Here is a 553828-nt window from a genome sequence, read left to right on the forward strand (position 1 = left end):
ACGAGACACGAATTTGTTCATGGTACTTTTATGTTGCATTTTGTACTCTACGATTTTAATTTTAACTATTTTCAATGTTATTAAAATATTGAAAGATTCTGAAACTTTAATATTTTGTTCTTTCATTATCTAGGTTCGAATTTGTAGAGCCCGTTGAGACATACATTTAAGTGGCAAATTGGTAAAGTAAAAAAAAAAAACAAATTTCGTATTAGTCTTTATTTACATTTTCCCCAAAAGTGAAAATAAACTAATCTTTAACTTTCTAAGGTGACAATGGTTTGTCCCTCTCTTCCATTTTCTTCTTCAAAGCGAATAACTTCTTGTACTCCTTCGCTAGTCTGTTTGGAGAGTATTCCACAGGATCTGACTTGAAGAACCCTGGACCAGCTTCCACGTGCGGTCGAAGGATTGTTCTTCTGAGGACATTCCAAGCTGGTATCTGAATAAATATATACATAATAGTTAAGATAAATGTTATGAAGATCGTAAGACGTTTTACATGGCAAGGTCATTTCATTTCATTCATAAATAAAAAGCTTGTGTGCCGAGCACACGCATCAGAAGTGAAACTTCTTTGGCAAGATTGAAAGATACCAAAATCGTCGCCTTACTCTATGACGTGACATTTATTGAAATTGTTTGAGTTTGATTTGTACACTGGATGGGTTTTTAGTAAAATCAATTATACTTAGTTGCTCTATTACTATAATAAAATATGATATAATCTACTTGATAAAGTCCCTTTGTAAAAGGTTTTTCACAATCGGTCGAGGTGTTTTGAGTTGTGTTGTCTAACAAGAAATCAAAGAATCAAATCGACTTTCATTATAAAATGTGAATGTGAAAAATATTTTATGCTTGTGGTGTGTGTGTTCTGAAGCTCTGTCTCAATTTTGTTTCCGAATCTTCAAACTTAAATCAGCGGTTCTTATCACAGATAAAAAATACGTATCGAATCACTACATAGTATAAAACAAAGTCGCTTTCTCTGTCCCTATGTCCCTTTGTATGCTTAAATCTTCAAAACTACGCAACGGATTTTGATGCAGTTTTTTTAATAGATAGAGTGATTCAAGAGGAAGGTTTTAGTATATCATTTATTAGGTTTTAGACAAAGCGGGCGAAACCGCGGGCGGTAAACTAGTATTAGATATTACCGTAACACTATCGAGCCACAATATGGACTTAATTTACCAACAAATGGGTACCTATAGCAAGCAGTCACACTGGGAAAGCGATAGATAAACAGTATTATCTACACAAAATTTTACCAGCTTATACAAATCCATCGGATCATTTCCCCGAGGCACCAACACAGTGCCTCCCACGGGAGCTTTAAGAGGAATGACTTCACTCTGTGTTATTGCTGTTATTGCTATGATTCCCAGTGTTGCCAGCATCGTGCGCATTTTATATTCCCGCGTTGCCAGCTGTTTGACAATGGCGTAAAATTTTATTGTCGCTTCATGGTCGTAATAATAACTGTTTTGTGAAGATTAGGTTGTTAGATGCTTGGAAATATCGGAATTCTGAAAATAACAACATCAATTTTTGTTCTTATTTATAGAATTATGATTTGTTAGGTTCCTAAGTTTATTTATAATATTTTAGTATTAAACGATTGGAATCGACCATATTACCTACCTAGACTTAAATATGCGAGATCTTATGGAAAAACTATCGCATTTATAATAATTTGAGTTACATTCCAAAATGAATTCAGAGTAAGTGAGTTACAAGGGTTTTGTCTTTGACTATGGGACTCTAAAAAGTGTAAGTCTAATATTCCCATAACCTACAGGAGACACTTCCCTTTGCCGCCGATTTCTAAAACTTGCCAACAATATTCACATTTTGTCTCCCAGTATTCTCTTGTGTGTTTTACGATAAAAGAAAGTTTTAAACACTTGGTTTTACGACAGTTTTAACAATAAATTATTCAAACATACATAATATTTGTGATGTGTCTGTGAGGGATACAAGTTACTCAATGAATAATTATATAAACATAAAAAATTACAAAAATTAGTCTTTATAATATAATGGTATTTATCTATGTAGAGTTTACTTGTTACTTACTACTTTAAATTGGAATTAATTATGAAAAGAAAATTATGCTGATATGACATATTTTATCAAAGGATATGGCGTAACTTTTACGGCTTCTTAAATTTAAATTTATCTGGAACCCTAGAGAAAAATGTATTCAGGTACCTTTTGAATAAAATGCGAACGTGGAAATCATAATTATGTCATCAGAGTATTTTGAGGTTGATTAAAATATTGCTTTGTGGGTAGTTACATATACCAAATATGAAACTACCATAGACCAATGTAATGTAGGTATTAGGTATAGGTGTGTACTTATACCTATATATAAATATAATGTGACTCCTATCAGATATCACTAAGGAATTTAGGTCACACGTGTCTTTAAAAACTATAAAGAATATTATATTTAATTATTTTAATTATTACTGGAATATCATATTATTTCTCCTTAATTAGTAACTAGAGATAGTAATCCGACGCCTGTAATCGGATAGATATTTAGTTTAAGTACCTATTTACATTTTATTATAAAAAGGGGTAATTTCTCTAATAAAAGTCAGTGTATAACCAACCATCATTCGTTTTATTTCTCTCCACGCACACCACACATCACATGGCGACCCTGCCAGTGCGAGCGCGTCGGATAACAGTGTTCTAGAATCACGTTCCTTATTTGGCGCTGAAATCGGAGTTTCATCTTCATACGGAGAGCCGAAGGCTTCATAATAAATTATTATGGAGAATTACACCGAATTGGAGAATTATTTTTATACAAAATAAGTTAGGAAAGAGATTCTACATACGCAGATTGGTAAAGACAAAATGGGCAAGCAGCAATCTAAAGAAGTCGAAAAAGAAGAAGTATTTATAACACAGAGCGGACAGAACAACTACGCACCAAACAACATCGCACCCTGGGAAAAATCAGAAACTATGTTCAATTTGACCGTGGTAATAGCAGTCATTTGTGGAATAATATTGGCGTATTCTGTTTACAAGAAGATGCACAAGCGACTTACAAAGAAGATACAGCGGCAAGCTACGGAAATAGTTTTGAAGTCACGTCGCGCCTCGGTTTAAAGGGATATAAAAAGTAAAACACAACTTGAAAACCCAGTTCAAAAGTGGCAATTAGTGTGTGCAGTGACTCGCAGTATACTTGTAAGTGGCAATTTTTCCTTTCCCTCTAATCTATTTTTATTTACTCACGTTTATCCTTTATGTAGAAATATAATTAAGATATTAGTTAAACTTATGTTTAAAAAAAATAATATATATAAATATATAATAATAAACATAAATGTCTAATATAATATTACAAAAATATTTAAATGATTTGCTAGAAATTAAGCAATATTTAGTTAAGTTTGGAATTAAACGTCTTAAAAGTGAAACAGCATTCGAAAAATACGAAGTAGCTAAACAAATATACAAGGAGTATAAAAACTATATACAAGTGGTAGAAATTAAAGTAGAAGAATTAAGTGTAACATTAGAAATAGATAGTCTTTTTGATAAAATCAAAAATCTTATGACAATCATGTCGACAAAACCAGAATTTGAATTAAAAACGGCAGTTTCTCTGTTGCCCGTAATGGACGACACAGAAAATGTCACTCTGCAGTTAATAGATGCTATTGAATTATATGTGACAATGATTTCAAAAGAAAGTATTACAAATCTTATTCAATTTGTTTGCAAGACACGGTTGTCACGAAACGCGAAATTAAGATTAAAAGATACCTATAGTAGCGTAGAAGAAATGGTTAGTGACATGAAAAAGCACCTCCTAACTACTAAGTCAGAAATCGCTTTGCAGAAAAAACTATTAAATTGTTATCAAGGAAATCGGTCGATAGATAAATTTGGAACAGAGCTCGAGCAACTGTTTGTTAACCTTACCATCTCACAATCAAAAGGAAATTCAGACACGTTCAGTATTCTGAAATCCATAAATGAAAAACAGGCAATACATAAATTCGCCGATGGTCTACGGAATGACAGATTGAAAACTGTTATAGCTGCACGAAATTACAATTCGTTAAAGGACGCTATTCAAGGCGCAAAGGATGAGGAAGTAACGATGACTTCTCCATCATCTGACCAAGTATTCTTTGCAAAAGGAAGACCCTATCATCGGGGACTCCAAGGATCTAGACACTGTGGAAAATCATATTCCTATACTAATTCAAGGTCACCAAAAACACAATTTAAGAATACATTCACCAACTATTCATGTGGTAGGAATCAAGGGAATTTTCAAAGAGGTCGAGGTAAAACAAACGGAAGGAATAAATCAAATACCCGTAGTACTCAACCATATACTCATAAAAACAGAAACCAGTATCAGCAGGTAAATTTGGCCCAAAGTTCGCAAAACGAAGAGGACGAAGATGAGCAAAGCTCGATACCGAAGTGGTTTTTTCGACAATAATGAATTCGTATTAAGTTATAACAACATGAATTCAGTAAAATTTTATATAAATCATAAAAAACTAAATTTTCTATTAGACACTGGAGCATCCTTATCTATAATTAAAGATATTGCTATACAACATACTAAACACAAAGTTACCCAAAAAACAACACAAATTAAGGGCATTGGTGGAAAAATAACCTCAGACAGATATACAAAATTAACATTGAAATGTAAAAATGAAAAATTTGAACATAAATTTCATATATTTAAAACGTTACCATTAAACATTGACGGTATACTCGGGCAAGACTTTTTGTCGAGATACAAATCATTACTAAATTTTGAAAACCAAACATTAACGCTTCAAACAGATTCAAAGTATACAACAATACCAATAGACATGTTTTCAACAGAAGATGTAAACACAACAAGCATAAAACTGCCACCCAGATGTGAAAAAATAATTAATATAAAAACGAACCATACTAGCAACTGTGTAATAACTTCAAAAGAGGTGTGTGATGGAGTATTCATAGCTAATACTTTGAATAAAGCCAGAAATGGAAAAATATCGATACATATTATGAATACTAGGGAAACAGAAGTAGTTTTACATTGTTTCACACCCGAAATAATACCTTTAGACGAGTTTGAATGCTTTACATTTGAAGAAGTAACAAACAATGGAGAAAGAGTTAGAAGGTTATTCGATTTACTGAAACTAGAAAACATGAACACAGAAGAACAGAAAAGTATTGCAAGTATATGTGCTAAGTTTGCAGATATATTCCACTTGTCGGGTGATCGACTGAACACTTGCAATTTATACGAACAGAAAATACACCTAAAAGAAAATACCAATCCAGTTTACTCTAAACCTTACAGACTACCTCATTCACAGAAAGCGGAAATTAGTAAACAAATACAGGAAATGATAGACAACGATATTATCGAGGAATCAACTTCAGAATGGTCCAGCCCATTACTGATAGTACCTAAGAAAATAGGAGCAAATGGTGAAAAGAAATGGAGAGTTGTACTAGATTACAGAAAACTAAATGATTGTATCAAAGACGATAAGTTCCCATTGCCAAATATTACCGAACTATTGGACTCTTTATCAGGAGCTATGTATTTTAGTCACTTAGATCTCAATCAGGGCTATTATCAAATGAAATTAGATGCAGAAAGCCGAAAATATACAGCATTTGTAGCTGATAAACATTATCAAATGAAACGTTTACCAATGGGTCTAAAAACAAGCCCTAGCGCATTCAGTAGAGCGATGACAATTGCATTATCAGGATTAAATTATGAAAAATGCATAGTCTACCTGGATGATATTATTGTGATGGGAAGAAATTTAAATCAGCATAATAAAAATCTTATTGATGTATTCTCACGTTTAAGAAAAGTAAATATGAAATTAAACCCATTAAAATGTAATTTTTTGAAAAAAGATCTTTTGTACCTAGGTCACATCGTTACACCAGAAGGTATAAGACCAGATCCAGAAAAGATTAAAGTCATGCAAAATTATCCAACTCCTAAAAACGCAGATGAAGTCAAAAGGTTTGTTGCGTTTGCCAATTATTATAGAAAGTTCATACCAAATTTTGCAAACATTACAGCAAGTTTAAATAATTTAACCAGAAAAAATGTTAACTTCAATTGGACTACAGATTGTCAAAATTCTTTTGAAACTTTAAAACATACACTATGTAACCCGCCTTTATTGCAATATCCAAATTTTGAAGAAAGTAATGAGTTCATTATTCATACAGACGCTTCAGGGTTAGCGATTGGAGCTGTTTTATCAAATCAAGACAAAAGACCAGTAGCATATGCCAGTCGTACTTTAAACAAAGCTGAAAGAAACTATCCTGTGATAGAAAAGGAACTTTTAGCAATTGTATGGGCTATCAAATATTTTCGACCTTACATTTATGGAAGAAAGTTCAAAATTTGTACAGATCATAGACCATTGATATACTTATTCAACATGAAAGACCCATCGAGTCGACTTACCAAATTCAGGCTATGTTTAGAAGAATACGATTTTGTAATAGAATACACGCGAGGAAAAGATAATGTCGCTGCAGACGCTTTATCTCGTATAGTATTAACAACGGACGACCTAAAGTCTATTAATAATAAAGTCAATTGCCTCATGGTTATGACTAGAAAACAAAGAAAAATGATGGATGAAATGGAAAATAAGAAGAAGGATAACGATGAAAAAGCTGACGATTGGACTGATCACCCAAGAGTCGTAGAAATACTTAAACGGACAAAAAATTCGATAGAATTCAATTTGGAGACTAACGAATATACGAAGAACGAGACATGTTCAGAAAATGTCCATAGTAAAGAAAAAACATTTATGTATACACCTTCAAGGAATATGGTTACAATGAATCCTAATTCTAGATCATGGTTGAAACGAGCTTTCGCAGTGAGAGAATTAGAACAATTCTGTAACAAAGAAAATATTCAAGAATTATGCATAATAAAAAATGAAAGAAATGAAAAATTAATAAAAGAGCTAGCTCAGGAAGTAAAAAATATAAATAAGTGGCAAGGACCACGGATATGCATATTAAAAGGTGTAGTAAAAATAGAAAATATGGATGACAAAAAGGTCATACTAAATGATTTTCATATATTACCAAGCAGTGGACATGCTGGTATAAGAAGAATGACGAATAACATAAAGAAACGTTACTACTGGACAAATATGGACAATGACATATATAACTTTGTGAATAAGTGTGAGCAATGTCAAAAGCAGAAATTTCATAAGCAAGTGAAGCAACCTATGTGCATTACTAGCACTGCATCTTCAGCTTTTGAAAAAATATTTCTTGATACAGTTGGTCCAATAACACGAGATGTTAATGGAAATGCCTATATACTAACACTACAATGTGAGTTGACGAAATACGTGGAAGCATACCCAATACCAAATAAGGAAACAGACACAGTAGCTCGTGCTTTCGTTGATAATTTTATTTTACGATACGGTATTCCACAGACGATTGCAACTGACAGAGGTACTGAGTTCATTTCAGCAACTATGAAAGATGTTTGTAGATTGTTAGAAGTAAAGCAAATACAATCAACAGCATATCACCACGAAAGTATTGGTTCTTTAGAAAACTCGCACAAAACATTGGGAGCGTTTCTAAGGATTCAAACTAACAACCAAACTCAAAATTGGAGCTCTTGGTTACAATATTGGTGTTTTGGATATAATACAACGGTTCATAGTGAAACACAATATACACCTTATGAACTTGTATTTGGTAAATTGTGTGGTATACCAAGTAATCTTGTAAATAAAATTGATCCAATTTACAATTTTGATAACTACCCTATTGAGTTAAAATACAGGCTACAAAAATCCCAGCAAGAAGCAAGAGAAAATTTAATACAGTCCAAATTACGTAGAAAAATCAATTATGATAAAACAACAAATTCAATTAACTATAAAGAGGGAGATCTATTACTTGTTAAAAAAGAAAATAGAGAAAAGTTGGATCAAGTTTATATGGGACCATACAAAGTAATAAGTGATATGAATTTCAATGTAAAAATATTACAAAATGGTAAAGAAAATATAGTTCATAAAAATAGAACAATACCGTATCATATATAAAAAAAAATGTATTAGATATTTTTTTTTTTAAAAAAAGGAGAGAGATGTAATGTAGGTATTAGGTATAGGTGTGTACTTATACCTATATATAAATATAATGTGACTCCTATCAGATATCACTAAGGAATTTAGGTCACACGTGTCTTTAAAAACTATAAAGAATATTATATTTAATTATTTTAATTATTACTGGAATATCATATTATTTCTCCTTAATTAGTAACTAGAGATAGTAATCCGACGCCTGTAATCGGATAGATATTTAGTTTAAGTACCTATTTACATTTTATTATAAAAAGGGGTAATTTCTCTAATAAAAGTCAGTGTATAACCAACCATCATTCGTTTTATTTCTCTCCACGCACACCACACATCACACCACACCACCACATATCTAATATTGGTCTATGGTAGTTAGAAGAAATTTCATATATATTTTGTATTTCTCTCATTGAAATAAATTTTTGAAGTGAAACTTCTAAGCGCGTTTATTTATTTTATTTATTTATTTCTTCGTAATCATACAGCATTACAGTAAATAACATTTCTTAATATATTGATACAGAACTATGAGCCAATTAAAATTACAAAACAAGGTACTTACAGCTAGATAAATGAGTTATTTTTTAACCCTAGATTACTACCCTTCGTCGATTCGACGACGCGTCACCAAAAAAATCGCTATAACTTTTACGCGTGCGACCGTATGGTTTTCTGACTTCAGCTAATCTCAGCCAACCCGTTGCGCTTGCGATGGACGGTAGTGCTTTGTGCGTGGAAGGTCCACACGCGGTGTTCCAGCAACCATGGCTCGTCACATCGACGAAGGTTAGTATTAACGTAACTTTTCGTACTATTTAGTTAAGTTAAAATTACGTTATTTTATGTTTTATAATATGGTGCCTATTATTTTATTTTTAGATACGATTCATATGTTAGTTTTAGAAGTTGAAAGCGATGAGGAAAATTCATCTGCGAGAGAGCCTGAAGACCACATTGAGGCTGAAGAGGCATAAAACGGAGGGTGATGATGAAGTTTCTACTGTAAATAAAGAGCAATTTCCAGATCAAGATTATGAGGCAAGTAGTAATACATCTCCCCACGTTCTATTGAAGATGAGATACCTAGCACTTCAGCTGACCCTAGCGATTACAAGACCATCGCATACCATTCTTCTTGGGAAAGACAAACACATATTATGGTCATCACAACAGTCAAGGCCACAAAGCAGAAGACCTTCAAAGAACATAGATACATAGCACGTGGACCTGTGTGTGACGCTTTTTTCAAGATATTTTAGATCCTCTTCAATGTTTTTCAGGTATAATTACTGGTGACATTACTGATACTCTTTGGGACTCAATAACATAAATTTTAAACATGCCAGAAATAAATAATGTGAAAGTTATAAATGAGACTGAGCAAAGTAATGCTGCTAATGTGCCTCCATAGCAAACTAAAATAAACATATAATATGCTATATTATGTCCCTCCGTAAAGCAAAGGTAGACCTAAAAATAGGTGCACTAGGTGCAAAAATCGTTGTGTGGGGAACACAAACTTGATGTGTGTCACAAATGTTTTAGATCCTAAGCTATTATCAAAATTATATTTTTAATTAATTTTCCAGATATTATTTTTGTAAGTAATACTTTATTTCGAGCAATTTAGAGGTATATTTTATTTGTACGGAATTTTTCAAAAAAATTAAGAATGTTCAAAAAGCGTGTAAACTGTGATCTCATTTTGATGACTGTTTGAATTAAAACTATGTTAAAATAAATATTTTTATATTTTTATATGTAGATTAATACCTTGTCCTTAAAATAAAGACATAACTACAAATATATTTTTTTAATTAAACCCCTAAATCCCCTCCAATAAACAGCGTAGTCGAAACGACGAAGGTTAGTATTAAACGTTGAAAAATAAGGTTAGTGTTCTAGGGTTAAATGACATATCAGGAAGGAGTGTTTTCCATGTTTTGGTGAATTATATAATACAGTAAGAAAGGTTAATAAATAATTAAACAGTTAAAATATCTGAAATCTCCCTTTGTGTGAGTGTGTGTATGTGTGTGTGAGTGTTAGTGTGATGTGAATGTGTGGTTGTCTGGACTTGCGTGTTAGTACTAAAGCCGAATTGTATGTGAATTTTGTTAATTTCTTTTATAAATCTTTGCTTTGATAAAAGGAAGATATCTAGTTCTTTATAGTCTTTATTGTATATATGAGAAATTCTACACATAATTCGATTCTTTGCATAATTACTACTAGAGTTAGGAGTATAAAATAATGATGTGTGACGAGTTCTAAACTGAGGGGTATTGAAATAAACCAGTTCTAGGAGTTCCGAGGAATCAATTCTTCCGTTGCATAAAGCATGAAGAAACAATAAGTCACTTTTAATACGTCTAAGTTGTAATCTTAGATTACAAAATAAAGTACAGATGGAGCATGACAACCGCCCGTCGCCCTTGTCAAAGAAAATACGAAATCAAAAACAAATACGTCGCTGCACCAGTGTTATAGCGCATGTAGTGTCATGCAATACGTCAAAAAGGGTTTGCAATTTTAGTAAAAAAATGCCGTCTTGTGATAATAAAACGCTGTAAAATTTGTTCCCGAAAACAAAAAAAAAGATAAAACATCGTTTCACAGGTTTTCTGTAGATTATTTGGCTGATTTATTTCTTTTAATATGAATAATAATTTTACAGATATGAAGGAATACAAAACTTCAACGTATGCTGCCAGTATTTTGAAAATGAATTTGCCATTTTTATTGGTAAAACGGTAAAATGGTTAAAAGATCTTCAGGGTAATGCTGTTGGATTTTTCGATCCTGAATGTGATTATTTGTATAGTGCACTAAAGGTTCATGATAATTATTAGATTATTTTAATAAGCATAATACATTATTTTGTTATTTTTATAAAGCTTAAAAACGTCATAGTCGTTTTCGCTAGCGATTTAATTTATGTGAACTCCATGATGGATATGATGAAAATAAAATGTCCCGTATTCTCGACTAAAAACTACCGCTATTCGTATTCATATATTATGAAAAATAAAAAAATAATATAATTATTATAGTTAATATTGAAACTTTTTTTATGTAATTTATTTAATAAAAAATTGAATACAATTATTTTGTCCATATATAACTTTAGTAAACAGATACTTTATGTATTAAAAGAATTTAAATAAAAATTAAAACTTGACTTCTCATTTATGTATATAGCCTACGTCACTACCGCCACTAACATAATAATTCAGATCAATGCAATGAAACCTCACAACTCAAAATCGGTCCACGGTTTATACTGCCTGCAGTGGCGTGTCGCCCTGGCGTGTCAAAGAAATATTATACATACATACATAAACTCGAAAAACATAAAAGTCGGGGAAAAATTTGGGAAATTTTTCAATATCTGGCAACATTACACGCACACAGAAGCACCGTGTACGTATAGTGCAGCGGCGAAATGACAGCACACATAGCTTTATTGAAAATGACGATAAATTATTCGGTTTAGTTCGGCAACGCTCCATCTGTCTTTTATTTTGTAATCTAAGGTTGTAATGGTTCTAATTTAAAGTATAAGCACACATCCGTATATGTGTTGAAGCAGTGTTTAGCTTTAAAACACAAAAACCTTAAAAACCTTTTTTGGATAGATTCTATTCTTTTTACGTGTTTTGCGTAATATGGAGACCAAATATTTGAGGCATAATCGACTATACTCCTGACATATGTAGAATACAAAACTTTGATACAACTAATATTTTTGAAAATTTTACAAGTGCGTCTAATAAACCCAAGTTGTTTAAGCGCCTTATTCACGACTACGTCCATATGCTGTGTCATACTTAATTTTTGATCAATAATTACACCAAGATCTTTTACCCAGTTGACTTCTTTTATTGGATCATCATTTAATGTATATGTGAATGAAATGGGTGCCTTTTTTCTAGTAATTGATATTTTTTGACATTTTTTAATATTGACAGTAATTCTATTTTTTCTATAATAGGCTTCTAAATTAGTAAGGTCGCTTTGAATATTTTTACAATCATTAATAGATTCAACAGCAAGATAGATTTTTTTATCATCCGCATACATTAGATATTTAGAGTGGATAAAACAGCTGAAAATGTCAAACAGATAGGCGTTGTATAAAAGAGGTCCAAGTATTGAGCCCTGCGGGACTCCAGATATGATATTTACGAAGTTACTTTTAGCCCCTCCAATCACTACAGCCTGCATTCTTTTACTGATATAAGAACAGATCCATCGATATAGATCACCTCGTATACCGATAGCATATAGTTTTTGTATGCAAGAAGTATGATGTGATCTACACGATCGAATGCTTTTTCGAAATCCGTGTAGATCACATCCACTTGTTTACCCCCATCCAGTTGTTGCAATGTATAGTTTGTAAGTATAGATAAGTTTGTTACGGTAGAGCGTCCCTTTATAAAGCCGTGCTGTTCTGGAGGAATGAATTTATATATTAAAGGACTTATTCGAAGATGTATAAGTTTTTCAAAAACTTTACTGAGTGAGTTTAATATAGAAATCGGCCTATAATTGATAATATGGTTTTTAGGACCTGATTTGTATATAGGGACAATAAGAGCTTCCTTCCATTTCGAAGGAAACTCACCAAAATGGTTTACTGACATCGAAAATATAATGGACAAGGGTAACGCTAAAGTTTCAGAGCACTGTTTTAGAAAAATTGGTGGTATTTCATCGCTACCTGCACCCTTTTTCCCTTTAAGTGATTTTAAAACACGTTTAATCTCAGAAATTTTGAATGAATTATTAGAGATAAGTTCATTATTCGGACACGAAATTGGAAGATTGAATTCTTCATATGACGTAGCGGGTTCAGCAAAAGTGCTATGAAAGTGTTTGTTAAATTCAGTGCATATGTCTGTTTCGGTACAAAAAATTTTATTTTTATAAATCATACTTTTAGGATATCCTTTTGAGCCCGTCTATAGATTTTATGTACGACCAAAAACAAGTCGGATCTTTCTGAATATACGATTGCATTCGATCAAGGTAGAGTGAAAAACATTTTTCCTGTAGGATCTTTTGTCTCGAACGAAGTAGACAAAATTCATCGTAGTCAAGGGGATTTTTGTATTTTTTCCATCTTTTGTGAAGTTTTAATTTTTCTTTTATTATATGTATGCTTTATTGTACCATCGGGGAAAGTTTTTCACAGTTTTATATGTTTTTGGAACGTGTGTGACAAAACACTCATTGAGTTTCCTGTAAAACACATCAACTACATCATCGATATGATCACCTATTAAAATGGATGGCCAGTTAATTTTTGAGAGAAAATCATTAACGTCTGAATAATTAGCACGGTAAAAATTGTAACGGACTATCCTTGATTTCTTTATGTATTTGATACTTAGTTCAGAAATATCTATTTCCAAAGCAGGGTGATATGTATCTTCAGGTACCAAAGGTACCGATGCTTTGCTGACATCTAATCTAAAGTTAGAAAAAATTAAATCGAGTATGTTATTCTTGTCGTTTGTTATAAAGTTGTACTGATCTAGACCGGAAATACTACACATGTCCAAGAAGTCAGAAGCAGCAGTCTGCATTTCAATAGAGCCTTTTTTTAACTGCATAACATTAACTGGGGACCATTTGACATTTGGTAAATTAAAGTCACCAAAGATTAGGAAATTATCGTTTGGAAAATCAATGAGTAATTTAGATACTGATGCAGTAAACGTTTGAAGGGTTCGGGCCTGATTTTTATCTGGAGGTATATAAGCTACACAGATATGGAGACCTCGATTATTGTGTGATAGGACAATTGTTGAAGGTATACTTACCCACAGACACTCGACGGCCTTGGGTCTCCAATCAGTCATAACTTGAGCTTGAAGGATCTTGTTACAGCAAATCATTACACCTCCGCCTCGTTTTTTTGTTGAGGTAGTACAGTCTCGGTCATTTCTAATTATATCGTAGCGATCATCACACAACTCCCTATCAAAAATACCTTCCGCTAACCATGTTTCCGTGATTAAAATGATATCAAAATTGTTCAAAAGAATATTATTATAAAATTCATGTGTTTTAGTTTTAAGTCCTCTTACGTTCTGATAGAAGAAATTAATTTTATTAGCCATTACTATACTTGAAATAGGAACTAAAATAATTAATGTCTGACACTAAAAACATGTTATTTAATTCGGCTATTAGTGGTTTTGTTAATTTATGTGTTTTGTATTGAAAAAAGTGTGTACTACTAGTGATTGTGGCGAATATGCTCGAAATAATATGTGACTGTGAATGTTGTGTTTGTATGAAAATGTATGGGAGATATTAACAAATTCTACGGGCACAATAATTATAAACTTAAAAGTGAACATTTTATCAGCAGCAAGACTAATAGTTGATAAATTAATTAATAATATTATATTAGGCTTAATTATACAATTTTTTGTAGATCCCGCTTTGAGTTTATACACAGAGCTGGAGATTCTTCTGATTTTCTTAAAAAAATGTTACAATTTCGGACCCATACAAATTTATAAGAGTTTTGAGCAGCCAGATCTTTAGTTTGTTTCAAGAGGGCCTTGTTCTCAGGAGTAAGGTGTTCAAAGACGAAAAAGACGAAAAACTTAGTAGTGGGACCTTCCACACCAATATTGTTAGTATTTATACCTTTCTTCTTACGTATACCAGAAAGAATTTTATCTGTAGCGTTAAGAGTAAAATTTCAAGGTCGCGTCATGGCAATACCGTCTATCATGGAGTAAGGCGACAATTTTGGTAACTTTGAATCTCGCCAAAGAAATTTCACTTCTGACACGTGTGCTCGGCACACACGCTCTTTTTTGATATATGATAAAAATGTGAATCTTAACTATAATAATATATATACAATTATTAATTATTTGCAAATAAACAATTAGTTAAGTACTACCTACCTAATATACCGAATTGATCCTTCAATAGAAATCACACAACCCAAAATAAAACTAGCGTTGGACTAGCAATCTGCATAAAGCTGTCATAAATAAAATGGCGATTTTATCTTTTAATTAAAAAGTCAATATCGTATCCATGATCTTAAAATTATTGATTCATCATTTCCATTTAGTCGGATATTTCACGGTTCGTGAAGCCGCTCGTTTTACTTTATTCAATTTCTATAGAAAATGTAATCTCAGAAAATCTAACTTTCATGCAATTGAGCTTCAGTTAACATAAAATACTTTTTATCTAACTAATAGAATATTCACATTTTGTTATTAGTTGTTAATAAATTAATAATAGAAAATTTACAAAAGAATTAACAAAAGCAAACATTATAATGCAACTTGCAAAGCTTTTTCTTCGTCGTTTATTTTTCGGTAAACGGACATAACTACCTACATAAAGTAAATCAAACAATTAATTCCTTAAATTCTGAAAATTCAGTTACAAAATAATGTATCCGATTTTCAGGACCATTATTATTAACTCTAGTTTGAGTAAAGAGTAAATTGAGTAGGTAACTCAAACCAATCCAAATAAATCATCCATCACCCATAAAACCCTTTCGAAATGTACTTATTCTAAAAAAAACACCTGAAAAGGCATCAGGAAATCAATTACTGTTGTCACTAGCGAAGTACAACGCGTTGCATAAATCACCGGGAGCCGCAGTAAATTCCCCCAAAGCACCTTATAATAGCAAGAATAGCCAGCTCAAGCCTTATCTACTTTCCTTTTAATGGCTTCTAAAGTGCATATTTTGGTCTAATGTATGATCATGGTTTTGGGTAAGATTATTTAAATGAACAAGACGTTCATGTAGGTAGGTAAGTATTTAGTTAGATTAGGTACGTATAAATAGAACCACAATATTTCAACGACATAACTGAAGAAATAAGTTAGTTAGATTGCAGACGATTTGAAATATCAAAATATAACATAAAAAAAATAAAAAAATTTTACTTCGATGGGCAAACAAATTACTATTGAAAACCATTGAACAAACCTGTGCCTTACCTGTGCTATTACAGTAATCAAGACTAATAATAGCTCAATGTTGAAAAGATAAGATTGCGCTTATATTCGAATTTTGCGCTGTTATATTTAAAACGTTACATAATATTTTGTTTTAATATCTAAGCTATTACATTGCATAAAAATTGTAGTTTTATTTTGAAAATTCAGTAGATATTATAAATAAGATACAATTTTAACATTGAAAAACTTTTGAAAAACGTTCAGATTTACGTAGATTTTCTATTCTGTATGTGTACACCACACCAATGACATTGACATTTGAATTTTGACAACTGACGTCCAATCGCAATCGGAGGAATAATCAAAATTTGAACTGTTGCCGGTTAATCAGTTAGAATTTTACAAACAACAAGGCTTAAAACATAAAAATGTCGATATTTCAAGGGTTTCCTGACTTACCAAGTCCGAATGAAACTGCTTACTGTAAAATAAATGAAGTATATTGCTGTGCAAACAACCGATATGGAAATGTATCAACATTCACTAATACGGTAAGGTTATGTTCTTATTTTTTTGTTACCGTATCTGGATAGAATGATAATGATCTTTTACTTATTACAGGTAAACAATCACCCTAAAATAAACGTCACAAGGGACCTGCACTATCACAGATTATCGGACGAAAATGTATCAATGTACATAAACGTTGAAGACACATTTCTCAAGAAAATATCAAGTGTTTGGTACAACCAGGGTTTTCTAGAAGCTCTGAGTATTGCCGCAGATCCGACCACAAACCGTGACAATAAAATCGTAGCTGTAACTGCGTCATATGCATTAAAAATCGCGAACATCTTTTCTACTTTTAGATACTTCTTACAACCTCATTTGAAGGATATAGGGCCTAAGATTGTGTCGAAATATTCGAGAACTCGCAATTGGGGTAGTTCTCCTGTGAAATGTATGGCATGGCACCCGCATACCACGAAAATTGCTATAGCAACCGCAGATGATGGTGTCAGAGTGTATAGTTCTGATGTGTCCTTTGTGTCGACTTTGAAGTGTAAATCACAGTGTCATGTATCATCATTGAGCTGGAGACCGTATTCAGTGTCAGAAATAGCAGTTGGTTGTGAGCAGGGAGTGATTGTATGGACAGTGGACCCTAATTCTATGTTTACTAAACCGTCTTCGAGCAATGCTGTTGTGTTGAAAAGGTAATTTTTTTTTTATCTCTGAAAAATGAAATTATTGTAATGCTTTAATAGAGGATTCAGAAATTATTAAATAAATAAGTCTATATGTTATATAATATTATTGTTAACTTTAAAGATGTACAGAATAACTTTTTTACTTTTTCCAATATTTTCATACAAAATGCAATAATGGCGGACAATTTTACATATATTTATTGAAATATTTCGAATATACCAAGAATACATTATACATGATCTTTACAACTATTTACATTAATAATGTTTGGTTATTGTTTCCTATGTATTTAAATTAGTTCTTTCAAATCTTTCCTGTCTCATTCCAATAAGAACCCACTCAAGCAGTATTTCTTCCAGATTTATTTTATTTATTTATTACTTCCAGATTTATTTTATTTATTTATTACTTCCAGATCAGGTCACAGTCCAGTCACCGATGTGAGCTGGTCTCCAAATGGCGACCTCCTCATCAGCTGCTGCGGCGCAGACACCTCCATGCTAATCTGGGACGTTGCCATGGAAACCGCAGTACCGTTACGAAGGGTGGCTGGTGGTGGAATTGTGTTTGCAAGATGGTCGCTCAATGCAAGCAAGATATTTGCCGCTACATCATCTATTATATTTAGGTAAAGTATGGTGATTTACCTTATATTTTATTGTTTTATTTCAGTTGCAAATATTTTATCATTTAATTAAAGAGAAGATAAACAATTCAAAATTTTAATGTTAGACTGATAGTATATCTAGTGGCCAATTTCTTCAGCGCTGCCAAAAAATATATGTATATGAGTAATATTAGTATGACGTGAGCGCCAGTATCCATATGCCAGAATCTCCTCAACATTGCATTCAGCACTATAATTACTTGCCGCCTATACCTAACTTAGGTACAAATTATTATATATTAAAATATAAATAGAGCTATATCGATAACTATTACCTTTTTTGGAACGAAGTTCCTTATCGCGCGTTGTGAAAGGGGGCTAGACGGAAATAATTCTTACGAAAAGTTGTCACGTAACTTTTTGCTAGAGTTGTAAGCCGTGCGGCGTGCGCATAGTTCTCTGTCTGTCTCTCTCTAACTTAACACTTAGTTCCATCCGGATGTCCCTTGACATCGCTCAAGTTTTTCTTGTCTATACAGGGTATGGGATACAAAGACATGGACGCCAGAGCGCTGGTGCGCGCGAGGTTGCCGCGTGGTCGCTGCGTGCTGGGGGCCGCAGGACGTCGTGCTGTTTGCCGCTAAGGGAGAGCCTATTGTATATGCTTTGAGGAACACTGGCTTGTTGAATGGTGTCTACGCCTGTTAATTTATAATAGCAATCGCGCACCCACCATCATAGATTATCATTTTTATTTTTATTTTATTATATCGGGTAGAATGTATTTTTTCCACTTATCTAAAATCTTTGTACAAAGGTGTGTCGGTCTCGAAAATAAATTGTTTTAAACGGAATATTGAGTTTCCCTAAAGAAATTCCAGTTCCCAAGCCTAAAGCGGGAACAATTTGGCGACCGTGACAGGACCAAATACGGATAAGTTATCTACACACCTACGCAATCTTTTTGGGACTGATTCCTGCCGAAAAGGATACCTAACCTGCTCGTCTGAACAACGCCACATCTAAAGTGTCGTGCCGGAGTGCAGTTCATAATTCATACCAAGTTAAGTGCAAATCCTTAATTCCTTCCGTTCCTAACCATAAAACAATTTAAATTATAGCAATTGATTAATTACCTAACCTATTCTCACATCCTCACGCCATATCCCCTTGCATAAATCCTAATTAATTTGTTCAAAATTGAATTCATTTTTTGTTTACAACAATCTCGTATATTATCGCCCCTTCTCGCTTATAAACTCGACTTCGCCGAATAATTTCAGGAGCCGTCTTATCAGGCGACTAAATATCGCTCGCACGATCTTCTGCGCAGCAGCTGCGTGTGAGCAGCAGCCCGGCTACCAGCGGCAGGTTCCACCAGGCGAGGAGCGTGAGATAAGCATTTTATTTCTTCCATAATTTTATCAAGCTTGTTGACGTGCATTTAAATAATTAATTAATCGAAAAATAATTACATAATTTGAAAGTAATTACATACTTCCTTTTCATAACAATATTCAATACAACTATTTTACAAAATGTCTACGGAATCTAATCCAAAGTTATTAAGAGATTCATATTCAAAAAGGTCTGCTATTAAAGGCCAAATTACAAAATTTAAAAATTATTTGGACAGAATTAGCGAGTCCACTTCAATGGATGAAGTATTAATGGCTGAATTTAAATTGAAACTTAGCAAATTTGAAGCATTGTCAACAAAGTTTGATGTGTTGCAGACTGAGATTGAGGTTCTAAATTCTGAAAATCTTGATTCCGAGATTGATGAAAGAGACGACATTGAGAACGATTTCGTCCAAAGTATTGCTTCTGCTAAAATAATGATTAAACAATATGATAATTTATTTAATGACAACGAAAATCGTAGGAAATCGATGGGCAATGAAGACTCTTTCCATCAAGACTCAAATATTAGATTACCACGAATCGAGATCTCAAAGTTTAATGGTTCATACTTCCGTTGGCTAGAGTTCCGCGACACATTTTCAAATTTGGTTCATAAAAACAAAAATATTACTGATATACATAAATTTCATTATTTACTTTCTTACCTTGAGGGTGATGCGGCACGGATTGTCTCTAATCTCGAAGTGTCAACAGCAAACTACCAGGCAGCCTGGACGCTACTTTGCGACAGGTATAATAACAAAAGACTTCTTGTTGATCATCACTTAGATTCTTTACTTAACATTCAATCTTTAACTCGTGAGTCCGACAAGTCATTACGTTTTTTAGTCGATCATGTTACAAAAAATCTTCGCGCCTTGTCTAGCCTGGGTCAGCCTACTGACTATTGGGATGTACATATAGTATTTACTTTGTCTTCTAAATTGGATAAATGTACTCTTGTTAAATGGGAAGAGTATCGAAATACTATTGATGACATTCCAACTTTGCAACAATTTCAAAGATTTTTAATCAACCGTGCAGATGTGTTAGAATCTTTAAATCGAAATAAGGTTGGCACTAATAATGAATCCCAAAATAATTCTAAATTACAATTATTCACACCACGTCCCTCACAACTAAATTCACAAAAAAATAATAAATCTGATAAAAATAAAAATACTAATTCATTTTCTACATCTAATCAAAATCAAGTAAATGTTTATCTTTGCATAATTTGTAACGGAAATCACAGAATTTATGACTGTCCTACATTTAAGTCTAAAAACATTCAAGATAGGCTGTCGTATGTAAATAAATATAAATTATGTCGAAATTGCCTCAGACAAGGGCATCCTGTCAGTGACTGCCGCATGGGTTCATGTCGACAATGCCAGCAAAAACACAACACTCTCCTCCATAATTCTAATGATGACGTCACTGCCAACTTCAGCACAGATGAGCAAGTTGAACCAAACGAATCTGTAGCAGCCTTTTCTAGACAAATGTCCAAGCATGTTCTCCTATCTACAGCATTGATAGAAGTTTTTAATCCTATTAATAAGCAGGTAGAAAAGGTTCGCGCTCTCTTGGATTGTGGCAGCCAGTCTTCATTTATCACTAAATCCCTGCAACGAAGAATGTCACTAAGAACTTGCCCAATGCAGGCATTAAATGTCATTGGGATTGGTAATAATTCTTCTAACACAGTGTACGAAAGCTGTCTCACTCAAATAAAATCTCTAAATAGCAACTACAGCGTTACTCTTTCGTGTCTTGTTCTCAACGAATTGACGGGCCGCTTACCTAAGACCCCAGTTGATATTCAAGCTCTCAAAATACCTAATTCTCTTACTTTGGCGGACCCTGAGTTCTACAAGCCAGCTCCGATTGAAGTTTTAATTGGAGCAGATATCTTCTGGGACATTCTAAACAGCGAACAGCTTTCTTTAGGTCCTAATAATCCTAAATTGCAAAATTCTAAATTCGGCTGGATAATAGCTGGCCCAATCAACAATTATTTTAGTAAAGAAACTATTCATTGCAATCATTCCAGAATTGCAAACCCTACATCTAACGAAATTCACAAAATGCTCACAAAATTCTGGGAGCTTGAAGAGCTACCCCAAAAAACTGTTCGAAGTCAAAATGACATTGCATGCGAAAAACACTTTCTAAATACCACCACTCGCTTAGAAAGCGGCAGGTTCTGTGTGAAGTTACCCCTAAAGGACTCACCTGACTGCCTCGGCGATTCATACTCTCAAGCTAAAAAACGATTCCTAAATCTTGAGAAAAGATTTAGACGAAATAAAGAACTAAAATCGAAATACGTTGAATTCATTCGTGAATACGCTGATATGGGCCATCTATCTGAATCACCTACTCCTATTCCAAATCCATCATATTTTTTGTGTCACCATGCTGTCATAAAGGAGAATAGTGAATCTACCAAACTCCGAGTAGTGTTCGATGGCTCAGCCCCCACAACCTCTGGCTTCTCTGTCAATGACATCCTCATGGTAGGCCCAAATATTCAAGACTCTCTTTTCTCCATTTTAGTGAGAGCTCGGCAACATAAATTCATTTTGACAGGTGACATTGCCAAAATGTACCGTCAGGTTCAAATTGAGAGTTCAGATCAAAATTTGCAGCTCATATTATGGAGAGAAGATGAGTCTCAGCCTATCAAAACTCTGCGATTGATTACTGTCACTTACGGTACCGCAAGTGCCAGTTACTTGAGCACGAGATGTCTTTGGCAGGTTGGACAGGAATGTGGGGACGAAATAATCAAAAATATCATTCAGCACGACTTTTATGTCGATGATCTAATCACCGGCTGTGATGATGAAGATCAACTTAAATACATTCAAAATTCAGTTTCAAACGCTCTAAATTCAGCTTGTTTTCCTCTACGAAAGTATAAAACTAATTCAAAAAACTTGTTCCAAAATTTACACGAAATTAATACAGAACATTTGACAATCAGTGAGTCGTCGAGCACTCTCGGATTTTGTTGGGATCCATCGAAGGACGCTTTTAGTTTTCCTATCGAAATTCCACTTCATAGTGACAAAATCACAAAGAGACTTATCCTCTCAAGTTCATTTCGAATCTTCCATCCTTTAGGTCTTTTGAGCCCGTGCATTATTCAACCAAAGATTTTGCATTAATCAATGTCCATACAGCCGTCGAATCTGAAATTAATTTTGATTTTAAAAAATATTCTAAATTTACAAAACTTCAAAGAACTTTTAGTTACATTTTACGATTTTTACACAATTCTAAAAACAAAATAAAAATAATAAACTTACCAACATTTTATCAATTGACGAATTAAATAATTCCTTTAATTTTATTTGCATGCTGTCCCAAAAACAAACTTTTAAGTACTTATGAATTTGATAAGTTGTCAAATAGTAAACCTTTAAGCCCAAATTCAAATATTTTATCGTTATCTCCATTTTTTTATCATCAGGCGAATCTTATAAGAGTCGGTGGCAGGCTCAGTTCATCTGAATATAAATTTGAAAAGAAGCATCCCATTCTTCTAAATTCAACGCATCATGTGACGAAGCTTCTATTTGAACGCGAACACGTTCGATCTCTGCATGCAGGACTGCAACTTCTGTTGTCGATTATCCGCGAGTCTGTTTGTAGAGCCTGTCAATGGCAGAAAACTAGCTAGGCGCGTAGTCAAAAACTGCGTTAGCTGCACACGTCTTCGTGGTCAGACCTATAATCCAAAAATGGCTGACTTACCTGCAAATCGCGTCAACGTTGACTTTCCCTTCAAGTCTGTTGGAGTAGACTATGCGGGCCCTTTCTTCATTCTAAATCGTAAAGGACGCGGTGCTAGAGTAGTTAAGTGCTACTTATGTCTGTTTGTGTGTTTGCGCTTCAAATGCATTCACTTAGAGGTCCTATCTGATTTGACAAAAGACGCTTATATTATGACACTTCGCAGATTTGTGGCACGCCGTGGAAAGCCAACCGAAATGTTTTCCGACAACGGTAAAAATTTTGTTGCTGCCGCGAAAGAATTAAATAGTTTTCTAAAGGCTAATCAAGAACCTCTGTCTGAGTTTGCTGCTCAGGAGGGAATAAAATTTTCTTTTATCCCCGCTTACGCTCCTCACTTTGGTGGAATATGGGAGGCCGGGGTTAAGTCCGCTAAACATCATATAAAGCGAGTCATGGGCAATACCCATCTTACATTTGAAGAACTTTCGACATTGTTTGCTCAAGTAGAGGCTATTCTCAATAGCCGTCCTCTATGTCCCATGTCATCTTCCCCGAATGACTTCCTATCCTTGTCCCCAGGGCACTTTTTAATTGGAAGACCATTGAATGCACTACCGGCTCCTTCATTGGATGACGCTAAAGAGAGCTCCCTAGATAGATATGGCAGACTTGAACAAATCCGCCAACACTTCTGGAAGAGATGGCAGAAGGAGTATATCTCAAAAATGCAACTACGAACCAAATGGAAGGTTGACAAATCAAAAATAAACATCGGAGACCTCGTACTGCTTCAAGAGGATAATTCTCCACCACTTTGTTGGCGCATGGGGCGTATCGTTCGATTATTCCATGGAACAGACGGCGTTTGTCGAGTTGCGGACGTCGAAACTACAAGAGGCTGCGTTCGAAGACCTTTGGTTCGACTATGTCCTCTGCCCACTTCTGAAGACCTTCAAGCTTGAAAATCTACGCTTTTCACCGGGGGGAGGATTATGTCTACGCCTGTTAATTTATAATAGCAATCGCGCACCCACCATCATAGATTATCATTTTTATTTTTATTTTATTATATCGGGTAGAATGTATTTTTTCCACTTATCTAAAATCTTTGTACAAAGGTGTGTCGGTCTCGAAAATAAATTGTTTTAAACGGAATATTGAGTTTCCCTAAAGAAATTCCAGTTCCCAAGCCTAAAGCGGGAACAAATGGTTAGTTTAATTTTATATTATGTATACTGAGTATGGGATACAAAGCCGTGGGCGCCGGAGCGCTGGTGTAAGCGAGGTTGCCGCGTGATCGCCGAAGTGCTATTGTTCGCGATGTTGCCGTTTGGTCGCTGGAGTTCTGGTTTTAGCGAGGTTGCATATACATATTGTATCAACCATGCACAATAGCTTGAATAATAAACTATCTGTTTGTAAACCATGCCACATCACATTGATATAATTGTACACCTACAATTAGATAATTAGACTATTGTAACTTAATTTGAACACATTTTACAGGAGCAAAAGACAGCAAAGCACAGCCAGTGCTTGATGTAACAAAAGTGGAATTGCCCTCCGGTGATTCTGTTGGGGGCCCCATACTAGATATGTGCTGGGATCCCACAGGAAAATATCTGGTCTTACAGTTTGAAGAGTCCCACATTATAGCTGTGTTCTGCACTACACAGATGATGATGCAGCTCAATGTTACTCCTTGGTAAGCCTTTTAAAAAATACCAAATATTTATTTATTTACTTATGCTTTATTGTACATACATACCAGGGCAAACAAACTTAGACTATAATTTTATACATTAATAACACACGGGCACATATGCACGATAAGGCAGCCTTATTGCTCAAGAGCAAATAGTTGCAAATAGTAGCAAATAGTTCTTCTATTTTAAATTAAAACCTTTTTAGGATGAGCTCTTTAAACCTATGCAACTTCATATTTACTTAAAAGTAATATTTGTACATTCTTGCAAAATATTTATTGCCGCAGCATATTAGCCTCTCTGCCAATAAAAAGCAGCAGATAAACGTTATCTACAGCTTACGTCAATCTCATACATTCGTAGTCTATTCTATTGAACACTACGCTAACAGAAAGCCACTTGGCTAGGGGGGCTGGATAAAAAAAGGTCTATCCAACATAAAAATAGCTTTTCACATTGAATCAGTAGTTCACGAGATTAGTGCATTCAACAAAACAAATCAGCTTTATAATGTTAGTATAGATTGTACAATTGATATATTGTAAAAGTGTAGTGAGTTCATATTATAGAAATTTTTGTGTAATATTTATTGTCTTTTATTATTTGTTAAACTAAAATGCAATTTTTCTTTACAGTTGCTTAATAAACGGCATAGACAACGAAGTGCCATCGACCATCGCGTTCCAACAGAATTTCAAAGATGGCGCCTGTCTCACTATAGCGTGGTCGAGCGGCAGAGTACAACACTTTCCTATAGTTTATACGGACTCTTATTGATTAAATTAAAGATGGAAAATGGACCTAATGAGTGGATTTTTATTTGTATCGGGTGTAAAATCCTCATGTTTGTGTTTTTTGTGAGAAAAAATGGTAAAAAGTTTAAAAAAAAATTGTCGCGCAAATTACTGGAATAGATAATTTTGTATTTATTTGTAATCTTATTTATTTATTAATTAAAAGTTCATTTGAGATAACTATTCATTTAAAACAAAATTTCTGAATGTTTCTGTTTATCTGTATTAATTTGATATTTTGTATCTGTGACTCTCGTTTTTTATTGAAGATTTTACTGTAATATTAAGTATAATTTTTTAATAAAAACGTATTTTTTGTATGTGACTTGAATTAATAAAAAAAAAACTGGTCACTGGGCCACCTACAAATGTTTGAAGGCAGGTTTGATATTAATATTTTTATTGTTGATTGTTTAACTAAATTTATTTTTGAACTTCTTAAGGCGCGTTGACAGTAAAATTTCAAGATCGCGTCATGGCATAACTGCCACGTCATGGAGTAAGGCGACGATTTTGGTATCTGAATCTTGCCAAAGAAGTTTCACTTCTGACACGTGTGCTGGGCACAAATGCTCTTTTATGGTATGTGGAGTGAAAACGAATATTTTCTTGTGAATCAAACAATTGTATAATGTGAAAGATTTTGTATATTTTTGTAAGATTCAATAATATTTAGTTATGTTGAAAGAAATAAATGGACTGATACAATACTCTAATCGTCTTTTATTATAATGCTATCAAAAAATGGCGTCGTCCTAGTAACGTTGAAAATTGTATAGTTTTTATCAAACTTCTTGCGTGTGCTTATAATTTCTCTTAAATTATTTTTATGGTTTATGCGTCTTGAATTTCTTAATTTCAAAGAGTTTTTGATTTCATCATCTAGTTTTAACTGCACTTTCACATAAATGTCGTTTTCTTTATTTATATCAATAAGGTATCCGCTTCGCCTTCCTCTATATTTTCCATTGCAGAATCTGAATATAAGGCAAATCCTTCCCAAAACATCTCTTTCCAAATTATCCAAATCAACCTTTAAGTTAACATTAATATCAGCTTCTATAGGAGTTGCTTTTCTTTCACTAACTGTCTTCAATTCATTATTTATAGTTGTTTTTACGTTATTTCTGACCTCTGCTATTGTAGATTTAACATATTTAGATAATGCCTTTATATTTGCTTCTTTCATTTTATTCTCATCTAACTGAACGGATTGTGTTTGCTTCACAAATATGTCTATTATATTCTTTCCTACGATACCACAGCTCCCATTTATAGCATTAACTATAGATTGCTTTTCTAAATCATTATCTGTATCTCTTAAATACATTTCTGCATAATTTCTAACAACACTAACAACTGTTTCATTTAGAAAATTATAAAATTCAAACATAAAACTTTTTAGTTCATTAGAACATATTGCGAATTGTTGACAGTTATGTCTGTTTAAATCTGTTTCTGAGTCGTAAACTAAATTCTGATGTTTTCTGTATGTTGGTTTGTCCACATACACGCATTTAATGTTATATTGATCTGCTAACGAATCTACATCTTTGGTTATTAATGAGAAAAAGGTTTGTAATTTATCTAGAAAAGATATTGTTTCTTCAAACTGTTGCGGATTAGTGGTAGGTTTAAATTTATTTACGTAATTTTCTCTTAGATTTTTCCACTGTCGGAACCACATTTGATTGATAACGTGTGATGTACGTAAGATCGTGCTTTTAGTATCATTTTCATATCCGCTCTTCCAACTGCACTGACTGCCAATTAATTTTGCTATGAGCTGATCTAATGTCTTCATCACAAGAAGCTGTGTTTTATCAGAAATAGCTTCTCTATCTAAAGCTCTCTGAATTTTGTCTCTGACTTTTTTATATTTGTTTACATTATCTTTAAGAGGTTTGCTTTTTTCTCTTAGTCCTTTTTTATTGATGTGTTCCTTTTTGGGTATAAATTCTATTATAGTGGTCTCATCTTTTCCTTCAAGTGTCAGATTATTTTCTGTCTCCATAGTTATAACATCATTATCTTGGAGAAAGGGTTTCAGCTCTTCTATTTTATTATTAATTACGATTTTAACAAGCGATTCAGCATCTGGATTAATAAATGGATCGGCCACATTGTCCCTAAACACATTATATTCTGAAGAATTGTTATTTGTTATTTCTTCTCGAAATGTACATTTTACTAATGTTTTTAATATAAGAAACAATGTAACTGTAATCAAAACAGATTGTTGATTTAATGCTTTATGAGAAGAGCACTAGAAAAATTACTTTTTAAGTTAAATACTAATTTCACTAGGTAGGTAGGTACTAAGTATATATCGTTTATGAAGGAATTAGAGAGGATATTAGAGATATAGATAGTTACTGCGAAATTAACGCGTACTATGTCGATATTATAAAGTGGGGGACGATATTATATGGGCTGATTACAAAGGAAACTAATTTCAAACCACGATTTACACAAGCTGTAAGTAGGACATGAATACATTACCTCTAAGAAAGCGTTTTGAAAAATGCATTACTCCGTATTCCTAAAGCAGTAATTTCATTTTTATTACCTTGTTTACTACACGAATGCTATTTCGAGCAACACATGCAATTTAAAAATTTTATTTTCCTGCATTTGGTAAGGTATCAGTTTCATTGGCAGTAAAACAAAAACACAATGTAAGCAACAGATTTTATTAACAACATATCTCATACAAATTCATATAAAAAGTACAGTTACCAAAAAAAGTTAATCCCAAAAAATATATCGAAAGAATTTTTTGGATAAATCTTTGAATGTACACGCAAAGCTTGTTAAGCTTACAAACTAGTATTGCAACAATGGTATCACTCGCTTGTTAGAAAACTTAATTTTATATTAAATATTCGTATTAAATACTAGCACTCTCTGGCTTCGTAAACATAAGGCAGTAAATATATCCATATATCGTTATATAATTACTTCGTAAGTACATTTTTACATTGTTTTGTTAACGCTACTTTATAGCTACTTACTTAATCGAAATAGAATACAAAAATAAAATGGACAATTGAAATTTTTACGCCTTAGATTGTCCAAGGTATAAAAATAAGACAGTAAATTTTTTATATTTTATTGGAGTTCTTCAACAAACAAAAATAGTGCCTATTCAGATCTTATGTTAAGAAAATTTGATAACATACTTTGTTAAGCACTCATAATATTGTGAGCAATCACATAAATATCTTTTATTATCTACACACTATGAGCACCAGTTTCGAACAATATATTAAATCTTCGCTATACCTAATTCATGAGTACATTATTAAATTCTTTTGTAGCTGAGCCTTTATTAAAACAAAACTTATCATAATTTTTTCCCCCTACATTCAGTAATAAACTTTTTTGAAAGTATTCGTAAGTATAATAATATATTTCAATACATTTCTAATTTCTCCGTGTCACGCTCTGCCTACTTCGTCTTAATTTGGAATATCTAAGCGTAGTCGACGACATACTTAGAACCTTCTAGAAACGAATACACGTCTAGTTTCCTTTAGGTAAATAATAAAACACTAACAATAGCATTAAACCTATTCGAGTAAGTTAAGTTTGCTGTTAGTTTTGCGCAGTTGAGCTCTCCACGGGATAATTTTGGCGCTTTCTTCCTCCTCGACACCGTGCTTGTCGTTAGTTGTTGCGTGTCCTGGGAAAAAATAATCTATTTAAATTTTCTGGATACAAAATTAGGAACAAATGCATTAAGTTAAGGGTGATACAACATTGTGCAAGATTTCATTGTTAAAATTTTAAATATGAAAAGGGGTCCTACATATTGCATTTTTAGGTAGTTACTAGCAGAATTTGCCAATATGTTCTGCTATTTAAATAGACAAGTGTAGTGTGAGATGATCTTTATCAGGTCCCATACTTGCGATAGAAAATGATAAAATGAAGTCCGTAAGACAAGCTTGTACTAAAGTACTAGTAACCCACATCAAATCACCACATCAACGTTCATTAGGTCGAAGTGCCTAGCTGCAATCCTATCAAATAACCAAAACAAGGGTCATTGAAGGCTTGAAGTGCCTGCAACCCCCACAACCCCATCAAATCATCAAAACAACGTTCAGTGGAAAGCATACACTTCAAGTGCCTACAACCGTTATTGCCTTATCAAATCATAACCTCATTCAAATCACCACAACAACGATCAGTGCAAAGAATAAGCTTTATGTGCGTGCACCCCTATAACCCTCACAACCCCCAACTCACCATTACAATGTTCAGTTGACAGTTTCATCTCCGACGGCGCACGAGCGGGCGGCGGCGGCGCGTCATAACACAGAGTTATGTTATCTATGGACACGGCTCGCCCGCCGCCCAGCGCGCGCCATCCCTCTCGCTCGCGCTCCCGCTCCCGTTCTCTCTCTCGCTCTGTGATGCCGTTGCTGTCTTCCACTTTCGGCGTGTATAGCGATTGCCTGGAAGATTGTTAGGTAAAATAAATAACAAAATTTTAATAACAAGGTTTAATAAGAGATCTATACGATTTTTTTTCCTAGGAATGTTAAGCTACAAATTACAATATAAATTTAATTTACATACTGTATATAAAGGATACATAATTTATAGGTAAATTTCTAAGTCAATAACCAAAAATATTTTCACTTATTACGTAATTATTATTATTGATTTATTTAAACTGCTAAATTCGAATCCAATCCAATTGCTTATTATGTGCAACGAGTTTGGGAAATTTATGTTTATTTATTATTTATGCACCCAAATTCAAATTCGATAACTAATCATCGATCTTTATTAATGTTTATATCCTACTTCCTACTATCGTAAACTGATATGCATCTGAATAAATCCTTTTAACTTACCGCAATCGATTCTCCGCCTCCTCCCTTCTTGCCAACAGCTGCCTCTTCCACGCAGGCACAGCCGCGGCTCTCCGTCTCTCCGCTTCGCCCGCGAGCTCTCTTTCCAGATCTCTCCGCGCTTTCTCCGCGGCTCTCCGCGCTAACATCTGCCGCTTCCACGCCGGTATCACATTGCCAGCCGCGTCGCGCTCTGGGACCTGTGGGCAACCCTTCCGTCGACCAGCCGTCGTATTGAGTGCACAAAGGACAGCGTTCACTAGTTATACCGGTCACTCACTTTCGCAGGACTACGCAAAACCACAAGTGTAGGACAATTGCGGTTTTTACATTGATGGGTGCAAACATTCGTACGTTCAAATTGCGCGAATGTTTGCACGCAAGTGAGTGACCGGGGTAAAAGAACGATTGAACGAACTGTCCGACAAACACAGTTCGAAAACAGGTGGCGCTGTTTTGGAATTGTGTTGTCAGTTTAAAATGTGATATTTCATAAATAAATAAATTACTATACTATATATTACATGCTACTTATATACTTATTGTGTAATATAACATCTTCCTATTTTAATAAATTCAGTTCAGTAGTCAAACTTATGACCAAAGACTATGCAATCATCAACTTCAGAGCCGGCTAATCTCCACAATGACAAACCAACTCTGCATGAGATATATGAGGCTGCGAAAGAGCTCTCCCTATTCAATTACTCTTATAGTTCGACTGCTAGCTAATATCTTAATAGTTATCAGTATATATTATAACCTTTAGGGTTATAACTTATTAAAACTGTAATAGTAATAATTATTTAAATTGTTGTCGTCCTCTAACTTTATTAAAGAATCGTATAAAATAAAGCGGATTGCTTTAAATCTGCTTATTCATTGAATTTCCAATCCTATATCATACCTAAAGGATTTCAATTAAATTGGCCATAATATTATAGTCTAGACTAGAATATAACGTCTAGACTGCGTGTATAACCTTAGGTACACATAATTAAGACATTTGCTTCGATAACCAGCGTAATTCAATACCTATGGAAGTAATTGTAGAGAAATGTCGATTAAAATAATGACTTTTAATTTTGAAACCGCACACAGTTTGCAGGAAAATTTTCTCCGTCATTTAAATAAGTTAGAAACTAGCTAATCGGTGAAAAGTCTCATGTAAAGTAACTCGTAAACGTAATTATTCAAATTATTTTATGTAAGCCATTTGTTATGGACGTTTTACAGCATGTTTTCATAAGATAAGTTATTTCACAAAACTTTTCTTCAAGAGAATTTACCTAACTGTTGATTTTAATTTAAATAAATGATTTACAATTATGTATTCTAACAATTAAAATAAATTCAAACCTTTCATGACTGGTAAATCTATTTAAGAATATTTAGGTACTTATCAAAATAAAATTATTTTATGAATTTCAATATATTAAATCTACAATTATAAAGAGGAAAAGTTTGTTTGTTTGATTGTAATGAATAGGCTCATAAACTACTGGACCGATTTTAAAAATTCTTTCACCATTCGAAAGCTACATTATCCACGAGTAATATAGGCTAGGTTTTATCCAGGAAATCCCACGGGAACGGGAACTATGCGGGTTTTTCTTTGAAAACGCGGGCGAAGCCGCAGGCGGAAAGCTAGTAATAAATATCAAGCTTGGCTAGCTTTGCGGATAAATTTTTTGTAACCACTAAATCATTCACCAGTCCACGATTTTTCACAATTTGATAAACCATGTGCAACAAAAACCAATAAATAGTGAGATATAAATTCCCGACATATTTGTAGCGGGTACAGTTAGCAAAACAGTTTCATTGTTACATAACACGCGATCCGCGCTGACCGTGACCGCAACGGTAAACGGGGTTAGAAATGAATTTACTGGTTTCTAGTCCTTAATCTTAGTTACTACGCGAATTTAATTGAACATTCACTTTAAGCTTAGATTTCTAGCCTCGTGTGGTTATGGGATATTAATTTTTATGAACGTTAAATAAATTATTTTTTTTTGCACACTCTATTTACTGTTCCCAAAAAGTTTTACCAAAACACAATTATCATGCTTTTGCAAATATTGCAAACCGTATTTACTATTCCCAAAAATGGAAAAAAATTGTACCATAACATAGTTATCATGTTGGATGCAAATAAAAGTTTATGAGCAGTATTTTATGATTCAATTAAATTTATAAAAAAATGATAGCAAGATCCTCTTATAACTTTGATTTTATTTGTACAACACTGACCACAAAACGGCTTAATTTAAGAAAACAAAACACTTCAAAAGCACAGTTCAAAAGGGATTCATACTTGACTGATTACTGACATTTACTGATGTCATCTAACACATAAGCCTAGCTATGCTCTATTCTAGATGTTTCTTCAAATATTTCATAGCTACCGCAACATCTTTCGTTTAAACAACCACTACAGTCTTAAAGTAAAATTTTAAAATTATGAGAATGCCTTATAACCTCGTAAATAATTTACTTTCCGTATTTTCACTAAAATTATATAATTCGAAAGTATTGTGCGAAATTAACATGTATTACTATTGACACAAAATTTAGCATATCCGCGTATCGATAGGTACGTTTTATTTGGAAACGATTATGTATATTTTGTACATAAATTATTTCACGCTATTAGGTAATATGCAAAGTATGAAAACAAAATTATAATGTATTTTCTTAAAATGCAAATAAACGACCACCGCGGGTCGCTAATTCGTAATAAACATTTAGTCTGAAAGTTTGAATAGATTCTTACTACTTTTTAGTAAAAAAATATTACAATGGACGACTTGGTTGTAGGACAGTACCTACCTAACGCGTGGAAGCTAGTATAGGTAGATACCTATAGTTACTATAATCTTAAATATGGAGTACTCAGACCTCTTAAATGCATTTTTAGATATTAAGCATCCTATCATCTCAATAGCTTATCGTAACGTAAAAGCCGCATATATTGTATTCACATTATCAACATTTGATAAGGTCAAAATGTAGTTAATCTGAATGTAACATAATTTGTGTGACAATAATTTATCACAGCGGAGGACGAATCGCATATAATTATCATGTCCGTTCTTAATAAAAAGTCAAAATTCACTGCTTTCATAAATTCTCAAATAATACATATAGCTACGGTTAACACTAGTACCACCTAGTACCTACCTAAATCCAATCAGTCTTTCCATAATTTTATTTACTTAAGTAGTACCTACAGTTTTTAATAAACTGAAAAACAGAACTATCTACATTTTTCCTTTAGAAGATTGAGATAAGATACTGTGTACTAGTTTATATAAGTTTAAGTACTTACCTTTAAAATTATCCTCCAAAAAACAATCCTTATAACATGAGTATCGGTATTTTAAAAACGTTTCTATTAAAAGTACTAAACTCTAAAGAGGTTTACATTACACTTATCCAGATATCTTTCCCATCTGGTATATTACAAATCCAAGCACAACAATGTTAGTTTCAGAATTGCAATCTCGGAATTTAGACGAAACTATCTAGATTCTAGAAGGATCCATTTTATTTTATTGGTCCTTCGAGACTCGGGAACTTAAGAAATGAAATGCTCCTTTCGAATGTGGGTAAACATAAAAATGAGGTCGTGTTTCTATATCTTTTAAATTATATCGCGGGTCTCAAACCATAGGGGCGTATCCACAAAACCCCTACTTTTCAGGAGAGACAAAAAACTTAATAACTTTTTTTGTGATTGAGCCACCTTGTTGTGTTTTTGCATGTAGCTATATATTTACACTGCAGCTATTATGGAATGCTTGGTTTTAAGATATTCCCTCTGTAACACTAGTTTTTAGCTGATACGTCTATTTGCCATGACGAAAAGACGGCAAAACTCCGTCAAATTTCCCCCATAAATGTATGGAATTTATGGACGTAAAACCCTTCTCCTTGAATTATTAATATTTATACTTATATTTATTTTTACCTAGTCGGTGACTCAAAATATTGTAATTTAGGAATGAGAACCCATCGAAATTAACGTTATTTACGCGGTTTTTTAAAATCTTACGCCTGTTTGGCTTGGCATTTATATTGAGAGGCGTTTGAATTCAAAGTAGAGGTATAAACCAGTTTTATTCTACAATCTAGACAAAAAAAAAACAAATGGAAGTAATTACACAATATTTTCTGTGTGAAAATAAAAATAAGCATATAAAAAATTAAATTTATTTATAAATCTGAACATAGTTACTTACCTACTTTAAATGACTAAAGTCACAAACATTGAAAACTACGTTAAAAACAAGCGACTTCAATATGTAACGGAAAAGTAAAAAATAAAAAAAAGATTTGATGTTATTAATTCGTTATTGAAGTCGGTTGTTTCTAACGTAGTTATTTTTAATACTTTATAGTGTATTTATCAACACGAATCAAACGAGCCCAAACTCGATAAAGTTGAGTCAATATATTACTGAGTTCCTATGACCACCTTCCGATTCCATCATCAAATCAGCTCTATGTCATGATAATGTTTCATCGTTATCCAATTATTTACATACGTATACAAAATTTCAGCTTAATCGGTTACCGGGAAGTGTATCAAAGTTACTTGCTGGATTTCAATTAAGTCATCGAGATCAGACAAAAATGCTCATAAAATAAAAACTGCTAAGCCTATCCGAAAAAAATTTTTATGAGACCAATTCGACACCATTGCGCATCAAACAAAAAAAGAATCACATAGATCGGTCCAGAAACCTCGGAGTAATCGGTGTGCATTAATAAAAAAAATATACCGGCCAAATTGATAACCTAATTTTTACATGATTTGCTGGAGACATCATTACATAATATCTTAGCATAGAAGCTACCACCGAAATTGTCCTGGGCAGCAATCAGAATAAAGAATCAGGTGTTCCACATTGGTAAGCTGGGTGATATAAGTACCTATACAAACATGTTGAGACTTCATTTACCCCTCTGTTTCTCTCGTACTCTGGCCAAAAGTAACAGTAGCCCTGTTTGCTCACTGCATTATGTATTGTGATATTTATAAAGCCCAATTTCCTTTTATAAAAGATAGGTTTACCCAAAACTAATGGACAGTATAATACTGCTTCGAAATCAAAGGTACAGACAAGAAGAGTAGAGTCAACCATTGCCTTTAATTTATCTTCTTCTTTTCTTCTTTGGCATATTCTTTCCTATTAACATGTTTTTCATATTCCTGCTGTTTTTCTTTCTGTTCTTCTTTGGGTAAATGCTTAAACTTATGACACCAACATTGGTCTATCCTCGGCTTGTGAAAATCTATATTATTTTCCAGAATTAATTCTTTATATGAAATCTTGCAGATAGGAACCTTATTATTCTCCATGAAATGTTCTTTATAAAATAACTAGCTTACCGCCCGCGGCTTCGCCCGCTTTCTCTATAACGATTTGAAATTTAAACTATCCTATCTCTCAAGTTGGATCGAACTGCACATGGTGTGCGAATTTTATTATCTATAATCGGTTATGTGGTTTAGGAGTCCATTGAAGGCAAACATTGTGACACGAGATTTATATATATATATTTTTATTATAGATTTATATATATTAAGATATATATAATATATATATAGTAAATTCACTAAAGTTATTCCACGCAGAATTACATATACTCGCTTTGGCATCTCACTGCAGAATGATCGTGTTTCCGTGTTGTTGACATGACGATACGTCCACCAACTTGCTCTGTGACGTTCTCTTAGTGACGAAATCTTGAGACAGCAATACTTAAATATGTAGACGTATGTGCATACGTCCGCAGTTATGACTTAATATCCCCAGGATCATGTTGACATTGATGGTCGTATGTGCATACGTCTATATAGCTCGACACAATGATTTCAGGTTAAAATAAAACAAACAGTCGTATGTGCATACGTCTATAAAGCATGTCAAAACTGCCTCAATAAGCAATAATATTGCTCTTACGTCTATTATACGGCTATATGGCATAACAATAATTGTAGACTGTCTAGCTTACGGCAAATAATATTTTGCATTTTATACAAAAAGTAATCAGTATTAAATTATAAGAAAAATTGAGGTTATGTATTGCTTAAAGTAGAATCCAATGGCATTAAAAACGAAAAATCGCATTTTTGCATATACGCCCCTATGGTTTGAGACCCGCGATATTCAGGTAATGATTTATTAAATACCTATTGTTATGTAAATTACTTATTCTAAGTTCCTTGTACCGACGAATATTGCAGCGAATAATACATATCTACTTTTAACTACAAATCATTTACAATACTCTTCATTTAATTAATTCGTTTCTTTATTCATCTCTATCGACGAAATAGAAATCAAATTATAGCATAATAATTCTTCAAATTCTCTATAAAAAAAAAATTAAAAAAAAATTCTACATTCAGTAATTCAAAATCACTCAATCTACAAAAACTGTCCACTAAGAAAACTTATTACCGTTCAAAATTGATTAAAAAGCCTTAATAAAAACTTGTAGTCATGTTTAGTCTGATTTCTGAGTGAAAGGTGTCTATAAAGTTTGTCATAACTGATTTCAAAATGTAGTACGTACTTAAGTTTTAATGTGTGTTTCTTTAGAAAATTGTATAGAATTTAATGCATTACGCTCAGATAAAAAAAAAACTTCATTTCATCTTTATTTTTATTATGTTTACTAACACTAATCTATACTAATATTATAAAGCTGAAGAGTTTGTTTGTTTGAATGTTTGTTTGTTTGAACGCGCTAATCTCGAGAACTACTGGTCCGATTTGAAAATTCTTTCGGTGTTAGATCATAGCCCATTTATCGAGGAAGGCTATATACCTATACCTACGCTAAGACCAACAGGAGCGGAGCAATGCGGGTGAAACCGCGGGGCACAGCTAGTAAGATATCAATCAGGATTTTAAATTGGTATGTTTACGAAAACGTGTGAGATAGGTAGATCAAGATATATATGTAATTGCAGTAACGTCTAAGTAAACGTTAGATTAATCCATTTCAACATTAAATAGGTATTAATCAAATCGATCATAATGTACGTTACAATATTATGTTAATAATAATTAAAAGGCGATTTTATCAAGCATTCGTGATTAATTATCGTGTTGATACTCGCAGGCAATGATGCAGAAATAGTTGGTAATTAGAAGAATTTTGTGATATATTACAATTATAATTTATATGTCATCCATCATCTTTGCCAATTAGCTCGTTCATGGAGAAAAAATAAATATCCTCATTCTCTCATACAATTTTAAATAAAATTTATAATAAAAATCTACATTTCTACACCAAAATAAATATGTATTTGAACTGTCATAGAATGCAAAAACTACTGCACCGATTAATTTTAGATATGTTATGATGACATCATCTTCTTCTTATATATAAAAATGAATCCCAAAATGTGTTGGTAAGCGCATAACTTGAGAACGGCTTAACCGATTTCGTTAATTCTTTTTTTATAATATTCCTTGAAGTTCGAGGATGGTTCTTATGTAGAGAAAACGTGAGTATGTACCACGGGCGAAGCCGGGGCGGACCGCTAGTTTATAATAATAACATTACACCAGGGATCTGTCATTTAAAAGTTGTCTATGTGAAATGTGGTGAAATACGACAAAACCAGATTAAAGAGAACCCGCGCTTAAAGTTAAACCTTGTCTAAATTTTTATGTAGAAGTGGCAATAATTAAGGATAGATTAGGATTATCGCCAAGTTTGGACGATGACAGTTTGCACGGACATGCAAAACATCTTCGTAAACACAAACAACTCATTTAAGTTATACGAAAGTGACAATTATTATGTACAATGTAAAGACAAAAGCAAGCGGTTTATCTCGTACAACACAGAAAACACTCAAGAGAGAAAACGACTGCAATGACATATCTTTTCTCCAACATTACTGCAGTAAAACGTTTTCAGATTCAAATAAAACAATTTCTAACAAGCCAGCTATCAATAATAAGGTTAATGACAAAATACTTTCACAACACAATGCATACAGCCTTGGAAATACAATTTTACAACGATTACAAAAATAATTTCACAGTTCAATAGGCTATGTTACATAGATTCGAGGAATGTATGTTAAAATATGGAATGGGTTTCGATTGGTTCTGTTTAACTTTTTAAAACGTGTTTGATGCTGGAATTGTTACTTAAAATTACTAATAAGTATCATCTTATATTCAAATAAGTAATTCCTGCCCTTTTTTGGAAAAGTAATCTTTATAGCTAGCTTTAAAAAATATATAATAAAACTGAAAATAATATGAAATTTTAATCTAAATTAGATTTTTATAAGAAAACGGAAAGAAAAGCTGAATGAAAAAGTATTATAACTTTTGGAAATATATACTTAAAGAGGCTTAAATGAACCTTGACGACTAATAACTTTGTCCAAGTACAACTCCCCTGATCTTTTTTAATACGACTAAAATTCACCTTATTTGAGAAAGCGTTCATTAACATTTTCAACGCATGTTCTAACGCCGGCAGAAATAAAATGTAACAATTCATGCTCCAAACATATAAATCGTAAAAACGCATACATGCTCGAGGAAAACAAAAGCGCAATAAATGTCTAAATATCTTCTGCGAGAGAGATCGTGTGCTATCAACGAAAATTTTCCATCGCCGCGTTAGTTATTTGGTCAAAAAGGCTAGTCATCTTCACGGCTATTACTCCGCAAGACGGGGTGAACTAGATCAGTGTGTCGGATGCGGATGCAACGCCATTTTATGTACGTGACGTATGTGCGATTCGCGCGTTTTTCAAGAGAACTTTCATAACCGCCAATTTGAGTTTTAATTAATTGATTAATAAAGCCGTTTATCGTATAATGAGTTAAAGTTGCAAACGCGAAATTTCTAACTGTTTCTTGATTAGATTGTACGGTAAAAGATATTGCAGTAATGAATTTAGTATATACCTAGTTATATGCTTAATTATAATAATTTAATTATAATTAAAAAATATTTCCTTGGTACAGTCAGACTGTGTTTATTTGTACTATACGTGTGGGAATATGATATTATTTATACTATGATCCTATTTTCCTAAACAAGGCAGACTTAGGTACAAAACTTCTTTGACGAAATAAAAAACGCTCTATAGAACCGAATTCACAAATATATTTAAGTCCATTACTCCAAGTCACTGTGAAAGCAGATTGTTTATAGAAATCAACTAAACAAAACCTCAGTTGTAATCAAACATATGACTGACAAGCGTTCATCAAATAGATGAATTGTTTATTTGATCTCAAGTTATAAGAAAAACAACTTTATCCGAATAATACTTAAATCCATTATTTAACTAAAGTGATGATTAATCGCATTACTCATACATAAAAGAAACATTAGTCTCAACAAGTTAATTAGTACGTGGATTAATATCGTTATTGTCTTATGCTTTAGATAAAATTTACTAAATAACTGCATCTTTACAGTTTAACTACTGAACTGATTTTATTTCTTATTTGTGCAATACACGCCTTTCACCAATCATTCTTGTGTATGTTTATCATAGTCAACTGTAATTACGTCCGCGGATTCGAAATCTAAGATACATTTTAAAATAATTTATTCGCAATCATCTTTGTCATTGCCAATTAAATTCATTTAGACTTAGAACACTACATAATATAATAATAATAATAATAATAAATTCTTTATTGCACACCAAGTAAAATAACAGAGTAAAAAACAGCACATAGAAACAATGTACAAAAGGCGGTCTTATCACTTACAAGTGATTTCTACCAGACAACCTGTGATATTGGAAAATGCTGGAAGAATACATTTATGGAGGTGTGAGCAAAAGAGCACTTAATATTTAAAATAAATAAATAAATAAAATAACATACATATATTATATATAGTACACCAATATAATATATACCTACATATTATGTAATAATAATACATACAATGTTAAATAGTATACAAAAAATTTAAAATATAATAGATAAATTTATAACTGTTTATAACGAAAGATAATATTTTTTTACCAAACTATCGAACGTAGATATGGTTTGTGCATGTTTGATTGAATCTGGCAACGAATTCCAAAGATTAATAGCGTTCATAGTAAAAGAGTGATGGTAAAAGTTAGAGTGGTGAGATGGAATTAGAAGAGAAAGGGAGTAAGGAGATCTCAATACCAAGCTGTTGGAGTGACGAAATATAAATCTTTCCTTAAGATAGTTCGGTGTTCTAGCGTCAAACAATATGCCGTAAAGAAGATGAAGCATGCGAGCATTCCGTCGAGAACGTATTGGCAACCATTTGAGTTTCGTACGGAAGTGGGATACGTGGTCATATTTTCGCAAACCGAATATGTACCTTATACCGAGGTTCTGAAGGCGTTCGAGAGCATCTAATTGGTTTTCATTAAGATCGGGATAGGCACAGTCACAATAATCGAGGATTGGATGAAGTAAAGCTTGTACTAACTCAATTTTAGTGGGGATGGGAAGAAGGTTACGTAAACGTCTGAGGGAACCGTAAGAACTAAACATTTTTTTTCGCACTTCTTGAAGCTGCTGTGTCCATGAAAGAGTCTGATCGAAGTATATTCCTAGATTTCTGACACTGGAGCTGTAAGGGATAATAACACCGTCAACAATAACCTTGGGAATGGTGACCCAGTCAATTTTATTTACGAAGTGTCGACTTCCGACTATGATTGATTGTGTCTTATCTGGATTTATATTCACTCCGTGCGCTTTGCTCCATTTTATTATTGATTCAAGGTCCTTATTGATTTGATGTACTGCATTAGGCAAATTCTCGTATGATGAATGAGTATATATTTGCAGATCATCTGCGTACATGTGATATAAAGAGGAAATGTTGTGAGTGATGGAATTAATAAATAGAGAAAACAAAAGAGGATAGAGAGAGATAAGATAATATAATATGTTAGATGAATTTATCAATTTATCAATATAATACACGAACTATTTAATCACGGAGATATACAAGAACTACGCTATCACACTAGCTGTAATTAGTTCTAGATCACTGCTCATAAATTGACTCATACTGTAATTAATATGGCTTAACATCTTGTTAATATGTATACAGAAAATGCACTCACCTGATCGACAAAGTTATCGGCCGTGAACCGCTTCGTAAATTCCGTGAACGTCTCCTTGTCCTGCAGGCTCTCGCGCCTCGCTCGTTCCACCTTCAGCTTCTTGATGCCTGTAATGTCCTTCGACATCTTCAGTTCTTCTATCAGGTCTGTCTTGGCATTTTTGTATATCTCAGCCGCGGTTGGAAGGCACTGCAGGCTGACGGAGCGCGTGGGCGGCGCCGAGAGGGTCTTGGTGACCGTCGTTTTAAGGCGCACGGCTGTGAGCTCCGCGCTGCTGATGGCCGCCAGGGGTTGATGAGCCAGGGGCGGCGCGGGCGGCGGCGGGGGCACGGGCTCGGGCGCGGGCGGGGGCGCCGGCGGCCGGGCCTCCGCCGCGCTGTCGTCCCGCTTGCAGGGCGCCGTGATTGTCTTCAGATACTCCGAGGGTTTGATGAGCCGGTCCGGCGCGTTGTGCGGGAACGCGGGTGGCACGAACGGCAGCGCCGGTTGCTTGTTCACGAGGTTCGGCCCGCGCGGTCGCTCGTCGTCTGCGGACGAGTCGCGCCTCCCCCCTGAAACGGTCCACTTTTAGTGGGGAGAGAAAGTATGCGGCGTGAGCGCCTGTCTTCGCCGTTCGGATATTTCCTGAAGGATCTTATACAATTGAAAATCGAAAAACCTTGCGTGTGCAATTTGGTGCACTTGGTTAAATAAACATTAGAAAATGCGTAAGAATGCATCATTGGACGCAGATGTGCGATCGATTTGCATACTGCATCGACACGGTTACGCGGTGTGGGGGAATGGAAATTGTGCATAATCAATCGGTTCGACCGTTTCATTTAATCTGAATGTAGGTAGTTGATGTATTACTAATATGACTTGTTGCATAAATTTGCATTGCATTACAAATAATTTTCATAAAATAACAGTCTGTAAATTAAAATACCAACCTCATATTATAGGTAGGTAAGTGTAATATAAACAAGTATTTTATATTATGACGTACCTACTTTTTGTTGTATTCAATATAATAATATGTAATTAGTACCTACTGCATTTACAGAAATCCTAAAAAATGTGAATCAAATACTTCCCAGTGTAAAGTGTACCTCGCTCACTACCCATTCTAAATCGTATAGGAGGTATCAACGTTGACAAGAGAGAATTTTAGTATAGTTGGTTCTTTGATATGCTGTTCCTCTTGCTATTTCGGTTATAGTCCGGGCTGTCTGGCTGGCCGCAGTGGTTGCGTTTATAAGTGCGCATCTTATCTGCACAGGAAAATAGGTATCCTTAATTTAAAGTCATTTTTTAACGCGTAATTTTTAATCTTTTGCCTTTAGATAGATCCATCAGACATACATTTTTTATTGCAAGACGTTTTTTTCGTTGTTAAATAGGTGCCAGATGCAATTTTTATTTCAAAATAATTAAAATATCATCGAAATAAGTGAAATTCCATCAACATGAGTCCCATTGAAGGATAAGTAATCACTGTGTTACTTATACTATACGTAATATTCATTTTACTACTTACAATTTTTTGGCAACAATCTACCATGGTGCCTCTTTTTCCTAACGAATCTCAAATACCTAGGACGTTAAATATAAACTTGATAAAAACCAAATACATATCATCAAATTCATATTAATACCCAAAAGTGTAATAAATATGAAAGCATCTATTAAAAATATTAGTTTACTATATAATTATTTAATATAGTTAAGTATCAAAAAAGGATAATATAATATAAGTAATAAAGTTATTACTTACTTATCTTTTAAGCGGACTCATGTTGATGTAATTTCACTTATTTTGATGACATTTTAATTATATTAAATAAAAAATTGCGTATGGCACCCATTTAACAGCGAATAAAACGTCTTGCAATAAAAAAATTGTCTGATGGATCTATCTAAAGGCAAAAGATTAAAAATTACGCGTTAAAAAATGACTAAAGTTAAGTATATCTTCCTGTGCAGATAAGATGCGCACTAATAAACGCAACCACTACCGCCAGCCAGAGTCAGACAGCCCGGACTCTAACCGAAATAGCAAGAGAAACAGCATATCAAAAACCCAACTATACTAAAATGACTTTTTTTTAAACGTTGGTAGCTCCCGTACCAAAAGAAGTTACCTAAATTTTTCTTACCTTACCTTACCTTAGATGTCAGTAAAAGTCGAACGTGAAAGAAAATTCAAATTATCAATGAGAATTTCTTCCTATTTCGATAAGATTTCATATCATATGTGATAAGCGATGATTTCTGTAGCTAACACATTCAAATTTTAAACTCTATCGTCTCACTCTCTCATTTGTTATGCTATAAATAGATATCTCAACTATGAATTATATTATTATTTATGAGTAAGTAGATGATGTTTCATCTGAAATGCAGTCGTAAGTGTCCTGGCGAAGTTTTAGAATATGTATAGGTATGTATTAAAAATACTTATCCCGGCATCGAACGGAACGGATAATAACGTGTTAAACATAAATATTTTATTCGATTATTTTACCTAATGTAAAAAAATATTATTTGAGTAGGTACTTATTAATTAAAAGATTAACTTTTATGTTATTATAATTACTATGTATTTATCTACATTTACATAAAACTGTATCACATTAGATCTAAGAACATAATTGAAATTGACACTTAAAAAACCGCACTTTTTTAAAGTTAACCAAAATGAAAGTAAACAGTAATTTAAATGATACAATTTTTACATATTATTGTTTTGTATGGCAAACAGAACGGCACTAACAACCCATTAAATGTAGAAAGCGAATTTAATTGCCCTGTACTTTATAAATATGTAGCTAAATTATATTGAGCCAACTCAAGCTTTCCTCTTAAACTCTGGGTTCCGCATCTTTTTGGCAAATTTTTGTATAACAGAAAGCGTTGCTTGTTGTTGTTCTGAAGAAATATAGGTAGGTATATAGGTATATTCATTCCATTTTGGATAACTTAAAGTATCTTCTAAGAAGAAAAATATTTTGTACATACCAACGCATAGATAAAAAAATATTAGAATAAATATTGAAATTTCCGAGTCATTAGAAAAATGAGATATTTTAGGAATTAAATTTAAATTAATAGACTAGCGTAAAAATTGGCATATCTTAATTTTTAATTAAATTTTTATGAAAGTGATTGCAATATGGTCACATTTTATGTTTAATTTTTGTATTTTATGAGGAACTCCAAAACAAGAACAAAATAAATACAAATTCGATGGCTTATACTTGCTGTTGCTAGGTAAAAAAAACAGTATTTACAGACGTTTGCAGCAATAAAACAAAACATAATGTTTTTCTTAATGAAATGGTATGTTATAGGAATGATAAAATTTACTTAAAATATAATTTCTATGAGAAACATAATATAACTATTACCAAGCAATCACAACTGAATGTTTAATATTTATAATTTTATTCTATGAGAGACTTGCACATAACTATTACCAATCAGAAATGCATGTGAAATATTTATAATTTTAATAACATAAAAATAACCTTCTACTTTACAATAATAATTTCCATGTGATCATAAATAAAAATCACATTTGAAACTAAAATACCATTTCAATTTGAATAAAAAATATGCATTGAAATTAAAATATCTTAACCATGTCAATTTGAATAAAAGTTAACATTAGGACATTACGAAATTGTTTATTTTTGTTATTTTTATAATGAAAATAAAGGGGGATTAGTAACAAAAAGTTTTCTTTTCATTTCATGTAATATGGATGTTAATTCCCAGGATAGAAATTCTAAATCCTATTTGATATAGCTCCTCTAATTAAACCTTCATGAAATATATAAGTTTAAGGGCTATAAAAGAATACATTTAAATTGGCTATAAATAAAAGGTTCATAGTATAAAACAAAGTCGCTTTCTCTGTCCCTATGTCCCTTTGTATGCTTAAATCTTTTAACTACGCAACGGATTTTGATGCGGTTTTTTTTAATAGATAGAGTGATTCAAGAGGAAGGTTTTAGTATGTAATTGATTAGGTTTTAGACAAAGCGGACGAAGCCGCGGGCGGTAAGATAATACTTAAATAAAATATAAACTCACCATGATAATCTATTGACTCAATGTAAACCACTGTGACATGCGTCATAACCACGAATAAACTAATCAAACACAAAAACAAATATATATTTGACTACCCTCAATTATTTTTTATTCTTAAGATAGTAATTTGTACTTGTTTTATAAGCTGAGGTATAAACATTTACCCACTGATACTGGTGTTGTAAAAAATTATTCTATTCTTCGTTCATTCAATTTTCTTTGACATTTACGTAAAGGCTTACCTATTCGGATAAATTGAGTTACTTGGGCCTTAGCCAAACGGCAAAACGCCAAGGAATAGAATACGCTATCGATAGAAATTGACATAAGCGTATGATGTTTTGCATAAGGATTCGGTCACCCTACCAACGACAACGACGACCACGAACAAAATTTTCATCCAGTCGCAATTAAATAAAATTGTGCAAAACACAATTAAAAATGAAATTTAAGAATTTCCTGTCGTATTGGTGTTTGGAAAAAAAAATTTGAGATCAATGGATAAACAAACAGGTTTTTCATAGAAACGGTGGCTCCTAGAAAAAAATGTATTTAACCTTTTTTATAGTTATTTAGATTATATACAATTTTGGTTCAGGTGATTGTATGATAAACTTACCGTCTCGGCGAAAATCGCAAAAAACTCTATTTCTTTTTATTAATTGACCTCGAATTTTTTTATTCCTGAGTACCAGAATGACGGGAGATTTTAATATTGATTTTGAACAAATTTCGGCAAGATTGTAACTTTGGTCGTGGTCGTCTGCGTCGTTGGTAGTGTGATCGAACCATTACCAAAATGTCATGAGCTTATGTCAATAATTAGCGTTAGCAGTTTCTATTCCATGGCGTTACGTACGTTTGTCTAAGGCCCAAGGTTTAAATACATATTATAAAATATCAATAAATTAATAAATATCAGTCATAAAATGATGTACAAACAATGTACAAATGATTACACAAGATCTATAATAATTTGAAATAATAACTAAACTTCGACAACAACAACAACAAGTGACGACAACGAGCGCGAGCGAATGACCGGGCTCAATGGCGTGCCATGACTGAGGCCTATGTCCAGCAGTGGACAAACATGGGCTGATAATGATGATGATGATGAAGAACTAAACTTCACAAATTAATTTAATATCTTTATAAAAATCAAATAATATACGTAAGTTTCTTTTCGTGCCATTTCTTAAAAGTGATTCCGTAATGAGTTAATTAATTTAATAATGAGTAATTACTTATTTGATAAAACTGTTTTATCGTGGAATTAAAAATAGTGAAGAAGCTTATAAATCGGTAATATTTTCTCGGTCCACTTACCTTTCATGCCTCAATTCCGATGATTTCTGAAACTTTATTTCTATAATTACTATTTTAAGTCTAGGATTTAAACTACGCTCTTCACCGATTTTCAAGTTAATTTTTATAAGCTATCCTATCCTATCTTATCCTACCAAAATTATTATAAATGCGATGTTTGTGTATGTATGTATGTTTTTTACTCTTTCACGCAAATACTGCTGAACCGATTACAATAAAATTTAGCACACATATAGAGGGTAACTAGGATTAAAACTGTGATTAATAAGAATAGGTTTTATCCGGAAATCCCACGGGAACGGGAACTATGCGGGTTTTTTCTTTGAAAACGCGGGCGAAGCCGCAGGCGGAAGTTAAATACCTCAAAAATAGTTAATGACTGTAAAAATACGCTACATATTATTAAACTTTTAAAAGATGTTTTTATAGGTAACTTTCTCCTAACCTACAAAATTAAAAATAAATTTTATGAAAGAGAGATAAAAATGGAATTAATTTCCTGGATGCTGAAAATGCCTTTGTATTTACAAAAGTCTAAAAATTGTCACAATTTCCTATATAAATAACTGAGTTTGTACGTTTGTAATTTGAATAGTGTAAAATAAGCCTTTTCGTGTAGAATAAGCTTAAGCTATAAGATTTGCAACGACCGAACCGATTTAATTAAGACTTTCAATAGATTATAGATGAGTTTGCAGATAACATCTACTCAATATTGCGGATCCTATTGTGAAATTTTAAAATCTTTATAACATAGTATATCAGTAAACATGCATTATTTGTAATAAACAAACACTAAAAGAATCAAAATGAAGAAAATCTTGATTTGAGATGCAACCAAATATTACTTATAGGTAACTTTACTACCTGAATTTACTACAAACCACATATTTCGTTTCGACACAAGTTTTCTTTTTAACTTACTACTCCATTTTTTGTAAACGATATATTAAGATAAACTATTTTTTGAAGTGAAACTTCTTTAGCCGCGTTGAGAGTAAAATTTCAAGAGAAAATCCCTAGAAAATTTAGCTGCAACCAATGATAATTCATAACTTACCAAGCCTACTCCTCAGTTCCGAGGGTTTCAGCGCGGGTTCCTCCAGCACAGCCGGTGGGGGTGGTGGAGGGGGTGGGGGTGGTGCTTCGTCCCCAGAACTACCTCCAGAGGAGACCCCTGATGATGCAGAGGCTTGAACCACTGTGGTATCGTCGGATACTGAGGCTCGACGGCTCCCAGCCGCTGATGATATGCGACTGGCCTGGATATAAATGTATTTTTTATAATTTCTGGGTAATATTGGGCAGTTAAACGTTAACGTAAGTAGGTATGTTATAGTCAAACCCCGAAGCTCGGCACTCTTAGGTTGGACTGGTCAAACCTCAGGTCTGGCATACAGGCATAATGACTTTGTTATTACGCCCTTTTATTAAACAATTTTCGTCAGTCTTTGTCTATCTGAGGCGTCTTGCGCGTGCGTTGCCTATGCTGCGTTTGCCTACGTCATAACTCATAACAGGTACCTACCTATATAATTATTTTTTTAACAAAAAACTAAACCGCTATCAAATGGTTAGACAAATTTTAAATGGGACCAACCGGTCACTAAATTCACTCTATGTAAATCTTAAAGAAAATGTAATAATCCTTAAAAAAGTCATAACTAATTTTTGAATAAAAATGTTACAAATACGTAACTGTCTTGTACATGGAAAGAAAAAGACCCAATAAATCATAATAATATACTAAAGTTCCATTTTGATTGTATGTGTGACTGTTTCAGAATATTAATGCAAATTCACATAAAATTTAGGGAGCCTCCCCTTAAGTCAAAGTCACTAAATTTCAAATAAAAAAATAATAATCTAAATTATAAGTCGAATTTTAAAGTTCGATTATATGGCATTATGATAATATATATACAAATAACAGAAATCGTAAACTTCCTTTCACATGTTCACAAAAATTTGGATCGTAGATCCGCGTAGCAACGGAAATAAAGAGCATTTTGATTTGATATTGCAAAAAAATAATAAAGAACTATGCACTGGTCCGAATTAAAAAATTCTTTCGGTGATAGATGGCACATTTATCGAGGAAAGCTAAAAGGCTATATACTCGTATCATCCCGCTAAGACCACCAGAAACGGAGCCATGCGGGTGAAACCGCGGGGCACAGCTAGTCTTAATATATATAAATCTCGTGTCACAATGTTTGTCCTCAATGGACTCCTAAACCACTAAACAGATTATAATAAAATTCGCACACCATGTGCAGTTCGATCCAACTTGAGAGATAGGATAGTTTAAACATGTAGGTACCACGGGCGAAGCCGGGGCGGACCACTAGTTTTTTATAAAATAGTAAAAACTTACGAAGTTCTGTGCTTTATGCGTGAGCGCAGCGAGTTTGGTCGCGATGGTAGATTTAGTTTGCGTCTCCGATGGCGGCGGTGATACCTCTTCGTAGTTTTTGCTCGAGCTAAATAAAGAATAATATAATAATTGTTATATAATTTAAATAGTATTTGAAATTTTAGATGATCATTTATTGGATTAAATACAAAAATAATTTTGAATAGCTGATTTTTTATTTGTGTGAATAAAAAATTCATACCTAATATAAAATGTTTATAATATTACGTTTGAACTGTGTTCTATAATTTTGACGAATGAACACACCAATGAAGAGGTTCTGAATTCAACCGAATGATCAAATATAAATCTCGTAACTTAGTAAAAAACACTTTAAATTCTAGCAATTTTACTACGGCTACGACTTTCATACTTTTATTTTGAACACGTCACTTTTAGCAAATAATAATATAATATGTTATTTTATCTATTTTAAATAAACTTTTGAAGTTGAAACTTCTTTAGGCGCGTTGAGAGTAAAATTTCAAGGTCGCGTCATGGCAATACCCTCATGTCATGGAGTAAGGCGACGATTTTGGTATATTTGAATCTTGCCAAAGAAGTTTCACTTCTGACACGTGGGCTCGGCTTATTTTTTATTATATATTTAATTAATTCTTGATACTCACGCGTCATTCATGTTATCTTTAGTATCATAATCAACCACGAGTCCTGCGCTTCCCGGCCGACTGTGGCTGCCGGAATCTCGGGAACTGCTCCTATTGGTAGAATATTAATATTTACTTAAAAGTAAAACAATTATTTTAACGAAGAAAATGATATTAGAGAGATATTATTATTTCAAAACGTTACTAGTAACCAGACAAATCTAACCCGCCATACTTATTTAACCCAACTATAGCGTAGCATAGCTTCTACGTAAAATAGACAGACATCATTTCTAAAGAAGTATGTTTAGACGAACCGAATCCGGTCCGGTTATTTACTTTTAAAATTCCGACATATATATTCTATGAAAACCAATATGAGCACAATCGTGCTCATAGTGATTTTCATAAAACCATTTCGACAGCGAAGCTTCCAAAATGCTTCATTTTTTGAAGCTGCCCTGATTTCACTATCAGCGTAAAAAAATTACTACCCAAAACTCCACATGGTATTTTTGGGTGGTCTTTTAGTTAAGCAGTGTTCGAAGGCTCAGAATGTCGTTTTGCATTAATTAAAACTACTACGTCACTACTTCATAAGAATAACTCTTAACCTACCTCCTCCTCTGATGTTCCTCTCGTGCAAGATAGATATCCTCATAGTGGTGATCTCGTCGCGTGGCCTCCGCCCCGCTGTCGCTGTCCGACTGCTCTTGGGTGGACGTCACTTCTTTTATACCGTGGATTTCAGCTTTTACTGTATAAAGGATTAATTATTTTAATAATGTTTAGCTTAGCTTTTAGAGTGTAGAAAGATTTTGTTTTTGAATTTTCAAATAATAATTTGGAATAAGACAGGTGATGTTGTCGCATAAAATAAATTGCATTGTTCTATAAAAAGGTACAATCTTCTTATCTCTGTAATCAGTTTTATATTAAATAAAAAGTAAACAATTTTAAACACGAATTTTTATTTTTTCCCTTCCCATAAAATGTTATATTTAAGCTATGCTGTTGCATGCAATTAGAACATTTTTCTCACAATCATTTACTATTTCGACTGATACTATAATATTCTTTGTTTTTATGTAGGTAAGTATAATACAAATATTCACTAACCTGTAACAGTAGGTGCCTCCTGTCCCTCCGCAGGGCCCCGGGGCCCCGGCGAGCGCGCATGGAACAGGTCCCGGACCCGCTGGTACAACGCGGCCGGGGCCCCGCCGCCGTTCGACCCGTGCAGGAACCAGCCCGACGCCGTGTCCGCGTCCGACGCGGAGCACGCTGTGGAATGCTTGCTTGTGTGATCTTGTGGGACAAGTGATTTTGAACTTTATCACAAGGTAATAACATAACTTTTTTAAATATGAGCTTGGCAAAGATGTGATACAATTCGTATTGATCTTTAGTCGTATTTATCTTAATTAAATAGCACAATTACCAAACTATTTAGTCCCTGAACATAATTTTTATAAGACGGATTCACACCTAGCAAGTGCCAAGCAGCATATCGTTCTATTCCTATTGTAATTCATATACGAATACTATTTTAATTAAAATGAAATAATTTTAAATAAATTATACAAAACATACATATAACTACTCACACATCGTCCTCCACGGCGGTCAATCAAAACACAACTAGGTACTAACAATGCAACATAAACTCAATAACAATATACGGATAGTTCATGTCCCATTTGCTACACAGTCCATTTATTTTATTCTAAATACTTTTTTCGCATAAAATTGACATGCTAGGTTTTCACGGTTGATATAAAAAGCCAGTCATTGCAGGTATTTGAACTTCAAAAATAATTATTGCTGTGTATGGATTCATCAAAGATCAAAACGACTTTGTTTCTTATCTAATAACAAACGCAAGCTAATAAGTACTTACCTAATGGAAATTTAATTTGGAATACTTTATTTTATATACTGGAATTACATGCAACTATTTTAATCCCAGTTCAAAATATTATCCTATTACTTAATCGTTATTATGGAAATTTTAATTTGTAAAACATTTTATTATATACTGGACTTATATGCAACTATTTTATCCTCAACTCCATGACTATCCTCACTACCTCCTAATAAAATTATTCTAATGAATTATTCTAATCATATTCTACAATCTTCATACGAATATTCACCAAATGGGGTTCACGAACAGCCCTTCAATCAACGCTGAGCTGATCGAGCTCACGGTAGCGATTGAACCACGCGGCTCACGCAGGGTAGCTTCTGTATGCCCATAGAGAAAGTACTAACTAACCTGAACTCTCTTCTCCCGAAGACGCATGGTTCACAGCTCTCTGCATGGGGTTCACATACAGGCCATCAGCTGGTCCAGATCGCGCAGAACTTATAGAGCCCACGGTTGAAACTGAGGCACGTCTCTCACGGGGAGAACTCCTGTCTGGTCCGTGCAGGAAGAACGGGGAACGGGTGGTCGCGTTCACGCAACCGGTTAGCGCGCACTGTAAGTTTGGGGTAAATAATTCAATACATGGCTAGTTTGCATAGCTTATTAGACAAAATAATGTATGAAAAAAGACGTGTGGCACTCGAGGACTGCCGCGGTAAAGCTATTGCATAGCATGCCTTCAAGCCACACCTCCGTGCCCGTCGGAAGTGGGGAGCGTGAGGTTTTTTCGTTACGGAATTTCTAGATTTGGTCCCCACGCTCAAGGCCCGCGATAGAAGCTATGCAATAGCTTAAAAAAAACGTCAAAAAATCCATCAAAGCCATCATAAACAAAAACAAGTAGTCTTTTTGGTTATTACTTAGGTACTTCTAACAGATTGTGAAAAGTGATCAACATTTCTAGGATTTGTAAAGGAACTCCATAAGATTACTTCATCATGGAACTTTTCGTTCGCAACCTAATAGTTAGGTAATCACTACCTATCTAAACTATACTACAGTACAGCTAATAGTACTATTTTTAATACTTTAACTATTTATTACTTTGAAATTTAGTAAACTTACACGTGCTTCTCCAGGAGTGCAAGCGCAGGCATGGACTGCTTTATACGAAGACAGTTGCTTGTTGTCTCCAGCCGCACCGGCAGCCACCAGCACATTCAAACACTGCAATCAAATAACAATCGACTTTTATTATGCTTAGAAAACTTTCATAGGATATAATCTATACATATAATAAATCTGTAGAAGGGTCAATTCTGTACATTGAAAATATTGAAAAAATAAATAGCAGGGGGTGTTACTGGATCGATACCAAGCCCAAACATGTGATTAAAATAATTTTTGTCTGTCTGTCTGTCTGTATGTTCAGGCATCACGTGAAAACTAACGGTTCGATTTCGATGAAACTTGGTATAATTATACCTTATTATCCTGGGCATAAAATAGGATACTTTTTATCCCGGAAAAATACGTAGAAAAAAAATAAATCGTAATTTTTCTTAATTTTTCCGCGCGGACGGAGTCGCGGGCGGAAGCTAGTAATGTCATAAAAGGCTGACCAGCCCCCCTAGCCAAGTGGTTTTCTGTTAGCGTAGCGTTCAATAGAATAGACTACGAATGTATGAGATTGACGTAAGCTGTAGATACGATCTACAGCTTACGTCAATCTCATACATTCGTAGTCTATTCTATTGAACGCTAAGTGGTTTTCTGTTAGCGTAGCGTTCAATAGGATAGACTACGAATGTATGAGATTGACGTAAGCTGTAGATCGTATCTACAGCTTACGTCAATCTCATACATTCGTAGTCTATATCTACAGCTTACGTCAATCTCATACATTCGTAGTCTATTCTATTGAACGCTACGCTAACAGAAAACCACTTGGCTAGGGGGGCAGTATTACTACTTGCTAGTATAACAACAGGGCAGTGGTTGCAACATAACTTGAGGTGGCCACTTCCTTTGCTTTCTTTCCAATAAAAATATGCACATTTCCTTCGCTCCAGAATGTAGTATAAAACCATAATTAAGACTTTATGGACAATGAAAAGGATCCATAAATATAGCTATAAGCTGACACGGAAAGAGACACTTTATCTTACAAAAGTAAAAGCTAAACTACAACATGAAAATTAATGACAATGAATTTAAAATTGTCTTAAAACTTTCGCCATCCCATCTTTTCAATTCTCTACAATTACAGATACAATTACGCAATTTTCTTACAATATTATTTGGTACAAACACACGGGAAGCTGTAATGAAGACGTTAGATAATATAAACAGAAAAACAAATGACAGATACGTACATAATATGTTGATCAAGTGCTGTGCGTATACGAAACATATCATTAGACCAGAAGGAAGATATCGTGTTCAGTCACGCGTTCGCAATTCTTACCTAATCTATTTTAAATTAAATAATTAGAAAGCTGGCAAGGTGGAAAATTGGCGATAATAACTGGTATGTTTATCGTTGAGCAAGTCTTCTTAGTACCATCACATGGATGCGTTACATCATTTTGGATATTTCATAAACCTGACTTGAAACATCGATATTATTAACTATCTATTACAACAGAAACTTAAATAAATGAATATATCTTGAGAAAGATAAATTTACCTCTCGTAGGGATTTTCACTATTAGGTTTTAATATTGTTAAAAATCTCTGTATCATCAGATACCTAATCATGGTCTATTAATGTTTAATTTAACAGCATTTTCAATATTACTTTTTGTATTTTAATTATTAACGTACAACAAACTCCACTTCCAATTATCAACACGAATTCTTGATAAGGGCATATAATTAGAGAGAAAGTATCAAAACTGCGCAATTACGCATCAAACATGACGCTGATTCGTGGCTGATACACTTTCATAGCCATTGTCTTGTTTGTATGGAAAGTGAATTAAACAAGCCCGTTTCAATAAACTCTTTGTGATTGTATGGGAATCTGATTATTCTTTGAAGCTATGAATCAATGCATATTTCTTGTAGTTTAATTTTATATTTTGTGCGAAATTAATCATATTTGATAAACACTAATAGTCAATAGACACAAAGTACCAGCGAATATACCAGCGAAAACAAACGAAAGGTCCCTACATGGTCCCTATGGTATTGGTAGTCACTAAAATCAATGACATTTTGTCATTTATGAAAAGGAAAATGAAATCAAGCACACATATAGAGGATTAGAGGATAGAACTTGGATTAATACATAGGATAGATTTTATCCCGGAAATCCCACGGGAACGGGAACTATGCGGGTTTAACTTTGAAAACGCGGGCGAAGCCGCTGGCGGAAAGCTAGTAATATAATAAAAACTCGTAATATATTACCTTACCACAGGCATGAAATTATTAGCTATAGTCCCACACATATTCGCATGAACCTAACCAGACCACATATCAAAACCTCACCTCTAAATGATGATTCTCAGCTGCATCATTGATGGGACTCTTGCCATGTCTGTCCAGATGCAGTCTGGCTCCATGACGCAGCAGCCAGCGGACTGTCGCCAGGTGGCCACGTGATGCTGCGAAGTGCAGGGGAGTAGCCCCGTCCCCGTCTCTAGCGTTCGGGTCCACGCCACGCTCGACGATCTAGAATGTTCGATGGGTTGTTTAGAATGTTTACTATATAAAAAATAGGGGTATATTTTTGGTAAAAATGAATGGAATGTTTAGTACGTTTACTAGGTAAAAAATAGGGGAATTGTTTTGGTGAAAAGATATTAGATTACCAAAAAACATCTAAGTAAGTAGTTATTTTGTTAATATGTTTAAATTACGCGAATTAAATTATTGAAAACTGAAATAGTAATTATAAATATTTATCAAATAACCCAAAAAATAGGGTTTTGATTTATTTATTGATTGATCACTACAAATACGAAGCTTTACAAAGTTTTAAGTCACTAAACTAAACTAATATTTACAAGTCTATAATATCTATGATTTTATAGACTTGAAAATATTAGTATATAATATTAGATATAATTATTCTTTATCTCGTATGTTTCTCTTTATATTACTTCCTGAAAGTCAAAACGAATCATATCTTTAGCTAATATAAAACGTCACGAAACTCATATCTAACGATTTATTCAACTTTCTCTTTACATTTATTGCTCACTATAATTGCCGAGCATTGATTGTAACTGGTAACATTATGCCCATATTGTCCACACAATGACAATGTAATAATGCTTTCTTCCACATAAAAAGTGCGGTTTTCTACTGCAGTTTCCGTTTAGGATGCATTTGAAAGTTGCCAGTTATTATATTTACCCATTATTTACCGTAATTATAGGGAAGATGGAATAGTCATGGCGAGTTAAATTGCCAACATCCCATTCTGATGTTATGTAATTTTTATATGTGCTTTGTAATGATACTTTCAATTACCATATTTGGATTTAAATATACGTTATTCAAATATTATTCTTATGTAAAACATAATTACATAATATGTATGGTTAAGCTGTCATTTGGCTTTATGTTGCTCTATTTTGATATGAAAACATCCGAACTAATAATATTAATGTTTTTTGTTATGTTGAAGCATTATTTTATAGTTCTATTGATTGTTAATTACAGTAATAATAATATTTTATATAATTTTACGTTTAATAAGCGGTGATTGAAAAACTTCTTCGTACTTACACAATTCTATTGTAAATAATTTGTAAAATCCTATAAATGTGAAACAACGATTAAACGATTAAGTACCTAACTATAATTGTTAATTATATTAAGTGTTATTTAATATATTAATGAAATATCGACTGTTTTTTTGTAATCCACGATTTATAATTGAATCTATTATCATATGGTTTGTGTTCTATTTACGACTGAAAAACGGGTACACGGAAATTTTCTTTGTGTAAAATGTCTAAGGGTTTTATAAAAATAATGGAGTCCCATTTATTCTTAGCCTAACCATCTTAAATAAGAGTGAGAGAAACATTGATTATCTCCAATAAACACAGGGAAGATGGCGAGTAATCAAGATTGGCATACGATCGGAAAATATCACTCTTCCTTATGATAAAGTAATTTTCAATCATATAACAGATAAATAGTGTTACCACGCTTATGTATTTCCTCCGGTAGTTATTGATGTATAATCTGTATCAAATATTATGCAATACTGTGAAAAAATGAATTACATATAATGACTTTCTTTGTGTTTATATAATAAAGGAACTCACGATATTTCGATTGCTATTGTAATTATGGGTACAATGTAATGTATGGTGTTTAAAATGACTTTATATTCGTGTCTAGGAAATCTTTAGTCTAATCGTCTGTCAGTTTCAAATGTGTATTATGGAAAATAGAAAGACTATTTATTTAAAAGGTGCATTAAAAACTATTAAACGGTTAACTAATTTCGTATGGATGTAATTTTCAATGCATAAATATCTCTATCATAGACTCTATCCCGCCAACTTTTTTCTGACATAATACAAGCTTTAGACTTCCAAAAAAATATTATTATAATAAATAATATTGTATTAAAACCCCTTGACACTGAGATGTACGAATTACGATCTTAATCCTGGAGGACTGTTTTCTTATCATTCCCATTCCATTCCTTTATTTACATTATCCTTTAAAAGCAGGGAATGCCTTTACAGGGGCCAGCCCAACTTCTGCAAATGCTCGTGGGCGTTCGCTTACCATAGATGAACCAGCTTGCCCACTCTAACATAAGAAAAAGCTCACCATCCATTTCACGCAATCCAAGCAGCCAGTCTGTGCAGCCGCATGTATAGGCAGCATTCCATCGCGTGCCCTCGCATCCAGCCGCCCTCCCGCCTCCAGGACTAAATACTTGAGCACCGCTAGATGGCCCTCCTGTGCAGCTAGGTACACGGGTGTGACGTCATTGTCCATTGCCGTGTTCGCGCTGTGAACAATAGATAATGTATGTTATTTTATTGAATGTTAAGAAATATATAATAAGAAATATTGAAAATTAGATGACCATATTCATGAATCATAGTAAAAAAATACCAAATTTTCGTGTCAATGTTCCCTTATACTATTCAGCAATTTGATTAAGTATCTTTTATTTATGTTATAATTGATAATATTATATTTTGTTTCAACAAACGTTTTCAAAACTTCGTTGAAATTGCAATATTTTAATGCTAATAACAACTTCATCTATTAAGATTATTCTTGCTTTACAAGCAAAATGTTAATACAAATCCCAATCCCTAAATAAATAAGCAATCTAGGTGCATTCCAAGTAAGCTAAGTAACCTCATAGAACCAAAACAGTTTTACTATTGTCTTAGTTTAAGATGAATCACACATATCATGTTTAAAAACAAACCTTATTAAAACCGGATTAAAAACGTGTTTAATGTAACAAAAAGAGCAGTCATCGCCAAGCCTATTACCAAAATGTCGTAACTGACCTCTCGGCAAAGTGAAAACAAGTCAAATAAAAGTGAAACGTGAGACTAACGGGACTCCGTGATAGACGAGTCTTACGTGTGTGTTGTAATCATTATTATTTAATAGATATGTATTTATTAGTGATGTTATGCAGAATCTTGTATCACGTCCCTGGCCACAAATTGTAACATGGGTCTTTTTTGTGTGCGTTTTCTAAATCAGTTGTTTGTGTATTAGGTGTTCCATTTTAATAAGTTATATCTATCCAAGTATTCATATTTTTAAATACATCACTAGTGTTAGCGACGCGCCATTCCAAAAAATAATAATAATTTTTAAAATAGATTATTACATTATACTTAGTCAATATTGTCTATGATTGTGATTGTTTTAATCTGTAGTAATTTAACATAATCTGTATAAGCTACGGCGAGCCACTGCTGCGTCAGTGACTCGTCCAGTTCTTCGGCCTCCTCTCACCTGAGCGCACGTATGTTACTAAATTTTCTATCTGTACTTTCTAATTGCCAAATCTACATTAAAGCCTAATTTTATTTTATCTACTCGACTGGCATTTTTTTATTTTCCACTTCGCACCAACATTAGTGGTCCTTCGAGCCGGATCATGTTCCGCACACCAAAGGGGACACGCAGTTCGAGAGCACGTGGTGCGGCAAGCCAAGAAGGGCACGTGGTTGCCGCAAAATCTTCTCATCTGCGGTTACACGTGGGGAGCATAAAATCGGAACCAGCGCTAAATTTGGATAAGAAAACCCCAGTCGAGTCACACGTGGCAATGGCGGCAAGTAGTCGAGGTTCTCAAGCGTCGAACACATCGAAGTCGGCTCGGCGCAAACAGTTATTATTGGAAGCCGCTAAAAAGAAAGCGGAAATTGAAATAGATTTAATAAATAAAACGTTAGAAGCAGATTTGGCCGCGCTTAGTGACGAAGAGGAGGAACAAAAGGTATACTGCAGTTCACTTATCAGGGAGCCTGTTCGCAGCCACGTAGAGGAATGGGTGGAAAGCCAGCACATCGAAGCACCAGACGGGCAGGGAGCCCCCAACCAAGGTATCACTACGGGCTCACTGCAACAAGCCGCGCCACCGCCATTGCCGGCCGCGGCACCAGACTCGATACACCAGTTGGCTTCTGCAATAAGGGACCTCACAACCGCAAGTTGCAGCAACATGGCGAACAGCAACCTACTCAGCCGGATGAGCACGCCTCGGGATCTGCCAGAATTCTCAGGTGACCCAATGGAATGGTTGTTGTTCAAGCAGGCTTATCAGGAATCAACAAATTTATGTAAATTCACCGATAAAGAGAACATATGGAGGCTGCGAAAATGCCTACGTGGTGCCGCCAAGGAGTCGGTGGCATCATTATTTATAAGTGCCACGTCACCCGAAAAGGTACTGGCTACTTTGGAATTACAGTTTGGAAATCCAGATATAATTATTATGAGGATTCAACGTGACATACAAAAGTTACAACCGTTGCCAAACGATTATTATAATTACATCGTCGCATTTTCAATCAAGATTCAAAATTATGTTGAAGCTGTACGAGCAGTGGGGCGACAGGAACATCTTCAGGGCTTCAGTATCGTCTCCAGCATCCTTTCAAAGCTCCCTTCCGTTCTCATTGGAAAATGGACGGACTACAGCTACAACCGCATCAAGGAAGGGCGTGAGGCAAGGTTAGTTGTATTGTCAGAATTTTTACACTGTGAAGCGTTAAAAACAACAACCACCTCAAGTAATTTATTCAATTATCGGAACGACAGTAATTATTGCAACAGAAACAAAAGCCAAGAAGTGCACGGTAGAACGCATACAGTTTTAATACAGTCCGACAAACGCGACAATAAAATATGTCGTTTTTGCAAGAAAAATACGCATATATTAACAGAGTGCAAATTATTTCAAAAGGCGCTGAAAAAAGTTAGATGGCAGCATGTAAAGAACAATGGGCTCTGTTACAAATGTTTAATATCCAAGCATGAGAGGAACACATGCCGAGCGCCGGTGTGCGACGAGGACGGGTGCGGCCGGGAGCATCACCGCTTACTTCATTACCCGATCAACAGCGTCGCGAGTGCAAGTGAAGTGATTAGTCTCGGGCAAGTGCCGCGTGAGCCCGAGATAAGGCCTGTTACCGAAACTATAACCCACATTAAAGCAAGTGATTCCCCAAAAGTGTTCCTAAAAGTGGTCCCCATAACTGTACGCGGTCCCAACGGTATAGTGCAAACCACGGCGTTATTAGACGACGGTTCGTCAGTGTCACTTATAGACTCTAATCTAGCGGCCCGCGTCGGGCTACGAGGCCGGCGGGAAACAATGCGCGTGCGAGGCGCGTTCAATAATGAAATTGTTTGCGAATACACACATGTAAACGTAGACCTTAAGGGTTTAGATAATAAGGTGCATAATGTAAAGATGAGATGCGTTAGTAATTTATGTTTACCGTTACAGTCATTATCTATATTAAATGATATTACGTGTTATTCACATTTATATGAAACTAGCGGTCCGCCCCGGCTTCGCCCGTGGTACATATTAACGTTTTCTCTACATAAGAACCATCCTCGTACTTCAAGGAATATAATAAAAAAAGAATTATCGAAATCGGTTCAGCCGTTCTCGAGTTATGGAATTACAACGAAAAGTGGCATTGATTTTTATATATTAGATAAAAGCACATTTATATACTGTAGATTCGAAACCTCAAATTTTAATTGGACAAGATAACCACTATTTATTAACGCCTTTAGCGATTAAAGTAGGAAGTTTGAATGAGCCGTCTGCTACACTTACCCCTCTAGGCTGGTGCGTCCATGGGAAATCTTCTATTCCTAGGGGGCCGTATGGGGCCCGGAACTACTTACCATCCAGCGCCGAAACCAACTTGCATATTTCTGTTGCTGCTGAGGGCTGCGCTGGTGAAGATACATACCTGCTGAGGGAGATTCATGAGGAGGTTCGACGGTCTTTTATTTTAGATTCCTTAGGTGTGATGACTAAGCCGCGTCAGCACGCGGACGAGGTTCGCGCGGTCGCCTTACTCGAGCAATCGGCTGAGCTGGTGGACGGCCGGTGGCACGTGAGTCTCCCATGGCGCAGCGACATCACCAACTTACCTGACTCCTACGCTGGAGCGCTAGCGAGATTTAAAGGTATTGAAAAGAAAATGAGTAAAGATTTGGGTTTCGCGGTAAGGTATAGGGAAAGGGTAAATCATTTATTAAATAATTGTTATGCAAAAGAATTAACAGGTGTCATTCAGCCGTCTTCAAGGTCGTGGTATTTGTCTCACTTCGGGGTTGAAAACCCTAATAAGAAAAAACTTCGTTTGGTATTCGATGCTGCATGTAAGGTAAATGGTAATTGTTTAAATGATTATTTATTAACAGGACCGGATCTATTGTCATCACTATTTGGTATTATGCTGCGCTTTAGGGAAAACAATATTGCAGTAACAGGTGACATTAGAGATATGTTTTTAAGAATTAAAATTAAGCAGGAAGATCAGCAGGCTTTGAAGTTTTTATGGAGAAACGACCCGACTGAAGAAATTAAAACGTATGTAATGACATCGCTTATTTTTGGAGCTAACTGCTCGCCGTTTATCGCTCAAATTATTAAAAATAAAAATGCTGAGCGGTATTCCTCCATGTATCCAGCAGCAGTAGACGCCATCCGAAACTCTCACTACATGGACGACTACATAGATAGTTTATCGGATGAAGCGACGGCCATCGAAATGGTAAGAAATATTACACAAATACATAAGTCAGGCGGTTTCGAGATAAGAAACTTCACAAGCAACAGCGTCGCGGTATTAAACAGCATACCAAAGGAAACCTTGGGTCCATCGGCAGTAAGGTTCAAAATCGGTGAAACATATGGAGCCGATTCCGAGCGGACTTTGGGTTTAATTTGGTATCCCGAAAAGGATGTATTAGGGTTTGATATATCATTAAAACGCATTCCTGAAAATATTATCTCAGGTATAGAAAGGCCTACGAAGCGTTTAATGTTAAAGGTAATTATGTCTATTTTTGATGTTTTAGGATTTTTAATGCCTTTTACAATACAAGGGCGAATTATATTGCAAGATACGTGGCGATTAAATATCGGATGGGATGATAATATTCCCGACGATATTTATCATCGATGGAAACAATGGCTTCATCTACTTAAGGTAATTAAAGACATACGTATACCTAGGTGTTACAAGCGAGTCGTACGAGCTACGTGCGACAAGGACAGGGCGCCTACGAGTGCAAGCGAAATGCAAGACACCTCGTCATCGGCCGGGGTGACGTCACAATCCCCTTCACTTCCAACATGTAGCGTATCGCGTGCGTCTACGCAATGTACTACGGATTGCTACGACGACGTAGCGCATACTGCATACGCTACGGGCTATAGCAACCTACAGTTGCATGTGTTTTGTGATGCTAGCTCGAAGGCGATGTGTACGGTAGGTTATTGGCGATGGGAATATAATAATTCGATTCATGTAGCATTTATTGCAAGTAAGTGTAAGGTTATGCCTGTAAAGCCCTTAACAATACCCAGGGCCGAACTGCAAGCGGCATTGCTAGGTGCACGGCTAGCAAACACTATTTTAAAAGAGCATAGAATGAAACCCGAGCGCAGGTATTTTTGGTGCGACTCGACCACGGTGCTTCACTGGATTCGCAATAACACACGTTCTTATAAAACGTTTGAAGCAAATCGCTTGGGCGAGATCGACGAGTTATATCACAGGTCAGTGAATGGAATTATATACCTACTAAGTTGAACATTGCGGACTTGGCGACTCGTGAGTCATTCGACGCGTCGTTACAATATGAATGGTATACGGGGCCATCATTTTTATATGATAACTACATAGTATAAAACAAAGTCGCTTTCTCTGTACCTAATTCCCTATGTCCCTTTGTATGCTTAAATCTTTAAAACTACGCAACGGATTTTGATGCGGTTTTTTTAATAGATAGAGTGATTCAAGAGGAAGGTTTTAGTATATTATAATTTATTAGGTTTTAGACAAAGCGGGCGAAGCCGCAGCCGGTAAGCTAGTTTTATTGATAAAGTTGATAAAGTCTGAAACTGGTGTGTTTTCTTGATTTATATTAAGATACCAACAATCTATATTATCTCATTTTATAGAGACATAGAGTTAGTAGTGTTTCACTTTCAGAGCTTTAAGCTTCAGAGTGTGTGTGTTAAGTATATTAATGAAAATAAACGAATTATTTAAAATCCTTGTCTATTCCACCATTATTTATGAACATTTTTTCTCCCATTTTATACCATTATTTTAACAAACGTGCTACGAAATAAGAACCTCAATGCTACTAATATGTATCTCTATCATACTATGTAACAACTATAAACGCGTGATTATCACGAATAATAGTCGATTTAAAAGGGTGCAATTAAAACTTGCGTGCAACGTTTAATTCTATTGCCAAAACCATTTACAGTTAAGATGGCACGTGAAGCAATAATATAACAATTGTATAATTGCCACCATACATTTTTATGGCAATTGGCAATGTGAACATATTTTGAGGAAAATGTTCAATTTTGGAAAGATTGTGTTGTACAAGATTTTACCTAATGACAATAGGCTTTCACTTATGAAATACTTAACTGTTACTTATTATCTACACTAATATTATAAAGAGGAAAACTTTGTTTGTTTGGACTGATTTTAAAAATTCTTTTACCATTCGAAAGCTACATTATCCACGAGTAATACAGCTAGTTTATTAATAATATTTTGAACTAATCTAGATCGCAATTCAGTAAGTTACATTGTTTTATTTAAAAAATTCTCAATTTTCCGCTATTAATGTATGAACTCAATTACATTTAAAATTAGATTCTCGCAAGAAAATTAAATCCTTTATATTCGAGTATCACCTTTTTATCCTGAAACTATATTTTTGAATAACTTCCCTGTCCAAAATTACTTTTAAAATACGAAATATCTTACTATAATTAATTTCAATTAATCAATTTAAACCAATCAAACATAAAACCTTATCTACAAGATCGTAAAAAGATGTTTTTAAAAAATAATAAAAATCCACAAAAATGTAAAAATCGACAATTAAAAATCAATTTATATATAAATGAGTGAAAGCCAATATAAATATTAATATGTCCTGCCAAGTGTGAATGGATACGTAACCAATGGATTCAGCATTTATTGAGTTTTTAACGATTTACTTTCATACTAGGTATTTTTAATTGATTACCAATTTTGCTGCTAGTTTTAGTTTTTTTTGGACTGTTTTTTTTTAATGAAGTTTTTATGTAACCCATAGACTACTTGTAGGTATCTAAAAAGAACTAATGCCGAGAGGGATTATTTTAATTAAAAAAAAAGTTCAGATTAAGAATAAAATTAAGACTTGTTAAGCAATGAAAACAATGATAAAGAAGTTATGTTTTTTAATGATTTTCGCAGTGACACGTAATTTAAGTCATATTAAGAATCTAAATAAGGAAGCAAAGTATCTTTATTTGGTGGTATTAATAAACTTGTTTAACTTTGCAAGTCAAATAACTATTCGACCTGATTTTCATGTTACATAAAATATCGTAAAAGTTTCGCTTTTCGCTAAGTTGTTACTTAGCGAAAAGCGAAACTTTTACAAAACAATTATTTGTTAATAATTGTTTCTGTTTTCTTAACATGACATTGAAGGTATAATTTTATCACACCGTCTCTATTGTTAAATAATTCTCACTGTATGATATGTCAATAACCATAAACATTATATTCAAACGTGAGCTTTTTAACATATTATAGTAACTAGCATTCCGCCCGCGGCTTCGCCCGCGTTTTCAAAGAAAAATCCGCATAGATCCCGTTCCCGTGGGATTTCCGGCATAAAACCTATCTCTATATGTTTGCTTAATTTCATTGTAATCGGTTCAGTAGTATTTGCGCGAAAGAGTTACAAACACACACATACACATCCGCACACCAACTACTTCGGGAAGCTGTGGTCTAAACCAGATAGAAAAAGAACATTTCTATTAGATACCCACACTATTGTAAGTTACCAAAAATAGATATAATTTCTAGAATTAAATTTAATGCTCAACTATGGCGAGAGAATATTTTATAGAAAAAGATAAGTTCAATTTCTCGTAAATAATCAATAATCGATACAAAGCTTCTGTCATTTGTAAGGCTGGTTGCAGAGCTTGACCGACCGTCAGTGCGTACCGTCGGTCCTGAAGATACGCATCAACAATTGTATGACTATGACACTAATGCACATGACAATACGCGTGCGTATGGTCGGTCTAGCTATGAATGGTTTTATGAATTTCCATACATATGACAAGCGCGACTGACGTACGCACTGATGGTCGGTCAAGCTCTGCAACCAGCCTAAGTTCTTTTTACATTGATTTATAATGTTCCATTGTATAATTATTCCCACATTCAAAATGCCAATAGTAAAATGTTAGAAGAATACTTAATTTCCTAAAGCCCCTAGCTGGGGCAAAGGGCGTCAACAGTACTCCGCCATGCGTGTCGATTTTGGGCAGCTCGTTTTATCTCGCTCCAGCACCTTCCGATTGACTTGGCCTCTGCGATAACAGTACGACGCCAAGTGAGCTTTGGACGGCCACGTTTCCGTTTTCCCTGGGGGTTCCAATCCAAAGCTTGCTTTGGTATGTGTTCCGGGTCTCTACGTAGCGTGTGGCCAATCCAGCCCCACTTACGGCGTTTAATCTGAAGGGCGATCGGTGTCTGATCGCAGCATTTCCAAAGGTCGTCGTTGGAGATAGTTTCTGGCCAGTAAATTCCGATGATTCGGCGGAGACAGCGGTTAACAAAAACCTGCAGCTGGCGCGTGATGTCCTTTGTGACCTTCCATGTTTCACACCCGTATAGCAATACAGTTTTTACGTTGGACTGGAAAATTTTGAGCTTAAGCCTCCGCGTTAATTTACTCGATTGCCACACGGGTCGCAGCCGAGCGAAAGTGGCCCTGGCTTTGGCTACTTACTTACTTAGAAGAATAGTCATTACAAATTGATAAAAAGTCAGTTTTTTACATAATATCTCCTGTTGCGCAAAATAGTAACATTATCACCAGTATGATTAAAACAGTACCTATGTAAAGTAGATTCAATACAATATTAAGTAAGTACTCTACAATTGTTAAATTATAAACAATAATAATTTCTATATCCATACGAGTTTTGGTTCAAACGACCCTAAATTTCTATACTTCCTACTAATATTATAAATGCGAAAGTTTGTATGGATGTATGGATGTTTGTTACTCTTTCACGTAAAAACTACTGAACCGATTACAATGAAATTTAGCACACATATAGAGGGTAACTTGGATTAACACATAGGATTCAATAATTGTTCTGAAAGCTCTATTTATAAGGCAGCTCTCATGCATGCATTCTAATTAGCCAATCAAAAATCGTTTTCAGCATCTAATACCTATATGAGATTATGGTTACCTACTTCATGCATTATTTTTTGTGGTGTTACTCAAATTTGTATGTTCTTAAAATTTGTCTTTTATTCAAACTCTCTAAGAATTTACTCAAAAATTTCGCTTCTATTTTGTCTGCGATGTTACATTTTTTTTAATACATGAAGTAGTTGATAGAAAGTATTTGGCAAATGCTTCGCTAATTGCTAATGGATTAATTTGAATTTATAAAATTCACGTTACTAACATATCTATGTAAATTACTTAATAAAATTGTGTAATATCCTAGATATAACATTTTGTACTCATAGATATTAATTACTAGCTTTCCGCCCGCGGCTTCGCCCGCGTTTTGAAAGAAAGACCCGCATAGTTCCTGCTCCCGTGGGATTTCCGGGATGAAACCGATCCAATGTGTTAATCCAAGTTACCCTCTACCTACATGTGTGCTAAATTTCGTTGTAATCGGTTCAGTAGTATTTGCCCGAAAGAGTAACAAACATACACACACACACACACACATCCTCACAAACTTTCGCATATATAATATAATATTAGTAGGATTATAATACACCTTATATAATCCATAAATAACTATTCGTTATCATTTTTTTATTACAGTTAAATACGCAATAGATTAGACATTAGTTATTTGTGTGATTTTTTCCATTTAATTTACATATATTTAATAATAGTAATAAAAATGAATCGCAAAATGTGTTGGTAAGCGCATAACTCGAGAACGGCTGAACCGATTTCGATAATTCTTTTTTTATTATATTCCTTGAAGTACGAGGATGGTTTTTATGTAGAAAACGTAAACAAGTACCACGGGCGAAGCCGGGGCGGACCGCTAGTTTAATAATAATTATATATTAATAAATAATCCAAAAGTTACCGTTCCCGCCCTCCATACGTCCCCGCTTTAGTCTTATGGTACTTCTTATTTTTCTTGCTTTTCTTTCCAAAAAGCTTACTTGTAACCCGACTGTACGGCGGGTTCGTGTTATTTTGCGTCATTTTTCTGTACCACCAAATTTTGTCAATCCAAAACAGATAACTATATTGAGCACATTTTTTGTATCACAAAGTTTTCACAGCACTGTGTAAATCTTTTTATCGCGTAAAAAGGTACAGCCACGGAATATCGGAAGCAAATGAGGCATGCGCAGGCGCCGGTAACTCAATATCGACTGAGCTTACGCTGCTCACTAAACAGGCTACAGCGAAAGTATCATATTTTCACAGAAGTTAATGACACAACATTGTCGTGTGTTTTCTTTTATTTACAATGTAATGGGAAAATTGTGATTTGTTATTGGTTAGACAACTATTAATATATTATATACTATGCGATGCCCTGGCTTTGCTTAAATGGGCATATTGTAATGAGTCAAAAAGCCATGCCATCTCCATTTTCCACTCTACATAATTTATACTTGATCAATAATTTTATTCAGCCGTTTAATTAGGAGCCTAGCCCTTTAATTTTTTTTTTCTTCTTGTTACCAGAGTAGAGTTGAAGAGCCTAGCACTTTTATTAGTTTAGGTAACTGTTATGTCACACGATACGCCTGGATATCATTCATGCCGATATAATTCATGCAGTATCGTTTAAAGAACAAAATCGAGTCGTAAGGAGTCGGATACATACAAACATACAGGTGATAGTAATAAAAACGTGTTAAAAAAAATAAAGAGGACTTTTAAAGTTTGATGCAACATTTAGAAAACAAAACATTATGAAATTAAAGACATTTTAACGGATTTTAAACGTGATTTATTCATTATATTATTTTCCCGACGTTTCGAACACTTTACAGAGAACGTGGTCACGGGGAGACTGACGTAAAAAAGTCCTTAATTTCTAAATAGTCGCGTAAAATCTACTTAACACTGGAAAATACAAAACATTATGTTTAAAAACAGAGTGATATAAAGGAGCTATCGACATCTAATTGTGTAATTATGTATGAGACGTTTCACTTTTATTTGCAATAAAAGACTTTTTATGTGAGACTCTATTTCAAGAAAGATTCTTGAAATCTGCGAAATAGAATCCTTCATTTCGTCTAGCGTTAATTGCATCGCGATTTGTGTTTGTGTGGTACAAGTGAAGAGCGATTTCAAATAATTATTATATCATTGACATACAGTTACGGACCAAAGTAACAGTCGCTTATAATATTTGGCAATACGAGCGATACATATATTTTGAAATCGCTTGATCGCATTTAATTTATAAAGTTTTGTAACATACACACAATAATTACTGACACTTATAAAGAACAGACATCAGTTTTACTAATATTTTATTATTTTCTGTTTATCAATATTATTTTGATGACCTGGAACAGTTGTCTCTGTAGCCATAAGACGGCCTATTGTGCAGTTTGTGTGTATTTATTTTATTGTTTTTTTTTTGGTGTAATTCATTCATTTATTCATTCATTAACTCAATGAAAATAATAACATTCTCCATTAATTCTAGATTATTTTAAAACGCAGAATCTTACAAATTAAGCTGTTATGTTTCTCCGCTATATCGCTTCATGACACGGCTGTTTCGACCACTTTCGCCGTCAAACGATCACTTAATATACGCGCTTACTTCACTTTTTATTGAACGAGATTTGTGGTATATTAATATGTTTTAATTGTTATGTTATAAAAATATACCTAAAAATATTCAATATTTCTATTTCTATTTCGATAAATGTCTATAGGTACCTCTAATAAATATCTAACATTTATTTTTTAACATAGAAAGTTTTATGATTTTAAGTTTAATAATTTTAGTTCCTATTCCCTCTGATTTGTTTTTACATTTTAGCAATAATACTAAAAAAATTGAACATAGTTAATCTCTAAATACGTATCTACTACTTAATCGTTTAGTAATTAATAAAACTCATTATCATTTAATCATTGGAATTAGTCAAGAGATTTTCGGATATCCTCTTATTAAAGATTGATATATAATTTTATTCACAGATATATATAAACAGTTTATTAACTGTTATATACTTGTAAAGAGGAATATTTTTTTAACTAATAAGCTCTGAAACTGATCGACTTTGAAAAATTATTTCACCAGCGAAAGGTTACATCTTTTTTTTAACAAGTCTATTTGAAAAGAATCTAGACGAGCTGCTCATATTTCTTCAAATAAACGTAGAGATTCTGAAACGCTTAAACTAGAGCAAAATTATAAATATTATTGGAAAATTATCCACCTTGTTCAGATACACATAAATCAAGACAAATCGATTATTGAATTACAATGTCTGCAATATAAATGATAAATTATGTAGGTATTTTAGGGTTTTTAAAAAAGTATATATGGCTTAATAGTGCTTTTAAAAGAACAGTCATAAAAACATGTTAATAATAAACAAACTAATTAATAACTTAATTTTGTAATTAAACATTCGAACGCAATAATTCAAACATGTATCTATCTATCTACAAGTGAAAATCTACACAAAACACTGTCTGGCCATAAATTTTTGCTATAATCGTTTTCCCACCATTTCTACTTGACAACAGATGGCGCTATAAAAATTGAGTCATTGTTCCATCGTGCGTAAAAAATGCTCTTGAACTATAATTTACGTTCGTTCAAAGAAAATTGTCATTTCCTGAATTAATATAATATTATTGAATCACAGTTTCATATTATTAAATTGCGATCATCCTATTTTTGAATTTATTGATATATTATACTAGATTTCCGCCCGCGGCTTCGCCCGCGTTTGCAAAGGAAAACCCGCATAGTTCCCGTTCTCGTGGGATTTCCGGGATAAAAACTATTCTACGTGTTAATCCAAGTTACCTTCTATATGTGTGCTAAATTTCATTGTAATCGATTCAGTAGTTTTTACGTGAAAGAGTACCTAACAAACATCCATACATCCATACAAACTTTCGCATTTATGATATTAGTAGGATATTAGATATATTAGATGATAGGCCTGATATTGATATACCTTTTTCATTCGACTTCGTGAGTTACTCTAGACCTAGAGTTACAAAGGGAATCCTACCCGAATGAGATAATTATTTCGTCAATTTTTATAGAATTTACAAAGCTTCTAAATATCTTTCAAGTTACAAATGTAAAAGAAATCAGTAAATAATTATGCCTACCAGTCAAAGGTAATAGCACTAATCAAATACATACTATAAAGTAAATAAAAGTAAAGTAAGTGTCATTTTAAAATATAACATTGGTACGAAATTCAAAACATAATTTCATGAGATTTCTTTCTATATTTACCGTTTTCCGTATTGCTCTACACTTAGTTTAAATGGCTCTTAAATAACATTTCCTTTAGATATAAAGTAATAAGTTATAAACTTTATGTGTAGAAACTTAATACACTTCAATCCAATGTTCAAGTAATGCTGTATGTACCAATAATTAGTAGCCAATTTAGAATATGATTTTATGTACGAATTTTATATTATATTATAAATTGAGCTACTGTTGGTGCGTCTTTAAATAAATAAATAAATAAAAATACACTTCGTTTTTATTAGTTTAAGTCCGTAGGTTCTGTTGCTTATGATTCTACTTACAACAAAATAGACAAACTATGGTATGAAAACAATATCAGTAATCTCCGTTATCTATACTTCTTTACTAATATTAAAAAGAAGAAAGGTTTGTATGTATGTATGTAGGTATGTATAGTTTTCACGCATAAACTACTGAACCGATTTCAAAAATTCTTTCACCATTAGAAATATGCATTTTCACTGAGCAACATAGGCTATATTGCATTTTCAAAAAAATTAGAGATCCTTACCAAAAATGCAATAATGTAACCCAAGGTGTAAAAAGTTCCTTAATCAAAATTCTGTCATCGCGTGCGCTGCTGAATCTATTCCTTGAAGTACGAGGATGGTTCTTATGAAAAAAAACGTAAACATGTAGGTACCACGGGCGAAACCGGGGCGGACCGCTAGTAAGTAATAAAATCAATTTAATAACTCAAAAAGTGGGATATATTTCAAAATGAACATAGCAATGTGTCGTGTTTTCAATAATACCAAAAAAGTAGGAAGAATTATTAAAGTAGGAAACATGTTATAAATTAATCATAAAACGGCTCCATGCCTTTCAGATCGGAACGCGTGAATCAAACACCGTTTCAACGTGGTTTTTACAAGAAATAGCGGTAGATGTATGAAAATGTTAAGCTATTGCATAGCTTCTATCGCGGGCCTTGAGAGCGGGGACCGAATCGAGAAATTCCGTAACGAAAAAACCTCACGCTCCCCACTCCGACGGGCGCAGCATGCAATAGCTTTACCGCAGCAGTCCCCGAGTGCCACGTCACACGTCGTTTTTATAGATATTATTATTCAAAATGTTTCTGTCAGGCCAGTTTGAGATACACTAGCTCCAGGATACTGAACATACATATTAGACGCAGATATAAGGCGCCTGAATTTTATCAAAATACACATTTTGAAGCAATATTGTTATGGAAATTCATTCTCGATTCAACTTCGATTTGTTTCCGCTTAATTTTCCTCTAATAATGCTCCATTTTTTAAAAATAAATTATTTTAAAAAAATGGAGTTAAATAATACCTATTTGAAATTAATTACGATATTGAAAGAATACTCCATTAAATACAAATCAAACAAAACACTATCACATAATCTTAAAACCGCGTTATTATGTCGAAAGTTAAGCATAAGGGCTTATCTCCACAGTCGGCAGCGCGTAACAAATGCTGTAAGCAATTTTTAATTACAAGTTTCCAGTAACAGATGGCGGTATCTAGGGAATGCGGTCACCTGTCATCGCGACGTGCTAATGTAGAAACGCATAATGTGAAAATGATTGGTAATGAGATAACGCTGGTTTATATTAAGGTAAGTGTGGCTTTTCCAAGACCGGTTCTGATATTATACAGAATGTAGATGGAATTATCGTAATCTTATTATGGCTAAGTGATAGTTTAAATGTGATTGATGAGGTGCTCTATATATTTTGGTAATGATATTATGTTTGTGTTGAATTATATAACATACTAGCTGTTCCCCGCGGTTTCACTCGCATTGCTCCGCTCCTATTGGTCGTAGCGTGATGATATATAGCCTATAGCCTTCCTCGATAAATGGGCTATCTAAGTTCTAACACCCTAAGAATTTTTCAAATCGGACCAGTAGTTTCTGAGATTAGCGCGTTCAAACAAACAAACAAACAAACAAATTCTTCAGCTTTATAATATTAGTATAGATAAAGAATAATATTTTTGACTTAAAACATATGATACAAACCTCACAGTACTAGCTGGAATCGTCTTAGAATATTTCAACCTCGCAGACGAGGCGCGTAGAGGGCGCTCTCGACGTGGACAAGTCGCCATTTTTATTTCTTCTCAAACCATATCACTATTTCGCACTGTTTTACAGTTCTTTAAATTATTGTCGTAAGTCATAAATTGAAACTTTCATAAAAAGCATAAGATTGACTTCAAATTTATCTGAGAAAAATAGATACTACGTAATACACCACTTAAAATTATTAAACTATTAAGCACTGTTTATTATTAATGATTAAACAAAAATTAAAAAAAAGCTAAATGACACCATAATATCATTGAATTCCTCATTCAAATTGTTATTAAAAAAAATAAGGAAAGGTAATTTTAAAAATATACGCAACAATATCTAAGTAGGTATATTAATTACAAATGTAAAACTGTTTCATTTTAGTGCATCATGAATTAACAGCTATTTCTTTAAATAAAAACGATAATTTTCTTTTCTCAACTGACAGCTAAGCCGCTAATTCCACTGAATTACTGCGAAGAAATGATGCGATACATTTCATCACGCGCTGGCGTTCATTGTCCAGCAAGCACGTATATTATTACGAATTTACGATTTTGCCTTACTTATAACATGAAAGTTCTATTCCCTATACCTATATAAAAACAAAACCTATGAAATGAACACCTTTGTAACCTTATTCCATACCTATATCCAAACATAAACATTTTGTAATGATGATTTATTGCAAATATTTTCCAAAACAAAAACAAGTTCAATTTTAAGTAACACAACGTAACATCGTTAATGTTTTTTCTCAAAAAATAACGAATCGCTACGGATAATTTGACAATTATAAAACCGAAAGACACTATTGTTCATTCAAGTGCAACTATCCGAACGCATTTTAACGCGCCAAATAACTGACATTCCGTTTATCGCAATATGGTCGAAATATTTTTTAATTGTTATCACTTAAAGTGTTAAGAAATCTAAGTCCGTCATGCGAAATAATTAGAAAGTAAATCTTAATTTAATTTATACGTACTTTCCTTCCTTTTGATGGCTTTGTTAAACAGTTTTTCTGTGCAAAGCAATATCAAAAATTTCTATAGCGTTTTTCTCTAAGGTATTTTTATTAAAATAAAAAATACGTAATATAAACTTTTATTTGTTTAAACTATTTAATAATAATAACACAGCCCCCGGAATCACAGACACAATAGAAAATCTAAGTATTTTGTCGTGGTCAGATCGGGCCGCTCGGGGCTCAATGGGTTAAGATGACTGATTATCACACAACTGTTTCGATATGAATCTTATGAGTACTCAATAAACTCATCTTATGGTACTAAATCACTTCCTGAAACAAGTTTCGTCTTTTAAAAAATCCGATGTTAGCAAACAATAATTTATAACAATTGGTATTGTCTTCATGATATCATTGTTTGTTGCACTTGACATTGTTTCTGAGCACAATTATATAGGTCATTGTTAAAGACCTAATATTTAATAATATTTAGCGAAAGACCTTTTCATTTAATTTTATTCAGTATTCTTTTTAACCCTTACGTACCAATATTTCAACGTCTTTATCAAAACTTTTAGGTTTAATTATTTATCTATACTTTATAATATTTACCCCTTTAAACATGATAAGTAATAATAATAATTTAAACGTCAAAGTGATAGAATTCTAATTGTAAGTATATTGTAATATCACATCCCTACTTAGTAGGTAAATAATGCGATAATAATTAATACAATACATATTTATTATTTTATTTTATTAATAAGTCTTATAAATGCCAATTGGCATTTATTAGACTTCAGTATTCATCATTCAAGTCTTTATGTATATTTACCGTTTGTGCTAAGATTTAATAAATTTAGTTTAAATTATTTATTATTTCAAACTATATTTTATTAATTAAATCCTCAATTACAATTATTTAGTGCTTATATTTTAAGCTATATAAGTAATAACAAACAGCTGAACAAAAGACTGTTTCCCGCGAAATTTTGATATTTCCGCACACGATTCGATACCAGATTAAAAACATAAAGCTGTCAAACGTCAAGCACAAAATACCACAGGTTAAAAATTAATTAAAAAAGTACAAAGCACCAACTCCACAGATTAAATATGGCAATTAGAAAATATGAAAACTTTCAGTTCGTACACGGTTCACTCACGCATGTGCACTCAACGCGAGCGCAAGCAGAGTAGCATCTCACTTGACTAGTGCATTTCTGGGTTCCAGTAAATAAGTTGATTACGGTATGTGGTGTTGTGATGAGCGGAGCGGGAAGCGATAGCGATAATTTTACAAAAAATCACTTAATGCAGCGATTACTCGCGGCAGCTACAAAAAATTACACTATATTTATTTTGGTTACTAATTACAGAATATAAAATGTAATTCATTCATTATGGATACAGAAATTCGACTGAGAGGTTATAAATTGCACTATCTTGTACCTATAATCTCAGCCACATAACATTCGCATAGCTACAAAGCACAATTATACCATTTTCTATCCGCTCCTCTCAACAATAAAATCACATCCTTAATTTAACCACATCACCTACTTTGTCCGATTTTTGCATAATAATGTTTTTGTTTTCTCCTTGAGTAATGTTCCGTGAACGCTGTAATCTTAATTACTTAAAATAAGTCCGCATTTGAAATAATTCATCGATTTGTTTACAAGAACGTAACGTTATGGAAATTAACAAGGAGTTACAAAACTGGCCGTTTGTGATTTTTTTATTGGTAACAAATATTCATAACAAATATTTTTTATGTTAAGAAATACTGGTAATATTATTCTGAATACATTTGCAAAAATGTACTAACTAGTGTAAATGTATTAAAAAATCCATAAGTAAGGAACATATTGGCAACGCTCATAATTTATATTAGACGTTTTTGAAGACATTCTGAAAGTCAGGTGCTCCTACTTAATAATTTCAGGAGTAAATTTTCAAAAAAAACATAGTGAACCTATTAATGGATTTCCCCTATAGAAGATAATTCACGGTTCTCATCTTTAGAAGATAATTATAATTGTCTATGCTCTTCCTAAATCCATAAACAACAAAATGGCGTCCCCAAGATGCAGATCACGATCCTGCCTACACAGTGTGAAGATTGTGAGATGAGCACAATTAATACGGCAACGCTTTCACCACACAATTATTTGAGATCTCAATAAACTTCGATGTGAATGAATTTGTTTTTGTTTTTTGGCCTGTTTGACTGTAAAACATGTCAAACAGAAAATGGAACATGGAACCTGAAATAACGATATAGGTAAAACAATTGTTATATTATTATTTTTTTTTGAGTTTTAGTACATATATAAAATTAAGTTTGAGTGGTAGAATAAAAAAATAAAATATGTAATATCGATGTAAAATTAATTAGTTACGAATATTTTTGGATACCTTTTTTAAGGATATTAGCTAAAAAGATAAGAATAAAATATTTTTTTAATGTTGGTTATTTACCTAAGAAATTATTAAATAAGAAATCAGAAGAAGAATGGCTTTTTACCTAAATTGTGTAATGTAAACCAGATGAAAGCAAATTTCAAAATTAACTTTAAATTAGAAATGGGCATTTATTTACATAAATTTCAAATGTGTGAATTTTCAACGACTCTATCAGTGGGCATGCATGTGAGTTAGGCACAAGAGAAAACTTAGAAAAAAAAGAAGTTTTTAGTCAGTTATTTAGAACTCAGTTCTGAATAACTGTGTGTAAATATAAACTTGAAATTTTGCACAAAAAATGTTCTCTCAAAAAATGGCTTGTAAAATGTAGATCCTATTATATAGTCTAGAGTCTCTAAGATATACGAATAGTTTTCTATTTTTTTTATTCCCATTTAGGTATAAAGCATTTGAATGCTATAAAACTAAACACCAAATACTACTTAATACGTGAATGAAACTACTACTGCAGTCTATCAAGTGTTTTGATGAAAAGCTCACGTTAATCAAACCACGAGCAGACACCTGTTTCAGGCATTTTGAAGTCCAACTTATATCACCATTACCCCTTTTGTTTTTTCCCTATAACTCTGTCACACTTGACTAGTAAATTCTCCACACCATACCTGTTACCTTATATTACATGCATCATACATCACCATACAGTTAGCCGTTAGTTATCGTGACTGGACTGTTATCGATGAACAAACAAAAACAACGATTTACAGCAATATTGCGATTAGCCATTGTGCCTAGATATTGCAATTTGTTATTGTAATGCTTCTTGTTTTATGCTGGTCGGATGATCTGATTGGTTTTGATTGAGTAAAATATCTTATGTGTTAAGGCGAATACTCTACCTTCTACAAAGTACTAAAAGTACCTAAGTATGTTATGTTGTAAATTGTAGTAAAGCGAAGCGAAGCAAGAGTAATGAACTTCCCAATGAGTAATGTATACCTAGTTAGTTCATATTTGCATTTACTTAGAAAAAAAATATACCTATCTAATCTATACTAATATTATAAAGCTGAAGAGTTTGTTTGTTTGTTTGAACGCGCTAATCTCGGGAACTACTGGTCCGATTTGAAAAATTCTTTCGGTGTTAGATAGCTCATTTATCGAGGAAGGCTATTATCATTACACTACAATCAACAGGAGTGGAGCCACGGGGGTGAAACCGCGTGGAGCAGCTAGTATTCAATAAAGTTAGTTCGATGCCCACTCTCGTGTGTAGGTTCTCACACACACTCACTTCCTTTAAAAATAGTCTCTTTTCAAACTTATAATATATATGTAAACCTAAGCAGGAATACAAACTAATAACTACAAAATTGGTGAATGTAATATCATGATTCTAAATCATCACGATCTTTTTTAAGATGTTTATTATATAGTGAAAAAAATGGTAATCGGCAAGTTATCTGGAGATAAATACTAATATTGTAACTGTTAAAACAAAATAATTGTAATTAATATTAAAAATAACTGAAATACTCACGACACATCAGGCGTAGTGTTAGCCAGAAGCCGCACACAGTCAAGGCAGCCCCTCGCGGCCGCGTAGTGGAGCGCCAGGGCTCCGTTGTTCGCCCGGCCTCCGCCCGGCATCGCGCGGCCGCACCACCAGCCTTCGACAGCTAGCCTTCCGCTCCTGGGAGATATATTTCATTAGAAATTATCTTTTAATTTAACTACATATAAGTAACATGAATTTTATTCAGATATATTTTTAATTTTTATATAATCACACATAAATTGCATGAAAATTTATTGCATGTTTTAAAACTCTAATCTATAGATACTTAAGACGATTATAAACATGTTTTTATAACTTATTATGTAAAAGATAAATACCGCGTTTAATTACTAAACCGTTAAAAGCTTACTGCTAGCGTTTTAAAATATAGCTTATTAATTGTAAAGGACGGTCGTAGTTTTGTCTATTATTAATATTAAAGGTGTAAAAAAACAATATTGTACAAAAAAAAAAAAAATTTTTTGTAAATTGTAGAGCAGTGAGAAGGAGAGCTTATATATATTGTAGTAAACTTTATTTTAGTATAATAAATATATTTATGCAACGTCGATAATAAATCAATAACACCTTCAATGGTTCTTATTGAAGGAAATAATTTCCATAGGTAAGAATGTTTATCAATGTGAAATTCAAATACATAATATTCAGTGCTCTAAGTCTTTATATGTTAGCGCCATCTATTGTAGAGTGGTGGCAACAAGTAATATTGCATGCTAGTTCATCTACTTAGCCATAGATGTCGCTACTACGTGTAACTTGAAAGTAAGTTTAATCATTTATTATTAACGACAGCAAGAACTAAAATAGTGAATTTGTGTATTTTTTTATTACATTATAATGTATTAATTTCTATCATACTTAATATTATATAATTTTTTTACTTTAAAATGTTTTTATCAGAGGTTTATCTATTTATGAACGTTTACAATATTAATTTTGACCACCCCATAAAATTAAAAAAAAAATATTCATCAGCACATTTTTTTTCGAATGACTTACAACAATTTTAAGCACACCATAAACTTCTAAAACAAAACACGCTCGCTGCATGTCAGACGCAGTACATTAATCTGCACATTATTATTATGATGGACATTTTCCAGTCCGTTACCCGATTACCCCATAAATCCTGAACCGGTCTGACATACGGGACTGTGCAGACTACTGACACGCATTTAACTGAACCAGAAAATATTCGCCTAGCTATTTCCAGCAGTTTTTTCCTGCTACGGAGTATCCTGCTATGAACATCTTAATGGTAAGAGTAGTCTTTCAGCTTCATGAAATAATTTTTTCTTAACGAACGATTTTTGATATCTTTAATAATTTTTATACCAACAGATTGCAATGAAACAGTAAGAATTTATCCACGTCTTCTTGATATGTTTAAACTTCCCAAGCAGAATTTCCATTTTATCAAAGAAACAAGGAAAAATACTAATACAGAGCAAATACTTAGATCTTTCAAACATTCCAACAGACTATAAAAAATAATTATCCATGTAACATCAGTCTATAACTGTAATTTTTCACTTTTGAGGCTTTAACATACTTTCACAAAATGCAAGCAAAGGATACCGACAATATATTATCTGTATTTCTTTCGCTATAAAAACCTGAATGCTAGAAATGCAGGCACCATGTCAATTTGACAGTTGTAAAATTATAGCCCAATCAATAAAAAATCAATGTATTTTAATTTCGCAATTTGCAGTCTGTATTATCATTTCGTCTTTTATTTCTAAACACTTATAAATCAAAGTTAAACCCAGGCTATTCTGCTGAAGAAATAAATAAATATGTAGTGAAACTGACCTTCGCATTTACAATATTAATATGAATACAACACCAAATATAGTCATTATATTAATATTAAGTTACAACATACCAGATGAAACTAGATTATAGATGAACAACAGTTTAGTAACATGATCTAGTATTAATCGAACATAATTACATGTCCATTATATTACAAAACATTACTTGACGTGTTATAATCATGTTAAAGAGGTCATCTCTTTAATAGAAATACGTAAAACTTCGAAGCTTTTAAATTTTGAAGGTTAATTCACTTTTTAGAATCTATTAAATGGATTCACTAGGTATAAATATAATGAATGTGAAAGTTTCTGAATATAGTTGGATGGATTGTTTCTCTTATATGTAAAAATGTGCAATCGGATCTGTGTAAAATTTTGCATAGAAATAGATTTTATGCAATCTGGAGTATTTACATAACTTTTCTTATGAGCCCGTGTGCTCTAGTCTAAAGTAATAATACTGCATCAATTAATAAATTGTAAAATTTTGTAGAGTAACTAAAAAATACAATATTTTCTAACTAGGTAGGTATTTCTAAATGCAAGAATACACATAAAATGAAAAAAAAAAGTATAATGAAGTATATTCTACGACCCAGTACTAGTGCATTAGTCATACGTGAACATTCAAGTATCAAAAACGTAAATCCCATACGATAAATCGCGACCCGCGTCACGGTGGCCAATCACGTAGCCGGAAGCGCACGCTGCTACATTTCCACGCTATTTACAATGCGTGACCTTAAAACTGATCATTGACAGTACAAACTACGTGTCAAGTATCAAATTCGTTCTACGTATAGTGTAGAAATTATGGAAATTCGTTAAAATTATAAAGCTTTTAAATGTAGAGCTTAAGAAACATAAAAAAAATTGATTATCTTCCGACAACTTCGGATAAAAATCTAAGTGAATATGTACACTATTTCAATTTTAAAAACTATGTCTGAGAATATTGTCTAAACTATGTAATTGAATAATCTCCATTTTAGGTCATTAGGCCCCCCTCGTCTTACTCCACAGAATAGTTATTACACACATATGTAACATATATGTATAATCCTCAAGTGGTTTTAATAAACTTTTAATTTCACCGTTACATTGTTTACGTTACCGTTAAACTTTAAAGCTTCATATAAAATTATAACGTAATGTACGGTAGATATTTAATAAAATTAACACTGTCCAATTACTCTGTACACACGTAAGAAGTGAAACTTCTTTATGACCTTATTTTTCAAAAAATAATTTACTATATGCAACTTTACAGAAATACGTCGAATCACGCGTGGTAGGGATAAGAAAAAGATGGCGCGTAACAAAAAAATGTTACACTAAATTTTTTTTCCAACCCCGATAAAGAAGTTTCACTTCAATAAAATTCTGAAATTCCTCATCTAAAAAGCCTGAATTCCTACATCCTGTCATTAAATAAATTATGTATGATAAAATCAGAAAGTTTCAATCGATTTACTATTCATGACTCTATTAATGGTTTAATTTAAATTTCCCTTTGAAATTATCATAATTTTTGTCAACTGCTTTTCAAGCTCTTTTGAATTAATTAAAATTTAAATAAAACAAATGAGACACCAAAGTAATTAAAAATTAATGCGTAAAAGAACACATGAGAAAAGTGGAAATTCTAATAATGCTCTTTTTTCTTTCTGTTAGTGTAAATAATCATAATTCTGTTATTATTCGAGCTCTCTCTTATCGATATATCCACGTTCGTTTTGACTTAAAAAATAATTTTTTAACTCTTTACCAATGACGGCAAATTACATTTAGTTTTACCAATACCCACCTAAAATTTCCGGCGCGTAATGCAATATCTAGCGTGTCGAGATCTTCCTCATAATTGTGGCACAGCTCCATAGTGGTGTTCCTAGCTTCATGTATATCGAACAGAACCGTTCCATCATTGGTTTTGTCCGTCATTACACTCCGATACGACCTTGTCCCAAAGCTAGAGGTCACTGATGCTCCACGTGGGAACTTTCTAGGCGTCACTGGAACATTCTGAGCCGCTATTGCCTTCCTGTACCTCCTCCTTAAATATCTACGCATTCTCAAAGACAGCATCACCCGTATCCGAATGTGACGCTTTATATTCCTATCGTAACGTAACTGTTCTTTTATTTTACGGTCCCTCTTCTTTCGCTTCGGTATTTCATCAATTCGCTCAAGTGTTGTACTCCTTTCGAGCAAACGACTCGTTTCTAGGCCCGGGGAGCGATTGAAGAAGTCGGCGTTATTGTTTTTCCACGATTTGCTAAGTGACCAATTCTCTCCATATGAAGAATTTTTTATTTGTATCGGCTTTTCATATAAATCATCGTCCAGTGCAATCATTCGCCGTGATATCAAAAAGTTATCAATGTTTCTCCGTAGCGTACTGTTTTGGGAACTAACTGTTGTATTAATTAGATTAGAGGTCAATGTTTCAGATTTTTGTTTCTCATTGTTAGGTTTTGGTTGTTCAGTGGTGTTTCTATTCTTGCGTTTCGCTAACGTCATTATCCTTCGACGCATTGCGGACATATTTGTTAATTCACTCTTTAAAAATGGCCCTTTTCTATCTGATGTCATATCAGGGGACCATGCTGCATTTTCAGAACAACTGCAAAAGTCCTTGAATATTCGCGCTAGTGCACTGCAGCTGCTTTCTTTTGAACGCTCTTTGGCCATATTTCCATAGCTCTATGGGAATTTAAAAAAGATAAACGTCACTGTCATTTAGAACATTGTCACTGCTTGAATCTATATCCACACTGTCACGAATTTTAATGAATTTTCTGCGTAAATGTAAAGGAGGTTAATGTAATTAGTGTACTTAATATTTCCGTGTACTCATTGTTACGTCAATATTACGTAAAGCGCCTATTGCAGGTGTGAATATATTTAAAATACGAGCTGAATTTTAACTGATAAGATTTTATGATTTCTCGCAGATAAAATCTAATATTTCACAAGTTTTATGAATATTTAGGCCATTCACCGAAAATAATGCATACAAGCTTAACATCCAGCTCCAGGTAGTATGAGAACATATCTATTCAAATGAATGGCAATACATGAATAGAATGTAGATGAATATTTACTTTGGATTGCTTGAAATCTTTCTGTATAAAACGAAAAGGTGTCTGACGGTCTGACTGACTGATATATCCCCGCACAACAGGAATTACTGGACCGATCGGGCTGAAATTTGGTATGCAGATAGCCCAGATGTAAATATGCCTTTATTCGATTCGATTCGACCCATAATTTTTTTTGATAAATTCCACCCCCAAGAGGATATAACTAATAGGAAAGTTTGTGTCACGAAAATTTGTTTTGACCACGCGAGCAAAGCTATGGGATACTAGCAGTTAATAAAGACAATTTTTAGGAATCGTTTGATATTCCGAAAATTATTCTAAAATTAGTAGATACTAAATTATCAAAACGCTTCATGTTGTATACATTTGATACATATTTATTTTCAACTTGCGTGATAGATGAGATAAGAACGTCATTAAAATTGTTAGCCATTTTCTTGTATGTAAGTACGTAAACAAGTAACAAGTAACAACATTCATCAGATGAAAGTGAATTGCATTGTTTGAATATTCTTTTGATAGATTACTTATTCCAATATTTATTGGTTGTTATATAATCTATAATATAAAAATGAATCCCAAAATGTGTTGTAAGAGCATAACTTGAGAACGGCTCAACCGATTTCGATAATTCTTTTTTTATTATATTCCTTGAAATACGAGAATGGTTCTTATGTAGAGAAAACGTAAATATGTACCACGGGCGAAGCCAGGGCGGACCGCTAGTTACAGAATAATACTTGGTTAGAAGGGAATGCGCCTGAAATAAAATACCTACTCCAATAAAACCGTAGAGTTTAGTTAATTACGTCGTACAAATAACGCTATGCCAATTTATTAGTAAGTTTATCGAGGTAACAAATACGAAAATAATTTAATAATAAATAATATACTTGAAGAAGACAACCATAATTTTGAACCGTAAAATAGAAAAATTGTACGACCCTTCACTCGATCATGAAGTTTAATTAATATTTATATTTGCACACATTTTAATATTCTACAATTTTATTTGACGGACATTTTTATTCGTCCGTTTAGATGACAAAATGGTGACGCAAAAAACACAAAAATCAATAATTGTCTATAATTTGTCCGTGCGCACACGCTGACTAGCATAATATTATGTGGTAATAGTAATACGGTAACACTACAGTAATAATTTAACACTTTGACAGCGGATCACGTCCGACGTACGTGGCGCTTATTTTATGCTAATTAGCCGCATACATAATGAGCGTACCATTCTGGGCGCGCCGGCACTTTTTGACCATTTTGTTAGTTTCATAGAAAAAAAACTATAATAGTTGCGGCCGTGATTTTTTTTTCATTGTATTGAAGATATTTTATATTATTATATAAAATAATAAAAACATGTGTAATTGTATTTTTTTTATTATAAAATCAACTTAGAATGAGGCACGTTTTCAAAAAAAAAAAAAACTCTAACATCAACATTTTTCGAATTTTATGACGTGTAGTCTTTCCTGGTGTGGTATTTTTTGAAGCACGGGTCATAACACAAGGGCACGTTGCAATCTGGGCAGTAAGACTAGACCTGTTCTTCTAATCCTTGACCGCCCCCTTGTCCTTATCGGTGCTTGGTATGTCTTCTGGTATGTTCCTGCTCGGGTATGTCCTCATCACTAACTTCTAATTGTTCTTGACCGGCTCTAAACTCGTCTATTGCCTCTGAAAAACAAAACATGTAGGTACTTATTCAAAACCAAAAGCAATTACGATCTTACAAAAATACAAGTAAATCAATAGCTTACCTTCAGTTTCTATTATCGTGGTGTTCTCCTCAATATCCGAATCCTCATCATTTTGCAAAATGTCAATAATATCTCTAGTTTCTCTTTCCGAATCCAGACGAAATCGTCGTCGCGAAGTCATTTCGCGCCAAAAATTGTCACACGTCTCGATCGCTTAGGCAACTGGCGCGCGAGAGTCGAGTGTCGACCCGGCTCGTGCGATCCTTTGTTTCCCGCACCCCACACACCGCAAGTATTTGAAGTGCGTTTGTGTGTGTAGCCAAAACATTCATCTAAGCTTTGACATGACGCGGATCACGCTTACAGGCCGTTGTTTTAAAGTAAACAGTATTGAAATTCACACACGTACGCAGTACGTGATCAGCGTCTCTAACAAAAAAAACTGTCACTGACAGGGGACGTGATCGGCTGTCAGAGATTGGAAATAAATAAAATACTTAGCTGTCAAAGTGTTAAAACACTTTTGACGGAAGTCGAGCTAATAACTATTTAATTGTTCACGCAATGTTCCTTTCTCTAATAAAATCCTTTATGGTTGGTTTATCTTTATATGTATATAGTTCTAGCTATAAATGATATTTTTTATGTCTAAATAATTTGTAAATAACGATCCCAAAACAAAAATAATCACATAAGAAAGAGAATTTTTTCCTTCTTTTTTTCTCAAGACAAATTTCAAAAACGTCTCAAGTTCCTCACCATAAGTGCGTTTCTAAATATAAAAAAAAACATTTCATAAAAAAAACATAAAAGTTATCATCTAAATAATGTTTATTACGCAAAAAATTGCTCTCTCTAGGGTTTGTTAACATCAACAATTGATGAATACATTACTTTCTAACTCATGTTACATGCAAATAGTAATTGCTTAATTATTAACAAGGAGGTTTTATAATTATAACCTTTTCTTTCATTAATTGTTAACTTGAATGTAAGCTTGTCACCGTAATTATTAAGCCGTTTGTAAAACTATAGATTAGGTACATTATAAATTATCATTTTAAATAGTAACTAAAAAATAAATAAAAAATGTAGAGTAACCACAGAGAGTAACGAACTAAAAGCTTCTCAAAGATGTCTAGTATTTGAAAGTACCTACCGAAAAGCACTAGATTGCCTTCCAGATTACCTATGTGCAATTTTTTTTTTATTTTTAATTAAAAATTAGAAATAAGTAATAAGAGTAAAAAAATACGAAAAATTTTTTTGTGTTTTCAACACCTAATCCTCTAAAATTTAAGTATATTTATTCATTATATTAACATTTTTTTATGACAATTTGTATACGCATACATGTCAACAAACCCAGCAAAGAGACAATAACTCCAAAACAGTCAATTCTATACGAAATGAAAGGTGGTTATTATTTATGTACATGCATGCGACATCGCAACGATTCACAACTTTTTATAGCCATTTTCTACTCTTATTTAGCCATAGACAATTTATTCTTTCTCCCATAGACTACATTTGTAAACAATGAGTACACGTTTCCTACAAGCATTTCGGCATAGATAATATAAAATTAGAGATACGGTTTTATCTCCGCAGGTGAAATTATATAATATTCAAATGATAAAGTTATGGAATATATAATGATGCGTCAAATTATTCAAGCACTATAAAAATCCATCAAGATCCAAAATTTTAATACGCTTATGCAACATAGTTTCACATTCACTCTCACGGTAAAATGTAAAATTCACTTTCGTACAAACTGGTTTTGACAACACCTTGGCCGGTGACATAAATTGAAAAAAAAAACAAAACTGTCAAAAAACGCGGCAAGCTTTATGGCGCGATCGCGCGCTTTGTTGGTCGCCGAGTGCAGTACTGCCCGTAATTATGTACAGTTGACCATGTCGAATTACGCGTGATGAGCGACTGCGCGGCCACCGGCCTCACTCTTTCTCCCATTCCTACATAATATGTGATGTGATGTTTCATACTTGTTACGAATTGGACATATTCAAAGCAATGCACTAATGACAGTGGTTAAAAGCGCCAATTACGATTACAACCACAAAAAATATTCACTCACATGATATTAACAACATTAAAAGAATTCTAAGAGTATGTAATTGTTTGTTAAAATTAATATTAAAGTTAATATGTTGCGTGGAAAAACGAATTCATCATCCTTCACAATTATCTTGCTATTTTATTGTCATGTTCAACTAAGCAAGTTTTTAATCATTTGTTATTCCTTAAAACTTCTCTACATATGTGTAACGCATATTAAAAAAAGCGTTTAGAACCCGTTAAAATTTAATTTTTACATATTATATAGGTAAATGTAATTTTTATATATTATGTATTCTATTATACTACATGTTATTCTACATCCAGTTTTCCTCAGTTATCTCAACGCAAACAGAAAAGTGAAATACGCTAGAGACGGTTATGTATGTTTATCTTAATTACGTAATAACCGAAACAATCTTACTTTCATACAAGATACATTTACTATGCTAACACGTTTTTAATCTTAAAGAAAACCGAAGCAATAGAATATACAGTTATTAACTTTTAATTATAGAATTACGTAACATAAAGTTTCTTCTTTAAGTTTTATTTATTAACAGATGAGTCAATATTATGATACTTAGACATAACTGGATAGTGGACCAGATACATAACTGGTTATGAATTTAATAAAACTAAGGAAAGTTTAGTAGAATATTAATTTAAAGTTCAAGACAACCATCATAATACGTTTACTTAGAAACTCTATTGTTTTCTTAAAAAAAACTCCCTGCATTATTTATTGATATTTCAACTCATTTAGTTGTAGGCTTTCATTTAATTCAACTGTCGATCACAAGTCAAATCATTCAAGTCAATGAATGCAATTTGAGCAAAAACATCAAGTTTTAAATAAGAATTGAGAGAATATATCAAAAAATACATTGAGAACTTGTTTATGTATAATATTTTATAGGACTCTAATGTAGTATCATGTAATCCTACTAATATTATAAATGCGAAAGTTTGTGAGGATGTGTGTGTTTGTTACTCTTTCACGCAAATACTACTGAACCGATTACAATGAAACGTATAGATGGTAACTTGAATTAACACATAGGATAGGTTTTATCCCGGAAATCCTACGGGAACGGGAACTATGCGGTTTTTCCTTTGAAAACGCGGGCAAAGCCGCGGGCGGAAATCTAGTATTGCATAAATAAGCGATTTATGAGAAGCTAGAACCTAGAAGGGAAGTAAAATAATCACGTAGTATGTATTTTTAATTCCTTAAGAACTTAGGAACGTCGGCTAAAAACAAGGGTCACAATAGCGGATTAGATAAGTATGATTCCTCTTCACATATTTAACATTTTTTCATTCAACTACATTTTAAGAACAGCTTCTGAAGTTCTGAATCGTCATATTATATAACAAAATCAGGTACCACCAGTTTGCCGCAACAGTAACAAAAGAAAAGCCGACAAGAAACTCCGTTGTCTTTCAAATTATATAACTTTCCGCCCGCTACTTCACCTGTTTTATAGAAAATTTAACAAAATATAAACTAAACCCTTCCTCAAGAACCAATCTATCTATTAAAAAAAACCCCATTAAAATCCGTTGCGTAGTTTTAAAATTGTAAGCCTACATAGGAACGGACAGACCGCGACAGCGACTGTATTCTATATAGTGGTTATAATATAAAATAATAATAATAAACACATGTTTACATAAGGCCTGAATTTCAATACACATATAGAAGAGCTCGTAGGTATAATTTGCACGGCCTGATGAAGATCACTCAAGGAACTGATGAAAATCTTTAAATAGGAAAGCATTCGCGTTTTCTTTCCTACATCTATAACCACCATCTCTATGATGACAGACTGGCTTTTCCCGCGGCTTCGCTCTTATGGTTCTTATTCTTGAATATGATTGTTACTTTTTCTGTTGGTGTGTTTGATCTAAAATAACTATATAATTAAAAAAATTCAATCAATATTATAAATACGATGTATAATTATCACAAAAATGTGACAATTTGGTTTTGCTAAGGCTTCGAACCCCCCGAAGCTTCTTAGAAAAGAGTCGTTTATCTAAACTAATATTATAAAGCTGAATAGTTTGTTTGTTTGAACGTGCTAATCTCGGGAACTACTGGTCCGATTTGAAAATTTATTTCGGTGTTAGAATGTTCATTTATCGAGGAAGGCTATAGGCTATATTATATCATCACGCTAAGACTAACAGGAGCTGAGCCACGCGGGTGAAACCGCGGGGCCCAGCTAGTTAAGGATAAATAATTATTTTGTCAATTCTACGTGATGTATATAAATATACTTAGGTAGCTTTTATATACCTACGTCTTTCCTTAGATACCTTGAAGACAAACAAAAACCTTTCAAAAGAGACTATAATTATTTGCGTTGTTATTTTAATTCTAATTCTAACTATAGAAAGGGGCAAAGCGTATTTTTTCCAAGCATAAATCATTGTCCACAATTAAAATTCACAACGGTATTATTACAAAGACTTTTCAGCTCCAAAACTCGAGATCATTTGAATTTAATTTGATTATTGAGTAAGGTTTCACCGAAAAATATAATTACAACATCTGCACAATCTCCGCTAATGGTATAAAGTTTTATTTCTATTTTATATAACACTAAGATTTGCGCATAATTGTTGGTGTTTATTACCAGAGCTTTCACGGAAGTATGGTTATTATTGTGGTTATTATCAATATTTAATTAAACAGTAAACTACTAAGTGCTTAAATTCAGTGAAAATATTTTTCGGGAATTTTTATGTACCTATCTGTAAAAAATATTCCTCTAAAATGTCTGCTTTCAGCTTTTTTTTAAGATATTTTATAAGTATACATATTATAACAAATTATTATATATGTATTTATATGTATGATATCTATTATATATCTATGTATTATTTATAGTATATTTATTAGTATTTTGTTTTATTGTTATTATATTACATAATTTCTTGCGTATACTTTTTACCCACCTCCTTTTTCTATTTTGTTATCACATCTTTAGTTGGTTGCCTGGAAGAAATCACTTATAAGTGATAAGGCCGCCATCTGTGCTGTGTCTTCTTTTAGTACTTATAAGTTTTCTTTTCTTTTTGTAATTTTTGTTGGCAGTACAATAAAGAATTTAAATAAATAATAAATAAATTACAATTTTTAAGGCTCTACAATGAGACGTATATTTACGTAATCATTTAAACACTTAGTAAATATGATAACGTATTTTGTTATCTGCCTTTAAAACCCCAAACTTACCTGTTAAAATTTTCCTAATTCCTTTATTACTCTCAATCATGAAATAATACATGTTAATTAAAATTGACTATATTATGTTAATATCCCATACCCACTCGAGCATAATAAGTCACGGTTGTATCGTCGTTGGAAAACGCACGACACGCGGACAGACGGACAAAAAATATTAATTGGCATGATTTAATGTCATGACAAAATTTAAGTGAAATTATGAGTGATGCAATCAATTATTATGAAATACCACATACACAGCCACATATTTGTGAAACAATAATTTGTACCTATGAAATTACTTATTTCATGACTTGCGCAACTAGAATTTATGAATTAGTTAGGCGAATTCTTCTCTTTTGTTATGGCATACGTTAAGAAAGATTTATCAAAATTTATTTATTCAGAGAGGTGTACGTGTACATAAATTATTGGTTGAATATTTTCCAAATGCATAAAAACCCTAAAAATTTTAAGTTTTAATTTTTCGCGCCAAATGAACCTGAACATTAATTTAAGCATATTATGCACATATTTAGAATGGATGAATGAGGTTAAACATATTGTAGTGAAAGCAAATTTGAAGATGGCGTAAGAGAGGGGGACTTTTATAATAGTATAGCCACTTTGACTCTATCTCCACTTATTGAAACCTAATAAATTCATTACCATACCCTATCCCGAACTATTTCCTCTTGCTCACCCTTCCTAGTCCTTTCCTTTATATCCTACATGAATCATTAAATTATTCCATACATTTTCGGCAAATCATTTGTAAAGGCGACCCTTACGCCTCTGCAATTAATGTTCATGGGCGGTGGTAGTGCTTAGGCCTGTTCTACACACACGGTTTTTCGTAGCGGCACAACTGCAACGCAGCGGTACGGCCGCGGCCGAGGCATGGCACCGCGCTGCGCCGCGCCGCGCCGGCCGGGTACGTCTACAAGGTTCCATAGTTATCCATACAACACAGACACTGACGACCGTGCCTACGCACGGCAAATTAACCGTAGATTTGCTGAAAAACCGTGTGTGTACTAGAGGCCTTACAATCTTTCGCTCTACCAGACACATTGCCGACCATACCATACAGAAAGCAGACGTGGTAAGATCGAGACGTACGAAAATCAATTAAAAGAAATGTGGATTGAAAATGCAATCCATTTCCATAGAGACATGACTGCAATGTATGTATGCATTTCGATTCTAGTTATCTTGTAGAGTAAGAAAAGGAATAAAGAATAAGGCTGTAATCCAACAACACAAGGTGAATTAATGTGCTATAATAAAAGGTAATCGAAAGTAGATTGTAAATAGAACCTACCTAATTTTCAAAGAAATGAAAATGAATGGACAATGATTGACACAACATACGCACACGCAGAATGCCATTCTCTGAATTTTGATAAACAATACTAAAGTATCTTATCAAACTGCTAATCTAATCCTGTATCTGCTAAGGTTTATTATACACTTAAGACGGTTCTCATCGAACCTTTTGTTTATAGTATTATTAATGCCAATGATATAAAACATGTATAGTATTTTCATCGAATGCAAAGTCAGGGGGTTATCATGATATCTTATAGTAGTATGGGAAAGTGATGTCGCTAGACGATCTATATATAGCGTCCTTTTTCCAAACTGGTAATAATACTGTTTTAAGGCATGATAGTACGTAAACAGTAACCCCCCCGATACATTTATCTACAGCTTATGTCAATCTCATACATTCATAATCTATTCTATCAAACGTTACGCTAAACGAAAGCCACTTGTCTAGGGGGGCAGGTTGAACTGCTAGTTGAATATCAGAACAAAGGTAAGTGCTTCACAAAGTCTAGTCATTATTATGCTATAACAATTGACAAAGTACATAATTACGGACCGGATCAATCACTGTCTCTGTTGTTAAGTGCATGCTTGCTTTTCACTTATTTATTTATTAATTACTGAAATAACTATAGCTCTATTTTGAAGAACTAGCTTACCGCCCGCGGCTTCGTCTGCTTTCTCTAAAACGATTTGAAATTTAAACTATCCTATCTCTCAAGTTGGATCGAACTACACATGGTGTGCGAATTTTATTATAATCGCTTATGTGGTTTAGGAGTCCATTGAAGACAAACATTGTGACACGAGATTTATATATTATATTAAGATATTCTCAATATGTGGGCAGATATATGGTTAAGTTAATTACCTTGAAGTGGAAAGTCGGTGGTATTTGTTCAAATTTCGACGAAACTAATAAATATAAATAATGCATTTTTGAAATTCTAGAATTCTAAACTAAGGAATGCTTTTAGTCTATGAAAGTCTAACCGGTCTATGAAAGTGAAAATAATAAATAAAACATAACACAATCGGTTTAAAAAAAGCGTCGCTTACTTTAAAGTAATTCAAATACATGACATAAACATAATAATATTCAAGCTATACAGTACACACAAAAAAATAACAAATTTATACAAACATGCTGACACACTGATGATCAAACAAACGCGACTCTTTCCGCCGGAAGTTCTCCGCCAGCCATATTAAAAACAATGTCACTATTATATACCACATCACCGCAGTGTCACGACCTTTACACGAAAACAGACTAGCACAATATAGACACTACATTAATTAAAAATAAAACTCGAATCGAATAAATTTGAATTTGGAAGCGCGCGTCAATTGATCGTTAAACAATAACATTTCATTGTCTGTACACGCGTAGAAAGCAAGATGTAAAGATGACGTGCGCTTCAGTGCTTTGTTCTTCGATTCTAAGTAATGTATTCGTTTTGTAGCGCTGGTGTCGCTTGGAAAACAGTGTAGTGGGTGAATTATACTTTTTACTAAGCTCTTCTGCTCAATGTGCTCTAAATTCAAACGATAACTGGAACGGATACGTTATATTTTTACATAATTTTCATGTAGAGTTCAGAGTAACATTAAATACGTTTTTGTATTTCTTTTAAAAATGTACCTAGAGCATAATATTATGACTAATAATTTCCCGATAAACTTATTACTTTAATATTGAAAAGAAGTGTTTTATAAAAATATATAATAATTAACCAACCAACAAAATTAAAATAAATCAGAATAGGTATAATAACATTTTGTTCATGGACTTTCTTTACTAAAAAGAATTAAATATATTTTTTTTAATAAAAAATATAAACTCCTATTTATTATTCATTTATTTTTACTTAACGTTTTATAATTTAGAAACTCTACTGTGTGATTTAGTTTTAGACTTGCTATTTAATCGTATTACATATTTTAAAGAATTTTACAAAGCTTAGGATAATTATACTAGAAAGTGAAATTTTCTTTCAACTACACGCAACTGTTGAACTATCTTTATTAATTAATAAATGTGTTATTATAGAAATTAAAAGAGAAATACAAATGAATGTACGATTTAAATTTTAAATACTTGTAAACTATACCCCTGTGAAATTATTCAGTAGATAATATGATTTTTTATAGATAGATGGCGTGCGACTGGTACCACCCGATAGGCACGCAAAATATCATGATAATCGATCCAGCCGTTTCGGTGGAGTATGGTTACAAACATTGTGACTCGAGAATTTAATGTCTTTATAGAAGAAGACAAATACAGAGTAGTATAGATGTGTCCATTTTTATAGTCTCTGTTCTCATAATATTATTTCAATAAATTAATACAGTGTAGTCTCTGAAAATGCTTTATCTGTGGATGCAGCGAGGCGTGGTGACGGGTGACGGTATCGAGTTTTGGATCCACCTGCCACTTTCATAATTTGCCACCTGGATATTGTTCGCAATCACAGATAACATATTATATTACTAAGATGGTTATACTTTCCTAGAGTTCTGAAAGTGAATGTTTTTAGAAGATAGAGTAGGCAAGGTAGAGTTTATTGTATTTTATTTCATTTAAATATTTAATGGTACTGATTGCTGGATACTGGAATAATTTACGGTAAATTTACCAGTTATAAGTATAAAAAAATACATTAAATATGAATTTTTAGATTAGGTATGTACATGCAAAAAAATAATCAAAATGGGCCAAACGGTTTAAATATATTACAACGATCTCCTATACACTTTTATTTAAAACAAAGCAATTACAACAAAGGCACAGAGCTATTATTTTTGGAGATTTTAATATCGACTTGTTAACAAAAGATAAAAATACCAAACTATACAAATATACTCTTAAGTGTAATGGACATATATTACTCAATAAACTAACTAAAAAATACAGCACAAGAGACTCTTCAAAAAAATCTATCATTGACCATGTAAGTACGAACCTTCAAAATGATAATTTTCATTTCGCAATAATAAACTCATGTATTTCCGACCATAAGCACATATACGTAGAATTAAAAAAATATTTACCCCCAAAAAGTGTTAAAACTCAATATAAAGCAATTAATTACGAAAGATTATCATCCCTGTCTGACTCCATAGTTGATACTGAAATAAACAAAGATTATACAATATTAGAAAATAAAATTAAATCTATTATAGATAAAAGTAAGATTACTAAAACTAAATTTCTAAATCTGCCCCGAAAAGACTGGATAAACAAAGCAATTTTAACAGAAATTAACGAAAGAAATTTATTATGGTCTCAACTAAAAAACAACCCTAAAAATAAAAACCTTCAAATAAAATTTAACACTCAAAAAATAAAGGTAAAAAAATTTATTCAAGACACAAAAGATTCTTACTATTACCAAGAATTTACAAGGAATATAAATAAACCCAAGAAATTATGGACTTTAGTAAATAAATTAGCTAATAACAAAACTGTAAAATGTACTTTACCTACTAAATTACTTATAAATTCTGAATATATTACCGAGCCAAATGAAATATGCCAGATATTTAATAAATATTTTTCTACAATAGGATCTCGTCTAGCAAATTTAATACCCCTACAATATCAAACCAACTCTTCCTCAACCTTACCTAAATCACCATCAAAAAAGTACGAATTATCCACTTTTGATCCGTGTACACCTAATGAAATTTTAAAAATTATAAATAACCTTAATTCAAACTGTAGTACAGGTCTTGATGGTATTACCACAAAAGCAATTAAATGCATTAAAGAAAAATTGAATCATACCTTAAGCGATTGTTTCAACCAAGCTATAAGTCAAGGACGTTTTCCGGATTCGTTAAAAATAGCGAAGGTAACTCCTATCTATAAGAGTGGTTCAAAATTTGAACCTGGTAACTATAGGCCAATTTCGGTGTTGCCAGTGTTGTCAAAAATATTAGAGAAAATTTTACACACGAGATTAGAAAAATATTTAGACTCATTTAATTTTATTTCAGTGCGTCAATACGGTTTTAAGCCAAAAAGTAACACTCTGTCAGCGACTATAGACCTGACTACTAAAATAAAACAGAACATTGACGCAAAAAATTTAGTTTTGGGAGTATTTATTGACCTACAAAAGGCCTTCGATACCGTTTCTCACGAACTTTTAATAAAGAAATTAGCATCCATTAACATTACTGGTAAAGCACTAGACATGCTGAAATCATATTTAAAAAATCGATCACAAATCGTTAAAATAGATAACTACAATAGCATTCCCTTACCAATTACGTGTGGCATACCACAAGGTTCGATTTTAGGCCCATTGCTTTTTTTAATTTATATTAATAATTTACAAGATTTAAAACTAAATGGTCATCTAACACTTTATGCGGATGACACCTGTCTGTTTTATTTTGGTCCCTCTATACATGACATGATAAAGCAAGCACAAAACGATTTAAATAAATTAAATAAATGGTTTCAATACAATCTACTAACAATAAATATATCTAAAACGTGTTATATTAAATTCAAAGCTCAGAACAAAATTATTCCACCACACGCTCCACTTAAAATTAACGGTGTTGTATTAGAACATAAAACCCACGAGAAATACCTAGGTTTGCGAATCGACAGCTCTCTAAAATGGAATTATCACATCGACCACCTAAAAAATAAATTATCAGCACTTCTTAGATCTCTGCGTAATATCACTTCTTGCATTCCTCATAAATTACGCCACACCATCTACAACACGTTAGTCAAACCTCACCTAATGTATTTAATAGAAGTATGGGGTAGCGCTTACAAAAATAAATTAGCGCCACTACAAATTTTACAAAATAAAATTATTAAAACCATTTTTAAATATCCTTTTTTAACTTCTACAAATAAAATCTACGACGATACTAAAATAATGAATTTAAAACAATTATACTTTTATAATACGTGTATGTTCATCCACAAAGCGCTACATAAAAACATAAATACAAATATAATATTCTCAACATCAAATCGCCACTATCCTAATAGACGAGCTAGCTATCTTGCCCTCCCGAAGATCCGAACGAATTATGGAAGGCGAACGGCAACATACGAGGGAGCACGTTTCTATAACGGATTGCCAAGCAAATTAAAAAGTGTAAACTCATTCATTGTATTCAAAAAACAATTAGCGAAACACATCCTGGAAGACCACACGCTCAAACTTTGAATGCAATGAATGAGTACCTAACCTAAACTTATGTTTATAGTATGTAACTTACTCTAAATTTTTAACTAACGAATGATATTTTTTATAAATACCTATGTTTAAAATTTAAGTTTCTCATGTAAGTGACTTAATGTCTTAATGGGAATAAATGTCTTTAAACCTTTAAACCTTATTTAAAAAGATTTCCAATAGTAAGACGATCAAAGGCTCAAAGCACGCCCTCTCTATATTCAAAGTAAATAAGAACTCTACATTATTCAAGCAGCGCCACCAAGCGGTGTACCGCGTAAACACATAAATTTCTCTTAATAATTGAATTCATTCGTACCTAGAGCGTAAAAATGAATTCTTATAACCACGATAGATGGTGCAACTGGTCCTCTTTTTAATGTAAAAATAAAATGTACAATAACGTTTGAATTAAATTAAAAAGTGGCAAATATTTTTATGATAATATCTGAAAGCAATGTTAAGTTAAAAAGATTTCACTAATTTCTATTAGTGAAATGTTGTTTGAATCTCTTAAGTCTTTAAACTATAAACAATGAGTTTTTTTTTAATTTAGTATACACGGAGCCTCATACACCTTTAAGTTCAACTTTTACATGTTAACGCTTAACGTATCTTATTCTTACAATCGTACCTTACTAAAAAGTCCAAATAATGTTCAAAATCCTTGGAAGACTCGTAAGGGATGTCTCTATCAAAAATTCAGAAAACTGGGGATTTCCATCATATCTTAAGGCAGTATTAATTGCAGTTTGGATAAATGACAGCAGTTATACAGGTCGTCTACCACTATCACTTCCCATAAAACGAAATAATACTGCTTGAAGGCATCATGGCAATCCTCCAGTTCTTTCAAATGTATCAATGTCCTACAAGCGAGTACAAAATACTAATATTAATTGTCTATGATTTTTATTACATAGCTCCAAAAGGGAATACACATACTAGTTCGTTTAATTCTTCTACGAGATAGCAAGTTGAATGTTAATATTTTCGAATATGCATAATATAAGTAAATATATTATTTAAGAATATAATTTGAAAAAAAAGGCCGTGTACGCGGTCCGTGCGCTGTTTGGCTCAAATATGTGATTTTTCAAACCAGATTGTCCATCAACCACTTATCTTACAAACATATGAATTACTAATAATTTTAGGAAATTTTATTGTCTATATAGTTAGTTAAGAGTTTTTTTCAATTAATACAGTATTTGTGAATACCATCAAGATAACTGAGCCGATGATTACTTGATTTCACTTTTAGTGTCAATTTCGAAGCTAAAAATATCTGAAATTGCTGACAGATCTAACACACATTTTTTTTTAACTAACTGCAAAAATCCTTATTAAAATAGTTAGTTAAAAGATTTTTTTATTTTGGACTCCTAACTTACGAAATTAAAATCCGAACAATGTGAATTTTTTTAGAAATTATAGTCGACAAAATGATTATTTTCACCAAGATATTTGACTTAGTTGAATATAATTTATACATATTGCAATAAAAGAACGTCTTACTTATAAGATTAAATTTAAAAAATCAACTAAGGTACCTCTATTATTTTTCTACAATTTTTTTTAAAGTACTATAAAACACTGCGCGCGACCCGATTAAAATCAGTCGGCAGCGAGCCTTCCCAGAGAGAGGACATGTTGCTCGGCGCTCTCCTGTGGACCTATGCTGTTCATAGTAAAAGGATAGCGCAAGCCGCGATCTATCGTAATAGATCGCGGAGATTTTGACTTGCGTTAAATTGAATAAGCCCTCTTAATTCAAAATACGAATTACGTACCTACTTAAACGCTTAGAAATGGAGGAAGATTTTTATTAGAGCCAAACAATATATCATCTCAGACAAATCACGCAATTACCAAGAAGTATGACAAATGCGACCTAAATATCGATCGAAATCACATAATCGTTATTGAGTTACGATGACAAAGCTACAATGAAACAATATAAAGAGAGAAGAGACAATATTCTCAGTACGAATGACCTACAAAATGTATTAAAGAAATCGTATTTGTAGTGACATTATTGCGTATAAAATTTGATCTATATATAGATATCTATTATTTTAAATGGAGTTATCACTGATAGGTTTAATTTACAGAAAAAGGAGGTGATCGTCATGACAGTAACGCATAAACACCTAAGAATAGATAAAGTTGGAAAATAAAATAGTTTTTTGAAATAAAACATGCTAAGAAAAAGGCGTTTGAATTTTTTTTTTTGGATGATAGACTATTTTATTTCTATAGTAGTCATAAATTACCAGCATGCTGAGTAGGGTGAAGCCTAGGGCGGTTCATTTTTGGGGTCGGCAGATTTTTTGTAATCTATACTTCATATTATAAAGCTGAAGAGTCTGTTTGTTTGAACGCGCTAATCTCAGAAACTACTAGTCCAATTTGAAAAATTCTTTCGATGTTAGTTAGCCCATTTATCGAGGAAGGCTATAGGCTATATATCATTACGCTAAGTCCAACAAGAGCGGAGCCATGTGGGTGAAACCGCGGAGCACAGCTTGTATCGTATACAATATCACAAACTATTGAAATTCGATTAGCTGCACTAAGTTTTCAAATCCGCTACTGCACTTAGGCCTAACCCATCCGATGTACAAATCAAACACCCAAATTAAATGCTTATGTTTCGTTTGTTGTATATTTTTAAGTGAAACTTCTTTAGGCGCGTTAAGATTAAAATTTCGAGGTCGCGTCATGGCAATAAAGCGACGATTGGTATCTTGAATCCAAATCCAAAATCTAATTTTGCCTAAGAAGTTTCACTTCTGACACGTGTGCTCATCACACACGTTCTTTTTTAAACGATATGTTACGAACTCCTTCTGTCAATCAATGATGTAGAACAAGGCAGAACTCGCAACTCGGTTACGGTATATGCGTGTAGACCATATAATTTCAGTAAAAAAAAGTTATATTAAGAATCCCCTCCGTGAGAATGTCGGTTTAAGTTAGAGCATGCTCTGTAAGATTTTTTCTTAATCTATGTCGAAGAGTCTATAATTACCTTATTGTAGTAGTCTGTAGTCTATGGGCAATTTTGTATGTATGTAATTTGAATTACGTTTATGGATAGCTAGCATAATATAATAAAAGCTAGCATATGTCTCTAATCTTGTGATCTAAGGATTGCTCTATCAAATTCTACTCTACGTAAATCGGAACATTCGTAGATAGCAAAAAATGTTTTTTTTAAATAAAGACGTATATTACGTATAGAAGAGTGTTTACTCTCTTACAATTCTAATACATAGCACAAAACATAAATTAAATAATTCATTTTGCGAAAGCCAATCGGAAATGCTATAGACATAGGTAAGAACAATTTTCTTTAACGTTCCGTGTCACGCCGCATCACTGTATACTTATTATATAGATTTCTGGTAAATAAAGCTGTCATTATAGAAATTGTGACAGTAAGTAGTTATCTCTATTAAATACGTTATACATTGCGCGTTTACTTTGAAACACGGATAATCCGTTTATTGTAAATGTTAACTTATAATACCACAAGAGCTTCAAAATTATCGGGTATTTTCCGATAGGTTCGTTGCAAACAAATGAAGGAGTCAAGTTTTTAGTCAAGGTTAAAAAATCACGAGCGCGAAGCGCGAGTGATTTTTCCTGAAAAACTTGACGACTTTATTTGTTTGCAGGGAACCTTGAGGGAAATGCCAGATAATTTTGAAGCTCGTGTGGTATTCGGGGGATTATACCTGTCAGTTTGACGTCAACGACCAGAGAAAATTTTCAAAAAATTATCAGTATAATACCATGTAGGTTGTACCACGTGACGTCGAATGGTGCAATTCTATTGGTCGATATTTGGGTCGGAAAAATAATCAATGTAATTAAATACAAGCATGCGTATTTTGGGATGGAATAATCATTTTTTATAATCTTTCGTTAGGAAATAAAGAAATGTTACTCGATCGTTCTGACCGTGAAGATTTCGTGAAATATTACAGGACCATAGGAAAAAAATGCACCTTGTGTGCATTAACATATTAAATTGTCTACTGTCTACAATACCAATGACGTCATTACAAATCAGTATAACATAGAAATACAAATCAGTATAATATAGAAAGAACACTATTAAAAATACTTTTTGGAAAAGTGCATATAAACACAGTTGAAGGTTCTTCTATCTTATATGCCTATTTAGATATATATGTATATGGATATATATTAATTATGACATTTATATAAATCGAATCAGCGCCTGCTTAGTTTCAAAAGAAGGTATTTGTTATAACACTATTTCGACATAAGTACATAAATTTTGATTGAGGAAATAGTAATGATAAATATTCTACGGTTCAGTAATTGTTACACATACATACGTAGAACTTATGGAATAACTGTATTATTTGTAATTATAACAGTTATTTGTAATTATATATTATAGTTTGCGATAAAATACATGTGAAAGATACCTACTACCCCTTGTACCACATAACTAGCTGTGCTCTGCGGTTTCACCCGCATTGCTCCGCTCCTGTTGATTATATTATGTTGATATTTTTGGTTTTATGACATTCGAATGCTTTATAAATATAAATTTAAGTATAAAAAATAGAAAAAGTAAATCCTTTAAATATATTTATTTTTGTACTGAGTGATAATTAATTTTAATGCAATTTAGCATGATTATTATAATTTCAAAAGCTTCTACCAAAACACTATTAGTTGCTACATGACCACTATAATATTTAATATAGGTACTTTAAATATACTCTCAGCGTAGGTTTAGTTAGAAGTCTATAAACAAGGGTATTTGCTTGTTTTGCTTTCCTTAAAGATTATATTGAAGCTCATACCTACTTTCACTATGAAGAAGTATCAATACTTTTACAATATTAAATTTATAATATCTAAACAGTTTACGAGCAAGCTCTACCTTGCTTTTCTAAAACAATTTGACATTAAGAAAAATCTGTTTTATTAGGTAACTACCATAATACAATAAAAATATTCATTTGCATTTATTTATTTATTAAATACAAAATTAATTTCCCTTCAAATAATTACGATATGACCGTGACGTCACATCCTACCAATCTTCATCTCCTACAAGTCTTAAAGCTTACTTCCAGTGTGATAAAGTGCTGTCGCTACATGACCTATATAGCGCTGTCATTATTCCACTTTCGAAATAATACTGCATTAAGGGTGCTTTTCCACCAATAATGTGCGACGATGTGTAGCGAGGAATGTGTTTGTAAATAACCAATCCTATCGCTTCATTTAGTTTGAAGTTGGAAGCGTTTAGCGTTTGAAGTGATACTATAGGTTAAAAAAAGAGTGTGTGTACTTATGTACACGCGTTAGAAGTTATACTTCTTTGGCGTATGGAAAAAATACTAGAATATACAACTTGAACATAGTTATCAATTTTCATACCACATAGAACTAACTTCATGCTGTTAAATTTAGGTGTCGGTGTGCACGCGCATCGTAAAAATTCACTCTCATCATTTTTCTCCATCGCGCCAAAAGAAGTATAACTTCAATAAAAATAAAACACATTCCACATTACACATCCTCGCACATTATTGGAAGAAAAGCACCCTAAAAGGGGCATTATCAAAAGTCACAAACACACTTGCACGTTATAAATAATTGGCTAAACACTTAGATGAGCTAAAACAGTCGCCAGCACGCTCCAGTTATCACATAGAGTACGCATTCACTTCGTTGTACTGTATATTATACTAATTTTAATTTAACTACACCTAGTCATACAAAGTTATTTAAAAGGCATTATAGTTTTTTTTTTTTTTTTTTAATAACTGTATCGGTGCATCTACATCTACATCTTGATGCTATTAAACAAAAAATGTTGTTCCTACATTTGTTTATTTGGGGTGACTCATCTCCAAAATGGCTCTACCAATTTTCACGTGATTATCACTGTAGCGTTATTCCAAAAAGAAACTCATATATTTAGAAACTATTACAATTTACGAAAGAGTAAACTAAATTTAGAGCATCTCTATTTCAATTAAAAAAAGTTAAATAGTCGTTTTACTATCCTAGTAATAACATACATACAATAATGCTATGAAAACTCGGTTCTTGGTCATGAAGGTTATCCATAATAATTGAAGTTAAGTATTACATTTTTGTTTCAAAACGTCTAATATTAAACACGTTTATTTCTTAAGTTTCTATATAAATAGCATCAATTATTTGTAGAGCTTATATCTCCAACAAGCCACTTAGTCCAATATTTTCCTTCCTATTGCAGTTTCATAATGCTGTATTAAAAACCTATCATTATGAACGTTACGTGCAAAATGTACGTAACTCTCGTAATCATATTACCCAAGTATCGGTTTTTAATAATTTGCAAGTCTATCCATTTATTTTTTTCATAATATAGATAGCAAAGGCTCGTTGCCGCGCAAGTTGCCGCGCAAAAATGTTGTTCTTTTTTTTCTACACTAAACTGTCAAATATTTATAACAAAAACATTAGGAGAAGTTTATACATTTTATCGTATTTAAATGTTTAATTTAGTTAATTAATGTATTTCCGTAATAGACAATGTACAAAAAAATAATACTTAAACAAAATGTTTACATTGAATGTAGGTACATACATAAAATTCCTGTTCGCATAAAATTCCTGAACGTATGTCAGACTCGGATTGTTGTGATCTTTTTATACTGCTCTACATTTCCCGCAACTTTAAAAGCAATGCTTTTTTTATAAAATTTGAAACACTAGCTTCAATAATACATCTTTTATATTACATTATCGTTTATTTTATTACCAGCTAAAATACTTACCTATTATACTTAAGTCTTTTTATTTTTAACGAGTCAGACGCAAAAAATAAATTATTAATTTATTTCATTTAAAATTTATTACCTACTTCCATCAGCTTACCTTCAGATGACCTTGACAATACATTATAGCTTATTTGAAGAAAGTGAAAATTTTATTACAATATTTATGTGGTCCGGTTTATTGACCTCAAATGACATTATAATCCTACTAATATTAATAAGCCGAAAGTTTGTACGGATTTTTTTTTTATATAAAAGAACTTAAAAAGATGTTTTTTCCTATTTTATACAAAATAAAGGGAAATAATTTGGACTACGTTTACCTATTTTTTTTAAGTAGAACCTACCTATCAACATGATTTTGTCTCTATCCTTCATTTGTGTATTATCAATTTAAAATTCTTTCACAATGTAAATAAAGTAATAAATATGAAAAAAAATTGACCACGTTCGATAATGTGTGATTTAAAATTAAAATCATATTGTTATTATTAGATGCGACAGTACACTTATGAAACAAAATGTAATAATGTCAAGGCCAAGTTACCTACCTATATTTTATTACCTACTTAAATTGGGAAAACATAAAAAACTGGAATATTAATAAGCTAACACATATATATTTTTTATATATAAACTCTAACAAACGTTTATTTGTTTAATATGTAGTTATTATTCTGCTTTTAACATTTTTTCTCTTATTCAGTAAAAAAAATATTTCGATTGTAATATTATATTGCGGTATATAAACGACTCGATAATATTATGGTAAAATGATAATATTACTTCAAACGTGCGTTTTTAATCCAACGGACCTATAAAACTCAATCAGAAAAACATAACTGTACTAATATAAACTTTAAATTTCAGAGTTGCAAGCAACTGTAAATTTACACGTTACAAAAATATGTGAGGAAAAAAAATTTACATTTTCCTCAATTTTCATTGCCTCTACAATGTAAACAACTTACCGGCAAAATTGTAATCCACAATAATCACAACACTCACACAGAACACAAACCACAGAACGCATTCATGTCCATAGCCAAGATACTGTTAATTAAAAAGTTAAGAAAAAAAACCAAATGTCAAAAATTTAAATTTCGAACGTGTGAAATGGCGGCGCGCGCGGATGTATCGTCAGCCGGCCAGTGAATGCGTGCACAGATCATATCGCGGTTACGTGGTCCAAGTTACGGTAATGTTTGGCTACACGGATTAAGCTTCGATATTTTTATTACAACACTATAGATGTGACCTTATAGTCCATTCTTTTTCAACTGTGCTGAATTATCATTCAATGTATGAAAATAGACAAGTAAATTATCAAGTGCATTACGATTTGATTTATAAGTACTAGATTGTGTTTATATTGCATTTTTGATGCAATACAATTACAGTCTGTAATGATATATAATGATAGAGGATAAATAATATAAATCTAATGTCAAATGTTGCTCTACATAAAAATTAAAAATACAACCTGTAGTCAAAAGAAAAATCCGCATAGTTGTCATTCCCATGGAATTTTCAGAATAAAACATATCCTATATCCTCTCTTAAACCTCAACCTATCTTTAGGATTAGGATAGTTAAGGATAGGGTTATGGAAAATAAAATAAATAATTTGTTACAAAATTTACGGATATCTATTTTTATAACCCCATATCTAACAGTAAAATCGTGCAATGATGCGAATCTCAAACGTGTTTATTTATAACATAAATGGCGCTAGAAATTGAATTAAAAGTAAATCAAGTTCTGAGATTTACTCCTTGTTTTATCGTGAAAGTAGAGTTTTTACTTTTATTCCTATGTGAGTTTTCACGGAAAAACTGTGTCGAAGAAAGTTTTCTTCGTAGAGAATTATATTACTGGTTGTTTCTAATAGTACTTACTTATTATTTAGTTGGATATGTTTTAAGATTGATTTTGAAGACTTATAATGTACTAGCTTTCCACCCGCAGCTTCGCCCGCGCAGTCAAAGAAAAACCCGCATAGTTCCCGTTGCCGTGGGATTTCCGGGATAAAACCTATCCTATTTCCCGGGGTAAAAAGTAGCCTATGTCCTTTCTCGGGTATCGAAATATCTCTATAACAAATTTCATGCAAATTAGTTCAGTAGTTATGGCGTGATTGAGTAACAGACAGACAGACAGAGTTACTTTCGCATTTATAATATGTATTATATTAGTATATTAGTATAATTAGTATATTAGTATAATTAGTATATTAGTATTAGTATGGATATACAAATGAAAACCATATAGAGTAGTCAAACCATAGAGTCATTAAAAAAATACTGTAAATTTTTCCATATTATTTTTTTTTGTAAAAAATATTGTAGGGGTTTTGCTGACTTACAAAACACATAATGTAATAATAAATTTAATGTATTATATACAGTGTATAACTCCTACTTGTCGTTGCCGGACGTTTACGCCGCGCACAATAAAATATGTATGCTTCGTAAGCGAGTATTTCATTAAGTTTTTTTTTTTTTTTTTATGTCAGAGCAAGCAAAGGAGCAGGTGGGCCACCTGATGTTAAGTGGTCACCACCGCCCATAAACACTTGTAACACAAGGAGTGTTACAGGTGCTTTGCCGGCCTTTAATGGACAAATAAGCTCTTTTCTTGAAGGCCCCAATGTCGTAGTTGTTCGGGAACACCGCGGGTGGCAGATCGTTCCACAAAGTACACCTAAACACTTAAAAAATAGAGAAATCTTCATATAGAGAGAGAGGAAAGTATTAAACCTATTAACATTGCATAAGTTTTACAAATCAATAATGGTAAAGGCGTGTAACTACGTAAAAGATAAATCACTTATTCAAAGTATTATACCATATCGAAAGTGAATTAATTATGTGTTTTCTAAAATAAAAAGTCTAATTCCGTGACAGTGATCTTATCTGGTACTTTAAAATACATAAATAGCATTTAATTATACACCATATGAGCTCAATTTTGATAAAAAATAGATGTATTAAAAGCCAATATGAAAGATAAGACATAATTTTTATATTATAGACTAGCGGTCCGCCCGTGGTACATATTTATGTTTTCTCTACGTAAGAACCATCCTCGTACTTCAAGGAATATAATAAAAAATAGAATTATCGAAATCGGTCCACCCGTTCACACATGATGCCGTGAAAACTCAAAACGGGTTTCATTTTTATACATATAGATACGTTAATCGTGTAGAATTTAGATTTAATACTCGATTTTAAACCCAAGTAAAGGTTATGCTCTACATTAAGGGACTCTACTTGTAACATATTTAAACAAATAGGTATATTATTTATCTTAATTTTTACGTTATTTAAGATTTATATCCAAAATTTACATTGATTTAAAATTTTGTATATAATATAACCATAATTATATTATGTACAAAATTTTATGAAATGTGTACGATGCTTCGGCAAGCCGTCGTTCTGTCTATACACGACCTCTAATACGAAGTTTAAAATGGCACTCCGCAAGCTTGTTTATTTTTTTAATATTTTTACATAATTTTCTTATTTTCCTCACCTATACTTCATTTTTTAACTTCGTATAGATGATACGTAGATAAAACGCCTGTGTTACCATACGTAGGTACACTAACATAGATAATACGCTTGTGATACCTCTCTTTAAATTAAAAAAAACCTGACCTAGCCAAGTAAGTAAATTATACTTAATATATTTCACTCAATCCTAATTTTAAATCTACACAAAAATAACTGAAAACAGGAATTTCCGTATTAAAAGGAAAAACTAATTGTTATACCCAAAAGAATTCCCTAAAATACCGAAGTATTAGCATAAAAAATAGACATCGATAGTTTGAGAAAGTGAAACAACCAGTTTTATGAATAATTAAGAATCGAATGAGTGATCTCCACTTGGACGTTCATCGTGTTATATTTTCGTGCTTTCCAATATGTTATAATATATTGAGTTAAACTTTTTGTTGATTTTTCAAGTTCTTGATAACTGAAGAAATTATATGCAATAAGGTTAATAAAGAAAGGCATTTTTTGAATATCTTTGCGAATAGTCGCCTAGTCTAGAGACTAGCGTCTAGACTATTCATATAATGTAGGTATTATAATTGTTTTCTAGTCTCTAACAATATTTTAAAACGAATACATAAATATGTATAAGTAAGTTTTAGACTATTCAGAAGACCCTCTATTGATTAAATGTTTATAATTATTTATGATATGCCAAGGCCATAGAGAACTAAATTTTCTCAAACTTTTATTATAAAAAAAATCCTGTTTATAGCCAATGCACTAATAATAATTTAGATAAGGGCGTAGGGATGTGACGACCCCATCGCCCACGGTTGGAATATCTATTGTCTACGTGACAGTAGATATTCCACCCGTGCAATCAGTCAACCCGCAGGACACCTTGTGGCGGGGTGTCGGGGAGTATCGACCCCGCGGAAACCGAGTGCTCCCGGGGGAGGCCCCTGTCTTCATCTCCGGCTTGCCTTCACCGGCCGGTCGGAGTGAAGCCCGACGAGGACAGGACCCCCACCTCTGGCTTGCCTTAACCGGCCGGCCAGAGTAGAGTCGCGAGAGCTTTTAGCTCGAAGGATGGACGCGAAGCGTAAGTGGCGAGTGGGCACGTGATGTTGGACCCTCAGGGAGCGCGTGATCGTCGTTTAAAGTCCAGGGACGACTCTCCACCCTTAGCTGCTCACGACATGTTGCCCTCTTGTTGCTAAGTTACAGCGACTTTTTAGAGGGCCCATCTGTGAGAGGGCGAGTCACCGTCTGCCAATATATTTTTACAAACTTTGTTGTAGAAAGGCAGACGCCATAGTTCCTATAGATCCAGTAACCTGTCCACATACCTCTTCCATAGTCCAGTCATTTATTTCCATTTTCTGTAATAGTCCTACATCGGCCGCGGACTGCCCAGGGCTGTATCTCTATATAGTGCAGTCATGGGCAGGCTGCGGCTGGTGTCCCATAACACATTAAAACTCGCAAAAGGGCCTCTGCGTGTTGGATCCGTGTCCCCACGTAAGCCTTCCAAAAGACCGGGTACCGTCCTTCTGGTGGTACCCGAGTATTATGGAGATTTAGATAATAATGTCAATGACAATAATATGTATTTGTTTCGACTGAATTATCTAGGTACTAATACAAAAAAAAACAAATAGGTAATTAATTTCTAATGAAATATATAAAAGAAAAATCTTTATTTCACCTTTTGATTGTACCTACAATATTGATAAGATAATACGAAGCTCTATGAAATACGTATAAAATCTTCTATTAAAATATCCTAACATTTACAATCTTGACATCATTCCTACGCTTACATACATAATTGTAACATACATACAGAATGATTCACACCAGCTACCGTACAACCGTTCGCCATAACAGTTCTAAATGCTGCTTCTTAATAATTATTATAAACGTATTATTTTATTGCAGTTAGAGCAACGTAATAAGTTGATTCCGTTTTTTAAAAGAGCTAAGAAACGCTATCTATACCAACTAGCTTACTGCCCGCGGCTTCGCCCGCTTTCTCTAAAACGATTTGAGATTTAAACTATCCTATCTCTCAAGTTGGATCGAACTGCACATGGTGTGCGAATTTTATTATAATCGGTTAAGTGGTTTAGGAGTCCATTGAGGACAAACATTGTGACACGAGATTTATATATATTAAGATTAGTAATTTGTAACATATACGGTTTTGTATGTCATTCTGTCTGTCTATTTACTCCCACTAAACTCTGGAACGGCTTGTCGAAATTTGACGGAACTTTCACTGACAGATAGCTGACATAATAAGGAGTGACTTAAGCTAATTACGTTTAATATTCTAACGACCCACTGCGTGTCCTATTAAAAAACCTTTAAAAACCCATAAAATTATATACATATAAAGGGTCGAAAACCGTGAGTGAAAGTTTGCAAGTAAGCATCGATGGATGAATTTAAACATAAAATTGAATAAAGTTTCAACCAGATTAAAACATCGGGATCCTGCTAGTCATACAAAATTAAATACGAAATAACCGTCTGTTTCACTAAGTATGAACATAGCATTAGCAAAATGCAACTAATTGCCCATAATCTACGTTCGCGTGGTGAAACTGAAATCTTAGCATCTTTTGACATTTTCCATACAATGTTTACTCTTACAAATTCTATACAATACTACATGTATTAAGAAACTAATAGGGTTTTATGTTTGTTGTGTACACTATACATAGCTGATAGCTTGCAATGTTTAAATTATGAAAGGTAATAGGTACTAATGAATGCAAATTATTTAAACTATTGATGATAGTATCTTTTCACTCCTAACCGCCCAATGTTAGTCATACATCATTATATTCTTATTCACCTATCAATAAAAAATTTAAAGTATACATAACATATATTACACAGGATGTATTACATAGTACATACCATAGGTGTTGGATGACCTAAATCTATATATACATATAATAAAATCATAGGAAAGTCAAAACTGTACATTGAATATTTTTTTAAAAGAATACATAATCCATGATCTATAATCGATATAGAAGCCAAAAACATAGTTTTTAGAATTTTTGTCTGTTTGTCTGTTTGTCGGTTTGTCTGTTTGTCTGTTTGTCTGTATATTTGTCCGAGCTAATCTCGAAAAGTACCGCATAGATTGACTTCAAATTTTGCATGAATATTACTAACAGGTCGGGTGAGGCTTTTATATACACATTATCATGCTATCACCTCCGGGGGAGGAGCTGTGAACCTTTATTTTTCTAACGTATTCCGTGTATTACACAGCGTACAATCTAAAGACTCATGGTTAAATGTTGTTTTTGGGTAAGCCACGCTATTATCTAGCTTTACACTATAAAAACTACGTCATTTACGTAATTTTGGCAGAGAAACAGTTTAATGAATCTTAGTAGTATAAAGACAAATTTGAAACAGCGCCATCTATGAGACTTCATTAAAATCAAATCAATTTACTTATATATATAATAAAGCTTCTTGCAAATTTATAATTAAAAATTAAATATTATGATGTTGGTGGGGTTTTTAATTGTACTTATTTATTTAACTTTTTAACCCATGTCTTCCCAGAGTCCACTTCAGGTGCTTATATTTTATGTGAATATACTAAATAAAATTTTACAAGTGAGGGTAGATGTTTATTATTTGATGTCAAACAAGACACCATTAACAGTTAATTGTGACATTTTAAAAAATCCTTCTTGCGTTCCCACAAAAGGTATAAAGGTATATAAGGTATATAAGCTTTTATATTTATTCCTTATACATAATTAATTATATAGTTAGACTCATGTTTTTAATTAGAATTATTGAAGTTACGACAAAATAAGAAAATGATGAAATTTTATTTTTATGTATAACTTTTACAAGACTATATTATACGCCCAAAGAAGGTCACTTAAGTTCTTGATAGAATTTTATTTGTTAGTAGCTTTTTAATAAAATAAGGTAAAGTAATCTTTTCATTTTTTTTATTTACAGATTCAATGTTCATAAAAAATTAACGATTTGCGTGAGGATGTAGTAGAAATAAGTATCCTGGCGCGTGGTCAATTGTTGACTAAAGTTAATTTCCAACGTAAGGTACAATCCTTAATCTAAGGGTACAATCATTGGAAGAATCTTGGGTAATTTTAGAGGATATTTTTCGGGAATGAGAAAAGGGGCAGCCAACCACGTATCAGCGTGCGTGCGTGAGAATCTACCTACGTTTTAGTACCAAAAAAAATGTTATTTTGAAACGTAAATATTGCACTCACAACTACTGTACAAGTATGATTTTTATTCGTGCTTTACTGTTATCTGATTGTTTTATTATCGTTATGGCTTTCGCGGTACAGATAGTACTGGGATCAGAGTACATATTATTTATCAATTTAATATACGTACCACACCAAGTAAAATATTTACAATCATACCAAATGGATTAACACGGTATGTACATAAGGCGGTCTTATCGCTTACTAGCGATCTCTTCCAGACTGCCCAAAGTAAGAGATAAAGAATTATACTCATGATCCAGCAATTTTCAACCGAAAAAGAAGTTTTTCTGTAATTGGTAGTTGTTTCATTTATTTATTTTAAATACCTAATTTTACTTTTATATTTGCCCATTTGCATTACATTCAGCTTCCATAAAACTTATAAAAATTTTATGTTTATTTCTGTCTGATATAACTACTCTTTTTTAGATATAAATAACAAAAACAACTTTATTATTAAAATTTAGTACCTTGGGAAGATATTATCTATGTGTTAATAGAACAATACATAAAGGAAGTTATGTTACGATTTTATACAATGAAAATGTGTAAAAAATATTAGCAGGTGTAATTATTAAATTGATCCCGCACCCAAAACTGTACTTAATTTTTTTTGTCATTTAGTGTTTAATTCATGTCAATTGGTTCATTAATAAAAAAATTATGATCATTTAAATAATCACGGCGAACATTTGCTAAGGCATTCATGTACAAGGTGTAATCGTTCAGTGTGCACAGGCGATTTTTTTTTGTAAGTATTACAGATAACAAAAAACTTTAAACTGATATCGAAAGTACTTAACCTAATAATGGCCGTAATCATTTTTTTTAAATAAATCGAGAAATATCAAAAAAAATATCTTTAAACCCTTACATTAAGTACATATGAAATATGAATATCCCATATACATTTAATATGAAAGATTTTAGCTTTCTTTTTCTTTTTTTGGTTGTCTGCTTTAATTACTTCGCAAATTTGAAGTGGCATTTTCCACGCTTTTTCCGGACATTTTCCGGATATTTTCCGGGCATTTTCCGGGCAATTCCTCACGCATTTTCCAGGGATTTTCCAGGCATTTTCCACGCCTTTCCGGACCATTTCACGAATTTTCCGGATATTTTCACGCATTTTCCGGGGATTTTCCAGGCATTTTCCACGCTTTTTCCGGATATTTTCCAGACATTTCCCAGACATTTTGCGAAGATTTTCCAGGCACTTTCCACGCTTTTCCCGGACATTTTTACGCATTTTCCGGATATTTTCCGGACATTTTCACGCATTTTCCGGATATTTTCCATATATTTCTCAGGCATTTCCCAGTCATTTTCCAGACATTTACCTGACATTTTCCGGGAATTTTCCAGGCATTTTCCACGCCTTTTCCGGACATTTTCACGCATTTTTTGAATATTTTCCGGGCATTTTCTGGGCATCTCTCAGGCATTTTCCGGGGATTTTCCAGGCATTTTCCACGCTTTTTTCCGGATATTTTCCAGACATTTCCCTGGCATTTTCCGGAGATTTTTCAGGCATTTTCCACGCTTTTCCCGAACATTTTCACGCATTTTCCGGATATTTTCCGGATATCCCCGGAAAATGCCCCGGATTTCCGGAAAGTACGTAAGTTTTTTAGCTTAGATTAGTAATAAATTCTATTAACAATTCTATGAATTGTTTATGGTAGTACGTGTTTACTAAATAATTGTATGTAAAGTAGTAACTACTATGCAGTCGCTATTCCACGCGGACGAAGTCGCGGGCACAGCTAGTATGAGATAAAATAAAAATATTTTAGCCTTATCTTTTTACAATAAATAACTAACAGTTACTTACTTGAACGTATATAATGGTCCTTCAAGAATTGTCAGCATCATCATCTTAGAAAATACTAGCTTTCCGCCCGCGGCTACGCCCGCGTTGTCTAAAACCTAATAAATTATATACTAAAACCTTGCTCTTGAATCAATCCATTTATTTAAAAAAAACGCATCAAAATCCGTTGCGTAGTTATAAAGATTTAGGGATACCTACATAGGGACATAGGGGCATAGGGACAGAGAGAGCGACTTTGTTTTATACTATGTAGCGATTGTATTTTTTTTTTTCATTAATCGCCATTACCATGAAATATCGGCGAAAAAGCGAAAAATATGATATTTTAAACCTTACAAATAATACAGTATAATAATTAGTAAGCAAATGTTAAATTCATTGCTCTTGATACATGTTCTAAATAGTAAAAAGCATGACGGTTCGGTCATTAATGTTAATTTTAAGAAGCAACTGTTTCTGAATGCCAATGAAATTTTTTAATTGGCAACTATTTACTTGAATGGGAGCTATTTTTCACCTCTCAAAAAATTTTCAAGGTTAGTGTTTGAATAAATAGAATCTCTACATTATTTCCTACTACCTTACCGCCCGCGGCTTCACCCGCTTTATCTAAAACCTAATAAATTATATACTAAAACCTTCCTCTTGAATCACTCTATCTATTAAAAAAAACCGCATCAAAATCCGTTGCGTAGTTTTAAAGATTTAAGCATACAAAGGGACATAGGGACAGAGAAAGCGACTTTGTTTTATACTATGTAGGTAGTGATAAGAAAATGCTGTGATACTCTAGATACTGTAGTGTAAAGGTTTGTATAGCAAATTAATAATCGGAAATTATCGTTTATTTATAGAATATTTAATTTTCGATAGCTTTTACTATCAGCTGTGGACAAATTCATAAGCTTCATTCCAAGCTGGTAGCTTACCAATGCTAATGATATTTTAATTATTTCAAAACAATTTTGGCATGTTTTTGTAAAATTGTTTTTTTTTTTTGTCCAACATTATAGTTAATAACGTATTTATAACACATTCAATTCCAATACCTGGATGTGACCATTACTTAATAACATCGTTTTTATATACTCTTTCATTTTCATTTCATTTCATTAAGCTCAAAAAAAGAGGACATCTAAAACTTTAAGCAAATCAAATTATTATGTTTCAACAATTACGCATATAATACAATTTCCATTTAAAATTGCATTAAATGTTCAACGTAAAAAAATATTTAAAATTTCTAATGAAAACTTATTCTTCGACGTATTTGTGGACGTATTGCAAGCTTTCTGTGGTGGCGACATCTAGCGGTAAGTAGCAAGACTACTCGTCGGTCGAAACATGACACTCCAGATTCAGTATACCTAAATATAGATGGCGCTGATATAAAAATATGGCTTTCAAATAATTTTAATATATTTTTAGGTAGGATATAATATTAATCACAAGAACTGTATAAATAACTTACTTTTTATTATAAGTAAAATTATTCTTATTTTGATAGCTCAAGCGTAAAAAAAATATTTTCGACATAATATTTTAGACAATTTCATACATAGAGAAGTTTATGAAAATCAAAAGTTTGTTTTCACTTTCAAATTCCAATGAAATAATCCCTTTTGCACTACGGTCAACTTTCACGTAAATTTCAAATTTAGTATCGTGAGAAATTGTTTGTCATGGTCCATTGATGAATAAAATTATATCTTCGTTTCATTGCCCTCAGCAAGTAAATAATACCTAATACTTCTTTGAACAATGAGTGATATTTCTGTTTATTATTACTTATAAGTTATAATAGTGGTATTTAAAGATACTTACCAAAATTGCTTTAAATTACTAGTAACTTATACTCGTAAATATGAAACTAGCTGTTGCCCGCAACTTCGACTCAAGGAAAAGATAAATTTTCATGTTACAAACTTATCCCCAAAGCCAAGCAAAGCCAAATTTCAGCCCGATCTGTCCAGTGGTTTGGGCTGTGTAGATCACTATGTCATGGTCAGTTAGACTTAGTCAGTCACGTTTAAGTTTTATACAAGTTTTATAATATAATATTTAGATTATTTCCTTCCCAGCTAGTCAAATTCGCATTCCAATAGTTTAAATGTATTCTCGTAGATGTGTTTCATTAAAAGTAATTTCAAAAATGTTCAAATTGCAACTTAAAAAAATACTCTAGGTGTTTGTTAAACCTTGGTTTATTTTTCACAGTCTCTCTCTAATTGATAGTTCATTCTTCGTTACAAAAGCGTAGAAAATTTTACAATTACTTTTTTATGACCGTAATTTTTGGCATTTATTTGACAAAGTCTTGTACAATGAGACGTCGAAGATAATAATTTTCCTTTATTTTGTTATTATTTAAAATTATGAAACTTGATGAAAGCAAGTGTAATTGATTACCTATAACATATTACCTTCATTTGTATTTTATTTGTATGAAGCAAAGTGTTTTCGTGTTTAAACTTATTACATTACTAGCTGCGCCCCGCGGTTTCACCTGCGTTGCTCTACTTCTGTTATGGGCTTAGCGTGATGATATAATATAGCCTATGGCCTTCTTCGATAAGTGGGCTATCTAACATCGAAAGAGTTTTTCAAATCACACCAGTAGTTCTTGAGATTATATTATTTTTATAATATTGATGCGTTATACTTACTGATTTCTTTGTTTCTATTTTCTCATGCCTTCAACATTAATATAATTGTAAGTGTGTAGTCGGAGTTGTCTTTTCATGCCGAATAAGTTTTTTAAATAGAAAGATTCAAGAGGAATCAGGAAGGTTTTAGTACCTACCTCATATAATTAAAAACTTTTGGCCACCCGCAAATGGCTTTCATATAAAAGATTTCAACGCGCATGTCCATTTTCACGTAAGATAGAGAAATATGATTAGCAGAGAAATAAAGATTTAACGTAAAAGAGAGAGAGAGATAAGTACGAGTAATTTAAAAAACAAGAGCGAATAAATTGCGTACCTAAATATCTACATAATTATAAAGCCATCAAACGTCTATAATAATGGAGCCTCAACTTGGAAAGTGTAAAGTGCTAAATATTTTGTTCATTTTTTTGCAAAATCTGGGTCTTTATTATTATGAAAATTCATTATGTACTGAGTTGGTAAATGTACTTTCTTACTTAGATCAGTCTATACCTAAGTAGTTATGGTTTTATTTAGGTTTCCCGATAACAATGCCTAACAGCAGACGCATGTTTACAGAAAATTACCATTATTCTATGTTATGTATTTTTATTTATCCATACTAATATTATAAATGCGAAAGTAACTCTGTCTGTCTGTCTGTTACTCAATCACGCTTAAACTACTGAACCAATTTGCATGAAATTTGGTATGAAGATATTTTGATACCCGAGAAAGGACATAGGCTACCTTTTATTGCGAAATATGTACCACGGGCGAAGCCGGGGCGAACCTCTAGTAATAAATAAATCTACAGGTATCAGCGTAATGTATTATTTTGATTTATAATTATTAAAAACTTCTCTACAGATAAAAAATAAAAATACATGGAATTTTTGCATTATTGCACTTTAAAATACTCTTAAATATTGGCTATTATTATAATTATAATTAGTATTGGCACTATCTTCTCTAGAAATTCCGTTTTATTAATTATGTCATTTAAGTATGTAAAACACCGACGAAATATTCTGTTGGGTTAGTAAATGAGTTTTAATTGAAACAGATTTGTTCTTCAGTCTCCATTTAACCTAAATAATAGCAATTGATTTTAGATTATACAATCTGTAAACTAATCCAATTGATTTACCGCGAAAGACGTGACCGAATAAAAGCCACTTATATGCACTTATTTAGGAGCTTTCTAATCTACAATAGCATTTATATTTTATTCATAGGATTTAAGTATTTTTATATGTACTAGTTTTCCGCCCGCGGCTTCGCCCGCAATTTCAAAGAAAAACCCGCATAGTTCTCGTTCCCGTGGGATTTTCAGGATAAAACCTATCCTATGTGTAAATCCAAGTTACCTTCTATATTTGTGCTAAATTTCATTGTAATCAGTTCAGTAGTATTTGCGTGAAAAAGTAACAAACACACACACACACATCCTCACAAACTTTCGCATTTATATAGATAATATTAGTATAGGATATAGGTACCTACGATTGATTTTCTTTCACATTATATTCAAGGAGTAAGCAATATGCGGTTTGCCGGCCAAATAAAATTGTAGAGTATGCAAAATTGTCAACCCAAAAAAAAAACAAAATGGTTACTTTCCTTGCTTTCACCTTCAGTATTTATTTTGTATAATCTGTACGGAATAAAATTGAATTTATTTTTAAGACATAATGAAGCTGTCAGTTTGCCTTAAAAAGCGCATTAAATTGTATTCAATGAAAAAAAAGATTCACGCAACTTTAGAATATCATCAACTTATTGAACATTAAACTCTAAAGACGGTTCTATCCCTAAAATATTCTGCGGGTATGATCAGCTATGCACATCCACTGAAACAACAACACAACTCAGAAGGAAAGAGACAAACCGCATACATTGTTCCTGTCACCATAGTACGTTGCTAATAGCAACCACTAACGACACCTCGCATAGCTCACATCTTAATAACACGCATTGGTCGCGCTCCGACGAACTTGAACGTTTCATATGGGTTGATATCACCCGTTCTGGGTAATGCATCTTATTAACATCATTGGTTCCGTTTTTGATATAAATAAAAATATGTTCGACTTTGAAGAAAACTGATTTATATATGTAGGTAAAGTTTATAATCCTAAGGGACAAGTTGTTTTAGTATTAGTCGCGACTCAATAATTTAACGATTTATTTTTGAATCCCTGCCGTAACTGCAAACTGTATGAAAGTTGGACATAATATAAACAGTGCAGACTTTAGATATTTTTTTTAGTATTTTCTGGTGTTTGATTTTACGCGAGTAGTTATTATACATTTAGAAATTAAAGACTTTTTAACGTATTTTAAACGCGATTTATTCATTATATTATTTTCCCGACGTTTCGAACACTTTACAAATTACAGCGAGCGTGGTCACGAGGAGACATCCGGGTCTCCCCCTAATTTTTTTATCTAATAATAAGAAGAAGTCAAACGCAGGAGTTAAAGAGATTTGAAGGATATGTAACAAAGGTAGGTCAAATAATAAATACCTACCACACATTTTTTTTAAATCTCCAAATTACCTTTACAATTATTATTGGCAATCAAGCAGGTGTTCTATAATCTTCGCGAGGAGGGAGCCCAGCATGGCTTGCCACTGGTGCGCCTGCCCGGAGGACACGGCAGATCATACTCTTGCCGTGTGCCCCGCGTGGGTCGAGCCTCGTGCTCGCTTGGTCGCGGTCGTCGGGTCGGATCTCTCTCTGCCCTCCATTGTTCGCGCAATGGTGGGTAGCGACAGATCCTGGCGCGCGGTGATCACGTTCTCCGAGGACGTGATCTCGCGGAAAGAGGAGGCGGAGCGGGTTCGCGAGAGGGATCCTCACGCAGACCCGATCCGGCGCCGACGTCCTATTGGGCGTCGTCGTCGCGTTGCGGCTGATTTACGCGGCCGCAACCAGCCTCCCTAACGAAGGGCGCCGGGCGATGGAGCGGGGATTTAGTCCATCGTCCGGTGAGATGAGGCAGCGTGAGACGTGTTCCGCTCACGCCGCCCCATGAGGTTAGAGCTGGCGGGCTCATAGTTTGTGTTGGCCTGGAGACGGGCAGCTGCTGATGGGGTCACGGACGAATTCTACCTATACCCGTGGCCCCGTCGTTTATGTGGCTTGACGGAACACAGTGGGGTTTTGGTCGGTAAGAATCCGACATAACCCGCGGCCCTTTCCCCCGGAGGCCGTGGGTATCTATGCAAGATTTCCCCACTCAAAAAAAAAAAAAAAAAAAAAAAAGGTGTTCTATAATCTATATTGTTATACTTACTTACTTTTTATTTAATTAAAAGACAGCGAGCTTCTCTTAAAATTGTAGAGAGTTTTTAAATTATAAGATATTGTGTTGAATTATTATGTAAAAGCATTATGGCTGTGCGATAACGATCTTGGCTTTTCACGTAGACTGGTGGCACGAAGTGCACTGCTGGCCAGACAGATCGTGCGGATCGGTAACTATGGCAACCGAAGACACGGTATAATTTATTAGTCTGTAATCACACCTTTAACTCGCGCTATAGGCAAAGTGCCTATAATAAGTATGTGACTAGAGTTAAATATATATTTTTTATCTTGTTTATGTTCTATAACCCATAAGTGTAGGTACCTACTGCAGTGCTTTTTTTATCGGTTAATCACTGTAATGCCTACATATATGATCATGACGATAAAAACATAAGCGCGACATTTATCCATTATTATCATCGCCATTCGTGTAAACGAACTAATTGTTGGTTTCTTGAATATATAAATATCGTTAATATTTTAACACTGAACGTATTTTCTGGCACATGGCTTGCCAGAAAATATCTATGTTATATCTTCGTTGTTTACCTATAGATATGTGATCAACTCGTAAAGATTATTTAGTCAGTTTTGTAGAAATTGACTGAAATCTGTCCTGAAATTAAAAGTTGTACATTTTCGTCTGTCAAGATATTATCAGCTGAACATACCTAAGTATAAAAATAAAGTATATTTCATTGTATCACTGAACCAACCATTGCGTCTAAGTACAGTCTACGCAGACATGGCCGATCGGCTTCAACGATTTTTATGCAATTTTATTATTGCACTATAGAGGTAATTAAATGTCTAAAGCAACTATCGTGTGTATTATTTGACTTTTGTAATCATGCAACATTTTGAACTAATTTACATGCCTACTTTAAGTTTTTATTTGCCCTGTATTTATAACCTTGAGTCAGTGCCTCCTCTAGGCAGTGATGTGGAACTGTTTATGCACAGATATAAAGAGAGACATCATTTGTTTTTGTTTCAGGTTCGTTTTGCCGGTGAAGAGAAAATAATACTATTTTTAACATCTCAATCCTATGGGAGTATCTTCGAATCACGTTGGCGTATATACAAAGCACATTAATATTTGCATCAGCATCAGCTTCTTCTTATAACACTTACCCAAAGTTTCCCGGATAGCATACAGCATGACATTTATGTCCCTTTCCGCTAAAATGTTGCCCACCGTTGAATATCACTTCTGAACAACAGGGAGATGAATACCGCCCACTGTCTGATTCGGAAAAGCATGATCTGGAGCCCTCTGTGTCACCCCAGTGGTCTTCGCGAGGGAGTGGATACCGCCACTCCGGGGTTCCCAAGCGGTAATTATACATGGAGTCCCAATGCATCGTTAAATCTGTACACTTCTCCACGTACGCCCCCGCCAATTGCTCCATATATTGCTTGTAGAGCCGCTTCTGCCGCTGACTCTGGGACACATGCAAACGCAGCACGTTTAAAAAACACATCTTTTATCCGTTACCGTTCGTACAAAACTGCTATCCGTGGTATTTTAGAAAACCCAAGTTATTAGCGTAACGCTCGAAATCTGTCGTTATTTATTAATAATTACTTTCCTTGTCATAAATCGCGTGAAGACATTTTCATTGGAAAAACTTTCTTGATAAAAGTTAACAATGAATGGCTCATTTTTGTTATTGTTGTCTATGGTCAGTCGGGAGGACAGAAGCGCGTGACGTTTGCGGCCGCACTGCCGCGCAATCCGCGCAATCGCCATAATAACTTTACATCAAATTAACTCGCATTTTCTCGAGGTGAAAAAACGGAACTGTTTACCGAGGAAATGTAGCACAACTGAAAATAATTACATTCAAAAACCGTAGCAAATATCTCTATAATGGTATTATTTAAATTTCGCTTTGGCTGACTGGATTCAAATATTAGTTCTCACTCAATTCTTTTGACAAAATAAAATTTAATCGTTATGCAAAAATCTTTATTATAAGTAAAAAAAGCAAACATCGCAACAAACATTATGTTAATAATTAACATACAAAAGATATAATCACATAGTTTCTTAAATTTAAGCACATCACAGTAAACAATTTTCATTTGATGCAATTACAGCATTCATGTAACTCGAAAGAAAATATATTAAAACAAAATAAACTTCATATAATTTATAGATAATTTGTAACAAAAATTGTGTTCAAAGCTTCGTGTAACAACGTCATGTCAGCCTCGCTTATCCAAAGGCCTTACGTAAAGAAATATTACATACTTTTGTTTTTCACTGAAAAGTATTTATTTGTAACTAACTATAAATTAATAAATACTTTTCAGTTAATAACGAAACCATAGTCTAATGATGAAAAGTACAAAATTTACAAAAATACAATATTTATCAAAAAGTTAAATGTTTTTAACACGATTCGAAGATGCAAGTTCCCAAACAGTATAATTAATTTCCTCACCTAGAGAATTAGAACATTTTTTTCTTAATATCTATCTGTATGCCTAGGACTGTATAACCACCTATTACGCTAATTTTGGCAGATACCTAGATGGTAATTGTTAAATTTCTACATATATATTTCACTCGGTATCATCAACTATAATACCTGTTAACAACCAAAATTATACCAAAAAAAAAAAACAACATACTGTATAATATTAATAACCTAGGTACAAAAGAAATAATCAGTAATCACACAGATACTTAAATTAAAAATACATCACAGTAAACAATTTTCGTTTGATGCAATTACAGCATTTATGCAACTCCAAAGAAAACATATTTAAAAAAAAATGAACACTTCTTAAAATTTCTAACAAAAATTGTGTTCAATCATTTACATGCTTTTAAAAAGCTTAAAAACATGTAAATGATTGAACACAATTTTCACGTACCTGCCGCAGGGGCAATATCGGAATTGCACCCTTAATTGGCTCCTTGTTTGTGATGTGTATAGACAAGCAAGGGCAACTTCGAGAACAGCTGAAATCCTCCGAAATACTCCGACCGCCGTGCAACAGAGATTGTTTCAATATGGCCCCTGCGGCAGGTATGTGAGTAGCCGGCTTAATAATTTTCCAAGGGCCTTGAGTAAATACATTTCAAATTGAAACAAAAAAATAATAGAATAATGAAAAATACTATTTTTAGTCCGTATTACAATAACCGTATAACACTGGATTTGGTAACTAGAACGTAATATTTTAATTTTTACATAGTAATAGTTCACTCACTTATACCTAACACCTATTAACAAGCAAAATAATAAAATAAAAAAAAATAAATAATCGACGACGCGGTTGGCGCAGTGGTAAAGTAACTGCCTACTGAGCCGACGGTCCCGGGTTCGATCCCCGGTCAGGGCAAATATTTGTGTGATGAACTCAATTATTTGTTCTTGGGTCTGGGTGTTATTATCTATATATGTATTTATTAAATATTATATTTATCGTCGCCTAGTACCCACAACACAAGCCTTAATTGAGCTTACTGTGGGACTAGGTCGATTTGTGTAATAATGTCCTATAATATTTATTTATTTATTATTATTTATTTATTAATAATAAAAAAACTTAATACTTCAGGTATGCTTAAAGCTCTAATTAAGCTTTTACGGACTTATAACAAGTTTCAAACACATCAACAATCTTCTTATATTCTTCGTATATGGGATGACAGTCCATACGTTTTTTCAAATAATCCAATGGAAACGCATGATCGTTTAAAGTAACAAACATATTATATACAAATGTTCCATTTATTGCCTTATTATATGTCGTACACTTTGTACGGGCGCCACAAAGTTTATTTAGGTAATTGACGTGTTGCAAGCAATGGTCGAATTCTGCAATTCTGTGCAGAATATCTCGATAATATAGGTTCTTCAAAGACGACTCGTTAATATAAAAGAAATCCATAAAAGCTTGGGCTGCAGCTACATAATGGTCATGATTTATAGATGGTACTTTGTTTTCTTGTTCTTTATTAGTGTTATGAGTTACGGAGAAATTACTTCTTTTTAAAAGTCCTACTTCTGCAGATATAGGTCCTAGCATAAAATATGACAAAAGAATCGAATAAACGCCCTTACTGAAGGCTTCCTTGCTTTTGACACAATAATAAACCAGAGCAATGATTATCATGTGGCAATCTTCAGAGAGGCTCTCTAAGGATTTAAAATCAAAGCCATGTAATATTTCACGGATAATAACTTTAAATATATCTATATGATTTGACTTCCTTGAGTAAAATACTTTTATAGATTCAGATGACTCTAGTTTGCCATCGATTTCCCAAACACGTGACGTCGCAAACTGCCTACCTATAAATGAAATTTTCATATCCCGACTATTTGTTAGCAGACCTAACGCATAGAAAATAATATCTAATGCAACGAGTATGGCATCATTTTTATTCTTATCGCCTATTAACCAAGACCCAGAAAATGTTTTATTATTCGTTAAATTTATGTATGGAATGGCAATATTACCCTTAGATACACCATCACTAAACCAGTTTGATTTTCTAACATCAATTTTGTTTTTTGTATTGTTTTTACGCGAAGCAAAACTTTTAATTATTGCATGTTTAGTGCTTCTCAAAAGTATTGAAAAATTGTCAATGTTTTCCAAGAGAGATGACTGATCCTCTGGTGATAAACACTTAGTTAACTCTTTAGTAGCACAGGTATGATTTTGACGCCTTATCCAATATAGGGCCGAAACAAATATTTTTTTCTCGTGGCATTTTAATATTTTCGGCAATTCCTTATAATAACTACTATCTTCATCAGAAATTGCTAGTAGAATTGACATAATACGGTTATCTAAAGGAAACATCCTTCTATTTGGATGGTAAACGGTACATCTATATCCTTGATCCACATCAAATATTAAAGAATTTGCAACAATACACGACACACCGAACAGAGAATATTCAAAATTGTTCGTTAAAATTGGATAATCGTAATGTGTTGCGAGATTAATAAGAGCTTCTTTATGATCGTATTCACACACAAAATATTTTATATTCAACTCATCGAAAATTTCCCTCTGCACATCCTTAACAAATATTGGTTCACAAAATTCATTGTCTTGACGACCAGGCTTAACTGCATCTGTTCTATCTATTATGTTCTGATGAATTTCTTTCCTCGTCTCTATATCGGCTTTCATAGCTCCATTGAAAACGATGTAGCATTCAATATCATTCTTTATGAAGTTATTTAGAATATTTCTTAAATAACTCGCATATCTATCGTATTCTCCGCCCAAAATAAATTGACAACTGCTGTTTTTGTAAGTTTCTTTGAAGAAGGCACCATCTATAATAATCACGGAGTCATTGGTCCTGAGCTCGGAGACCCCAACTTGCTTCTTAATCAACCACCTTCTTATTGACTTGAATTTCATTTTTAACTGTAAAAAAAATAAAAAGTTAAATTATTTGTCGCCAGTGCTATAAAAAGTGTAGATGGGTCAATCAATTTTTAAAGGTCCCGATCATAATTTTCACGTATTTTTTTTTTTACTTAATTTTCAGCATTTTACTATTTCATTTAGAAGATAATTCTTCGTAGATTATGATTATATAAGCAGCAGTGATGTTGATTAAATACATTTGTGGATTTAACTTCACGAACCGATCTATTCACGGGAAATAATGTCCTTTGGACAACTTACACAATAGTACTTTTTTAAATGTTAAATTCCCTTAAGAATTAAAACAAATTCTTCTTATATTAAATAATAAATAATATTTTGATATTTGTTCTATTTACACCGAAAATACGAAATATTTTTATTAAAATTGAAACGAATGATGTCTTTTGAACAACCAAATAATGTTTCATATATCAAAAAGTTTCAGTAAAGCGGAAATAGTGATATTTTTTACAAAAAAACTATTAAGGCGAGGTTGTTACGTATCGTATTATTGATTTTACTTAATTAAAATGAACTGATTCTCGATAAAACTGAATGAATGAAGTATAATGTGATTTTCATATGGGGACATCTTAGTTGTAGTAGTAGCGTCTTGATTTTTGAAATGTTAAAATTACAATTAAACTAGACATAAAATCGCGTAATAAAAATGTGTTCCCGAAACAGCCGAGTAATAAACAAAACATGAACTATTTAACTGTTAAAGTATAAGTTTTATATAATTATTGTCCCAGGGACAACCAAATTGTCCATGGTACAACCACTTTGGTTGACCAAGTGACTGGTTGTCCGCGGGACATTTTTTAAATTTTGAGCCGCCAAGCAAATACTATTGTTATTTTATATATTAATCTCAGCTCACACTAAAATATAGACGAAAGCGCATCTCGTGTAGTATAATTGATAACAATGCATCAAGTACTTACGTTTTAATCAAAGTTGTCTGACGGACTGACAAAAAAGCCACCCCACACTCACCAACAACGCTCGGACGACTGTTGCCGTGATTTTATACAAATCAAAGTGGCGTTTGAGCCCGACAGTTAATTATTGTGTTTAGCTTGTTGTTTAGGAATCTACCGCGCCATAGGTGTTTTGGTTTCATAACTAAATTACGGTTGTCTGTGAGACCTGTGTCATGTAGGTGATTTATGGGGACAAAAGTAAAATGCCTGAAAATCGTATTATATCCAATAAAAAAAAAATGGTTTGTATGTTTGGATGTCAATAATTATGTACTGAAACAAGGAGTGTATTTGGTATTTATGGTCGTGATAGTATGTGTTCGTGATGCGAAGTTTGTTAATGCATTGTGGCATGGGGACAAATGTGATAGTACTGGAAAATTGCATTTAGTCCCTCGACAACCATGAAACAACGCACAAATTAATAAAACAAGTAAAATATTGTTCGCAATAATGCTAGAAAATATTAAAAGGAATATAATTAAAACGAATTTAACTCTTTATGATTTCATGTTTATTAATTATCCTTCAGGGACATGATCCGTACACGTCGGACCAATAAAAGTTGATCGACCCAGATATAATATTGAATTTTATAAATCCGTACTATATGTAGGGATTTATACATTTTTTATTATGTATAGAGGCTGAAGCATGGCTAAAGCGTATAAGCCAGGGGTTTCCAAACTGTGCGCCGTAGAAAGTGAAGAGGGGCGCCGTGAGTTGATATTCGCGAGAACCTTTTTTGAGCGCTCGAATCGGTAAGAAATAAAGCGTCGTAAAACATATAGATAATATGTAGTACGTAGTACATAATATTATCTCTATGTCGTAAAATGACATACAAGATTTTAAATTTGCTACGACGACAGGTACCTACTTACGTCGTGTGCATCGCCTTTATCGTGTTTTCTTTTTTTTTTTCTTAAGCTACTTGTTGATTAATAAATTGCGTTAATATTTTTAATTTTTGTTATTCTCTACCTGACCTAATTTTTATCCTTGTACTAGCGGTCCGCCCCGGCTTCGCCCGTGGTACATATTAACGTTTTCTCTACATAAGAACCATCCTCGTACTTCAAGGAATATAATTTATTTATTTATTTAATTTAATTTAGACATACCAACAGAGTACACATGAAAATTATCACAATTAAAACTAAACAACTATCGAATATTAATATGATGTATACACCAATTACAGGTATGCACAAGAAAACTTATAATATAATTACGTTACTGTTGTTTTAAGTGCTTAAATAAATTTAATTAAAAGAATAGAAAAAAATAATAATAAAAAAAGAATTATCGAAATCGGTTCAGCCGTTCTCGAGTTATGGAATTACAACGAAAAGTGGCATTCATTTTTATATATTAGAAGATTGTAGGTACCTAAATCGACTGTTTCCTTTTCAAATAGCTAGGTTGGGTGGGTAGGGCGCCGTGACAAAAACCCCTGGTATTAACGATATATTTATGTATCGCAAACATATTTATGTAACACTCGTCGAATAGGACATTAAACAACACAACATGTTTCACCTGTTCCTGATGTGTGTGACAGTAGAATGTGGAGCACATATAAGTGACTTAATCTTCCAAAACATAATTTAAAAAAATTCAATAATTCAAAAAAAATGTAAGAGAATATAAACTTATCACACTATAAAAGTAACTATTGGTGTCTTTATGGCGAGGAACGATTTGAAGTCCGAGACTTCAAATTGACCGACTTATCAATTCGAGGTTCGAGGGATCGAGACCAGGCGAATGTGCAGGAAATAAATGGATTTTCAATTTAATTGCGCATGTTGTGAACACAATACTGCACTAAAGGAATACATGGCGAAGAATCAAAAGTTTTGCGACATATTACATCCGCCAACCCGCACTTGGCCATCGTGGTGGATTATGGTCTCATAGAAGGTCCATGTCCCAGCAGTGTATATTATGTGTTGATGATGATGATGATGAAACTTGTAACATGGCATATATTATATAGTATTACTTGTATACATAGTATATTATTATTAGTCTGTGGTATTACATATGATTATTAGCCTTTGATCAGATTACATTTTTTTTATTTTATTTCTCATAAATATATAATAAAACAATCTACATTTGTATTCATTAATTCCTACTTCATCTCAAGCTAATACATAATGCCAGTAATATTAAACTTAATATTAATTTGATTGCACATAAAAGTATATTAATCAGTATTTTTGTCTGATAAATTTTGTTAGTTATTTTTAATATTTGTCTGACTGAAGCTATCGGAATAAGGGGAATTGGCTGGTAGAAAGCAAATAATAATGTTATGGAGTAATATCAATTTTTAAAATATTACAATTTGATTACAATCTTCTAAATATATAAAACTCAAATTTGACTGACTAACGACAGTTTGACATAGTCTGTGGACATAGTGATCTATCAATGCACAGCCCAAAACACTGAACAGATAGGGCTGAAATTTGGCATGCAGGTAGGTAGGACATAGACATCTGCTAAAAAAGGATTTTGATATATTCCACCCCCAAGGAGAAAAAGGGGATGAAAGTTATTATGAAACTTTGTAAAATTTAATCCGATTGGGCTGAGATTGCTTGCATAAAGCTTCTGTGACGTAGGCATCTCCCTAGAAAGTATTTTGATAAATTAAATAATTATATTGAGGGGATAAAATAGCAAGCGCCTGCTAAGAAAAAGATTTTTATCAATTCTACCCCGAAGAATAAAAAATAAAAAATAACTACCTATCTATACCTAATTTATAATAACACTTCTTAAAGACTTTATGTTATAAATGGTTTTTAAAATAACTGTGAATAAACTAATAATAAATAGGTAGTCTTAACAAAGTGTGGTCTTCATTCTTATTAAAATATTTTTGCAACTAAAATACTTACACAATACAAACCATTTTTATTCAGTTCATGAGTTATCTTTCAAAAACTAAATATGTAACTTGGATTACTGTAATGCTATCTAAATGACAAATTATAAAGAAAATAGATATTTACGGTAAGAAAAAATTAATATTTGCATACCTATTATGTTAACTATTAATTAAATACTTACGTTTTAAATGTAGACCTTGATAAATGAGTTATTGGAATCCCTTTTTGCTTTTTGTAGAACTTATTTGATGGAAATGCAGTGTGTCTGTGAGGATTCTGCGATAATACACATTACACAGTTTATTAGTTGGTAGCACAGGTTGGTAGGTACTTACTTAACTTTGTAAACCTACCTACTTTGTAAATCATACGTGCATATTAGGTACCTACCGACGTAAAAAGATTATTGTAACTTTTATCAACTGTCACACAAATCGGGTATTCCCCAAATAAAAATTTGAAAGCTGAAAAAATCTCACAGAACAGTAAGAACATAATAGAAGTGCGATGTGGGCGTGGCCCACGTGTCACTAGTAAGGTAAGATCACCTAACTCGCTCTCAGTTGTGCGCAGAAAAATATTCGAGTCGGTTGTCAACTGTCAAACCTTATTTCCATATTTATTCATTATTTAGAGCGTGTTGTTCGGTATTAGAGTGGAAAAATGATAGCAGACGAAATAATATCAGCAATCGAGGCATTTCATACCATCGGTAAGTCTTATTTTAATTTATTTTAAATATATTTTATGTTACAACTTCGCTTGTCGTAATTTGTCAAAAATTTATAAAAATATTAAGTCAAAATGAACCTTAATCCATCAGAAATAAGTACTAATATAGATTGAACAGCAAACAAGACTTTCTGGAATATTATTGAAATAAACAAACGAATGTCGGATTAGTGATGCATGTGGCGCATATCGACAGTATCGATACTTTAGAAATGACAAACATTTTAAATATTAAATTTTATTCTATTTTTCCTTAGCTTTCATTTGTCCTATTTATTTATAGATTTTCGAAAGAGCCTAATTTAAAAGAGAAATGGATAATAAATGCAACGTGACGAGTTAACTGGATGCCGAACAGCAATAAGCAGTCTAACAAAGGCCACCGATACATCAAACCTACGGCAGTTCCAAGATTTAAAATAATGTATATTTTCTGTTTGTTTTGTAAATATAGATTTATACTATTCTATTCCATTTTTTATTTAAATATAATAATATGAAAAGACGTACTTAGTAGTAATAAACATACTCCAAAATGTGACACATTATCCTATACTCATATAATAGAAAGAAAAAAAAATGCACAAAAATATATTTATTTGTGAATTATCGATAACAAGGCTGACATCCCTTAGAGCATAGCATCAGGTTAATGTCAAGTTAATGTCATTAATTTAGAGTGACACAAATTTCAACCTTATCTTTATGTGTAGAGGTTCAAAGTTATATGTATTGAAAACCAACGCCATCTGTTGTGGAATAGCTGAATGTTTTCGAATTTGGAATTTCTGAGCAAAGAGAAACAAAACAGCTAATATACCTAGGGATGTTATACTAAAATAAACCGTAACTTGGTTCGTTAGGGTACATATTGAAATGCTGAATTTATAACCTAAGTCAGTTTTTACTCAAATTAAGCTGTCCAATCAAAGGCATAGTTTACTTGTAGTGTACTGTATAACTATCGGTTTAAATGTGTGGGTTTGGCGACACTGGTTTTCATACTAATGATGACATTATAGCACTTCTATTATGTTCTTACTGTTCTGTGAAAAATCTAAATAGGTACTGATAACATTTACTTTGCATTGCTCTTATTATCGTAAAACAATCTCAATAACTTTTTTACAATCTTTATTTAAATAGCTTTTATCATTTAGGAATGAAATTCAACGAAAAATGTAGATAGACAAAGTTAAAAAATTCAAAACAATAAACTACAACAGTTGCCTAAACTTGTAACCAAAGACTAAAATGTTTTACAGTAAAATTAAGTCAACTAAATTTTTCGTCTAATTAACATTTTATGTTGTATGTTACTAAAGTATTCTATAAATAAAATTAATACCGTACATGACAATTTTTTAATTGGATAATTTCAACACGACGCTGCATAGCTTAACATAGACAGGAATCGATGTGCGTTTGAAAGGCGTTTGATGTTGTGTCGATCAGCTGTCATTTGTCAACAAATATACGCTTTTCGCGCCTTTTCAGTTTTCATGTATGGAGGAAGTTTTATTCACACTATATATATTATTTATTCACACACACTCCGCTAGGAGTAATAGTGTTCTGTGGTTTTATTTCCCTCAAGAAACAAGAAACAGCACTAACTCTACTTTATAAATTATAGTTTTAAGCGCATAGGGCTTCAGGAATATTATTAACAATGGATACTAACGATGAACTCGCACAATTGGAAGAACTATTAAGTGCTGACCTGAACGAAGAAAGTTGTGCTAAAAATGTAAATGAATCAAATATAAAAGAAGTTGACATCTTTAAAAATACTTCGAATGAGAAGGTGGACGAGAGTAATGCTGTCGAATCGTCAGTAATACATAATGGTGACACGGATTCTTCAGACGACGAGGAAAAACGAAATTATACAGAAAGGAAATATAGCCAATATGGTGCGTTGGTAAAGAAATCTTTAGATCATAAAGAACACGAGCAAATTGACAGAAGAATTGAATTTGAAAGTAGATTACGGCAAACGAATATTGAATTAAAAGTAGCTAAACAGTCCTCTTTTAAAAAAACACCTGAAAGCTCCAGTGAACAAAGCAATAAGCAATTCTTTGGGGTTCCAGAAAGTAAAAAAAAATTGCCTGGTGATGTTTTTACGGATCCCATATTTGGAATTCGGATAACTAAGCCTCTCATTTCAAGCTCAGCACTATTGGATCGGATGCAAGGCAGAGAAGCTGTTAACATGCTACGGGTGAAACGATATGTTGAAAACGAAGACCTTTCTAAAGATTGGGTGATTGCTGGAGTTATTGTCAAAAAAAGTGCTACAAAAAAATCTCAGAAAGGTAATCAATTTATCATTTGGACCTTAAGTGACATGAAAGACGATTTAAAGACAGTTTCAATGTTTTTATTCCGCAAAGCTTACAATGATTTGTGGAAATCTTCTGAAGGAACAGTTGTTGCTGTCTTAAATCCCAACGTTCTTGACAGATCCGAAAACAGTAAAGATCAAGCTTGCCTCAGTGTAGATAACTCAGAAAAAGTTATGATTCTCGGTCAATCTAAAGATTTAGGTATTTGTAAAAGTAAAAAGAAAAATGGAGAACCATGTACTGCATTTGTGAATATAAGTCAAGGTGAACACTGTATTTATCATATCAAACAAGAATATCAAAAGTTCTCAAGGAGACAAGAACTGCAATCATCCACTATGGGTAAAGGACTAATTAATCTCCAAAATAAAGTGTTTGGAAAGGACACATTTATTTATGGCGGCAAAGCATATTCAGCATTACCTTCAGGTAACAGTAAACCAGTAAAAGACAGAGATCAAAATAGACTTATGTCTTTGAGTGACTATTTCAAATCAGAAAATGATACATTAATGACAAATAAAGCACCCTGTGGAACAGGCATTATTCAGAACCAAAAAGGACTTTTACATAGTCCTAAAATACAAAAAGTTAGTGATGCAGAGAGACTTAATAATTTGAATCAGAGCCCAAGTAGTAATCAAACTCTAGCTCAAAAAGTGGCCAATTCTCCCACATTAGGCAAAGGTTTTGGATTAAAGGGAGGTGGCGTAATTGATCTAAATATATCTTATAGACAGCGCTCTGTTGAGAAAGCAAAGCTTAAAGCATTAAGATTAATTCAACAAGAAGGTGGCATTGAGAAAATAGACCCGAACAATATTAAAGGAACAGAAGCTGGTAAAAAAAGAGCCCTAGAAAAACTATTAACCCAATCAGATACTGATGAAAATAGTTGTAAAAAAGCTAAAATCGGAAAACCTATTGTAAAAGTAGTCTCTAAGCCAGATAATGGTAAACAAGTAATGTCAGAAAGATTTAAAAAGATTTTAGAGGCTACTTCGGCTCATGAAAATTTAATAAAACAACATGAAGATGATGAACAAGAGAAATACTTCAATAAATTAGAAAAGAAAGAAGCCATGGAGGAGAAAATGTTGAATACATTTAAAATAGCGTGTAAGGCGGTCAGATGTGTGAAATGTAAATATACAGCATTTTCAGCGGCACAGATATGTAAAGATGAACGGCATCCCCTCAAAGTACTAGACACATTTAAAAGGTTCTTCAAATGTGCAGATTGTAAGAACAGAACAGTTTCATTAGAATTGTTACCACTACATTCTTGCAAAAATTGCAATGGATCAAGATGGGAAAAGGCGCCAATGTTAAGAGAAAAGAATGTTACGATTACCGAGGGCCTCTCCCTTCGTGGGGAGGAAGAGACATTTATTGGAGGACAAGTTACTGCAGGGAAGAATATAAATTTACTTGTTCCTGACAGCTAATGATTAAATTATATGAATTTGATTTGTTTGTGTAGTGCTTGAGGAATGTTTTCTGTATTTATTATACTTACAATAAGTATTCAATTAAGTTTAAAGACATAATAATGTGCACAAATATGATACTTCCAAGTCTGCTTTTAAAGTTTTGTTTCACACAGAATTGTTTTCTTAAAATATATGTTGTAGTTTGTTGTGTCTGAATAATCATAATTTTTATAAATATCAAATAAAATTGTGAACAAGGTATAAATAAAAAGCCAGGTGAAAATAAAGCAATAATATAATTTTTATTATGAAACCTCCAGTCAATAACACTGAACCATTCCATAAAACAATGCGTCTGATTTCATACAAGATTTATATTTGGAGTGCAAATATCTGTTGGCTTTATATTTTACACAGCCTTCGATAGTAATTATACTACAACGTTACAAAACAGTGGAGCTAAATATACGCGCGTATCCGTTCACCAATTTATTTACAAATTCATTATTGGCAGTGGTCCCATTCGATAACTCAATTGACAATAATAACAAAAAAAAATTAACCTCCATCAAATATTAATACACGGTTTTTCTTAACAACATTCAGAATGACACCGTGCAAACAAATACTTTGCGATTCACATAATTTGTTTAAAACCCGATTACAGTTGTCTATAAACATTTAATTAGAACAACGGAATCGTCTATAAACATTTTAGGAGCTGCTGTAGTCAGGCTGATTTTATAACATTTAGTATGCGGCTCTACATGCAGTTACTTTATTATGTACATCAATAACACAGAACAATTTGTCTACGCACTAGCGTCACATGTCCAATTGACTGCGCTAAAGGATAAAGTTATAACACTAACAAATTCAACATGAACCGTTAACATACAAAATGTATGTTTCATTTGGTACTATCTGTATAACAGAATAACAAAATATGGGACCGCTGCCGTGGGTGCTTGAGTAAAAAAATATATATAAAAGGAAGGCATTGAGGCGATCATTCCCACTCGGTGGTGGCCGGCGGCTTGGGCGTGAGGTCGTACAGCACCCGCGATATGCCTGGCACGCTCACCAGCTCCTTGCGCATTCTGTCCACCACCTGCACATACAAAATATCATTTTAATAACTAAGTATAATGTTCGTGAAAATTATTGATTAAATGTAGTTTCTTGAAGGTAGTTAAACAATTTGTTTTTTTTTTTGTTCGTTTTCATTGTATTATCCTCATTCATCTAAAATATATAATATATATAACATACGTAAAAATCACACACAAAAAAATTGCACTGGGTATTTTGATGGTATTTTGTACCATCGTTATTTGTGTGTATGTGTGTGGGGGACCTGTGTATGTGTGGAAGAAAGAAGATGGAATTCCTCCATTAAAAAAGGGAGCCTTGACCAGTCTACTCAATAGGCATGACGAAAGATTTTGAAATCCACTTCCATAATGTGTGTATGCGTTTACTATTCAAGAAAAACCCTATATTTCGGTAATATAATTAAATTTAACGAAGATAAAAGCCATTTTTCAAAAAATATTTATTAACTGTGCCAAAACAGCTCGCAGGTGTCATGGCGTAGGCGTGACGTCACTCTTTAGTAAATACGTAATTATTTGTACGCATTACGAAGAAAATTAAAAAAATATTTATTTAATATGTGTTATAGAAACGAATTTCAAAGTTTATAAGTGGTGTGCAGTATTGCAGTGTGAATCCACATAAAAATAATGCTCAAAAATGTGTTACTAATTATTTCAAGCGAGAAAATAATAGGAAATGATTATATAAAGTTGGCGCGGAGAACCCCGAACCAGTTATTCGTGAATTCGCAATTATATTTCTGTTCTGAGCCTATAAAGCATACGTGAAACAATAGAAAATAAATAAAAATGCGTATTCTCAACATATTCATAACAACAAAACACATCTGACGTGAGTTGTTTACTTAAGTGTGACGTCACGCGTGTTTTAGTCAAAATGGCGAACTGCAGAATTTCAATGTTTTATTTTATTGATAATCTCATTAATCTTAAATGTTTTTAAGATTTCTAAGTCACTATATTTAATTTATTTATTACACATTTTCCCTTAAAAACATTTATACGATCATTTATGGATACTGTCGTCATGCCTATTAGCCGATTAGATTAGTAGCGAAAACATTTCGCTTTTTTTTTATTGGTAATAGGGAAGCGCTTCCCTAATTCGCTTGCGCAATTCAGAGCGAGCTGTCGCTACATATGTGTGTGTGTGTGTGTGTGTGTATTGCCTGTTTGTATGTCTGTCTGTCCACAACTCACGTCCTGCGGCATCACGTCGGAGCCGGGCAGCGCGGGCACGCCGGTCATGAAGTCGGCGGTGAGGAACGGGCGCAGCACGAGCGAGCGCTGGCAGGACGGCGCGCGCACGGCCGCGTCGCGGTCGAAGTGCACCGGGATCAGCACCACCGGCATCTGCGCTATGCGCGCCGCGTAACCGCTCGACACTAACACCTGGAAGGGATTAGAGAGATTGAGACACTTGACAACAATACTAATATATAGTATAGTATATATTATATAAGTGTAATATACTAACACCTGCGTAAATTATACTAACACCCGCGTAATTCGTTATACTAACACCAGCGTAATTCGTTATACTAACACCTGCGTACATTGTTATACTAACACCTGCTTAAGTTGTTATACTAACAACACCTGCTTAAGTTGTTATACTAACAACACCTGCGTACATTGTTATACTAACACCTGCGTACATTGTTATACTAACACCTGCGTACATTGTTATACTAACGCCTGCTAAAGTTGTTATACTAACACCCGCGTAATTTGTTATACTAACACCTGCGTAAGTTGTCATACTAACACCCGCGTAAGTTGTTATACTAACACCTGCGAAAGTTGTTATACTAACACCTGCGTAAGTTTTTATACTAACACCTCCGTAGTTGTACTAACACCAGCGTAATTTGTTATACTCATCTGCGTAATTTTATTATACTAACACCCGCGTAATTTGATTTACGGTGCTTATTCACCAATAATATGCGAGAATGTGTAGCGAGGAATGTGTTTGTAAATAACCAATAGCATCACTTCAAACACTGAACGCTTCAAACTAAATGATTGGTTATTTACAAACACATTCCTCGCACATTATTGGTGGAAATGCACCCTAAGAGAGGAAAACTAGCATATCAATTAAGAACTACATAAGAGAATGTAGTAAAAGAAGGAAAAACTATTTTTACAAAAAAAGAAATGAAAAAATCAAATCTATTCGAAATCGAATTTCTAATTTGATAAGAAATTAGGACAAAAGTTTTTAAAAGTTTTTTTTTTCTATTATATATTTTTATAAATTCGTATTCAATACCTGTGTAGCCAAATCGTCCGCCTGCCGTATCGTCGATATGACTTGCTGCGTGAGGAAAGTCGGCGTTATGTCCGTTATCTGTTCCTTTATCAGACCGCCGAACGCGTAGCACACCCTTTACACAAAAAAAAATACAAATATGAATAATTTTCTTAATCGAAATTAAAATATACTTTTACTTAAAAGTCTATTTATAATAATTTATCGCGACTTATTCAACAAATCCGTATTGAGTTAACTAACTTGAATTAGCAAATGAATGTCTTTTTTAATTTTTAACATTAAAAGCATATGTATTTGAAAAATTTAGTTTATTACTACGATACGAAAGATGTCGGTTTAAACTTAATAATGGAATAACAAAAATCTGTTCTTTATGTGAGGATGGCTGTGTGTGTGTGTTGTTACTCTTTCACGCAAATACTACTGAACCGATTACAATGAAATTTAGCACACATATAGAAGGTGACTTGGATTAAGACGTAGGATAGGTTTTATCGCGGAAATCCCACGGGAGCGGGAAATATGCGAGATTTTCTTTGAAAACGCGGGCGAAGCTGCAGGCGGAAAGCTAGTATCAAATAAATGTATATTATTATATACCTGTTAACATTGTGGCAGACGCGCGGTATGATCCGCGCTAAGTACTGCATGTCCTTCCAGTCGGGCGGGTAGCGCTCCGTAGACAGCGCCACTGCGTAGCTGTACGTGCGACCGTCACCTGAATATAACATAGATTTAATTATTTCTGCTTTGTAATATCATTGTTGTTGTGTCTGTACAACTTTGTTTGCATAATTTTTTTTTTTTTTTAATAATTTTTGCACCTATCTTACATGCATCATACATGCACGCAATGATGCAACCTTTGATATGCGAAAGTCACAAGTCACAACCAAAATCTAGCCATCAATTCACAAGGAAAATAATTGCACGATGCTTATTACGCGCATTTTTATTTGTTACTGATAGCCTATAAAAAAACGGTATCATTTGACTATCGAACGCGCATTACAGTCATCTACACTAATATTATAAAGAGGAAACCTTTGTTTGTTTGTTTGTTTGATTGTAATGAATGGGCTCATAAACTACTGGACCGATTTTAAAAATTCTTTCACCATTCGAAAGCTACATTATCCACGAGTATATATCATCACTACACTATATTACTATCACTATAATATCACACTATATTATCACGCTAAGACCAACAGGAGCGCAGCCACGCGGATTAAACCGCGCGGCACAGCTAGTATTTTATATTATAACAGCCCGTCAACAAAAAAAGGTATCATATCATCGGATCGAACATCACGTTCAAAATGTTTACTGGCCGTCAACAAAAAAAAAAGAACACTCGTGACGTCATCCAGCACGCGCGTGTCGCGTCACCCGTCAGTCGGTGCGCGACCGCCGCGCGGGGCGCACGCACCTTGCACGCCGACGGAGCGCACGGGCAGCAGCGTGGCCACCAGCGGGCCGGTGGACGAGATGCGGCGCAGCTCCGCCTGCTCGGTGGCCGTCGTCGCGTTCGTCACGCGCCCGAGCAGCGCGTGGCACTTGACGCACATGGACGCGTACTCGACCATTATCTTCACTATCACCTGGTGAAAAGATCAATACCATGTTTGTATGATAGTTAATGAACTACTAATTTATCTAACACTATGTTACCAAGTGACCGCCTCCTCGGTACAGTGGTTGACGCGTGAGCGTAGCACCGAGGGGTCCTGGGTTCGATTCCCGGTGGAGACGAAGAAAAAAAAATGTCTCGGTCTGGCATGACACAGAAGGCTGATCACCTACTTGTCCCTAAAGAAAATCGATCAGTGAAACAGATGTATAATGCATCTGCCCCTTACCCCACTTGGGGACATGGGACTTCACTTTATGCTTGTATATGCAGAAAACATATGTCATAAAAATGAATCGACAAAAACGAGAATAGCTTATTTTTTAACGTAATTATTAGGCACAATTATCATAAACAATCAGCTTAACATTTACATAATAATATGTTAAGTGTTATCACTCTACACCAGCGGGGGGACAGTGCCCTTGATCTACCAAGATCGCAAAGATAGAGGTGCCATCTTTTACTTGTAACTAGAAATACTTCCTGTCTTGCTAAATGACTAATATCACAATAGATGTCGCTGTCCTAGAAAATGAATGAAACAATCCTGGTGTTGCAGATCTAAAGAACTGCTTCAATAATGGGAATAAATAACCTGTCATGTGAATTTAAATAACGATAATAAATATTTAAATAACGATTTTAAGTGTATCAATTAACTAATTACTTTTATTTTTAGTTTAATAAGTGACTGTTACTATAATTTTTTGGATCACAGCCGTTAATTCATTCTAACGCATTAACAGAATTGGGGAATTCATTTTATTAGAGCATGGCAGCACCAGTGTTTTACGTTGATAACTTGATAGATCACACAAAATGGCTGCCTGCCGTGTCTTGTGGTCTTGCGTGTACGCATTTTGATTGCTATTCGGTGTGTATTTCTTGGATTAAGTGCTTTTATCATACGTGACGCTGAGTTGAGCTTGCTCCTCGCTCCTGGTGTAGTGCTGTTCCGGAATACAGTTTCTTGTGTCGCATTGACGATTCGGCTTAAAGCAGTTATAGTGGTAGTTTTTGCGAGAAAGGACGCTACAATTTACGTTATTTGGTGCGAAAAGGGACGCTATTTATGTTGTATTTGTTGCGAAAAGGACGCTAAATAAATCTGTGTTGTGTTTTCTGCTGTTACCAGCCTCATTACGATGCCTCATCTTTGTTCTTTTGGATGCAAGTATACACCCGGTAAGTACCTTTGTATTGCCTTTCATACCATATCTTTGACTTTCAAAAAGTGGTGAGTATACAAGTAGGCATTATCATAGGCGTGGTAGTAAAATGTCAGTTTGGTAGTCCTACAGGCCCCATTAATGGAACTAGGTACTTACCTATTTTAAATGACTCTTGTGATGTTCCTTACTCTCCTTAATAAGTTCAATCAAACCTACCATTGGGAATATCATCCCCTCTATTGTAACTTTCTGGGCATTAATAACCTTGGCTGGTTCAAATGAATGTCAAACGCGCCAAAAAAAAAATCAAATCTATAGTAAAGTCAGTTAAAAGTTACTGGTGAGCTCTAATGTGACAGCCATTTGTTACTAACAGTCAGACAAATTGCAATGACCAAACATCCCCTAAACACCAAATTTACTCAACCATTAGTATGACCGCGAGAGCACATGAGCATGCGCTTCAGATTAAATATCTTAATATTTGAAAAATACTTACTGCTTTTAATATGTATAATGTACATAATATCTATTTGATTAAGATAAAATTTATAATTAAAGTAAAAATTATCATTTTAAAAATAATTTAGTATATTGTATATATATATATATAGGGGAGAATAAACTAACATACTAGATATGTAATAGATTACGAGTTTAAGAAAGTGTACCAAGTTACCATGGATGTCTCACTCGATCTAAAATGCATATATAGTGCTCTACTACTGTGAACCAAAACTTATATGCTTTAGAAAATAAGTTGTGTCTTAAGGCTCTGGGATCTTGGACCATTGAGTTAGTATCTATCTACTCATGCTCTCGGTAGGAGATCCTTAAAATCAGATGATCTAACAAGATATTTTATATTTTACTGTTTACAAATAGGATAGCGGAAACTACATTCCACCTTATGTTGTTCTTAATTAATTTTGGTAATTAACATTTTTCAGGAGTTGTTATGCATCACTTTCCAAACCCAGACAAATTTCCTGAACGTTTCAGAATTTGGGTAAATCTTGTTGGAGGGAAACTGGAAACATCTTCAGATTATCAATTTTATAAAAGGAAGATGATATGTGATATTCATTTCATCAATGATCACAGAAACCGCAACAAACGCTTAAATGCATTGGCTGTACCAACTCTGCATTTGCACGGTGAGTTTATAAATATGAGATTCCATTTAAAATTAAAGTAAAAACTTGCCACATGTAAACCACAATAATAATAGTAGGTATTGTTTGATATTTTGTTTTTATTTTTATAATGAAATAAAAGGGGATATTTTATGATAATTTACCAAGAAAAAATAATTTGGTTCTGAAATTTTGCTCCTATTAAAGGTTTTATTTCTGCCAATGTCAAGTAATGTTATAGCTGGCAATGAGCATTTCAAACGAAATCAAGGAAAATGTTTTTCTGTCTGTTAACTTTTCACACCTAAACCACAGAGACAAATTTTTAATTGTTATTTCAGGATCATCTTATACTATGCAGAATATCCCTAGCACCACCAGAGTCGCCACTGAGAATCAATCCTGCTCTTCTCTTCCTACTACAGGTATTAATTTTAAAATACAAATATCTAAAAAATAAAATATAAAAAAAACCATCCGTACATTTGTCTAATTTCAGTTGTATCAATTGTATTTCATTTCATTGTATTATGAAATGAAATGAAATGAATGTATTATAATTTCATTTGTTATTTCAGGACCATCTGATACTCCGCCGAATATCCCTAGCACTGTCGCCACTGGGAATCAACCCTGCTCTTCTATTCCTGTTACTACAGGTATGAATTTGTAAAGCTTTTATAGCTCCTAGTCCCTAATATTTAATTCTAGCTTTTCATACAAATGTGTTTTCCCGCTAACTCCCGTTCATGAGGGAATTTTGCTATATCCTCTTGTAACTAAGCTTTAAGTTTACTAAGTTACCTGTATGCCAAATTTCAAGAGTCTAACGGTTTGGTAATGATGAGGTTTAGATTTTCCATACAAAAAGTTTTTCCCGCTAATTCCCATTCCCTGGGATTTCTTTCTTAGTACATCCCTTCCAAATTTCAAGTGCCTACGTTTAGAAGTTTGGGCTGTGCGTTGATACCCAATGAGTCACTTTATTCTTATATATTCTTATATCAGCATCTATCTAAATATATAATTTTATTTTACTTAATAAAATAAAATAATATATTTAGATAGATGCTGATTGTACCTATAAAAGCTTAAAGTGGGAAACTTGCGGAGAAGCTAGTCCGCCCCGTCTTCGTACGGGTTGTCGACATATCCTATGTTAACACGCTGATAATGCAGGTTTCTAGAATCACATGTGGAAGAATTTTTTAAATCAGTCTTTATATTATAGTTTTTGAGTTTATTCAATACAAAAATCCAAAAAAAAAAATCTTTTGTCTTTTAAATATTAGTATAGATATTAATTCGAATGTTATTTTATATATTTTTCAGATAAAAGCTACGCTGGTATTATCGCATCGGCAATAACAAGGGAGCACAATTACTGCGTGAACTCAAATCGAAAGATATTTAAAGGTATATTGTTTTTCTCATAATTGTCTGCATCAATTTATCTACCCACCCATAGCTCCCAATGTGCTATAATTGCTGTTTACGAACTACAAACATATGCGTACAATGTTGTCTCATCGAGGGTAGGCAGGGATTAACGCTTGACACACTACAATCCTGTATACAAAAATTTTAATTCAAAAACATTTATTCGAGTCATGTATTTTTCTGCTATCTATGTAACATGTAATTTATCACTTTTCAGATGTTCAAAAACGAAAATCCATGTACCGTGTGCCAGCAGAAACAAATCGACTCGAAATTAGTCGCCTGCGGTCTGAAATATGTCGATTGCGTAAAAAAGGAGCTTCATTTAAGCTACGTTTAGAAACGGCGCAAAAGTTTTCTGAAGATGTCTCTTTCCAAAGAGTTATAAAACGATTGCAAAGACCCGCTCAGATATTTCTTCACATGCAGCTGCAGTCAAAAAAGAAACCGAAAGGTAGACGCTTCACAATTGATGACAAAATATTGTCATTATCTCTTTACAAAAAGAGTCCAAAGGCATACAAACATTTGTGTAGCTATTTTTGTTTGCCGTCAATAAAGGCTATGAAACGTTTACTAGGCCAAATTAAATTGACCACTGGTATCAATCCCATAATCTTTGAAAAGATAAAAAAAACCATGGCAGAAAAAGACGCACCCGATCGTCTATGCAGCCTCATCTTTGATGAAGTGTCTCTGACACCAAATATATCTTATAGTGCACAGAAAGATGAGATGCAAGGTTTTGCAAATAATAAAAAGGAACGATTCGCTAATCATGCGCTTGTGTTTATGGTGAAGGGTGTGAAACGCAATTTTAAACAACCCGTGGCTTATTATTTTACTAATGCGTTAGACAAAATTGGTCTAAAAAAATTAATAAAAACTGTTGTCAAACACGCCGTAGAATCGGGCCTCATCATTATCAACACAGTTTGTGACCAAAGCACTGTAAATGTCGGTGCCATCACTGAATTGGTCCAGGAAAGCCGGGCTATGTATTTGCGGAACGGCAAAGTGTGGCGCAATGAGCTCATGCATATAGCAGGTCAAAAGATTATTCCTTTATATGACGTACCCCATTTAATAAAGGGTGTAAGGAATAATCTTTTGACGAAGGACCTTATTTACACCGTAAATAATACACAAAAAATTGTAAAATGGGAATACTTCCAAATGGTATACGCTGCCGACAAGTCTTACGGAGAGCTTCGACTTTTAGATAAAGTAACAGAGGAGCACGTCAACCCAGAAAAAATTAATAAAATGCGAGTGAAACACGCAACACAAATTTTCAGTCACAGTATGGCTGTTGTGGCTGAGCATTTAACAGCCCGAGGAGCTCTCTCGGAAGATTGTCGGCAGATTATAGATTTAACTTTATTATTAGACAATTTATTTGACACTCTAAATGGGAGCACAATGACAATTTCGCCAAATGGCAAAATTTATAAAGGGCCTGTAAAGCAGTCATCGCCTCATCATAACTTGTGGAAAAAAGCGAAAGAAGTTTTAAGAACTGTTAAATTTATTAAAAAACTTAATGTTGCCGATAAAATCCACAAAGCCGAAACTACTGTACCATCAATTACAAATTTTATTAAAACAATTGAAGGCATGGAGGCTCTTTGGAAATTATTGTCTGGTAAATATAAATTGGATGCCATGTTGACCAGAAATTTTAATCAGGACCCATTAGAGAATTTCTTCGGGAACATCAGGAGTTATGGGGCAAGAAATGTAGCACCTAACTCTGTTGCATTTGAGGGGGCATATAAAGCACTTATGTTAAATAATTATAGCACGCCGCACTCAAAAGGGGCTAACTGCGAAGAGGACGTTAATGAGTGTCTCCAAACCTTAGAATTTTTTATAAGGGAAAAAATCGAAGCCCCTGAATCCCCTGATGTTCCCGAGGAACAAGAAATAAATTTCAACAAAGAAATTTGCCTCGAACAGCCTATCGCAGCAGATTCTGGCCAAAGAAACTATGTTTGTGGCTGGGTCCTGAAAAAATGTTTAACTAATGTTGTAAAAAATTGTCAACAATGCAGAAAAAATTTATTGGACAACACAGCATCCAATGAAAAAAATTCTTTCATAAAAGCAAAAGAATATCAAAACAAAAAGTGGCTTTGTTATCCTAATGAGGAAATAGAAAAATATTTTCAGGAGATACAAACCATAGCCGTGACATTCCTAAAGAGCAACATGTCAAGAAAAAATATAAAGTTTAACATTATTGCGTTAGTTGATATATTGATAGATTTTTCATTTAAATGTACCATACATAAAGACAACTTGAAAAAGTGTTTTATAAACACAACTATAAATGTTTTAATATATAGTTGGTGTAGGTCGGTGAATCGGATTTTAGGCGGCAAAATTAAGTATACTGGTGATGATGAGACGAAACTTGCTGCCCAATTATATTTTAATAAATACCGGCATTACAAGAATAAAAAATGAAAACTAAAAAGATCTTTTATTTACTTTTCTCAGTGATGAGTTGATGAACTATTGTTTAAATACAATTTCGCAGACTTACTTATTACTTCAAGTATTTACTTATTACAAGAAAGTAATAAAATAACATCATTGAGAAATTATTTTCTTAACTTTTTAATTTTGTTTATTAACTTGAAGTAGTTTTGTCTGTTATTTAATTCCGGAACCCTTCTTGACAATTAAACCCTCTACTTCGTGGGCTTAAGGGTCAGTTTAGTGGCCGGAATTAAAAATAGACTTAATTATTTCAAAATCTATAAGTATGGTGCTACACATACTATAGGTAGGTATGAATATAGTATGCATTAGTTTCTGGTTACAAAGTACAGATGGCGCTTTCAATTTGTATGCCAAAAAATCCCCAAGAGGGCTCTCTTTTCCCCTTATATTACTTTACTCTTTGCTCTACACTGTCATACAGAAAATATATTGCAACCTACCTCACCTACAAAATAATTCTAAAACACCTACGTTTTGTTTTCAACATTGAAATTTATATTTTACTAGGTCTCCACCCGCGGCTTCGCCCGCACAGTCAAAGAAAAACCCGCATAGTTCCGGTTCCGGTGGAATTTCCGGGATTTCGTCATTTTCCCGGGATAAAAAGTATCCTATGTCCTTTCTCGGGTATCAAAATATCTCCATATCAAATTTCATGAAAATTGGTTCAGTAGTTTAGGCGTGATTGAGTAACAGACAGACAGAGTTACTTTTGCATTTATAATATTAATATGGATTAAACTACCCCATACCTGCGTCTCAGCGAAGTCCCGGTCCGCGTAGGGCTCGTCCTGGCACAGCACGCGCACGGCCAGCCCGGGCCCGGGGAACGGCTGCCTTTCTACCAGCGCCGTGGGCAAGCCTAGTTCTGCACCCAGGATGCGCACCTATGAAAGTTAATTTACTTATTTATTTATTTATTAAGCCTTTTAACTGGATGAAAATGGTTTTTATGACTGTATTGTTGCACTTTGGAAGTTGTTTCTTCTTGTTTAATGTTATAAAGGGTTGTTAAACATTAAGCTGTTTAATATGTGGCATTATCTACGCAATGCTCCTTACAAAAACAGCTCCTTACAGCTAAATAGACTGTTCACTCTTCAACAGCCATACACAGGGTGCCCATTAAACAAACCTAACCATATAACATCCTTCCTAAATAATACAAAACTATGCAATGTGCTCACCTCGTCCTTGTGGAAGTCCTTGAGGGGCTCCACAACCCTACCACGGGCACGTAACGCCCGCACCAGCTCCGTGTCGTTGTGGTGCGTCTTGATTGTGGCCGCGTTGTTGGACGCCATCGATGACGCGGACTCGATTAGATCCGGTCGTAGAGTACCCTGCCCGAGGAGGACTTGGTCCTCTCTGAGAAAAACACATGTAAAAAATTAAACTTAACGTTCCAAACTATCACAGCACTCCTTGCTCAGTGCACATTCACCATAATTAACAAATGGCCAGTTACTAACTTAACATTCCAAATCCTCAACTCATAAAGCTCTTCACTCACTACTCATTCGCCATACTCCACTGGTTCATTGAAAACAACAAAACAATAAGTTCTAAAAAATAATAATCAACATCAACTGGCCAGTTACAAAAAAAATACAAAACCAATCATTCCAAAATCAAACATAAACGCGTGGCGCGTTCACCATCACATCCACCATCAAAAACGAACAGGCCAATTACAAACAACAAGCAAAACTCAAACATTCCAAATTCAAATCCCCCTGCACTCACTGAACATACAGCATAACTGGCCAGTTACAAAAACTCAAACATCCCAAATTCCTGGCCAGTTACAAAAAAGCAAAACTCCACATTCCAAATTCAAAATGTAGATAAAGCTCGGCACTCACTGCACGTTGAGCAGGTCGCGCACGGCCTGCTCCGCCACGCGCATGAACACGTCGCCGATGATCTTGCGCTTGTCCTCGGGCGCGGTGGTCTGGCACAGCAGCGGCGTGTGCCGCGTGCGCCCGCCCGCCTCGCGCACCGACGTGCTGCCTTGCCGGAACTGCGCAAATAATCATATTATAAGAAATAACACGCGAGGCCGGGTTAAATATTAGTTTGAATGTAATAAGAATGTACTGCGATTCTACACAGCTACCTAATTGATGTAGGTAGTTGATACCAAAACGCAGCAAGTCAACGACTATTAGCAAAGTGAGGGTAGTTGGGTCGAACGTCGTATAAACAACGTCCGAGCCCCTAGGCACGATTCGTACGAATGCGCCACGAGTCAAAGGAAAGCGGCTTTTTATAGTATTCGACAGCTAAGCCTGTTCAGACATGAAATAATGACAACTATAGTCGAGCCAATTTAATAGGCAACATTTGACGTCTATCAATTTTATCTTCGAAGAGAGGTAACCTGCTTAAAAACATCGATTAAAGTGAATCAATCGATACGGATTTGAAACATTTGTAAATCGAATTTATTAATTTATGATGATTTTTATTCACAAGTAATCAATGCATTCGATTCTAGATGTCAGATTTCGATTTTTAGAGTAACGTCTCTGGTATTTAAAAAGAAAAAAGGTTTATTGACACAAAATTGTAGCGACGTCGCGTCAGTTCTTCAATTCAGAAATTGTTTATTATGTTTAGTATGGTTTATCAGTAAAATGAAATCTTAAAATTACTTGTATCGGTCATTATTATTATAAATATGTAATCATAATTGAAAAAAGTTAAGCAAATGTGCAGTTCTAACAAAACGAAATATTATGTTATTCTATGTCGTCGTTACTAGGTTACGTTGTTGAATTTTGTTGAACTGTCAAATGTTGCCTATTAAAATGGCTCTACTATACATTCATCCACAAACATATTAAATCAAAAGTTATGTCTAACAATATTATATAATACTAGATTTCCTATCGCTCGCGTTTTCAAAGAAAAACCCGCATAGTTCCCGTTCCCGTGGGATTTCCGGGATAAAACATATGCTATGTGCTAATACAAGGTACCCTCTATATGTGTGCTAAATTTAATTGTAATCGTTTCAGTAGTATTTGCAGCATACCATATCCATCCTTACGATATTTCGCTTTTATAATATTAGGATAGGACATAAACAATTTACTACATTTAACCTTGATATCTTTAACTAGACAAATGATAAATAATGATATCATGAATTCATGAAAAACTAAAGAAAAACGATTTGAGATTTTTAAGAATTTTAAAATTACATACACACACACACTTACACATAAGAATATTTATTACAAACTTACCTGATGACCCGCATTTATGACGTGTAAACGGACTCCGAGCTCGCGAAGACACCTCTCGACTTTGGCACTTTCGTTTTTACGCATGAAACCTGTAGTAGATCATTATATTTTAAATTTTTACATAATATGTATGTTCAATTTCAATAAATAATTTTCTCACTACCAAAGGCTAGTTATAAGAATTCATAATATAATGAATTCACTTAATGAAAAAAAATATCAAATACCAAAACTTTATATAAATAAATAATTATTTTATGGAGGGTAGTTATAAAATATAACAATTACCATTATCAATGTGCAGAGCGATAACCTGATCCTCTCTTAGGGCGGTTCTCAACAACGCAGCGCATACCGTCGAATCCACACCGCCACTTACTAAAACCTGAGTAAGAGATAAACCAAAAACGATTAAAATCGTCAAAAAAATATTATTACTCAATCACCTAAATACATAGGAAACGATTTTGATGATATTAAAAAATTTAAGCTTATAATTTACTAGCTTACCGCCCGCGGCTTCGCTCGCTTTGTCTAGAACCTAATAAATTATATACAAAAACCTTCCTCTTGAATCACTATCTATAAAAAAAACCGCATCAAAATCCGTTTGTTAGTTTTAAAGATTTAAGCATACAAAGGGACATAGGGACAGAGAAAGCGACTTTGTTTTATATGTACTGTGTGATGTGATGACTTAGTTTATATTATAAAAACATTTTATGATCAATTTCTTATTTCTCTACGACTTCAAAACTACTTTCGAAGAATTGCAATAATTGTAACATGACAGGTATATTTATGAATAGGAATTATAAAAATATTATGTATAATTAATAATAAAAAAATCAAATAAATGTAATTGTTCAAAATAAGATCTAGGTTATCATAAATTATATACTTACAAGCACTTTATTATCGCCAACAGTATCGCGTATGTACTGCACGCACGCGTCGCGACGCGAGCGAAGCGTGAACGTGCGCGACAAGCCCGCTATGTCGAATAAAAAGTTCGACAGCATCTGCTTGCCTTTGGGCGTTAGATCCACCTGAATAATGGGTTTTTATAAGAAAAAGACAAGAAGAAAAAATATCTAATTAATAAAATGTATAGCTAAATATCCAAATAACATTACTCAAAATTTAGACTTACTCAAAATTTTGTCTGAAGCAAAACTCTGCCTACGCGTCTATAGGCAGAGTTTTCTTATAAGTAATAAATAAGTTAATACAATAGACTTTAAACCTTATTACCACGACATAAGGTGTAAATTTGAATGAACGTATTACACAACACTCGGAACATTATTGACGACCTTAGTTTACTTGTTACTATGTCATACTTTTTTGACGATTGTGAGTTTAGTTGTCTTCATATCTTTTATAGTTTTTAGCAAAATGTTACTTATAAAAATGGGTTTTTATATTATTCCAATAAAATTTACCTCCGGATGAAACTGTACACCATACAGTCGCATCTGCTCATTGTATATCGCCGCAATCAAGTGGTTCGACGACTGTGCGCCAACGCGGAACCGATCGCCGACCTTTTGCACGCTGTCCCCGTGAGTTAGAAGAACTGGCTGGAGTTTTTCTAAGCGGCTGTGAAATGTTTATTGATATTGAGAAAAAACATAGAAAAACATCTAGTTTGAAGTTAAACTCCTCGGACTACGACGAACGACTCGACCGATTCTTATGAAATTTTATGTGCATATTGGGTAGGTAGGTTACATTTATTTTGTAACATTCGGACAACATTTATTTTTCATACCCCATGTCAAGTGATAAGTAAGAACAACATTTGCTGGGACAGCTTGTATTTTTATAAAATCAAGAAACTCAACTGCTAAAAGATCTCTCGATCCACAAAACTATGTTTGTCTCTTTATAAAGTTATCAGTTTATTTGTTTCAGGTTCTTAATTTTAGCAATTATCTAAAAAATATTAACAATAATGTTCTTTTATTTAAAGCTATAATTAAAGTATTTTAATGTATGTACATATTACTTACTTGAACAATGGGCATGTGGTTTCCACCTCCACCTCGTACTGTCCATCCTCTCGAGCTTCCTTGCGTAGCACGGAACCACCAAACTCCTTATTCAGCATTTGCATACCGTAGCATATTCCTGAAAGAACAATTTTAAACACGTTGATGAAAAAAATGCTGCGATAAAAAGGACATTTAAGCAACTCAAAATTTACATCAATTATTTTCTTGACTTCTCTGTGATGCATTGTCAAATACAAAACATAGGAGAGAAGTCGAAAGAAATATACTATCAATGTTTATACTATAATTCTTTTAGATGCAATATGCGGGTCCCCATGTGGGTCAACCAAAAAAGTGTCAGCACCAACTATATTATGTTTTAAACGGCAACAAACTGATTACGTCTCGCTGCTTTTCTTACAAGAGTCCGGTGATTATCTGACCTTTAAATACCTGGAACTTCTATAACTTTAAAAACAATTTTATTATAATCTCTCTAGATATGAACCCACCTAAAACCGGCAATCCAATTTTGAATATATCCGCGTCATATCTCGGCGCATCCTCCGCGTACACCGAGTTGGGCCCGCCCGATATGATGATCGCGCGGTAGCCGGCCTCCTTCAGGTGGTAGGCCGGCGTGTCCAGCGGGAGTATGTCCGATTCCACGCATAGCTCGCGCACGCGGCGGTCTATCACCTGTGAATGGTTTAAAAATACGCTTAAACTTATGAAATTATTGTGTGTAAAACAACGTAGTTTTTATAACGGTGCATTTTCATCAAACGAGCGAATACTCAGTCTAATCGCACTATGTCAAATTATTGTAGTGTAGAATGCTCTTGCTCTAGCTCTGTGTTCGTTTGATATAAATTCACCGTTTTTCCTAATACTTGGTGTATAGAACTATAGACTATTCAATAAATAGACTATTTACTCAATAATATTTTCTTATTCAAACCAGCAGATTAAAGCGTTCTAAACTAACGACATGGAATTGCCTATATTTTTATAGAGAAGTCCTCTTTTTTGTTTTTTTGATGTCATGTCATGCCCATTAAAATTATAGTCAAAGAGCTTTTTTTGCATTAATCTTTGAATTTATGCCCACCTGCGATTTCAGTCACATGTTACTCTGGTAAAAAATAGCCAGTATGTGCTGATCCAGACTGAATTCTTATCTCTGTTCGAATTCAAACAGCTACTTTACGTGAACGAGTAGCAAATATCTATCCATTCTCACAAACTTTCAGGGCTATAATATGTTTTCGTACGTTTTTCTTTACGGAATTATGTTTATTTTTATACACTAATCAACCCTTAAACTACCTACGCGTACGTATCATATTTCATAAGTCGCGACCTACGCTACGCATCGATTCAATTACACAACACAAGAGCACTAATTGAACGTTTAGAAACTTATCAATCACGTCAGGAAATAAATCGTTAAGTATATTTTTTGATACGTGTAACACACACGAAACTCGTTTCCATAATTAATAGGAGCAACTGAATGTAATTAAAACTTGTTTAAACTTAGCACGCTTTTTAGGTATTAGAAAAGTCGATTTGCAATAGTTTTTCTATTGCCATGGATTTAAAATAAAAATATATATATATAACATATATAACATACATAATTTGGCTTACAGTTTCCCCCAATCGTTCTTTTTTTAATTAATTTAGTAGCTTAATAATTATAGTGAGTAACAAGTACAGTAGTAAGTTAACTAACATCAATGAAGTCGGTTAAAAAATGTTAGTTTTCTGAAAAAAAAACTTAAAATAACTTGTATTTTATCACAATTTTACCAATATTAGAATACCAATGATAAGAAATATTACAAAAAAAATGAAGATTAATTTAGAGATACTGAACTTGTACTTGAATAGTGAACACATAATATAATAATACATAAGAGTTTGGGTTCATAAGGGTCATGATAAACTTATTTGAATCCGAGATTTTGCTGTAATCTGACCCACTTATAAGATAAATTAATTTTAATATAATATCACGCTTTAAAAATTATTCTTCATTGTGTTGACTTTATTAGTTTTTAAATGAATATGAATCCTATAGAAAAAAAAAAAGAATATCTTATATGAGATGCTACAACTAATTAATTTATTTAACAATATTAGTGCAGATGGTGAAATGTTGAGATATCAACATAAATAGGAGATTCCTGTTTTTTTTTTATGTTACAAGAGTTAATTTTCGTATACGCTCAATGTCCTTTGCAAAATTGGGTAAACTTATTACTAGCTCAATTTGAATTTGTGCCTATGCCAAGTGTGATATTCAATTACGAGTTTATTAAATTAAATATTTATTTCAAACTGCAAAAAAAATCTAATAAAAATGGCAAAAAAAATTAATTGTTCGTTTTAGTAACTTTTACAATGGACCTGGACGATCACAATTTATTTTTGTTTACATCTTATGTTTGCATCAATTAAAAATATATCATCAGTGAAAACATCCTTCATCCTTGACCATTGCTATCAAGCACCACACACTTATAAATCACTTCTTAGAATACCTACAAAGTCCTCCACTGCATCTGTGTGTCAGTTCACAATAAACTCTTAAACTACTACACCAACTTTTATTCTGTTTTCACCAATTGATAACTTGCTTTTAGAGGAATGTTTTATTGTTTAGTACACAATTTCATTAAATTTTAGACTCAACTTAACTGTAGAACTGAAAGCTAGTCACTATTATAAAGCTAGCAAATATAAAGATAGTAAATAAGTACCTTCCCATACTGCGAGCCAGCGTCCAATATGGCCACCTTATCCCGCCCGAGCGCGGCGCCATTCGTCCCCCGGTACTGTCCCTCTGCGCTCGCTGTGTGCATCTCGCCGACCCGCCAGCAACACTGACCGAAATTATAAACAACGCTCGCTTATATGTTACAATATGTTCAACAGCATAGACTATTGATAAGTGCGAGTGTACACAGGTATATATATCACTTGGTGGTTAGGTAATTAATTGGTAATTTTATTTGATCTACTATTAAGTATTTATTGATGGGGTTGATGTGAAGTTTAATGGTAGAAGAATTAGCGGAGTTTAATAAAGAATATTTTTTTATAAATAATTTTTTGACAAGCCTGGTTGAACACTTGCTGGTCTAATAAATTAATTAAATATTACACATAGTTGATACAAAATATATGTAGATTGAGGATATTTCACAAGTTTTTTAGCTTGTGAAATATTGAAATTAACTAAACAAAACTGTAAGTATGTAACTGAAAGACATGTTCAAAGATTATATATTAAGAACCATTTTTTGATTGTAATTGTTAGAAATCCTACAACTTCTACTTCCAATCAATAAGAAAAAATATTCAAGTACATTTTCATAAATTTGTATAGTGACACATTACTTCTTCACTTTTTTGTAGGTCTTTGTATGAGTGAATGAGCAACTTTAACACAACACATTCTACCTACAACAATTGAGTTATTGACACACATCTGTCTAAATACACAAAAAAAATTAAAACCCTACCTTATTAAATAGGTTTTTAAATCCAAACATCACACAAACAACACACCACACTACCAATTGTCATTTTCAACGAAATACAAGTCATTTGGTCCCGAAAATAGTTTCAAAAAGTCTTTGTTATTGCACAAAATAACAAATAATGCACTCAGTTTTCTCTTGTATCAAACAGTACTGTGCACAAATGTGTCGGCATTGTGAGTGGATATATTTAGAATTGCCCACATGATGCTTCAGTCTAAATCTATAAACATATAATCCACGATGACATCGTACGTGGAGTTTAGAAGTCTTCACATTATGTATTGTTTTGTAACTATGGCCTTTATGTACACTGTTTACTTTTAATTATGAACATTATAATGTTGCATGGTTACAATATAATATTGGATTTTTTGCAGTTGCAGTTTTAGGATAGTTTATTTAAGATTGGTTTTACTAGTATTCATTCAATATTGAAATCAAAAATCTAATTAGAAAACATTATTATTAAACAATTAAAATAACATTTCTTTTACAACAAATATCTATTTTCCATTCATCTGTTTTAAACTAATTGATAATTATGAACATATTAATAGTTACGAGTCAGTATAATTAGTAATATTTATTTATTAAATATAATTTATAGGAAAGGTTTGTTTCAATTCATTAACAATTTTAATGAAAATGTAAAATATTAATAAAATTTAAGAATTCCAAATAAAATAAAGCAATTTTTGAAAGACCGCTTATCTTAAAATCCCTATTTATCAAGTTGCTGTGCCTAAGAGAGGTTACAAAAATATGGTTATCACCACATTGTTGACATCATTTGAACTAGGACCTTGTCTATGATGTAATATAAGATTAATAAATTATGTATACAATTCGCAAATAATCTACGATTGGCACACTCACACTATTTACGACTTACTTTTAATGACAATTGTATTTATATTTAACAAAGACTGTAAAACCAACCTTTCTGAATAAACAAAACATGCTTGGTCCACATTACAAAGTACCAAATATCATCTAGTAAGGTAAAATCAGATGATGGAGATCGAATGATAACAAAAACAGATAACAATGAGATAAATTTCAGCATTTTGCAGATTTCAGTCTAATCTCCAAGTTGAACGACACTCGACATTGTAAATTTTGTACTGCGAAACAATGTTTTTATCGTAATCTTTGAGTCATAACGTGGTGGCTTAGTGTATAATGTTATGTGTTAGATATCGATGGCATATTTACAACAAGTTATTGTAAAGTGAATGAGAAAACGCGAGTAAAACCGGGCTTTGACATTACCAACATTTTAGGTCAAGATTAAAGTCATAAGTCATATCACTATACGAAATCTCATACCGCTTTTATTAATTATTAATGCATTTTTCTCACCTATCAGAAATATTCAATATTTTAAGAGGATATATTCATGGAAAATACGAATAAATGTGATTCTCCATCCAGCACTACGAATACAAAATTTTAGTACTAACAATTAACATAACTTTGAATGAAGGTGGCGCCACTTTTAACCACTGTCCACTGATTGTCAATGCGTTCAATATTATTAATTTTTAAAAAGTTATTTGATAGTCAGTGGATCATTTCCATTTAATACAACTTAAATTTAAATTCTGTAAGATTAATTTTATTGTTAAAAATCAAATACCTTTGTCAATTACCAAAATAAAGTTGTTCATCATTATAATATAGTTTTACTTTATATAATAAACTTGAACGCATCCTTTCGGTTCTGCGTGTCATTGAACACGATTCATTTTGCACTAAAGGTTTCACGAAAATATTAATTTTATTTAATTTTTTAATTAATTTAAGACAATTAAAAATACTAGAATTCTTATTCTGAAACATACAGTATATAAAAATAGTGTACTTGGTGTACATCTTTTTTTAACATATTATAGAACTGATTCATTGCACTTAGAATTTTCCTTTTTACGGCTTTGCATTATAGGGCTAAAAATTATTACTTCATATTGTTATGGTGACTCCGTGACTTGTAGAATAAATTTCATAAAATTTTAAAATATATTATTGTTTATCTCCTCATAATAAATACAGATTATTTCTTTAAAACCGCGAGTTTTTCAAAAAAGAAAACAAAATGCCTGATCATTTAGGAGATGATATGCGAAAAGTTAAAGATGACAAAGAAGAACCTGAAAAAGAAATCAAATGTAAGACTATCTAATAATCTCTTTTAAATTGTGTTTTATTTTCGTTTCGATTGTTCTTTTAATAACAATGTCTTTGCAAATTTTCAGCCCTCGATGAAGGAGACATTGCACTCTTAAAATCATATGTAAGTTTTATCATGTTTATAGTAAATTACAGCCTTAATATTCATATGCCCAATAATAATAAGCTATATTTCATACCTTAGGGACAAGGTCAATACACAAAGATCATCAAGGAAGTGGAAGAAGGCATCCAAACAGTGATGAAGAGGGTCAATGAACTGACTGGTATCAAGGAGTCAGACACAGGTCTAGCGCCGCCTGCTTTATGGGATTTAGCAGCTGATAAACAGACATTACAAAATGAACAACCGTTACAGGTATTTTTCTTACTTTAAATTCAGTCTATTACAATATACGTTAAATTAAAGTAGCGGATAATGATTGTCTTAAAACTTCAAATTTCAGTGACCTGTTGTTTTAACCCATTGAGCCCCGAGCGGCTCGATCGGTCCACGACACAATAGATTGTCTATTGTGTCTGTGATTCCGGGGCCTGAGTTATTAAAAATGTTGTTAGTCACTTTATGCTAGAGTGGAAAGTGGTATCTGTTAATACAAGTTTAAATAACATATTCTACATGATAATTTTACCAGCAATAAGTACAGTATAATAGTACCTTGTGTTTTAACTATAAATTAATACAATGAAATGTCTTAATAAAGGGATAATGAAACTATTTCTATAACGATAAACTTATAATTCAACAGGTAGCAAGATGTACAAAGATAATCAACGCTGATTCAAATGATCCTAAATACATAATCAATGTAAAGCAATTCGCAAAGTTTGTTGTGGACCTTGCAGACTCTGTCGCTCCCACTGATATTGAAGAGGGTATGCGAGTTGGGTAAGTTATAAGGATATTTTTACCAGTTTCATGTTTTTAGTTTATTTTTTTATAATGTTGCAGTAAAATTTAATTAACAATATTACTCATGATCAAGAAATCTCACATTTTACTTAAAATTTACTTGCTAATAAATTGGCTTATTATGTTATATTTGTTAGTCCTTCTGAAGAGAGAAGTTTTGAAACAAAATAGTATTGAATGCAATTTAATACAAAAATACAGGCATGTTTTTATTATTTGGTCTGTTATATTTCATTTACTTACTGTAGATTTACCACAAACACTAGCGCGGACGTACATGGACTGCTTTAAGCAGTTGAGAGTGACTGCTTGCAGCCCGAACTGCGCGGTTGGTAGCAACAGCTCGAGCAGTCAACGACTGACCGTTCAGCCCTTAACTACTCGAGCTGCCCATGTACGGCCGCTCTTAGACTTTTAAATCTTGTCAATACTTTTGGAGACACAGTACATGAAATCTGTTTTGAGTAAACAGTATTTCAAAAACATGTCTCCTACAGTAAAGTTCACTGCGAAAAGCTCAATACAATGAGTATTGTAATTGGGATATTACTTTGAACTATAATCTACTGAATAAAATAATATGTAGTTTTTGTATCAGTAAAGAACAAAATGTTGTTAATAATAATTAACAGAACTATAATAAGTTCAAATACTTGGTAAAAAATTAAACTATGTAATAAACTCTTTTTCAATAAACATAAAGTGTAATAAAAACGATATGCTGAGCCTACATGTCAGAAGTGAAACTTCTTTGTCAAGATTCAAAGATAGCAATATCGTTGCCATATTATTAATATGTGACTGTATTTTACTCTCAATGCGTCTAAAGAAGTTTCACTTCAGACTCTTCAGAAGTTTTTTTAATTATTTCGATGAATTATTCTAGTTCTGGTAAATTATGAGAATAATTAAATATAACCTCTTATTTAATATTCATATTCTTTCCATAATCTTTTCGCACATTATAATGAAATCAAACTAATACACCCTGGAATAATATTCACGTAATATTCATAACAGCGTCGATCGCAACAAGTACCAGATCCACATACCGCTGCCTCCTAAAATCGACCCCACGGTCACCATGATGCAGGTTGAAGAGAAGCCAGATGTGACGTACAGTGACGTGGGCGGCTGTAAGGAGCAGATCGAGAAGCTGAGGGAAGTGGTTGAGACTCCGCTGTTGCATGTAAGTTGATGCAGAGGCGGCTCGCCCTAAGGAGCGCTGGTGCAGTGAACTCCCATAAATAATTATAATAAAATCATACTCCTTAATTTCATTATTAATATTAATTATTACTATTTAAAATCAATCGTAATCGTAAAAAACTATTGGCAATACCAATGAATATATCCATCATTCCATCATCCCATACACCTGCAGGTATAATACTGTATTATAAAACGCGCGTAGCGGAGCGCTCACGATTGCGCTCCAATGAAAAAATATAATTATAGTACATTTTCTAATACGAAATCCAATAGGAGTGAAAGAGATAGTTTTGTCAGAGTCCTACGCGTGAAACAGAAGATTTTCTATGAAAAAATAGCAAAATTCGGAGCGCCGCTCCCGCAAACGTTGCCGGTTCGTTTTTACCGCGCGCCCGTACACAAGACAGCTATTTCGCGCGACGTTGCCTATATAAACAAACACTCTAGTCAACTTGACTGCACGCGCGCGAAATCGCGAATGTATATTCGGGAATTTTCTAATTGAAATCATAAGATACGTGTTGACTGTTGAAATAGCCTGTAGTTATCAGTATTACTTGTGAGTGTTAAAATGGACAATTATAATGTGGCGTTCATTAAGTGTGTTAAAACGTTACAAATTCCGCTTGAATTGAAAGCTAAGGGACCGCCACGGCCTGAACTTGACCTTACACAAAAATGTACCTACGACAAAAACGAAAACATAATATACGCGTGTGTTTAAATCCGAACAATATGTGAAAACAACGTGGTTGTGTGGTTGTGATGAACATGAAAGCAACAAACTATTTTGTTTTCCGTGTCTTTTATTTGAAGCGGGCGCGGCGGCCGAGGTGAGAGTGCTTGGACTGAAACGGGCGTTGACGACTTAGCTCATCTTTCAATCAAGATGAAAAAACATTCACAATCTCGGTAGGTACCTACCATTTGTCGAATGAACTGCAATTGGCGTCTATCGGACGACAAGACATTCGTAAAGCACTAGATTCCGCGTACCGAAAGTCAATACGCGAGTTCAATGACCGTGTCGATGAAAACATACATATTTTACGAAGGTTAATAGATTGTGTCAAGTTATAGATATTTTTGCACACCAAAAAGAAAGACGTATGCGTTTCCTTTATAAGCATTTTTTTAATTAAATTGTACTGCTTTACACCATGTATTTTCAGTGTTTTATTTCAAGTGAACACCCATAAAATTTTGTCACGAGCCGCCTCTGAGTTGAAGTTCTTAGATTATGATAAATAGTGCGAGTACTTATGTCTTTAGACGATACACAATCTATTTAAGCCTTACCTATAGGTAGTAAATTACAGTATTTATGTGGAACATTAAGATTGTGCTTTTGAAGTTTTGATTTACTTGAATTAAAACTATAACCATTTGTTGATGTACTGTTGAAATGAGTATAATAAGTAAATGAGTATTGTATTGTATAAATAATTATATTGGGTAAGTATTATGGTAATGAACATCCTAAATCTTTGTTAAGTTGCACAATGTTTCGTAATAACTTTCCTTTGTTATCTATAAACATAAAATTCTTGTGCTCCGTAAACAAATTAAGAACATTTTAAAGGTAGTTTGTAAGGTTAGGTTTTAAAGGTTTGTATCGCATAGTGATAAAGGTCACCCGACAGGACAATGCTTACTTGATCAGCGAGTATTGACTTTACACATTACATAAATCATTTTTATTGAATTCTCTTTTTATCCCCACAGCCGGAGAAATTCGTGAAGCTAGGTATCGAGCCACCAAAGGGTGTGTTATTGTTCGGCCCGCCCGGTACCGGCAAGACGTTGTGTGCGAGAGCAGTCGCTAATAGAACTGATGCCTGCTTCATTAGAGTTATCGGTAAGTGTGAAAGTGTTATTATCTTTCGACTGCTTATGTAAAGTATGTTCCTACCGGAGATTTCAGATTTAGTCGTGTGGATGATATTGCGCTTTTTTTAATATATTTTTTACATGAGGTGGCACAATATACATACTAGGTATGTTGTTAAGTGAGTCAGCTGAGTCTTGCAATATATACTATATTGCAAGAGCGTCGTCATCAAAAATATGTTTTTTTATATGTTATTTTATGTTTACTTTAAAAAAAAAATGTTACTTAACGTAATTTATGTTCTCGCGGCCAGATATAGGGTCGTAATATGGAAGTACTGCAAAAGTTCTAAATGATCATTAAATTATGTTTTCCATAATTATAGCTGAATTTGCTCGTGGATTATAATTTAAAATTATTACGATATCTAATATATATTATAAAGGCGAAAGTTTGTAAGTATGGATGTATGGATGTTTGTTACTCTTTCATGTAAAAACTACTGAACCGATTACAATGAAATTTAGCACACATATAGAGGGTAACATGGATTAACACATAGGATAGTTTTTATCCCGGAAATCTCACGGGAACGGGAACTATGCGGGTTTTCCTTTGCAAACGCGGGCGAAGCCGTGGGCGGAAATCTAGTTATTTATAATGGTAAAGCCTTGAGAAATTTGAGTCAAACAAAATGGAGTGTAAAGAAAGAGTACCGCACATGAACTTCGTCGGTGTTCTGATACAACTCTCCAACATTATTCCATGGATCACAATGAACAACTATATTGGTTTGAGCTTACCAATAAGGCTACACGTTGTGGTACAATTTATGCTAAAAATTTTATATTGTATATTGTATGTGGAATAATCAAATGGTGAATAATGCTTTATAAACAGATAAATGATTTGTTTGTTACCCCTGTTTCTCTATTTTTTATTCTATAACTTGTGGTTAATTCCTGAATTGGAAATGACCCATTTTAAAAAGATAGTTTGCTTTAAAATCGTAGCATATAGCTTCGAATAGAAATAAATATTACACCACTAAAATATTACACATTAAAAAAATGTTTAAAATTAATTCCGCAATGTTTTATTTTTGTATTTTTTTAAAACTACACTTAAAAATCTTATTTTAATTATCTATTTTTAATAGGTTCTGAGCTGGTACAAAAGTACGTGGGCGAAGGAGCGCGTATGGTGCGCGAGTTGTTCGAAATGGCGCGAAGCAAGAAGGCGTGTCTCATTTTCTTTGATGAAATCGACGCCATTGGTGGAGCGAGGTGGGTGGTTCTTGTATTCAATGTGGATTTTTTTTTAGGTTAAAAAAACTTGTGTGTTGTTGTTCTGTTACAGTTTGGTTACTTACTTATTTTTTTTATGCATCTTTAATAAAAACATGATTAATTATAGTTCTATTTTACCAAATATTAGACAACAAAAGTCTCTTTTTTAAATTACCTACATTAAAAAGTCAATTTTTTATTTTCAAATTGAATTTCGCCCACATAGCCATCTTAGTTTAGCCATCATTTATGACAATCAGCTCATGATATTATTTAACATGTAACTGTTTTTTTTTAATATATCAATGTTTACATTTTTTTATTTAGTATGGAGAGTATGGATATTCACTGCACTTGAATACAGTCACTGTATGGCACAACTCTCCTATAATAATATAATTAAAATCACAATTTTCTTCTCTATTGGCACAAGTATTGCCAATAGGCATAAGGATTGTGGTACATTTTAGTGATCGTTACATTTTTTTAAATACTTATCACTACATAGTATAATACAAAGTCGCTTTCTCTGTCCCTATGTCCATTTGTATGCTTAAATCTTTAAAACTACGCAACGGATTTTGATGCAGTTTTTTTAAATAGATAGAGTGATTCAAGAGGAAGGTTTTAGTATGTAATTTATTAGGTTTTAGACAAAGCGGGCGAAGCCGCGGGCGGTATGCGAGTTATAAATAAATGAACAACTGTATAGATTATAATAGATAAATCTATATATTTGTTCATTTATTTATTTTTATTTATCATACTTTATTGTACAAAAGGCGGCCTTGTTGCTACACAGCAACAAGTTACACAGTACAGTCACAGTTGACAGATATGTACTACGTACATACAGTTAGGAAACTAAGCCCCTGCGATGAAATTATGACGTATAGGTAGCTATAGGGCTGTTACCTTTTTGGTATTTAACTGACTTCAAAAATAAAGGAGGAGGTTATCAATTCGGCTTGTATATTTCTGTTTGCTTTTTTTTCACAGATGATTTTGTGGTAATTTTGAGATTAAAACCCGTTAAAATACAAAAATGGTGTACTTAGCCTAAATATGAATTTAGAAGAAGAAACAATCCGTATAAATATACCTTGTAAAAGTAAATACTTTTTTTCAGTGCTATATTTCGAAATCTTGTTTTGTTATGGACGACCAAGGGTATTTAATGTACCTAAATTATTTATGATGCTTGATATTTGTATGATACATATATTCAATAATAATTATTTTAAACCAGAATTAACAATACTTGTATGTAGGTATACCTACTAAATTATTTTTAAAACGATAAATTAAATTAAATTAAAAAACACAAAATATGCAAAAATAAATTAAAATTATTATTATACGAGCATAGAATGTATATAAATACCTTTTTGTTTTAGGATGAAAAAGAAAATAGTTTGACAGGCTTAGTGATTGACAAAGTGGTAAAGTCACGTATCGATAAAAATACAATAATTATAATATCTATCTTTTTCTTCCCTAATATTTACGTAATTATGCACATAAATTTAAACAAGATTTTTTAAAGGTTTCCATTTTTTTAGATTTTCGTGCTCTTCTAGATTGCGTAAAAAATAGATACGATCTTTAAACAGACTGGACTCCTAATAGGTACTATTTGCAGCTATCATTTTGGTAGAAAATATGTCAACATAATTTAAAACTCATACTGCCACTATAGAAATTAATAAAATTAACTGCGTTAAAAACAACCGACTTCAAAAACGGAAAAGTAAAAAATAAAAAAGATTTGATATTATTAATTGCTACATATTATTTAGATGTGCTATTTATTAAATAGGTTTGATGTCGGTGCACGGGCTTAATACTAATCGCTTAGTGTTTGGCACCGACTTCAAACCTATTTAATAAATAGCACATCTAAATAATATGTAGCAATTAATAATATCAAATCTTTTTTATTTTTTACTTTTCCGTTTTTGAAGTCGGTTGTTTTTAACGCAGTTAATTTTATTTAATACTTTTTAGTGTAATTTTCAACACGAATCAAACGAGCCCAAACTCGATAAAGTTGAGTCAATATATTACTGAGTTCCTATGGCCACCTTCCGATTCCATCATCAAATCAGCTCTATGTCATGATAATGTTTCATCGCTATCCAATTTACACACTTATACAAAATTTCAGCTCAATCGGTTACCGGGAAGTGAATCAAAGTTACTTGCTACATTCCAATTAAGTCATCGAATACAGACAAAAATGCTCATAAAATAAAAACTACTGGGCCTAGCCGAATAAAATTTTTATGGGACCAATTCGACACCATCCTGCATCGAACAAAAAAAGAATCACGTAAATCGGTTCAGAAACCTCGGAGTAATCGGTGTACATACATAAAAAAAAAAAAAAAAAAAAAAAATATACCGGCCGAATTGATAACCTCCTCCTTTTTTTGAAGTCGGTTAAAAAATAGTCTCTTTTTTACTTGTAGTCAGATACGGTATTTACAAATATATTTATTGAAAGGGCTACAAACTGAAACAATCGATATTTATTTAATGTGAAATGACATCACTTTAAACTTTTTTCTATACTATGTATCTTTGTCATTCAAAATCTGTGGATGTGTCACCCGCTACTATCGATCCCCCTCAATACCCTCCTAAACACGCTTGATGGGGGGGGAGCCATTTCGAACATTTTGTATGAAGTTTCCTTAATGTATGTATCTGTATATTGTGGTACAGTTTAAGCGATAACGCAAATATATAACATATTTAAGTATATAGATTTGTTTATTTCATATGGAGAGTAAAGAAAGAACACCGCACGTGAATATAGTCGGTGTTTTGATACAACTCTCCTATATAAAATATTTTTAAAATCACAATATTTACACAGTCCACCTAATGGCACAAGTATTGCTAATAGGTAGGTAACAAGGTTGTGGTACATTTTATATGAATTTTTTATAAATTTCATTTGTAATAGAAAAAAAGATCGTGTGATCTTGCCAAAATCGTTGCCTTACTCCATGACGTGACGGTATTGCTATGACGCGACCTTTAAAATTCCATTACTAGCGACCAAACTGCCTTCCGCACATTTACTTTGTAAACTTGTAAAGAAAACAATATGTATTTTTTGAGAAAGTTTTTAATACATAAATTCGTGTTTACATCAATATATTTACAAGACATACTGAAAAATTGCACGAAATGTAAGTATACAAAATATGTTGTGATGCAGATTCGATGATGGGGCCGGTGGTGATAACGAAGTGCAGAGAACCATGTTGGAGTTGATCAACCAGCTGGACGGGTTCGACCCACGTGGTAACATTAAGGTTAGATTATTATGGATGTACATAGATATATAGGGTGTTGTGATTGTTCGAAAAAAATTGAAGTGACAAGCTTGCCGCCGGTGACCGGTCGTGGTGGAAAACCCTGAGGGAGGCCTTTGTCCAGCAGTGGACGTCCCACGGCTGACACGACGACTAGCTTGCATCTTTGTATAAATATTTTCATTTTCATATTTAGGTTTCATTACTACAGTTTTATAATGTTGCTTACAAATAGCACAATTAATTAAGTAACAGGCTACAAACAAAATTTATAACATAGCTATATCTTCTTTATTGTGTATGATACTTATTTAATCACAATGCATTGTATTCAATTTATTATGTTGTTACATATTGTAAACTTGAAAGATTTGATAGAATGAAAGTCAAATTATCTGAAAAAAATTGCAACTTTTTTCGCTGACCCTACCCTCAAAACTAACTAAAAACTCCTATCCAGGTGCTAATGGCCACAAATCGTCCGGACACACTAGACCCCGCCCTCATGAGGCCCGGTCGTCTGGACCGCAAGGTGGAGTTCGGTCTCCCGGACCTGGAGGGTCGAGCGCATATATTCCGCATACACGCGAGGTCCATGAGCGTGGAGAGGGATATACGTTTCGATCTGTTGGCCAGATTGTGCCCTAATTCTACGGGAGCCGAAATTAGGTAAGTTGTTAAAAATCAATAGATAATACCAATAGGTGAAGTTAAATTTCATTTTCTATAGATTGTCTATAAACAATGTAAGGTTTACTTTTAATATAACACTTAATTATACTCCTAAAAATAGCTGATGTAACAACTAATAATACTATAATTTTTATTATAGATTTAACTTTGTGAAATAATGTTGGCTTAGTTACCATTAAATTCAAAAATTATTTATTTGGAACAAAACATTAAGGCTACTTACATGTTCATTCTAATCTATACTTAATATTATAAAGCTGAAGAGTTTGTTTGTTTGAACGCGCTAATCTCAGGAACTACTGGTCCGATTTGAAAAATTATTTCGGTGTTAGACAGCCCATATATCGAGGCAGGCTATAGACTATTATATCATCACGCTAAGACCAATAGGAACGGAGCATCGCGGGAAAAACCGCGGGGCATAGCTAGTATCAGTAATATCTTTGTAATACATGTTTTCACAGCTTCCTGATTCTTATTACCTAAATTTGTTTACCTTACCCGTCAGTTATAACGACAAATAATGTATGAAAATTTTCGTCCAAAAGTGTCAAATAAGCTATCAGGAATATTATCAGCAAGTCCTAAATGTTATTAATCAATAATTTTTTTATAGGTCGGTATGTACCGAAGCGGGTATGTTCGCGATCCGCGCTCGCCGCAAAGTGGCCACAGAGAAGGATTTCCTAGAAGCAGTCAATAAGGTCATCAAGAGCTATGCCAAGTTCTCCGCTACTCCAAGATACATGACCTACAATTAATCTAGAATCAATATATTGTGAATTATTCATACATTAAACGATGTTTTATTTTTGAACACCCTGTACCTTTAGTTATTTTGAATAAAGTAAATTAAAAGTATTAAAAAGGTAAATAAAAGGATACCAGCTGAATTGAGAACCTCCTCCTTTTTTTGAAGTCGGTTACAAACGTGTCGAGTTTGTCGGTAGACGGTAACTGAATTTATTTTTTCTTATAATAAACTAGAATAACTTCGTGAAATAACTCTTATTTCACGAAGTTATTTTAGTTATTCTGCTAATTATTTAATTAAAATATCAACGTTCGAAAACATTACAGAATATATCGTATTTGCTACCCATTTTTTTTTTAATTTATATTTAAATAGTAAATCAATACATTTAATGATAAAAAATTGTAAAGTAGTTTAACGGACGAACTCACTAAAAATAAGATTAAATTTTGTCGTTACATATTAAATTACGTACGTACGCACGTAATTTTTAAAATATCTTAGAGAAATTGATGACATCACAATTTTAGGTCTGCGATTGAATATACTCTGTGGTTTGTCAAGTTACAATTATTAATAAATTCGGACTACCCTCATTCACAATTATTGAAACTTATTTCAACCGCTAAGTAAAGGCGTTTTCGGTGTTTTCTTAAATTATATTGATAATTTTTAAGAAAAGCATATTAAGATAAAACAATATGACGAAAACGGTAAGTACTGATTCTCATAACTATACGAAATAATAGAATATTTATCTCTTGTATGTTAAAACAATTCATTGATTTGACTTTTATAATATTATGATCACAGATTATGATAAATTATCAAGTCACATTGGATTACAAATCTTTCTATTTGAACTGAATTCAAAATATGTAAATTGTAAATCCTTCCTTATAGAAATGTAGAAAATCGTTCTCTTGAAATAATTTTTAGGACGCTTACTCCGATGTGGTTGAATTATGCGCATTACTGCAATGTTTGGGTTTTGGTGTAAAATCATTGGATACGAGAGATGGAAACATGAGTCAAGAAGTTGGTGCCAAAACTATTACTATAAATTGCCAGGTACGTGTTTTAAAAAATGAAATTTGTTATTACAAAATTTTCATAATAACAATTAAAGAACTGAGTAAGTATATATTCGATTCATATTGTTATTACATACACTAGCTGTTCCTCACGGTTTTACCCGCCTCTTTCCGTTCATTTCTGTTTTAGCGTGAGAATTAGCCTTAGCCTTCGATAAATAGGCTATCTAGCAGTGAAATAACTTTACAAATCGGACCCGTAGTTCCTGAGATTTGCGCGTACAAACCATCTTTACAACTATATTATATGAGTATAGATTTCTTAATTATGATAGGTATAATTATAATTACAGGCCTCTGGACTCCTAGTTGTTATGGAAAGCACAGACGCATCTTGCTCCTGTCCAATAAATGCTAACGAAAGCAACAGTGGATTTTGGCAGGTTTCTGGTGTAGCGGGTGGTAAACAATCAAATAAGGTGACGTTATTCTTTGGAGATATTTAGTAGGTATATTATAGGGATTGGTTTGTCTTTGAAGTCGTCCTAATAACGGCTGGCGCTGGACCGATTTTAATTAAATTTTTATGTGGAGTCGAGAATGATTTATTTTTAAACTCAAAACTCAAACTCAAACTCAAACTCATTTATTTGGCACCAATTTTGACAAACAATGTAATTAAATAAAAAACGAACAAAAAGAAGAAATACAAAATAAAAATAAAATTAAAATTAAAAGCAAATAAAGTTAATGTGATGCCAAAAGGGAATTTACAATTATTTTGCAATTCGAATGCAAGTTAAGAAAATGCTCGTTTTAAATTTATATCAATCGTTTATATCATTTTTTTAGGAAAGTGGTAGCGGTATATTGGGAAGTCTTCCGAGAGCACAACGCGATCGGTTAACTAAAGAATTACAGGATATTATAAAATTCATAAAAGAACACAATGAGACAGAAGCTGATAAGCCTAAGGAAGGCAATAAGTCCACTAGTATGATAGAACTGAAGACACCTGAGAAACGGTAAATACTTAATACATTAATCTTTTTTTATACTTACGTTATTTTATACTTACGTTATATATTATATTTATTAGATATTTTATACTTACGTTACTTTACGTTATTTATGAATTAAATAGGTACGTTTAGCATTTAAGTGTAAGTATTACACCGTTCTTTACATTTCCGCAAAAGTAAGTTTAAACCCTGTTTGTACCTAGCTATCGAAACAAAACCCTTAGCACTTTAAACAGATAATAACTAATAAGAACTTTGTTTTCTGTAAAATATTACTGAAAAAATGAAATAAACTATTGTTTATTGAAAAAATGAAATAAACTATTGTCTAGACTATTTCATTGTTTCATGTGTTCATATTATTGTCGGGGCTTGTTATATGCGGGTGTAATAAAAGATAAATATATATGCAAAGGTTACTTATATTTCAATAACTACATACTTATATTTATTTGTAACTTATGTACCTAATTAAAATTTAACCTATGCGACCAACCCGCGTTCCGACAAGCCCATAACTGTTCATGCATAGCGCACGAACTGTTTATATACGAGTTACCGTGTGTGCTTTCTTTGTATTACACTTGAAATTCGATAGCTCGTAAATTGGCTTGTCGTCGCTACATTATGTAATAGATATTTCCGTTTTTAGACATTTCCAACTGAAATCTGAAACACCAGCTCGTTATCGTTCCTTGGACACGTTGACTGCAACAGAGGACGGACCTCAGTCGCTGCCGGCCCCAGGTCTCTTACAAAGACAACTTTTAAATGAACACCATGACGCAAACATCGAGAAAAAGGTAAAATATGTTGTGGCTTATCCTATCCTAATATTATAAATTTAAAAATTGTGAAAGTTAGGATGGATGTTTGTTATTCTTTCACGCAGATACTACTGAACCGATTACTATGAAATCTGGTGTGTAGGTAGCTTATCCCAGATATCCCACAGGAACGGGAACTACGGGTGCCTTATTAATGTGATAATAACTTACTTCAACTACCAAACTTGTTCGGTTATCTGTATGATATGAAACTTGGTCATATTTTTATTATTTTCTTTCTTTAGGTAATGTGTCAAAGACAATGCACCTATACGCTAACATCTCCTCCTGGTAGTGTAAGAAGCAGAAATAAAACATCAAGGTAAGGTTAAAACAAAGTGATAGAAGACACTTACATTGAAATTCATGCCTCAGAAAACACGTGTGTAGTCAGATTTTTGTCCGATTTTTTTTAAATGAATGTCGTATGAGATGTTGATAGATGAAGTTTGCAGTGCATCTAATTATACCTGTAACTACTGTTTTCTCACACGAACTGCCTATGTTATCTACTATATAAAAATAAGTCGGGTTTTCCACGGTTTTGCATTCGTTGGGAAGGTCTCGGGGTCCGTGAGGTTAGCAAAGAAAAGGTGTCTATGTGGCGAAACGGAGTTCGCGCGGTTTGCTAGTAAGTTCTAAATTATTTTATGTATATAATGTGTTACATTTCTAGCCCCATACAAGTTCAAACTTCTTCAAATATTCTGGAAAGTCTAATAGCGGCTAAGAAAGGAGCTGAAGAAATACAAAATAAGCTAGCGAATGCTATCAGGGAGTTGTGTGAAGAGGGTAAAAACGATTCATCCTTGTCTTCGCTGGCACTTGATGTTTCAAAAATATCTGTGCTTAAGGTACGTAAGTTAGGAATATACTAGCTAAAGATTTATTTAGGCATTTGGTCAATACTTTTATCAAGAAAATTTTTCAGGGACATGATGGAAAAGCACAATTTTCTTCGAGTCCCAATTTATCGGCTTTAGCTAACGTCCACGACGATATAACAAAAAGATTAAAGAGAACCGAAAGTGCGTCAACATCAAACTTGGTCAGTAAAGCGACAGCGAAAGATAAACAATCCAGGCTGCGACGCATTTCACCGAATTTATTTAAGTTTAAAAAAGACAATCCTCCATCTGTAAGAATAGAGAAGAAACAAGACAAGTGTCAAGACGCTAAAACTAGTAAATCCAATAGTAAGCATCACCTTTTCAATAGATTATTTAATTATTTTGAAATAAAAGTGTGTAAATAAATTAAACAAAATGTATATTTTCAGGTCTATTTAAACCTAAAGGACTCACACCGTCTAGTACACCTAAACTAAACTCAGAGGCGTCCCCGAATTTAAGCGCATCGAGGAAAAAATTTAGTCATGTAAAATCTACAATCCCGCGACCAGCACCCAAGAAAGAATAATAACTTTGTTTTCCATTGTTTCTAATAATGGCTGGTTACTAAATAAAATGTGTGATTTCAACGTAATTATTTGTTTTCTTCGAATTTTCATCTGATTTATTAATTTAACTACCAGAAGATTCCGTATTTCTGCAATTGAGCAACAGTTTCTCAATTTCTTTTTCTAATTGATTATGCTTAGTTTCTTTCTTGCTTCTTGACATTGTTTCTCCTTTTTCATCATGTTTATTAGATTTTAAAGAAGTTTTGTGAGATTTCTTCGTGTGTATACTTGTTGGATATAAAATGCTTTCTATCAAGTCATGTTTTACTTTATTTTTCGTATAATCACCTCTGTTGTGTGCATGGTCATGTTTATTTTTACTTATGTGGTCTTCATCACTAATTGCTGATTTAGTTTCCGATTCACTATGTACTCTATTATAGATTTCTCTTCGTTGGCTTTGTGTCGTTAATTCTTTCAAAGTGTAGTTTTCCCTCTTATTTTTCTTTTTCTCTTTTCTAGCTATTTTTAAACAGATTGTTGCTTTAGGATAACCTGTAAATTGTTGGTAACAAAGGCCTTTTTCTAATGATGTAAATGTCTTAAAAAAACGTCTAGGATGAATATCTTCCGGCGTTTCATTTAATAACATGTAAGCCTTCTTTATAAATATCTTCTTGTCTATAGGATTTTGCTTGTGAAAAAAGTTTTCTAAATCTTCGTGTGATTTTAATCTCTTTATTACGTTTTTCTGAATTATATTGTATGATACAACAGCCATAAGAATAAATGCTGGTTCATTACTGATAATATGATCCCAGAGTATGAGCCACTCTGAACAAGTCAATACCTCACTGAAAGCAGTTTCTAAAATACTCAAGGCATAGATTTGACTTGTAACTCCAAGGTGGCAAAAGTGATTTAATAATTGCGGATCGTGTTCCGCCAGAATATTTTCAATAATTGCCAAAATGCTCAAGGGAGGAAATGGAGCATACTCAAACCAAAGTTGACATTGATTAATTAGGACTGTTGCAACACATTCAAATAGCAACAGTGGATCTTTTTGCAAAACTTTTACGAAGGGAAATACGAAGCCCGGGAGAAATTTAAGTACTCCAAACAATGGACACCAATGGGCAAGACAGGACAGCAGTCTCTTTAAACTCTTAAGGGTCATAGAGCTATGAATTGTAAATTGTTTTTCAATATCTTTGTATGCTGGATGAATACCTTTGTCAACTAGGCTCGAATAAGCAAGCTTATTTTTAGGAGTATCTAATAATGAGCGCCAAATAACAGATCTAAATTTTTCTGGATATTCTCCATACTGCATTAGAATTCTTCTCAGTCTTGCACTGTCCATACAAGTGCGCATTCTTCTTTCAACTTCAAACTTTGTTGGTTTTTTGTGATTAGCATATTTGGTGTATCTGGCATCAGGTAAAGAAGTACTTGGTGTATCTTCATCTTCCTTGGATTCAAGAGCTAAGTCCATAACATAGGATGAATTGTAAATGTTGACTTCACCCAACTGTAATGTGCTTAGAAAATATTTACCAGTAGGGCTTACTACAAAATTTCTTATTGCTGATGATTCATTACATATTGCATGAATTATTTTAAGTGAATCAACATTGATAAAATAGAGGATACAATCACTGCTTAACATGCCAAGAATCTTATTTGAACCTCCATCAAAAACTTGTGGTATAAATGATATATGTTGGACACCAGAAATATTGTATTTTGATAGATTGATGGATTTTAATGCCTTCCAAGTATCCATGCTAAACAAAATTAAAATCGGAGATAAACCTGCCATTGCCATAGCCCTACCATTCATGGTGAATGCTATGCTTTTCATATGCTTTAATTCACTTGGAATAATTTGTTTGACTGATTTCATAGTTTCATGTCTCCATATCTGGATTGTATCATTCTGAAAACAGGATACCAGGTAATCTCCTGCCGGAGTAAACATTATCTGTTGTATTTGCGCACCAGTGTATGTGTTTAAAGTGAAATATTTCGTATAATTGGTGAGCTCCCATAAAATAGCTTCTACTGCACTTGCTGTGAGTAGATTATTCATTTTGTTATTTGAGAAAGAAATATGTTTGACCGGCGCACTATGCCCTGAAAGTGTAAGTGATATGGTACCACATTCAACATCCAGAAAAATAATATCATATTTTTTGTTAGCTACAATTAATACGTCGGATTTATGAGGGAAAAAATGCAATGCTGTACAAGGACCTTCACTAGTGAGTTTCCAAAACTTTAAATCTGCGAAATCTAGTATGAAAATGTTTCCTACATTATCGGCGCATGCTAATTTTTCTCGTGCATCATTAAACGAAGCTGTTGAAAATCTAATTCGTCGACTCTCTCCATTGGAGCTACGAACTGTGTGATGAAGTTGTAATATAACACCATCCTTTGGTTTAGATTTTATTTTTATATCAAACTTTTCAATGCAATCATGTATTTCAGGATTTTGATCCATTAACAAAGCTTTCTTGTCTGATTTTTAAATAAGAATTAATATAAAATGAATATTTGCAGACTTGTAATAAAAATTTTAAATTTGGCGGAATCAATAACATTACACTATAATAATGTGACACATATGACACCAGACATATATGACATAGTGGCACCTGGCAGTAAAAAATTACCACAATAATTTTTACAGTCGTAACAAGTTGTCGAGCTTTGTATTTTGAATACCGTCGTCATGGATACAGTGTTCTTCATTATAGGTAATAAAGGGGTACTCCACGGGTACTCTCATCCTCTTTAGAATGAAAACAGACAAGTTCGAATTTACGAAATTCAATATTTAGTATCAATTAAAGATTGTATAATGTATATTTAACATTTGGTTTACCATTGTTGCGTATTTTAATTAGTTCTAAACACGCTCTAAACAATTTTATCTAATGGTTCTTGTGAGGACAGGATCTGGGAAGATAAAATGTGTTGTCGAAGTTGTAATGGCCTTCTTTATTTAATATTTATCGACTAGCAACTTTATAAGATTTGACAGCAGTCAGCAACAGCACATGTGAATAGTCTTGAATAGTCTGTGCTCTGTGACAGTTTTGGACAGTTCACAGTACTCGAAAAACAAATTTATTTCCTTGTCAGGTGTCTAGCAACATAGAGTCAAAAGTGTACCAGCTAATAATTTACCGTAATAAGATATCATTACTGACCATTACATATTCAAACTATCAAATAGTTCAATATATACCAACCCGTCACATTTGGTTATGTACATGTAAATATAAAACATATTCTACGCTGCATAACGATGGCCGGTAAGTTACAAAAATATTACGTTTGTTGTTAATAAATTGTGGTTTTCATTGCTTCTATTTATTTATTTGTGATCTACAGACAACGTTGATACTCCTATGACAAATAACGAGGCGAATGGTGTACCAAATGAAAGTTCTGGCAGGGATCAGAATAACAGTGGTGATAAGTCGCCACCACCTCCGGCTACTCCACCGCCGGCGGAAGAAGACACGCGAGAAATCATTGTAATTAATGAGAATACCGAGGAATTGGATCTAAATCATGGAAGAATAGGCAAGATTGAAAATCTAGAACAATTGAAGCGTTTAGAGAGGTAATGTTAATATAACATGCAACCAATCGTGACTTCGTCGTATGTTGACGATTCAATTAGAGTTACAAGGTTATGTTGTCCCAGGGAAGACAATATGACAATTATTAGCAGTGATTGGTTAGATTAGTATTATAAAATATTGTGACATGGATATGAGTCATAGATATTTTACATATTAAACTAATCACACACATGATTTAAACATTAAACTTAATATATACCTAATCCTAGTTCACAAACTATTTTGGTAAAAACATAGCTTAAACATCCAACTTTGACAATTTCAAAATTACAATTGTATAGGTAGGTGATTTTTACAGAAGTTCTTTAAGTGAAAGCTCTATAAGCAATCAGATTCTTATTAGCTTGTTAGATAAAAATAAAAATCATTATAATCTATTCAGCCATTCTTGTATGAACTATGAGTGGTATGACTAAAATAACTTTCTTTTATTTAAAAAAAAATGTGTCACTAACTTTAAAATTAAAAAAATTCTTTGCAGGCTGTATTTAAGATGGAATTTAATCAAGCAGATCGAAGGTCTGGATACACTTACCACTCTGGTGGAATTGGAATTGTATGACAATCAAATTGTGGTCATGGAGAACCTTGACAACCTTGTGAATTTAGAGTAAGATCAATTTTCCATTTACTATATATAATTGTACAGCTAAGTAATTCATTAGTTACAGCTTGAAGCAAAGCAAAACCAACATAGATTCTTTTCCTGTGGGATTTCTGGGATGAAACCTATTTATCCTATCATAGTTCTCAAACTATCTGTGTACCAAATTTAATTCAAATTGGTTCACTGGTTAAGTTGTAAATAAGAGACAGACATAGACATAGTTACTTTGCATTTATATTATTACAGTGGATTTATATTATTATGTAGTAGGAATGTAGAATTGTAGTACCCTGCTAGCTTGATAATTAAATCTTAAAGAGTCAATGTGATTAGTTTTAAGATTATCCTGTAGAAAATACCAAACTTTCTATTCTTACTCACGATGATGATTCATTGAATTACCAAGAATTTAACCCAACACTAAAAGTTGTTATATTGACTCACTATTAATTGCTAAAAAAGTGGTCCTACCAGTATTTAATGTATACTAATATTATAAAGCTGAAGAGTTTGTTTATTTGAATGCACTAATCTCAGGGACTAGGTACTGGTTCGATTTGAAAAAATTTTTCGGTGTTAAAAAGCCCATTTATCAAGGAAGGCTATATCATTAAACTATGACCAATAGGAGCGGAGCTACGCGGTTGAAACCGCAAAGCGCAGCTAGTCATAATATATTAATGCTATTATGTACTGTAAACTTAAAAAAAAACATATATGTACTTTAATTTTCATCTCTCTTTCAGAATCCTAGATTTATCATTCAACAGAATAAAAGAAATCAATGGCCTCGACAAGTTAGTGAATTTAAAAAAGCTGTTTCTTAGTTCGAACAAAATAACGGAAATAAAAAATGTCAATCATCTCAACAAGCTGGAGCTTTTGGAACTTGGTGATAATCGAATAAGGGTATGTATTGATATATGTATATTGTAGGTTGCGAACTATGAAGAAAATTATTTTATTTTATTAAAGTTATTCTATTAGTTATTTTTCATTGACCTGTATAAATTTTTCAATAGGTCTTACTTTTCTTACATATCTCTCGTATATACTGTTAAAAAATTTGACTGTTACCATCACTTATTGCAATATAAGTATAAATGAAAAAGATTCATAACAATGCAATATTTTGGTATACATACGTAGAATGTAAGTATTTTAAACAAAAGATTTATTTAATTGCAGGAAATCAAGAACCTAGAAGGATTGAAGGCACTTAAGCAGCTTTATTTGGGAAAAAATAAAATTACGAAAATTCAAAACCTCGAGGATGTCACGAATTTGGAAATTCTCGTCCTACAGAGCAATCGCTTAACAAAGATAGAGAATTTGGAACAATTGACGAATTTAGATCAGTTGTACATTTCTGAGAATGGTTTAACGGCCATTGAGAACTTAGACTATCAGGTCAAGTTACAGACACTGGATTTGGCTATGAACAGAATTACTGTTATTGAAAATGTGCGGCACATGACGGATTTGGAGGAATTATGGGTAAGTAATTTTATAAAATGTGAATGTGTGTATAGACTATAGAGGATAATCTCAATCAATTTTTTAAGAGATATAGATGTTGAAATTTGTAGCAGTAGTAAATGAAACAATAATATTAAACATGAATGGATTTTCCTTCAATTAAATAAGGTTTAAACAACCTGTGTCAACATGAAATCAATAATATCATATGTATTTATAAGGAAGGTATACAATAAAGCTAAAAATGTATATTTTAATTCCAGCTAAACGACAATCAGATATCAGACTGGTCGTCAATAGAATATCTACAAGAGAACAAGAAACTAGCCACGATATATTTAGAGAGGAACCCGCTGGCCTCAGACCCGGCGTATCGGCGGAAACTCAAGTTGATTCTGCCGTCGTTACAACAGATCGATGCCACTCTGTGTAGATAAGATGTTTATTTTTTGTCTGTGGTCAAATATGGCGGCTGTTTGGCGCTTTTTTTCAATTCTAATTTTAATCATTTTTTTTTAATATAGTTTTTTTTTTTCAATTTACAATTAATGTGTTATGTTTATTTTCATTAAATACAGTATTGTTTTGTAATTATATTTTTTTTTATTGCGTATTATTTCAATTCTATTTCGTCATTGTACAGCCGCCATATTTTTTTAAATGTGTATGTAGTTGTGAGACCTAGATGTAATGTATGTTATTGTTTTAACTTTATTCATTATTAGATCATGTTTCGTATATACTTAGTAATATGTTCAATTATATGTATTGTATTTGTTATTCATTAGCAGATTGTATATAATCATATTGTTTTTAAACTGTCATTGATTGCATAAACTGAAAATTCCGCTATTATCATATTATGTACCATAGACAATAGATTTTTATAAATTAAATTATTATACATTTTCATTTATTTATTATAAAAGAGGGTTGACCCTTTTTTATTTTCTTTAGTATTTCGATTCGACAGCTAATAAACAGTAAAATAAAGTATAGTTCTATAGCTAAATTAAATGTTAGATTTATTTTTAAATGTAGCAATTCTCGATTTTAAACACATGTTTTAAAAACATAAAAACTACGAAATATAAATAAAGCATTACCACATATTCCTATAACAACTGCCATTTTATTTAATATGTAATTCCATAATAAAATATGTTGATATTCAGTTTATTTATATATATTTAGATATTATGTAATCTAATGTTCAAAATTCTCACGTAATTGTCCCGTCCTTTTGGCCTTTGAAACTAATGTATACTATAATATATTCCTATTCATATGAAACATCCACACAGGGCCACTGAAATTTAAATACACATAATTGTTAGACTTTGGCTCTACTAGACTGTACCATTAATCCTAAAATCTTTTATAAAATATACTAATAGTCTAGAATTTTTTTGCGCAAACTCAAAGTTTATATAGTCGTATTAAATTATGTATTGACATAGTATTATAAATTTTTATCAATAAACCACTTGAAAAAATATTTATTTATAAGATGGGGATAACATTATAACAGAGATATGAAATGCTTTTTCTATGTAATGTAAGATACATTTCTCGTAATACATTTATACTGTTTAACATACATAGTATAGATTAATATACCTAATATGGAATTGAAAAGTTAGTTCATATAATAAGTGCTCCACTAAAAAGTAACAAATAATTAGAATAAAGTCACGCATTTAAACGCAGGCAGGTTCTCTTTAAATTTATAAATTAACTTGCGTGTTTTAGATTGCATTTAACATTATATTGTAGTACCTATCTGTAGGTAATATTTTGTATCTTATTTATTAGCGAAATTATGTGCTCGGAACCGTATCTTTTAGTGTCTTCCTAAAAAGTAGCTTCATAGTTACTTATATATTAAATGTTGAATTTTAGATATTGTAATCTTTTCTAAAATAGCCTAGTAAGTACGTTTATTATTTTATGACATCTTTGCAATCTCGTATTATTTTGCTGTAAAAATTCGCTCGCAACAATGTGTTGATCAATTCAGATTTAAAAGATGAAAAAGTTGTATGGTTATATGAAACCACGGTAAAAGTGAAACTTTTTTTCACACTATAGACATTTAACTAAAAATTATCGTATTTGTACGATAATTATCGTACGTATCGTGCGTCACGCGACATGCGCCACACAGACCAAAAAGTTTGAGACGATATAAAAGTTTCACTTTAATAACCTTTTTTTATAACTAAGTACTACAATTTGAGATATTGAAAACATTTTAGCTTAGAATAATGCTGCCTCATCATCATTTTCGTCTACAATAATTGCGTCATACACTAACATAGCGCTGCAAAATTCAGTAACGTAACACGAAATAAAGTCCCAGGGAAATGAATGATGTGGCCCAAATAATAACGTTTCTGTTCACAGAACAGTAAGAACAAAATAGAAGTGCTATAATGTCATAATTAGTATGAAAACCAGTGTCGCCAAACCCACACATTTAAACCGATAGTTATACAGTACACTACAAGTAAACTATGCCTTTGATTGGACAGCTTAATTTGAGTAAAAACTGACTTAGGTTATAAATTCAGCATTTCAATATGTACCCTAACGCACCCTGTTACGGTTTATTTTAATATAACATCCCTAGGCATATTAGCTGTTTTGTTTCTCTTTGCTCCGAAATTCCAAATTCGAAAAACATTCAGCTACTCCACAACAGAGGGCGTTAGTTTTCGATAGATATAACTTTGAACCTCAACACATAGAAATAAGGTTGAAATTTGTGTCACTCTACATTAATGACATTAACTTGATATTAATCTGATGCTATGCTCTAAGGGATGTCGGCCTTGTTATCGATAATTCACAAATAAATATTTTTTTGTGCATTTTTTTTTCTTTCTATTATATGAGTATAGTACAATATGCCACATTTTGGAGTATGTTTATTACTACTAAGTATGTCTTTTCATATTATTATTATTAAATAAAAAACGGAATAGAATAGTATAAATCTATATTTACAAAATACAAACAGAAAATATGCATTATTTTAAATCTTGGAACTGCCGTAGGTTTGATGTATCGGCGGTCTTTGTTAGACTTCTTAGTGCTGTTCGGCATCCAGTTAACTCGTCACGTTGCATTTATCCATTTCTCTTTTAAATTAGCCTCTTTGGGAAATCTATAAATAAATTGGATAAATGAAAGCTAAGGAAAAATAAAATAAAATTTAATATTTATAATGTTTGTCTTTTCTAAAGTATCGATACTGTCGATATAAGCTACAACCATCACTAAACCGACATTCGTTTGTTTATTGCAATAATATTCCAGAAAGTCTTGTTTGCTGTTCAATCTATATTAGTACTAATTTCTTATGGATTAAGGTTCATTTTGACTTAATATTTATATACATTTTTGAAAAATTACGACAAGCGAAGTTGTAACATAAAATATATTTAAAATAAATTAAAATAAGACTTACCGATGGTATGAAATGCCTCGACTGCTGATATTATTTCGTTCGCTATCATTTTTCCACTCTAATACCGAACAACACGCCCTAAATAATGAATAAATATGGAAAAAAGGTTTGACAGCTGACAACCGACTCGAATATTTTTCTGCGCACAACTGAGAGCGAGTTAGGTGATCTTACCTTACTAGTGACACGTGGGCCACGCCCACATCGCACTTCTATTTGTTCTTAGAGCGTTTTCACATTGTCCGGTCCGATATCGGATATCGGGCGCCGATAGCCGATATCCGATATCGGAGGCTAAGTAAAATGTATGATTTAGGTACCTGTCTTTCACATTGTCCGGTCCGATATCGGATATCGGAGCCAACACCGATATTCCCGTGAACTATCGGACGATAATGTTCAGTGTTACCAACTCAATTTTCGAAAAGGTAGTATACCAACAGCAAAAAAAGCACTAGTTTGTGTATTTTCAGTCATTTCTAGGCGCTAAATGTAAAAAAAAATCCTTTCATTTACTTTAAACCTTTTTATTAAGAAAACATTCATTTAAGTATTTAAAGGCATTAAAAATACTATTTTCACGGGAGCTATTTTAATACCGTCCTTTAATATACGGCAATTGGCTGAACTGAAGTAAACAAAAATATATTGCGTTCTTAAATTCAACCGTATCTTCGAAATATTAATGTCTTTTATCTTTATTTACTCATTCTGCCTCGCTCCTCCTCCTACTTGGACTACTGTTGTGCTGTAAGCTGTTTATTGTATTGTTGTCATTGAGTCACAGATTTAGTGCTTTGTTTTAGCGCCGATATCAAACCTGTATAATAAATAGCACATCTAAATAATATTAAGTAATTAATAATATCAAATCTTTTTTATATTTTACTTTTCCAGCTGTTTTTGAAGTCGGTTTCTTTTTTGTAGTTATTTTTACTGTATGTACAACTAAGATCTATCAGTTGAATTTTTTTAAATCAAACCCTTTTTATTGAAAAGAAAATTTACAATACGGCAATTTTGTTTAGTTTTCTCTAAAATTTCAGAATTAGAATGCGGCGACCTTACATTTTGTCAAGAACGCGCGGCGACTTTTGAGCTTGTTTGGCTTGTTTACTATTTTGGTCTAAGAGCATAATTGCTCTGAGATTTTGGTTGTCATGGCTAGTATGGCTATATTATTATTAGTCTGTGGTACTACGTAGATAATTTACTGTTCTGTGGTAGATAACAGCACCTACATTTGTAAATGTAATTTGAATTTATATTTGCCAGTTTCGTCGCTTTAATACTGAGTTGAATTTTATTTTATTTTATTTTTAGAACATAACAGTCGTACATGATTTAATATAAAAAAGTTCTAAAATTCACTACAACCACACAACATGTTCTATTATTAAAAAAAGAAAAACAGCATATAAAAAAAAACAAGCCTCACAATGAAATTAGAATAGATTCTGACTCTGCAGAGGGTACAAATCCAAACTCCGCAGTCAGCAGATTAAACCGGTTTGAAAAACATAGTTTATTTATTACTATTTATTTTATATAAAGTTTATTTTTTGTAACATAAATGCATCCACTGTTTTTTTTTAATTCTCCATATATCTACTTTTCCAGTTTCTGGCAACACTCATGATATCGGGACGATATTATCGGATAATGTGAAAGGGCAAATTGTGTCCGATATCGGATATCGGCTATCGGCTTCCGATATCCGATATCGGACCGGACAATGTGAAAACGCTCCTGTGTTTCTGTTCGATTAAAAAAATCTTTAGAATACTTTTTTTCAAATCTAACGGTTTATTTCATTTTGCAAAACTTTAATATCTAAATACTTAGATTTTAGATTATTAATAACTCGTTCGAAATTAAATGACCTATGACGTCACAACATGGCGACGAATAGATCCTATTGTTAGTAGGATCGCATGTTATTCCCATATACTGCAGGCTTGTGTTTCCAGGCAGTCTCGGACTCTCTCGTCAGCATCAAGACGAAGGAACGGCTTGTCACTCAGCCGGTACTCAGTAAGGTTAACTTCCAATTGTAAATAAATGCTATAGAGTATAGAGTGTACTGTTATGTTCTGTGTTTGTAATAAACGGTTATGAAGAGAAATTTGTTTTATTTTATAGTTTTTAATACCTAGTACTATAAGCATCCCATAAAAACAATAAGAAGGTAACATGGACCAATAAGAGTAGGTACATTGGTCCATGGTAGTTAGGTAGTTAATTTTTTTATTTATTTAACTGAAAATTTTACGATATCTCAAAAATAGTGAGAAAAATGTTTCAGGAATTTCAAAAAATTACTGACATTTTTTTTTATCTTTGGGTTAACTTTTTAATTTGGAGGAAGAACCTACTTAGACCTTATATATTTTGCTTTGTGAGACTTGTTAAAAATTGTTTTCTTGTTCACTATGTGCACTTTTCTGCTGCTCAATACAAACTTACTACACTGTCTATCATATAAATTATGAATAATTATTTTAATATCATAATAAACTTATGAATGATTATTTTAGTAAAATCATGAACCTATGTTCTAGATGTAGGTAAATAACGGAGGAATCCGGAACGAACCTAAAATCGTACCTAACATCATTGACCTCAAGTATGTTCATACCTACTTAGCCTTAAAAATTAGAACAAAGATGTGTAACCCTTTGGTAAGAAAAGAAAAGTTGTTTATAAAGATAGTAATGCGGTTCGTCGCTGATATCGCTCATTGACCGACCTTGAGCGGTGCCAGAGTACAATATAATGTCATACCACCACTTGCTATAGTATGGAACTCAACCGGCAAGCGCGTAAACAAGTTTAGACTTATTTACATACACATAAACTGAAACAAGTTTATTAGTAGGATTAAATCCACTATTCTGGAGACGATCTTGGATATTAGACGTATCATATAATGAAGTCGTTCATAGAATATTCGTCGGACACTGACTTCCCCATTGAAAACTTGCCTTACGGTGTTTTTACTTCACCTAAAAATGTAAGTACCAAAACTATTAATAACTTGAATTCAAAATCTGATTAGGTAATTATTTTCGACTGCTCATCATAGTATTTAATGAAATACACCTAGCCTTAGCACCTAGCCTAGGTTCTTTGAACGAAAATGATTTTGAATTTGAATATATCTATGTACTTATATTGTTCAAGTTAAAAAATGTGAATATCAAAGTAAATAGGTAGCGATAAATCATATCTTATCGAAATACACTTGACTTCATGGAATAAAATAAATAATAATAGGTATCTGACAGTATGAAACCCGGCAAATTCAAATATAGGTATATCAAATTGATTTCAAAAGGTTTCTACTAAATTATCTGGAATCTACGTAGACAGAGAAACTTTCTCTGTCTACGGGAATCTAATTGGAATCTAATTAATTCTTACTTTTGTGAAATTGTTGCCAGTGTGAAATGTTTTTATTTATCATTTTAAATATTAAATTTACAGGAACAAAAACACATTGGAGTTGCGATCGGCGAGTGGATACTTGATCTTAATGTTATATCACATTTATTTAATGGGAACCTGCTAAGAGACAAACAACATGTTTTTAAGGTAATATTGTAGGTGTGTAAACTAGTTATGGTAATTTTTATTGTAGATTATAAACATGCGCCCGGCGATTGTTTTTAATTAAAATGCAAGTATCAATGATAATTGAATATTATTTTATGCACCACAGATGTACCTAGTTAGGTCTTCCGTCTTAGTTAATTAAGTTCAAAGAGAATCAAAAATTAATAATTTCTCTTTTCTTTTGCATTTGTTTTTACTTAATTAAATCTAGTGAAAGCGATAAAATTTTGTTTAGACTCGAAAAAAATGGCACTGGCTATCGCTAAATGTATTTAATTTTTTTTATCCGAACCTTTCATACAAGATTCCTGTCTCATCCTCCAGAAATTCTAAATTGGGAACGATCCACATAGTTAGTACGTTTATGTCATAAAAGCTCTAAAAGAAAATAAAATTAACTAACTAACTAGGTACTTAATTCATTTCGTAAAATTACAATTTTAAATCATTTACAGGAGGAAAAGCTAAACCCATTTATGGGTTTAACAAAAGCACACTGGACTGAAGCAAGAAGCACTATACAGAATCTCCTAGATGTATCCAATCCTACATTACAAAATGATAGTCAACTACGAGAGAGGTAAATTAGGATTTTTTAATTTTTTAAAAGCAATTCAGCAATTTTTTTTTACATAAATTATTTTACATCTGGAAAAACGCAACATAGAATTCAAACATGATAATAAAAAAAAATATTGTTTCTGTTTCGTGTCAAATTGAAATTAATAACTTTGCAGGGCCTTCGTCAAACAGAGTGAAGCTAAAATGCATGTACCAGCAGAGATTGGCGACTACACAGACTTTTATTCTTCCATCCACCACGCCACAAATGTTGGCATTATGTTCAGAAGCAAAGAGAACGCACTTATGCCAAATTGGTAAATAGTTTTTTCATAAATGTTTTATTTCAATGATTCTAAATTCTAATAATTCTATCAAATCCAATAAATTACACGCTCTAAATACAAACAGACAATCTTTAAAACGAATTTTGTTAAAATAAATCTGTTTCTCTTTTTAATACTTCGTTCTAATACTCATGGGCGTAGCTAGCCATGGGCTCAAGGTGGGGAAACAATAAAAAATAATATGTAACTAGCAACTGTATGTACCAAGTATGTACCCAAAGTTATATCCAGGTCTTCAAATGCCGGCGGCCGGCATTTGCGAAGGCATTTGGGAAGCCATTCGCGAAGGCACTCGCGAAGGCATTTGCGAAGGCATTCGCGAAGGCATTGGCGAAGGCATTCGCGAAGGCATTTGCGAAGGCATTCGCGATGGCATTCGCGAAGGCATTCGCGAAGGCATTGGCGAAGGCATTCGCGAAGGCACTCGCGAAGGCATTTGCGAAGGCATTTGCGAAGGCATTTGCTAAGGCATTTGCGAAGGCATTTGCGAAGCCATTCGCGAAGGCACTCGCGAAGGCATTTGCGAAGGCATTCGCGAAGGCATTTGCGAAGGCTTTCGCGAAGGCACTCGCGAAGGCATTTGCGAAGGCATTTGCTAAGGCATTTGCGAAGGCATTTGCGAAGGCATTTGCGAAGACATTTGCGAAGGCATTCGCGAAGGCACTCGCGAAGGCATTTGCGAAGGCATTTGTGAAGGCATTCGCGATGGCATCCACGAAGGCATTCGCGAAGGCACTCGCGAAGGCATTTGCGAAGGCATTCGCGATGGCATTCGCGAAGGCATTCGCGATGGCATTCGCGAAGGCATTTGCGATGGCATTCGCGAATGCATTTTTTCTAGTGTAGGCACTAGAAAAAAAAAGTGTAAAGTAAAAAGTATCAGTGAGTTGTAGAACGTGTAACACAACAAAAGTGAAATTGGATAAGTAAGTGGGGTAACTAATTGTGGTACTATACTCATTTTTCTTACAGTTCATGTAACATAGAAGCCTCAGCTATTTTCTTTTTTCGTGTGTAATTCGTTATTCGAATTATTCTTATTCAAAACACCTTATTATTCACCTACCACACCACGAAATAGATCCAAAAATCTTCATCCGTTTGGTCGCTGGGCGTATGACACTTGTTAGTTGTTAGTCAGTCAATTTAGAGGTAAATAATACTAATTATAAAGGTCGCATTTTCTGTGTCGCCTGTCGACTTTCGAGAATCGAGTGTGAATTTTCTTACGGATATTAAGCTTAGTACACAGATAACTATATATTAGTCAGGCTTAGTAGTTGGTAGGTACTTCAATTTTTAGATTTGGTTAGGTATCTACCTACCTTCCAGGTCAAAGCTAGAGTGGGACAAGCGCCCCACCCTGCCCCACCGTGGCTACGCCCATGCTAATACTTGAAGAATATTGTTGTCTATAGATTTTATCTCTTACTTAATTAATTTCAGGAAATATATTCCCGTTGGATACCACGGTCGTTCCAGCTCCATCGTAATTTCCGGGACACCAATCACCAGACCTTATGGACAAACACTACCCGTGGAAGGTTTGTTTAAGATAAGGCCTATGATTTAAAAACCCTGTTTATTTTCTCGAGTTTATTTTCATAATATTTATTTGTGTTAAGACCTACTGAATATTGAGTTAGGTTTACAATTGAAAAACATTAAAATATAAAATTGAATAACTTAAGTACTTAGTAACATCATAAATAAATAGACGAAAAGGTAATATTTACTAAGAACTCATTCAATTTATTACGATATATAAATCTTTTTACCTAGTACATATCAGATAATATTCCAAGTGTGTATTGGCCGATTAAGGAAAGCTGGCATCTTCACAGTACTCACACTTATGCAATTTTACTATACAGTAAGTTCAAAAATAAATACGATTCTAGTGACTTGAATTGTAAAATGCGTGCGTTGTAGATAATATGAAAGCTCTCATAATTTATATTATGTAAAATTACAATTTAAAAGTACTTAACTCAATATATTTAAATTTAATGTCATATTCAAAATAACGATATAAACAATACAAATAACACAAGCGAAACCCTAGCACGTAAGAGATAAGGTTACATTACAATAAAAGCTGTTTTGTTCAGCTATGTATGAAAATTTTAACTAACGGCGTTTATATTTTGTTAACAAAACATATTAAAATTATTACATAATTGAACCTAGGTAAAGTAAAAAAATATTCTAATCCGCATGCCGCGAAGTAGTTATCTCGTCGAATATAGTTAGTAGTTTACCTAACGTCTTTGTTTAAATTACATCACCCTGTATTTATAAACAATTGCAAAATAAAAACAATAATTGTCCCCTTCACTGTCATAAGCTAGTCTGCTCGCGAGAGAGACTGGCAGACTTTTCATGATGCGTATGCAATATGACGTCACGCCGCGCGCGTCTTCACAGACACTACACATGTGCAATGTGTAAATGTGTTACGTTCCAGCTCTTCTTAATCGGCCAATATATAGTCAGGTAGACAACTTTCTACGTAATAGCGCTCTCCACATCCCGTTACATTATTTATTGTTACTTAGACATAATACTACAAAATTAATAATTTCTTTATTATCTTCAGGCGCAGCCCCACACTTCGGTCCATGCAGGCTCATGGACTTCGAGTTAGAAATGGCCGTGTTCGTTGGCGGACCACCCACGGAGTTGGGACAGAGAGTTGTCGCTAAAGACGCTGAAGATCATATCTTTGGATTTGCTCTTATGAATGATTGGAGTGGTGCGTTGATTTTAGTTTATTACGTATTTAATATAGTCGGTTTAGCATATATGTATTACAGTATAAAAGGTTCAGTATTTTAATAACATGACTAAGTATAATAGTACTAACAAATGTCGCGCTTTCTATTTCCAAACGAAATAAATTAGACCAAGTGAAACTTTGATTATTGTTCAATCTTACTGTTTAAAATTGAAATAAAAACCCTCAAAATACACCTACATCTACCTATTACATATTTTTCTTATCGATTTTGAATAGCGGACAGAACTTCAAAATTTCGTCATTTGATCAAAAAATAATCTCTATTTTTCAGCACGCGACATCCAGAAGTGGGAGTACGTGCCTCTAGGGCCCTTCACAGCAAAGAACCTTGGTACCAGCATCTCCCCCTGGATAGTAACTGTGGACGCTCTCAAGCCCTACGTAGTTGAGAACTACCCGCAAGACCCAGAACCCTTCCCGTACTTGAAACACGATGATAACTTCAACTTCGATATCAAGCTTGAAGTCGACTTGATCAGTAAGTTTTATTTATCGAAAAAGATCAAATTCCGACATATTATGGACACAACAATTTTAACAAATAACATCGACTGTTTATCGCCGATACATCCGCATTAAATTAATTTAACTTGAATAAATACCTAAGTTAAATCGTATAACGAAATAATATAGATCAATAACTAAATAAAAAAATAGCGTTCACTAAGACAACATGATGTTCACAATTTTTTTCATACAATTCTAGCGGAGAAATCGCCAGCAGTATCCACGATATGCAGATCCAACTACCGCTTCCTGTACTGGACAGCGAAGCAGCAGCTGGCGCAACAAACTGTGACCGGCTGCAACCTGCGTCCTGGTGATTTGCTGGGCTCTGGCACTATTAGTGGAGATGTGAGTGAAATGCCGTATCTAGTTTATTACTGATCTTTGACGAAATGCTCATAGAATAATTTTCTGGTGTCTATGGTTAAGTAGTTATATGAAAATTTCTAGCCAGTAACACAATTAGGATGTTTAATAAGCAATTATTTTGTATATTACTACAAAAATGTAACATGTTTCGGGGCTAAAAGTTAATCCAATTACGAGTATTCGTATTGTATTTTTTATCATTCATTATCCTTTTTTCACAGACTTCCGATTCATACGGCAGCATGTTGGAGCTAAGTTGGAAAGGCACAAAGCCGTTACGTTTAAAAACAGGCGAAGAAAGAAAATTCTTACAAGATGGCGACACTGTGGTTCTTCGCGGTTATTGTGTCAATGAAAGTGGAATTCGCATTGGTTTCGGCAAATGCGAGGGAAAATTACTTCCCGCTTTACCTTTTAACCTTTAAAGCATAATAAATCAAACCATTGTGTACTGTTTTCGTTATTATGAAAATAAATATATATGATACATTATTTGTCTTTTATTTGAGCTCTACTAATTAGAAAGTATTATTTTTAGGGCGAATGGAATATCATCCCATGTCAGCGTAGTCATAACCCAGTGACTTTAATTTAAAATTTTGTTTTCATTAGTACGCGTTTATTCGTTTCACATAAGATAAACAACTTGATAAACTCATGAAATTATTGTATTATCACCATATTATCACCTACTAAAAGCGTGTAAATCGCATCAAAATCCGTTACGTACTTTTAGATCTAAGCACACATAGGGAGGGACCACAATATTATACTCCTTGATAGATAGGGACAAACCACAGGCCAGACAATCGGCGAGAAGTGATCTTGTTTTATACTATGTACATTGTACGGTACATAATGTACCTTTTATTTTGTAAGCTTAAGCTATGAACCACAGCCTTGACCACAGCTATAATTAATGAACTATGAAGTAAGTGAAAGACTCGCTACGAATCCTTTCTGTTTAAATCGTTTTAAAAATCGAACATAATATTCACGGGTCCAATGTCGAATACACACGATTATTTATCTCGAATTCCGATAAACTTTTATTAAACATCATATATTATATTTTTCTCAACTGAAATTGATTCCAAAATTTTCATTCATTACGTAACCCTCTGTATATATTTAATGCAAAAGTTTTATAAGGAAAATAAGCATTTACCACAGTACTTTTAAATTATAAAAAAATATTTTATTGCTATTTTTAGTGTTGGTAAGTTCTTATTTTTAAATGACAAATTATTGACAATGTGTCAAAGTCAAGCACGATTTTGGTACTGTCATTCGCAAAGAAAAGGCTGTTTTTCTGCTATTTCATTGTATTGTACTTCAGCGTGCTTTGACTTATTTGCAAATAGCCAAAGTTTACCTCTGCATTTTAAAGCGTTAAGGTATAGCTTTTAACCAATGATTGTGATTAGGAATAAAATAAAAACGCAATTCATGCAATAAAAGTGCCGTCCGAGGGCGAATCTCGCAATGGAAAATCTCGACCAAAGCAATGATAAAAACGTGTCATTAAGTTTAATTGCTGAATATCGTTCCGATTCGGAGTCCGAAGAGACTCCATCGAATGAAAATGCTGGTGAAAACACAGACGGCGATTCGGACACAGTGGAACTTAGTGAAATGGTTTTGAAGAATAATATAATAAATGCTTGCGCTCATGGTCCATTATCGAATCCCAAATTTAGTAATAATGTAGAAGTGTCTACACATATGATTATAGATAATTCGGAAAATGGCATATCGGAATACGATGTTACAATGTACAGAGTAGATGATGAGGATAGTGAAAGTGATTCTGATTCCGACAGTTCGGACGATTCAAGCGACAGTGACGTCGATTCCGTCAAGGACATCGAGGAGCTATCTAGCGGGTAATATTATCATCTTGTAAACAAAAACCTTGAAACAGTTTTTACCATAAATACTATAACAACTTCCTGCTTTGTTAGATTTGGGTTGAATGGATGTTGTAAATGCAATCATTGTTATGCTTTTTTCAATTATTATACAATAACGTAAATTGTTTCCCAAAATCCTTTTTTTTTTCTGTTAAATTAATAAAAAAAATTTTATGTTCCAATAGAGATGAAGTTAGCGGCAATACTGGTGCAGAAAAAATCACTCAACCCAAAGTTCAGGGGGAGCTCAGTCTGGACGATCTGCCGCCAATAGAAGACCTCACCATCAGTCTTCCAGCTCAAGAAACTACCAAAATTGGAAAAATTTTCAGTATAGTTGATAGATTAGGTAAATTATAATGTTTCGTCGTGAATTTATTATTAAATTTAATAATTATGCTTGCTTTTCATGGCAATCAAGATCTTTTGATAAAATCTGGAAAGGAGTAATTATTTAAAAAAATAATAATGTATTTTTTAAATTTTCTTCATATATTCTATATTGTTTAAAATTTTATTTCCGCAGTTGTAGTTCAAGCATTCCCCGACACTCCAGCAGTTGATATAGATAGTGTCCTGTTCCTAGATAATGGTGCTAAGGCTTTGGGCAAGGTGTTTGATGTATTTGGACCTGTAAGTATTAAAGTACCCAAAATTTTCTAAATTAATTACACAATAAATAATTAAATTGCATTTTAAGAAAAACAATTCATATTTTATAACCAAAACTAACTTTGGAGCAAAAATTTCCATGGTAAATCAAACATAACTTTTTTGACTTTTTTTCCTAGTAAAAGAAAATAAAAAAGGAATACGTAAAGTACTTATATTAATAAGTGTTGCCATTAACCTTCTGAAAGTATATATTTATCCGTGCTGTGGATATAAAATAAAATGCCCGTACTTGTATGGCTTCATACTTTGCATTACGATTCTATCCTCTTAACTCACTAGTCGTCACATTTATCGCCTTAATGTAAATATATTTATTTTATACAACAACACATAAATTGAAGATAAACAATTACTTGAATAATAAACCAATAATACTTGACATGCAAGGCTAAAATTAGCTAAAAACTCATTTCCTGTAGATTAAGTTGCAATTTATATTGCATATAGATTGTGACTTGCTTAATTATTAAATTAAACATTCATTCCTTTATGCATCACAATGAATCTGCATGTATATTTCATCATAATTATACATCTAGTAAATGTTATTGGTTATAATGTAACTTGTGATAAGTTGTTGAAAACATTTGATACTTTATATCCAAACATAATTTAAAATATTATTTTTATGATAGATATCTGTACTAATATTATAAAGCTAAAGAGTTTGTTTAAACACGCTTTTACAGGATCCACGGGTTTGATTTTTAAAATTATTTCTCTGTTAGTTAGTCCATTTATTGAGGAAGGCTATACTTTATCACGATATAAGACTAATAAGAGCCGAGCATTGCGGGTAAAACTGCAGGGCAGAGTTATATAATATAGTAACCACAGAGTAATTTTAGTTTTTAGGGTTACCGAAACGGTAAAACGAGACCCTATTACTGAGACTTTGATGTCTGTCTCCAGGCTGTATTTCATAAACCGTGATACCTAGAAAGCTGAAATGTTCACAAATGATGTAGTTCCGTTGCCGCTATATGAACCCTTCGTGCGTGAGTCCGACTCGCACTTGGCTGGTTTTTATCATATATTTGTTTTTGAATATTGCAGGTTACAGAGCCCCACTACTGCGTCCGCTTCAACTCTACAGAGCACATAAAGGAGCGAGGCGTGGAGGTCGGCATGGACGTGTTCATAGCGCCCCGCACCAACCACACAAGCTACGTCTTCCTTTCAGAACTCATGAAGTAATCTATTTATTGCCATATACTTTTTGCCTATTTGTAAGCGTCTGCTTTTTATTTCGTAAGTTTATTTTTTGCTAATGTCATTAAATTGGAATTGTTTAATTAATTAGGTGTTTTTTAAGGTTAGGAAAATTTTAAGGTTATGTTTTTATTTTTGTGTGGACTCTATACCTACTTTAGTTAGTTTCAATGATTGATTTTAGTACCAAACTAATTTTTAATTAAACTTTAGAGCAGACACTTTTTATGCTCTTGATTGGTCTTTGAAGACAAAATTTCCTAGTTAAATTGGTTTTGGTTAAGTTTTTGTTTTGTTAGCAGTTAATCATTTAGATATAAGTTTTATATGTAAGGCCGTTTTTATTTTACAGTATTGGTTATTTTGTATCTATTTTATTTTGTAGTTTAAGTTGGCTTGTACATTTCTGTATTGGAATTTTTGCACCCAACATCTTATCAATTTTAATTTATTTCGGTTTTATAAAAATTTGTAAACTTCAATTAAATTTTCAGGGTGAAAGGTTCAGACGCATCTTGGTTAAACGATATAGAGCCTCCTCCGAGTCAAGTGGAATTTTCCGATGATGAAGAAGAGAGAAGAGCAAGAAGAGAAAAGAAACAAAGCAGACAGCAAGAAGGCTCTGAAAACGGCGAAACTTCCAAAAATCCTCCACGAAAAATGTTAGAGGCGAGAAGAAATAGGCCGAGTCAGTCCACTAGTAGATTCAGACCTGGTCCCAATAGAAGCTATAATTTCTACGACAATAGAGCTCAGAATCCCTTCATGCCGTTCAATGCACCTCGGCCAGAGTTTGACAGAAGGATTCCTCCTCCTCACCCTATTTCTGATCCCGGAGGCCCGCTGTCAGCTCCTCCCGGCTTCACAGTCCCAATGTACCCTCCGCCGTTCCCACGATTACCTGCCAGGCAGCACTTTGGCAGGAATCCTTTGCTCCAAACGCCGAACATGCCACCGTTTAGACAGAACATGCCCGTGTTTGGGTCCAATTATTGCAATATGCCCGGCCCTCAACCGCAGTGGTTGAACAGGCCCCCTCCCCCTCCGGGAACTTAAGTTTATTATTATATTTAAGTACTATCCAATGCTAGCATCGTCATACCAGGGCATATTTTTGCCATCTAAGTTATGAATCTATGTATAAAATGTAACAGGTAGTGTATTGAGATAAGCCTGGATTCTATGCATTTCCGAAATAGTAAAGATACGATTTAAAGGATGAGTGTATAATGTGAGTACTAAAATATAAAGCTGTAGTGAGGAAAATACGTTATTGTGTTTGATTTGGTCTTATCTCAATAAATTATACTTTTGGCTTCGTTGATTGCTGGCAATACTCCATTTAAGCGTCGGATTTGATATAAATTCATTAACTAACAATTTACTCGCGTTTCATGTTCATATAATATTATGTACTAATAAATTTCGGCTTGTGCTCTGGTGTGTATGAGCCTTAAGTGTTTGATATTCTAGTGTTGTTATCCAAATACCTGTATTTATCTTAAATATAGTTATTATTACATTATGGAATCTTTTATTTGTCTCCCAGTAATCTTAAAAACATTTAACACATGTACTGCTTTTTATCAAAGTGTTTGAATATAAGAATACATCAATACTTTTATATACAGGGCAGATTTGTCACGATTTAAATGAATACCATCATCATCATCATCATCATCAGCCCATATACGTTCCCACTGCTGGGACACGGCCCTCCTATGAGGATACAGGCCATAATCCACCACGCTGGCCAAGTGCGTGTTGGCGGATGACACATGTCGTCGAACTTTTTTTTTTTTTAATTCTTCGACATGTCGGTTTCCTCACGATGTTTTCCTTCACCGTTCGAGCAGTGGTGATGTTACAACATGCGCAAATAAATTGAAAAATCAATTTATTTCCTGCGCGCTCGCCTGGTCTCGAACCACGGACTTATCGATTCGAAGTCCGAGGTCTCACCACTGAGCCACCACTGCTTTCAAATGAATACCAGCTCGACCGATTTTTTAAATTATTTTGCCACTTATTTTATTGCCCAGTTTTTAAAGTGAAACTTTTATTACATCGTCTCAAACTTTTTGGTCTGTGTAGCGCATGTCGCGTGTATCGCGGCTGCCGAGTAGGTATACCTACTCGGCACGCGACATGCGCTACACAAAGCAGTGTTCGGAACCGTTCGAACAGTTTCACTTTTACCGTGGTTTCATAAAACCACACAACATTTTTTTCGAATAGGTTATTTCAATTTTTGCAAAAATTTTCTATGGAAAGATTAGTATTAACATATATTGTTGTAGCAAATTTTATTATTCTTCAACATTTAATTAATTATTTATATGTTTTTGAGGGCCGGCAAAGTTATCTGCACTTTACCCACATCGATTTTTGACGTAGATATGACTCTAGTCTGATTATAACATTAAAGTCCATTTCAAAAATGTTGATAAAGATGTCGTTTACCTTAAAAATCAAAGCAATAAGTACCATGAAAAGTTCCCGACTTAAGTGGTACCTATTTCGCAATAAAAGGCTATCGCTATGTTCTTTCCCAGGGTCTAAAGAAAGAAAGATAAAAAAAATTTCATCAAAATCGGTTGAGAGGTTTAAGCGGAAAAGCGTAACAGATAGACAAGAGTTACTCTCGCATTTATAATATTAATAACATTAGTAAGTAGGGATAAATACGGACACGTACAATTTGGTACCCTGTGGCGAAAATCTATAATGTAATGAATATAATATAATATTTCCTTTTGTAAATTTTTTGTAATTTTCTATTTAATATCCAAATAACGATATTTGTACGTATCGTATTCTCGTAACTTAGCATATTCGGCATAAGTGGCTGAATGGTTATATTTTTAATTGTGTGAAATAAAATTTTCGCCACAGACCGCCAAAAATTACCCGTATATATTGAAGAACTAAAAACAGGAACGGGTAGGTATATGGTACAATTGAAACGCGAATGATTTCGTGATTTCTTTATTAAATATTTCATTGTTAGAAATTAACTAACGATCGAATTTCACAAATGTTAAAATAAAAAAAAAGTTTATATAAAGACTACAGCTAAAAAATACTGCTCTCGGACTATGCAGAAATAAACGATTCCATATTCTGCTGCCCTTATTGACGTATAGTCAATTAAATTAAACTGGTCAAAATATTAAAACAATTTTGCACTCACATGATCACAACGTAAAATGATAACCATTTCACAATACAGGAATATAACATAAGTAATTATAACTAAAAATATTTTGTTGATGATTTCATTATAACGAATTTTATCGATCAGGCCTCGTCAAATGTTATGAAAATATGTAGAAAGAGAGCGGGCCAAAATTGGCCAAAACCTTTAAAATACCAAATATCAACTACATATTTGGTATTTTAAAGGTTTTGGCCAATTTTGGCCTTATTTTTATCGACCTATTTATTCCATCTAATTATTTAGGCATGATTTAAGTAACATTTGTTAACATTGTTAGTTAACATTTGTTATTGTTGTTTTGATGTCATTGACGAGACCCCGACTTTATAATAATAATTAATTAAACTTATAAAATATTTTCGATTTCAATAACTGAATAAAAGCATAATATCCGTTCCGCAACAAGAAATATCAGTAAGGCAGTGTTTTAAAAATACAATTTTGAATTATTGTTTTGTAGTGAGCAAATGTAAAAATTGCTCATATTGTAACTATAAATTTAAGATATTCGATCTTCTGTGGTTCTCATATCTACATTAATATTATAAAGAGGAAAACTTTGTTTGTTGGTTTGATTGTAATGAATAGGCTCATAAACTATTGGGACCGGTTTTAAAAATTCTTTCACCATTCGAAAGCTACATTATCCACGAGTAATATAGGCTAGGTTTTATCCCGGAAATCCCAAGGGGACGGGAACTATGCGGGTTTTTCTTTGAAAGCGCGGACGAAGCCGCAGGCGGAAAGCTAGTTATTTCATAAAGTATATTTTAAATGCACAAATATGTTTTGATACCCCTTGTTGCGTGACGGAGATCCACATAATAAAATCAAATAAAACTTAATATAAATGCAATACAATCAACCGGGCGCTCAACCGCTAACATTCCATTAAATAATTATACAATCATTTATCGCCGAACTTGGTGCGTTAACATGACTATATTTTGGCGTAAAATATGTAAAAAATAATTTTGTAAAGTATAACAATTGACCATCTCCACAGATACAGGCAGAGTAGATATTTTTTGATAAGTTCATTTTAAATTCCAAGTAAAAATTCAGTAAATTAACAATTAACATGAATAAAAGTAAAAATGTTTGATTTCATTACATATTTTGTTCATACATAAACCCGAATTTAATTTCAACACCAAAACATAGACTTGGTACCGCACACCAAAATCTCTTAAAACCAAGCCAATAGGGCCGTTGAAAACTTAAAACATCTAACCTACATGTGGGATATAGGATTACACTGTTCGGAGTAAACTTATCCTTAGTTATAAAAATACAGATTCATTTGTATTAAATAAACTCTCATCACATAGCTTGCCGTGAGATGTAAGCCTCTGGGACTCATCGGATGAACAACCGAATAAAAAATACGAGCAGTCTTCGATTAAATACGTAAAAAGCGGACTAAAATTAATTACAACACTAATAGTGAACCACTAATTTGATCTCGAGACAAAAATTAATTAAAAAAAATATAAAATAAAACTTACACCTACATTAGTATTTGAAGGGTTACAATTTTGATTAATCGTTAGGAACTATACTACTGTACAGATATTTGAAAGAAATTAAATTATAGTTGATTAATACTTTTAAAACGTTATAATGCGTATATCGACACCGATTTGTTCAATTTACTACGAATGTGATTCATTTTAATTTTCCTCAATTTTAATGACACTTTGTGACCATGTGCGCTAGGAAATCGTTTTTGACTTGTTTTGAACTTTTCAGAGAATATTGTGAAAATAGTAAATTGAACAAACCGGCACTGTATACATTATAGCGAACGAAGCGTGCGTAAAGGAACTTAAAAACGTATAAAATAAACAGAAACATTAGTCCAACCTCGACTGGTTCACAACCTAGCCGCTTGGATAGCTGTCTGCAGGTAAATCAGTACAATATACTATTTTTGTCATCGACATAGATTATAGACCATAGCGATGACAACGACCTCTATGACATTCCGTTTCCGGCCAAAGACAAGGTTCATTTCGCGCGCTTTCCTCCGACATCAATAACAAAAATAATATTTTGCATATAGACATAATATTATTTACTCACTAAGATTACACATACACGATTAGAGAAATATAATATGTCATTACATTAAGTCCGACTAAAAATATTTAGCGAACGTATCACTTGTTCGTGTGGTGTTGCCGTATATTATTTTAGAATTTTAAATTTTTATCTAGATCACTACTCGCTACTTACTATTCACAAAGATAAGAGTAAAAGGCGTTACAGCTGTGCTACTACGACACATCCAATATTTGATTATCATATAGAACGGAAAAACGCACCCACCACGTAATAACATGGTGGAATACACCGCACGTAGTATAATTATATAATATTATAATATAGACAGCCAATCTACGGTTACAAAACTACTGAAAATATTTTTAATCTATAATTTATAGTCTGTGGTACGACGGATCGCTAGAAAATAAATCAGATCCAGAAAAGATTGTCAAATTTTAAACACCGTAAGTAAATGACTTAAAATTTCGGATGAATCGAATCGAAAGGGAAGTAAAAATTTTCATTATTAAAGCTAAAAATCTCCCCGTGAAAATATATCCAATATAAAGGATAGAGCGTGTAGGCCTTGCACAGTCATACACGTTAACGAACACATAGACACGACACATCGAAGGCAACAAGAAACCTTACCTAAGTCCAATACACGCGGTAAATATGACACCTCTATGTAGAGTATCGCAAAATATTAATGTTCTATATTAAATAAGTACAGTGTTTTATATAAAACCTTTTTGGAGTCAAATAAAAATAGACTATGGCAACGTCGTCGAACCAGAGCTACTAGCTATGGACGCTTTGTATAAAACACTGTTAGTTGTGACGTATTTGATCTGAATCAGTTGTGTTCATTGAGTATCATTGTTATTTTACTGCTTTGGAGGGTATTCCATTAAAACTTACATTTTTATCAATAGCAACATTATAGTGTATTGCTCCAACCAATTTTTTTTTCGTTTTAATGAAATACTATCCAAGCTGACACGTAAAGCTTGCTTCAATCGAATCTCGAAATCCAATAAATTATACCAATTTAAATGCATCTACAGTCGCTTACAAACTATTTTAGTGTTATCATTGTAGTAGCATTTCCCCGGGATCTCCGCTACTAGCCGAAATAAAAAATTTAGGAAATATCGTTTGGACGCTGTGTCCATACATCGATGTAAACGCTACGTGTATGAAAATTTCATACGAATTTATCTACCGTTGTATTCCGGCAATAACTCAAATGCGTTTTCTAATGTATTGTAAAGTTACATGTCCACTTATTTTATATAGGAAGACATATCTAGCGTACGCATTGTAAGCTATGAAAATAGGAAAAACGTTCCCGTATCGAATGCTACCACAATAATACGTCTACCCCATACATAGCGGTAAAATAAGGGAAGACTTTATATATAGAGGTTAGGGAAACGGTCGGTATATGGGGACCGTTTCGTATCCTTTGTGGAGCTTGGGTTGCGGACGAGTTTGAAAATAGACTTTATAACGTCTATTAATAAGATACAATTTTGCTCAAATAGTGCTTTAGACATCACTAATAGAAATGCTGAAAGATTAATAAATTTAACGTCTCAATGTTTGTTTGATTCTTTTAACCTCAATTGTATCCAATTTTCCCCTTTCCCCCCAACTTTACTGTCAAAAGCCCGTCCGCAACCGAATCAACCAAACATTCTCGCATTATGTGTTCTCCACGGGACGTATAGTACAGTCCCCCACTGTAGTGATCGGAGTAATTGTGACTGAGCTCGGGGTGGGGGGAGCCGGGGTCTCTTGGACCTCCACTTTATCATCTTTATCTTCACTGGCGGGTAGTTTGACAATCTGGCAGTCTCCCACGGTCATGATCTGAGTCTCGCAAGCCACGGGGGGTATATTCTCCTCGGGTTCGACGCGGTCGTCCTCATCGCTGGACGTGTCGGACACGTCGATGGTCCGGTCGTGCGACTCGGACGTGACGCTGAGGTCCGCGTCCACGTTGCGGTCGGGGTCCACGCTGGTGACCCCGTAGGAATATGCGAGCGGGTTGTACATCATTTCAGTCAGGTAGGAGAAGTCGCCGAAGGGTAGGTTGGTCGCGTTGTAGTTCTCGTTCGGTCGCCCGTCTGGAAGTTGTGGGAATGTGTTAGTTTGTAAAGTACTTTTAATTTATTTATTTCAAGTAATATGTATATATATATATAGTAATATGTATGTAATGTAAGTTTTAAGACCTGTCCCACGCATCAAATTGGTCAAAAGACAGTATTTCTTTACCTAACTTATGTGTTATTTTAGTATATAAGCTATAGTACTGTCAATAATCAAAATGCGTTCAGTGGTTTTCGCGTAAAAGAGTAGCAATATAGATTCTTACAAACTTTGCATTTAAATATTGAATAAATGATCATATAAAAAAATCATGCAGACTATATAGTTGAATACATTATAATATTATTATGATTCAGATAGCTTACTTTATATTTTATATCCAATTTAAAACTAGACATGCGGTTAGTGCGAATCATGCTTTTTATTGTACATGCAAGATAATTTGATTAGTTTATGAAATAAAAAGCGGATTTGTAAATTAAACACGGTTTTAATAACAATTCAAACTATGCGCGTGTTAATTTTGAAGAATATCTTTTAAATAAGCTTTTTTTTTTCTTTTTTTTTTGTACAAAAAAGCGGTATTTTGTTAACAATTAATACCGATTAGTACCGACATATTCCCTTTTTATAATCATGCTCAAAAAAAGATGATACTAACAAAGTTTGCTTATTTCAGCGGCTAGTCCGTACTGCATCGGTAATGCCATATCCATACCTAGGGAAACATTTTATTAGCAAAACTGGCAACACTATTATAACACGTTCGACCAATGGTTTGACAAACACTAAAATCGCTAGCAATGTTGGCAACGCAAAAAATAATACAATTATTAATGTTATTACATGAATAATTGCCAAAATGAGTTAACTAATTAAAATCTGTACATAAATTTGGAAAACAGCTTTAAATAATCTTTATCAAATTAACACATTCAATAAAATGTAATCTGCGAATAACATACTTTAACTTCTCATTCCGCGGCATTACCACAATTATAAATGTCAGTTGCAATAATTAAAGATATAATTTTACATGTACCTACAGTAATTTATTCTAAACGATGCCAACACAAAACGGTTTCATGCGAAAACTAGGATATAAAAAGGCTAGACGAAAAAAAAACTTGAATACAATTAAAATGAAGACTACAATATTAAATAAAAAAGTTCATCAAAGAACTGGCGGAACGTAAAAAGCGAACGCTTCACACACACATACATAAAACACAATAAACCGTCTAGTACAGTCATTTGCATAATAACTCATAAAAACAGTAATTAAACGATGTGTTAAAATTTTCGATCAATGAATAAATTTGAATCCATAAAACATAACTTAAGACTGCGATCGAATTCAGTTAAAATAATTTTAAATCGTCGTTAGTTAATCATAATCAAGATAATTCAATAATGTACAATCGTATACATTTGGGAAAAACCTCCGCGACGTTATGATTAATTTAAAAAATACGTCATACTTGAGTTATTATTTATCTTTAAGATAGGCGAAACATTTGAATAAAATTGCTTATGACTGTACTAGTCGTGTTAGACAAAAAATGGTGATTCATTATAATGTCGTTTCGCAATAACTGAACATGGTATTTCCCGAAAGTTTTTATACGATTAAATTGTTCTAGTTCTAATAATAATTAGACCATGTTATAATTAAAGCGAGACACATTCATTATTTTGTTGACGTTTTATATTTTAAAGGATAAATTAGAATTAAGATAAAAGATAGCATGGATGTATGAATAAAATGTGCTTAATACATAAAACGGTCTAATGTATTTTAATGTACAGTGTGTTTCATATGAATTAGTATTGTGAAGTAAACTTTTTCAAAATGTTTTTCATAACAACAAAACGGTAAGTATTTAAGCGAACTACAATAAACACAAAAATAACTATGTATGTATATCAAAATGTTTTAAAGACGGGCTTTTAAAAAATCCAGACATTACAACTATTTTCAAAGTAAGTGATTTCGAGTGTGTTTTTAGAGGTTATCATAATGCGTTGTTTTGTTATTTATGTAAAAGTATTTTTGTAAAACAAGGACGGATATATGCATTGTGCAAGACGTATATTGTCTTTGTCTTAACATTTGAGATGAGTGACAATGACATGATAACCCCGGAAAAAATTTTGTAAACGGAAATTTAGATTCCAATGAGTATAAATTATTGATATTTTGTTGCGTATACAAATAATTAAGTTTTGCAATAAAATTTGAAATTTAAGTACATAATTAATTAAATGTATCGATTCGATTGCGGTAATTTTAATTGATATCTGTCGAAAAAGCTCGTTTGAATATACATCACGCATAATAATTCTCATTGTCACTATTGCCGAAATCACCTCTCATAAGTTACACAACAATTCGACATTTTAGTTAAATGTTTCAATAAGTATATGTATTTAAGGTTTTTGAAGGGAGGAGAGAAGAATAATTTATACTCAATTTCTTTGCCTGTGCTTGTGTGTTGGAGGAGGAAGATTACATTTTTACGCAATGCCTAGCCGCGAATTTACATAAGTGTGTGTGTGCGTGTGTTACGTGTGTGTGTGTAAGAGCAAGCAAACCCAGTTACTTGTGTGTTTTACTAGGTCACGTCTGAATGTATATTTGTGTAGGCACAACGTTACGAGTGTGTGTGTGTGTAGGAGCGGGCAATACTCTATCTCGTGTGTGTGCAGGATGGGCAATACTCTATCTGTGTGTGAAGGAAGAGAAATACTCTGTCTCGAGTGTGTGAGTGTGTGAAGGATAGGCGATATGTCTCGAGTGTGTGTGTGTGAAGGATAGGCGATATGTCTCGAGTGTGTGAGTGTGTGAAGGATAGGCGATATGTCTCGAGTGTGTGAGTGTGCGAAGGATAGGCGATATGTCTCGAGTGTGTGAGTGTGTGAAGGATAGGCGATATGTCTCGAGTGCGTGAGTGTGTGAAGGATAGGCGATATGTCTCGAGTGTGTGTGTGTGTGAAGGATAGGCGATATGTCTCGAGTGTGTGTGTGTGAAGGATAGGCGATATGTCTCGAGTGTGTGAGTGTGTGAAGGATAGGCGATATGTCTCGAGTGTGTGAGTGTGCGAAGGATAGGCGATATGTCTCGAGTGTGTGAGTGTGTGAAGGATAGGCGATATGTCTCGAGTGTGTGAGTGTGTGAAGGATAGGCGATATGTCTCGAGTGCGTGAGTGTGTGAAGGATAGGCGATATGTCTCGAGTGTGTGAGTGTGCGAAGGATAGGCGATATGTCTCGAGTGTGTGAGTGTGTGAAGGATAGGCGATATGTCTCGAGTGTGTGTATGTATGTGTGGGCACAGTACCAGGTCGTGCGGGCAGCAGGTAGTTCTTGGGCGGGCGGCCGCGCTTGCGCTTGAGCAGCAGCTGCTGGCCGGCCGGCGATAGAGCGGCCAGCTGTGCGCCCGAGCCCAGCACCGTGCCGCCCGTCAGCACGCACCCCTCCATGTCTGCAGACAATATACTAAGAATAAGACTCACAATAGACTGAGTGCATTTGCACGCGTAGCGATTTATCGTATATCGTGTACGATATTGATATTAATGTGTATACAAAAAAGACTCATATTCGCTTGAGAAACTGCATTAGCACGCGTAAGTAGTACAGGATATTGTTATTTATGAATTTAAAGACTCATAGTTAAACACTGAAGAGAGTTCATTCGAATTTATTGACAACGCGGACGACATTAAATCTAATGCACAAAATTAATCCGTTGTATGATTTTAATAAGATTCAATGTCATTTGCCCTAATTTTGTCAAGGGCAATTGTGAGTCTATTGTTTATATCACTACATAGTATAAAACAAAGTCGCTTTCTCTGTCCCTATGTCCCTATGTATGCTTAAATCTTTAAAACTACGAAACGGATTTTGATGCGGTTTTTTTAATAGATAGAGCGATTCAAGAGGAAGGTTTTAGTATATAATTTATTAGGTTTTAGACAAAGCGGGCGAAGCCGCGGGCAGTAAGCTAGTATGAGATATTTGAAAGAAGTGTATATGAGATATTATCTCTTACAAGATTTTCTTATCCAGTGCTCGCAATAAGTATTTCCTTAAAGAAACTAACTTTAAGCGAATTATAAACACTATTTTACTGTTTTCTATGCTTTGGTTCACAAGTGACTTTTTATTTCCAAACTTATTAACATTGTAGATTGAACCATTATTTTCATGAATTAATTTGTGAATACGGTTCGTTTAACCACGCATTGTTAATAATTGTGATACGAGATTTGTTGAGACTCGAAGGACCAGTTGGTCCTTATTTATTAAAATAATCGATTTTGAAGTTATTTTTTTAATAATACAAAGTTAACGTTACACATGTATCATTAAACAACATTTTTAATAATATCAAAATTCAAAAATAATAATAAAAATCGTAAATTTACAAAACATTCAAAAGCTCTTAAACTGGTTCCATTTTGGCGATGCTAAGTGGTTTAGCAAAGGGGTAGAAATGCTGTAGTCGTTTTCAGTTAAACTGGTTTATCTTGAATCTAAGATAAGGAAAATATCGACTAGATAAAATCTTTGTTGATAAGAATGATCAGTTTTGGCTAGAATACTTTAATCCATTTGTAAATGAGGATAAATGCTGGATTTATCACTGGTTTGCCTTGAAAAGTAGATTATGTTATTTTTAAAAAATGTAAAAATGGTAATGTTAATTTTATTATTTAAAATAGATTCGTCTTTAGAAGCTAAATAAAAAAAATATATTTTGGAATTATAACTAGTTTACTTCAACATGAAGGCAGGGAAAAGATCATCATAAATTAAAAAGATGGTAAGTATGTGTATGCTAAATGAAAACTAGTTTGTCTTGGTATGAAACTAAATACTTTTACCGACTTTTTAACGAAACAACTTTTTAATATTAATGATTAAATATCATAAAGATTGGAATCATAAATTATCATAAATCCATCTACTACTTTCTTTTTAACAATTGGATCAAAATATTGAACGAAAAGTTGTTTTTCTAGTTTGTATTAAAAATTTTAAATAAAATTTACTACTATTTCTAATGTTAACTAAACGAAACATTGAATTACAACATGCATTAAGATAGTCTGAGCGTAATTTACTATGAGGAAAATCGTAAAACAATTCATGCATTTTCATAATTTTGTAATACACTTATTTCTAACCATTATACTAAATAATAGTTTTAAATAAGTAATTGTAGGTAACATATTTTTTGCTTTATTTGTGGATGTACATCTTACTAATATTATAAAGAGGAAAGGTTTGTAATTATGTATGTATGGTTTTCACGCATAAACTATTGGACCGATTTCAAAAATTCTTTCACCATTAGAAAGCTGCATTTTCACTGAGCAACATAGGCTAGGTTTTATCCCCGAAATCCCACGGGAACGGGAACTATGCGAGCTTTTCTTTGAAAACGCGGACGAGGCCGCAGGCGGAAAGTTAATTATATAAACGAAAGTCGGACTGTCTGTCTAATACGCTTTTACAGCTAAACCACGCTGAACTGAACAAATTTTGGAATGAAGATAAGTAGTTCCAGGGTAAATAATATGTATAGAGCATAAATTATGAAATTATTGTATTGTTACCGATCCTTGATGAGTGTACAAAGTTTAAATGAAATCTGTCGGTTTAAGTGAGCCCAAAATCGAGTCTAAAGGAGGAAGTTACATACAAACATACAGTTGAAGCTAATAAAAATCTACTTTTTAAATGACTAAAGGGTTGAAAAGTTTTACTCGTGTCTTAGTCCGGGTAAAATAGTGGGTCACAGCTAGTTACATATTATGCAATAAAATTAAATATTTATTTTTTGTTTGAAAAAATAATATTCATTATTTGTTCAATATCATTTGAAGGGTAGCTTTAACGCGACAATGACATTTAAATAAAATAACAATATATGCTAATAAATATTTTGTGTAAATTAAATAATTTAAATATACACTCAAAAGGACAATTAATATTTTGTTGTAATTTTAAAAACATTTCCTTCGTTAAATTATGTTTATTTCATTAATAAATAAAAAACAATTAAAACGTGTCCTTTATTTATTTTTATTTCCATTAAAAAAGGAACTAACAACGATTTTTGACGTTTTTGTGTATGTTCGCGTGTATGTGCATGTGAAGTGTATGGGTGTGTATGCGTATATGTGAATCCTATATTATACTAGCTGTGCGCCGCGGTTTTACCCGCAGTGATCCGCTCCTGTTGGTCTTAGCATGATGGTAAGCCTATAGCCTTCCTCGATGAATGAGCTATCTAACACAGAAAGAATTTTTCAAATCGGACCAGTAGTTCCTGAGATTAGCGCGTTCAAACAAACAAACAAACAAATAAGCTCTTCAGCTTTATAATATTAGTAATTAGTAATATTAGTAATTAGTATATTAGTATAGATTTGTTTCTTTCCATCTCTCTATGTGTATGATTCCGTGTGCATGTGCGTGCATGTATACGTGTACATGTGTGTACGTGCAAGTAAACATGTATGTATGTATGTACATATCAAGTGAACTACTAACCGAGCGACGTCTTCGGTGGTCGGCCCCTCCTCTTCTTAACCTTCGGCGTTAGCGGCAATGGCGTCTTCCTGGGCCTCCCCCTGCCCCTCCTGGGGGGCTCTGCTAATTCCCCCTGACTGATCTCGTTCCTCACGGGCTCCAGGGTAGCATTCAGCACCACGGGGGCTTGTCTTGGGGGTAGCATGACGTCCCCACTGGGGGTGAACACCAAGTGCCCGGATTCTCTGTGTGTGGTGCGAACCATGCCCGACATCACTTCGGAGTTGGTGCCGGTGGACTCGCGTTTGACCCCCGCTTGGTCGCTCGCCATGTCCACTGTTGGGTCCTCCTGTAATAACACCTGAGGTTACACATGCTCTGATTATAAATGTAATAAAAGTATTGTGTCTTATTTTAAATCTTATACAAAAGTAATCCCTACTAATATTATAAATGCGAAAGTAACTCTGTCTGTAACGCTTTCCCGCTTAAACCTCTCAACCGATTTTGATGAAATTTGGCACAGACAATCTTAAGACCCTGAGAAAGAACATAGGCTACCTTTTATTGTGAAATATGTACCACAACTTACACTTGTACACTACCCAAAACTTTATTAAAGATATACCAACAAGACACACCAACTCAAATTGAGTTGATATACACACAAAAAATTACTGACATAAAAAATTCTCTAGTAATAACAGTACAAAATCGATTATTTATCTATTTTAAATACAAAGTGAATACACGTACATAAGGATAAATCTATCAAACATAACCTCCTAAAAAATCCCGCTACACATCAATAGATTTTGTGAATCTATACTAATATTATAAAGAGGAAAGGTTTGTATGTATGTATGGTTTTCACGCATAAACTACTGAACTGATTATAATGAAATTTAACACACATATAGAGGGTAACTTGGATTAACACATAGGATAAGTTTTATCCCGGAAATCCCACGGGAACGGGAACTATGCGGATTTTCCTTTTAAAACGCGGGCGAAAAGCTAGTAATTAAATAATTAACAACATAAACGATTATTTCAATGTTCCACAGAAACATGCACACAAACATACACACCCGTTCACAGATCTTGGTATGCACGCGCAGTTTATCGGACCGCGCGAAGGACCGCCCGCAGCCGCCGCACGTATACGGTCTCTCGCCCGTGTGGGTGAGGCGGTGACGGGATAAGTGGGAGGAGCGGGCGAATCTGTAAATTGAATAGCAAAGTTAAAGTTTTTGTTGGCAATAAAGCTTGTTTTCTTTCTTTCTTTCTTTCTTTAAACATGGTTTAAAAACAGCCTTTCCCAACTTTTTCCAAAGGCGGACCCCTAGTGCCACCTTACCATGATCCGCGGACCCCAAGCGCCTCCTTTTCATGATCCGCGGACCCCCAAAAAACTTATTCGCATAAGTCAATGTATATTATTTTAAAAATTGATTGACTTCGTGCAGTGTTTTTTTGAAATAGTTTAGCCATCCATCACTTGACAGATTATTCCATCTTAAAACTGAACAAGTGATAACTGCGTTAAAAACAACCGACTTCAAACTTGCACTTGCAACATTTACAAATACAGACAAAAATGCTCATTAAATAAAAACTACTGGGCATATCCGTATAACCAATTCGACACCATCCCGTATCGAACAAAAAATCACGTAAATCGGTTCAGACACCTCAGAGTAATCGGTGTACATACATAAAAAAATAAAATAAAAAAAAATGTTGTGTGGTTTTATGAAACCACGGTAAAAGTGAAACTGTTCGAACGGTTCCGAACACTGCTTTGTGTAGCGCATGTCGCGTGCCGAGTAGGTATACCTACTCGGCAGCCGCGATACACGCGACATGCGCTACACAGACCAAAAAGTTTGAGACGATGTAATAAAAGTTTCACTTTAAAAAAAACATACCGGCCGAAATGATAACCTCCTCCTTTTTTTGAAGTCGGTTAAAAATAGTATTAACGGCATTGAGATATACATATCACCGCCATCAGTTATGTTCCGCTCAACATACGCCATATGGCGTAAGTGCACGCACATTATTTATTTGTTTGTTTTAAAGTGAAACGCATCAAATATGCCTTCGTGTGTGTTACGATATTGCACAAATAATACAAATAATACGGAAAAGTGCAAAGGAATAACTTTCATCGGTAAGTACCTAACTAGATAATAATTTTTAAAACTTAGAGCAAAAAAATGGCGCACAGATTTTGTTCGTAGTGTCTCCTCCATACGTAGTAATATTATCTCAATGATTAACGGAGTTTGTTCATGATTATAAAAAGAACTAACATTATTTTTAATACTTGAAAATTGATGGTAGTTAACTTTTAAGAGGTAAGTATTAACTAATAGACATAGACAAACATTCACAATAAAGAATGAAACAATAAGATCATAATGTAAAAAAGCTCACCGAACATCACAAATATCGCACGCATACGGTCGGCCATCTTGCGAATCATTTGCTGCTGCATCTGACACTGAGCCGCTCGAGTCTGTCTCTTCGTCTTCGTCCATTGCTGTTTTGCCCCTTTCTGTTAAAAATTATACAGGGTTATTTGTTAAACACCGGCAACCTCGCAGGACAAGATAGCTAGCATCATAAGTAACAACATTTGATCTACGACTTTTGGCATAACGCAATAAATTATTTTTAAATGATTTTGAACTCTCCTAACATTTGTAAGTCTATGTTCTAATTCATTATCGAAAGGACGACGCGACGCCCCCTTTCCCCTCCCGTTCGCTTCTTGTTTACGTAATTTTTGGAATGCGCGTAGAGTTTATAATAATTAAACGGAAAATTAAATGAATATTTATTTTTGTATGAAAATAAAATCTAACAATTTATCAAAAGCCGTAGAACAAATGTTGTTTCTTATGATGTTAGCTATCTTGTCCTGCGAGGTTGCTGGTGTTTTACAAGTAACCCTGTAAATAAAGGTTGTAAAACTATACACATACCATAAACAAAACTAATATAGTTCCACAAAAATATAATAAATTTATAACGACACTAGATTTCGCACGCAACTTTTCAAAGAAAAACTGCATAGATCACTTTCCTGCGGGTGTTTCCGGGATAAAAAGTAGTTCAAGATAAAAAGTTGCCTATGTCTTATTCTGGGTCAAATTTCATTGTAATAAATGAAAGAATAATAATAATAAATGAAATATATAAAAACGAAATTGACACAAAAACAGCGTTATGCCAAGACATTACGTATTCTTTACAAATCCAAAAGATTTATAATATCATGCGTAAGTGCGTAAATTTTGTGTGCTAAAACCTATATATATAATCTTCTATATAATAGAAACAAATCTCAAAATTAGGAACTCCTAAGCGTAAAACTCGAGAACGGCAGAACCGATTTCGTTAATTCTTTTTTTTAATAATATTCCTTCAAGTAAGAGGATGGTTGCCGTGACGAGAAAACGTAAACATGTACCACGTGCGAAGCCAGGGCGGACCCCTAGTCTATATAATTAAAATGTATGTCCAAATGTGTTGCTAAGCGTAAAATTCGAGAACGGCTCGACCAGTTTGGTTAATTTTTATATGACGATTTTGTTAAGGCACAATGATGGTTCTTATCTCCATTATCGTTATATATTATATCGTTCTTCTCTCCAGAAAACACGAAAAAGAGGCAACAGGGCAGAACAACTTCTGCTGGAGCACCTAGTTGTAAATAATTTTTAGAATAATTAATAATCCTAATAGTCTTTTCATTTTAGGCGTACTTTCAAGATTTCTTGGTCCTTCGAGCCGGATTGAAAACAGTGACGGATAACCAGTACAAATAGCATTCATACAGTGGAGCTATGAAGCGTTTAAATATTGATTTAGCGTTAAAAGGATTTTAATTTTGGGCCAAATATAATATGCATTATGCATGTTAATAACATGGTAATCCATGCTGCGTTATCGTGACATGTGAGATATAAGAGAAATATTTAAATACATTAATATGCTAATTTAGTAATTTAATATCCACGTGTCTAGAAATGATGCAAAAAATCCATTTCATTTAGCTATACAAATACGAACATTCATTATGCAAAATAAAAAGCAATATATTTACTTTATATTTTTAACAGTTAGGTTAGTTAATTTTGAAAGAAAATTGTTGCACTAAAACTATATTGTAAGGGCGTATTCAGAAAGAAAGCTTGAAACTTATAAGCGCTTATCGGCGCTTGTCAACGCTGGTTCGTTCCACACAAAGGAAGCAGGTTGAAGCAGACCAAAACAAATATTATATGGCAGCGCCCAGCGCTTGATGAAACTTGTCGGCGCCGATCAGCGCTTATCGGCGCGTGTTCATATATTTTCCTGCGCGGGTTACCAGCGCTGCGCTGACAAGCGCCGATAAGCGCTTATAAGCGCTTATAAGTTTCAAGCTTTCTTTCTGAATACCTACACCCTTAGCTACTATTAAGTATTCTGTCACTATAATTATGTTAAAGATTAATATACGAATACCCGCTTTCATTTCTGTAAGTATTTCTTAGCGTATTAGTCTAGTTGTTTTTTTATTGTAAATAGATATTTAAAATTCCTTACCATCAGAATCATCATGTTCATTATTGGTGGGTTTCTGTAGTACGGCCAATTGCACAACTTTGATGCCGCCCGGCTTTCCTTCTGCGTCCTTCGAGTCGCCGTTGTTTGTCGCGTCTAAAATAAGAAAATTATCTTACATGAAATTAATTTTTTTATAAATAATTGATAACGTAATGTACAAAATTAGTTTATCGTCGACCCCTCCAAATTCTTATTTAGGGTCGGATTAAAAATAAATAAATTTAGTCGTGATTTATTTCTGCGAGATATACAGACCTCGCTCAGACTCATGATAAAACCTGGAGAACAAAATATAAAGACAAAAATCTTCGAAATTTTAGCAAATGTGACTAACACATTATAAAATTTTTCAAACAGAACTCGTTTTGCCTCTGGATAAATAATAAAATGTTTTTACTTTAGCGTATAAACATATATAGAATATACCTTATCAAACGCGTATTTAATACTTAATAAGCAGTGTTTATAAAAGTCGAGCGATGTTTTTAATATAATTAATACAAACGTTGGAAATACGAACAATGATATGTACGTTTAAAAGTTAAAACAAATAAACGGAACGTGTTCTGCAACTTTATTATTTATTCAACCGCGCACTTACCTTCATATAATATTAAAGCGAGCCCTTTGAAAATATGAACGCGATTAAAATTTTCCGGCAGGTTTTTTGTGAGAAAGCTCGCAAGATATTAATAAAATATATAGTGTAGTATATGTTGCCGTTTAAGGTAGCAAAGTAATGAAAATATTGATGGATAGACTGTCCTTTTTTTCTAGTTTTTTTGAAAGATGAGACGACGCGATAATATGGGATATATACGCATAAACTGGTCGTTTAGTGTGGTTTTTTTTTCGTTGCAGGCATCTTCAATTCCTTTTCTAGTACTCTTTCATTACGAAGTGCAAAAAAATTATATTTTAAAACAATTCGTATGTATTTTGTCCGTATGTATTCTCTATAAGATAAAAGACTAAATTTAAAACGTGTTACAAAATAATCATACTCTAATCCAACTGCGTTGCAGATTCGCCTTTGCTACAGTAATGTAAACAAACAAAATTTTATTTGATTAGTGAATAACTCAATCAATATTATATAAATAGCTTGGTGAGATCCACTGCGTCATGTTTCGTTACAGCACATTTATTTCGTACTAGTGGTCCGCCCCGGCTTCGCCCGTGGTACATATTTCGTAATAAAAGGTAGCCTATGTCCTTTCTCGGGTATCAAAATATCTCCATACCAAATTTCACGCAAATTGGTTCAGTAGTTTAGGCGTGATTGAGTAACAGACAGACAGACAGAGTTACTTTCGCATTTATAATATTAGTATGGATTTCACATGTCAGCTAAATAATGAAAGTTTATTGGATATGAGGGTACATGGGCAGATGTTTTTTTTCCAATTATATAAGAAAATGTCGTCTATTAGCATTTTGTATTCATTGTCTAAACAGAACCATAAATATTACGTATCTATACTAATATTATAAAGCTGAAGAGTTTGTTTGTTTGTTTGAACGCGCTAATCTCGGGAACTACCGGTCCGATTTGTAAAATTCTTTTGGTGTTAGATAGCTCATTTATCGAGGAAGGCTATAGGCTATATATCATTACGCTACGACCAACAGGAGTGGAGCCACGGGGGTGAAACCGCGCGGAGCAGCTATAGTCGAGCCAATTTAATAGGCAACATTTGACGTCTATCAATTTTATCTTCGAAGAGAGGTAACCTGCTTAAAAACATCGATTAAATTGAATTAATCGATACGGATTTGAAACATTTGTCAATCGAATTTATTAATTTATGATGGTTTTTATTCACAAGTAATCAATGCATTCGATTCTAGATGTCAGATTTCGATTTTTAGAGTAACGTCTCTGGTATTTAAAAAGAAAAAAGGTTTATTGACACAAAATTGTAGCGACGTCAGTTCTTCAATTCAGAAATTGTTTATTATGTTAAGTATGGTTTATCAGTAAAATGAAATGTTAAGATTACTTGTATCGGTCATTATTATTATAAATATGTAATTGTAATTGAAAAAAGTTAAGCAAATGTGCAGTTCTAACAAAACGAAATATCATGATATACAAGTGTTATACTATGTCGTCGTTACTAGGTTACGTTGTTGAATTTTGTTGAACTGTCAAATGTTGCCTATTAAAATGGCTCTACTATAGTAATTAATATTTATAACGTTATCAAGACGAAATGTCAGTATTTTTTCAAAGTCCATTTATTATATTTTTTTAAATTATTCCTATATCGAATAAACATATAAATTCGATTCTCTAGCCAGTATGTATAAATCATACGTAAGCATTTATCATAAATTTAAATACAAAAGCGCTTTTGCAATCGTATTGTAATAAAAATTGCTCGAGCTGCCGTCAGAGCATGAAAAATTATACTAAATTATTGTTTAAAAACCAAGACATCGTTCGACAATGTCGGTGATAATGATTATATAGCACCATAGTCTAGCGTACCTGTTCTAAAGACTGATTCACATTGGTTGAGCCATATAATCTATACTAATATTATAAAGCGGAAGAGTTTGTTCGTTTGAACGCTCTAATCTCAGGAAAAGCTGGTCCGATTTGAAAAATTCTTTCGGTGTTAAATAGCCCGTTTATTCAGGAAGGCTATAATATCATCACGCCAAGACCAACAGGAGCGGAGCAATGCGGGTAAAACCGCAGGGCACAGCCAGTACATATAGCTAGGTATAATAATAGATTATAAAAAATAATATGTATAGACTACATAATCATAATATTTTCTGGCGGAAAAACTATTTCGTGTCTAAATTAATTACATGGATTCTGTAAGATTTATGCTTTAATTCTAGACATTTAATATTCCTTCTACGTTGCACATAAATTATTCTTCCATGTTTTCTTTATCTCTACGCTTATTAGTATGAAACAGGTAGTTTTGCAAATCATTATTATATAATACATATATTATATGTATAATAAATAATATTAATGTGTGCTTAATAAAATTTCAAATAAAAGTTCGTGCAATAAAATATAGTTGAGAAATAACGCTTTTGCAGATGCACTCTACTATATTAAATTTTCTTATAGTAACGCACCTATTAATAGTCGTCTTTTCGCAGTTTACCTGTGTAAAATATGTTTTTAAAAATAAGATCGAATAATCGATCGTCTTTAAAAGATATTAACAATGCAACTCATACCTATCCCTAAAAAAGGCTGTATACGATTATTATAGCTTCTTTATCATTTTGGGTGTTCCGAAAAAAAACAAATTAATTTAATAATTCATTTTCATAGGAATTCATAAAATGCGACCCATGCCCCGGCACCCTTTTATTGAATCTTAAATTATACATATTTTATTTACAACGCCGCGGGAGAAAGTTATAATTGCATATATTATTCAACTGTGACTTTTAAATCGTAAAAATAACTGTTTATTATATTATGTACAATAAATATTAGTTAAAGTAGAAAATGGTCATAATTAACGAATTAATTTGTTATTTTCCATACACATGTTTATTTAATTATAGATGAAGTAATACAAAAAACAATTTAGTGTCATAATTTTCTGATACCTTGGTTCTTGAAATTTTGTTGGGGCGAGAATAGTAGTCTATACTTTTACCCATTTGTGTAAAAAATCATCCAAATACGTTTGATTGACTGACTTACAATAAGCTGATGCAATTTATAGCAATGAGCTTATCCAATTTATAAGTATCTATTACTTTTAAATTGCATAGATTCCATATCAAAATATACCAACAATGATTACTGAAAAATGCAAGGAAATATTGGACCAAAAAACACAGGTCTACAAAATAATACCTAATTCAATTTGTACAAATTATATTTTGTGTTTACCACATAAGGCGCATGTTCAAACTGGTTTAGTTTAATTACATTTTCAATCACCAATCATACCTACAGTTACACTAGAACAAGACTTTTACTGGGAACTATTCGCTTTTGCAATATATTTTGTTATGAGTCATGGCTGATACATTTTACGTTGTCTAAAATGATTGACAAGTATTTATTATAGTAGATAATAATTAGAATTCTTGTAAATTTGTTGAAATTTTAAGTGGTGAATATTTTGAGTTGTACTCAAGGTTGTACTTAATTATTAGGTACAAAATAAAATGTGAATTCAAAATGTGAGTTCGTCGGATGCATATGCAACCAATAATCTAAAACTAACCTATACTTTAATCATAATAAAATTAAAACTCTACTAAGAGCATAAAGCATCATAATTTACAAGCTTTTAGAAATAAAATAAATAGTGGAACATTATATAAATTTTTTAATTTGTAAAATACTCATATAGGTACCTAATTATTAAAAATTTTATCATAAACTAGTAACTACATTACAAAAATTGGAAAAAACCTGTTCGAAAGTATTAATAAATCATAAAATAAAGTATCGTTTAAAATATTTATCAAAATATGTACCCCACTTAATATTTAGCAATTTATATGCATTTATTATAATGAACCATATCCAAATAAGATTTACGACGAAAATAAAATTTAAGTTTATACGGTTTTTTTTTGTCTGTAGAAATAATTAATAGTACTTATATTTTTTAAGAGTAGGTGTGCGATATTTGAAAAGAAGATTTTATAAGGATTTTTTTTTATATAATTTTACGTTATGTATACGTCGCGTCGTCTATTCAAAGTAGGTACATATTTTTTCGCATAAACACAGTCATTAAAAACACCGTAATACAAAATATAAATGTTTTAAAAAAGCAACGTCCGAGTAATGACCTGAAGATAATCAAAAAATATATTTTTTTATTGGCAATAAAGAGAACCGTGATAAAATTATGATTCGGGTGGATTTTATAAATATTTAAAAAATGTAATCTTGTTTTTATGGAGCGGTAATTTTTTTTTTATAGGAATTTTTTAATGATTTTTTTTGTTGTTTCTAATATGTATGTAAATGTAATTAGTTGACATCTGGCAGTATTCTATTTTTGGTTAATATGTAAATTAACATAGGTTATACATATAAATAATTAATATTATAATCAATAGTTCCATAATGAAATCAAACATTTTCTAAAATTAGTTTTTTATTATTTGTTACGATTTTTATTATTTTAATTTAAATTAGTTATACGTTGATAATAGCTTATAAAATTTCTTAAAAATTATACGAATAACATTTTTAATTGCATAGTAATAATTTTTCATTGTAAAAAGTTCTGACGTCATCAGTAAATTAAAAACCAGATTTTTTGTTGCAAATCATCAATGAATCAATTTAATTTAAAGCTTTATTACTTTTTATATTATTTGAGGTTTTTAAATAATTTGAGATAACATTTTATTAGCACAAAATAAAGTTTTATTAATTCAAGTTTCAAAAGTAACACGTTTAATAAAAATTTCCCATAAAACTGGCCAGTCGTGAAACAAACAAAATACTATATATTTTACGTAAACACGTAACTTTTTGTGATTTTCAATTTTATTTATTTTACTTTATAAAAAAAACTACTATTTTTATTGCATAAACATAATCAACATTTTTTATTACATTATTCAAATATTCTAATAGTACCTATCCAACTTTCGTTTTTCATTACGTGCACAGGATGTTAAAGTTTTTTTTTAAATTTTACTCTCTGTTAAACTGAAAGTTACGTAACCAAACATCCGTTAAATTCCAACACCGTTAATAAACTCATATATACAAATAAAACGGTTTATTTTATAATTATATAGGTATGTATTAGAAAACAGAAACAAACAATAATATTTGAGTTAAATTTCACATCATTTACCTAAAAATGAGGTTAGTAAATTCATTGAGCGTAACGATTTTAATGACCAAATGTACTTTTTATAATTTTTATAAATTATTATATTATTCATATTTAACGTGTACACGCGGATCTATTTAGTATTTACGTGTTTTTACATTTACATAATATATTTAGATTAAGAACAATGTGTTACAAAAGAAACATTCATCATTAAAATTACAATGCATTATTTTATAGTAACTAGCTAGAGCTTTCCGCCCGCGGCTTCGCCCGTGTTTTCAAAGAAAAACCCGCACAGTTCCCGCTTCCGTGGAACAAAACCTATCCTATGTGTTAAACCAAGGTACCCTCTTCATGTGTGCTTAATTTCATTGTAATCGGTTCAGTAGTATTTGCGTGAAAGAGTAAAAAACATACACACCTACACATACCTAAACAACCTCACAAATTTTCACATTTATAATATTAGTAGGATTCCCAAAAGAATAACTAAAAGAAATCAGTGCAAACGCATATCTTTCGCAAAAATGTTCATAAAATATACGTGTATTCATCCCAATGCATTTAACCATTTCCTGCTTCCATTGAAACGAAATGCCGAGTATCATTCATCAAAGGCAACGTGAAAATCACATTTTCATATATATAATATCGCAGACAGGGGTTGAAAGCGGGACTACACCCTCCAATTTAAGGCTGATAAATAAAGCTCTCAATACCTGTACATTCATATTAACTATCGCTCTCCCTGTAGCTAATAATAGACCCCAACTATCGACTTTGTTACGTGAATAGGAACCCTAAATACCATCTTCTTTTTTTTTCTATTTTCAAAAATAGGACTTCATTCAAATTTGGATTTCAAAATTCAAACTTGAATTTCGAATCTTTATTGCGATTCAAAATCTTGATAATTCGCATCTTAAAATAAGATAACATTATTTAATATTTTACAGCCTTACTTATAAACGTCTCTCAAATTTAAGAGCCCCTCTTAGCTGTTGATCAACGTTTTTTTCACTTATAAACCCAATTCAGTGTTGAGAGGTGTTTAAGTAACAGTTAAATAATGTCAAAATTTAAGAAACGTCCGACCCTGTTTTAAATCTATTTGAGAGACATCATGGCGGATATATTGTCAAACATTTGACGTTTTGTAGTTGCCAAGAGTATATTATTTGTGTTTTTATTCACTTCGCAGTAAAATAACTGTGGTAAAATGGATATTGATAGTTTGAGCAAGGATTTTACGAATGATGTGCAGGTGCTTCGTGATTTTAGAATTCGTAAGCGTCAAAAAAAAGTTTATAAGTAAACAGAGCGTGAATCCTCTGGACCTTAAAGAAGAAGAATTCCTGTCGTAGTTTTGGGAAGCATATACGATCTGAGTCACATGCGAACGAGGAATAATAACTATAAGTTACTATAACTGTCGAGCGTTGCTTCGGGATGTGGAAACAAAGATTCCGCATTCTTAATGATACGATGTGAGGATTCCTCCACGTGATCAAGATCACGATTATAACTGGTGCAGTTTTGCACAATTTAACAATACTAATTAATGAGCCTATTTTAAATCAAGGTAATTACGCAAACTACTTTCTTATGCAAACAAAGTACTTATATTTAATAATGCCAATACATAAATGCTATCCATGTTTTAATTCTTTTTTTTGTTTCTTTCTAGATCCTACAGGCATTGAAAATCAATTAACAAATCCAACTGTCCCTAATAATGTAGAAGAATAAGAAGATGAATGCGAAAATTAAGGGAAAATATAAACACAGTCATATTGAAACTTATTTTTATAATTAAATGAATATATTCAGATTTTTGTAAATTTATTATTGTTTTCTTATAATATTCCTCTTCCAAAGTAAGTATTTAGAGCCTTTTTTCATGAGTCTCCCTTTCCTGTTGGATTCTAATTTCATGCAACTCTTGTTGTTGCTTCATAAGTTCTTCCCTGCTTTTTTGCAAGGAGGAATAATAAATAATTGATGCTCATTTTCACAGTTTTTTGATTTTTCTCTGTACAAATATTTTAAACATTAAACATAATCTTACATAAATCACAGCTGTACATAATTGATATTCCTATATTAAATAACAAAGAAGTAACATATATATTTGAAAGTTTATTGGCAGTTAAATGTCATACAAATTAAAGTCTACCATTCATTTTTGCCAAAAAGTACATTTTTAGTCAAGTTTTACGTGAATAGCGGGTTTTATTTCGATAATGTTACTAGAAAAAAATATATTGACGTTACTTAGTTGAGAGACTGCTGAGACAGGTTTATAAGTATGATTATTTTAATCATTGTTTAAGTAGTTGAGAGTTATTTAACTGAGAGGTGTTTAAGCAACAGATCAGTCAGTTTTTATAAGTAAGGCTGTTAGACTTATTAACATAGACATCTGTTATAGAATAGATTCAACTTTAATAACAGCCTTACTTATAAACGTCTCTCAAATTTAAGAGCCCCTCTTAGCTGTTGATCAACGTTTTTTTCACTTATAAACCCAATTCAGTGTTGAGAGGTGTTTAAGTAACAGTTAAATAATGTCAAAATTTAAGAAACGTCCGACCCTGTTTTAAATCTATTTGAGAGACATCATGGCGGATATATTGTCAAACATTTGACGTTTTGTAGTTGCCAAGAGTATATTATTTGTGTTTTTATTCACTTCGCAGTAAAATAACTGTGGTAAAATGGATATTGATAGTTTGAGCAAGGATTTTACGAATGATGTGCAGGTGCTTCGTGATTTTAGAATTCGTAAGCGTCAAAAAAAAGTTTATAAGTAAACAGAGCGTGAATCCTCTGGACCTTAAAGAAGAAGAATTCCTGTCGTAGTTTTGGGAAGCATATACGATCTGAGTCACATGCGAACGAGGAATAATAACTATAAGTTACTATAACTGTCGAGCGTTGCTTCGGGATGTGGAAACAAAGATTCCGCATTCTTAATGATACGATGTGAGGATTCCTCCACGTGATCAAGATCACGATTATAACTGGTGCAGTTTTGCACAATTTAACAATACTAATTAATGAGCCTATTTTAAATCAAGGTAATTACGCAAACTACTTTCTTATGCAAACAAAGTACTTATATTTAATAATGCCAATACATAAATGCTATCCATGTTTTAATTCTTTTTTTTGTTTCTTTCTAGATCCTACAGGCATTGAAAATCAATTAACAAATCCAACTGTCCCTAATAATGTAGAAGAATAAGAAGATGAATGCGAAAATTAAGGGAAAATATAAACACAGTCATATTGAAACTTATTTTTATAATTAAATGAATATATTCAGATTTTTGTAAATTTATTATTGTTTTCTTATAATATTCCTCTTCCAAAGTAAGTATTTAGAGCCTTTTTTCATGAGTCTCCCTTTCCTGTTGGATTCTAATTTCATGCAACTCTTGTTGTTGCTTCATAAGTTCTTCCCTGCTTTTTTGCAAGGAGGAATAATAAATAATTGATGCTCATTTTCACAGTTTTTTGATTTTTCTCTGTACAAATATTTTAAACATTAAACATAATCTTACATAAATCACAGCTGTACATAATTGATATTCCTATATTAAATAACAAAGAAGTAACATATATATTTGAAAGTTTATTGGCAGTTAAATGTCATACAAATTAAAGTCTACCATTCATTTTTGCCAAAAAGTACATTTTTAGTCAAGTTTTACGTGAATAGCGGGTTTTATTTCGATAATGTTACTAGAAAAAAATATATTGACGTTACTTAGTTGAGAGACTGCTGAGACAGGTTTATAAGTATGATTATTTTAATCATTGTTTAAGTAGTTGAGAGTTATTTAACTGAGAGGTGTTTAAGCAACAGATCAGTCAGTTTTTATAAGTAAGGCTGTTTTATTTAGTGGAAGCCTAATTTGAATAGTGATTAAAGAATTTAATTTATACAAATGCGATTTGCATTTTTTTATTATAAAATGGAGTCGAAATGAAGATATTCGCGAAATGAAACCTGTATTTGGCATTATGTGCATTCCGAAACTTATGAGATTTACGATTTATTGCGTCGAATTTATTTTCACACTTTATTAATTAATTCGCGATTTACCCGATAGCGTCTGATGAAAAAACTTTTAATTACTCATTATGGATGGTAACAACAACAAGTATTATCTTTTCCTTCAAATAAACGACCAAGAAAAAAATGTTGACTCTAGTTATTGGAAACTAGGTTTCCGCTCGCGGCTTCGCCCGCGCAGTCAAAGAAAAACCCACATAGTCCCCGTTTCCGTGGGATTTCCGGGATTGCGTCATTTTCCCTGGATAAAAAGTAGCCTATGTCCTTTCTCGGGTATCAAAATATCTCCATACCAAATTTCATGAATATTGGTACAGTAGTTTAGGCGTGATTTAGTAACAGACAGACAGACAGAGTTACTTTCGCATTTATAATATTAGTATGGATTGTTTTTATAGAAGTGTCCTGTTTATGTATGAATATTGAGAAAATGTAAATTAGCCAAGTTTCGAATAACGTCTACGAAGATAAGAAAGAAATACTGTTAAAGTTTAAATTACATAACTTTCAACTTCCTGAAGAAGGAAATTTATAGCAACGAACTAATATTTCTGAAGTTAAACCACTGCAAGGCATCATATCATCCTGCATTTTAATAAGCACCCTGAAAATAAATGCGTAACTATACTAAACATAACTTTAATTAATTCTTAAAATTTTAATCCCTATCTCTATCCCATATATCCAGCATTCTTGATGATATAGGACCTAAGGGGTTACCATGAAGTCTTATAGCAGTAATATTTCCAGAGTGGTAAAGGGAGAGTGCGAAACGACCTATATAGCACTATCATTTTGCACACTTGATACTGCTATAAGACATCATGATGATCAGGAGCAGGAAAGCTAAAATACTCTTTGGCTATCCGGCATCTATAAATCCAGCATACAATGAAAGGCTCTACTTTGCGGCTACCTCTGCAAATGTTCATGGGCTTACCAAAGTAACATCGCTTACCATCAGGCAACCCACCAAACCATCTATCAGCATAACCTAACATAAAAAAACTCAAATTCGGCTCAAATCTGGTTCAAAATCCGGCACCTGAAAATCCAGCATTGATACTCACTGGGTGAAGTGACCTTATTCGGTTGTTCCTCAGTCTTCTCGTCCTGGAAGCGGACCGTCATGGTCTTCTTCTTGACGCGCATCCTGTCGTCTTCTGGCGACATTATGGACATCCGCTTTTTTGGCCTGTCGTCTTCGGACTCGCGCTTCACGTCTGACGGTGTGGGTGCTGGGGATAATTGTTCTTTTAGACCTGTTTTGCGGAGTCAGAACATTGCAACATGTGGATAAAAAAGATAAAATAATATAAAAAATAATAATAAAATAAATCATGCTATTGCGTTTGATAACAATTGCTTAAATTAAGCTAACATTTCTCTACGATATCCCAAACTATAAAAGTAAAAGCAATGAATGGAATATAATAAAAAATCTTTGGGGAAAGTTCAAATTCCTCAAAAACCTAAAAATGTAAATAAAAATACAACTAGGCCCACAACCAAGTCATCTCTATTAATTTCGCACTAACCATTGCTATCTTGTTCAGTCTGTATGCTCGCCACCACCCTCTCCCCAGTCCTTGCAGCCTGTCTGGCTTCCTCCATCTCGCGGGCCGCAGCAGCCAATATATTATTGACTGCCGTCTGTGTTGTGGGCATGTCCTCCCGACGGCGGCGTCGCACCTCCTCCGCACGCATCATCGATTGTTGGTACATGTGTATCTACAAACCATTATTCCTTTTAGATAACAAAATCTATAAAAAAATTCAAATATCCCATATCTCGTAGGATCCGTGTTAATCAAACATTAATATTAATTTGTGCTAATTCTTAGCAATTCCATTTTTATTTATCGCAAAAAAATTGCAAAAAATAGAACACATATTTCACGTTATACATTCAAAATTCTAGATTTCGAATTTAAATTTTGACAAAATTAAACCTGTCTGGGTAGGTTTTTTTAACATTTAAAAATAAAATATAAATTAATGTAAATTAGAATTTAGAATAAAATAAATCGTTTGGTGTTCGCTTTATGTATTATTTATAATAATTATTAGGTTGGTACTATACATAACTATTTCATTCATTTACAAATAAGTTCAGTAAAAATAGTAATACGTATAGGTAATTTTTTATGTCTATTTATATGCAAATACGTCTTACTTGATAAATGATTTAACGCGCGATATTTAACTTCGTTTTTAAATAATTGAACAAGGACATTCACGTTTAAATTTAAATAAATAATAAATAAAAATGCTCATGTGATTAAATATAAATTAGTTAAGTAATTCTATCAATTGTATGAATAACTACAAAAAATGAAACTACGTGTTTCTATTTCGGGTTTTGTTTGAGAAACTTAAAATTTAATGATCGATTTATATTTACTAAAAAAAATAACCTAACCTACCACAAATCCTTAACCCATCGATATATTTTATTTCATTAAAAATTAAACTTATCTTTTAAAATTTAAAAGACCCTAACATCCTTTTTTCGGTAGTTACATCATTGATTCTCTCGTTTTGAATTGTCATGTTTAGTTTTAATAAACGGCACCGGCACTACTGGTTGGTCAGAAAATTACCTGGACATGAATAAAAAAAAATCGAGCCTTTATAAGGTTTGGGTTACCGGGACATTATATTTATTATTTGTCTTTTTTTAAGTCTCATTTTAATACCATGTTGAAGCATATTTTTATACCATTTAACTATTCCAATTAAAGATTTTGTTTTATTAAATTTAATAATAGGTAAAAAAAATTATGATTACCAAATACCAATATCTAGGTACTAGTCTGCTTAAATCAACAAGTGACCTATAGCGAAGGGTGAAAAAAGATATAATTAACTTTGAATGTCCTAGCCTTTGGCCATTACCTACCTACATACCACGTGATTTATGTATGTAGGTAGTATAAGATTGCTTTTCGTCTCCACACTATAAACTTCCTTCCTAAATTCACCCTTGTTTAGTTTTATTTTTACCGTATTTCGTTGTCCAAGCATCAAATTATCAGAATTAAGATCAAGCCCACTATTATGAAAAATGAGTTTGCGTTCCGAAGCCCTTCCATACGTTAGAAATTACAATCATCGACGAAATATAAAATAATCATAGAAATTGTTATGATTGTTAAGTGTTTGACTGTAGATAGAATAAATTGAACTTTCACTCGGCAAGTACATCTTACAAGCCAATGAATGCATATTTGGCATTGTTCAGAACTTTCGAGTTTTAACTCGCCATTATTTTCAAGAAATACGCAATTTATACACTTATAATAAGTCAAATTTTATGTTTTAAAATTGCGTTATATTGTTACACGGACATATCAAAGGAAAATTATGTTTAATTTGAATAATTCAAATAGCAAAACACGTAACTACAAATTAATTGAACAAAGAAGTACATGGAGTTTATTCACAGAAAAAATTATGACATCATTGCCTATTATAATAATATGAAGTACCTACAGTCCTTAAATTATTAGAAAAAAAAAATACGAAGGTGATTGTATATAGGTACCTATTTGTATTAATATTAAAAAAGCCCTTGAGGAAATCTTTTTATAGAATAACTAAAATAGATTGTCGTTTTTTATAAAATTGTTCAAAATTAATCCAACGTTGCGCAGACAATGAAAAATGTACGAAATAATTTATCGATAAAAACATTTCTCAGAAATTCCCTTTCTTTGGGTCTTCAGAGAATTAAAAGAAAGGGAGTTTATAAAACTGACATGAAGGGACGGTATGAATAGAAGACGTTTATTATAAGAACGTTTATAAAACATTATATTTTAAGATAATATAATAAAATGGTGGCATTATTAATGGCACGTACAAATAAATTTATGCGAACGTCAGGTATTATGCCTATTTTGTTATAATTAATATTGTCAAGACTGTGGTCAAGACACTTTAATAAAATATTATGGTTTTGTTAAAAAAAATATTTTTTGTGATTTTTTTTTTTAATAAAAAAACCATTTAAAATTGTATAATAGTTCAACCTACAGCTATGTGCTTATGGAATAGTACAAAGTTAATATAACTTAGATAGTTCATAATAATTTGATGATTCATTCTATAACCCCTAGATTTTGATATTTTGTTTGCTTTACTTTCAACGTTACAACGTACCCTACTGTAGCTTACCGCCCGCGGCTTTGCCCGCTTCGTCTAAAACCTAATAAATTCTATACTAAAACTTTCCTCTTGAATCAATCTATCTATAAAAAAAACCGCATCAAAATCCGTTTCGTAGTTTTAAAGATTAAATCATTCAAAGGGACAGAGCTAAAGCAACTGTTTTATACTATGTAGTGATGTCCCATGTGATTATTATATATTTTGTGATATTACGTGCCTAATAAAATGACAATAATTTACACTAGTGGGTACTTAACAGGTTATGGAGCTTTTATGAGATTATCGTATCAAAATTAAATTGCGTTTAATAATTTACAACTTTACAACTAAATACGTCGTTGTTAAAAGCTTTAGCTAAAATATAAAGGATTTGATTTTAGCTTTAGATATCATTTAATATATAAAACATTAATCCATACTAATATTATAAATGCGAAAGTAACTCTGTCTGTCTGTTACTCAATCATCCATACTAATATTATAAATGCGAAAGTAACTCTGTCTGTCTGTCTGTCTGTTACTCAATAACGCCTAAACTACTGAACCAATTTTCATGAAATTTGGTATGGAGATATTTTGATACCCGAGAAAGGACATAGGCTACTTTTTATCCCGGGAAAATGACGCAATCCCGGAAATCCCACGGGAACGGGAACTATACGGGTTTTTCTTTGACTGCGCGGGTGAAGCCGCGGGCGCAAACCTAGTAAAATAATAAATAGATACAATGCAATACTGAAAGTAGGTTATTTAGAATTTGTTTCTGAATCGATTAAGAAGGCCTTCTAAGTTCTGTGCTCAATTAATCTATTCTAATATTATAAAGAGGAAAGGTTTGTATGTATGTATGGTTTTCACGCATAAACTACTGCACCGATTTTGATGAAATTTGGCACAGACAATCTTTAGACCCTGAGAAAGAACATAGGCTACCTTTTATTGCGAAATATGTACCACGTGCGAAGCCGGGGCGGACCGCTAGTAAATACTACACCGAGATGTCCTTGTTTCGAATTTTATTGAAAACAGAAAATTTATCAGAGACAGCCTTTGTTGGTTCTCCTAAATACACAAACCAACACTTATAAGTTACTCTAAATTTTAAGGTGTTTATGATAGGTAGATTAAAAAAATCCAAAAGGGCACGCCTCATAATCTCATCCTTTACAATAAAATTGATTATTTATAAAGAGTACACTATAAATATAAAAAAGAAATAAAATAAAACAGTTGGAAAAGTTGTGGCCCCACCTAGATGTGAAACTGCGCAGGTTTAAGGGACTGACTACCAACTTATTTTTTTAAACCTTGGCTTATAGTATAAAGAATCGAGTTTATAATGGTGAATTTTGAGTACACTATAAATATAAAAAAAATATAAAAATAAAATAAAGAATATATATAGATATATACTAAAATTATGGAGAACAGTCGATATTTTTTTTTGTTTATTTAATAACAATTAAACCACATCGAATCAGACCCTTAAAAATGAAAGGGTTCTATTCCTGAGCATACTCAAGCGTATGAGAAAAAAAAGACTCGATTAGTAAAGTATTTCGGTCGCTATCGTGTTAACAAGAAAATCCTCCGCACATACAGACACACGGACGTCCAAGACAGAACTTTTTTAAACTGTTTTTTAACTAGTTTAAATAACAAAAATGACATCAAAAATATCATGAATGTTAAAAATAGTGTTTTTTCTTAATATGTGTGTGTATGTATTATCTTACAAGTGCAATGTATGATAGGTACATAAAGAAATTTTAAGTTTGAAAAATCAGATGTTTTGCGCGAAGTGACAGTAGTACCCACCTCAACGCTTCGCTTATGAGGCGTGCAATAATTGATGCAAAAAATAAATGTTAGAAATATGTAAATTTTATTGACAAATTAGTTCGCGCGCAAGGGACTACGCACATGTAACACCTATAGGCTATACGGATAGAATTCTAGTGCATAAATCAATACCTAATCCACGAGCTGTGTTTAGGAATACGTTGTTTCTGTTACATGCTGAATAAACAACATCTGGTACAAAAAATGAATCACGACGTCCAATTTAGTACCTTAAAAGATACACGTTACAAAGACAAAACATTCTAAATTATAAGTTAATGGTAACAAATAAGGTTGCTACAGATTTTTTAAAACAAAAAGATAATAACGGCAAGATATGCCGGCGTCTGCCTTTCACAGCATAATTGACATTTACTTAGAAATATAACGTAGCGATAGCATCAACTCAACGTTAATCGTGGCTAACAAAAACCGAAGACTTATCCTTTACAATATTAAAATAATTGTACATAGGTTTATAATTATTATTATTTTGAGATATATAAGAGTAAGCAGTAATCGTAATAAAAAACTGCGAATATATCTTAAACTAGCTTTCCGCCTGCGGCTTCGCCCGCGTTTTCAAAGAAAAACCCGATAGTTCCCGTTCCGGTGGGATAAAACCTAGCCTATGTTACTCGTGGATAATGTAGCTTTCGAATGGTGAAAGAATTTTTAAAATCGGTCCAGTAGTTTATGAGCCTATTCATTACAATCAAACAAACAAACAAACAAAGTTTTCCTCTTTATAATATTAGTGTAGATAAGTAATATTTCATTAGTTAATATACCTATTTAAAATACAAGCTTTCTTTGTATTTGCATTTGGTTAATTTATTATTTTAATAGTTATCAGACTTACTACCTATTCCTTTTAGTATAAAACAAATGAAACTCTGGAGCTCGATATAAGTAATTTATTCCCAGCGTATATAAATGTAAAATCGACCCTCAAGAAGAGATTTCAATTGCTAATCCCATACAAAAGCAGATCCAACGTCGAGCATAATAAATGTTCCTTTAAAAATTATTTAAATTTTCTAAAATTATTCTAGGAGCCGAACAAGTTCGGTAACTGTATGACGTAGCAATTTTGATTATAATAAACGCAAGTCGCAGAGGTCATTCCCATTCAAGTCTATTTGTTATACGTTTTTGTAACTAGAATAGCCACAGCTTCGTACCTCTGTGCGTTGGAACTTATTTTAAAACAAATAACACGACTCAACCTTCTTTGAAAATAATTAAAGAATTTATTTTACACTAGCTTCCGCCCGCGACTCCGTCCGCGCGGAAAAATTAAGAAAAGTTAAGATTCATTTTTTTTCTACGTATTTTTCCGGGATAAAAAGTATCCTATTTTATGCCCAGGATAATAAAGTATAATAATACCAAGTTTTCACGTGATGCCTGAACATACAGACAGACAGACAAAAATTTTTTTAATCACATATTTGGGTTTGGTATCGATCCAGTAACACCCCCTGCTATTTATTTTTTTAATATTTTCAATGTACAGAATTGACCCTTCTACAGATTTATTATATGCATAGATGGGAATGGTTTTGATAAAAGCTACAGTTTATACCATCAAATGTCTTAATAATTGACTTATGTAGGTACACGTATGTATGTGATGTGATAAAATATAGTTTTTATATTAACCTTTTTGTACAAAAGGTTCAAAGGGATAGTTCGTATCAAATATAAAGTAGATAAAAAAACATTATTGTGACGATTTCATTACCTACTACTACATATTTAATCGTCATATTTCATTATTTAAGAATAAATCACGAACACGAGAAACTCGAAAAATAATAAAGTTTAACGTAGGTAGGTATGTTTTAGAACAATGCAGGTTATTGCTTTTCTATAAGGGGAAACAGGTTCCTTGGCCTACCTACCTGAAAAGAACAAATAAACAGACATGTAGTTATTATTCTTTTACCAGATTCGAGTCCGCCCGGGATAGACACTATACAATAAGAAATATTATAATTTATAAGAAAACACAAACGTGTAATTTACTTCCATTAAAATTTAAATTCGGTAAGATAATTAACAGAAACCTATATTTATTTTACGTTTAAACAAAAAACAAAACATACGCTATAAATATAAAGTGTAGTCAAAGTAATTTTCTTTTAAATCTTTTATTAAAATGAAATATATGTTTTTTTGTATAACCTTTAGAATAGTTCAAGGTTGGGTATCAACCTGGGCCGAGATGCACTAGTATCATTTCTTTCAGCCAAATGATTTATTAATAAAATTATTATGATCGTAAATTAATCGATGTAGTTCCTTATTTACGGATTATCTTATAAAAAATATGTACCTATATAAGTTATTAAATTAAATTTATCTATCGCTATAAAAATATATAATATTTCTAATACAATTTGATAATATATACGATAAGAATTATTGGCACATTAAAATGGCCAACTATTGCGAAAAAAACATATTTATCACAAAGTCGTATGGTTTACGTATAAAAAAGACGTGTTAAAAATTAAAAATATGTCGATAAATATATTATCAATTTTCCCATTAATTGACATTATTAACCGACTTCAAAAAGGAGGAGGTTATCAATTCGGCCGGTATGTTTTTTTTTTATGTATGTACACCGATTACTCCGAGGTTTCTGAACCGATTTACGTGATTATTTTTTTGTTCGATGCGGGATGGTCCCATAAAAATTTTATTCGGATAGGCCCAGTAGTTTTTATTTTAAGAGCATTTTTGTCTGTATTTGTAAATGTTGCAAGTGCAAGTTTGAAGTCGGTTGTTTTTAACGCAGTTATCACTTGTAGGTATTACCTACTAGTCCAAGTGTTTCGACGGAAATTAATTACCTTCACAGGCTACACCTGTTTTTTATTAATTAATGAATAAGTACTTTCAAATAAAGTATTAATTACAATACATATGATGTAGCTAAAGCGGTTATTTTTATGTTGATAAAAAGATCATAGAAACATGAAATTAATATAAGCTACCTATTTTTAAGTAGGAATCTATAATAATGAATTTAACAAATTAGATATTCATTTATATAAAATAAGTCCATAAATGATAAAAATATTTTTTTATAAGTAAATCTTAGAAGTAAATGCATTATACATTTGTGATCATAAAGAAAAATAATAACCTACCTAGGTAGGTACCTATAAGAAAATTGTCTTATCAAATAGTTTACACTATTTTTTATTTTTGTAATTAAAGTTATCTGAAATATAAAATTTATCTTGAATTAAAGTAATGTTGAAATAATAATTTGCGATAATACCTATCAAATGTATAATATTTATATTAAATATATTATTATATATATACAATATACATAGTCATTAACTCATTAGTTTGTTATAAATTATTTTTAAAATGAGATGACCATTTTTAATTCTTATACACTCTAAATTTTACTTAAAAGCTTCATAGTAATAAATTGTTGAAGTTTACAGAAAAAAAAAACAGCACTTAACATTCAATAAAAGGGAAAAAGCTTTCATTGTTACATCAATTTTATATCTTGTATCATTTACATTTACATATTCTAACACTAATTAACCTCTTTACATGCAAAATGGACGCATTTTTTCGCGCCTTTTTCACAGATTATAATCACACAGATAACGCTGGCTAGTAGATAGCTGTAAATAAAATAAATGACTAATACTTCCCGTCATTATTTCTGTTTATTATAATAAATACACACGTTTTAAGCGAGTACAGCCATTACATAAATGTTAAGAGTAAAAAATATGCTAGAGGCGTATCTTTCCATGAGAATAGGCAATATTATATTTCAATCTAACTTATTACGTAAATGTTTTATTACTGTTTCATAAACGCTTATGTATTTGACATTTGCCATAAAACATAAAGCAAGCAATTGTCTTACCCATAGACCATGATATGATTTTAAATAATTTTTCTACCAACATTTAATTTCACGAAAATTTATTCATTTATACGACTAGATTTCTTCAAGAAATTATTTTGAATTACCATAATATAATGATTATAATAATAAACAACCAGTTCAATAATCAGCCTCTGCAGGAAAGAGACTTTTATAAATACTCCTTTGATAACTTTGATAAAATCATGGAGGTTGAAGAGAGGTCCTTCTGATTGGGCCTCCAATTTTATTCATGGGCGTATAAAAATATTGAACGTCTATAATAAATGTGCATCATTGTCAGTCGCCATGACACGAAAACGAAATAATATTAACAATATTCCATTCGTGAAAAGTGACTCATTGTCTTATTACATCATTTAATACAATTAACCAATCATGTGCCAAGTGCCAGCCCTAACGTCTTCAATGTGATAAATATACGAAAAAATAATATATTATATAAAAAGTATTATTTTATAGCATCGTATAGATTATTCTGACGTCATAATGTTTATTTAATGATAATTTACGTGAAAACATGGCGTCATCACATTGTCGCAAACATCTGCTATTCATTATCGTTTGAAATTTTCAATTACTATTAATAATACATTTTTATTACCTAAATTATTATTACTGTATTATTATTTTGTACTAGCTTCCGCCCGCGACTCCGTCCGTGCGGAAAAATTAAGAAAAATTAAGATTTTTTTTTCTACGTATTTTTCCGGGATAAAAAGTATCCTATTTTATGCCCAGGATAATAAGGTATAATTATACCAAGTTTCATCGAAATCAAACCGTTAGTTTTCACGTGATGCCTGAACATACAGACAGACAGACAGACAGACAGACAGACAAAAATTTTTATAATCACATATTTGGGCTTGGTATCGATCCAGTAACACCCTCTGCTATTTATTTTTTCAATATTTTCAATGTACAGAATTGACCCTTCTACAGATTTATTATATGTATAGATATAGATAAATGGGAATACGGCGTCTCATGACCGTTACCTCTGGTACCTATTTACCTTCCTATTTAAATCGGATTTAATTACAATGAATGAATTAAAATGATATTTGGAATATTAGGTACTTAAATATTAAAAATATTATGTATTTTGTTTCTTCAGCAATAAATTCGAGTAGTCATTAGCATTACTTGAAGCAGAACAATGAATGTTTTATTTTAGACTACAGTCTGGTTTGAGTGCTCAACAGACAATCATGGTTTACTTTTTTCCAAATTCATTGCCAATCCACCTTTTACAAGAATTCTTTTGAAGTTATTTTCTGTTTAAATTTTAACTTAATAATTATTCTATTTTTTTAACTGAAAAAATAACCTTATTGCATTTCTGTTATAATTTGTAATTAAAAGAATTATGAATAACTACTTATGTATATTATTGGTGGAATGAATATTAATTATTAACTAAGTACATATTTCAAATAATTCCTTTGTTATTTAGGAATTTTCCAGTGAATTTAATATTAATTTACATACACGTTTAATTTAATCACAATTTTTAGATTTTTAAAATTTACTTAATTTATTATACCTACACCTCTTTATAAAAATATGTTTATTTGCCTATAAATTACAAATTTATCAGCAACATCCAAAACATTTAGTATTTAATTGGGAACTTGAATTTTATTTTTATTTAGTTTATAAATAGTTGTACGAATAATAATAGATTTAAAAAATTGATGATTAAAGATTGAATAATAATAGATTAATAAAATTTAGTGGTCAGGGTCAGATACAATCACTCCACAAATAATTTACCCTCAAATATAGTGCCAACATCAATTAAATAATTCACTTCTTTAATTTCATAACTTAATTAAATTTATCTACATCCCATTCTATATTCTACTCCTGAAATATATAATTAAAATTAATTGAATATTTTATTTAATATTACATCCTGTATCTATTTTATTCTTCTGTTAATTTCATATTTATAGAAGAATTTTATTATTTACCCAATCTAATAATATAAATCCATTAGGGATTTAAATTCTTTATTAATAACCATCTAATTTAAATGACATTTGAAAATTTATTCTTTACATTAGCAATAAATTGAGGAAAAAATTTGAAGACAAGGTTTTTAGTAACGGAAATGGGGTAATCAATAATTTTTTAATAGAAATATGTATCATATTAAAAAGAAAAAAGAATTATTATTAAATTAAGTTGTTTGTTTCAGTTCATTTAGCAAATAAATGTCATTATAACACATTCAACAGCCATTTACTAATCAAAACATTCATCCAATTTTTTTATACCGACATACCAGAAAATTTTATCAAAATTTTACTCATAATTAATGCAAATAACATTATCATCTTTAAATTGATTTAAATATTTAAATGTATAATGATTTTTTGGTGATACAAAGTAAAAAATTTCATTCGCATATAATATTGCTTTTAGATATCTTAAAAAAAGTTAAGGGACCATGTAGAATTATAACATAATAATTTTTTTAGCACAGTATTTGTAAATGAATGGAATTGCAGAACATATACACCACACTATAATTACATAAGACAAGCATCCATAAAATATTGTAATATGAGAAGCTAAAACTTACTTGTTTTAATCTCTCAACATCGGTGCGTGATTGTGGAAATGATTGTGATGTAGAAACTGCCGAGCTTGTGGATGTTTGGCTGTATGAAGGGTACTCAAGGTTCACATTGAGCAGCTGTGCAGCATTATCCCTCGCTTCATATGCCAAGCCTCTGATTTCCAGCTCGGACGCTGTGTGCATCAGGGACTGCAGGTCTAACTCTTGCACGTCCACCGACCCTTTGTACATGAACTCCACCAGGAGGTTTATCTCCGAGAAAGGTATACCCTTCAGTATCACTATGGGATGCTGACATGGATTGTCCCTATAATTTATTTATCATGAGTTGCTTTTCTTTATCAAACATTTATGTTCAAATGTAAATTATCAATATTTTAATTGTTCAACAATTAAATTCTTATCATGAGATAAAATGAAAATAATATTTAAAATAGTGTTTATGTAACTAGACTTCAATAATTAACATTCGAAAATAGATGGATGCCAGTTCAAATTTAATTTATTTATCATGCAATTAACCATAATTCCAGGAATAATGAATAGCGAGAGTGTATAATAAATGACTCACTTGAATATTTGTTCGAAGTAAGGACTGCATGCTGAAAGTACGAGCTTATGCGCTTTGAGAGTGCCGTCGCGACAGGAGAGTGTTACGTCTGCGAGGGCCGACGACGAGTAGATGGTCGTGAACAGCTGACTGAGGTTCTGCAGGTGGTTGTTCCACTTCAAGTGGAACGTCTTGTCGCTCACCAGCCCCTGCATCTGCACCACCACAAACACTCACTCACTAATTCACAACTTATAAAAAATCGACAGAAAACCGTCGCCGCTGCGACCGCTACATAAAATTATAATTATTACAACTTATTTTTAGAACGATGCCCGTAAAAAAACACTATACGTACGCGGTATGACAGTGTAATACTGTAGGTACGCGCCGACGGAATTTAGAGCTATAAAATTTTATTTATATTATATTCGGTAAAACTGTAATTATGACTAAAATCATCGCAGCGAAATTTTCTCACCTCTATTCCAATTTTCGACTTCCCGAATTTTTACAAATAACACCGAAACATTTCACAAAAATTTTTAAATACTTATTATGTTACACAGAAAGCCGTGTCGTAAAAAACAGAGTGGGGCACGCCGTGGCCCCCTCCTTGCCCCGGCCCCCTCGCACACAATCAATATACGGAATATGAGAGCGCGGCGCGCCGCCTCGCCCCCCCGCATGCTTTATTATACCGTAATTAAATATATACAACTTTATAAATGTACACCGCTGCATGTAGGTAGGTACAACAAATGCTAAGTTTATAATAGGTATATTGTACATACTTATTTCATATTTTGTTAGTACGTAGCGTTCTTTTCGTTGCTTGTTTCTCGATATTTTTAAAGAAACATAATTATTGATGTTTAAAATATATAAGTAATAATTAGATAACTATGTTCTGTTTTTATTTCTAAAAATTTAACCTAGGTAGGTAGTCATTTGTATAAAAGATTCGCTGGTAAAAAATATCCTAATTAACTACCTACCTACCTACATTTTATTAATTAATTTTTCTTATTTTATTATATTTTTTTAATTATTAATTTATAATTACAATTACAATAAAAGATTTCAACCCAACTTGGGCCCCTTCCTAATAATAAATTGTCGGGTGGGAAGTATGTGTGTAAAAAGTACTTGAATCTCTTTTCACAACATGCATACGCTTTTACCCACACATAGACAATAGTTGAAATAGATGGATCCAAACCGTCTTCTTTTTATTAGATTCCATCCTTTCATTTATGTACCTGCCGCAGAATGCATTTCTACAAACAAAACAACATTTACAACGTAGGTATACATTATTACATATTTTAATATGTTATGCGGCGTCGGGCGAGGGTGGAACGAAATGAACTTATACATTGTAACTATGCTTGTAGTTGTACTTTTAATACAATATTATATGTGTATATAGTTGAAGCTGGCTGTGTAGATGTAGGTACCTATAACAATATTTATGATGGAGACTTGGAGAGAAGGGCGCATGAGCGGTTGCATGAATAATATTTCTTCATTTGCCGAAGTACTGTACACCTATCTATGCAATACAAATATATAAATTGCCGTGTACAATGTACCTACATCTAAAGTATTGGATGAATCGTATGAATATTTGAACTAACTTCACAAATAATCCACAGAAATGGTAGGTATTTAGAAATTATATCAATTTTTTGCTGGTTTCTTAAAGAAATACAAAGAATTGACTTTCATTTTAAAGCATTAACTTCTGACGATATTTTAGTATCAGTTACACAAAAAAATCATCAAGATACCTCCCAATAATTATTATTTTAATCGGTACACAGTTTAATATACTAAATTATATGTAGGTATATTCACATGATACTTTTACATAATATGTATTTTAACCAAAATATTTAAGTTAAGTATTTAAATGGTATGCAATTAATATAATATAATATGTACTTGTATGGTACTAACTACTAATAAATTTTCGTTAATAATATTTATTAATGATTACCATTCACGCTGCGATTATTTTATTGGTGGTTTGTTTGACACACGCTCGTTTAATGTGTACGTGCTTTAAAACATTAAGGTAAATTTTCACCGTTGACAAAATTTTGCATGTATGTATGTCTTATAAATTTCACTCACGATCGCGCTATAATAATAATTATACACAAAATGGTAATTAAAAGTTTCTTTTGCTGACTTTTTTAATATTAATACAGAATAATTTATGCGTAAACTTAAATTCCCTAAGTCGTAAATTTTGCCCAAATTACTCACTAATTATTAATATCTGAGCTTTAGCTTACCTTTTACATTGCATAGGTAAATTATATTTGTCTGATTATTATTTAATATTATTAGATAATTGTTAATATTTTCGTATGAATTTAAAGGCCTGTTCTAGGAAGAAATATTCATTTCTGTGATTCATTTTAATTTTATTAATGAATAAAACCTTTTTTATTTGTTTATGGCTTTCAATTGATAATCTGTTACAATGTCAAATATTGACATATTACGTCATCTATTGTCTATAGCTTCTGTCAATTGATAAAAAACAAATAAAAATTTAGTAATCTGTGTGCACTTAGCAGTGGTTGACGTTTATCAAAAGAAATATTGTCACACACATCGCATACTTTTATGAAATCATAACTCAGAGGACCACTCTTCAGGGATTTATCTTCGTTCAAGTACATTCAAAGTAAATTTAATTGTACTTTAATTTATTTGCTCAGTTTGTTTACTTACGAAATAGTTTCCTTATCTAAATCGCCGTAATGGACACAACCTCCAATTTAGTTGTTTCTTCTCCAAAAATTAAATATACTGAAGATTATATTTATGCAGATTACGATTATGAAGAGACATTGGTCACAAGAAACAAGAATGAGCTTGTGGTAAGTTATTTATTAGTTTGTTTTATAATACATGCTTATTGCCGGCGTTGTATCGATCGTAGATTCACCTGGAAACTTAAAGAACAAACAAGTTTATTTAAAAGGAGATATTAAAGTAATTGGTCTGCTATTCACAAAGTAACTAGTCACACCCTAACATTATAATTTCTTTTAATTTTTCATATATTTACAATAATCATATTCCTAACCTAATAGGTATTTCTATCTACGCAAGTTAGGAGAAATCTTATGAGACTAACTGTTAGATTCTGAATTTAAAAAATAGCATGTGGGGTTTCTTTAGATAACTGCCGCACGTATTATAGGTTTTTTGTGGGGGGAGGAGGGGGGGCAGGAGGGGGGGACCCTCCCACCAAAAGGGGAAAGTTAGGAAACCAATAGTTTTGGAGAAAAATCAATTTTCCTATTCTAACCTCAAAATGTATGGAATTGGTGTAAAATCATTTTAACTAAGCATTAGACGATAGTAACAAAAATTTTACGATACATAAATAAAAACAAACAAGTTGTGAAAACCTACGTAGTTTTTTTTATTTGAGTGGAAATCGCCCTAAAGTCGCTTCTGGCACTCGCCGGCCGCTACCGCGGCAGCCTCGCTTCGCTCGCTCGGCTCGTGCGGCATTTCAAGAGTTAACCTAACACGCTCGTCGCTTCGCTCCTCGCTACCTATTTGGATATTAAAAATAAAAGTTTAATAGTTTTTTAACCTACGTAGATTTTTTTTAAGCTATTGCATAGCTACTATCGCGGGCCTTGAGCGCGGAGACCGAATCCAGAAATTGCGTAACGAAAAACCACAAGCTCCCCACTCCGACGGGCACGGAGGTGTGGCTTGAAGGCATACTATGCAATAGCTTTGCCGTGGCAGTCCCCGAGTGCCACATGTCTTTTTTGTTTGAGTGGGAATCGCCCTAAAGTCGCTTCTGGCACTCGCCGGCCGCTGCCGCGGCACGCTCGCTTCGCTCGCTCGGCTCGTGCGGCAGTTCAAGAGTTAACCTAACACGCTCGTCGCTTCGCTCCTCGCTACCTATTTGGATATTAAAAATAAAGTTTAATAGTTTTTTAACCTACCTAGGTACGTAGATTTTTTTTTGTTTGAGTAGGAATCGCCCTAAAGTCGCTTTTGGCACTCGCCGGCCGCAGCGTAAAGTCACAGTACAGTGAAATGGAACATGGAAAGTCTTGGTCCGCTTTTTTTGCACAACAAAACGGATAAATGCACTTTTTCGCACAAAAAATTAATAACTAAAAAACTACAAGTTTCCTAACGATAATATTTTGGGATTACAATCTTACATTACCTAGCTAACTAAAAATATAAATATTTCCAACAAATTCGTGCGGCAGTTAACTAAAGCCAACCCTAGCATGTTCTAATATTTTTCTTTTTCAGGCAAGGCCGCTCCGTACCTCAATGCAAATACGAACCCAGAGGAAGGTAGGCAAGGTTGGTGTGATGCTGGTGGGGTGGGGAGGTAATAATGGTTCCACCTTCACAGCAGCGGTGCTCGCCAACCGTCACCAGCTCTCATGGAACACTAAGAACGGAAAAATGGATTCTAATTGGTGAGAATACAAAACTAACACAGTGTTTCTTTTTCTTATGATATTTCTTTATTGAGCTCTTGTATGGTTTAAAGATTATTTTTGTAACAAATACTAAGTATGTATAATTTTATTTAAATATTTTTTATATAGCTTAACAACAGTGTTGGCTTTATATAAGTAATCCTTTATTTGTCAAAAGGTATGGTTCGATAACACAAGCATCAACTGTTAGGCTCGGAATTGACGAGAAGGGCAATGATGTCTATGTTCCAATGTCACAGCTGTTACCAATGGTAAATCCAGATGATATTGGTAAGTTTCTTGAATAAAAAACATACATTTCCTTAACAAATTTAGATCATTTCATTAAAATTGATATAAAGATCTGCAGATTTGGTAGTTGGCAACTATTTTTTTATTATTTTCTCAACAAAACAGACAGTGAAGATTCGGTAATAGAGTTCCATTTTACCCTGGTACGGAATCCTAAAATAAACAAAATTTTGTACTAACGTAAATGCTCTTAAAAGCTTTCCATTCAAACATTTTATTATCAAAGTTTAACAAGTAACAAATTACGTGTAACTTACTATATATTAGCTTATTAAAAGTGTTTTATATTCCAATAATAATAAGTAATAACTCAATAAAATATACAGTGATCGATGGCTGGGACATCAGTCCGCTAAATCTGGCCGACTCCATGGTTCGAGCGAAGGTCATCGACTTTGATCTGCAGCAACAACTGAAGAAAGAGATGTCCACTATGAAGCCACGGCCTGCGATCTATGATCCAGACTTCATTGCCGCTAATCAGGTTAGTCTTTTAGATTAGTTATATAAATTGAGTGGCATACACAGTGTAATTGAAGGTATGGATAAATAAAGATTTTTATTATTTTATTATTATTTATTATTATATTGTTCTGGTTATAGGAAATTGGTAAGGTCAATTCTAAGCTTTACTGTTTAACAAAAATGTGTAGTACGTATTTAACGGATGATTAACCCATTGAGCTCCAAGCGGCCCGATCGGTCCCAGACACGATAGATTTTCTATTGTGTCTGAGGTTATGGGGCCTGAGTTACTACACGTATATGAAAGTATTGCAGCAAATGATAGTGTGAATTTTTTCATAGGTTTAAACATGCTAAAAATAATTACTTGTTGTAAATTATAAGGAAAGCATGTGAAGAAAAACACCGTACAAATTTGCATGTCATCATTCGATGGATAGTTAAAAATATTGTTTATGAAAATACATAAGTACCTATACTTTTAAATCGGCCATTTCATTTTTATTGATATGAATTAGTTTGAAGTTATTTTAAAAATTTGTTGCTACGGAAGTTTATGTTTAATTTGTAAAATGTAAGGCATTCTAAATTTTCATAGCTATGCATAATAAATGGGATAATGCATATTTTAAATATTATATTATTTATGAATAGTTTGCTGATAATGGTAAATTAACTGTTTGCTAGTATCCGTTTAATAAAATAAGTATAAAATTTTAACATTTGTGTGTGATTTAAATATTAACACAATAAGAAAAGGAACATTGTTTTCATGTGTTTTATTAGATAGTGTTTTTAAATGTCTCTTCATTGTCCTATCCATTTGGGACGGAATGGTCAAAAAAATTAAAAACACAGAATAACTTATTTTAAGTTATACAAAACCTTTTCAACTATGTCTGATACTAGAATAATAATAATTAATAGGTTTATCTATACTAATATTATAAAGCTGAAGAGTTTGTTTGAACGCGCTAATCTCAGGAACCGGTCCGATTTGAAAAATTCTTTCGGTGTTAGATAGCCGATTTATCGAGGAAGGGTATATATTATCATCACGCTCAGACCAACAGGAGCGGAGACACGTGGGTAAAACACACGCAGCTAGTGGCGGCACAGCTAGTGATAGAATAAAATTTCGATGCAAAGCAACTGAATAAACACAATCATCACTTCTAAAATGAACTTCTTGAAATCTATACATATATTATAATAAATCTGTAGAAGGGTCAATTCTGTACATTGAAAATATTGAAAAAATAAATAGCAGGGGTGTTACTGGATCGATAACAAGCCCAAATATGTGATTAAAAAAAATTTTTGTCTGTCTGTCTGTCTGTCTGTATGTTCAGGCATCACGTGAAAACTAGCGGTTCGATTTCGATGAAACTTGGTATAATTATACCTTATTATCCTGGGCATAAAATAGGATACTTTTTATCCCGGAAAAATACGTAGAAAAAAAAATATCTTAATTTTTCTTAATTTTTTCCGCGCGGACGGAGTCGCGGGCGGAAGCTAGTTTTAAATAAATTTGAAGTACGGAGGATTTCTTAAACTTTTGAATGTTAACTGTAATTTGTGTTTTTTGTGTAAAAAACCATTCGACATCAGCAGACATAATGACTTGCGCTCCGTGTCAACGACACGTGATTTCGTACCGTTACGTGTAGGCCTTTTTTAGTTTGTCTGTAATTGTACATAATAACTAACTGTGCTCCGCGGTTTTACTCGCAGTGCTCCGCTCCTGTTGGTCTTAGCGAGATGATATTATAGCCTTCATCGATAAATGGGCTATCTAACACTGAAGAATTTTTCAAATCGGATCAGTAGTTCCCGAGATAAGTGCGTTGAAACAAACAAACAAACTCTTCAGCTTTATAATATTAGTATGTAGATTGTATTACAAGCTCATCGCCCCGGTTCCGCCCAGGCCGACGTTTTTTTTTCACATTGTTCATTCATTCATAATTAAACAGCCCATATATTATGTTCTCACTGATACAGATTCAAATTATTACAAGTTCATAATTATTACTAACGAGTATCCTAATCTAAATGGAGACAAATTGAACAAACAAAAATTATTAAAATTTGTTCAGCCGTTCTTGAGTTACAGGTGTAGGTAGGTGGTGTTACTACTCTTATAAAAATTTGTACATACATATTATGAGATAGCATTTTAGAATATTTAGAGATATGGACTGAATTTAATAGGTATTATTTGCGATGAGTCGTAATACATATTATAATTTGTATAATAATGATGTTTTTTTAAAAGTCGATTTTGAAACCATACATAACGCTATTTCTGAATAAACCTTTTTTAGCAAGCTCTATTTAAAACTGGCAAAAAATTTAGAATAAAAAAAAAACCAGCTGCCGAGCGCTGAAAGAATTCTAATTCTTCGATGCATAGCAATATCTACCTATACAATTTGTATCCTGTCTAAGAAAATATCTAAATTTTTTTATATACACATAATAATAAATTTAGCCAAATTAAGCACAGTTACAAAATATATAATATACCTACATACAGCGATATCTGTATATCACTACATAGTATAAAACAAAGTCGCTTTCTCTGTCCCTATGTCCCTTTGTATGCTTAAATCTTTAAAATTACGCAACGGATTTTGATGCGGTTTTTTTAATAGATAGAGTTATTCAAGAGGAAGGTTTTAGTATATAATTTATTAGGTTTTAGATAAAGCGGGCGAAGCCGCGGGCGGTGAGCTAGTTTTAAATAAAACTTAAAAACACGTAAAAAGCTTAAAAATAAATAAAAAATATATCATTAAATTAAAATTATAATTTAATCCGATGACTACTTAATCTATATGAATAATATATAATTTTTTATATATTTTCACGGTTCAGCTGTATTCCTAGTTGAATGACCGATCGCTTATATTGCAACATAATAATAGCTAAGTATCGTATTTCCATTTAATTGAAGTAATGGATAAAATTGATGTCCTTGCGTTGACAACATACACACATCAACACCGTCTAGGGATATTACGAATTTTTTTCAATTAACTAAAAATTTGTTATAAATAGAATGCAACTTAATATTTTTTATAAAGCCTATTTATTAGGCTATAGCTTAGAATAAAACAAAAACAGTTTTTTTGCGAAAATAAAATTTTATTTATAAAAAGACAAAAGGTGAAGTAATGGCAAAACTAACGACGTATGTGTTTTTTGAGAAAAAAGTTAAAAATAAAAGAAAATTATGCCAGTTTTTGCAATCATTCAGAAAATCAATAATCAGTGAAACCACCCATGACGTTAACAACCGTCCTGCAACGGTTTTTCATGCTTTGAATCAAGTTATCAAAGTCAAGCTGTGGGATATTGTACCAGGTCCTGCTAAGATGTAAAAAAAGTTGCTCCTCAGTCACAATGTTTTCAGGAAAATTCCTCAAAGCCCTTCTTTGGAGCATGTCCCACGCGTGCTCTATAGGGTTTAGGTCAGGTGATTGCGCGGGCCAGTCTAAGACGGATATGTCGTGCTCCTGCAGCCACCTGGTTACCACTCGCGCTGTGTGCGAACGGGCGTTGTCGTGCATGAGCGTAAATTCTTGGCCCATTTGTAACCGATGGGGGTTGACTATTGGTCCTAGCACCTGGTCACGGTATTTTTCAGCCGTCATGGTATTTCTGATCCAAACGAGGTCTGTTCGTCCACCAACACGAATTCCGGCCCAAACCATAATTGTTCCACCGTGGTAAGGGTGGACTTCCTGATGGTGTAGTAGTCGACTCTCACGACCAGGAACTCGCCATACGCGTACTCTTCGTGAATCGGGATGGAAACCGAATCGAGACTCATCAGTAAACAGCACTACAGACCACTGGTTATCTTCCCAGAGCAAATGTTCACGAGCCCACTGCAATCTTCGTCCACGATTTCCTCGGCGTAGTGCTGGAGTACGAAGCGGTCTGCGAGCATGAAGATTAGCTTCATGCAGTCTCCTCCTCACAGTTTGGTCACTCACAAGCAACTGGTGCTCTGACTGGAGCCTTTGAACCAACTGCATGGCCGTAACATTTGGTTGCCTTCTTGCAGCAACTTGCAAAAATCTGTCTTGTCGTCGGGTGGTTATGCGCTTCCCACCTGAGTGTCTTTCAGCCACTTCTCCAGTAGCACGATAACGTGACCATAATCTCGAGATAACGTTCTGTTTTGTTCCAATCTCCTCAGCAACACTCCGTTGAGTAGCCCCAGCTTGGAGCATGCCTACTGCCCTTAACATTTCCTCTCTTGTTAAATGGCGCCGCTGCATGATGCGTACAGTGTCAAAATTTCGAAATTAATCGCTAACTTGTTGTAAAACACCAATAAATGACAAAAAAGAACCGAAAACTAATGGTAGGTAAAGTGCACCTTCGACCTTCTCTCTAGTTATGCCGCGCAAATCTTTTGTTTTTTCTTTAATTTCTTAAATTCAAATTTAGAATTATTTAAAAAGATTTATAAAATAAGCTTTCTTAAAATATTTTAAAACTAGCCAGTATTTTTTGAAATTAAAAACTTTAAACATAATATCCCTAGACGGTGTTGATGTGTATATTATTAGACCATAGTACTTAAACGTATTAAATTGTCTATGATTAAATATTTGGGGTAGTGACATTATCACTACATAGTATAAAACACAATCGCTTTCTCTGTCCCTGTGTCCAAAAGCAGTATAGATGGTTAAAAATTAAATGAACTGCAAAGTATCTAAAACAGAAAGTAAGGGGAAATTCTAGTTTTTGAATTGAAAATTGAATGCCATAAGAGGTCCTAAAGGCTAACCAAATATTTTTTCGTACAGTAGCTGAAGTGCTGAAACCCCCACCCTTATCACTTTATAATATCTAAGGTCTTAAAAATGAACAACGACAGAATCTCATATTTTATTACTTGAAAAGATCTCACGGGCAGATATGAATCTATCTGTATATTGTGAAAATTTATCTAAATCACTTTCAACCAATGATTGGTATATGCACATAATACTGGCAACATCATTTCTTGTTTAAGTTTTAATAATAGCGAAATTATGTTTTATGTTAATAACATGCCTTAGAGGAGACTAGCTTTCCGCCTGCGGCCTCGCCCGCGTTTTCAAAGAAAAACCCGCATAGTTCCCGTTCCCGTGGGATTTCCGGGATAAAACCAAGCCTATGTTGCTCAGTGAAGATGCAGCTTTCTAATGGTGAAAGAATTTTTGAAATCGGTCCAGTAGTTTATGCGTGAAAAGCATACATACATGTCCTCCTGTCAGGGAGCGACTTACTTAGCGTTAAGGCACCCATTTGAATTACAAACTTTTACTCTTTATAATATTAGTATAGATTAATTGCCAGCAATTAATTCCTCATTACATTTCGGTATACCACGCGAAATTTATGTTCGATCTCGTATTATCTTGAATAATGGCACCGAATACATAATAGTAGCTAAACGCTACAGAACGGACACTCTCCGCCTCCCGCCAAAACTAAACACTTACCTCACCCCGCACGATCAGACATAAAATGGTCCATATTTTTCTACAGGGACGATACGCAACGAAGATTGACAACATTAATCAAATTGACTTCAAGTAATTTTATTATTTTGGATTTGTGATTATCGTTTTTCGTAGAAAATGGTTAGATATTGTGCTGTTTACGGATGTATTTCATCAGAAAAACGCGAATTTTTATTTACGCTAGTCAAAAATGTGCCAACCATAAAGCGTTAACACACACATTTGCAGTCTCTACAGTGTGACTGTCAAAACGATAATTTTGTATGGAGTGTCCGGGGTGTGATAATGGCCTTAGATATTGGAACTGATAAATAATGAAAAGATACAAAATTCATTATGTCCATAAAATTACGGCGAAATAAGATTAAAGAGCTTTTAGTAAAATGAGCGTAGTAATTGAATATCCTGTGGGATGCTCTCCATTAGGCTTTATGAGTGCAATCATGGCTGCATTTTAAAAGACAATTAAATGATTGAATTTTCCCCGAACCCTCGTGCCTGCGTCGAAAACCTTTTACGACGTATTTAATTGAATCAATATGCGTTTAAAAATGAAAGAAATTTGATTCTCTTGTCGTGATATGCTGAAAAAATATCGGAAGTCTGATGCTTTAAATAATATGGTTTTATGCATAATGCATTGGTTATGAATATATAGTTCCCGAAAATCGTTATAGATAAATTATCAAACGAGGATTCATCGTTATTCCGTTAGGCTCTTAATTATAATATGTTTTATTGGTACGTAACTCAGAAATAGGATGTCTTTCTTTTCAATTTGAGTAATAAATAATTGCCTATTACTGGGTTACCAGTAATGGGTGTGGTCGAAGGTGTCACATTTGAATCCACAAGTAGATAAAGAAGGAAATTTGAAGAAAGGTTGTTTTAAATATAGTAAAAAAATATATGTATTAAATCTAATATATATTATAAAGGAGAAAGTTTGTATGGATGTATGGATGTATGGATGTGTGGATGTATGGATGTTTGTTACTCTTTCACGTAAAAACTACTGAACCGATTACAATGAAATTTAGCACACATATAGAGGGTAACTTGGATTAACACATAGGATAGTTTTTATCCCGGAAATCCCACGGGAACGGGAACTATGCGGGTTTTCCTTTGCAAACGCGGGCGAAGCCGCGGGCGGAAATCTAGTAATTATATAAATCGTTTGTGGTATTGTATTGTAATAATTGAATTTATATTAGGTACCTATAGTTTGTTTTTTAAGACGTTAGAATTAACCTGGATCATTACTCGCCATTTACTACCATGAGCAAATAAATGAATAAAATAATAAAAATTATAAAACGAGCTAGAAAACATCGCTATTTGAAAACATTCAGTTTCACCTATAATCAAATCCTGAATACCTATCTTCCTGTGAAGTGTGAGGTACATTGTAGTATCGATCGATACAGGAGTGCATGCGCGATTACATTAACCTATGTAAACTAAATACGTGTTCGGATTGTAATACATTCGCACACGTGTCAGTATTAATATATTCATGTATTATTTATATTCCTTGGACGTTTTCAAAATGTTGTTGTTTGCGTATGTAACAGAAATAGACGGGCATGGAAAGATTTAGTTATGTTTTGGTTATGACTCCCTTGCGAGTATTGTACGCGTTTTTGCGCCGTAATATATGCTACTAGCTGTGCCGCGCGGTTTCATCCGCGTGCCTCCGCTCCTGTTGGTCTTAGCGTGATAATATATAGCCTATATTACTCGTGGATAATGTAGCTTTCGAATGGTGAAAGAATTTTAAAAATCGGTCCAGTAGTTTATGAGCCTATTCATTACAATCAAACAAACAAATAAAGTTTTCCTCTTTATAATATTAGTGTAGATAGTGTAGACTAGCTTTTTTTCGTTTTTTGACATTTTCGCCCGCCTCGTAGTAAAAAGAGATCACGCATACAAAAACCCCCAATTTTGATACCATTTTTCATTGGTGCTCCGCTCCTGTTGGTCTGGAGCGTGATGATATAATATAGCCGATATAAAGAGTGGCCTTCTTGGATAAATGGGCTATCTAAAACCGAAAGAATTTTTCAAATCTGAGCAGTAGTTCCTGAGATTAGCGCGATCAAACAAACAAACTCTTCAGCTTTATATATAACTAGCTTTCCACCCGCAGCTTTGCCCGCGCAGTCAAAGAAGAACCCGCATAGTTCCCAATCCCGTGGAATTTCTGGGATAAAACCTATACTATTTCCCGGGGCAAAAAGTAGCCTATGTCCTTTCTCGGGTATCAAAATATCTCTATACCAAATTTCATGCAAATTGGTTCAGTAGTTAAGGCGTGATTGAGTAACAGACAGACAGACAGACAGAGTTACTTTCGCATTTATAATATTAGTATGATAATTTTTAAGTAGGTACTTATTGATGATTACGGTTTAATTTTGAAAAAGTTTTCCTTATTATTAATTTAATTTTAAAAAAAAGTAGGCGGAAGATAGTACATAATAACAATTTGTAAAATGCTATTAACGGCTTAATTTTACATGTAAGTACATTGTACATATATTACACGCGCTTTACACATGTGATATAAAAATAAGGAAAGTCTATATGTAGGTATTAAAAAAAGCTAGATCTCTACTTAGCGATAAGGCACCCATTTGTTTACTTTTGTTTTATTAATTGTTTGTTTCTTTTTAATTTTGTTTTACAATTTTTATTTTGTAATAAAGTTTAAAAATTTTAATTTTTGTTTGTATTTTGATATGTTAGTTTTGTTAATTGTAATTGTGTTGACTATTTTAAATTATGAAATAAAATTTAGAAATTTAATATTTTGGTTTTTATATAAAACTTGGTTTTTATATAAAACTTTGTTTTCGCCCGCGCAGTCAAAGAATAACCCGCATAGTTCCCGTTCCCGTGGGATTTCCGGGATTGCGTCATTTTGCCAGGATAAAAAGTAGCCTATGTCCTTTCTCGGGTATCGAAATATCTCCATACCAAATTTCATGAAAATTGGTTCAGTAGTTTAGGCGTGATTGAGTAACAGACAGACAGACAGAGTTACTTTCGCATTTATAATATTAGTATGGATTTCAAAATATGTGGCTGTTGTATAACATAATAGTAAGTAGTAATCCAACATAATAGGATTGATGATTTTTACTGGTAGAATGGAGCGTTTGAAATACGATAATAAGGTACCTAGTAAGGATACATATGTAAATAAGGTAAAATGTAAGGTTATATCTTGCTCACATTACTCTTAGCGTGATGATACTTATAGCCTATATTATGGCCATTAGCTTCCGGGATAAATGGGCTCTAGGACTGAAATAATTATTCAAATCGGACCCGTAGTTCCTGTGATTAGTGCATTCAAAAAAAAAATTCTCTAGCTTTATAATATTATTAGTTATTTCAGAATATAGCTGTTTATACGTTAGCTACTATAAAGTATTCTGTGGGATAGGTTTGTGCCAGTTTGAGGGTAGTTTAAGCATAGGAAGTGTCATAGCAAGCAAACAATTTTCGACCGGGAGGTTAGTGGGAAGTGCGAAAAAACGTAACCGTTAAACAGCGTGGTCTCAATAAAAAAGTGAATGAAACTTTATCAGTTGATCAATTACGTGCGCACACGAGGGGTGGGGGATGCGGGTCAAGGGCGGTGTGCCGACCTTCCTCAACACGGATCGATCGGGATCGGACTCTCAAAAATAACCTATCGATGGCCTGTTATCACGTTACCATGGTGACGGGGTGAGAGCCGCTCATTTGAAATGTTACGCAAAAACTCCGGAAAATAGGTATTTTTTTTGTCGTTAGTTTAACGTTCAACGTTTTTAACTCGGGTTTACGAATATTTATTTGTATCTATGAAGGGTGTTGTAACTCCCAAATACCTAGATGAACCGATTTGAGAGTGATTTTTGAGATAAGTAGGAAGTATTGACCATTGAAATGGCTTTAACTGTAAGCTATATTTGGCGAAAATGGAAACTCGGCAATATACAGGGCTTTTGGAAAACTTTTTTCTAATTCTCTTTCGATACCTATGTATCTATAGTTTCTACATTTTAAAACAATAATTATACACCTTCGCAGAATGTATTTTCCCCTAACTACAATATTCATATGAATAGTTGATGGACGTGGGTAATAATTGTAAACGTTGTCTAACAATTATTACCCACGTCCATCAAAACCGCATAAGAAGGTCAAACATCGCTTCAAGGAAGTCGATATTGATTTCCAAGCTTACAAATACAATTCTATGAATGATAGGTGTCTAGTGTCGAAATATTGCATTTGTTTATAAAACACGTATCGTTTTGCAGATGCATTGATATATGATATGTCCGGTTTAATGCACTGTCTCTACATTCATGTTTTTTTTTCGCAAATCTGTTGTTTCGAATGTAGAGTAAAAGTAGATGATGTCCAGGTTGAAAATCGGGTAGATAGTTAATATAGAACTATAAAAAAAATGTGTGCGTGTACTAGTGTACACACGTAAGAAGTGAAACTTCTTTATGACCTTATTTTTCAAAAAATAATTTACATTAAGCAACTTTACAGAAATACGTCGAATCACGCGTGGTAAAATGTCACGAAAAAATGTTACAATAAATTTTTTTCCAACCCCAATAAAGAAGTTTCACTTCAAAAAGTAATGGGGTTGTTGAAGTGAAACTTCTTTATCGGGGTTGGACAAAAATTTATTGTAACATTTTTTCGTTATGCATGGTAATTGTTAAAATATGTATTGACGATTCGAAAGTGCTTCTAAAAGAAGTCTAAGTGAATAAATGAATGTTTGAGTTTGACCTTTTTCAATCAGGCAAGTCTTTGAGTCTCTGACGTCAGAAACCTTTATTTCTTAGAATTTTCTTAAAAAAGGAGATCTGTCATCGTACCTAGTACCTTTCGATTCACTAGATGTTCACGCGGTATCTGAACCAAAGTTGTAAGTAGTAATTAATTTAATATAGGTATATTATTACCACTTTATCTAAATTATAAAATATTAAAAAAATACAAAATTCGTTTTAAAATTATGACGATTCTTGATTTTAGTTGTTTTTGATACTGTATATAAAGTTGTAAATAGTTTAAACATATTTTATTTTAATTTTTTTTTACGAGATTGTATATTATGTTAATTATTACTGAGGAACGACGGATGTATTTTTATTTATTATATTTTTATATTAGAGAATGGTTATTATATGGAATATTTTGGAATATTCATAAATGGAATTTTCCTTTAGGAATATTTTTCTTCTATACAGATAAACTTATTACAATAATTAATTTAAATACAAAGGGATGTTAATTTATGTCCATGTGTATGTTTACATAATTATAATTATTGTAATGAGCAGTATGCTGATTTTATCAGCATTAGCGTACATTTTATCGATTTCTGTCATTCATACACTGACAATATGGAAAATTAGAAATTTCTAAAATCTAACAGTACACGTGTAGAGACACTCTTTATACACTCGAGTGTGAAATAATATACTAGCAGTTCGTCCAGGCCCCGCCCGCGTCGACTTGGTAAAAAAGAAACAAAATATAGCTTATGCCACTATATAATTGTGTAGTTTCTTGTTGGTATATGAATTTTTAAAATAGGTGCAGTAATTTTTGAGGTTCATACAAACATTCGAAAAATAGTCACTTTTTCCTTTTTTAATTTACTAAAGTTTATTTATTTATTTAATCGTTACAGGCTGATCGCGCAACGAATCTCATCAGAGGCACTCGCTACGAGCAATATTTGCAAGTGCGAGCCGACATCAAAGACTTCCGCGATAAACACAAGCTGGACAGCATCATCGTGCTGTGGACAGCAAATACTGAACGGTGAGCATTCGTTTATATTTATTACCCGACTGCGACTGAGGGTTATGATTTTTGAGTGTATGTATTTTTGTTTCTTTATATAATTTATGCTAAACATGTAATAAAGTTTATTTTTCCCAACGCAATAATTTTTGCTCACCTACCTCCTATAAATGTGTTTTCCCTGTTCAAATTAATGGTAGTCTGGAAGAGATCGCTGCTTAGCGATAAGGCCGCCATTTGTACATACATGCATCTGTTTGTTTTTTTTTTCTGTGTTTTATGAAAATCTTGTGTGTGTGCGCAATAAATCTATCTATCTGTCTATTTGTGGCACGCTCAAACCACAGGATCATATGTCTCCTATGAGGGTACCCGATACAGGCCATAATCCACCACGCAGGCCAAGTGCGGGTTGGCGGATGTCGCATGTCGTCGAATTTTTTGATTCTTCGACATGTCGATTTCCTCACGATGATTACCTTCACCGTTCAAGCAGTGGTGATGTTATAATTTTAAGTTACCATGATTATAATAATTCTTTTTAAATGTAACTTTGTGTTGTAATTTATGAAATTTAGTAGAGCGGTTCGAGCGTGAAAACTAACAGGTTAACAGGACTGTTTTTGTTCCACTTCGACTGTGTTGCTTTTGCTAATTAAAATTGTTAATGTCGACTTTATTTGTAAACTACATACGTACATAAATAAAAAAATAAAATATAAAAAATATAGTGTTTAAAATAATAATGATGCCTTATGAATTAATAAACATGTACGTCAACACTTTTTATTTCATAAATAAACCGGTGTAAAAAGGGAACATTTTCGTTATTTCACAATAATATAAAAATATTTTGTTTTTGTTTTTTTCTAAGTCCTACATTAAATTATTTGTAAGGTTTGGAATTTAGATGATATTACACGCAGAGCTTCATATTTCAGGTTGTTGAACGCTTGCCGTCTCTTATTACATTTAATTATAAATCACTTTGTTAGAATAAATAAATACTGGTTAAATAAACAATATTTCTATTTCTATTTTATAGAATATATTTGAGAAAAATAAAATTATCTCAATAATTGTTTTGTGATTGTTTACAAATTTTTATAATTAGGTATACATATTAATAAAGTTAGTTTATTATTTTTTTATCTCCACATTTACAATTTTTGAAATAATAATATGGGTATTTAGATAATAGACTACATATGTATTTTTTTATAATACAACACTGAATATCTTAAAAGTTATTTTTAATGTATTTGAAATGAATCAATGATAAAAATAGTCCAGTAGAAATATGCAAAATTGGCGTAATGTAAAACCGACAATTTTAAATTTCATTTTAATATCAAACGAGGTAGCTTAATCAGTGATTTAGATGCATTAAAAACATAAATTAAATCAACAAATTGTGCTTATCAGTTCTAAGGAATAATTTAAAATTGTTTTGCCGTTTTTTAAGCGTTCAGCATTATTAATGGGCAAAGTTTATTATCTAGCTTTATGTTAAAACACGTGTATTGAGAATTTTAATTAAAATGTGTTTCTTTTAACCCATAAAAACATATTTTGTTCGTTCTATGATGCTTTACACTAAAATTGTATTGTGTCTTCTTTTTATCTAACTTTAGACAACATACTGTTTTCATACACACATTTATTGCGCGTATTAATTTACTTGAATGTAAAAGTGTCGATGATGTTATTTTTTTCTATACACATCTATAATAACTTATAATATTTTTTAAGTTAAAACTCAACTAACAAAAATTTTAGCTGCACTTTTTGTAACATAATTTACTAACAAACTATGTACTAATAAAAAAATTTGTATTCCAAGTGTTGTCGGGAAATAAAAGGCTTTTCTATTTTATATAATTGTTATATTACTGTATAGGTTCTGTGAAGTCATCCCCGGAGTGCACGACACAGATGAAAACTTGGAGAAGGCGCTAAGAGCTAACAACTCGGAAATATCGCCTTCCACCATCTTTGCGTTGGCCGCCATTGATGAAGGAGTGAGTTGACTGAAGAATTATTAGTGTTATTGATTGTGATTTTAATGTGGTTTCTGAAAAGTATAATTACATATGGAATTTGCTGACAACGACTGTTCAGTGTGTCACCCGTTTCATTTATTTCCTCTTGTTAACAAACAGTTTTTAATTGCATTGTGTACAGAAAAAAAAAAATATTCTGACAAGATTTTATTTTATTACTCTCTGCGTTTAGTTTTGTATTGTGAACATTATAGTTTCGTGTTACTCTCTGTAGTGACTACTTAACTTACTGGTGGTTAATAATAATTTCTATCGTATTATGACGTTTTAAAAGGATTCCAGGTATCCAGGTACCAGGATCAAAAGTAGTCCAGGCCAATGAGCTCAAGTATTTATTTTGAGTTTAAGATTCATCTTGATTTTGAGAAATAGTTTGAAAAAATTTACTGAAATAAAACTTATTTCTAGTGTTGCTACATAAACGGTTCGCCACAAAACACGCTAGTCAACGGCGTGGTAGAGCGCGCATCGCGTCTGGGCGTGGCGGTCGCGGGAGACGACTTCAAGTCGGGTCAGACCAAGCTCAAGTCGGTGCTCGTGGACTTTCTGGTGTCTGCCGGTATGTAAATGGGGAGATTATGAACAATTAGAGTCATAATCATGCACAATAATGTCCGAAGCAAAACTCTGCCCATAAATTTATTGGGCAGAGTTTTCTTATTTGAACATTACTGCCATAAAACGTGTTGTGCTGTTTATTTCAATATAATATGTTTTATACAACGTAAAAATGGAGGAAAACATGATGTATTTTTATTATTTAAGGGTATTGATTATTCTAGATTCTCAAGAATAATTGTTGTCTTTTATTAATTACAACAGGTCTAAAACCGGTGTCTATCGTCAGCTACAATCATCTTGGTAATAATGATGGCAAGAACCTCTCAGCGCCCAAGCAGTTCCGATCCAAGGAGGTAAGAACATGTGATACTTATGACATTAAATATGTGCTCTTCTTTATTTCTACTAACAAAAAGTATTTGCACAACAATTTTACAGATATAGAATTGTCTTTAATTCTGGAACCAGGTAGATTAAATGTCTGGGCTCTTTTTTTTCTGGGCACTATTAAATAAAAGTTTCTTTCATTCTGCAAATAGTCCTGGAAGTGAAAGCTCTTTTGATTGTTGTATATTTCTAAATTGCAAAAGACGTTGATAGCGATATATCCTTTCTATATAGGGATAATTGCCAAATATAATTATGAACAATTATTATCCAAAATGTTCTACAAAAGGTTAATTAACAATACAAAGCATAATTTAAATAAATTATGATGAGTTTTCTATAATATAATACTGAAATAATATTTTTGAGTAGATTTTCGTTAAAACTAAAGCACAATTGCAGATAACGAAGAGCAACGTGGTGGACGACATGGTGGAGTCGAACCAGATCCTGTACAAGCCGGGCGAGAAGCCCGACCACGTGGTCGTCATCAAATACGTGCCCTATGTCGGTTAGTGTACTAACTACTCATTATAATGTGAAAATTTGTAAGAATGTATGTTTGTTACTAGGGGAATTTAGATTATAGACTACAGGCCCATGTTGAAAAAGTGATGGGTCACTAGTGGTCCGCCCCGGCTTCGCCCGTGGTACATATTTCGCAATAAAAGGTAACCTATGTCCTTTCTCGGGTATCAAAATATCTCCATACAAAATTTCATGCAAATTGGTTCAGTAGTTTAGGCGTGATTGAGTAACAGACGGACAGGCAGAGTTACTTTCGCATTTATAATATTAGTATGGATTTGAACCAACAGGTGACCTATTTAGAACGATAGAAGAGCATAAAATAATAAGATTCAGTACTATGCCGTCACTTGTAAGCTGTCCAACTGAGTGCAGATGAAAATTCAAAAGTACAGATAGTCGCTCCACATTTTGGTCAGATATTTTTGTATGGCATTTTTACCATCGATAGATCCATTAAAAATAATAAGAAAACGCACAGTGCCGTACAAAAATGGTGGTCCACACAGTCGGAATATTTTTTTATTTTCCGATAATTACTCGGAAATACCTCTAGAACGTTATCACTACATAGTATAAAACAAAGTTGCTTTCTCTGTCCCTATGTCCCTTTGTATGCTTAAATCTTTAAAACAACCTCAATCAAAATCTCTCCTTACGCATATACATACGGTAGCCTGGAAGAGATCGCTACCTAGCGATAAGGCCGCCGTTTGTACATATCTTTCTCTATGTTATATTCTTTCTGTATTTATACTTTCTTATGTGTGTGCAATAAAGTATTAAATAAATAATAAAAACTACGCAACGGATTATGATGCGGTTTCTTTAATAGATAGAGTGATTCAAGAGGAAGGTTTTTGTATATAATTTATTAGGTTTTAGACAAAGCGGGCGAAGCCGCGGGCGGTAAGCTAGTATATTATATAGTAGTAGTAGTCGATCTAACAATTTAATTGGACAGGTGACTCGAAGCGCGCAATGGACGAGTACACGTCGGAGATACTGTTACACGGCGCGAACACGATCGCGGTGCACAACACGTGCGAGGACTCGCTGCTGGCCGCGCCGCTCATGCTCGACCTGCTCGTGCTGGCCGACCTGCTGGCTCGGGTCAGCTTCCGGGAGGACCATACTAAGGGTACGGACGATTATTTTAAAGGGTGTTTTTAATAGTTTTTTTGATAGGGATCAATTGGGATGGAGAATTGGATATTTTAGACACATAAAACAAAAAGAGTCAAGAGATTACGGGTTGCTGGGTTGGTCAGGCGTCGCCCCGGAATGGCGAAAGACGCGGGTTCGAATTCTCGTGATTGATTTTTTTTTATTTTATAATAAAATATTTGGGATGGGGAATGTTTGTTTTTTTATATTTATTGTATATTAGCACCAAATAACGTTGGGGCAATTACTATAAATTTTTTTTTATTTCACAAAATATTTTCTCAATATTCGTATACTAACCGTTGTATATCCGCAGAGTGGAGCGGCATGCACGCGGTGCTGTCCCCGCTGAGCTACCTGCTGAAGGCCCCGCTGGTGCCCGCCGGAGCGCCGGTCGTCAACGCGCTGTTCAAGCAGCGAGCCTGCCTCGACAACCTGCTGCGGGCCTGCCTCGCCCTGCCCCCGCTCGCCCACCTGCAGCTGGAGCACAAGGTCAGTGGCCTGCCTCGCCCTGCCCCCGCTCGCCCACCTGCAGCTGGAGCACAAGGTCAGTGGCCTGCCTCGCCCTGCCCCCGCTCGCCCACCTGCAGCTGGAGCACAAGGTCAGTGGCCTGCCTCGCCCTGCCCCCGCTCGCCCACCTGCAGCTGGAGCACAAGGTCAGTGGCCTGCCTCGCCCTGCCCCCGCTCGCCCACCTGCAGCTGGAGCACAAGGTCAGTGGCCTGCCTCGCCCTGCCCCCGCTCGCCCACCTGCAGCTGGAGCACAAGGTCAGTGGCCTGCCTCGCCCTGCCCCCGCTCGCCCACCTGCAGCTGGAGCACAAGGTCAGTGGCCTGCCTCGCCCTGCCCCCGCTCGCCCACCTGCAGCTGGAGCACAAGGTCAGTGGCCTGCCCCATGCTGTCCTGCTAGCTATCGAGAGTATAAACTGACATTAAAACTTGATAGACGAATCAAAATTCGTTTCAAACTTCAAAATTCGCCGATAGTTTAAAGTAAAATTAACAATGTTCTCTATTTCACTACTCTCTTCATCTCCACTTCAATCCAAGAAGAAAACACGGTAAGTACAAAGCATCCCAATAAACATTGTATCCCTGTAATGGATCAAAACTCAAAAGTAAATAAAAAAAAACAAAAGCTATGTCAGCAACAATACGAAATTAATTTCCATTACAATTCTGCAGGTACCATTCCTGATGTCGTCTCTCCGTTCGGGCGCCATGTTCTCTCCGCCCAACAAGAAGCAAAAGCTTGCGCATGAAAATGGCGACCAATAAACCTTCATCTATGATCACCTGTCATCATCTATTATCACCTGTCATCATCTATGATCATCTGACATCATCTATGATCATCTATCATCTACCACTCTCTCCCCCTTATATACATTTTGTGACCATTTGTGATAAAATGAACCATAGTGCCCATTTGACGTGCCATTTACCATGTTTCAATTCTGATTTCTGATTGACCTATATTGTTTGTTTTTGTAGTTTAGTAAAATTTATTTTGAATATTATGAAGTATTACAGTTTAGTATTGTATTAAATTTATGTTGTGATTATTTGCGATTCTATCATATACCAAAAAAAAAAATTGTAATAAAGTGTGTGTTTTAAGTAAAATTAGATCTAAAAGTATTTAGAGGCTCGTTATTTTTGTTTCTTTTTGTGTTGAAATATCACGAAAAGTTGATTCGTTTTGAGTTTATTCATAAAACGGTATTCTTACGAAATATTTCGCACAAATTTTGTGTAAGTACTTATTTTTTTATTAAATTTCGTTCTTTTTTATATTGTTAAATTTCGTTGAAGTATTAAATAGGTATATTTCAGTATTATTTATAGATTAAGCATTATTTTTTTGCACAATTTTCTGAGAAAAGTGTAATATTTTGTTCAATGATCTGTATTTTTAAATCTCAAAACATACGTCGGAATTGATAATAAGGGGGATTGAAGCAATTTATTTTTTCGTTTAATTATCATATAAAAGTTATATTGTTCGTTACGTAATACGTATATCAAAGAAGTATTTATGAATAAGAAATTATCATATTTTTATAATTCCGATTAGATATTAGAAAAAATGAATTTTGATTATTATTTTATCTTAGAGTGCAGTTTTGGCTGTGTTGCGTTTTTTTACCATAAGTACGACCATGTTACGTTTCGAGTTTGACTCGATAATATTATTTATCTATTCCATTATTCGCTTTTGAAGTGAACCTGATTATTGAAGATTTTTATGCGTGTGAGTTACTCCGTCCATGTAATTTTTTCCCAATTATTACTACATTTCATTTTGAGACTATAGACTAAATATTTTTATTGAAATGGTTTGAGACTATAGACTACATATTTTTATTCAAATATGGTTTTTGTTCAAAATCAGACTTTTACAAGAAATCAAGAATAAAAGGACGGAGTAAAGATTGCAAGTAAATAGACGTATAAAGTTTCAAAATGTGCGAGTGTCAATTTTCATTCCGTTTCGTTTACATTTGATATGCGACTCGACTTCTAATGTAAACTGAATAATGTAAAAATTCTTATATCCTATTGATATTTTGGAGTATTTACAAAAAGTACGTAACTTTGGAAAACCTTGCGTGCGTGCGCGTATTTGGAAATATTTACATGTAAAATTTTAATATTATTTTTAGTGTTGCACTATCTCGTTTAACGATTTAATTTTCCACTGAATCTCTTGAGAATCATCAGTATTATACAATGATATATACAGTTTTAGTCCAAGTTATTGTAATAGTTGTGCCCAGTTGTGATTGATCGCATTTAGATTACTGCATTGTGATTTACGAACGTAATTGTAAAACCAAATACTTAATAGTATGAATACGTATATTCTGTTATTGCACTTAATGTATTTCGTATAATTGTATAAGTATTCGTTTTGTGTAGATGATAGTTCTTGTGTGTAGATGTTCCTTTACATATGTTTATTGTATTCATTTGTGCACTATTCAATAAATTGATTTTATTAACACCAAATTTGTGTTTCATTTTATGAGTTCTATTCTATTATTTAAGGCTCTATATATGTTGAAATATAGTGAAAACTTAATAGATAGGGAGGCGAGGTAGCTAAATGGCGTAATTCAACGGCGTCGTCGAGACTTATCAAAATCGAAAGATAACATAATTTCGAAAAGAAAAGCTTCTATGGTAAAAACCATTTTAGCGGTGGGTTTGGCGTGTACGGATTTTCAAAAATGTAAAAAAAACAGTTACTTGGGCATTCTCGAGCGCGTCAGATATTCATACTACGTATGCTCCAAGTGCCTCTGATAACAGCGGTATACTAATCTGCCGGTTTGCGTGGTGGGGCTAGGCATATAAATTCATCAAAAATGCACAAAAAAAAATTTACTCGAGCGCGTCAGATTTTCGGAAGGGGTGTTAAGTAGGCCCCAAGGATGCTCCCCTTAAAAAAACTGACGATTACGACATGACGATAAGTTACGATGAATTTTTGAAAATGCAGAAAAAAAAAGTCCTTTTGAAATACTCGAGCGCGTCAGATTTTCATAGGGGAGGTTCATCTCGGTATCCTGAAAGCATATTTTCTTAATCTGACAAAAATGTTGGTGGGTTCTCTTAATCTGACCGAAAAAGGTTTGTGGGTTTCTTTTTTTTAATCATCGTTATTTCATATAAATTTTTCTTAACACCCTCAGTTTTCGAGATATACTCAAAAAACCGGGAGTTTGAATTTTTTACTTCAAGTAAAAAAAGTTTTAACTTTGGACAAAAATGAAAAGAGACCTTTTTTTGTAAAATAAAATTACCTTTTTTGTTTATTTTTTTGGAAAAAGTAAAGTTCGCGACTTAGGTATATGCTGCAACGCGTTTTTTGGAAGAAGAAATGGCTCCTCCAGACTTCCGGTCATGCGGAAACCGGCAGATTTTGTATTTTTAGTAAGTTTTAGATTATATTCTTCAAAATAAAAATAAAAACAATCGCGCTCGAGAATGCCGGATTAACGTTTTTTTTTTACAAGTTCGCGACCCTATTACTGCAGCAAATCGTAAAATTACTCGTATCGGTCATTATTACAAAAAACATGTAATCGTGAAAAAAAGTTAAGCAATTGTGCAGTTCTAACAAAAGGAAAAATATATTATTTTATGCCCGTCGTTACAAGGTTACGTTGCCGAATTTTTATGAAGTGTCAATTGTTACCTATTAAAATTAAAATGACTACAATAATTATTGATATGGCTAAGACCTTTAAAAATATTTTATATCTTTCGTGTAGTTACTTGATTTGAACCAAAATCAAAAGTGGAAGGGTTATTAAGGTAGCTTAATATTACGTGGTATGTGGTTTATCATGCAAAGAAAAAACACCATTCAGATTAATCTTTCTTTATTTTCATTTAAGCATAGAATAGTACAGTATCTCAAGTCCTCCAGTCTAATTTGACAATAAGTCGCGATCACGCACCAAGCAGTTCACAATGAATCGTAACAAGTAACATTATTTTATCGGGATTTGAATACAAAGGAAGATTTACAATAAAAATAAAGAACCACACCTAAATTAAAAATACAGAGTCACAAAAATTGCATTACTTTAAACATTGGTTCGTTCACTTAAAATAATAACACAAAAGCATACTGTTTGTTCTAAATAAAAATATCGGAAAGAAGTATATCTTGTACGATCGTTCCTTACAATAACATATTACCGACAATGGTTTTACATGCAATTAGTATCTTATAAACAACAATATACATTTGAAAAATTAAATTTAACAAAGTGTCACGAACGCTTCAATATAATATAGCGCCGCATTACAAAGTGTGATGTCCATAAAATTTAACGATAAGAACGCGCCAATACAAACATAAAGTGGAATGTTATCTAACAACTAAAAGTTAATACTTAACAGTACTTTAATAATATTTAAATACTTATTTATAGTAAAAATTATACAAAACAACAGCAGGCCCGAGCGAGGACACAACACAGACTCGGCACTCGGCAACGCAAGTCAGTAACCACAACATGTATAACGAACAATCACATCTGTCTCAAGCGAAACGACTGAAGACGCATTATCATTATATTTAGGGGAGAAAATCGACGCGCGTGTGGAAAATCACTAAATTATCGTGCAAAATATCTAATAGATAGGTTCATAGTTCATACTACACACTATTTAGAATAGTCGTGGACATTTGCGCGAACCCGCGGACCGTCACAGATTACGATATTATTCTCATATAATAGTCTTTTCCTACGTTAACAATATTATATAATAATCCAATAATTATATTATTTTACGAGATTTTTTGTTTATAATTATACAATTTTAGTTTCGTATCAGTGCTCATTAATATACGTTTAATTTGTAAAATTCGTTGGCTACCTAACGAGTAACGTTCGCTATGAGAGGAGAAAAGGATCTACGAGGAAGGGATTACAATATATTATTTGGTGCAAAGTTCCGCACCGAAGTAACGTAGGGCTAAATATTACAAATGTGGTATGTAATGTACTTTACGACGCTAAGCTAATCGAGTAACCGTTAATTATGAGGGTGATGTTTTCAACGTACGATAATACTTGTCGTAACAATAATCGAGTGATGGCTCTAAACCGGCGGTATCTAGCATTCATATACAAAATTTACACAAGCGTACGAAAGCCTCGTGAAAAATATATATTTACAGCAACACCAACAATATTATCGTTTGTATCTGTATCGAGCGCGAATGCACTTCACTATTATGTACATTGACGATTGCGTTAGTAAATAATTTAGAAAATAAATGTGTGTGTAAATTTGTGATCGAATTACTCAAGATGGAAGTACAAAGGCGTTTCCGCAATGTAAATGACTTAGAGCTAGAACGCGAGTCGAAGTTATGACGTCACGAGTAGAACGCACTACACTTAGTCTAACACTAAAGCTCTGCGGGCGAATGGCGCCGGCGCAGAGTTGTCACTACTTTTAATTCCTTACGTGCCTTCAGAGCAGACGATCTGCCGATATACTTAAATACATTTACATATTTTATTGCTCGTAAATTAATACACATTTATACGTGACATATAAATTTCCTATTTATCATCGCCGAGACGGGATGCGCTATATCGAATTTTATATAATAGTTTAGAGACGTTGTTTAAATTTTAGAATGTTTATATACTTATTGTACATAATAAATGGCGTTTCTTTTAGAAAGCCGACATCGACTACGAATAATCACAAAAATATGAACCTTATACAGTATATAACGTTATATAGTACAATTAACGTCAATGTTATGTACATGAAAGCGTTTCGTACCAAAGTATGGACTTTGGTTTGTGTCAACTAACTTTACAATAATAGGAGAAAACATTATTATTTTATGTGTGCGACCCGTTTGTCAATATTGTTTATTATTTTATCATTATTGAGTAAAATAATAATTAATACTAATGATAGTGTACTATCGGAGACATTTTAGAAAACATTATTACAAAAAGCTTGTACATATTAGGGGAACTACTCAACCCATAAAAATATTTTTGTAAAATAAACACTATACTTTCTAGCAATAGTGCCCTCTTTCAAATATGATAAATTAAAATTGAAGTGAAAATAGTACCATTAAATAAATCTTGGGAATTATCTTTGAAATATTTTTCAATAAACTTTTCTAGATCGCACACGATACATATTTATAATATATAATCTAACAATAACGTTACATCGTATGTACACAATATAGCCAATTCATAATATGTTTGTCTACCGCTGCCCCCAAACCCCAATTCTCAATATATTTGAGCACCAAATGCGTTGAATGCAATACTAAGTCAATTCCCTTATTTTTTCCTCGTCTTTCCCAAACATTTAGGCACCATGTTTTATTAAACATCGATACATTGGAATGTTAAAATAATTGTAAAAATAATACAAAATTGGAATACTGTTATAATACGATTTAAAATATAAAGTTTTAAACACTTAATAATAATATTGTAAAATATTGGTAAAGTATTTATTAATAATACTAATACAAGAATATAATACTTAGAAATTAATGTTAATAAGTGAAAATAAACATAAGTACAAAGTCATTATTTTTATATGTCGTGTCACAAAATGTCTGCATCGAATGTAACAACGCGTCGTGATTGTTTTTTGCGTTGTGATTGATGTAATACTGGATTTGTTTGATGTGTTATATCGAGTGATTGTTGAGATGTTCCGGGTGATTGTTGAGTTACACTAAGCGATTGTTGAGAAATACCAGGTGATTGTTGAGTTACACTCAATGATTGTTGAGAAGTACCAGGTGATAGTTGAGTTATGTCGAATGATTGTTGAGATGTACCATGTGATTGTTGAGTAACGCTAAAGCGTCGCGGAATGGTAGGTAATTCTTCAATTACATGGAAAGATTGTTGAGAAGTACTCGGCAATTGTTGAGTTACGCTAAAATACTGCTTCGATGTGCCCGGTGATTGAGTTACACAGAAATAATGTTGAGAAGGGCTCAACGTTTGTTGAGTCACATTGAAATACTGTTGAGACACGCCAGGCGATTGTTGAGCAACGCTGAAACACTGCTGACAAAAATCAGGCGATTGTTCTAAGCCGCTTTGAGTTATACAAGATGATTTTTGTGTTATTCTGATCGATTGTTGACAAGTCGAAAGTTGAGTTGTAGGTGTAGATTGTTTAGTCTGAAGTTGAGATGTACTCAACAATTGTTGAGTTGTACCCATCATTTGTTGAGTTCTACCTGTTGACTGTTGTGATGTACTAAACAAGCAACAACATGTACCCGATAATTGTTGAGTTGTACTCAACAATTGTTGAGTTGCATCTTTCGATTCTTGACAGCAAGTTTGATGTTGAGTTTTTTGTTGAGCTGATTGTTGAGCTGTACGCGTCGATGGAACTTCAATAGAAAATTGAGTTCCATGTTTAGTGTCGTGTTGAGTTCCACGTTTAATGTATTGACTGTCTTGTATATGTTGTTGAGTGACATGTTGTATTCCGTGATGAGTGACAGTTTGCGTTTCATGTTGATTTTCATGTTGAGTTTGTTGTTGACTGTGTTGAGTTCCATGTTGACTGTGTTGAGTTCCATGTTGAGTGTGTTGAGTGACATGTTGAGTGTGTCGAGTGTGGTGTGCGCGAGTGCGTCAGTTGAGCGGCAAGCAGAACATGTGCTGCAGCAGCGTGGGCTTGCGTGCGGGCCGCTCCGAGCACACAGAGTCGTAGTCTGAGGACGACGACTCCGCGCCGTACCCGTACGCCTGTAGATACAATTATAAATAATAATATATAATAATTATATATAATAATATATATAAATAATAAAATAAAAAACACTTTATTGTACAATGCACACAAAAACAAAATTTACAGAAACGACATGCAACTTATAATAAATGTACGATTTGGCGGCCTTATCGCCTAAAAGTATGTTAATGTTAATTGTATAAAATTATGATTTGGGTATCAAAATTTCAAAGCTTTAGGGCACGGGGAGGACTCGAGTATTTTTTATTATAACCTAGTTTATATGAACATAATATTTAAGAAATGTAAAATTAATTATAAACTCAAATGCGACGTAGTTAATAACAATTAATAAATAAATATATTTCTTTGTTAGAATTGTTGTAATAGAGGTTAAGGTAGGTTTTTGAAGGGTGGGGGTGGGTAATACCTGCTGTGGGTGGGGTAGGGAAGTTACCGGCTCTGGGTAGGGGTGGGATGTTACATGCTGTGGGTGGGGGGTGGGAAGTTACCTGCTCTGGGTAGGGGTGGGAAGTTACATGCTGTGGGTGGGGGTGGGTAATACCTGCTGTGGGTGGGGTAGGAAAGTTACCGGCTCTGGGTAGGGATGGAAAGTTACCTGCTCTGGATAGGGGTGGGAAGTTACATGCTCTGGGTAGGGTTGGGAAGTTACCTGCTGTGGGTGGGAGTGGGAAGTTACATGCTCTGGGTAGGGGTGGGAAGTTACCTGCTGTGGGTGGGGGTGGGAAATTACCTGCTCTGGGTAGGGGTGGGAAGTTACCTGCTGTGGGTGGGGTGGGAAATTACCTGCTCTGGGTAGGGGTGGGAAGTTACATGCTGTGGGTGGGGGTGGGAAGTTACGTGCTCTGGGTGGGGTAGGGAAGTTACGTGCTCTAGGTAGGGGTGGGATATTACATGCTGTGGGTGGGGGGTGGGAAGTTACCTGCTGTGGGTGGGGGTGGGTAATACCTGCTGTGGGAAGTTACGTGCTCTAGGTAGGGGTGGGAAGATACCGGCTCTGGGTAGGGATGGGAAGTTACCTGCTGTGGGTGGGGTGGGAAATTACCTGCTCTGGGTTGGGTAGGGAAGTTACCGGCTCTGGGTAGGGGTGGGATGTTACATGCTGTGGGTGGGGGGTGGGTAATACCTGCTGTGGGTGGGGTAGGGAAGTTACCGGCTCTGGGTAGGGGTGGGAAGTTACATGCTGTGGGTGGGGGTGGGTAATACCTGCTATGGGTGGGGTAGGGAAGTTACCGGCTCTGGGTAGGGGTGGGAAGTTACATGCTGTGGGTGGGGGTGGGTAATACCTGCTGTGGGTGGGGTAGGGAAGTTACCTGCTGTGGGTGGGGTAGGGAAGTTACCTGCTCTGGGTAGGGGTGGGAAGTTACATGCTGTGGGTGGAGGTGGGTAATACCTGCTGTGGGTGGGAGTGGGAAGTTACCTGCTCTGGATAGGGGTGGGAATTTACCTGCTGTGGGTGGGGTGGGAAATTACCTGCTGTGGGTGGGGTAGGGAAGATACCGGCTCTGGGTAGGGATGGGAAGTTAAGTGCTGTGGGTGGCGGTGGGAAGTTACCTGCTGTGGGTGGCGGTGGGAAGTTACCTGCAGTGGGTGGGAGTGGGAAGTTACATGCTGTGGGTGGGGGTGGGAAGTTACGTGTTCTGGGTAGGGGTGGGATGTTACATGCTGTGGGTGGGGGTGGGTAATACCTGCTGTGGGTGGGGTAGGGAAGATACCGGCTCTGGGTAGGGATGGGAAGTTACCTGCTGTGGGTGGCGGTGGGAAGTTACCTGCTGTGGGTGGGAGTGGGAAGTTACCTGCTCTGGATAGGGGTGGGAAGTTACCTGCTGTGGGTGGGGTGGGAAATTACCTGCTCTGGGTGGGGTAGGGAAGATACCGGCTCTGGGTAGGGATGGGAAGTTATGTGCTGTGGGTGGCGGTGGGAAGTTACCTGCTGTGGGTGGCGGTGGGAAGTTACCGGCTCTGGGTAGGGGTGGGTAATACCTGCTGTGGGTGGGGTAGGGAAGTTACCTGCTGTGGGTGGGAGTGGGAAGTTACCTGCTCTGGGTAGGGGTGGGAAGTTACATGCTGTGGGTGGCGGTGGGAAGTTACCTGCTGTGGGTGGGAGTGGGAAGTTACCTGCTCTGGGTAGGGGTGGGAAGTTACCTGCTGTGGGTGGCGGTGGGAAGTTACCTGCTGTGGGTGGGAGTGGGAAGTTACCTGCTCTGGATAGGGGTGGGAAGTTACCTGCTGTGGGTGGGGTGGGAAATTACCTGCTCTGGGTGGGGTAGGGAAGATACCGGCTCTGGGTAGGGATGGGAAGTTAAGTGCTGTGGGTGGCGGTGGGAAGTTAAGTGCTGTGGGTGGCGGTGGGAAGTTACCTGCTGTGGGTGGCGGTGGGAAGTTACCTGCTGTGGGTGGGAGTGGGAAGTTACCTGCTCTGGGTAGGGGTGGGAAGTTACCTGCTGTGGGTGGCGGTGGGAAGTTACCTGCTGTGGGTGGGAGTGGGAAGTTACCTGCTCTGGGTAGGGGTGGGAAGTTACCTGCTGTGGGTGTGGGTGGGATTATAACCACTGTGTGTGTGGGAAGTTACCTGCTGTGTGTGTGGGTGGGATTATAACCACTGTGTGTGTGGGCTATACCTGCTGTGACTGGGGGTGGGAAGTTACCTGCTGTGTGTGTGGGCGGGATTATAACCACTGTGGGGGTGGGATGTTACCTGCTGTGTGTGTGGGTGCAGCAGACAGGCGTGCTGTCACACGCAGTCCTCGAGCGACATCAGCAGCGGGTTCACGTACTCGAAGCCCTCGAACTCGCTCTGGTCGATGTCCGCTATCTCTGTGCTGGATTATAGGATAAATCATTAGTATTTCTTATCAACTTTAATGTTTTTTATGACTTAGAAAAAAAGTATTCATTTGTTAGCAATAATTTTTAGGTCGACAATATGTTTTAAAACAATTTTTTTTTAATGGGCTCAAGTATATATAATGTCCGTTAATATTTAGCTGTATATAGTTTTAAAAAGTTAAATCATTAATAAATTGCACTTTCAAAAGTTTATATGAAAAAATAAAACGTTTCGAGTTAGAGATTGAGCTTGATTATGAAATTAATTGAAGTCGTTGAGTTTCTGCAAGAGTAGACTTAAAAGTTAAGTAATGGTTAGATTTAGTTGAGAAATAGTTGAATTATTGTCAAAATTCTCAGATTAGCGGTTAAATAAGTTGAGTTTAGTTCAAGTTTAGGTTAAGTTGAGTTTCTTAAAATTTTATTAGTGCTCAAATAAAATAGATTATTTTTAAATTTAAAATTTCAACTTACTCATTATCAGGCGTCAAGTGCACGGGCTCATCCGTGAACTCTGGCGGGAAGTTGGCGAGATCCCGCTCGCCTTCCAGCCGCGGCTTGAATGGTGGGACCACTTGCTTTTGCTCCAACTGGAATAGTAAGAAATCATGTTATTTTAACGTTTTTGAAGTTATACTGCTTTTGCGCGATGGAGAAAAATGATGAGAGTGAATTTTTACGATGCGCGCGCACACCGACACCTAAATTTAACAGCATGAAGTTAGTTCTAGGTGGTATGAAAATTGATAACTATGTTCAAGTTGTATATTCTAGTATTTTTTTTTCCATACGCCAAAGAAGTATAACTTCTAACGCGTGTACATAAGTACACACACTCTTTTTTATTGTAATTTGGTAGTCTACCGGGAGTTATTTTAAGGTGTTTATTTATTGTAATTTTAGTATTCCATTGGGAGTTTTTTAAATTATTCTTTTATTGTGACAAACAATCATCAGATATGCGTTGAAATAATATTATAATCAATTGCATTTGCATAATGGCAGAAATTCTACCAAAACGACTAATCAAATATTGATAAAATTGACACTTACAAATTATCCAAATTAAAACATAATATAACTACAAACAATGCAAAAAACTATCTTGTGTTAAGCATCTCCCCAAAATTTTTAACAAAATAATAAAAAAAACAAGCTTGTACTCATGAAATATTTGTCACCGATTCTTGATAAGTGTACAAAGTTTGAATTATATCAGTCCGTTTACGGCTGGTCAAAATCGAGTTTAAGGAATCAGTTACATACAAACAACTTGTGAAGCTACTAAAGAAGAAAACTCAGTATATCCTCACCATCTCCCACTCGATGCTCTTGAAGAAGGGATGGCTGACGATGTCCAGGAACCCGCCCTCCCCGCAGCCGAGCCGCTCCGAAGGGCTCTTGTTGAGGAAGCCCTTCAGCACTGATGCTGCTTTCACTGAGAGGGAACGCGGTATACGGATTGTTTTCTCGAGGATCACCTGGAATGGAGATGAAGTATTTTGCATTACGAAATAAGTACACGAGAGTTGCACAAACATTTGTTCAATGAAACATATTTCTATAAAAAATTGCATTAAAACAATATGGCCCGAGATCATAAAAGATTACCCAATCCCATCACATTATATTCTGCCTACAGATCAAACTAGCAAAAAGCGTCTAACAAGATATCGTTTGGCTCTACATAAGATTAGCTTCTCTGCACAAATCTGGCACAAATAGTCCTGAGCCACATAAAATAAGCTACCATTTTTTGTCACTCACCTGGAACAAATAGTCCTCCGTGTTCTGATCAGGGTTGTCAGCTGCGTGCGAGATGTCGAAGGGCGATCTCCCGGCCAGCATCTCATATGTGAGCACCCCTAGCGCCCACCAGGCCAAAAATAGTCCGTAGTCACATAAAATTAGCTACCATTTTTTGTCACTCACCTGGAACAAATAGTCCTCCGTGTTCTGATCCGGGTTGTCAGCTGCGTGGGAGATGTCGAAGGGCGATCTGCCGGCCAGCATCTCATACGTGAGCACCCCGAGCGCCCACCAGTCCACAGAGAAGCCGTACTCTTCGCCGCGCAGGATCTCCGGCGCTATGTAGTTGGGCGTGCCGCAGAATGTGGACGTCGTGTCCCCGGGACGAACTCCCTCCTGGATACGGGGAAATAAGAATGAAATAAAGAAAAACTTTATTGCCAAACAAAAACTAAGACTAACTTTACTTAAAAAGTTCGTAAATAAGGCAATCGGTACAGACTCAGCAATGCATGCGGCTTTAACACCCGAACAACGCACTGCGAATGAATACATATAAAACAAAGAGTTTTTTAACGAACGAATAGATAATCTCAAGAACCTCTGTAAGCGAGTATAGAGAATAGAATTAATTATAATGGAAATAAAAAACTGTCAAAGAGGACTTTATTGGCAAAATTTAGTCAAATTGATGGCTATATTAAAGTTTCTTAATTAGTTATGTGTTCAAAATTACATAAAGTACAGTTCAGTAACCAAAATCTACAAAATAAAAATAAAATAACCAAGCACAATCGCAACATGTGTTAGATTATTGTGTAGATGCTGCCACGTGTAGAATGTGCTGTTTGATCTGTTTGGAGATCTATTGGGGGCTACACACACCCCTAGTGCCACAATTACCTTGCACATGCCGTAGTCGGTAAGTTTGATGTGCCCCTCGTGGTCCAGCAGCACGTTGTCCAGCTTCAGGTCGCGGTAGATAACACCACGCTCGTGCAAGAAGTGTAGCGCGAGAGATATCTCCGCGGCGTAGAAACGTGCGTGCTCTTCGGGGAGACGACGCTGACGTTGCATGTGGAACCTGAAATGTGATTTTATTTATTAAATAAATAAAATAAAATTTATTAGGACCTTCAAATATAACATTACAATATTGCTCTGCCTCTTAACCTAGGTAATTATTATAATAAATTTGTATGTTTGGTACCCATTGCCATAAGAGTTGACAATATTGCAGAAGGAAATGGTCAAACGTTTTGGATAGCACACAACAGTTGCGTGTGGAATATGATAGGGGAACAGTAGGAGCTTTTCGCACACCTCTTCTCTCGCGTGATCAAAGGAAATTAACAGAAATTGTCTTGTCACTTGATTTTACAAATTTCCGAATGATTTGAATGTGCATTATAATGTTCCCAGATGTTTGGGTGATGCAGGCAGGCAGATGATGTCTGCGGTAAGTATGCCACTCTCTAGCTTCCTAACTAAACAGAAACACAAAAATCATTAAATATCGCCGAGCAGTCGATATCCTATTACAGAAAGCTAGACACTCACATCAAGTCTCCTCCCCGCACAAACTCGATGACGAAGAACAGGCGACTTGGTGTCTGGAAGCAGGAGTGCAGTCCCACGAGGAAGGGATGGTTGGACGCGGTTTCGAACACGTGCTTCTCTGTCTGCACCCAGTCGATGTCCTCGTCGTCTGTCACCAGCGCCTTCTTGATCACCTTCATAGCGTACACGCGTTTTGTCCGCTTCAGTTCCACCATGAGCACCTGATTAAGAAGGTACTTGTTTAATTTTCGTGTTAAACGTTTTTAGTTCCTTTATACATTAGCATTTGGCTAACATTTTTTTATACGATCTGGACTGCTGGTGATAGTCTGTGACTTAAATGGCTAGGATTTTTTGGTCAATAAAGTGACAATAATTTAAAAAACAATTTACCCTTTTAATCAAATAAAAAGAATTGTTAGTGATGAAAATGTCGGATAAAATGAAGTACATAACATGATGGTACGATTGGGAGTTAAGAACTTTTGCAGCGGAAACTAAAATACATTTCGCACAGCTTAACAACTATCTTAAGTTGTAAAATATATTGCAGTTGATCAATATGATTTTTTTCTTTCTTGTCTTCTTCATTTTTACAATTACTTCCATTTATTTTTCCTGTTTGCCATTTCTTCCTTCTCTTTCCAAATTTACATATCCTTCCTCACAACATATTTTAGTCTTCTTCCTTATAATCTTCCCCACTCCTTACCTTAGCATACGACCCTCTGCCGATAACCCTGATGAGCTCGAAGTCCTCGAGCGAGTACTGTCTCTGCGAGCCGGGCTCCAGGTCCTCATTGCGCACGGGCGCCGCCACCGGCGCGGGCGGAGTCTCCGGCAGCGGGGGCTCCGGCTCTGCGCGCGATCTGGAATAAGATATAAGATGTTTAGCCTTTCATACCTAACGAAGACCAAGATTTATACAACAAAATTAGCGTTTCATACATATCGATTACCAACATTTTAGAAATTATAGGTACGTACTTGAATGTATGATGAGGCAATTGTTTTGATAAACTAATAGTGATGTTTTGATTCATAACAAGAGTTTAGCAATTAAAGTATTACTTGAATGAGGCAACTCTTTTTAAAACTAGCAAACATTATATTATTATCTTATTTATGCTTTAGTGCTCTGATGAATAAATTACAAATTGAGACTTAATCTAGGATACGTTGTAACAAACGGCGGCATTGTACATATTTGAAAATAATTTTAGTTCATTGGTAACATTGCGTTTATATTAATAAAACATCATAAATATTATATACCATTTATAACTTTATATTAAGTTTTCTTAGAACATTATTTCCATGCCTATAACTTGATGAGATGAACTTCTTAAAATTATCAAGCTTACACCATAATCACAAACTATAAACAAAACATTACCTGACAGACGCCGCTCTTCCCAGGGTGCTCTCTCCATTCGCGTCATCCTTAACCTCGATGGGGTCCACGTGCTCATTGGAGCAGGGCTTCTGCACGAGCTTGTGGCACTTCTTGTGCACCAGCAGCTTGCACTGGATGCACTTGAAGCCCTGCCGCCCGAGGCCCCATATACGGTCCTGGCAGTACGCGCAGAACGCTCTCTGAAAGTATATATAAATGATCGGTTAAATATTTATTTATTTATAATAATTGTAGGACTAGAGACGAAGGTCGCGGTTGAATTCTACCAACACACGTGGAAGGAACACAGTGGGGTTTTGGTCGATAGGAATCCCGACATAACCCATGGCACCGATGAAAGATTTCCCCACTTTAAGGCTTAGCTTTTAATAAAAAGAAAATGTCTAGAGACGAAACAAAATTCTATTAAACTTTTTCAGAATCGATCATCCTATAATAGACTTGATTGAATGTTATTATGTATTTTTCAACATAAACAAGGTTTTAAAAATTTTTTTTAGATAAAAGATTCAGCCGTCTAGACTCCCAATTTACATATTCATTGATATGCAAATTTAAAATAGACCGTTCACACGCGAGTTTTGTTTAAAATAATAAAATATTGGACAATGAATATGCACATTAGATACCAGGGCAGCATAAGTGTAAAACACTCACTCTATTGAATCGCTTCGCCTGGAAGATGTGACCATTAACGCGGTAGAGCTTCCGCCACCGGCGCGCTCCCCTCCTGTATATGCTTCCTGAAACAAAACGACAGTTAGTGACCTCTTGCAACCTTATAATTGCCTGGTACTTTCATATTCATAAAAGGAAGAATATTAATTTGATGACTTTTTTATTTTATTTACGAGCCTACTTTTAGCTTATTTTTCACGTATGAGTTTATGATTATAATTTACTTTTGTTATCTACCTACTAATAACTATTATAATATACCTAAACAAAATAATTAAACAACATTTATGAATAACATTCTTTGTAAAGCTAACGTGAAAACACATCGCTTTTACTAGACCGTATTACATATTTCACTTTATAGTTTAAAAGTATTATTTTACTTAATTGTAAGGAAATCTAATCAAATCTGAAGCAAAATCTTAGAAACCGCGTGTACTTATAACTCTATCACCCGAATATCACCCCTATTTCTATCCACACAGCAAATTAGCAAGGCCAAAATAAACTACAACATAATCATCATAATGAACTTCAACCAGAAGACATTAAACCAGTGTTCCAAATCTCTTTGCAGTGCACTCCGCTGATATTCACTGTGTAGTTGTGTAGAGTATTGTTTGTGCTCTGCTTTGCGTTAATCAGATTTGCATCTCGTGAACCGACCGTCTTTTCTTAATCTTGTAATGACTCATATGTTGTGGGAGTAGTAAGTTTGTATACGGCTGTGAACGTCTGAACGGTGGAATAGTTACTAGTATCGAAAATACCATTTGAATTATCGTATTCTACTAATCCTACTAATATTATAAATGGGAAAGTTTGTGAGGATGTGTGTGTGTGTTTGTTACTCTTTCACGCAAATTCTACTGTACCGATTACAATGAAATTTAGCACAAATATAGAGGGTAACTTCGATTAACACATAGGACAGGTTTTATACCGGAAATCCCACGGGAACGGGAACTATGCGGTTTTTCCTTTAAAAACGCGGGCAAAGCCGCGGGCGAAAATCTAGTTTAGAATATAATTTACATTGTTATAAATTACATGTTACATTATTCTTATAAGATTAGTTCAGTTAGTTTTTATATTGAAACATTAAATAAGAATTCAAAGTTTCGTTTCCTTTTGTAACGTAACCAAATTAAACTAACAGAAAACAATACCGTAAATTATCCATTTACAAATCCAGAGTTTCCACCATTGCATATCGTTTTAACCCATTTAAATCACAAAACAAATCACACCTGTTAAATGTTGCAGCACTTTATAAGAACAAGACATTGGTTGGGCACGGCATGGTCTCCACTGAGCCATTGCCTATCGACAGATATTCATATCTTATCGAATATCGACTTTACCTCGTTAATAAGAAATCAATTTCTTTTCCAAACACTCATATCAGGGAATGTCATAAAATTCGTGTAATTCGATTTATTTTTATGAAGCTTATTCGTCATTATTTTGAGAAAAATTTTGATTATTCAAGGTATGTTTTTAGTATTACTAGAGTTATGATCGCATAAAGTCATGATGAGATATGCTTTGAACACTTAAACTGTTTAAAGTTGATAGCTAGGTATAATTCTTAATAACAGTTACATGCCAGGAAAGTACAATGTTTATCTCTGATATTTTAAATTCAAATCTAAATACAAAATAATTACAATGATAAAATTATTTCTATCCGTAGTGTTTCTTAGACTAGATACCATTACATAGAATTTAACTGCCAGCAACTGACATGAAATCCAAACCATCAATTAACAAGGCGAATGCACAGCTATCGTGTTTCCCATCTCGAGACATTTATCTTGCAAATTTCGATTACTCCCCTCCCTAATAACATTCATGACTCTGTAAGCAGTGGAGCTGTGTGGAAATATTAACGTTTGTCTTCCGAACACGAGGTAGACAAATTCATGAATATATTATAACGAGGTATTAGACGATTGGAATGCTCAAACTGTGAAACTTTATTTAGCTCGAGTAAAGTGTTGTCCGCGTGGATTAATTAGAATGTTTAACATAGTTTTAATGTGTAATCTGCAATTTTAAGTATTTTAAAAACCGTAAAAAGTAAGAAAGTAAGCTACCTATTTAACAGAATTCAATATTACATGTAACAGTTTAGTTTATTTGCAATAAAATATTCCATTACATTACTTCCAAACATTTAATTGTGACTACAAGCTCGACACAATAAGCCGGGCCAATAGATTGAGGTCCATAGGTTTATTCACGTGTTTAATGGCAAAATATACGAAACAAATCTATACAAAATTGAATAAAACCCACGCGGCAAAGTGAAATAGAGCGAAAAACATTTCTTATTTGTTGTGATACTCGGCAACGGTACAATATATACGATATACACACAAAGTTGACTTTGACCTAGAATACGTGACATTTTCTCATTCCTACCACTTAAATATTAAATAAGCGTACACCTTGAATAATTCTAGTTTCGTAGCACACGACGGTGCGAGGAAAATGGCCCTTATAAGCTAACAATCGTACTTTTGCGGGCTGGAAACGTTGGGAAATATCGTCGCTAGGTTCTGGAGCGGTCGTGGGACGTACCCGTATTGTGTTTCTAAGAACTGTTATATTGTTACTATAATATGTATGTTCTCGTTACGCTTTATTGATAAACATTATTTTATTTGTGTTGGGCACAATTAAAGTTGTTACAATCATGAGTGGTTTTATGTGAACGTTATTTTTGAGGAATAATGTGTTAACTTTAGACGTTGTTGATACGTGATATAAATAGGGTAGTATTATAAATTATAATGTTACTAGCTCCTCGGTTTGACTCTGCCAGGGTTTGTGACTTTTTATGAGTAGTATGCATTTCACAATAATTCTCGTAACAAGAATACGAAATATGCTTCTGTATTAAGTATTTCAACCACTCTATTACTTCTACTATTAATTCATATCTTTAAGTTAAATTTTGTACCGTATGGAATTTAGAACAAAGTTTCGTTCTTAAAGTTTAAGAATATATAAAATTATTTATACTCACTGTCTTCACCAGTACAGGGCATCCCCGGCGCAGCCGGTACATTAGGGAACACTGAAACAATCAAATAATAAATTAGTAAAAACAATATAATAATATAAATAACTTAATAAATAGTTAAGTAAATAATAGTCACTGGAAAATGAAGTTAATCTCTATTCTTCAAAGAATAGAGATTAACTTCATTTTCCAGTTAATCTCTATTCTTTGAAGAATAGAGATTAACTTCATTTTCCAGTGCATGCAAGCTCTACATTGCATTAAAATTGGCAATGTTGCAAACTTCGTGGTAGCGACAGGTAACTTTATGTACAAGATAGACGTTAAGTGTTCGAATATTTACAGTTTTACGCGAAGATGTAGAGCCACGTAGAGCTATGGTATTAAAAATGTAGAGTGTTGCTCTATCTATTAATAGAGCTAGGACATTTTTGAAGAGGTAGAGCTAGGCTTTAACAAATATCGTCTTCTAGTTTGTTTGTAAATATAAAGTAGAGTCTGTCTATTAATAGAGCTAGGACATTTTTGAAGAGGTATAACAAACTAAGGTATAACGACGAAGAGGTATAACAAACTAAGGTATAACGACGAAGAGGTATAACAAACTAAGGTATAACGACGAAGAGGTATAACGACTATAACAAATATCGTCTTCTAGTTTGTTTGTAAATATAGAGTCTGTCTATTAATAGAGCTAGGATATTTTTGTAGAGGTAGAGCTAGGCTATGAGAAATATCGTCTTATAGTTTGTTTGTAAATATAAAGTAGAGTCTGTAAATATACATTATTCCGCTGCCTAGTTTTAAATCGCGCAAACGTTTTGATCCAAACTCTATCCGGTTGAAAGCAACCTTATGAATGTCGTTTTGCACTTGATAATATTTCTTTTAATGTTTACAAAAAGCAACCTTACTTTTATTATTTTTTAGATTTTTAACTAGAGAATAAATCTTGATGACTATAAATTTATAAAGAATAGAAAAAATTCGATCACGAGGCGGGACTTGAACCCGCATCCTTCGCGCCATTCCGGGGCGGATGCCTAACCAACTCAGCCACTCGTGACCCGCCTGAGCAATCGAATTTATTCCATCCTTTCAGTTTTATGTGTCTTAAGGGACACACCGCGCGCCATCTATTGAGATGATTTAACAACCATCTCAACCAATATGAAGCACTTTTCAGTGAATACAATATTGTAACGATGGAACACGACCTTTTCTTGAATTTATATTTTTTGGTTTTTAAGGCATTCAAATGCTTTATAAATATAAATTTATAAAGAATAGAAAAAATTCGATCACGAGGCGGGACTTGAACCCGCATCCTTCGCGCCATTCCGGGGCGGATGCCTAACCAACTCAGCCACTCGTGACCCGCCTGAGCAATCGAATTTATTCCATCCTTTCAGTTTTATGTGTCTTAAGGGACACACCGCGCGCCATCTATTGAGATGATTTAACAACCATCTCAACCAATATGAAGCACTTTTCAGTGAATACAATATTGTAACGATGGAACACGACCTTTTCTTGAATTTATATTTTTTGGTTTTTAAGGCATTCAAATGCTTTATAAATATAAATTTATAAAGAATAGAAAAAATTCGATCACGAGGCGGGACTTGAACCCGCATCCTTCGCGCCATTCCGGGGCGGATGCCTAACCAACTCCTAGCGGATGCCTAGCCAGCCACTCGTGACCCGCCTGAGCCTCGCCTCGTGATCGAATTTTTTCTATTCTTTATAAATTTATATTTATAAAGCATTTGAATGCCTTAAAAACCAAAAAATATAAAATCTTGATGACTTTCAAGAGGAATTTCTTCGAGTTAAAGTTTTACAATTTCTCTCAAGCGATGTAAAACCTTATTTATCAATCTCAATTTTAATTACATTTTGCATCGTAATTATATAATTAGGACATGACGTGACTTTAAAACAGCGGCTATGGAGTTTCTTGCCGGCTCTTCTCTATAGATACTGCTTTCCGAATAAGTGGTAAATGTTAAAAATATGTTATGACGATTCAAAAGTGCTTCTGAAAGAAGTCCTTATTGAATAAATAAGTCTTTGAGTTTTCAAATAATTTCCGCATCGTTATTTAATTAGATACGAAGTTCATCTGGATTTATAATATTTATCTTGCTTTCGTATACGCAAACAAACTGATGGTTCAATTGTTCTGTATTTGTGTGTACATGAATATGTTACGTGGATCAAATTATTGAATGAATAATAAAGTTATCGGATCATATAAATCGACGCATTGCTTTGTGAATACATATTATATTACTAAATAAATTACTACTCATATAATACTACCAAAGATATATTTAATCTATAAGTTTAGTATGTATATCGTGTACTCTCTAATACTTAGAGTATCTAGAGAAAATTTAATAATGTGTTGTGGGTAGGCTGGATTCGTAACAGAAAATTAGTAACTATTTTCTTTTCAATTTGCAAAATTTAATGTATTATTATTAATTTATATTGCCTTTAAACAACTTTATTTTGAAATCATCACAACAAAACAAAATCAAGCTCACGTCTTTTTAACGGAACACAACTACATACCACGACTTTTGCAGTACAACTACGACAGAACAATCCACCAAAAGGCCAGACAAGTTTACGTTCTTAGAAAATTGCATTCCGTCCACGACGAAGCTTTCAAAAAGAAATCTTCAAGTGACCAAACGTTTCACCACTGTAATATCGAATGCTCACAACGGATAGGCAATTACTGCCACCATCCGACCCTCTACGTACAGGCTTTTTAATTAGACCTCAATTTTGAGCCTTCCGTAAGTCTACGTTATTGAATACCGGAGTCCGTACGGGAAAGGGGAAGGAGCTGTTTTGAATATTGCTAAACGGTTAGTCTAATCATTATTCGGCTTTGAGTTTACAATAGTTGTTTAATGTTATAATAGAGATGCGATCATTTGGTTGGAGTTCAGTATATTTGCGAATGTGTGAGCGTATAACCACCGTTTTCTATTTTACCGTTAAGAAAATCGATCGATGTAACAGATGTGAAATGCATCTGCCCTAAGTGACGGGTTAAAAATAAGTTCAATAAATATTTAAAACTGGATAAAAATTAAAACGAAACCGTACACATTTTCAAATTTAAAAAGTTAATGACTTCACCACTTTTATCACATTAACCTCTTTCGGATCCATACACTTTATTAAAACAGCGAAGTATCATTGATTTATTTAAAAAGCTTTGAAAAAAGTTCAGATAAATTACTGCATGTGTGTTAGTGTGATAAACTGACCCAGATACGTGTAGTTTCGGGGAAATTTTAATGGCCGAGATTGTGTCGCGCGAACCTCGGTCAATTATAACTTGGTGTATTAACCCGATTATTTTGTCCTTTGTCGTGCTATTTTATAACTTATTATTAAATGACTTTTAGCTGTGTGTTTATATTAAATATAATAATGGGATTATTATTTTAATTGCTACACATGTATACGAATAATTAACGAAGTATCTTTTTTAAAGTGGGAAATGAAGTATACACGTGTAATACACATGCTTCCAAAGTAAATTTCCTTTCAAAAGTAGAGTTAAAGCAAACCAAAAACGTGCTTAGTGTTAAATAAATAACTGTTACATAATTTAAACTCTTATCATCACCAGCTGATTTTGAATTACAAAGAATGAATAGAGTTATTTATTTAAAAGGTGCACACCAAAGCTGACAATATTGATTGATTATACACAATTTACGTATAATAATAACACATGTTGCGGAAAAATGCCCACTAAATTGTATACACATAGCATAGATAAGAGAAAAAATAAAATAAAAAATACATTGTACAATTAGATTATTTCGCACAAAATCATAGTTCCAGTAAAATCAATTTTAGAATAGACAAAGATGGCACTTCATTATAATATTATGAACTATATCCACCCAGAACAGTCTAACATACTAAAAATTTAACCGCACCCGAAACTGGGTGTCCACTGTCCTACACAAATAGTCACAAAACTCTTCTCAATATAACTAAACTCACCACACCCGCTAATCAACTAGACAGTTAATTACGCTCAATGCATCTGTAGTTAGATAATCGCATGGAAAATTCTCCGTATTTCAGTGGGCATTGATCCACGAGCGCCGATCCGCTCACAAATCCAATGATGGTCAGCTTACATACTTCTACGAATTGAGGGACAATTTATGGAGCATTTTGTTGATTTATTGTGATTTAAAAATTATGGTGCATTTGTTAATGAATTATAGATGTGTTAGGGAAGTCTTTTGCATTTTTATTGGATTAAGATGTCTGTAGATTCCGTACGTATGAGCTTATGATGTTTCTATTAAGAAAAATAACATTAAATTCATCCATACTAATATTATAAATGCGAAAGTAACTCTGTCTGTCTGTCTGTTACTCAATCACGCCTTATCTACTGAACCAATTTACATGAAATTTGGTATAGTGAGATTTTGATACCCGAGAAAGGACATAGGCTACTTTTTACCCCGGGACATAGGATAGGTTTTATCCCGGAAATCCCACGGGAATGGGAACCATGCGGGTTTTTCTTGGACTGCGCGGACGAAGCCGCGGATGGAAAGCTGGTAAAAAAATATATTGAAATTTTTTGTCTGTAATTGTATATATTTTTTATAAAAAAAAAGACCTGGACTGGTTTTCTGTCCATGTTTCTACAATTGAAATTTGATACAAATAGCCGAAATGCATCGAAAATATCCAGTCGAATCATATAGTTAATAGCGTTGAGGTGTAAATTCTCTCAACCAAAGGTGTTATCTCTCAATTAAAGGGAAGATTCACGAGTCACTACCCCGGCCGGTCATTTCGCTCCAGCGGCTGATGGTCAGATACCATTCAGTTTAATGTGACGAATAAATTTTGCAGGACTGAGGTTTTATAGTCATAACTTACGTGGTCACGAATTTCGTAGTAAATCAATATATTATGCCGATTTAAATCTATTGATACTAAAGAAAGTGTTAGTTACACTATTTACTGATTTGGCTGAATATAAGTGGGGATGCACTTTAAAACCAGGAGGCGCATATAGGATAGGAAAAACTATGATCCGGGCGGAACCGGAGCGAGCAACTAGTACTTAATAAACACTAGTTAAATAAATAAATATTTGACATTGAGTTCATTGATTTTTCCCAGAAATAATAGTAGAAGAACCTCCCTTTTCTAAGCATGAATAAAAGCTATATTTCCGCATTACATAAAGGTAACATTTTATTTATATAGACCGATTAATATCTATCACGGCAAGCCCGTAGCTAACTCAGCTAGAATACTAACTACGGAGGATTTACGAGTTCAATATCACGGATTATTACCATCAAACACCATTTGGATATTGGCCCGCTATCTGATGTTTATGGAACTGTGTTCAAGCTGATGTATTTATGTGCCGTTTTTAAAACTTTGTTGGCTTTTGTCCTAAATGGTATGGGAATTTATCTAGTAATACTGTAAAGAGATTGATTTATAGCATGTTCGTTGCTGAGAAACTGCAATTTTGAAAATTCTTTCACAAGTGAAAAGTTTCATTAATCTTAAAGACATAAGTTATATATATTTAGTTTTTATCGGTTTAACACTGCCAAATATAAATATTATTAACAAACACTACAGTCGAGCCAATTTAATAGGCAACATTTGACGTCTATCAACTTTATCTTCGAAGAGAGGTAACATGCTTAAAAACATCGATTAAAGTGAATTAATCGATAAGGATTTGAAACATTTGTCAATCGAATTTATTAATTTAAGATGATTTTTATTCACAAGTAATCAATGCATTCGATTCTAGATGTCAGATTTCGATTTTTAGAGTAACGTCTCTGGTATTTAAAAAGAAAAAAGGTATATTGACACAAAATTGTAGCGACGTCAGTTGTTCAATTCAGAAATTGTTTATTATGTTTAGAATGGTTTATCAGTAAAATAAAATCTTAAAATTACTTGTATCGGTCATTATTATTATAAATATGTAGTCGTAATTGAAAAAAGTTAAGCAAATGTGCAGTTCTAACAAAACGAAATATCATGTTATTCTATGTCGTCGTTACTAGGTTACGTTGTTGAATTTTGTTGAACTGTCAAATGTTACCTATTAAAATGGCTCTACTATAGTTATTATACGTTTCTATGATTAATGAATTCCAGATGAAATAAAAAGAGTAACAAAAACGAAAGATGTATCTAGAAGTATAGATATGTATGATATGTACCTCTATAGATGTATAGATATGACTTTGTCGGACGACGTATAGGAATTTTTCGTGAATGTAACTGCAGTATGAAAAGCTCAAAAAATACTACCAATCCATGCGTATTGCAAAAAGCAAATGTAACGTGTAAAAATAAAGTGTATTTTTATAAAATAACATGAAATACGAACGTGGCGCGTTGGAAATTGGAATTTTTCTATTGAATATCTAAATTGGGCTAAACGTGTTTGTATATTGAATTTCCAATTTGATATAAAAGTGTACAAACGGATAAACATTAAACAATTGCAAAGCGAAATTATTCATAGTAGTTTTGCGATCCGTTATTGTCAGGAAAGTAGGTGTATTTTTGTTTGAATGCACATTGACCAATTTGTAATCTATTTTTATATTTAGTATCGATATTTTATTACTATTATCGTAGGACGTAGGCATACCTTATATCTAAATGTTACTATGATGAAATAATAAGAGCGCATTTAAGTATTTCTTAAATAAAAAACGTTTAAGCATAAAAATATATTCACGACTAGCTGTGCCGCGCGGTTTCACCCGCGTGGCTCCGTTCCTATTGGTCTTAGCGTGATAATTTAAAGCCTATATTACTCGTGGATAATGTAGCTTTCGAATGGTGAAAGAATTTTTAAAATCGGTGCAGTAGTTTATGAGCCTATTCATTACAATCAAACAAACAAACAAAGTTTTCCTCTTTATAATATTAGTGTAGATTTACACAAACTAACTCTATAGATAAAATACGTATCCAACTACACGATATACAAACGTTAATTACGTAGAAAACGAGAACGAAGGAAAACATCGCAATCTTTTTAATGCGTTTTGGACAAACAACTTTTAGGAGAAATCTCACTATAATGAAAATACTTTTCCCGAAGTTTCTACTGACTTTTACGACAGATTTATCTTACAGTACATCTACAATGACCACCTCCTTCGTACAGTGGTTGACGCGTGAGCGTAGAACCGACGGGTCCTGGTTTCGATTCCCGGTGGAGACGAAGAAAAAAAAATGTCTCTGTCTGGCAGGACACAGAAGGCTGATCACCTACTTGTCCCTAAAGATAATCGATCAGTGAAACAGATGTATGCATAGTGCATCTGCCCTTTACCCCACTTTGGGACACGGGACTTAATTTTTTACATCTACAATATATTTAAAGTTACTGTAATACTAGTTTAAAAACTCCATTCAAAATTAACCTCTCAATTAGCGAAGTAAAATTTTATGAACCCAACCCTTCACGTTAATAAAGAATATAATTCATAATAAATTACACAATTACAAAGTTACATTGCTTTACATGAAATATTTAAAATGTCCATTCAACGGAGCACTTAAAATTAATTAAACACCTCCAAATGATATTCTCTCATTGCATTCAAAGTTAATAACAAGTTTGCAGTAGATAATTGCATTGAAACGTAGTCGTTCGGACAACGCGAGCGTGCGGGCGACAAAGAATAACGAAAACTTTTTATTGCATTTAAAAAAATCCAATCTCTATTTCAGACTCGGAAACGCTGAATAAATTAAGCGAAAAAATTAGAGGTAATTCCCGAGAATAGGGAAAAGAAAGGAGAGGCTTCTGCAATTAAAAAAGTAAATTATAAAAACTGTAATGAGGGCGACTGCTTCTAAGAACTGTTTGAATTATAGTTACAATGTAATAAGGAAAAGTTGTACATACGTAGCATAATATCAACGTCAGCTACGATAAGTGCTACGGCGTAGCTTATGAAATTTTAAAAATTAAATAGAAATAGCACTTAATAAATATAAAAATATATAGAATTTTACACATTTTATAAAATAACAAATAGACAACCCTTAGTTATACAACGTTCAAACATTAATAAATAACCTATACACAACATACTTTCACACAAAACTTCTTTTAAAATATCAATAAAACCCTATTACCATAGTGTTTGTAAACGCTCTTATATGCCTCTTCCAACAAGTATGTGTACATATCAGCGAAGGGACATTAAGAGCGATAAATTGAAAAACATTCCACAAGAACGGACGCCTTTGCCTCGGCCGTGAGTGGCGGCACTTGCCTTTTCACAACGAATGAGATTGGACCCGACGCCGGCCTCTCACCGTACTCTCTTATTTATTTCTTTCCATTGCTCTATTTCTTTCTGAAGGTTCAACAATTAAGCAAACAAAGAACTCTATTGTCGTGACGACACAGCGCTCATTTGTAATAAGTGTCGTTAATTTGTTTTGTGATGAAATGGCGTTATAGGCGCGATAGTCGTCTAGGAATTTGGATTGGAGTTTTGAAGTTAGTGTTCAAGATGAAATTATGGAATTAATTGGATCGCTTTCCCTTGCAAATAATATTAATATAACCTGGACCTCCAAGTATTATGATAATTAGAGAAAATAAATCGCAGATCTGAAAATTTATTCGAAATTAAAATACTATTTTGTTCGCATACATTTTGTCTTAAAAGTGTACCTATAGGGCAAAGGAATACCATATCTAATAAGCACTTTATATTAAACCAACACATTTAACACTATATTGTATCCAGTTACATAATGTTATTGTAACTAGATAACTATCAAACCAAGGACAAGGCTAAACTATGCATAATAATAATAATAATAAAGCCTTCTTTATTCCATAACTCAAATTTTACATTTCAAATGGTGTTAGTATTATTAGTAGGTATATTATTATGCTAGTTAGTAAGTGTTAGTTTTATTGTTTATTTAGTTGAGGTATGGATCTCGTTTGAGTAAAGGCCTCCTCCATTTTCTTCCAAAGATTTCTGTCTTTTCCCTTATAAATCCAATTTTTCCCCGCGACCCCTATAAAATCATCAGACCACCTTTTGAATGGACGTCCAACATTCCTTTTGCCCGAAACTGGTCCCTTCCATATGGTAGTTAGCAGTGTCCACCTTTTGTCAGTGTAGCGCGAAATGTGACCTGCCCATTGCCACTTAAACTTCAAGGCGTGGGTAAGTGCGTCTAAAATTTTTGTTTTTTGGCGTATTGTTGTGTTACTTATTTTGTTTCTAATGTTTATATTTAAGATACTTCTCTCCATTGCCCTTTGTGTTGTATTTAATCTTTGTTTTACTTTATTAGTGTAGGTCCATGTTTGACAACCATACAGTAGACTAGGCAAGATACATGTATCCATTACCGTTCTCTTTATCTGCATACTGTAGTTCCCTTTTAGTATTTCTTTATGTGACCAAAACTTTTTCCATGCAATATTTATTCTTCTTTCTACCTCTTCTTCGTTATTGTTTCTATTAAATGATATTTGTTTCCCTAAATATATGTAATTATTGACGTATTCTATCGTGCCTCCATTTATGTTGATAGGTATTTTAAAGCTATTGGTAATAATTTTTGTCTTACTTCTATTCAACTGTAAACCTACTTTGCCACTTTCTTTATCTAGCTCCCGGAGCATTTCTTGTAATTGTTTGGCTGTTTCAGAGAATAATATGATGTCATCTGCAAACCTGAGATGCGTCAAGCGTCGTCCATCAATATTGATACCATATTTTGCCCACTGTAAGTTAGAAAATATACTTTCCAGCACTGCTATGAAAAGTTTAGGCGACAAAGGATCGCCTTGTCTAACTCCCCTTTCTATTCTAATAGGATCACCTCTTCTTTCTAGTTTTACCTTACTGGTACTGTTGGAGTATATGCATTTTATAATGTTAATGTATTTGTCTTCCACGTTTGATGTTCTTAGTGCGTTCCATATTGAATTGTGGCTAATGCTGTCGAAAGCTTTACTATAATCGATGCAGGCTATGTAAAGAGGCATATTATATTCTTCGTATTTTTGGATTAGTTGTTCCACTGTATGAATATGGTCGATTGTACTAAAACCTGAACAGAAACCCGCCTGTTCCACTGGTTGTGTGAGGTTAATTTTATTAGCAATTCGATTTAATATAATAGAAGAGAAGAGCTTGTATGCACTAGGTAGAAGGCTGATGGGTCTGTAGTTACTCAATTCCAGCGGATTCCCCTTTTTATATATCAAAACTATGTCAGATGAGCACCATTGTTTCGGTATTGTTTCAGTGTCTATTGTCATATTAAATAGTTTTGTTAGGTGTTTCAGTAAGAAAGGGGCTCCTAATTTAAGAGACTCATTCGTCAATCCATCAGGTCCCGGGCTCTTCTCGTTTTTAAGTTTTTTTATTTGTGAGTGTACTTCTCCTTCTCTTATTGGTTCAATTGAATATTTGTTGTTGTCTTCGCTATTGTGTCCATAGTATTGTGTCTCTTTCCCTTTTTTGCTGTATAATTCTCTGTAGAATTCTGTCGCATGGTCTATCACGTCTTTTCTTGTCTTGGTTTCATTTGTTTCGTATTTTAGTTTTTGTATCCATTTCTTTTGAAGAATCAATTCTTTATAAGCTCTTTTAGCGCTTCTACTTGTATTTAGATTCCTTGTTATTATTTCTTCTCTATGTTTATTGTAGTCAAGTTTGATTGATCTATTCGTGGTTTTAAATAGTTGGGTAAGTTCTTTTTTCTGTTGTTTGGTTTTATTTTTAGAAAGTATCAATTCCGAACGTTTTTTAATTAGATTTATGGTATGGTCAGTTAGTATTCTATTCTTTTTCTTTTCAATCTTAGGGTCACTTTGTGTTTTTGTTAGGCTATCTTTTATGTGTTTTTCCAATGAATTGTAATATATTTGAACGTTTTTGGTTAAGTTTGTGTCTTTTAAATTGTCTTTCAGGTTGTTGGTGTATATTTTAATTTCGTTTTCGGTTTTTAGGTTTATTATAGAGTTTTTGAAGTTTCTTCTACTTTTCGTTCTAGGGTACATGGTGAGTGTTGCTCTTAATAACCTATGGTCAGAAGAAAAGCTGATTTGGTTAAGAATTTCGATGTTGCTGATCATATGCGGTTGGTTGGTCATAATAAAATCGATCTCGTTTTTTACTTTTTGATTAGGTGACATCCATGTCCATTTTCTATTTTGTTTTTTCTTGAAAAATGTGTTCATGATACATAGTTGGTGTTCAATGGCATAATCTATTAATTGTTGTCCCCTTTTATTGCGTTGCCCATAACCATACCTTCCCATGCACAAGCTTTCTTCTGACTTAGGATGGCCGATTTTTGCATTAAAGTCTCCCATTACTATGAGATTCTTACCAGCTAGAAGATGTGCTTTCTCCATGTCGTTGTAGAATGTTTGGACTTCTTCCTCTTGGGACGTCTCCGTAGGAGCATATGCCTGGATTATAGAGATGGTGACCTGTTCTAGCTTTAGCTGTAGCAAAGCTACCCTTTCAGAGATTCCAGTGAAATTGTGTATATTTTCTTTAAATTTTTTATTTAGCAGAAATCCAACACCATGAAGGCCTTTCGTTTCACCAATGTAACATAAAATGTAATCATCATACTCTTCTATATTACAACCGAGCCTTCTCACTTCAGACAGTCCTAATATGTCAAACTTTATGTTTTCAAGTGCGTATGTTAGTTGAATATATCTCTCGGTGGAAGAAAGGGATCTCACATTGAATGTTCCAATTTTTATGGCGTTTTTATTGTCCATCTTTGTATATGTGTTCCAATATTTGTGCTTTGTGATAGAATTGTTTATTGGAGGGTAGTGGTCTAATTCCCCTCGATGACCAGTCGGCTTGGGGAATGGTTCTTTGTTTGTTTTATTGCGTTTAGTTATTGTAGTTGTATCTTTCCGGTGGCTGATGTATGTATGTCATTGTCTCTGATCGCTGGGTTTGTGTATGGAGGAGAGAGAGCTGCTTCTACCTCTCATTAGATCAAACGCATTTGCTCTGCAAGTTTTAGATGGTGCATGTTGTTTCCGTGGTTGCTGCGAGGTTTCAGGTGTTATTGATAAGTCTCGTTTTCGCTTCTCGTTGTTTAATGGTTTTTCTTTTATAACTAATTTGTCGTAATCTAGCACCGCGAAATCCGGTGCGAACGTCAACCAGTAAACACCTGTCATTGTTGCTCTTCATTAAAAAATAAAACTCACGATCATTTCCACCTAAATTAATCTAAAAGTAATCTCAAGATTGATAACATCGATCAGCGAGCGGAAAGTAATTAAATGTGGACTTGTGAAGTGAATAATTATAAAATATTTCTCCAACTTCATCAACAACAAAGGTTAGAAATTCTGTCAAGTATCAAATGTCAAACCAAATTGTGAACATAGACAATTAGAGTCATCATTGCCATCCCCAAACCAGTGCTGCCAACCCTAAACCAGTGTTGCCAACTTCAAATTAGTGTTGCCAACTTCAAATTAGTGTTGCCAACCCAAATAAAAGTCTAATATTATGGAAAACATGGAGATATTCTTTGAACGTATGAAGATAGAAATGACTAAACAGACTGAAGACATAATTTCGAGAATGGATGAAAAGCTGGCCCCACTATCACGTGAAGTCGAAGATTTAAAGTTAGAAAACCAAGAACTAAAGAAAAAAATTACAATTTTAGAAAAAAACCGAAGATATAACAATTTAATTTTATATGGGCTAGAAGAAGCTGAAGAATCTACCATGGAACTCTTGCAAGCGACAACAAAAACAATTAGCACTGATTTAAAGATTTCTTTGGATATTAAAGACATTAATGAAATACGTCGAATTGGTAAAAAATTAAACAGCAACGATAAGGCCAGACCAGTTCTTATATCATTTGTTAATAGTTGGAAAAAAGGAGAAGTATTAAAAAATAAGAAGAAATTTAGAAACGTCTATGTCTCGGAAGACTATCCCAAGGAAGTACAAATTAAAAGAAAAGAATTAAGAGAGAAAATGCTAGAAGAAAGAAAGAAGGGGAACTATGCATAACATAAGCCAAATATATGCCGACAAAACGACTAAAAGTACAATACATGTGTACTTGTACATAATTGAAAGTCTACCAAATAAATACATTAGCGCCCGAGATTGCCTATGTGTCTTCTTATATCAACAAAAAATAATGAATTTCCTTATGGCTGCTCTATTTTTCATATTTTTCCTTTTATCTTGTGAGTAAACATCGTGAATCATTCATTGTAATGAATGTTTTATATCAAGTTCTATTTGTTGTATTATCCATTGTTCAATCCTTGTTAATAGTGCCAAATAACTTTCGATATAATATTTTCAACTATATTTAATAAAATTTATTTTATGTTGTTGTCTTGGGCTATGCTTAACTTAAATTACTAAATAATATTTCTGTAATGAAAAAAATGCTATTTTTACATTAAACTTACGTATTAATAGATCACCCTAAAACGTTTGAGTTTTGAAACATAAAAAAAGTCCTTCATACGAAACACAATATTAATAAGAAGCAACTCGCAAACACATTGAGGCGTGTTAAAATATCCTTATATGTATACATTGCTTGTTTCGTAGTCAGAAGAGTGAGGAGTAAAATGATCGATGGCGGCACACGACAAACAACACAGCAACATATTGTTTCATAAATCAACCGATTTGCTGTTATATAATAAACATTGATACACGAACTTGAAGAGCTTTGAACAATATGACAATGTTAGTGAAAACATACGCTCTATACATCTTCAGTTGAGAATGAATTGTTCTTAACTCTCAACATAAAAGTCAATGTACGTGATACCTTTCGATTGAGCCCTTCAAGTAGATACTTGTATGTCTTATAGCAAAGCTTCTTGAAGTATTGTATAATCCTATACTAAGGTGTGTAGCGATTTTGATAGCCTTTTTTTGTTGACGACTTCTTAAGCCTTGTTTCCACTTGAGCATGCTCAGGCGAATGAGCGGCTCATTTGGCCGAGCTGCTCAAGTGGAGACGCCTGAGCATGCTCGGGCCGCACGTGCTCAGACGTCTCCACTTGAGCGGCTCGGCCAAATGAGCCGCTCATTCGCCTGAGCATGCTCAAGTGGAAACAAGGCTTAAGGCGCGTTGAGAGTAAAATTTCAATGTCGCGTCATGGCAATGCCATCATGTCATAGAGTAAGGCGACGATTTCTGTATCTTTGAATCTTGTCAAAGAAGTAACTTCTGACACGTGTACTCGGCACACACGCTCTTTTTGTATCAATCGACTGTATGTTTTTTTTTGTGTTTGTTACCTCAGGACTTACGACTGGTAAAACAAATATTGATAATTTTCTCTCAACTCGATATTTCTAATACAGCAACTGAAAATTTTCCTAAATATCCGCCTCCGTTTATCAAAATAACCAATGTAAATGCGACATAAGGTCGTCGACCGATCGCTACAACCGTCGGGTGATTCGGAATTACGTTTTTAATTAATCGTTCCTTATAAAATTCCCTATCAAGATCCGACCCTAATTCGTTTATAGCACGATATAATGGCAGCCATTCGGGAGCATATTATACAAATAGCATTAAGGGTGAGCGAACATTACGATTCCGTAGCTTATTGTTATATTCTTATAGATCCTTGTAGAGAAATCAAAGGCTGTATAATATGTTACTTATTCTATAATAGTTATAAAATGTCTTGTTAATACACAGCTCTTAAAGTTCTTACAAAACTCGCATTGAATATTTAATAGAAATTTTCGTTATTATAAAGATAGGTCAAACCTTTTCTAATAAATAATACATACGTATTAAATAACAATATTTTATCATCGCATCATATTATGAATTGAATTTCTATTTGGAGCTACTAAATAAGGTTAAAACTTAAACGCAAACTAAATGCGAGCGCAATCACAGACAGCAGCATGAAGCTTCTTGAACTTTCGAATTTATTATTCCGCTTATCTCTCGACTTTTTCAAAGCGCTATATGAAAGACACTCGACGTTACTTCAGCGTTAATTTAAATAATGGTATTGGTTCAAGGTATCCCCGACGACACTTTAATACCCGTCAAGTAAAAAGCATTTCAACAGCTAATAAATAGGTTTACTTTAACAAGTTTTCTTTTAACTACCCCGGTTGAAGTTTCGTGCCGCTCGGTGGTTTTCGGCGAGTCAATTACTCTGTTTGCCGGCCCGACTTGCCGCTAACTGGAATATGTTTTTGCGAAGGAAAGGGAAGGGGAAGTATGGAAAACAATGTAAGTTTCCAAGTATTATGATATACCGCTGTTTCATGAGATGAAAGGGCGAAATGTTACCGACGCGTAATGATACGTTTGATGTGAAAAAATATGGAACAACTTGACGTGGAATACGTTGTGTGTAACTTTTAACGGTATTTGTTGGATTATTTTATATAGTTCACAATACGCACAACTATCTGTTTTAATATTTTATATAGATTAATATTGTACTTTGCTTGTATAGTAGTAATTTCACATAAATTAAAGCTTTTTCATAATTTAAACGTCCTTGTTTTTATTGTACAAAATTTACTTAAAATATATTTCTGAAAAATGAAATGACCAAAACTAAAACGAATAATAAGCGTGTTAATGACTACACAGGATTATACACGTCTATATATTCATATTTAACCCTTTAAACCTTAAATTTCATCTTACATTATACATTAGTACCTATAATAAAGCATGGATTAAAATGTTTAAACATAAATGTACTCCGTTATTTCACGTTATTTCCGAACCAATGAGCATCAGGTCTTTATTGTGCACTCCCCTTACCCGCTCGCAGCATCACTATATTTTATACTTATGAATAATATTAACTGAATAGTAAAATTATTATTTGGTATCGATATGTTTTAATGTTGCTTCTGTTTTTTTATGTTATACGTTTAACATTCAGTTTTACTTAAGAGCGCTTATTCAATTTAACGCAAGTCAAAATCTCCGCGATCTATTACGATAGATCGCGGCTTGCGCTATCCTTTTACTATGAACAGCATAGGTCCACAGGAGAGCGCCGAGCAACATGTCCTCTCTCTGGGAAGGCTCGCTGCCGACTGATTTTAATCGGGTCGCGCGCAGTGTTTTATAGTACTTTAAAAAAAATTGTAGAAAAATAATAGAGGTACCTTAGTTGATTTTTTAAATTTTATCTTATAAGTAATACGTTCTTTTATTGCAATATGTATAAATTATATTCAACTAAGTCAAATATCTTGGTGAAAATAATCATTTTGTCGAGTATAATTTCTAAAAAAATTCACATTGTTCGGATTTTAATTTCGTAAGTTAGGAGTCCAAATTAAAAAAATCTTTTAACTAACTATTTTAATAAGGATTTTTGCAGTTAGTTAAAAAAAAATGTGTGTTAGATCTGTCAGCAATTTCAGATATTTTTAGCTTCGAAATTGACACTAAAAGTGAAATCAAGTAATCATCGGCTCAGTTATCTTGATGGTATTCACAAATACTGTATTAATTGAAAAAAACTCTTAACTAACTATATAGACAATAAAATTCCCTAAAATTATTAGTAATTCATATGTTTGTAAGATAAGTGGTTGATGGACAATCTGGTTTGAAAAATCACATATTTGAGCCAAACAGCGCACGGACCGCGTACACGGCCTTAATACATAAAATAACACAACATCACAGCACAGTTTAAGGTTTCATCATTATCATCATCATCATTGTCAGCCTACACTCGCCACTAAGGTTAAGGTTTAAGGTTTATTTTTTTTGTAAATTATTCGTTTTGACGTCTGAACGACAATGAGTCGAGTCTAGGGCTTATTAATTTAGGTTTAAAAACAAAAACCAAGGTAGTAAAGATCATCGACCTTCTTATAATCAAAGATTATTTACAAACAGAAATGAAACATTAAAATGTCTCAAGTTTTTTTTAACTCAATATTTAGTGAGCACCAAAACAATGTAACTTTTAATTATTCCTTTTGTTAAACTGGCGAAAAGCTTGACACAGTTTATAATAACGAAATACAAAAAACTCGACTTATAGACTAAAAAATTTGGCAGAAACAAAATCCACAAAAAGTATTATATACTTTAATCACAGCACTTGAACGAGCACTATATGCAACTACCCTCATGGGACTTAAAAAACAAAGCTAAAAAAGCAAAAAGGCGTCGATCCTCGCAATTCTTGAAAAAGAGATTTATGTAAGGAATTTCTCGTAGTTTTTAACCGGACAGAACTAGCCGGGCGTGTCGCGTATCCGGGTCAAGAGTAGGGTGAGCCTCATTTACTTTTATTGGCGGGATTTTGTTAAAACCTTATTATTAGAGATGACTTCCAGATCGTTCCATGTGCGATTCGTTTGCGTAGCGCCGGCTGGGACTTTGGGAAAAGGGAAATTGGGACACGAATTGGACGGTTTAACTTGATTGAGATTTGTAAATTATTGTATGATTTGAATATGAGAATTTCTATCCGTCCGTTGTCGTTTGATTTAATTGAATAGATTTGTCGAGAAAAATATATTCCACATTCTTTTAAATAAAATTATTAACGCATAACGACGCGAAATTTCATGTAAAAAGCGTCATTCATATATACTAATAAATTGATGCTTACAGCATTTAATTTTCTTACAAGTCTACATTAAGAGTTATTATCTAACTAAATAAAAAAGAGCGTGTATGCCGATCACACGTGTCAGAAGTGAAACTTTTTTGCCAAAATTCAAAGCTACAAAAATCATCGCCTTACTCCATGGTTGGACGGTATTGCCATGACGCGACCCTGCAATATTACTCTCAACGCGCAGAAGTTTCACTTCAAAATCTAACTCCCATCAAACACACACTATCAGAATCCAATTGCCCGCACTACACGTAACCATAGAGATTACGATAAAATATGTCCTCAAAGATGTCAGAATAACGGCCACCCTAGCGAAGGCTATACGTTGCAGGCTCTGCCAAATGGTCGGCCGCTGCCCGCTAGCACTAATAAACTATTTTAAATGGAATCTCGTTTTAAAATATTGCCCTTCTACGGCGAAAACCGAATGCGTGAAAGTTGAACTTACATATATATCACTCGAACTGTAAACGGAGTAAGTGCTATCAAATAATGTTTAACAGTTATTTTGCTTTAAGTTTGGAGAAACGCTGAATTTTCTCGAATTTTGTTTTGTGTCTTGTTAAATTTTTAATTTGCTACGATATACAATATTGAATGAAAACGAAAATGACAAATTAAAGATGCAGCTGCAGCTGAAAACTTTCACCCTTAGATTAAGGATTGGTGTCCGCGCGCGCGCTACGACTAGATACCGCTCCACCTAAAAACAATAGCTCCGTAAGTGCGGCAACTCAGTTCTGTAGTGTGTGTAAGGCAATTTGTAAGGACGCTAGTGTGTGTGAAGAATTGTACTGCCAGCTACATAAATTTTACCCCATAAATGGGAAATGGGCTATCTTGGAAAGAAGTTTGAAAAATATTTTTATTTCATTATGGCCTTGCCGGGAATCGAACCCATGAACATGTGACTCAAATCCACTTGCGATGCCACTATACTATCACAAAGGTTTTTTAAAAGTAAAAAAGCGGTAATAAAAAAAATAACATATATATGAGTCAGTTAAACAAGGTTAAACAGAAATAAATTATTGTTATTATCATTTTTTTTATAATATGCGTTAGTAATAGTATTGAAAAAAAAACATTATGAATAAAATAAGTTCAAATTAAAAGTGTGTTTTTGGGATATGCAGTACGGCAACACTGAATGGCGTCGTATTTTCGTAAACAACATTTTCAAAGTTCAGGTGAAATATCGAATAATACGATTATTCCTGATGGTACGTGATCCCAGTGTCTTTCTTATTATTTGTTGTATTTTTTTTAAACAGTTTTATGGCACAAACAGGCATTTTACTTCAGGTTTTGTCCAAAATCTTTAGAAACTATCGGTACGCCCTCTCCACACAATGCTTGTGACACGACTGGCTCGGGTACGCCGATTTCGGCGTACTTTTAGTTGCCGCATTTTTCGAGTACGCCGGCGGTATCTAGTCGTAGCGCGCGCGGAGACCAATCCATAATCTAAGCTTTCACCTTTGTATCTTTTATGAACCAATTTAAAATGTCCTTTTATGAAGTAGTATAACTATCAGTTATGGAGTACCTATCAGTTTTTTTGTTTACAACACATTTATTCTATAACAACGACTATTAATAATCACCGCATACCATTACGATCCCTCCAAAGATATTCCTCAATCAATCACCAATTCCAGGTCAAGTGTACAAGGAAAATTTTCCTCATTTGCACCACCCTATACCTATCTACCTATGGCTACGTATTAATATATATAACAAACAAAAGCAAACAACATCTGGCGAATCATAAACGAAATTACAACATCACGTTACACCGTGTATTCAGTATTAAATCGCGAAACGGGAACTGCGCTTCGATGGAAAAAGCAATTAAAAGTTTTTTAAAAAAATTTAAAAATTCAAGTATCTCGCGAGATGGGAACGGTTTTTACTCATGATTTCAGTTCCAAAGTCTGCTTTTATTGAGTGCATGACTGGCCGCCATTTAGATCTCGTTTTATATTACGCAACTATTTTCTGTTCAAGCTAATGAATATCGAAAATTATGCTTAAATTAAGCTTAAAATATAATTTCATTCAACCGCGCGTTTTGAAGATTCAAAATTCAAAAGAGGATTAGTACCTACACTTAAAAATAAAACGAATAATTTCTTTAAAATGTAAATAAAGACTTGTAATTTGGAGATTAAAAATTTAAAGGCTTATACATTATACCATAGATTACTTAATAGTTACTACGTGTTTTACTAAGATAACAAGAAGCAAAATAGTTAAAGACACTTTCCACAAAAACAAAACCATCCACACCATCATACATATATCAATACACGACCAATAATACCAAAAACTACACAATTAGCCTCTAATACACTACCCAGACAGTGCACAATAAACCAATTTTTCCACTAAAGTCGGTTTTTAACCGAGCGCACCACAATCGCATTACAGCAACGAGTTTCCTTGCTTTAAAAATTATCATAACGAGATACATTAAGCTGCGGCGGCTGCAGTGTATAAATTGAACTTAATTCTAACGCTACATTACGGGCCCCTAACTCCTTGCCTGATTAAATTTGCATTGTCTGGAGCGATGAGCATTTTCAGGCGTTTTGTTTATATGCGATACCTATTATAATTAATTATATCTGTTTATATTGTGTTATTTATATGTGACCGCCTCCTTGGTACAGTGGTTGACGCGTGAGCGTAGAACCGAGGGGTCCTGGGTTCGATTCCCGGTGGAGACGAAGAAAAAAAAATGTCTCGGTCTGGTAGGACACAGAATGCTGATCACCTACTTGTCCCTAAAGAAAATCGATCAGTGAAACAGATGTATGCATAATGCATCTGCCCCTTACCCCACTACGGGGACACGGGACTTCACTTTTTATTGTGTTATAGGTTCAGTGTCGTAATGGTGAAAATGTGATGGTTTCTGGTTGTACTCTAGCTGCCACTCAGTATACTAACGTGGTAATAGATCTGTGAGGGCTCCATGCGGTGAATTCAATTGAAACTGCTTGCTGTAAGGTTGCATTTTAGGAAGCACTACTCACTGACTGACAGTCAAGATCAGACAAGAGAAAGAATAACGAAGATCAACATGAAACACAGTGTACTCATTCTTGACCAATTGCGTTTCCAAATAAGCAGCCACAACATAATGAAACAAACTGCATTTAACAATTTCATTACTCGTCATTAACGTTGATTGCTCTCACTCAGTAAACATTCCGAAACGCAGTTAAAGCGAGCACCTTTCGAATCACCAATACTTTATATTGACTCTATAGAATGTACGTATACTTTATATTGACTATAGACTATATAATGAGTCGTCCATGCGCTGTATTTTGATTGCAATTATTGCATTCGTTATGTTTCCGATACGACAGTACTTGTGTTTAACCAATTAATATACGTCCATCGAATGGGTAAAAGTAATATTGTATCTGGTTAATAATATCTATATTAATATTAATAAGCTGAAGAGGTATTTGTCTGGTTGAACAAGCTACACTAACATAATAAAGCTGAGCAGTTGTTTTCGGTTGAACGTGCTAAAACGATGGGTCCGATTTGAAAAATTATTTCAGTATTAGATAGCCCATTTACGCTCTATATGTCTCTATGAATAGGAGCGGAGCAAGGCGGGTAAACCGCGGAGTAATGTTGTATAATTTGATTAGGTGAAGGTTACATGTGCTGAAAACTTAGTGATATATTGTGATGTGGAAAAATGCGTCGATGGTAAACAACGGCATTTTAAATAAAGGGAATATATTTGATGAAATATAATAGTAGCTCATGAAATAAAAAATAATATCCGTGAATCAAATATCTCCAACTGAAATGATATTGTAAATACGTTCTTGGCAGCTGTCGCCCATCCGGTAATTGTGAATTATTGTGATAGCATTCAATATTTATATCGTGAATTTAAAATTGGACTTTGTTTTGTTTCATACAATTTAAGTTTCAAATAAATACAAAAATTTCAAGTGCGCTATAGTAGCCATACATGTACAAACAAACAGATTCAATGTTACCAGTTTCGTGTAATAAACAGAGATTGCCTTTGTCGGACGATATATATTCATTCCTCTCAATTTCGGTTTTCATGTTTCAAATTTTTGTTTTAAAATTTAATACATTTTGTGGCGTGTATCGTTCAATATTGCGTTAAATATTCACGGTTGTGAATAGTTTTATAAAATATTGACAATATAAATGAAAACGTAATAAGGTAACCTATATTTATTTTGAACTACATACACTTATGTAAAAAGCAACAAAGATACTATAAAAATATAATAATTAATAATTTATATAAATAAACTAGACATTATAAACACATTATAAATGACTCATTAAATATGAATTTCTGTCTTTGTATATTTATCATTCCCACGTGCCTTTATCTATCACGTATACGTTTTATGCAAGGTTTTCATTTGAATATTATTTAGGTTAATTTGTTCTTTGTTTTTATTACAGACATTATTATTTTCTATCTATCTGATAACTTAATGCATTCAAAAAATAAACGTACTTTACTACCTGATATAAACGAATGCAAACCTTACACCTACAGTTTTCTATATGATTGTATGTATCATCGAGCTATAACAACGCAGATGACATCTAAAGATTACTCTATATTTATTTAAACTATACTCTCCAAGCACCTTGAGAGATACCTACATCTTCTGTTGCACCCAGGAGCAGCTATGATAACGTCTAGCGAGGGATATGTGGGCGATAACAGCTGATGTGCGGCCGCCAGCCGCTCGCACGCGTTCAGTCCGCAATACAACGTCTGCCAGCCGACTTCGCGCACACACTCCGACCAACACACCCACGGCAATCTCATCATTAACCAATTAACTTATTACAAACATAACGCACACTACACAGTACACACTCCGTCCACTGCTCACATTCCTACTGCTCGATAAGATACCTTTATCTCGACACTATCGATTCGATGCGCGTGATTTGAGAAACATCGATCGCGAATCGATTTCTCGTTTGTGAACGATCTCATCTGTGCGAACTGGTATACTGTTGTTTTACCACTGTGTGTAAGGGCCCGTGCACAATATCTGATAAGGCGCTGGATAGATAACGCTATCGTGGATTTACGCAATGCTTTATTTATGGGCATATCGAAATGTCATTTCGACATTGTGCGCTGATGCAGACGAGGTGAAGTTGAATTGAGATAAAATTCACAAAATTTTAACAATGACTGTGAATTTAACACATATAAATGTACTAGGTACATATATTATAACTGAAAAGCTATCAAATCATAATAATTGATTACAAACACAACTTCTTTGTAATGTCCAATATAACATCGATATAGTTTATTATCTATAAATAATTACCAATCGAATCCTTCGCTTGTCTAGTAACAAATAGATAAGTTATCAGGCTGTAGGATTATCTGTCTACATATAATTGAGTGTAGTTGACATTTCGATATGCTATTGTTAATGAATAAACGTGAACGTTGGTTGGAAACTGCAAAATAAAATACCTTTATCAAAAAATACGACAATTTGTTTACCTTTAACAAAAAATAGGATAATAGTTTACAATACTCACTAACATTTAACTGAATTTTTCGATTAATAAAACCGAATTTTATAAATAAATAAGTACGAATTAAACACAGATCAAATTTCAGCCCCCATACCATTATATCGTAAAGCAGTAAAACTTCCGGTGTGCAAAAAGGACGGCGCTATATAGATCGTCTAGTCACTTTCCCATACTGGAAGCAGGGCCTCTAGACAAATGGCCGAAACGCTAAAGAATAGAATCCGCTATCGATACTAATTGACATAAGTTTCTGACGTTTTGCAAATGAATCGGTCACACTACCAACGACGATTACGAACACTACCAAAATTCTCATCGTAATTTAGGTATTACCCTTTATTCAAGCGTCCACTCACTGATTAGCGTTTATTAGTGTCAGTAATTAGCCCATTCGTTGATTGCTTAATTAGCAACTAAATAGGAAAATTCCCCTCGCATGTAATTGTGTTTTGCATGGATGTTATTATTGTAAAATTTTCAGTGAATGATAATTTGTTCTGTACATTTATAATTATTTAAACATGTGAAAATATTATATTAAATATTCTAGAGATGAATTTAAAAATGAAAAAAATATTTATTTCAGCCAAAACACAATAACAATAGAAATTTATCAGTATAAGAATAATTTTCTATATACATAATATATCGATAATCGATTCAAATTCCTTTGCTTAATAATTTTGTGCCTCTTTATATGGTTTACTTATAAAATATTCTATTTATTAATTAAATTTTTATTGCACTAATTTGACTGGCCGGTTAGCTTAGATGGTAGTGATCCTGCCTTCCAAGTCAGAGATCGTGGGTTCGATTCCCATCCAGGGCGAACATTTGTGTAATGAACATAGATTTTTGCTCTGTGTCTGGGTGGTAATTCAACTAACTAATCTATATAAGTATTTATTTAAAATGTATGTTTATCAGTTTCCATAATACAAGCGAAAGCTTAGTATGGAATCAGATCGTGCCGTGTGTGAAAATTGTCCTGAAATATTTATTTATTTATATTCAGGCTTCTCCAAAGGTCACAGGGGAGCCATTGGAACCGTCGCCGCATCTACTGGATGAAATGTGGTGTACGTTGAGTGACTTACCCCTTTCCTCTATAGCACAATATATTTCAATTTATTATTAACTAGATTTCCGCCCGCGGCTTCGCCCGCGTTTGCAAACGAAAACCCGCATAGTTCCCGTTCCCGTGGGATTTCCGGGATACAAACTATCCTATGTGTTAATCCAAGTTACCCTCTATATGTGTGCTAAATTTCATTGTAATCGGTTCAGTAGTTTTTACGTGAAAGAGTAACATACATCCATACATCCATACTTACAAACTTTCGCCTTATATAAATACTAGCTTTCCGCCCGCGGCTTCGCCCGCGCAGTCAAAGAAAAACCCGCATAGTTCCCGTTCCCGTGGGATTTCCGGGATTGCGTCATTTTCCCGGGATAAAAAGTAGCCTATGTCCTTTCTCGGGTAACAAAATATATCCATACCAAATTTCATGAAAATTGGTTCAGTAGTTTAGGCGTGATTGAGTAACAGACAGACAGACAGACAGAGTTACTTTCGCATTTATAATATTAGTATGGATTTAATGTTGTTTTGTTCAAAATGTGTAAAATGCTTTACAAATGAGAAATTCTTATTTATTACTAATTTATTATTACATCACGAATGCCAATTGGCAATGATATTGAAAACAACGTAAGTACTAAGTAAAGTTAATTATTAATTACTACAATTAGCCTTATTAGCGAGAACATCTTACCGATAGGTTAGAGCTAATTAACCATCTACATATTAACATAATATTCCAACCACGATGTAGTAAATTCAGTGTATTAATTTACATATGTATTAAATGATTAGATTAGTTCATTTTTAAGAATTATTATGCTCTTAAGCTCCTTTGATAAAATCATTAACTTTTACCAAAATGTTGTATAATTTGATTTTATTTAAAATAAATTTAGTACGATGATCTAACTCTTGTGGCTCAGCTCTCTAAGTATGACCATTTTGTAAGTACGTGCATATACACAAAGAAGCAAACGAATTACTTCAACTAGATATAAAAAATTACTTCAGTATATGAGAGCTATTTTAATAAATTCAATAGTATAATTAATTGTTATCGTAACAAAGAAGCTTCCGATTCACGTTATTATTACATTGTAGTTCTTTTGTTTATGAATCCTTACTAATATTATAAATGCGAAAGTAACTCTGTCTGTCTGTCTGTTACTCAACCACGCCTTAACTACAGAACTAATTTGCATGAAATTTGGTACAGAGATATTTTTATCCCGGAAATCCCACGGGAACGGGAACTATGCGGGTTTTTATTTGACAGCGCGGGCGAAACCGCGGGTATATTTATTTATTATTATATATGGACAAATATGACAAATAGATTAAGCAGAGATAAAAAAAATATTTTTTAAATATGCATTAAAAATTTTATGCATATCTTGTAATCACTTAATTATTATTTAAGTGGAGTGTAAGAATAGAAAAATTCAAAGTGCATTGTTTTAAAAATAAAATATAATCAGTATATATTAAAAACATAATAAATATTAATCATTCATTAAGTATCACACAAAGGAAGAGATTTCTGTGTCAATATTAGGTACCTATACAAAAAATATTTACACTCAATCAGCGATATCATAGAGAAATTGTTGAAAAGAATCCTATTTTATTAATAAATAATGAAACATACATTCATCACCGTAATCTAAGTCGAGTGGCGAGAGTAAATCCCCGGGCACCGATGGAAACGGATGGCTAGCCGCCGCGTTCAGAATTTCCGTCCAAAAACTCCTCATTTCACACACCACGCTTTACCGACAATCCATTTATCGACATGTTCACATCACTAAATCAAACGTCAAAAGCACTGTCACGTTCATATTTCAAAAATTAAAAAGTTTACATATCGTTCCAAAATTAAATTTGCGGTCGGTTTTTGTTTTCGATTCTATTCAACGTCGCCAGTGTTTACAAATAACCGCGCGCGGCTCGGTACAGAATGGAAAACGGCACAGATAAAATATAAACTATATTGACACAGACTGAATATATTTACATCGTAATGGCGTTAGGGTTGTGGAGTTTGGTTAGGTATGTCCTCGTGAATATGTTATTTAGTGCAGCGATGTGCGGCGACTGCGCGCTGTTATCAATTGTCTCTGTACAGTATCAGTGATAAGCCGCACCTACAACAATTAGGTGAAACAACTGATAGTGTTTGCTCGGGAACTGGTGTTTTGATAAATCTTATACTGAATCAATAATGTTTCAAAATCTTTATCTTTTTACAAATATCCTACACTGTTATATAGGACACATAGATTTAACATCTGTTTCGATTATTCGGGCTTAATGCTAAAGGAGAATGGCAAACTCCCATAGGACTCTGGGCCTGATCGTTACACTGATGATTTATGGGTAATTAAATAGATAAAAATATACAGACTCTATGAATATAATAATTATAGATCTTTTCTATGGGATAGCAGAGATATTGGGATATTGATTAAGATCAATTTTGAATATAACGTTACTAAGGCCCTTCTGCCATTAGGTACGATACTTCTAGAATACGATACTCGCGTAGAATACTACTTAGATATTTGCTGGCTACCCGATGCTCGCATATTATGCGACTAAATTCATCATTATTGTGCCTCGTTTTTGTGGACCGACGTTATAATAATAATAATTCATTTATTTATTGCAACAACAGTTACGTCGTTATGTCGAGCAATCAGCAATTCCAGTGACGAAGAAGCTCTTGCAGTTTTTCTTTTTTATAGAAATAGAAGACGCCAACGTAAGAGTAAGAAGTACTGGATTCATCCATATATTGAAAGAAACATAAATTGTAGAGTTTTTGTAGCCGAACGAGAACTACAACATGATGATTAGATATTTTTATCTTTCTAACGAAAAGATACGCGCGAGAGTCGAGACGCGATGCAAAAGCGACCGACACGGTGAGTAGTGCTATACTAGTCGCGGACGTGTAGGATACCAGTAGCGTAGTGTGCGAGCCTACATAAAAATGTATGTGAGATACTCCGCGGCGACTAGTCTCCGAGACTTGCAGGATACTTGAATCGCCTATGCGTATCGTAATGGGAGAAGGGCCTAAGACTTCACTCAAATGTCAAACAACAAACATAAACAAATCACTCATAACTGACACAATTATGATTAATAATTTGACATTTTATTAATGGCCAGCTACCTAAATAAAAATGTTATAATTATTATTGATTAAGTAAAACATGTTTATATTTTATAGAATGATCTAAATAAATTAAGATATGTGTTAAAAATAAGTTAAGTTTTGCTTCTGATTTATAAAGCATTTGAATTCAATAAAATTAAAAATAAAATATAGACATTCATTCGTATTAATCGATATATTCGACTTTTTTACTCCTGACAACTCTGACAATCTCTGCTTGATAAGACCGGTAGTCATAGAAATCTAAATAACAATGCCGGTAGTGAACACATTATCTTTTTTTTCAAAGATTTGTTTTCCCATAGAATCAGGAGTAAATATTTTACCAAGAATTACTAAAAATAATATAATGAATTTTAAATATATTATGATTTCTGTAACAGTTAGGCCCAGTTTCGCCATTCTCCTTTATCTCGAACCTGGGATCTTTCGGTTCTACGTTTACGCGTTATCCACTAAGAAGTCAGGAAGATTTATGTCTACAACAAAATTCAAAGAGTATTCAAGATAGAAGTTTTAACTTTTTCTAAATCACGAAGAACAATAAGGTTTTTCCTAGTATTTATTTATCAAATAACGTAGCAGCGATATGTCAGTGTTATTGGTACGATAAATACAGTATTATTCAATGTCGAGGAATAAGATAAGACAACGCTAGGAAGTGGGTCGATGGAAGTCGTTTTCTATTTGCTTGATTCGCGTTCAATTTAATTAAAATTTTCTGACAACGTTTAATTAAACGCGAATTGTGAACATTTGTGAGGTACAGATGGAATTCGAGATGTAATAAAATTGAATGACGTAGAATTAATTGTAGTGCTGATTTATTTGTAAAAATTATTCTTCTACGTTATGCCAAACGACTGGTGTTTGTATATTTTTGTTTATTCTTAAAGTGACAAAATGGTTTTTAATAATCAATTAACATGATAATTTCTTATTACAGCACTCAAATGCTTTATAAGACTTTTTTCTTTTCTTATTTTTTAACCGACTTCAAAAAAAGGAGGAGGTATAATAATTATAGGTACAATTCGGCCGGTATATTTTTTTATGTATCAAATTTTGTTTCTTAAATCAACCATCAGGCTACTTAAAAACATGCGCTTCACCATTTAAACCCATCTAGAGATACGAACAGAAACATAACAGAGCCTTCAAGCGCATATTCCACCTTTCTACACAAACTGACAAGGAGACACTAGATGCATCTATCAAAAAGGTCAAACTTTTGTGAGATATCGCTACAGACTCACCCTTGCTCCTTTGTGAGATCCTCCCTTTGACCGGCTTCCTCTGATCGCAGAGTAGCGAAAACAGTTCGATAAAGCAGTCCTCGTTTTTGTTTTGAACCATTTTCCAATAGTATTTAGGTTGTGAAGATACTAGTATACAGTATGACTTAATTGATGTTTGTCTCATAACTCGATTGATTTAATATAAAATATTTATATTTAATTATACACTTAGTTTATCGTATAAATGGAAGAAATTAACATTTAATTTATATTTGTCATGGAAAATTAACGATGAAAATGATACCGATACACGTATAATGTTATGAATTGTAAAAATATCATATCCAAAAAGATTCGTGGTCAAAATAATATAATGTCAACAATAGCATTCACGGCGCATTAAATTTGTGGTCAATTGCATAAAACAAGCACGAACAAATAGGTGAATTTAATTAATGATATTAATATAATCAGTGAACTTTGTCGGTATTGAAATTACATATTATTTAAAATACGTAAACATCACACTGTATCACAAATCTTTAAAAAAAAAGAACGATTCGATTTCTAAACGCTATTAAACGTTTCCGAACGTATGATAATATCCGCTCGCGCCACAAACAATCACAGATTCATTATTCAAACAGAAAATCGACTTTCAAATTTGAATTTCGAACATCACACACGAAGACAAAAGCGTGACTGAACGTCGCAAAATGTTGCAAAAATATCGATCGTACGTAATAATACGTATCGGTGTCCTAGTTTCCCATCGATATGGATATCGGAACCAAGGCCGCGAACCGACGCTCAATCTCCGGGGAAGACATTTGGCTAGACTATGAATTTATTATAATATGACTTGATATTTGTTTTTTTTATTTCAGCTAGTATCGTGGCTTTTTCAGCCAGCACCACGACCGTTTGAATTTAAAATTCGAAAGAATACGACGAGATAAAGAGGTCTACTAAATTTTTTCTACAATTTTCATAAGATTAGTTACACAGTTAGTTAGGTATTTGGGTTGGATTATAATATGCTTGAAGCGGGATAATATTCCATAGGTTGACGTTTCCTTAGTAGTGGCGTATTTCTAAAAAGTTTTCGCATTACGAATTACTCAAATTCCTTTTATTCCCTATCTCACATTGCCATCTTCATAACTTTTCCGTTTTGGGATGAAAACATATTTAAATAGATTTTGGGCTGAAAGTAAGTAAGTATGCTACTAGGTAATGGCTTCAAATATCACGTATTTTTCAGCAGTGGAGAGTAGAATAAATTGTCACGATAGAGACAATTAATTAGAAATTATGTTACGCTTCTCTTTTATGAAGAATCACTTATACTTTAAAATACTTACAGTTGCCGCTACAACTTCCCCCATATTAATATCAGCAATGCTTACCTGAAAACAAGAAAAGCACATTAATCTCCACAATATTTACTGCCAATCCACCCCACTTATCACATTAATATTCAAGCCAGGAACTTAGTATATCAGCTTGAAATATTCAAATAACAGAAATACATTGAAGGTAGGGTAGATGCAAATTATCCCGAAATGGCCGTTAGAACGCGGGCGGGACGGGAGCTTCATACAAAATTCACCAAACGTTACATTTCATAAGAGCTGCCGTGGTAGGCGACGGGAAAAATGAGAAATTGTTTTACTGTAAGGCAGTATAGTGTACTGAGTTTTGAGATTGTTGTGTTTTGTTGTGACTTACGTTACGTAAATATTCCTTGCAGGGCTTTGAAACTTTATTGGTGTCCCTTAAAAATTTGCATCGAAAAAAAAGAGCGGCCTTATTTGTTTGAAGTAGTTAAAACAAGAAAATCGCTTCATAATTTATTACTTCGAATATTTCTTAGAAACAAATAAGAGCACACTATTAAAATATTTACAATAAAATACATAAAGGATAAACGATTTAAACTGCATTCAATGGTGGCTTTTCACTTTTCAGCACGTAATATATACTCTAAGAAAGACATAGTCAATAATGATTATCATCATTTACAGTATTCTTCTAACAATTGCCATACCATTAAATCTCTATAAATCGTCTCTACTCATTCAAACAACTGCAGCTATCACCGTGTTCTCAACAACTATTAAAGCACTTACACAATATTCTAATTGAATATATCAAGTGCGACTCAAGGAGAAAGTTAGCAAACAGCACGACTCGGATATCGCACAAGTTCCACTGTTTGGCTATTTCGTGCCGCCCCGCGCAATTTGGATAAACTAAGAACTATTTAATAAATACACTAGTTAAAGCATATAACTTTACTTGTGTGGTTCCTTTATTACAGGATGAAGTTTAGGTGTTACTTAAATAATTAAGTCTATATAGATAAACTGAGAATAGGAACATTTTATGAATAATCTAGTTACAGCTTTAGGCTTTACTCTTGTGGTGTCCGAATAAAATGAAGCTAATGTAATATAAAGGTAAATATAAGACGCTGTGCCATCATTCATTTCATTCATTCAGATGTCATTTTAGTGCCTAAGAATAACAAAAAAAAAACTACGTGTGGCACTCGGGGACTGCCGCGGTAAAGCTATTGCATGCTATGCCTTCAAGCCAACCTCCGCCCGTAGGAGTGGGGAGCGTGAGGTTTTTTCGTTAAGGAATTTCTCGATTCGGTCCCCGCGCTCAAGGCCCGCGATAGAAGCTATGCAATAGCTTAAAATTTCCCGTTTATAACAGTACTTAGTTTGGATAATCGTAAGTGGTAAAATGTGTCTTTAAGTGCATAAGAAGCTTAACAATGCTAAGCGAAACTATACTCAGAGTCTAATAATGCCTTCCATTAGTATTACATGTTTGAAATAATAGTTGTACTTAACGAAATAATTTGTGATATTTTAAGTCTGTACATATTTTAATTTCGATTTTTTTAGTTTATTTTCGTACAGTGTTTAACCCATTGATATAAACAAATGTATAACATTCATAATGTAAATGTATATACATTATATTTTAAAGAAATCTACGAGCTCAATTACACAGCTTCTATAATACAAATAGAGAAAATGTTAAAACAGCTTTATTAGTCCTGAAACACATTACTCAAAAACTTCGCACAATTCGCATCTGTCCATCGCAACCTAGCCTAACGTAAAATTCAATAAAGCTAAGTAATTAAAATCGATATAACGGATCTCTCCGGCGATAAATTCCCGCTCTCCCATGAGATCATCATTTTATTAGCTGTACCCAATTCATTTATGAGCGTCGCGCCGCCCGTCCACATTAAATATGTAGGTCACTCAGAATAGACACAAACACTAAATGTTAAGCTAGGTACAGAACATTTTGGAGCCTCATTCTATTTGGTTAACGGCAGGGTATTGTAGAACTAGCTTTAATGGAGTAAGAAATTCATGACGACTGTATTGAAGCCGGTGCCCTAGATTTCATTACTTTAATGCAAAGCTCATCGATGTTGTACTAAAATATTCTGTTCAACTTGACTCATTTCTATCCTAATTTATTATCTATTTTTTGTTGAATATAAGCTGTACTTGTATTATAAAGCTGAAGAGTTTGTTTGTTTGGTGGAACGCGCTTTACCCTGGAACTACCGAAGAGTGTAAGATAGCAAATTTATCGAGGAAAACTATAGTCATGCCCATAGGCAATAGGCATATATACCATCACACTAAGATGCTAAAGAGCGAAGCAATGAGGGCAAACCGCGAGGCATAGCTACTTTATAATAATATCACCATACTGACGTCATGCAAACTTCCCAGCGCACTTACAAACTATTGCACAAGATGCGAACTTATTAATCCCTTCCCAAATCCCTCAAATGCATCCAGCGCAATGTACGCACACACGGACTGTTTATAGCATACATACACACACGGCCACTATAGCACACTTGTACACACACGTACACTATAGCACACATGCACATATGGGCATTAGAGCATACATGTTCACATAGTGATAGCACGGGCTTCCAGAAACTTCGACCCAAACTTAGCAAAGTTCCAAAACTAAACTTGCTCCGAACTGGCGACCAAGAGGACAACTTATTAATCTCATTTAGCATTCCCGGTTCAGTTACGCTTTGTGCGACACATGGCTACTGGGATTGTCTTGAAATTGGTTTGTAAACAGAGAGCAGTTTACGATTCTAGGAACAGTAGTATTGTTACAAAAACATACAGAACTTATACATATTTTATTATAAAAAGAAGTCTTATAAAATACCTCTACAATAATTATTTAACCTTTTCTAATGAAATTGAAAGAAAAGCTAAGTTTTTCTTCTATTACTATGTTTTGAATAAGTTTTTTAATTAATTTGTTAAGAATTGAAGTACTCTTTAATAAGAATATATTGCATCTTTATATCTTCTGTGAAAAGAGATTTCTACTACGTACTCATGCAATTCTTTTCATACAAAGTATAAATAAAATATGAATCTTATTTTATATCCTCATAAATTAATATTGAATTCGTATATCATTTCTTAATTTGCACAATTCAGTATTATAATTATTTTCCTGTCACCGTTCAAAACGATTTCATCGATAAATTCTTCGCACATTTCGAATGCAGTTCCCTAGCGATCTCTTGCTAAACTGGAAAAATCTCAATTAGTCGATCAAAGGGCGTCGTCAAAGGATTTTTAAAAATACGCTGAAACTTCATCAAGTGTCCTTCCAATTCAGTGCAGCGTTTAGGGAAGCCTTTTCAGTGGAGAATGACGATGCAAAATAGGAACAATTTGGAGGGACCGTATCAAGGCACACGCGTTTAATTGAGTGGCATATCTATAGACGGGCGTTTGAAAGAGCCCTTTTGTTTGACTTGATGAAGTTTTAAGTCTGATCGGAGTCGCTTTCCATGTTCATTACGCTGATGTGTGGACTAGAGAAGCAATTATAAATGTTATAGTTACATTTGTTCAGAGACAATGACAATTATTAGATCACCAAAAGTTATATTATTATGTTGAATAAATAAATATTTTGCGGCAGTTCGTCTAGTCCGATAAATCAGCAATGCATATTTTTTAAATACCACAATGGTAGACTGAGACAATTAGAAAACAACAGGCATGAATGTTCATTGCATCGTTGTATGTTATTTCAGAAGTGTGAATCAAATTCTCTTACCTTCGCATCGATAGACTCGTCAATCTCAAAAATCAAACGAAATTTCCAATTTTACATTTTAGCATATTCCTACTTAAAATATATCAAAACGTTCGAATTAGCTGGCTCATCAAAATTCCCAATAAATCAACGAGTGTTCACTAAGCGTTATCAATGGGTAACAAATTGTGTAAATGCGTTCAGCAGTCATCTATCACGGCATGTTTGCTATCAGTCACCAAGAGACATCCGACGACGCTCGAAACTGATGGTTGAACCGATCGTGGTGTGGCTGAGCTTTACGATTCGAACTTAAAGACAAAGTGGAATTTAGTAGTTCCAGTATCTTTTTTAGTGGATGAATTTGAAAAAAAAAAGTTTGAATAAAGTAGAATTGATAGATTGAGCGTTAATCTGTCCGATTGTTACGAATGTTACGAATTGTTACGAAGTGTAATGTAGTGTTACAAACAGTAACAAACTGCAAGTATTTCAAATATTAAATTAAATTCTTAATTTAGCACAAACACGGACGTTAACCTAATTTAATTCCAAACAAACATTTCTGGAACCAATAATTATTTATCTCCCTATCGGTTTGATATTCACAAATGGCGCTCAACACATGCATAATAAAACATAAGTCTGATAAGGTCTGTCCGGTAAGCGTCCGGTTGAATAAGAAGCCGGACACAAGCCATCCGGACCATCCGGATATCGGACCACGATAAAAGTGTACTTGTGTATTGGAACTTTTGAATGTAAACTTAAATTGAATACGCTGTTATGGCGACGTTTTCAAATGGTTCGTCGAATGCTTTGTTATTCGAGTATGATTGGATTCGTTTTCTTGTACTGAATGGGAAAGGACAATGCATGTACAATATTGTTCACATTTGATTCTTCCATCTTGTTTATTTATTTGTGAAGTATGTTTGTAGGGCACTGGCAGTTCAGTTTATTGATACAGATTGGAATTATAGGAGAGAGTTTTTTTAGTATTATTAGACAGAGATTGAAATTGGACATCAATATTAATATTCAATTTGCATGAAGTAATCATGTCATCTATTTAATACCAACTTTCTTGACGCCGCGATTAAGACATAATAAAGCACCGGCCCTAGAACGCACCCCTGAAGTACTCCTTGTCTAATTCCTATCCACCTTCTTTTCCTTTACATCAACTAGAGTGCAAAGCAAACAGTATACAATCCTTTAAAGCGCGGCTTCATCCAGTTACGTCAAGTTGTATGCCCCGTAATCCCCGTAGTGCGGGTGGGATAACATATTTGCATCCGCCACGCTACTGTAAAGGCACGTCTGCAATGTTTGACATTTATAGCGAGAATAACACTCTGCACTTTGACAGGATGTGCCTATCTATTGCAATTGGAGAGATGCATTATTTGTGATATAATTCATATTTAACTAGGCACCTGAAATAAATTTAATCAAAATTGTAAGCGTATGGAATATTTTTGAAGAATAGTCTGAATAAGGGAACAAAAGTAGTCAGTATTTTAAATTTGAGTTTCCTTCTATAGTAAGTAGATCTACTAACATTGAGGATATCAACATTCGGGAAAAACATCTGTAATTCACACTGAAAATTTTAACTGAAACCGCCAAATTTTACCAAATACGGCAAATTAAATAACTAATAGAACAATTCAACGATGAAACTATAAAACATTAGCAGATGAAATTAGAAAGTTTATTTCAAACCACATGTAGTGGAGTGAACAGTGTCTGAAACTTTACAATTCCGCTTTCAACTCGTTGTTAATGCAATTTGGTTTCAGCAAAACACAAATATAAGAGTGAATGGAGCGTAAGAGAGAGAGAGCGAGAAGAGGAATTTACAGAGAAACAAATTGGTTTTCTTGAAAATCCTCAAAAATATATCTTATACAAGGTTACTTGTAAAACACCAGCAACCTCGCAGGACTAGATAGCTAACATCATAAGTAACAACATTTGTTCTACGACTTTTGATAATTTGTTAGATTTTATTTTCATAAAAAAATAAATATTCATTTAATTTTCCGTTTGAATATTATAAACTCTACGCGCATCCCAAAAATTACGTAAACAAGAAGCGCAAGAGGGGGAAGAAGTATGCGCGCGCGTCGCGTCGTCCTTTCGATAATGAATAGAATATAGACTTACAAATGTTAGGAGAGTACAATAAAAGCTTAAAAAATCATTTAAAAATGATTTATTGCGTTATGCCAATAGTTGTAGAACAAATGTTGTTACTTATGATGTTAGCTATCTTGTCCTGCGAGGTTGCTGGTGTTTTCCAAGTAACCCTGTATATATTTTAACTTCAAAGCTTCTCAGTAAAAATTATAAACTTGAAATGAAAAATTGTAACCCCTTAGAAGAAGTTTCATACTATTGCAATTTTTATAACATTTTAATAACTCAGGCCCCGGAACCACAGGCACAATAGAATCTATTGTGTCTTGGACCGATCGGGCCGCTTGGGGCTCAATCGGTTAAGATGAATTACACAAGATACCTTAGATAGTAATTAGTACAACACGCAACTTAAAATCGACAATTAATCAATACATCATTAAAACTGAATAAAAATATGAACAGATACAAAGCCCTAAAGATAAACAACGCAGCCGCAATAAATTAGTCAATCGAAGCAGAAATGCAAATTGAAATGGAAATAGGAACGGTAATTATAAATCTAATCCTCAGGACGCAGTTGCAAAACAAACAGAAAGATGGCGGCAATCAGAGCGAGCGGAATAAAGAAATATCGTATCGTTGCTATTTGCATAAATATGCATTTCAAATGGTCACCGTGATTTATACCGCTTTCCGCTTATTCTTTGAAAGCCACTTAATTTTTGCCGGAAGAAAAGACGTTTAATAACCAACGGGTCTAATGATTATGAGAATCTTGGGTATTATACCTTCTATTAGGTTGTTAGCATAAATTTTCTTTACCAAGATAATTCGACTGGAAGTATAAAATGCAGCAATTAGGATTTATTCTAGGTTTTTTTTTTATTATTCATCGTTTATAGCCATAAAGCTACTCTTGGTCGTTAAAGCGGCACATGATATACTATTTTTTCTTTTTTTTTTAATTACTATACTTTAAGTTATTGAACCAAGTCCAAATTTAAAATTTTTATTTAAGATAATACTAACCAACCTTCCTAGAACTTACACGTTACGTTTCTATAACAAAATTGCACGTTTTCAAAACTGACCACAATGAAAAACGTTGACGACCACAACGTACAGCACTCGAAAAACAAAGAGACATATAATTAAGTTATGTCAACCAAAAAATACGGAAGAAGCTAGAAGCCAAGGGATCCAGTGGAGCGTCGGACACTCGGGATCGTCATAAAGCCGAGGTGGCATTGTTCTAACAACCGGTCGTACTGTCAGAGGTTTAGTTTTATTTCTCGGAGACGTAAATTATTATTGTTTTGCCTTGGCGAGCGTTTTAAATGGGATTTTTAATTTTCAACAGTCGAGTCAGTTGGGTGAGGAATGTTCATTATAGCTTTATGAATGAGACATCATTTTTTAGTACGTACACTAAAGAGATCTTTATTTTTTTTCTGTCACCATGATCTACTTCTTTACACTAAATTAATTTCATATTAAACATTTTATTTCTATTTTACTTCGATTAGATTTCAGGATCGTTCAAAATTCCTTTAGATTTTGCCTAATTAATATAAATAAATTTTACAAAACGGGTGAATTTATTGCTTCTATTTTTAAATAAATAAGGTCGAGTTTTAATCGTATAAAAGCAAGATATATATATCGACACATAAATAAATCAGCGCTGTCAAAGCAGCCACTCAACGCTGGCGCCTTCCCGACGGCACGCCGTACTTGCATTTGCATAATAATGCGCTGCAACGCTACCGGCTATTTAATGAAAATCGCTACACTCACGTACCATTGTACATCGAACGATCCGCTCGAGCGCTGTTTGCGCTTCACGCTTTTTTCCGATACATTTGCCGTTCAGCGCTCGCGATTCTATTATTGTCAATTTAAATAATACTTACTAGAATGGAAATGTGTTGGGCTACTTTTGTACGCTCACTGTTGTGTAAATGTAAATGCAGTGAGCAATAACCGCTTCGTAGAAACGCTACGCGGTAATTTCGTAGAAGTTCGTAGCGCGGTCGTAGGTCGTAGAGCTTTGTGTCGAATCTGTACTTATTGCTTGGGTATTAGATTTAAAACTCGTTACATTTTCATTTATATTAACAAGTGATAACTGCGTTAAAAACAACCGACTTCAAACTTGCACTTGCAAAATTTACAAATACCTACAGATAAAAATGCTCATAAAATAAAAACTACCGGGCCTATCCGAATAAAATTTTTATGGGACCAATTCGACACCATCCCGCATCGAACAAAAAAAGAATCACGTAAATCGGTTCAGAAACCTCGGAGTAATCGGTGTACATACATAAAAAAAAAAAAAATATACCGGCCGAATTGATAACCTCCTCCTTTTTTTTGAAGTCGGTTAACAAAATTACCAAGTACGTATTTATAAATGAGTAGATTATTAAAAAATAAATAATTAAATTTAACGCTTAACATGTCTTACCTCTCTTGGACCCATATAGTTTTATTTGTTTAATTAGTGAGTCAACAAAAACCCATGTCATGCGATTATTTCAAATTTTACAAAAAAAAAAAGAAATAAATTCAAACAGATAAAACGCGACAGCAATAAAATCGTGTGTTCGTACCTGATTACTTCGTTTTATTTCGCACAATAAAAAAGCAACCTTCGCTCACGGGTCTGGCAGACCCTTCCGCTCAATTTATGTACTCATTAGGCATCGGCCGCACCTGTACCACATATAATTACCGCAATTTCTTTGTTCCACATTATTAATTATGAAACGTTACGCCGGCAGCGATAGAATTTATTAAAACATTAGCACAAAAGGTTAATGTTACAATTGTAAACAGGGATTTCAAAAACAAATATTATTTCAACAATAAATTGTGTTGGCTTAACGGTGCCATTAAGCTGTACATATATTTCTAGTTGCTGATGCTTTGCGAAAGGGTATTTTAAGTATTGTTTCGATTATATGAGCAATGGAATAATTGTATGTAATCAATCTGTATTGTAACACATTTCTCTGAATCGTCCTTGTTTCTCAATGTAGCCGATTATTCTATCAAGTCCAAAATTAGGGCGCGTTTTGTAATTTTAACAATTTCAAATAATTTATTTACTGAAGACTTTAACAAAGTATAAATTCAATAAATTGAAACGCACTTTACACCATTTGGAAGGCAATAAAATAACTGAAGGCAACAATAAAATGAAATTGGCCGGAGGTTGTGGCTAATTTCCTTAACTCAACATTCCTTAGTCAACGATCTGTTTTTGAGCCACAAAACAAGCGGAGGTCAAACAAAGGTCGTCCATTTTGTCTGAAAATTAAACTTTGAATAAGCAAAACGAAGGAATGCAACCGTGGGGGTTTTTTTTAAACCCAAAGCATTTTACGGGCTCTCAAGTTAAGCCAAATTTTTATGAAACGACGTGGAAAATGCTCTTTTATTATTAACAGCAGACCAGCCGGCCACGTACGTACGCTAAATATATTTAAATGCCCCTCCATTATGAGTTTCCATTTGCCGAGTAAATATTCGCTGCAATTAAACTATTTATTATTCAAGCGATTCCTATTAGTAATTAGAGGGTGTTAGCGGCACCTTGTAATGATCATTCGACTGTATAATTGACTTTGTATCGTTTAGTTTCACAACGGTTACACCGTGGGAGCTATTATATATTTATTGACAAATCGAATGATCAATAGCGTCTTATAAGGAAAATATCAGCGAGGAAACCTTACAATTCATCGTGAAAGCAACGTGTAGCAATCTTGTTTTTTTACGTTATAAATAAATAATGCCTTTTTACTTTAGAGACAAAAATAGTCATGTTTATTCGCAAATCACGCTGTAATTCCCTTTTCTGATCAATTTTTTCGAACGTTTTGCCATTGCTTGGTAAAGTGCTCGATATATATACTGCTTTGATATTCTTCAAGTTGGAACTACTGCAGATAGGCCAATAATCATCACAATAAGCTATATTGACTACAGACTACTGTTCGGTACATCGATGTACCCACGTATCACCAACAATGATTAATTCAGACGTGTCTGTAATTCTCTTTGGGTCAGTTAAGTTGGCATTGTGTTTCGCTATTAACAATTCTGTAGGCACACAACTACGTACTCTGAATACTGAATAGGGTCAAAAGTTTATGCGTTATATCTGCTGTATATACAGATTTACATACATACGCTTGTTCTAGTTAGTTTGTGATTTAAGCGCGTCCCAAATGTTAGTGGAGCGGATTTGCGAATTGCTTTTATTCGGTTGAAAGGTAGTCAATTGGTATTGGTTAACTACAGCAATCACAGACTCGAAAGCAAATTAATGGATTAAAATTCTGGTGAAAGCTATCCACCTATGTACAGTTGACGCCTGTTTAACAAAATGCCCTTTGTATCTTTCAAATTACAACATATTTGCCCGCTATTATTTAAATCATTAGCTTTATTAACTAAATTAACTAAAAAAAACTTCATTGAGTTGATAACCTTCTGCCCGCTTGCCTGGAAGAGGTCACTACTAAGTGATAAGGCGGCCAAATACATTAAACTCGCTTACTCGACTGTTTAGCTGTATTAAAGAGTAAAATAAATAAATGCCTATATACATTGAATTAAAATAGCATATCTCCTGTAACCGAAGGAACATTGTCTTCAGTTCAATATGACTGAATGTTGGAATCGATTCACTGGCGAAGTAAGGTTGGAAGTAAGACAACAACAAATGCAAAGCGCAGCGTACACGTCAGTTAGTTTGATTCATAGTGTTTGTGCAACTGCAGTGCCCTACAAAACTTATACATTGTTATACGAACGGGGGAACTTGATTTATTCTTAAACTGTTATAAACTTGCAAGACTATATGATGATTTTCATTCTTTGAAGCGTTAGACAATTCTGTTATGAAATAAATAAGTGTTAGGCTTATAAAAATATTTACGATTTTTACTTCAAAACAATGAAACGACATTCATATTTCATTACTAAATGGTTTATGTAATAGCAGTAATACTTAAAATCGAATAACTAGCGAAACATGTAACTTCCTGTGTAAACAATCCGTTATCTGTAGCCCCGTAGCAGCGTAGCGGAGTTACAAACTAACAACAAACACACTTTTGTTGAATACTGGTACATTTTGCGAATATTCCACTGTGCTCTCGAAATATTTCATAGGTTTTAAACAACATCTAATCTAAAAGCTTTTAAAAAGACCGTTACTTTACGTAGCAAAATTTCTTCTACCGTATTAAACAAATAATAAAAAAAACTATCAAACTAAACACTTCTTAAGCACCTCCATAGCATAATACCACCCAGTATACTACTAAAACAAATAAATAATACATAAGGCGCCTAATTCGGCGCACAATCGAAAACTCAAAAGGGGATACATCAAGCGTAAGTAATAGGCATTCTCGCCTAAATTAGAAAAGGGTTATGTACGACCGCCGCCTATCGTGTGTTATATGGGAAATCCTTCAAAAGATTGATTTTCAACGAGTGCTAGAGGGCTAATGGATTAGGTCTATTTTCTGAAAAGTATAAAAATATTTGTTATTTAGACTTTGCACTATAAAAACAGCTTGAATAAATCCTTTAAGACTTTAAGTAAAGCTTTAATTTCGTTAGAGTTTAGTTTATTTATAAAGCATGGTAAATATACTTTTATTTTTTCTCACGCATATGTATATATACGCTGTTTACATTTTTAGGAGCACAGTACCTAATAAGTTTTTCAACTGTTGCCATGATATGTTTTCGCTCACACAGGTCTTCGGTAAAGAACCATTAAAAACTGTAATATATTTAAAATTCGACACAAAAATGAAAGTAAAACGAAAATAAATATTTGTATAACAGCCGAGTGTGTATTCAGTCGATTTATTGTATACAATTTATGTGTTATCCAACTCTTAAGGGTACACATATCCTTATTTATCCAATGACATATCGTTACTTTCGATCTATGCGAATACGATAGTACAGGAGCTGGGGGAGGTTTTTTAGAATAATATAAGATGTTGAAATTAGTGAACAAATATACAATTATATGAATGCAATATGGGCTAAGAAATTAATGTACTAAGAATTTTGTATTGTACTAGGAAATTGCTAATATACAAAAGTAATAGTAAATTTAATACAGAAGAGAAAATAAGTGAGATTTCAATAAGAAGACTCTATTCGGAATTAAAGAAAAATTTATATTTAATGCATTAAAGTTTAAACTATTCAAAAGAAAATTATGCTATTTTATATTTATCTAAATACATGGAAAATAACTCAGCACATAAATTCCAGCAAGCTCTTACACTATAAAACATCGTTCCATTGCATCGATATGAGAAAAACACCTCCCCAGAGATCGAGATATTTCCAAATAGGAGTTGATTTTCGTGCAAAGTACAGCGCTACATCTTTTCATTTCTATAAATACGTATTGACATCACCACGGGGGCAATGCTTTCATTTTGTTGAAGAAGAATTATTTCTCACGTGTTTTCTTTACATTTGGGTTTAGTTTAGACGAAATCTAAAGTAATAAAGTTAAGAGGAAAGGTTTGATGTTTTGTTTGTATGTTTATCACTACATAGTATAAAACAAAGTAGTTTTTTTTGTCCCTATGTCCCTTTGTATGCTTAAATCTTTAAAACTACGCAACGGATTTTAATGCGGTTTTTTTAATAGATAGAGTAATTCAAGAGGAAGGTTTTAGTATATAATTTATTAGGTTCTAGACAAAGTGGGCGAAGCCGCGGGCGGTAAGTTAGTTATTTACTAAACTCAATAGCTATTGCAAGTTGGAAAGCTTTTTGTGGAGCATCTTAAGCTAAACTATGCTTTCTTTAACATAAGCGAAGCCGGATAATTTAACTATACCTATATATGCAATCGATTGCACAGTATCTAATAAGTTAATTCAAAATAGATGTATATTTTATAAATATGGTAAAGATTAATTCACGTATATTAAGCGGATTAACAGTAGTTACTTCAGCTTATTAATTTATTCATTCGTATGAAAAAGCGAACATTTCTCTTAGCACGTCTAATTTTTCTATACTTTTCATGTTTTTAAGATCGAAATAACAAATATCATTAAAATATTTATAGATTTTATTTATTTAAGGTCAGCCAACAGTTGTTTACATCAACATTTGCAGAGTTAATTTGCGACTCTGTCTATTAAAATAATACATCAAAATCTTTTACGTAATTTTAAAGATCTAAGCATACAGACACACAGGCGAAAGGCGGGAAAGCGATCTTTTTATACTATGTAGTAAGTCGTTATCAATAACAAAATAATGTACTCCACGTGCAATGCAATTGAAACACGAATGGCAAACGTTTGGCAAACCCCAACAAAGTATTGGCCCAACTGGGGCCAAGTGGGAAACTTGCTCAATTCCGTGCCATTTGGACGCAAACTTACTGACTTAGGCATTAGAGAGACACAAAAATTGTTGAAGTTCTTAGTTTTATTAAACTTCGTTACATGTAAGTAATTTAATAGTTTAAAATGTGAAAATAACTCGCTTTTACAGTAAACTAGTCGATGCGTTTCAAACTTTTGAAAACATTTCTTTTTCAAATTTAAATACCTACTCTAGTCTTTCCTGATGGCAGGAATAGACGCACAGATTACACGTATAACCTAACTAAGAGGACACAGTATAGTGTAATTTCGGTAGGGTAAAAGCCTGCCCCAGTAATTAGTACTACAGTTAATGAATTACGTTGAATGGATGTTTGTAAAAACCGGTAAAGATTATTAGAGGATGTCGTGAATGCTTGATTGAATAGATAAGAGTGAGAAGAAAAATGATGAATATTTAAACTATTTCTATTTCATATAACAACTAATATGATTTATTTAAAAATTGTAAGACGTTCGCTTAAGTCTATTAGCATGTATATATTTAGTTTTGTAACATAAAAAATATAACCATATTTATGAAATCAAAGCAATACATTTCCAATTAAAATGTTAGGTTCATTTGTGCGAGCTACAGACCTAAAACAACATCAGCAATCTGAATCTACGCACGCAACAAACACTTAAATGTTATGATAAGGTACTACGAGCATAAACTAACACAAACTTATTCCAATTATATTTTTATTCAAGTAAAACAGAGAAGGTAAATTACTATACAAACTAACTCAATCTCCTTAATAATTTCGTGTTCATTTAAACCCAAAATACTAAAGCAATACCCTCACAACGTTCTCTAGACTCTAGAGTTTTAAAATATAAAAGCTGTGTACACATAAAGAAAGTGGGACATATATCAAAAAATGTGGAAAGGCAAAGGTCACAAATTAATGCTACACAAAGCAGTAAAAGTAGGAGCAAATAAAAATCGCCGTTTCTAGGACAATATTTTATGTCCCGACGAAATTGCGGGCTTTTCTTTTAGTGTAATTTCTTTGGACTGAATTTTTCGTCACAAATACAAACGTTATACTTGTCTCAGTGTGAAATAAACAGTTGATTGTTTTCAAATTATCTTTTCATTATTTTAAACTTTATTTGCTTTATGATATGACCAAAAACAATTAGCATAATATGTCACTGTTTAAATAGTATCGTTTGCTTTTCTGGCAAATAAAACGTTAAATATAAATTAAATAAAACATTTGACTGCGGTATTTTGGTGGAATGGGTTGACTTTAACGAATTTACATTAAATATTTACATTTCATACAAATTCTATGTTTTATATTCGCACTAAACTATATAAATATATAGATGACTAGCGGTCCGCCCCCGCTTCGCCCGTGGAACATATTGCGCAATAAAAAGTAGCCTATGTCCTTTCTCGGGTATCAAAATATCTCTATATCAAATTTCATGCAAATTGGTTCAGTAGTTTAGGCGTGATTGAGTAACAGACAGACAGAGTTACTTTCGTATTTATAATATTAGTATGGATTGGACAGTGTGGTTTAACTTCTTTTTATATAACTGCAGAAAACCTCAGTGTTGAACTCATTCCTGCAACGTAAAGATTCCAAAAGAAAGCAATACAATCTGCATACCATTTTTTTAATGGGAAAAGCAGTAATAAAAAAAAAATCTTCTAACCATAAAACCTAAATAAAAACACCCCTCATAACATACGAAATATAACCCAAACCAAGCAACGTAACTCAAAACTTCGAGAGCGTACAAAAAGCCAAGTCAAAATATTTTATTTGCGGCCAAAGTTTAGTCTAACGTGAGTCTAACACACGGTGAAATTGGACTTGTGAAACTGATTGCCAAAAAAAGTATTATCTGTATACCAAGGAAAACCAACAACCTCCCTACATCCATAAAATTTTATAAAAAAAAAACCCTCACAACATACGATACACAACCCAAACCAAGCTACGTAACTCAAAACTTCGAGAGCGTACAAAAACCCAAGTCGAAATATTTTATTTGCGGCCAAAGTTTAGTCTAACGTGAGTCTAGCGCCGGGTGAAATCTGCCCGTTAAAAAGAGCAAGCCGGGTTTATTCGGACGAAATGCACACAACTCGTGTGTTTTGTAGCCGCTGGAGCGATTGTAGTTTTGTTTGGGTGCACTCGAAGCGTGGTGACGGTGGCTGACCGTGGACTACGTTTAAAAGTTTGGAAGAAGATTCAATTATTGTCTTGAAATGGCGAAAGTAATAATATATCAAGTCTGTTTGCATTCATTGTAATCTGTTATTTATAGAAAGTTTGTTAACGTAACGTTTAAATCTACGAACTTTTAATTTGACGTTTTAGGAATTACGTTACATATTTGTGAAATTCAAACTTTTAAAGGAATGCTTATACATCTCGAAAATGAGAATTCTGCATTCTCTCTGGATATTGATGGATAATCTGATAATTCATGTCAATCTCTGATTACAACATTTTAAAAACTACATTTCTTTCATAATCAAAATATATACCACACCACTAAAACTAACTTTTCACACTACGCAAAATGAAAACGTAATACACACGACACAAAATAAAAGGCGTGAAGTGTGCTTCTACGACTCCTTTTGCTGATATTTCGGCGTGCGAATGCTTCGTGATTAAAGAGACGGTCGCTCCTTTGACGATTAAAATGCTTCCCGCCAAAATATTACGTGTCAACTTTGAGAAATAAACAGCGAATGTGGAGCGGAGTCCGCTTTTGTGTGTGAGATCTATATGTTTGTTGCAAGTTCGATGTGTATTGTATTGTATTTTGTTCCTTTGGTTGAATTTAGTATCAATATGTTGCAATTTTTATATAACATCTAGTTATATAAGATGTATTGGCGTGTTTTTAAGATCTCTAGAAGCAAGGTACACCATCTTCGCCTTTACGAATATAAATTGAAACATGAAATATTCCTCTATGTACTACTATATACTCTTTTTCTCAATGAATCTTTTAAATTAAATTTTTTCCAAAATAAAAATACATCTAACTATCAAAACATTTTTTTTTTTTTTTGTATGGTGTTTCTCAATGTTAGCCAGAAGGGCTACTACATTTTAACGCGGACGCGGGGGTGAACTGAAGGTTCACCCTGGTAGCGACATGCACAAGGGCGTCCCCCCTTGACGGGGACCACGAACCTCGGCTTGAGCTGTCGCTTGAGTGGAGGAGGCCAGAAGGGCCCTAATCGGACGGGTATCAAAACATGTGACTACTGGTCTACAAGTAAACTAACGATTGGGGAAACATTTAACGACTCCGTATATATTCTGTAATTTGCAAGAATTTTCATACACTGCAAATACTATTCGACTATCAATTGTTTACACGTCCAAGTATACAATCGAAACATCGTTGTTTCGCGACATCTTTCCTTGCGAGAGGTCGCTCCCGCTGCACCATAAAAGAAAGCTCAAATTTACGACGCAACTTTACGATTCGCGAGATACGAAGACACGCACAGAATATCATAACGTTTTATGTAAATTGATCCGTAAAAACTCGCACTAAACTTAATACATTGGACGTTTCGAAGTGTGATTGAAAAAGTTTTTTTTTTATCGTTTACAAACACATGTTTCAGGATGGATTACATGTGCAGCGTTTATTTAGATCGATACCTTTTAGTAAATAGGATAATACGGTGCATGTGCGGTGTGGGAACTAATCCATTAATGTGTTTTAGCTGAAAGGTAAATATAAGTGTTTATTGTTACAATGGGATACGATTTGAATAATTAGAATTGTTATATGATTCAGCTGATCTCGATGCTCTTAATTAATTAAATTCTTTGTAACGATTTTTTTAAATTTTATACTGGCTTAGGTTAGTCATTTCTAAAGCTGCGGTAGAAAAACTCCACAGATGAAAACACTACTTTTCAATTACACGTTTATTAGCACCTCAGTTCAATAAGATAAATAGATGAAACTTTTAACTTCATAGCAAATCACCCGCTTAATAATTGAATTGAAATATAATGAATTATTATTATAATTGACTAGTGATTCCATGATGCCTTAAAGCAGTATAAATTCCAGTATGCGAAATTGATGGCGCTAAGTGAACTCTGATAGCTATCATTTTCCTAAACTTTCCCTGTATTCATAAGCCAGCACAAAACTGCTTTCTTATGCAAACAAGGTATAAACCAAACTCTAATCCATTATTTTGTATCTATCATGTATCTATAGACGCTTAGTGGCCATTTGCATATTCGTTACGATGCTCAGCGTCAGTGAAAATTTGCATAGATTGCGCATTCCCGGTACAAGTTGTATTGTTGCTCTCCATTTCGCCGCTTATATGATTATGTATGAAGATTTATGCATAATTAATTTTCCATAACCGACGCTGTTTAATTCAATGAATATGTGAATGAAAGTTCTGAAGATAGATTCGGTCTGGCAGTTAATACGTTAGTTAAGTTAAAAATATTAAATTAATTTTGGTAGTGCAAGCCTACCCTTTATGTTTCCGAATTACAATTTTTATTTATCTATCAGATAAAATAAGAAATATTTGTTTACATATATCTTCAAGTCGGTGAAAGGAAACGCATAATTGGACATCATCTTATATTTTAAGAATTTATTGTAACTCTATTCATTCTACGTTGTTTAACTTCATTGTTTAATTTTTTTTATGTCAGAGAAAGCAAAGGGGCAGGTGGGCCACCTGATGTACCTCATCATCATCATCATCATCATCAGCCCATATACGTTCCCACTGCTGGGACACGGGCCTCCTATGAGGGTACAGGCCATAATCCACCACGCTGGCCAAGTGCGGGTTGGTGGATGTACCTATTTGCATACAATTATATATCTAACGTGGATCCAATCTAATATACCTAGTTGTATATTAAGATCTAATTACGAAAAATACATATGTATTTCCAATAGCTTCATTCACAAAACCCAATCTATTTCCTAAACTTCAAATACCCTGCTTTAAAAGAACTGCACAACCCAAGCACAGCCAATCTCCGTACCAATACCAACTAAGCTAAACTCGAACCGCATCATTACCTGCATTCAAAGCCTTCAATGAACCGAAGCTATCATAATGATGTTCACTGCAACTGGTTTCTGCGTCATGGGTGCTACTGTACAGCGCACTGCAGTACTTGTCTAACTTTACAAAAATTAAAGTTCAATGTCATGAATATATTTTAGAAATTATATATTTTTAACGGATTTTTAATTCAATTTCTTAATTTATTTAATATGACGTAACGCGATGAATATTTTCAATCTAATTCAAAGATAAGGAAGCTGGTTCTCATTTCGAATATCTTTTTTGTTGGTGCTTTTTTACCTCTAAACTTTCGACTTGGTGAAACTATTTTAACCTTCCAATTGGTCCCATTTAAAAATGTGTAAATACATCAATTGATGTTGCATGAAAGAGTACATTGAACAATTTCGTAGTACTGTTTTAAAGAAAATAAGAAAGACTCAGTGTATCTGCAGAGTAGGCAAGAAATTGTAAAAATTATTTAAACTCTCAAATATCTAAAACATTTCCAATACACAAGAAAGCAACAAACGAAAGTCAATTTGAGGCATAATTCGCAAAATTAATATTTCATTTTTAACCGACTTCAAAAAAAAGGAGGAGGTTATCAATTCGGCCGGTATATTTTTTTTTTTTTTTTTATGTATGTACACCGATTACTCCGAGGTTTCTGAACCGATTTACGTGATTCTTTTTTTGTTCGATGCGGGATGGTGTCGAATTGGTCCCATAAAAATTTTATTCGGATAGGCCTAGTAGTTTTTATTTTATGAGCATTTTTGTCTGTAGGTATTTGTAAATTTTGCAAGTGCAAGTTTGAAGTCGGTTGTTTTTAACGCAGTTATCACTTGTCTCAATCCTTAACCAAATTAAGGACGGCGCATTATAAAAAGTACCTACGCACATGAGCCCAAACTGGAGGCGCCTTCAAAAAGTACATTTAATCTAACATTAATATTCAAACAATACTCGGTTGGAGAGATTCTTCTTTCGAGTGGCTTACGTAATACGAGGACCACTTAAATTAAAGCCTCAAGTCTTCTAAGTCGCCGTGAAGACGGGTTTTGAGAGAAGCCTAATGCTTCGAAATAAGCCTCCAATTTGAATCACTGTACTTGGGAGTTAGGACGTTTTGGTTTTGAATTTCACATGCTCCGATCGATCTTTACGCCTAATGTAAATAGACTGGTATTAATTACTGATACACGGCGCTTAAGATTAGAAGGTTTAGAGATGCTTTGTCTCGAAGTGAATTTGCATACAAAAAGAAAGAAATCTACCATATTCTTTTAAAGTCAGTTATCCTTTTTAAAAAGCGAAATAGCTCGAAGATATTTCCTTTTGCAAGGTGTCCGAGCGGTAAAAGCTAATATAGGTTTTATCGACTTATCCTGAAGTCCTATCTAGTTACGGTAAGGTAAAGAATTCTAAGAAATTTATGCACGAGCTAAGGAAATAATATTTAACTTGATCTGGTATTCTAGGAAAAAAATCTTTGAAAATATTTAACAGGGAATCAATATTTGTATATTCAAAAATTCCTTAAAACTTTTTTCTTCGTCAAATTACTATACCTATATATACCATACTAATATTATAAATGGGAAAATAACTCTGTCTCTGTGTCTGTTACTCAATCACGCCTAAACTACTGAACCAATTTGCATGAAATTTGGTATGGAGATATTTTGATACCCGAGAAAGGACATAGGCTACCTTTTATTGCGAAATATGTACTACGGGCGAAACCGGGGCGGCCCACTAGTTTATAATAATTTCTTTATTTAAACACGATAAGAATTTGCTGACCAACGACACAAACTACTGGTCAATGGTGATATTGTATACCTAGTCTAATTTTTATTCTTAGGTAGTTCATATTGTTATTTTTATATTAATTCTGCTGTGTATCATTTAAATAAAATATACTGTCTTACTCCGGCAAACAAACATTTCTATTGAACACATTCCCAATTTGATTATTAATTCAATAAAGCACTAGAAGCAGACATCTACCTATATCTACTAATTTCCTAAGGGCTACAATAACCATTGAAATGGCACACTATCTATAGTCCGCGTCGCAAAAACGTCGCGCTATTAATCTCAGCGGCAACTATTCATGATTTGACTAAAATACATCACTACTCCAGATAGAGTAGAGTAAAAAGGGAAAGTCGAGGCGTCGGGTTTTTGCCCAGCGTGACAGGGAAAAGGCGGAGCGGAGTTGGGACGAATTTAGGTCGGGCTCAGTTCCTTAGACGTTGCAATGAGATGGGATCAGGGCTGCTAGATAATATTGAAAGTCATTGGGGAATATTATCTCGATCGATCGGGATAGTGTTAAATTTAGTTCTTTATATTACGGTAATAGATTGAAATAAGGATTTCGCGGTGATTTTGTTGTCACATGTATCACACGTCTAGAATATAAATTGATCTTATCATAAACAATTACAGTCATTTTAGTTCAGTTTTTGATAAAGACACATTTAACATTTAAAGTTATTATTATTTGATATCTCTTAAGGCGTTTATCATTTGGAGTAATAACTCACCACCATGTAACTAATATAAATCATGAAAGTCAAAGGTTTTTATTTAGGTTCGATAAAAATGAATCATAACCGTATCCTAGGTGGATAATAATATAAATTAATTAAATAATAGTTTATTGCCCAACCCTATATATATATTGAAAGATATTAAAATCTATTGTCTGAGCTTTTTGCTTTATAAATCCGATCAGTTCCGATCCGATCATTGCGACGTTCTTATTTGATAAATGATGAACTTGTAAATAAAGAATAAAATCTACAAAGAGAAAATCATTTTCATAGTAAAATAAATACATTATGGAAAAGAAGAGTACCTTGAAATATTCCGAAACCATAACTTCATTAAATATTGAAGAAGATTTTTACAACGTAAGTGGTTCAAAAGTGAGCTATTGTGTAGTAATTTTCATAGCAAATCCAAAATCTACATCTTTACAAAAAAATATTGGCAAACAAACTATAACAACTGAAATTCTTAACAAGCAATATATCCCAGCACGCCCTGTAAATAGGAAAGTAATAGAAAGTGTCGGAACAACACGCTGCAAATATATCTTAAACTTAAAACAATACCGGGTTACAATAACTCGTGAGGTCTGGACTATAAATACACAAGTTTGTGAGTTATATACGGTCATATATCCCGACTATTAACTTGGATATAGGTAAGGCTTATTTTTCTTTATTGTACTGAAACGAAAATGTATGTTACGTTACCAATTTTTACGATTATCCTTTTAGAGAATATTTAAGATATAAATTCAAAATAAGCTTTATTTATATTAGGCGCTCGAAAATAGCTTCGAGCATATGATTGCTACGAGCAATCTAAGAGAAATCGTTACTGAGGGCCTACTTATCTACTTAGTTATATGGATATATTTTTTAACAAATCGCCGTAAACAAAACGTAACAAAATTTCTTGGATCAATTTTAGCGCTCAGTTTAATTATTGTAAAACGCAAGCAAATATTATTTACATAAAATATTAATATCGCCTCTACAATGTACGCTTTCAATTTTATTACATCCTCTTGAAAACGAAATACATATACATGGTACATGAAAAAACACAAACGTATAAAACGAAACCTTACTTCACACAACGGTATCACATTAACAAAACAACAACTAATTCAATCAAGGCGTTCTATTAATTCGCACAAAAAGCGATAGTGGAACTTTATCTCGATGAAACATTTCACTTGTTCGCTCAGTAGATATTCTATTTCTGTTTATTCCGTCCGAAACTTCCAATGTTCTTTATCCTCATTGTCGGAGGCCGCTTAGTTCTATAAGTTTTTTAATTTCACCGCGAGTATCGGAGTAAAAAGGCGGTTGTGCTTCATCAAGCCTTTTATGACGTATTTAGCCGCCCGCCGCAAAGTTTATTACAGGAGTTCAAAACAAATATAAGCCGAAAGGCGAGTTGATATTAAAAGCGTTCATATCTTGCGTCTTTCAGGTTAAGTCGGGCGAGCGACTGAGCGCTGCGTCCTCAATGTTACGTGTAATCGTATTCCGTTTAAACGATAACATCCTATATTCAGTGGCATGAAAACGTGTAATCTTCGGAAAAAAATGTATTTATGATATTGTTTGTGTTGTTAAACTAATCAACTTTCTTTTTTAATATTTGCACACCCAATCAATGGGTAGAATGTATTAGCCACATAATATTGTAATGAAAACATCTATAATTTTTAACTACATCCTTGCAAATAAATATAATTTGAATTTGAATTTGTATGAAATGTGGTTAAGTTGCAATGATGAAACTAACTATTAATGTTAGCAGTTTTCATGTAGCAACGTGTTTTTGTTCATAAAGCTAAATGCGTAGAAAATGCCCAACACCATGACAAACTCCCCACTTACAACTATTTAGTAATAAACCGTATCCGTACATTGTCAAATAAAAAATTTGAGTTTGAGTATGAGTTTGAAAAAGCATATAGAATATAATTAAAAACACCTCCTTTCTAACGAACATTTTATAATGTAGACTATTATAAACTTCCAATAGTGAAATCAAAGTGAAATCAAGTTCTTCAAGTTCGTTAATTATACTTCGACATGGTAGATCCAAGATAAAATTTCCAGTCTCAAATATCGGAGCAGCCTTGGAAACTAAAATAAGATTCTTCGAATATAGTTTTACCTTTTATAAAATACTAGCGGTCCGCCCCGGCTTCGCCCATGGTACATATTTCGCAATAAAAGTTATCCTATGTTCTTTCTCGGGGTCTAAAGATTGTCTGTACCAAATTTCATCAAAATCGGTCCAGTAGTTTATGCGTGAAAACCATACATACATACATACACCTTTCCTCTTTATAATATTAGTATAGATCAGTAAAATACCAAATTTGTATTTTCCATTCTATTATTTTTATTGAAAATGGCACCTCCGTAAGAGCTCTTACGTGTCGGTCCGTCAAACTGTCAAGAACCATTTTCTTCAACTATTCGACGTGAAGCTTGAAATATGACTTCGTTATATCATAAAAGACGTATACATTTTGCATGTTTTGAATAAACAATTTTATTTTGCAGGTAGAGGATATATTTCTTATTCTATAATAGGAAACTTGGACAACTTGTATGAAAATAGCAACTACGGAGAAGTTCCAATGAAGGTAATTTGATCTATAACCTAATTTAAGATTTGTAAAAAGTATTTTTTTTTTTGCAAATAAAGCATTGGAGAAAACTATGATACATATTCATGAACTTATCACATAGTATGCTGCGCAATCTTTAAAGAAATGTCTTTTACTACTAGAATATCTAGTAAGACACATTCTATTGTCCCGACTCTAAAGGGCGGCCATTACAATTAATCATGTAAAAATGGCTGAACTTTCCTTTATTCAAACCATCCACACAAAACCGCCAAAATTCACGCAACGTCTTACCATTCAAATTCCTTATCAATATTCATACCTTTTTATTCAGCTCTGCTCAAAGCCGTTATCTCAAACATTAGCTCAGGGACATTCGAGGTACGCATTTGTACCTTTATACTGTGGTACCTTTATTCTCTGTTATCTTCTATTTGAACCCGGGAACTATTCAGGCGCTATCTCGACACCTGTTGGCGCCGACAACCCTTGTTCAAACGCTATTAAGGCGGTGGCGGACCGCCGGTTGTCGTTTTGGATATAAAACCAAGCCAGTGTGAATACCGCTGCGTTAGGGCAAACGGAGAACATTTTATCATAACAGAATTTTTTATAATGAAAAAAAAATTTAAATGGATCGTTGCGTAGACTTCATTGTGTTAAATTCTACTTTATAAGTTTATAAAAAGCAAAAGCATTTACAGTACTCCAAAATTAATAATGCGCATGCAGATCTTCGCTAATTGTCATATTTCCGTATACACCCGAATCATTGAATCGTAAGAGCCCTAAACAAGGCACTTGCAGTTTACACCTTCATATAAATATATAAGTATTCGCAATCGTGGGTTTATCCTCGATTCCTCGCTATTTACATACATGATATATCGAAACAAAAACGTAATTTACAAATCAATATTAATCTCTTTTAGCACAAACCACATAATTTTACTAAATTATGCATGAATAAAATGCATTTAACCACTCTATATACATATAGTTTTCGGAAGCTCCGGGAATATGACAGTTGCCGAACAGTGACGAAGATTTCTATGCGCATTATTACTTTTGGAGTACTGTATGTACACAGTATCTGTATTTATAGACTTTATATCAATCAATTTACAAATGGAAATGACGTAATAAAAAAAATGAATGCCCAAGTAAATACTTGCTTAAATGTAATGCAAAAAAATCGAAGAAAGTTTAAGTCTGACTAGTGTGACAATAATATTTATTTCAATGTAGAGAGAACGAATTTAATTCATTTACAGGTATAATCATATTCTTATCAACATCTACGACATAGCTATTAACAGCGTAAAATCCCTTACCCAATATGCCATGCTCAAGTACACCATACTTAGATTTCCTTATATTATTTCGCATTTCCCGAGGCAAATGAGTTTGCAAATTGGCCACATCGAAGCCGCGGCATCCCAGATCTTAACCGCTCGTTAATTTTCGCTTCTTTCTTGCTTACTTCGTTCAAGAATAACTTCACAATTAATAATGGAGGACGGACAATTTATCGCCCCATTATGAACAATAAATTTCTATTGTAAATACGCTAAATTGTCTCTGAGAAGGGTTTGTCATCGGCGGCTTCGAATTCCTGTTATTATTGTAATTACGGGAGTCGTGGACGCTTTGACGCCATCTCTAATTGTACAATTAGGAACGTAATATACGCGATTATACATGTACTCAATTATGCAACACCGCTTAATTGACATCTGTGTGATGTAGACTTGTGTCTATTGGTTCTACTAGACTAGAATATGCATAGATTCTACATCTTGTTTGAAATATATACATGTTTGTGATATACACTTGCAATCCCCAATAATATTAAAAATGCGAAAGTAAACTATCTTTCCCCGTTACGAAATTACTATCATATTATTAAACATATAAGTCTGCATCAGAGGACCAATATCACACGTTAGGATTATCGATTTTACAGCGAGCGTGATAAAAATAAAACAGAAATACCGTATTAAATTTAGCCCCTTACCGCATACAAAGCCATGTATGGACGACGAAGTTCATGAATTTTTTATAGGCTAACTATAAACAATATCTAAAAAAACTACCTTACATCTTAAACAGCATATCATCGAGAATTGGAATGTAATTAATTTATACAGTGTAATTATTATCCATCAGATATATGATAGATTTAGTCTAGCGCGTGCGACGGTTTGGGTGCGCGGAAAAAACCGTGATTTTCAAATTAAGATTTCAATATCAAAACGGTGAGTAAAGCCATGAAAAAAAATATTACTTCTTTCTTTAGTCTTTCTAAAATAAGGCAAAACATTTGGTTTGGTTGTTTTTTTTACTTTAATCATGATTTTTTGTACTTTTCCAAATCTGTCATATTTGGCTTCGTATGCATTCCGTCCAAACTATATTATGTCATATGTGGCTTGGTATGCATTCAAGGATACTTTCACTGATTGTTCCAGTATCGATTCTGGACACTTTTATCTCAATGCTAAACATGTAAATATTATATCATCATCAATAAATACAGACTCATGCTATATGCCACTGTATGATTTTTAATTAGCCGTTTCAGAGCAAATGCGAAAGTCAGGGAAAGCTCTTATTACCAAAAGACGTGGTCGTCTCTCAAGAACTTAGAAACATCTCTGGAGTCTTATTTGTATTCCTGACTCGCCAATTGCCGCAAAAAAGCTACGAAAATCTCCTGCAAGACATCTAGATTTTCACTTTGATTCTGCACGATCTGATGGGATTAGTCATTACCCAATTTGGAAGAAGAACGTCCGTCAGCTATGCCTATATTGTTCCAATTTCGTTCCTTCACGTTATGTGAAAAATATAACGTGTTTTTATGTTATAATGACAAATGTTATTGTTTTAAGCTATTTCACGAAGTATAAGTTGGCTATGATTCTGGGTTTTATTTAGATATCCATATAAAGTACTAACATTTCGCCCGTGGCCTCGCCCGCGTTTTCAAAGAAAACCCCGCATGGTTCCCGTTCCTGTGGGATTCCCGGGATAAAACCTATCCTATGTGTTAGGCCAAGTTACCCTCTATATTATGTGTGCTAAATTTCATTGTTCGGTTCAGTACTATTTGCGTGAAAGAGTAACAAACAAACACATACACGTATACATCCACCCTCACAAACTTTCGCATTTTTAATATTAGTAGGATAGGATTTATGTAAAGTATATGTAGTATATCAGTTGACTTAGCATTCAGGATACAAGCCTTTTGTTTTGGGGCTTAGCAACCGAGTGTGTGAAATTAGTCCGGAATATATTTTAATTTTATTAATTAGTTACTTTTTTCTAATTGCATATGAAGCCATATATGACAGAAAAAATACAACAAACACTGCATACGAGTCCATATATGGCGCCGTTTCATATTTTCTATAATATAAGTAAATATTTTTTTTTCTCAATTTGATCTCATAATGTAAGGTCTAATAAACACTTTTTTGCAAAAAAATAATTTTTATTTCATCTCCTTAATAATTCATGCAATAAGGGGTTAGAATAACCGTAACATCCTTTCGGTTTTACGATTGCCAGAGCTTCCAGAGTAATATCTTTCGATATTAAAAAGCGAACGAATGAAATAAACCATTCCCATCCACCTGTACGTGACTGGCTCACAATGAAACGGCTTCAGCTCAATAAAAGCACTGAGATACCAGGATCGTTAGCGTCTCGACGGTTGGTAAATCGGTGGCCGACAATTGCCGACTTTCGTTCTTTGTCGGTGAATGATGGCCGACTTTTTATAGCAATAGCGCCGGTGAGCAGATGGTAAGAACTGTTCATTTGTATTGGTCGCGAACACTGATTTATCAGGCTGCAGTAAGAGACAATTTGATCGAGAAAAAACTCCACCTCCTTCTTATTGACTCAATTCAGACGGCAAAAAACACAAAACTTTTTTGTGACAGTGGTGCATTGATAGTAATTAATTATATGCTATCAGTATATTCATGCAAGTTTCATTGTAAATCTATGAGCAAAATTTAACTTATAACGTTACTAGAACTGGCACGCTAGGAACTTTAGATATCTTTAGTTTCATACCTGCATTTTACCTAAAAAAAAAATCACGCCTCACTGAAAACGACACTCGTTCTTTTATTCAAGCATATATAGGATGTTTTCGAGCGTCAACGGAAGCTCGACATATGAGCAAAAACGCGCACAAAAAATGCAGTTTAGAAACGCTGCTAGTAATAATAAACCGCGTTTAAAAAATCCATACCCACCGTTACTCCAGTCGACTGTCCTAACGTAGTTTTATTAAGGCAACTGAACCGTGCAATACCAGGTTTAAGCTACATCGTGCCGTTAACATAAACATTTCCAAACTACGTGCGAGCTAAAATAAGTTCTAACTCGTGATAGTAAGGCACATTTTTGCTAGCCGTTTCCCCAGCTAGTACAGTTTAGCGAAGTAAATTGTTTCACGAGCTACGAAATTCTATAAAGACATTTAGAGATCGATGGCGAATTGCGATCGTGTTTATTGCCTGGATGTAGAACTAATAATGAGATTTCGTTCGCTGTAACGTGTTTTGTTCCGTTTCGTTTAAACTTTTTGAATAATTAAATACTTACATCGTGCAAAAAGGATTATTCGTTCTTCAGTTAATGGAAGTGAATGTTTTGTTCTTTCTATTTCTTTGAATGCTTTTTGGTTTTTTTGTAAATTTAAAGCGATTATCGAACATTTAAAATAACTAAGCAACATATTACTATACAGTAATAACTAAACTTACAATATTATCTACACAAATACTTACAAACACTAAAAAAAATACCGTGTTACACATTTTTGCCAGACCCCTACGGTCAAACTCGACTTCTGAAGCAATATACTTGGAATTAAACCCTTGGGCAAACAGTATCATGTCACGGTCAAGGATTTTAAAAACAAAAGCGCGATCGATAGCCTAAAACCAAAATCATAGCGACTAAGAGCTAGCGCGCAAGAGCAACTTTTGTCTCCGCAACTATATTGTCTCTCCCATCAACTCTATGGGGAGTTGCGACGCTACGTGCGCGCACTTTCTTGCTAGCGTTGATGGGAGAGACAAAATAGTTGCGGAGACAAAAGTTGCTCTTGCGCGCTAACTCTAACTTTAATGAAAGCCGCCTAGAATATTTTAAAGCGCTCCAGATTTATTTTTCTCTCGAACGTTCTTATAAAACCCTCACGTTGAAGTACTTAATAAAACAGTATCTCATTTGGGCCGATTTGCAATTCAAAATGGCCGCTAAGACATCCCTTACATTGTTGAACTATTCTAAGATGCTAACAACACTTTAGAATTATATCCATTCCGATACTAATGCTGAAAAATGTATGAAACTTTGTCTCAAAGTACGTGGTTAGATAAAATGGAGATAAATGGGAATTCATATTTTAAGTCGTAGCAAAATTTTCTATTTCATTATTAAATTACTGTTCATTTTATGTGTATTAGTGTGCTGCTTAAGTTACTTAAAATAGCGTATAATGTTCAAAAAATATGTACTAGTTAAAGTATTCAATAAAAGCTCTACCCACATAAGTGAAGTCAAGATCTATTATCGATCTTTGTTAAAAATATTTTACCATAGAGAAGAAGATTAAAGATCTCCTTCAGCATACGTAACAAATTTTCGTTTATCATTATTCAATTCAGAAAAATAGTGACGACCAAGACAAAAATATTCACAACTAAAACAGTAATGGACAAGTACACGTTTGAACCACGAAAATGAATATAAAGGATGTATATTTTACTATCTTAACAACGTACAAAATAAAGAGACATTCACTGCGCACAATTTAGTGTAGCTGCATTTGATAGCCCATAAAGATGTTTACCAAACATTGATTACCTCGCTTATCGATGTCCGATTTGCCCTTGTATGTTGGTCTCCGAAACTATAAAACCCTTCGCGTTTATAGCATTTATTATCTCAACTTATTTTACGGCCGGACGTCATATATTTGTTTACCGAGAATTATCTACTGGTTTACGTGATTTGGTTTATATGATTGATGATATATCTAGGTTGTGTTTTTTAATTAAGATGTGTTCTGCGGTTTCTATCATTGCTTGTTTTAGTATAAATCGAACTCTTTTTCGTCAAAATTAAACACGCTAAAGGAATATTTATGTGACCCATCTTTAAATAATTTTAAGCATATATTTATGCACATATTTGGCTTCTATATATCTGTTCTTATGAATTTACCAGCAGTGACTTATTTTTCTAATGCCATATAGGTCTTTCCAGAAAATGATCATTCTTTTAACTTTCTGCAACTGCTTCTACAAAAATTAGTGCACCCTATGCCTATATCTATAGCCGCTCATTGCGCAGAAAGCCTACAGAAGCTGGCGTATTCACTATGCTCGGTAAAATCCGCTCGAGAGACCACTAAAACTCATATATTATAACAGCTACGATATTTTCAAATGTAATCAGACGCTCACCGGGCAGCCTGCCAGATACGAAACGTTACGTAATATTGAGATTTTGTAAGGAGAGCACCATTTTGAGGTAAGAGTGAGTGTGTGAGTGAGTGAGTGAGTGACTTAGTGAGTGAGTGAGTTGCTCTCGTCAATTGATATGAATATCAAAGGAACCGAAATCTTTCGGTTTGCGCTCTAAAAGAGAATATGTTTTCAAGTTTTTATAAAAGCCTTTGTGGTATTTCAGTCGAACCTTTTCGTTGAATTAAACCGCTGGTTTTTTAAATGTTCTCACGTACCACGTTTATATTTGAATTTGGGCATATAAAATACCTGATTATAATGAGAAATAAAATACCTTCTATTCTGCAAATTCTTCACAATCTTCAGCACTTACCTGAAAAAAGAAAAAACATAATCAATACATTTAATAGTTCATAATATATAATTTAAAATACATTCATTATTTTACATTGTGGTCCAGATATTTATAGACTTAAAACTATACATGGTAGGTATCATTTAAAACAACGAAAATGTTAAACGATAGACCACCCGTATCTTCTTACATATTTATCACTAGCTGTTCCGCGCGGTTTCTCCCCCGTGGCTCCACTCTGTTGGTCGTAGCGTGATGATATAATATAGCCTATAACCTTCCTCGATAAATGGGCTATCTAACACCGAAAGAATTTTTCAAATCGGACAAGTAGTTCCCGAGATTAGCGCGTTCAAAAAAAACAAACAAACAAACTCTTCAGCTTTATAATATTAGTATAGATTATCACGATTAATATCAGCGAAAATATTGAAGAACAAGCATAGACAAAGCAAATACCACCAATAACTTTCGTCTATTATTATCAGCCGCTGCATAGCTTATATTGTTAACAAGGAGCTAGAACAATAAGGACCAAATACGTGTGACTGCGCTTTATATTGGCAAAGTTGTACGTTTATACTAGCATGTTAACGAATTATTGAAGTGCACGTTATTATAACCGCCTCCTTGGTACAGTGGATGACTCGGTTCGATTCCCGGTGGAGACGAATAAAAAAAAATTCTCGGTCTGGCAGGACACATAAGGCTAATCACCTACGTGACAACCCTAAAGAAAAATCGATCGGCGAAACAGATGTATGGATAATGCATCTGCCCCTTACCCCACTTTGGGACACGGGACTTCACTTACGTTTATTATAAAGAAAATAAAAATATTTTACATGAAAAATGTATGCAGTTTTGTATGATAATTTTTAAAGTATCAGAATATTTTCAAGATACATATGTATCAATCCAAATAAACAGAAGCTGAATCACGTTGAAATATATATACAATTCAGAATTTCACTAACAACAATTCAAGATCAAATTGGTATGTTATTATATCAGTCCAATAGATTGGTAGAGATGCAAAACCACTTCTACTTAATCAGACTACAATACTTCAAAAACCCTTCATTAATTTCGCTTTTAGTGTAAAATTCCCGCATTAATAACACGGGGTAGGTTAGAAAATCCTATTAAATTTGACACTCCCTTACCTTTCATAAAGCTTACCGATTCATATTGCATGAATATTCATAGAGGAAAGTTTTGATTAAAATTGAAATATCACGGTGATTAAATTTATCACGAAATAATACGTTGTTTAATCTCGTTGTTCATATTGAAATGACAAATCTTTACAGGCGGGTCTACACAGAGCTAGCTGCCTCGCGAAGCAATAGCTGCTAGAAGCAGTTCTGTGTATTTATTTATTTAAGGTTTAGCAGTAATTGTTACACAAATAGACAAGACGTGTAGGTACATAAAATTAATCTTAAAACTAAATGTACAATTTTAGGTAGATGAACACCACATTCATAAATTAATATATTATAGTGTATGTGGATGTGGCTCGGTCATGGAAAGCGTCGGAACACGTGCTCGAAGCTCGTTGCTCTTGTATGAGATGCCTCGCACTGCAGTTGCTTCGCGAGGCTGCTCGCTCTGTGTGGACGCGCTTATTGACAAAGTAATTCGCGCGGTTTAGTGACGCGACGGTCATATCACCTATCACAAAGTGCTAACTGTGCGTCGGCTACCACAAAAGCCTGGCGATATGTTTATAGCTGTCATCAAATCATTATACTGAATGGGGTATTTACTTTCCCATTAAATAAATATATAATGGGAATAAATGACAATTTTATGAAGCGTTTATTCGTAGCATACATTTTTTTTCATACCTCTTGTTTAATAATTATAAAGCTTGATTTTTATAAAAGTGTGGCTTTTATAAAAATCAAGCCCTTCTTTACGGATATATTACATATATGCATCAATAGACATTAGTTATATGTAATCCCCACATAGTGGTTAGCGGAAACTCGCGTCGGAAGCCAAAGCTGGGTCGCACAGCTAATTAAGTAGTAGTATATCGGTTAGGGATGTGTATTTCAACTAGTGGGGTTCTAGGGGAGACTAATAAAGATAGTGTGCGTAGTTCTTGTAACGCGTAGCACCTACCACTTATCTAACCGTTAAGAAAATTTTACTTTTGATATGAATAAAAAGTGTATCCCAATCGACAAATATGGAAGGTTACTGTATATGTAAAACGCAAGAGAAGTTATAAATTCTGCATATTTTTACTGGTATGTCATTAATACTCGTGCAGTTTTAATACTCCAGTTGAATATATTTTATAACTATAACCATAGTCTCTGCTCAATCTTGTTTCCTGAACTAAACGTATAATGAAATCTGGCGAAACACGAGCACAACACCCGATTCCCATTCAACGGTACAATTGTCCGAAATGTATGATAATGCGTATAGATGTCATAACGTTTCTGGCATTCGGATGGTATTGTCAAATATTTGGCAAACGGCCAAAGGAGCCTGTAGGATAAGTGGCTGCGGATCGAGTTGGTCATGCTGTTCGTGTGCTTAATATTATATTGAACCGTTGAATGTGCCTTTTGGTTTCATAAACAGACTGTTATATAGTGTGTAGGGATATGAAAAACAGTTAAATGGGTTCATAAATGCAATACTGTTCAAGTAAATTTATATTTGCCTAGTATTTAAATGAACGGCTTTAATTTTTTCTTTTAATACTGAAAACTAAAAGACGCTTGAAACATGACGCTTTTTGAAATATGTAAATTCACAAGGTAAATTCGCATTACCAGTTGATTCTCAGTTTTAATTCCCTACTATTCAATTTCCAATCGAAACACAACCCTATCTATATCCATCCGCATATACCACGACCAAATTATAATCAACCGTTTTCGAGTCCACAATAGTCAAACAATGATGGCCACCAAAAAAATGCAATATTAAAAAGTAGGCTATCACTTTGTCCAGGGTGCTCCGAAAGATTTCCACCACTGCCCTTATAAATCCGTTCCGTTCGTCTGACCTACATTCTTTATACATTTTGCCAGATATGGAGATGAAATTTCGTCCGCTGATGGATGGTCCGCGCTTTTCTTGCGAAAAACACTCCTTAATTGCTACATTTGTCATATTTTTCTCGTTTTTAACATTTGATGGATGTGTGTATGAGTTTTAGAAATTAAATCCAGCTTACAAATAAAAACAAAAATATATTTTAGCAATAAAGTACAACGCTCTTCATATTCTGGTTAGATTCACCTTACTTATCTTCTTCCATATAAGTCTACAACAACAGTTAGGTACAATAAAAGTTAAACACATCTCTGTAACCATGCTCGCTGCAAAGTGTGCGAAACGTCGGGATAGTAATATGATGAATAAATCGCATTTAAAATCTATAATTTCTGCATCTCTGTAATTTTTTACAGCATAATGGCCACCTTTTACTTTGCAGTATGCAGTAGACTACTAAAAATAAACGACACAATAAGTCAGCTACTAACGTACACACGAAAAAAAGAACTGAACAACATGAAACTGATTGTATCGCTGGCAAGCGCTCGCAACGGGTTAAAAGCACAAATAAGTTAAGTGAAATAGTATTTATAAATCTGCGCTTACATAACCCCTATAGAACATGCTTGGGCCTTGACCTGTGCGAGAAAGAGTTAAAATAAGGTCGATGCCACAACAGGCCGCGATTCATAACATTAGGTACATTTTATGCAAAAACGTTGTGTTAAGAATGCTTTTGTAGAACTAAGATACCTTTTTTTATTGCTGATGAAGCTTCAACTTTGTTAATTAATACGTATTCTTAAAATATAAAGCTGAAAAGTTTGTTTGTTTGAACGCGCTAATTTTAGGAACTCTACTGATCCGTTTTGAATAATTCCTTCAGTGTTAGATAGTACATTTATGGAGGAAGGTTATACGCTATATAACATCAAGTACAACGTCGACGAAACCACGGGGCACAGCGAATGATAATTGAAGAAAAAGAATAATAATAATATAAACAGAAGAAAAAGAATAATGCATCTAAACATAAACACGCATATACATCAACTGCAAGTAAATCCCTTTCATATCTACACTAGAAAAAAACATTACTACAAGTTATTTTTATCCATTCAGTTTAAATCCTGAATACTTATCCAAACCGATCACACTCATTCGAAATAGGTTTACAAACACGATGCCACATCACGGTAATAAACATCAAGTCACAGAGTCCGTGTAAACTCCCCATAATGCATATTAATGTACTTAAAACCCGATGTCTCCAACACTTGTTACTGTAAACAATGTTACGAAATCATGCTGCGGCATGAGTTGTAATTTGTATCTTAGATCTCAGTTGTTCTGGTTGAAATTAATGACCATGACCATAGAAATCTAAATAACAAATGACCATGACAATTATATGTAATTAACAAAATTGTATGACATTGGAATATCTCCTCGTTAATCAAAGTGGAGTTGTAAGATAGGGATAAATCTTGATAGCCTCATTATCAGGCATTTTCACATGAAAAAAGAAATACGAAACAGATGTGAAAAAAATTTGATCAAGATCCTCTTTGGGTCGTTGCGCCGTTGAACTTTGAAGTTAGTAAGTATATCTAATATGATGGAATCGAAGGAAAGAATGCATGCTCTTATGGCAAAAAACAAAACTTGAAATGGGGGGTAATATTTTACCTGCAGATAAAAAGCTGTTACCTAATGACGGACAGTTAATGCAAAGAACTGGAAAAACTAGTATATTTTTAAGTCGTTCATGAAACCGCGATATAAAATTAAAAAACATATTATGAAGCCTTCTCAGCTATGTACATTAGAACAATTTTAAACTTATGTACTATGAACCTAACATTTAAGTGCCAAAGTGGAAAATTCAGCAGGCTTCAAGTCATAAAAACAAATGTTGAAATAATTATAAAGTTACGTACTAAATGTTTTACGTTGGAAGTCGTAAGCAAAGTTGGTCGACGATAAGCTCTCGAGAGGAACGCATCAGTAAAGTTCCAACACTGCTAAGAGCTACCACTCGCTTGCTACAGTTTTGCGAGCCGTAGAATACATACTAAATACTATCACATAGCACTTAATAGATACTACGTAAATAGTACGACTACTACTACTTTTTCAATAAAGAAGCGACTGAGTGTATCGAAAGAGGTACAATAATACTCAAGAAGAGGTAATATTATATGAAGTAAAAACATATTGTGCATAGCTTTCGAAAGGATAAGGTAGCAGGCATTATTTATGCAGATTAAACTCAAGAATTAAAATTGCACCTAGCACTGATTTTACATAACAATAAGAACGCCATAAATGTAGCATTCGAAAAAACACTTCTTAATCTTACGAGATAAAAATCTTCGCAAATTAGATAAGAATATTTGAAATTGATGCACAGTATACGTAGATGTAACTGTAGAAAAGCAATAGATAGATTTATGGATAACGTATGAGCTATAGTTAGATATACGAGATATCTGTCGCCTCCCTATTCGCATGGAACATGTTAACATGCCATAGTCATGCGGCCGCTATGTCTTCGATTTTCTATGCAGGCCTGCAGTGAACATATGGGTGCCAAATCGTGCTCAAAAGCTCGAAGCTTGTTCCACAGTCTGCATGCAATGTCTATTATAATTGTTGAATTCTAGCCAGAATATTCTTTAGTCATAGAGATAGTTGATCATGTAGTTTGTTATAAGAAATAATAAGCAGTAAGTATAATTAGCACGTATAAAAAAGATCTCCAAAATACAGTTTTGATTACAAAATTTGTATCACCAAATAGCAGAGTTTATTTGGAAAATCAGCCCGCAAAACATGAATATCAATCCGCGAAATTTCGGTCACCCTCCATCCGTGTAAATTTTGACACATTTCGCTGTAATCTAGTTACCTTTGCGATCAAACAAGTCACGGGAGGGATGCTAAATCGGAGATAAATTATACGAGAAAAAATATTAATCAGAAATACCTACGCAATTTGTAAGCCCTTATGGAATTGTTGTTTGATTGGTCGAAGCTACATTGAATATAATTTCTTCTATGTGGATTTCATTTTAGCTAACGTTATTTTTGCGAGGCAATTGGGCATTATCATGACATTGGTTCTCTGTCTGCTCTTCAGATATACGTTGTAAGGAAAAATATTTTAATCAAAATATTACTGTTAAGAAACTAATGGGTTATTAGTATTCGACAGTTACCAGTATATAAAAATTGATTTGACATCTACATGATCAGACAGTATATTCACGACACCCAAAAAGATAGCAAAAAATTGAATGAGTATAGGCAAAATGTTTAATTAAAGCATATTTCGCTAAATAAACTAATTTCATTTACACATACGTAGCCAAAAAGCAACCTCCACAAATGTACATTATCCACCACGTACAAACAAATGAACGCATCTTTATGTACACATCATAGTTTGATATAAAACTGTACACACAATAGTTTAATAGCTTATCTATATCTATCCGCTGTAAATCACTAGGATTATACTCTTGGATAATAACGCCTACCCCTATTAATCCATGGTTGTGTTATCAGTCCGTCATCTAATGCCTGTTCATTTAAACCTAACCTTTACCCAACACCCTTCGATGCTTAATTACACCTGTATGTGATATCTGATTGGTGTACGTTCGATAATACAGCCTTCATTGAGGTTTTGAATAATTACGAAATAAAATTTCAATTTAATTTAGTGTTTTTGCATGTACATTTTATTCTATTTATAACGTAATTAAGGATATTGTCTTTAAAATATCATAACGTTACAATATTTTCTTTTAAAAAAGGCTAAATTTACTTTACAGATAGAAAAAATGCTATTCGATTTTCCGAACTTTGATACAATAGAAATCGACATTCGTAGGTCATATGTAATAAAAAGCTGACTATAAAACAATATTTTTACTAAATATTGTTTTATTTTATCAATCATTTCCGATCAGTTGTAGACTATGGGCAGATATTTGAGTCTGAGTATTTTTTTAATAAACAATAATACTCTTCATACAAAACTTTCTCATCAAGTGATTGTAATCCGATACCTCACAATAAATGTGTACACTGTACATGTATCAGATAATAGACAATACATTATTCAAACGCTCGTACATAATACAATTAATGGTCAGGTGATACGTTACACAAATCACAGATGCTCTCGTCGGTTGATATGCAGATTATCACATTGTACACAATATATGCACATATGTACATAATCATCATATTATGTCATTATTTGGTAATACGATACAACGAATAGAAACTTTAATGACCTTTATGTGTCAATATCTCAAAGGCCCTTTGAAAAATGTGCTTTATTTGAAATAACTTTTTGAATTCTTATAACGGTTTATTTTTTTCCGAACCGAAAGTTTAATTTGAATACAAATGTGACCTTAGCTTATTAATTCTTTTTAATTAACACATGTGACGTCACAGAATGGTGATAAATCAGTTTATAGACTTCATCTAAGAATTATAGGGCAAGTCGCCTTATACATATCAATACCATAAAAGAAACGTACTTATATGAATGAGAACTTACTTATTATCTATAAACAATAGATAGGGGGAGGGTAACTGATTACCTGTAAGAGCAAAAAATGTGGTATAGGGTTCTTTCATGAGATTCACTAGGAATAATTAAAAGCTATTGAAAATCTTTATGTACGTATATTGAGAAAAATAAGTGAGTTTTAATCAATGTAGGGAAATGTGTATTGTATGATAAAAATTACGTACTCATTATATACCTTGATAATTATTCACGTTACAGATGAATTATTTTACATAGAATGGTGTATTGAATATTAAGATGAAGATAAAAATAAAAGGTGATGATCTGAGAATGAATACTAATCCTCCCAAATTATATTTATTAACTATGATATATTATTATATAATAAAAACTAAAGGAAAAATAACATACATCGATAGATATAAAGCTAAAGAAAAACGAGATCAACAGAAGTGAAATATCTATCATAAACGTACACGAAAATGTACTTTAAATTAAACTCAATACATATCCAACGTTCCAATTATGGCCATATATCTTCATCAATTTCATCAAACAATAAACATTGAATGTTCCTTTTGCATAACACAAAACAAATGCAGTTGAAAGGCAATACATATTCCGGTAAATCCTTCGCAAACCCAATCAGTTATCGGACGTCGAAATAAAACCTTATTTACATGAACAAAATGTGGAAATATTTGAGAGAACAGCACATTTGCGGAAAGCGTTTAGTTTAGCTTCTCTTTTGATATTTTGCATTGAGATTTATATTTTGTAATGTAAAATTTTACATTATAAGTAAACCTTTGTAACTAGCATATGTTATAAGTGTGAATTAATATTCAAAAATCAAATTAAGCCATGGTAATTAATTAGTAGCTTTTAAACATAATGGAAAATTAATTAACATGAAGTGTACATAAAATTTTAAATTGGACAAACAACTGAAGAATATAAAATACACACGGCCTTTGTTAAATCAGTGAAGTACTTACATAATGTAATAAATAATAATGTATATTTAGATAACTATACACAAAAGATAAGAATACGCATATATTTACCAAATATTTATTATATTTTTGTTTGCTTAGCTTTTGTTAATCTAATCAAACCCAGTCGTACATTCTACAAAACTGTTCAACAATATGATTACTCTCATCTCCTTACTAGCAAATAAGATATCATTTCCATATTAAAATCTAAAAATAAGCAAGCAATATTGCACCCATACGCAACCGTAATACCATAGTAAAATATTTCCCTACGGCATCACAAAGTAACATACCAATTTTAATCATGTCCTCTAGTGTGCATACAACATGATTGAATTCTTCAACATTGCTTTGGCCGTCTTACTTACGGTGCATTTACATCAAACGAACAGCTAGGGCAAGAGCATTATTTCGTGATTTTTTAGTGTAAACGAAAACTCGTATTTAATATTGTTTAGTATAAGAACATTGGATAGAACCTTTTCGCACGCACTGAGAACAACGAAAGAATGCTCTACGCCTGTTTACACTAAAAGAATGAGACATAGTGGGATAAGAAGAAGCATTCGCTCGTTTGATGTAAATGCACCGTTGCGCTAGCAAATATTATCCGACATTTTCTCATAAGCCAGTTTTCCTTCAGCTATTTCATATTCCCTGGCGCTTGTTCCGTGGCCGGTCTATAATCGAATTGCGGCGGGCTCATGCTGCGATGTATGAACTTTGTTAACCGTTTAATAATGGGGAATTTTATGAACCTTGTAACGTCCCACGCTTTTCTTATAAAACGCACGGATAATGATGATATTTTATTTTCATAGAAATTGACACATGACTAATCCATAATAATATTATAAATGCGAAAGTAACTCTGTCTGTCTGTTACTCAATCACGCCTTAACTATACTGAACAAATTTGGTATAGAGATATTTTGATACCCGAGAAAGGGCATGGAATAGGTTTTATCCCGGAAATCTCACGGGAACGGGAACTATGCGGGTTTTTCTTTGACTGCGCGGGCGATGCCGCGGGTGGAGAGATAGTTACATTATAAGTAAAAAGGTGTAGATTACCAACACAACATTCTATCTTCAAAAGCGGCACAAACGCACACACGATAAGACGTCAAAGTAAGAGGGCATGATTCAACGAACTATCGTGAGTGAAAAAAAGATTTTTAATTTAATATCATAGCAAATAACTGTAATATAATGCTGGATTATGACGATAGTGTCATAATCCATAAACTACGTGTACCCTCAATAAATAATAAAACACGTATCTATTAATTAAAGAAGCCCTAGCGTTGATTACAGGTTAAATACGATAAATAGAGGACACAGACGCACGTACATCGGGATACAGGTCACGTAGCATGGGGGCGGGCCCCGGTCTCCCCTCTTATTGTATTTCGTTAAATGTAGAAAAACACGCTCCCCATAGAAATGCGAGGTATTTTGCGAATTAAGAATGCTCAACCTATTTGCTAAATGGTGACAGGTAAATTACGTAGCTTACTACTTGCTACTAACTTAAATGATTATTTTAACTTTTTTCTGTATATATCTTGTAGTATTTTCGTTCTATTAAAAATCTAATGCACTAAATACAAGAGTTCGTTTTATTACTATTCTAATAAATGCATAAAACATTTCCAAGTAACCATTAAACACGGACTATCAATATTATTTCCAGTATATTTCATCTCACCTACCACTATAACATATACAATATAACAGAACCATAAAGGACCAATACAAGCGAGCACATTAAACCTCACTATGAATACGAATCTCGAACTCCACCCACCCATAAAAGTCCACCCATAATTGTATACCGTTAATTGTGATCCTGCGGCGCCTTAGCCCCGATCTCGTTTACCGCTAATGCAGTTTTTATTACCACTCTTGCTTGGATTCACGAAGCCGAATGTTACAATGTAAGAGCTTTGCTTTCGATGCAATGCACGAATGGGATATAAAAGACGATAATACTAAAATATATTTTTAATACGACTTTTTCATGCGATCCATTGGTTGTCTCAAATCTTTGGTTCTACAAAATTAATCTTTAAATTACTACTGACGGCGGAACGGCTGACGGTGACGGCGTAACAGTATCAGTTTTATATCAACCCCAAATTGTATTTCACTTGTTAGAATAATTTCTTACACGATGTACTTTTACCTTCCTAACAATAATAGATAATAACCACATTGTTACACACACCATAATGTGTCACGATTAAAACTACACACCGACCTTAATCCAGCATCAATTGAATTAATTTCTGAAAATGGGCCGCGCCATATTTTTACGACGGTATCTGTTCACGTTAGGCATTATTGTTATGGATATGAATGACATAGTATATTGGGTCAAAACAATAACAATGTAGGTTAGTTACGTTATGAATTGCTTGTCGGCTTTCAATATGAATGAAGCTACGATACCTACGAGGTATTTTTTTGTAACATTATTTTTACAAAACTGCACAATGACATGATCTCATATTGTGTTAAATATCTATAAGAATATGTCTGAATTTGTGTCAGTTGGAAACAACATGGGCTGTGTTAAATTGCATTGTCCTTATGACCTAAAAAATGGCAGCTCCATCGCGTGTGACCTGACTAGTTCTAGGGTACGGTATCATAGCACATCCGCTTTGCAACATTTAAATAGGATATGAATCATTAATTACATTTTTACCTTGACCGGTCTATTATATACCTATAACTATAATCTACACGTGTATTCAAACAAATCTAATACTGAGAATAAACTTGTTAAAAATATAAAATACTAGCTTTCCGCCCGCGGCTTCGCCCGCGTTTTCAGAGAAAACCCCGCATAGTTCCCTTTCCCGTGGGATTTCCGGGATAAAACCTATCCTATCTCTCAAGTTGGATCGAACTGCACATGGTGTGCGAATTTTATTATAATCGGTTAAGTGGTTTAGGAGTCCATTGAGGACAAACATTGTGACACGAGATTTATATATATTAAGAAAGATTTTATTTTAATTGAAACGGCGTAACTTCAAAGGGTCTGCGCGCAATCAAAAACTTCAATTAAATATTAATTAAAGCTTATTAAAAAAGCAAACCGATCGACACTCGAAGACGGCGAAACGAAAAATCGCGAAAATAACAATTTGAAAAAGTAATTTCTATTTCCTTGAATAAATGTCAAATCGATTGACCCGGGGCTCCGCTATTCAGATGTAAATTGAAAAGCCCCTACTAAAAGTTTAAATTCAGTTGATAGCCACGTTTTGGTTGGCTAAATAGACTGGTGTTTTGAATTTTATTTCATCGTGGTAAGGCTGAAATTCGATTGGCGAACACGAGATGACTTGTTGCTAAGTTATCTAGAGATTCGTATCTGAGAACATTTCATAGCTTTAAAATATTGGTCGGGTTTCGAATGGCGAAGCATTTCCGATTACACCTGAATTATTGGCTGTTAATTTAAGTGCTACGATATTATTTTACTTTTTTTGTGCTCTTTATTACTACCAATAGCTGAAAATTGATTAAGCGTAAAAAATTACGGCGTTTATTAAAACCTCGCTGTTTGCCTGCACTCAGTTCGAGTGGAACGTTTCCGCAGGTTGTGTACGAAAATAATAAAGCATGTCCTCAACGGAAATTTTAATTTTTTTCTTTTTCTTCGTGCTATAAAGTTTTACCTTCAAAAGAAGGTGGGTCAACTGGTTTACAATATACCGAACGCTAATTTAATTACATTCACGCGAACAACTTTCAGGTATTTTCCAAGAATAAATGTAAATTATAACGTGAATGAATGAATATAAAAGGGAAATAAATTACTTAAATAAAAAGGCAATTATGTACTTGATTTCTAATTCACTATGTCTGCTAGGTCCGAACCACGCCTACACCTATCAATGCCTGTATAATTTTAAAGTCTTCCTTACATAATCATAATGCATATCATATTCTCTATGCCTGAGTCAAATGTAACGACAAAATATAAATCAACAAAACATCCTATTTTTTTAAATTAATGGCATTTTTATGAATAAATTATTGATATTACCAAATACTTCACAAGGAACTTATAAGTAAGAAATAATTACGTGGCAGGAGCAGAATTACGTAGCATAATATCATGAAATTCACTTGACCACGGCACACCGATTACACCTAATATTTTCTAGTCCGTAATCGTTTTCTAATGACTAGCGCACAATTTACATGAATGGAGGCAAAACTGGGTGAAGGTTTTATTGTTTATTTACTGTCTTCGTGGGCAAAATTGTAAGCTTTATACAAAACTCTATTTTTAGTTTTTCTTTTGCGACAGTCTAAATTCTGAGAATTTTAATTTTGTAGATGAAGTTTCTTTTTATTGCAAATTGTTCAGGAATTTCCAATGAAACGAAATATAAAGGTGAATCAAAAATTCGGCGTGTTTTAAACGTATCAATTTGTATGATAGTTTCAATTTCTAGGAGTAAAATTCCGGCATTTCAAACAAAACTGATATTTTCCATAAAATAATAACAAACACGACCTACGATCCATTCCATTCAAGCATGACGCAAGCTTTTATCTCGCAAAAATTGTGGGAAAAAAAATATTTTTAATTTTTCATACATCCCTCGAATAGTCTTTGGCTTTATATTAAAAACGAATTTAAATATGAATACGAGTGAACGAGTCTCTACGAGGTGCACTCCCAGATATGAACAATTGAATGAAAACGTTTAAGAGCGAATGTAATTATGCCTGCATTCAGAATGGAACAACAATCGACGTGCATATATTTCGCTGTATCTGTTTATATATTTTACGAGATTTTATTTCACTTCGCTGGTGAGTTGTTTTGATACATGTTTATTTTAAGCGTTAGTTCGCGTTCTGAATACATTATATTAAAACTTTGTACACGTATATAACTTTCGTAAAATAATTCATATAGTATCTAATCTACTACTGATGCTCCTGCTACATCATTTTTGTAGTGTTTATTTTTAAGCTATTGCATAGCTTCTATCGCGAGCCTTGAGCGCGGGGACCGAATCGAGAAATTCCGTAACGAAAAAACCTCACGCTCCCCACTCCGACGGGCGGACGTGTGGCTTGAAGGCATAGCATGCAATAGCTTTACCGCGGCAGTCCCGGAGTGCCACACACACGTCTTTTTTTCTTACTTTTTTACTATTCGAAAGGCATTTGATAAAAAAGGTTTAAATCTGTCGATTCCAACATCAAATAATCCTTCCTAAACACCCATCAAAACGAAATAATATCGTTTAACAATTACGATTACAAAACAAACTAAAACCACGAGAAAGTAAACAACTAACGTGCGCCTTAGTTTTTCTTAGGGTACATTAATTACTCGGCCATACAAAGCAATTTTCTAGTCCCTTGAGTTTATTGTGGCCCATATATCAAGCGTTTTAATTAACTACCGCCCTACACTCAGCGTCGACACATTTTACAACTGGATGCCGTCATGTATACCCTTTCGGTGAAAGTAAAATGTAAGAGGTTTAACGGCGTCTTATTTGCTTTTAGCTTGTTTGAATGTCAGAATGATATTTCTTTTAAATTATTGCTTATCTCAGACGATACACGTTTCTGTTTCGATTTACGTTTAATGGAATTAATAACAACATAGGTATACATTTAAATAAGAGTAAATAAACAACATCCAATAATATATCATTGAATCAAAAAGCGTAAAGGCGACGTTGCCAAATGCCAAGGTATTTCATTGCAATTATGTACATCCGAATATCCGTACTAACATTGCATTGAACACTACCATTTTCGTTCCGAACCATAGTATGATATAATATTGCGTCCAATATCATGCCATCTATAATCCTGACCACCTCAACTATCAGAGTAATGATACAATATCAAGTCATATATGATCCTGGCCACATACTCTCCTTACTTATCAAAGGTTTACCTCAAACATAAAGACAGTTCTATTACCACAATAAAGTGACGTACATACTGCCCACGTGGCTTATAAAAAGCTTCAGTACACACCGTGACTAAACACTAGCAATATTATGAATCCAAGCGGGTTGTTTATTCAGGCAACCCGTCTCAACTCTTCATGCCAAGAAAAATATGATTACTATTAACCTGATTCTACCGTATAAGCATATTTCTTTCGCGTTCCTATCTATTTTTGGTTCCTATCTAGTTTTGATAGAATTTGAGGAAATGGTTTAATATGATATATTCTTTTATTAGTAGTAGAGATAGTGATTTGATAATATCGTTCAACTTAAATTGAATTTGATTTTATTGTTTGCTTAATTTGATTGTCTACTGTATCGAGAAATTTAAAAACGATAATTCATCTTGCAACATATTAAACAAGACCATACTACTAAAATAGGTACATAAATTATACCCTCTTTTAAAACGTTAGCCCTCATGTATGGTAATTAATACATTATCTAAGACGAATTATTCCAACATTTCACATCTTTAATCAGATGTGGTATATGGTATAAAATTAGATACATTAGCGTTGTTCACATGTATTAATTAGTGTTAATGCAGGATTATTGGATCTGACTATGGATTAGGGTTATACCTTACACGTGGTTTTGGAAGTGATTTATTCTCTTTCTATAGTATACAAGCGATAGTATACACGCTTCGGACGAGACTGATTTCAGAGAAATGTAATTATGTGGACAAATAGGCAGCAATATTAAGCAGCAGTAATATTGGCTATGGTTAGGACCTTTTTCTTTAGCATAATTATTGAGTATTGATAGTTGTTTTTAAAATTTAAATCTAATTGTATTTCTTTCAGTTAGCTACCAATCAAACTTATTTAATGACAGATTTATCTCTTGCAGAATTACAAAAAATCTACAATGGTTAGTTATCGAGAGACCGTTATCCTAAATTTTAAGGTGGTATCCAGGAGTATTCGAGATATTAATATGTCAAACAATTCAAGCACTGTCTCTGCACACTAGAGCTCATTTGTTTACCGAGCTAAATGCCTATTAAATAGTACAACCACGTTATTAATACGCCCCAGTTAGGGTACAGTCGCCCAGGCTAATGTACCGTGGATGCGCCCGGCCGTAACATGACCTTAAATACATTTATGTCAAACTAATTTAGATGCTTTCAACATTCCCGTAGTACGTGAATCGAGAATGTTCCATGTAGCAAACACGGACCGTACTTCAGTGCTTTTAAAAATACATCGAGTTTTGTCCGCTTTTTAAATGCTCGCCGTGCTGTTTTTTCGGCGTGTGTAAAGTCCTAGTTTTATTCAGTGTTTTTTCTGTTGTATGTCTATGTTTACATTTTACTGTTCGTCTAGTATTGTATTGTATATGAAACAAACTTTTGTTTAGAATTAAAACACATTTCTTAACTATTAAATAATAAATTTTCTTGAATTAATCAAACAAATAGCCATCATGTTGATAAATGTTGATAAAATGAGCTACATCTAAATAAATACCTGTAGCATATGCCGGTTCCAGGTCATCCTCATCGTCCGTGTGGTGTCTACTGGACGCGTGCGAGTGTGAGTGCGAGTGCGAGTGGTGCGGCACACCCACGTGCACCGGCTGTATCGGCTGCTCGTAGTGCTTGTGGTGATCCACGTACACGCGGTGGTGGTGCGGGCACGGCGCGGGCGGCAGGTAGTCGGCCAGCGTGCCGCCGCGCGTCAGCGTCGAGCCCGCGCTCAGCGTGCCGCCGCCCGAACACGACGCCAGAGCACTCCGCACCGAACCGAGGTCTAGAGACGGCCTTCTAGATAGCTCTCCGTAGCTCTCGCCGAACAGAGCGCTGGCTGGCACCGCGTGTCTCACTTCGTGGTGATGGGAATGTCCACCGTTTGAGGAGGAGTGCGGAGACGCGGAGTGATCGCGACTGTCCCTCGACGTAGATGCGGTGTGGATGATGCTCTCGTCGTGTGTCTCCATCACCTCTCTCGCGGTCGGAGGGTTCGGGTGGGAGTGGACCACGGATGTGCCCGCGCGACGAGGGCTTCGCCCTCTGTCGGGGAGCACGGAAGAGGCGGACCAGTATCCCCAAGCCATGATGCGCGGAAGACTAAATTGACTGTGGTTGATATTAGTTAGGGTTGCCAGCTTTCAAAAAATAGTTTGTAATGTAAATTACTGTTAGATAAATCGCTTTAACTGAGAATATAAGCTGCTAAAGGAAAAATTTTTCCTTTCTTGATTCTGCTTAATAAAAACACGTTGAAGCAAGATTTCAGTTTTTGCGAATTACACAAAGACCGAAATGCCCCGTCCACAACAGCAGCTAACTACTAGCATTTCATGTTTATACGTATTTATAGCAAGTTGGCAACCCTACGAGAGGCGATTGTAAACGAACCTAATCTCCTTTGAAGTCGCCGGAGGCCAGCTGACCGCGTGTGGCCGTTACTGCTCACTCGCAGAGCTCATTTTATTTGTACATAATATTATTCGAGACAACATTATTTCAGAGTTGAGCTTTATATTTTCACATACCTATATTCTTCACGTTTATCTTTATTTTAGGAATGAAAGACTTTAAATATGATTTCGGGCGACCATATTTTATTTGAGCTTATTAAACTGGAAATCCGTGACTAAAAAATAAAATAGAGATCGACCTAAACAATGTCTTTTCAATAAATAATGTCTATACGGGACATTAAACCCAAAATATCGAATATGCAAAGAAAGCTGTAAATAATTTCGTATGTAGTACGCAGTGCGATCAAAAGTACGCTATGCGGCGTTACATAAATCAAACATTTGCGATTGGCACTTTTACGGCCTTTATATGAAACCATGTTGCAGCCATAACAGTAAAAATGGTTAAAAGGATAATATTTTTCTTCCATACATATGAACAATGTTCAAAGAACATTATAAATAGTACACAATAAAAACGAGATTTTTAAAGAGTAATGTTGAAATCATAATATATATTTTTAAATATAAATTCGTAGATAATATTTTTATCGGTAAAATTACAGAATTTAAACTATCCGAAATCAAATTGGAAAAATTTTGTGATAAGACATCACTTTACCACGCGATTATCACTAATCACTAAACACACTATGATAAAAATTCACACTTCACAATACATTCTATACACAAAATGTAAAAATATAACCTATCTTTGAATTATCTCTGTCCATTCGTACAATCTACACTACACAGCACATCGGATGTCATACATCGGGCGGGACTTATCCGATAGCTTAATGAGATGGAAAGTCGCACGGTAAATAGAGCCGTTTAATTGACGGCTATTTCTGGAACACTTTTTAGCTTGGAATATTTTGCTTAGACGGAATAACCACTATTATTGATAAGAATAAAATATATTCGCTGACTTTAACGGAAGTATATATTCGCTGATTTTAAGTGGTGGCTCATTGGTGAGACCTCGGACTTCGAATCGATAAGTCCGTGGTTCGAGACCAGGCGAGCGCGCAGGAAATAAATTGATTTTTCAATTTATCTGCGCATGTTGTAACATCACCACTGCTCGAAAGAGCAGTGGTGGCTCAGTGGTGAGACCTCGGACTTCGAATCGATAAGTCCGTGGTTCGAGACCAGGCGAGCGCGCAGGAAATAAATTGATTTTTCAATTTATTTGCGCATGTTGTAACATCACCACTGCTCGAACGGTGAAGGAAAACATCGTGAGGAAACCGACATGTCGAATCATTAAAAAGTTCGACGACATGTGTCATCCGCCAACCCGCACTTGGCCAGCGTGGTGGATTATGGCCTGTACCCTCATAGGAGGCCCGTGTCCCAGCAGTGGGAACGTATATGGGCTGATGATGATGATGATGATGATGATGGTACCTACTTCTATTTACGTAGTGTTGGCAGACGTGTCACCAAAAATTTATTGTTTTTAATATGGTCACTATAAATATAATTCTAAAAACTTCTAGATACCGTACGGAATATTATAATCTTCATCGTGAGATTACAAACTGTAAAAAAAATTGTGCTCCATAATTGTCGCTTGCAATTTAACGCATCATGTTTCGTCAGATTCAATAATGTAGCAAAGTACTCGAGCGAGGTCGAGGCGAGCTGCTTGTTTAGTATAAATGAATGAAATCTACACGTCCCGAATAAAAATATATCAAATAACAAATTCCATCCGTACAACTGATCCGGAAAATATAATTCTATTAACTCCCTCGCGAATTGATCACGCACTGCCGCGCATTAAACATTATTTCATTTATTAAATGATAAAAGAGACTTTACTTTTTAATTTAGATTAAAAATATAAGGTATATTAATAAATAATTTAAAGGTTTTATTGTCTTTATTTCTGGCACTTCAATTTAAAAAGAATTCCTGACATATTTTCGAATAAAAACTAGGAACTTCATATATTGCCACTTTTCGCATATTCCAGCTGCAGAAAACTCCCTTATCGATACATTATAATATTTAGTTACAGGTCAGAATAATATCATATACGTACAGATGAATAAGAACGGAATTGTCTTCACAAAGCTACGATATTACATTTGAAATGAAAATTAATGTTGATCAAACGTTTTAATTGTTTGACTCACACAAATTATTACGTTGGTTCAAGCGAACGTATTTCATACAAATATGTGCTTTGTTGGGGAATTGTAGCATAAAAGATGTTCATGTGAAATGAATTATTCGAGTGGATATACCATACACGACGTTATATTAATTTGTTCTATACGGATGAAAATTATAAAATCCTATGCGCTTATAAATTTAGTAGAAATCTTATTTGAATGTCATAATGAAAATTTACACGTTACGTAAATAAAATTATCTAAACGAAAAAACTTTTATAACATTGGCATGTATAAATTCAAATCAATCATAACACTCGTAATATATTTCTGAAGCTACCCAATCTGCTGTAACTCCAAACTTTTGTCCTCCAGTGAAACCAAATTACAGCAATATTTCGTTCCACATTCCTCGAATACTATAAAAGTTATCTCACATTCGCAGTAGTACAAACAAAGCGACTCGGAGCGTTTAAAATTTGATCATTTCATGAATTTACGACACACTGAAACACCTTCAACTATTGCAATAACCGTAACTCGAAAGCGATAAGCCATAATGCAAGCAGCTAGGATAATGCGTACTTAATGAAACTTCACGAAATATAGCCGGCTATAAAGTATAGGCAGATAATTTTCGATTTTACGTGTACGATCCAACATGCGTGTATCGCATAAAATTGGCAATACTCTAGGTTAATTATAAACAAGCGTAGAATAGTGCGTGGAACGTATAAAATTGGGAATACGCTCTATGGAGGTTTATTGTAATAAGTTTAGAATAAGGGCTGATTGAACCAATTAAATGAACTGCGGTTAATGTCTATTTAAACATTGCTTGTGTACAACAGTCATTTGTGTGCAATTTCTTGCAATGACTTCTTGAAAATCGTTCATTCAACACAGAACAATCTTAATAAACTTTAAATTGACGTACACACACGCTTAATTTTTTTTAAATATCATTGCCTAAAAGCAACGCATTTAATACACATTTAATATAGGACTCACGTTGAAATAATTTCAAGAAACTTTCACATAACACAAAGAAAAATAATAATATAAGAGAAACAAATGAAGTCCGTTGTGTTAAAGTTAGACTAAAACTAAAAGTTCTATTTAACATGAGACACAGAAATAGCATCCCTAATTGGTCGTAAGTGACACTGACTTTACACCGCACCTTTATTATAGGGAAAGTGGCATCCAGTTTTATGAGTCATGTTACCAAACCCACGTTTATATCGAGAATATATTTATAAAAAATCGAAGAGCTCAAGTTAAAACCTTTTCGCCCTGTTAGATACTAAGGTCTTAACATGAAACCCTTGAAGGCTTAATTCGCACTAGTTTAATTGTAATAAGGAACACAAGCGCGGACGAATTCACGCACACATACAACACGCTCCATACAACTTTCCAAATAAAACTAACCAAAAGAAATACGCAAGAGTCATCAACCCCACAACAATAAACTACAAATAATCCAAACACCAATCAAGGACAATCCACAAGCATGTCAACTTGTGATTATCAACTAACCTCACCGCTCAAGCGTGTTACCTCGAGCCTGTAGTTAAAAGTTAAACTTTTAATAAGCCGGCATTTCGTCGAGTTTATTACACGAACGACACGCGGCGAATTAAAATCGAAACACCCGCGGAATCCATTTAGCTTGCAATCTATGTACCTATTATGGCGGCGGTTAATTCTCCCCATTATAGGATCTCTTGGAATTTTCAGCCGCGCGATACGAGCGAAAATGTAAGTGTGATTAAATGTACGTAGGAATATACGCACGTAATATATTTTTCATCACTTAAGTAGAGCGGCAAATGCAAATTTAGTAGAGGCAATATCTTCGCTATATAGGTTTATTACAAAACATTATTAGGAGCATTACTCAATATTTCATCAACATACAAGACTTCACGTTTTCAAGACGTCTACACTATTAATATTACACTTCAGGCATCATTGACGTTGGTTTTATCATTAAACAAGGCTTATCCCGAAATTGTTACTAACAAAACGCGTTATATATCCAATTACCATCCATACCAAAGATAAAAGCATCTTCAAAATTGACAGATGTGCCCGACACATAAATTAAAACCAGCACACGGATATTGAAGGCAAAACAGCACGCGTCGGCACATTCCCCATGTTCCCATACAAACTCGACACTCCCTTTTGTGAGAGCTCTTCAAACAAACAAAAGACGCGTAAATTATTCGATAATTTCAGATTAAACGCGTTAATGTGACTCACAAAGCGTTCACATTGTCAATACATTCGATTGGAGGCTCCATTTGAAGCACCTGGGAGATTTGCCTATTATTTATTTGTTTTTCATTTTAATGCATGCTGATTTTGATCGTAATAGATTATGTTATTGTATCGATTTCAATAATAAGCTTTGACTATTACACGTTATTCCAAATTAATGGATTGTTATATGAAACGCATCACTATCTATAATATAAAAATGAATCCCAAAATGTGTTGGTAAGCGCATAACTTGAGAACGGCTGAACCGATTTCGTTCTTTTTTTATTATATTCCTTGAAGTACGAGGATGGTTCTTATGTAGAGAAAACGTAAATATGTACCACGGGCGAAGCCGGGGCGGACTGCTAGTTACTTTATAAAAAAATCTATTCATCTTTACACATACATATTGCGTTAACGACATGAAGAATACTATTTAATTAATGGCCACGCTTGTAATTATTTCTAGTGAAATTATCCGAACTGAAGCCCATTGATATGATATTTGTTTATATCAATGCTGAAATCCGAATCAGTTGCAATAACTTAAAAAAAACCATCAACAAAATACTTATTGCTATACAAAATTAATTTTTTACACCCTTTATCGACCTAACCCCAAACCCAGCACATGTATTATACAATTAATTTCCCTGAGCCCGTGTTAAGTTCTCACAAACGATATAATTAAACTTGAAACATTAAACCGAATATTCTTAACGACACAACTTCGCCGTCCCACTGTTTGAGTATCGTATTACAAAATATATTTTCACAAAGTTTTAAGCCGCTGCGAGAATTTTAATAACACGCGTTTTCTGTTAGTTGTATTACCAACTTTTTACGTAAATCATTCGATAAGCGAATAACAAATAATATATACCTTTAAAAATATACGTATGAATTTTTATATCAAAGTCAAAAGCTGTCAAAAGATACCCCTTTAAGGGCTGATTTTTCAATCCTTGGTTAAAACTTATTCATCGAATAACGTATTAAACTACCATTTCAAAAATGAATTCTAATTGTCCGTATATGGCAGTTTACAGGTGACATTTTAAAATGTTCGTGTAATATTTTATTGGACGGATAAATTTTAACCAAGGATTGTAAAATCGCCCCTAAATCTCGATTTAAAACAACCACTAACGAGTAACGACAATGCACACCACAAGCATGTCAACTTCTGACAACGCATAGGCACAATTTTTATTATTATTATTTTATTGAACTGTGCCGAATAAACTTTCTTTTATTTATTACCTACTTCTATTCATTTCAAAATTATAATTACAGCAATCGTTGCCAAGGACATTTTGAGATGACAAAGCTACCAAAATATTGAAGATCATTTTAAAATTACGAATAGCTTTATCAAAGATGTATATAGATCAAAGATTTGCAATCGACAACCAGGAAATTACTAAATCGACATTTAAACGAACCAAAATAAGATGTGAGATTACGCACGACATTACTTTGATAGAAATCGTATTAAAATGGAATCGTACCTACTTAATGTTAAATTTGAGCCTAAAGCCTTCGATTACATGATAATTACTTTTTATCTATACTATGAAAAAATCTATTTTACTTTACAAAACCTGAGCTATGTCATCACAATACTATTTGCTTTGTTTTGGCCATCCATACTAATAATATAAATGCGAAAGTAACTCTGTCTGTCTGTCTGTTACTCAATAACGCCTTAACTACTGAACCAATTTGCATGAAATTTGGTATAGAGATATTTTGATACCCGAGAAAGGACATAGGCTACTTTTTACCCTGGGACATAGGATAGGTTTTGTCCCGGAAATCCCACGGGAACGGGAACTATGCGGGTTTTTCTTTGACTGCGCGGGCGAAGCCGCGGGTGGAAAGCTAGTTTCTTATAAGAAAGAACTAGCTATGAACGGTATAAAATAGCTCTAACAGTAACCAGAACCTAAAACTTCAAAGTCGCATTAAACAACTATCCAAAAACCCAACGTTACTTCAAATATATACCAATTGTGTCAATACAAAAGTTATATGGTAAGATGCCGTGACTAAACCACATTGGCTGAAGGTCCTGATCTATGCCGCTCTAGGTAAACATTCCGCACTCGACAGTTTATGAATATCATGTACAGGTTACATTTTCAACCCCATCATCAACGTCGTAAATGAAGTTATGTAAAAATGCACGCTAATGTAATGGCGATAATGACAATTTTGTATTGACGAGTACGTTTTTGCAAACCATGAATCTTGCTCGATGCTTCTTTAGCAACTCTTTTTTCATAATTTCATTCAAATATTCTTCAATAATTTTCATATATCTACGTAATATAATAGTAACGAAGTTCCCAATTCAAAGGATATTCGATTGGTCCGAAGTATTTTATTCAAAATGTTTGCATTTGTATGAAATGTATGTATTTATCTGAAAGTTATATGTAACATTCAAACTCAAAGTCAAACATTTATTTATTCAATTAGACTTCTTTTAGAATTACTTTCGACTCGTCATTACATATTTTTAACAATTATCAATTATTATTTTTCATTATATATCTCTTTTAAATTAGATAACTTGAAATCTACCACAAAAATATTTAGATGGTCCTAATTGTTAAGTTTTCACATGCGAATTATTAAATGTAAAATTCAGAATAATTAAACGAAGTTAACATCAGCCTGCTACGCACGCATTACTTTTTATGACATAGTTAGGCCGAGTAGAGCCCATTTTAGATAACTTTTAAGTGTTAAGGTACCGACATTAATGGTACTTACACTATATGAAATAATTTTCATATAAGAAAGTTTTATATAGTAATATAAAGGCCAAGACTTATGCGTTAGTGCAAATATTTTCTGCAGTAATTAGTAAAATAACAATAAAACTATATAAATATAAAGTCTTTCTGTGTAGTCTAAACAGAAAGATTTTTGATAATTGCAAGTTATGCACATTCGCCCAATTTTTATACATTAATCCTGAAGTATTCCCACGTAATGTTCAGGTTAAATGTTTTTACATATAACATAGAATTATACAATAAATGAAGCAATAAGAATCAAATATATTCCGGGCGCGTTAAAAGTCCGAGTTAACGATTCGTAAGGCGCTCCGCCAGGCGCTAATACGAATTTTTGTCCAAATTTCTAATTTCCCGAGGCTCGAGGATCATTAATTAGGGAAAGAAGTCATTAGCGACGATTAAAAAAGTTTAATGGCCGCCACGAATATAAATATTACGACGAAATGGAGTCAAGGAAAGTTTAAGCGTAATTTTAGCGCTTTTTAATATCGCGAGATAAAACTCAACTGCTGAATGCACTTTAAATGAAGTAAGAAACATTGATAAATGATACAAGACAAAAATAATTAATAATAGAGTTTAACAGTAGAATTTGCAAAGCGGAGGTTAGATAAATAGTAATTTATCATCTCAATATATATCTGTAATACAATTATAGTTCGAAAATTACATCAAATACTTTGAAATAAGTTAAAATAAATGCAACGCATAGCAACAAAAAATATTTAAAACTCGTTACGGCGTGCTACATGTTTTTCTTAACAGAGTTATAAGGTCAACCAGTACTTGCGTATTATAGGCTTAAAAGACCGCGCCCGAGGCACGCGGATTACCCTATTAAAAGAACGCTCCTAACCTTAACTACGACACTATTTACTCTCGGCATGCAAATATATGCTCGGCTGGTTATAGCAATATTTTGTTCACACGGTGTGATCGATACGTTTGTGTGTTTGTTTTCTCGCGTGTCAAAGGAGATTCGGTTCGTTAGTTTTCGCAACTTACGCAACGGGAAGGGACGCGGGTCCGGCGCGCGGCGAGAGCTCCGGCGTTCGATAGACCGATAGCACTGGGAGCGGTTATATGTCCGGTTGTTTAGAGTTGTTGGTTATTTACGGGTTGTGAGGCAGCGTGCGAGTCGCCGCCGGGTCGAGCGCCCGTAGCGACGTGCGGCGGGCGGCGCGGCCGGAGCGGGACTGGGCCGGCGACGGGCGCGCCTGCGTGCGCCGCCCTACAACCCCCGATTGATGTAATATTTATCTTGGATTAAGAACTAGATAAGGAGCCAGCGAGACGCTGCGAGATCGCAACTTTGATATTCCGTTAAGTAATTATCCTAATAACGTTGGAAATCGATGTTCAGCATGTTTTCTTTGAGCTGAAAATGTGAGTGCATTTTTCGTAGTATTAAATAAGAAGTGTCGGATGATTTGATTATCAGTAAGTGTCTGTCGGATCAATCCATCGCGGTCGGGGTGTTTCGGCAGTCTCCGGCTTGGCGGGGTGGCGGGGATCGTTGGTGACGTCACCGCGGGACGCACGCGCGCCGACAGGTGGGCGCACTGCGTCGCGGGAGGTCGCCTATCATATGATTATGACGTTTCCTATCGGATTCTCCGGTGGGATAGTGGAAATTGGTTGCGGCGAGTTCGCAACTGCGATAGCAATTTCACGCCGCATATCATTGGCCACAGTCGCGGTCTTAAAAATACGAAGACATATTTCTTTAGAATTTAGCAATATTTGCTTCAACTGTGACTCGTTTTATTCATATTATTTTTCCAGTTTAGTTCACTCATATGCGTTTAGAGACTATCCCAGCGAACTTCTAACGTATAAGCTAACTCTTATACATAACCCTAACATAATAAAGATTATATTTAGTTTAAATATGTTTTATTACATACATGTTTAAATTTTATTACAAAAATTAAACTAATTTTAGGAGTTTAGTAATCTACTTCCCTTGTACACATATTACATGTTATATTACCTCTATTTATAACATGTAAATTCTCTGTCGTAATGATAAACAAGACGAAATTACAAATATATAACTAGACATATACAGAAATACCCCAAGGCTTAAATAAAAGTAGCACATAATTGAATTTTATCAATCAACATGGGAAACTTAGTGGAGATTACAATTTCGGACACGTACTTCGTATTGGAATGAACAAAACACGTAATATGAAAGTATATTGAATTACGTACGTTCAAATACGTAAAAAATATATTTTTGAAAAAAAAAGATAACGAAAACCACATATAACTCGCAAGTCATAACTTTTATAAATTAAACAGAAGTGGTTGTTGTAAAGATTCGTAGTCTTGAACGTACGTAGACGTGCTACGAATGCTACGCTGCTACAGTCTACGTGCTACGTGAAGTCATGAACTAATCCGTCGGACAGTAGATTAAATAAATGTGTAGTTATTTTTCAATTACAGTCACAAACTGAGGCGATACGAAGCTATTTATTTTATTTAATAAAATATAAACAGCTTTAACTGGATTTAACGATTATTTAAATTTAAATAACATTAGGGAATCTCCAAAAATATTAATTACATTCTATTGAAACCACACGAATAACTTTGAAGGTTCTTGAAAATAATTCTCGCACAATACAGATGAATACTCTATTCTTCTTTATCTACTTGAATGTAATGAGGTACTGATTTATCTTAAATAAATTGACAATCTAAAGTTTTCCGTAGTCATTAGATTCAAGACTAAAATCACAATTCAACATATCAACATTAGCACAACATTTAACCGCACTAATTTGCTGTAGGCCTATCTTTTCATCCTATCGACCAGTCTTTGGCAATACAAGAAGCACGCCTCTACAAGTATGTTCTTGTATTTGCCTCCAAGTGTTGAGGGCACTGGCACACACAATTACCCGAGATCACAACAGCGAAGCGAGCGAAGCGCGAAAGTGGTTCCGCATCGGCGAATATCCGATACGCCTAAGCTAATAAGTAACGTGTGACGTCGTACGAGTTTACGTTTCAATTTTGAACTGTATAATGTGTTTTGTTTAAAAATAATGTTTTTTTTAAATATATTAATCGGTGGACTTTCAGCGGTAGGAAAAATACAAGATAATAAGATTATAAACTACTACAATCTAGAATGTCATATAGTTTAGTCTAGAAATTGATAGAGCTTCAGCGCTAGCACACGCCACTAGGGCTAAAATTGGCATAAGATTACGTTATTGCTCTAACTTGTTAATAACACGTTCAACATGATTTGAACACGTGAATAAACAACGAAAATGTAGAATGTCATATTCTTAACAAGTCTCCATGGTCAAGTAACAAATCATAATTTTGATACATATTTTCTACAAGTACTTGTACTTCTTTTTCATTGAGAATGATTGACATCCTTGAATCTCTTTTGATTATTATTGAAGCGTCTTGATTTCAGAGAAATCTGCCTGTAGCTACTTAGGTTATGGTCCAATTATTCAATAATTTATACAAATATTCCATTTTATATTCTTCTTCATACATTGAGCGTCATGTAAAGTTGTACTTTGATAGGTTGACACAATAGAATAAAGTTACTTGTTTCCTTAAAAAGTATAAGCTGCCAGCCTTTATTGTCAAAGTTTTATAAAAATCTGTGTTTACAGATAAGAAAGAAAGAAAGAAAGAAAAAAATATTTATTGCCACATTTACACACTTAACAACTACTTATATTACTAAAAAAAACATACACTAAGTAGTTACATGGCAATCGGGTCAGACTCAGCCGTGCTGTCGGGCTTTAACGCCTGAGCAGCGCTGATTTTCAGTCTGCCCCTATGTTTTTATTTCCGAGGCTCACTATACATGTAAATACAAATACCAACCAAAAAAAAAAACATTCTTACAGTTCTAAAAAGATAATAAAAATAACAATATAATATAATATAAATAACAGATTTTGATATAGATATAACGATTATATTAAATAAAATAAACATACTAAGAACATAATATAAATACATACATAGAAGGATACAATCTATTATACATTCGCAATCCACAATTTGCTCAATGCTTTATTGGGGTGTCCAGCTCGATATTTGTTTATTCAAAAGTATCACTTTGTATTTGTGCTTGAACGATATATATGACATATTAGGTTTCAAGGGTGGAGGAAGGTCATTCCAAATCTTCGAGGCAGAGTACTTGAAACCACCCTTAAAACCCGACGTGTGGTGCTTCGGTATTACCAATGCATTGCTACTTCTACCTCGTGTATTCTTACCATGGTAATCCTGATTCCTGGGTCCATTTCAATTTTTCATAGAGGTAGACAGGAACTCCAGTGTGTACCAATCTATGTACCAGACCTGCTAGATGTAACTGTCTACGACCGGCCATCTTTAGGATCCTTCGGCTATTTAGGTAAGGCGTTATATGTGCACGCTTTGGTATACCGAAGCAGAAACGAGCGCACGCATTCTGTACACGCTGTATTGCTCGCTCAGTTTTAGCGTACAAGCGGGGACCATATACCGTATCACAGTAGTTAAAGAGGGACAGAACCAATGACTCTGTAAGCATTATTCTGGACCGCTCTGATAGATCTTGCCTGAGACCATACAAGACTTTCAATCTGTAAAAGGCATTTCTGATAGTGAGATTTATACAGATGCATAATAATAGGTAAGCTTCAAAGTAATATATATATAGTAGTATTTATATTTCTACATTTTTTAAGACTCGACTGTGGACGACAATTTATACCAATACTATCTGTGCCCCGCGGTTTTACCCGCATTACTCCGCTCCTATTGGGCTTATCGTGATGACATATAGCCTATAGCCTTCCTCGATATAACGGACTATCTAACAGTTACACAATATTGTAAATCAGGCTCGTGATTCCTGAAATTACATGTTGAAGCAAACAACTCTTCAGCTTTATAATACTAAGTAAAGATTATAATAATGATATACTGATCGTTAATAACATACAATTGAGTATTTGAATAATTGTTTTTTTGTGCTAAATGGAAAGATTATATATTAGTTTTATACCAAAACTATATTTTTAATTTTTTTTTTGCAATAATTCAAAAGGTATTTCAAAATAAAAATTAGTCTTTGAATCCAGTACCGAAAACACACCGACAACTCCCGAAGCGTCACCCGGACGCGTGTGACGTCATAATGTTAGTTTTCACACATTGCAGTTGATACAAAAACGTATACAACTAAAACATTTTGACGTCACATCTATGGTGACCAGTCATGGCGCGTTTATAGTCTCGTGATTTTAATTTAAATTTCATCAATTTTTAATTGCTTATAATTAATAGAAACATTTTTTTTTGAGTTTTTTGCATTAAATATCAATATTATTAATAATAAGGTTTTAAAATACATTAAAAAAAATCAATATTTTTTTTTATTCAAATACTCAATTAGTACGTGATAGCATACTATGAAAGTTATTGATGATAACTCAAGATGTGACGCAATGCTGATATCTACTTTAATTGCTCTAATAGCGTAGCGCTTAGGGTATTAAAAGAGGGTGCAGTTTCGATCTATACAGGTAGAAATAGATAAGGTGATTAATGCTGCATTTTCAGATACTGCATAGTGCTTATGTAAAATAAAACGTTTACCTAATAGTTGAATATACGTTATTTAATTAGTAAAAACTTTGCTTGGTCAAGTACTTTTTTAGCTTTTCGTTTTTTGAGATTCATTTTAAATTTACACCTTTTGAATATTATAATCAATACTTAATATTAATGAATGTCTTCTCCTTGTAAATCCATACTAATATTATAAATGCGAATGTAACTCTGTCTGTTACTCAATCACGCCTTAAATACTGAACCAATTTACATGAAATTTGATATAGAGATATTTTGATACCCGAGAAAGGACATAGGCTACTTTTTTCCCCGGGACATAGGATAGGTTTTATCCCGGAAATCCCACGGGAACGGGAACTATGCGGGTTTTTCTTTGTCTGCGCGGGCGAAGCCGCGGGTGGAAAGGTAGTAACAATCTATTTCATAGGGACTAGACGGCGTCACTTAATAGAACCTGTCAATTATTCCCTTAATGCAAGCCATTTCACGCTGTTTATATTGTAGTAATGTAAAATTCTCATTTTCTCATTATGAAAGAGCACTTACAGTGTAAGAATGGAACAAAACAGTGCGATTGACGCGTATTGTGTTACGCGAACAGCTGTATGGATGGCTATTTAAAAGACAATGTAGTTTTTCTTGGTTCGTTCGTATAAACGACGTATAGTACTCAGGTGGAACTATAACATTTTAGTAATGATCTACATTTCACATTATGTTGTGTGATATAATCCTTTATCTTTCTTTCTTCCCTATTAACCACATATACAGTGCCAGAGTCTTTTCTTGGTTAGTGACCGCCCATTTTTGGTCAAAATATTGTTTGCAGCTTGACATGGTTTGACTTCTCCAATCTCCAGTCTAGTGAAGTCTGGAATAGAATTACTACGTCCTTTGTAGAACACAGGGGTGGTAAAAGCCAGTGCTTTCGGGATTGCCTTCAATAGATAGACTGCATGCTTTACCCACGTGCACAAAATAAAGAGCATTTCGTATAAACAGAAAATTTTCCCACAGAATATTTCAACATCAACACCTCGCCCTTCAGACACCCATTAATTAATTAATCAATTAATTAACTAAGCTTTTGTGTTAACCATTAGGCGATAGGTAAGGTATTAAACGTGGGCAGTATCATTTAAATGGAACGATGAACGATCTTAATCAGGCCGACATTAACGCGATTTGGTCGGACCAGCGGAGGGCTTTTGTTCGCCAATAGCTATAATTATGGACAGAGTTCATGATTTATCAGATCCGATCTGGGAATACGGACATGCATATGATGCTAGAACGATTAAGAGCTTTACACGACTTGCTGATAATATCCCTGATAGCTCATTTGATACATTTTGAGTGACAATTATTGTATATTTTATTTTAATTGACTGTAAGCTAAACGAAATATATCAGGTAGCTGTGAATCCGGCCCTAACTTTATTGAAAATATCAGAAGATTATATTCAGTCAACAGAGTTTTATACACTTTACTATGAAAAAATTAAATTGAGGTAAAAACCTCACCTACCTTAAAAACATTTTTTTATTTAATTAGCCTTTGTGGGTAAATTAATTTAAAATATGTTCATAATTAGTCTACAGAACAGTTTGGACAGAATTAACACATTATGGTACCACATACCATGTTGCGTGCTTCTTTGTTGACATGTTTATAACAAACAATTAACTTGCATGGCCAATATTTTAAAACAACTCGAATTTATCACCAACTAGCTTTCGGCCCGCGGCTTCACCCGCGTTTTCAAAGAAAATCCCGCATAGTTCCTGTTCCCGTGGGATTTCCGGGATAAAACCTAGCCTATGTGTTAATCCAAGTTACCCTCTATATGTGTGCTTAATTTCATTGTAATCGGTTCAGTAGTATTTGCGTGAAAGAGTAACAAATACACACATACACATCCTCACAAACTTTCGCATTTATAATACATATTAGTTGGATATTCGAAGTTTGTATTGGCCACACGCCGTCCGATGATCTTTTAGTAATAAATTTATTTATTTAGTTAAAACAATTCCATTTACGTTTATTATAACTGGCGTACATACATAATCTCTTCGATATTTACCGTACGCCAGCGCCGTCGACATACCTATAATCCTAGATTTGAATTGTTCCCGTTATGATCCAGTCAGTCTACCACAACCATCAAGTCCGAAGCGCTAATCATATGCACGACAAAGGCATCAAGCCAGCAAAGAGCCGCATGTTATATTAACGCATTCGCTCCCTTGGCTTCGTTCAAACAGCTCATTTGCTTGCACCCCGGGCTACGGCCGTTTGATCTCCGGGAACGGTCAGCCAACTTGGAATATACGAATTATTTCGCTGCAACCGCAACGCAAATGGGAATTTATCGTCGTTATTAGATTATGATTGTAATAAATGGACGTAAAACTTGCTCGTGTATTAATAAATCACCGCGTTTTAATCGTGATTGTGAACAATAATCCGATTCATGTTGCTGCGAAGTTGGTTGGGGAAGAGCATATTTGTTTGTTGAAAAGTAATCTTTATGAAATACGGTACTGGCTATTTTTAGTATCTACTTATATGAAGGGGAAGGATTCCGACGTTTGCATTGCATTTAGTACCACCGTTTGTCATTAAAATGTCTTCTTTTTAAAAAGTACATATAGGTACATTTGCATTACTGTGATAGGTAAAGAAGATCATTATAGTATAAGGTTTTAGAATACAATTAAATCGGCCAGGGTTAGATTGCAAGCTAGAAAGTCATAGAAAAAAGGTTTTGGGGTCATTCCGAATTAAAGCAAATAGGAACACGGACGGACGACACTTTCTTTAAGACAATGCCTATCTTTTAACTAATAATAAGTCAAACAATGGATTTGAAAAGAAAGGAAAACTATTGTTTGAGAATCTTTCCACTTACCTTTTATTCGTGAGAAGCGTGTCATAATTGTTATACAGTACACTTACCTGTAAAAGAAAAAAAATTTTTTAATTATTATCCAAAATCCGATTTCACAATTCAATCTGGTAAGGTTATCTGTAAGTCATAAAATTTTAAATAATCAAATGTGATCTATGCCCGAACTGTCTGAGATTTAAATTCACATGACGATGAAAAGGGAGGAATTTTATTTTTCTAATAACATTTGGAGAAGTAAGTGACATTTTCAATCTTAGCCTTGACACTTCAAGGAGAATGAGGATATTTGATGGAAGAAAAAGCGAGGCTTTGGATAAATTGTCATTTTACAAAATGCGATAGCTTAATGTAAATATCCTATTATGTTAAATAGCGTCTCACGAAATTTAGCGCCTGTAGGAGTCGTCTCGACTGCTGAAAACAATTTAATAACTTAGTAAAACACTAAGATAAAATTGTATAAAAATTAAAGTACAACTCAATTCAATTCACGCTTATAAACGTATTCCCGTTTCTCTATAATTATACGACCACTTATACATATTCCCGTCTTTGTAAGTTTCAGTAAAAACGAATAGTAACTAATTCTAGATTTATTAATGAATCAATTTGGCCAGATGCACTTGAAAACATTCGAGCTGCAGGCTATCTCGATGAGAACTTATTCAATGCGAATACGACTGCAGTGGTAATTAGTCGACTTAACCCCAGAAGGCAATTTGAGTCCTAATTGCCGTCGACAAAATACAGTCGGGATAAGGCGGTTAATGTATTGTGCGGGGAAATCTTTATAAAACTGATAACTACGTTTTAGTGCCAACGCGGTTACCGTGTTCTTCAACTTTAATTTTACAGGTGATTTTAATAGTTATTTATATTTTATCGTAGATAATTCAATCGTCAGTTTTGTGCTTTTTCAGATAGATTGAAGCAATCTATATAGATACAATCTTTTGTGTGATAGAGTAAGTTCATTTTGAAATCAAACTTTATTAAATATTGATCAAATACTCGCATATTTTATTGAAAAATAATAACGATACATATCAATACGTGCATGTTCCTACTCCAGTTTATATCCACATTCTATATTGTCTACATAAAAATGTTCAATAACCCGCCAATACAGGCGAGGTTGGCGCCAAAAGAACAATAATTTTGCCCAGGAAAAACTATTATAGTGGTGATTTATCCCGGGCTAAGTGGTACGGTACGACGCTCGGATAATTTGGGTCACATCGGCTATTTGTTCGCGTTTTGACCTTCTGGCCTTTTATTGCTTTTGGGAATAAATATGCACGTTTATTGTTATTGTTTCTCCCCTGGGAATACTTCGTGGACGGTATAAGTACTGTATAGAGGAGAGAAAGGGCATATTTATTTAAGTACGCACTTAGATTGTGTCAGACATGAATTAACAAACGGTGACGGTATAATAGTAGGCTCTGCGACAAAGCTAATGTGACAGTAATGTCTAGGCATTAAATATTAAGTTGTAGGACCGTCGTATACGCTTTAATAAATGTAACTCTCTTGTAATAAAATACTAGTTTAATAACTCAGGCCCCGGACACAATAGAAAATCTATTGTGACTGGGACCGATCGGGCCGCTTGAGGCTCAATGGGTTAATGCTCTAACAATATGGTAATTTTGTTCAAATACCTAATAGAGAAAGAGATTATTTATGGAAAATATTTAAATAGTAGGTAAGCTATAAATCCGAATGTAAAATGAATCTCTCTTACTACCACTTTGGAGATTAACTGAACAAATAAGATACACTAAAAAGCTAAAGTACATCAGAAAGCAAACTTAAAAAATTCAAAGCTCTTTTAAATCCACTATTAAACTGGGAAAAACATTCCCGTTTACCGAAACCTAATCCATACATTCATCGATTCATTATTCACAACATCTAGGTACATTTTTTTATGCAATGGAAATATCATACATTTGCAAATAAAAGGCTCTACGAAGCAAGCGTTGCAGCTGTTATCACAATGTGAAAATTACGATCAACGATAAGTAATAACTCCACCAACTGAAATGGGGTATGAATTTTTGAAGATGTAAGCTTGATGAAATCGTGGAAATTGAAACAATGGATGCAGCTGATGTCGGACTGTTGGATTATGTTTTATTTTATGAGTATAATATAATATATCAATTTCAATACACATAGTAGGTACATAATAGCCGTTATAAATGAAGTACGATTTGAAATATTGGTTCAATGGAAGATCAGGCATGACATTTTAGAACTATTTAACAATAGTAGTTTCTTTTCTTATTCGAAATTTACCTTCACCTTTAAAACATATCTTTCCTACAACATATTTCAGGTCGACTCTTACAAAAAAGTGTAAAATAGTAGTTCACTTTAAATGCGTCACACATAATGTTCTAAAATGACGCAGGCCGCAGGTAACTCAGACAGAGGACGCACGCCCCTCTCCCGGCGAAACATTTTTCTTCGAGGCGACAGAATATACGCTCAGAATCAACGAGTACGATATTCGGATACGATATAAAATATTTTTTAAATCGAATATATAATTTAGAAATAAAATATAGAGTCTTCCCACTTATGTTATTTCTCTACCAAAAACTACAAAAGAAATTGATATTTAGTTTATAGCCTTCAAATGCTTATTATTATTGCAAATAAATGAGAATTTATACGGTAAGGCAAGAGTTTAGGTTTCACCCTGGCATGGCGATGTACACGGGTTCTAATCCCACCTCGTGATCAATTTTTTTTCTATTCTTTAAAATTTTATACAAAAACTGCCACATCTACTCTTCATAGATCGTGTAACATCCGTCGTCAGACTACAAACCAGCAGGATCCAAATATAGGTGAGTGGAGTACGTGCGGCGAATAGCTCGTACCCGCGTCTTGAACGGCAGACAATGCCGCAAAGACTTAGCTTGTGAAAATATTAATCTTACGTACTGTATGCTGATTTTATGTTACCTTGTTTTTATCTTCGTTGAAACTTTAAATGTACTTGAATATTATTTTCTCATGTTGTATTTAATAAAATAATGAATTTAGTTCTATGTAACTGTTCGATATTCTTGGTAACATTCTTTTTTTTTTAATTTTAACGATCAATGTGTAATTTACCGCTTAGCATTAAATAGAAAGCAACCCTATTTAATTCCAACAATGAAGCATTTTTTTAAGTTTTTATGAGTAGTTGATTTTCTAAAAGACTCGGTACATTGATTAGGTAGTACATTTTTGTTAGAATTAAAAGTTCAACAATTTTCAACTGTACTTGTGAGAAAAATTAATTTTTGTATTCTATTTTTCTTGATTCAATTACTTAGGCATTCACTTAGGGTATTCATATATTGATTAATAGTCAAGTCTTCATAAGTTAATCTTGATTGTATAATGAAATCTATTAAATAGTGCTACAAAATAAGGCGTTCCTAGTGGCCATTCGTAGGTGGCTCTACAATCACGTTAGAGCCGACGACTATTCAATTTCTACGACCTAAGCAATTTTACAGCTTACGACACGATAACATTTATTTTCATTAGTTTTATTTATTTATTTTCATTTTCATTAAGACAATTTGACCTATAAATGCTGTATTGAGTAAAATAAAACTTGACTACTTCTAGAGGCACTATTGAATGATTATAACATAGTTTTACTATTTAGCACCATTACCAACAGTACAATAATTTTTACCCATGCATTCAATTGATCGAAAGATATACGTATTTTAATGTTTTTGCTACTTCTAATGATACAGTTATGACTTGAACAAAAAACCTTTTCATGTTACCTACTTTTTCGAAAAACGATATCTTATCGTATGTATATTTTGTTACAGTATGTTATTTTGTTTTGCAATAACGATTTTTCAAATGCCTATTTCTATTCTATACGTGCACTCCAACACGCGTTATACGAATTCGAATTTCAAACACCAACTAATTTCATGCAGCAAAAATGTGGTAAAAATATTAATAAACTGAGAAACTAGTCGTCCACTATAAAAGCCTTTGCCCTAACGATGATTGATGTTTCTCCGTAGCGTTCCATAATGTAACTCACTCAGTGGCCACTGAGCGAACACCGACTATATTTTACGGACGTACAGCGTATGTTGGTATATATTTGAAGTTTAAGTGTATCTATTTTTCTTTAAATTATCTTACTACACTTTTTAATAGCTAACAATGTAAAACGATAACTAATTAAGAAGGAAACAATATTGGTAAAAAGTGAGCGAAAACTATTTTTTCGAATAATTGCAATTATAATGCTCCATATTCTGAGCATCCCAAAATGAGAACTTTTCTAAGATATGAGAAAAAGATTTAATTGTTCCGTTTAGGGAATCTCTTTGCAAATTGCAATTAGTAGACTGGATTACGGCTGTAATTTCGACATAGTTGCGGCTCCATACTCTAGCCTTACTAGATAATATTATAGTCGTATAGAATGAATATCATTTACTTTAAGAACTTATGTAATATAAGTAAACACATGAAACCCGTTGCAACAAAAGTGGATCCGTGTAGAACTAATTTGAAACTATTTGGACTGCGACCAACCACTACAGAACTTTATTGAAAAAACTTTTTCGTTAAATGTTGGAAATTGTTTCATAAACTTACTGATACAGTATTGGACAATGAACATAAAAATTAGGAAAGCTTTATATAAGATAGTGTTTATGATAAGTTAAGTTTCACCTTAATATATTGCAGATTATTCGGCAGTTTTATGCATTAAAAATATATTTTTTTACGAACTTCATAACATTAAATACTTCGATCTATTAGGACCCGATACTACAACATGGCTTAAAAAGTAGGTAGGTAATGTTTATCAAGTACGTACAGGACGCAACTATAGTAGCAATATACATAAGTATTTAATTGTTACGTCCATTTTAATACAACACCTAATCGCACCTAACCATATTCCATAATCAAATACAGAACACACAATTGTTTATCTCAACCCATACATCAGGAACTACAAGATCTGGCACCGTAATAGCCATCTCGTTTCAAATTGTCCCAGTTAAAATGTAAGCTAATTATCTTATCTGGGAGCAGGCCAAAATTAACAAACGGACAACAGAAACCTTATACTGAGCTCCTAAATTTTATCCAAACAAAGACCACACATATTCACATACTTTTGCAGTAAATATGTTATTTTGTTTGTGCACGTTATTAAAGAATGCTCAAATATGTATATGCCTTTGCATGTATATTGTATGCCTTTGCATTCACGAGGTCGCAAATTTTAATCGGAGACACATTTGTTTCAGTGTACTGACTGGATATTTTGATGTTGAAAGGAAATTTTTGCCCTTTTTTTAATTAGCAACAAAATGATTCTTCCGTTATGAGCATTTAGTTTTAAAATGACTGAACATTTTCACTTTATTTTTACTTTAACGATTAAGTTTTAGACATAATAATAATAATTTTTAACACGAATTATACAAATTTATAAAACACGTTTAATAACTAAACAAATTTATATTTTAAAATGTATTTTCGACATGGGAAGTTTTGTTTAATAATATATGTGCGCACTGCGCACGTCCCATGAAATGATTCCTTTGATTTTACCTCAAATTTAATCATATATTTCTGAAACAAATTGCAAACTCCGTAAATACAGTCAACATAAAGAACTGAAGCCTCAGCGGAATAATATTTATATCGTATTCGATTACATCGAAACGTAGGTATCATTTGAAACCTTGTCTTATCTGTTTATACATTTTATTCAGAGATATTCAAATCGTCTTAAACCTTAGCCTATATTACTTTCTTTAATGCCTTATAATATTTTCAAAATTATTTCATTAGATATGAAATTTTAGCCTTCATCATGTCTTTTACGAATTTCAGTGACATTGACACAAATCATAACAAAAAACAGGGTGTGCCGAACACACGTGTCAGAAATGAAACTTCTTTGGCAAGATTCAAAAATACCAAAATCGTCGCCTTACTCCATGACGTGACAGTATTGCCATGACGCGACCTTGAAATTTTACTCTCAACGCGCCTGAAGATGTTTCACTTCAAAATAAAGATAGAATTGAAAATAATTTGAATTGTTTATTTCCAAATAGAACAAAATTAACACTTTTAACTAAGCTAGCACTTGCTTTAAGCTTAATACTAAAGAACTGGCATCTTTGAAACTTCAAAAGAAAAAAAACACATTACTATGTGGGTAATTCACTTTTATGGGTACCATTCACAGGCGCACCCATCCGCTGGATTTGTAGCTGGCTACAAGTCCGCGGACCAATCTGCGTGTGTATGTGTAGTTGTGCGCGGCTCGCGGCTCGGCGCGGGCTCGCCGTCTGGAGACGCGAGCGCCGCGCCGCACCCGAGCCGCGCCGGACAAATCCGTACGTGTGTGTGCGCGCGCGGATTTGTCGGTGAACTTGTCAGTCATTCGCCATATACATAATTAATTTTCTAAATAACTAGCTTTCCACCCGCAGCTTCGCCCGCGCAGTCAAAGAAAACCCCGCATAGTTCCCATTCCCGTGGGATTGCCGGGATAAAACCTATCCTATTTCCCGGGATAAAAAGTAGCCTATGTCCTTTCTCGGGTATCAAAATATCTCTTTACCTAATTTCATGCAAATTGCTTCAGTAGTTAAGGCGTGATTGAGTAACAGACAGACAGACAGAGTTACTTTCGCATTTATAATATTAGTATGGATTAAAAGAATTCATAAATCACAACGCGTTTATTTATTTATGGTGGATTCTAGATAACAGATTTCGATTTTTAGAGTAACGTCTCTAGTAAGTATTTAAAAAGAAAAAAGGTTCAGTTCTTTAAATCTATTTTAAGATAAGGAAGAGCGGGCCCTCCTGACACAGGTTTTATATTAAACTTACTAGGAGGGCCCTACTACTCCATATTGTATTGTATGAAATGAATAATAAAAAGTTTTCATTATTTTTTTTTTTTTAAATCAGAAATTGTGTACTTATTATGTTAAGAATGGTTTATTAGTAAAATAAAATATAAAAATTACTCGTATCGGTCATTATTATTATAAATATATTATTTTAATTGAAAAAAGTTAAACAAATGTGCAGTTCTAGTTCGTTCGTTCTTTTTTTCTTCGTTGTTTCAGCTATTCCTTTGCCCACACGCGCTTTTTTTTCTGCGTTAAAAGCATTGCACCGACTACTAGAGCCAGAGAGCTTTTTTTCGTGGTAGGATAGATAGGTGCAAGGCTCACCAAAGTTCACAGTTGACTGGACTGCAACTCGGCGCTCGTGTAGTGTGTGGGCGATGACGGATTTGTCCACGGATTGGTACGGCTCGGGGCTCGGCTCGCGGTGCGTGTAGTGAATGCCGGGCTTTAGCCTAGCCATCAAAATTTTTTATTGTCCAGTGTCCACATCACCTATTCGCTCGCTAGACGTAATTTATGGCCATTAAATATTTATGGCATCTTGCAATTTCGCCATATATGAGAAACTTTGACATATTTGATGGCATTACTTTTAATAATCACCGATCGTAAAACGGGAATATTCTTAAAACCTACATAGATATGAGTTTAACACTTAAACTTTATGTACCTAAGTATTATTGTTTGGTGCTGATAAATTTCCGCTATGTTCTGATTTGTTGAAAAATACATTTACTACACAACTTCTGCAGCGATAAGCTCCTTTTCACTTGTTACATGGTAATTATGAAATTAAATGCACATTCCTACGGACAATGAATAGCATACTGCACAGGAGATTAGTGTTTTTTTATTAATTTCTTTATCTCTATTCTAATTTGCTATATAGCATATTGAAGCTATGTTATGAGCATAGTAATTCAGCAACATTAGAGCCCTAAAAACTAATCTACAAATCATCAAAAAGATACGCAACATAAGCTCTTCCAAACTCCCACTCAATTACTAAATTATTCACCACATTCTATCTCCAATATAGAAATATAGAAATCATCTTTGCAGTCATATTTAAACGTCGAAGAATTTGGCGGGTAACTGGAAAATTCCCACATTAGTTCTTGAAGCGCGTGCGTTTTATCACGAGCCGTATATTTCGATCCGCAGATGTATATTACCCTCGATAACTGTACAGAGGCGGACTTGTGAGGTATTAACGTTAAGATGTGTAGAACCTAATTATTTTAACTTTAATATATAAGATATTATCTCTATAGTTTGTTGATTCATATTTTAAACTATTGTATCCTGACTACAGCGCGGCGTAAGACGCATGTCATGTGTTTTGTTGCGAAAAAAAATTCGAAGTTCTGCAAATATGGCAGGAAGATGTTTTTCTGTATTTGTAACAGATATATCGTTTATCTATCTTTCGTTGCTCTATCGAATATAAACAAACCAATAAACGCATTGTGTTCTACTAACTCAAATATGACAAACATTGATACAAATTTTACACCATCACACATACCTACTTTACATATACGATAATTCTGCAAATTCAATTCATACATCAATCCATCACCTCCTGCACGACAAAACGAATTCCCATCATAATATTATCTATTCAATAAACAATAAACAACGTCAGGTGTTTCATGTACACGTCCCAAAGTGAAGGCACCAAAGCCGCCCCTGTACAAACAACTCCATACAGGAATCGGCCGATAAAATTTAAGTGCCTACCAAATAAACATTCGTATCCCGTAAATCCACTATCCGGGATCCGGGTAAAGCAAATACTCCTTGGTTCTTAGCTTTATCGAAATTCGAAACGTAAGTTTTTCGTCGAGATTAACATGTGAGATGCACGCTGTAAAAGTTAATGTGGGTAGATTTATACCGGCTTGATTGCAAATGAGATGCGTGTTTGTGTTGCTGATTTTATATGGGATTTTTGTTTTGTCAGTACTTTTTGAAACATTTAGTATTTTAAACTCTTAAATGTGGGAAATAGAAACAATAAAGTGTAAATTTACTTTGAATATGCAATGATATTTAAATCCGTATTATAACAACTAAATAGAACATAGTTGGTAAAAACCTATGGTAACCTCTATTAATTATAATGAAATATGTTCGTTCCTCATCTATTCATCTTTCAAAAACTGGAATTCTAACACATAAATATCCTTAAGTAAAATCGTCCACTGAAAAGTTACACGACGTCAAGTCAGAACCGCGCTAACACCCAGCCCGGGCCACTTACCGCAAATTTATATTTGAACTAGTTTCCAAAGCGACAATGTGTTTTATGGGACATAATTCCTATTTATGAACGCTGCGTACATGCGATTTGCAATGTGGAGGATAAAGGGGTCAAGGAGAACATTTGATTTTCAGATTGTTTCAATGTGTTCCACGAAAACAACTTTGAATAACAATACAGGAATGGCAATTTTTTGTCAAAAAATCGTCTTCATTGTTAGAAACAAGAATGTATTCCTCTCAAAAGTTTGTCAGCATTTTAAAAATTATCGTAATTTCTCTTGTCTCAACTCAAATTTTTAATGATTCACACATCGATAATTTCCTAAACATTATCGACAATATTTTTTCGTCCAAAAACCAAACGCAACAAAGACAATTATTATCCTGCAGTGAAGTATTGAACAAACTAAAAACACTATTGCAACAACCGCGCCGCGCTCTTTGCTCGAACAATTTTTAACAGCCCTTTGAAAAAACACAATTTCAAAAAGCAATCATTGAACATTCATATCGTGGCGTTCTCTTTGATACATACCGTTGCCGATAGTTGGCAAAAGTTTTCAGTTGTGTTGAACGAACGCTGACCTAATTACCGGCCGCGGAGTGTGTGCTAACAAGAAACGAAATATTGAAATGATTTTAACAAGAAAATATGTGAATATTTCACGGACACTTGAAACGATACGCTAATGAGTGTATCGTGTAACTCGGGGCAATAGAATGTAGCCTGTAGGTAGTTATATTGTAACTCATGTTTCACGTAGGAGCTTACAGTACAATTACATTTCCAGGTATTTAGTTTTCAACGCAAGTCCTGAAGATATATTATCTCTATATTATAATAGAGCATTACTATTGTACACAACATTTTTATTACCATAAACAAGTCTACAAGAATTATCTAAGCAAAATCATTTACATATACTCGCCAAAAAACATGACAATGAAGACAATGAAAATTCTCCGTGTAAGGATAAACTAGCGTTTAGCTATTATGTATTCTGTGGATAAACTTAAATACTATTCCGGTCAATCCGTCTTTTCCATGTTTATTCCCATAAGCATTATATTTCCGACGCTATAAAGATAATAATATAATACTATACCGCTATACAACAGTCAATAACATCCTTCAAAAGCTAGCGTTTACAATTGGAGAGCGCACATTATTTTGGTTAATTTCACACTCAGTAGAAACGTATATGTAATGAGGGGACAGGAGACACGAAAACTTTTGAATATGCGGGCTGGAGCAATATTATTGTTGAAGCTGCGACACATTTGTGTCGAGTTTTACTTACAGTTTCAATGGAAAATTTATATCAACTGAAATTCTGTTTTAACCGGCTACCTTTTGATTGTAACATGACGTTATGAGTATAAAAGTTTGGCGTGACTGTTGAAAATATTTCAACTATTGCAAATAAAACGACATTGTAGTCTAAATTCGTGATTAAAGATTCGTAAATTCGCGATCCTATTACTCTTCCGCAATGTAATACATTGTTATTTCATTACTTCTATTAGACAGCATAAAGAGTTACATTTATCCCCAAAATATCTCATACAAAATGCAAATTGAGATAAATAAATTGTATTTATTTACGATATTACAATAATCGGTAAGAGTAATGGCAAGTTATTTCACATTGGAAATTCAACTCTTATCACCAGCGATTAGAGTTTTGTTTCGTATATTATAAGATATTATCGATGACTAATAGCAAAATTACGTTGAAGTGTAATGAAAACAAAGCTGTTATAGATAGGGAGGCGAGGTAGCTAAATGGCGTAATTCAACGGCGTCGTCGAGACTTATCAAAATCGAAAGATAAAATAATTTCGAAAAGAAAAGCTTCTATGGTAAAAACCATTTTAGCGGTGGGTTTGGCGTGTACGGATTTTCAAAAATGTAAAAAAAAACAGTTACTTGGGCATTCTCGAGCGCGTCAGATATTCATACTACGTATGCTCCAAGTGCCTCTGATAGCAGCGGTATACTAATCTGCCGGTTTGCGTGGTGGGGCTAGGCATATAAATTCATCAAAAATGCACAAAAAAAAAATCGAGCGCGTCAGATTTTCGGAAGGGGTGTTAAGTAGGCCCCAAGGAAGCTCCCCTTAAAAAAACTGACGATTACGGCATGACGATAAGTTACGATGAATTTTTGAAAATGCAGAAAAAAAAAGTCCTTTTGAAATACTCGAGCGCGTCAGATTTTCATAGGGGAGGTTCATCTCGGTATCCTGAAAGCATATTTTCTTAATCTGACAAAAATGTTGGTGGGTTCTCTTAATCTGACCGAAAAAGGTTTGTGGGTTTCTTTTTTTTAATCATCGTTATTTCATATCAATTTTTCTTAACACCCTCAGTTTTCGAGATATACTCAAAAAACCGGGAGTTTGAATTTTTATAATGCTTCAAGTAAAAAAAGTTTTAACTTTGGACAAAAATGAAAAGAGACCTTTTTTTGTAAAATAAAATTACCTTTTTTGTTTATTTTTTTGGAAAAAGTAAAGTTCGCGACTTATATGCTGCAACGCGTTTTTTGGAAGAAGAAATGGCTCCTCCAGACTTCCGGTCATGCGGAAACCGGCAGATTTTGTATTTTTTGTAAGTTTTAGATTATATTCTTCAAAATAAAAATAAAAACAATCGCGCTCGAGAATGCCGGATTAACGTTTTTTTTTTACAAGTTCGCGACCCTATAACTCGGCGGCGTCAAGGACTTATGGTCAGATTAGTTAAATTTAGTCTTAAAACACTAAAATCAACCCCCAATATCTTAATCTGACGCGCTCGAGTATTTCAGACTATCGATTTTTTTTTACTAATCTGATCGTCTATCCTAGGCGCGCGTCACTACATATAGAGCTAAATAGTTAACAAGGTTGTTCTATTAGGTCTAAGGTATCTCTCATATCTTAAACTGCCACGCTCGAGTATTACAGAAAATTCCCCTCTTCGCCTCCCTATCTATTATTGTCATCATTTATTAACGCGAGCATTTTGCTCAAATGTTTATCTGCAGTAGCAGATAAATCTAATTCATACATATTTTTAATTTAGGGTCGGTCTCAAGACTTGCTGATAATGTCCTCGATAGCTTATATTAAAATACCTCAACTGACAGATAAGCTAAACTTATCACGAAACTTTCAAAGGTGTGCTATATAATTAAAAAAAGCTTGAAAGTATGCCTTACAAATATAAAAAGTGCATTATTTCGAAATCAAAAACTTTAGTTTACAATAAATCAATGACCAAAAGTCATTCAAGTTCAAACCTAATCACACAGAACAAAGGGTCGATATTTCAATACAAACGTATTTTCCCGATGACACAATCGAGGAAAAACTGATACCTTTATTCAATACTCCACGTATGGACTCGTTAGCTCAGTAGGTTAGAGCGCCGACACGGCTTGGACCATCTCATCGGAGGACGAAGGTTCAAATCCTTCACGAGTCAAACTTTTTTTATGTTTTATTAAAAATGTATTATTTTTTTCGCTGCATTTTTTTCAGTTGATTATTAAAATATCGTACTCCGATTTTAATAATTTTATATTCATAAATTGTAATTCTAGTTGCCAATTACATATTTAGATAATGCGAAGCAAACAATATCATAACATTGCACAATCATTAATTTCGTCATTACAATCAATGGCCACAACGCCATCTATTCCCAAACTGAAGAAACTACATACATAAAAACCAGATATGTAGATGAAATAAATTCTACTAAAAAATGTACGTAACACACTATTTAAAAATGTAAACTCCTTAGGTACATTATGTAATAAAAATAAAATCCTTCTGTTAAATATATATTCAGGTTTAAATAATATTATTGTGAACGCTTCTTTAACAAAGTTCCGAGCGCCTGAAGCCTTGCTCTAGATGAAAACTTTGAATCTATGTTTAATAAGGAAATAACATTATCAAATGAGTCTTTTAGAATTATTTAACGCATTTAACAATAAATTGCCGTATTTTAATTTAATAAATGGCTCCACTTATTTAAAAATATGGTGTTGATTTTTTTTTCTTTATATCATATAATTTTTATCTATGTATTAGTTATTTAATAGTGGATAAAAAAAAAACTGAAGAGTGCATTTAGCAATGAGCACAAGTGTTATCAAAAAATGCAGTTTCATCAAGTTGTAGGTAACGATGCAAAGGATAACTTAATTTTCACAATATAAAGAAAAATTCTGTCGTAGAACGAAAGTTCATTTCTGTTTCCTAACAAGTCAAATGGATTGCATTTTAAGGTGTTAAATTTTGCTAAATCTTCTCAGTAAGTCTGCAGTAATAAAATTGAATCAATTCTTGAGAACGACTGAACCGATTTCGTTCATTCTTTTTAACCGACTTCAAAAAAAGGAGGAGGTTATCAATTCGGCCGGTATGTTTTTTTTTGTATTTTTTTTATGTACGTACACCGATTACTCCGAGGTTTCTGAACCGATTTACGTGATTCTCTTTTGTTCGATTCGGGATGGTATCGAATTGGTCCCATAAAAATTTTATTCGGATAGGCCCAGTAGTTTTTTTATTTTATGGGCATTTTTGCAAGTGCAAGTTTGAAGTCGGTTGTTTTTAACGCAGTTATCACTTGTTTTATAATATTCCTTAAAGTACGAGGATGGTTCTTATGCAGAGAAAACGTAAACCGGTACCACGTTCGACACCGGGGTGGATCGCTAGCTTCAAATAAGAATGAATTTACATACCTAAATTACAATTTCCATACATATTAAACCTAGCTTTAAATTCATGTGGTGTCTAACTAAAATATATAACATAGAAAGTCTAACCACGTAATAGAAGCATCGATGAGGTCAAAGGGTACATCCTGACACACTCACTTATCGAAATCGCTGATATGAATATTGAACTGCATGTATAAGAAATGTCTTAGAGCTAGCGCGCAAGAGCAACTTTTGTCTCCGCAACTATTTTGTCTCTCCCACCTATGGGTTAGTATGAAAGTGCGCGCACGTATGACGTAGCAACGTAACTCTCCATAGAGTTGATGGGAGAGACAAAATAGTTGCGGAGACAAAAGTTGCTCGTGCGCGCTAGCTCTTAGATAGATACGTAGGTAATATGTATAATAATCCAAAAGAGAGCTACATTTTAAGTTTCGGTAGGAAGAGGAGAAATTAGTATATAAGATACTACGGTAATATTAAATCGTTACAAAGCTTCGCCGTACGTGGAAAGGAGTAGGAACTATCACAGTAAGAAATATTTAAATGTAATTTTTTTATATCCAAACGGCACATTAAAAGTAGTCTTATCTAACGAGCACCCTTTTACAAGTCGGTTAAATTGATTAAAGCGAGACAAGACGCGAATCATAAGCGCATCTCGCTTACCACGGCTCCTGCCAAGCCGCGGGGCTCGCCCACGGCTTAATCTAAAGAAATCGAGTTCCAAGTTTTAATTAAACCTTCAAGTATTTAGCGTAAAAATTCCCTCTTACCTCCGCGCCTTGCGGGCCAATACAGCTGCATTTTGTTGTACTATTTTCTAACGCAAGAAATATTGACGAAGTTTCGGTGATTTGCTTTTTTTTAAGAAAATTTCTGATTGCATCTTTATGACTGACACGAACCTAGCTTTAAATTGGTTTATTCATTTACAGCAAGAATAACCGTTAACTTGAAACAGTGAAATTTTCATGCCACTCGAATGAAACAGAGGACATAATTATATTATTAGTTAAAAACAATTTTTGCTACCAACATATAAATGTGAAATTACATTGCCTAATTTACAGTAAATGTTTTCAGAAATAGCTTGCTAAAACTTCGCTTTCGTATGTAAACTCAAAATTTAAGAGAAAAAAAATGCCGGCCGAATTGATAACCTCCTCCTTTTTTTTTTTGAAGTCGGTTAATAATAAACAATTTAAATTTCCGTTGTAGTAGTAGTCGTTGTTTATAATCGTTGTGTATAATTGAACTTATGCCATATAACAAGAGCAAGCAAAACCGCATCCGGAAACCTACTAATAATTAATAGACATGAGGCAATACTCAAGTCATGAGCTTCGTCCAATAACGCTAATATAATATTCGTTTTCAAAACAGGCCGGCACCAGGAAATGAGGACAATTATTCAAACTATATCTGGCAGTATTCGTTGCTTACAAATAGTATAATTTCCTATCATATGTTAGGGAAATAATGAGCTACATTTTTACATACGAACTATATTTATATTATGTTATCTGAAATTTTATGCAAAACGATAGATTTTTTGAGGAGAATATCACATAAGAGGCTGAAGAATAACTAAAGTGAAATGTTAAGAATTATGTTCACATAATATTAGAAAAAATCCTTGTATTAATTCAATATAATATACATAACACTTTCACAGACGTTTATATTTATAAAGATCTTTAGAAGCATACCAAAAGTACCTTTACCTTACCTTTGAAAGTAAGAGTAACACAAATATTACCGCGGGAATCGGAATTTCCTACTTCTAAACCCCACAAGACATACCTACATCAACGTTCAAATTCAATTTTAAGCTCATTTCCACATTTAGAAACATCGTGATAAATGCACAAAGTATGAAAGGTCTGACAATCGTATAGCAAATGTCGGTATTGTGGTGAAAAATGCAAGCTTCACGTTCAGTGCAACTCAAAGTTGCTAAACCCGATTTCAGTAAAGGTCCCTCTTCACAATGGGCACCGTTGGCCCAACAAATGATCGTCGATGTTTGTGCCATTATGGCAATTATGAATAAACATCTACAGTGACGGCTGATCATACATTTAGGCCCTCTACACTATGGAGATCGCCTCTACTCGCCTAACGCGATATGTGTGGAGGCCTATTGTATGTGGAGGTATATTGTGTGGAGGCCCCATTACGTTCAATGCAGCTCGCTCAAAGTTTCTAAACCCGATTTCAGTAAGAAGTTTATCTTACGAGATTTATGGAGTTTTTACAACTGGCAACATGTTCTACGCTGTCATAATGGATTGCTTTTTGATGTGATGCATTTAGTTGCATAATTTGTTTTTATCATACATATATGATATTTAGTTCAGTTTTTTTTTTTATAACATCGTAAGAACAAAATTAACATGGCGAAAAGTTTTTATCCTTTTTACAAAATGAATGCTTAAACTCAACTCAAAAATCTATTCATACAACTAAGTTTCTTTAAAAATTCATGAAACCCACTGTTATGAAAGCAGCTAAAGCGCTAAAGAGACAAATATTAAAATAAACAACTGCATAAACAAACACTTCTTTAGCAAAACATTTTTAAATATAGCCCCAGATCGCGAGTTCTGTTCCTGCAATGATAAACTTGTGGAATTATATGTAAGCCCCCGTCATGAATGTTCGCGAAATTTTATCTCAAGAATAATTAATATTGCAAAAGCAAATCCCACATAATACCTTAAGTCCCCGTCCACCGTCCCCGATCAGCACTTACCTGAAAAAATAACATGCGAATGTTAAGTGAATTTTTATAAAATGTGATGAAAATTCGTTTTGACAAATGTTAATACTAGCTGGCTTTAAATATTTCTTGTTTTTTACAAATGCTTACTTATTGAATTTAAGATGTTACTGTTTAACGCGAAAGATACGTATGTAACAACTGGTGATGAACCTTTTTAATAAATAAATAAGATTAAATTGGTAAATATAATAATAAAAATCTGTTAAACGAACTGTCGAATTTTCCAGCTTATAGTACTTATAACAGTTTTTCATTGAAGATTCTCTTAGTTTTATGAAAATAAATAAATGATGCTGTACGAAAAATCTGCCTGTAAATTCATTATTTTTTTTTATGTATTTACTGTATTTTCTAAACACAGACTATATAAACGAATTTATCACACACAAAAATTTATAGCAAAAAAATTACATTTTCTATCAAAACAAAAAAAAAATACCCATTCCCAAAACAATAAAGTACCAGGGCGTCATAAACGCGCGGCGATATCTCTACATTTCAAAGCGAGCCATTCAAACGGTATCAGTCGATATCTGTATAATGGCTGACTTTCGCCATTGTTTCTCGCTGGCGCAGAACAATTGTAATACCGCCACCGTGACTGATCATTTACTGACGGCTTATACAATTAAAACGCAATGGGAGCTACTGATATCATTTTTGTGCCAGCGTGGAGAGAAATGGCTTGAAAATCATACAGAGACGATGGAATAAACACATGAAATAAACTGTTTAATATCATTCAAAGTGTGAACCAGAAACGATTTTTTATTTATTTATTTATTATTTAACTCTTTAAAAGTTGTACAGATAGGTAACCTTAGAACTACTCATAGATAGAACAGAGTAGGTACAACTATTTTGGCGGCCTTATCACTTAATAGTGATCTCTTCCAGGCAACCACGGTAGAAGGTAAACAAGTGAAATTATCACTACGATTTTTCACATCGTGGAACAAAATTATCAAGTTCATAAACATAATTTATTACCGCTACAACTTTCTAAATTAATACAATAATGAAAATTTAATGATTACAAATTGACATTTATCGTTCATAAAAGTTCTGTATTAAAATTATATACTTTTCATGGTAAACATCTACTAAATATGAACGTACTGAACTGAAAGTGACGCACAAATCAATTCATTAGTCACACAAATAAATACGCTAAACTAACAATTACTTGAAAATAAAACGCAATTTACTTCACCTATAACCACAGCCCGATTGTAGCTAGTAAAAGTAATACAATTGAACCAAATCCACTTGTAATGTACCTCTGTCACGTTGATCATTCAAGCCCGTGCTTTTCACCACATTTAATATTCCGCCAAGGTCATTTTGTATCCGCTGAACACTGGTTGTCCAAACTCATAAAGATTACAAAAATGTGTATATATTTTTGTTTGTATTACTTTTTATGTTACATTGGGAGAGTTTATACAGAAATATGCGCTTTTTGCTTTTATAATATACATGAATTGCGTCAATGGGGAAAATAACATGTAATATTATGTGGTTTGTGCATTATTAATTAATAAAAATTTAATTGTAATGAAGTAAGCTAATTCCTATTCCATCTCTCGGTGAACATCATTCATACAAATACAATCTATACTACAAAGCTATATTACTATATTATAAAGCTGAAGAGTTTGTTTGTTTGTTTTTTTTGAACGCGCTAATCTCGGGAACTACTGGTCCGATTTGAAAAATTCTTTCGGTTAGATAGCTCATTTATCACGAGGAAGGCTATAGGGTATATATATCATCACGCTACGACCAACAGGAGTGGAGCCACGGGGGTGAAACCGAGCAGAGCAGCTAGTTATAAATATGAGACGTGTAAGTATATTTTTTTTAAACGAAAATTAGGTACGCAATAATTCGTTACTCCATATTCCTGTATATATTGTAACAATCCGGAGGTAAATGTTAAAAAATGTTATGACGATTCAAAATTACTTTTATAAGAACTATAATTGAATAAATAAATAAATGTTTGAGTTTGAATAACTAAATTCCACAGAAACATTTTTAAGAAATAAACCACGCTATTTATTATTAAAAATGATGTTGCGAACACAAATTACGTTGAATCTACCACAATACAACGGAGCTGATATTCTGAATATAGTAGATACGAAATTGAAAATGGCTGAATACATTTTCAAGGAAATGGGTGAATCCATTACCCAATACCTTACTTACATTTTGTATCCTCCTAATTGACGATTTAGATTGTAAGTTTCGTAAATGTAACTTATCAATTTATAGAATTATTATTATTTTACAGATAGTGTAAAATACATTTGCAAAAATGCTAACGTATTTCTGAAATTAACGCAGATCTTTCTTTTTAAAAGTTAAAAATAACTTTCGGATCAAAGAAAATTTGTAAGATACTGAAATAAATATAACATATAAACTAAATTATCAATATCTATTTTGAGAAAAAATGCAAGTTTAATGCAACTTACCTAATACCTAATATCTGGTACAACTCAACTTTGATCAGATAAACACAAAAATAACAAAGATTTGAAATAATTACAAAAATATCTAATGTAAATCAATATTTAATCAGCATTAATGGATATGATAATAAAATATAATACTCAAATATCCCACGACATTTCTTTATCGAAAATTGTTCTAGATTTGGCGAAAATTGAAAACCTTGTAAGGCTGAGGTCATAGCAGCGAATCGCGAGAAATAAAAAGTCGAAAAGATAATAAGGATGAATGATATTCCGATGAAGTGTTACTGTAAAACATTTTTAAGCTATTGCATAGCTTCTATCGCGGGCATTGAGCGCGGGGACCAAATCGAGAAATTCCGTAACGAAAAAACCTCACGCTCCCCACTGCTACGGGCGGAGGTGTGGCTTGAAGGCATAGCATGCAATAGCTTTACCGCGGCAGTCCCGGAGAGCCACACGTCGTTTTTTATTTATAATACAACTACTCAAGTTGTTAATTCAGGAGAAAATATGCGATGTATGAAGTATGAACGATTATTATAATATGTTTTTTCTGCGGTATAACTATTACTACTCTCATATCAGATTGATTTACTCACAACACACCAATTTTTTTTTTTGATGGCTGGCCTGAACCTTAACAAAAAACGTATATGTATTGTTTCTCACGTATAAAACCCGCTAACTCCTCCGCTAATTCTCCCCGCTTATCGCTATTCCAGTGAACATGACCACACATTCCCTATTCTCGGACAGGACCACTCTCGAGATTGCCACCTATTGAGACGCTTTCAAAGCCTTTATCTTGGGACATGGAAATTATTAGCCCCATTGTTACGAATACCGAGATATCCTTGCATGTATGCTAACATTTCGGATTCGATATGTACGAACGTTATGAATTATTTTGAAGTGAAACTTCTTTAAACGCGTTGAGAGTAAAATTTCAAGGTTGCGTCATGGCAATACCGTTACTCCATGGAGTAAGGCGACGATTTTGGTACCTTTGAATACTGGCAAAGAAATTTCACTTCTGACACATGTGCTTGGCACACACGCTTTTTTTATGTTGATGATTTACATAGTGATGTATATTTTCGTATATAAAATCGAGCAACAGCTGTTCGCTTTGTCCAACATTATTCAAATATATTATGCTAGAAAAGTTAAGTGAAACAAAATATATTGTAATTAAAACACAATTATCCTCCTTTGTGTTGTGTATCCTTTCAAACGACACATTATTATTTAGAATCTATTTAGTATAAAACGAGTTACATCGTATACCTAGTTTCAATTTTCAGAAATTAAAATATATTGTAAAGCTTATATTATTTTCTGAATATCTAAATTCCATATATCTAAATATCCAAGAAAGTTCAAGTATATAAAAAAGTGAGACTTTTTGGCCAAGATTCAAAGATAGCAAAATCGTCGCCACTCCATGACGTGACGGTATTGCCATGACCTTGAAATTTTACTCTCAACGCGCCTAAAGAAGTTTCACTTCAATAATGAAATATAGAGAATTACATTACATAAGTGCTTTATGCAATATTAAAATTACGCAACTGAATATAGTCTGTGGCAACTTGCATGTGAACAATACGCCTTTGCCGGGCAATTGGTGGCTTTGATTAAAGCCTACAATTGAATCGGTCAAGACAATAGCTGAGAATTCATCATAATTGAAGATCCATCCAATTTAACACTGTTCAATTCGCCAATGGTCAATAGATGTCGATTGATTTTAAAATTGTATTGCTGTTGTTGAATTTTTAAGACTTGTTAGATTGGGACATTCGGTATAAATCCAGAACTTTTTTTAAGATTTCTCGTAACTACTGTAAGATAAGAGTGCTTTCTGATTATCTTTATGAGTTAAATACGATATTAAAAAAATAATAATAATCACAACTATTGTATTAGGGGACTTACTATGATATTTCATCTATTTGAAAAAGCCGCCCGCCCTGGTTTCGCTTGGAATGTATTGTTCATTTTTTTATACTTAAAAAGACATTTTTATTCTCATAATTTATAACTGAACGAACGGACTGAAACGACCCGCGTAAACCTTCTCAGTAATCAATTAAGTATAAACTTTCCTACTACGATGTGTTTGTTAAAAAAAAAAAGATATTTTATATGGGCATTGTATGATATTGTTTACACTGATGTTTGAAAAAAAATATGCAGATTCGATATAACTTATTGCATTCTATAGAATCTTATGGTGGTTAAACCATTTTCTAAGATTATTATCATTATATCTTTGCATTATATAACGTTGTTTACTTCATATGAGTTATTTTCCAAAACGGAAACACACCTGCAAACAATTAAAACCCATTTATATACAGGAATTCAAACTTATTGCGTGTATTGTGATTTTAATATCCTTAATATGTTTACTTTACTTACGTTGAACATTGGAAAAAACGTCTATTATCGACTCTGTAATATATGAACATACAATTTACAAAGATGAAATACATAGGCATATTTTTATGCATTTTAATAATTTATGCATTAAACAACTAAAAAGTGTGAAAGACATATTTTAGACATTTGAAAATTTCAGCAGCTATTTGCACAAGTAATTTAATTTTGACTCAGAAACAAAGACTTAAGTTTTTACCAATTACAAAAGTACAAAACATATAACACATAATCACAATATGGTTGAGTATATTCAAAACCATAGCAGGTATAATAAGCAACACTAATAACTCAAGCGAAAAACATATTTTCTATAGTCTATACCATACAGGAAGAAACAATAGCCCATATTTAATTTACTTTCAAAAGTTGAATATTAAATATTTCCTTAAACAAGGAAATGTTATTGTATCTGGCAGCTTTATGGAAGACTTATATAAAAAGTAATTTCACTTTTATGCCCCTAAAAGTATTTAACAACTCAATTTTAACGGAGGACGGAGTAAGCTTCCTCTCCGGAAATTGGGTTTAGTTTTTAAACCTTTGTTCGTGACCGGACTTTATCTATTGCCTGATCATGCTTTTAATAAACAAAATTTTGTATAATAAAAAATAATTCGGTACAGGAAAAAAAGGCTTTCAAAACAGATTACGTCTATTATTACAATTGGTTATATTTAATGTTAACAACGAGGTTGAACTGAGATATGCTTTTCTCTACCATTTTCGAAATGAGCACTTTGAAATACTTTAGTATACAATATTTCAGAATTAATTTATAACTATTATTATTAAAACTTGATTTCATTAATAAAATATTAGTTCTCATCGGAGTTCTTTTAAGAAAATTACAATAACATCTAACACGTATTGTCCTATTGCGACCAAAGACCAATCTTACTTGTACAACTAAAGGTACAGCTACTCATAAAAATGTACCTTTTACAGTACATCCCGAATACTGTCTAATACAATATAATTCAAAGAACAAATCCAGAGCCCTGGATGGTGTCATAATCCCACAATCGAATCAATTCCGACTCCCGACACGTTACACTTTACACTGGGATGACGTCTCAGTAATGAAACCTTAGGATGTGTCCACGTGGACGTTTATTTATTTATGTTGGAAGAATAATTAGATTGAATATTTCTAATTGGCTTTATGGTATTAATAATAAAATGAAAATTGCTAATGATGTTTGTATTATTCAAGTTTTTGTTATGAAATAGGTATATTCAATACTAGCTGTGCCCCGCGGTTTTATTCGCAGTGCTCCGCTCATGTTGGTCTTAGCGTGATGATTTATAGTCTATAGCTTTTCTCGATAAATGGGCTTAAAAAACCATACATATAAATTGCATTGATTTACATTATACCGCTTATTATTAGGGCAATATGATAGTATGACCAATGGCAATATACAATAGAAAGTCAATTGCGTGTTTTACATTCCGCGTTTACATTGACTAAAAAATTAAATGAGCATATAAATATGTTTATGAGTGAAAAACGTATATTACGTTAATCTCTTAAGTATGCAGTTAAGTTTATCGTACTTGATATGCGATGTAAATAGCGTAACGCTTAGATATCAGTTTTATTTTAAAGAAAACTAATACAGGCTACTATATTCAATCGAAACATTGGTTAGTTCCACCTTTTAAAGTTTATAATTAAATCAATTGCCTTGAACGGCAAAATTTAAAATTTTATTTTTTTGCAACTTAACATAAAAATAAAAAATAGGTACGTCATTATAAGCACATCCCAAGAAAGAATTATTTGCTCGTAGCGCTCGCGGTCTGTCCTAACGTTTTGATCAGTGAGGGTGACTTTTTGCGAAAAAAGCTTCATACCGAAGCGATGATTTAGTGGAAACGTGACAGAGGACAGCTGACTGATTTTCCGAGTACTTTTATCTATTGTTTTTTGGATTGCAGCGCTTGTAGTAATTTCAGTAGTTGCTCGTATTCAGTGATTGTGTGGTAATATAATTTTTGAGAACATTTACTATTTTTGTGTCATTAAAGCGATTGATTTAATAGTATTTTGGCGATACTATGATTAAGTTAATAAGCACCAATACTTGAAATATGCATCGCAAACATTACCAGGATTAGCTACAAAATAGAATCTTCACTACATAAACCATAATAATAGACTACTTATCCGATTGTCAATAAAATATTATCCATTATCCGTTTAATAACCATTCCTCATGCTATACGTTACCAAAACAATAACATACACCATATGTAGATAACAAATGCAAACAACAAGTCATTTCACAAAACGTCCAACCCTTTTATCGACATCTACTTACCTACATTTTTACTACATTACATATCTATTGCATGTAATTCAATGGACCACATCGGGAGGTGTGACTCAGGCGCGGCAACAAAGAAAGCTTCCAGTCACGCATAACGCATGCTACTTTATTTGACGAACATTGTTACGGTTATGGCCACGTTATGTGATATGCAATTTATACGCTAGATTTATTTGTAACCCTTTTTCGTGTGTGATTTACACAAACTTGTAGAACTATTGAACTATTTCACTTACAATCTTTAAGGTGTACCTTTAAATGTACTTTTTTTTTAATTAATTTTAAAAATGTTTAAAATAAGTAGTAAAAATTTATTTTCACGATTGATCCAGGTCAAATTGAAATCTTCCGTCCGTTGTTATAAAGATTCGCTATCTCGTTTAATGATTGCAGAATCTGTAACTTTTGATGATTAACGTTTTTCATCCGAATACAATAAAATTAACTGCGTTAAAAACAACCGACTTCAAAAACGGAAAAGTAAAAAATAAAAAAGATTTGATATTATTAATTGCTACATATTATTTAGATGTGCTATTTATTAAATAGGTTTGATGTCGGTGCACGGGCTTAATACTAAGTGCTTAGTGTTTGGCACCGACTTCAAACCTATTTAATAAATAGCACATCTAAATAATATGTAGCAATTAATAATATCAAATCTTTTTTATTTTTTACTTTTCCGTTTTTGAAGTCGGTTGTTTTTAACGCAGTTAATTTTATTTAATACTTTTTAGTGTTATTTTCAACACGAATCAAACGAGCCCAAACTCGATAAAGTTGAGTCAATATATTACTGAGTTCCTATGGCCACCTTCCGATTCCATCATCAAATCAGCTCTATGTCATGATAATGTTTCATCGCTATCCAATTTACACACTTATACAAAATTTCAGCTCAATCGGTTACCGGGAAGTGAATCAAAGTTACTTGCTACATTCCAATTAAGTCATCGAGTACAGACAAAAATGCTCATAAAATAAAAACTACTGGGCCTAGCCGAATAAAATTTTTATGGGACCAATTCGACACCATCCTGCATCGAACAAAAAAAGAATCACGTAAATCGGTTCAGAAACCTCGGAGTAATCGGTGTACATACATAAAAAAAAAAAAAAAAAAAAAATATACCGGCCGAATTGATAACCTCCTCCTTTTTTTTGAAGTCGGTTAAAAATATAGGGCGGCGCAGAAAATATCGCCCTTTAAAAAATACACAAGTTTATTTAAAATAAACCCGACAAAGTATTACGTTCTTCTTTTGTAGGATACAGTAATAATAGCCAGGGGGTTAGTTAATTTTAAAAGCAGGTAGTTTTAACTAAGTTTAGATTGGTAAAGTTTTCAATATACATATTTGTCGTGTCGTAAGCCTTGCTCGTACTTTCGAAACCCTACACAATTACACATGTTAGTACTTAGTTTCGAAGAAAAATACAGTTTTTTATATGTGAAAAAACCGTGAATTTTTTCGAAAATTTTAATATTCAGTAGATTATAAAATTCATGAATGTCCATTTTTTAATGCTTTGATATGCAAAAACTTATTATTGTATTGTCATAATTCTAACGGTACGTTATATATTTTAAGATCATCTTTATTAAATGTTTAATAAATAATACCTACCTAATCTGAGATAATGAAAACATTACAAAATCATAAATCCGCATAAGAATTAAGCCGAAAAAGTTGGCCTTAAGCTTAACCTTCTTAGCAGTTACGCATTAGCATCACGTAAAATCTTCTTAATAACTATGTTACTTAACTACAAAGTTACATGTAGGTTACAAGGGTATACACTATACATATGAAGAAAAGTTAGAGATGCGTGTAGGTACGACTTATCTTCAAAATGTCTACATTTAAAGATATCAGAATTAAAGAAAGGAGAATATTACAAAATAACTTTGATATACCTTTATACTTGGTTCAATTTTATGACCTGTGTATGTAAAATACTAATCTAGAAAATGCCCTTAGTTTAGTTCTTACAATCCCATTTATTTTATCATTTACCTTATATTTAAGACAGTAGTTCCTATATATACAATTTATTATTTAACTATAAAGAGAAGAAGAGATATCTAACGCTTTTCACCTAAAAACTCCTTCTCCACCTCATCAAATTTAGAACCGTGTGTTTATACTTAAATGCAGGTAAAATTGTAAAGAAACAGGTCGATAGCATGCTCTAACGTCCGCCGACTAACGAGTTTTTAACTTTTACGATTATTAAACAGAAAGCTATCTTGAATGGGCTCCGAGTGAAGCTTATGTGCCCTCTTCACAATGGGCAGCGTTGGGCAAGTAGAGGCAATCACGATAGTGTGGCCTAAATGTCTATGATCGGCCGTCATTGTAGATGTTTATTCGTAATCGCCGTAATGGCGGTCAACATCGACTATCATTTGTTGGGCCAACGATCTCGATTGTGAAGATGGTCCATTAGACACTTCTCTTGGCGATAGTCTAGGCGAATTAAACCATAAATATGTGGAGGAGCCTTTAGGCGTTATGGAACTGTAGTTTATACGGAGAGCAATAAATAAGAAAGGCGCTTTTAGTATGAAGCTCGTTAAACGTGTTTATTAAAATATCGATTTTATAGTTGGTAGAATGATAGATATAGTGCAGAATATCACAGTTTATATTGCGAAACATTCCGAATAGTTAGGTACATGCATTTTGTAGTAATTTTTATCATACTTCAATTATCAAAACTCTAGGATGTTTCAACATGACGCAGTTTACACTAACTTTAGAAGAATATTGTTTCATTAAAATAGATTTTCTACTTTTCTGATGAACTCTCCACTCCTATAAGCATATAAATTAAAGTTTCTCAAACACAATAAATAAATAAATTCAGCATAAAGCTTACATCTCACTTATCGTAAAAACAATAGTATACTAGGTTTCCGCCCGCGGCTTCGCCCGCGCAATCAAAGAAAAACCCGCATAGTTCCTGCTCCCGTGAGATTTCCGGGATTGTGTCATTTTTCCGGGATAAAAAGTAGCCTATGTCCTTTCTCGGGTATCAAAATATCTCTATACTAAATTTCATGAAAATTGGTTCAGTAGTTTAGGCGTGATTGAGTAACAGACAGACAGATACAGTTACTTTCGCATTTATAATATTAGTATGGATAGTGAAAACTATCCTATAAAAGGCCGTGGGTACCCACCCTTACTCAGCGATATTTAAGCGGATGCGGCCACCTAGCGTGCGATGTTAACAGCTTGTTATCTAAACGTGGCATTATATTTTACTTCTAATCAATACTATTATAGGAGAGCTGAGTTGTAGTAATGATGCTGCTGATTATCATATTTATTTAGCATATTACGCTAATGGATATATGTTCATAGGTGCGAGATTCGTTTATTTGATACCAGATAAATTGAAATGTCTGGAAATTCTATTTGGACTCTTGATTTGCAGGCACTAAGTATTGTACAAACAATGTGCAAAATTTGTGATAATAATAAAAGCAAATCATACCTACTAAGTTTAAATGAGTTATATGTATACTCACTAAAGAGTGAATAACGCATATTATGTAACGCTATGCTATGCATTCTGAGATAGACAAAGAACTGATTATTTGTCTCTAGAACCTTATCTTCGTCGATTCGACGATCACAGAACATAACTGCTGATTTACACAGGGTCAGTAACTGACTACAAATTCGAGGCAAATCAGTGCTGACCCGAAAAAAAACCCTGTGTAAACAGATTTGAAGTCAGTACAGAGGCTTGAAGTCTATGTAAACAGTTAAAGTCAGTCGCGGCGCCGAATTTCGGCGCCGCCACTGACTTGTCTACTGACCCTGTGTAAATCAACACTAACATTATACAGAGACACAAGAAGATAGTATCATTAGTTAAATAGATAAGGATTTCTTGGTTAGGTATTATATACGGCATAGACAAATAATTGCATTTAGAAGAATCATCTAATATTTTATACATTTCTTGAACACTGCATTATGTAAACACTAGCTTTCCACCCGCGGGTTCGCCCGCGTTTTCTAGTAAACCCCGCATAGTTCCCGTTACCGTAGGATTTCCGGGATAAAACCTATCCTATGTGTTAATCCAAGTTACCCTCTATATGTGTGCTAAATTTCATTGTAATCGATTCAGTAGTATTTGCGTTAAAGAATAACAAACACACACACATCCTCACAAACTTTCGCATTAATAATATTAGTAGGATAATACAAGTGTTTAACAAGAAAACCCATAATTTTATTTCAGCAATAATATTCATAAATTTCCAGCGAATAAAATTCACACATGTAACATTACGTAGGTACATTATTATAGAACACATTCATTGAAAGTGAATACAGCGTTTCATAATGATTCAATCACGCGTACAAAGATTAAACAATTATATCGGAATATTACACTAGAAAACAATTAGAAGAGCCAATACATCACACGTGTGTGTAATGATTATGAAAACATCATTCTATTGAGAGATATATTCCAGTGAGATCGAATGCTGATTTTATTGAACATGAATGGAAAATTTATTACATTACCAATACACGCTTATGTTACAAAAGTGAATGCGCAGTGCTGTGAGTTACAACTAGTTTATTTATATGCAAAAAACTACTCTTATAAAAATCAAAATTAAGTGAAATCAAATTCATAGGTGATACCTATGAATCGAAACCTACAAGAGCAAGACTTGGGTTGTAACTAAAACGTATTAAAGATCTTTCCCTATTAAACCATATTGAGAAGCAGATAGGATTTAACATAATCAACTACACTCACACATATATTAAGACCAATATCTTCTTGAATAAATTAGAATGGTAACAAATATACAAACAAAATAGGTGCTTTTAAAATAAGACCCTTGTGACTTGTGAAGTCCCGTGTCCCTGTAGTGGGGTAAGGGGCAGATGCATTATGTATACATCTGTTTCACTGATCGATTTTCTTTAGGGACAAGTAGGTGATCAGCCTTCTGTGTCCTACCAGACCGAGACATTTTTTTTTCTTCGTCTCCACCGGGAATCGAACCCAGGACCCCTCGGTTCTACGCTCACGCGTCAACCACTGTACCAAGGAGGCGGTCAAAATAAAAACCCTTAACTACCTTAAACTCACATAACAATACAGTTTACATCTATTCTATACATATAATAAAATCGTAGGAAAGTCAAAACTGTACATTGAATATTTTTTTAAAAGAATACTTGGGCCGTGATCTATAATCGATATAGAAGCCAAAAACATAGTTTTTAGAATTTTTGTCTGTTTGTCTGTTTGTCTGTTTGTCTGTTTGTCTGTATGTTTGTCTGGGCTAATCTCGAAAAGCACTGCATAGATTGACTTCAAATTTTGCATGAATATTACTAACAGGTCGGGTGAGGCTATAGGCTACATATTATCAAGCTATCACCTACGGGGGAGGAGCTGTGAACCTTTATTTTTCTTACATATTCCGTGTACTACGACAGCGTACAATCTAAAGACTCATGTTTAAATGTTGTTTTTGAGTAAGCCATGCTATTATCTACCTTTACACTATAAAAACTACGTCATTTATGTAATTTTGGCAGAGAAACAGTTAAATGAATCTTAGCAGTATAAAGACAAATTTGAAACAGCGCCATCTATTAATAGCCAGTGTTATAAAAATCAAACACACATTAACTATTGGAAATTAATAATTAAATGACGCATATATAAATGTTGTTTGACAATATCTAGATTGAAACTATAAAAATTATGCCATTTAAGTAACTTGGGAAGAGAAACATAGTTTAAAGAATGTAAGTTGTATAATGTTAATTTTGTAACAGCGCCATCTATGAGATTTCGTAAAAATCAAATCAATTTACATGTTAACACTACTGAATACACTGTTGAAAATTAATAATTTAAATATAATCATGTTATTTATTTAACTCTTTAACCCATATCTTCCCTTCCCTATAAGGTATATTTCGTGTAAATAATAAATATACTACATTTTTTTAAAGTGAGGGTAGATGTTTATTATTTTAAGTAAAACTAGACACCATTATCTACAGTAATTAATCTAATATTGATTGTGTTCATTAGTTACAATTTTAAAAATCTTCGTGTTTTATAAATTTACTAGCTTACCTCCCGCGGCTTCGCCCGCTTTGTCTAAAACCTAATAAATTATATACTAAAACCTTGCTCTTGAATTAGTCTATCTATTTAAAAAACCGCATCAAAATCCGTTGCGTAGTTTTAAAGATTTAAGCATACAAAGGGACATAGGGACAGAGAAATCGACTTTTGACTATTGAATGCCATAAAACCAAAAATATCAAATGCAATCTTAGTGTTTTGTGAATTTTCACCGTCATGCGTTCCCACTAAAGGTAAGTTGTTACATACAGGTATTTATTTTTTTATAATGATAGCAATTCATGTGTTTTGTTGGTATTATTCTTTTATATATGACTTTTACAAGATTTTGAGGTGCATTGGGAACAGTAGCTTTTGATAAAATTTTATTTGTAAGTAGCTTTTTTTATAGATTTACAGTTAACTTTTGATTTTTTTATTTACAGATTCAATGCTCATAAAATTATATCGCCTTTGGAAGACGATTTCTGCTGACAATTTTACAACACCACTTGAAAATTGATGATTTGATGATAAAGATAGTGGCAGCGAGGATTAAGTGGAAATTAGTAATCATCCGCTTCGTTAATTTTTGACTGAAGATAATGTCCAACGTCCAATGGTTCAATCATTGATCAATATCAATAATAGTGTTAATCATAATGGTTCAATCATTGGAAGTATCTCGGGAAATTTTGGAGGATATTTTTCAGGAAGGAGAGGAGGGGCAGCCAGCCACATATCAAACTACTACGTTTTAGTACCGAAAAAATGTTATTGCCAAATGAAAAGTAAATTTTGCACTCACAACTGTACAAGTAATGTTTTTATTTTGACTTTTCGGTTATCTGATTATAATATTTATCGTTATGGCTATCGAGGTACCGACCGTACTGGGATCAGAGTACATGATATACAGTTCATCATCCAGGATTGCTAAGAGCATTTTCACACTGAAAAAGATGTTTTCTTTGAATCGTAGTTGCTTCATTTATTTATTTTTAATCATTTTACATAACTAATATGTTTTATATTTTATAAATATATCATTTTCATTATTTATAAATAAAATGGATCCAACATAACTTTGTTGTGTATCATTTCTCTATTAATAACCCATAGGCATATTTTCCGAGCGCCCCATTTAAGTTGCGGTCCTGAAATTATAAAAAATTTATGTATACTTTTGCCAAATATGTATAAGCTCATTGCTCAAGCTCATTTTTACATAAAAATAATAAAAAAAGATTTTATAAGAAAACACAGTATATTTATTAGGAGACAGTGATCTCTTCCAGGCAAAAGAATATATTCATCAGCTCAATAAAATTGAATAGTATGTTGTTAGTTATTCTTTAGATTCACAATTGTAATGAGCATTTCCGCATGCAAGTTATTTCAAGTAGTATAGTAGTTTAGATATATCATAGTTTTGACACATTAAAGTTCCAACAAAACCCTCAAATTTTTGAGCAGAGTTGAGCAAGATAATTTGAAAAATGTGCCGTGTTAAGTATTATAGAAAAGGTTAGTTCGTTGGTAATTATTATTTCTTCTTCATTTACATGTTGTTAGTAAAAATAAACTTTGACTAACAGTCAAAGTATATTTTAACTAATACTACTTAATACTAACTATTATACTTATGTTAAGTATTTATCTGTATTAATATTGCTTGGTAATTAATATATTTTCATGTCGTATACTTAATTATAAACATAAGTTTGATGTGTTATTAGCTGGATTTATTGAAGTGAAAACTTTTTTAGCGGCGTTGGGTATAAAATCTTAAACTCGCGTCAGGACACGTGACCATCGAAAAAGCGTAAGACGGATGTTAGTTTTTTTAGCCCTTATATTCCATGCGTAAGACAGATACCTACCATTCCAAAATATCAAACATGCTGAACGTTAATAATCAAGTTTTCACTTCTGCCGGCACTCCCGGAGTGCAACCCGTCTTTTTTTTTACACACTCACAGACTTATAATATTTTATGTTAAAATAGTGTTAATCATATTAATATTTTTTCACAATTAAAAATATTCCTTTTTTTCTGATGGTGATGTTATGAGGACCATATTCGGTCCTCATATCATTAAAAATCTGTGCGAAAACTATAAACACTTGTGAGGCCCTCACGGCAGTCACGGATGAATTCTACACATACCCGTGGCCCTGTCGTTGATGCGGCTCGACGGAACACAGTGGGGTTTTGGTCGGTAGGAATCCGACATAACCCACGGCCTCTTCCCCGGAGGCCGTGGGTATCTATGCAAGATTTCCCCACTAAAAAAAAAAGGCCCTCACGGCAGATCGGGGCGGTCTGACGCGAAGTGGGGACAGCGTTGTCACTGTATCGCTTTTGCCACGCTTTTCAACAGACTTATTCGATAGTTCAGTTTTGTGTTAAGACCGCTGTGACAACCAACCCGTGAGACAAACAAACCCGGTTTCCCCTATTATCCCGTTAGACCGAAACCCTCACTGAGAGGGAATTACGTCTCACTACTGATCACGACAGTCATATTTTATCTTGAGAATCTGAAACTTTACTCAATATGAAGACCGTTTGACAAATGATAGGGTGTATCATAATATTATTCGATCTCTTGAAGATGAACATGAGCATAAGCAATGACTAGAGTAGGGACGCGAATATTACAATTATTTGAGACAAGAACGATTTATATTTGTTTAATGAAAGATTAAGAATTGAAATTATTCAGTCTCTGAAAACGGACGAATAGCGAGAGGCCCGTCTTACTGCAGACGATTTCGTCATAGTCTTGATGACTGAGGTAAACAATCTACGAATTCGGTGGTGTGGTCCGACAAATATAAAAGTGGGTTTGCTTATAACCTCACAATTTATTACAGATCATCTTCTGTATAGGCGATATTAACGTAGTATGTTCTTTGCATGCTTTACATGCTTTAAAGTGGAGTAAGGAGACGGCTTTCGTTTGAAGATACACCGGAACCTTTGAAATCACTACTTTTAGAGGAACATACTGTGCAATCTAAACTGTTATTAGACAATATTCGCTCTTATAGTAGTGCGTTTCAAATGATCCTTTGGTGCTCAATAATTATCAGAAGGTCCTTTCATGCTTACTTTTAAGATACAAGGTCAAGTTTACCATTTGATAGGATCCCTTTTGCCTGAAGGCCAACCTAAGTTTGTTTAAATATATTTTGTATTCGACTACAACGAATAGTGGAATACAAGAAATCAATATTTCTCAAATTTAAAACTGAACTCATTTCACAATTATTTTAGAACAGGTTAATTCGTATGTATGCACTATGCAGTTTTAAATCGACATTAGAAGCTTTTCCTCAAGATGGTGATATCGGCACTCAGGAACTCCCTGGACGTGTTATAACGCCCAGGCCACAGTATTACAATTTTTCCTACAGTAGAGCAACGAATGTATTTTCGCATAGCAACGGAGGGGAACTCGCGGGGGGTCAAGTGACGCGGGCCACGTACCACAAACATGCTTAGATTGTGGTACCGAGCGCGAAAGAAAGTCATCGTGTTTTTAGTAAAGTTACTATGTATACTGACGTAATTTAATACTTAGGTACATATTCTATAATGGTGCGCTCAAACTGTTAATCTACATTTAATTTAGATTATTTTTTGAAATACTAAGTAATGTAGAATTTAAATCACATTCATTCATGTTGTCTTTAGATTTTAAGATTTTCTTATCAGTGTTCAATTTTAATGTAGTTAAATTTTATAAGAGACAATAATTAAGAACATTCAAAAATAAAGTGTCACGTATTTTTTTTTAAACGACGAATGACGAAAAACGACGTAATCGCGGACGAAGTCGCGGGCAACAGCTAGTAACATAATATTTAGCCAACTATATGAACAGCAAGGGCAAGTTAGTACTTAACTAAGCGTATCGATAGCGTCCCAAACTTGTTCGTGTAACCCATTAACAGTCTAGCCACGAAGCTTAGGTATACTAGGTACTGTAGCAATATCGATTGGAATGTTAGTTAGATTTTCGAGCAATGTTAGGTTATATATTTTTTTATAATTTTTCATTTACAAGATCTACTATCGTCATTGAATACAATTTTGCATAATATATCGAGCATGCATAACGCAATAGGCTTTAAAAAATCCCACCAAAAACATAAATGTAAAAATTGGAGCCGAGTTCAATCGTTGACTTAATTTGCCAAAAAAAGAAATGAGATCTAAATGTGTGCCAAGTTCTGCAGACAGTCCAGAAATGTATTTACAAAGATGTATTAAGTTCTTAGGTTGACTGAAAACTCAATTGTTTTATTTTCCCTCAGAGAACAATGTTTATTCCAAAATATAACTTTTTTAATTTGAATAATATAATTATTTTCACAAAGCAAACAACTAATGACCTATTGAACCCCATAATTTGATGAGGCTAGTTTTTAGAACCTCACAAAATATAAACAGTATGTAAAACTAGCCTCATCAAATTATGGGGTTCAATAGGTCATTAGTTGTTTGCTTTGTGAAAATAATTATATTATTCAAATTAAAAAAGTTATATTTTGGAATAAACATTGTTCTCTAAGGGAAAATAAAACAATTGAGTTTTCAGTCAACCTAAGAACTTAATACATCTTTGTAAATAAATTTCTGGACTGTCTGCAGAACTTGGCACACATTTAGATCTCATTTCTTTTTTTGGCAAATTAAGTCAACGATTGAACTCGGCTCCAATTTTTACATTTATGTTTTTGGTGGGATATCATTACTTTTTGTACAGAAAATTACTCTGCAAATTTGATTTACTTTATGAATATAATACTTTTTATATACGATTTTTTTTATTTTTTCTTGCGGTTTCTCTGTATGGTTTGTTTAGTATTATTTTCTATATTTTCTTGTATGTTATGAATGTCAGCGCACATTGCCCCGTCATTATCTGCATTTTTTTAAACTCGTTTTCTGTTTAAAAGATTACATGATTTTCTAAACATCCAGCGTGAATTTGTACACACACTATTACCAAGATGTAAAGATCGTTGTAGAAGAATCGTCGCCTTACTCCATGACGTTACGGTATTGCCATGACGCGATCTTGAAATTTTACTCTAAACGCGCCTAAAGATGTTTCACTTATATTAATATTACGCAAATTAAATCATTTCGACCTTCGACGAAGCCTTCTTCCATTACACTAAAATTAAAACTAAACTAAACACTCATAAATAAAAAATAAATAAATAAATGTGAATATGTAAAATTATATATTATTTTTAACTGTATGAGGAATATTTTTATTACAATTTTCTTTTATTTTACGTTTAATAACAGTTTTGAATAAAGAAATCATGCAATCGAAGTAATCCGCCCCAGCGATACTAGCGCGAGTGAGTGTGATGTCAGAGGCGCTTCGAATCTACAGATGTTTCGCGCTAAAATATGTAAACTTCAATAATCTATATCTCAGTCATTTATTGATGGATTTCAAAATTTTTTTCTGCCACTGATTAGTTTTGATCTATATTTTAACACTATTATGGTGAATATAATATTTTCTATTTTTATAAACTTTTCCATTTTTCCATACATACAAAATTAATGTCATTGAAAAAAAAATTAAATACAGATAAATTCAGTATTTTCTGATTTTTTCCTTTGTACACTCACTATTACCTAGTTGATTACAAAATTTGAACTTTCTAGGTCATCTGGAAGTGGGTTAGGTTTTGTATATGTCTATAAGTCAGTCAGTCTTAAAAATTGCGATTTTTGGATATTAATATCTACGCAACTGTTTAATCTGTATTTATGAAATTTAAGTTTCTTGTTTATCTTGAGGTCCTCTTGATATGTACCAAATTTGGTTTATTTAACTTAAATAGTTTTCGAGTTATAAGGGGGTGAAAAGTGGCTCGAAATGGTTCGTGTAAATATACACACGGCTGCTGCTCGCCAGTTCTCTTCGCTTGAACTCGGCTGGACACGCTGCCGCGTGTCTAGATATAAATCTGACGACTCAGGAACGTCTGATTTTCAATTTTGTTGAAAGGTTTAATTCCATGGCTTTTTTCACGTATGTTTATTGAGTGTCTGATAATTATTTTTCCCAACGCAATAATTTTTGCTCACACACCTCCTTTAAACGTGTTTTCTGTTCATATTAATGGTAGTCTGGAAGAGATCGCTGCCTAGCGATAAGGCCGCCATTTGTACATACTTGCATCTATTTGTCTTTTTCTGTGTTTATTGTAAATCTTGTGTGTGTGCAATAAAGAATTAGGTATCTATCTTTCTATCTAATTTTAGCATTTTTTTCTCTAATCTGAAAAGGAACTTCCAATCTATTTAATGTGTCTCATTCCCATTTATATATGCCAATAGTGCACTCCTGAACAGTATTGATTGACTCGAGTGCGGTATTCAACACGAAACGTTGAAATAGGGCGCTCATTTTTTGCAAAATACAAATGAGACTTGAAACAATTACGTCTTAGTTGAAATAGTTTGGTCAGTGTTAGAAATGTGCAGTCGGCGAAAAACAGCATATAAGTTAGGGCATCGTTACAAAACATTCAACGTGAACAACTGAAATTTGTCTGACGATAAACGATAAAAATTGCAATGCATCTAATCTATTTTATTTATGTATAACTATATTCTTTTCGGTATGTCTGAAATAAAACATTCACTCCAACAAGATACGAAAACTATTTTTCAATTTTCGTAAAATATTTCTATACATACATTCTTCTATACTACTTATTTAAATAGTAGAGGTATCTACTAGTATCTACTACTTAGGGCTGATTTTTCAATCCTTGGTTAAAACTTATTCGTCGAATAATGTATAAAACTATCATTTTAAAAACGTATTCTAATTCCCCGTATTTGACAGTTTACGTGACATTTTAATATTATCGTGTAATGCTTTATTGGACGGATAAGTTTTATCCAAGCATTGAAAAATCGGCCCCTAAATAAGTAGTCCTGTTAATCGCGAATAAAATAACAAAATTAAAAACGACCTCCAATAGTCCAGAACCTCTAATCTTGTAACAATATTGCAAGTTTTGAACTTCCAACCCTGTATAATAAGCAGTTGGAACTTCCAGTCAAGTGAACGATTAGCAAAAAGTTTGATTCAGCGCAATTATAATATACTATTATATATACTACTAGCTTTCCGCCCGCGCAGTCAAAGAAAAACCCGCATAGTTCCCGTTCCCATGTTATTTCCGTGATAAAACCTATCCTATGTCCCGGGGTAAAAAGTAGCCTATGTCCTTTCTCGAGTATCAAAATATCTCTATACCAAATATCATGCAAATTGTTTCAGTAGTTAAGGCGTGATTGAGTAGCAGACAGACAGACAGAGTTACTTTCGCATTTATAATATTAGTATGGATTTTACTGATGTACCTATAATAAATTTCGGTATATCTGTAAAATGATCTCCATACTAACTTACACTCTAATAAGATAGAAAAAAATACATTTAAATTCAGTTAAAATAGTCCAGAACCAGTAAACTCAATGTAGCAAGTTCCCAACATCTACCACTGTAGGTATAATAAGCAGTTGGAACTTTCAGTCAAGTGAACGATTAGCAAAAAGTTTGATTCAGCGCTATTACAATATTCGCAGTTCTACAATATTCCGTGAGCACAATCTTCCATTGAATCTTCGATCAGCCGTACAATTTTCAATGAGCGCTTTGCATTGAATATTGGACTAGTTGCTACGTTTTTCAATTTCAACGATTTATATTTGTATTAATGTACTTTTCAATGAAACGATTAAATAAAGCTTTCTAAAAAATTTCAATTTCTAATTCAAAGAAGTCTTACTAAGAATACAATACAATAATGATTTCAAATCTAACAAAATAAAATCTGCAATTCATTTAATTCAACGTTATTTTCAGCCTAATCCCTAATTAATATATTTTCAACTAAAACAAAATCTTATTCACAAATCTAACATATTACATATATAATAAAGGCGAAAGTTTGTAAGTATGGATGTATGGATGTTTGTTACTCTTTCACGTAAAAACTACTGAATGGATTTGAATGAAATTTAGCACACATATAGAGGGTAAATTGGATTAACACATAGGATAGGTTTCATCCCGAAATGAAATCCCACGGGAACGGGAACTATGCGGGTTTTTCTTTGAAAACGCGGGCGAAGCCGCGGGCGGAAAGCTAGTATTGTATTATTTTTAAACATTACCTCTTTTTACCCCTTTAAGATATACCCATGAAATTTTGACTTCCTTATTCGAAAATCCCAATACAAAATTCCCACCCTTATCAGGCAGTACCAACTAAGTAAATTCCTAAACTCAGGTGCCGTTGATAAGTCGTTTGGAAACTTGCTCCAAGTTTATTAGTTCAACAAGCAGAACGATTGGATTATACATTAATGGGTAAACAACGACTGTGCAGTTTGTTTGTGGGATTTATGCAATAACTTTGGTGTTGGAAAGACATTTCGATAAAAAGCTACTGAGGGTAATTTATTATTCATCGTTTCCTTCAGGAGTTATACTTGTAATAGATCATGATGAAATGGCGGGATGAACTAGACCAATGCGAAAAACTAGTCTTTAAAAGCACATCATTGCGATTCATGAAAGCGCAATGATGATAACGTAGGTATATTACAATAATTATAAAAAAGCGCCTTGGGGAGGTGTTTTTCCAGCATTGGGACACTACAGGCAACAATACCAAACTATACTTATAATAATAAGATCCGTGACGTACATTTAAATTTTAAAAATAATTCTCATATACCATATAATAGACAAATATCTAAATTATAAAGTTCGTTAACCTACAACGCGGAATAAAAACTCAACTTATTTATATCAGTTCCCAAAGAATAGCATTGTATGTTTTTGCATACTATTATTTGTATTGTCTCGTATTAACAATATGATTACGTAGAAAACGTCGAATAGAATTATCGTGATCTATGCGTGTAAAACGATTCAAGCGACTCTCCCTTTAACGATGGTTTTCTCATAAAAGGGAAGCTGCAAAGTTATCATCAGTCACCCTATCAGCATGGGATATGTTGGCCAAGTAAGTATAATTAGATTCTATCTATCAGTATGGCAGTTAAATTGTAGTAAACCAATAAAGTTGGCTCTTTATAAAATTAAAGCTTCAATGTATAAAAATTAAGGCCATATAGTCACCTTTCTATATACCATTCTATTAATACGTTTCCTCAATCAATATCCCTATTTACAGACACTATATATTATAGCAACATTGTATTAACATTTCACGCATAATATTCATCCATAGTGACACATAGTGGCGCAGTTTCATGAATTATTTACCAACAATGATCAATAGATAATAATAAACAAGGCGTGAATAATTCTCCACCCACTGTCACTAATTAATACAGACGTGGTGGTCGTAGGAAATTCATTTAGAATATAATATGATTAGTATTAAGTATGTTTCAGTATATTTCTATAAATGCAGAAATATAAATGTATGAAATGTATTATATTAGAACGTTGCATATTCATACTTCTGATTGTTATTTATATTTATAGTATAAAAATTTTACAACTACATGATAAACATACACGCCAGAATGAAAGAAGAAAATTAAGGTATAAATGGTGGAAACTATGACTTTGTCTCTGTTTTTAACGCAAAACAAATTACATCAAACTCGTTGTTTTGTCACATGACACTTTGCTCGCACGCTGCCATTGACCTACCCTCGCTTAGAATAAAAGGTTATAAAATGTCACAAACATCATCATTTCCAATCGAAACAATCAGAGAAATAGATAAGATCGAGACGACGTAACAAGTTTACGACGGTCATCTCAATCAGAGCGAGGGAAACAATTTGCAACAATTGAAAATAAATAAATGGCCGACGCCGCACCAAATTGACGTTTCTAGATGTTTATCAGTTGATTTAGACCTTTTTCTCTTTTCTGACTGCGAGTTTATGATTACTTTATCAATGTTATAAACATAAATATTGGCTTCTGCATTCCACTGTATGTACGCATCACGACGAAGCATACAAACTTGCATTGTAATGCAAATTACAGAAACAAATAGGTAAGTATAATATAATATCATCGAGATAAGCAAATCCTGAAAAACTTATCTTCATGTATAAAGCATATAAAGACAAATGTCAAAACGGCTTACCATTTCTCGATATAACTCTCCTCAACATATGGCCGAACCGCCGTGCTCCCATACATTTCCTCTGCTGCGCGTCCCCTTCAGTACAGTCACTATCCGTCATCGATGCATCATCACTGTCATCTCCTGATACGAGCGACTCGCGCTTATCCCGCCCAACACTCTCATTAAACTTTAAAATAGGTTCGCTCGTTCCTAAACTCTTTGGTTGACTCCACCCATCCCCCTTTTGGACATCATTAAATAGATCATCTAAATTAGTTTCTAATAAACCTTTGGCACTACATATCACTTTATTTTTACCCTGCTTGTGAGTGAGCAGGGTGTCGAAACTATTCGATATACACTTTTCACTGTGCACTTTTTTTAAACCATTATCAGACACATTAGCACTAATATTGTCTTCGGTTTTCGTCCTTTGCTTTAAGCGCAAAGAGCTCTGCGAGATTGGTCTCGCGGGTTTCTCTTTATCGTTATCGGTGGGCCCGTTAATATCTCTCGATATTTGATTTTGGGGATGATTCCCACGGAATATATTCGACAGCACGATCATTTTCACGATCTTCAAAGCATCAATATGAGTAAAACATTCCATCACTGCATTCCATATTCATTTCACTCCGAGCGGTACAGAGCGCTAAAGAAATACGAAATGGTTTTGCGTTTGTTTAGAACCGTAAAATTCAATATTGCATTGTAAAAGTGTAACTGCCTGTTGTGCAAGAATGTATTGTATGCATTCTTTATGGAAAACTAGGCATTATTCAGGTGCGCAGGATATTTGAAATTGGTCCACGCTTAGGAAATATTATGTTGAGTGCTTTGCGCACGGGAGTTAATATTGGAATATAATACGCGCTACATTCTATCTATGCTGTAGTGCGTTTTCAACGAGGCATTACATAATGAAAACGATTTCTATTTTAAAACATTGGTTTTGTTTCATTCATAACTCTAGTTGAAATATGAAAGAAAAAGACAAATTTCAATCAGAATTTTCAACTTATCAATTGGTCAGGACAGGTCGAGGTGAGATGAGGGAAACCCATCTGTCACCACGATTTAAGCCACGTCTTAGACGCGCTGATAAAATTACCACGAAAACCTTATCAGGGATATCTTTCGGTTGAAGCAATTCAGAAACTACCTCTCACTACCCTTGTTACAATGTCTGCCGCTCCTACGTGCCAATAGTAAAACCATTTTACGATACCGACGTAATAAATTCAACTGTCAATAAAAAGTATTTACATCTATCTATCAAGTAATTGAGTGATTTTTACAAAGTTAGCAGCTTAAATGCTCTGAGTTAGTGGCTATTACATGAATAAATGAATGGTCTCATATAAAACCTTACGTGTAAAAACTCTTTCGTAATCGAACTCAATAGACCATAGACAATTTATCCTTCCTTAATTATAGGTAAGTACGCGTTATTTTTTCCGTAATAAAAGTAATGTGGCATAAAAATACCTAAAAACGATTTATTATTGAGGAGGTATTTTATTATTTATTATTGAAATGAGACCTTTAGAGATTTAACTTTTGCGTTAATTCATTATGGATTATAAAATTAACGTTCGTTTCCTAAATGTGTTAGAAATATATTATTTTGAGATAATAAATTAACGCATAAGTGAATAAGTTTATGTCTAATAGCGATTTCTTATTTGTGAAAACTTTTGAATATCACGCACTTCTCTGATTTAACAACGTCTAGTCAGAACATCTTTCCTAAAAAGATCCAGCTTATAGTATGAATTGTTATATTAAAGCACCTTTCTAACGCCCCATTTAAAACCTTCCAAACATTTCACGAGCGACACAAAGAGGCTCATGATCTGAAAACACAAGATAATATCTCGTAACAGAGCAAAATCTGAAAGGAATTGTATTTCGGCTTCTTTCAGCCGAGTTAGCTGTTACAGTGGCATTTGAAAGGATACTAAAATTGCCAGCCACGACTTTGTGCGATCGTTTGAAAACTAAAAGAATGTCTTTGTAAAATAAGCTGTTACAAATATCTGACATCATGTATGAATTCCGGGAAATTTCACTTGCATTTTTCTTGGAAGTATTATATTTATGACGTGAGAGTGGAATCTTGAATCTTGTACGTTATTTTTGTAAGTGTATTCTTCGGTTCAAGTATAAAGTAATCTCAATTTTTGAGAATGTGTAATTTCATACATATAGGAACACATATGCAAAAGACTCATAGAATAGTGTTTATTTAGTTAACTTTCAAAAAAAGATTATGACGCAATGCAGCGGTATGTGCTATTATATATTTTATTAACGAATCATTTTTCTATTGAATCAGGATACAAATTGAAGTCGATTATAATATTATATCCGATTTAGTTTCATACTTTCGTATGAATAAAATACTTATAAGACAGAAACGAAATTGTCTAGAATATGACTTTTGCTCGTATTTAATTTTCAAACAATTCAACAAGGTTATTTACACGTTTATAATATGAATTAGTACAAATGTCGAACGACTCAAATTGTTTTCGTAACTACAAAAAAATTAGCAAGTCGTTAACTGTAAGACTGTCATTGACCTCGGTGACGTTTTATTTGCGAAAGTAAACAGATATTCCCACAGATCTTACGTTAATAACTATGTACTTTATGTGATCCAATTAAATACAACTCAATAAAAAAAAATTATACCGGCCGAATTGATAAACTCCTCGTTTTTTTTGAAGTCGGTTAAAAAGCAAGGTTAATTCAAGGTCAAGTTGTTACATCATGAGCTATTAAATTTTGCGTTTAATTCGTTTACACTTTAGTATACATTCGTTCAATTTTCCTTGAGAAATAATTTGTTATATCTAATTTCTCATATATGTAAGTATATGATGTATATCTATTTCTGAGTCTCGGCAGTAGCATGAAATAATTAGTTATGATCGCTACGAAATTTAAAAAAATGTAGTATGAGTAAAAGAAAGGAATGTTATGTAGAGGTGAATGTAGGAACGGGATATCAATCATTTTATTAACTGGTTTGATCTCAATTAACAGGTGACCCAATTTATACATACATACCAAATTTAACTTTACGAGCAATGCATTTTCTGTTTTTGTTCGTTTATACTGAAAAAATATGTATCTAACCGGAGTACAAACTCTGCCAAGTAGGTACGTGACGTACGTTTTGAACTGATCCATATTTCATACTATGCCTCTAGTCCAACCATGAAATAGAACTAAGGCTGACATCATAGTTCAGGATACATCGCCCATTTTTGCAATATAATTTGATGGTTCTCAAAAATATTTGAGAACCATCAAATCAAAAATTTTTATCTTTGTTATCTATGTTAGCTACCACAATCGAGACTTTCGTACACGAAATTATTTGGCGTCTCATCATAATAAAGCTACAAACGGAAAATTAGCTTGATAGTAGTCACTTGCAAAAATGGGCGATGTATCCTGAACTATCGTAGATGACACCAATTATTTCCTAAAAATATTTTTAGAATAAATCAAACCTACACCATTTGGCAATATACGAGTCATGAAGTTAAGTGATATCTATCACGAATGTTTTGGTTGAATTTAAGATTTGATTTCGAGAAACGCAGCGGTAATTTCCATCATAGTGTTGGTAATGTTCTGATATGAACATGCTACGTAATATGAGGAAGGACCGAGAAAGAATTCAAACTATTGTTGTGCAAAATTTCATCCAAATCGGTACTGGAATATGCGTGAAGAAGCGACAAACATACAGACCGACAGACAAACTTTCGCAATGTGACAATTACATAACTTTTATACAACATTAATTAAATGCTCCATTTAATATATTTACAAGGGCTTAATCATAATTAAATATGGAGAGAATACCAGTAACGAACACGTATAAACGAATGAAACTATGTTATGAATGTGCCCATGGAGAATCTGAATTATTGAACCAATTTGAGTCATTCAATTATTACATTTGCTTTGATGAACAGCTCCCAGATGACAATTAACAATATCCAAACGATAATAAAAAGGTTTTTTGTGTGGGTAATACAGATAGAATATCTATACTAATATTATAAAGAGGAAAGGTTTGTAATTATGTATGTATGTATGGTTTTCACGCATAAACTACTGGGCCGATTTCAAAAATTCTTTCACCATTAGAAATATTTGACTATATTTCCAAAAAAAAATAGAGATCCTTACCAAAATGCAATAATGTAACCCAAGGTGTAAAAAATTCCTTGATAAAAATTCTGTCATCGCGTGCGCTGCGGAATCTATTCCTTGAGGTACGAGGATGGTTATTATGAAAAAATAACGTACACATGTAGGTACCACGGGCGAAGCCGGGGCGGACCGCTAGTCTATACTAATATTATAAAGCTGAAGAGTTTGTATTTTGAAAGCGCTAATCTTAGGAACTACTTGTCCGATATGAAAAATTATTTCGGTGTTAGATAGCCCACTTATCGAGGAAGGCTATATTATATCATCACGCTAAGACCAACAGGAGCGGAGCAGTGCGGGTAAAACCGCTGGGCACAGCTAGTGGTACGATAAAATATTTATTACCTGAAAAACTAGGAGTTCAAAATCTTTTAAAGCAATTCGATTTTTTTATGTAATACAGCGTCCGCTCCCGACATGTTCTACAAAGCATTTTACTGAAGCTAAAATCCTACAAATATTATAAATGCGTAAGTTTGTTATGTTGTTTGTGTGTGTGTTTGTTGCTCTTTCACGCAAATACCTACTACTGAACCGATTACAATGAAATTTTGCACACATATAGAGGGTAACTTGGATTAACACATAGAATAGATTTCATTCCGGAAATCCCACGGGAACGGGAACTATGCGGGTTTTTCTTTAAAAATCCGGGCGAAGCCGCGGGCGGTAAGCTTGTAGTATACTACGCTTCACATTAAAACTAAAGTAGTCATTGAATTAATAGAAATTACCAGAACTAATATGATCATACAAAATGTACCTGTTCATAACACTATTGCCAATTATAACACCATTAATTAATAACATTAAAACTAATTGCATTCCTAAGTTCATGTTAAAATTATTTTGAAACAGAAGCTCAATTTAGAGCCAAAATTCACACGGAATAATTAATATTTTGCGTTCATAAACGTCATTAGGTTGAGTGTATTAAGTTTAAAATCAATTCACTTTGTTATTTAGGTCGTTAATTCTTTATTGATATGAATAGGTAACTGTTTGTGTATTCTCAATGTTTTATGGATAATGTTTGTGTTTTTCTATGTAATTTTTAGAACAAATTCTTAACGAAAAGATTTATCGTACCTTCTATCATTTACAAGTACATGTTTCGCTACATGTACTCCAATAGCTGAACTGAAACTCAAATATTTTATCATTCAATAAGGATTTGTGCAAAAGTCAAACTAGACAAAACCACCGGTTTGGTTGGTAGTTTTACTGAGAAACTAAAATAAAACTCTAGAAGTATCTTACACTGTAATTTCTAATTTAATGTTGAATGTTTACATAGTGGACGACACGATAAATCATTATTTTGATATTTAGTTTAAAAATAGCATTCAAATTAAATTTATAAGAAAAAAAATAGAGATAAGAGCGTGTAACGGGCACACGTGTCAGAAGTGAAACTGTTCGATCGTCGCCTTATTCCATTACGTGAAGGTATTGCCCTGACGCGACCTTGAAATTTTACCCTCAACGCGCCTAAAGAAGTTTCACTTAAAAACATAAAACTGTTATGTTAAGTTTCTTGCCTGCATCATTCTGTAGTCTTTACAGTTATTTGCATAATCTAAAGCGTCGGTCTTCTATCATTTGTTGTAAGATTTTAAATTATCAACAGTTACATAGATACTAAAGTAATATATTTATCAATTAGTCCACAAAATTAACATTTTCCACAGCACACGGGTACGTGATGGACACATTGCAATCACCAGGGGATGGCTTGTTGCATTGTTTGACATTTATCCACTGAACACCCAAAGTAATTGTATTAATGAGACGTTATGATTGCATATTTGTATGTGTTTTAATATGAATTATATAAATTATAATTGTCTTTAACACTATAGATCAAGAAAATAATTGGAGTATATAATTTCTGTGTATTATGACGATTCTAAAGCGCATCTAAAAGAATTCGTTGAGAAAAAAGAAATGTATGAATTAGGATATAATATAATGATGGAACTTATTATGCCGTGTTATATATTTCAACCAGGTAGCATTAGATATGAAATATTTCAATTGCCTCCACATTCTTAACCGCACAAAAATTGTTTTACGATTTGATGTCTTCGATATTTCTTGCAAACCAACTAACTTGGGCTGTTGCTTGGGCCAAATCTATCTACGCGAAGGAAAACATAAATAAAATTTCCTAAATTCCTAAGCTACAATAAAAATAACATGACACAATTTACAAGACGATCATATTATTATGATGTACTAGATTTCCGCCCGCGGCTTCGCCCGCGTTTGCAAAGGAAAACCCGCATAGTTCCCGTTCCCGTGGGATTTCCGGAATAAAAACTATCCTATGTGTTAATCCAAGTTACCCTCTATATGTGTGCTAAATTTCATTGTAATCGGTTCAGTAGTTTTTACGTGAAAGAGTAACAAACATCCATACATCCATACAAACTTTCGCATTTATAATATTAGCAGGATAAATTTTTATATAGGACGACGCAAACTCGTTAATATGCCTTTGATCTTTATCATGTTAAACATCTTTTAACTTTTTGATGGTATTTACACAGCATTTGCCTCTCCTATTACGGTAATGACTCGTGAATATTCCTCTCATATTTTATACTAGCTTCCGCCCGCGACTCCGTCCGCGCGGAAAAATTAAGATTTATTTTTTTCTACGTATTTTTCCGGGATAAAAAGTATCCTATTTTATGCCCAGGATAATAAGGTATAATTATACCAAGTTTCATCGAAATCGAACCGTTAGTTTTCACGTGATGCCTGAACATACAGACAGACAGACAGACAGACAGACAAAAAAATTTTAAATCACATATTTGGGTTTGATATCGATTCAGTAACACCCGCTGCTATTTATTTTTTCAATATTTTCAATGTACAGAATTGACTGTTCTACAGATTTATTATATGTATAGATTAAAAGATTACTACGTTAGAAAAATTACTAAATTGTTTACTGTCTCTGGAGGGTTTAAGATTGAAGTGGTTTAAGGATATCGTCTAGATTTTAAACAATTTGCAAACGAACAAGAGCTCTCGAGAAGGTCTAATACACAAATCCTACTATCTCTTAATATATATAAATCTCGTGTCACAATGTTTGTCCTCAATGGACTCCTAAACCACTTAACCGATTATAATAAAATTCGCACACCATGTGCAGTTCGATCCAACTTGATAGATAGGATAGTTTAAAAACATGTAGGTACCACGGGCGAAGCCGGGGCGGACCACTAGTAATATTATAAATGCGAAGGGTGTGAGTATGGATGGATGTTTGTTATTCTTTCACGTAAATACTACTGAACCGATTACAATGAAACTTGGTATGTAGGTAGTTGAAGACCCAGAATAAGACATAGGCTATTTATATCTCGGAAATCCCACAGGAATGAGAAATATGCGGGTTTTTTTTGAAAACTTGTGCAGACACTCACTTGGAGAATTGCAGAATTGAATTGCATGTATCTTATTAAAGTGAACATACACATGCCAAACAAAATAAAGACATTAGAAACCAGTGCTAAATCTGGATATAAAGCTATTTCCACACCGGATGCAACCGGCGAGCCGTGAACAGACGTTCTTGTCACACCGCTTTATTTGTATACATATGACACTTTTTCGCGTGCAAAATTATCGTATAAACTTAAAATTTACCATACAATCAAACACTTTAGTTAATACTAGCTTCCGCCCGCGACTCCGTCCGCGCGGAAAAATTAAGAAAAATTACGATTTATTTTTTTTCTACGTATTTTTCCGGGATAAAAAGTATCCTATTTTATGCCCAGGATAATAAGGTATAATTATACCAAGTTTCATCGAAATCGAACCGTTAGTTTTCACGTGATGCCTGAACATACAGACAGACAGACAAAAATTTTTTTAATCACATATTTGGGCTTGGTATCGATCCAGTAACACCCCCTGCTATTTATTTTTTCAATATTTTCAATGTACAGAATTGACCCTTCTACAGATTTATTATATGTATAGATTGCAGATTGTAAACAGGAAAGCCATAAAGATTTGATGAATATTGCATTACTTCCATTAAATTAAATCTTAATTACAGGACTAAAGAACGAATAACCCGGTTATTGGCACATCAAATTTCAGGAACAAAACTATTTTTTTTCATATCGTAATTTAAATGGGTCGTCGTTCAATCGTCATATTCTTTTCAATAATTTTCATTGATATAAGCGTGATATAGGTAGAATATTTGTTTTTCTTAATTAATTGGTAAAAATTGAGAAGAAATTCTAAAGCATCTAACAAGAATGTTTTCGTGTCGTTGAATGGTACTTCTGAAACAGTCTCGAGACTCTCATTGAGACTAAATCATCGCTGTTCTCAATTGTGACCAATTATATCGAGTTTTAAAGCTTGTGACACACTTATTATATTTTTTTGTCAATAAATACATTCGACAGTATGTTTTGTATTATATTTGGAACAATCATGTCCTTTTATTTAACTTATTTTAATTTTTCAATCACTTCGAAAATGGGGTAGGTATCAGTAAAAGATATTATATGGCCAATATAATATCGCTTGTATTCCTTGTTGCATTTTGTTTACGTGTCTCGTTGTTGCAATTTGTTTCTACCTACAGAGAAAATAAATATAAATACAATTAAAAATAGATTTAATACTTCATCCGACTAAGAAACTAAAACCACTAGTACCTTTTTATTGGTGCTAGTAGCTTCTTGCCTGACATTTAAAACAACTGACTAAAAAAGTCAGTGTCATCTTTGAATGTTTACTTAAAATTCTCCCAGTGTACCGCCATGCTACAAAAATATGAAGCTAAATTGATATATTAGTGATGTCGGGCGAAGCGCTGACGTCAGCAGCGGGGCACATCAGACCCATTAGAGTTTTAATACACTCCTTCGTACTCAGGACTGAAATATTAAGAATATTATCAAAAAGACTGCTATATGATACTGGTAAAAGAAAAATAATTTGAGTTTTATTTTCAGATGTAAATACAATTAAAAAACACCCCTGTAAATTCCGTTAATAACACAATAAATCAATCAATCATTTAACAGACTACTTACATATTTAAATACATTCAAATCACCCAAAAATAATCTTGCAAAATTCAGTAGTTCCTCTTATTTATTTATTTTAAATCCAGTTCACGTAAATAAATACTTTTTCTAGCAACATTACATATTACCTACCCTATGTGGAAAGCATTTCCATATTAAAAACACATCCAAACTCGAATTTAGCACTCATTTCACCTTAAACGTCCACACAGGAGTTAAGAAAACATTTCCCCGTATAACGGTAAAGGCTACAAAGCATTCAATACATTATACTCTTTAATCTCATTCGGCATTGAGAGGCTTATCTGGAGCCTTTGGTACTGAAAACCTTCTATCGCGATCTCTAACTGAATCGGGAATAATTGTATAGCTTTTATAATACGAGTAAATATTACAAAATAAGGGTGAGGTGATTTTAATGTTGTTATTTAATACTGATGTTCTCTAACTAATTGGTAATTTACATCATTATTTTTACTTTTGTATCGTTACTTACCAACATTTCGTTTTGCTTGACCACACCGAATATTATCTATTTAACTTTTAAATTTACACATAATATTATTTACTCTAGGTACGTTAATTCAAACATCAAAAGTTGTTATACATCTTAATTGTTCGTAATTCATAGTCATTAAATGATGTTCAAATACTTAAAAAATTATACAAGATGAGAAATGTTACGTACCTACATCTTATAAATACGTACAGCGGGCACAAAAATTGCCCTTGTTTGCCAGATCGAATATTAGGATATACTAGCTGTGCCGCGCGGTTTCACCCGCATTGCTCCTCTCCTGTTGGTCTTAGGGCGATGATATATATGCCTATAACCTTCCTCGATAAATGGGCTTTCTGTCATCGCAAGAATTTTTCAAATCGGGCCAGTAGTTCCTGAGATTAGCGCGTTCAAACAAACTCTTCAGCTTTATAATATTATAGTATAGAAACTATAGATTAAAACTTCAACTAAACAGTTTTTAAATTAACAATTTCTACTTTATTCAAACACATAACTCATGTACCTAATTATTTAAGAATTACTTCATATTTTTAGACACAATCGCAGTATACTGTCTATTGTTTAATACGAGTAACAGTGTTTAATCTGATAAGAAGTATAATTACAGTTGAATCTAATACTAATGTATCCACTTCCCATACTGTAGGATATCCTGTTTGGAGGTCGAAACAGACAATGTATATATATGTAGTATGTACGTAATTTTAAACTTTACGCTTATGTTGATAAAAATGATTAATTACTCTTAATGATATTATTATTTTTCTGTATTTTGACAAAAGCCCTTCTAAACGAAGTCGAGATGAATAAACAAAACAAATGTTCGAGTTTAATTTTAAATTGTTTTTGCATTAAAACTGTTTTTACTTTTTTTATAAAAACGTGTAAGACGTTACTATTATTAAGCTTTTTGAAGTAATTAAATTACTTTTATTAAGCTTTTTGAAGTTTATGGTAAGCACTAAAGTTTCTAGTATGTTCGCGTGTTATGAAAATTTACATGGGTATTAAAAAATTAAAAAATAATAATAGATTTATAATGCGTAATGTCGCAAACCCGTATCTGGGCTTTGCAGGTCGCAGAGGTTAATTAGTACATTTAAAAAAATTTAATTGGTCATTAATATGAAAATCACATATATGCTCATGTTATTATTGAGAACGTGTGTTTGACCATTTATCACATCGAAAATGAGCTGAGTATCTATCATACACAAGCAAAATCTCCATCGAAAGCTGATACAATATAAGATACTTAATATTTATAAATGGATCTTAAACACTGTTAATATGCAATTAGTTATAGAAATGGCTAGATGATTATCTTAACAAGCGTTAAATTATATTTAATATTACTATAATGTATGCAATTGTATAACCAATGACTATACAAAACCAAGCCACAATCAGGTTTACGCAACACTTAAATACAAGTATAAACCAATTACTGTCTAAAAATCGGTAATATCCGGTTATTTAATAAAAATCCATATTGATAGAAAGCCACTTACGATTACGAAACTTTTTCCCAATCGATAAACACAGGTCTAGGCAACCTAAGCTATCGCTCTCTTACATTTAGATCCTGCGCACGAGTGAAAGTGACGCATATACTAAGATCGAGTATTCAAACCTTCAAAGTAAAATGATTAACCAAGATTATCGATAACAAACAAATATAGACCTTATTCTTTACTATGTATGACGTATTTAAGGAAAAGTGCGAAGCATGCATATCGATTTCAACCTTCAGTGAAAGTTATTGTAAAATCGTAAACATAAACACAGCTGTTTGGTCCAACTTGACATTTCATTCACTTTTTAATCGAAAGTTAACAAAACAAACTACATAATAACTTTGATGTAATTAGAGACAAATAAAACTGGCGATTACCGCCAAAATTATAATCTGTGAACTGAATTCATTTGAAAAAAAAAGTTTGTCATACCATTCATTCTAAATATCCCTACATAATCGTAACACGTATCAGTCACATCGTTAATAATAATGATGTTATAGGTGAGCGTTCCGTCAATTCCATGCCATCCTGTGACATTTGGATGTAAAAGAAAAAAAAAAAAAAAATGTTGATTAATGCGCAGTTCGCGCGGGAAAGCGGCCGGCGGGCCCTAATGGCGGGTCTTTTGTTGATTCGCGCGTATTCCGTGACGATTCGACTGTTTCGCTCAATTTGAATTTTTCAAATGAAATTTTTACGCAACAGTATATTATTATCATTAACCAAGTTTTGTAAATTACATCTATTTTTGTACCTTAAACGACCTTATCAATAATTCTATCTTGCATTAGATATTTATCAGACAGACACGATTTTATGTGTTAAATAAAAAAAGCTATATAAAGCAACAAATCTAGGATATTGCCAATGTTTCCTCCTGACAAGCGAAAACCGAAATTGAACTTCATCAACACCAGATTAAGAACTAAAATACCTTATCCAAATTCGACCTTTAGAAATAGCTCACGACCATAGCACTAGATATTTAGATTTTACAAGCCTAAGGCTAACCGGTAAATCAGGCTTATATGAGAAAATCTAAAATCTGCTAACTGCGTGCACCTACATATACATGTTATAGTAAGATAAACTTTATTGCAATTGATTAAGAACTAATTTACTTAAAGTTTTTATATTCTTTTTCAATTGACAACAGCTATTTAAGATATGAACAAGTGTGAGAATAAAGATGAGAGATACGCTTAACAATAAAAATGGTTCGAATAGTCCAAGAGCTACCATCGTCATTCTTATTATCTTTAACTTTAACACAATCTTTATGTTTCAATAAAGAAATAAATAAGAGTTTAGAGACAATGTACATAACTATGTAAGCAATAATGTTTTTGGTAAAATAAAGATTTTATGTATTGCCCTATTTACTTTCGCATTAAATACTTTAATCAGTTTCAAAAGCATTACCTACGAAATAAAATACTATCTTATTTGTCACAAATTTTTTGTCATTGTAAATCCACGATCGAATGAAATCGGATTTAATGCAACAAAAAATACCGGTAATTCAACAACAGCTATATATAAATATAAAATATAAAACAAAAACGGTCCAGTGATCTGCATATGAGTCACCGGTACCGAGATCAAGGTTAGGAGGTGGATGGCAGGAGGCCTCTAAACTCTAATTGTAACATAGGTGTATTTGAGTTGCTAAATTTGTGTTTTATCGAAGGTTTCTATATTATAACTGTTGAAGGAATTCTTAGATCGGTTTCTAAACGAAAATTTAAAATTAAGTATTAATTATTTTAGAGTTAGTTCTTTGACTAGGTTTTTCAAGATGAATTTTTAAGTTGTGTTTCATATAATATGTACATTTTATTGTACATGAGACATTTAAAAGTATGGAAATGTTATTTAATAAATCTAAACTCACAAAAGATACCGATACCTAATTGAAACGGTAGGTAAAATATTTTTTTAATCGATATACTTAATTATTTAATTCCCAGAAATGTTGTTTTTCGAGTTTTATTTAACTGTTCAAGCAGCAATAATAAACAATTTCCTTTAATTACCTTTACATCTGACTTGTATTTCACTTTCTCTTTCCGAACAAGTTATTCATCCTACCATTTAATATGTAGCTCATGAATAAAATCGTTTTAATTCATTTCAATAAATAATTACGATACGACGAGTATGAATAAATATCGTAAAATTCTCAACAAAGGACATTATTGGGCATAATTTAAATTATATTACAAATGAGGTAAATAATAATTATTATGATGCGACCAAAATTCCACATTTTATAAAAACAAGACTTATTAAGGAAATCACGATTTTACATTTATTTTTTATTTTTTGCCATATTAACAAAAACTACGCAAGGTACCAAAAAGGTCTTTAAAAGCGTTAAAATAAAATTACTACTTAAAATAGATACCTCAAATTCTCAGCTGCATAATAATTACTTCTTATTTTTGATCTATACGAGATAAGTATTGTAGGTAGATAATTATTACATTCGTATTAGTAGATAGCACAACTAGTCTAACCTAGTTACTTATTTGACTTTCATATCTCATTTAAATAAGGTTGTAATCTTTCATATGCTTATATAGGTAAGTTAACAACACTTATACGTATAGACAAGTACCTACATTTATTAAAGGAACATAATAATATGTGATATCATAATTAAAATGTGTTTCATTTACTTTTGTGAGGGAATATTTATAACTTACTACCTACATATTAGTTAATACAAAATTAATTATGTAAATGCTTCATTTATAATATTAGTATGATTTGGTACATATAATTAACCGAACAAAAATATCACAACACACGTTAAATAATAATAGTTTAAAAAACTAAAAAACACGCTTTTTACAGAAAACCGAACTAAAAAATAGAAAATTTTATCAAATTAGTGTATTGTCATCGGTCCTCAATAAATCTACAAAGTTTGAACGAAATCTGGCCGTTTAAAGTGGGTCAAAATCGCGCCCAAAGAAGTCGGTTACAAACATACAGGTGAAGCTAATATAAAGCGTGTAAAAAGCCCTTATCAGTGTATAATCAAACCCACTTTGTTTACAAGTAAACATAAACAAAACAACGCAATCGTGAATGCAAATTAGCATTCTTAGAACACATTTCTATTGCATATTTCACAAAGGTCAGAGTTTGGACAACAGAAGCTCTATTTACCAATACGCGTTAAGATAACGCTTTGAGAGTATATTTAGTAATCTGTGGTGTCCTTTGTTCCCGATACATACCGATATCATCGCTGGGGGACATTCGATATCGATTTGATACCGATACCCAAAACGTAACGATATTTGCCGCAACGTAGTTGTAGGTACAACGCAACCCTGGCAAATACGAAATTGGCAGATATTTTGAAAGTGCATTTAGTCCCCAATTTCCGCTGCTCGTATACTTAATAATATAATTTTTTATGTCCTCTTGTTATTTCTCAAAAAGGAAAACGCCGCATAATATTATGTGAAGTTTAAAACAAAAATATTCACAAAACAATTTTTCAAGAAAAATTTTGGTTATACCGCAAGATTACAGAAATTTTGGTTATTCCACAACAGAATATAAACGTATTCATAAAGAAATAATTCAGATTTAGAAAGAATAAACTATTCTAAAATGTTAACCTAACCTAACGAACGCTGTTTACAATTTTTATAAACAAAACCATCAACACTTCAAAAACAACTTGTGGGCAGTGGGAGTAGCTTTCAAAGTATCAACATCAAAAAACAGATTCAATAGACAGATTCAGACAGTGAAATTTGGAAAGCGCATATAGGTCAGGCGAGTTATCACATCCATTTGTTTATTTGAAAGCGGCGTATCACAGGCGTGCACAAAAACAAACACAAAACCACCTCGCCGGTTGCGTCTGCGCCGGCCGACGGTACCGAGGTCAACGTCTCCATTTCGTTCACATAATCACTAAACACGTAAAATACGTTCACTGCACCGGCGCGAACATTTTGTAATGCGAATTGTCACTTGTACGAACTGCGATCGTACAGACAGCGCGGGCGTTCGCGCGAAAAACACGCGTGCGCGCATAGATTTTCACCAAGACACTGTCCGCTCGGACGCCGCGCCTCATGAGCGGCAATTAAGCGTCACGGTCCCGACGATTGGTACAATAATCATCCGCAAGAACAATGAACTGCACAACGAAACGCTATATAATAATCTAGTTAATCGTTCAAATGTGATTTCTGCGAGAGAGCCGATTACAGTTCGGCTAGAGTAGTTTTTAGGCTTAAGTCTTATATCGAGAGTCAGTTGAGCAGAACCAAAACGGTATTTTTTGTGTACGAATATTTATTTAGAATTATACCATGATAAATCACTTAGCTTATGCTTAGAATATTCTAGATTGTATTTTAAGTATAATGGAGCTGCCGTGAACAAATACCATGTAAATCTCTTTAATAAATGCTTAAAAAATATTGTATATAAAATATAACACCTATTGTTAATTTTGTGTAAAAAATAAGAAAAATATGTAGTCTCATTAATAAGAATATATTTTCAACATGCAGATTTATATTATGTGACCCGGAATATTTTGGCTACATATTAACGAGACGTTGAGTGAGATAACATCGGATGATATCTTGATGACATCTATATAATCTCTATTTCAATTTAAAAAATAAAAATATCAAGAATTTTAGTGTGTAGCAACTAGCAAAATTTTTATTAAAAACAAAATATAAATGTCGATAGTGCAAATGCACACTGGTTTATACATTGCATATTTTGTATTTTTTTAAGAAATATTGAGTCTGTGTTCAGCTTTCAGCATAATATGAAAGTTATAACTGTTAAGTGAACCGGTTAAGTAAGATTGTCACAAAACTAACGACTTGGCCAATGTGTCCATCAAAAATTGTACCAAAAATATAAAACAAAATGCGGAAAGCAACGGGCTTAGAAAAGTTTCTGCAAGTTTATGTGAGGTCAGAACCATTTGTTGGCAACAGGACCAGTCCACAGTACAAATACGAACAGTAAGTTAACTTTGCCTTTTCGATATAATAATTACCTACACACCATTAGTGCAGTTACTTTGTAATTCTTTATCTTGTCATTACGGCGTCACCTTTACGCGATACGCTGCTACTGTTGGACAAATATGTTTGTCAGGTCTTTGAAGAAGGCACATGCTACTGCCAATACCGCGACGACTGCTTAAGAGTATCGTAAAACCGTATGTTTGTGCCAGTGAGCCGTTTCAAACGTCTTGTATGTAGTTTATGTACTGTTTATATTTTTACTGTGAACAGTCAGTTATAATCAAGAAGCTTATATCTTATACACTGGAGATTTCGGTATGAACATTTGACGTGTAACAAGAAAATTGTTGTGTTTTATCACTTTCACACCTAACTTGGTATTGCCACTGTTAATACGAATTTTTCCCAAGGCTACCATGTATGCCGTAATATTCTGTGCAAAAGGTTAGTTTTTGTACATGAGTTTGTTGATAAATTGCCAACAACGTCATTCAGAAGCATTGTTGGATGAGACAATTATTATTTATGCTAAATAAAATAAGTATCTGGACCAATTATTAAAAAGCGATACTCCCTGATTATGGGTAGTTACCATAATAAAATTGTAGCAACTCTCACTTTGACAATATGGCATAAGTGTCAAAAAAATTGCGTCGCTTCGAATATTTAAGTTATTATTGTTGCGTATTTAATAAATATTTTCCGAATATAAATAATGTATTGCATTGTGAAAAATTGCAGAAGTGTTTGGACACCAAATTCTGGCATAGAATTTCACAGGCAAGTGTATATTTACGTTATTTACAATATTCCTCAATACTCCTGCATTTACCTGTTTAGAATCATTTCAATGGCAAAAATTGTAAAATTTTGCATCATTTTAGAAAGCAGTCATGTTAAATTTGTTATTTTCCTAATATTTTATCATTTTTCAACAAGTTTTCAATAAACAAAATTAACAAGTAAGGTAACCATGATGACGAGTTTTTATGGATAGTGAAGAGAATATATTATTGTAATAACAATATTATGATGAAATTTAGAACACCATTTTCAAGATTGTTACTAGTAATGAAACAACACACGACATCGGTATTGCACTCACATGTATATAAGATTGTTCGTTTTTACATTGAAATTTATACTTTTTTAACTTACCTCATATTTTTTTGTTTTAGGTATTTCAGCTTTCCAAAATGTAAAATGAAAAGAAATATATTATGTGTCCATCAAGGGTAAAATTACTGAGGACCCAGAAAAAAATACTTTTTGAAAAATAAAGTTTGTAAAGTTGGCTGAAATTTGTGCAAGGCTGTTATAAACAGTTTTTCTTTGATGATTTTGGCTTGAAATTGACCCGTCGAAGCAACGCGTTTAAAAAGAAGATCTGAGTAGCTTACAATTTGGTAAACAGCATCTGATGCAAAACACAACTTTCCTCTATTTACAAAGGATGTTAATGCTATATATCGGTTCATATCCAGGCTTTGTAGCCAAGAGTTATTTAAAACTATCATTCTATACCAATTAAAATTGTATGTACCTATAAAGTATGGCCAGTAATATTATAATATAATTAATACTGTTAAAAATATATGTCGTTATTATTTATAGACCATGATTTTTAGTTTTTTCTATTTCGAAAAATCCTGAATATACAAACCAGTGTGGTCACCTACAGAAAGAGACAAAAAACAACACTGACGTCATTCAAGGTTATATTTTCTTGTGACAAGTCAATGGTCATAGTGCAATCTCCAGTGTATTAGATATAAGCTTCTTGGTTATAATTATAGTTTCAATGTGAGTTGACACTTCAGACAGATGACCGTGAACGTGGTTTTATGAGTAACGTTAGACTATTTTCCTTGCAAGAAACATAACGATGTGAAATGATGAATTTATTCGCTAGTAAAGTGTAGATGTAGACACATACAATATAATCACAGAATCAGTATGAACGCTTAGGTGCGTGTTTAGGTTTATTTACCTTAAATGTTAATAGTTTTGTCAACATAGTACACTGTACTATATTATAGTTGTCTCTGTTGTAGTATCCTTTATATGTTTGTGTGGATGTATAGTTTCTTTACCAGAATAACTAAATGTAATAAAACCACAATAAAACCCACACACATGACACATGTTCCCTAAAATATTTCAAGACACATTAATTTAATACGACATCCTTTCTTATAACAAAGCCATTATACTGTTACTCTTCTAACTGTACATTAACAAGCAGACAAACTGCACTGGACATATTAACAACTCATTCGCCAAATACAAGTCATGCACAATAGATACATAGTACATACGTTGTAATACCCATATAAGAGTCGTGAACGAATAAACGATACAATTCGCTAAAATATTATTAAAATATGACACAACACCAGCTGTTGAGCGGTGGCTAAACGATGACACAGGCCAGCAACATCGGTCCCTGATTGAACCAATTAATAAGCGCTTCCGCGTATCCAACGCAAATATATTTTAAATACCGCTATGTGCTTTATTTATCACGCAGAAACTGTATTAGCTGCTGTTTGTGAAATTTGTTGGTAATGCATTTTCGGAGCACACATTGAATTACGAGCAAAGCTTCATAACTACGGAGATTAATAAAGTAACTAGAATATTGGAAATTCCGAAAACCGCTTCGTTTGCATTCAGAAATCTTTGTCATTTTTAAATATGCAAAAATAATTACAATCTGTATTTGACTATCTCATTCTAACGCCTCTCACTATACTCGGCAAATCTGTAGATATATTAATAAAATAAACAATACCATTCAAAATTATCACGCACGTGCACGGAACTCCATAAAATATCTACTAGAAACGACCTACTGCGTTTTCATACATTAATTTACACTTGAATATCCGAATTAATCTATTAAAAACATCGAACAAGAGTAAAAATAAAGCTAGAAACACATATTATACAATATTGCATACACCGAAGCGCACTGCACAGTGCATCGTGTACTCAAACTGCCTACAAAGCTTAACTGGAGGTAACACGAAAATCCCTCGCACGTCCCAGGAAATCCTGACGAATAGTGACCCTATCTGCCCGCCTAAATGTACAATCGGCGACACAAGTTCATTCAATAAATAATTTATTCATTACTAGCGGTCCGCATCGGCTTCGCACGTGGTACATATTCACGTTTTCTCTACATAAGAACCATCCTCGTACTTCAAGGAATATAATAAAAAAAGAATTAAAGAAATCGGTTCAGCTGTTCTAAAGTTATGCGCTTACCAACACATTTTGGGATTCATTTTTATATTATAGACTAAAAATACATAAATATCTAAATAAATATTCAATTTATTTCAGATTGTTAACAATGGCATTAACAATTATACAGTTTATTTGAATCCTAGCTCTCCGCCCGTGGCTTCTCCTGCGTTGTCTTAAACTTAACATCCACTGGTAAAACAAAATGACACTCTGTCCATAGTTTTTCAGTTTACCCCGAACAGACAGACAGACGCGACGGACAATTTTGTTGTATACAAATTGAAAATGGCGACAATAACAATTGCTTTTAAAATAACCCAATATTCTAGACGCATTTGCAACAGGATGGTCGGTTCCTCCCAGGCTAACCTTACACATCCGCGTTGAATGCGTGCCATAAATCCTCATATCCCGTTAGATAAATATATCTAGATGCAATTTTTATAGCGTTACATAAACTGAATGTTTATTAACGTCAAAATTATTAATAAATTGGTTTTGGCATTTTATTTAAAAACAAATTTTAATAGCATAGCATAGCTGTTCAGTCGTCATAATATGCTTAAAATGAATCGTGTTGTAATTATAATGCTGCACAGTGCATATATTAAAGAAACTAAAAAACACGCTTAAACTCATAAAATTATTGTATTGACACCAATCTATACTAATATTATAAAGCTGAAGAGTTTGTTTGTTTGTTTGTTTGTTTGAACGCGCTAATCTCAGGAACTACTGGTCCGATTTGAAAAATTATTTCGGTGTTAGCTCATTTATCGAGGAAGGCTTTATATCATCACGCTACGGCCAATAGTAGTGGAGCGACGGGGGTGAAACCGCGCGGAGCAGCTAGTCTTTGATAAGTGTAAAATGTTTGAATTTAAACTATCCGGTTAAACTGGATCAAAACGGTCTAAACTCTAAAGGAGTCGGTTGCACAAAAACATTTCGGTGAATCTATTAAAAGCGGGTTAAAAATAAACTATTAATTTGAAATGTGTTACGTAAGCGAGTGTACACATTACCATATTACTGTGTTATCCCTGTACCTGCTACTTTCAGTGATTGCCCCATTCGACTGCCACTATCGACATGGACATTTTCAACAAGCATTAATATGTTGTTGAAAGGAGATTTACATAGTAATGATAATTTTATTTTAAGAATTATGCTGTTCACGCACATTTCTCACGTGGGGTGTGTGTTATCTACACTAATATTATAAAGAGGAAAACTTTGTTTGTTTGATTGTAATGAATAGGCTAATAAACTACTGGACCGATTTTAAAAATTCTTTCACCATTCGAAAGCTACATTATCCACGAGAAATATAGGATAGGTTTTATCCCGGAAATTCCACGGGAACGGGAACTATGCGAGTTTTTTTTTGAAACCGCGGGCGGAGCCGCCGCGCGGCGGAGCTGCCGGCGGAAAGCTAGTAAATTATATAAAGATTTGAAATTTAATTTTAAGTATACTTATGCATAATGAGTGTAATAATAATCTTAATTCAGTTGCAACTTATAAGCGTTGATGTTGCAAATTATATAAAAAAAACTTTGAAACATAAAAGTAGAGATAAGTATTGTATTGCAGTCATGTACATATTACAAAACTGTAAATTTAACATTACGCCGTTACAACACGCCACCATCTTATCGCTTGTTGTCTCGTTGTTCGACAAATTTTATTTACCCACGTAACAAATGTCTAATTTATCTCAAAGATTAATTGTACCATTTGACGTGTGAAGTCTGTTCAATTATTCAGACTCTGTCATCGATAATTCCATTAATTCACACAACAACACCATTCCTTTTAAAAACGATTAATATCACTTCTATCAATAAACGTATAAAGGCAAACGAAAACAATCAATTTAATTCCCCGATCCGTAATCCTTCAACAATAAATAAATACTTTTAAAACCATCACCAGTCGGCGACAGAAAAGCAATTAATGAACAAGCAGAGTACGTATTAACGAATATCAAACAAAGGCGGCCTCACACGAGCCGCGGATTCAATTAACTCAAATAGGATTTCAAATCGGTTTTCATAACGCGTTCAAAGTTAATTAAAATATCCCTAATTACGCAGCGACAGCGAGGAGCGTCGCCCGAGCAAACTCGGCCCCGCGGTGGGCGCCAAAGTGTTCCGCAATGTTTGTACATTATTAGAGCAAGTTTCTCCGCCCCTGTTTGTCTACAAGTTGGGAACGCTCCGTTTTATTTACCCTCGGTTCGGAGCGTGCGCCAACTTCGCAGCACTAAATCCTAGCGGGGTGTACGCGATTCTATCGAACCCGTATGCAATATCCTGTTCGCAGAATAGACACACATATTGTCTTGCTCGATACGACAATAGGTATTTACGGGGCGCTGCGGCGGGCGATCGAGTTGCCTCATCCCAATGGGTAGGAGTAAAACAATCAGCGAAACAGAAACAAACTCGCTCCGAACCGAATGTACAAGGGACGTGACTGGATATACGCATGATCGGTAAAAAAGCGGGAACCCGCCGGAATACCAATCTGAATATGGAAATGGCGGTCGACCGGATTCGAAATGCGGGCAGATAAGGATTTTATATAGCGAAAATCTACATTCGGCCGGGTAAACAGATGAAAATAGATGTATTCATGTTAAATGCTGCCAATGATACGAAAGCGTATTCAATCCTATCAGAAAAGCAATGTATTGTCTTTGTATTTTCGAATAAATGAGCAGTGACGACCGAGGTTTAGTGGTCTGGAATCTGAATACGGTGCGGTAACTTAATTCTGAGATGACTCAAAATAATCTGTAACATAAGTAGGCATTACTTTTCAGTAATTATTTTTGTGTTACAAATATTTGATCCATTGAAAAATGACGACACAAAAACCTATTCAGTATTTCATAGACAAAATTACCAAGAACATAATAGCATTCATAGCAACATTTACAAACTCCACAAAATACATTATCTAATCGTGTTCTAATTTTCATATTTTCAAGACTGACAACAAAACTTGCGGCAAACTTTAGCTGTCGAATAAATTATTCATTTATGATAATAATATACATAATATCAAATCGCAATTCTCATTTCGTTCGTGTTTTCTCTGAGGATCGTCTGGAATTGTTTGACTTTTGCTTATGCAGAGTTTTATAGAGGGCTAAAAATAATAAAATATTATGGTGATGAGCTCTTCACAGTGCCTTATTGAATATTTTAAATATATTAAGTACTAGGTGTGCCTGAGTAAGTATTTTTATAGCTCATGTGTAACACATCTGGGAAATAAGCTACATCTTTTCCAAATATCGTCAAAATCCGTTAATTAGTTTTCGCGTGACAGTTATAAAGATTAAAGATTACGGATATTTGTAACTCTTTTTATCATACATACCTATATTCTTACAGTTTCACGTTTATAATAAAAAAAGTTACATGGCTTATATGAAAACCAGATCTTCTTAAATGAATACGTAAATTATTTAGGACAAAGAAGAAACGTGACCAAGATACACCGGGCACCCGTACACAAAAACAATTTAAAATAACAATTTCACGTCATTATCCATTTGGACGCACTATAATTGAAATAATCTACGAAAAATTAGAAACGGAATAATTTTGAGTATAATTATTCGAATGATTACCGTAAACGACATAATGACTTGAGAAAGGAAAGTTCTAGAGACATTAGTACAATGATTTAAACCAAATTAATATGCTTTGTATGCAATACATTCCTCCGACCGCCTCCTTGGTACAGTGGTTGACGCGTGAGCGTAGAAACGAGGAGCCCTGGGTTCCACTCCCGGTGGAGTCGAAGAAAAAAAAAGTCTCGGTCTGGTAGGACACAGAAGGCTGATCACCTACTTGTCCCTAAAGAAAATCGATCAGTGAAACAGATGTATGCATAATGCATCTGCCCCTTACCCCACTACGGGGACATGGGACTTCACTTATGCGCTATACATTATGAACAAACACACATATTACTGTAACGATGTTTGTATAATTGCTCAACTGATGAAATACAGCGTGACCCGCCGTCGCTGTACTATGGATATCTCAATGGATCTTATATATACGTAGTATAAGTACGTATTCAAATGTAGACTATATAAAACTACTAGCTTACCGCCCGCGGTTTCGCCCGCGCAGTCAAAGAAAAACCCGCATAGTTCCCGTTCCCGTGGGATTACCGGGATTGCGTCATTTTCCCGGAAAAAGTAGCCTATGGTATCAAAATATCTCCATACCAAATTTCATGAAAATTGGTTCAGTAGTTTAGGCGTGATTGAGTAACAGACAGACAGACAGAGTTACTTTCGCATTTATAATATTAGTATGGATGTTATACCTTTTCGAAAGCTATAGTGGATTAATTAAAACGTGTGATGCATCGACAAAGTTACCACACTAACAATTTTTGCGCATTTTTATTTTTTTATTTTTTATACAACAACCGACAAAGGAGCTGGCAGTGTACAGTGTGCCTAGTGCGAGTTTTCATCGAGTACGAAACGTTACTATCGCGTCTGCGTCACAGCGAAATTTGTATGGGGAATCAAAGCTTCCCCATACGTCCGCTAGGGGCGCTGTTCGATTTCCCATACTAATTCGGCTGTGACGCAAACGCGATAGTAACGTTTCGTACTCGATGAAAACTCGCACTAGGCACTCTGATGAAGGTGATCACCGCCGCCCATGAGCCATTGCAACGTTAGGAAACCTTGCGATTGTTTTGCCGGCCTTTGAGAGATGATACAAACATAACTGCAACATTTTAGTTACATCACAATACTCCTTGAATAATAAGTATTTTTTTTTAAGTTTTACTTATTTACATGCTTTTAAATAATTGAAAACATTTGAACAAGTTAGAATCCGTGAACAAGGTTCTGATTCGAACCTGCGTTTTTCGTCATACCGTAGCCATACCACGAAGACAACCTATTTTGTCACAACAATTTTGTTTTGTAATAAAAAACACATGCAACTAACCATGAACAGTGAGCTCCGAGTCCCTATTCAGCTCGTACAGCCGCAGCGCTTCATCCAACTCCAACTGGGTTGATATCGTGCACGGATCACCCTCTTCATCCACCCACTTCATTGTGAACACCTGCAAATGATGAATCTATGACATATCAATAGGATACATAATTTATACACAAATAATCAAGGAAAATCCTCACATTTAACATTTCAAATTTTTTAAATGACAAAAATTAAGATTTTTAGGTTAGGATTTTTAATTCGAACTCATGAAATGATAAGATACAAGAATTGATATGTTTTATTTCCCATTGTTTAGTAGTAATTGTATATGCACTTCCATAAACTAAAAACTGTTAGAAGTAAATTCATAAAATACAATGTAAACATCTTTCAAATAGTCTCATACAAAATATGAAAAAGAATAATTAAGACTAACCACAATGTATAGCTTCAATTACCACATACCAAAACCAGTATAAAAAAGAAAAATGGAGCAAACAGGTCACTGTTTGGTACCCTAGGGATGGAGTAAGGAGCCGGGGCCGCAAAGCTAGGAGATGGGAGGACGAATTAAAAATGACCGCAGGGCCCTTTTGGACAAGAGTGGCAGCAGACAGAACACAATGGAAAGAGTTGGAGGAGGCCTTTGCCGTAAGGCATACCGAAATTAGAGATATTTTATAGTGAAATTTCGTTTTTAGTTTTAAGTAATTTTATGTTTATATATGTCAACTTTTTTTCGGAAATAAAGGCAGTTGTTTTAAATAACTAGCTGCTCCGCGCGGTTTCACCCCCGTGGCTCCACCCCTGTTGGTTGTAGCGTGATGATATATAGCCTTTAACCTTCCTCGATAAATGGGCTATCTAACACCGAAAGAATTTTTCAAATCGGACCAGTAGTTCCCGAGATTAGCGCATTCAAACAAACAAACAAACTCTTCAGCTTTATAATATTAGTATAGACTATAGATTAAGTAGTCAAGTTAGATCACCTGGTCAGGAGCGAAGCGGCATATCGCTACCATCTCTTGTGTGAACTCCTCGAGGGTGATGTGATGGTTGATATACGTGATCATGACATCACCACTGTAAACCGTCTTCACCCGCACATCGTTTGCGTGATTGTCCTGGCCCACTAGCTGTGTCGGCATTTTTGCTTGTTATTATAACTGAAATTATAAGTAAAATTGTGTAGAAAATTGATATAAATACTTAGCTCGTGATATAATGATAGGTAACTTTACAAGTTAAAAAAAAATAATTGAGATTTAAGAGGAAGTTTTAAACAGTTACATGCTCTATGTTCAATGTATTCTTCAATATTAAACACAATCTAAGAAACTTATCTTAAAAGGAATATTTCAAACTAACTAAAAAATTACAAATTTATGAAAGAAAAAAGTTATGATAAACTATTTACTGGAATAACATCAGTATAAAGTGAATGTAAACTACTTATTATTCCATTATTACTTCACTTTAAAAAAATTCTTAAAATATAATAAGACTGCAAAAGATTTTACAGTTATGTACATATTTTACAACAAGGACACTTGCTAAGGTTTCTTTATATAACCTATTGTCCTAATAATAATAAACGAATATTAACTCGTTACTGCTAATTGTATTCATTTAGAAGAGTATAGTTATGTGATTTGCATCCCGTTTGGGCGAGTATAATAGCCGCTGAGGTGTAATATCACGGATAACATTCCCGTAACATGAATCACATAAATATGAACAAAGATAACTCTAACATGCATGAATGTTTGAAAAGATATCACACATAAAGCTTTGTAAATGCAAATCTTAAACAATTCGATGAAGTTACACAGAAAATTTAATACAATACCTATTTATTCGAAAAGTAGTATCAACAAAAGTTTGACACAACAACATTGAACTGACAAAAGTGACAAGGAGCATTCATCAAAAACTTTTGACATTTGAGGAAGAGGAAGCAAACTGGTTATTGGTAGAACTCCAGTCTACGTGAAAAGAATCTCTGTTTGTTTTGTAATATGTATAAGTGTTATTTTTTGAGCGTGTTTTAAATAAATATAATTTTAAGATAAATCAATTAATCATTTTCTAGTATTAAATGTTTATGATCCATTTCTACGTTATGCGAAAACTATTTAAATATTTAATTGATATGGTCATTAGTCTATAAACATACGTCAAATCTGTGTCAAATAGAGCGTACAATGTAGAAATCTCTCCCTTTTTTGAGGGAAAATTCAATATAAATATAGATGTTTGACTGTATTTATAATGTTAATCTAAAAATATTTTCACATTCAGTGTGCTTTTTAAGTATTGCTATTAATATTAAAACACAATATTATATAATTCACTGCAGTAGAATATTCTGATTTCCCCAGTTACTTTAAAAGAAGACTGGTAATGTAGTCTTATTGTGAATAGTAAAAAATATAGGACTTCAAAAATCTGCCTGAAACATAAACCTTATGTTCTTACTGTTCTGTGCATAAACCAATGTTGCAGTTTATTTCTTATTTTTCAATTATAGGACAAATTAAAATTGGAACATGGAAGTTGATTATGGAAAGCGGAAACACCAAAGACTCTTTGACTCTTGTCCTCTTGTCAATTCACAGTTGTCAAATCGGTGCACTGCCCTTATTATATTACTTGCTCTGTGGCCCTTATTATTTCCGATTTGTAATTAAAACAGTTGAATTATTTGTTTCAGTGTACCTATATTACTTATTTTTCATACTTAATTTTAAAGCTACGCTATGGTAATACATTAATTAAACCAATATTGATGCTTCTTTACACCTTCGATTGCTTTGCACTCCAATACTAAATTGTTGTGATGACTAATACATACTTCTGTTTTATTTATTTCCAAATTTGTTTTATTATAGACGGAACAACAGATGGACTGTGCCCTGGACTTGATGAGGAGGTTACCTCCTCAGCAAATTGAGAAGAATTTAACAGACTTAATCGACCTAGTTCCGAGTTTGTGCGAGGACCTTTTATCGTCTGTGGACCAACCGCTCAAAATTGCTCAGGACAGAAGCAACGGAAAAGATTATTTACTGTGCGATTACAATCGTGACGGGGACTCGTATAGGTCGCCGTGGTCTAACACCTATGATCCACCTCTAGAAGATGGCTCCATGCCATCAGAAAGATTAAGGAAGTTGGAAATTGAGGCCAATCATGCTTTTGATCAATACAGAGAGATGTACTTTGAAGGTGGCGTCAGCTCTGTCTATCTCTGGGATATGGATCATGGTTTTGCAGGTATGTAATAGATTTACCCCAGTACACACTTTTACTTCATGTTTAATAGGGCTACAACAGCCAATTTATTTCATATTGAACAATCAATATTTTGAGCAATATAGCTATATCATGTATTGTAATATAGAATGTGCTTGTACTTACATATTTTTTATAAAACATGTAATGCATTTTAATATACTTACTCCATAACCTGAGAACCAAGCCAAAATCCAATTTGATAAAATTTTTAGAATGATTTAAAAATCACTGACATTCATATTATAATTTCAAACAAGAATTCATCATATATACAATTTACAGGTGTGATTTTAATAAAGAAAGCAGGCGATGGATCTCAAAAAATCAAAGGCTGCTGGGACTCCATTCATGTGGTTGAAGTTGTCGAGAAGAGTTCTGGCCGCAACGCACACTACAAGCTGACTTCCACCGCAATGCTGTGGCTGCAAACCAATAAAGAAGGGAGTGGTACCATGAACCTTGGAGGCAGTCTGACTAGACAGGTTTGTTGTACTAAAATTGTGAAGGATAATGGAGTATTTTTAGTACTTTATTCTTGGTAATGAAATACATACTAATTCAAGTTTATAAAAATTGACATTTTATAACAATTTGATTAAAATCTAAATATAGTTTTGTGATAGACCTTAGTAAGAGCTTTTGGCATGAAGCAATAAAAAACTAATTTCCTAGTTATTGTGGTATCATAGAAATTGAAACCACCTGTAATTTTAAAAAGAGATGGTGACGATGGTGATTATCACAATATTATATTATGAAGATCAGATTATACAAGAGAAAGATGAACAAAAAAACTTGTAATTTAAAAAAAAAATTGGTCACAACAGTTCAATCCCATGTCTTTCGCCAATCGAATTTCGCGATTTAATCCCGTTTTTCTATTTTTTTAAACTTCATTTATGCAGCATTTTTATGAAACCTACAAGCATTTTTTTATTCTAATAAGAATTGTAATTTTTTTTTCAATATCTCCTCTGTTTTAAAACCATAAAATACCAATCAAAGTTTTAGTGGGCTACACTAGAAGCCAGGATTGTGGCAGTTTATGAGCGCCGCACTTACCCCACGACAAGGTAGTGCATCTGCTTGCGTCTCTTCTAATACAATGAAAAATAACATATTTCAGGCTGAACAAGACACAGCTGTTAGTGATGTGACGCCCCACATCGCGAACATTGGCCGCATGGTGGAAGACATGGAGAATAAGATCAGGAACACATTGAATGATATTTATTTTGGTAAGTCATTGCGTTTTTGTATGTACATTATCAATAAGAATATGGGTCAAGTCAATGTTTATTTATTTATTTTTTGTATAATAAACTAGCGGGTCGCCCCGGCTTCGCCCGTGGTACATATTTCGCAATAAAATGAAGCCTATGTTCTTTCTCAAGGTCTAAAGATTGTCTGTGCCAAATTTCATCAAAATCGGTTGAGAGGTTTAAGCAGGAATGCCTAACAGACAGACAGACAGAGTTACTTTCAAATTTATAATATTAAAGTAGAGATAAAAAATAGCAAGTCCAGCTCTGCAGTGCATTTGCATGCTGGATAAGACAGGATAATAAAAGACATAATAATTTTCAACTCTTTATTAATTCTTAATTTTACCAGTTCATTAAACTGGTAAAATTAATAAGGGTACTCAATACTCATATTTATTTTAACTAAGCTTGCTTTCAAAAGGATATTGTTCAACATTATTGCAAATACTTTTTTCACACAAATCGTAATCATATTGTCACACAAAATCAAATTATGATATTGATCATAATTTGATTTTGTGTGACAATACGTTACTTAAGTATTTGTATATAAGTTTATGGTATTATGTTTACTATCCCATTATATATAACTATCCATGATTACAGGTAAAACGAAGGACATAGTGAACGGCCTCCGCTCCACCGTGCCCGCGAACGTGGCGCGGCAGAAGGCGGCGCTGCAGCACGACCTCGCGGAGGCGCTGCTGCAGCGCCGGCAGGTCACGCGCGCCGAATGAGACACAGTACACACGGGTGAGTGGCTCTGGGGCAGGTCACACAGGGCACAGTATACACGGGTGAGTGGCTCTGGGGCAGGTCACACAGGGCACAGTACACACGGGTGAGTGGCTCTGGGGCAGGTCACACAGGGCACAGTATACACGGGTGAGTGGCTCTGGGGCAGGTCACACAGGGCACAGTACACAGTACACACGGGTGAGTGGCTCTGGGGCAGGTCACACAGGGCACAGTATACACGGGTGAGTGGCTCTGGGGCAGGTCACACAGGGCACAGTACACACGGGTGAGTGGCTCTGGGGCAGGTCACACAGGGCACAGTGCACACGGGTGAGTGGCTCTGGGGCAGGTCACACAGGGTACAGTACACACGGGTGAATGGCTCTGGGGCAATTCACACAGGGCACAGTACACACGGGTGAGTGGCTCTGGGGCAGGTCACACAGGGCACAGTATACACGGGTGAGTGGCTCTGGGGCAGGCCACACAGGGCACAGTACACACGGGTGAGTGGCTCTGGGGCAGGTCACACAGGGCACAGTACACACGGGTGAGTGGCTCTGGGGCAGGTCACACAGGGCACAGTACACACGGGTGAGTGGCTCTGGGGCAGGTCACACAGGGCACAGTACACACGGGTGAGTGGCTCTGGGGCAGGTCACACAGGGCACAGTACACACGGGTGAGTGGCTCTGGGGCAGGTCACACAGGGCACAGTACACACGGGTGAGTGGCTCTGGGGCAGGTCACACAGGGCACAGTATACACGGGTGAGTGGCTCTGGGGCAGGCCACACAGGGCACAGTACACACGGGTGAGTGGCTCTGGGGCAGGTCACACAGGGCACAGTACACACGGGTGAGTGGCTCTGGGGCAGGTCACACAGGGCACAGTACACACGGGTGAGTGGCTCTGGGGCAGGTCACACAGGGCACAGTACACACGGGTGAGTGGCTCTGGGGCAGGTCACACAGGGCACAGTACACACGGGTGAGTGGCTCTGGGGCAGGTCACACAGGGCACAGTACACACGGGTGAGTGGCTCTGGGGCAAGTCACACAGGGCACAGTACACACGGGTGAATGGCTCTTGGGCAGGTCACACAGGGCAAAGTACACACGGGTGAGTGGCTCTGGGGCAGGTCACACAGGGCACAGTACACACGGGTGAGTGGCTCTGGGGCAGGTCACACACAGGATACAAATTAGGCTAGAAGAAGTTCCATAAAATATATAAAAAAAATATTTAATTAACAAATTTCTAAAGAATCGAAAAATTCCTTCTCGATGCGGGATTTGAATCCGCGCCCGCGGATACGAATGCTATAAATGTAAATATCAGCTCTGATTAAATTATTAAATTTAATTGGAGGAAAAAAAACAATGAAATTTTATACCTATATCATTTATTTTCATTCAAATTTGAATAATGTGGAATGTATCAAAATATATCAATCACTATCCGACTTCATATCGCTTGCGTTTCCTACAATAAGAGCTAGCGCACAAGAGCTACTTTTGTCTCCGCAACTATTTTGTCTCTGTCATCAACTCTATGGGGAGTTGCGTCGCTAAGTGCGCGTACTTTCTTACTAGCCCATAGAGGTGATGGGAGAGACAAAATAGTTGCGGAGACAAAAGTTGCTCTTGCTCGCTAGCTCTTACGCTACGCGACGCTGACAAATCAAAAACAATTCTATGTTCTCCTTAATAAAAGACCTCCTTACTGGTCTTTTATTAAGTTTTTTTTTATTATTATTTTATAAAGGGAACTATATTTTCTATCACCAAAATTTATATTTGTCATCAAGTTGTATCACCTAATAAATAGATCTATCACCAAGAAATATTTTCGTTCTCAGATAAACAAAAATTGTTCCCAGGTATGAATTATCAAATTAATGTAAAATTATATGTGTAAAATAAGAGATCGATAACCAATAAAATTATATTGCATTACATGAATATAAACTTCGTTCTTATAATAACAGTTTTGTTACTTAAATAATAGCTCTGTGCTCAGAATGGTAGATCTGTCACCAAATAAATCGATTATCGATCCCTGACTGCGACTCCTTTTTATTTGATATTTTGTCACCAATATATTAGTAACATTTTATTTCGTTCAGATATTAAATTAATAGTATTCGTTACCAATTTAATACATCAATTTATAATTTTAATGAAAAAATGATCAAAGGGGCGGATACAAATTGGCGCGCTTTAAAAATTAACCAATGATGACCAAATGATTATTCAGTGGTTATTATTTTTAAGAATAAATATTGATTATTTTAACTTTAATTAAGTGTTTTATCTACTATTCTGCTAGCCATAAGCCAGCTATTTTAAACCAGCGCTGATTGTTCAGTGGTAATTATTTTAAACAATAAATATTGATTATTTTGACTTTAATTGTTTTATTTACTACTCTGCTAAAAAAATTATTTAAATATAATTTATACTACCAGTGGAAATTTAGAACCTTGGGAGTCTAGTTAAGTAGCAAAATCTTTTGGTTGAAACGATGATGACAACCCTAATTTTTTTATTTGAACTTAATGCAATTTTCTAGTAACATAATATGATTTATTGGTGATCTCTTTAAATTAGTTTGCTTATATACTTATTAGGACACACCTATTATAATACATACAAAAACATTTATTTGGTACTAGACCTTATATATCAGGATTTTAGGGGATTTATTGTGGAACTGATTTTGCATTGTTTGGTGACTACATTTTGGTGACAGATCTACTATTTTGAGGACAAACCCTATTATTTATGAAACACAAAACTAATTAAATTGGTGATAGCTTAAATGATACCCTTTTATAAATGTTATATAATTTAATTTTGTAACCCAAAAAAGAATTTTCATCAACTAATTAATCCATTCGTTCATTGTCTTCGAGGATAGAGTTTAGCCTCAGCACACATTATTATAATAATTTTAAATAATTCGTTGTAAAAAAAACTCACATTTGTTTGTTAAAATTGTATATTTTTAAATATTATACACTTACTAATGTAGACACAAACAAAATAAAAAATACCACGCATTTTGAAACAAAAATCACGCGGAACTATTTCGAAAAATTACAAAAACATGCGTGAAAATTAACTATAATATTTGTATATTTTTTTCAGCCAAGAACTAGTAAATTAATCGGTTAATTGAAATATATCGTCAGAACAGACGGGAGTCTAATAATTTTACTAATATCTGGCGCCTGCATTCTTCGACCATGAATTCCAAAAATGGCCTGTGAAAAAACACAAAATGTAGAATATTTTTCAGCCAAGAAACAAATTACCAAGTGGCAAATAATAATATATAAATATAATTACTAAAAACTTAATAAGTCATATTTTTTTTCGTACTTCTGTACAGCACACCTATAAAACGTAAAAACAGACTTAATTATGGCCGTTAACTTCGTGAAAAGTGTAATGCGGCGGGGTAATTTCACACAGCTAGTTGTGCAAAATAATAAATCGGTCACATTTCCGGCTATAATCAGATTCAAGGGCATGATGAAAATCGCTCTTAAACTTGATTGAGCACACCATTCAATTTTTTTCTTTTTTTTTGTTACAGATGATTTGGAGTTTTTGGGTTAAAAACTAACAACGACGATAGAAGTTCAAGATGGAATTATTAGTAATATTATGTAAAAATTTAGTAAACAAATATTATTTGTATGCATCCAATATGGTGCTTATACATATAGTCCATATTATTTTAACATTGTAACATCTGTATATAAAAATACTGAAATTGGCTGTTCTATTATCATGCATAAATTACTTATAAGGAAAATAATTTCATTCAATTGATGTAAGCGTCTAATGAAACTAACATGTCGGCTCAAACAATTTTTAAGATTGATATTTTTGGCCAATGTATGTAATTTAAATATTAGAAAAATGTGATTAAACGTAAACTTAGAATTGTTAGCCCAAACTATATCCATTTCATTTATTGCATTTACACTTCATTATTTGTATTGTAAAGTAGAAAACTTATTTAAAAAGTAAGAAATTCACTACATAATATAATATTATCTTGTTTTATTTTAATACAATTAACTATGATGTATGAAAAGGAAGTTGTAATCTTTCTTGTTGCAATAGTTTTAATTGGCCTCTCTAAATAAATATTTATTTATCTGAAATTATTTGTTTTATTGTGGACAATATTATAAACATGTTCAAAACTCCACATAATTTCAATATGGCATTTCTATATTCTACGTTCTGAAATCTGAATGCATCTTTGTCAGACACCTCACACCGCATTCGTGACCCGTCCAAGATCCGGGATTAGAAAAATAAAATACTCTCTTATGTGATAATTATATGAAACAATTTTTAATATTTCCTGCGGTGTTCCCGAACAACTACGACGGGCCTTCAAGAGCCCAGTGTTACAAGTGTTTATCGGCGGTGGTGACTACTTATGGCATGCTTCCTGGTAGCCCAAGCAAAGGGGGCAGGTCCCTTTGCTTGCTCTGTCATAAAAAACTAAATAAAAAAACATATAAAAAAAGGAATGGGAAAAAGATTATATACCCGTGTCAACTGGCAATTTGAAATTAATCTGCACAGAGCAAGGGTGTTTTCCGATATGCACTGCGACCACTGTACCATATTACTCCTCCGTATTATCCTATATTACTTGCTCTGTGCACTGTACCTACAGTGTGACGTCTAAGGTGACGTCAATTCAGTATACTGTGAAGCCGTTCCTTTATAGCCAGCTATACTGGTTACGATTTAAAATGATTTAAAACGGAACACAATCCCGTATACTGTCATCCGCATTTTTTGACGCAGCATTCAAATGAGTGTAATAGAGTATTCTAGAACATAAAAAAAAAACTGTTTTGGAGTACTGTTAAATTAAAAATATTTTAATGAATATTAATTGTAAATTGAATTTATAATAAAATAAAAGAAATTACTTTTTCATAAAAAAGAACTTTCAGCTCGTATTGAACATTTTCAACACAGTATAATATAGTTAATTTTTGCTATTCTTCCATTGTGTTTTTTTTTTATTTTTAATCCAAACTAATTACAGTACTTTACAATTTTCTGATTAAACCTTAGATAGGTGTATAATCCACAGGTATAATCTAAGGATTAAACTGTAGCTTTGTTTATAAGACGTTAGGCACTCGAGTGGTTTTGACCACAGAGCATGAGAGCAAGTACCTAGTACAGTAATCCAAAAGTAATAATGCGCATAGAAATCTTCGTCACTGTTCGGAAACTGTCATATTCTCGGAGAGTCCGAAGATGATATCTATATAGAGCGGTTAAATGCATCTTCATGCATAATTTAGTCAAATTATATGTTTTGTGCTAAAAGAGATTAATATGGATTTGTAGGTAAGTAACGATTTTGTTTCGATAATTCCTTGTAAGTAAATAGCGAGTATAACCCCACGATTGCGAATATATTATCTTTGTTGGATTGATTTACTTGGAAAATTTATTACTTTTAAAGTGTCTTACTGAAGCTGGTGTAATGATGGAAGAAAGGAAGGTTAAAATAATACAAAATTTATATTGTACTTGCTTTCCGCCTGCGGCTTCGTTTTCAAAGAAAAACCCGCATAGTTCCCGTTCCCGTGAGATTTCCGGGATAAAACCTAGCCTATGTTACTCGTGGATAATGTAGCTTTCGAATGGTGAAAGAATTTTTAAAATCAGTCCAGTAGTTTATGAGCCTATTCATCACAATCAAACAAACAAAAAAAGTTTTCCTCTTTATAATGTTAGTGTAGATAAAGTATGGTTTTCAAACACAGGTTTATATTTAAACCATAATATATGTAAATCTTATCATTAAAATCTCAGTTTAAAAGTATTTACAGTACTGATCATTCTTCAATATTATGACAATTACAAAAAAAATAAAAACAATCAAAATCAGGGATTATCTTTATTTCTGACATTTTAGATACATCGGAACTCTTCTTCATTTTCACTTTGCCTACTGCCATCACCTGTGTAAATCATTTCATCGATTAATTCAATTCACCTTAAAAAAAAACCAAGAAGGGTACGTAATAGCAGCTCTATATAATTCCACACAGAGAGAACACGTGCAGTCACCACCAATATTTAAGGTGATTGCTACGATCTGTTCCCAGCCAATGTCCCGCTAGATGGCGCTGAATTCTACATTTCTAGTTTATTTGAGTTTTTGCGTAATTGGAAAAGATTAAGGTCGTAGGAATAGTCATGGCGATTACTGAATATTATATTTTATTTAAATATGTCATATCATTGCCTTAAAATCCACCCAATTCGGTAAAACCATGCGTTTTAACATCTGTCATTGCATACAGGGTCGTTTACACACACAGACGTATACAAAAATGATAAAGATTGAACTCTAGATGGCGTGAATGTAAAACAAGTTTGGCGTGTATGTATTTGAGTAGTTAGTAGCATATTATATTCTGAATTTCTGATCCATGCCTATTCACTCAAAACTACCTAATAACACTAATGATTTGTAACAGTAAATTATTTCAATAGGTAGGTATTTGAACATTTCCCAACAAGACGTAAGAATAATTATTCGTAGGTATACAAGATACAATAACAAATCTAATACACTATTTATTATTTTATTATTTACTAGCGGTCCGCCCCGGCTTCGCCCGTGGTACATGTTTACGTTTTCTCTCCATAAGAAGTAAGAACCATCCTCGTACTTCAAGGAATATAATAAAAAAAGAATTATCGAAATCGGTTCAGCCGTTCTCGAGTTATGCGCTTACCAACACATTTTGCGATTCATTTTTATATTAGACTAGCGGTCCGCCCCGGCTTCGCCCGTGGTACATGTTTACGTTTTCTCTACATAAGAACCATCCTCGTACTTCAAGGAATATAATAAAAAAAGAATTATCGAAATCGGTTCAGCCGTTCTCGAGTTATGCGCTTACCAACACATTTTGCGATTCATTTATATATATATAAGATTATGTGAAAATAACCAGGAAGGTGAAAAACATATTTACGAAAACATAGTAACATATGGCTGTCGCTACAATAATTATATTTCAATTTTATCTTTTTATACCTAGTAGAACTGGCCGACGAATAAAAAAAATCGTATTAGAATACAATATATTACGGAACAAAAAAAGGATTGTAACTGAATTAGGTAGGTATGTTTGTTTCTGGGCGCACCGTTTTCGACGACGCGACGCGACGCGCGACGTAAGCGTATAGGTATAGGTACCTACTTTGCTAAAACAAACTAATAAAATTGTGTGTCTGTCTGAAAATTCGGAAAAGCATATTTTGCAAGTTTGTGATTACTTTGATAGTTTACCGATTTATAATAATTGTAATTGTAATTGTATAATATATAATTTGCAATGTGGTGAAATTTCATAAAAATCACGGGCCAATTTTTTGTTTTGAATCCCACCGAAAATATAATTGCGTTATTAGAATAATTAATTACTATACCTACCCACGATCAATTATTACAATATAGTCTCAAATGCATACTAGAGAAATATTGCAATTTGATTCAATTAAAATGCATAGCATACAAAAAGAAATTCACAACACAAGAAATTCCGCGCGCAAATCATAGCGCGTGTCAATGAAATCAAGAATGTTTTATATCAAGCCGACGCGGACGAGCGACGACGCGACGCCGAACAAAAGTACCTACGACGGACGACCACGCTTCGAGTTGCCAAACACACAGCCAAACAACAATAATGAGTAATAAATTGTTTACAAAAAAAACAAGTTTTCCATTTTTCTGTATGAGTAGACAGAACTTCAAAACGCCACCTGCTACGGTTTATATTATGAACGATGGTTATAAAAATAAAAGTTATATTTGTTGGTGTAAACTATTTTATTGATCAATAATTTTGGAATTTAAAACTGTCAACATTGATTACAATAAAACGCAGTTTTATTTTATTACACTATTGTTTTTTTATCAAAACATGTATTTGAAGTACCATATAATATTATGCTGATCCAAGCATTTTCACTCAAAACTAATATCACTAATGATTTGTAAAAGTAAATTATTTCAATATACATTTCATAACCAACAAGTAAGAATAATTATTATTATTCCTACCTACAACAACAAACCTAAAACACTATTTACTATGGGAAAATAACCAGGAAGGTGAAAAACATTATATTATTATTTACGATTTCGACGCACTCGACTTTTACTAAAATATAGTAGGTAAACATAATATTATTGTTTTGATTTTTGCTACTAGTATAAGAAAACTGCGTGTTCAAACTACTTGTTTGTCTGTCTGAAAATTCGGAAGTACTTTGGTAGTTTACCGATTTATAATAATATTGTATATATCGTTGTTTAAAAAATATTCAAACACAATAAAATATGATATACTGATTTATCACTGGTTTCAGTGATGAACTGATGAGTCAATGTTAGCCACTATACTTTCGTCATACGTGTGTTATGTGTATGATTGATGTGATTTGCAACGTGGTGATATTTCAGAAAAATCACGGGTCAAATTGTCCCACCGAAAATATAACTGCGTTATAAGAATAACTATACCTACGATAAATTATACATAATACAATATAGTCTCAAATGCATACTAGTGAAATATTTTATTTGAATCAATAAAATAAAAAAAAAATAAAAAATAATAATAATACAAAAATAAATTCACAACACAAGAAAATCCGCGCGCAAATCATAGCGCGTGACAATGAAATCAAGAACTTTCGAGCCGACGCGGACGCGACGCGGACGACGAAGGAGCCTAACAAAAGTACCTACAATCATAGGCGGCTCGTGACAAAATTGTATGGCCGTGTTCACTTGAAATAAAACAATGAAAATAGGTACCTACAATAGCGTTAGCAGTACAAAAAAAATGAGCACCACATTATAAATGTCTATTTAATATTTATACACTAAAAATTATAGAGTATTTCAAAACGAATTCAATTATTATTTAGCAATAATTAGAAAATCCCCGAATTTGCATTCGTGATCGTATTCATAGTGTTTGTCTACACTAATATTATAAAGAGGAAAACTTTGTTTGTTTGTTTGATTGTAATGAATAGGCTCATAAACTACTGGACATTTTACCAATGTTTGCAAGTTTGTGATTACTTTGATAGTTTACCGATTTATAATAATTGTATACTTATATCATTGTTTAAAAATATTCAAACACAATATGATATAGGTACTGATTTATCACTGGTTTCAGTGATGAACTGATGAGTCAATGTTAGCCACAATACTAATCACTTTCGTCATACATGTGTATGAACTATGATTGATGTGATTTGCAATGTGGTGAAATTTCATAAAAATCACGGGCCAATTTTTTGTTTTGAATCCCACCGAAAATACATATATTACTAATTGCGTTATTAGAATAATTAATTACTATACCCACGATCAATTATTACAATTTACAATATAGTCTCAAATGCATACTAGAGAAACATTGCAATTTGAATCAATTAAAATGCATAGCATACAAAAATAAATTCACAACACAAGAAATTCCGCGCGCAAATCATAGCGCGTGTCAATGAAATCAAGAATGTAATTTATATCAAGCCGACGACGACGCCGCGGCCGAACTAAAGTACCTACAGTACCATTTACCTTCAGTGTACAATACAGTTACAGACCTACGACGGACGAACAATAATGAGTAATAAATTGTTTACAAAAAAAACATAGTTTCTAAGGTCATTACTTTTATTTTATTTTATTGTTATTTTCTTTGAACGATTGGAAATGAAATTACTCAATTTTTACACAGAACTTTGATTTATTAGAATTATGCTTTAATTATGTATAAGATAACGAACGCGAATGCACGACATCTAGCGCGTCTTATGTCTAAACATCGCCTTTCGTTTAGACATTGACGCGCTAGATCTGTAATAATAAGTATATAGTCTATGCGCTAGATGTCGTGCTTTATGTCGTGTTTCGCTTGGCAAAAGTCACGCACACTACTGTAGAAGTGTCAAATTTTTCCGGTATTTTACTGTTGTTTTTCTAAGTAAATATTGTAAATTATTGATTAAAAAGGTCGAACGCGCACACATTTCATTATAGAGAAGTGATAAAATGATTAGTTTTAAAGAAATAGTGTCTGTGTTAAGTGTTTAGAGGTAATCAAAAATGTATGGAGGGACGGTCGGAACATCCACCTTAAAGACAACTGACGGATTTTTGAGTTTTTTTGACTGACAGGCTACCGTCACCTACCGCCCGATTTGTTTTTGATTGTGTATGACCATGAATTGACTTCTATTTCTTTTGAACAAGGTGTAAAATGCAAGTTCGTTGTTTAGGGCTCTTACGATTCAATGATTCGAGTGTCTTCGGAAATACGACAATTAGCGAAGATTTGCATGTGCATTATTAATTTTGGATTACTGTAATGTTTTGACTGATCACGTGATCAAAGTACTGCGAGCTACTGCGAGTGTCTAACCTCGAAAATGCCAGTGCTCACAGTACACTGTGTTTCATTAGATCAAAAAAATTTCCCTGTGCTGTTTATTGTATTTATCGATCAAGGGATGTATTTAAAATGTAAGAGTAGAACACCCACGTGTCAATTTCTTATACTTTTTTTTTGAAAAAATGGCAAACTTTAGGTGAATTTTTCATGAAAAATATTGAAATGTATTCTGAAATCGTAACGGTCTTAGATATTTATTTTAAATAAATATAGACTTATAAAGCATCTTTGGGCGCATATAATCCAGTTTTTATTTTTGGAAAACTACCTCCGAATACCGAGAAATATATTTTTTTCAGATTTTCGTTTTTATTTTTTTTCTCCCTAAAAACGCAAAAGTGCGGCTTGTCACTAGCATAGAATTATTGCTCGTAATAAGGCCTATCACTCATAAAAAAACCACGCCACAATATTGCGGTTTTTGGGAATAATACGCAATTTTCAAAAAGGTCAAAAAACACAACATAGGGTTGTCGCAAAAAGGTCAAACAAGTTTTTTTTTTCTAAGTGTGGATATACAAGGAATAAAAAGAGATATAACTTACATACTTATCATATCGCAAGCCCGAATTTATATATTAATTATAAATATGTATAATGTTATATTATTACTTATTTATTTATTTAAATTTAAATTTTTTTTTAAATTAAAAAAAGGGTTCCCAAGCAGGTCATTAGATTTCATGCCTAAATATCTCATTTATTGTAATATGGTAAAAAATATAGTATAAAACAAAATAAAAAGAATGATGGTCAAATTTATTGACAACCCTTATACTATGTTTAGAAATTGGATTCCTTCTAAAAACCGCAATAGTGCGGCGTGGTTTTTTTATGAGTGATAGGCCTTATTACGAGCAATAATTCTATGCTAGTGACAAGCCGCACTTTTGCGTTTTTAGGGAGAAAAAAAATAAAAACGAAAATCTGAAAAAAATATATTTCTCGGTATTCGGAGGTAGTTTTCCAAAAATAAAAACTGGATTATATGCGCCCAAAGATGCTTTATAAGTCTATATTTATTTAAAATAAATATCTAAGACCGTTACGATTTCAGAATACATTTCAATATTTTTCATGAAAAATTCACCAAAAGTTTGCCATTTTTTCAAAAAAAAAGTATAAGAAATTAACACGTGGGTGTTCTACTCTTACATTTTAAATACATCCCTTGATCGATAAATACAATAAACAGCACAGGGAATTTTTTTTGATGTAATGAAACACAGTGCAGTAGAATATGGTGGCGATTTATGACGTCATATACTTCCCTAGGGTACTGCGGCAGTATACTGGCAGTCCATAACGGAACGAATTTTTCTACAGTGATAGCACTGTGCAGTGGTCGCAGTGCAGTGAAGAAAGAGGATATAACCACTACGTTTAGTTAAATCCAAAGAGTATAATGTATAAATAGGGCAGTTAAATCTCTGGACTGTGACACTGACATTTGCAATGACACTTCACAGCACAGCCATAGTTGTGTACCATAGAGTTGAGCATAGAGTAATATATAAATATAATTTATTGTTGTGTACACTGTACTGTCAACTGTTTAATAAATCACATATCAGTATCAAAATTACAAATAAACTTTCAAATTTGTATTATTCTTAGATCGTATTTTTCTTATTTATTTGTAATTTAAAACTCATGCACCTTGTGAAGAGAAGAAATGAACTGTGATATCGTTGATTTGTCCCAAGAATCGCCTGATGATGATTGTGTGAGCAAATGAGAATTATTATAAATCGACCATTAAAAAAACTTTAGAAGCATTTACAAATAGCATTATGTATAATTACCAATTAAATTAAACAAGAAACTAATATTGTTCTAATGTGAATGTGAATTAAAAAAGCCTGATTATATTATTTTCAAACGAATTATATCTCTTAAATGCAACATAATATTTGTTTACCTTTTTATTTGCATGCCCTCATTCCTTATTCATATTGAAATCATCAAAAGGATACATTTACGTTTAATATTTCTATTTTAGGAGATTCTGGTGGATAATAACTGTAGTCTTGCATTTTTAAATATTAATTTAGAATCAGAAGATATTGTACCTGAAATAGCAGATATAATAAAACAATGTCTAAAAATAGAAAATACTACGGGGATGGTGAGAGTAATCAAGAGATCTCTGATGAGAGTATATTATGAAGCATGCCCAAATTATATAAAATCAATACAATTTAAAAATGTAGTCAAAAATACCTCATGTTTAATAGAACAAGAACCACATATGAAATTTTTTCATATAAAGTGTTTGTGTGAGACATTGAAATTAAATAAAAAAAAGAAAAGAGTTAACTTGATACCTTTAGGACCCTGTACTAAGAGTGAGTATGATCTTTGTAAACAGACTGTCTAGTTTATTTAAAATAACTAGTGGTCCTACTGTGGTACATATTTACGTTTTTTCTACATCAGAACCATCCTCATACCTCAAGGTATATAATAAAAAAAGAATTATCAAAATCGGTCCACCCCTTCATACGTGATGCCATGACCAAGGAAAACGGGTTTATATATAGATTGTGTTTTTTAAGTATGTACATATTATATTTAAAACTTTTTAATTTACAAGAGGCATTTTGCCATTTCCTTACTGCAATCATTCTCAAGGAAAATCAACCAAATCACTGAAATTGAATAAAGTCATGATTAAGAGTAAATTCTTAACTGTAATAACTAATATTAAATCTACAGGAAAATCACAATCTGTGAATAATAATGTTAAAAAGAAAAAAATTGAAATTATTGATTTAGATGATATTGAAGATGAAGAGATACCAAAGGAAAAGGAAGTTACGCTTACTGAAGAAAAAGAAACTGAATGCTTAGATAATAAAATAGAAATAGAAATTTTTATACCTCCCAATGAAGGAATGCATGTATCGTGGATGGATCAACAAAGAGTACCAGAATATCAAAATAATCACTTCTTTGAGGTGCCTATTGAAAATGATGATGAAAATATTAGAAATGAAGATCCAAAATTGCTTGTAGTTCAAAGGACTGAACAAGTTGACCCTGAACAAGTAAAACAATCAAAAATTAAGATGCTTGAATCTGAAATAGCGGAATTGAAAGGTCTGATTGATCAACTGGATGAAGAAGTGGTTGATAATAATTCAATCTTTTCACCGTATGTGCAAAGTGAAGCGTATGTATTCAAACATAATCTTTGACGTGACAACGTCTTATAATTCGATATAGCCGGCTGCACGTACGAATAAACATGACTCATGCGGCGTTACCTCGCTCTGAGGCGTTCCGTGTAGGCTTGAAGTGCAAGCGAGAGCGCGGAACGACGAACGAGTAACAAAGAAGCACAATCGACCTTAAGACGTTGTCACGTTCAACTATCGTCAGTAAACCGACTTTACAGACAACCTTTTTTTATTAAGTTATGTAGAAATGATTATGATCTGTATCTAATTTTCACGCTTGCTTTTTATTCATATGACTTATATTATGTATCTTTTTTAGATATTATTTGTATTTGATTTAGCTGTTCTGCCCTATTGCCCCTTTTTCTTGTTTTCTCTCCATAAGAAACTTCTTTATGCCTTCACAAAAACTTAAAAAAAAATTCCCAAATTGAAGGCCATACTCGAGGTTTAAGCTTTGCAACACATTTGACTAGTTATTCATTTTGATTATACAGATTTTAAATTTTACAAAAAGCAAAACTTATATAAAAAAATTATTCTATTTTACATCACATTACAGGTATAAAAAGCGAGTAGTGAAGTTGTACCAAGAGTTATGTGAACTCACAGACTCGCAACCTGTCAAGAGACATGAGATTCACATAACAGTTTCCAAGGGTTTTTCTGAGGGACCGGCGAGAATCCTTGAAAATTTGCTAAATAATAATCTGAAAAGTAATGGATACCCCCCGTTTCCCACTTTTATGGAAGTAAGGAAATGTGTGGAAATCGCCAATAACAAATATAATCTTGGTTGGAAACCAGTTAAAAAATTTCAGGAAGGTTTGTAAATCAACTGTCATTGTGTGTAATATTTTGGAGAACTGCTTTGAAGTTGCTTATCTATACTAATATTATAAAGCTGAAGAGTTTGTTTGTTTGTTTGTTTGTTTGAACGCGCTAATCTCGGGAACTACTGGTCCAATTTGAAAAATTCTTTCGGTGTTAGATAGCCCATTTATCGAGGAAGGTTATAGGCTATATATCATCACGCTACGGCCAACAGGAGTGGAGCTACGGGGGTGAAACCGCGCGGAGCAGCTAGTTGGTAATATTTAGCTAAAAGAATTGTATTTAGTGCTGAATTTTTAATATCTTCAGTATCCATTATTTTTTAAAACAGTTTTTAAAAGCTTTTTTGCAAAGCCTTACCAAATTACACAACCATAAACATGTCAAACATAAAAACAAATAACTTCCCTTTATGATGTTCAGATGTTATACTCTCCTTTATACATATTTCTTATTACATTCACCAATTCTTTAAACACTTAAAGTATTTTTGATAATTATCTTACAACTAAATTACCATCATCATTATTTTAAGCCTGTAATTGTCCACTGTTGGACATAGGCCACGACACTGAGTCCAATCTTTGTCTCGTTGTGGTCACAATAGCAAATAAAAAAAAAATTAAATGTGGTCAATTGTGACCAGCTTATAATAATATGTACATGTTTAATCAGCTTCAGCACTATTCGCGCAATGCGGTCGCGCGCTACAAAAGTTGCGGCAACAGCGAGAGTGGGGCCACTTGTTGTCGCGGGTCAAACGGGAGAATTGCGAAGATCCCGCTGATACGGATGAAGCGCTACGGGCGAGGCTGGATGCTAATAAGGAAATTGCGAAACGGAGGGAAAATGAGATTTTTGATAGGTGAGTGTAGCGCCCATTTCATGCAGTTCTGTTTCTTTTTAAAAATAAAGGAATGTTTCTTTTCAGCTAAATTTGCCATCATTTGTATTTGTACATATTTCAAGTAATTTCCCTCCAGGGCCCATAGCACAACACACAAATACAATACTTTATATAATAATATAATATATAATATAAACTATTGTAGATGTGTTTTAAATATCTTTTGTAAATGCAAATTCGTATTTTTTTGGAATTGTTTTTTTTTTAATCTTTACATTTTATTTTCAGATACGCTTCACTCGAGAACGAATTAGCCGCAGGCAATATTACCACGCAAAGTGTTCAAAATGTAAACGGTACATCACAAAATAGCTCAGTGGCGATGGAGCCTAGTGATGAAAGTGATAGTGATAGTGACATAGTGTGGGATGATGATATTGATGGTGAAATGTTCCAACCTATTCCTATTAAAAAAGAAATTATCGACAATAAACAAGATAGTGCTATAGTGAAAGAGGAAAGTAAAGTAAATAATGAAGACATCACTAATTTGTTGCATGAACTTGGTGATGATTTTACAACTAAAATAATAGATATCGAAGATCCGTTTCTTGTTGTTGAGATTTCTGATAGTTCAGATGATGAAGTTTTATAGCATTATGTGAAAATATATTATTTCTGTTTTATTATGTTGTTTTATTTTAATCTACTCGCACAAAAACTGGGATGATACTGATGTACTAGTTACTACTAGGTATCCTACTAATATTATAAATGCGAAAGTTTGTGAGGATGGATGTGTGTGTAGGATATGTTTGTTAATCTTTCACGCAAATATTTCTCTATCGATAACAATGAGATTTAGCACATATAGAGAGTAACTTGGTTTAACACTTAGGATAGGTTGTATCCCGGAAATCCCACGGGAACGGGAACTATGCGGGTTTTTATTTGAAAACACGGGCGAAGCCGCGGGCGGAAAGCTAGTTATATATATAGGTACTGATATTACGCAAAACACCAACGTACGTATTTCTGGTTTTTGGTTTTCATGTACATATTCCTAATTCCTAGCGTATAAGCCTTTAATTGAAGTCCCTACTTTTAGTGTCCAGTTGAGATTACTTCATACAAAATAATTCGGCATTATTGAAATGTTAGAACTTACTACGAGGCGTACGATGGTAGTACTTAAAGTAATTAGTAACACTAACAATCGTCCACATTTCATCCGTCAGAAAATAGGTGAGTTCTGGCGGCCCTGAGATCTTGTACTATAAAATTGGACACCCGTAAACCCGTGAGGGTGTAATCGATTATTCCGTAACTATTGCAGATATCAAAAAAACAAACTAATGAGTAAAATGGCATTAATAACTTTTTAAAAATAAAACGAGAAATATCCAAAAATGTCGCTTACATTTTATTTCCCATACATTTGTGTACCTATTCAAAGCTGATTTTCGAATAATGACGATTGTATTGCACAATGAGGAGCTCTATCTATAGTTTCTTATTGAAACTGAAGTAAGTATGGAAAGCAATAAACGGCAAAAACCAAAAAAATAAATCTATAATTTTCATATTAAAATGTACATGGGATATTCATATCTCATACTAAACGTATGGCAGTGTTTAAATAGTTACGGAATAATCGCCTGCGATTACACCCTGTATAATATATTTTAAGGGCTCCTTTTTTGACGTAGATTAATTTTTTTTTTTTTTTTTTTTTTTTTTTTTTCATTTTATCTGCAATCAGCGGTTTTCGCTATGAGCGGATGTGTTGTCAGGCAAGGTTTGGCATTTAGAGCGAGCCCTCCAGTGAGGACAACTTCTCTTCAAATAAGTAGTAAAGCTAGATTATATCTTTTCTTTTCAGTCGATTGTGGTAGGACTACGTAGATTAACTACTAACTATAATGTTAACTTCTCTCTGATAGCTTCCTAGATAAAATAGGTACCTACCTAACTATAATTATTATCAAGGAATTAGGAAATGAAATAAAAATACCAGATACTGTTTAATTTTAAACATATATTTTCAATAAATATGTTTTGATGATCAACACAAATCGTTAACAATACAGAAAACGTCCAAACTATAGAATGAGCTTTTGAAAGTATAATTATCAGAAAGAGTTAAACATACAATACCTAACAAATACTTATTGAATTAAATATGTAGCGTGGACAAGCCAATTTATGAGTTATCGAATTTCAAGTGTAACGCTAAGAAAGTTCACACGGTAACTCATATATAAACAGTTCGTGCGCTATGCACATACAGTCAAGGGCTTGTCGGGACGCGGGTGGGTCGCATTAGGTCGAATAGTAATTACATACGAATAAATATATGTAGTTAACGAAATATTACCTTTGCGTAGTTAATCATCTTTCATTACACCCGCACATAACAAGCCCCCAACAAATATAAGCCTCTTAACTAAAGTGAAATAAGTTACATCGTAACATTTAAATTAATTTTTAGGTTTCTAGCATTTTATTGTATTTTTTCGATGTTTTAAAATAATACCAGTCACCAGACACCCCACGCCATCTATTGAAACGTTAGTTAAAACATTTTAGCCAATATTTACAAAACAAGGAAAAAGCGGCATTTCTTATTTAAATTTTTAGGTTTATGCTCTAAACCTAAACTCAAAAGCATTAAATGTACTAATAACCTTGCCTGCATAAAATGAGTACCTATACTGGACGTGCCTAGTAATTACCTATTTAGGTAGTTTTTCTATAAGAATTTTTAACTCACTGTTGTAACTAAGTTGCTCATTTTTTACAAACAGGAGCGAGTTATGTGACAACCCTACGCTATATGTAATGTGAAGCGCTGACGGTGTGCTTTCGTTCGTGAGAACGTTTTATTCCTTTAAATTATAATATTAGAATAAAAACATATTGTGAAGCATCGTGCTCATAATAACACGTATATTGTAATTTTACTTTTTAATTAAAATAATTTAAGATATATAATTCTTTTTATTAATTCACTGGAAAGTGAATTTAACTGGCGCAGTCGGTAGGATACTCGGGTCGCCCGCGGGAAGATAATATCCGAAATGAATATCGGTTCCGAGGCCCCGCGCGGCCGACCGGTTTTTTTAAAAACCCAAGCGAGTATCCAGAACATCAGCAGTATCCAGCCATCGATACAGAAACCATGTCAATGTGAGTTGCACAGAATTATTTTATTGTGTTGCTTTCCTATATTATATTCCTATATTAATTTTAGAATAAACCTTCACGATTTTCCATCCTAGGAAATCCCGGGGTACCGAGGCTGTTAATACCCAACAGTCCTCGAGAAATAGTTTAGTTGATAGTATTAGAAGTATTGATAGTTTTAATATGTCGTTTGACACGGAAGAAATTTTTAAATGCTCAAGGGTGGTCCCAGATTTTGATGGTAACCCCCATGTATTAACAAAATTCATTAAAATATGCGACCAATTAGTTATTATAACCGTACATTATTACTATATAAAATTAGGGTTCAACATTTAAACGAAAAATTGGATAAGGCATCGTCCTTGTTAGAAGCTTTGTAAAACGTAGACTGATAAATAGTTTAGGTTCTATACAGAATTAGCGCAACTCCTAGATTCCTTAGACGTTAATATTAATGATTTACTTTTAGTAGTAAGAAATATAGGTAGAGGATAGTTTAGCTTTTATGCGTACATCGCGAGCGCACCATGTTAGGGATAGATATATATATTAAGTATTATATTAGTTACTTTACGTTTCTTTTACGATTCAGAACAAATTATTAATGTAGATCTCCGCGAATAATTCGCACTGGATCATACTTTAGTAAAAATAGGATAATAATTATATTAAGATTCCCCATTATAACTCCTCACACTTTATTCGTACAAATCATATCATCATACCTCCCTATCCCTATATAGCAACCAATAAAGATATTTATGTGCACATAGAGGCTGAATGCCCGAAGTTCAATCGAAGAGCAATCGGTTTCTATGTGAAGTCGACCCTAAATCATCATACTAGAAGTTCACCCGACTGTATTGAAAAACTCATCACCACGCAAGAGATATCCAGCGACCGTGAATCCACCTGCCTAACATTAACTAAGCCAGCAATGGAGAAATTGGACGACAGTCACTACATCATTATTTTTTCTCATCTCACAAAGGTTAAATTATCCTGCAAGCGTAAGGAATAGCTTCATCTCCAAGGCAGTTTCATAGCAACGTTACCTACAAACTGCTCTCTACGTACTGACGACCTCACTATTACAAATATTAATAATGAAATTAAAGATACACCTACAAAAATTTTAATTGCACCAATCAGTAATATTCCGACGAGAACGCTAAAAAACCTTGGGACTGCACTCCATCTACCATACGACAATACCACTTTACATCTTTAGCTACTGAGCGCAGCGGCCACTTCAATGTTCCTGTGCTATCGTCGCTACAAATCAAAGAAAATGAATATTCAGAAAACACAGAAAACATCAGCCCCAGAAGTTGATCCTGCCGCAACATTTTCACTCAATGTCCTAAAATAGTTGCGGATCTGCGGGGGGAGGAGTTATGTGACAACCCTACGCTATATGTAATGTGAAGCGCTGACGGTGTGCTTTCGTTCGTGAGAACGTTTTATTCCTTTAAATTATAATATTAGAATAAAAACATATTGTGAAGCATCGTGCTCATAATAACACGTATATTGTAATTTTACTTTTTAATTAAAATAATTTAAGATATATAATTCTTTTTATTAATTCACTGGAAAGTGAATTTAACTAGCGTTAAAACTATAAATATGATGATAATTTTGAATTACAAAACGGATATAGTTAATATTTTTAACTTAATAATTAGTGTTAATTTCTACAAAAAAAGAAAGCATTAATGATATCGGACATCGCTGAGTTAAAACAACAATGTACACATTGACTATGTATTATATGTACCGATTTATTGTTTTTTTATACCTTCAGTGTTAAATAATTAAAACATAATATGAATCATGTAACCTATATGTAACTAGCTGTGCCCCGCGGTTATACCCGCATTGCTCCGCTCCTGATATATAGATATCGCGGGTCTCAAACCATAGGGGCGTATCCACAAAACCCCTACTTTTCAGGAGAGACAAAAAACTTAATAACTTTTTTTGTGATTGAGCCACCTTGTTGTGTTTTTGCATGTAGCTATATATTTACACTGCAGTTAATATGGAATGCTTGGTTTTAAGATATTCTCTCTGTAACACTAGTTTTTAGCTGATACGTCTATTTGCCATGACGAATAGACGGCAAAACTCCGTCAAATTTCCCCCATAAATGTATGGAATTTATGGACGTAAAACCCTTCTCCTTAAATTATTAATATTTATACTTATATTTATTTTTACCTAGTCGGTGACTCAAAATATTGTAATTTAGGAATGAGAACCCATCGAAATTGACGTTATTTACGCGGTTTTTAAAATTCTTACGCCTTTTTGGCTTGGCATTTATATTGAGAGGCGTTTGAATTCAAAGTAGAGGTATAAACCAGTTTTATTCTACAATCTGACAAAAAAAAACAAATGGAAGTAATTACACAATATTTTCTGTGTGAAAATAAAAATAAGCATATAAAAAAATTATTTATAAATCTGAACATAGTTACTTACCTACTTTAAATGACTAAGGTCACAAACATTTATAAATACGTTAAAAACAACCGACTTCAATAGGTATGTAACGGAAAAGTAAAAAAATAATTATTGATAAAAAAGTTATTGAAGTCGGTTGTTTTTAATGTAGTTATTTTTATTTAATACTTTACAAAAATACACTATGTATTTTTCAACACGAATCAAACGAGCCCAAACTCGATAAAGTTGAGTCAATATATTACTGAGTTCCTATGGCCACCTTCCGATTCCATCATCAATCAGCTCTATGTCATGATAATGTTTCATCGTTATCCAATTTACATACGTATACAAAATTTCAGCTCAATCGGTTACCGGGAAGTGTATCAAAGTTACTTGCTAGATTTCAATTAAGTCATCGAGATCAGACAAAAATGCTCATAAAATAAAAACTGCTAGGCCTATCCAAATATTTTTTTTTATGAGACCAATTCGACACCATTACACATCAAACAAAAAAAGAATCACATAGATCGGTCCAGAAACCTCGGAGTAATCGGTGTACATTAATAAAAAAAAATATACCGGCCAAATTGATAACCTAATTTTTACATGATTTGCTGGAGACATCATTACATATCTTAGCATTGAAGCTACCACTGAATTTCGATTTTGTCCTGGGCAGCAATCAGAATAAAGAATCAGGTGTTCCACATTGGTAAGCTTGGTGATATAAGTATACAAACATGTTGAGACTTCATTTGCCCCTCTATTTCTCTCGTACTCTGGCCAAAAGTAACAGTAGCCCAGTTTGCTCACTGCATTATATATTGTGAAATTCATAAAGCCCAATTTCCTTTTATAAAAGATAGGTTTACCCAAAATGTCCATTAGGGACAGTATAATACTGCTTCGAAATCAAAGGTACAGACAAGAAGAGTAGATTCAACCATTGCCTTTAATTTATCTTCTTCTTTTCTTCTTTGGCATGTTCTTTCCTATTAACATGTTTTTCATACTCCTCCTGTTTTTCTTTCTGTTCTTCTTCGGGTAATTGCTCAAACTTATGACACCAACATTGGTCTATCCTCGGCTTGTGAAAATCTATATTATTTTCCAGAATTAATTCTTTGTATGAAATCTTGCAGAATTAGGAACCTTATTATTCTCCATGAAATTTTCTTTATAAAATAACTAGCTTACCGCCCGCGGCTTCGCCTGCTTTCTCTAAAACGATTTGAAATTTAAACTATCCTATCTCTCAAGTTGGATCAAACTGCACATGGTGTGCGAATTTTATTATAATCGCTTATGTGGTTTAGGAGTCCATTGAAGACAAACATTGTGACACGAGATTTATATATATTAAAAGATATATACATATATAGTAAATTCACTAAAGTTATTCCACGCATTAGAATTACATATACTCGCTTTGGCATCTCACTGCAGAATGATCGTGTTTCCGTGTTGTTGACATGACGATACGTCCACCAACTTGCTCTGTGACGTCCTCCTAGTGACGAAATCTTGAGACAGCAATACTAAAATATGTAGACGTATGTGCATACGTCCGCAGTGATGACTAAATATCCCCAGGATCATGTTGACGTTGATGGTCGTATGTGCATACGTCTATATAGCTCGACACAATGATTTCAGGTTAAAATAAAACAAACAGTCGTATGTGCATAGGTCTATAAGGCATGTCAAAACTGCCTCGATAAGCAATAATATTGCTCTTACGTCTATTATACGGCTATATGGCCTAACAATAATTGTAGACTGTCTAGCTTACGGCAAATAATATTTTGCATTTTATACAAAAAGTAATCAGTATTAAATTATAAGAAAAATTGAGGTTATGTATTACTTAAAGTAGAATCCAATGGCATTAAAAACGAAAAATCGCATTTTTGCATATACGCCCCTATGGTTTGAGACCCGCGATTTATGCCTGGAGCCTTCCTTGATAGATGGGCTATCTAATATACGTAGTATTTGTATACGTAGTATATTATTATTAGTCTGTGGTAGTATATTATTATTAGTCTGTGCTAATACCGAAAGAATTTTTCAAATCGGACCAGTAGTTCCTGAGATTAGCGCAAATCATAGAGTAATATAATATATACGGGTATAGAGAGCCCGCTCGCAGAATTTTTTGAAGACCGCTAATGTCAATTGATCTGATAAACAGCGCCATCTATTATCGCCATCCACAAACTTGTGAAATGTATAGCTATAGCTATAGACATCTACTGTATTACATGCAATGGTACTTTGACTTCAGCTTCTTACTATTGTACTTGTATTCAAGTTGATAGAAAATCAAATAATAAGTAAAATCTTATCACCTTGAATACAGTAAAATAGTAAGAAGCTGAAGTCTAAGCATGAGTTTCAGAAAGGGAGTGCATACAAATAAAAACAAATTTTATTTTACAATAATTTATTTATTTACACTTACAATATATTGTAATTAACATAGAATTGTAAATTTTGACAATGGTACGGAATTTTTAGAAAATAATTGATTTTGAACAGTATTATGTAAATAACAATACATATTATTTTTTATTTTTTACATGTGTTTATTTTTATATGTTTGTGCTGCTGTTTTTATTTCGTCCTCACCATGATAATATGTGATTTTGCCAGACAAAATCTGTTGATCGGCACCAACTGTATATACAACAAGTACATGAATTACTGTATTTTCAAAATAATTTTTTAATGTAGTTGTATGTTTATCACAATTAAAGGGATAATACACAAATATTATGTCAGTAAACATTTTAATTTTTTGTTTCAATCCTTTTTTAGGAACATCTTTCTTCAAAAATAATGTCCGTCACTAAATTTTGTTTGATGGATATATGGACGTAGTTAAGCAGAAAGGACTCAATCCACAATAAATGACTTTGGAGATAATTGCGTTTGAAGTTTCAGATGTAATTTCTCTAACATTAAGTTACATTATACAGTTTTTTTCTCGTTATTATCAAGAAGATATTATGTGTTATTTAATTGTTCATCAATATAGTAATATATTTTGATTATATGTTAAGATATTAAGTAAAGTGTGGGTTGAGTCCTTACAATTAAACTTAAGTTTACAAAGACAGGTATTTTTTCTAACTTTCTCAGAAAGGACTCAAAACTAACCATCGACTAAAAAATAAGTTATAAAACAAAAAAAAACAAGTGTTTTTGTCAAGAAGTTACATATTTATTGACCTCAATCATCAAACTAACGGAATCAGGTATAAACGCCATAAATAAGAATAAAATATAGAAAGAATAGCGAAATAATCAGCGTGTATCAATTTCTGTCATCATCTAAGTTAAAATCAAGAGTTGGCCCGTATCCATCAACATCTTCGTTGATAGTGATACTTCCCTTAAGGGTACCTATTATATAACTCGTGACAGTCTTGAGGTATTATATTAAATAATAAAGAGAACTATTTTGATATTCCTATTTTGTCCTCCGCAACAATCGCTACATAAAACTAAATTCTCCACGCCATCCCTCAGATCATTCTTAATAAAATTAATAAGGCACAAGCCAACTTCTTGTAACGTACACAACAACAACAGTAACGGGATAAGCAGCTTCAGCTTCGGGGTGAAAAGCTTGAGGATCAGAACTTTGACACGTTTTAATTATTTCACCAACCGTTATGTCGTTATGAACAGCATTTGTAACAATGGGTGGGTTTTCATTGTGTATTATTTGTGTGGTTCTGTCAGATCTAGTTGGATTATTGTGTACTAGCAACATGATTTTCAAAGAAACCCTCTGTTATAGTTTCATTCTCCGACCTGTCACTCTCGGGGATTGCAATACCCTTTTTTTTGCTTTACATATGAGTGCTATGCATCAGTTTCTGCTCCACTGTCAGGTACATAATCAGAGTCTGTATCGTCGTCATAGTCTCAGTCTTCTTTAAGGTTACTACATTTACTAATTCCATTACTTTGGCGTCTTTTTGCGAACTCATCATACTCATGCCTAACTGTAAAGAAATCTTCGTTTAGGGTTTCCAACAGCTCTAATGTACTCGGTGACATTGGCGGAATTGGTGAATTATTGTTTTCAGCTTTTTCCGTGTAGTAAGAGGAGTAAGCGGAGAATATACTGGGGCAGCTGGAGATTCAACACCTGGCAAAAACAATCAAAATAGATCATTAGAGTCATAGCAGTCATTGGTATCTTAGTCAGCTTATTTTCTTGCGTGTTTGAATAAAGAAGAATACAAAATAGAAGTCACTATTTCTGACTTACATGTAGTAACTATGGCTTTTTGCGTAGTCAGAAGCGGAGTCAGTGGAGAGTATGCAGACGCAGCTGGAGATTCCACATCTAGTTGCATAAGAATTTAATTAATATTCTCCATAAATTACTTCAATTTACAATAACATTCTATGTAGGGAAGTGATATAGCTAATGCTAATGAAATTGTGGGATCAGGTGAGTACCTGATCCCACAATTTCATTAGGTTTAATTACCGCCAGACTCATTGAAGGGCACAAAGGATTACTTTCATCTTGAAATTCAAAATAATAGTAATAACAAAAGTTTAATATTATCACGAACATCGCAAACCAAAAAGTTGTAGGTACCTATCAAGCTCTTTGCAGGCGGCTGCACCGTCGTTTTCGCAGCAGAGATCTCTTCCATATCTTCTTCTCTGTTCATCGTAATAAGTTAGTTACATCAGATTGTTAGAACCAGTTTAAGTAACGAATATAATAAAAAAGTGACAAGGAATCTTATGTATAATACGACAAAGCAAAATTAATTATTTGAGGTTAGAAATAAACCTGGTGAAAAAGAAATACTTACCATCTGTTAACTCAGATTTATCGGCAACCTTATGTTCCAAGGCATTCAACAAAATTCGATCAATTCGTCGCATCTTAATTCTCATTTTTTGTTCACATACATAAACGAAATAAAAATAACACACGCGTCACGTCACACAGGCAGATTTCGAGAAACTGGCAGAGTTGCCAAAATTTTGCAATATTTAGTAGACAATATTTGTTTTCAAACTTGTTACAATATTTAAGCCTGTTGCCTTATTTAAAAAAAAAGTAATTTGAAACCTTCCAACTAAAATAGAAATTGATGAAATATTACTTAAACCAAAACAATAAAATAACACAAATATTTTAAGTTGTTTCAATTAATTTAAATGTAAATTTTTGTTACCTACATTTATTTCTTACAAACGACTCATTCTGCTTGAGCCGTCGATGGTAAGTGCGCAGTTGATCAAAAACTGTTTTTCTAAAACATCTTAAGTGTTTTGAGTCGTTTCTGGCAAACAAAAAAATATATATTATATCAGTAAACTTATATCACAGAATCAACCCAACCTGTTTGAATCGTTTCAGGTATTTGATAAAATGTTATTTCCAATCAAAATTAATTCTTAATAAGGATCCAAACTGTTTGAGATTATTCTGGTTTATCGACTTTAAGAACATACTCACAGAAAGGTCATTACTCAGAAACAATTCAAGTGGTCTGAGTTAGTTCAGCAAATACGTTTTGTATGCTCTTCATACTGTGGGTTGAGTTGGCATAGTCAGAAAAACTTGTTTACATTAACATTAAAAAAATAGGGATTTTACTAAATGATAGATTCTACTCTCAGGAGTATGATGGCATACATAACTCAATTTTGGCCAAAGTGTGGATTGAGTCCTTTCTGCTTAACTACGTCCATATTAAAATGATTTTTTATTCTTTTTATATTCTTTGGAAATTCGTACACTTCACTACGGAGGACTGAGGAGAGGACTCAACTCAACGCGGATCGGCGGATTAATTTCACGAAGAACAGTACAAAATATGGAACAAAATTACAAACAAGCGCAAAGCAAGAAGCAGTCGCCATATTTGTGACGTGATTTTCACAATCAATATTGGAATCAATTCATTGTGTTGCTATCGTAATTATTACCTACTCAACTTGTAAGTTACACAAAATTTAAAAATATTTATAATACAAGTTCAATTAAATAATTAGATATTTAAATAAATGTTCTTTGTCTTTTTTCACATTTTTTTTTTGTAATAAATTATTTCTTATCGTTATTATTAATATGTTCTGCCATCTGTGATCGTATAAAGCAACTAATTGTTTTGGATGGCGATAAGAGATGGCGCATTTTGAAAATAAAAACCCCAAATCTGTCATTGTATGGAACTGTCCTACCCCTGGCGCAAATGCAGTTTTGGATTCAGTATCGATAGAGCTATCCAATTTTTATCTACTAAATAATTGTATATGTATTGTAATTCTACTATGATTGTTTTGACTGTTTAAATTTTATTTATTGAATTCTCGTGTCTCAGTGCCCATATTTTTAGGAAACGGGTTTTTTTTATTATTTTTCTGAAATTCTTTGTTTGAGAATAGGCAGAACAAAGTTTGCCTTGTCAGGTGTGTGGATAGAATATTTTTATCAATATTTTGTCTACGTGCTATCAGCTATGTTGCCGAATCAGTTAGGAGGGCCTAAACACCTCACACAAGTATGAATAAACTACCTACGTTACTAGAGCTCGAACTATTAGGTGCTATTAGCATGGACCAAAGAACTAGGTAGGTACCTATTATTTTATGTAGACAGAACAGATATTGATGAATTTGAACAATATACCTAGGTATCTAGATTAGGCTTTGAAAGAAAAATAGTATTGTTCAATGTTCAAGAAACCAGTAAGTAGTTAATGAGGTAATTTTAGTGTGGCTGTCAAGCGGTCTCGTTTCGTAAACAGCCGCCCATTACATACTTCAATAGACAATAGGCTAGTAGATGTAGGTGTCAATAAGTAGGTAGGTACTATAAATAGGTAGAACTTCATTATTCTGAGTATTTCGATTAAATTATTGTAAACAAAGTTATCTAGAGATATACCTACGTAATGTTCATTCGCCTCCACGTTCCAGCAGATTTCAGCTCGTCTAAACTGTGTATTATTTCTGTAAACGTAGGTAGCATGCACTTTTTATCTCCAGTTTAGTCATTCTCTAAGCAAAATTGACGGAATTTTGATAAAGTATTTAGGTACACAGTATTATTTCTCATAAAAATATTTTAATTTGCACAAAATTTCAAAAAGCTTATGGGCGACTGTTTTGATACCAAGTCTGAAATTGCGTATTCCATTATATTTGACCATGATTGTAATAGTAAATTATAATATTAATATTCAAAACTAGGTTTATAAGTAATATCTAAACTACAAAACTAACTAAATAAGGGTCAGAAATAAAAACCAAAATAAAAAAGGAATCACAACTCACGGTGTTCATTTTGTACAGATTTAATTCGACAGACTGTTAAATACTTATGAAATATTATTACTGCGTTCACATTCAGCGTTACTATGTAATTCGGTATTGTTTGACATCGACAAAAACAACACGTAGAAAATTGCAGAATTGATTATTGAACTGTTTACTAATCTTACGTATATACAAACCCATAGAACTAATCACCGTCTCACAGATATTACAACCTTCCCGCGCCCATCGTATTCAAGTTTAAAATTAACGCATTTCATCTGTTTATCACATGGTCTCTCGCGTATCAACGCTTATCGAGAACAATAATATATTACCTTACCTTAGAACCACGTGTACAGAGATAAATAGTTAAATACCGATTTTCTAAAAAACGGTAAGTTAATTATTTAAAAATTTTGAATTGATGCAAACAATACTTCATACTCACAACAGGATTACGAGAATTAGTTCCCAAAAAAAAGTATCGTTTTGAACTAAAGTATTTTTATTTTACACCACCCCGATGTATTTACAAATACTTTAGATGTGACTTCATTAAAAAATCTGATTACAAGCTGCTAGTATAAAAAATAACCAACAATAACGATTATGCAATTTCGACAAAATGTACAATTCGCTGAAATCGGTGAAGTGTCCGCTTTTATAGCGGATCGACTATAATGCGATGAAATTGAATGCATAAAAAAATATCTCTCATAGGGCCTTACCTTACATTCTTACATTAATTTCGTCTTTGACAATAGATGTTGGAATACACGCTAGAGTACCCTAAGCCCTTGAAGGCAACACTTGCCAGGTGCGGCTGCAGGAGGAAGGCCAAGCTTAGCTAGACGTACAAAACTATTTCCAAATCTAAAAATGCATTTCAGTCTTTGCTGAAGGAGTGACAGCGGTCAGTCTCGTCACAGATACAAAATTATTTTCTGTCGGTTGAGTATAAAAAATTTACAGAGGTGGCAAGTGTTATCCAAAAGGGACGATCTCGCTTCGAGTAAAGGACCAATCAATCACACACCACATTCAAGAATTTTCCTTTATTTCTATTTTTTTTTTGGATTTTCTCTTTTTACGTTTATGTATATTAATTTAGCATTAAAGTACGGTAATAACTTCAAGTTTGCGTCTATCCTTCCGTAAGATTAAACAGCTATAAACAATAATATCCACGGGATACCGCCGTGCGCAACGTAACGTTTACGTCAAGCGAAAGACACGAAACAAAACAAAACAAACATGAAGTTCCGGAGCGGCGACGCGCCTGCTCGCCAGCGATGGCCAGCGTGGGCCAGCGTGGGCCAACCCGAGACTCGAACCGAAAACTTGCACTATCTACAATTCATTAACAAGTACCCGAGTTTTCGTTTAAAGTCACTTTCGCAAGCGAAGATTAGGCTAAATTAATTTGATCGCGTTCGGTTCGCAAGCGCGTCGGACCGCTGTATCTCTATGTTAAATTATACATAATATTATGTTTTACATGTATGTAAGAGTTGTTGATTGTAAAAAATTATATGTTATAATCCCTATAAATGCTGTGTTGGTTTATTTGTCGAGAGCTGTGTTTGCCTTCACCGCAATCACGCATTCTTCACCGCAGGACTTGAGCACAGTGCACTGGAAATAAGAAATACAATTCATTAATAAATAATAATTGAAGTTTAAAAAAATAAAACAAATAAATTGCTATCTGATTGAATATTAATGGTGTTTGTCTTCATTATGTAAGCGTAAATAATTCTTTCACTCCCATCTTTATATGAAATATTTTTTTATTAATTTATTACTTTAGAGGCAGGGTTCAGACTTTCAGAATTAAACAGTATTTTGTTTATTTAAGAAATATGATAAGAATGTAGCAACAACATTATAATTATGTAATAAATAATAGGTTATCAATATACTGCAATCCCGAATGTTTATTATGTTTCACCAATAGTCATTTAAAATGGTATGTATTAGGTATTTAAATTTGTTTACTAATATCTCCATACAAATAATATTTTAGGTTCAGAATATAATATTACTTGTGTGATTAAATTTAAGAATACACTTTTAAAAATTTTAATATTATCATGTTTGTTGGGAGAATTTTTTTTCAATGAAGGAAAGTTTCTTTAAAACGCAGACACATTTGTTTATGCATTTCTTATCTTGTTATACATTACATTTCTTTCAAAGTGACTATTCTTGCTTCACGTTAAAAATACATTCATCATGCCTTATCAACTGCATGTTTGAGATAAAATTTGGACAACGCCAATTGTGTAAAAAGTTTTTTAGTTTAAAATGTTTCAAATGATTCACAAATTCCAATGTGAAAATGCTTTTTCACATTGGAATTTTATCTACACTAATATTATAAAGAGGAAAACTTTGTTTGTTTGTTTGATTGTAATGAATGCTCATAAACTACTGGATCGATTTTAAAAATTCTTTCACCATTCGAAAGCTACATTATCCACGAGTTATTTAGGCTAGGTTTTATCCCGGAAATTCCACGGGAACGGGAACTATGCGAGTTTTTCTTTGAAACCGCGGGCGGAGCCGCTAGCGGAAAGCTAGTTTATGAATAAAATTGAAATAATTATACAACACAATTATAGAAATCTAATTTTATATAAGTTTTAAAAGAGAAATGTATTCATAACCTATTCCATATAGCTAATAATGAGTACTAGCTCAGGTATAAGGCTGAAATATAATGTTCGAGTGTATTTAGCACCAACTCACTAGAAACACATGGGTCGGAGACTCTATACTCGAATTTGTTAAATATTAAATTAATAATTATGAACGCATGGGATTGATACATTACTTTGATACATTTTTTTTGAATACCTAACTAAAAATGAAATATGTACCTACATATCAAAAGGGTAAGATGTTTTCATTTGAAAAACAAAGGTTTACATTTATAGATATTTGAATAAAAAACTTAATTGAACAAGTTCAAATCCCTAATAAAAAAAAAGAATAACCCTAATCAGGACCTCATTTCCATCCCAAAATAAAACGAAAAATCAAACAATTTCTCCATGCCAACAAGCATTGAATTACCTAATAATAATTGGCGTTATCTATTACGTCGTAAGGTGAACATTTATACCTAAACATCTTAAGACAAAATCGATACGTCTACGTCACGTGAACGTGGAATCAACCCAGAGCGTCTGGCGACAATTTAATAAGAGCTTTCGGGCTCCATTGCACGTCAAATCAATAACAGTTTCCATGGATATTTAAGAGGGTTGCAAATATGATTTTAGATATTTATAGCTTGTTTACAATTTGCCGAGATGTTGTACATATTGATATGATTTCATGTCTAGACTAGATGATTGGTTTTGATTTGTGTACCTATTCGTAAGGAGATAGTTGAATATGGGAATATAAAAAAATCCATACTAATATTATAAATGCGAAAGTAACTCTGTCTGTCTGTCTGTTAGTCAATCACGCCTTAACTACTGATCCAATTTATATGAAATTTGGTATAGAGATATTTTGATACCCGAGAAAGGACATAGGATAGGTTTTATCCCGGAAATCCCACGGGAACGGAAACTATGCGGGTTTTCTCTGAAAACGCGGGCGAAGCCGCGGGCGGGAAGCTAGTTATTAATAAAATTGAAAATGGATTGTAAATTTTGTATGGCCTCAGTACATTTAATTCAAATGTACCCTAGTTAGTTACTGACTTAAAGATGTATCTTCAATGCATGTGCGTTTTTGTATTTGTTGGTCAATCACCAACTTTTGTTAAATGAATAGACTAGATGTAATGTGCATGGAAGAATAGATTTGAGTGTAGGTGCTGTCATTCATTCAGAACCTCATCATCTAGTATTCTTTATGAATTTAGTGATTGCATTTGTTTTCATTCTACATGTAGTAATGTTTTTGTGTGTAGTATTCAGTGCTACATATTATGTATGTAAAGCATTGTTTGACTGGTTTGTTGGTGTTCTAGAAGTTTTTTGTAACTTTTACACTTTTTTTACTTTTTATAAGTAAGTAATGTGTGTGCAGTGTTTCTGCCTGCTGGTTGTGTTGTGTGGATAGTTTTCCTGCGCGCAGTATGTGTGTGCTTTGTCGAGTGTGGCAGCGATTCAGCGTGTAGGATGTGTAGATGTTTGATGTGTATCATGCTTTTAATTTAAAAAGCAAGCAAGCAATACGTATTATAGTAGGCTTATATATTTACATATCGTGGTTCTGTGTGGAAGCTAACAGAGTGTATGTATGCCTAGGTGCGTGTGTTTGTGTTTGCGTTCTGCATACGTAAGCTAGCAGCGTGAATGTGTGCGTGCCACCGCATCAAGCAAGTATTTTTTTTATAGCATTGGAAGGCAAACGAGCAGACACAATGGCCGATGTTGATGGCAAAGTGCGTCGCCCATAGACATCCATAACATATGTTATGGGTGTTGCCTACCAAAAAAGTAGTGTGTATATTTGCTGAGTATATGTGCATGCAATATGTTTCTGCGTATAGTGTGCATGTCTGTATGTATGTGTAACTCACCAGCAGCTCCTTGCCGCTGTCGAAGTCGGCGCGCAGCTGCGTGCCGAGGTCCCCGTCGGGTATCTTGAGGTCCTCGCGCAGGTCGCCGTTGTCGGCCATCAGTGTGAGGTACCCGTCGTCCGATATGTCCGTCAGCTGGTAGTCCTCGCGCTTCACGTGCGGCACGTCCATGTTGTGCGTGGACGGGCATATGTCCTCGTATCTGGTTGATTGATAAATCCATACTATTATTATAAATGCGAAAGTAACTCTGTCTGTCTGTCTGTTACTCAATCACGCCTAAACTACTGAACCAATTTGCATGAAATTTGGTATGGAGATATTTTGATACCCAAGATACCTTTTATTGCGAAATATGTACCACGGGCGAAGCCGGGGCGGACCACTAGTAATTAATAAATAATTAGATTATTGTTCTGTTTTTACTTGTATTCAAGGAATAATTAGGTAATCTTTCCGTGTTTTTGCTGAATTCATTAAATCTTACTTAATAAATATTTGTAAGAATATGTGACGAGTATGTTTGTTGGGCCTTTCACAATCAATATACATTGTATAGTATTGTAGCTCTTTTTCCAGAATGACATATTATGTACTTAAATATTTGCCCGCATATAAAAATGTTTGATACAGTTTTTACTTTGAATAAGTGTCTATTTGCTAATCTGACGAAATGTGAAATATCTCAGGAACTTGGTTTATGGCACGTAGGAGTATATAAATAGAATTATCTGAAATCTCAGCAAAATTATCTGGAGAACTGTATATTAATAATTCATGAAATACTTTTGTGCTGTATTTTAGTGTGATAAAATGGTGTCACTATATTACTATTATAATATGTACTTGATTTTTCCTTCTATAATTTTAAAACTACAATTTGAAAGCATATTTCAATGACACAACACTGTAAAATAAACACTATGTAGCTGACTGTGCTGACCTAGAACGGCTGTACTAAATAATTCAAGCAGCCAGACCAATTTCAGCTTATTGATTTTTCTACACTACTGCTGTTGGTTAAAGAACTTAAAAGATATTCATATTGGCTAAAGATGACTATAAATTTCAGTATTTTTTTTTTTTTGGTTTTTTATAATTACTGTATTCCTGTTCGGTGATCTCACAATACAGTGGTATAGTGAGACGCATATTAGGAACTGGGTTTTTATTTCCGAGTACCCGCAGCACGGAAGCAATATGGGATTACGCCCGCGACTCTATGGGCTCGACATTTTAATAAATATACTTATGTTTAATCAATATGTCAAGAATTACAATATAACACTATGGATGAGATTAAGATAAGAGCATTATATCAATGGTTTAGTAGTAATTTTATCAAAAGATTAATATCAATCAAACAATTTATCGAAATTGCTAATCCAGGTGATTAACATTCTGGGATTGGAATTTATCATTCCAATCCTTAATTTGCAAAAATACTATTCTTACTAATCTTAATATATCACATCACTTCTTTTTTTAGACAGAAAATAATCCTCAAAATATTATATGTATTAGCTAAGTTTCGATATCAAATTTACAAAAGCAGATTCAATCACATTCCAGGAGGCTACATTTACAAATGCTTTGCAAGAGAAATGTAATGAATATTTGTTTAATTATTTTTATATTGATATTGATACAACAAGGTTACTTACTTCTTTCCATTAAAAATATCAATGCCCACAAGGTGGACTTTGGCGTGACCGTGTTTGCCGGTCTTTGAGGTGGACATTTCTACGATCTTGCAGGGGCGTCCCTTGAGCATCACAAATCCGTTCTTGCGGAGGGCCGAGCATTGCATGGGGAAGGTGGCGGAGGCTCCGGAGTCTCCGGTCTCGAAGTGTGTGTCCTCAATGTCACCCATTGTGTGCGGATTAGTTTACGGTGAGGTGTGATCTGTAATTCAGAACGGATAGGTTTAGTTTCCTGTCCTTGTTATGTAGAAATAATACATATGAAGAAAATGCTGTGTCAATGATATTTTTATATGTTTTTCTGGTTGAAATGTAACTGTTATAATAAAGCGTTGATTTCTGCTCTGTCTGCAATTATTATACACTAAAAAAGAAAGAAGAAACTTAAAATGATTAGAATACACACTAATCCACATAGCAAATAATTAAGAATGTAAGAAAATAATGTAAGAATGTTATGCCTAAAATCTAATGTAATTAAAGAGCATGTATTGTACTGCTTTAAAATTTTACTTTCTCATTTTTTGTGTTCAAGTTAAGAGTCATGACCTAGTATTGATCATTAAAATTTACTTTCACCTATTCAGTATCAATTGTAACATTCATATGAACACTTACAGATATTGATAAAAATTATATAAAAAATGTAAATAGCACACATTTTTTCCGAAATATGCAAGATTACTTTTCAAATTATTGAATCTAATAGTGTATTCCTGTTCGGTGATCTCAGAATACAGTGGTATAGTGAGACGCATATTAGGAACTGGGTTTTTATTTCCGAGTACCCGCAGCACGGAAGCAATATGGGATTACGCCCGCGACTCTATGGGCTCGACTTATTAATTACTTACTTATTAATGATAAATTATATAAATATGTATTTGTGAATTCGCTATTAGCACCTTAATGTGATACAAAGCATTAAAATAAATGCAATTGCCGCTGTCCTTACACCCAATGAGTTATAACATATGGTACACTGAGATGTGACAGTGATAATAGACGAGTGTCTAAATAAAAGAACCTTGGCATTAACTATGGTCGACTCACTGTACAGTAATAAATTAGCACATACAGGTTGTTGAACTTTGGTTCAATGATCTGATTGATGATTTAGGCAAAAGTTAAGTTGCACTTTGTAAAATTTTATATCGTTTTTGAATAAAACAATTTGTGAACATTGATAATCCATATTGTATTGTGAATGTGAAAAGGCTGTTAGTTCCACATTCACGGCTAAACAACATTTGTTTAGCTTAAATTTTAAATGAGAAACGCTCCTTTTTATGAGTAAGAGCTAAAATCTATCTAAAATAGAGCACAACTATGAGCTAATATATTAAGATTGACAACTATGGCCCTTAATTTATGGAAACATATGGTGCGATGAATCAATTCACTTTATAGGTAATTTTACGATAAGCCACTCATTGCTTTACCAACCTCCTGTATATTTTAATCATTAAACAATTAACATGAAGATGGAAACAACACTTTAGTTATCACAATATTAATATAACTGATAATTTGGTTGAGTACTTATATATACAATTGGATTCTAGCTAAAATGAAAAAATGCCTGTAAGTATATGCACTGTTCTGTACAAATAGCCACATTAAGTTAAGATAATAGATTAGTCAGGTTATCATGAAAATGACATGCCACATGTATCAATGTAATGAAAAAGTAAAGAAAGTAAGTAGTAAATAAAGACCATTTGAAAACCATTACATAAATCAAATCAATCATGCAAGGAAAAGTGAAGGTATAGCTACCACTTGTTAAGAATTTTGCAAATTAATAATTCATGCACATTACAGTAGGAAAAAGCATACAATCAATTTTAAAGCATGAGTCATTGATGTACAATAATATGTCATATCATGGTATCAAGCAGGCATATAAGGCATAGATTAAGTGTGTTTAACATGACAATATGTTACGTTATCGAACAATATCGATTCATATAATATCAATTATTCACAACTGCATCCTTTACAACATGATGTTGCTTTTCATATGAAAATTTTAGACGACCTAACCCCACCTAGCGCTCTACGGCGAAAACCTAAGCCTTTGTATGCTAGACAAGAAAAATCAATGCAACAATGAATTGAAGAATAAAAAGAAATATTAAAAATATGAAATCAGGCCTGACTCGAACTGATGGTGTTGTTATTAGACGAGCCGTGTGGTAGATATTGGATCCGAACATGTGGCTTCAAAAAGACATCTTGGGCATGTCTTCATGAAAAATACAAATTCACTTATTAAATTTTACCGCACTATCTTCTTTTAAATTCACGATATTATATGCCACGTCGAATATACCCGTGGAGAAAAGCAGTATTATTTAGACTTCTCAGTTACGAGTTATCTAAAATATATAAATTTTGACAAACGTGCCGGCGCCGCAATGTATTTTTTATTTCAATTTCACACATAATCCACACCATTATATTGTGTTATTTGCACCAATTAATATTCACCACATTAAATACTTACGAAAATATTAATTTTAATTATAAAATGAAGGAACACGATAAAACTAAGATATTTATCGACACTCACATGTGACCGACGGGTTCTTCAACCGAAAGGTCAATTTGCGCCTGCGTAGCACCTTCATCACTCACTTCCTGTCGCGGGGTTCTCAAATTAAGCAAAAGACCGCCATTTCATGGCGGGAAATTTATAGTGATTTTGTGTTGTGAAAATAAAATAGTATTTTTACACAGAAAAGGGAAGCAAAAAATAAAATACATTCAATATTATCCGATATATTAAGAAATAGTGTAAGTCATGGTTTTTTGATACATAAATAATATTAATTTTAAGTTATGATTTGCTTTTGTTTCTTGAACCTGTTTTATCGACAGCTCTGTTTACGTCTGATGGCCTAGAGATGGCGGTAAAACAAACTTAAAAATAGAAAGTTACTGATTTATGCAACGAAATAGTATAAAGTATTGGAAATTAAAATGTAAAACGCAGGATTAATAATTAAAAAAATCTTAATACATTTATAAGAAATCAATAAACATTACCATTATAATATTTTGTTTGTTTTATTTTTAGTCTGTGCGATAACCAACGTCATTAAACGTGGTCATTCCAAGAAGCTTATAATATATCTATGTAATCGTTTATATTAATATCACTAGATGGCACTAATTAGGTACATTATTTTTCATTTAACATGATCACAATTCACATTTATTATTATTTACGATGGTTGTTACATCATTATTTTAGTATATTTTTTTTATAAAAATTCTGATATAGCTATCAAGAAATAAAATCAGAAGATTTATTTATACGATACACAATACGATAATTTTAGTTGTCTCGGAAGTTTACAAGATGGCGTTATGTATTTCTTAAATAGGCCACTGTGGACCTGTGGTCATGATCTATCTCTTTTTTCCTGCCTAAATTGAGTAGGCTTTTTTTAATCAGTCGAAGTAAGGAATACTACCTATAAAACTTTAAAAGGATTAAAACAGTAGTTTCTTGCATTTTACTTTACGCGATAATTACCTAGATGTATTTAAACATTCCATCGAGAATAACGGTTAAGCTAAAAATAATTTTGACGGTTTCTGATTTGAAAATGATGTAAAATTCAGTGAGGTAGATATATACCTAGATATAACCGGTAGATATTAAATAAAAAAAAAAAAAAAAACATACCGGCCGAATTGATAACCTCCTCCTTTTTTTTGAAGTCTGTTAAATATACCAGTGATGAATGACTATATCTAATAGTAGCACAGATTGAATAGTTATTAGGTACTTCTAGTGGATACTAAAACATTAGTAAACAGCATTGTAAACAGCAGTTAAATTACTTACCTACATACTGGTCGAAATCAATGTTGGCTGGTCACGGGTTTGTAGAGCATTCTGCATTTTGTCATAGTTCGCTCTTTTTTATTTTTTCCTGCCACAAATTATGTAATTAGTTAAAGCATATGTAGTACCTAGGTACTTACCTATAAATAAGTACCTACTGCATATTATGTATTTGTGTTTTAGGTATTATGTACTAACTGTCACACAGAAATTTGTTTGTTCTCAGAAGTAGGTAAATATTATTTCCCATTTATTAAAGATCTCTACCGTCCGGGGCGGGCTCGCGGGCGCTACAGTTTTTTCATTCAAATCAGTACCTAGGTACCGAGTTCCTGAAATAAACTTGTTGCAAATAACTTCAATATATAATTAAGTATGAAAATAGCAAAATCAATATTTATTCTACATAAATAAATGTTACCTACTTAGGTACCTACCTAGGTATTACAATTACCAACTAATCTAATATCTTATGAGTAATACATTGGTAAGTGGTTTTATGAGTACCTAAAACACCTGCTAATATAAATTAATAAGTATATTTCTTTCCCATTATAACATCTAAAAATCATTAATGACGTTAAAAAGCTGACTTAATGACCCATGCTAGAGAAGACAATCCAACAACAGAGAGAAGGGTTTAAGAGCTTTCGCCAATAAATCACTTGGCCGAACCCTTCGTCTAACAAAAGATATTATAATACTATTGGTACAGTATAACAAAGATATACAATTACTCAACGTTGATGTAGTTATTATTGTGCTGTTATGTTCTTGATAGTCATTGTTTGACCGATTTGTGGAGGGTTATAGATTTTTTAATGGTGCGTTTGGTAAGCTTCTGGTAATCGATGTACTTACCTATTGCTTACGTCATATATAGCATAATACATTATTATTATTACTAGCTTTCCGCCCGCAGCTTCGCACGCGTTTTCAGAGAAAAACCCGCATAGTTCCCGTTCCCGAGGAATTTCCGGGATAAAACCGATCCTATCTCTCAAGTTGGATTGAACTGCACATGGTGTGCGAATTCTATTATAATCGGTTAAGTGGTTTAGGAGTCCATTGAGGACAAACATTGTGATACGAGATATATTAAGATTATTATATACCTCTAATATATTTTATCTCTATCTAGAGATGTCATTAAAACAATAGGTATGTAGCAAAACATAACAAATGTCCCTGATAACATATTATTTAACTTAACACGTTTTTTTATATTTTCATAGATTATTTGGCAGAGAGGAAAGCTACAAAGATTTTTTATAGAAGTGGTTAAACCGGCCATAAAATATGTCAAAATAACATTAATTTAAAAAATGGCATATTATTATAGGTTCAACAAATTATATTTATTTTAGACGGGTTAATACGAAAATAAATTGAATAGGTACCTACCTTGATATGTACCTACATATTTGAGATGAGATAGAGGCTAGAGTCACATAGATTTAGTGAATTATGTAAAGCTGTGTATTAAATTAGTTTTAAGTACTAAGTAGTTAGGTACAGCTATCTACCTACATGTAGGCACTGAATAGGCTTTCGCATTTATCTTAATACTAGATAATATTAAGAACCTTAATTTCAAAGGCATTAGTTTGAAACGATTAAGTTATGCCTGTGAAAATCTTCGTCTTATAGGTAGGTAAATTCTAACATTCGAATTAGCAGTTTTTGGTTGGTTAGGTTTTATAAGGACACATTTTCTTAAATTAATAGGTACAGTTTACTTTATTTAAGTTTGTCTCGTGTAGTCGTGTTGTTCACATTGTTTAAAGTAATAAAGGTAATTATAGGTATATAAATTAGGTATAAATTTATGGTACCTATGCTTAAAATAAAATCTGAAAAGCGCCGATTTGAAATAACAACAAAATAGAATATTTAACTACAGTATAAGTAGTATAAGTGGTAGTTAAGTACATATTTAAAATTCCCACCTCCTAGGTATTTTACGTAACTTTTATGTGACAAAAACAAAGCTTCAGCAACTATGTCCTAAGTAGTTTTCAAATAAGGCAGAAATCGTACAATGAATATGTATAGGGGTGGCTTATGGTAATAAAAACGAGTGCGAGTTGCGACGATAAAAGCGCGGAAAATAAATTTGGCGCGTAGATAAATGGAAAACGGACAATGGCGGCGGGACTATCACGCGCCATTAAGCCGGCGATTACGAAGCGGCCATTCAAATGAATATAATTTACCATATTATTTTCATTTGCGAGAGTCCTCGGCGCCCGCAAACTCCATTTGAGAGCGTGGAGCCAATTTTTTAAGTGTTGCTCGCTCAAATAAATTATGTAGCAAATGGGGTAGGCGCAATGGACAAACAAGAAAATATAAAACGGTTGAGCGCGAGTCGGGCTAGTGTGCGAGCGGGACGTGTGTTGCTCCTCCCTTTCCCCCCGCTCCTCTCCCGCCCCCGGCCCACAAGACGCGACTAAGCTTGCGTTTTATTGTCACTTACACCTTAGGCACCTTAGTTAACATTTGTTTATCGCTACAGATATCTTCGCTTAATCAGATTTTAGCAAGCTTTATTGCTGTTCGCTTTTGATGACTGATCGCTCATTAAATATTTTAGTAATCAGTTACTTTTGAAATAAGGTAATGCTCCTGAAGTCGTCTGAAAATTTGAGAATTTGTTTAACATACCTATGTTTTATTTTTATTCTCATTGTGCCAGTTGGCATACAACTGACCATAATAAATTATAATATTACTAGACACCTAGTTCTTATTTGAAGAATGGAGCAATATAAAGTTCTAAGAAAGTTAATAAACTCCACATTCTGAACTATAATATTATGTAAATGCTAATAAATATGCCTTTCAGTATCGCATTTATATGAATACTAAATTTACAAATCTTTAAACGAAATACTAAATTATATAATAAATACTTAGAATCTATCCAAAAGTGTTGTAACCAAAATCATGTTTAGCTCTAGATTAGGTATTCTGTGCTCTATTATATAAGACTAGTACAGTATTATATTATCTGTGGTATTAGATATACCTAGGTTACTTATCAGGTATCTTCATGTTAAATTATTTCATATTTATCAACAAATTTTCAGTTTCAGTTAGTGTAAAATTGTTATTATTATTCTTCAAAATGACAGAACTAAATAGAGTATAGGTAATTGGGATAACATAGCGCATATACCAAATAGGCACCAACTTTCAAATAAAAAACAATTTTCAAAATTGGTCCACTCAGTAGAAAGTTTTGAGGAAACGAAGCCAAAAAAAATTCAGTCCAATTGAGAGCCTTCTCCTTTTATTGAAGTCTCTTAAAAATTAGCGATCTAAGTTGAATGGACTGTAAAATTATATTTTCAAAATTAATAATATTTTATTTGCGAGCTTTTATTCTACCTCGTTGGTTGGGAGATACCTAACTAATTGAAATAATGAAATCAAATGATAATATATCTATTTGAATCTATAATATAGTTAATTAATAATAATATTATTATCACCGATAAAAATAGTTAAGATGGTTGCTTATTTTGTGGATTAGTTTATCTGGAAACGAAGAAAAATGAAACGTTAGGTGTTAAGAAAATATAAACTCTATACCGTTATATAATTTTAAATCAATATCAAAATAATACAAGTTTATTGTACCTACCTACCTACCTACGGTCTATATAATATTGAGTAGGTAACTAAAAGATAGGTAGGTACCTATTACAAACAAAATCTTCAAAAAACAGAAAGTAGGTAGGTAGGTAGGTACCTAAGTAGGTAAGTATTTTTCTCAAAGTCAATTTAAATGTGGTAGAGTTTTAGAAAAATCCTACAAGGTAACCTATTTCAAATTTAATACATGTTTTTTTTTAATAAAAGATAATATAAATAAATATAGGTACCTACCTAAAAAATTTGCGGTGAAGTGCGGAACAGTATTTTTAACAGCTGCAGCGGAAGCATTGACTCTACATTTTATACTTAGCCAATTATTATTATGTAAGAAAATATATTATTATTATGTAGGTACCACAATTGCATAACTTTCTTATCTCCTACTTAATTCATATCATTTGAAAAAATTCAGGCACATTTTTTATAGATAAAAATATAGAGTCATCGAAAATTTTGATAAAAACATAATTCTAACGATGTCTAAATACCTATTAAGATTTTTTTTAACAGTTAAATAAATAATATGCAGTGTTTACACAAGAAATAAAAATTAACAAAAACCAAAGCACATTTTAATCCGCTCGCGGTTGACAGCTGGTATATTCATAATATTCATACGTAGATAAGTAAAACGAGCGAAATTGGAAGCACGACTGAAATTAAGTTTCAAAGTTGGCACAAATTCAATTAGAGCGGTGCGCTAATCCAGCCCACCGGTCCCTTAAGTCAGCTCATTCATTCCCAATCTTTTTCAGTACCCGTTAAAAGTATTTCCAAACGTATAAATAATTTACGAAACGAGGACATAAAGTTTGATACCCCCGCATGCAAATTGAAAGAAAGAATCCGTATTCGTCGCCGTCTCTTTCCGGCGTCTCAGAATGCGCGGGTGCGAGCGAGACGGGCGCGACCAGAGCGAGAAGGCGAAGTCGCGTTCTAAGTGAATCAGTGCCCGCGTTCGCTATTAAATCAGCGCGGGGGAAGGGAGTTTCGTGCTAAAATGCTTTAGCGGGTGGGGTTTTGTTTGCTGAGGGCGGTTTCAGAACGATTACTCGCCGTTCGGTATTCGAGCTACGCTTCAGTCGTGCTGTGACGCGCATCGTCCGCGCTCGTGTTTGGAACGTGATGTTAGCGCGGTGACCGCGCTCTTTCGTACGTGCGAGGCGGGAAAAGTTCCCGCCTACATTACAACAAAATATTTTCAGACGCTAATAAGGTAATTAGGATGACGTTAATGTGATCACGGTGAGACGTAAGTTAAGCGGTGTGTAAGCGATCGCTTAGCGAGTTCGTACTTTGTAATTGGTATCAAAGTATTATGTGGCGGCGTATTAAATATTTAAGATGCGTGTACAAATTAATTTTTCATTCTTTCATCATATCTTGTATTATTAAAAAAGGGATGTAGTAATGTGAGCGTATTATACTACTTTGCGTAAGTAAATAACCATTTATAAACAGATAAAAAACGGTGATAACTTTCGTACAGTGTTTATTTTATTTTGTAGAGTCCGGTCTCTACTCTCTATATTTAATTGAACACAATATTAAAATAAAATTTAAAAAGATGTACCTAGGTGTATTCATGCAAAATAGAATATACTGAAAATGGAGCTATGAGAAAAACTACCGCACGGACTCTACCATCGTGCATTATAACTCTACGGCTCTACGAAGAATGTTTCGTAGACATAAAACAGAAAACGTGTTTATCCTTTTTAAAACTTTAAACTATTAAGTACCAGGTATTTTTAAATTATACATTATACAGCCTTCCGATTATTTTATATTAGGACACATTAGTATATCTATTAAAATACCTAATTACCTAATAAATAAAATAACCGTGCGCTTAGCATCACAATAAAATTTTGTAAATTATTAAAAAAAAACAGTGTATAAAGGATTTAAATATTATTTAATTTATAAAAATAATATACCTAGTCTCCGTAAACACTGAATAGTTAGAAACCCTAAGCATAAGTGCTAGGTTATCTTGAAGCCTGAAGGTTCCGTAGCTACAGGGTCTCAAGAAACCCTTAAATAGGCATATGGATTAATTTTCATATGTAGGTAGGTATTTATAATTTTTGTAATTTATTTTATCGATATATAACTCGTACGTAGGAGTTTTAACAATTCATTTATCTGAAAAAAAATGCGACTGGAATTTTATAAGTATTTTTTACGTACTACCTATACTCAGCGTATGCAAAACTATAACCTCCTTTGAGCTTAGTATACCAACAGTGGGACACCCTGTATATGAACACTCCCGTAAAATCTAAAAGTATAAATTAAAATGTATATTGTATAGTCCAATAAGTAAATAGTAGATAGTATTTTAAGGAAAATCAAAACTATATAATTTTGTGTGTGACATGACAGCAATAATTAGTGATAACATGGTGATAACGTCTGATTCATTTTAGATTTGGTTTTTCCAATGATTCTTTCATGATATTAGGTTAGAGTTTTCCTAGCTATAGTTTGTAATCTTTATAATTAAAGTTACACAAAAGTAATTCAGATTTGTATAATCAATTACCTAGGTACCTAATCATAATAAAAAAATTGTGCGTGTAGGTACTAGTGTACACATGTAAGAAGTAAAACTTCTTTATGACCTTATTTAAAAAAAAATAATTTACTGTGGTACCTATGCAACTTTACACAAATACCTAGGTACGTCGAATCACGCGTGGTAGGGATAAGAAAAAGATGGCGCGTAACGGAAAAATGTCACGCGTAACGAAAAAATGTTACACTAAATTTTTTTCCAACCCCGATAAAGAAGTTTCACTATAATAACCAACTTGTTCATAAAGTGGCCCTATGATGTTCTGATAATTAATAAATCATTATTATTAGATCGTCGTTAATACGAGAAATGGTAGTAGGTAGGTATCTATTTAAATTTTAAGTAAATTAAATCTATTAAGTATACTATTTTGATAAAAAAAAATTTAACCGCATCTTTCAAAACAAATTCTTTAATGTTTTGGTAAATGAGTTTCAAATTCAACTATATCACTAGGTACATATAGATACCTAGTATAAAACAAAGTCGCTTTCTCTGTCCTTATTTCCCTATGTCCTTTTGTATACTAAAATCTTTAAAACTATACGCAACGGATTCTGATGCGGTTTTTTTTAATAGATAGAGTGATTCAAGAGGAAGGTTTATTTATTAGGTTTAAGACAAAGCGGGCGATGCCACGGGCGGTAAGCTAGAAAAAAATAAAAAAAATGTTTCCCAACAATATCTAGTATCTACAAAGTAACATGATACCTACTCAATATACAATCTATAATGCATGGTCTCAATCAGGTCTAATAGAATAAATGCCAATATGGTCGAAGCAATACGCTCAATTACAAGAACTCACATTGATATGCAATCGAGGCGGCGCCGACACAATTATATTACCACGAGATATGTGACTGTCTTTTAATGTATAGAGTACTAGCTTTCCAACCGCGACTTCACCCGCGTTTTCAAAGAAAAAGAAATACGGTCTACGTATTGCACTCGAGAACTGCCGCGGTAAAGCTATTGCATAGCATCGCATCGCTATGCCGGTTGGAGTGGGGGGTGTTAGGTTTTTTCGTTAGGGAATTTTTACATTCGGTCGACGCGATAAAAGCTAGTAAGTCGGTATAATAAAAGCTATGCAATAGCTTAAAACCCGTATAGTAACCCGTCCTCTTGGGATTTCCGGGATAAAACTTATCCTATGTGTTAATCCAAGTTACCCTCTATATGTGTGCTTAATTTCATTGTAATTGGTTCAGTAGTATTTGCGTGAAAGAGTAACAAACACACACATACACATCCATCACAAACTTTCGCATTTATAATATTAGTAGGAATAGGATAGGATTATAGAGTATTAAAGACTAGTAACAATTACCTATTGGTGGTTGTCATAGACTTAGCCTGGAAAAACTCATCTCATCATTTTCATCAACTGAGGCTCTTTATCGGGAGAACTGCCCAGCTTATATAGATTAGGACTTAGGTAATTAATCATTCTTTTGAGTTTTACTGGAAAAGGGAATAACTTGTATAAATAGCGGGATAGTAAATAATTTGATAGGCAATCTTGCTTTTAACGTTAGTGACAAAACTCAAAATATAGGTTAGTTAATTTATAGACCGTCACTGTAGAGTGAAAAATGGTAGCTCAGATATTATGTCGTTGAATCCGCAAAAGCTTTAGTTCAAATAGTAGGACAGTTAATTCTGAATTATGAAATTTTTAGTGTTTTACTATGTTAATTGTTCTAATAGATAAAATAAAACGATTGATAATCTTACACTTTTGCTGATAGAAGCACAAATTGTACATAAAGGAGGGTAAACGAACAAACTTGACTTTTTACACTTTCTTGTAGTAATTAATAAAACCCATGTAGGTAAGTATTTTTTTATCATAATGGGACAATCATTTTAAGATGGTTTTGCTAAAATTAATCTACTCATATATACCATCAAAAATACAATTAACCAATATTCCTTTTAATATTCAAAATGGAGCAAAAATACTGAGTCGAATCGCTGGTCATTACTCATTATTATTTGAAGACGCATATTGGTACATTGAGTATTGCCAATGACGTCTCATTTAAGAACGATAAATAATTGATTGAATAAAAATTGAAGAACATTGCAATTCGCAATATCGTATTTGACCTATATGGAGATTCTTTGATATCTATACTTTATTATAAAGCTGAAGAGTTTGTTTGAACGCGCTAATCTCCGGAACTACTGGTTCGATTTGAAAAATTCTTTCGGTGGTAGATAGCCTATTTATCGAGTATAGGAGTAGAGCCCTGCGGGTAAGACCACAGGGCATAGCTGGTTAAAGATAAGATGCAGTAGTAATACAATACTGAAATCTTACGAATTTCAAACGATTTAAATAATTTTATTCGCTGTCTTCTGATTTCTTATTATCTCAAACAGACTTATTAAAAACTTTCACAATTACGACAAACAATTCTCAATTGTTTCTTCCTTTTTCAGTTTATACGCTTTGGCCGTGACGATCAAATCTAGTATCTTGTGAATTATGATTATAACACTGTGTATGCTTTTGACGGAATAGATTTCATATTTTACAATTTTTAAATTTGATAAACGTGAAGATATATTTAGTACTATGTTAATATTACCTAAAGCTATCCTACCTATTTGATACAAAACTATGATGTATTCATTAGTTATTAGGTATCTACGATAGCTACGTTGATCAAACTGGCTACGAGCAAGCTACGAAGCTTTGTGGTACAAGTATATTTTAAATAGTGGCATAGATAAATGATTTTAATGGTGCAGTAATTGCGTAGTGTTATGTAAGTACTTACCTAATCATTATTATAAACATAACATATTAAGTATTAATACGTAACTATCAAGGGTATTCGAACTGATGTCAAAAGACGATACGTGTTTAAAACGATAAACATTAACTTCAAAATCCTTTCACCTAGCACAATTTAACCCAAAATTTCAAGTCAAGTTTTCAGTTTAGATAAATGTAGTACAAAGGCTTCTAAAATTAACTCGATCTAACTCATAGAATTACAGCTTTGAAACTACTACGCAATAGGCGTTTGTGAATAGAGAAGTGCTGCAAATTGAGTTGTTTGCTCATTCCGAGTCTTGATGCACTTTAATTGAAATACAATCATCGATGAACATTTATTTAACATGATATTTAATAAGAAACTACTTACTATCCGACCATATTTTTGAAGATTTGTACTTAATCTAAGCAGAATAATTACAGGTTACTCGCTATTTCAACATATTCGGAATGCTATGTTATTGTAGATATCCCTAATATTTTTAGAGCCGCAGTCTCCTCTAGTTTGTTTTAAGTATTCCAAAGAGAAATTTATGAATTATAGTCGAATTACGGATGCAGTGTGAAGTTTTATTAGACCTTTCATTAACTTATGGTATACTACTAATAAAGACTTTGAAATACAGAGCACCTACACAGTCTCTTTCCAAGATAGTTATTTCCTCTCCTCTCCAAAAGTATAAAATCAGCAGCTTTACGTACATATACCTATTCCAATACTTTGGAAGGTTTGGAATAAGTAAACACATCTTTTTCTGGCAAAATAATAGGAGTATGAAGAAAAGAGATGTCTACATTTTTCACAAGATTTTCTTTTCCATTTTCTTCTGTTTCTAGCTTTTAACGTTTTCTAAGTATATTGAGGCCTCTATCCCAATATATAACTCTCTAATTATATCGAGACTAACTCAATAAGAAGTATATTAGTGACTAACAGTACTAATTGGACCCTAAACAGAGCATAATGAAGTATCATCCGGCAAACCGGGGCTTATTCGATAAACTACGCCAATTGCGTTGTACGGCGTGTATTAGGAGACGAATTAAAACAACGAGATCATGATTAAGACTGCATCTTTATTTGTATTAATTATTGATTATATATCGATATAATTGGGTTACACGTGTACATTAGTAATGATGAAACAATTAGAATATGCTTACACACTACACCTCCCTTCTAATAGAAAAAAAAAACATAATTACATTTGTTTTTTTTTAAACATATAAAAAGATTACAATTGCGTTTACAGTTATACAATTCTAAGCAAATGCGAATATAAAAGTATTATAACTAATATTTATTAAGAAATATATAACTTAGTCCTATTTTTATGAATTATGTCTAACTTATTATTCTTCATAATTTCTACGTTTGGTGATATATCCCTAATAACTTTATAAGGACCTGAATATAAATCCTCTAGTTTGTTACCTAAACCTACTTCATTTTTCACTAATACTAAATCATTTTCCTTATATGTAACAGGATTGATATATTTATCATAATCTATTTTTCTGTTGAATTTACTTTTAAGTAGGTTATCTCTTGCTTCTTTCTGTGAAAGCTGTATACGATATCTTAATTCACTTGGATAACTTTCGTAATTATATATAGGTTCCACTAAGCCTTTACACAAGTTACTTGGTAGTATACATCTCTTACCAAATACTAATTCATAAGGTGTAAACTTCGTTTCGGAATGTACTGAAGTGTTGTATGCAAAACACCAAAAGGGAAGCCAGTGGCTCCAAGTCTCTGGGTGCTTATCTGTATGAATTCTAAGAAAAGAGTTTAAGTGTTTATGAGATACTTCTAAAGCTCCTATGCTTTGATGATGATAGGCAGTAGAATTTAATTGTTTAATTTGCAATAATTTACAAACTTCTTGGAATGTAGATGATATAAATTCCTTACCTCTGTCAGAAGCTATCTCCTTGGGAACTCCATATCTAAGGATAAAATTATTGACAAGCGATCTTGCAACCTCATCAGTCCTTTTAGAAACTAAAGGGTAAGCTTCAACATATTTACTGAGCTCACATTGTAAAGTAAGTATATATGAAAAGTTATCATTATCAGTTCCTAAGGGTCCAACTAGATCTAAAAATACTTTTTCAAATGCTGAATTGGCTGTTGTTGTTATACTCATTGGCTCTTTATGTGGAGTTGAATGTTTTTGTCGTTGGCACTTATCACAACGTTTTACAAAATCCTTTACATCTTTATCAATTCCAGGCCAATAATAATATTTTTTAATATTATTTGACATTCTTCTCATACCAGCATGGCCACTACTAGGTAAGAGATGAAAGTCATTCAAAATTACGCGTCTATCATCTTTATCATTTATTCGCTCTATATCTTTTATAACACATAATCGTGGTCCGGACCTATCTTTCATTTTCTTTATTTCTTCTAACAATTTACGAATAAATTCTGTATTATCCTTATTCTTTACTATACAAACTTCCTCAACGTTTATATCTTTACATAACTTATCTAGTTCTCTCACGAATTCACCTCGTGTACTTCGCGATTGAGATTCTAAGTATTTAATAAAAATTGTTCGTTTACTATTAACGTAACAAAATAATTCAGTTTCATAATTTATAATACCTTCTTTCTTAATTCTTTTATAAGTTCTCAAATCGATAAATACTAATTCAACTGATTCTTTCGGTTTAATATGAGTCCCTACGACATTTGGTTGATCAGGCCAATTATCTGAGGGTGCTATATCATCAACCGAAGAATCTTGAAGTTTTTTGGCTTGTCTACGAGTCAAAACATTAACGTTATGCTCATGCATTTCTTTTAGTTCTTTCAACGAGATTCGTGACAAGGCGTCTGCTACACTATTATTACAACCTTTTACATATTCTATAGTAAAATTGTATTCTTCTAGAGCAAGTCTGAATTTCATTAGTCGACTTGATGGATCTTTCATATTAAAAAGATAAATTAAGGGTCTATGATCTGTACGAATTTTAAAATGTCTGCCATACAAATATGGACGAAAATATTTAACCGCCCACACTATTGCCAATAATTCTTTCTCAATTACAGGGTAGTTCTTTTCGGCTTTGTTTAGCGTTCTACTTGCAAAAGCAACAGGACGCCCATCTTTATTCGCTAAAACGGATCCTATGGCATAATTAGACGCGTCAGTCCCGAGAATAAATTCATTTTGTTCCGAAAAATCGGGATATTGTAAAACGGGAGGAGAAATTATTTTCTCTCTAAGAGTTTCAAATGCATGCTGACACTTTTGATCCCAATGAAATGATACATTTTTTCTACAAAGTGAATTTAAAGGTTGTGCGATTTCCGCAAAATTTCGTATAAACTTTCGGTAATAATTCACAAAAGCTACAAATCTCTTAACTTCGTCACAATTTTTTGGACATGGATAATTTTTAACTGTATTAATTTTTGCCGGATCAGGTTGTATGCCTTTATTAGATATTACATGACCCAAGTACAAAATTTCTTTCTTTAGGAAATCACATTTTGAAGGGTTTAATTTTAAATTAACTTTACGCAACCTTTCAAAAATATCCTGTAGATTTTTATTATGAATATATAAAGATCGTCCAAAACAGACAAGGTCGTCTAAATAAATTAAGCATTTTTCGTAATTAAGACCCGCTAAGGCAATATTCATCATGCGAGAGAAAGAACTAGGGCTTGTTTTTAAACCCATTGGCATTCTAGTCATTTGATATTGACCAGAACCAAATGCAGTTAGTTTTCGACTATTTTCATCTAAGTTTACATTATAGTACCCTTGGTGTAAATCTAAATGACTGAAATAAACACTTCCAGACAAAGACTCTAATATCTCAGTGATATCCGGTAAAGGATATTTGTCATCTACTATACAGTTATTTAACTTTCGATAGTCAATAACCAAACGCCATTTTTTAGCACCTGTTGAGTCTATTTTCTTCGGTACTAATAACACAGGACTCGACCAATCGCTTTGACTTGGTTCTGCTATGCCTTCTTCAACCATTTTATCTATCTGTTGTTGAATTTCATGTTTTTGGGCTTGAGGTAATCTATACTGCTTAGAAAATATTGGAGTGGTCTCTGGTTTCAAAGCTATAGTGTGTGTATAAATATTAGTTGTTTTTAATGTATCTCCCGGTAAATAAAAAATATCAGCGTACTTAGCGCATAAATTTTCGATAGAAGTCTTTTCCTCAGTATTCATATGAGAAAAATTCATATAAGAAAATAATTGTTTTACTCTATCTGCTTTATTTTCTACTTTATTAAAAGAACAAATATTATAATCACTTAATTTATGTATATTAAAATTTAATTTTGATAAAATAACACTATTTTCCGTAGTATTTAGTATTTTAATAGGTACAACGCCATTTATGGGAGTAGCAATTGAACTAGCCAAATAAATACCCTCTTGTATCTCTGTTGAAAAAATTACACAATCTTCTTGGCAGTCTGTCTGAACATAGTGAATAGATTCGCATCTAGCCGATACTTCTAACTGATTATTAAATGTATTTCTAATAGGTAAATTAATTGGTATATTAGAACTATCACGCATTGTCAAAATATTTTTATCGAAATCTAAAACAGAATTGAACCTTCTTAAAAAGTCTCGACCTATTATACCACTGCACCTAATTGGCAATGTATCAAATACATAAAACTTGTGATTAATAATTAAATCATCGCAACTCAATTGCATAAACACGTATCCTATTGCTTGGACTTTGCCACCGAGACCATTGATAATTATGTCTTCATTATATACCGTAAGATTCAAATCTAAGACATTTTTATATTTAATTGCACACAAGGATGCGCCTGTATCTAATAAAAATGAAAATGTTGTACCATTGACTGAAAAATTTATATAAAAGTCACTATGGCAAGATAAAATTGTATGGTCAATTTTATTAGTCACGAAAAAATGTTTCTGTATTTACTGAATTTACAGGCTGATTTTTTGTCATAATGTGAACATTTGGTTGTTGGCTTATCCTTTGGTTTCCTCTAGGTCTAGACATACCTGCATTCTGCTGGCCTCGAAACTGGTGGCCACGCATTGAAGTACCTCTGATGGTGAACTGATGATTATGTCCTCGTTGGTTGCCACGAAAACCTCGGCCTTGCCCTCTATAGAAAGGAGAATAGTTGTTGTATCTTCCTCGCTGACCTCTAAAATGATGCCTGGTACCTCTATAATTAGAATTAAAATAATTAGTTTTATTCATACCCAAAATTTCGCCAGACGCTGATGTACTGGTACCTTCTTCGTCCAGAGCCCCTTGAATTGCGTCCTTTAGAGTGGTAAAATTCCTAGCGGCTATAATCGTACTCAGCCTACGATTTCGCAAGCCGTCAGCAAATTTTTTAATGGCTATATTTTCATTTAATGGTTTTAATATTTTATAATTTTCAGAATTTCCATTCGCTTGCGATATCGTAAGGTCCACAAACAATTCAGATATTTCCTGACCATAATCTGAAATAGACAAATTATTTTGTTTGATGTTCTCTAATTTACACGAAATTGCAGTTGCCGCCTTATGAGGTAAAAGTTCTCTTTTCATATCCAAAATCAAATCATTCACATTTGTATAACTAGTATTTAATCGCAACTTTGCACCTTGAGACAATCTACTCTTTAAAATAAAATTAATTAAATTTTGTTTACACGTTTCATTCTCCAATAAAGAGTTATAATATTCAATATTATCGATTAATTGCTTGGTGTTGGCCACTGTATCTGTCATACAGGGCAATAATTGCAACGCAGTTTTCAAATCAAAAGTATTCATTGTTAAAATAGTTTCAGGGCTGGATGTATCACTTTGACATAAATCAGTTATCTCGTTATATAAAGCTAAAAACTGTTTGCAAAAATTATGCACTGGTGTAGGATCCTCATTAAACTTGCTTAATCTTAAATTATAATCGTTAAGCCAGTCCTTGTATCGCCCATATATTTTATTGGCTTCAATTAATTTAGTGACTAAAATACTACCTTGCCTTCTTTTAGGGCCTATTTTTATTAAATATGATCGTACTTCTTTTAGTTCATTATATAAAGACTGTAAATAGATTGCCATAACTTACCACATTGATTACTCATTATTAATTAATGTATGAATGTACTATATATACGACATAATAGAATTATAATATACTTATTATTGCATTATATAAATTTACTAGAGTCCACTAAATAGTTCATTTAATTTCGTTCCGTTTTCACAATTACATATATATAACACTAATCGACACACGCACTTTTATTATTTAAAACGAGCACTTATGGCCGCACTTATGCACGCACTTTAGGCCGATTTTACACAACACCTGGATTTTTCGGAGACTGTAGCTGAACTTCGCTCCCATTGCGAGGACCTCATGACACACGGAGATTTCTGGCAGATTTTTTCCATCACACAACATCATGTCATAATTTTTTCACATTTTGCGAATATGTACGGAGATACGATAACAACAGGAGGTGGTGGATTTTTGGTTACCCATGTTTTATTAGAAGATATATAGAACACTCGAATCTCTCGAATCACCACGTACTTAACTGATCCATTTATTTATTTTTTCTTATTCCTTCATAATAACTTTGATTATTTCTTTCACTATGATGCACAAGTCCAATAAAATTTCCAGTCTATAAAATAAGGTAACGCTAACGTGGTATCAAATAACCGAGTCGCGCGGGTGGTCGACTATTGGCAGGGTCGCCATGTACGGCGTGTATTAGGAGACGAATTAAAACAACGAGATCATGATTAAGACTGCATCTTTATTTGTATTAATTATTGATTATATATCGATATAATTGGGTTACACGTGTACATTAGTAATGATGAAACAATTAGAATATGCTTACACACTACAGCGTCGCGACACTGCGTCCGCAATATAATTGATTATAATTGCCATTTGTAAGGGAATAAAGGATACGTAATAATATATCAATTGGAAGCTCTGTGGATACTTAACTCTGTGTAAAAATGTTGCGTTAGATGTAACGATTCTTATTGATGTTTGGAATGAGGAGTGTATTCTGAAGAACTAATGTGGTTCAAGTCGTAATACTTATTAGTTTTTTTTTAAATTTTACACATACCTATAATGAAACAGATTAACAATAATCTTTTTAAACGCATTCAGGATTCACTTATAAAATCTAAAAAACTCTCTGCAAATTCTAGATTCAATATCACACAATAAACGCCATTACAATAATTTGAACTTCCAAACAAATATCGAAATACAATATAAATATTTAAAATAATACAGTAATTGTACAGTTGTAAACCGATTAAAGGCCACAGAGACCCGTTTGCGCAAATGATGACTGACAGTTCGGTAGGGTCACCGCGAAGTATCCGCTAATATATTTATAGCATTCTTTTTGGACAGTTACAAGTTAATTTTATTATTTTCAGTGAATTATAAAAAAGTGAAATTCAATTTCGCCCGCTCTATTGAAATTTAATTCTATACTTCGAAAAAAGAAAAAAAAATAGAACGTTCGATATTCGAAATTTGATTTAAGGAAAAAGATATACCTGATTTTGTTATTTTATTTCATTGGAGCGCGGGCGCTTAGTTTTTTTTAATAGAAATAAAATGTAGTTTGTGTGATTATTTTGTTAGTCCAACGTTTTCCAGCTTGGTTGTGAAAGAAGAGATTTAGGTATGCGTAGTTATTGTCAATCTCTTTTATAAGGTTATATTAAACACTAACATCGTTCTGACTGTGGTAAGTTGAACAAAAATTTTAAAACCGATTCTTGCTGATTGCTATTCGATCGGATTCGATTGAAACATTATTAATAGTTAATATAAAAGCTCAATTGATCTCCATTACACTTTATAAAAGTCCGATATTAAATGAACGGGCCGTTGAGGCATTGTGATTAAATATTATTGTTTAGAAGCGGGCTCCATCGTAAAATAATTTGTATCAATTTGAATCATGGATTTAAATGTTATTGATACGAATTACTGTTATTGTGACATGTTTTGAATGTATTTTGATTTATAAGGAATGTATTCTTCCTTTGATATTTAAGTATCCTACAACCAAACATCTGAATCATATGTTTAAAATAAGTAATAACTGAATAATATTAACATTAATTCCTAAATCTGTAATTGTTTTTTTTACAGATATTATACCGCAGATATAAAATTTATTGCTTTTTGCGTCTTATTGCGTCTTCTAGATAATTTCTTTTTTGTCCACTTAAAAATAATACCGAAGGTGTAGTGTTGGCTATAAACTTTTACTATGTAACAGATGTACTTATTCATAATCATAAAAACTTTATAAAATATCTTCCATGTAGGTACGTTCTGAGAAATATACTAACTTAGTCTATACCTATCTATTGAAATTGTATCAATTATTTTTATCACTCCGTATCCAAACATATACTTTACATAATATCATATCAAAAGTACAGATTTCTCGGAAAATTAATTTAAATAACGAGATTGTCAAAGAAATAGGTATACCACAAAAATGAAAATGCAATCATCTCGACGTTCGCGATCAAACATCGAGTCTCGATATTGAGCAAATACAATTTACTTGCTAAATTATATTTGTATCGCTTAATGCCAATGCGACTCCAACCAATTGGATTAATTTCAATCAACTCCGCTAATTATACCAATGCTTTCATGTTGTTTTAATTAAGTTTATAATGTTGATAATTCGTTTTATTCACATTCAAAAACAACGTAAGTAGGTTGGACAAGAAAATTCCTAAAACCTTTTAAATTGTAATTGCTAAAAATTAACATCATTATAAAAACGTTTAATAAATGACGTTAATTTTTAGCAATTATAATTTTCATAAAATTATAGTACGCATTTTTTCATCAATTCAAATTAAGAACGCCGAAATTCGGATACCAAATTGGTTCCCACAACGTGCCAGTTCTTTTTATAAAAATGGCGACGATAATCTCGCCTATAGTGCGATAGGCACAATACTCTTTAGTTTATGGTCCTTTTAGCGAACACACCATAGTCAATGGAATGTTTATTATTTAATGAACTAAGTGGCTGAATAGGTATGATTTTATCGCGGTTTGAATTAAGCGGTGGTAAAAGGGAAGGAAGGTAATGCATAAGATAACGCTTAATGGATATAGAAATAAATGAATAATTTGAAGATTTAAGATTTACATGATAAAGCGAAATAAAAATGACAATATGTTCATTGAATTTTTAAATGTTTTATTTACGGTTAAAGCTATTTATTTCTCAAAAGCATTAGGTAGAATCACTTACCGAGATATAGGTAGGTACAATAATTTGTAATAATGACAAAAATATCTGCAAACAATAAAGAAAAAATTTAATTTAGGAATACAAGTTTTAAGCTTTATTTGTTTTAAATTTATGATAAAATCTCTTCAATTAATTATTTATTGACATCGCATATAATCTGTTTCATCAACGTCAAACATAATCTGAGGCTTTTGGCGCGCGAAAAAAGCGCGAACTCCCAATACTGACAACATTAGCGTAATGCAATTTTGTATCAAGGTTGGTGCAGTCGGATACCGTCGGTGGGTGTAATATAATGGGCAATAATACAAATGGGATTAACGGTTCGGGCCCCACGCGCGCAGACAGGACGAACCAATACACCGCGCACTGTGCTATGATGGACATATTTATAGGACGAAAAATAGACATTTTTATACTGGAAAAGCGTCGTAATATAACGTAAAAAACATATATTTATATATGTTGTATACGGACAAAGTGGTGGTAAAATTTTATAATTTAAGGTTTTCGCAGGAAGTTTGTAGTACCTAAACAATTTGGAGTCTTGACATTGTATCATAGAAACAATTCTAATATAAAGTTGTGTAGTTAATTAATGGTGTAAAACGTGACGTACCTAGGTACACGGGTGTATACTGGCGTAAGAAAAGGCAGATTTAGGAAATCGTTAGTTTAACTGATGAGAGAAAATTTAAAAAATACCTACAGGGAAGGCAGAAAAATGAAAAGCTAGAATGGAGTGAAAATAGAAGCTTAGCATTGACACTTGATCAATTATGCAAATACGGTAAATACAATTTGTAGGTACATAAATTAAATTGCTTACCTACTCAGGTAAATATTTATTGGTATTTATTTAGATATCTGTATTAATTTGCATCCAGTTCGGCAAAACCTTTAAATCCCTAGTCACTTTCACTTATCATTAACCATTCTTACAACAAATACTAAATATATTAACTAAATACATTAATACAATAAAACTACAATTGTTTGTTATGTCTACATGTGAGCCCACTGTGCAGTGACGTCAGCAGCATCGAATGCGCCCGCGCTCGATTCATAGCTCCATTAATGTCATTTACACGAACGATTCGCACGTGGGTCACTGCTAATATGTGCAATTGAATTTCATTGCCATTTTCCTCTTTTAAATAAAGTTATGTCACCAAACGTATTGGAATGCCGCGGCCGCCGCCTACGCAGTGTGCACTTCCTAAGTGTTTGTGCTGTAGGTGTACACGTGCAAAAATATAGATAAAGGTAGATACATTCAAACATATTTTGGTTTGTATTTTAAATAACATTTAAAATATAAAATCAGTTTATGCCTTCTGACTAGCTATGTTCTAATATGTAGATAGAGACATTGCGTATTAAAGCCGTTTATTTCTATTATTTTCATTTTAATGTGTATATTAATTGTTATCTGATATGTAGGTATCATTGAAATATATTCTCATTCTTCAGATATTAATAGATTATTACAGTACTCCAAAATTAATAATGCGCATGCAAATCTTGTATGTTTGATTTTCAATTACCTTTTTTTTTTTTAACGTTGGGAAATGCCTTTACGCATCCCCCTCGCCAGTTTTACTGTCCAAGGGGGTATGTGGGACTCGCACGAAGCCATACCCACTAAAACCCAACGGTTGCCGTCTATCGTCTTGAACGGCGGGGGTTAACAGCCAGGCCTTGTACCCCCGCCGTCTGTGGCGACTGCCGCTTCTTGGCGGCCCTTCGAGGTCCGGAAGTGGCAATGAGCGACGATATTAAATAATATCGTCGTTTCATTTTCGGACCTAGCCACCTTACGCCGCGGGGGGCTCTGGTTTCCTTGCCGCGAGCATAACTATAGTATGCGCGTATCTACGGAAACCTCCCCCCGCGCTTTTTCACTAAGGTAGTTTACGGCTGGCGCTGGTCATAAAGACGCCTACGCCTGCCGGGTCTGCGCCGACGCAGAGGATCCGCCGCTGGGTCGTTCTCTCGGGCCCTTTCGGCGTCCTCCTTTCTTTTCATAACCGTCGCACAGAAAGTGACGACGGTCTTCCATGCACGGTCGGTGTCGCCAGTGACCATAGTCTCTACAAGAGCCCGCAGGGTCAGCTGTGTGTCTGTCCCTAGCAGGCTCTCGAGAGACCTACGCTCGTCTGTCCATGCTGGGCATTCCGCAAGCGTGTGCAAAGCCGTGTCTTGAGGGCTGCTACAATGATGGCAGGCGGGAGCCGGTTCACGACCGATTCTGTGCAGGTAACTGCCAAAGCAACCGTGCCCTGACAGAACCTGCACAAGCCGGTAACTGACCGACCCCCACCGCCTATCCACCCATTCCTTGAGCATCGGGCTGATTGCGTTCAAAGTCCAGGCCCCCACGCAGGACGAGTCCAATTCTCGACGCCATCGGCGAAACACCGCGTCGCGAGCTTCCTGTTTCCATCCTTGGAGCATTTCAGAGGGCAGGTTCTCGTCCCTCTCTCTTGCCTCAGTTCTGCGCCAATAAACTTGTGCCAGGGCAGCGGCTTCAAGATGCCAAGGAGCAGTTCCGGCAATGACACAAACCGCATCATAGGAGACGGTGCGATACGCCCTAGCAACTCTTATGGCTACCACTCGTTGGGACCGCCTTAGCACGATTGTGTTACGCGTCAACAGTTTGTCCGCCCATATCGGACACCCATACAGCGCTTGTGATCTTACCACACCAGCGAACAGTCGGCGACACCCCCAGCTCGGCCCTCCAATATTTGGCATAATGCGGCAAAGAGCCGCTGACGTGGTGCTGAGTTTGGTGGCCAGTGCCGAAAAGTGGCCCTGGAATGTCCATCGCGGATCGAGCACCAAACCGAGATAATTCAGTCTGGGCCCGATTCGGATGGGAACCCCGCTCACCACGATCTCTTCTCCGGGTGGTGGAGCTCTCCGGTGGCCGTGGAAGCATATAGCCTCAGATTTATCGAGGGCTACTTTTAGCCCGAGGCTTTTGATTCGGCCAACCACTTGTGCCACTCCTGCCGTAGCTCGAAGTCGCGCCTCCCTAAAATCCCGGCCCGTGGATACCACTAGGGTGTCATCAGCGTAGCAGATGGCGCTAACTCCTTGCGGCAGCCCTCCTCGTAGCACGTGGTTGTACCCGATGTTCCACAGGAGAGGCCCCAGTACGGAGCCCTGTGGAACACCGCGTGCAACGCTATGGCTACCCCAACCATTTTGCCTTGGGAAGGCAATTTTGCGTCCGTAGAGATATGAGTGGACGATACGGCGGAGATAAAACGGTAGCTGGTGTCGGGCGAGGCCGTCTAATATTTTGTCCCAAGGCAGGGTATTAAATGCATTGGAAATATCTAAGGATACTGCCAGTGCAACCCCACCTTGGGAGACGCATCCTTCACAGATGTCACGAAGGCGAGCTATGGCATCCACTGTGGAGCGTCCCCGCCTAAATCCGAATTGCGCGTCCTGAAGGTCTGGTCCTATTCCTGTCAGGTGAGTCTGAATGCGGCTCGAGATAATGCGCTCAAAGAGCTTACCCGCTTCGTCGAGGAGGACAATTGGCCTATATGCTGATGATGAGTCTGCCGGTTTGCCACTCTTTTTTAGCAGAACTAGGCGCCCCGTCTTCCAACGCTCCGGAAACCTCCCGCTCTTAAGGCATTCTGTTAATAAATTACAGAAACGCTGGTCCAGTCCATACGACAGGGCGAGGGACAACACTTTACCGTGCACTCCATCTGGGCCCGGTGTGGTAGTCTTCCTTTTCAGACGGTCTACTGCAGCCTTCAGTTCGGCTAGGGACACGTCCGAAAAAGGTTCATCGCAGTTCAACTCTTCCTGTTCGATGCTTCCAACTCGGCTCGCAAGATCGGTGGCATTAAGACTACAACCTGGGAATAGGGTGGTCACTACCCTTTGAAGCAGCGATGGCTCTAATGTAGCTGTTAGCGGTGGTGCCCAAGGGCGCAGCTTATTCATTACTAGCCTGTAGGGGCGTCCCCAGGGATCCAGGTTCAGCGTGTCTAGCAGTTCAGCCCAGGCTCTTTCCTTCGCAACCGCGATGGCATCTCTGAGAGCCTTTTTGGCGTTCTGATAATTGCTGTATCGTTCGGCCTCCTCAGCAGTAGAATAGTCAACGCGTCTCCTCCTTCGCCTATATTTCGTATATCGGCGTCTGGCGGTCACACAAGCAGATCGGAGCCGCGCATGTTCCATCGACCACCAGTAGACTTTGTTTCGTGGGAGAAATTTTCTCAGCCTTGACATCGCGGCATCCGAGATTTGCGTCATTGTCTCGGCAAACCATTCCGTTTCGGCATCTACATTTATGGTATCGGGTTTCGGACACCACGCCCTGATTAAGGATGCTAGCTCTAGTAGGTGTCCATCCAGGCTCTTAAGGGACCACCTCGGATTGGTCTCGATAGTCGAGTAGGTATCGAGGTTTGTATTCCTCGTAGTGCCTGTCGTAGGGAGAACCTCGAATCTGATATATTTATGATCAGATAAGGTCTCGACCTCCGACAGGACTCGCCAACCTTGGACACGACAGGCAAGAGAGGTGCTCGCGAAGGTCACGTCCACCACTGAGCCACCCAGCATGCGCACACATGTGTTTTCGGTGCCTTGATTCAGTGAAACCAGGTTTTGAGCCGCGAGCCATTCCACGAGGATATCTCCACGGGCATCTGAAGCTGAAGAGCCCCAGGCCACAGATTTAGCGTTCAGGTCTCCAGCTACGATGATTTTGTTAGGCCGACCCCATTGAATCAGGGTGCCCACTTCTCCCAAAAACGCTTCAAACTCAGGAAGAGTTTTATTCGGCGAGAAGTATGTTGCGATAACAACCGTGTCGATGAGCCTAACCGCCACGCATCCATGACCCTTCATATGTTCGCGAATCGGAGGTGAACCTTCCGCTTGTGTCACCACTATGGCAGCCACTTCGTCGAGGTCTCCAATCCAATTATCTCGCCCGCCGGGTACGGCGTAGGGTTCCGATAGTATTCCAAGATGTACTGACCACTGTGCCAGGCTCTGAATCAATAGGTCCTGAGCCCTGGCACAGTGGTTGAGGTTTGATTGCAGAAACAGTAAGGCCATGCTATACTGTAACGGTTTCTACAATCTCCATAATATCTGTTCCTTCTCTCTGGGAGCCGGCAGTAGGTTTAATGGGCCTCCTTTTGGGCGCCTTGTCCGTTGAGCAGCCGGTGCCACCTAAACGGTGGTCTGCTTTCCTGCCAGCAGCCGCACATACTATGCAGTTTGGCTTAGCGGTACAGCTGGCGGCTTTATGGTCTGGCTGTCCGCAGCGGTAGCACAAATGGCTGCGGTCGCATTCCTCAACGCAGCGGTTAGCAACGTGGCCAATTTCGAGGCAGCGGAAGCAACGTAGCTCCCGTGGCATTTGCACCCTTACCCTCGCCGCGACCCATCCAACTAGGAAACGTGCCTCGCTGACTTTTTTAGCCGCTGTTACAGGGCAGTTTACCCAGGCTGCGTACAATCCGGTTTTGTCCTTTTGTAATTGGCTCACTCTTATTTGTTCAGCCGAGCATTCGCCTTTTATAACTATAGCTTCCTTGAGGTCGTTCACTGTCACAGACGCATCAAGACCTGACACGCGTAAATCCGCCATTTTTACGGGCCTAGAAACCTTGATGTTTTTGTTCTTAAAGAGGGTTTTCAGTTTGTCTGACAACAGATCAGCCTTCTCGTTGCTGCCAGGTCCAGAGATCTGTATGACAGTCGCTCCCGTGACCGCTTGGCGAAATTTCACGCACTCGATTCCGGCTTCCTTCAGGTCAATTTTGGATCTCGCCTCTTGGATAGCCGTAGCGTACGTTACCCCGTTGGTCTGGGCCTCGGTTGGGATCGTCAGAACGACTGCCGCGGACCTCGGAGCTCTTAATTTAGGTTTTGCTAACTTAGGTGGTTGTGACGCTTTTCGCGATTCCACCGTGGTTAGCCCGGCCTGTTGCACTTTGTTTGCTCTCGCTCTGCCCTTCTTTGTTACAACTGACCATCCCTCCCCAGAGGAGGTGGCTGTAGACACCGCAGGGCGTTCCACGTCAGGACGTGTGGGGACCACCACTGCTGGGGAGAGAGCAGGAGGCGGTTCTTCCATCCGTCTTTCTGAATCTTTTCCCTTCTTTTTATTCTTCCTGTCTCCCTTTTTTTTCTCCTTAATCTCCTTAATTTCTTTGTTTTTTGTCGCATCCTGAGTTGTTTTCGTTTTAGTTCCCCTTAGTCTTGGTCTCGTATCCTCTGAGACTTCAGGACAACTCTCCTGTTGGATATCGGCGATTCGACTTCCTCGTCTATCCACCGCAGTAGGAACGCGGGATCGCGATTGAGGACTTGGTTGAGGCTCTAATTTCTTAAGCCGCGCATCAATCAGTTCTCCCAGTTGACGAATCATCCTGGCTTCGAATTCCTGCGACAGCTCTGCTGGTTGTGCAGAGGCAACCGGGCCCCGTTGCATGAGCAGTCGCATTTCGCGCATCTCATTTTGAAGAAAGTCAAGCCTTATGCGCAGACGCTCATTTTCTGCACGAAGAGCACTTGTTTCATCAGTTAGCGTCCTAAGAGCAAGAGAATCGGTATCTTCTCTTATCGCCTTAGCAGCCTTTCTTAGGTCGGCTACATACGTGGTTTTTAGATGATTAGACGCTTTGGCTATCTTTTCTACGGTCGCCAGGTTGGCCTCGATCCTTTTCCGCACGTCTTCAGTCGCAGTGTTTGCGCCAGCCGTATGCAACGTCACGGCGGGTGAACGCACAGGTTTTGGCTCTGGGTCTACTGAGCCTGATACTCTGGGTTCAACTTCCGCTTGACTATCCTTCTCTGCCCTCAGCGTCTTGCGCAGGCCTGTTCGTGGTTTCCTTCCAGAGGAGGACGCGATGGAAGTGTCACTAGAGCTTCCATCATCCAACCGAGAACGCTTTCGACATCGCCAAAAACGTGACTCCTTGTTCGGGGTGCATAGAGCCTCCCGACGAGTCAAGGGACTCATATTTGTTCGCGAGTTGATGCTCACCATAGAGTTGGAAGAGTCCGACTCTGCGGCCGCATCTGTTACCACAAAAGAGCGGTTGACAGTTCCACCAGTAGACGTTATAGGTGTTGGGGTAGCGCCTGTCACACGTTCCAACACAACGTTACATCTTTTAATCGCCGATTCACTCGGCATTCCTCCTTCTACTTCAAGTTGGGGTTTCATAGTGTACTAGGTAAGGTCCCACGAGCATGGGGGATGTATTCGGTCCACCCGGGAGGTGCCCCCTGTTCCCGGGTAACCCTATTACACCCCGGAGGGCGGGCGGTATCCGGGGGTTGGCCACTTCGACTTGATCCACTCGCCAAGCCACCTGCCACCCAGAGGGAGGCAGGAATTCGACGCCGCGCTTAGGCCCCGTGGGGCGCCCCAACGCCGAATTGGAGGGGTTTTTTCTGAGGTCACCTTCCTCTTGGGCCAGCCGATTAAGGCAAGCCCCCTGGTCTCTAACGTGCCGCTAGACATGACAACGTCACACGTTAGAGGTAACAGTTTGCCCGGCGGAGGGCCAAAGCCCCAATGCCCAGCAAGAGACATCCTCCAGCTAGGCCCGCCGCGCCGCGGTTCACCAACCGCCATCCACCGCTGTATTTCAGCCGCTGGTCTCTAAGGACCTTCTTCAGTGATGCCCATAGGCATTCCGTCAACTCGTGATCTTGTTCGGGCGCATTCATACAGGCGAGCGGAAATAATGGCTCACCACCACTTGCCTGTTGGATGAGCCTACTCCAGGGCCGCATCCCGTATAGTTTTATAAAAAACGAATCGGGAGCGGCACGTGTGTATTCCATATTAGCTTCCCCAAGATGCTGGCTTGCAACCCAGGTACTGAGCCCCCCCGCCACGACAAGGCTTGGAACGATGGGAGGGGATTTTCAATTATCTACCTCACAAAGATTTTACTAATTACGATGCAATTCTTAACCTTGTACTAAGATTTGCCACAAGAGCGAAGCTGCTTACTGAATTAATATGCACCTATATTTAAATCTATTCATCTTCTTATTATGTTTTCATTATAAACGATATGTTACACAGCTTCTCAAATAAACAACGGATGTTTCCCATCCATGACGTTGAGTGGTCTTGATAGTGCATAAATCAATTAAATTCGATAGGAAGATTGCATTGTATAGGTGCCGCTTCAGTGTTGTTCAATAATGTGTGATGTAGATACTTCTAGAACATACAAGATTTAGTTTTCTATGCCTACTTGAAAGTGAGACAGTTTAATTAATTTTAGAGAGTTACGAGTGGACATAATATACCTAATACAAAAATGAGAATAAGTAGATGATAGTAGGAGTTAGTCACTCTAAAATGAGTTTTATTATTTTTACTACATAAACTACAGCAAGTGAAATCACCTTTATATTGTGTATATGCAGACCATAGAGTTGATATAATGATGGAAATGAATTTTTATCACGTTTGAACTTTGAGGTAGGTACAGTTAGATGTAAAATTCATATGGTTTTCATCGATTATGATTAGGTAAACGAATACCTAAGTGTTTATAAAATTGTCTCAAGAAATAGAAAGTATAGATCCTACTAAATATTTTAAATTCCTTATAAAAGGCTTGTAAAATGTATTGCGAACAATGCCTAGGAATATAAAATAGGCACGATATTAAAGACTGCATTGCATACAAAACCTTGACGCTAAACTTAACAATTATATCCACAATGCAATTGCAAACAATACACGAATTAAATAGCTAGATACGGTCCATGATCACTAGATCTTAGCCGACAAATCGCGATCAAACGATTGATCTCATTTAGGATTCAATGCGCAAGCGTCGGCACTGTCACTGTAATATAATACCACAGACATTATAATACTAGGCACTGTCATTTGTTAGTACGTGTTTATGATAATAGAGGGCGCTATACGCCGCTAATTTATAGGTTATGTTCGTGATGTGTTTTAATTTTTGGTATGTCATTTAAAGTTATTATGAAACAATGTTTGGTTTGATTGTTTTGCTCTGTTTAGGTATAGTCACGTTTTCATAATATATGTATAGCAAAAAAAGCTTACAAGGTACCAGACCGACACTTTTTAAGTCTAGATCGGAGATCTAATCCTTAAATACCCCGTACGGAAGATTAAACGTGATATATTTATGTATTCAATCTACCAAAGACATAATAAATAATAATACCTAGGTATAAGTTTCTTAACCTGTGTTCTTAACTAAGTGACTCTACCAAAGAGGTCATGCCCAATAGGTAGGTATATAGTTTTTAATTATATACCTCAAGTAGGTCTACTAAAGAGTTCGTATATATTATTGCTTTAATTACCAAGGAGGTCGAATATAATTATTTGGTTGCAGCTGGCGAGCGGAGGCGGCGGTGGCCGGGGGCTGTTCTGCTACCACTGCCCGCCGAGCCTCCCGCCCCACCAGCATCGGCTTCCAACCCTGGAGTACCCGTTCACGGCTTCACATCCTTGTAAGTTATGTGTGTATGACTGTATGCTAGCTATGTTCCTCGGTTTCACTTGCCTTCAAACTACGTATTATTACTACGAGTATTTTGAAAATAATCAGGCAATAATTAGACAGGATTTATGGAAATGTTTATGAATAGAATATTGTAAAGCCTGATCTATTGCTGCAAAAAATAGAGCAAAAATGTAAAACTGTTTAAATTAACTGTAAATTGGTATCTACTTATTAGGTGTCTAGAATCTAGATAATCGCTAATTTCGTTGTTAAACAGGCCCGCTAATAATTTAATTTCCAACTAACTTCTAAATTATAACCTTACAAACATTAAATAATCACTTATCACTTCCAAAACACTATCTAGTTATTCTAGAAGTTTTTAATTCCGTAACCATATAAAGTAGCCGGCTAGAGCAAACTTCACTAACAGAATTCCAAGAGCTAACTACATTACTCCCAGTTAAGCCGTGTTTCGATTGCTAACTCGATTGCGATCTTCTCGATGGTATCTCGATTATGGAAATCGATGATTCTTGATTTTGTTGTAATTGTAACTTTTTATTATAACTCTTGTGCAGTTTAAGGGAGTGTATAATCTGACGAGTTAATATACACACGGACACTATTGTTAGATATTTCTATCTTCGATATCAATAACTAGCTGCTCCGCGCGGTTTCACCCTCACGGCTCCACTCCTGTTGGCCGTAGCGTAAAGATATTATATAGCCTATAACCTTCCTCGATAAATGGGCTATCTAACACCGAAAGAATTTTTCAAATCGGACCAGTAGTTCCCGAGATTAGCGCGTTCAAACAAACAAACTCTTCAGCTCTATAATATTAGAATAGTTAACCAAATAATATCTACCTTAAACGTAGCAAACTATACGCAATTATAAAGGCTACACAATATCAATTCACATTTCGCAGAAAACCCTACAGTACCAAGTACTTCTCTTACTGTAAACTAACACAAACGTAGAAATTACGAAATAAGTATTTTCAACCACCATATCAGTTACAAGCAGACCGCTAAAATGACACTTAAAATCAGTTTCTTATCACATCGTCCGAAGGGTGGTAATGTGATAATGAATAGACGGCAGGGTGGGTCGGGGTGATGGGCGGGGCTCGGATCCCTCGGGATTGGTCGCCTGGAGCGCCATCTATTATTCATAAAATAGTTTTTGAGTCGCGCCAATGTAACTCGGTTACGGACAAACTTAATAAGGATCATGTCACTTTACATTACGACCGGTTTTTTATGATCAAAGGTGAATAAGGTTTTTAGTTAAGGTAATGAAGGGCTTGCTAATGCGTAATTGGTAAAAAGTTATGCAGGGTTATGGTGGGATGGAAATATTCATGATAATATATTTGTGCATAGATAATATATTTTTTATAATAAACCGACCTTCATGTTTTATTTAATTTCTATTAGGATACACTTATTATATAATTTTGATAGAAAGAGATATTATCAAAATTGTACTAAGTTTGGATTTTCATAGAATAATCGAATAAGAGTAATACAGTGAAGGTTCTGGAAATACAAATGAAACATTGATCACTGAACTTGAACTTGAAATTATCTTCAAAGTGAAATATTTGAATCGACTTTATCCAGTATCTTGTCGTAAAGATTGAACATCACAACAACTAATAGTAAACGGCAACACTAAAATCATAATGCAGTCGAAGCTAGCCGTTTAAACTTTTTCCCGTTGCACTTAAGCCGACCGCTTCCTGCGGACGCTGAACACTTTTTAATTTCCGCCGCCGAGGGATTTTTCTACAGCCTTGATGAACACTCAATTATTAATATTCAATTATTGTATATTTATAATGCTAAGTAATCTGCGGCTTAGGCAATAAACTGTTAAAATGAAAGTTGCGTTGAGCTACGGATCAAATTTTAAATGTCTATTTTCGATTCGCAATATTCGGTTTACTTATTCAGTTTGTTGTTATTGAATCATGCAATGGCCAATTTCGGGCAAATATTTATGAATTGAATCTAAAAATCTATTCTGAATTTTTCGATATTCCTAAAATCCAAATGAAAATTTTGTGTTCGTCACTCGTCAGTTGGTTCGGATAGCCGCCCCGGCTTCGCCCGTGGTTACATATTTCGCAATAAAAGGTAGCCTATGTCCTTTCTCGGGTATCAAAATATCTCCATACCAAATTTCCTGCAAATTGGTTCAGTAGTTTAGGCGTGATTGAGTAACAGACAGAGTTACTTTCGCATTTATAACATTAAGTATGGGTAGTATGGATTGTGTTGCGAAAAAGTGATGAGTTGTGAATACAATTCATCAGTTCATCACCATTTGTCTAATTAATTAAAGAGCAATACCAGTTTATTAATTACATTAAAAGTCAGTATTGCCTAATTGCAAAATTAACTTATAAAATATAAAGTTTCCAATTCACGGTGACATTTATAAATTTTCTTACAAACGGAGAATTCTACTTATAATTTTTCTTGTGACTACCTATCATGTTATTTCGCTAAGTTAGAGAACTATAATTATCTATTATCTGTGGTTATCATTATATGTCTTATTTAAATCCAGGATATAATTAAAATCAATTGAATTAACTGGATTGGCTCAAAAGCTCGATAAACAGAATCGCGGCGATACAAATTGTTTCAATTAACTCATCCCATTAGTCGGCGGCATTTTCCGCTCTTTGCTTTGATCTGTGCTTGTTGATACAAAGTCCAATTATTGTTTCATTTTCATTATTTTTTTTTAAATTACGGTTACTTTATTTATTTGTTTTAATGTTTTCCGCGAAGGTATACCTAAAGGTAGTTCATACAGTTAATACTTAATTTGGTGTGGCTACTTTTTAACTTCTTTGTTGTGATGATCCATGTAACTTAGTTTTTAGTTTTTTACTAGTAGGTACCTACTGTACTACTAGGTACTAGATTAAAATTATTTAGAGTATCAATATAACGGACATGGAGTATTTATACAACTTTTTAACTCTTTTAAAGCCAATTTATAGCCAATAGTTTAAGACCGCTTTTGGTCTGTTTTACCAAAGTAACAATTTTCTCAAACCGTAATAGAAAATAACCCTATACCTACTACCAAATAAAGTTCCAATTTGTCATCCATATAGGGCGCTAAAGACCCATTCGTAATAAATGTAACGTCATTATTGTCGAAGACAGCTGTAATCCCGAACGTTGAGGGCAATTCTGTCCCGTAATGTCCGGGATGACATTACGACGAATAGAAAGCCAAGACACCCTAGCGTTTGTCATTGATTCTGTTGAGTGACCATGATGTTTGGAAATGATGGATTGTTTCAATTTGGTTGTTTTGAGGGTATCTAAAGAAGCTTTAAAAAGTTAGGTATACTATTATTTCGTATTATTTTACAAAAGTGTTATTAGTTGAAAGAAATACAGATGATGAATCGAATTCAAAACGTAACTAATTCATTTAATGGTGTATTCCGATGTTTTAATCATATTATGTTTGGAATTATATTTCAACAAGAGAAAGTGTAAGTAAAAGTGATTTCCTTACTTAAAAACTATAACGTTGATGGTCTTATATAATGCCATGAAGACATAATAAATAGTCTACTATCTAGGGGCAAAATACTATTTATTATACCTTCAATACCTATCCATCCATTGTCCATACAAAATTTATGATCTATTTATAATAACATCACAACAAACACATAAAGCATAGATATTAAAACGGCGTTTACTCGAGTGGTTTAACACAAGCCCATAAAGCAAGACATGTTCACCCTACGGGGGTGCCTCATCAATTCCCATAGACTGTTCAAATAGAAATATATATAATAATGTATTTTAGGGCGGCGATTTAGCACTCGAAGCTAATGGGCTGATGTATCCGGACCCACTGTTATTTTATTGCCACCCTAGTTTCGCTTTGATATTTTAATATCGCGTTTTTTGCGTTTTGTATTAATGGTTTAATGGTTTTAATGATGTTGTAATAGGTTTGTGTATTTTACTTCTAAATTAATTTAAAAAAGGAGGTGTTTGAAGAATTTAGTCATTATGTAGTATTAAATTCACACAATATTAGTGTCTAGCCTACTATTGGAAAAAAAGTATGTTTGTTTTTTCTTCTACATCAAATATTCGTATAAATTAATTCTAGCCGGCAAATATTAGTTCGATAAAGTTTACATTTAGCAACGTAGCCTGTAGGTAAGATCAAATCGTATTAATGTTGTGAAACTGTAAAAGTTAATAACAATTTAAGTAATTATAGAAACTCGTAGATAAGAAAACATCCCTAAGTAATACAGCGGCTTCTAAACGACCATTTTACAATACAATATTCTTGATGTCGATATCGATTCATTGTCATTGATACCTACGTCATTTAATACGTGTTTTAAAAAATTATATACTCCACGATACATGAGAAAATCTACAACAATTATTATAACGTTCCTTTCCTTTGTCCGCAGACACAAGCTATTCGTATCACCCGGCGATACACGATGACACCTTCGTGCGGCGGAAACAGAGGCGCAATAGAACCACCTTCACTTTGCAGCAGGTGAGGATAATAATATCTACTATTTTGATGTTTTTATTGAAGTTATACTTCTTTTGGCGCGATGGAGAAAAATGATGAGAGTGAATTTTTACGATGCGCGCGCACACCGACACCTAAATTTAACACCATGAAGTTAGTTCTAGGTGGTAACTGGTATGAAAATTGCAGATAACTATGTTCAAGTTGTATATTCTAGTATTTTTTCCATACGCCAAAGAAGTATAACTTCTGACGCGTGTCGAGGTATGTACACACACTCTTTTTGTATACAATTACTTAATCATTGTGGGCTACAATAAGAAAAAAATAAAATTGAGTTACAAAAATTAAACATTAATCATCGCTCTTTTTATTGCAAACTTTAAAAGCCATATTTTATACAATGCAAATTGTTGGTCGTCAAATAAAAAAGGTGAAAAATCCTAAGTAAACCTATGTTAAATTGATAACAATTCTAGTGGGATTATTTACATAATATCTACTTAGTTACAACCAATGTGATGGCACAGTATTGGTCCATAATCATCGATCCATTTCATATATTTAATACTGAAACATTCGTACTTTGATAACGCTGATCCTACTTCATCGACATTATGAGGAAAATTTAATTGAATTGCCAAATATTATAAGCAAGATAACTTGGGGGTTAGACAAGTGGCTTTCGTTTAGCGTAATGTTTGATAGAATAGATTATGAATGTATGAGATTGACGTAAGCTGTCCAAACATTTATCTACAACTTATGCTAATATACTTATGCTAATATACTAGCTAATAGAAAGCCACTTGTCTAGACTCTAGGGGGGCTTGACCTGTTATTCTAACATGTCATACCTACCTACTTACTCATATTCAATCGTATTCAATTTAGTTCCAAGTTCCAAAATATTGATTGTTAGAGTCATTACTACAACAGGAAAAATAAACTTTTGTTTCATTTGTTATCTTCTGTAGGTATTTAAAGTATGTAGGTACCTACGTTTCCTCGAGGGCGGCCGGGCGTGCAGAAAATATCGAATGTCGAAGGCGATAATGCCGCGTTTTGTTCCAATCTTTTTGTGCCATTTGTTGTTTTAAATAATGTTACTTTGGTATAATAAAAATAAATAAATATGTTTGTTAACAGCTGGAAGAACTGGAGACGGCGTTTGCGCAGACACACTATCCAGATGTGTTCACGCGAGAGGATCTAGCTCTAAAGATCAACCTCACAGAGGCAAGGGTGCAGGTATGTCCATTGTCCGTATTCAATAGCTAAAAAACTATAATATACATAAAATCAAGACATTTTATATGATTATTATGAAGATCATAATCTATCTTTCTTTCATCTAAGTTAAATTGCATAAAATAGGTAGATACCTAATTCATAATTTTACAAGTTTATATTTTTCATAAAGTTTTGTTAAAATTTATCAGGATTAGAATATGTACAGGGTACAACCAAATTATATTCCTGCAGACATAAGAAAGTCAAATTTATTAAGACTGCGGTATGGTTTAGGCAGTTTATTCTGTTACTTTATCTGTGACGCCGGCCGCGGCGTAAAGAGACATGGCCGTAAACTGCATATTTTATTAAACTCAGGAAAAAATCTTATGAAATAATGACTTTTTCAATTACTAAGATTTTTTACCGTATTTTTAATTATCTATGATACATACATCAAGATTAATGAATTGGTAATTACAGAATTGCTTCTGTAAATAAAATCTTAACAAACAGAATAAACCTACCATTTCGTTTCAAAATTCACGTTCAATTTTTTGAACACGTTCACAACACAATCCTTTATAACCCTTAATAATTCCACATCCCAAGCCACTGTTTAAACCTAAACATTCCCAAACGAGACAAAAAGCAACAGAGACGTCACATTATTTAACTTAACATCTTAGTCACGCGGTACGCTAAATTATGTACTTTTATGTACCACGTAGTTTGTAGTAACCGAGTACCGACTGAGGCGTGTAACGTCTTGCGCTGTTTTAGGCAAATTGCTCGCAGGATGTTTTATTTATATGGAGGTAGATATCTCGATTCCGACGTCGAAGCACGCATCGCTGAAATTTATCTAGCAGTACTGTCGTGCACATTTTATGGGTGACTATCGTGAAATATGGCTTAGGTAAGGTTATGCTTTGGAGTTTATCAATTGTGACTGAGAATATGACAAATCTAGAGTTACGGTAATTTTACATACTTTCAAGATTATACACACGTTTTTAATATTCAAGATGGTAAAAATATGTTAAAATTCAAAAACTCTGGGTTTCTGTTTGACTGTTATCAGTGCCTAGAGGTAATGTGTATTTTCCTTTTTTTTTGTAATGTTTTTCGTAGACTATTAAGAACAGAATACTAGAAAACTACGATGCGTTGTTTATAGTATTTTACTATTTAGATTTTTTTGATTTGTATTAAATATATCTCCGTCTTTTTAAATCTATTAGTATTTAATATGACTCCTTTATGACTCCATCTGCGAAATAACTGACTGGCACTTGGCAGCTACTTTACCGGTTAGTTCTTCAAATATTTTTAACCAAATTAACTTGTAATCACCATTAGATGTATTTCTAAATTTATATCCGAATTCTGACACGATCGATACAGCACAATTAAACTACTAAAATTTTTAAGGCAATTTCATATCATCCACAAAAACACACGTCAATCCAACACGGGTACCGATGCACTCAGCGAAACTAACAGTCGAGTCAATATCGAATTTTACGTCGATCATACGTGGCTTCCATTAGTTAACTAGTATTGTCAAAATACAGTTCCATCGAAACAGTCCAAGTGTCCAGTTAGATTAGGTCCTGAGTTTGATTGGTGTGTCCTGTTATCGTATGGACGAGGGAAACGAGGCGGGTCAAGTTATACTGGTCGCCCGTAACGCGTTTAAGTCGCTCATCTTGAAATGGTATTACGGTATGTTATCCTCGACCCGTGGTAGGGCTGTCAATGTTTGAGGCAGTTTTGTGTACATGTTAGAGCCAAAGTTTTACATTTTCATCAGTTATTGTTGACTGTAGGTAGTACTAGTAATATGTACTTATATTTTCAGTTTCAACTTACTTTCTGATATCTTTTGTCTTCAAAGCAATGAACCTAGTGGTTTAAAATAATTATAAATCCATACCTCAATTTTATTAAGTACTGCAGTATAAAATTCATTTTAATTACTGTACAGTTCATCAGGTAGGCATTTATTTTAAATGATTAACTAGCATTGCAGTCACGATTTTTGTTACAATAAATAAAACATTTTTTGAGCTGACAACCCTACAGCAACCCCCTTTGCCCGCTCTCCCCGTGCGAGTGGTATTAAGGGGTGTCGCACGATGAGTTAGTTAGCCAAAGTGAAGTTGAGGTAAGCCGTTTAACTTGGACACTATGTCGGATGATTCTTATTTTGCGGTTTGTGCTGTTTGTATTTTGAGAGAGGTAATTTTGTGTTTATGTCTAAATTTAAATTTAAATATTTTCAAATTATAATATGGCAATTTTCAAATAGGAGTTCTAATAATTGGAAATAGTAGGTATTTGAATCTTCTTCGCTTTAAACTTAATGTTGTCTTTTTCAAAGGGCTTTGACAAATGAATGAGTTTTATATCGCGATTGTTAATATTACTGACTGATATTTTTATAAAGCCTTTAGAACCAAGAACTGTTTCAATTAAAATATAGTAACTTTTTACTAACGAGATTTCTAACACAATTTTATGAATGTATAACAATTGATATCGGAATTTACGCTGTCATTTCAATTTAATTCTAGTCTATGAAAAGCCCATAAAAACAAATAAAACGTAACAACCGATAGCCCTGTAACATGGCTGTAATATAATTGAGTCGGCTTTCAATTTGATTCGCATCCTCGTCGTACGGAGTGTCGGTGATAATTCGCCCGAAAAAATATAAAAACGCGGGAGCGGCGGCCATATTGGATTACTTGCCCGCTGCCCGCTGCCCACAACATACGCGTACCGACACATCGGCAATGTAAACCAATTTCACCATTATAGCTGATTGGAACTTCATTTAAATGCTCATAAAAATCCTCTTTTAACTATTTCATTCTTTTTGTGGCAAGGGTAACGATGTAGTTATTGAATAAAATGTATCGATCGATAAACGACTGATATGCACCTTTTGACGTGACAACGTCGTATAATTCGATAAAGCCAGCTGCACGCACGAAAAAACATGCCTCATGCGGCGTTACCTCGCTCTGACTCATCTGAGGCGTTCCATGTAAGGCTTGAAGTGCGAGCGAGAGCACGGAACGAGCGACAAAGAAGCACAATCGGACGTTGTCACGTTCAACTATCGTCAGTAAACCGACTTTACAGACAACCAATTTTTTTGTTTAATCATAAGCTTTGACACTTGACATATTTTGTAGTAGGTACTGAAGTCTTTGATATGTCGCGGTTTGAATCTGAAGCCATGGACTTTTCTACTAGAATCTCAGACTGGAATCAGTATTTGCATTTGTAATGCTTTCACGTAATTTTGAAATATTTGCTACGATGAATAGCAGTCAACTTTATACCTAGACTTCTAATTATCTTGCCAGGGGTGAACGTCATAGATGCGTCTTTAAGTTTAAACGATAACTAGTTTTATACCCAAAAGTCCAGAACTGCCTTCATGGCAGCGTAAAGTACTTACACGATACTATATCGATATATTATGTGTTTGTTGTTTGTATGTATCGAGTTTGTTTTCATATTAATTAAAATAGCCTTTGAAAACTGCTTCTACCTTTCGTAAGTTGACATCTAATAAATCCGTTACTGCATTCGCCTCTCGTCTTCAAACAACTCCGTCTCTAACGCTCACCCAATTAGCGCTGTAAAGAAACTCAAATTAAAACAGCGTTACACTCAATTCCGTCTCAATGACATTGACACAACACTCAGGCAGAGCCGGGCAAATATACACAGTGGAACAATGGCACTAGAACGTCGACGGCACGTTGATTTCTGCTCAGTGTATACGCTCGCGTAATTGTTATGAAATAATGATGTTGTTTTAATTATGTTAGCGCTCGCGATGGACGTTTGATTACTTTGTTGTATGCTGGAATGAAAGAAACGTATTTTTTTTAATTTTTAAAAGATCGCAATATGATTACGCAGATATGTTTTTGTTGAAATGAACTGCAATTAAATGAAAATTTATTTGTCTACGCATTATGATAGATAGCATTGTAGATAGGCTAATCGTATTAATGTTACGTTTATTATTAACTACTTAATCATTTTCCTGTCTTTCTCATATAAAACACCATATGGAATATGTGGAAATATAAAACCCATTATTTTATCCGATTCAAGCAATGTCCGTTTGCTAAATAAAATTGAGTACCTACCTTTAACAGCAAAATTCGTGAATTTTGATGTATGTCACCGAACCACGTGTCCTTTTGACAGCTGTCATCTTGAGTCCCGATAGCGGCGCCATCTATATCAATCATTCGTGGGCAAATCCGATTGGGGGAGAAATGAAGTGTTACTTTAACACACTTCTACACGAATGCTGTAATATTATTAATGTATTTTTTTTGTAATTTGAGTGCAACTATATTCCGATATAACAGTAGGTATATAGGTAGGTATAATTATCATAGAGAAAAGTTTATTTCGAAATACATATTATCGATTAGACGCATTTTAAAAGCCAAGCATAAGATTGAAGTAATAACTTATCCCAGGTATTTTACAGCAATTTAGATTAACTTTACGCAAAATTACGATACAAACTTACGTATAATGAATTAATAAACATATTTGAAAGGTAATTAGCGTAAACACGATAAGAACACGTTCCATTTTAGCTGTATTACACTCAACAGAATTTAATTACGTAGCGGTTCTTGCCGTTGAAGAGGTAAAGGAAGGATGCGGTATCTTTAGTATGCAAGCTTTAAGTGCTATTAGCTAAATGGCCTTAATAGAGAAAGCTTAGTTTAACACGAGCAATTTGATAATTACTGTTAGCGTTACATTGCTATTTCTGTTTGGTGTTTGTGTTTGGACAGATTTAGATAAGGTAGTCTGATTATTGATCCATTGGCACAAGATATTTAAAAATAATCTGTAAGTATTAAGGACATCAAAATGTTATGGCTTTGCGAGAACTATTTTTATAGTATATGTAAATAATTTCGTGGATGATTGCTTATATACCTATCTATTTTGAAAATTCAAAACTAGATACGTGTTGAATATTTTTATTCCAATTTTGTAGCAATAACTTAATGAAAATCGTAAAATTCCTCTTTTCTTTTCGGATTTGATTATAATATAATTATAAACCAATAACTATATACTAACAAATGTAATTAAAACCCATACTAAAACACATCCGTATATTCCTCCTTACGTATATGATAAGCCAAGTTGAGATCAAGTAGATTTGCGTGACGTCACGACTTGCAGACGGGGATCAATTTGCCCCTAATCATGTGATGAAAAACTTAGCGCTCGCTCGCTGATTATTTATTTATGAAGCGTACGAGTTAGCAGCCGTAACTGGCTGTGCTTATAAGTTTGAAATCTGATTAGCCATGGTTTTAATATCGTATGTATAGTGCTCAAGTATTCCTATAGATTATGCTTTGAAAAAATTCAAATGATATGGGATTTTTCGACAATAATATTTTATAGACGGAATACCTTTCAGGAAAATTAAGGATTTGATTATTCTTGGATAGAAAATAAAAAGTAGAGTAATATGGCATACTATACTTACCATACAATCTACAAAGTTATTCCATAAGAGAGAGCTGGATAGTCGATGTAGCGTTTGCTACGCCGTAGCAAACATGCGACATTTTAGAACTGTTCCGTTTTTTCTGCTAATAAAATCTTACCATATTCACAGCATAACACTATTGTATTATAGAGCTCAATTTATAGTACATATCACAAACTAGATTATCTGCAACTATAATATCACTTTAGCTATGCCGTAATATAGGTACCTAGATGCTCTACATGACTGAAATAATCCCTAATCTTACCACGTAATATTAAAATAATTACCTTATTTATACACATAAGCGTGCCATGTCAAAGCATGTCAACTTTAAACTCACAGCGTCAAGCGTGCCATCTTTAAATTCACAGCGTGTCAATTTTAAACTGAGCGTGTCAACTTTAAAGTCGTCGAAGCGTTCGGTTTAATACATTAGCCGCGACTCCGACATATGACCTGTCACTTAGTAAGACGCGTTTTGCTTCCGTTTTCTTAATATTTCACATTAGGGTGAACTTTCGCGAGACTGGTGTTGAAAGGAAGCGTGTTTCCTTTAAGAAGTATTCAGTTATATTTTATAGTAGGTACTGTAAATACAAATAAATTGTTATAAATGGTTGTGTAAATAATGTTTGCTATAAAATAGTTAAGTTATAATAACCGCGCGTGCAAGCCGAAAAATATCTATTATAAAAAAATATAACATTTAATCGTCATTTGCATAACATAATGTCAAAATGTTATTAACATGGTATTGTGTTATATTTCTAGAATGCTGTACAATGTTCGCGATTATTACATTGATAAGTAAGATTTAAATATAACTTTTAATAACAAAGCATCAATGACTCCACCACAATCTACCATTTCTACATCTAGACACGCGGCAGCGTGTCAAGCCGAGTTCAAGCGAAGAGAACTGGCGAGCAGCAGCCGTGTGTATATTTACACGAACCATTTCGAGCCACTTTTCACCCCCTTATAACTCGAAAACTATTTAAGTTAAATAAACCAAATTTTGCAGACAGTAGAACCTCATAAAATATAAACAGTATGTAAAACTAGCCTCATCAAATTATGGGGTTCAATAGGTCATTAGTTGTTTGCTTTGTGAAAATAATTATATTATTAAAATTAAAAAAATTTTGGAATAAACATTGTTCTCTAAGGGAAAATAAAACAATTGAGTTTTCAGTCAACCTAAGAACTTAATACATCTTTGTAAATAAATTTCTGGACTGTCTGCAGAACTTGGCACACATTAAGATCTCATTTCTTTTTTTGGCAAATTAAGTCAACGATTGAACTCGGCTCCAATTTTTACATTTATGTTTTTGGTGGGTGATATATTACAGGTACACATAACAATGTTTTGCACAAAATTTCATACATTTTATAATCTCATTGCCCGCTAAGTATATGGAAGGCTTAACGCTAACTTCGGGGAACTCCCGTATGAGGTTTTTAAACATCACAGCTTCGTGTAATTAGTAGCTGTTTCCAAGTTACTTGACGGCTAATGTCTTCGCGACTTCACAAGTGAATTACAGCGAAATTGTTTTATGCTACCGTTTAGCCAAGTATGTAACAATTTTATTTCGAAAATATTGATGCTATGTTGCAAAAGTACGAAAAACTTTTAAATAATTTGACTGTGTAGCATTTATATATCAATTACTATTATATATATAGAAAGAATAATTTGAAATTTTCATGTTGCTCTCAACTTCAACCTCTTGCAAATATTTTTTTTATATAATATTTGGATTACACCTATAATAAATCATAATAAACATTAGCAATTCATGTTCTTTATTAATTCAAGAATATTATTTATATATTTATCTTCACCCGAACATCTTTTTTCACGTTATTCCTAAATAACATCTTCCAAATGAACCAACGCAGTATCTTCAATCTCCATTATTATATTTTCAACGCTGTACCTACTTATCTCCAATCTCCATTATTATATTTTCTGAATAATTAAAATAAAATAACTTTAATAATAACACTTGAAATAAAGCAAATGTTACAAAGTACTTACCCAAAGCGATAGCCATTCAAGCAACAATCTCCTGTAGCGCATAAAAGGTCATTATTCTGCAATCCATTGTGCCATACAAAAGATGCAATTAACCGCGCTATAGTCGGCCTCTTCACACCAAACAATATTTGTTATTATTTAACACTTCGCTAACAAATGCAAACAATCAACTTTTACCGAACAGTAGGTAATTACCGCACCCCTGCCGTGTGGAACACCCTTAAATTAACAGCTGTTCAAACGATTTTCAACTCTATTGCCTTAATTTTGAATCGACAATGGCTTGGATGTCGTAATAGACGTGTGATGCGACCAATTTATATTGACCCCCAATGATTTGTTATACCTCCCCGTTTTCATATTTTAAGTGGCAGGTTGGAGGGTTGGAGGGACCTCTTTATAATGGTTGATGGGAATGAAATGTGACAGGGTTGTATGTTGTGACATGTGTTTTAGAGGTAGGCATTTGTCAGATTTAAGTGATGTATCTTACGTTGTGTTATGTGGAAAATGAAGTTTATTTAGAAGAGTTTTCTTAACTCTACTGTTATTTTACAATCAATTAGCTGCGTATGAAATTTTGATAATGAATCAAACATTCCCTGAAAGTGTTAGTTTTGTCTTTATTATGTCGGTCTATAAGCACAATCGGTGTTTGCTTAAATAATGTATGAACACAGTTTATCACAATGCAATTAAAATCAAATTCTGCAAACTCTAACTATAACAAATCTATATATATAAAACTCAAAGGTGACTGATATGCAATTAAAAACAAATTCTGCAAACTCTAACTATAACAAATCTATATATATAAAACTCAAAGGTGACTGATCTATCAACGCACCGCCCAAACCACTGGACGTATCGGGCTGAAATTTGGCATGCAGGTAGATGTCATAACGTAGGCGTCCCCTAAGAAACGATTTCCCGAAATTCTTGCGGGAACGGGGAAAAATGGGGATGCACGTACAAAGTCGTAGGCGGAAGCTAGTTCTAACTATAACAGTTTTTGTCCTTAATTTTAGTTAATGTATAATTAATAAACAAATACCATACGATACAGATGTACCTATATACATATATACATATATATACAGTATACTTAATTATTTTAAGACTTTTTAGTTAAGTATTAGTCTATGTAAGTTTTAAAAGTATTTTGATCTAAATAAAAAAAATTATTCACACCAAAAAGAAAAGTGCACATAGAAATATGCCATAAAAGTCTATTACACTATGATTAACGGTAGTAATTTTATTTGTATTACATTATAGTATTATCACAGAATACATAATAGTAGCTAAACGCTACAGAACGGACACTCTCCGCCTCCCGCCAAAATTAAACACTTACCTCACCCCGCACGATCAGACATGTTATGGTACCCATTTCCCCGCAAGGACGATACCAACGACGTCTTTAGACGAAACGCAACGAAGATTGACAACATTAATCAAATTGACTTAAAGCAATTTTATTATTTTGGATTTGTGATTATCGTTTTTCGTAGAAAATGGTTAGATATTGTGCTGTTTACGGATGTATTTCATCAGAAAAACGCGAATTTGTTTTTACGCTAGTCACAAATGTGCCAACCATAAAGAGTTTACACACACATTTGCAGTCTCTACAGTGTGACTGTCAAAACTATATTTTTGTATGGAGTGTCCGGGGTATGGTATTATGTTACAAGTAACAATTTGACAATGATAACACAAGGGTAGCTTGAAATATTATTTCAACCCTCGAAAGACGTAAAAATTATTAGGGCGGACGTCGGATTATGGTCGGATTATTATTTTAACTAAATTAGCTTACTATAGTTAAGGGGCTCTTATCGGACCCGTCAAAGATTAAAACATTTTGTGTTAATATGTAGATGTGATCATTAGTTTGTATAAAAATAATGATAGTTGTTTTTATTCGAAATATTATTAATGTAATAAGAACAAAATATTGATCTTACTGAAATCAGAAATGTTATTTATTTATTGACTTACTTGAAGACTAAAACAAATTTTACATTACCCGTTTTTAAGAACTAAGAAAAAAAGTATTATTTCGATTACAAAAATACTAGCATTCTAATCTAATTCTAATTATTTAATTATTTATAGATGCAGTACTATAAATAATACATCAAATTAATATAAATGTTCTCAGACAATACAGAAAACAAGGCGAACACATCTGCACAATATTTTACAATAATCTTTGTACGTGATAGCACTCTAACCTAACAGAGGGCTTATTAAAAGTAAATTGCGAAAATTGCACAGCAAATGTGGCCCGCCTCGGCGCATTTAGCAAACCAACACATACACCAGATACGAAGACACCGCGTAGCCTACATTTAACTGGCCACCAGAGCTCTTTACAACTGGTCGATCGAAACTCGACCAGATTATTAAGAGCCAGGCATTGTATTATTGGGATATTACAGCAGGGATCATGTATTTATGGTTAGGCTGAGGTCCCTTATGGAATGGTGTGTAATCTTTTGAGTTATAATAGAACAAAATAGGGTTGCAATGCATTATTAACGACTAGTAGTGTCGACGGGATCGTTAGAGCGGATTACCGTTTATAGGTTTTCAGATATTGGCCAAATGTAGAGTTTGGGGTATTTAAAGCTTAATACGATTTTGTATTAAGGGCAAACTAAGCTTGTTTCGATGTTAATATTGGTTTTATTTTGGTGGCCAAAGGTTTGGTAATGTAAGCAAATGTTTCTAGCTTACAACATTTTTAGATTGAAATATCAAAATTACAATTAAATGCAAAATAATAAAATCACAGAAAATTGTTATTGTTAGGTGAAGGTGGTTTACAATTAAAAATATTTGTATCACCGTCAAGACATGGCGTAACATCTCAGGCTCTCCGTGACAACACCTGCTGCTCGCTGCCTCATATAGGCCTAATATTATTACAATAAATAAATTGCTTTTTAAATCCGATAAATAGCTTCTATTTTTTTTTTAAGTATATTACAAATAGAGACTACGTAGTAGTGTCGATTCAATTTATGTTTTTTAATGTCTGTGTTTTATAAAATGTATAATTAGATTAACTTCTTTACATAAAATAAGTTTTTGTATATAATTAAATTTGAATTAATTTATTTCGTTTTGTTAAAAAGGTATGGTTTCAAAATCGACGTGCGAAATGGCGAAAAGCGGAGCGGTTAAAGGAAGAACAAAGGAAACGGGAAGGAGCTGAAGTGATGGCAAAACGGGATCCTAGTGATGATAAGGTGCATATAATTATTGTAAAAGCTTTTCTGGCTACCTATACTATTAATTTTTTACGTTATTGCATCCAAATGCCTAAAAAGTTTTATAAGATTTAACACATTTTTTCAATAGGTTAAACAAACGGTAATATTTATAGGTACACTATATTCAAATTAAAATAGATTTATATTTTTTTATTAAACAGAATAGGTATAAGTACAGTAATTGATTATGGGGCCATATAGCGAGGAGCCTCGCGAAGTATGTTCCGCGCGAGGTTGCTCTATTTATCTGAACGTGGTTCTGCTGTGGATAGCGCGTGAGCCTTCGATCATAAAAATAAGCTTCGCAAGACTGCTCACTCTGTAATCTGTATGGGCCTTTTTTATAAAATGGAGAATACTTTTGCATACCTACGGCCTGCACAACTCAAACAATTGTCTCCGTAAACACCATTGCAGAACTCTTCCGAATGCATGTCACGCGGTTCAGGCGACGCGTCACCAATATCAGGCGTGGCGTCGCCCCGCGCGTCGCCCGTGACGCCGGGCTCACCGCGCCGCTCGCCGCACCGCTCGCCGCACCGCTCGCCGCGCAGATCGCCGAACAGATCGCCCAGATTGGAGAGGTAAAAAGAAACATAAATCATTATTCAAAGCAAAAAAAAAAAAACATATTTACAAAAAACATACTAATACAGGCCCCACTTTTACGGTTTATGTTTATAATACGGAAAATCGAGATACTCATACTGGGTACATTACATCGAAAAAACTTGTACCTATCTTGGAATCCTAAAACTGTTCTCTCAAAATTCACATATAATATTGGATGTTCGCAAGTTTGAAAATCAGGGATTATTAGACCGCGCGCTCTACGCCATCTATCTTAAAAACAGTTCAAGTTATAAAACTTATTAAATAAAAAAGTTGGAGCTAATGAAATTCTCTCCAATATTATTGTTATTTTTCTAGTCGTTCACGCTTCGCTCGCTCGCGTCCGCGTGGTAAAAAAATCCCAAGGGAATCATATTATGTTTCATGGTCGAAAAGAACCTATCTCACTCTCTAGCCTCCTAACTATTTAAAACCCTTGCCTAAACACGTTGCATAAAGTAAACAAAATGCAAAAACTATCAACATTTCTTACTCATTCCTTCTTACTATTCACTACTTAATTGTCTGAAATAAACAAAAAACAATTAAACAAAAACAGATCGGAAGCGAGTTGTCCGTCACCAGCGCCGTCAGTGGGCAGCGCGGGGTCGCGGGACGCGCCGCCGGAACACCGCGCGCCGCACCATAACATCTTTTCACCGTTTGACCAGTAAGTACCTATACTTAAATATAATAATAAAAAATGTGTGCGTGTACTAGTGTACACACGTAAGAAGTAAACTTCTTTATGACCTTATTTTTCAAAAAATAATTTAATATATGCAACTTTACAGAAATACGTCGAATCACGCGTGGTAGGGATAAGAAAAAGATGGCGCGTAACGGAAAAATGTCACGCGTAACGAAAAAATGTGACACTAAATTTTTTTCCAACCCCGATAAAGAAGTTTCACTTCAATAAATGTAGTTTTTGTATGTTAATCTAACGATGTCAAAAAATAGTATTAAGGAAACGTGAATACAGTGGTTTTTAGACCTTGAAAACTAATACTTCGTAAAAGCTGTAAAAAAGATTAGTATCTTTTTTACAGCTTTGCGCTAACTAGTGACGGTAACTTAAACACACCGATGTTATAGCAGAAAGCATATCAATCATATATCAACCTTAATAAATCTCAGTTGCGTCAATATCCTACGTTCATTTCTCAATTTGCAGAATTATCAGGATTACGAAGTATTAGTTTTCAAGGTCTAAAAACCACTGTATTCACGTTTCCTTAATACTATTTTTTGACATCGTTAGATTAACATACAAAAACTACATTTATTGAAGTGAAACTTCTTTATCGGGGTTGGAAAAAAAATTAGTGTAACATTTTTCGTTACGCGTGACATTTTTCCGTTACGCGCCATCTTTTTCTTATCCCTACCACGCGTGATTCGACGTATTTCTGTAAAGTTGTTAATTTAAACATAAAACTATCATATAAAAAATTATTCTAACGCTCTATTTCATGTCATTAACACAATTCGTTCGCATTACTATTTCGTTTGTGACTAACACGAAATTCCTCAACAAGACATCATTTAGTAAGGATTGCTATCAACATTACGTCATGATGTTGTATTATTTCACGGGTTTTACGATTCTATTACAACGTAATACGGTCTAGAGTGGCTTGAAGGATTTGTTGTCAGTTGTTGTAATTCAGTTGGTCCGTGTTTAGCAATTACTTCATTAAGGCTACGCCGGGCATCTAGTATAGTGTAATTATATTGCGCTCTCGTCGCTCATAAATGTGCGAGTTAGAATAGATTAATGGACTAATAAAAGAGTTTTTGTTTATTTATGCTTATTGCTTAAGCATCTTAAGATGGAACATGCCTTAAATAACGTAATTTTGAGGCAAGAAAATTTCATATTAATTTTATTATGTGGCCAACTAACAGACTTCAAAAAGAGTGCCTTTATGCCTAAAAAACCGGCAGTAAACTAAATAAATAAATAAAATTAATTCCCGTGATATCCCTCTCTTTCCTTTTTGACAACAGCAACACATGCTCTTCCCAGTGGATGCTTATGGGCGGCGTGTATCGCTTAACACCAGGCGACGCGTCTGCTCGTTTGTTATCCAATAACATAAAAAAAATTAGACAATAAATATATATTATTTAAAATATAAAGTATTTACATTATAAACGCTATGAAAACAATAAAATATATTTTGATTGAATACCTACCTAACCGATAATATCTAAACGAACACAAGGAAATGCGATATAAATCAGTACAGTGACGTAAGCAGCGTTATAATCACGGATTGGCTGTTAGGAGCTTCCGGTCAGCGATGTGAGATTGCTCTTAATTATTTATGGGTTTACACATGTACGATAATTTTGATGCTTTTCTTCAGAATATTTTGGGTTTCAAGTGTTTTTGTGATAGCTACAAAATTTTACTTTCAGTAACTTTTATTCAACAAGATATTAAGTGAAACATACCAAAAGAATCGTACCTAAATGATTTTATACCCGGACTAACAATTTGCCTCGGCTTCGCCCGAGGTACATATTTTATAACAAGGATCACGTATCCAACGGTAAAATAGTTTTTGAAACGATCTAGTAGTTTCTGAAATGAAATATTATGATAATATACAGTTACATATTTTGTAAAATTAAAGACATGACTAAAAAGAGCAACTATGGAGTTTCTTGCCGGTTCTTCTCCATAGATACTGCTTTCCGAATCGGTGGTAAATGTTAAAAATATGTAAAAATATGACGTTTCAAAAGTGCTTCTCGAAGAATCTAATTGAATAAAAAAATGTTTGAGTTTGAGTTTTTAACCGTTTAAACTCTTCAGCTTTATATAATTAGTATAGATGTAAATACAACAGCAATTGTTATCCTCAACTCTTTACCCCGCATCGTTAGGCCAAACTCAAGTTAAGTGGAACAGAGTTAACCCCAACTCATTATCAATAATTAAGACCAAACTCAATTATATGAATCTTCGGACAGAGTTCGCGTAATGTGAACTAATTGAGTTTCATAAAGTTTGTATTGAAATAGTATATTGTTGGGGAAATGGATAGATATTGTTGTCTACTTTGGAATTACAATAATGAATTATTAGGATTATAGGGAAGACTCTACACGGTTTACTATTAGGCCTCTATAGGTGCGTACAGATTATAAAACATTGTGTTATATAACACGACAAAATGTACTGAAAAATTGTTAAGTTTATCAATGTTACATTGTTTTATAACATTTTTCAGTACATTTTGACGTGTTATATCACAATGTTATAACTCAATGTTATATAATCTGTACGCACCCTAATATCGTTTCCTAGATGTATGAGATTCTTGTCAAATTAAAAAAAAAATACGAAAAGAGAACGAAGTGAGACGAAAAGTATACTGAATCCAACTGTATTTATCAAAATCATGGCAACGTTTAAAATAATCATAAGTGTACCTGGGGCCTTAGACAAAGTAACAATTACAAATTGATTACAAAACGATAACGAAGTTAGAAATCGCAAAAATGTATGGGATTGACATGGATAGACCACGTGATCTAACGCGGCGTATGTCAATCCCATACATTTTTGTGATTTCTAACTTCGTTATCGTTTTGTAATTGTTACTTTGTCTAAGGCCCCTGTACAGATAATTTTTACATGATTTTATGAAACCGAAGTAATGTAAGTAGGTACTTGCATCCCGACATAAATCCTGTCAACAATGAATAAAATAGCCTCATAGATTAATCAAAATTATGGTAATTTAAAATAATTTCCATACCATTATCTTGATACAGTCAAATCAATAAAAATTCCTTAATTCTTTTGACCTCTAAATTAAATTGGACCACCGCGACGTTATTGACACCTCAATTTGATACTTGGCTTAATGGAGCATTCAATCTAATGCGAGTGCTGGCCCAGATCATAATATTTATTATTCATGGCATTGTAAAGGGTAAAATTAATGGTTAAATATGAAAAAATCATGATATTATATAGTATAGTCAGTTTGAAATATAGTTATGTACATGTTCCTAAATAAGTAGATACTACTACTACTACTAGAGTGACGCAGGGACCCAAAGTGAGTCTTGGCCTCCGACAATAAGAGCCTCCATTTGACTCTATCCTGCGCCATCTCTTGCCAGTTTTCAATCTGGAGGGTGCGCAGGTCTTTGGCGATTTCGTCTTTCCAGCGGTACCTAGGACGCACAACCGGACGGCGTCCAGATGGCTGTCCCAGGTACGCTCGTTTCGCTGCTCGATCTTCCCCCATTCTTTCCACAAATAAGTAGATAGGTACCTGTAATCAATGCCCAAAGAAAAATAAACGAAACATTTAATCTATAGCAGTACTAGATTAGCATACTAAGTACCTAGTACATTGTAATCAACAAATAGAATAAAATTAAGATAATCTGATTTATCATAACTGTAATAAAAAAGTTAACATTTTATTTCAATCATTCATTTTCGCAAATTGATTCCAATCGGAAAATTCAAATAGAGAAATTGAATTAAGTTCTATCCAAATACAATTGAAAAAATTGATTGCAATAATAGCTTAAGTGGTAGTTATTACCTAAGTTAAAAAAAAATGATGATTTAAATACATTTAATAAAATTAATAATAGTTTTAATTATGTGCTGTTCAACCCTAACTTTATAAAATGCTTAATTATTTTAATTATTCGGGAACTAAACAATATTGCAGCTAGATCGAATAAACGCAATTAAACACTGCAAGTGTGACACAATTGTATAGTGTAATGAACCTAATGTAGGGTTGTCAAAACCCAGTAACTCTAGTAATTTTTGGAAAATACATTCTATTGTTTAAATTAGAAGGTAAATTCTATTGATTAAATTAGAAGGTTTTGAAGCAAGATGTGAAATTATTACTTATTTTAAAGAAACGGCAACAAGGACTCTTGAGTAGTAATTCTTATAAGTCGGGTATATACATTTAAAGAAGCGTAAGTATTTAGACTCATTTAAATTAATTCAAACACCTACGACTAAAATGTAAAATTACTAACAAACGCATAAATTAACATTTTTTTCCAAAAAATATTAGCATACATGTAATACAAGATCAGATAGAGTACGTAACCCTACCATGCGCGTCAACCCTTGCCCGCATGCTGCCTAATTGGCCGTTAATACGACAAATAGATTTACATCGGCCTGTTTCACCGCGTTTCACCATTGTATCGCTCTTTTTAAGCTTAATAATCTTTTAATTAAGACCGACTTTTGATACAATCCTTTATTATTGATCTTATTGAAAATAATGGAAAAAATAAATTTTATGGAGTAAGAAAATAAGATAAGGAAAAGTGAGTTAGGAATTTTTAAAAAGAAGAATATTGAGATAGACTCTGCCAATGCTGCATTATAAGGTTTCATTCTAAGTATTTGTGTTATTATCGCCTTGTAAGTTGTGATTATGTAGTATCTATTGAATTAATATCAGTCTTCAAATATAGCACCATACTGAATAATTACGTAGTTACGAGTTTCATTCATGAACAAGTGATAAATGCGTTAAAAACAACCGACTTCAAACTTGCACTTACAACATTTACACATACAGACAAAAATGCTCATAAAATAAAAACTACTGGGCCTATCCGAATAAAATTTTTATGGGACTAACTCGACACCATCCCGCATCGAACAAAAAAAGAATCACGTAAATCGGTTCAGAAACCTCGGAGTAATCGGTGTACATACATAAAATAAAAAAAAAACATACCGGCCGAATTGATAACCTCCTCCTATTTTTGAAGTCGGTTAAAAAAAAGGACCTTCCTTTAAAAAAATAGTTAATACTAGGAAGATTTGGCCATTTAACAAATATAAGAACCTTCCACACACGCAAAATTACCAAATACAAGTTTTCTCATCATTAAGATGTTTATTATTCTCGTATGTAGTGGCCCTTAGAGTCCTCGTCTTGGTCCCTCTATCTAATTGTTGACTATTTAAGTCAATCAACCGTAATGTCGTTAATGAAACAGTAACAAAGCTCATGACGCACTTTATTATACACCATTTGACGTCATTTGTTTTTTAGTGATCTGCTAGTAAATAAAAATGTTAATTAATGTGCTTGAGAAATTTTATGCAAGATTTTATTTAGGTCAATGGTTAATAGTAGATAGCTCAAAAAGTGTGTAAAAGTATGTTTTTATTATGTGAATTGTGTAAGATTATGATTAGAATAACGTTTTATTTAGCCGTAGTCTATTAGGTATTAGTATTAGCTATTGTATAGTCAATATAAGCTAATGTAATACGTGCCCTCTTTCCAATAAAATATTTAATTAACAGGCAAGATACAAAAACAACAAATGAAAACTAACATCTAAAAATCTTCATAATGATTGTACATAATTAAAAATTTATCAAATTATAACCTACTAGCTTTCCACCCGCGGCATCGCCCGCGCAGTCAAAGAAAAACCCGCATAGTTCCCGTTCCCGTGGGATTTCCAGGATAAAACCTATCCTATGTCCTTTCTCGGGTATCAAAATATCTCTATACCAAATTTCATGCAAATTGGTTCAGTAGTTAAGTCGTGATTGAGTAACAGACAGACAGACAGAGTTACTTTCGCATTTATTATATTAGTATGGATTCTCAGTATGCTTACTTCATATAAATAACAATAAAAACACGCATAGAAAAATACCTCTAAAGAAAACCATGAATAGCAAAGGGCAAAGAGATATGTCATCGTGAACAATAGAGCGGCTCAATGTTCATTAGTGGCATTAATTAATGTTTAATTGAAGCAAATAGAGTATCAATTTAGCGGACGACAATTGGATCATGCTTCCTGACGCGATGTTATACCCACTGGGTACCTACTTTATAGTTTATATACGTTGTTTCATTTTAACAACAAATAGGTACCTAAGGCAGAAAATTAATAAATGTGATTTTTTGAAATTTTTGGAGATATCAAATGATTGAAAATATTGGTTTACGTTTTTCCCGCAATTGTGAAAAAATGTGGATAGAAATAAATAATTTATTTATTTATTTATCAATGTTTATTAAATGACAATTTCATAAATTGTTACAGTCGCACATCACTTCGTGGTCAAAGGGTGTGTATTATAAGTTGTGAATCGGTTGTGACCAAACCACAATCCACCACAAAAACCAATAAATCAAACCCAGCAAACCCTCGATAAAAAATCACCATTAAAAGCTAGCGTAACATATTTCAATCACAACTTGGACAAAGACTGCCCGTAAACAATTGAACCCGTAGCGCCTTAAAAAGCAAAAAGCTGGTCATTTTATCCCTAGGGTGTCGCCCCAAGAGCAATCGTCGATCACTTAACGCTAAATTGAGCTGAAGCTGATGAATAAACAAAGCTAGAAACACGTGTCTGCACGAGCCACCATTCATGCTAAATGTACCGTAATTGGATCTTGGATTTCCTGGTTCATGCTATTGTCGAGTCATTTGAACTGAATTAGACTTTTGTTTGTGCTAGTAGTGACATTTGCAGTTTCGACCCCAGCAGTACCTACCGGATATTTCTAAGACATCTCTTTCCGTCATGTTTCACTGTTAACGTTGCGTCTTTATTTATTCTTAACGTAAAATCAATATCTCTTCTTATTTATTGTTCTACAATCTTTGCTGTTACAAAAAGTTCTTTCATAAAATTGAAACTAATCGCGCATATAGGTACTACTACGTAGTATATCTAATAGTGGTAATAAGATCTTAAATACCCAAAATATATTCTTTAGTGGTACAAAACCCAGCTTCTGAAATCAATGTGTATATAATAGCTGGCTCCCCGCTGCGCGCGCTACGGTCTTTAAGTTTCAATATTGTGACCTCATGGAGCGCGCGCGTGGCGGAGTCAATGACGCTTAGTCAAAATATCTAAATAAGTGATAGTTTTGGTGTTTACGCGTTTATATCGTATTCAGTGTTGAAACATTACACACACGGTTTAAAATCAGATTAGTTTTTTTAATGTCGATAATGTTTTACGATAAAAAGAATCATTATAAGTACAATTTAAATGTTTTTGTTTTAGTAGAACCAAAGGATATTTTTAAGTTCTTTTCCATTATAAGGTCAAGGTAGAAAATCTTCTTTTTAAAATCTTATTCACGCCGGCTACACCAAAACTATAAATCAAATACTACACTGTTACATTACCAACCCATACACCAATTTTATGACCCATAAAACAACAGAAATTACAACCCGTTACAAAAATTAGCAACGCCTGCATAACCCACAACGTTTAAAGCTATAAAAAATAAATCAAATGAATCGATAGCCGTGGTCGCAGGGATTGAGTAGTAATAGCTTATAGCAATGACCTTTTGTATTACCCTTTCGTAATGACCCCTATGCGGGCCGGCGAAAACGCTAGGCCGATTATAAATGACGCTTAAATGTCAATTGGATCAAAACATTGTTGAGATTACAGATAAAAAATGTTTTTTATCTGTAATCTTGAACGTCAAAATTACAGATTAAATTAAAAAAAATTTACCATTGTTGAGTAATTTATGCATCGATATATTCTTTCACAAAGGCTTTCAAATTCCTCTGTAGAATGAATGAGAAACTAGCACCGTAGTTCAAAAACCATAGTATTTACATGTTAACTTTTACAAAAACACTTTCGCAAAAATTGAATAGCACAGACGTAGTCAACATAGTAGTACAACCCCTAACTGAACTAACGGGTCTGATTCGATTGGGCTAGCTAGTTAACGAGAAGCTAGTGAACACAGGAGTAGCGAGCGGTGTAGGAAGCGACGTTTAGGAATAGTATTTTATACTATGGTTTAGGTGACTTGCGAATTGCGACTGACCAGTGGTTTCAATATCTAAAGTGACCAAGCAGGGAACTTCAGAAGAACGTTCTTATAGAAGTGATTGTAAAATGGTTAACAATCCTTAATAGTGACAATATTTGAGACAAATATATTTTAGTAATAGAATTCAAAGATATGTCCGAAGAAGATTCACAGAACTTGATGTGTGTTTGGAATCATTAAACTTCAATCCTTTTTTTTATAATGATCTTCTATAAATAATAATCAAGCAATATAAGAGGATTGCTTCTTTAATGTTTCTACACCCTGCCCTATTTATTTCTATTAATTTTTCATTGTAACAAATATGAATCATTCTCTTGATACTTATCAAGAGATTTCCTGTTTCAATCTATATAATATACTGTAAACTTACATCAATACAGCCGGTTATACAATAACAAGAACATAAAATCGCTACTCTTGCCAACACGAGCTCACAATTACGTGAACAGCAGAACTGGCGCGAGTGGAATAACGAGTGTAATCGCGTTACCTACTCGCTGACCCGCTAACGATAGCAATCTTGTTATCCTAAACACATGTGCTGATGAGATAGCTATGTGATTAGCTATTTAGTATATAGAAACAGAAGATAGCTGGTCTGACTCCTGTTAAGTTTCTGTCCGAGAAACCCAGCTATTTAGTATGGTATATAGAAACAGAAGATAGCTGATCTGACTCCTGTTAAGGTTCTCTGAGAAACCCAGCTTTGCGTTTTGGATCCGTTTAAGTCACATGTTGGTCGTAAAATTAATCGTTATCCTTACATTGATACTTTAAACTGAATTGCTATAGTTGTCGGATTACAGTTGTTGACTTGATAATGTTAAATTTATTTTGCTTAGGTTCAGGCAAAGCTGCCTTTTACTGTTCCATCCTCCTCATTGATTACATATTGTATATTTTTTACGTTATTAATCATACAATTACCAAATACATTTCCAATTCAACATAAAGAACCAGTCACGTTACAAAATCGAATAGGATAAATAAGCAAACGCCACAAATAAGATTATGTAGATTTGGGCAAACTTTTATCATCTATCACACTGGCCCAAGCGAATGTCTAATTGGGTGGGATCCGAAATAACAAATTAAAATTTCGTCAAGTTGTTCGGAGCTGCTGTATCATTCCTCGTCATTTGCATTGCAATGGTTCGTGCTGTGACCAGATTTTTGTTTTTGATAGTAAAAGTTGTTTAGAAAAAATGATAGTACACAGTGATTTTAGTAGGTATGTAAGTTATTCTGTAGTTTGAATATGTTGGACAACATTGTCTTTAGCTTCATTGTTATTAGGACATGTAGTTAAAAGTTATTTTATACCTCAGGGGCACAGGCCTACATCTAACCTTTAATTCTTTAACGACCCGGTTTTCTTACGGTGTTTGTCATTAACCGATTAGATAAGTGGTGATGTGGATAGGGATTGTGTGTTTAAATAAATATAACGTTTTTGCTACAAATATTATTTGAGTAGAAGATCAAGATTCAGTTCCTTTGCTGTACATAACATAATCAAGAACAGTACCATATAAAAACCCAGTATGAATATCAAATCTAGTCCATGAAATATCTAAATAATGGAATCCCTACTGCCAAGCGAGCCAGTGAAGTTAGCACGCTGAAATAACTCCCTCGCTCGTTGGAAATGATTTACCTAATAAAAATTATTATGCTGATCCACTTATAACTTTCGTCATTTCCCGCAACCACAATTTGTAGCGGAATTTCTTATTTACTTTACTATGCTAATGTCCAATATGGCTTGCATTCAAGTTTTTGTTAGGGACTTTGACTTTACAAGTGTTAGGAAAAACATAGCTTTGATATAGAGTAGGTATTCTTTGAGTAGGTAGGTAGTTAGTGGTTAGTTGAATAAGCGTTTTCTTTTTCAAACTCAAACATTTATTTAGTCAATTAGACTTCTTCGAGAAGCACTTTTGAAACGTCATAATATTTTTAACATTTAACATTAACCTTTTGATCTACGGTTTAATAATAATTGAGGGATATATGTTAGGTTAAAGAATGTGTCTTTTGTGAAGTTGTTATTATGATATCCAGATCACATGTTATGTTTTGTATCTTTATCTAACTCAAAATCACGTTCTAGTTTTATTCGTTACGTTTATTGAGGCTGTTACGATCAAGTTATAATCTCAGAATCTTATTATTTTAAATGTAAAATAATAATTTACAATATTGGGAACATTATTCATTATAGATAGTTTTCTTTACATAATCTCGAATAATTATATTACACGATAAAGATGCGCCCAGTGTTTGCGCACTTTATATACATCGGCATACTTTATTTACCTTTATACTTATAACCCTTCAAGCGTACAGTCACGAGCAATAATATATGCCTAGGGGGCGATGTGCAAAAATATCTGTCACTAGAATAAATTCAATAATATCTGTCTGCCCGTATACAGCAAAAATATCTGACATTAGTAGGCAACATAATAAAGTGGCATCAAAATAATGTGACGAAAATGTACAGCAAATAATTGTGACAACCTCTCACGGCATAAATATGTGACATCAACTAGATGGCAATAATATCTGACACAATTTCATATTTCTGTATTTTGCATCGATTCCTCACAAAAAGCATTTAAATATGTGACATCAACTAGGAAGCAATAATATCTGACACAATTTCATATTTCTGTATATTGCATCGATTTCTCACGAAAAGCATAAATATGTGACATCAACTAGGAAGCAATAATATCTGACACAATTTTATATTTATGTATTTTGCATCGATTCCTCACACAAAGCATAAATATGTGACACAAACTAGGTGGCAATAATATCTGACACAATTTCATATTTCTGTATTTTGCATCGATTCCTCACGAAAAGCATAAATATGTGACATCAACTAAGAAGCAATAATATCTGACACAATTTCATATTTCTGTATTTTGCATCGATTCCTCACGAAAAGCATAAATATGTGACATCAACTAGGAAGCAATAATATCTGACACAATTTCATATTTCTGTATTTTGCATCGATTCCTCACACAAAGCATAAATAATAAATACCTATGTGACACCAACTAGGTGGCAATAATATCTGACACAATTTCATATTTCTGTATTTTGCATCGATTCCTCACGAAAAGCATAAATATGTGACATCAACTAGGAAGCAATAATATCTGACACAATTTCATATTTCTGTATTTTGCGTTGATTTCACACAAAAAGCATAAATATGTGACATCAACTAGGAAGCAATAACATCTGACACAATTTTATTTTAATTTAATATTGAATTAATACAAAATATAAATTTTATTTTAACTACGTTGTTTTAAAACATTATTACCGTATTAATTAATATGTGCCGTCGTTGTATACTACATATTGTATGTCTAGATATTATATCCTACTAGCTTAACACCCGCGGCTTCGCCCGCGTTTTCAAAGAAAAACCCGCATAGTTTCCGTTCCTGTGGGATTTCCAGGATAAAAGCTCTCATAAGCGTTAATCCAAGTTACCTTCTATGTGTGTGCCAAATTCCATTGTTTTGCCTTTTATTTGTGTGAAAGAGTAACAAACATCCTTACATGATACGAACTTTCGCATTTATAATATTAGAAGGATATCATATCATGACAAAATTAAAGTATTCATATACTTATATGAATACCCACTTGGGTAGATCTATTTTATTTGAAGGTTCAGTGTAACCTTCGTGTATTATTTAGAAATTGTTTTGTTATATTTGACGTTAGCGGCGTTTGACACCTTTGACACGATTGCTCCGTTATTCATTTTCTTTTACCTATAATATTGCTATTATTTTATTGAGTATCGAAAATTATGGCAAGTTAACATAATTCATTCAAATAAATTATCGTAATTTCATTTAAATAAAAAATATTTACAAAATATAATGTGTCTTTTGTTCATATTCTTACCCCAGCAAAATACAAAACACTAATTCAATAAAAAACGTTTCGCCTTTTTAAAATCCTATCCAATTTTATCCTACTAGTCCTACTATAATCCTACTTACTATTCTACTAATCTATTATTATAAATGCGAAAGTTTGTGAGGATGTGTATGTGTGTGTCTGTTACTCTTTCACGCAAATACTACTGAACCGATTACAATGAAATTTAGCAGACATATAAAGAGTAACTTGGGTTAACAAATAGGATAGGTTTTATCCCAAAAATCCCACGGGAACGGATACTATGCGGTATTTCTGTGAAAACGCAGGCGAAGCCGCGGGCGGAAAGCTAGTGTCACATATTTATGCTTTTTGTGAGGAATCAATTATATTTTACAATACAGAAATATAAAATTGTGTCAGATATTATTGCCTCCTAGGTGACGTCACATATTTATGCTTCGAGAGGTTATCACAATTATTTGCTGTAACATTTTCGTCACATAATTTTGATGCCACTTTATTATGTTGCCTACTAATGTCAGATATTTTTGCTGTATACGGGCAGACAGATATTATTGAACCCGTTCTTATGACAGATATTTTTGCTAATCTGCAAATGGTAATATATTTATGCTTCTGACTGTACAGTCACGAGCAATAATATATGCCTAGGGGGCGATGTGCAAAAATATCTGTCACTAGAATAAATTCAATAATATCTGTCTGCCCGTATACAGCAAAAATATCTGACATTAGTAGGCAACATAATAAAGTGGCATCAAAATAATGTGACGAAAATGTACAGCAAATAATTGTGACAACCTCTCACGGCATAAATATGTGACATCAACTAGATGGCAATAATATCTGACACAATTTCATATTTCTGTATTTTGCATCGATTCCTCACAAAAAGCATTTAAATATGTGACATCAACTAGGAAGCAATAATATCTGACACAATTTCATATTTCTGTATATTGCATCGATTTCTCACGAAAAGCATAAATATGTGACATCAACTAGGAAGCAATAATATCTGACACAATTTTATATTTATGTATTTTGCATCGATTCCTCACACAAAGCATAAATATGTGACACAAACTAGGTGGCAATAATATCTGACACAATTTCATATTTCTGTATTTTGCATCGATTCCTCACGAAAAGCATAAATATGTGACATCAACTAAGAAGCAATAATATCTGACACAATTTCATATTTCTGTATTTTGCATCGATTCCTCACGAAAAGCATAAATATGTGACATCAACTAGGAAGCAATAATATCTGACACAATTTCATATTTCTGTATTTTGCATCGATTCCTCACACAAAGCATAAATAATAAATACCTATGTGACACCAACTAGGTGGCAATAATATCTGACACAATTTCATATTTCTGTATTTTGCATCGATTCCTCACGAAAAGCATAAATATGTGACATCAACTAGGAAGCAATAATATCTGACACAATTTCATATTTCTGTATTTTGCGTTGATTTCACACAAAAAGCATAAATATGTGACATCAACTAGGAAGCAATAACATCTGACACAATTTTATTTTAATTTAATATTGAATTAATACAAAATATAAATTTTATTTTAACTACGTTGTTTTAAAACATTATTACCGTATTAATTAATATGTGCCGTCGTTGTATACTACATATTGTATGTCTAGATATTATATCCTACTAGCTTAACACCCGCGGCTTCGCCCGCGTTTTCAAAGAAAAACCCGCATAGTTTCCGTTCCTGTGGGATTTCCAGGATAAAAGCTCTCATAAGCGTTAATCCAAGTTACCTTCTATGTGTGTGCCAAATTCCATTGTTTTGCCTTTTATTTGTGTGAAAGAGTAACAAACATCCTTACATGATACGAACTTTCGCATTTATAATATTAGAAGGATATCATATCATGACAAAATTAAAGTATTCATATACTTATATGAATACCCACTTGGGTAGATCTATTTTATTTGAAGGTTCAGTGTAACCTTCGTGTATTATTTAGAAATTGTTTTGTTATATTTGACGTTAGCGGCGTTTGACACCTTTGACACGATTGCTCCGTTATTCATTTTCTTTTACCTATAATATTGCTATTATTTTATTGAGTATCGAAAATTATGGCAAGTTAACATAATTCATTCAAATAAATTATCGTAATTTCATTTAAATAAAAAATATTTACAAAATATAATGTGTCTTTTGTTCATATTCTTACCCCAGCAAAATACAAAACACTAATTCAATAAAAAACGTTTCGCCTTTTTAAAATCCTATCCAATTTTATCCTACTAGTCCTACTATAATCCTACTTACTATTCTACTAATCTATTATTATAAATGCGAAAGTTTGTGAGGATGTGTATGTGTGTGTCTGTTACTCTTTCACGCAAATACTACTGAACCGATTACAATGAAATTTAGCAGACATATAAAGAGTAACTTGGGTTAACAAATAGGATAGGTTTTATCCCAAAAATCCCACGGGAACGGATACTATGCGGTATTTCTGTGAAAACGCAGGCGAAGCCGCGGGCGGAAAGCTAGTGTCACATATTTATGCTTTTTGTGAGGAATCAATTATATTTTACAATACAGAAATATAAAATTGTGTCAGATATTATTGCCTCCTAGGTGACGTCACATATTTATGCTTCGAGAGGTTATCACAATTATTTGCTGTAACATTTTCGTCACATAATTTTGATGCCACTTTATTATGTTGCCTACTAATGTCAGATATTTTTGCTGTATACGGGCAGACAGATATTATTGAACCCGTTCTTATGACAGATATTTTTGCTAATCTGCAAATGGTAATATATTTATGCTTCTGACTGTACAACCCTTGTACGTTTTACATAACAAATTTGATACATATCATAACGTACATAAAACGATATAACACTTAAGTATGTACATCAATTCCACACCCTCCACGATAAAACTAAACTGCATAACGCGAGAGATAAATAACGCGAAGGAAGGAAGCATCAAAGGGAGCTATTATGAAAAATCGTAACGCATTTACTCGCGGACCTTGTTGAATTATTCATAAGTGAAATTGCTATTCGCTTCGCTATTCACCTGAATGTTATTTATAAACGGCCACGCCCGTTCGTGTTATTGGGTTATCGGTTACATACTGCCGATTAGGTACTGGGAACCAGGTACGAATGGGAATGGTAGTTCTATTTATTCTTTCTGGTTTTGAAAGAATTATGGATGTAAGAGCATCTTCTATGGAGGTGACATAAGACAGCTAGACTATAGTGTTGTCCTTGTAAAGGTATACGCGAATATTCGTTAGTAAAACCAAAATTTAAATGATCAGTTTAATTATAGGTATTATATGGGCCTGTTTCTATTATGTGATGATGCACTTTTGTATTGTTCATTACTATATTGCTGTTGTGAGAAGTCATAATGCTTTATTTGATGTTTCTTCCTTGGTTTACCTATCTATGACAGTTTTAAATTTGTTCTTGCTTTCTGCGCTATTCAAAATTTCTGTTGTTAGAAGAAATTGTCACTCAGTGGGGTTCATTTTCTGCTTCCAAGATTTCACTTCTAAAAGTAACTAGGTAGATATTATAGCACAAAAAAGAAATTTAATACCTTTACGACGCAATTGCCCACATTCCAATGATCCTAACTCCAATCTACACATTGTATTACACCAATACAAATAGCAGCCCAAGTGTATATCAGTGATTGAATTTGTCCCCAATCGCGATCAGTGTCGACGGCTGAATATCAAAGGTTCAAAGGCATAAGAAATCGAGTCACGAATCGGCGACATCACGACATAACGACTTTACCGCGCAAACACTCCTGATTGCGAGCTACGGGGCTATCAAATTTTATTTTGCACTGAACCTTCGCATCCTTGTTGTACAAATCTCACTGATTTTTGTGGGATAAGTTCTTGCTTCATTGCTTTTTAATTATATTTGAAACTTTATTTGTAAACATCGCAATTGATTACGTTTGGATGTAAACTTTCGTAATTTTACAATTTCTGACGAATTTTATTTTTTGTTTCGATCTGTTGGTGACCTATAAAATGATGACCAATACCTATGGTACCTGCCTGCTAGATATAACATGCACTCAAATTAAAATGATTTCATTTATTTATTCAGTATTCTTCGTCTTTTTTTACGTTAAAAACAACACTAATGTTCTTTAGAGATAATAAGGGAATCAGCGAGAGTCATTACATTATCTCTTACGATTTCTGCTCGTCACAAAACATAGCGCTAAACCGTTAAGCCGTCGCACTCCGCTCGCAAGCAAAAACTCAATTATCATATTTTATACCTCATAATACTTACGAAAAAGATATTCAATTATATAATTTTCTCTGTGAAAAGGGAATCCCTTTTCATTTCTCATTTGGATTTTTCTCTTAAGCAATTACGCGCGCGCCTCGGGGAGCGCGAGATTGGATCCGAATACATTTCCACGTCCGACGAGAACATTCTAATTTATCTTTTAACAACGAATGGAATGTTATGTTAACTTATGCACGGACCGCGGTAGCTGTGTTTTCGTTTAATAAAACTCTATTTCGCGGATCATTTTATGAGTTTCGGCGAGTTATGAATTTGTTTGCGAGCGGAATAGAAATGAGCTCATTTACACGATACGTCCAGATTAATATTCTTTATTTATATGCGCTCATAAATAAGCGGTGAGCTTCGTTAGCGGAGTGGAATGAGGCGTTTTGCATCGCCGTTTCCTTTGATAAAGTCGTTCGAGTTTAATTGTAACGCAGACAAACGAAGTTTTCGCTCGACCCGATCCACTCAAGCGGTCCCGAGAATTGAATTCGTGGAACTGTCGTATCGGATTCCCGGGTAACTCGCGTAATCGTATCGCGCGGGAACACAAATTATTCTTGCGCCGAAACTCGGTAACTTCGTCAGCCCTATAAAGGATCCGTGGAACAAAGCGCGACCACAATTGGCCATACGAAACGATCTACCTGAGTCGATGGAAGTTTTAAAAATGGCTGCTCTTTGAGAGCAAACTCAATAAGGGGCTCCCGTGGGACGCGTAAATACAATTTGCCGGGAATCGGTCGTGCCTTTGACGTCGCGCGTAATGTTACAAGTTTGCCTGTTTGCTCTGTGTGTGTTACGCTCAGAAAAATGAAGTGTGACGAATTGCCTTCTAAATATGTAGGTGCTAATGTTTTAAGAAAGTACCAGACAGATACTTAAAAAATAATGCAATAAAAACAATATTTTCCATCATTTTATTCATCCAGGGAGACTGGAAACCACCATGGTATTTCATGTAAATTAAGCTGATATTAGGTAGCAAATTATTAATTAATAACTTCTTTCCAAAGTACCTTTTTAATGATTATACCTCTAAGATAAAAACCAATTTAAATAATTTCTCACTTTAAACTTTTACCTATTATTTTTTCTTATATTCTTGTACGTATTTTGCAATGACAAGTAAAGATAATTTTTTGTACATAAAGTTTTCATTGAAAATTTTGGAAGCGAAGTTTTTTCTAAGTTCAAAATTGAAAATAAAACTAAATATCCATGAGAATATTATCTCACAAAGAAACTAGTCATTAAGAATAATGATATTATGGTAATAACCCTCATAAGTAAGTATGATATCATATTAGATGTAGGCGTTTTGTGTTATTCAATTTGCGACGGAACCCTTTCGAGTATCTCTAATTAATACAATTAAACGCGTAATTACTGGACTTGCTGCGTAATAGGGATGAACATGATATTATTTTGTTATTTCGGTATTTACTTCACTGAAATAGATACATTTTCTCATATTTAACACCGTTTTATGTCAAAAAATAATCAGTCGTATTACAATTGCAGTCTCAAAGTATGGAATTTAATAAGTTCAGAATTACGCCTCTGCAAATGTTCATGGTCGGTGGTAGCGATTGCCATGAGGTGCTCCTACAGTTCCTTTGCGAACGATGATATGATAAAATTAAGGTTCTCATGGGAGATGATTTCAGGAAATGATCTCACTATTTTTTGTACTATTCTTGTTGTTAGTGCATGTTTAAACATACAATTGCCTGTGTAGTATTAATTACAATTCTAATTGGTGTTAAATAAATGGATACGTCTCGAAAATAGACATATTTTCAATAGAAAATAAAATAGTGAAAACTTAGAGGAAATGTTTCTCTTATTTCTTTACACTCTAATGGCAAATATACCAAATTTATCACAAAACGCATAGGTAATGAAAAGTGACAGCCCTAACACAATTAACAATAACGCGAATTGTCGCTCGCATGTCGTTCTACCGACTCATTGAAATCATTAATTTATACATTTTTTACGCAATAACCTGTAATTGGACTTTATTCGTCGCATTTAATATTTCTAATTTGATAAGTCACACGTTGTTTTTATTAAAATTTATGAGTCGGCTTCACGTAATTATTGTATCAATTTATATGCGTAATTTGAACAAATGCGTTTGAACCGGGACTGCTTTTGTTACGGGCTATTAATAATCGTTTTAAATCAATTTAGATTTTTCTATGACATCTTGAATAGAGCTTAGATTAAATGTTTAATGCGTGTGTAAATATAATGATGTTTTAATAGAAACGGGAAAGTTATCCAATAATTCATAACTAGGCGGGGCGGTCCACCCCGGCTTCGCCCGTGGTACATGTTTATGTCTTCTTTCCATAAGAACCATCCTCGTACTTCAAGGAATATTATAAAAAAAGAATTATCGATATCGGTCCATCCGTTCATGCGTGATGCCGTGACCAAGGAAAACGTGTTTCATTTTTATATCAAACACCATAAACTACGCAAACGAATAAAGCAATGAATTACGAAATAATATTAATAACTTTCCTAATTTTCATATCTATCACAAATCGATTTACTCGCTTAATAAACCAACAACAACTCCTCCAAAAATCGCAAAATGTTTTTTTGTGTGTACTTTTAAACCCCCTCAAAGCATCTTCCGTCAGTGGCTTAGGAATAAAACCGGGATGTTTTAAAACACGGTAAGCAGTTTAAAGTCCGCCGGGAGGCAAGACACAGTGCATTAGCGGTTGAGGATCACGCAAATGTTATTTTAACAGATTATTCATATTATGATTTTAGCTTATTTCATACGGCTTTGAAAGCTTTCCCGGTTTTTCAATGTGTTAATAGGTTTACTTTGCGTATATGTTTATGGAATATATACCGTGTAAGTCTGTGTAAAGTATTATATTATCTGTGTCTGTGCTTAGTTATCACAGTTTTAAAAGGTTACATAATATTTTATATGTACTAGGTAGGTACTACTACGTACATGAAGTCATATTATTTGTAAAATATATTTGAAACGAAACTACATAAAGTCAAATCCTTCTCATTTTATCACTGTCTTGATTTTTTTTTTCCAAATAAATTAATTTTTACTAAATAACAAAATACAGATTCATTTATTTTAATCAATAAAGTTTCTTAGCCATTGGCAACAATTTTAGATAGTAAAAAGCGCTTATCAAACAAACTGAAATGAAATATTTCACTTTGCGAGATAATAAATAACCCAAACATATCAAAATGGTTAAATTACATAACTCGAAATATAGAAGATGGAAGGTGTTGGCTGAAATACTATCTCCTTCATGGCTCCGTAGCGGACACATTACCTGATTACTGAGCGAGCGCGTTCCCGTTGTACGGCACGGCACGGGAAACCATGATACGATACGATATTTTTGTTCAAGTTGAAGGGCAGATACGATACGTCAATATTGTGACTCGAAAAGGGTGAGAGGATTTGTATGTAAAAAGATGTGGTTAAAATGTAAATAAGGATAGGTAATAGTTAGTTAAACCATTAGTTATGTGATTAATAGTTTAACGTTAAATCTTACTTATATTTATGAAAATAAACACGTTAGTGACTATGAATTTCATAAAATACGATATACGATTAACAAAATCGTATACTATTCAACTAACATTCATTCCCATTTAATAGTTCAAAAAATTCAATTTCAAAAAACACAGCAACCATCAGCTAATCCCGATTATCGTATCGCATCCGTCCCGCAGACCCCACCGTAATTCCGCAAATGGCTGTAACTCGAGCCGCGCGGGTTTAAAATTGAAATTTATATGCACGCATTATACATGAGGCGGGATTATGGCTCAAAGAAAATGATTGTGGACCCGCACCCTGGAGACTGGATAGTTGACTGCGATAGTAATGCGAGTGGATTACACACGGATACGACGCGACATCGCGACACGTGTCGTATGGTGTAAATAACTAACTTTTTAACTAGTGACATGATATGTTACAAATTGAGATTTTTAAAAATGTTTTGTCTGAGTGATAATTAAAGATGTTTTCGGTATAGTTTTAAGGTAGGTGGAAAATGCGGATAACATCGCACATAAGAGAAAATGAAATGATGTTTAGTACATTTTCCAAAATTTTCCATTTTGTAGGACATAGGCCTGCCCCAGAAATTTCAACACTCGAGCGGCTATTTCACTTGATAATTTCATAAAAAATAAATGACTTAAAGAACGTTAAAGAAAATAACCAAAGAAGATTCCCTCCAAGTAACTGTATAATTTTTAAAAGTATTAGTGTACCATTAAAACAGAAGGCTGGTAAAAGTGTAAAACGTCTACGTCTCGGTAATTTCGTGAGGGAGAGACGATTATAGCGATTAAATATGCATTAACGAATTTTTCTCCTTAAAAGCTGAAAAAACTGTGTAAAGGAAAATTGGCAATTAGACCCGCCTCCACCTACCTTTCACTTAAAATTAAATTTACTCCATAAAGATACACGAAATGGTGTTATATTTTAACGTTAACTTTGGCTTGTTATTTGTGTTAAAAGTTTTTATTAATTTGAATTATACTATATCTTGACTAGACTACTTGTAATAAGTAATTTGTGTTGCCATTTTTAAATATTGTATGACTGTGTGAGTTCGATTTTATACAAGATTTTTTTTTATTTTAACAGAATATATTTTCTTTAAGGTTAAGTAGTTAGAAGTTACCTATGTCGTTTTCAAAGTCTAAAATAAATTATCGTGACCCTTTTCCATACATTGCATATTCGTTTACTAAAATACATAAGTATTTTTTAATAATATTATATAACAAGTGAAATACGAAAGAGGGTTTTATTATTTCATACATTTTACATAAATTGCCGATTCTCAATGTAGACCGCTCGCTAAAGTTCGTAGTGACGGCATGCTACGAAATAGTGCTACAAAACCGTAGCGCGTAGCTTTTCGTAACTAAATAATTATTCATTGTTGAGTTTTAAATATGAATGATTGCTTAGTAACAATACACTTGTTTACAGATCAGAACAATTATTATGTTTCTTAATAAATTAATCTATACTAATATTATAAAGAGGAAAGGTTTGTATGTATGTATGTATGGTTTTCACGCATAAACTACTGGATCGATTTTGATGAAATTTGGCACAGATAATCTTTAGTCGATATTTTACCGTTATATTGTTAATAAATATTAGCTTTTTTACGTTTTTTTATTATAAGCCCTGTATTATCTACTGAAGGTACTTTCTTAACTTGCATCTCCTTAACTTTACTTTAAATGTGGCCTTATAAAATACCAAAAAGCTTAAACACATGCGGTGTGCATGTTCCTTCCCCTAACATTATCCAATTGTATCCTTTGATATTCAACGAACATGAATAAATGATCAAAATATAGTTGTAACATAATACAGCGTGTTCACAAAATGAAAATTAATTATGCAAAGATATAAATTGACAGTAATTCGTGGATACAGCCGGCGCTCGAGTAAGTGGTAATTATTAATTATCACACAAGAACGTTTTAAGGATTATGAAAGAAATATTAAGTCGCTTGAAATGGTCTTTTCATTTTTGGTTTAGCGACTTCGTAATGGAATATATTGTTAATAGTTTGCGTATAATGTTGATTGCATTTTTTGTTGTTTCGTGTTGTAGGTATAATAGCTCAATTTTTGGTATTTATACTGTAGGAGTGTAAGTTTCTGCAGCATTTTCTTTATGTAAAAGTTACAATACAATTAACAAACAATTAACAAATATTTTGTTTCTTTTTCCATTTCAACAAGCGTTAATTTGTCTTAATTATAGAAATTAAGAGTAATAATGATAAATAGAGACTATTTATTTAACTTCAATTACGCTACACAAATTTTAAATGACAATCTGCAAATTATTAAGTTAATACCTACATTTAGAGTATATTTTGATAGTAAATTGCCAATAAATATCCAGAAATCAAAATATATCAATTTCCAAAATAACTTTTGATGAATTTGTTAGTATCTAACATGTTAGGTAGAAGTATCAGCAGTCAGCACTAAGCACAGAGTAGACAAGGGTGACGTCCTCCCGCCGGCCCCCTAGTGTCGCTATAATCAGTTAATTGCATGAATAATTGAACATTCATTACCTACACTACACCTAACGCTCTGATACCAATCTACACTACATTAATTATAGTACAGCTACGAATATGAGCATATTTTATGCGTTTATGCATATATTTCGGCTAATGCAAGCATGCTTATACAAATGGAGCAATTATCATATTGAAGATAAGTTGGTTTTGTGATAGCGGCGGGTTATGTTTACTCTGAAATGTTATTTCCACAACATAGGTACGTACCTAATTGAAAACGTGTTCCTGCCTACAAAGTCTGTAACAATTAAGATTGTCATAATTGTGTGCATATGAATTATGATTTTAATTTATAATTTTTTTTATAATAATTTAGTTTACAATCCGAAAGATGCAGACACAATATGCAGGGTATGATGAAATTTATACGTGTTGTCTGTAGTTTGTAGATGACGTCTTTTAAATGAAGATTTTAAATTTTATGAGAACAGGATTTGTGTTTTATATTGTTGATCAAAATATGAAGCTGAAAAGGGTAGCAATAAAACTTATAACTTATTTAAAACAAAGCGCATAATTAACTCGAAAACTCAAGTAAATTAATACACCAATCAAAATAATGATTTACATTACGGGTTACATCTATTCCCTTTGTTCAATTCTCTAGTTGAATATTCATATTAGGTAATCTTGGAGGACATTTTCTGAAGGCTCCCCCCCTCCCCCCACCCGAGAGAAACCAATTAATAGAGGTACGGTTCGTTAGACCACCCCTCGGGTTGACCCTAGCAGGATAATGGAATTTGTACTTCTGACTCCTCATTTTATATAAAATCATTTGCGATCGTTCACTTGTAGTGATTTAAATATTGAGTTTGAGGGGGAAATTGTTATTATATTGTATGTTTTGTAGTTTTAAATCAATGGTAACTAATATTATTTTTCGTTTGATAGGTTTCCATTTACGTTACTTACGTGCATAATGTTTAAAAGAAACGGCAAACAATAAATAGCTAATAAAATAGTTATAAAAAGTTATGATTATACGAATATAATATTCTGAAAAGCGCTCGGAAGTACCTAATAATTTATGTACCTATGATTTGACTAAAGATGTGCAATTTTCATCGACACTTCATATTATTTGTCATGCTTCAAGCTGTTAGCATTACAAAAAAGTGCAATGAAAATTAGTCCTTAAGTCCATGGAATTATTGTAAAGTTTTCAAAATAATCAAAATCGAAATGCAATAATAATATAAGAGCAATCAGCGCTGGAGTACAGAATTACGGTGTCACGGTGCGGTGGCCGGTATGCGCAGTCATCAATTATTTGCGCCCGTAATGAACGCAAATCCTTTGATTCCATTGAACGAGTGTTCGGGGAATTTTCAGTTTAAGTTACAAGCAAACAGCGATGTCTTAGAGGAGATACAAGCATCTGCTGTGCACTTTTGTGACACTTATTTCATAGTTTTCCAATTATTTAGAGAAATGTTCGAGCAAACTTCGCAAATAAGTCCTGTTTTATAATAGATTAGGTTCATGATGTACATTATCTGATCCTAGATGTGTACAGCTATTATATAACACATGTTCAGCACTAAATATACTCCCATATAATGTCTTCTCAGCATTGATTACTCATATCTTACTGATACTTTCCGCGCAAACTTCATTAATTGTTAAATGTCAACTGTAAAATTATTTGAAATAAATGTTACAGACCTAGTCAAGTAGGTATTACTCGTATGGTATTGGCGTAATTAAGAGTAACAGAAGGTTAGAAAACGAAAGGCTTGATACTTGATTTATGTCTGCTTACCTCTATTGATATTTAAAGAATCGCGATCTCCCGTCCCTTGGACCGCCCGCGCCGGCACATCAACTATGCACCAAGAGAATGCCGGAGCGCGCGACACCTCGGCCGGCGCTCATTTCATTGTCTCCAATCTCTGACTATGTAGTGCTCTGAATTTTGCACGACACACTCTTGACACTTTCTTTGTGTTTGCGAAGTCATTTCGTGTAATTTGTGTTACAAACGCTTTTTTGTGAAATGCTTTTAGATTATAGTCGTTATAGTTGCCTTGGTATAATGCGACTGGTCATTCTTGATAATACAAAAAGGGCATCTTATATCATTACTAGCTGCTCCTCGCGGTTTCACTCGCATTGCTCCGCTCCCGTTGGTCTTAGCGTGACGATATATAGCCTATAGCTTTCCTCGATAAATGGGCTATCTAACACCGAAATAATTTTTCAAATCGGACCAGTAGTTCCTGAGATTAGCGCGTTCAAACAAACAAACAATCAAACAAACAAACAAACAAACTTTTCAGCTTTATAATATTAGTATGGATTAGTATTAATCAAGGAAACTCTTAGGTAATACCTAAGTGGGAAGACTAATTGAAAAGCCTCACTTTAATCGAGCGACGTGATTGGTTGGCACGGAGCCATGAGTATGTCAGCTTCGAAACAAGACACGGCATTGGCTGTGCCGTTCGCCATTTTAATTTTAGCTGTCTAATTGAATTAATGGGAATTCGATATTGACATAGCTCTATGAATACAAGTGTTTAAAATTAATTGTTAGATTTTTACACCAAGGTGGGTGACATGGAATACTTCTTTCTTTTATTAAATTTCTCAATTATTGTACCTAGTACTTTTCAAGAGAAAAGGTCGATATTTTTTTTAATGTTGGTAGTGTATGCAGTAAAAATTTATTCAAAGATTTAAAAATACGCAGTAATCGATAGCTTTTCAAACTGTAAGAGTACCTACCTACTCTGTAGTGACTTTGATGTAAACAAATTTCGTTTGTGACCAACCAACCGTCCAGAAGCAGCCTGAATTCTTACAAACTCGGTTACAGTATTGAGTTAAGGACCCCCACTTTAACTTATAAATAATTAATGAATTAACCGATTAGACTCTGCTATTATCTTTGTTGTTTTAATATGTAAACTGTTAACGATTTCTGATAAGTTATATTTGTTCGGAAACGTTTTATCACATTTTAGAAAAGAAGGATCCATCGAAACGATAAAAAAGGATCAAGAATAACGATCTAACAATACTATATTAACATATTATTAATTATATAGATACTAGCTATTGCAATCATTTTTCTACCAATACACTTGGAGTTATTAAAAAGTTGACCACCTATTCACAGACCTGTCGAATATACACAAAACTTTTCCATAAAAATTGGTCAAGTCATTTCGGATGAGTATGGCAACTAACATACGATATTAATTATTTATAAGCAGATAGAACCCGTCGGTTAACAATCTATACTAATATTATAAAGCTGAAGAATTGGTTGCTGATCTGGTGTTTGTTTGAACGCGCTAATATCAGGAACTTATGCAGGAAATTATTTCAGTATTTTTATCGAGGAAGGCTATATATATCATTACGCTAAGACCAACAGGAGCGGAGCCATGCGGGTGAAACCGCGGAGCGGAGCTAGTAATTAATAGATATAAATAACAAAATTAAATTGATAATTTTAATTTTATTGGAATACATTTTTTTAATGGGTCTATGACTCTATTAGTTTAAAAAAATACATATTATATAGAAACTTTAATCATATAATTGTTCCAGTACTGGCGCGTTCCGCTCGTCGAGTGGTGGCTCGGAGCCGCCGCCGCTGTTCCTGCCGCCACACTTGTCTCACCTCTCGCAGCATCTCAACCATCTGTCGCAGCCATTCTTTCCGCTCAAAGGTATGGAAGTGATTAAATTTTGAGACGATATTATATATCTATGTAATTTTATGAATTTACTGGAAAATTAACTTGACTATAATTTTGTTAAAAGCAAATAAATGGTAAAAGGTATATATTTTTTTATCTTTACTGCTATTTAATAAAAAGCAGGATACAACGAATTATTCAAAAAAGCTTTAAATCTCTAGAGGTTTCTTCTGTAGAAGATGCAACGTTATTTAAAACTTGAGCTTTTTTACTTTAAAGGAAGCTCTACCCAACTATTTTAATATTAATTTATTTATTTGTCTTGTTTATTACAATGAAAACGTTACGTTACAATTTCACCTTACTACATACCTATTCTTTATTACAGGTTGGGGCACGCCCTGCCCCTGTTGCCCCAAAGAGGAGGCACGTTCTTCAAGCGTAGCAGAATTGCGCCGAAAGGCCCACGAACATTCGGCAGCCCTTTTACAGTCCCTAGCTAATTTCCAGTCTAGGGCCTTACTCCCTTTGCCCCTACACTTGCCCCCTCTGCCCCTATCGCTTCTGCCCCATGACTCGCAAACAAATACGTCATCAGAACCACCGAAACATCTAGAATAATTTGGATACGGCAAATTGCTTAATGTAGTGTAGTTTGCTTTAATATTCAAGCAATAAATAAGAATTATTTTGTAAAAATAATGTTTTGAAATAATATACGAGGTGATTTTTTATGTGTAGGCAGATGTATGTCCTGAAATTCAGAACGAACTCCAGAGAGGCCTAATTAAAAACATACATAATGTTATTTTACAGGCTCTACTTATCCCAATATTGTTTAAAATTAAGTAAATACCTATTGTTTAAAATCTTACTAAAAGTCAAATGGTTGTTTTAGTGCAGTACCTAGTAAATTGTGCCAAATTAAAAAATATTCAATAAAAATATCATACACTAACACTACCTAACGTGAATTCTTTCAGTGCCATTTTTTAAAAGTGCCAATATTTGTGCCATGAATACTTTTGTTATTAGAAATTATTTACATTTTTATTTATAAAATAGTTATATTATAGTTGACTGGCCGGTTGGATTGGTTGGTACTTGGTAGTGGCCCTGCCTTCCAAGCCAGAGGTTGTGGGTTCGATCCCCACCCGGGGCAAATATTTGTGTGATGAAAATAGATGTTTGCTCTGTGTCTGGGTGTTAATTATCTATACAAAGTATTTATTTAAAATTATATGTTTATCAGCCATCTGGTTTCCATTATAATTTTATCAAATTGTCAAAAGATGTGACTCTTTTTCACCAGCATTTGCACGCCTATATTTTAAATATTTATTTATTTATTTTTTTTTTTTTTATTTATTTAGGTTATCCAACATCAGTCACAACAATAATTAGAGCTAGGGTACATAATATAACAAAAAAAAGACAATTGTGACAAACATTTACAGGATAACACAACATGATTAATGAGTCAAGTCACTATGTGGTATACAAAGCAAAAAAAAAAATAAATAAATAAAAAGTAAACAAAATCAAGATAATTCCTTTAAATACTTGCGGATTTTATTACAGCTGTCGTGAAAAATATCAATAAAATTGGCATGCTCGTTGACCAACTTACTTAATCTACAAATGGGTGAATTTCGGCCAAATACGGTCCTACGCAGAGGAGGAGCCAAAGGTGTAATTTTATTACGCGGGTACCTAGTAGGAACTCTGAGATTAAATTTATTTAATAGTTGTGGACAATCAATTTTATTCTGGAAAATTTTGGTGACAAAAATAATATCCGAAAATATAAAACGGTTTTCCAGAGATATAATGTGAAAATGCGACAAACGCCTCTGGTAAGAGGTGAGCCTTTTGTGAGATAACCTGCTAGAGAAACACAGGTGCCATAAGAATTTCTTTTGTATACGTTCAAGTCTTAAAATGTGAGTCGCGTAATGTGGTCTCCAGACAACCGAACAGTATTCAAGAATGCTACGTACGAGACTGTTGTATAACATAATCTTAGTTTTGATGTTATGAAATCCTTTAGAGTTTCTCACAATAAAACCCAACATCTTTGAAGCACGATTCGTAACATATTCAAGGTGATTATTAAAAGTTAGCTTGGTATCAAATAGCACTCCCAAGTCTTTAGTGACAGAATTCTCCTGGATTACCTTATTGTTTATCTGATATTTAAAAGGAATAATTTTAGATTTTCTAACAAAGCGGATAAAAAAGCATTTTTCAGTGTTCAATTCCATACCATTGCTACAGCACCATAAGGCTAGCTTATCAAGGTCTTGTTGTAGTTTCAAAGCATCCTCAAAGCAATTAATAACTCTACAGAACTTTAGGTCATCAGCATACATGAAACAACGAGAATTTTTTAATATTTCTGGAATGTCATTAACGAAGAAGTTAAAAAGAACAGGACCAAGGTGCGAACCTTGAGGAACTCCCGAGGTAACATTGTGTGTCGAAGCATCAAACCCGTTAATAGCAACAAAGAATGTACGATCGCTTAGGTAGGAATTTATCCACTTCAAAAACAACGGTGAGAGTCCATATCCACATAATTTTTGCAGCAAGATGTGATGTGGAACCCTGTCAAAAGCTTTGCTAAAGTCAGCGTAAATAGTGTCAATTTGTTTATTCGAATCCAGCACGTGGGTAATGGTTTCGGTAAACTCTGTCAAGTTGGTCATAGTAGATCTATGCTGAACAAAACCATGTTGATGAAAAGAGAGAAATTGTTTGAAATGGTTAGTGAGAGATGGACAAATGAACGACTCAAATATCTTGGCAAAGGTGGAAAGAATTGATATGGGCCTATAATTAAAATTCAAATCGATTACATAATGCTTGTATTTATAAATTAGATCAGTATTATTAAATGTAATAATATTGTAGTTTAAGTCTAATAATATTAAATAACAATGTAATAGTTTTTAATGTTACCCATGTCAGTATTTTCGACCAAAAACTGTTGTGAAATGAATTTTTTTCTGTAAATAATCTTTTAAATTTAATCCGTTTAATATTTACGCATTATTTTATTTTATTTGTATATACAGTGGTGGTCATATAATTAAGAACGCTAATACAAAGGGAAGATTTTTTCAGACTAAGATGCATAACTAATTTCATGTAATTATTTTTATTTTTCTCGATATAGAAATACTTTTCCAACAAATCACTGTCTTCATTAATACACGTGATTAGCCTAAAAAATAAAAGACAAACTTTTTAAACTACTTCTAAACATAGTTCTCCTATTTACTGGCTGGTCACATAATTAAGAACGCTAAATAGTTTATACTTTTATTCAGATTTGAATAGAGAACACTCGACTTGATTTGTGGTTGTAGGTGTACTTTGGCGCCATTAAGAGTTGCAAAATATTAAAAGTGATTAATTCTTATTAAAAAAATGGGAAAAAATAAAAGTTGTGATAAATCTACTAGGGAAGTTATAATACAACTTCGCGGGAAGAATTGGTCTTATAAAAAGATAGCCGACCATCTGCAATGTTCAAAAACTATGGTTTTCCACGCCATAAGGCATTTTGATACGTATCAAACAACTTCGGATGTCCCACGTATGCCAAGACATAGAAAAACAACTCCTCGGGATGACCGAAACATCGTCCGTATGGCGAAACAAAATCCTTTTAAAGGGTCCAATGAGCTGAGAAAAGAATATTTCGGGGAAAATAACCCTTCAGCAATCTCAGCACGCACTATTCGAAGACGTTTGGTAGAAGAAAAATTGCATGGTCGGATAGCAAGAAAAGTACCCATGTTGAAACTTTGCCACAGGCAAGCCCGTCTTAGGTTTGCAAGAAAATATGAAAACTGGACTGTGGAAAAATGTACTTTTCTCTGACGAAACGAAAATAAACAGAGTATGTTCCGATGGAAAACGTTATGTTCGACGTCCTCCGAATACAGATTTCGACCCTAAGTACACGAAAGTTACATTAAAACACGGTGGTGGAAATGTGAAAATTTGGGGGTGCTTTTCTGGACATGGTGTTGGTCCTGTAAAGTTGATAGAAGGTAACATGGATCAATTCCAATACAAAAATATACTGGAAGAAACAATGTTATCTTATGCTGAAGAAGTTCTACCGGTTATTTGGACATTCCAGCATGACAATGATCCAAAGCACACTGCACACACTGTAAAGGAATTTCTAACAGCGCAGTCAGTTTCTGTTTTGGACTGGCCAGCTAACAGCCCTGACCTAAACCCAATAGAGAATCTGTGGTTCGAAGTAAAGAAAAAGGTTTCAAATACACAGTGTCGAAATTTAAGGGAGCTGTACGACGTTTTCTTAGAAGAATGGAACTCTATTTCTCTAGAAAAATGTCAAAAATTAATAGAGTCAATGCCTCGCCGGTGTAAAGCAGTAATTAAAAGCCGTGGACATGCTATTAAATATTAATTTTAGTTAAAAATGTATTAACATGCTTTATAAGTTTTTCGCGCAACTTATTATTGTAATTTTTTTAATGAAAGTGTCATACAAAACAATTCCCGAGCATATAAATTAATCGTTCTTAATTATTTGTCCAGCTTCACTATTATTTGAATGTGTTGCTTTGGTGAAATAAATTATTTTTCAAAAAAAATTGTTGGCGATTTTATTATTTATTCTTAAACTTAGTTGCTCTATTAATGTGGCTATTTTATGACATAACTAGTTGCTTCTCAGAAGGTGCACATCTCTGTGTATGACATTAATTAAATAAAAATTTCTAGTACTTAGAATCGTTCTTAATTATATGACCACAACTATACATTTATATATTATAATATTTATCTTAAGGATAATTAAGCGATAAGGTATACGCTTTTAAATTGTTAGTATAACTGTTATAAGAATAGATCGTAGCAAATAATTATTGTAATTATTAAATATATCTATTGTTTTTATTTGTTTCCAGTACCATTTATAAGTTAAATTATTTTGGACACAAAGTATAAAATTGAAAAAAAAAATATAGGTAAATCGAATGCGAATAGATGAGAAATTTTTAATAAGAAAAAATCGAATTCCTTTTCGTGATCAGTTATTGTTCCTTCTTTAAAAATTTCTCATGAGTTTTCGTATAAATTGAAAATCAGAAATTAAAAATTATTTAATAATATATATAAAATAATAAAACCGGCGGACTGTTTGTAAATATGAATGAGGATGTTTCAACTGCATGATGCACGGAGAAGGGAATTGGCGCCGGATGTAAATAATAATTAGTTAATAATTATTAATAATATGTAATATAAATACACGTAGATACTATTAGACACACGTGGCTAGTTGTTTTAATTATGAAATAAAACATTTATAAAAATTATTGTTTTTTCTTTTCTTTCCTTTTTTTCTTCACATAGACCCTAAATCATACCAATATTATAAATGCTGAACCGATTTGGATGATATTTAGTACAATATAGTTTGAAACCTAAGAAAGGATAGGTTTTACCCCGTTAATCCCACGGGAACGGGCTGGACTACGCGGGTGAAGCCGCGGGCGGAACGTTAGTGAACTATAAACTTACCTTTTACATTTATGATAAAAAACAGAACTAAGTAGGTGATGCACCTTTATGTTTACAAACAACGTTATAATATAAATTTTACAAAAGTAACAATAAATGAATAAATCTTTATTGACATAATAAATTATTAGACCGGGAGATACTGACACAAAATTTCGAGTCATTTTTAACAGGATGGCGGTTCTACAGGGGTCTTAGTACGCAATGACAAAAAGAAAAACGATGGTGTGAACGCTGGTACCGGCAGCTTAGTCGCGTGGGCGTTAGTCGAACTCGTCGGAAAAATAGCGAAAGTCAAACGATTTGTAACACAAAAATTTTAGAATTTACCGATAGCCCATAAAAAAGAAGTAGGCGGTAGTGTCATGCCATACTTTTCCGGTGTGACTTACAGCCCGCCATACCGACGCGAATGTGTTGATTTAAATAAAACAATTATTCAACCATTTGTATCAGGCTAACTTTTGCACAGGTAACCATCGTCGTGCAGCCATTTACGAAAATCGCCATGCCATACTTTTCGGACTATTCCATATGGTCGCCATACCGCCGAAAATCTGCAAAAAAAATTTATTTCGCCAAACTTTTTGTACCAGTATTGCATTTGGATTTTTGGAGAGTATTTGATAAAATGTGACCATTATTATATTTGCCATACTTCTAGTAGGGGGAAAAAGTGCTGTCATACTTGAAAAATTAATTTAGTATTAATTTATATAAGTGAAGATTTCCAACACCTAGATCTTTGAAATTTTGTATTTATATTCGTTGATCCTCAAACTTACAGGAAAAATAAGTGCCATACTGTTACAAATCGTTTGACTTTCG

At 33.6% G+C, this 553828-nt stretch overlaps 22 protein-coding genes and 3 long non-coding RNA genes across 47 annotated transcripts; 14 read left to right on the forward strand and 11 right to left on the reverse strand.

Moving 5' to 3' along the window:
• Positions 1-265: 265 nt before the first annotated feature.
• LOC123698196 lies at positions 266-15169 on the reverse strand. Its single transcript, XM_045644787.1, has 3 exons — positions 15110-15169; positions 1275-1532; positions 266-442 (listed from the first exon to the last, which is right to left on the reverse strand). The coding sequence occupies exons 2-3, from the start codon at positions 1410-1412 to the stop codon at positions 266-268; spliced, it is 315 nt and encodes a 104-aa protein (XP_045500743.1). The 5' UTR covers positions 1413-1532; positions 15110-15169.
• Positions 15170-16461: 1292 nt separating this feature from the next.
• Positions 16462-26319, forward strand: LOC123697924 (aladin-like). Its single transcript, XM_045644497.1, has 6 exons — positions 16462-16687; positions 16758-17353; positions 17764-17976; positions 18495-18646; positions 24613-24811; positions 25448-26319. The coding sequence occupies exons 1-6, from the start codon at positions 16565-16567 to the stop codon at positions 25587-25589; spliced, it is 1425 nt and encodes a 474-aa protein (XP_045500453.1). The 5' UTR covers positions 16462-16564; the 3' UTR covers positions 25590-26319.
• LOC123697925 lies at positions 23031-24261 on the forward strand. Its single transcript, XM_045644498.1, has one exon. It carries the CDS (start codon positions 23112-23114, stop codon positions 24066-24068), a length of 957 nt encoding a protein of 318 aa, XP_045500454.1. The 5' UTR covers positions 23031-23111; the 3' UTR covers positions 24069-24261.
• Positions 26312-28196, reverse strand: LOC123697923. Its single transcript, XM_045644496.1, has 2 exons — positions 28109-28196; positions 26312-27826 (listed from the first exon to the last, which is right to left on the reverse strand). Exons 1-2 carry the CDS (start codon positions 28134-28136, stop codon positions 26319-26321), a joined length of 1536 nt encoding a protein of 511 aa, XP_045500452.1. The 5' UTR covers positions 28137-28196; the 3' UTR covers positions 26312-26318.
• An 89-nt stretch (positions 28197-28285) lies between these two features.
• Positions 28286-78329, reverse strand: LOC123697677 (espin). 7 transcript variants are annotated; one of them, XM_045644193.1, is made up of 15 exons: positions 75321-75420; positions 73195-73400; positions 57711-57894; positions 55401-55583; positions 53031-53132; positions 52314-52518; positions 51155-51343; positions 50654-50792; positions 50057-50146; positions 49389-49494; positions 48072-48273; positions 41606-42156; positions 30475-30683; positions 29861-30069; positions 28286-29291 (listed from the first exon to the last, which is right to left on the reverse strand). In XM_045644193.1, exons 2-15 carry the CDS (start codon positions 73281-73283, stop codon positions 29179-29181), a joined length of 2571 nt encoding a protein of 856 aa, XP_045500149.1. In that variant the 5' UTR covers positions 73284-73400; positions 75321-75420; the 3' UTR covers positions 28286-29178. The 7 variants fall into 7 exon arrangements, with proteins under 7 accessions (XP_045500149.1, XP_045500150.1, XP_045500151.1 ...); XM_045644194.1 differs by having other exon boundaries at positions 75372-75398; XM_045644195.1 differs by lacking the exon at positions 75321-75420 and adding an exon at positions 73897-74165.
• Positions 78330-84530: 6201 nt separating this feature from the next.
• On the reverse strand, positions 84531-85305 carry LOC123697678. Its single transcript, XR_006752259.1, has 2 exons — positions 84927-85305; positions 84531-84843 (listed from the first exon to the last, which is right to left on the reverse strand). It is a non-coding gene; the product is annotated as an uncharacterized LOC123697678 (long non-coding RNA).
• A 35851-nt stretch (positions 85306-121156) lies between these two features.
• On the reverse strand, positions 121157-128769 carry LOC123697686. Its single transcript, XM_045644220.1, has 3 exons — positions 128644-128769; positions 122711-124564; positions 121157-122415 (listed from the first exon to the last, which is right to left on the reverse strand). The coding sequence occupies exon 2, from the start codon at positions 124556-124558 to the stop codon at positions 122750-122752; it is 1809 nt and encodes a 602-aa protein (XP_045500176.1). The 5' UTR covers positions 124559-124564; positions 128644-128769; the 3' UTR covers positions 121157-122415; positions 122711-122749.
• A 1894-nt stretch (positions 128770-130663) lies between these two features.
• LOC123697682 (protein MCM10 homolog) lies at positions 130664-133212 on the forward strand. The gene is made up of 2 exons (XM_045644205.1): positions 130664-130709; positions 130775-133212. Exon 2 carries the CDS (start codon positions 130867-130869, stop codon positions 132991-132993), a length of 2127 nt encoding a protein of 708 aa, XP_045500161.1. The 5' UTR covers positions 130664-130709; positions 130775-130866; the 3' UTR covers positions 132994-133212.
• A 43-nt stretch (positions 133213-133255) lies between these two features.
• LOC123697683 (GMP synthase [glutamine-hydrolyzing]) lies at positions 133256-154564 on the reverse strand. Of its 2 annotated transcripts, none has more exons than XM_045644207.1 (16): positions 154437-154564; positions 152289-152411; positions 150033-150219; positions 149539-149656; positions 148969-149125; positions 148429-148572; positions 147812-147908; positions 147524-147612; positions 146135-146292; positions 145457-145637; positions 145022-145156; positions 137810-137981; positions 136978-137095; positions 136375-136489; positions 135297-135488; positions 133256-134089 (listed from the first exon to the last, which is right to left on the reverse strand). In XM_045644207.1, the coding sequence occupies exons 2-16, from the start codon at positions 152388-152390 to the stop codon at positions 133988-133990; spliced, it is 2067 nt and encodes a 688-aa protein (XP_045500163.1). In that variant the 5' UTR covers positions 152391-152411; positions 154437-154564; the 3' UTR covers positions 133256-133987. The 2 variants fall into 2 exon arrangements, with proteins under 2 accessions (XP_045500163.1, XP_045500162.1); XM_045644206.1 differs by lacking the exon at positions 154437-154564 and adding an exon at positions 153054-153281.
• A 478-nt stretch (positions 154565-155042) lies between these two features.
• On the forward strand, positions 155043-165327 carry LOC123697690 (26S proteasome regulatory subunit 7). The gene is made up of 10 exons (XM_045644223.1): positions 155043-155242; positions 155330-155367; positions 155449-155622; positions 156014-156153; positions 157198-157366; positions 159115-159247; positions 160380-160506; positions 163739-163835; positions 164296-164504; positions 165145-165327. Exons 1-10 carry the CDS (start codon positions 155170-155172, stop codon positions 165287-165289), a joined length of 1305 nt encoding a protein of 434 aa, XP_045500179.1. The 5' UTR covers positions 155043-155169; the 3' UTR covers positions 165290-165327.
• Positions 165328-165876: 549 nt separating this feature from the next.
• LOC123697693 lies at positions 165877-169650 on the forward strand. The gene is made up of 9 exons (XM_045644225.1): positions 165877-165995; positions 166222-166353; positions 166670-166795; positions 167169-167341; positions 167991-168141; positions 168411-168487; positions 168842-169019; positions 169097-169361; positions 169445-169650. The coding sequence occupies exons 1-9, from the start codon at positions 165984-165986 to the stop codon at positions 169582-169584; spliced, it is 1254 nt and encodes a 417-aa protein (XP_045500181.1). The 5' UTR covers positions 165877-165983; the 3' UTR covers positions 169585-169650.
• Positions 169644-172105, reverse strand: LOC123697680 (TBC1 domain family member 31). The gene has a single exon (XM_045644198.1). It carries the CDS (start codon positions 172074-172076, stop codon positions 169689-169691), a length of 2388 nt encoding a protein of 795 aa, XP_045500154.1. The 5' UTR covers positions 172077-172105; the 3' UTR covers positions 169644-169688.
• A 590-nt stretch (positions 172106-172695) lies between these two features.
• Positions 172696-176225, forward strand: LOC123697694 (protein phosphatase 1 regulatory subunit 7). Its single transcript, XM_045644226.1, has 6 exons — positions 172696-172893; positions 172973-173207; positions 173711-173839; positions 174583-174745; positions 175025-175333; positions 175579-176225. The coding sequence occupies exons 1-6, from the start codon at positions 172887-172889 to the stop codon at positions 175750-175752; spliced, it is 1017 nt and encodes a 338-aa protein (XP_045500182.1). The 5' UTR covers positions 172696-172886; the 3' UTR covers positions 175753-176225.
• Positions 176226-181571: 5346 nt separating this feature from the next.
• LOC123697691 (fumarylacetoacetase) lies at positions 181572-187478 on the forward strand. Its single transcript, XM_045644224.1, has 9 exons — positions 181572-181800; positions 182274-182381; positions 182858-182982; positions 183140-183280; positions 184757-184854; positions 185910-186065; positions 186382-186588; positions 186817-186965; positions 187208-187478. The coding sequence occupies exons 1-9, from the start codon at positions 181717-181719 to the stop codon at positions 187409-187411; spliced, it is 1272 nt and encodes a 423-aa protein (XP_045500180.1). The 5' UTR covers positions 181572-181716; the 3' UTR covers positions 187412-187478.
• Positions 187479-188272: 794 nt separating this feature from the next.
• LOC123697689 (H/ACA ribonucleoprotein complex non-core subunit NAF1) lies at positions 188273-192311 on the forward strand. Its single transcript, XM_045644222.1, has 5 exons — positions 188273-188872; positions 189085-189248; positions 189426-189532; positions 190631-190767; positions 191281-192311. Exons 1-5 carry the CDS (start codon positions 188472-188474, stop codon positions 191840-191842), a joined length of 1371 nt encoding a protein of 456 aa, XP_045500178.1. The 5' UTR covers positions 188273-188471; the 3' UTR covers positions 191843-192311.
• A 2347-nt stretch (positions 192312-194658) lies between these two features.
• On the reverse strand, positions 194659-232948 carry LOC123697681 (zinc finger and BTB domain-containing protein 44-like). 5 transcript variants are annotated; one of them, XM_045644203.1, is made up of 12 exons: positions 232795-232948; positions 232335-232528; positions 231767-232070; positions 220763-220955; positions 220295-220462; positions 209319-209432; positions 207162-207282; positions 205811-205943; positions 204741-205080; positions 201514-201657; positions 198835-198891; positions 194659-198187 (listed from the first exon to the last, which is right to left on the reverse strand). In XM_045644203.1, exons 2-12 carry the CDS (start codon positions 232526-232528, stop codon positions 197763-197765), a joined length of 2193 nt encoding a protein of 730 aa, XP_045500159.1. In that variant the 5' UTR covers positions 232795-232948; the 3' UTR covers positions 194659-197762. The 5 variants fall into 5 exon arrangements, with proteins under 5 accessions (XP_045500159.1, XP_045500157.1, XP_045500155.1 ...); XM_045644201.1 differs by having other exon boundaries at positions 204741-205068; positions 220295-220486; XM_045644199.1 differs by having other exon boundaries at positions 220295-220486.
• Positions 216494-216984, forward strand: LOC123697695. Its single transcript, XR_006752260.1, has 2 exons — positions 216494-216725; positions 216831-216984. It is a non-coding gene; the product is annotated as an uncharacterized LOC123697695 (long non-coding RNA).
• LOC123697696 lies at positions 217992-218482 on the forward strand. The gene is made up of 2 exons (XR_006752261.1): positions 217992-218223; positions 218329-218482. It is a non-coding gene; the product is annotated as an uncharacterized LOC123697696 (long non-coding RNA).
• Positions 232949-234899: 1951 nt separating the features above from the next.
• Positions 234900-256665, forward strand: LOC123697687 (inositol-3-phosphate synthase). The gene is made up of 12 exons (XM_045644221.1): positions 234900-235210; positions 236625-236797; positions 236979-237091; positions 237439-237596; positions 248834-248967; positions 250850-250970; positions 251421-251571; positions 251835-251926; positions 252363-252471; positions 253453-253629; positions 253972-254147; positions 254839-256665. The coding sequence occupies exons 1-12, from the start codon at positions 235091-235093 to the stop codon at positions 254929-254931; spliced, it is 1617 nt and encodes a 538-aa protein (XP_045500177.1). The 5' UTR covers positions 234900-235090; the 3' UTR covers positions 254932-256665.
• Positions 256666-258027: 1362 nt separating this feature from the next.
• LOC123697684 (atypical protein kinase C) lies at positions 258028-433427 on the reverse strand. Of its 11 annotated transcripts, none has more exons than XM_045644215.1 (14): positions 433376-433427; positions 432516-432692; positions 431527-431647; positions 273216-273266; positions 270161-270246; positions 269483-269682; positions 268799-268955; positions 268087-268307; positions 267430-267610; positions 266710-266922; positions 266091-266258; positions 265252-265367; positions 264647-264770; positions 258028-261941 (listed from the first exon to the last, which is right to left on the reverse strand). In XM_045644215.1, the coding sequence occupies exons 2-13, from the start codon at positions 432672-432674 to the stop codon at positions 264683-264685; spliced, it is 1761 nt and encodes a 586-aa protein (XP_045500171.1). In that variant the 5' UTR covers positions 432675-432692; positions 433376-433427; the 3' UTR covers positions 258028-261941; positions 264647-264682. The 11 variants fall into 11 exon arrangements, with proteins under 11 accessions (XP_045500171.1, XP_045500165.1, XP_045500170.1 ...); XM_045644209.1 differs by lacking the exons at positions 431527-431647; positions 432516-432692; positions 433376-433427 and adding exons at positions 266545-266625; positions 406912-407470; positions 422120-422331 and having other exon boundaries at positions 266791-266922; XM_045644214.1 differs by lacking the exons at positions 431527-431647; positions 432516-432692; positions 433376-433427 and adding exons at positions 406912-407470; positions 422153-422331.
• LOC123698197 (extensin-like) lies at positions 261828-264468 on the reverse strand (the record flags this gene model as incomplete). Its single annotated transcript, XM_045644788.1, has 6 exons — positions 261828-261941; positions 262547-262870; positions 262994-263211; positions 263422-263668; positions 263798-264147; positions 264201-264468. Coding segments are annotated over 6 exons (1521 nt in total), but the record flags the coding sequence as incomplete, so codon positions are not given.
• Positions 433428-434227: 800 nt separating the features above from the next.
• LOC123697697 (F-actin-capping protein subunit beta) lies at positions 434228-441006 on the forward strand. Its single transcript, XM_045644228.1, has 6 exons — positions 434228-434288; positions 434418-434802; positions 435106-435305; positions 435950-436061; positions 436695-436841; positions 440430-441006. Exons 1-5 carry the CDS (start codon positions 434286-434288, stop codon positions 436823-436825), a joined length of 831 nt encoding a protein of 276 aa, XP_045500184.1. The 5' UTR covers positions 434228-434285; the 3' UTR covers positions 436826-436841; positions 440430-441006.
• A 7918-nt stretch (positions 441007-448924) lies between these two features.
• LOC123698150 (death domain-associated protein 6-like) lies at positions 448925-452927 on the forward strand. Its single transcript, XM_045644750.1, has 6 exons — positions 448925-449104; positions 449381-449726; positions 450097-450553; positions 451123-451385; positions 452070-452259; positions 452530-452927. The coding sequence occupies exons 1-6, from the start codon at positions 449054-449056 to the stop codon at positions 452894-452896; spliced, it is 1674 nt and encodes a 557-aa protein (XP_045500706.1). The 5' UTR covers positions 448925-449053; the 3' UTR covers positions 452897-452927.
• Positions 452928-465188: 12261 nt separating this feature from the next.
• On the reverse strand, positions 465189-474091 carry LOC123697888 (eukaryotic translation initiation factor 5A). 2 transcript variants are annotated; one of them, XM_045644455.1, is made up of 4 exons: positions 474017-474091; positions 471403-471643; positions 469739-469940; positions 465189-466827 (listed from the first exon to the last, which is right to left on the reverse strand). In XM_045644455.1, the coding sequence occupies exons 2-4, from the start codon at positions 471609-471611 to the stop codon at positions 466756-466758; spliced, it is 483 nt and encodes a 160-aa protein (XP_045500411.1). In that variant the 5' UTR covers positions 471612-471643; positions 474017-474091; the 3' UTR covers positions 465189-466755. The 2 variants fall into 2 exon arrangements, with proteins under 2 accessions (XP_045500411.1, XP_045500410.1); XM_045644454.1 differs by having other exon boundaries at positions 473951-474067.
• A 27321-nt stretch (positions 474092-501412) lies between these two features.
• LOC123698198 (paired mesoderm homeobox protein 2A-like) lies at positions 501413-521146 on the forward strand. Its single transcript, XM_045644789.1, has 7 exons — positions 501413-501433; positions 503066-503183; positions 507660-507751; positions 508880-508981; positions 519723-519836; positions 520278-520444; positions 521032-521146. The coding sequence occupies exons 1-7, from the start codon at positions 501413-501415 to the stop codon at positions 521144-521146; spliced, it is 729 nt and encodes a 242-aa protein (XP_045500745.1).
• Positions 521147-553828: the final 32682 nt, after the last annotated feature.

Source organism: Colias croceus, chromosome 15 (assembly GCF_905220415.1).
Source record: "Colias croceus chromosome 15, ilColCroc2.1".
Lineage (NCBI taxonomy): Eukaryota > Metazoa > Arthropoda > Insecta > Lepidoptera > Pieridae > Colias > Colias croceus.

What these genes read in the sequence shown, in the direction of transcription:
- LOC123698196 (XM_045644787.1), bottom strand. Translation starts at nt 1,412, where the DNA reads ATGCGCACGATGCTGGCAACACTGGGAATCATAGCAATAACAGCAATA. An exon ending in CGATGGATTTGTATAAGCTG is followed by an intron (nt 443 to 1,274) that starts GTAAAATTTTGT and finishes ATATTTATTCAG; the next exon opens with ATACCAGCTTGGAATGTCCT.
- LOC123697924 (XM_045644497.1), top strand. Translation starts at nt 16,565, where the DNA reads ATGTCGATATTTCAAGGGTTTCCTGACTTACCAAGTCCGAATGAAACT. An exon ending in ACATCATCTATTATATTTAG is followed by an intron (nt 17,977 to 18,494) that starts GTAAAGTATGGT and finishes TTGTCTATACAG; the next exon opens with GGTATGGGATACAAAGACAT. An exon ending in GAACACTGGCTTGTTGAATG is followed by an intron (nt 18,647 to 24,612) that starts GTGTCTACGCCT and finishes CACATTTTACAG; the next exon opens with GAGCAAAAGACAGCAAAGCA.
- LOC123697925 (XM_045644498.1), top strand. Translation starts at nt 23,112, where the DNA reads ATGGCTGACTTACCTGCAAATCGCGTCAACGTTGACTTTCCCTTCAAG.
- LOC123697923 (XM_045644496.1), bottom strand. Translation starts at nt 28,136, where the DNA reads ATGCATTTTTCAAAACGCTTTCTTAGAG. An exon ending in TTCAAAACGCTTTCTTAGAG is followed by an intron (nt 27,827 to 28,108) that starts GTAATGTATTCA and finishes TTTTGATTACAG; the next exon opens with TTACATTGTTTCTTATATTA.
- LOC123697677 (XM_045644191.1), bottom strand. Translation starts at nt 67,916, where the DNA reads ATGACGCAAAATAACACGAACCCGCCGTACAGTCGGGTTACAAGTAAG. An exon ending in CTGAGAATCATCATTTAGAG is followed by an intron (nt 53,133 to 55,400) that starts GTGAGGTTTTGA and finishes ATTTGATTGCAG; the next exon opens with TGTTTGAATGTGCTGGTGGC. An exon ending in GTCAACTGAACATTGTAATG is followed by an intron (nt 29,292 to 29,860) that starts GTGAGTTGGGGG and finishes ATTTTTTCCCAG; the next exon opens with GACACGCAACAACTAACGAC.
- LOC123697686 (XM_045644220.1), bottom strand. Translation starts at nt 124,558, where the DNA reads ATGAAATTCAAGTCAATAAGAAGGTGGTTGATTAAGAAGCAAGTTGGG.
- LOC123697682 (XM_045644205.1), top strand. Translation starts at nt 130,867, where the DNA reads ATGGATACTAACGATGAACTCGCACAATTGGAAGAACTATTAAGTGCT.
- LOC123697683 (XM_045644206.1), bottom strand. Translation starts at nt 153,083, where the DNA reads ATGTTTGGATTTAAAAACCTATTTAATAAG. An exon ending in TCATAAATGCGGGTCATCAG is followed by an intron (nt 146,293 to 147,523) that starts GTAAGTTTGTAA and finishes TTATTTGCGCAG; the next exon opens with TTCCGGCAAGGCAGCACGTC. An exon ending in GGGACTTCGCTGAGACGCAG is followed by an intron (nt 137,982 to 145,021) that starts GTATGGGGTAGT and finishes TCTTTTCACCAG; the next exon opens with GTGATAGTGAAGATAATGGT.
- LOC123697690 (XM_045644223.1), top strand. Translation starts at nt 155,170, where the DNA reads ATGCCTGATCATTTAGGAGATGATATGCGAAAAGTTAAAGATGACAAA. An exon ending in ACCTGAAAAAGAAATCAAAT is followed by an intron (nt 155,243 to 155,329) that starts GTAAGACTATCT and finishes GCAAATTTTCAG; the next exon opens with CCCTCGATGAAGGAGACATT. An exon ending in GAAGAGGGTATGCGAGTTGG is followed by an intron (nt 156,154 to 157,197) that starts GTAAGTTATAAG and finishes TATTCATAACAG; the next exon opens with CGTCGATCGCAACAAGTACC.
- LOC123697693 (XM_045644225.1), top strand. An exon ending in AGCAGAAATAAAACATCAAG is followed by an intron (nt 168,488 to 168,841) that starts GTAAGGTTAAAA and finishes TTACATTTCTAG; the next exon opens with CCCCATACAAGTTCAAACTT. An exon ending in CAAAAATATCTGTGCTTAAG is followed by an intron (nt 169,020 to 169,096) that starts GTACGTAAGTTA and finishes AAAATTTTTCAG; the next exon opens with GGACATGATGGAAAAGCACA.
- LOC123697680 (XM_045644198.1), bottom strand. Translation starts at nt 172,076, where the DNA reads ATGGATCAAAATCCTGAAATACATGATTGCATTGAAAAGTTTGATATA.
- LOC123697694 (XM_045644226.1), top strand. An exon ending in GACAACCTTGTGAATTTAGA is followed by an intron (nt 173,840 to 174,582) that starts GTAAGATCAATT and finishes TCTCTCTTTCAG; the next exon opens with AATCCTAGATTTATCATTCA. An exon ending in TTGGTGATAATCGAATAAGG is followed by an intron (nt 174,746 to 175,024) that starts GTATGTATTGAT and finishes ATTTAATTGCAG; the next exon opens with GAAATCAAGAACCTAGAAGG.
- LOC123697691 (XM_045644224.1), top strand. Translation starts at nt 181,717, where the DNA reads ATGAAGTCGTTCATAGAATATTCGTCGGACACTGACTTCCCCATTGAA. An exon ending in GATAGTCAACTACGAGAGAG is followed by an intron (nt 182,983 to 183,139) that starts GTAAATTAGGAT and finishes ATAACTTTGCAG; the next exon opens with GGCCTTCGTCAAACAGAGTG. An exon ending in GCTTGAAGTCGACTTGATCA is followed by an intron (nt 186,589 to 186,816) that starts GTAAGTTTTATT and finishes ATACAATTCTAG; the next exon opens with CGGAGAAATCGCCAGCAGTA.
- LOC123697689 (XM_045644222.1), top strand. Translation starts at nt 188,472, where the DNA reads ATGGAAAATCTCGACCAAAGCAATGATAAAAACGTGTCATTAAGTTTA. An exon ending in ATCGAGGAGCTATCTAGCGG is followed by an intron (nt 188,873 to 189,084) that starts GTAATATTATCA and finishes ATGTTCCAATAG; the next exon opens with AGATGAAGTTAGCGGCAATA. An exon ending in TGTTTGATGTATTTGGACCT is followed by an intron (nt 189,533 to 190,630) that starts GTAAGTATTAAA and finishes TGAATATTGCAG; the next exon opens with GTTACAGAGCCCCACTACTG.
- LOC123697681 (XM_045644199.1), bottom strand. Translation starts at nt 232,528, where the DNA reads ATGCAGGGGCTGGTGAGCGACAAGACGTTCCACTTGAAGTGGAACAAC. An exon ending in TGCGATATTTGTGATGTTCG is followed by an intron (nt 205,944 to 207,161) that starts GTGAGCTTTTTT and finishes TTCAATTTACAG; the next exon opens with ATTCGCCCGCTCCTCCCACT. An exon ending in ATACCAAGATCTGTGAACGG is followed by an intron (nt 205,081 to 205,810) that starts GTGTGTATGTTT and finishes GTGTAACCTCAG; the next exon opens with GTGTTATTACAGGAGGACCC.
- LOC123697687 (XM_045644221.1), top strand. Translation starts at nt 235,091, where the DNA reads ATGGACACAACCTCCAATTTAGTTGTTTCTTCTCCAAAAATTAAATAT. An exon ending in TGGACAGCAAATACTGAACG is followed by an intron (nt 248,968 to 250,849) that starts GTGAGCATTCGT and finishes ATTACTGTATAG; the next exon opens with GTTCTGTGAAGTCATCCCCG. An exon ending in CAAATACGTGCCCTATGTCG is followed by an intron (nt 252,472 to 253,452) that starts GTTAGTGTACTA and finishes TTAATTGGACAG; the next exon opens with GTGACTCGAAGCGCGCAATG.
- LOC123697684 (XM_045644209.1), bottom strand. Translation starts at nt 422,170, where the DNA reads ATGGAGACGTTGACCTCGGTACCGTCGGCCGGCGCAGACGCAACCGGC. An exon ending in GGAAGAGCGGCGTCTGTCAG is followed by an intron (nt 268,956 to 269,482) that starts GTAATGTTTTGT and finishes ATCTTATTCCAG; the next exon opens with ATCGCGCGCAGAGCCGGAGC. An exon ending in CGGAGGACTATTTGTTCCAG is followed by an intron (nt 266,259 to 266,544) that starts GTGAGTGACAAA and finishes TCTCCATTCCAG; the next exon opens with GTGATCCTCGAGAAAACAAT.
- LOC123697697 (XM_045644228.1), top strand. An exon ending in GAGGCAGTCTGACTAGACAG is followed by an intron (nt 435,306 to 435,949) that starts GTTTGTTGTACT and finishes AACATATTTCAG; the next exon opens with GCTGAACAAGACACAGCTGT. An exon ending in ATTGAATGATATTTATTTTG is followed by an intron (nt 436,062 to 436,694) that starts GTAAGTCATTGC and finishes CCATGATTACAG; the next exon opens with GTAAAACGAAGGACATAGTG.
- LOC123698150 (XM_045644750.1), top strand. Translation starts at nt 449,054, where the DNA reads ATGAACTGTGATATCGTTGATTTGTCCCAAGAATCGCCTGATGATGAT. An exon ending in AATCGCCTGATGATGATTGT is followed by an intron (nt 449,105 to 449,380) that starts GTGAGCAAATGA and finishes TTTCTATTTTAG; the next exon opens with GAGATTCTGGTGGATAATAA. An exon ending in CCGTATGTGCAAAGTGAAGC is followed by an intron (nt 450,554 to 451,122) that starts GTATGTATTCAA and finishes ATCACATTACAG; the next exon opens with GTATAAAAAGCGAGTAGTGA.
- LOC123697888 (XM_045644455.1), bottom strand. Translation starts at nt 471,611, where the DNA reads ATGGGTGACATTGAGGACACACACTTCGAGACCGGAGACTCCGGAGCC. An exon ending in GATATTTTTAATGGAAAGAA is followed by an intron (nt 469,941 to 471,402) that starts GTAAGTAACCTT and finishes TCAATCAACCAG; the next exon opens with ATACGAGGACATATGCCCGT. An exon ending in ACAGCGGCAAGGAGCTGCTG is followed by an intron (nt 466,828 to 469,738) that starts GTGAGTTACACA and finishes TCTTATTTCCAG; the next exon opens with TGCACTGTGCTCAAGTCCTG.
- LOC123698198 (XM_045644789.1), top strand. Translation starts at nt 501,413, where the DNA reads ATGGCTCACCACCACTTGCCT. An exon ending in GTTCACGGCTTCACATCCTT is followed by an intron (nt 503,184 to 507,659) that starts GTAAGTTATGTG and finishes CTTTGTCCGCAG; the next exon opens with ACACAAGCTATTCGTATCAC. An exon ending in TCACAGAGGCAAGGGTGCAG is followed by an intron (nt 508,982 to 519,722) that starts GTATGTCCATTG and finishes TTTGTTAAAAAG; the next exon opens with GTATGGTTTCAAAATCGACG.